Genomic DNA, 557,892 nt, shown 5'->3' with positions numbered 1-557,892 from the left:
TAAAACTCAAGGATTGATCATTATATCTATGGAATATTAGACCGATATTAATAAATATATGCATACATGATGGAATCCTATAGCTAGAAAGATTATTTAGGGTGTTGCTAATATATAATTAATTAATTAATCAGCAGAACATTTATTAAAATTAAAAAAAGAAAACCAAATCTACTAAGAAAATTATTGTTCACCAAAACTTAAAACACTGATGGAATTGCCCCTTGAACATTTTTTCTTCACACTGATGGAATTGCCCCTTGAACATTTTTTCTTCTTCTCTCTCAGAACATTTGTTTTTTTATGTCAAGAAAAAAATCTGGCCGGCCCGCCGCGGAGAGTACGCCAGAAATCTAGTGTGTGTAGATTTTCCGTGCAGTGCAAAAAAAAAGGGGGGGGGGGGGGGGGCGAAAAGAAGGTTGTCTGAAAGATTCAGGTGACACCCAAGTACGTACACCTGCAGATTATATTCTAAAGAAAATCTATGCTGTCCTCATTGATAAGATAAAGCGATGCAGGCAGGCTGATAAATACAGGAAAAGTGTGAGTTCTAGTAGCTTCTCCTATTTCGAGGGTCCCTTGGCCTTTACCTTCGCCTTCACACTTTGCTAATTCAAATATTGCATTTCATGTGAAGAAAAAGATTAGCAGTAGAGGTACGTAGGCCACAGTGCCATGGCGCCAGTATTTTCCTCCCCAGTTCTCAATTTCATTGAGACTCTGCAGGCATCGTTCACAAACTGACTCATCAGCATGCACAAATTAAGGTACGTAAGCAGGATTTCACCTTCAGCTTTTCATTTTTATTTCTTCTTTAGTTCTTTTGACCCTTGAATGTTGCTGCTTTCTGCGAGGGCGAGATAGCAAAAGCAAATAATTAAATTAAACAATCGTGACTAGGAAGACAGATCAAGCATCGTGACTACTGATCATCGATCCAGGCCTGCTAGCTATGTGTATTGCTTTCCCTTACACATTGTGGAGCATCAGCATGCATGCATGCATGTAAATTGTAATGCATTCATGTAAATTGTAACTTGTAAGTGCTGATTTTGGTGGCAAGTCGCTAGCTCGATCGCTGCCTGTTTAAATGGGATCGGAGTACTGCACTGTGCTGTGCTCTCTGTAACAAAGCAGACACGGCAAAGGAAATTGTGAAAAATTAACAAAACATGTTGTTTTTTGTTTATATATGGGCTAATGATATTTCGACTCTTTTTTATTTATTTAAATGTAACAAAGTGTTTTTTATTTTTATTTATTAACAAAACATTTAATTTTTTGCTTTCTAATTAAGCAAGCGTTTTTGTTAGATTCTATTACATACATACATATATATATATACATATATATATATATATATATATATGCTGACATATGGTCATTAAATTGACATGTAGCATAATGTTAACTTGTCAACCACAAATCCATGAACATTCTATTTTATTTTTTAATTAATTATATCTGTATATTTTCTTATTTGGGTGTGTGTACTTTTTTTTTTATTTGAGTGTTTGTACTTTTAAAAAAATATTTATCAATTGAGTTTTTTTTTTTAATTTTAAAAGCTAACAAATCTCCACTTCGCATTATTATATCTCTGATATATGATTGAGTTAAATAAATTATAAATTAATAATAACAACAATTTAAAAGGTTAAAAATAACGATGAATAAAAGATAAATTACTCAATTCCATACACTTTTTCACAAACCAAGTAAATCTCTATCAAACCATCTAGTAGGTGGCCTAGTAGTAAAAACTTGGAACTAAGTGATTTGATTTCCCTGTGATTTCAGGTTTGAGCTATGTGGTTGCTAATATGATGGTCACTAGAAATTTACATAGTCGTTAACTTCAGGGCTCGTGGGATTAATCGAGGTGTACGCAAACTGGTCCAGACACTCACGTTAATATAAAAAAAAAGTAAATCTCTACCACATATTGTAAAAGGAAAAAAATTAATTATTTTCACAAAATTAACAATCTTAATTAAACACAAATTCATTATGCAACAGATTTGATTTTCTTTTATATGATTTACACATATTGTAATTTATTAATAAATTATTTGATCTCATTTATCAATATGTGTATCCATACTAAACATCATCAAAATCCTGAATCTTCTTTAGTTATTTTATTCTTTTTAATTTTCTTACCTAGTTAATTAATTATGTCTTTTATTGCTTTTTTAATTTAAATAAATTATTAAAATATTTTATTATTTTAATTGTAGTTATTTTGGTCAAATATAGTAGATCTTGAAATTAATACATTAATAAATTCTTAAAAGTACAAACACTCAAATAAAGAAATAAAAATATAAATACATATTGGATGGGAGCAAATTACACTTGATTAGAAGAAAAAAAATTCACACGTTCAAATAATAATTGATATGCTGAAATAAAAAATTCCAAACGTTTGCACAAACACACAAAAAAAAAAAGATTAAATGTTTTAATTAATTAAATTAGGATAAGTGGAAGAGCCATTTCTCGGATTCCAGCACAAACCCAGGCCTAAGGTTAGAGTTAATTTACCAGGCTTCCATTCGAGGTATCTCTGAGCTAGCCTAGCTATAATATTTTGCAAGCCCAAGCTTGACATGGGCAAAAGTAAGAACCAAGCAAGCATCCATGGTGTGGACAGACAGCGAGAAACGTTGCCAAGCCCATCCTCCTATTAGCAACGACTGCGGGTCTGCGCTGCAAGAAAGAAGAAGAGAAGTGATATTAAGCAAGAAAGTGAGCTCCTCCTGCGTTTGCCTTTGAATTTGCATTCCGACACTAAGCAAGAAAGTGAAGTGAAGAAGGAAAAAACGAAAAAAGACGCTTCGATTTCAGTTTCTGTTTCCAATTCTCAAACCCACTTCTGGCCAGGTTAGCTAGCTCGCTCTGCCTATGCCCACCCTATAAATTCTTTGTTTTTATAACTAATTATTTGTTCGTTTATTAAAGAATGGAAAGGAATAGTCTTGTTGTTAATTTTGTAGTACCAATTCTTTTGTCTGAAACTGGCCTGTAAGAAATGCCATGTTAGGTTTTCATTTCACTCTTTTTTTTTTTTGTTATTATTATTATTATTCTTTGCTGCCTACAACCACAACAACAGCCACATCCACCGTAATTTATCGATTTTTTCTTCTACTTGGTTAGAAGATGAGTGGTGGCAGACCCAGGTCCCTCGGGGGTGGGGGCCAGCATCATGTCTTGGATTATTTAAAAAGAATGCAATCTGAGAATCCTGCTTTCTTTTATGCAACTCAACCCGACACTGATCACTCACCTGGAGGAGCAACCATATTCTGGGCTGATGCCACTGCCAGGATGAATTACAATTACTTTGGAGATACTCTTGTTTTCGATACTTCATACAGGACACACCGTTACAGGGTCCCGTTTGCCTCTTTCACGGGAATCAATCACCATGGCCAGCCTGTCTTGTTCGGCTGTGCTCTCATTCTCAATGACTCTGAGTCGTCTTTCATTTGGCTTTTCCAAACTTGGCTTAGCGCAATGTCTGGTAAACAGCCTCTCTCTATCACAACTGATCCAGATCACTTCATTCAGACCGCTGTATCACAAATTCTTCCTGAGACTCGCCATCGGTATTCTAAGCAGGGCATACTAAGAGAAACCCAAGAAAAACTGGCTCATATCTATCGCTCTCATCCCATGTTTGAAACTGAATTTAAGAAGTGCATTAATGAGACTGAGACAATTGATGAGTTTGAATCTTCTTGGCAATCCCTTCTGCAAAGATACTACGTCATGGACAATGAATGGCTTCAGTCGATGTACAATGCTCGACAGCAATGGGTCACGGTTTATTTGAGAGACACTTTTTTTGGAGAGTTGTCAGTAACTGATGGAAGTGGAGGTTTAAACTCGTTCTTTGATGGATATGTGAGTGCATCAACCACCATACAAATGCTGATCAAACAATACGAAAAGGCTTTAGCAAGTTGGCATGAAAAGGAACTAAAAGCAGACTATGACACTACTAACACTACACCAGTTCTAAAGACACCTTCTCCTATGGAAAAACAAGCTGCTGGCCTCTACACTAGAAGAATATTCATGAAATTCCAAGATGAATTAGTTGAGACCCTTGCTAATCCTGCAACGAAAATTGACGATTCAGGAACCATCACCACCTATCGCGTGGCTAAGTTTGGGGAAGAGCACAAAGCACACACTGTTTGTTTCAATTCTTTTGAGATGAAAGCTACTTGCAGCTGCCAGATGTTTGAATATTCTGGGATCATTTGTCGACACATATTAGCAGTTTTTAGAGCAAAAAATGTCCTCACACTTCCATCTCAATATGTATTGAAACGATGGACAACTAATGCCAAAAGCAGAGCTGTATTAGATGAAGGCGCTTCTGAATTGCCGAACGATTCTCGCGAGTCTTTAACCGTTCGCTATAACAACTTGCGCCAGGAAGCCATCAAATATGTTGAAGAAGGGGCAAAATCTATTCACATTTATAATGTGGCAATGGATGCTCTACAAGAAGCTGCTAAGAAAGTTTCTGATGTGAAGAATCAAGGCTCTGGAGGCACACAAGGTGGAACTCTGACAAATGGAAGTAGTCAAGAGCTTCATGTTGCTAAAGATAATTCATCGGCAACATTGCAGTCTGTGGTTAGTTTCTTCCTGCTTGTAACTTGATATGGTTAAGCTTTCTTTCAGCCTATACCACCAGTTAATTACATCCCTTAGTAACATTTGTGCTACATTTAATTTTAGCTAAACCCTAAAATATTTCACCTGTTGACTTTAGGAAGATACAAAGTACAAAATAAATAGTTTAGAAGTCAAAGTACTGCCTTTATTGAAGGGTGACTAATGTTATATTGTCTTTCCTTCTTTAATAACTGAAAAGTTAGAAGCTTCTGCTTAGTTAAAAGACAGTTTATGCATATTGTTTCTGAATCCACTGACAATTTATTGCAATCAGTGCATGCCTGGAAATGAGGAAAATTGAAAAATAATGCATCCTTGATCTTTCTTTTCTTTTTCCTTATTTGCCTTACCACGATATGGTAATTTTGTTATTTTGTCGGTAAATGATCTGCTTGGTAACTGCAGTATTTCATACTCTACTTATTATCATTATGTATGTGTCAGACTCATTGAAAGGAATGTTGCTTTTAAGGCAGCATCAGCCGTGTATCGAACAACATTATGGTTGTGATCGATGCTCAAGATTGATCTGTTATTTTACTTTTTCTGTAATTGTGTATGCATTAAGCAGTATTTCCATTTAGTATTTGTTCTAATTTATTATTCTCCTTGCCCAGGATGAGAAGCAAAAGAAAATCCGTGAATTGACTGCTGAGTTGGAGGGTACCAACCAACGCTGTGAAGTGTACCGAGCAAACTTGCTAGCTGTTTTAAAAGATATGGAAGAACAGAAGTTAAAGCTTTCGGTGAAGGTGCAGAACGCAAGGCTGAGTTTGAAAGAATGAACATAGCGTGCAAGGTTAAATTTTATGGGTCTGTTTTTTTCTACCTCTGTATCAAACTACCAAATTCCGGGTCTTTAAATGTATACCGCGACGGCGGACCATCAGGGCATTGTGTTATAGGTGGTGGTAGTCAGTAGTAGGGTTTTCTCCGCCGTTACATTTTGTAGTTTAGAATGTACGAGCTCTTTAGGTTGTGCTATGATCTCGTTGACGAGGTGTATTATTTGAGTTCACTGTCAAAGACTTTCCTGCATGATCCTCAAAACACATGCAGCAAACCTAAGAACTTTTATGGATACAGAGCATTACTAATCCAACGGAAATATAATACAGAACTTTTGGTCATGCATCTGCCTAAAATTGAAGAAATCATTGCTTCCTCGTATAGATCTAAAGATAATAAGTGCACTGTACAAGAGAACATAAATTCAAAGTTATTCACAATCTCTAAATTCTCTATAGCACTAAAAAGGTAAAAAAAAAAACACAACCTCATCCACATCACAGTTTAAATACTAGGACTTTCATATGATTGGGAAGGGAAAGGAAAAGGAAAAGGGGAAGAAAATACAAAAGAAACCACATGGTAAAACTCTACTGCACCTTCAGATACTACCCTTCATACTAATCTTTATGCTCTGTACTTTAATTGACAATTGTAGCTTATGATCCTCAATGTCTTTTAAAACTGAAAGCAGGTTAGCTCGGTAGACTTCGCACTTTCGATTTGCATACTCCAGTTCATCTCTAAGTTCTTGGATTTTCTTGTCCATATCCTCCTGCAAAGTGGTAAATGAAAAGGAAAGTTAAAAACAGGCCTTAGAGCATCATAATACAGATACCTCTGTTGCACCGCCATATCAGAAATGAGGGCACTAACCGCCATGCAAAGGATATCGTGAGAGAACCTTCAATATATTGAAAAACAGTTTGCGTTGGTCTTGTGCTGGTCAAGAAGCCTTCTCAGTGAAAAGCCAGATATACAAGGTTGTTTTTCACTCTTATCTTAAGTATTTACAAGCTCAATGTACAGTATTTCTTTTTTCAATTTTCCTCCATACTTCACGACTTCAAGTCAAACTTTTTTGTAGAGTTACAAATTCTTTAACTGCGTTTTTTTCCCTTGTATTTTCCCAAACATCTACGAACAATTCCATAAAATGAAGTGATTTTATTTAGGATATCATGCGATTTAGATTTCCCTGATGCATGGATTTTATTTCATTCAGCACATCTATTCAGAATAATAACTCAATACAGGCCTTCAGGAGTACAGGAGAACTAGAAATTCCTAAAATTAGGATGCAATCAATTAATGGTTGTACTGAAATTCTCATATTGAATTAAATGACCATGATCATATGTATGTTTTATTATTATTAACATAAAAAGCTAAAAAAGAATACCAAGGGCTCTTCAACAAACACCCCTGCCAAAAACCTCAAATAGGTGAAGAATACTAGTCATGTTAACAGAGGTTTCCAAGTTTTGAGCTTGTGTGTACATGGATGGACAAAGGTCTGAGATAGACAATTTTCTAGTGATCACCATGATGAGGGTATCCTTCAATCACTAAATAGATGCTGCTCATGGGAATTTTAAAATCAAAATTTTGGATTCATTGAGAAGGTGTGAAAGTTCAACATTTAGCAGAAAACCAACTTATTAAGAGAGCTAAAAGAACAGAAAATGAACGTAGAAAAATGGTGTATACAAGTAGGTCTATGGAGAAATGAAGCAGTAGACAGTAATAAATGAAATCAATTGACACCATGTGATTGCAAGAAAATAGATGAAGCACGAAGCATGGTAAATGAAAAATGATTCTAACCTCAGACAAAGGTTGGCCAGAGATCCCCAGATGATTCCCGCTGGTATAATTAGCCCTAATTCCACTGCTTGCGGAGTCCCCTTTATTACGGCCATTGACATCACCAGCTCTCCCCTCATTCTTTGTTGCTTGTGCAACTCTAGTTGTGGCCTCTTGCAGAACACCCATTGCCACATTGTAAGTGTCTAGGGACTTGGATCCTTCCTCTACAAATTTGAAGGCCTCATGGCGTAGGGTATTATACCGAACAGTATGAGATTCAAGATAGCCGGTATATACATCAGTAGGGCGTTCTTCCAATATGACATTGCTCTTGGCATTTCTTGTCCATCGTTTCAAAATGTAACGAGATGGGAGAGTAAGGACATTGGTCACTCTAAAGACTGTCAACACATGTCGGCACAGAAGACCAGAGAACTCAAACATCTGGCAGCTACAAGTCGCCTTCATCTCCAAAACATTGAATTTAACATGGTAAGCTTTATGATCTTCCCCATACTTAGCAACTTGGTATGTAATGCTCTCCCCATCATCTTCTGATTTAGATGCCATGAAAGTTAACGTCCCAACTAGCTCCTCTTGAAATCTCACGAACAATTTTCTAGTGTAAAGCCCGGATGCTTGTTTCTCCATTGGAGATGGGGTCTTCAAAACTGGGTTTGTGTTCATTGTATCATAATCTGCTTTAACTTCTTTCTCATTCCGACTCTCTATAGCTCTCTCATACAGCTTAAAGAAATGGTTCAGATTGGTTGAAGCATTCACGTAACCGTCAAAGTATGAGTTCATGCTATCACTTCGCTGGGTTATAGACATCTCAGCAAAAAAAGCATCCCGCAGATACACAGGGACCCACTGCCTGCGATCAGAATATATTGTTTGAAGCCACTCATGATCCCGAAGTTCATATCTATCAACAAGTGACAACCAACAGGATTCAAATTCTTCGATCAACTCGGTCAAGTTAACACATTTATGAAACTCTGACTCAAAAGTTGGATGTTTGAGTAACACATGGGACAACTTCTCCTGGCATTTCTTGAATATATGCCATTTGCAAAACCGATGGCGGGTCTCAGGGAAGACCTGCATGATGGCCAATCTTATCACTGCATCATGATCAGTGGTGATCGACAGGGGATGACGGCCAGACATTGCTGTAAGCCACGTCTGAAACAGCCAAACAAATGATGCTTCAGTCTCATTCAATATGAAAGCACAACCGAACAAAACAGGTTGTCCATGATGGTTCACTCCAGTGAAGGGCGCAAAGGGCAAGCGGTACCTGTTGGACCTGTAGGTGGTGTCAAAAGTAACAGTGTCACCAAAATAACTGTAGTTTGCCCTGGCTCTTGGATCAGCCCACAGCACGTTGCCCGTAAACTGACCGTCATCCCCCTGGAGTGCATAAAAGAAATCGGGGTTCTCACTTTGCATTTGCCTCAAATAATCCAAAAGGAGCTGGATGTCTCCTTCCATGCTTCTCTGACGATTGTTCCTCATGTAATTCCGGCAATCGACCTCTGTAAATCCAACTTTGCTAATCCCACCATACTCCTTAATTAAGGCAGACATAATCCTACGAGGGCCCATTCCAGCAGCCTGCAACGTATCGATCAAGGTCTTAGCAGGGCCAGATATTTGCCTGTGTGAACGGAGGCAATGCACCTGATCGGGAGGGACCAACTCATGATTATGTCCCCTAACAAAACTGGAGACAACCCATTTGCCAGAATCCTGCATTTTGACAGACAAGGAAGCTTTGCAACCAACTCTAGTGATAACACGGGGGCGCTTGATCTCTCTATCCTTGGTACGCTTCTCATTCAAATTCCTAAAGCCCTCTTTGGCACACACAAATTGTCTCTGAATAATAGCTCCATCACGCCTGGAACGGCGGGAAGAGCTGACACGGGTGCTAAAGCCAACACGCCTAGCGTAGGAATTGTAGAAGGCCTTGGCAGCCTCTTCGGACTCGAATTCCATGCCCTCATAAGGTTCAAGATCCGAAAGGTCACCCTCAGGAAGGTAAATTCGAGTAGCAGAAGTGGAAGCAGAATTGTGAGAAGTGGTAAGATGATGGGGAGGAGTGGAAGGCAAATCGTCGTCAATATCGATGTCAACAGCATCATCATCATCATCATCATCAGCTCCACTTCCTAAACCTATATCGAATTCAAGTACCTCGTTTTCCATCTCAAATTCAACTTATGTGATGAAATTAAACTAACATACACATAAACCTAAAATAGTGTCTGTCTGCTCCACTTAAAATGAAAAGATGTGGTAAGATTAGTACATGTAAGGAAATGAGGAATAAGTGGTATAAAGGATACAACTCAACTGACCCACACTTAGAAACTGCTACAGCTACTGATAATGAGCTCCCACTTTCTTTCTTGGCGTCTTTTCTGTTCTGCTTTCGATAGGAGATTTAAGCAGTGAGGGGGGGCTGGGGGCGGGGGGCGTCCTAGGGTTTCAAGAAGAAGAAGCCCTTGGGGCTAGAACAACGGGAAAAAAGGTGGGAAGCTGTTGTATTAGCAAATTGATATGTGTTAGGCAGGAAATTCTTATGGATGTGCGTTTGGGTCAGCGGGATGATAAACTAAAATAGGAACCAAAAAGAAAAAAAGAGCGAGGCCAAGGCAATAATTCTGGTGTTCATCGAGGAATTAGGAAGGAGGGAGGGAGATCAGATGAAAATAACACGCTAGGGGGGGAGAGAGAGAGAGAGTGCTCTCCATTTCTACAGCTTGAAGGATCTTTGAGTTGATCAGATTCAGGTGATGATGGGCCTTTTAATTAATTACAAAGAGCGGATCGAATAGGCCTTAGGCCCAATAAAACTGGGTAGTGGTACTATCATCCATGAGGGAAGGGGAGGAGAGGGACTGCCTGAGCTGAGCCAACCCAGCCGATGAATTAAAACCAGTTCACGCGTGCCGTGATATGATCATGAATTCAACACATCATTGCGTCGCTGCCCTGCCCCGCGCCGCGCTGCCCCCTATACTCTCTACCTTTAGCTTTACTTGAACAAACAAACTCACTAAGTGCTACGAGTCAGTTGAGCAATCACTCTTCTCTTCTACCCACCACAGCTAGAGCTCTCTCTCTCTCTCTAAATCTGGAAAGTGGAAGCAAAAGAAGAACGAAGGAGAGCTAGAAGAAGAAGAAGAAGTCTAGGACTGACCGAGTGGAGGTGAGTGAATTGATGAATAATGCCACCTCCCGTCCCATATGGATAGTCGTCGTGTTGTTTCCTTATTTTCTTCCTCTCTCTTTATTTATTCCCCCCCTTTTGTTACTGTCTGTCCTAACCTCTTTTAAGTTTTAATGCTCCTTCCTGCTCAAGAATAAATCTTAAAAGGAAAGAGAAAAAAAAGGGTGTTCTTCCTGGTTAGGGTTGGAGTGTTTGCGAGTTTAATAATAATAATAATAATTCAATGTAGCATTAAATAATAATAAATAAATATAAATACACTACGTGTTGTGTGGACCTCTGTTTCTGCCTTGGTCATTTTAAATAACCCATATCAAGCTAGGGTTTCACAGCCCTTTCTCTCTCAAGCATCTCTCCCTCTTCCTCTGTTTCTCTCTTTTATTTATTTTGTTAATCATAACGAAAAGTCTGCAACTTTTGGTCTAGGGGGTTTTCACATTCACCATCCAAACAATAATAATAAATGGCAAGTGATGGTAATAATAACACTGAAGAAAAAATGGTGGATACCAAAGAAGAAGAGGAAGAAGCCGCCAATGAGAAGGAGCCCGCTCCCGACAATCTCAAACCGGAAGGTGAACCGGAAGCGGAACAGGAAGGGGGAGCCGAAACCAAAGCCTCCAGCGAAGACCCCAAAGGTAACGATGTTGATGCTACTGCTGCTCCGATTCTCACTCCTCCTTCACTCGCCCTTAATGATTCAGCTCTAGAGGACAAGGATAATATCCAATCTTCAGTTGACCTAACCGATACGAATCCTGCCACTCCTCATCCCCATGATCATGATACTTGTAATGCCGCCGCCGCTCAAGATTTCATCAAGTCTGAGGGAAAGGGGGACGAAACAGTTGATAACAACAACAACAACAACAAGGATCCTCATGATGAGCCCAACACTGATGTAGCCACCACCGCTACCAATGTTGCTGGTGCCAAACAGCTTTCTTCTCCGCCTCTCAAAAATGATGACGAGGGCACTCACGCACCTCCTCCTCCCTCGAGTCACTCGGACCCCAAAGCTGAAGATGAAGAAGATGATGATGAGAAAGGTGCTGTAGTTCCTACAGAAATTGACAAGAAGGAAGCTCCTACAGAAATTTCTGCTCTCAACACTCCACCACCACCAACCAAGTCTTTCCTTTTGGATTCTTCTGCTGATGGTTACGAGTCCGGAACTGAGGAAGAGCAAGCTGCTTTTATGAAGGATGTTGAATCTTTTCATAAACAGAACCACTTGGAATTCAAACCCCCCAAATTTTATAAAGAAGAGCTCAATTTGCTCAAGTAAGTCCCTTTCTTTCTCTTCTTCTTTCTTTCGCTTGCTTTTCCTTATAGCACGTCATAATTGTTTTCTTTTTTTTTTGTCTTTTATACTCATTCCATGTAGGTTATGGAGATTGGTGATCAAGTTGGGAGGCTATGAACAGGTTTTTCTTAATTTCTCGTCCCCTGCAACGCAGGCCGCCTTTCATTTACCTAACTATCGGTTCTATTTGCAATTTCCTTTACTTCTGGATGCCTTGTTGACGTAATTAATCATGTGTTACAAGTGATTTCAAATGGTCGTCATAAATCAGTTCTCATGTTGTCTTACATTGATCCAGCCTAACCTGTGAACTTCTTGCATGATGTGCCGGGTTTTAGCATTCTTCTCCTTACTTTTCTTTTGCGTTGTTTCCAAGTACTTGGTGACATGATTTCAGACACTGTGAACTCCAATGTGTGCTTGACAATATTTCAGACACTGCTTGATCTTAAATAGTTTTGAATTCTTATTATGGGTCCATTTTGCTCAATCTCATGATTGTGTTCCATGTGGCATTAAGAAAGGAACAAAAAAAGGTTTAGAAAATTATGTATCTGAATATTGCTGCTAGAGAATGTATCATAGATTTACCTTTCGGTCATGATCATGTGTAGGTGACATCATGCAAATTATGGCGGCAAGTGGGAGAATCTTTCAAACCACCAAAGTAATTTATTCTTTTCTACAGATGCTTTTTTCTTTAGTTGATATCTAATATCTGTGTCAATTGTTAGTTCTATGGTAAGGTTGTAGGAAATGATTCATATTACTCTAGCAAATTTGTGTGAAGTATAAATTACTTTGCATGTTTACTTATTTAATACTTGCAAGAGATCCCAAAGCTTTTTGTTTTATGTAGCGCTTCTATTGGTAGTGATTTTCTTGAGTTTGTAAATATATATATATAGGGAAAGAAACAGAGTTGTCCCTATGATTGGACACCACAAGTTAGGTTAATTAACATGAAACTTGACTCCTGTGCTCTTGTTTGACAATCATGAACACTTTTCTATTGCACATCTGGAGAACTTACATTTCTTATTGGATACTAATTTTGAGTTTTTCATCATGCTTTGAATTTCACAGAACCTGCACTACTGTCTCTTGGACATTTCGAATCTTTTATGAGAAGGTTATGCTTTAATTGCACACTTTTTCTTTTTTTGAAAATGTTGTATCTCGCATTTCCAGTTTGTCCTTTACCTGGTTCTTGGAGTTCACAAGTATCGTTTTTTTTCAGGCACTCCTTGAATATGAAAAGAATAAATTAAAGAATGGTGAGCTACCTTTTTCAGATGGCCCCTTGACAGAATCTATGAGGGCTGAAAATCAGGTAACTTTTAATAGCTAACTGTGATTGATGTTTGCATGTCTCACCTCTGTCTTCAAGATTCTTAATGCAATTGGGTAAGTGGTCCTCAAGACATTTTATAGGCAGAGAGTACCATTTGAAGGTTTAAGAATGAAAGTGTTGCATTAGAATTAGGTGTTCATACTGTACATTGGTTTGCGGATAGTGGAGTGAAAGCTGTAACAGTTGCATTTTTTTATTTGGGAATAATTATAATCAGGTATGGTTAATAAAATCATGGATTTTAAGCTTTCCCAGATATTCTGTAAACTTGGACTGTCTTCTAGTGATTCAATGAGGGATGCAATGGAGATTTGATTCTGGAGATAAAATTGCTATGCATAGAAAGTTGACAATTTACAGGATTGCGATTATGATGTGTTGGAAAACAGGAAGGTAGTCTTTTCTAAGAAATTTAGATAAGTTTTGGTGTGGGGTTTTACTGTACTGGCTATAGTTGTATTCACTATGGATCAGTTGCTTTAAGTCAGGATTTGGATGTTATATCAATGGGTGCTATGTGTTAGAAAACTGAGTTGATTCTTGTGTACTCATGAACTGATTTCAAAGGACTTAAGGCCTTTGATGATATGGAGATGTGCAGTGGCTTAAAATTCTAGTTGACAGGCAAAAGTTAATTCTGAAACTTCATTGAAGTTATTCATTGTGTTGCGCTCTTTATTTTTATTTTTACCCACTTCTTTTTAAATTTGATGGAGTATATGCTTTTCAAATTATTTCTGTTGTGGATTTCAATTGGCTTGTTTTATTCTGTCTTTATGATTGAGCTGAAACTTTCATGCTTTTAGTTCTATTTGGCAACGTTTGTTTGTTTGAATACAATCTTGCATCCGCCTGGAGTGCTATTTTATTTAATTTTCAATTTAATTACAGGCTGGTGGAAGTCAAGCTCTTGCATCAGGTAGGGCAAGAAGGGATGCTGCAGCTCGTGCTATGCAGGGTTGGCATTCCCAGCGTCTTCTTGGCAATGGTGAGGTTTGTCATCCAATCATTAAGGTTTGTCACCTTCCAATCTCTGCAAATGTGAAATTTTGGCTTTCTGTTGATTGTTTTACCTTTTTCCCTTCCCATCATGTGGATTGGTTTCATCATAGGAGGAATTTGCATTTTTTTGTGTAACTTCATCTTTTAGTTTTTTTTTTTTTTTTAATTTAGGATAAGAACTTGAGTTCTACACCAAAGGGTGACAAGCAGCTTAAAACAAACGGTATGACTAATTAACTGATTCAGCATCTTCAGCACTTTAATTGCAAACATGGCCTTTCTTTCTAAACTTGACCTATTGACTTAGGTTTACTGAAGCGTAAACGGCTATCACCTGTTGAGGGTGCTGTCCACTTTGGTCACAAGAAGGCAATAAAATCACAGTTAAGATCAGTGGTTCTTTCATCACATTATACGCCTCGATATTTGATTTGATGATTGTACCCATACATTTGAAGTGATGAATTGGGTTTTGTTTTGGCAGGGGGGATGCAATGGTCATTGATGTTGGACCCCCAGCTGACTGGGTAAAAATCAATGTGCAAAAAACTGTAAGTTTTCTCATCTTTCTTATGGTACTTATATAAATTTCTCCCCAAGCTTCTCCTAGTTAAGAACTAATATGATTTAATTTTTCACTGCATGCAGAATGACTGCTTTGAGATATATGCTTTAGTTCCAGGGCTTCTGCGTGAGGAGGTAAGCTCTCTTTCTCTCTCACATACACTCACACTCACAAGTCCATCAATTTCTCAATTTCGATAACTATCACACAAAGACTAATTGAGCTTTTTAAGTGAAGTTCAAGTTTTTAGAGGTAAAGTTTGATTATGGAGGCTGCAGTGCAGCAAAATGAATGTCAGATGCAAATGATGACTGGTTCCAAATGCTTTGGCTTTTGCTTAGAAGTACACCAGCAAAGCAAGGAAACTTAATTTTTAAGTTCTGGTGCTCTCTTTCTTGCCATTTGGGGTTGCATCCAGTTAGGCTACTCTCTAATTTGAGCATGGCAATTGAGCCTGACAATGTCTCTTCATTTGAGCATGAAAATTACAGAACCTTCAATTAGGAAGCAATATTAGAAGTGTACCTAGAATGACATATTAGCCTGATCCAACTTGGAGGTCCAGCCCAAGGGGTGGTTAGCCTGTTCTGTAACTTTATGGCACTTGCCCGGTTGTCTGTGATATTGCCTTCAATTGAGTTTGCTTTTGTTTCTTCTCCTTATATATATATATATATATATATATGTGGATGATTGCCTTTCTAACTGAATCTATACATTCTATAAATCTTCATGTGCTAAGTCTATTCTGTCCTTTGCTGCCAGGTGCATGTTCAGTCTGATCCAGCAGGGCGTTTGATCATATCTGGCCAACCAGAGCATCTGGATAATCCTTGGGGCGTGACACCTTTTAAAAAGGTTTGTTAAGCATGAACAGGGCTTTGTTATTTGCATTTGTTTGCATGGGTTGCTTGACTTTTTCTGCATGTTCAGAGCACTCAGAGGATGTTGTAGACAGTTTTTTGGCTGTGTATTATTTATGCAAATATTTTCCAACATCAGAATTTCAATCTTTTACAGTTGAAGAATAAAATAGTAACTTTATGTTTTGTTGCATCCATGTCCTGGATTCTTCAATATGAAACTGCTATTCCTAGACTGATTCTAAAGCCTTGATGACCTAACATCTGCCTTAAGTTGTGGATGGGTGTTTCGCAGCGTCAGGTTTTAAAATCAGCAAGGACCACTTCCAAGTAAATAGTAATAAGACTAACAGAAGGTTTTACTTTCAGGTCGTGAGTTTACCTACCAGAATTGATCCGCATCAGACATCTGCTGTGGTCACCCTGCATGGCCAGTTGTTCGTGCGAGTACCATTTGAGATGTCAGATCTTTAGGATTCGCATTTTGGCAGTCACTTGAGTTGAGCACACAGGGAGGAGATTTCACGGTCATCTTGCTCCGAAGAGTTGAAATATGTAGGATCAAGTCAAAACTCTGATTTTGTAGTGTAATTTGCTAGTCACACTCACAGTTGATTATCTAATTGGATATATTTATTTACACACTTGTTTTATTTTGTTTAATTCTGTAATTAAGTAGCATAAATCATCAGAATTGAATCATTAAGGAACTATTTACATATTTCAGTTTTTTCTTTCCCTTCATATAATGCCTTTTTGGTTTACTAAAAGGGAAAGAAGGGGGAATGTGGTGGATCATAGAATCCATGTATGATGGGTGTTGATTCTTTTATTTCTGTCGGCGGTCACTTGTAAGGCCAAGGAATTAATTTATGCGCCTTTTTACTGCTTGATTATTTTTCTGAATTGAATGTTTGATCATATGCTATATGATTAGGTGCATGCTTATATAACAATCTGGGCAGGGGGAGGCAAAAAAACGACGTGCTGGCTATGTTCTAGGTGCCTGTGATGCATTTGCGTGAATGCATTTGAATGGGGACAGGATTACTGGGAGGGATAAAAAAAAACAGGCCACTGAATTATCACGAAAATTTATGGGAGTGACATCAATATTTGACCTTCAGCTTACAGATTTTTCAGCATGTAACCATTCCTTCAAGGCTACCTTTTGCTGACCGTAAGTCTATTAGAAAGTTACAGAAAGAAAATACTGAAGTGCAAAATCTTGTTCCATCTCAAGCCTTGTTCTCTTGAACTGTCTTGGATCCTGAAAATCTTACAAGTCAGTAATCTAAGATTCATTCATGCATCTGTTCACTCAGCCGGCAGCAGTCAAGGGAACTGAAACCCTCCCCCAGCTCCATCAGCTGTTCCGGTTGTCTTTGGTGGGCTAATGGCAATCCATAGCAAAGAGATAGTAATGGCGATGAGACCGGACCAAACAAACACGATGGTTGGGGTCTTTCTCCTCCTTCCCATCAAGCCCTTGGCAAAAGGATATAAATGAGCCAGCACCCAGAAGCTAAAGAAAGCTCCGCCAACAAACTTACTCCACTGCGGAACTGTGCTATAAATCGTCCTTATGAAAGCAAAGGCCATGGCAATCATGTTTGTCATGGCAATCACAATGGGTGGAATCATCAAGGATGTCCACTTTACGAGATACAGGTCTGCATATATATCGTCAACGTCATCTCCTGCAGACTTGGAAGTCAATGTGAAAGATATCTCAATTCCTGCAATCACCTTGAGAAGGCCTTGCATGACAGCAGCAAAGTGGGCACTGGTTCCAGAGATAAGCCAGAACTGTTCGTTCCTCCACCACTCTTCCAACTCTATACCAGACCACTTCACCTCTAGAATGGCAAGAAGGACGAGGCAAATAGTTATAAGTAGGAGGTAGATTAAAAATGCGATGTCCAGGGTTTGGACAATGAAGAATCCGGAAAAAAGAGAGAGTGCAGGGAGAAAGCAATAGACGATCAAGAAAATCGAGGTGAATGGGTATATGCCAACATTAAGGTAAGCAAGGCGTTGGAGGATTTTGAGACGCCTAGTGGCCAAAAAGGCATTGTTTCTGGAAAAGAAAATCTCAACAGAGCCAGTGGCCCAACGAAGCACCTGGTGGAGACGGTCAGTAAGGTTAATAGGAGCTGAGCCACGAAAAGCATCACGCTTGGTTATGCAATAGACAGAGCGCCAGCCACGGTTGTGCATCCGATAGCCAGTCACAACATCTTCCGTGACTGAACCATAAATCCAACCCACTCGGTCCCCCCATTCAGTCTTGTCCTCGTACCTATACATAAAGCAGCATGTAATAACATGGATGGTGAATGTCTTGTGCTCTCTCTCTTTTTTATAAAAAAAAAAAGTCACAGATGATGTGATTTCTGGCTATAGTTGATCAATAATGAAATGGAAAGGTTGGCGTTACCAGCAAGAAATGACAGAAACGGCTTCAGCAACTGTAGCGGCATCAAGTGGTTCACGAGAGACCCTCAAAGCACCAGGAGGACGTCCATACTTGACAGCGGGATGATCAGCTAAAGGGCGGCCTTGGAACTCGGCAATAGGAATAGATTCAGACAGCATTGTAGAATTCCCAAACCGCTTGGGTAGCAGATTGAAATCAAGATCAGGATCGAAGTCGGTAGCTCTTAAGGGAAGTGTCTCTGCTTCTTTCTTTTCCTCGGTCTTACTTGTATTCGGTGGATCAAATCCATATAATGCAAATCTTCTAAACATGCAACCCGTTCCAACATAAACCGGGCCCTGTAACGCATGTGTGTAAGATTAATCCATCACTGTTAATGTGTGTGTTCTTGTAATTGACGTTGGCAATAATTATATCTACAAGTATTTATTTTTATTTTTATTTTTATTTTTTTAATTTTAAGTACCTGAACACCATCAAGGGCACGCATGTTTCCATCAAAAAACACAGTATTGCGATTAGCGTATCTATCAGAAGGATCAATGCCTTCAAATCTCTGGGGAAACTGTATATAGCAGATATTCTCGCCACCCCTGTCCATCATGAAGCACATTCCTTCCCTGATAGCTTTGCAGTTGTAGAAGTAGTGATCGCAATCCAAGTTGAGAATGAATGGACCATTGGATAGAATGGCAGATGCTCTTACAAGAGCATTCATGGCACCAGCTTTCTTGTTATGGTCATAGCCTGGCCTCTTTTCTCGTGAGACATACACAAACATTGGTAGTCGTATGTCCACATCTGTAAAGTCTATCATCTTATCATCCGCACCTCCCATCAGTGGGTCAGGGCTAGGAGGCTTCAACATCACCTGCACCCACATGATCATGAATTAATATAATCCTGATCAAATTATTTACAAGACAGCTTATGATCAAGAAAATAAAAAACGAATGAAGTTTTCCGGTACCTGAAGAATTCCAGCGTGGTCACCTTTGGAATGTTCGGCAGCTGGGAAGGCCCAAGTTCCAGGCCAATGGGTGCCATCAGCCATCCATGTAGCTTTCGGGACCTTTATTGGCTCCAAAGGATCACCTCCGGCGCTCTCCCTCATGTGCTTCAACATCTTCATTTCCTCTCTTGCATTGAAAGCATCTGATCTCCTCCTAATGGAGTCTGGAAGCCCATTGATCCTCACCTTGAATTCATCATACTCCCTTTTCATCTTCCTTCTATCCTTGACAAAATCAATCCTGCTCTTGTTCTTAGTTGGATCAATTTTTAGGCTGAAGTAGGTTTCAGGGTTCCTTGGCTCAATATTATGTTTTCGACAGAATGGAACCCACAAATCAGCAAAGCTTGCTGCCTCAGCCATTGCCTCAAAAGTGAGGAGCGCACCTCCATCATCAGAGATATAGCATGCCACCTTCTCTACAGGATAATCCACCGAGAGTATGGAAAGGATAGTGTTGGCAGTGACAAGTGGTGGCTCTTTATCAGGATCAGCAGTGGACACAAAGAGGTCAATACCAGGGAGATCAGATCTGCCTGTGGGATTGGAAGGCGACGGCATGTCAAACTTGTCACGGAGGACCTCAAGATCAGTGAACCGGTTGATAGGAGAAAGTTTGGGAATTATATCCAGGATCCATGAGAAAGCAAACCATACTTCACAAACCACTGACATGCCCCACAACCATCTTGCGTCCTCATTTGGATGCATTATTCTCCAATGCAAGAAGAAACCCAGCACAACCAGTCGAACCACAATCAGCAACCTGCAAATATGCGTGCATAAGAAATGTTATGCAGGCTTACCAATTTATCATTAATTTTTGTCTGGAGTCATGTATATGTAAGTCAGCACCGATATGTGCGAATATATATACATGAGAAAGGTTGCGGAAAATTCGAAAATTTGTGAGTTTTTTTTCTTGTTTCTAAGTCGACCAAGAACTCCATGTTCTGCTGGTGCCACCGTGACTGCGAGATTTATTTGGGCTTCAGAAAGCTGGATGGTACCCGCTTGCAGAAATTTAGTATGAGATCATAACTATGGAGTTGCAGTTCCGTTAGAAACCTGTAGTCATTCACAGCACAGCACTAATCTCTTTTCAATTACCCTCTCTTTTATTTTTATACCAGTTCATATCAATTTCCTCTAAATTAACTACACATTTTTAATTCTGGCAATATTAGTCTGTAATAAATGTTGCACTCTTAATTATAAAAGCAGATTCTAATAATAAATTATCCAAAACTAAGACAAATTAAGATATATATATATATATATATATATATATATATATATATATATATATATATATATATATATATATATATATGTGTGTGTGTGTATGTATGTATGTATGTATGTGTATGTATGTATGTATCACCTGTAAGGGCTGATGATGGCATTGGAGATTGGCTGCTCACGACTGAGGGGCTTCCATGGCTTATCCATATTTTCTAACATGCCACCCGGAAACCCTTCATCGCCATCATCGCCATACATGTCATCTTGGGGCCAAAAGGCATTCCCATAGCCGTAAGTACCTTGTGTCTCAAACAACCACCTGTTGTGATCGAAATCTCCATTTTGGTTTCTCTTCGTCATTGTCATGTTATTGTGATCACCTCCTTTACTTGGAGGTGGCAATGGCAGTGCTCCACTGGAAAAATTTGGTATTTCATCCTCGTAATCACCCACCTTGTATGGCTCCTTGCACCCTGGACATAAACCAGTATCTTTTTGGGCGTCCATATAGCAATCCCTGCAAATCTTGAACCTGCACGCGAGCAGAAAATTAAAATAAATTAAATTATGTTCCTGTACGTAATTAAGAGAAGTCAGAGCTTGATATTATACCTGCATTCACAAGGTATGACATCATGTCCTCTCTCATCCTTCATGACCTTGCCATCGCAAGCATGCATTGCACACGAAGAGCCCTTGGCACCAGCCATCTGAGGATGAGACACCTCCGAATCTATCACCTTGTCCATGAGATGCGCACGCGTAACGCTATTGAACCCGCCTGTAAAAAGAGAATTGGAAACATATTGCTCTTCGGCCTTGACCGCCACGGACGTGTCCATTGGCTGATTGTCAGGTGTGGAGGGAATCTGCACCGTATAGTTCGTGTAATCTCCCGATAGTTCTCCAGAAATATCAAGGTCTTCTCTTGATAGACTAACATAGCGACCGCTTGAAGTTCGTCTAGCGAATTTGACAGTTTGGCCGGTGGAACCACGATTTCCCTGCTGGGAGCTGTTGTTGTTGGCCGTGTTCCCAGCTGGGCTACGTATGCCCTTCTTGGATGGTTGGGAAGACAGAGATGCCATTATCAATTAATTAATTAATTTTGTAGTTAGGCTGCTGCTCGATCGTTTAACAATGTCTCTTGACCAATGGCCTTTTGATTGACGATACAACGAACACACCATAACATTTGCACCTCATCATGATCACGAGCATATATGATGTGTATATATAGTTACCAATCGTACGAATTATGATTAATGGCGTTCGATTTCTTGCCTGTGTATGAGTAATCTGATCCAAGAAAAACTCACCAGAAAAGAAGGAAAAAGGGAAGAAAACCTTGGGCTGGATGGGATTGGAGTGAATAAAGAGCGATGGGGCTGCCTTGTTGAATTCGAAAAGACGACATACATATACCTGCAATCAGTGCTAATTAACGACAATGGACGTACCTGCGTAGCATAGGATAAAGGCAGAAAAAGAGAAGGAAAAACAGAGCTGGGATCAAGATTGAAGGAAGGTGGAAGGTCGAGGAAGAAGGCGGGAGGATTAATGGATGGTGAAGGAGCTAGGGAGGCACTTCGGATTGATGCATGAGAAAATGATTGGGAGAAGAGGAGGAGATGGGATCTATCATCTATGGTGAGAGACCAAGTCTAATATTATTTACAGGCCTGCCTCTTTTCTTGCATGTTAACGTACGGGTTTTAAGGAGATTGTTTGTGGAGGGAGGGAGGGGTCTCCATTTCGCTTCAACATTCTGATTTTTGCTTCCATTCCGTACTAGTAGTCTATTTTAATTAATTACTTAGCGCTTGGCTTTCCTTGTAGTTTATTTAATGCAAAATAAATTTTTTATTATCTTTAATATCCGGATCAGATTGAATGTATATTTATTCATTTCATATATCTTGAAATTAATAATTATATAAATTTTTAATGGCTATTATATTAGCAATCATAAGATTCGAATTTGAGATCACAGGTGAGCAAACCCACGTATAATTGATATAATTTTAGTTGAATAATTTTTTTTAATATAAAAAATTATTTAAATATTATTAATATTTTTTTATAAAAAAAATTAAATTACATGGAGATTGAAACTTGTAAAATTAGTAAAAATATAATTTAATTTAAAATAAATATTTAATATAATATTTTTTTAATAAAAAATTAAGATAAAAACATATTATTTCGTTTAAAAAAAGTCAGAATTATGATTTAATTTGTATGTGTTGACTCACTGATTTTGGACACACTTAACAGGATCTTCGATTAATCCGCTGTTCATTTAGCTTTTCAAAGGACTTCATCCTCTCCTGATCTGATACAATTCCCCTCTACAAAATCACCATTTGCAAGGTTGATCGCAACAACGACAACATTGTTTAAATTTCTTGCTAACAAAATGAAAAGGACACAAAATTTCCTGCACTCTTCTTCTTCTTCTTCTTCTTCTTGAAGAAATACTGATTTAGCACCAATATCCTTGTCTAATTCTTGAAATTAATACGGGAAGACAACAATTAATCAGATCTTTAAATTGGGATATTCATTATTGACACTAGTAGCTAGCTAGCGGTATATACTCATTTAAAATGTAGACCTGCTGCACTACTAAACATATGATCTCCTTCGCCATGACCGGCAAAAGGGTAGCTTCCCATACCGTTCTCTCCCAGATTATAAAAGGGTACACCTCCTCCACCTGCCACCACCAACTTGTCCTCCACCTGATCCAGCCACTCCCGACGATTGTGAGGTTCTGGCCGCTGCTGCTGCTGCACCTCTAGTGCTGGTACTGACTCCCGATCCAGCTCCTCCAGTGGTAACCGATCATACACTGCATTAATTGCAAAGGACGCAGCCAATCAAAACCGCAAGACTTTAAGCCATCAAGGGCCCCGCGACACGTCCACCCACAACCTGCCCCTGTCCTCCAGCAAGAGATCGAAAGGCCGCCTGGACGAAGAGAAAGAAATAGGAGGATAAAAGTGTTGTGCGTCTGTTCCTACTAAACCCACATCAGCACACCCATATATTTATAGTATTTATGCAATTACAAATATACTCCGACAGTGAAAAGGAATACCCAAATGTACAACGCTAACAGGTCCAAGCAGTAAGAGCATATAGTGGTCGTTCACGCCAACAAATCATCAAACCTGTTCTCTCAATAACAGTCTTGTACCCATTCTTTCCGAAGGCATCCATAATTTGCTTAGCATCCTCGCCTGAACTATGCCAGAACCGAACTGGCTTAAACCCTGCTTGTGCAAGCCTAACTACCCACCTTGCATACCTCTCATGTCTCTCAATCCTTTCCAACCCCTCACAGGCTACAATATTCTCGATCTCTCTTCCAAACATTTCCTCTAAAACAAGCCTTTCATCACTAGCCAGATTACTCGCCAAAGTGGCGTCTATCGAGTCAAACACTGCGCTGTAATAATTCAATCCCTCTACAAATCGGTCCACCAATCGATTCAAATTGTGGTCCGCTTCTTGCTCTACTACAAATAATAACGTAGGTGACATTGACCGAATCATCGCTAGAAAATCACCAATTTGCTTGCAATCTTTAATGCCGTCGTTCTTGTTAACCCCAAAATGTGCAACCACTTGGTCATCTTCAGATAATAAAACGTGAAGATTTAATATTGATACGAAAGCTAGCGCTTCTCCTGATCCAGCCTTAAACATGTCTTTTGTTAACTCTCTCAAGCTCGCGTTTATAGAATTAAATTGAAAGGGTACGCCCACGCTTTCTGCTTCTTTGACAAGCCTTTGACCTAACTTCTCAAGAATAGCTTTGCTGCCATTAACACAGGTGATCTTCAAATGTGGAGGCCCATGTGGTGAGTTGGCGAAACCACGGAGAAGTGCGACCCACAAGTTCGAGTCACCGGAGCCCAAATCTACGATGTGAATCACACGCTCGTTTGCCATGGCATGGAGTAAGGTTTTGGCTATGATGGCATAAGCGAAACTAAGGTAAGGGAAGGTTCTGGTAAAGAGGAGCTTGGCCCTATCAAGGTCGACTTTGGGTTGTTGGGCTTGGTTCAGCGCCTTGTGTATGCCGGGCCAACGCTTGACAAGGCGAATGGCAAGGGCGGAGGCAAAACGAGCAGCCAGCCTTTGCATGCAATCACCCAAAATCGATGAAAGCACCGATATCTCCAAAAGACACGCATCGGCTCGATGAAGATTGCCCGAGGATGCATGTTTTGCACATTTTAGAAGGAGTTGGATAAGACGTATACCTCTTTCTTCAGGCTTTAGAGTTTGGTCATGAGGAGAAGGGGAGCTGGGTGACAACGTAAGAGATAAGGTCACATCTGGTTTTAACAATGGTGTCATGGAACTCATCTCGGCTTGAGCTAATTTTGGAGAGACTTTCTTGCTTTTCCTTTCAAGTTAGGAAGGTTAGCTTTGATGCTTGACACTTATAGGAGAATCAATCTTGAAGGGGGGGGGGAGGAGCAGGTACAAGTAAGAAGTACGTAGGAAGCTTGCTCTTGGAAGTATGTTGGCGTTCCAAATGTAAGAGGACAAAAGCTGGAAGTGTTTACCAAGAAGAAGCTAGCATGCTGCCTTAATTAACTTTTTGTGGACTGGACGTTTACCAAGAGGATTATTCCCAAAAACAAACACAAGGGTACAGTCCATATAGATGTGTGGAGATGGAAAATGACAATTGTGAGAAGGTTATTCTTATAGATCTCGAAGGAAGTGGACACAACAGCTATCCAAATAATTACCAAAGGCTAATAGGAGAGAGGAAAACACTGTACAGTGTACATTACACGAGGATTTATTGTTCATTTGAACATTGTACTGAATATTTTACTCTTAGAAAACCAATAAACTAGTTATTCTAGCTATTGAGATAATATTATCTTTTCACGAGTTTTATTAGTTATTATCAAATTTATTATGAAATAAATTTTTTATATTTTAAAAACACTATAAAATATCTAAATTACCTTTGAAAATGTATTTTTGTTTAACTGGCATCCAATAATTTTTTTGTATTTTTTGTAAGGTCCATTGGTTTTTTAGTTATAATTAATCAAGTTGACTATGGGTCAATTTGATATTTTAATAAATATAAGATATAAAAAAAATTGATAGGCACATGCAACGAATTACAATGGCAAAAAAAGATGTCCTTTGATGTTTTTGGAATCATCTCAGTAAGTCTTCCCTCCTAGATAGTGCATGTAGTTTACCGCTCTTTGATTTGACGCCAACGAGCTTTTCTTTTCTTTTTTCTCTCATCACCTTGATTTTTAAATTTGATGGACTAACTTGGATCGGGTTTTTTTTAATTTTATCCTTCAACATTTGATTTGTTAAAAATTAAGTTTCAAATCTTATTTTTCATTTTGCTTACTATGAAATTATCACTCTCATTTAGTTTTTGCTTTGATAAGATCATAAAGAACTTTTAAGAATACTGATATGATATCTTCTTGTTTATTTTTTATAATTAATTATTGCTGTATTTTTTTTTTGTTTAATTTATCTAATTTCATTGTTTTTTTTAATGATGGTATTAAATTAACCCTGAAATCACTAACTCAAGCCTCAATTTTTTATTATTTCATTAAAAATACTAAAATCACCCAAGTTGTCACTTGAAACAATTTGAAGGAGCAGAAGTAGAGAGGATCTTTACCGAAGTCGGTATCTCCAATAAATACAAAAAGGAAAAAGACTAGAGATCAATTGAATTGCATGTCAAGGTCTGGATATAAAGGACATTTCCATCGATGACCTTAATGCATTTTGTGCTGTCTTTATTAGACCAAGGGGCGGGTGGTGTTTTAATCAAATGACGCTAATGCGGCCGACCACATGCTCCGCATATACGGCGTGAAACGCACCGCATATACAGCGTGACACCTGGCATAAACCCACGTCATAAACTGTCATAGAAGAAAATAATAAATTTATTGAATTATAATAGTGGTTGTTTTTTAAAATATTTATATTTTAATATATTAAAATAAAAAAATTTTAATATTATTATATTAAAATTATAGAAAAACATTAAAAATATATTATTTTAAAATAAAAAAAATTAATTATTTTTAAAATATAAAAACAAGATTCACGAAAAGTACACCCCACCCACCGCATAGGTGGGGTGCCGGTAATGACAGCATGTCATTAAATTTAGCCACCAATATATTATTAATTGAGTGTAATGTAAGAATCAAGAAACTAACATTGTACGCTTGGGTCAACCTTTGTATTGCAATGCAACTAAAAACTAAAGACAAGTAATTTTGGCATCTTGTGCAAACCGATGTAGTTTAACGAGCTAGAATAACTATATACTAGGTACATGCCCCACGCGATGTCGCGAGTCAATTATTTTTTGCATTTCAAAAAATATTAAGATTTAAAAGTGTTAGGTTTTTTTGCAAAGTTATACTCAAGAGTCTTAGGTTTGGTTGCAACGCCTGACCCAAGAATAATATTTATAATATTAATAATCACATTAAACTTGGGTTAACCCTTAGCATAAAAGTGTCTGGACTGCAATACCAGACCCAATAGCATTGGACATGGGTCTGGCTGCAAAATCGTGTCATAAAAGTGTAATAATTAAATAGATTAGTTAAAAAGAAAAAAACAAAGAAAAAAAACCAACAGGAAAAAAAAATATGAATTAACTGGGTTAACCCTTCAAACCAGGTTAACTCGTCATACATTGAATTCGCATCGTGAAAGTTTGATAATTAAAAAGGAAAAAACAAATTAACTGGGCTAACTCGTCAAACCAGGTTACCTGTCAAATCCGGAATCCGTGTCATTAAAATTTGATAACTAAATAGAAAAAAATTTAATATTAACAATTTAAATTCAACGAAAAAAATTAAATAAAAAGAAAAAAAACAAAAGGCATCAGCCTTTTCACTGTGGACTGCACTATATGCAGTCCACAGTGAAAGACATAAAAACAACAAAAAAAAAAAAGAAAAACTAAATACATCAGCTGAGAACTACTCAGAAAAAAAATTAATATTAATAAACTAAATTAATTAAATAAAATTAATTAAAAATAAAAAATAAAAGAAAAAAAAACCTCTAAGAAGAAAAAAATTTAACATTAACAAACTAAACTAAACGAAAAAAAATAATTAAAAACAAAAAAAAAATTTCAGGTTAACTCATCAAATCAGGTTAACCCGTTAAACCCGGAATTCGTGTCATGAATGTTTGGTAACTAAATAAAAAAAAGTGAAAATTAACAAACTGAACTAAACGAAAAAAATTAATTTAAAAAAAAATAAAAAAATCCGGGTTAACTCGTCAAACCATGTTAACCCGTTAAACCCAGGATCTGTGTCATGAAAGTTTGATAACTAAATAAAAAAAAATTAACATTAACAAACTAAATTAAACAAAAAAAATTTATGAAAATTAAAAAATTAAAAAAATTGATGGGTCAACCCATAATTAACTGGGTTCACCCGTGAAACCAGGTTAACTCGTGAAATTCGGGATATGTGTCATAAAAGTCTGATAACTAAATAGAAAAAAAATGAATATTAACAAACTAAACTAAACAAAAAATATTAATTAAAAAGCAAAAAAAAAATTATGGGTTAACTTGTCAAACCAGGTTAACTCGTTAAATCTGGAAAATGTATCATGAAAGTCTGATAACTAAATAAAAAAAATTAAACATTAATAAACTAAATTAAACAAAAAAACAATTGTTAAAAAAAAACAAAGAAAGAAGCAAAAAAAAATTCCCCAGAGCATAAAAAAAAAGTTAAAAAAATAAGACAACTTATAAAAAAAAAAAAAAAACCTAAAGCATCAGTGTTTTACTGTGGACTGCAGTGTGCAGTCCACAGTAAAACACTGATCCCTTTTAGTATATGCTAGAAACGTGGCCCGCGCTACGCCGCGGGTCAATTTTTTTGTATAAAAAAAATTAAAATTTAAGAGTGTTAGGTTTTTCTACAAAGTTATACCTAAGAGCATTGGGTCTCTCTGTTACTCCTAATCCAAAAGTTATATTTATAATATTAATAATAATATTAAACTTGCATGACCCAAGTTTAAGTGAGTTTGGTTGCAACATCAAATCCGGAGCCTTTAATATGAGTCTGGTTGTAAGGTCATCTTATAAAAGTGTGATAATTAAAAAAGAAAAAATTTAATATTACAGAATGAAATAAAAAAAAAGATTAATTGAAAAGAAAAAAACAACAAAGCAAAGCATTATTCCGATGAATAGTGCTTTGCAAGGAAGGCTACAGTAAAATCCCCTCATGAGATCATAATAATTTAATGACCAGTAAACAAAACAAATCATAAAGTTTAATTCTTAATCAAATCGATATTAAAAGATGAAATTGAAAGAAAAAAACTACTTAAGAAAAAGAAAAAAAATCTGAATCAACTGGTTTCACCCGTCAAACCTGAGATTTGTGTCATGAAATTGGAAGAAAAAAGATTGATGTCTTTTAGTTATAGTTAATTACAATATTTAAAGATGAAATTGGAAGAAAAAAACTAATAAAGAAAGAGAAAAAAAATCTGAATCAACTGGGTTAGCTTACCAAATCAGGTTAACCCGTCAAACCTGAGATTCGTGTCATAAGAGTGTGATAACTAAATAGAAAAAAATTAACATTAATAAACTAAAATGAACAAAAAAAATATTAATTAAAAATAAAAAAACAAAGGAAAAAAAAAACTAATGAAGAAAAAGAAAAAAAATCTGAATTAACTGGGTTAACCCGTCAAACCTGGGATTCATGTCATGAAAGTTTGATAACTAAATGGGAAAAAACTTAATATTAACAAACTAAATTTTTTAAAAAAATTAAAAAGGAAAAGGGAAAAAAACAAAAATACTAAACAAAAAAAATATTAATTAAAAAAAACAAAGAAAGAAAAGCCTACATGAAGAAAAAAACTAATGAAGAAAAAGGAAAAAAATCTGAATTAACCGGGTTAACCCTTCAAACCAAGTTAACCCGTTAAATCTGAGATTCGTGTCATGAAAGTTTGATAACTGAATAAGAAAAAAAAATTATGGGTTAACCCAGAATTAGCTGGGTTAACCCATCAAACCCGGAATCCGTGTCATGAAAGTTTGATAACTAAATAGAAAAAATTAACATTAACAAACTAAATTAAACGAAAAAATTAATTAAAAAGAAAAACTAGAAAAAAAATCCGGGCCAACCCGTCAAGCCCGGAACCCATGTAATGAAAGTTTGATAACTTAATAGAAAACAAATTAACATTAAAAAAAATTAAACAAAAAAAATATTCGTTAAAAAAAAACAAAGAAAACAAAACAGCTTAAAAAAAACAAAGAAAAAAGCAAAAAGAAAAAGAAAACAGTTTAAAAAAACAAAGCAAAAAGAAAAAGAAAACTAAACGTTTCACTGTGGACTGCACTCAAAAAAATTAATTAAAAAGAAAAACCAGAAAAAAAAAAATTCGGGTTAACCCGTCAAACCCGGAACCTGTATCATGAAAATTTGATAACTAAATAGAAAAAAATTTAACATTAACAAAAAAAATTAAACAAAAAAACATTCATTAAAAAAAAACAAAGAAAAGAAACAGATTAAAAAAAACAAAGAAAGAAAAAAAAACAAAGTAAAAGGCAAAAAAAAAAAGAGAGAGAGAGAAGATAGCTCAGCGTTTCACTGTGGACTTGTACAGTGAAACACTGAGCAGTTTTAGTATATTTTACAATTAATTAAAAAGAAAAAAAAATTCAGGTTAACCCGTCAAACCCGGGATCCGTGTTATGAAAATCTGATAACTAAATAAAAAAATTAACATTAATAAACTAAATTAAACAAAAAAATTCATTAAAAGAAAAATACATAAAGAAAAAAGCAAAAAAAAACCCATAAAGATATAAAAAACAAAAAAAAAACAAGAAAAAATAAGAAAAAAAACAGCATTTCACTGAACTTGAACATAAAACACTTAGCAGTTTTAGTTTATTATTAATTGCCCGTGACTATTAATAACTTGATGCTTAAAGAAACGTGAGTACTAATTCAATTGGTGCACAATTAGGTGATTTACTTGCGCTAAACTGTGGCCAGATTATTTTTTAAAATTTTTTTAAATTTAAAAAATTATTTATGTATTGTCAGTGTGTTTTCAAAAATAAAATTAAATAATGTAGAGATTGATTTGATATTACTCATCAACTTGACAAGTCTACAAATATCTTGAACAATAAAAAAAAACATAATTTGACTAGAAAAAAATATATCAAGATGATTTAAGAAAAATATTGAGACGACAATATATTGGATTGATCCGGATCAACTCAGGTTAACATGTAAAATGCATTACCAAGATATTGAGATCATGATAATTTTATAAAAAACAAATAAAAAAAACACATTGAAGCTCAATTCTCATTCAACTCAATGTTAAAAAAAGAGATTGAAAAACATTAATTAAAAAATAACCAAAAAACCTTAATCAATTTGAGTTAACCTGACAAGTTTCGATCATGAAACCGTGACAAATCAAAACAAATCATGAAGCTTAATTCCCAATCAATCCAACATTCAATGATAAAATTGAAAAAAAAATTAATTAAAAAAGACAAAAAATAAGACTCGGGTCAACTTGGTTTAACTTGTCAAACCCTTGACTCGATTCATGAAATTGGGATAGCCTCATAAAAAGCAATGCAAAACAAATTATGAAGTTTAACTCTCAATCAACTCAAATGGCGAACAATGAAATTGAAAAAAAAATTAAATAAAACTTAAGTTAATAAAGTTAACTCGCAAAACTCGTAACTCTGGTCATAAGACTATGATAATCTCATGAAAAATAATCCAAAATAAATTATAATGTTTAATCTCTAATAAATTTAATATTAAAAAAAATTAAAAAAAAAATATTGTTCTAATAAACTGTATTTTATAGGGAGAGTAACAATAATTTCCATTGTCAGTTGCTATTGTTAATAGCTTCAAGAAGGATGTTTTTTTTTTAAATATTGTTCAAAATAAATTTAACTCTCAATTATTGTCACAAATTAATATGAAAATACTCGCTTATTATTAAATGAAAAAAAATTAAAAATGCATGTGAGACCAGTAGCTTTTTAGCGAGTGGCCCATAGCCTCTTGATTCGTGTTAGTGAGTTCGATCCCTACTTTTATCACAAGGATCCAAATTATTTAACCCCACATATTTGAGAGGGGACATAATAACACCCGGATTTTTCTTGTGGTGGCAATTAGAAAGAAAGCCCAAGAGGAGACGAAATATACAAGAAAAAAGCCCAACCAAGGAGGTAAGAAACAGAGCCCAAAACCGAGTCCATATGGGAGAATAAAAGGGTACCAAAACTGGGCCCAAGAGGAGACGAAATAGGTTCAAACCCAAGCCCATCAATTTTCAATTTTCAATTCTCTTGTCGCCTGTTTTCTACAATTATCTATTTGAAGTTGACATGACTCTTAATCATTAGCAGCTACATAAAACGATTTTAAAATACTTTCACGATGTTGTGCGATCGCTTTCCTGAACGTTCCATGATTTATGAGTATATAAGAAGCTACAAGTCACTACATAAAAAACACAAGAGGCTCCAAGCTTATTTAATTCTTGAATTAATACTGAAAGACACAGAAACGACACAGAATTTCCTGCACTCTTCTTCTTCTTGATCTTGAAGAAATACTGATTTAGCACCAATATCCTTGTCTAATTCTTGAAATTAATACGGGAAGACAACAATTAATCAGATCTTTAAATTGGGATATTCATTATTGACACCAGTAGCTAGCTAGCGGCATATGCTCATTTAAAATGTAGACCTGCTGCACTACTAAACATATGATCTCCTTCGCCATGACCGGCAAAAGGGTAGCTTCCCATACCGTTCACTCCCAGATTATAAAAGGGTACACCTCCACCACCACTACTGCCGTTGTTTCCGCCACCACCAACTTGTCCTCCACCTGATCCAGCCACTCCCGAAGATTGTGAGGCTGCTGGCCGCTGCTGCTGCTGCACCTCTACTGCTGGTACTGACTCCCGATCCTCCTCCACTGGTAACCGATCATACATTGCATTTGCAAAGGAGGCAGCCATCAAAACCACAAGACTTGAAGCCATCAAAGGCCCCACCACACGTCCACCCACAACCTGTCCCTGTCCTCCAGCAAGAGATATCGAAAGGCCGCCTGCTTCAGGTGGTGCTGGTGATGGAAGCGATGTCCCAGTTAGGGACAAGATCTCAAACCTTCCGTGCAGCGTCATCACAGCAGAACTACCCCCACCACCTGGCTGCCTCAAAGTAACATTTGTGACTGCTCCGCTACCGCTGAGAATGCAAACTCCATGGGCTCGGCGCCTTGCATAATTTGATATTGATTCAACTATATCTGAGCCCGGGGATATTTCAAGTAGGTGAGATCTTAAAGCATTTGGGGTGTCCCGAGCAATGATTATTGGGGGCTTGGGTTTGTTCTTTGAACCAGCAGGACGGCCGCGAGGCCTGCGTCCAGAGGAGGAATTACCGGCACCTGAACTACTAGTGGTGGCAGATTCAGGATCATTGATGTCGTCTTTAAAATTACCTGGTTGTGGAGTTTTGGCATCTCTTTGAAGTTGCAGTTCCGGTCCCAGGAGTTGATGAGCAGCATAACGAGACCCTGCACCAGCACCTGGGCTTGCTTCCAGGCCGGACATTGATATATAATTAATTGCCAGGTGCTGCTGCTGATGACAATTAAATTAATTATCTCCGGCACCTCCGGCAGGAACCTTTTGCGCCCGCGCTGACTTATCGTTGGTAATCAATTGCTGTATATATGTATCACACAATATATGCTGCACTGTGCTTCCTTAGCAAACCTTATCGATCACTCTGACGTAGTATTCAAAATCAAGAAGAGATAGATCATGCATAAAAATCTTATTTAAAAAAAAAAAGAGGAAACGGTAGAAAAATATATATATTATCGGATGATGGAAATTTCAAAGATATATATATATGTGTATACATGGAGTTTACCAGCTAGAATCAAACAGTATGATCATCGACCGATCTCTAGATAGTTATTCACCAGTACTTACTACTTTCTCTAACTATTCTATATGAAGATATCCAGATCTTTGGAAGGAAGAAGCCATCGGAGAAGAGGAGGAGAAGCTTATATAAGAAACTGCACAAACTAACAGGCAAACTTATTTTACATATCTATAAGATATATAGCACTGCATGCTATATATAATTAGTAGGTGGAGTACTATATATTATATTATATTATATTGTACAACTTTATATTATTTTAATATGTAGGCAATTCCTTTTTTCATCAAGCTACGAGGGATGTATCGTATATATAGGCTAAGTATGGAGGTCCAGGAAAACCCAGCTTTGAACGGGCACAAATTGAGGAATTTACGGGACAAAAAGGTGAAAAGCTGTGTGTAAGAGAGAGGTATTCAAATGGCAAAGCAAATTAAAAAGAACAAAAAAGAGAGAAACTTGCTGTCGTGACAATGAAGATAAGGAGATTGCCTGGTGGAACTCTAAGCAGTTGATGCTTAAAACTATATATTATTACTTCTTTCTTCTTCTTTTTTCCTATCACCAGCATGAGTTTGGCCTGGTTTATAATTAAGGGATTTTTTTGAAAAATAACATTAACAAAAAAAAAAATCTAAGAGAAAAGGGATTTTTATTAGACTCTGCCTCACAAAATACTATTTATTATAATAATATTTTATTTAGTTTTTTTTGTTTTTTCTCTATCGATGCTTCTTTTTTTTTAATTTTATCTTTTCATATTAGATTTGATTTTTTATTGAATTATCTCATTTTCATGACGTGGATTGCGGGTTTGACGGGTTAACACAGTTGGGTCAAGTTTATTTTTTTTAATTAATTTTTTTTCATAATTCCATTATTTAATGTTGAGTTGATAGGAAATTAGATTTCATGATTTATTTTGTTTTATTTAAATTAGGTTATTCTGGCCTTATGATCCGAGAATAATTCTTAACAGGTTCTCGAGTTGTTTTTTGTGTACTTTTTCTAATTAATTTTTTTTTTAATTTCATCATTCAACATTGAGTTAATTGGGAATTAAGCTTCAAATATGTTTTGATATGCTTTATATTTGAATAACTTGGTCTCGTGATCAAGGTCACATGGTTTAGTATTTTAACCTTGGCTAAATCATACCCTTTTTTTCTTTCTTTCTAAGAAGTTATCTAGGTCTCATAACCTGAATCATGAATCCTTCAACATTGGATTTAATTTTTATTGGGTTGTCCACTTCTCATAACCCGAGTAGCAGGTTTGACGGGTTAACCTAATTGACATAGCTTTTTTTAATTGACTTTCCCCCTTTAATTTTATCATTTAATTTTGTGTTTGATTAATAATTAGGGTTCATGATTTATTCTAGGATGATTATAATTTTAAAATTTCATCATTCAACATTGGATCCAACAATGTGAATTGAGAATTGAGTTTCATGAATTGTTTTGATTTGTTCTTTATAGGGTTATTTAAGTCTTATAAACAAAGTCATGAATTTATTGGTAGGTTAACCAAGTTAAATCAGGTCATTTTTTTTATTTTCTTTCTATTAGGTTATCCCGATTTTATGACTCATATAATGGGTTTGGCATATTGACTCGAGTTATTTTTATATTTTTTTTAATCGATTTATTTAATCTCATCCTTTAATATTGAGCTAATTGAGAATTGGACTTCATAATTTGTTTTGATTTGGTTTCTATAGGGTTATCTTAGTATTATGACTCATGTAGCGAATTTGACAAGTTAACTTGAGTTTTTTTATGTCATTTTCTTAATTGATTTTTTTTTTCAATTTCATCATTTAACATTAAGTTGATTGAGAATTAAACTTCATAATTTATTTTGATTTTTTTTCTACGGAGGTTATCATAGTCTCATAACCCGGGTCATGGATTTGACATATTAACACGGGTTTGACCAAATTAATCCACTATGTTGTTATCTTAATATTAAGAAATATCATCTTTAAATTTTTTTCAGTCGAATTATGTTTTTACGGGTCATCCAAGTTGCTTAGACCCGCAAAGTCAACTGAGTTATATTGAGTCAACGCCACACAATTTGATTTTTTTCAACTAAAAAAACACGTTAGCACCATTTATATATCTTTTTATGTTCAAGAAAAATTTGACTCAACCCTGTCAAAACACGGGTCAATAATCTAGTATTTTGCTAAAAGCTTTGGGATAATAAAACAGGTTGAAATTGTATTTAAAAAATAGCACAATTTGAATATAACTACATTCCAAAATGTTGTTTTTACAGACAATTGCTATTTGGAACAGCGATCATATTTCAGAATATGTTTTTCAAATAACAATTGTTTAGCCATCTTTCAAAACATCTTTCATTTACAAATTAATTAACCTAAACGAAAGTCAATTTAAAAAATTTATGAAGATCCAATGGCCAAAAAATAAGATTCAAGATCCATTGTCCAAGAAAAAAAGAAAAGATAAGGTGATGTGGTACGAGAGAGAATGGAAAAAGGAAAAAAAAATAGGTCACCATGAACACGTTGAGGCTCCGTTTTCAACATACTTGGTACCGTTAAAAAAATTGGACAAGACAATTCTAACAACACCTTAGAAGACATCAAATGAGGTCGTAATTAACTCTAAATTAACCCCAGACAAAACCGCTAGCATATTACGACTATGTTTGGTGGTCTTTTCAATATGTGGTTAGAATTATCTCGTCAAAATCTTTTTAAGGATACTAAATGTGTCGAAAATAGAGCTCTGGTATGTCTATGATTACTCATTTTTTCGTGGTCATTAAATCTTGAATTTCATTTCTTGGTCATTGAATATTTATAAAATTTCAGGTTGATTTTTTTATATGTTAATTAAATTGAAAGAGATAATTTTTGAAACAATAATTATTTCAAATAAGATGGTGTTCAACCACTATTTTGAATCCCGGTTGTGTTCGACAATTATTTTCAACGACAATAATATTCAAACTTTGTTGTTTTCCTAATAATTTTTTAACATGTGTTAAGTCCCTAAATTAAAATTCTAAAATATCCAATTATAAAATAAGATCTCGCCATTACTCAAATAATGATGGTGTTCAACCACTATTTTGAATTACGGTTGTATTCAACAATTATTTTCAACGACAATAATATTCAAACTTTGTTGTTTTCTAATAATTTTTTAACATGTGTCAAGTCTCTGAATTAAAATTCTAAAATATCCAATTATAAAATAAGATCTCGCCATTACTCACAGTCCCCTTCCACTAATTTTATTTATTTATTCATGGACTCCAAGCTAGCTAAGAGATATATCAAAGACTAGGAGCCGGGGACGGAAGAGAAGGGTAGGTACTGAAAAACCGCCCCTTTATTTTATTCAACAAGTAGGTAAATATTCTAGTGTTTTTACTTTTTAGTCATGATCACATGTGGAAATTTTGAATGAAATGTCTGTGTAATCATGACTGCACGGAGCACTTTTACATGCGTTGACCATAATATCTACTGAAATGCCTTGGATTGAAGTTACAAATTAATGCAATCCTCTATAAACAAGATAAAAATATAAGTTTATTTTTTAAAAAATATATTTATTAAAAAAATAGCCACGAGTCTCGAACAGGACTAGTCTTATCTTTAAAAATAATACAAGAATACCCGGAAAAAAAAATTAATGTAATACTCCTATAGTCTACACTCTACATGCCTTCTATTTTGCACAATATTTTTATTTTGGAGATTCTTACAGATGTTTTGTGTTTTCAATAATTTTTTTCAATGGTATATTATTTGAATCATAATGCTGTAATTTTCTCGATTATAATTAAAAAAATCTATTTATTTTCATGGGATTCTGCGCTTTTTTTGAGAAGTTATTTTAGAAAATATTTTTTTGATGAAAAGGCTTGATTAAGAAGTAAGCGGTAGAAGGCAAGAGTAGAATGCGTGTATTCGTGCAGAAAACGAGAGGGGGGAGGCTCCCAAATGCAAATTAAATGCAAATGGCGGTTTGCCAGTCCTCGATGAGGATTGGATGGAGCCAGTCAAGGAGAAGATAGACAGGACTTGTGGCCAAACGTGACAGACACGTGAGAGGTGTCGGGAGGGACATGATGACCGGGTCATTTCCCTAATCTTATCTCACTTTATCCCACCATTCATGTATCACACCATTGACCATACACGCACGCAACTGCTTCACCATGCATCTTCGTGGTGTTAGGTAAGAAATTATGTTTTTTAAAATATTTTTTATTTATAAATATATTAAGATAATATTTTTGTGTTTAAATTTTTTTTTATATCAACATAATAGAATAATTTAAAATCATAAAAAAATTTAAAAATAATTTTTAAACGCAAAAACAAATACACTCCAAGAGTTTATTTATTTAAAATTATATTAATTTATTTTTTTATTAGTACATCAAAACTATTAAAAAACACTAAAAAATATTAATTTGATATTTTTTAAAGTGAAACTCATTTTTGGAACGTACTCAAAAGTAGAAGCTCCTGCATTCTCATAAATTATCAAATTATATTTTTTTTATTTGTTTATTTTTAAATCAATACTTCAAACCTATTAAAAAAATATTTAAAAAGTATCAATTTGATATTAAAAAAAAATACTTTGAAAAGAAAATTAAATCATAAAAACAAACACATAATAAGTTCTAACTTCACCATGTATATATATTTATAAAGATGCATGCAGAGAAATGGAGTTTTATATTTTTTTTTTCAAGGATAAAATTTCTAATTAATTAAAAACAGAAAACCTTTAATATCTTTACACGAAATCAACGAAAAAAAATTAAATATAAAGAATGAAATGGATTTGTGTTGTTCACACACACAACACTATGGAGTTATAGTTTTTCTTCCTAATAATTCATTTTAATCTATAAAGTTTTATTTTGTACAATTTGCTCCTAGTTAAAGGTTAATTGTTTCTGATTTCTCAGTGAATGGTAAAATTAAAAAAAAACCAAAATAATAAAAAAAAAACATCAAACATGGTTGGTGTGCCAGAGATTATATAGAAAATACACCTAGGTCCTTCATCTTTCAAAACTACACAATTCATATAATTCAAGTCTCTTTACATTTTTAAAAAATAATTTTGATACACAAGTTTATTTGTGTTATTTTTCAGTCTCTAATAAGGAAGGGAGAGATTGTCGGATTCCCGCAATAACAAAGAAAGTCATCATTCCCTCCACTTTCGACCACCAAAATGAGTTTTTTTAATGCCCATGGGTCCCATAAGAGGGGTTTTATGGTGGTTGTTTGGAGTCTCAATGTTGCATGAAAAACCAGATCTAACCTGACAAAGCCAAAACTAACTTGTTTTGACTTTGTGTTTTAGGCCATTTTTTTTAAGTATTTGGAGTTGATGAAATTATTTTTGGATGCTATAAGGGTGTTGATGAGGTGTTTTAGGGTTAAAATAACCTAAAAAATGGATTTTTTTTTTACCATTGTTGCCTCGATTTTTTAGCCACCCCTTGGTGTCTAGAATCTGGGATTGCAGAAAAAACATCATATTTCTTCACGAGAAAGGTGTCACCTTCTTATTTTTTTTAAAAAAAAGTAGGGTGAACGCCTGGGCTTGAAGGCACACTAACACTCATGAGCTCTTCATTGTTGCGGCCTAGGCGTGCCCGCGATTCTAGGTTCTTTCCGTATATTTTTTTGGGTTTGATATAAATTTAAGGAGAAAAAATTATTGAATCCAGTTGAGTTCATGGTCCGAATCATGAGTTTGATGAGTTAAACCACAACACCCGACCTGCTTTTTTTCTTCATAATACTACTTTTTAAGATTTAAATATCTTGATTTATATATGCATGTTGATTTTTTTACTTTGTATTTAATTATTGTTAATAAATTTTGTTTCTATGAATTATTATCTATATATTTAATTAGATGATTTTCAATTTACTTTTAAAATTCTTCATTAACATTTTAAATCGTAGTTGCCTCCAGCCTGCCGGTGGTAATGATTTTTTAACTTTATAGAACCGACCACTTTATTTGTACGTAGAGTGCCTGAAGATCAGTGGAGTACTGTGTCTTGTCCGATTTGAACAAATGGAGCGTGTAATTAAAAAGCAAATTCCTTTTAGCTGATTGGTTAATCCTTTCCAGAGGAGAGATCAGCCACATGATGCTGTGCGTTTGATAGCTTCCTCTGCCCAGGATTAAAAAATTGCCAATCAATTATATTATTTATATATTTATCTAAATACAATACCTTTCTTGAGCCACGGAAAAGGTTAGCACCAAATAATAATCAACAAACAACACCTTTTGAGTTAATTAGTGCAAGTGGAGAACAAAATAATACAAATAGCGCTGGGCTGGCTCATGGGATGTAAACATTGGCCGATACGAGGAGTGCTCCTTCAAGCCTTCTTCTGCCTTTTGGCTTAAGATTAAGGGTGTGTTATCTTGTTTTTAAAATTTTTTAATTTTTTTTAAATAATTTTTTTATATTTTTAAATCGTTTTAATGTATTGATATAAAAAAAAATTTAAAAATAAAAAATTTTATTTTAATATATTTTTAAATAAAAAACATTTTAAACTACTATTTACAATTCCAAACAAGCTTCAAATCACGTGTTGCTAGTTAATTGCGATCACGGTTGTTCATGTAAGAAATCTTGGAAATTGTAAGAGGATTTCGAATTAATGAAGGATGAAATGTGCACGGTTCTAACATCATGTGTGTGTGTGTCTATATATATATATATATATATATATATATATATATATATAAAGGCAGTAAATTGGCAAGATTTGTGAAATAACGACAGTTTGTGAGATTTACTCTGTTCTGAAAATAAAATAAAGATGAAAAAAGTTAAATCAGGATTAATTTTGAACTGTATAAATTATAAATATACTAAAAAAATAGTGTTTTTCTTAATAAAAATTGCATGGTTGTAAATTTTGCTCTTTTTTTTTAGATGTTGAAATTGTAATTCCTATTTTTTTTTTAAAAAAAAAATTGCTTAATTTTTCTCTCTCTTCATACTTGGAACTTAGCTGATTTATCGTTGTTTTTTTTCTTATCTTTATTTTTTTATAATATTTTTTTTAGTTTTTTTTTTCCTTACACTTTCTTTTGGAAAAAAATATCATTTTTTATTTTTTACATTTTGAATATTCATTACTCTTGCTTATTTATATCATTTTCTTTGTTCTTATCTTTATTTTTTTGTATTTTTTTTATACAACGACTAAGCAAATAGTGTTTTATTGAAGCAATTGTAATATTATTTTATTTTTCTGTTATGTTAAAAATTAGCTTGAAATCTTATATATTTGTATTAACACTTATGATATTTACTATATTTTATTATATGCAAGTATCGACTTTTTAATTCATGGTTATATCTTTTATTTGATATGAAAAAACACGTTAATAATATCTACACATTAAATCTTTTGCGTTAGAAATAAAATTATTCAACCTGCAGCGAGGTGAGTTGAATAACACATAAATACATTGTTTTTTTTATATTTATTGGCACACGTGGTTTTCAATGTATTTAATTAAATGACATAAATAGATCTTGATTTATAATTTGAATTAAAAAAACACATTTAAAATTTAAAAAGCTTATATATTTATTTTTTTACCAAAAAAATATCCTACCCTACAACAAAACACGTGTCAAATAAGGATGGCCCAATCCCTGTGGTGCTAGACGGCTACTCTGCTGGGTAAGTATGAAGAAGCAGAAGAATGGGCCAGGCCGAGGGCTTCTCTGGACTGCCAAATCGATGACCCAAAACATCTCTTATTGCAATCTCATCAGTAATCAGCGCCCTGTGCTTAAGCAATTTTAATATCATCTTTAAGGGCCCACAACCACGATGCCTGGTGGGGTATCTCTCATATCACCATTTTAATTAATTTAATATATTTTTATTGAATATTAACTTGAGTGTGTTTAATATTGTCGTAGTTTTTATGGTTATGATTTTAAAAAAATTATTTTATAAAAAATACTTTTAGTTGAGGTTAATTTGATATTTATATATGTTTGGTTAAAACTGTGGTTAAAATTGAGGTTGAACAAAAATTAATTTAATGTGTTTAGTTAAGAATGCTTTTTAAATTGAGGGTATAAAATAACTATAAAATATATAAATTAATATTAATGATTTTAAATTTAAATATTGTAGATTTAACTACTACTATTACATCATGAAATAAATAATACTTTATATAAAATATTTTTTTATTGTTCTATTAAACTATCTACAATTCCATTACGTATAAAATTCATCCGACAAGAACTACAGTTTTCATGATTTTTTGAGCGTGCAATAAAATTAGGTAAAATATTATCATGAATAAAATTAAGATTACAGTGCGAGTAAATTTAATTCACTCTAAACTAGTTTTTTTTATAAAAAAAATTACTGTTCACGTGAACGCAAACAGTGCGAGTGAACTGCATTGGTTTTCGGGAAAAAAACACTGTTCACTTATGAACAGTGCAGAGTAGAAGAAGAAAAGCAGCCGATAGCTACTTTGAATTTAACTGCGTTTTAAACGTAAAACTCAGTGGACCCTATCAAGAATAAATTGCTTTTTGAATGTTACCAAACAATTATTTGGCTGTAGTTGCTTTAAATGCAGAAGCAACCACACAAACAAACAGACTCTGGACAATAATCAAAGATGAAAGCATACCTTTTCAACCACTAATGCAATCCTTTAAATTAACTAATTAACCACTCCCCTTAAATTAATTCTTCTTGAAACTAATTAGCAAGGGAAAACGATTAAAAATATATTTTTTTAAAATTTAATTTTTTTTAATAAATAAAATTATTTTTTTATGTTTTTATATCGTTTTGATGTATTAATATTAAAAATAATTTTTAAAAAATAAAAAAAATATCAATTTGATATATTTTAAAACAAAAATAATTTAAATTATAATAGATAATATATTGCTAAATAATAGACAAAATATGGATGCATCCCCTCGAAATTTCGAAATTAGGTAACTAACAGGGACAAAATATTATACAATATAATTTTGGTAGATATAATGATAAAAAAAAAGCGGTCAACTTTGGCTGTTGCTACTATGCCAACTGAATCCAAGGTGCTTACTTAACCATAGAAAAAAGTACAAGAAAACGCACAGAATGTTAAGTGGTCCAAGTCAACTTCATTTGTTTTGACTAGTCAACTTACTAGCTCAGCCTAAACATAGCCTGCTGCCACCATTGACGAAGCTATGGTTAGATTGTCTCTGCACCAATTTTTTCCTTGGAATTCCCTTTTTGTTCTTCTACACTCTGAACCTGACCTGTTAGTGCAGGACTGCAGGGCGGCAGTTTTTTTTGAAAAAATTGTTTTTTTAATAAAAAAATATATTTTTAATTAAAAAACTCTTAGAAGATATTTATTTCACTGTACCAAGCACACAATAATTGGATTTGGATGGCAGCTATGATACATATATATTTGAAAATGATGAGATATATTTTTAATTAAAAAACTCTTAGAAGATATGTTTTTCTAATTTGAATGGTTCTGATTGATGCGCTCTATTCTTATTTTTTTTAATTTTAAATATGCATAATATTTTATCCGTGTTAGTATTGTCTAGTCCAAAGTCTCAGCAAGAAGTCTAAATTCCAACCCTCCCTCTCGGTTCAACAAGGCGGGTCCAGCCACCCGACAAAGGAATAAAGTCCCCTCAGCTGCATAAATGACCCCTTAGCTAATATATTCATTAGCTAGGGGTGAATAAGAAAACCAATAAACCAAGAAAATCAGAAAAAAATAACCGAAAAAACTGAACTGTAAAAAAAAACTGATTAAACCGATTAAATTTTGAAAAAACCTGCCGGTTCGGTTCGGTTTTGGTTTTATAAGCCTAAAACTGAAAAAACCGAACCGAACTCAAACCGAAAAAAACCGAGCCAAACCGGTTTGAACCGGTTTTGGTCCTAAAAAAACTGAATCGAACCGAACCGATACCGGTCGGTTTGACCCGGTTTCAGTTTTTTTTTTAATTTCGGTTTTGTTACTTTTTTTGATAAAAACCGAACCGAACCGAAAATGATCACCCCTATCATAAGCTACAATCATAATGTCCGTGACCTAATCCCACAAAACAGGGGGGTACTTCTGTACTTGCCGAACTTCAGTTTACATCATAGTTTTTAAACCCGGTTCGATCCAAGACCCGAGTTCCAGGTTTTGATCGGGTCACCAGGTTGCCCGGGTCAATTTCATTTTTTTTTAAATCAAAACGAAGTCATTTTGATATTCAAAAAACAAAAGTTAACGAGTTGCAATCGAGTTTTTGACCGGGTCTTGTCGGGTCGACCCAAGTTTTTTTTCCTTTTAAACCCGGCCCGGTTCCAGCCCCGGGTAGGCCGGATCCCGGGTCGACCCGCCGGGCTGGGTTTCAAAACTATAGTTTACAGGAAACCAACCCGTCAACATGGGAATTATTTATTTTTATGTTTTAAAAATATTTTTATGTTTTTTTTTTTATTTTTTTAAAATTAATATTTTTTTAGTGTTTTTAAATTATCTTGATGTGTTGATGGCAAAAATAATTTTAAAAAAATAAAAAAACTTTATTTTAATATGTTTCCGAGTAAAAAAACACTTTGAAAAAGTAACCACTATTACACTTCTAAACATATCCATGAACCTAGAAGCTAAGATTCCTAGCATGCTAATTTTTTTAAAAATATTTTTTAATTAAAAAAATATATAAAATAATATCTTTTTTAAATTAACACAATAAGATTATTACTCTTCGAGAAAAAATTTCATACACGGAACAATCATTTCCTAAGCATAGTTTTTAGACCCGGCCCGGTCCTTGGCCCGGGTTCCGGATTTTGACCGGGTCAATTTTTTTTTAAAATCAAAACGATGTCGTTTTAATAAAAAAAATCAACAGGTTGTAACCGGGTTTTTGACTGGGTCAACTGAGTCACACCGGGTTTTTCATTCCTCTATTTTTTCTTCAACTCGGCCCAGTTTCAGCCTCGAGTTGGCTGGGTCCCGGGCGACCCACCAGGCCGGGTTTCAAAACTATATTCCTAAGTAAATGTATGTCCATAGGATTTGGGTGCTTGCTTTTGCTCTCCAAAACTTTGAGCATGAGAAAAATTATTCAGGTACAATTAAAGGTCTTTATCTATATATAATTGGGTTGAGTTTGAGTTCATAATTATATTTAATTTAATTTTTAATATTTTATAAATTATAAGTTTGATTTATTTAATTTCTTTTTTTACCCGAGATGGATAGATATATTGGGCTGAGTTAATTTTTTTTATATTACAAATATTTATGAGTTGAACTAATTGGACTTAATTTAGAATTAAAATTTAAGCATACTAAATTAATTTAAATTTTTTCATAAGCTGTAATATATAATTGAACAATCATAAAAGAAGAAGGATAAGAAAATGATAAGCTGAGCACAAGAGATAGAGAAATGGAAAAAAGAGAGTATTAATACTAGAGATTTTTTAGAATATAAAGTTATATTATGATTGGATTTTAGAATTAATTCAATCCAAAAATTTAATTTAATTTTTTTATTAAATAAATAGGGATGATAAGATTTGAATTCTTGATTGCTTGATGATCAATGCTCTGATACCATATCAAAAAATTATTTCAACTTAATAGTTTAAATCATTATGTAAAATTTTAAAATATAATTTATATTATTTTTTAAGTAGGAAATATTTTAAAAATTTTAATTCGATTGCTTGCTGGATAATACAAAAATTATAATTTTTTTTTGGAAATTCTGACAAAATCTGCCAAAGCATTAAAATCCCCGTAGGAATCTCTGTAACGTATACAGGTGAAAGAAGAGACAGAAATATGAATGAATAATAAAGATGAATTGCACACATACAGAAACACACCAGAGATGGAATTGGATGAGTAAAAGAAAGAGCAGTACTATAGAAACATAAAACAAAGGAAAGGCACGCTGATCTATTCTATGGCTACATCTGCCTGGGGATGAGATCTGAGGGTGTCATGGACCAATTACAGCAACGTTTCTTTCCCGGTCGAGGGCGGCCCTTCTCGGAAGAAAGCTACGATCCCCGCTGCACTAATTAACTATCAAACAGAAACACAAAAGAAACTGTAGATGGATCGGCAGAGAGAGAGTTTTTGACATGGTGGTCTGCCACAGATGGATGCAAAGTACGCAACATCATGTGATCTTGACTTCGAATAAAAATAATACGTGTAAAGAATCATGGCTCCTTGTACGAACTATGTACAAAAGAAACAGGAGATTCGAGTATTAAACAAGGTGTGGAATCTTTGAAGAAAAAACAAATGTTTTGATAATTTTACACAATTTGCTGAATATTTCTTACATGGCTGTCATGGAGAATACACATTAACATTGCCTAGCTATTCTAATCTCCATTTATTTTCTTCCTTTGAATCTCCTATTCCCCTCTCTTTCTCTCCGTGTCTTCTGAAGTGCCTCATTGATATGACTCGTCTTATGGATCTCTACACGTCCGAGGCTTCCTTGCCTTCAGCCCTCGATATATACATCCACGTATTTTATGAAGAAACCTTGGCAACATCCTTGTTTGCCCGGTTATATTGCATGTGGCTTTGGACAAGTTGTCCAGCTGCAATAGCGGACATGAGGGAAAGCTCTCCAGCAAGAACAGAACCAGCTACAATGCTGGCTAGCAGCCTTGCGTTGGCTCCAGGTGTCTCTTTGCAAGCACCCTTCACTCCGAGCAGGTTCAAGCATGCTGATTGAGATGCAAGCTGGGTACCTCCTCCAACAGTACCAACCTGAAATGATACATCATATAAAGCGAATTAGATTACTAATCAACCAAAACACCCAGAGAACATAAGCCTAGGATTAAAATTGCTATCTAATTTAGAGAGCATAAACGACTAAGATAGGATCAATGTGAAGTACCTCAATGGAAGGCATAGTGACTGAGACATGAAGATCCTCTCCGCCGTTAAGAGGTTCCATCATAGTAATGCAGTGAGAACTCTCCACGTTCTGTGCAGGATCTTGGCCAGTGGCAATATAGATAGCAGAAACAATGTTACTGGCATGAGCGTTGAAGCCTCCGAGAGCTCCAGCCATGGCAGAACCAGTAAGGTTCTTGAGCATATTAAGTTCCACCAAGGTATTCACGTTAGTCTTCAAGACTTTCCTCACCACATCACCCTTGATGATTGCCTCACACACCACTGACTTGCCTCTTCCTTCAATCCAGTTGACAGCGGCAGGCTTCTTATCAGAACAGTAGTTTCCTGATAGAGAGCATTATGTATGTATATAAATTCATCAGTTTCAATACAAATAACATTTGAACAAAACATGGTCATAGTTTCAATCAAAGAAGCTAGCTTACCAGAGATGCCAAGAACATCCATATCAGGGAAATCATTCTGGACAAAGTCCAAGACATTCTGAACACCTTTAGAAACCATGTTCATGCCCATAGCATCACCAGTGCTGCAGGAGAATCTCATGTAAAGATTCTTTCCAGCGAGAGCACACTTAATATTCTGAAGCCTGCCAAATCTGCTAGACTTGTTAAAAGCCGTGGACACAGCCTCAAAATTAGCAGGATCCTCCAAGTATAGCTTCAATTGAGCAGCTCTTTTAGCAGTTCCAAACCTCACAACAGGTGCTCTTGTCATGGCATCCCTCAACAAAACACTTGTAGCACCACCACACACATGAATTGCCTTACAACCCCTATTCGTACTAGCCACCAAGCACCCTTCAGTTGTAGCCATTGGAACAGAGTACTCCTTCCCATCAAGCAACAAAGGCCCAGCAATCCCTACAGGAATCTGCACGTACCCAACTGGCATCTCACAGCACTGCCCCAAAATCGACTCGTAATCAAAACCCTCCAGGGGTAACCCTGACAAAGACTTGGAAGTAATCCTCTGCAAAGCCTCACGCCTTATTGCCGCAGCACGCTTGCAATCCCCCAATTTAGACTCGAGTGAATAAGATGGAGTTTTTCCAGCCACCACGGAGTTGATAATTTCTTCATCTTCTTCAGTTAAAGTGGTTGGAAATGGGACTTCATCGACCGCCTTGGGCTTGAGCGGAGGAGAAGGCACAACAACAATCGGGTCCACAGTGAGTTTTTGCGGTGGTGGTGCAGTGCAATCAAGAGCCTGTCCGCAGGGAACTATACAGGCATCTTCTTTGAGAAGATCTTCTTCATCTTCCTCGTCATCGTGGGCAGCCCAGACATCAGGAGAAGGACGGAGAATAAGGGACTGAACGAAGTCGATGCCGAAGAAACCAAGCATATAAATGAAAGATGTAATAAAGGCAAAAATAGAAGCGATTTCAGAGAGAGTGAGAAGATGAAGAGGAGTGGAATTGCGAATCTTCTCACGCCAGCGAGTAAGCAAGAAATAAACAACGGAAAAGAATACGGTGAAGAAGAGAGCATTGGTTATATATAAAGGAAGGGGTAATGCATCGGATGCTTTTGGGCCAATCACTGCACTGCTTTCGTCGTGATCAACTAATTTGTGATCATGAATGGATTTGGTCGATCGCCGGCGAGTCCCCTCCATTGTGGCGGCGGCGAGTTACTGTAGGTGAATGGAGGAGGGAAGCAGCGAACGGCGGATGGGGAAATGAGAAGCACAGAAGCAGAGGAAGGAAGCTAGAGTTGTGTTTGGATGAATGGTGAGATGATGGAGTTGCAGTAGAGGTTGGGTGCTATATTTATAATGATTTCAGGATACTGCTTCTAGCTAGTGCCATCAAGACGAAAAACGTGTTTGGAAGCAGTCCCTTTAGAAAAAAATGATTTTTTTATTGTTTAAAATTATTTATTTTTTATATATATAATTTTAGATTAAATGCTAAGCATGCTAGAGTATTAAAAATTTATTTAATTTTTTTAAAAGTATTTTTTATTTAAAAATAAATCAAAATAATAATTTTTTTTTTAAAATCAGCACATCAAAATAATTTAAAAATATATAAAAAAATTAATTCAAAATTAAAAGGGTAGTTGCGTATAAAATATTTCATAATCTTCTTTGAAATAAATAGATATATATATAAAAAAAAAAGAGAGTAGTGGTGTGTTAGCCAGGTAGGGCAAGTTCCAATTCATGAGTCAAACGAGACTTACCACTAAGAGCTTGTTTGACAGTGTGATTGTGGGTGTTTTTTAAATAATTTTTCGTGTCAAAATACATGCCAATGATGTTTTTTTATTTTTTAAAAATTATTTTTGACATCAGCACATCAAAACAATCTAAAATATATAAACCATATTAAATTTTAGCAAAAAAAAAAATTTCAAATTTTTTAAAAACACAGGTTGAAACGCGTTCCCATACATGGTTTAAAGCAGACAGGCGTTCGTTGCTTGTGTTTTTCGCAGCTACTTCTTCTGGTGGACACCGTAGGTTGCCTTCCGTTGTCTTGTCAATTTTGTACTTTATTTCAATCTATTTTTTAAATTGCTCTTTAAATCCTTTTTATCAAAAAAATTATCTATTTACACGTTTTTTAAAATATTTAAATATACTAATTGTAAAAAAATAAAATAAAAATATTATTCAATTAAAGAATATTTTTATAAAAGTAGCATGCACGCGCGGGTTACCGAAACCAGTTAAACTAAACTACTGTGTTTTTTGGTCTTTATCAAGCATCCTCCTGTTTCCATCCATAATTAAATCTGGGGCTTAGTATTTGCCTGATTAAGAATACCACACAATAATTGTGGAAAATAAGATTTGGCATCTCAGAAACGCAGTCCATAGGTTTAGGGTTAATGGTAATCTTCACATGCGCGGGATAGGATTATATTAATATTAATATAAGAAACTGATAAGGCTGAGGTCCAACTACTACTTCAATGCCATATATACCCCTGGTTTGATTTGATTTCGTGAATAATGGATTATTATTGGGTGGCTGTCCCCACAGTGCCATGTAAAACACATGGATGAGTCATCCTTAAAACGTGATTCACGGAAAATAATTAATGCAAGGGATCCATCCATATTTTCAAGCTCACAATAAGCTAGCTACTCGATGCGAATACATGCATGCATGCATGCATACATGCGCGCGCGTGTGTGTATATATATATATATATATATATAAAATCAAGATTAAATAATTTGGATATGGGATTTTCAGATATATTTATTTTATCCAATGAAGCACACCAAAAGAGAAGATTGCAGATTCAATAAAGAATGAAAGTCGAACATTTAGCTTTAATTTGCACTAATCAATTATATTAAGTTTAATCATTCAACAAATCCCACAGCCTCGCGTCAAACATTCGGTAAAATATAGAGGACGACGGTGTGTTCAAGTTTGTTTATGCATGTGAACGATGAATTCGTCTTCCTAATCCTGCCATGACTATATATATATATATATATATATATATATATATATATATATATATATATATAGACTATTTCCTGTTGGTTGATTACTAGAGCTAGCTACATAATTAATTACCTGATTAAATATTATTGATTAAATATTATGATTAATTAACTAGCTATTAAACCGCAAAATAATGATCCATGTTATGACAAGATAATTAACAATTCATTAAAACATGCGAGGAAATTACTGCAGCAGTGAACAATATTAGATTTGGTAAGTTGCTAGGGCACCGACATTCAGCTTTTTTTTATCTTTGGTTTTTTTCAATAAATGTTTTTATATTATTTAATATTAGATTTGTTTTTTATTGAGTTATCTCACTCTCATGACATGAATTCAAATATGACGGGGTAACCCAAACGGACAAGGGTCTGGCAAGTTACTAGGCACACCGACAATGGGCTTGACACTATGCCGAGACGGTTGTTAGACCTAGTGCACTTGGGCTTGGTTGTGCGCCAAGCCTAATGAGGCATAGTTCCAGCGAGCTGTCAAACCCACCGAGTTGTGCACCAAGCCTTTTTGGGCATGTATTTGGCAACCAGCTCGACCATCGACCTTGAGTTTGGCTGCGTGTCAAGCCCAATTATGCATAAATGTGGCTTGCCGCCATATCCATTGACTGTGGGCTTGGCAGTGCACCAAACACGAACGGTTAGAGGTCTGGAGATGATTATAGACCTCATGTTGGGCCATAAAGCTCTGTTTGTTTATTTTTATAATTTTTAACATAAAATGTTAATGTCAATGATATTTATCCCACTACTTATCTAGGTGTATAAAAACACTTTCAATGACCTATCATATTTCCATCTCGTTAATTATGTGTAAGGGATATTTGTCACTCGTTAATATTATGTAAGAGATATTTATCCCTCATTATGCTACTAGGAGGGAATGATTCTGTAGCCTCTTTACTCTATTAAAACAACAAGGTTCAGGGCTATAAATACCTCCTTGAATCACATGTAAATGATACATAATTTGTATTCTCTAAACATTAATACTTTTAAATCTCATAACATCTATCATATAAAAACAAAACAAGAACAAATACTCTTATTCTTATAATTTAAAATTCATTCTCTTATTCATTGTAATTATTATTTTAAAAATTTACTGACTTTATCATTTGAGGATCTTTAAACACCGCTAAAATGGTCTGTTTTGCAAGTATTAGATTTTCTACCACCAATCACCCATTTTTTCCAAGTTCCAGAGAATGAAATATTGACATGAATATGTGATTATCAATTATCCAAACACAAAAAAACCTTATTATATATATATATATATATATATATATATATATATATATATATATATATATATATATATATATATATATCAAGCAAAATTATTATTATTTTTTTTTTCCTTTCCATTAGACTAGGGCCTTGTTATATTTGATGTAAGCCGAGCACGCAGCCCTATCAAATGGATTGATTCCTGTGCTCGGTATTTATTTATGTAGTTTGATACTTTCAATGAGTTAAGAAATTGAATACAGGAAATCTGCAATATTTATTTTTGGAGTAAATAAATTAAAAAGGAAACATGGAGTGATTGTTCCGCGACTAATTCATTTTTGACTAAGAAAACAAAATTGGACGAACGCATACATTGGAGTGGAAGATCAAGACCGCCATTTCATCGTGCCGAATCTTGGTAAATCATGGGAAGGCCCTTAATTTGCTTGCATGAATTGGCTTTTGTTTGATAGTGTATGGAAACTAATGCACTCGTATTAATTAACATGACGATGAAGAGCGGCGGATTTGAAAACGAGGATGCCTTTGTTTGTAGGATTTAGTTATTTTTTAAAGAATTAAAAATTTAAAAATATATTAAAATAATTTTTTATAATTTATTTTTGATATCAACACATAAAAAATTTAAAGATATAAAAAAAATTAATTTCTGATAAAATATTTTTTCAAAATTTAACAAAATAGCGATGACATCTCTATAAACACTTGGATTGAAAACTAAATGAAATTGATGTTATAATTGATATGGTCAATTTTGACATTGATGATTAAAAACATGACAAGCAGGGAGTATTTGTTTTTTCAGCGAAAAGTATCTTTTTTCTGAAGAAAAAGCATATGTAATTGCAACGGCATGAAAGCTGAAAATGTCAGTAAGCAAGCTTTTCTCACGAGTAAATGATTTTTTTTTTTATTTGGTCGATTGTCAACCATGATCACTGATATGATGATGAATGCAGATGTTAAAACTCTCCGTTTGAATCCCACCCTAGCTACACGAATATGTATATATATATATATATATATATATATATATATATATAGTTAAATACATGTATAAATATTGAATACCAATTATATTTATTTATACTTTTCCAAGTCAATTTGTTTGAACACGAAATGGCCTTCCAACGGACTCAATCGGAGCAAAGTAGCATTAAATATATATATATAAAACAGATTTGACCCACTCTGTTTCGACAAGTTCAATGAACATTACATTTATGAATCCATGATCCAATTTACGTAGAGTTTAATCACTAAAAACAGTCAAAACAATTATTAATTATAGCATTATCCAACCCCTTGGTGTTCAAATACTAGAGTTGAATAATTCCTGCAGCATCAACAAATGCCGGAAAAAAAAAAATAGCGACCAGTTCTTTGTAGTTATCAGGCATCTTTCCCTTTGTTTATCGCCCCTTCCGAGCCAGCAGCAGCCAGACATCCATTTTGTAGTTATCAAAGGCATGGACTTTAAACAGCAGAGCGCTAAGAAATTCTAATTCAATCCTTAAACTATTACATCTGGCAACGGCGTGCTTTTACAGGGGGTGGAAAAGAAAGAAATGATCAAACAAAAAAAGAAGAGCATCATCATGGCTTTGTATTCTATCGAGCAAGAGAGATCAAAACTGTGATAACATACATGTGTTGACTCTGTAAAAAATACTATGATATGTCATCCCATTATAATGGGGCCTATACATGATCGGAAAATGTCGCTCAGAATACGCTGAACTTCACCTGAGCTGTGCTCACACCGCACAAGGTCAACCAACAAAGGAAAGAATTGTCTGGCATAGCCCCTAAATGAATCGCTTTCTAAACCACTCAATACCCGCAAAGCTGACAAGAGCAAAGAAGTCCTTGCTGCTAATTCTTCCTTTTTGGCCGAACCTGAAGGAAGAATCCAGTGTATCACTGGCTTGTTAGCGGGATCTTGCTGCACGGTCTGCAATCCAGTACAGTTCAGATAAATCAGCAATATCTTTTCGCACACTGCTGCAAGTTGTGCCTCGACGTTCAATGCCTCAGACATGGATGGGTTATCATCTAGCAAATCTCGGAGGAAGTCAAGGTATTTCTCGTAGGACTCATTTTCAAAATGTACCATTGGAGGATCAGATATCTCTGCTATATAGCACGCTTTCAGCAGTTTCTTCAGCAGGTCCGTCTCAGAATTCAGCTGGTGGGCATGGGATGCTATTGAGGAAAATATATCAATAAGAATTCTGACATTGGCCGCTGACAAGAGATGCTGGTTTGCTTTGTATAAATCACTTACAACCTGATGTGATAAAAGAAAATCAGTATCACCAAAATACTATTGAAATCTTCGTGCATGAAAAACAGTCCATGCATCAAGCTACCAGTTTAACACACTGTTGGTAAAATCTAAAATGGAAGTGACTGCATAGTCCTGTTAGCAAAATAAAGCTAAAAAGTGAAGTGCCATGAAAAGCCAAAGAAAATGTCAGACACTACTGAGTTTTGGAAAGCTCCTTGGTTGATCATAAGACAGAATAACATCAAACAATCTTGTTAGAAACTTTCATATTTCCTGTCCTGCAGTACTTCTACAAAATATTCTTTCATTGATAGATTGCCAGTCACAGCCCTGGACAATTTGCACACATGCACGTGTCTTTTCTGAGTGAATGTGAGAGTGAGAGGGAAAACCTGCACAATAAGTAGCTGCACAGCAATATGACTCTTCACTCTTGAAACCACATATGCTGCAGTTTGGAGATTGTCATCCTCAAGATCATCATTTGTGAAGCCATGATCAGAAGACACATCCGCATCCGCAAAAGGGTGAGAGCTTTCAGGCATCTCAATCCCATCCATGATTCTTAAGACCTTCATAAAACCTGGTAACAATGATGCAGCGGCCTCCTTCAAAGATAGAAAAATCTCTCTATATTCATCTTCTGAAATCCTGCTGCCCAGTTCACCTATTAAACGCAACAATGCAGCAACCCCAGCGCTAGCAGGACCCTTAACAGGACTCCTAATAAATCCCATCAATATAGATACTACACTCTGTAGTTGAGACCTAACAACGTTGAAAAAGTTGACAAATAGGTATACTAGACACTGGACTGCGATTGTAGAAGTTTCAGAATCCCATGCACTTCCTACTGAATGAGGTGGTGCTGAAGTTGGTGAATCCTGATCTTTAACATCTTTCATGTCACTGAAGCTATTGAAGATGGGGAAAATGGCAGAGTTGAAAACAGTGGTCCAAAATGAGTGTGAGAATAGATGACCATGGTCATTGAGAATGTTAAATAGCACTTCTAAAGCACTCTTTCGAATAGCTGATCTGGGATCAGATGTAAGTTTCGATAACCCTGCAACCATAACAATGAGACATTAAAAAAATACGACACGAGTTGCATGCAATTCTTCATAAAACATGTGCTATGTGTCCAAATGGCAGGCTCATGTATTTATTCATGCTAAAACAAGTTATCTATCCATTCATCTTTTGCTTGATGTTTATAAATAAGATCAGATTATTACATTTCCTTACATGTATTGAGCAAAAAACAAACAGGAGCTATAAGTCAAATAATTCATCCTATTGCGATCTTCGATAAACAGGGTGCTATAAAGCTTTATCAGTACAAGCATAAGTTGCATAACTGTCACAAGGGATTGGAAGAATGCAACATGATAGCAGAAAAAAGTGAATCATCAATTCCTGGATACTTTCTGTTAGCCTTTTCTCTCTTTTTATGGGGGTGGGGGTGGTGGGGTTTAACTTGCAAGCAAATGTCTTTTGAAATGTGGCAAAGTACAAGGTGCACGTGTTCTGTGTACAGCCATCCACATTTTCTGGGCTATTTTGCTGTGCAGAAGTGTCAGGCAGCATCTAAAAAATATTTCCTTGAAAGCAGGTTACCTGTTAGCAAAGGAATCCAAAAGGACACATGAACATCTTTGTCACTGGGGTTTACATCCGAAGCAACTTCATCTACTATTGGGATGGATGGATCATCAACACTGCTCTTTACGTTGCAAATAAGTCCTCCATCTGCCAGTTTCAGAGCACAGAATCGGAGAAATGCAATTGCATTGAGGCTCACATCACTATTAAATCTGCTATTTGTGAAGGTGGTGAGGCATCTAACACAGTCAGTGAAAGTTGTTGTCTCCGTCTCTGTTATATAAGGAAAGTACTCTCGGACAATTTTTTCCATGGTCTCAAATGCCAACAAGACAACATTCTTCCGCTCATCAGCTGCAGCAACAGTAAAAACCTGAGAGAAGATCATGGCATCACTGGAACAATTAGAAAGAAGAATTGCCCATGGATCAGCATTTTAAAAGTTGACAGAATTAAACAGTTTAAGAAAATAAAAAAGAATGCTACCATACCATAAAAACACTTTTCCAACCAGATTTCACATTACTGACACGACTAAGGACCATCTGTGAAATACACCTAACTATTAATTCCCTGATCTCTGTAGAGCTGCTTTTCTGCATCACAATCACAAATGGCCTCAAAAATTCATTCTGGAAGTTGTAATTTGCCAACTCCTCGCGCTCTAAGAATTTCATAGCAAGTTGTCTCAGAGAATCCATCACAAAAATAGCAACAGAAAGATTTTCTGACAAGCCAACTGATACAAAAAATTCAGAGAGAACATTCCATATGCGGGACCAAACTAATCTGATGCGGTTCATATTATAATGCCTGCAAATAGGGAAAAGAATATAATGTACTCTTTCATATAAATTCTCATGGAACTTCAAGCGGCAATAAAAAGTTCTCAAAGGAAAGGGAAAAAGATGTTACGCAATTTCTACGATTTTCGTAAGGCTAAATACACGAGGATCTGTTGGAGACTGCAACTCAGATATTGAAACTTTACAAAGAGCTTTCACAAAAGCTACTATTGCTTCACTGTTCAACCTTTGGCTATTAGCAAACACATGGTTCAATTCAAAATTCCCAATCTGGTCAAGCAAATTCAAATTTGAAATGAAGTTATTGATCTGCTCTGGAGTTACTAGTCCTGGAGAATTGACTCCAACAGTGGTGCTATCATATGAACCCCCTCTAACAATAGCCATTACAGCTGGATTCTGGAGTGTTCCCTTTTTCTTTAGAGAAGGATAACCCATTGACTTCAGTGCCTTTTCTTCTGTTTCCCCATTAGATGGTGTCAAATAAGAGGCATCAGGCGGTGCACCTTCTCCAAGCAGTTGCAGATGCTCAATACGGGAGAGGCAAGTTAAGATATGCTCCCAAGCATCCTGAAGATTATTTCCATCTTCAATGGCAATTGATATTATTGCCTGCATGAATTAAAATATATAGAATTATAAATTAAAAAAATGTAAATGACTGTACAGGAATTGACACCAAATCCATGAAGCCTGCTGATATACAGTATGGCTGTTTGACATGAACTAAAGTAACTAGACCAATCCAATCTATTTAAAGCATCACTGTTTCTGTATGAACAGTTAAATGGCTAGTAACCAAAACATAAAAATTCTTCCTTTGGGGTCATGATTTTTTTATTCCTTTCCTTTCCTTTTTTTTTTTTTTTAATAAAATCTAATGATACGATTTACCTTCACAGCATCTACATTTCTTTGCTTCATATCTGCAGCACAGTGCAGATATGTAAACTTGGCCACGGATGTAACAAAAGCATCTCTCTGGGTCTGCATACCCATGACTGCAGTAACATGCACAGCATATCGAAACCCCTGTAAGCACTGAGAGGCAGCAAGCCTATCATCACTCTGATCAAGAGTCACACTAAAAGCAGCCAGCATAGGACCCCAGCAGACCTCAACCATAAACCTCAGAATCGCTGCATCTGTTACAACATGATAAATAGACCTGCAACAAAAGAATCAAACTACTATTTTCAACACAAGGACAGCAATGCTGTTAACATGTCTTTTATCATTTGCAACAGCCTAGGTAAGATTGACACGGCCCAGATTGGAAAAAGAAAGCAGCTAGAAGAAGAAAACCATCCCTTCAGAGAAAGGTACCATATCATAAGCATTAGTTTATTTATGAAATTTATGGTGCGCTCAGTTGGCTAAGTCCATCTCAGTTCTTAACTAATTTCCCCGAGATTTGGCACATGCACGAACACGAGAGAGGGGGGGATCAAAATTATTTAACTCAAGCAAACATTAAACCAACTTCAACTCCCCCAAACCCCTCGCTTTAATTCAAGCATGGTCAATTGATCATCTGCATTACTGCTAATCTCCGTTGCCCTTCAACCCATTTGTCTCCTATAAGGAGTAAACATACCTTGGTTTTTCTCGAAACCCCAACCATGTAAGTTTTTCTCTAATATGGCCCATTAGGGATTAAAAGAAAAACAGATGTGTTTGAGACAAGGGTCAATGAGAGTCAAGGGACTAAGCTATAGGTACTCAAACATGAATGATTAAGTTATGATCATGTTCAACCCCATGAACTAAATAATAATTTACTCTAGAAAGAATCAACTGTGCAACATACTATAACATAGCTTACTCTGATTTTCCTGACTTCGCCTTGAACTGCTCTTGGATATGCCTGATAAGAAGCCCATTTGCACCCAAAGCCTTTTCCTCAGTCTGCTTCCCAGTAACTAGATTGAGTATACCATCCAAACCTAATAGCTTATTTAAGCTGTTACCCTGCTTGCTTTGAGGAACAGAAGAATTTGCACTCATCTTAATTTCATTTTTCACAATGTGATCATAAAGAGCACCCAGATACTCTTCAGGCAAATCCTTGCCATCATCTATTCCTCGGTTGTTCCGAATAAAATCAGCCTTGCTCATCTAAATGGAACCAATTTCAAGAGGGAAGTCAGAAGATATACAAAATTGAATCTACAGTCATTTAAGCACAATTGACAATATGATGCCCCACTGTAGCCATATTTATTAATACATGGAGAAGTTCTACTAGTATTTGCTATCCCGTTCTTTATATTTCTCCAATTGCATTTTTCATATTGATAGGTTCCATCTGGAGATTTGCTGCTAACTATCAATCTAACTTAACAACTACCCTGACAAGGAAAATCAACTGTGAAGATTATTTACAATTACAAAAAGGCAATTTTATAAAGAACATCCATAATTCTTTAGGATCAAGTACGCCTAATCTTCTGATTCAATAAAAAAACCAAGAAAGATGAAAATTGTCCTGAAGCATGGAATAACTATCAGGACCAAAACCAAAGCACACCTTTTATCAACTTATAATAGAAAAGAAGGAGGTAAAAAGAGAAGCTCGCTAGTCATGATAGTGGCCAAAGATAAAGGGAAGAGGTTTTGCAAGAAAACCTTATCTTTCACCATGCTGTTATGAGCATCTGTATTGAGCATTATCACAGAGTATGCAAGAACGTAAGCAGTATCTGCACTGGTAAATGAATTTGGATTGCATTTACAATAGCGCTCAGCAAACTTTTCCATGATACGATCAATCTTCTGTGCTTCTCCGGGTAACCTGAAGCCCCGTAAGAAAAACCTTATCGCTTCACCAAAACCCATCACCTTGAAGTTAAATGAGTCTACATAAGCATGCATAACTCTCAAACAAAACTCATCCCTTTCACCTAAATAGTCACCAATCACTGTTTCATTTAGGCCAGTAGTGTTTTTCAGGAAGGCAGCAACTTCTTCTGGAGAACCACCAACTTTTTTGGCATTTATCAGAAACTCAATGCCCTTGGAAGGTTTCCTATTGAATATGGAGATACCTTTCTGCATTTAATAGAGTAAAGCTGTCACTAAAGGAAAAGCAAGGCCCATTTCTGATAAAGTGTAACAAGGCAAGAAATTCCAAAAGAAAAAAATGGTGGCACAAGAAGCTTGCTAGTGATACTAGTAAAAAAGCAACCAATTATAATATCAGTACCATGTACCACAAATGACCATCCCTTGTAATAAAAAGGAAACTAACCTGGAGTTCAATTTTATATGCCCGACGTTGTTCAAGGGTAGCAGCATCAGATGTTTCAGAGTTCACTTCTGGATGCAAATCATACTCAGGAGCACTTGCATCTTCTCCATTCAGAGTTGAATGATTCTCAGTTGAAGTGGAACTTTGAGAGATCTTAGGCAAGTAGGAATCTCCAATTCTCAGCTGTTGATCCATCCATGCACCCATTGACCTGATGATGCTAACCAAGCACTTCACAGATTCATGCCTAAAAGTAATATCCTGAACCGAAGACAAAGTTGTTGTTGAACCAGGAGGGGGTCCTAGAGCAGTTTTCAGAAGGCCATTGACAATCCTGCAAATATCTGATGGAATTATAAGTGTTTTAATACATTAAAAAAATACATCGAACAAAGAAATAATAAGCACAATAAAAGACATCAAATGTTTACAAACAAGAGAGAGAATCCACCAACTTTCCCCTATTGATTAAAGAGATCTCATATAACTCTAAGCCCATCACAGTATAAGATCAATGATTCATATACAAACTATAAGATCCTTGTCTTCTGAAAATTTACAAGCAATTAGCTGATCAAATCTCACAACTTCTTGAACAGATGCATATATTGCAACCAAGACATGAGTAACAACAGATGCTCATGTAATACCTTTCATATATGTTTGGAGCATCCACATCGCAGTCATAGTTTACAAAAATATCAATAATGATCTGGGAATCTTGGCTGATCTTGTCCAAAAGATTCAGGACAGTCATTTTCTGCAAGAAGCTAGGCTGGTTAACATTCTCAAGCACTCGAAGGACAAGCATGGGAAAGAATATTCCAATTTCCTCCTTCAATCCAGATCTGAATTTCACTAACAGCATCATAAAAATGGAACACTGAAGCTGGAAAATAGCCATAACTGACAACGTACTGTTCTTTATCAATGACAAGCATAGGAATTGCTTGATAATGTTGAGAAACCTGTGCAGGATAGAAGAAAATGTTACATTCTACATTAAAAAAAAGCATGAAAATAGTGCAAAAGAAAAAAAAAATGTAGTTAATTAACAACTCATGATGGTAAAATCAGAGCAATTTATGCAAAATATTCACAAGAAAACCATATACAATTTGTAAGCAGGCAATAAAATGTTTAAATAAAATCAACTAAAAAGGAAAACAGCGAGGGCTTTCTAAATTGAAATAAAATTTGATGGCCAACTGTGGACAATACAGGTATAAGCATGATGGCTGAAGTTCAAAACACTGTAAATGGATGTATTAATGACTTGCCTTTCATCGGTGCGCCAGATTGGACCGCCATTGTCAATGATCACCTTAAGCAACTCAAGAGACAAAATCTTCCCTCTCAAAAGAATTTGATCATCTGGGGTCTCCTGCGATGAGAACTTCATTGACAATTTGCACAAATTCCTAAAAAGAAGAAACCCATCCTCCCTAATCTTACTCCCCTCAGCTTCAACACCACCACTACCACCCACACCACCATCGGTTTCAGCTTCACCATTTGCTTCCTTATCCCTTAATTCACTTTTATGATCCCCTTCACCTACTTTATCATTATCATCACCGGCACCTCCACTACCATTTTGGAGTTTATCAGAAGGCGGACTATGCAACAGCAACAACTTATCATCTGGAACCCCTTCACTTGCCGTCATAACCTCATTAACAAAATTCTGACAAAAATGAATAGAACTCCCTTCATTCAAATTCTTATCAGTAAACAGTAACATTTCACTAACAGAAACCGGTTTAACATTGACATCCATAGAATCCTCCTCAACTCTAGTAAAAACAATGAGCATTACCTGTGCAAGTACAGATTTCGCACAGATCTGATTGGTCCCAGTCAATCCACCAAGATAAACATTATAACAAGTCCTAACAACGTGCACTAAACATTCACCGCGAATCAAAACACAAGGAGATCGAACAGCAGAGAGCAAAACTCTAAGCACAGAAAGCTCAACAGCTTCGTCACCAATTCCACAAACCTTACAAACACTCTCGATTATCTTAAAAATGATCACATTTTTTGAACCATTATCGATCTCACCTCGAATCAGGCCTGAGGAAAACAATTTGAACAAGCATTCGAGTGCGGGGTCCACGACCTTGACGTAAGCGGAATCTAAGGCGAGAAGAATTGGATGGAGAACGAATTCGGCATCCGAAGGGGAGAGCCCGAAGAGAGGAGAGTGAGAATTAGAATCCGTGAGTGATTCGAGCTTGTCGAGGACCGATTTGCAGGAGGAAACGAGGTGAGAGTGCTTCCTCCAGGCGGCGTTTTTAACGATCTTGTCGAGAGAAGGACCTAAGGAACGGCCGCAGCGAGAAGGACCGCCAAGGGTTTGCGAAGCAGACATTCTGGTGATAAAAAGGGATGATGATATGCTTTGTTGATTCAGTCATTCATTAGAGAGATGTGGATCTGCTGCTGCTGCAACAATGTTAGTGTAGAGAGAAAGAAGATGGAGCATGGAGCATGGTGGAAGAGAATGGAGGAGGAGATTGAATTTGGAAGAAGAAGATGATGGATGGAAAGGGAGCCGATTATGGATTTGATGAAGAGAAGAGAAGAGCCGAGCCGATAGATGCGTTCCTGACTGCGAGGTGGAAATTGGAAAAAATTAGCATATTTTGGATTTGGAGCGCTGTTTTGTTTTTTTTTTTTAAAAAATATATATATATATATATATATATATATATATATATATTATTTCCCCTCTGTCTTTGCAATTTTTTTATGGTTTTTTATATTAAAAATAATTTTTAAAAAATAAAAAAATATATATTTTTAATGAAAACATATTTTAAATTACAACCCACTACTATAATTGCAAACACTCCGTCTAATTAGTCCCACTCCGGTGAAAATGGGCCATACATACTCCCGAGCATTTAATTAAACTTGGCCTGACATTCAAGTCAGTTTAAGGTTTGATGAATGAGTTGACTTGTATTTATTAAAATTATATTATTTTATTTTAAAAAAATTAAAAAAGTCGTTTTACAAAATAAAATAAAATAAACAAGATCAAGTTTGATTGGTTCCAGATCGACCCTTTGACACCCTACAGGAAATCGAATTAGTCAGATTTAATAATTGTGCTTTCAAATCCCCACCACACATGAGTGGTGTATAAGATAGAAAAAATAAATATAAAAAAAGATAAAATTTACTTGATTAAGAAGATGAAAATAATATATATATATATATATATATATTTAAGATAATTTAAAAATATTTTTTTTTAATTTTAAAATATATAATATATTTTAAATATATGTGGTATGTGTTTGTTTTTTTTTTTTTTTTTTATAATGGTGAATATTTAGGTTAGTTTACGTGACTTAACTAATTCTTTGAGATTCTAAACTTAACAATCAAGTAAATTTTTAATGGTTCTAAAATTTGTAGTAATTAAATTTATAATTTTTAAAAAATAAATTTAAAATATGATCAGTTAACCTATACCTTTAAAGTTGTATGTGTATATAATTATTTTTTAATATAGATATTCAAGTTAGTTTACGTATATATCTTAAAATAATCAATTAATTTTATATATTTTAAAGTTAATAATTATATAATTCTTCAACATTATTGTAAGACTCTCGAATTAATATTCTCTAAAAGAAAAAAAATTTAAAATCTGATTGGTTTAGCGTTATATTCTTACTTCTAGGCTCTAGCCAATGTAGCGTCAAACAAATGGGTGCGGTGCATCTTTCATTTTCCCTATCGCGCTAAACACCAAAGGAGGCTGATCCTCTCGTTCAATGCTTCCCAGTCTATTTCCCTCAGCACTGCAAACCTCTCATCCAATGTCACAAACGCAGCTTGAGAAGAAACATTGTCCCGAGTTCCAGCTTGATGGAGCAGTATATATTATGCTAGAGCCCATGTCAGGGCCGGGGAGCTTTCCGGCTAGCAACAATCGGAGAGGCATGGAAAGGGATTTCCCCTGACGTTAATTAGGATGGAAACACGGGAGAGAAGCTTAGGGTTGAGTGACATAAAAAACAGGTACAGTAAAAGCAGACCTTTCAAATGTTAGAGCACGCTTACAGCTTCATTGATTTTCCAAAGTTCTTGCACACTTCTGCCAACCAGAATGGCCTTCTTCTAGGGCATTAAGGAGTTCACCGTTGTCATATGCAGCTAATAGCGCAAACGAGAGCTCAGAAAGCTTATTTTCTATCACAGCTTAATTTACCTTCTGGACTGCAGACATCGCAGATGGCATTAGTTAACCATTACTATAACTGATATCATATGAGAAATCAACGCAGAAAACTTGTCAACCAGCTCCTGTCCCCCGCCTGGACACAGCTCATAATCTACCATGATGGATTGCAGAACATCCATCCTTACCTTGGGAAAGTCCAGACATGTATGCAACATAGAATTCATCGAAGCTTTTTTTTTTTTTTTTGAAAAAAATAGTAATAACACTGGTCCTGTCCTGATTTAATGAAATGAAATACAGTCAATTTACAGATCACACAGGTGTTCATGAGATTGCTTTGATGAATTTAATTACTTTTTTCAAAAATATTTATGCGTTTGATAAAAGTGTACTGTGTATTGCTTTAAGCTAAAAAAAACGCAATAATTAATGTTTTCTCATCTTTTTTTTGTAATTCGTTTATGCAATGCTCTTAGAGAATCCAATCCAGTTCGATGAGGAGAGTATGAGCTTGTGATCATCAAATGATGACTTGATGATGATTAAAAACTGGCTTTTATGTATAAATTAATGTTTCTTTGCATTTATTAAACTCTAGATTGTGCAGTATATATCGACAAGGAAAAATCGTAAACCAAGCGATGAGAGATATTAATTTGAGAAAATATTGTTTTTCTAATGAGATAATTACAAAAGCCTGCTGTTTTTTTTATTTTATTTCTGTCTCTGTTTTTTTTTTTAAATTACATTGTATATTTATAACTGTTTATATATATGCTCAAGCTGGCGTGAAAAAAGAAATAGCAAAAGAATACAAGATTATTTACGCGATTTTCATTGTATTATATTAAATGACTAAGAAGCCTCTCCAATATTAATATTATATACAAATTTGTTATCGTCTAAATTATAAAATTGCTATAAATACTAGTTGATCTGAAGCCTTAGCTTGCTCTCTGCTGATGCGTCGCTACATAAATGCATCACAAATATGCTACCATTTTTGGGCAAGAAAGTGCTTGAAATACAAAACCAGATCTGCTCGTTTATTGTCTTGAGTCACTGCGAAGCCATCCTGTACTGTCAAAAGAACAAAGTTGTGAAGGAATGCTTAAAGCATTGCATTTGGAAAGTACGAGATAAATTAGGGTTTTTTTTTTTTGGGTTTTACAGTGAGAAAGAGAGAGAGAGCGCGCGCGCAAAAGGGAGGTGGTCTTGAAGATTTGCGACAAGTCAATATTTTTAACTTAAAATCTATAGATAGAGGTGTTAGTTCAATCAAACGTAGATTTGGTAAAATGCCAAGGAGTTCGAATTCGGATACATGAATCTAGTAAAATATATTTAGATTCAACTCACCTCATTATAGATATGGTAGAGAATATATATATATATATATATATATATATATCAAATTTAATTGAACTTCAAGATCTATATTAGAATCATAAAGTTTTATCTTCAAATTATTAATATGAATTATTTATGTAAAAGATAATCATTTTTTTATAACTATAAATGAATAAAAGGTTTATTATATTTTTTATTTCATTAATAACGTGTAAGAGATATTTATCTCTCGTTAATGATATATAAAAAATATTTATCTCTTATTAATATCATTAAAAGCAAAATAACTTTCTAGTCTTTTCTTTTCCTATGAATAACAGGGTTCAAGAGTTATAAATAACTCATGAACCATTCAGGTAAAAAAAAATTTCTACTCTAAAAATTTGTATATCTCAAAACATTAATCACAAAATATCAAGAACAAACACGTTTATTCTTTGAATAAAAAGCTCTTTCTTCTTTTATTTATTATCACTTTATTTAAAAGTTACTGACTTTATCATCGGATGATTTTTAAGTCCTACTGACAAGAACTGTTTCTGCAAATACCATGATTAGTATTGTTAATTTTTGCATTTCCTAGGCTAAAAAAAATACATAAATATTTGATTAATCATTATTTATATACCAAATAACATGTTCTTTGAATATACTAGATTCGTAAAACATTATTAATTTGCATTAATCTTCAATTGGCATTGCATTGCTTCAAATTAGACCAATGTTGTTTAGTTGGTGAGAAAATGTGAAAGAAAACGAGAGAAAGTAGATTTCAAAAACCTTGTTTTCCTTGTGTTTGCGAGTGAGATACATTGCCAACAATGTAAAGAAATGTAGAAAAAGGGTTTTATTAGGGTTTTAATTAAAAACAACAAAATTTATGTTTGATTTAGGTTTAGAGAGAGAGAGATAGAGATAGGTGTTTGAAAGAGAAAAAGAAATCATCAATGGAATAAAGTGAAAAACAAATTATTTTTTTGGTTGATTTCTAATACAATATATATATATATAATATAATATAATGATAATTTAATTATTTTATCTTATTTAAAAATTTAAATTAATTCGGGATATAAAATATAATTTTTGAAATAAAAATACAAAATAAATAAATAAACTATAATTTGTTTTTGTAATTAACCATTTTCGGATTTATCTGCATCTACTAGAGGAATGTAACATTGAAAGGCGATGAAAAAGTTGTTCATCATGGTTCATTTATATATAAACAAATTATAATTTATTTATTTATTTTGTATTTTTATTTCAAAAATTATATTTTATATCCCGAATTAATTTAAATTTTTAAATAAGATAAAATAATTAAATTATCATTATATATATATATATATATATATATTCTATTTGATTTGTAATTTGAAAAAATAAATTCACAAATACCTAGATAAAGTATATAAGTTGTTTCTTAAATAGTCTTTTTCTTTCTCTCAATAATCTTTAAAAAATTTGTATTTATGTTTACTTGAAAACACATATTATAATTAAATTAAATTAAAAAAAAGGTTAAATGTGTGTACGTTAATTTGAAAATATTTTTTTTATTATCCAATAAAAAACTAGATTAATTAGATAATTTTTTTAAAAAAATTCATATAATTAAATAACTAATATGTTATTTTATTTTGAAACAAAATTTATTTTTGATTTATTTTAATCTTTCAATATTTTCTTATTCGCTCTCAAAATTAAATTTAAAATTTTTTAATCACGTCATCACCCACTCATCTCATTTTTTAGTATTTATTTGAAAATGTAATAAAAATTATTTTTATTTAATAATATATTAAAATAATATTTTTTATTTTTTAAAAAATTATTTTTATTTTTAATATATTAAAATAATTTAAAAATATAAAAAAATTAATTTAAAACTAAAAAATATTTAATAACACCTGCACTGCAATCCATTCTCATACGAGTAAAAAAAAAATAAGTGAAATTGAAAATACTCAACAATCCACAGTTCCAATGCTGCAGAGTACTATCTCATGTCACTACTCACCATCATCATCCTCTCACTGGCCACTACTGCTGCCGGTGCGGTGCGGGGCAGTGCAGACAGAAGAAAGAAATTAAATTCAAAGAGGCTGATGATAGACAAAAACAACCAGCAATACTAGTAGTAGTTTCCATTTCCTTAATCCAAAGCCAATCGTTTCGGAAAAGCAGAAACCCCAGCATCGACGCCATTCAAACAATACAAGCCTTCAAAAATAAAACGAGCTTACTTACAAAAACGACAAGTCGCTGCTTGATCAAGCCTTCCGTTCTAAATCCAACCGATTGTTGAAGTTCCTTTTGACTGCCGTTCGTCGCCAACTCCTCCGCCAGAACCACTGCCTTTTGGCTCTCAAGGTCAAATATCATTCATTATTTATTTTTGAAACCCAATCACAGAGGAGTACTGGTACAAACCACAAGTGGTGTTTTATGATGAGATGATTAAAGTAATGTCTAGCAATGGATTTATTGACGAGGTCCGGCTTCTTTTTTTTAGGTATTTGGAGACTGAAATTAGCGGTGATGACTCTGATTAGTTTTAAGCTGAGTGGACTTGCTATGAAGTGCCTATTTGTATTCGAAGTGTGATATAAATTGATTTTCAAAATGTTTTTTATTTTGAAATGTAAAAAAATAGTTTTTTTTTTTTAATTTTTGTTTTAATATTAACATCAATTCAAAAATTAAAAAAAAAATTTAAAACTAGAAAAAAAATCCAATATACAAAGTCTGTTGTAATAGGATGTGAACCTAACAGGTCTACATTTAAATTACTCGTGAGTGGTTTAGAATACATTGGCGAATCTGTTACTGTCAGGCAGGATGCTTACAAGTATTACGGTGATTCCCTCAATTACGACGGGGGAAGAGATAGCAAGTTGAGTTACTTAAAGTAAGATATAGATCAAAATCCCAGCTTTTGAATTGGTTAGTTCACCATCACTTGGCAGTAAGGGTACCTTGTGAAGAACAACCTGGAATGTGTGTTCAACTTCATGTTGCTGACAGAGAAATCATACATGGCCTTTTGGTTCTGCAATGCCAACATGGTATATGTTTCTTCATTTAACTCAATCTCTATGATCTCTTCTTTCTTTACCCATAGCCTGTGTTTTTCTTTTGGTACTTTGTTTAATTTTGGTGATTTTTGTAGTTGTATCAGATATGTAGTTAGAAACTCGCTTCTTTTACTCTCCTTTCATTGGAACATGAAAGTTGAAGAGGGTGATTTTCTTTCCTCTGTTAATCTATCCTAGTTGTTATGATTACTTTTATTAAAATAAAAAACCCATTTTACACACTGGAAATGTAAAGAGCAACGACTCTGTGGAGACAACTGTATTTCAATTGCTCCCAAATGAATTAAAGTAAGAAATGTTTTATCCTGGTAGCTCATGTGACTGGAAAGGTTCAGCAATTTGTTCTAGACCTGGTAGCTGTGTCATCTCTACAACAGCATAAATTCACTTCTTTGGTTATGCTTTACTTACCTCAGTTTTCAATATTGCGCCTCTGTAATTTGGACATCAAATGAGTCTCTCTTTGTTTTCCCCTGCATTACATACTAGCAGTTGCATTTGATGAGAAAGCTTCCATCAATGATGATTTCCACAGCTGTGCTTAATTTATAATCATTCTTGTAGAATCAAAGTAAATCATCTCAAAGTACAGCCTAGTTCATGAAGCAAGGATTGCCTGGTTAAAAACTCACGGTAAGAGATACATATCTTAAACTTTTCTCTTGTCTTTTGAAGTGAATATAAACCTTAAACATTTTAGTAGTTACACATTTCAAGAGCAGTTAACTTTCTACTCTCAAAAGCACGTAAAGAGACAAAACTGGGACCTTGCATTTCTTTTTTTTCCCAACTTTCTTTTACAACTTTCTTACCTTCTTTTGACCAAGAACCAACTTCATCACATAGCAAGAGAATTTTAGTCATTCTAAGCAAAAGGGAAGTGTGAACCTATGCCTCGAGCCTAAAAGCCTCTCACACTAGAATTGTTTGCCTTCAAATGTCTGACCGAATTGCCAGTTTGCTGGTGCAACATTGTAAGATGTGAGTGTTTTTCTGCTGCTGGTTGTAACCTCGAAAGATAGAGGCTGTCCAATAAGGTTGACATTAGATTGCCAGTTTTGTCCCCAGTTTCTTGCCATAGGTATCCATGCTGTTTTCGAACCCTTCACTTTCACAGCAATCACCTCACCATCCAACCCCACATTGGAGATCAGGACTTGATAGAAGTGAAAATTTCCACTCACTGTGAATCTCAGCCCACCCCTTCTTTCACACTTCACCCTACACAAAATTAGCATAATCAATGTTTGCTCATCTAACGTACTATAAAATAGAGAAGCCTATACTCATTTAGCAAGAAATTGCGAATTGATTAGTGATACCTTCTGTGTTGAACTGGCACAATATCGGCTTTTTTCTCTGCGATTTCAGTAAATGCTGCCTCTGACATGTCGAAGTGTTCTTTCGGGAAATTACACCAGCCACCATAATCCGCCGAAAGCCCGTAATTTGGAGGACAGAAATCTGTTGCAGTGAGAATGACCGAGGGGCTACCCTGCAGGCACCATAAGATGTGGTCGACACATCTGACCTCGAAGCAAGCCCCACAGGTACTCCCTCTGTTGAACAGCATGCTACTTAGTCCAGCACTGTACTTTCCATAGGTGGCCTTGTGAAGGTCCGCATACCCACAAGCACCTTCTGCAACATTAAACAATGGCAGTTTAATCTTTACAATCCAAACTGAAACTTTTTTTTGTGGAATATGAAACACCATTACGAGTTGAAGAAACAGAATGTTTCACCCTTACTGGGACCAGTTGGTAGAGAATTACCTACAACGATCGATCCATTTGTTTCCTTAACGTATGTTGCAGTGGCAGACTTCCATTCCTCATCATCAGCGGTGATCTTCCATGTCTGGTGTATAATCAAGTAGAGAAGCATGGCTTTAAGAGCACCCATTTGATAAGCAACGACTATGAGAATTCTGATTTGTACTTGATGAGATTCTTTTCTTCTTGTTTTTTCCCTTTCTTCTCTTCTCTGTGAAATTATGGTCTTGAGTGAAGAGAAAGACCACCCTTTTCTTCGGGAAATGACCCGAATCTCCTTGCTGAAATGAAGATAGCTTTGTTGGTTAGATGGCCACCCCTTAGACGAAACTGTGAAATTTTGACAAATAGGCTCTTTGGGAGACCGTAGTCCAAAATGTAGGGACGTGCAGCAAGCCCGAGAGGAAGGGTAGCTTTGGTCTATCATGGACAAGCAATGCCTTCTTTTCTTTGATTTTTTCAAGCAGGGAATGTAAACTCAAAAAAGGGTTTAGGGATTGTGTATGGAGGTTGCATGGTTTGTCGTTGTGGCAGACACGGAGAGCGGAAAGTCTTTGGCCCTGTTTCTACTTGCGTGCACACATTTGTTGTTATTTACATAATTTGGCTCGTCTTTTGAGAAGAAACGAATGGGGAACCCCATGGCCATATGGAAGAGAAAGTGTGATTGACTAATTGGAAGCTTGATGAGTATATTTATGCAGTATACTAGCGGTTGTTTTTTAAATAGTTTTTTTGTGCTGAAATATGGATGTTTTTTTATTTTTTAAAAATTATTTTTAACATCAGTACATTAAAACGATTCAAAAAGTATAAACTCCATTCAATTTTAGAAAAAAAAAAAATTCAAAATTTAATGAAACAAAATTATAAACGCAATGCCAAACGGTTGGAGTTGATTGGCTTCTATGAGATGAAGCAAGATGTATGGTGAAATTATGACCACGCAGTTGCCTCTGCTGTGCCTGCAGCCTGCTCATAAAGAAACTGTGCTCGAACGGTTGGCTTGGGCATTCGCGCTAGGGTGCTTTGCTGTAGGAATTCTTGTAAATAATGAAAATAATAAATATTATTTTAAAAGGTTTTTTTTTTTAATTTGTATTCATATAATAAATTTTAATATGAGATAGTAGTTAATATAAAAAATAGTGGGTTCGTGTGTATAGGTTGAGCTAAAAGAAAAACCTTTGATTGCACCCTGCCCGAAACAATGCCTATAATTTTTGAACGTTTTTGTCTTTTAAAATCATAATTTTTTAAACACTTAAAATTAATTTTTTAATAATTATAAAATCATAACAACTTTTTTATTTTAAAATCTTTTTATTAGTTACAACTCTTTAATTCCTTAACTGTTTTTTAATTTTCTAATTTATTTTCTGTTTAATTGTTATATGTTATCAACTTTTATATATATATAAATATATATATATAATGCACTTTTACAATCAAAGTGTGCTAAAAAAAACCATAATATTATTTTTTTGTGCTTGCAAGGTTTGTTAGTATTTTCTTTTAATGTTAGTCTGGCTTGATTTAGAGGACTAACTTGTTGGATCTTGAAAGATAACCTTATTAAAAAAATATCATTAAAGATAATATCTATACAAGCCTCAAGTATATTTTGTTTTTGTTTATTATATTTTTTTTATTAACGTGAGTGTCTGAGTCAGCTTGTACGCACCTCGACTAATCTCACGGGTCCTAAAGTTAACGACAATGTAAGCTTCCAGTGATCCTGATGTCTGTAAGACTCGAACTGGTGATCTCTAGGAAGCAAACCTAGAATCTAATCAGTGGAGTTATATCCCTTAAAGTTTTATTTATTGTATTTTATTACTACAGGACCAGTCACTAAGGAGGGATTAATGGACCAAAATTTAGATTTCAGAACATTACAGACCCACCTCACAGAAGGATCCAACATAGAAGGGTTCCTTTGAAAAAGCTTACGCTTGCAGGCTAGACTAGTGGCTTAGGTGGGAGTGTGATCGATATTGAATACCAAACTGGGCACAATATAAATTTGCAAAGGCTCATGTCACCTCGCCTCTATTTTAAACCGTTCTAAATCTCTGTGTCTCACTGCATATATTATAATTTAGAAATGTTTCGATCACTTGTACTAGGCGGACAGACATTTGAAAGATTAATTGCGGAAATTCCTAGGTATTATGGCACCGCTAGAATGTTTTCAGCACTGAAATTCGACATGAAATGCCTAGTAATTTCACCAACTTAACTGTTAGAAAAGATAGCAAAAGATAACATATAGTAGCTGTCATTAAGAGTTTGGGATTACTTCTCGTGTAATTTCAGGTTCGAACTCTGTGATTGTTAATATAATAATTATTGAAAACTTATATATTTGTTAATTTCAGGATATTAGTTAAAATATATCTAAATTGATCCGAACATTCATGTTAATAAAAAAAAAATATATAATGGATGGAAGTTATAGAAAATTTTGTTACAAGCAGGAAGAGGGAACGTAATAAGCAAATTACTGTATAGATTAGTCTTGAACCAAATAAATAAAAAAGAAAAAGAAATATCAATTGCCTAATGCATGGTGATCGTTTAAGAATTGAAAAGAGGAGCTGAATCATACAACTATAATGTCTTTCAAAGGGACGATGCATGTAATGGGAGCATTTTTGCCCTTGTCACGAATGAGCACAGAATCATCGCCATTGCCACTGCTTGGCTTGTTCAAATGATAGAGATGGTAAGTCGTTTGATCTAGAGTCCCTTCTCTATAAACAAACACAGTCTCCTCTTCTTCCATTCGACGCCACTTCCAATCTCTATCCACATTTCGAGAAAGCGGCATTCCCCTATCATCATCATCATAAATGAGCAAAAACATGAGCACTGTTGTGCTAACACTGATATTATTATTATTATTAAGTAGTGTTGACTGTTGAGCATGAAAAGTTAAAAATGTGGTATCCATAAGGAAATAAAAACAAAAAAGAGGAAAAAGAAACACGGAAAATTAATGAAAAGAGGAAACAAAGTAAATTAATGCATTGATGTACTTACCTGACGTGGAAGAGATCGGAGATGTTAGACATCTCGAGGTAGAGGTTAACGGAGTCGATGAAAGCTTGGTAAGTATATAGGTGGAGGCCATCTATCTTAGGGTAAGGCAGCTTGGGTCGCGGTGGCACTGGCGACTGCTCCTCCGAGTGATCGTAGCAGTATTTGTAATATTTAGGCGGCTTAGCCATGTAAGCGTACTCCTTCCACGACGAAGAGGAAGATGGAGGGAGCCCCACGAAGCCCATGGTAGTCATGAGGGGCTCGAGCTCTTCGTGAGTCATAATGGGATTGAATGTTCGAGTGTGCCATAAAGCTAGCTTTCTCATGCACTCCTCCATTAGAATGAGTACTGTGCGTGCTGCCTCTTATTGTTTCCTGAGGTTTTCTTTTTTTCAATTTATATATATAACTTTTGGTTAGTAATTCTGGGGAGGGAGTAGATTAGACTCTAGAGAGAGTCTGCTGTGGCGGTGGTTAAGCAGTGAAAGGCTGGAAAGTAGGGTTTTGTTTCTGGAGGTCGTCTTCTACGGTGGGATTTGAAAAAGGGAGCTTCTTCTGTTTTGCTATTTGTCTACGTTTAGTAACTCCATTAATTTAATTCATTGCTTGGACTAACCTAAACCTAAACCTAAACCTAAACCTATTGGGAGATAGAGATCTAGCTAGTCAAAGAGGAAACATGGTGGTGACCACTGGGAGAGACGGTTTCGTCATGCAATCTGGGCTCTTTTCCCTTCTTTTCCAGGACTTGTTATTTACAATTTTGGAGGGGTGGCATGGCCGCATCTCACGTGCATGACTCTCTCCAGTCTTTATCTCCTCGTTAAATTAGAATTCTTATATCTGCAACATATCTGTATTGGAAATTCTTAATTTATCTTACTTTCAACTTTATCTTTGTTTCAGTTCATGAAAAAAAAAAATTAACACACCGCTTAACCTTTTCAACGTTTGTTTCTCAGCGACGACTCTCTATTTGCACTTGGGGTCCAGTACAAGCTAACCTAGTGAATCGTCACATGCCTAGGTTTCAAAATAAATCTACTCGTAATTAACTCCATTAAATTTGATTAATCTAGATGAATTTATGATGTTTTCAATATTATTATAACAAAAACTAAAAAATATAAGTGTTTTACTGTGAATTATGAATATTTTACTGTGAATTATAAGTGTTTTTATTGTTAATTAGAGCAGTATTTATCAGGGAGGAGGAGTTGATTGTTTTTATTATAAATTATGGGTAGTTTGTTTTTTATTATTTTTTCATGGTGTGCGTGGCGTACTGTGGGTTGCTAGGATGTTTATTGTCGGTGGGTATTTGATGGCATGTCATTCTCCTTATTTATTTAATGGGGAGGGGGTGCTAGTTAGATACATATCTTACTGTGCGATGCATGTTATTCTTCTGATTTGTTCAGTAGAGAGGGGTTGTTAGTTAGATACAAGCTTTATTGCAATGTACCCAGTTGCATGGTAGCTTCTAAATTTGGTAGTTGCATGGTAGCTTCTAAATTTGGTTGATTTTGCACTGGGTGGCAATGGTTTCATTGTTGTTTCTTTTTGTTCTGGACATGTATAACTGCTCTATCACTATACGCTGAGTTGATATAAGTGGTGCAAAGTTGTTGTTTTTTTATTATTTCTTTCGGGTTCTGCTAGATTCAAGGGATAGAGAAAGGATTTTGCATTTGAGATTGGTTAGGTCTGACACTCAAGACCTAGCGCAGGTGTCTATTAATAATATTATTATTTTTATTATAATTAATATAATAATTAATAAATTTGAAAAAAAAATATTATTAATATTAAAAAACAATCATAGATTTAATTTGAAGGGTAAAATCATCATCATTAATAAATTTGAAAAAAAATATTAGTACTATTGAAGAAAAACCATAAATTTGATTTGAAGGGATTAAAAACTATAAAAACTTGATTCAAACAAGTTTATTATTATTATTATTATCATTAATAAAAAAATTTAAAAAATATTATTACTATTGAAGAAAAATCATAAATTTAATTTGAAGAGATTAAAGACTATAAAAACTGGGGACATGCATGCAAGTACCTATACATTTGTAAGAATAAATAAACACATAAATAAAGTTGACTCATCGGAAGGGTAGAATTAAAAATTATTATTATTATTATTATCATTAATAAATTTGAAAAAAAATATTATTACTATTGAAAAAAACCATAAATTTGATTTGAAGGGATTAAAAATTATAAGAACTTGGGTCAGACGAGTTTATTATTATTATTATTATTAAATTTTAAAAAAAATATTACTATCAAAGAAAAACTGTAAATTTTATTTGAAGAGATTAAAAACTATAAAAACTTGGGTTAGAAAAGTTTAATAATATTATTAATAGTATTATATTCATTAATGGTATTAAATTTGAAAAAAAAAATTATTACTATCGAAAAAATATATAGATTTGATTTGAAGAGTAAAATCAATTACTATTGTTATTATTATTATTATTATTATTGTTATTGTTATTAACTTGGGTCTGACATTTCTTTCTAGACCAAAGTAAGTTGGGGTTGCAGGTCTTGTAACCCTGTCAGGCCTAGGGCAAGGCTCTGGGGTCCGACGATGCAGCCAGTCCAGGGCTGTTGGTAGGACAAACCCAAGACATTTGGATCTGGTGTTGCAGTCAGATCCAAGGCTCTTGAGTTTAGCTTATCAGATAGACCCAACGTTCTTGAATCTTAATTTTTTTAATATTTTTATGTTAAAAAGCGTTGACTTGCGGCGTAACACATGTCATCTAACTAGTTAAAATCTAGATGAGAATAGTTAAAAAATTTTATTTTATTTTTTTAAAATAATTTTAATTTGTTTTTAAATTGACGAGGTTACTCGGATTTACCTTCGAGGTTTTGTATACTTTTCATATACCATATTTTGTGTTTTTTTTTTCACACGTTGCTTTTATTTTTTAGATGATTATTGCTAGACGTTCATGAACTGGTTTTTCCTTCTTTTATTTTTTATTTTTTAAAAAATGATTGATAAGAGTGGGGAAAAAAGAGAGAGGGAGATCTAGGTTTATTATATTTATTATTTCCAATAATCAAATCAATCTTCATAGCTGACATGAAAACAAAGGGAGGTTGAAGGCCGTAATTTATGCTGTGTTAAAAGAAAAGAAAAGGTTGCCTGTGATTCGACTCATCCATTCGGCTGATCGTGAAAAAGGATAAGGTATGATCATGGGCTTGAAAATCTTAACTTTGTTAAGAATCGTAGCTTTGTGAATGTCCCAGGTACTAGGAAAGCCCAGCAGCGACAGTACAGATTTTTGAGCGGCAATGTCATCACTTTTAACTTGTAGTCTCGATATGTCTGTCGTCTACTATGCACTACAAGTTTCCACTTCCCAACAGTGATCATCTCTAAGACTGAAGCACACTGCCGGCGAGTGAGAGCGGATGAAAATATTCTTTCTCTTGGCGGCCTTGCTTAATTAGCCAGCCAGCAGTAAGTCGTGACTTACTTTAAGTGACTGGCAGAAATGGAGACAGCCTTCTTCAGCTTCAAAAACAATCTTCTCCTTCTCCTCATCTTCTCAGTGCTTCTACTAATCCTTACAATCCATCCATTAGAAGCAGAATCAGAAGATGCAGCAATCATATCAAGGTTCCAACAATACCTTCAGATCAACACTGCACAGCCCTCTCCTCTATACCAACAATCAGCTGACTTCCTTATCTCCCAAGCCAAATCCATCGGCCTCGAGTTCCAATCCATCGAATTTGCCCAGAACAAGCCTCTCGTCCTCCTCAAATGGCCTGGTTCTGACCCAACTCTCCCTTCAATCCTTCTCAACTCACACACAGATGTCGTCCCAGTAGAACAGCACAAGTGGGCCCACCATCCTTTTGGAGCCCATGTTGATTCTGATGGTAATATCTTTGCTAGAGGGTCTCAGGACATGAAGTGCGTTGGCATGCAGTATTTGGAAGCTATTAGACGCTTGAAGTCTTCTGGATTTCACCCTCTTCGTTCTGTTTACTTGTCTTTTGTCCCCGATGAAGAAATCGGTAGCTGTGATGGTGCTAAAAAGTTTGCTGATTCTGATATCTTTAACAGCATGAACGTTGGGATAGCCCTTGATGAAGGTAAAAAGTTTTGTATATAATTTTCTTTTCCGATTATTAGTTAGCTGTAAATTTTGTGTTTTGGAAATTACAGGGCTGGCATCACCGAGTGAGAATTACAGGACGTTTTATGCGGAGAGGAATCCGTGGTGGTTGGTGATTAAGGCTACTGGACCACCAGGACATGGAGCTAAGTTATATGATAATAGTGCTATGGAGAATCTTTTGAAAAGTGTTGAGAGTATAAGGAGGTTTAGAGCTTCTCAGTTTGATTTGGTGAAGGCTGGTTTGAAAGCTGAAGGAGAGGTCTTTTCTGTCAACACGGTCTTCCTCAAGGCTGGCACTCCTTCTCCTACTGTACGTTGGGATGGAATTTTAATTTTTCTAGTTGTTTTGCTGATACATTTAGGTCTCTAATGAATATTATGCTAGCTAGAACAATTATGGTAGAACTGGGAGTCATTATTCTGAAGAAAGAGCAAGGATTTAGGGACAGTTTGAGACAGTCTTTGTCCAATCATGTTATGCTGTAGATGTTGCAAGAATGCTCCAACACGTAAACATAGGGCCCAAGGTAGGGGTTTTTCTGCACTTTGCATGAATGCCTCAGGACAAAAGTCACAAGCTTTGTCAAATAAACATCTTATTTTTTTCATAAATGCACTAAATCTCTGTTATAAATTATCTGTTGATTGGCTGATTTATTTGGAAAAGTACTAATCTTTATGGCACTCCATGATGAGAGCATTGTGAGTTTACAATCCTACATGTTATTGATTAGATGGACTGATATTCTCCCTTCTATTCCAGGGATTTGTCATGAATTTGCAGCCATCTGAAGCAGAAGCAGGTTTTGATATTCGAGTCCCACCAACTGCGGATCCTGAATCTTTGGAGAGACAATTTGCTGAAGAGTGGGCACCTGTTTCACGCAATATGACATTCCAGGTATTAATGCACTTGCTGGGAGGCTTGAGGCTTATATTTTTCCCCCGGCTGTATCTGAAAAACATGAAACTCAGAATTGCCTTGCTTTATATGGTAACCAGTGATATTCTTGAATTAAGAAGTGGGAAAAAGGTGATGATTATGCTGGTGTCTTTTGGTAGTAGTTTTTCATGCTACAATTGGCACTTGTCATCTAAAATAAAAGTTCCCATTTATCATGAAGCTTAAAGAGCACCTCTTTACTTCTTTGCACCTCTTTTATAAATACATGGTGATTTGCATTTATAAAAGCTCTAAAGCTGGGGCATTAATTAACTCGGAAGGAATGGGAAGGGAAGAGACTATTGCATTTTGATCAGTAGCTTAGGAAATATGATCTGACTATATAACCCTTTCATATACCCCATTCAGGGCCCTGTCCTGGCAAAACTAGCTCAAGCCAATGGCCTTTTCTTGCTAGGATGGCAAGTAATAAGAGCCTTAAAAGTAGGTGACACGATTCCTGCTGCAAATATTTTGACTTACACTGTGAACAAGGAAGGAGAAATATAATCTATCAAGAGAGACTTTTGGCAATATAGGCTAAAGGAAACCTTGTTAACTGATACAAGTTTAACTCATATCTGTGTACTTACATGCAATATGGGTACAGCATGTAGAAGAAACATTATCCGGAGGAATATGTGATATCTGATCACTTTTTGGAACCCTTGCTCTTTGATCATGGCATACTTTTAACACACAATAACTATTTGAAGAGTTCCCTTTTCATTTCCAAATCCAGTTTTAATTGTGTTTATAGCTTGGGCAGTTTAAGGAGAAAGCTTCTATACACGATAAGTTTGGGAGGCCAATGCTCACGAAGACTGACAGTTCTAACCCGTGGTGGAGCCTGCTTGAGGAAGCAGTCAGAAAAGCTAATGGAAAACTCAGTAAGCCAGAGATCTTTCCTGCATCAACTGATGCTCGCTACTTTCGGGAACAAGGCCTGCCTGCAATTGGCTTCTCTCCTATGGCAAACACACCTATACTTCTGCATGATCATAACGAGGCGAGTGTTTAATTCACTGTGTCCATTTATATTTCTCCATTTGTAGGCTAATACTGGTGGCCGTTTTTCTCGTACAGTATTGTCAGTCATTGCGCGCTAATCTCCATGTGTGAATGAGAGTGCATGCGGCTATGTTCTTTGCAGACTCGTTGCACTTAATTGGAATCGATATAATGCATATTAAACCATCATTGTGTCTGCTCTGTTGCAGTTCCTGAACCAAGACGAGTACCTGAAAGGCATCAATATCTATGAGTCAATAATTAAAGCTTATGCATCTTATGTCGGGGACAAAAGCACTAGAAGCTCCAGGGATGAGTTGTGAGGGAGCTAATGCATTATCTCATGTTGAGATACAAGAAACGAAGGCTGCATATATGAGTTGTGAGGGAGCAGCATCACCACTCATACCCCATCCTTGAGACCATATATGTTTTATGAGTTTCTGGCGGTGAAACACAACGATATTTGAGATTTGCAAAAGTGGTGCATGTGTCAATAAATAGGTGGATTGATTATGACTATAAGGCAAGAATTGCGCTATGCATTCTCAGTTCCTCTTCACTTTGAACCTGCTTAAATGTTCATTATCTTGAAAAATGTATATAATTTCTTAGTAATCAATCATGTATCTTGATCAAAGTAGTTGAATGGCAGGTGGTTGAAAAGCCATTCCCAGGATTTATATCCAAGTTATATACCAGTACGTTAGATGTCTAGGATCATCAAAGTGATCGCACTCTTATTTCAATTTTTTGAATGATTTTGAGCTTGGTAAAGTGAGGAAAACATAGAAATGTATGGACAGAACCATTTTTTACAACTCGATTTATTAATTGTCCAGCTGAATGTCTAATTAGCTTTACGTGTGTGTGTGTAGGCTATAAAACAATTATTCTATACATTTGACGGGGAAAAAAAAATACAAGTTATTGCATGCGTGCGTTGAAGAGGCTAGAGAAAATATTGAAGTAAGTGTCACTCTTTGTTTTGTTTTTCGCTTATAGTCTTTAATTACAAGAACAGTGCAAGGAAGGCCGGAAAAGCACGAGCCTACTACATAGCAGTTGATAATATGAATTCCGTGAAGAACAATTTTTTTCAGCAGCGGTCATAATCCCGAGGATGGCATGCAGTTGGAGGATATTCATCAAAGTCATCCATCCCGCTTGATTTCGGTTTGCTTACTAATAGATCGATTGATGTATAGAGGTAAGTGACAATTTATTTGGTCAATCAGTTCATCCGTGGACCATTCATCATTTCTTTGAGGGCTTTGAGCTTTGATGTGCCATCGTAGCATTCGTAGCTATAGATACACCGAGTCTGGGAAACAATGTAATGCTACGATGAAGTCATTGGAATGGAACAACTTTCCTGATATTTTTGACTTGGTTTTTCAAATCAGTTCGAGTGATCACACATTCTGTAATGGAATCTTTTTCATTGAAACGGTTTTTCAGTGCCGGTGTACCACCCATTGTTTCCGGCAAGTTGGAGGCAGCATTTATTGAATGATCAGATTAATCCAATCAGGCAGTTGAATTGTTTTACTGCGTCTTCTCTCCTTTCCCCACTCTCTAGATGCTAAGCAGATACAAACCACAAGGGCGAACTTGATCTCCTGTCACCAAAAATCTCCACAAGAACAAAGCCCGTCTTGGAAATGATGGTATCGAACGGGATCTCTGATAACAATAATCCGCTGCTCCATCTTTGCTAGAAGTTTTGTAAAGAGATGACAGTCTCCACAAATCCTCAGATTTTTTCTGATTCTTATAGTTTGACCCCTGGGCAAACTCATCAAACCAAATACAATTGCCAGTTTCTCACTGTGGTATCTTAGGGAGTCTTGCATTTGCTCCCCCTCCAGATCTTGCAAGACAAAATTGGTGTCAGGAACATAGCCGACTCCCATGAGTTTATAAATTAACTGGTTCAGCTGAATGTTGATTTCACGGATTTGTGGATGTGATCTATCTCCTAAAATGAAAGCATGAATCTGCTTACTCACTTCAATCCAGCTACATCCTGGTTCTTTCTTGATTCCTCTGTTAGTCATGGTTCTCCTAACTTCTGCAACATCATTCCACCTTTGAGTATTTGCATAAATGTTGGATAACAATACATAGGTTCCAGCATCCTGGGGATCCAATCTTAGAATTTGTTTGGCAGCATGAATAGCTACATCCACATTCCGGTGGACCCTGCATGCATTAAGCAAAGCCCTCCATGTAACAGCGTCTGGTTCACATTCCATTTCATTTATCAAGTCAACAGCTTCACTGAGCCGTCCAGCTCTTCCAAGAAGGTCAATCATGCATCCGTAGTGTTCTCTTCCCGGATCAATCCCAAACAGCTCTTTCATTGAATGGAAATAGTACAGGCCTTCTTCCACAAGACCAGCATGGCTGCAAGCAAAAAGAACACCAACAATAGTTACGTAGTTTGGTTTTATCCCCAAAACTTTCATCGACTCGAACAACTTCAGGGCCTCTTTGCTGTATCCATTTTGTGCCAAACCAGCAATCATGGTACTCCAGGAGATCACATCCTTCTCTACCATCCGAACAAAAACAGCATTAGCATCTTCCAAACTTCCACACTTGCAATACATATCCAAAAGAGCATTATTCAAAATCAAATCTTGATCGTACTTCAACACATGAACATGGACTTGCCTCCCCAATTCTAACAATGCTAACCCAGTACAAGCTCTCAAAACACTAGTTAGCGTAGTTTGTTGGGCTAAGAACCCAGCTCTCTTCATTCTCTTAAAAAGCCTCAACGCTTCATCACCATCGCTATTTTGAGCAAACCCTGCAATTATCGAACTCCAAACAACCAAATCCCCAGTCACCATCTCATCAAAAACACGCAGTGCATTCTCCAATTCACCCCATCTGGAATAAACATCAATCAAAGCACTCCTAACAAACACATCAGAGTCTAAACCAATCTTAATTATACAACAATGCAACTGCCTAAGATTAAACAGCCCATCACAGGCTCTCAAAACCGAAGAGTACGTGAACATATTCGGTCGCACACCTTCTCTTAACATCAAAACCAAGAACTCCAACGCCTTATCATTTAATTTAGCAGCAGAATAAGCTGATATCATTGTTGTCCAAGAAACTACATTTCTATCAGGCATTTTGTCAAACACGTCCTGTGCATCGTGTAGAAGACCAAACTTGACATACATGTTGATCAAAATGTTGATTAAAAACGTTTTGGGCACGTGCCCGTTGGAGATGAGGTGGACGTGAATACGTTTGCCATGTTGAATAGCTCGACGGGCCAGGCAGCACTTGATTAGCTCTGAGTAAGTAATACAATCAGCCCGTATACAATGTGTGTGCATGAGTTCCAAGGCTTGCATGGCTCTGGGCAAGTCTCTTTGATAACAAAACTTGGTGAAATCATCGAGTAGGGAAGATGGGAATGCCTTGTTGGAGACATTGAAGGACGCTATGGAGGTGAGAGAAGCAGTTGATGATAGCAAAGACGGTGGCTTTGTTATAAATTTCTTCACCACCTTGCTTGAAATTGTTTTCATAGCGTAGTAGTGTTCAGGTTTAATTCGAAGAAGCAGAAGCGGGCAGGTTTTAAAATTAGTGGGCTTTGAAATGAGAGAATTACAAATTAAGTTCATACACTTTTAATCTTTTTCTTTTTTAATGTCTATCATATTTGTAGTAGTGTTTATTTTTTTAATGTTTTTTATTTAAAAATATATTAAAATAATATATTTTTTTTAATTTTTTAAAATTTATTTTTAACATCAAAATTTTAAAATAAAATAAAAATATTTTAAAAAAAAACCCAACGCAAAGAAAAACAGTTTTAATGTGATGGTAGCATGTACAAATACAGAGAGTCCACTTTTAATTGAATTAATGGCATTTATCTCGTCCCTCTATTCTTGATATTATATTAATATGGCCCCTCTACTTTTTTGAATCAATTAATTAGATCCCTGTACTCCATATATATTTAATTATTTTCTCTTGAATTCTTTTTGTTTTTCAATTTTATTATTTGTTGCTTAAAAAATAAAAAAATAAATATTGCAGCCACTATCCAGTCCACACACACACAAGAGGTTACGGGATTGTAACTGATAAGAAAAATTAGAAGCAGAGGAGGAGAACTGAGACAAATTGGGCAATTAGTATATAAAATTCAAAAAAATTGATGAATTGACATAGTAGTAAAAAGTTTTGGTGAAATAGTATAGTTTTATCATATATTGTATTTGAAATGCGACATGGTCCAATTATGTTATTTCTGACTCAATCAGTTCTGAAAATAACAAGGAAAATCTCAAATTACCAAAACTAGGGGGTCTCAACGAGATTTTTAATATCAAAATATCTGATGGTTCGAGTAGTGAAGTAGTAACTTGTATAAGAAAAACAACTTCTAAAAACTCATGTAAAAATTTGAGCACGATCCAACGATCGGATCAAAAGTTATGACATTTTAAGTTGTTATTCTGATTTAACGCGACCAAACCTTCTTTTAGGTCTAAACCTATCCTACTAGTCCATAAATGCATATGTTTGGCCATGCACATAATATGTATAGAACAAATCCCCATTTAGTCATGGTAAACTCGTAACTAACTGCTCAGAATCATCAATTACCATGTGAATAATAACTTTTTAAGATTTTAATTAGAGTCTATTTTTTAATTTACAAGTTGGACAAAGATAATTTTTACTCATAAAACATATTTTGAAGAAAAACTTCATAAAAATATAATTTTTATGTGAACGGTCGACTGATTAATATAACTGGATCTAACCGGTCAATTGATTAAGATAGAAGATTTGAGTCTAACCATGTCATATTTCAAAAACACAATATTTACTAAATATTACTATTTTAAAGAGCAACAACTATTTTGTTGTTGTGATTTATTATGTGGATCATGACCTTGCTTTTAAATTATTGATGCAGTTGAGTTCATAATAAAGAATCATTTCAACTAAAAAAAAATCTAAATGGTTAAAGTGAAATTTTGAGTTTTTTTTGAGTTTGGAAGCTGCAGAAACCCTCAACTTTAATATGTGACAGTGGATAGGGAGTCCCATGGTTGAAAAGGCAACAATATCTCACCTCATTGCAGAGTGGTGTTTGCTTTTGCAGAAATAAGAACACTCATGTTTTACTTCTGTGCAACATTTCAGGTCTATAAAAGACTCCAGACTTCATCTAATCTTCCTAAAACCATTGGTCAAGGTGTTGTCAGTAGCAGTTTTAGGTGGACAGCCCTGGGAGGAAAAACAATCTTCGCCTCATTATGGAAATATATAGACATCAATTCAATATTTAGAGATATCATGTGATTTATTGTAAGCAAGGCGTTTCTGCTTATTAAGTTAAATCCACTTTTCGCAGATTGATGATTTTATTGCTCTAGATTTTTCCTGAGCTTTCTTAATAAACAATCACAATATCATTGATCTGGTAGTAGATGGAAAGGTAAACTGGATCATAAAGACAAGGATTTGTGTAGCAGATTGGTTCGCTTCCTATGCATTTTAACTAGAGTTTGGGTGCGCCAAGCTCTGGATGATCTGCCTGCAGGATAGCTGTGGGGATGCTCATCCCAGGCTGCATTCTAAATGTTACAGCTTTACTGCGCAAGAGAATGCCAGGAAAAATACTACGCTCGAAGATCAGACCTTGGCTAGAGACAGCGCAGTAGAATGCAGCGTGTAAATTTGCTACCCGAATTGATAGCAATTATTGATGATCCAGAGTGTAGAATCGACAAGTTGTAACAATTATAAGGTGATAAAATTTAGCTGATACAATGAAAAGCATATCAATTCTTAGTTATTATAAACGAGAGAAAAGAAAAAAAGGTCTAATGTACCGGGCCATCAATCTGAGCAGCACCTCCTTGTTTCTTTTTCCCAATTTAGAGGGAGGATAGGATAATAATACGTCCCTTGGAATTCAAACCAATAATAAAATGATGTTTGATGATGATAGCAATCAATTTCCTTCCTAATCAAAACCCTAAACTCTAAAACAAGTACTCAGCCATAGATTGACCAGAAGGAGCAGACCATGGCACTTGAGTGACAACCATGCACTCCTCGTAATCAAATGGGACCTCTCTTCCATCAATTTTGCAAGCAATTGGTTTCTCAGATGCAAAGACCCTCATTTCTCCGGTTCCTGTGACGCCAATTTGGACAGAGCTATTAGCATCGTTGTAGGCCAATGACTGGATAGCACCGCCTGTGTTTAGCATGTTCACCAAGCCTATAGGAGCAAACTGGACTAATTTCCCCGCCAAGGCAGTAACTGGGGAGACAGTAATGAGCTCAAAATTGAATGGTTCCAGTGCCATCTCAATGTTATCGTATGGTTTGCAGAGAACCAGCATCTTGGACTGGGAAAAGTACATGGCAAACACCTGTACTCCTTCAATGGAAATTGGGTTCTTGCCACTATTCCATTCAATGTCGTTGGGGTTGGTCTTAGCAGTCACCAGGTGAGAAAATTGGGATGCGCATTTGTTGCGTCTAGTCTCGCGGCACCATCCTCCTCCTTGGCAGTTAAATGCTCCGATGACTCCAGTGAACTGTCGTAATTCCCAGTCATAAAATTGGCAAAGTCAGCAAAACAGTTCGACATGAAATGAAATCCAAAGTCTAGCTGCTGCATATATAGGCACAAGATAATCTCTTTTTTAACATGGGGCACAGTAAGAATATTTCAGTACCAAAAATTGCTGCTTACCTTGTTGAGGTTCCAGATTTTAAGCATGGTATTGCCATCATGCAGAGGGTCCTCAAACAGGCAATCCTTGGTTGGGAGTGCGTAGTACTCACACCGGAGAATTGTACCATCTGGCAACACTAGCCTCCTGAGCAAGGGGAAGTTGTGCTTCCCAACGGTGTCACTGACATAAATTGGGCCACCAGAAATTGCCCTGGAAGCAGCGTGGAACTCAGCACAAGGATGAGTAGACTGGAACATGTCCCAGTCAGGGCGAATGAAGTTGCCCATCCACAAGCTATTGTAAGCACAGTGCACCATATGACATCCTTGGAGCCAAAATGTGCCATTAGGATCACCAGATGGATCGGTGCACCAGAAATCATCACCTGTTGCAACAATATAATAGGGTATATATATAAATGAACTAGATATCATAAAAAAAAAAAAAAGATTAACCAGCAGTCATAAGATGTTTATTAGCTAGCAGCATATCAAGCTGCTGTCTAACCAGATTACTAAAACTTCTACCAACGAAACAGGTAGTAGTTAAATCTCATTGTAACTTCACAGATTTTTTAGCAACAAATCGATCCATAGGAAGTTGAAGCGACATACCAACACGACCAAGAGAGATGGCCTCTGTACCAAGGAACATGAAGTCGTTGCAGTGTTCCATGCTGGCGATCACACCATTTCCATTGAAATGCTTCCTCACCGAGGCTGTCAAGGCCTTATAATATGCCTTCGCTAGCTCAACTCTGCCTCCGTAGTTTTCACTCAACATTTCCAGCAACTGCACATTATTCAGAGAAATATATTTATATGATCAACTGGACATCAATTAATAGGGCTTGTACTTCGTATATTAAGAAATCATAAATCTAAAAATAGATTAAATATTTGCGTACAAACTCACATGGATGACGTCCACCTTAACACCATCAATCCCAACATTCTCCAAGTGGGAATGAAGCCCCTCGTACATCTGGTTAACTATCTCCGGCGGCACCAGCCCTATGTCATTGTTGACGATCTTATCAACGGCAAGGTCCTCCATCGTCATCTCCAATCCTGGAGACAGTTTTGGCTTCACAATCTCAGTTTCAGGCAAGCCAGGCACGTTAGGCCTCAGACCACCCCAGTACCCACATAGTGCATGCCACACATAAACATAGTCCACAGACTTAAATTCCTCCTTGAGGTCCTTTATAAAGGCTCCCATGCCTTTATTATCGTTGGCACCAATAGCCAAACTCTTGGGACTCACATAGTCCCTGAACTTGTAATTCTCCTGGAACTTCAATAGTCTGCATGGCATCTGCTCACCAGCAACAGCAGCGTTCATGCCTTCTTTTGTGATCGGGTCCTCATCATGACTAATAGATTGCCAACCATCATCAATCAACACAAGACCAGGTGGGCAACCACCTTCAACCAGACCCTTTACACCTTCCCAGACACCTTGAGGGTGCACAGTAAGATAAAAGGCATCCCAGGTACACCAACCAAATTTGTCGACAATACCTGGAGGAGTTTTCTCCTCCAAAAGCCTAAAAGTATCCAAATGCTTCCTCGCCACCTTTATGGCCTCCTTCACCAAATTGTAAGGATCATCACCAACATGCACATAAAGAACACTTCCGAATTCGGCACCAGAAACTTTTGTGGAACCACTTTCCACACAAATATCAATGTTGTCGTTGTTGCCGGGCTGGAGAGAGGCCCGGAAAGGCCCCTCAATAAGAGGAAGGAGGAGGACGTAGGGTCGTCCCGAGTCAGACTTATCAAGCATGACCATCTGAGTCTCATGTTCAAGGTCTCTGCCATTGGAGCCAACCCAGTGAGTTGTCCACCAGACCTTAAACCTGAATATGCTCATAAACCTTATGCTTTTCAGTTTCCCAATAGGGACAACATGCCTGTCTGCGGGTTCTTTCGATTCGAACCCAACAAAGAATCCGGCAATGGGGGAATAGGGAGAGGAAGTGATGGTGATGTTATCAGGGACATCAGAGAGAAAGATTTGGCCATTGGCAGTGAAGTTTGATCCCTCAAGAGAGATCAAAGACGGGTTAATGCCACCAACCATCCCTGAATCACCAGTGTTATCCCTGCTATTTCCTGGAGGCGACATGGTTGAGCACAAAAGAAAAAAAACGAGAAGATGGGTTCTGCCTAGCTTTAAAAGAGAACAAAGAGAAAATTGGAGAAAAAAACTAGGGTTGTTGGAGTGTTTATGATGAGAGGAAAAAGGCTGAAGTGTGCTTGTATATATACAGAAGAATGGGAGACTGAAAAGGTAAGTGCAATATTGAAGGAGATTCTGTGTGATTCTGACAGCAAGTAATTTACGTAGTTAATTTTTGCGTTTTAATGGAAACCTTGAACTTGCCTTTATTATTGTTTAAGCTCCACAGAAATGGTAAGTTCTTTATTATTAATTTGTGCAGGATTTGGGGGGATACATTAAATGCAGATATACAAGACAGGATTATGACTATGAAGGAGACAAAGGGGAGACGCAGAGATATTTCAAAAGCAAACATGTCAAAGGAGAAGGGAAGAATGCAAACTTGCTATAATTAGCAATGAACGAAAAACGATACATGCATGGTGATGGCCAAGCTGAGCCACGCTCTCTCTAACACCCTCTTCAAGATCATAGGCATTACTCATCAGTTATCATCTCGATCCCCAACCTGAATTCACGCAGAAAATTCACATGTCTACCACCAGAGATGGCCCTCAATTTGCTCTGTGGTTGCCTTTTCTCTCCATGTAGCCGCCACATTGCCTGTAATCTTCTCATTTAACCTTATCCTAAAACATCCGGCATTGTGCATGATGCTCACTCCCATTGTAGAAAACAACAATGAAAGACAATGTACAATAAGTCAACTTAAAACCTTATCTGAGCAACAACAATGAAATGATTACAGTTATACTATCAACTGGCTAAAGCATTGATCTCCTGCCCCCCTGCCGGTGGGGTGGCAATGAATGAGACAGTTGTCCGAGACATAACTTCCCTGAATAGCAAGTTCTTTCACATAGCTCTTAATTTGTCGAATGCTAGAATTTCAAAGGTACTAAAATATGATTTCTGCACCAGCAAACAGTCCCAAAACTAAGCTCCAATGTCTTCATCTCTCAATCTCTTATAGGTACCGGTGATGAATGCATATCTATTGGACAAGGAAATTCTCAGGTCACCATCACAAGAATCAGATGTGGACCTGGTCTATGAATCAGGTACTACTGAGTTTTCATCTAGTTGGAGTACTGGTATAAATGTATACCACCTGTGTAATTTCTTAGAGGTAACTAATATATTGGGTAAATGTTCCTTGGTCTAATAGTGTTGGAAGCTTGGAAAGATACGCGACCAATCCAATAATCATTGATCAGTCATATTGTCCATTCACTTCTTGCATCCTTACCGTCAGTATTTACCCTTCTCCGAGGACAGCCCAATAATAGTTGGCAGCCTGATTCTTGAACGCAGCAAAGAAAACGAACGGAAAAATTGGACACTGATGGAAGTTGCATTGACTACGGGCTTGTGCAGGGACTATCTAAGGTGAAGCTGAAGTGATATATATTTCAAGAAGCTAGATAAGAGGGACATCATCATCTGCTGTAGCAGTACCAGTAGCAGCAGAATACCTTGAAGACATTCACTTGGAGTTGTCATCAAGTGAGAAACAAGATACTTCATCAGGTAAAAATGTTAGAGCTAGATACATTTTGGCACACAAATCCCACCATCATGTGCCTAGTGGTTAAAGAGAAAAGAAACAGAAACCATGTCTTAGGTGGTGGTTGTTGTTTTTGAGGAGTTGTTACGCTCCCTGCCTATTCAACTCAATGAATGATTTGTTTGATTGTGATTGATCATGGCATTAACAATATGAAAATGTTGGAGATGTTTGCTCTCTGGCTCTCAAGTGTGAGAGAGAGATAGGCAGACGGTGCAGCAGTGCAGAACTGCCAGAGCAGACATTTTTTGGGCTTTCAAGTCAAGGCATCAAAGGAAGGGCAAAAATGAAAGTGAAGATAACCCAGAGTCACAAAGAAAATAAAATAAAAATTATGGGTAAATAATGAAAATACTAGGTAGTAGTGGTATTACTATTAAGTATTTAATATATTGCATTTCCAACCCCATTTTTTTTTTTATTATTATTTGTGAAATAAAGGGCATGGAGTAAAGTATCCGGAGAAGCAATATATAAAAAAGTATGTCGGCAATTAGCATATGTATATAAAATGAATTAACATAGTAGTAGAAAGCTATGGTGAAATAGATTTTTTTTTAATTCGTGATTCTAAACTATAATATTTAATTAAATATTATTTTTTTTAAATCATAATATCAATTAAATATCATGGTTAGAAATTATGATAAAATTTTAATTAATATAGCGGTTTACAACCGCAACATCAATTAAATTCAGGACTAATTGGTCAATGAGTTTGTAATGACCAATTAAATTGGTCGATCGAGTTAAGATTTTTTTAAATCTAAAGATTCGACAGTTGGAATAACGATTTCATAACTACTCTAAAGAAAATGACCTCTAGAAATTTCATGTAAAAATCTAAGTGCTGTCCAATAGTCAGATAAAAAGCTATGGTTATTTTGAGTCATGTTTCTAATCTTGCGTGACCAAACCCTCTTTTGAATCTAGAGTTGTTCTCATTAGTCTATAAATGCATTTGCTAGATTATTTACATAATCTATTTGAGATATATCCTCATCTAATTATGACAAATCCATACTTAACGGCTTAGAATCACTTGTTATCATATACTCGACAATATCATCAACACTAAAAAATAGAGAACAATTATTGTGTGAACAGTAACTTTTTAAGATTTTAATAGTAATCTGGTTTTGAATCTACAAGTTGGATAAAGATATATATTTTAAAATATTTGACTTATAAAATATATTTGAAAAAACAAATTCATAAAATTATAGTTTTTACGTGAAATATTTGACCAGTTCATGTAACTAGATTAACCAGCTGACTGATTATATTAGAAAATTAATAATAAAACTAGAAGTTAAGTTGTTGAGCTTTATAAACACGACTAATATTTTACCTTGTTTAATAATATATAAGTAAATATTATGATTTATAAATATAACAATATAAAAATATTTTATTTCACTGTTTTTTTTTTATTAAATTAGCTTGCCATGTTTAATAATAGTAATATTTAGTAAATTTCATGATTTATAAATAGAACAAATGTACTATTTCACTACTTAAAAAAAAAAAACTATGTTATTCATCCGAAACTTTTAACATGTGATAATATTTTTTATAAATCCGAAAAAAAGGAAGAGGAGAAGAGGAGAAAAAAGGATTACAGAGAGAGGAGAGCTCTGAAAGCGATGGAGAGCGAAACGGAGATGGTAGCTTTTCCGTTGCTATTGACGCCGATCGAAACAAATTACAGAGCATGCACCATTCCTTACCGCTTCCCATCAGACAATCCTAAGAAAGCAACCCCAACAGAGCTCCAGTGGATTAACGTCTTTCTCAACTCCATTGCCTCCTTCAAGTAATTCTTTTCTTTCCATTCCCTTTCTCTTAATTAGTATAATATTTATATTCCGGCTCAAATCTCTTTCTTCTTTATAATGGAGTGCAGGAAACGTGCTGAAACTGATTCCACTGTTCCTGATGCTCCTCTTAGAGCTGAGAAATTTGCTCAGAGGTAGCCTTCTCCCTCTTTTTTGTACTCTTTCTTCTTCTTCTTCTTCTCATTTATTTTTGTTTGCTAATGTGAGCTTTAAAATAAATAAATAATAAGGTATGGTGATATACTGGAGGACTTCAAGAAAGATCCAGAAAGCCATGGCGGCCCTCCTGATGGCATTGTGATTCCCCTAAACTTCCTCTTCTTCTATACATTTCCCTTTTCTTTTCTTTTTTTAATTTTAGAATTATCATAGTAATTGTTTTCTCTTTCTGCCTGGTAGCTTCTCTGCAGACTGCGGGAGCTAATCCTTCGAGAGTTGGGATTCATAGACATATTCAAGAAAGTCAAGGTCAGTCACTCCCCTTCATTTCTTTTTTGCTACTCCAAAATCCTGTCGTTTTACTTCCAAAACACCTGAATTCTAACGTATCTCCTTCCCTCGATAACAGCTGACTTAAGGGTTTTTTTTTTCCTTTCATGTTTCTGAGTGTGTTGGGGCGGCTGATTGTTTTTTCTTGCAAATTGCAACCTTTTGCTTGTACACTTGAAAAAGACACTGCTTTTGTTGATGTGACAGGATGAAGAGAATGCAAAGGCTATATCTTTATTTAAGAATGTAGTTCAGCTTAATGATGCTATTGTAGATGAGCCCAAGCGCCTAGAAAATCTTGTCAGAGGAATATTTGCTGGGAATATCTTTGACCTTGGTTCCGCAGAGGTTGGTTAAATATTTTCACTTTTATGATTTTTGTAAACCTATTTTTGTTTTTCAACAAGTTGTGCACTCATTATAATGGCAGTTATAAATGAATCTAAATTGCATGGATTCTAGGACTTATTTAATCTCCCACTTTTCTTCCATTTTTGGGATCCTGCATCTTCTCACTTCAATCCCCAAACTTACCGTTAGCATTTGTCATCTACTTGATCCCTTTTGATATAGATCACCCTCTGACTTACTGGTGCATTAATGTTCTCTGCTCATTACTCAACCATCTTTCATTATTTTATTTTATCTGTGCTTGGTTGATGCCATTGCTTTATGAGTATTTCTCCTAGCTATCATTCTCTCTAGCTTCTAGGCAAAGCAGTAGCTTTGTTTCTGTGACAGTTTAGGTACTGCTTAACTTTTATCTCTTCTCTCAGGGATATAGGTGCTGTTTTGGTTGTGCAGTTTGAATAATTCTTGATGGTGTTTATCCTTTTTTTCTTCTGTTTCATGTAGCTCGCTGAGGTTTTCTCAAGGGATGGAATGTCCTTTTTGGCTAGTAGTCAAAATCTTGTCCCTCGACCCTGGGTCATTGATGACTTGGACACCTTTAAAGTGAAATGGAGCAAGAAAACATGGAAAAAGGTAGGTTACAAGACTGATTTCTTAGACTAGTTGCATCCTCTAATTACATCTATACAAAATATTGATGATTGCATTTGTACTGGAATAAAAATCTTACTGACTTCCTCTTTGCTCATGACAGGTTGTCATTTTTGTTGATAATTCTGGTGCAGATATAGTTTTGGGTATTTTGCCCTTTGCAAGAGAGCTACTGCGATGTGGATCTCAGGTTTGCTTTTACATTTAAGTTTCCATCTGCAACACATTTATTTTTTATATCAAAAGCCCGAAGTTTGTTTCAAATTTGTGAAGTCAGGTTATTCAGTTCCAAATTTTAAAGAATCGATTGATGGCGTCAATTTAACACAATAACTAGTTTATCAATACTTTGCTGGTATTCAATAGAATCACTGACTAATAGTATTTTGATTTTGAAACTGATCGTGTGGTTTTGAACCCTCGTTTTCTTTTCATATTTTATACTGAAGTCTTCAAATTTGAGGCTTTCTTCGTTAAATTAATTTGTGCTAAAATATTATGATGGGTGCTGGAAATAATTTATTAATTTTAAAGTATGATACAGGATGGCTATAATGGATACTATTTAAATGCTTTCTTTCTGAGCATATCTGTGTTCTCTCTATCTGCAGGTTGTGTTGGCTGCCAATGACATGCCTTCTATCAATGACGTCACTTACACTGAACTGATAGAGATTATAGCAAAGGTGATAGAAAGAACTTGTAGAGGTATGATATGTTGAATTCTTGGTTTTGTCTGACTTAAGATCCAATTTTCCAGTTGAAAGATGAAAATGGACAGCTCATGGGTGTTGATATGTCAAATCTTCTGGTAGCCAATTCTGGAAATGATTTGCCGGTAAAAAATTAAAGTGATATATTGTTTACTTGTATTTCACGTTGAACACGTCTTTTTTTGTTCTTCCTGAAGGGCATCTTTGGCTGCATAGTTATAGCCCTTTAATTTTTCCATTACTTGCAGGTTATTGATCTAACAAGAGTATCCCAAGTGCTAGCCTATCTAGCAAGTGATGCAGACCTAGTAATATTGGAAGGAATGGTAAGTTCTTTCTAAAATAATAGTGTGTAAAGAAACAATGTCAAGTGGCCAACTGGATGTAGATGAATGATTAGGTATAGTGACCTTGTACTTTTGCATAACTAGCTTTCATCAATTGTTCAGGGGGGCGGGGGGGTTGACACAGTGTATAGCAAAGATAAAACCTAGAGTTCTCAAGCTCTAAGGTTACAGACTAAACGATAGAGAAATCTAAAGAAAATTCTCCAGTATTTTTATTAAATCTGAATATTAATCTTGATCTCCATAAAATAAACTAGACATCCTTATTCATATCAGTACTAAAATCCTTTATAGGAAAGGAGTCCTAATTAAAACTTATCTAATTAATAGAATTCATCTGGCATTAAGATTCTTAAATAGTAAAACACTAATTAAATTAAAAGTCTTAAGCTAAGTAGGAAACAAATAATTAAAATCCAAAATTAACTAGGAAAATAATTAAAACAAGAAAATAATAACTTCAGGTTTTATATCAAATGTTTTGGGTTTCTTTGTGGATTTTTTTTAGGCTTGGCCTTGTCAATCTGATCCATAAACTCCTGGGATAATTGTTTTACATCAAAGAGAGAGAGGGACTTGAGCGACATGTGTCCTAAAAATGGATAAAGATGGAGTTTGATAATTATTTCTAGTCCAGGAATGATAAAAGTGGGGTGTGTTTCTAGTGTTGTTGAATATGTTGACTGACAAAGAACAACGAAAAGCAAAGAAAGCCCCCATTAAGACAGCTGCACTAGCATATTCTAATCCATTGGTACAAGTGAATCCAATACTTCAAAGAAATGCATGAATCTCCGATATATGGTGTGTAACGTTTGCTGCTTTTTGCAGGGTCGTGGGATTGAGACAAATCTTTATGCTCAGTTTAAATGCGACTCTCTCAAGATTGGGATGGTAATTATCTGAAATTTATTTATTTATTTTTTGAGGATGTTAACGTGCATTGGTCATCTGTCCAATTTTTTGTTTCTTTTTAAACAGGTGAAACATCCAGAGGTTGCTCAGTTCCTTGGAGGACGGCTTTATGATTGTGTTTTCAAGTATAGTGAAGCTGTGAGTTAAAAGTTTTGATTCTTGTCTGTACTACCAACCCACTTTCATCTGAGCCAACCATTCAATATGCATGTATTTTAGGCCTCATCGCCTAGCTAGAACATATTCAGGAACTATAAAATTCAGTTCTTTCAATTAATAAAGAAGCATAAAACTGATTACATGCATTTTTTTTTTCCATTTTGCTGTGAGACGTGGTATCTTTTGCATTTGAATTTCAGTTGCACAGACATGGCAGCCCTGGTTTCTTCTGTGTTATAAACTGCATGACGAGCAAGAAACACTGGCAACGTTATCCATTAGCATTATTGTAGGGATTTATTCTTAGTTTTCTTCCACACTAAGTATTGTAAGGAATTGTTTCTTGTGAACTTTCATCTCGTTTTATTGATGGACATGAGTAAAACAGATCAATATCATCAAATGTCAGGATATGAAAAATTCGGAATCATATTGATGTCACTTCTGTTTGGTGGGATATGAAGCCATTTTGTTGATCCCACAGAGCCCTTCAGGTTTGCCTGTATTTCTCTTCATCCGTAGGTAGCCCCTTTCACCCCACTTGGGTCCCCAGGAATTCTTCACGATGATATAATCTATCCCCGATGATGAACCATATCCTACTGCCGCCACTCCATGATCCAGATCTGTTCCACAAGGTCCGCTGAATACCCCCTGCAAAAACCAAAAGCAGAAGCCCCAATGTGAGCACACCTCGAATGTTTTTCGAAGTTGGGAAGTGAAGATTGAGCAGATAATATAGATGTGAGAGCATGTTCAACTTTCTTACCCCGCTATAGAATTGGAAATCTCTTCCAGAAGCGTCAATAGCAACACTGAGAGGCTGGTGAGCTAGTGCCTTCAAGAGGCTTTGTTCGTCATTTCGTGGAACGTCATGGTAACCACTAATAGTTACTACCTCCATTTCTTCCTGAAGACAGCAAACAAATAGGTATTAAACAAATTCTATTCATTGTATTCAACAATTGGATGCATTGTTTGCGACTCGTCAGCATTTACCCTCTTTTCATCACAAGTGCCTTCCTCCATGAGATATGGGTAGTCTTCCTCTTTGTGGAGTCCACCGTTGTTGACTATGAACTCGAAAGCATAATCCATGAGGCCCCCATTACAGCCATTGTTGAAACTTGTGTCGCAGTCGATCAGCTGTTGTTCTGACAATGAAGTTAGATTTCCCGCGACAATCTGGTTTATGCCTTCAACAGCTGCAACCGTTGAGAATGCCCAACAACTGCCACAAGAACCTTGGTTCTTGACTGGAGTAACAGCTCCTTTCTTTCTCCAGTCAATAGATTTGGGCAAGTCCACCACATCTCTGTAACTGAAGTCATCGGAGCTCTTCTTCCTAGGAAACTCGGGATACAATCCTAAGAACTTGCTCTTGAACTCCTCATGGCTCAGGTCTGCAAACTCATTCAACCCAAGCCAGTAGCTAGTAACCTCCTTGTTTCTCTGGTCAATGTGCTTCAAGTTTTCTTTGAACACCTCAAACCTATGCAACTTCTCTTCAAGACTATTGTAAGCTTTTCCATGTCCAGAAATCCATGATTCGAATAGCTCAACAAGTTTGTCAACAGAAGTCAAGTGCTCTGGTGAGTAACCCACGATTGAAAAGTCGTGGGCTAGAACCGAACACACGAAAAGTGACGCAAAGAAGGTAAGAAAAGAAGTCTTCAAAACAGAGAGTGCCATGGAGATTGAGAGATTAGACAGTAAAATGAGAGGTAAGAACAGAGCAGTAGAAGAGATGGATGAGAGATGAGGAAGGGGGCGGGGTAGTTATATATAGCTTTGGTCTCATATGTTAGCTTTCAAGTGAAGGTACTTGAATAAATTTTCAAATCAAACTCAGCCTTTACGATTTGTTCATTATTTGGATTGCTTTTGCTCCAAGCATTTTCATTTTTCTTACAATGGAGACTAGAAGCTCAGTTATTTCGATTTCTAAATGAGAGACAAGAGAACCATAATTGTATAAACCAACATGAGAGACATGCGTTGATCTTTTCTTCTTGAAGAAAAGAGCATTGCATTAATGATAATCGCTCAAAAACACTTGCCGCAATACAAAAACTATCATAATACCAAACACATTCAAAATGCTTTTCGAATTGTTTTTTAATTAAAAATATATTAAATTGATACTTTTTAAGATTTTTTTATGGTTTTAATGTATTGATATCAAAAATAAAAAAATATATTATGAAAAGAACATAGTTTTAATGTATTTTTAATAAAAAAAACTTCTGAAACACTCTTTGCACCGTATTACTAAAAACGCTCTAAGGCTATGTTTGTTTTTGTAGTATGATGTGATGCGATCTATATTTTGTTTCTATTACATTGAAATACACTATAATTTTAGATAAATATCATAAAAAAACTATTTTTTAAAATCTTGATTAAAAAAAACTATGATTTATAATTTTATTTTTTTCAAACCGCAAAGGTCACCGTAATACATAAAAATAGACTCCAACATAGCATTAATCATTTAGCTTCATGGTGAAAATATGTTGTTGAGATCATTGATTTCATTCAACAAACAAATGATATTGTGCTCAATAACTAAAATATAAATTCATCAGTTGATAGCCGTTGGATTTAGGCTATGTTTGGGAACGCGGCTGCGGCTGCGTTCCCAAAAATTTTGAAATTTTTTTTTTTTTACTAAAATTTAATATGGTTTGTATGTTTTGGATCGTTTTGATGTGCTGATGTTAAAAATAATTTTTAAAAAATGAAAAAACATCATTGACATGCATTTTGACACGAAAAATTATTTAAAAAGCACTCGCAAACACACTATCAAACACGCTCTTACAGAAGAGGAGAGCATAATTGGAATCTTGAAAGACGAAAACGGGCCACTGAAAATTGATGGGGCCCGATTAATTATCAATGAACTCTCCTTTGCTTCGTCACGTCCTATAGGGTTATGGTCTAGCCTGGGTTTTGGGCTGATTTTAAAGGCTCTGTTCCCCGATAATTCTTTGCTGGGCGTTTTGGCCACTACACCAAGAATTTTATATACATACCGCTGTGACTTCCTGAGAAATTTTATAATGTTAAAAATAGCAGCTAGCGGTCTTATATTAATTATTATTTGAGTTTATTTTATAGAAAAATAATATATAAAGATGTTTTTTTATCACTCTTGATAGTCAAATAGAATATCACTAATTACTCTTTAAAACTTATAAAATTTTCTCCTAATATTTTTTTTTTTTTTTTAGTTTAACGTGGGTGTCCGGACCAGCTTGCGCGCACCTCGACTAATCCTACGGGCCCTGAAGTTAACGACCATGTAAGCCTCCAGTGGCCATCATATGAACAACCACAAGGCTCGAATCTGAGACCACAGAGAGAGCAAATCTCTTTTTTTTCCTTTTTAATTGTCTTTATTGTTGTTATTATTATTATTATTATTATTATTTTCACTTTTATAGATATCTTTAGATTTTTTAATTGCATTACTCTAAATTCATGATTTTAGAAACTTGTTTTAATATTGATTGATTTTGAATATTTAAGAGAATAATGATTCCAAAAGTAGAACCTAAAAATAAATTAATTACTTAAAAAACATCTATATATATATATATGCCTTCGATCTCTCATTCAATCAAACCGCACATCAATCAAGTAACTAATTGGATTGAAATTTGCTTTAATTATGACTTTCTTGGAGAAAGGAGGTAGAGGCGGTGTGAAGATACAATGCAATCTATTACTATTTTTCTGGGAGTTTTTTCCCACACTAGCAAAGTGAGCAAACTTATTCCCAAACTATCACAATTAAAAAAGTAATTCATATTCTAGCACAAAAACAATAGTCGCACATGTAGTACATGCACGACCTATAGAGACATGAATTTGTTATATACACATCCATATATTGCACATGTACTATATTCACGACCTAGTGGTTGCGCATGTACTATATACACAATCACTAGTCGTGCATATAGTAAATGCACAACCTATAAGTCACACATTTAGTACATATACAACCACCAGGTTAATTATTTGAAGACAATTTCTTCTTTTATCTTCCTCTCCCCTTACTTCTTTCTTCCCCTGTTTCTCCCTCCTCCCAACACTGCTCTCAACTCAGACCAACTAATCTCTTTCTCCATCATAAAAATACAATCACTCTCCCTTCACCAAAACAGACCTCGCTTTTCTCTCATTTTTAGTCGTTGTTTCTCTCTCTAGACATCCACCCTCAATAAACCACTAGTCTTTTGTCACCGCCACCGCCACCGCCCATAAGAGCCCGTTTAACCAATTTAAAGTATATTCACCCTCCTTTCTATTAATTTGCTATTTTACTTGGCTAATTTGTGAATTTTCTAGCATAAGTGTTTTAGGGTTCGAGTTAGGGTTTTTGTTGATTTTGCCTAATTTAACAATAATTTAAGATTAATTAGATATAAAATTAGTGAAGTAAGTGTATACATCGTCTTGTTTAGTAAGAAAAATTGATGAATTATGTTAGTGTAAGGGTTTTAAGATTTATTTTATGATTTTTGTTAATTATTTTGGTGTTGAGATTAAGTGTTTGTAATTATGAAATCACCTGCTATGAAAATTAGGTGAATTTTTAAAATGATCATTGTTGAATTTGTTCTGATCATAACTGGTTGGCTTGAGTTATAACTGTTGTTTACTTGAAAATATTGCTCTACTTTCAAGTAAATGCAATATTTTACTTTAAAAAAGAAAAGAAAAAGAAAACAGAGGAGAGAGAGGAGAGATTAAAGAAGAGAGAGATCCAGACAGATTTGCAACCGACAGCTGAAATGGTCCCACACTTTGGCCGTCTCTCCACGTTTTCTACTCGCACATTACACCAATATGAGAACGATATGATAAATTGATACCATCTCTTTCCAACTCCCTTCAATTTATCGTGGACTTCACTATTCACCTTGTTTTCTAGAAGAAAAATAAACAAAATAATGAGACAAATGTTTTTCCCTGTGTAACGAGGTTGTGGATATTTTTTAAAGTAATTTTTATTTTAAAATATATTAAAATAATATTTTTTTTATTTTTTTAAATTTATTTTTAAAATTAGTGTATCAAAAAAATCTAAAAATATCAAAAAAATATTAATTTGAAACAAAATAAAAAATAATTTATTTTTAAATTTTTTTATAAATATTTTTGAAACACAAAAACAAATAAAATGTATATTTCATATATATAAGTTATTGATATACAACATTTAGTTAGTTAGTAGTTTTTTTTTGTCATTCGATCCGATGTGCTAACATTGAGTGGATCACGAATTTGAATATTATATTATTTTATCAAATTGAATTTCTATACATAAATCTAGTAAATATCAGGAAAGAAATTAGTTTATTATAATCTTGCTTTTTAAAATATTTTTAAATTTTTCTATTTAAAAATATTAAATTAATATTTTTAAAATAATTTTGATCTATTAATATAAAAAAATATTACTTTCATTTATTTTCAATTAAAATATACTCTGCATTATAATATCAAGTACAAATTAATTTTCTTTCTTAAACTACATCTCAAAGGTTTATATTATTTATACATATATCAATGAAGTGTTGGTCTAACGATTAAGACACTGCTATATTCTTATATGGGTGAGAACACAAGTTCGATCTCCAGAAAGCGTATTTATTGGGAGGGCAGCCACGAACCTCGAACGGAATTAGTCTTATCCCTTAAAACGGTGTGAGGATACCCGGGTAAGAACAAAAAAAAATATTATTTATACATATAATGAGGATATAATTAATACACCAATTAATCTGTTAATTTTGATTTCCATTTTTCATTAAAATCCCATTACTTTTTTATTCATTTCAAGGAACTACACCCTTGCTATTAAAGATGATTATGTAACAAGGAAAACTATGGACTTGCTACAATGAACCTTGATATCATTATTAACTATCACGATTGATCAATATAATATAATTAGTTTCATACACGATCTTTATATTTGTTATAATTAGTTTCTTAAAAAAATAATTCATAAAGAATAAAAGAATCCATATTAAGCGACTCTAAACTGTTTATTTTTGTGATTGAAAAGTGGTTCGGGAAAAACTTATATTTTTTTGTTTTTAAAATATATTTTAAAATTATTTTAATATAATAATATCAAAAATAAATTTTAAAAAATAAAAAATATTTATTTTTATATATTTTTAAATAAAAAATATTTTAAAAAATAATCGCACAACACTATCCAGCAATCACTTCACACATTCAGCCCCCCTTTAACAATCTATCAATCATAATGCAAGAAGTCAATCACCCACCCAACCCAAAGAAGGATATTTTATATTTCTATATATTTCAAACGTGAACAATAATCAAACGATCATCGATCAACACCTAAATTGAGAACTCAAGTAACCCTCTGGCTTTATATGTTCACCAGCAAGAGCTATAGGACGCATTTCTCATGATCCAATAACCAGCAAGAACACAATTTTCCTCCTAATTTAAGATTTGGATGATAAATCAGACAAGTTATCTTACATTAAATTAGACTTTAATTAACAAGAATTAGAGGAATGATGTTTCGGGTTTTTATTTATTTTTTAAATTGTCAACACAGAGTTGTTTTACCATTGACCCACCAGGACATACGGGATCTAGCTAGCTAGAGCAGATGGACCTCACCATGCGCGTCCATTGCCGTATCAGCATGCATCCAACCTATCCTCCCACATAAACGAATAAACCAGCCTGTGTGTAGCTGTTAACACTTGTAATATTTCACCTCTCCCTCCCTTAAATTTTCTTCTCTCCTCTCTTCCACTCTTCCTAGCTAGCTGATTCCTCTCCTTCCTTCACATAAGCACAGCAATAGCATTAGCTACGTACTATCCCATCTCTTTTGATATTCTTCTCTTGTTCATATCTATAAAAATGAGCTCCATCGTCCAGAGCTTTCAAAAGAGAAACCATGGCGCTGCTGCACTCCCGGTCTCACAAACTCATGACTCGAAAGATCGAGGTGCAGCTGCTCTACGTAGAAGAATCTCCTCTCTTTCCCTCAAAATCCAGCCCATCTCTTCACCTGCAACTCAATGGGCATTTCAAAGATCCAAATCTGTTTCAGCCATGGGAGAATATGCTGGCAGTTCCATCAGGAAATGGTGGGGCTGGGGCTGGTCTTGGATCCTTTCAAAGAAGCCACCTTTTGCCCAGGATCTTGAAATGAATGAAGAAGAAACGAGAGTTCTTGGCTGCCACAACAAAGGAAGCTGGAGACATGTGTTCTACAAGGTCAGGTACGAGGTAAGAAAGCTTGTGAGATCTGATGATAAAGTTGGCCTTCCTCAAACTTACAGGTATGATTCTTTCAATTACTCCAAGAATTTCGATTCTGGCCACTGAGAGAAAGTAGTGGCACTGCTACGTACGTACTGTCATCAAATCAAGCTCATGATCACAAGTAAAAGACTACTACTTGGTTATTTGCGATTCTTCAACGTTTGGAGGTGTTAAAAGGAAGCTGATCAAGCTTTGATTAATTTGTTCAATAAGATTAAAATCCAAGAACTCGAGATTCAGATCAAGAATAGGATTCTTTGTGTATGTTCTTTTTTTGGGTTTTGTCTTCTTCTTCTTCTTTTTTTGTCAATGCTTGTCCATGAAGGTTAATTACTGGTGGCTGTAAGTAAGCAATTACATATTTAGTAGATCATTACGAGTATAATCCTGTTCTTAATATATGTGATTCTCCATAAGTTGAGAGCAATAAACTCATTGGATACCCACCTAGCTTGTCATGGCCTGAAGAGGAATCAACGTCCGTTAATTTCAAGCCTGAAGAGCCACCAGTAATGATTGCTCATTGCCAACCAAAAATGATTCTTGTTACTTTATTTTACAAGTCATATTGCAATTAGTGTTGTAAATGAATGCTAATTATTTATTTAATTATTGTTTGCTTATGTTCTTGAAGCTCCATTTGCACCCTTGTGTTACTATATTCATAAATCAAGTCGCGTGTATTGTTGTTCATTGAAAATTAAGAGAAGAAATTAACCAAGAATTATTATTATTTTTTTCCTCTCTCTTTTTGTACAAGCAAGCAGGATTTCGTGCTCTCACGGCACACTTTGGGGCCCAAAACCCAACAAAAAATGATTTGAGTCCACATATGAATCGTTGAGTGACCATGATGTATGAACTCCATATATTATTAATTAATTTATATTTAAGAGTCCAAATGTTCTCTGTAATTTCGAGGATCTCCATTCCCTTTCCTTTCTCAAGGATTACCGATCACAACTATGCCTATAAGTATATGACTACAAGGGTAGGTAGGTAGCTAATGTCCTCGTTCTTTAATTTAACTGGAGAAGAAAGTGATAGGTAATCGAGTAGATCTGGCTATAAACACAAAGCAAGATGAAGAAAGTGTAAAGCGAGGGGGAATATGGACTAAAAAGTGATATGCCAATCATTCGCCAGAGAGGATGATAATCCATTGATGAGATCCATGTGATGCCAGGCTAATGCTAGCGAAGGATATCCATCTCTTCCCTACTTGCTGCTGCACAATCAGCGGCTTGAATTTCTTCTTTGGCATTACTCCACATGACATCCATGAGACAGGAATGGAGATCGAGGGGCCTCCCTACTCTATAGTCTGTGATGGATCTAAATTTGACGTGCCTAAGAAAGTCTTGAAGTTCTAAAAATTCACGATCTCTCATAAGATCTTTAGATCCAGCCTTTTTTTTTGTGTTGTCAGCCAAGAAAAGAGACTTTTTGGACTTAGCTAGTAAAAATGCTGAAGGGAAGAGCGTGAGCTCTAAAAATTCACGATCTCAAATAACATATTTAGAACTAGCTTATTTCTTTTGGGTTAAGCCAAGAAAAAAGCCTAATTTTTTGGGATTTTTTCAGTGAAAATGCTGAAAAGAAGAGCCCAACTTTTCTGAGCTCATGTATATTTTGCATTATATTTTTTTTATTTATATAAAAAAATTTCAAGGACCTATCATATTTATCCTTTATTAAATGCTATAAAAGTAAAATGACATTTTAGTCTCTTCTCTTCATAAAATGACAAAATTTATAAGTTATAAATACCTTATGAATCATTTCAAGCTTCAGATTTAAAATCTTTATTCTCTATTGAATATATATTTTCAGAGTCTATCTCTCTAGGATATTATTAAATTTTTTTCTCTAAAAAAATAATTAAGCATCTAAGAGTCTCAAAATCTACAAAAAAAACAACTTTTTATAGGTACCAACCACAAGTCATCTTGGCTTACCAGACACCAGGTACAAACTACTAGCCACCTTAGCTAGAAAGAAATGATCAGATTGCTAGAACTAAGAGATTAACCAATTATCCAACATATACGCCTTGCTCTTAAGCTACTTGGATTTTTTAGGACACCATCATTGGCGTTGTATATGAGAAACTGAATAAAAAAACCACTTTATTCTTGTTTCTCAAAAGTTATTTTCATGGTTGATGAATCCCTAACGCAATGGTAGTTATACCAGTGACTATATCTACGGTTATGCCAACAACATGCCAGCAGCTAAGCCAGCGGTTACGCTCACGGCTACACTAACGACTACATCCACAATAACACTCGCAGCGACACCACGACTACGTCTATGGCTATGCCTACAACTACACCCACGACAATAAATCAAGGCTATACCCATAATTTTTATAACGACTTGTACATGTCAAAATGTGTCACCAGGACTTGAGGGGATCTGATGATACACAAAAGGATGAGTTTCACCTACTGGACGACCACAACTCTTATTGAAGTATTTTTCCAAGTATGGATTCCTCTATGGTTTCACTTTATCATCCTGAAAATTTTTCCAAGTATGAGTTCCTCCATGGTTTCTCTTTACATACTTATAAATTATTATTTTAAACATGGTGTGTGCCTCTACACATGGGCTCTTCGGTATATTACCTGAGATTTTCACCTATCTTCTTATATGAAGAAAACCCGACGAACTTGTCATGGTAACCGAGTATTTTCCCAAGTCTTTTCATATTAATATCACGAAGACTTGGGTGACTATTAATGAACTTAAATTTAACGGGCCTAAAAAACCCTCCAAAGATAAAAAAAAACTCACGGTCTCAAGCAACGTGCCTGAGTCTAGCACAGCCTCCTTGGACTTAGCTAGGGGAAGAGCCTAGCCCTTAGGCTCAGCCAAGAGAAGAGCGTAGCTACTTTGAGTTTAGTCAAGGTACTAGTCATCTTGATCTACCAGGCACTAGGTACAAACTATCAGCTATACCTTGGTTAAATAAAATAAATTAAATTGCTAAAACCAAAAGTTAACTGATTGTCTAATACATAAATATTATTTCAAAGTTAATTAGAATTTCTAGAACATCATCACCCTGAATAGATCTTGCGCACATACATGTAGCTTCCTCCATCAACTATATATATGAAAGTGTCGGTGCAGCTTTTCTTTTCTTTTCTTTGTTGAAAGCATAGACATATTGGTACAAGATGTATTTTGACCAACGACACAAAAAGGCACCTCACATGAATCCCCATCATTGGGTCATGAAATGGTCACCGACGAATATTGTATTATTATTATTATTATTATTATTATAGTTGAGACATGCAAGTAGTGGTGGTTGAGGTTTTCCTTTCCTTTAACCATGGTACTAGTCGGTGAGGTGAAATTAATAAATATTAGATATTATATACTCTTGATGCTCTCATATTCCCGTCGGTCCATTTCCAAGAGTCTGTTTGGCATTGTGTTTGTAACTGTGTTTCATCAAATTTTAAATATATTTTTTTTTGCCAAAATTGAGTGCGGTTTGTACTTTTTGGATCGTTTTGATGTGCTGATGTCAAAAATAATTTTTAAAAAATGAAAAAACATCATTAGCATGTATTTCAGCACAAAAAGCTATTTGAAAAGCACCCGCAACCACACTGCCAAACACGCTCCAAGTCGGCTCTTCCAGGCATGATTTGGAAATTTTGTACACAAGTACAAAGGGAGATGAAGACAAATCTTGGTTAGCCTTAGCAATCACAATTTATATACTCTTGCTGTTCTCACAATTTATATTGTATGTGTTTATATACAATATAAATAATAAGGATTAATTGTGGAACCAATTTACATGTCTTTTTTTCTTTTATTTGTATAGTAAGAGTTATATTCAAATCAAGATTGTATATTAATATTATATTCCTTGCTCCAACTATCTTAAAAACGCACCTTCCACATTAGCATAATATATTCGTAAGCTGGCTCGGACACCCCGGATTATCAAAAAAAAAAAAAAAAAATTTGTAAATATGAGTCTTAAAGTTTAAATTTAAAAATCAAAGAATTTACATATAATTTATGTAGAGAGGCTAAATTTTATTCCTAAATGATATTAAAAAAAGTTACTTAAAAGACTGAATCCTTTTCTTTTTTAAAAAAATTGGACAGTGTATTAACAATACATTAAAAGAGGTTGTGTTTTTACTGTATCTCACTTGGCATTACACTATTTATTCCAATTGTGTTTTTTCTAAGAGATGGTGTTTTTAATACTATTCATTTTATTAGTGATTTTTTTTTATCTATGTTTTTTTTTTTAAAAAAACATTGTCTTAAATTGTTTTGAGTTAAATTATGTTTTTATTACGTGTTTGGGTTGTCTTTAAACTCGCTAAGTCAATCATGTCATATTGGATCAATTTCTAAATTATTTAATTTTTTAGTAAGAAAAAATATTAGTAATACTTGAACATTTTTTTTATATTTAGTTTTTTTTATCCAACCCATAATATAGCGTATACCAATAATATAGTAAAAACCAATAAATATATATTGTAATATTTACCTGCCGGAGAGCACGAGTACAGCCATTCTCAGCAAACTTGAATGTTAAAGTTAAGAAATTTATCCAGTAAACTCAAATTAATTCTAAAAATATTGTTCTGATTTTTTAAAATGAGCATTGGGTCTTTCACAACCAGTAATAGGCCCATTAAGGCTACATGGTGCCAGCATCATTAATATTCGGGCCTTAAAACAACTCCCTACTAATTTCTTGGCAAATAAATTCTTTATTTTTTTTGACATAGTAAAAGAAAATTGATAAAAAACAAACACATTACAAAAAAAAAGAAAAAAAAAAAGAGTCATTCTTAGTCGCGAGCATAGTTATCAAGCCTGATTTGAGAGTTGATTTAATTAAAAGATCAGGTTCTGAGTTTTACGGATCAACCCGGAAAAATTAAAAAATATATTTAAAATTTTAATATTTTATATGAAAAAATTAAGAAAAAATCTATATGAATATAAGTTATATATATTGTAAATAATAAATTTAAAAAAAAAATTAAAATATTTTTTATTTTATATTAAAAAGATAATATATTATCTTTTAAATTGAAATATTTAAATAATTTTTTTTATTTCATATTAAAAAAATATAATTTTTATTTTAATATGCTAAAATAAAAAAACTCTTAACCCTCTCTACTCCACACAAAAGTAAAACATAGGATTAAATAATATTCTCTCACTTGTTTTGTTTTGATTTGTTTTGTCTTGTCTGTACTTTAACTTTTGTACCAGAAGCAACGGAAGGAACCAATCCAAACTGTATGTGTGCTCAGAGTTGAGTTACAACACTTTATTTATTTATGTTAGAAAGATAAGATAGAGAGACTCAGAAGAAGAAGCAGCGGCAGCGGCAGATGATGGCATTAGCAGCAGCGGCAGGAGGAGGTGGAGGAAATAGGATTGCCAGTAGCAGCAGCAGCATAATCTCCCGAAACAACAGAGCTGCTTCTTCTATTCCTACGATCACTTTGCCATTAATCTCAAAACTTCGAAACAACAACAAACATACTAATAACTCACTCCACCATCCCTTCCAATACAAACTTCCAACTACATCTAATTGTGTCGCAAAGACCAGTAGTACTGTCTCAGCTGCTCCAGTCCAGCAAACCATCAATCCCACCACCTCCACAACTCGTAAGTTCTTGTCTCAGACTTCAAAGAATTCTCTCATGATTTTATCTTTACTGCTTAATTAATTACCTCACCCCTAGACCAAGAAGAATAACGCAAAAAAGGAACATGGGTCATTTTGCTTCCCCAGGAATACGAAGGTTTATGTATCTTGTTTATAAATTTTCATCTTTCTTACAATTGTTAGGATTGCAGTACCCAAAGGAGATGGGTGGAAGGCTATTCCTTTCTTACTTGCCGTAGATGTTACAGAATTGAATGGACTGAAATCATAGGGCTCCACTTTTTTTTTCTTCTAATGTCCCAGTATGGATGATGGTAGAGTATAGGAGTTTATTTTTGCAAAAAATATTGATAAACTTAAAATGGTGGTGTAAATATTAAATTGAAAGGAAATTGAGGATTCTTTTCTCTTTAACTTGTGTTGTTATAGCATGGTCGGAATTTGCCAGCAAAATATCTGGTGAATGGGATGGCTTTGGAGCAGACTTCACAACTGAAGGAAAGCCAATTGAACTGCCTGAATCCGTGGTGCCTGAAGCTTACAGGGAATGGGAGGTTAAGGTTTTCGATTGGCAGACTCAATGTCCCACCCTTGCTCAGCCACAGGACTTTCTTATGACTTATAAAACCATCAAACTACTTCCCACTGTAGGATGTGAAGCTGATGCTGCAACTCGGTATAGCATTGATGAAAGGGTTGTTGGAGGAGTAGAGAATAATGTTTCTGCCTTTGCATATCAATCAGGTGGGTCGTATGTGGCTGTCTGGCCAATTGTGGATAATGGCCAATGTAAGCAATTGGAATTGGAGCATTGCTTGATCAATCCTCAAGATAAGGAGTCTCGTATGAGAATAGTTCAGGTTGTTCATGTAGCGAATACAGCGATTGAATTACAAAGTATCAGAGTTTTTTGCGAGCAGTGGTATGGGCCATTTAGAAATGGTGACCAACTAGGTGGATGTGCTATCCGGGATTCGGCATTCGCGTCTACCGCTTCCTTGAGGGCTTCTGAAGTTGTTGGTGTTTGGCAAGGTCCCAGCGCTGTTGCCACTTTTGATTCATCTCAAAATGTGAGTTCACAACGTTCCCTCCTTTATCTTAATTTCATCCAGGATCAATGAAATTCATCTTGACTTATCCTGTCTAGTGGTTACTTGGAATCTGTTCTGTAACTCCTTGTTCATAATTTCTGTGAATTCAAAGTTTTATTAGATATGTGAAAGAAGAAATATGTTATATATCATCCCCCAAGACGAGATTTCTCTATATCTGATATATAAACTGTTCCATCTACAAGGATTGGATTCATTCTTTCAGAACCTTTTTTTTCCCTTCATTTTTGCTTTCCAGTAATGATGTAGAATTCTTCCCTTCACAAGTCCTTGTGCTCATGCACTGAAAGAGAGAGATAGATAATGTTCTGCTGAATCCGAAGTTTTAGATGTGTTGGCTGGTAGAATTATGCTAGTTTTATCACTCAAAACTTGTTCGAACTTGTTAACAAATCCCGCTCCATGCCCTGAATACTAAACACAGTCAACTAATTTTTTTAATTAATCCAGGTCTTGCTTCAAGAACTATCAGATGACATTGTGCAGAAGTCAGTGAGAGATGAACGTGATATTATTTTGCTTCCCAGGCAATTGTGGTGTTCACTAAAGGGAAACAAAGATGGTGAAACTTGCTGTGAGGTAGGATGGCTGTTTGATCGTGGATCCGCTGTTACATCAAGATGCATCTTCTCAAGCGATGTGAAGTTGAAGGCAAGTTGCTATAGACTGATTGTTACTATTATTTGACTCCTCTTTAGTCAGAGATTCACACGTTTTTTCTTCAGTTTAACATCTAGCAATCATTGATTTGAAATCACTCGAGTTAGGTGGTCAGTGCATCCGATGATGATGGGACCTTTTCCTTTCTGGGCCTGTCTGAAGGTTCATGAAATCTCATGACTCAGTGACCTATTTGAGGGCAAAAGAACTCTTGCATCCTTTTATGTCAAGCTGAGAGATCGATTTAACTAATAGTCTTTCTGGCAACAAGAATTCTGCTCATGCGCATTCATCACTGTTTTCTTCTTTTTTTGTCAAATAAATATATCTGAAACCGCGGGATGGATTTATGATCATTAGTTAATATGCTTATAGAGGTTTGTGTTTTTCTTAACATCAGCCTTTGTTACATTTGCAGGAAATTTTGATCGCACAGGAAACTGCAATCTCAGAGGATGTCTAGCCTGACACTACCATTCAAACCAGCTCAATTTACTAGTAATACATAGAAAAGAATGTTGATATTTAGTGTGTACGCTGTTTTCAAGCCAAAAATAATCACAGAGATGGGGTTTTTGTAGTGGAGGTATGTTATATTGTTTTTTGCCAACAAGGAGATGAAATATAGCATGAGGCAGCAGTACATGCTGCTGTGTTCATTCTCTCCAAATTCCTTGTAGCACAAATACAGATTACAACATGTAATATTGGAAATTTTTCTTTTTTGATCAACTTTGGCAATTACTCACAATTACAAGGACCAGGTTTCTGGTTTTCAATTCATCATGCAAGACTCCTATGATTGACACGGATAGGGTTAGCCCCCATCATTAGCATACGGTGAAGTTTTTCAACCCGGGGTTCCATGAACTGCCTGGAGTACGAAAAAGAACCTTAAAGATCCTTGTTCTTCAAAAATCAACCAACAGAAAGCCTAAATAAGAGCACAACAAATTAACTCATCAACTTGAACAGCTATAATAACACTTCACGCTGAAGTTTACAAAGCTTACAATCATTTTCCTCAGTCATACAGCAATATAAATGCACGTGGATAAATGCTCAAGCACATGAACTTCCAAAATCTAAATCTTCTGTTACTTGGAAGGAAATTATAATCATTTCCCAAACTTCTGTCACCAGTCATCCGCATCTTCCAGCTCTGCTGAGCAGCCTGCCAATGTGGATCTGATTCAAAATACATGACTACAGTAGATAATCATACATCACTACACAATCGTATCCAAACGTATCCCCCATAAAATGTCTCAAAAGTATTTTAGTTTTAGTGCAGTATTCTTCTAAGACTGCACAATAATTAATCTAAAAATAAATTTACAATCATTAGATTTTCCATTTGGAAGCATGTTCTAAATCTTCACTAGTCATAACAGAATATTATGATTAGAAAGTCTTAAAACCATTTTGTCAAGAACATGAGTACCAGAAACATTGATTTGATAATTGCTGATTAAATGTTTCTTTCCTTCAAACATCTATTATCAATAATTATGAAATGCGCATTAGAAATTCCCAGTAAAGAGACAGTTCCAGCAACAAGTAAAATATAAGGAAATGGAAAATGGGAATCATCCAAAACAAAAGGCTGAAACGTACTGTACATCATATATTCCCAAGCTATAGGGCCCCTGGTGCATCTCTCATGCTCATATTCAGACTGTTTCTCATAGTTCGTCTACCGATTCCTGCATTGCCTTTTTGCATCATGGCAACAAATTCACCATAGTCAATTCTTCCATCCTGAAACAACACATACATGACCAAATCAGACAAGTTTGGAAACAAGCAAATAGTTGGGGGAATTGAAAACTCAAATGATTCTATCTGTTTGCATATAGCAGCAGCTGACTTACATTATCTTGATCAACTTCTTTAATTATGTCTTCAAGTAAAACATCAGTCATGTTGTGTTCAGCGCAAGCTTGCTGAAGCTCATCGACCGTGATATAACCGCTTCCATCCTTGTCAAAATATTGGAATGCTGCAACAAGATGTTCCTCGCGCTCTAATTTGTTAAGATGAACTGTAGCAGCTACAAATTCTCCATAGTCGATTGTTCCACTGTTGTCCACATCAGCCTGAAATTGAAAAAAAAAAAAAAACTAATCAGCTGATTAGAAGATAACAGTAAGATTTAATATCATAAAGAAGAAAAGCATGCACATATCACGAGGAAAAAACAACCGTGTGAAAATGGAGAAAAGGAGATGTGACGGGGAAAAAGCAATGCAATGGAGAAGTACAAAAACAACCAGACATGCAGATATCATGCTTTGACACAAAAATCATACCGCATCCATGAGATCACGTATCTCTACATCCTTCAAGGTAGAGCCATATCTTCGCAAACCAGCTTTGAGTTCATCAAATGTGATTGCACCACTGTTATCAGTATCCATAGCCTTGAACATTTCTTTCAAACCAGCAATTTCCTCCTCAGAAAGGCTTTCAGCTATTACCTGATAACATGAAACATGCAAATAGAAGTCATCAGAATGTGTACAGTATAAAGAGTCAAATCTAAAACACGACAAGTGGTTAAGATCAAGCATCTGGCCTCAGAAGTAGCAAATAAAGTTTCAAAGTCAAGTAAGTATGCTTTCCGGCTAAAATGATAGACTGCACATAAGTCCAAGAGAGCAAGCGGGAAACAAACAAAAACTACATGAGGACAAGTGACACAGATGCATAATTAATGCCACCATCCATATTTTCCAAGTGATTGAGTATCTTCATGAAGTGAGTCAACTGGAATCTAGAATGCTCAAAGAATCAAATGCATATGAACATGCACATGCACTTACCCGTAAAGCCATCTTCTTTAATTTATTCATTGCAGAGAACTGCTTAAGACGAGAAAGTACAGCTGGATCCAGTGCTCTATCAGGAGCAACTCCATTATCATTTATCCAAGGATGACCTGGTAAAGCAAACAGATGTCAGTTTGATCTAGAGTCTGGCTGAAAATCAAATAATTAACAAAGACAGCAAACTATGCAGATAAGGAATTCCCACACAATAGCACAGCCATTTTGGATCCAAGTCCAAAAGTTGCAGACTCTGCAAAATTATGTTTGGTAGTAAACCTTCTTGAGAGCGGTGAGTTCTAGAACAACAGTGAATTGAAGATCACAATGCACAAACTAATGTGGTAGTTCAAGGGCAACATGATGTTTGACATTCAGGCACTAATTGCAACCTAAAGTGATTGACCTAAGAGGAGCCCAAAAGGAAAGTCGCAATTTTTATTAGCACTGCAAACACAGCAAGGGCTACGTAGACTACACATCCTTCAAGTCATTCTGCTATCTGGCATTTGGGTTGCAGCAACAGTAAACACAGATAACAAATCCAAATTGGATAGAGCAGCCTGCCTACTTATCGATCAACTCAAGAAATTATTGAAAGGTCAGACATACATAGAACTTCATGAGCAGTCAAGCGTTCTGAAGGTTGAGAGCAAAGCATCTTCCGGATGAGATCTTTGGCACTGTCTGATATTACAGGCCATGGGTCTGAGTCAAAGTCGATATATCCCTTCAACACAGCATCAAATATTCCTTGTTGTGTTTCTGAAATCCAAACAGATAAATTTTCAGTAAATTGCACAGAGAACAAGAAACTTAGCTTTTATAGAAGTATCCCGAACAATACCTACCTGCCCAAAATGGTGGCACTCCACTTAGCAATATATACAATATGACCCCAGCTGTCCACACATCTGCTTCTGGCCCATATTGCTTGAGGAGTACCTCTGGAGCAACATAATATGGGCTTCCAACAACATCAGTGAAAACTTGACCTGTAGAACAAACCACATATAAGCATCAATACTCAAGATTACATTGTTTTACCACGTACCAAAAGTTTTCAAGAATGCTACACATTACTATATCTCAATAATTCGATTTGATGTAATTAGAGAAGCAAAGTGCGAATAAATTCGCTATACTTGTCAAGTAATTATAGGAATGCGTAGCAAAAAATTTAATTACTCAAATTCATAAAACAAAAGCATAAGAAAAGGTACAGAATTTAACATGTGGAGAGTTATTAATCAGTAAAACATGCAATCGAAACGGTAAAATCGTTTCATATAAATATTTAAATGAAGTAACACATCTTGATATCTTTTTATATAAACATCTTTAGTATCTCGATATGCTTATAGTTCAACAAAATGCAAATGATGCGTTGTATACCTGGTTTGAAGAACACAGAGAGTCCAAAATCGATAGCTTTGAGTGAGAAATCATCATCCTTATTCACCAACAAGAAGTTCTCTGGCTTTAAATCCCTATGCATAACCCCTAGCGAGTGGCAAGCCTCCACAACCCCTACAATAATCTTAGTCAACTCAGCTGCCTTCCTCTCAGTGTAATGCCCCCTTTGGATGATCCTATCAAACAGCTCTCCTCCAGAGCAAAGCTCCATTACAATATGAACATACAATTGATCCTCGTATGCACCCTTAATGGTCACAATATTCTTGTGACCTGCCAAATGGTGCATTATCTGAATCTCTCTCCGAACATCCTCGACATCCTCCTTGGAAATCAACTTCCTTTTGGATATTGACTTGCAAGCATACTCAATCCCTGTGGAAATATCAGTGCATAAATAAGTAGTGCCAAATTGTCCCTGTCCTAATTTACGGCCTAAAGTGTAAAGATCACGAATGTTTGCAGTTTTATGGCCTAAAACATAATAAGCCTGGTTATCAACACCGCGCCTCATTATCGTATCTTTCTTGGTGGGGCTAATGAGAGGTAAGTTGCTGTCCTTCTTCGGGTTGAGTTCTTGGGGGGTTAGACTAGAAATGGAATACTCAGAATTGGAGTGATCAGAGGAGGCGTTGCGCTTGGAATTGGAGGCAGTGGTGGTGGATTGCTCGTCGGGCTGATTGTAGCCCTGATAAAGTTTTCCTTTGAAAGATCCACGGCATGTATTGCCCATGGAACAACCACAATTCCTTTGAATCACTTCACCCTGTCCTCATCTAATGAAGTCTCATCAATTACACTGCAAGGACGAATTTTACATCACAATTAATAAATAAAATCCAAATTTAGAAACTTGACACATCCAAACACTGCATATTAATACTATTGTGCATAGAATCCACACATGTATTTCCATGTGCGTATACAGGCAGACGAACCTTTTCCAAGATTAGAAAGTATCTAACATCAGATCAAGCCTGCTGTTCAGTTTGTTTCATCAGAAAAGGAATACCGTCTTCCTTTTTCGAAGAAGGGAGCAAAAAAACTAAACAAAATGAAAGATTTTTCTTCAAAATACATCAAAAAGATGATGATGAAAGTACCAGTCAAACCCCCCACAAGAACAAATCTTTACAACACAAGACCATCGCAAATTACGAAAGCAGAAAAACCCACCAAGGAAACAAGAAACTATTTAAAGAAAGTGACAGGATTCAAACATAAGAAAGACATGATCACTTAAGTACTTACCTATATTATGTCTTCAATTATAAAGGGGAAGAAAAGATGGATCTGGGTGGTATGTAGAAAAGAAAGGAAGAAATGAGGAGAACCCAATGTATAAAACTTAAAAGAACAGGAGAGCTGTTTGTTTATTAACGTGATGTTATAAATGTTAAATGGGGTTTCTTGTTGCTGCTGGGAAACATCGGATTGGAGAGTGCTGACCAGCTAACTTCTTTTCTTCTTTTTTTTTTTTCTTTTCTTCTCTCTTTTTTTTTTAATATTTTTTTGGTGGAAGAAAGGGTACGCGGCTTTACATTTTTGGTTTTCTTTTGTTTTTACCATTCAATCAAGTCATTGCTACAGAACAGTTTTCTTTAATTTCCTCCATTTTTCTTGTTTTTTTTTTTTCAAGGATAATAATTCTACCCTCATCCCCCCTCTATCTCTGCCTATTATTACACAATTTCCTTCCAGGAAAAGCTAACCAACCAAAAAGTTTATTGACCTCAGCACAACAATCCCATGGTGGGTTGTGCTTGGAGAGTAAAAGTCTCGCTGGCTCCCCGAATATACTTGATTGGTGCGTCATTCTCACGTGCTGTTGAGATAGTGGATCTTCTCTGACAACATGGAATTTTGTGTTTTCTTTTTTAAGATTGGTCTGGTCAAAATGTTGCAGCTACATTGAGGAAAGATAAACTTAGCCTTGCAAGTTCTAAATTTAGACACTCATTTCTCTCTTAGCGTTAACTTTCAGGGTTTTTTTATTGACTGTATCATTTTTATTTATGAGCAATTTACCTGCCTATTATCCACAAAAGATAGGATAAGACTAGCTAATTGTATATCATTTCTTTCGACTTTGGATTCTGGGGGAGCGTGGAGCGGTCAGAACTTGGAACTTTAAATAAAAATAAAAGATTTACACAAAGCTATCAACGTGATGATTGTATCTACTAGTAGTTAGTACTCGTATTTAGGATTTGGCTCTCTTTTGTTGAGGCCAAGTTGACACCCATCGCTTGAAGCCATCATTTTGTCAAAGTAAATGGGATTGTTATTCCAAAATTTCTCATCTTTTCTCCTCTAGCTTGGCATGGTCAGTGTGAACGAGTGACTGGCCAGCCATTTGAAAATTATTAAGCAGAAAAGTTGAATTCCAACTGGTTTGAGAGATGGTCAACTGGGGAGGAGGTGATGGTAAGTGGGAAATTGGCACATTGCATCCTAGTTGGCCAAGTTGACTTCGTCAATCAAACAATCCTGGCTAACTAGGTAAGGCCCATCTGGTGCAAGCATCATTTTTCTGACATCATCATCCATCTACCAACGTCTTCCAGACAATAGGACAGTCACCTCTCAGCTGGATTTAGATCGAGGCATGCACGACCTTATCTTTCTTCTTTTTCTCTCAAGTTCTTAAGCTTTCGTGGGTTTCTGCTCTAAGCCTGCCATTAATATTACAAGACTGCATTAGAAATATTGTTGTCTAATTATATTTTTGCAAAAATTTTGATTTTTTTTCTGTTTTAAATAAAAAATATTATTTTTATGTATTTAAAAAAAAAAATACTTAGAAAAATATCTAATAAGTTCCCAAATAAATACTAAAAATAGAAAAAGCTGTGGTGGTTAATGGCTGCAAGCATATCCGATAAATAAAAGGATATTTCAGGGAGATTCCATAAGGCCATAACTTTGTTTAATCAATGAAAGCTATATAATGAAGGACAAACTACTGTCCTGCTCCATTTATGCATTGAGATCAACCAGGTCAAAATCAGAGCATTGTTATTTCTGAAACGAAATTGGCCCTTTAGCATTTATGCTATATAATGAAGGAAAGCATATATCTGTGCACATCTCCAGTGATTAATGGTAACATTTTTAAGTACCTAAACAGATGATTTATGTAAATAAACTGAAAAGATTCCCACCCCCACTGATTGTAATTCTGGGAGGGTTGAGAATTACAGCGCAGTTTTACCAGCTATCCGCCACAAGGAAAAGAATCAATCAAAGAATGGACAAAACTGTGACATTATGACATCTAAGCTGGGTCCAGGAGGAAATCTATGCCTAATTCAGAAAGATATCTAAATGCCACAAGTTTCCACAGGGGATGATGTATCTTTCATATTTGGAGACTTCCCCGACTTTTAAGCTAACAGATCGGTGGCTTCCTGATGTCTGCCAAGCCCTCCAGTGGTAGGCCTGAAGTATTTTCAAGCATGTCAAGTATAATGAACAACAGGAAAAATGTATGTTTGACAAGGGAAAAAATTCATTCAAGAATACAAATCAACAAGCAGCCCATATCTCAAAATTCAGAGCATGTGCTATTGCATATTGTAGCAGGATAATTGCAGAAAGCAAAATTCTTTATTACGTTGTTAGCTGCATTCGGAAAAATCATATAAGTTTATCTTCATGGAGCCTATGTGAAAACCTTTTTACAGTGAACTTAACATACAAAGGGTATCTTCCATTATGAGTTTTCAAGAACTGTTTGGATGATGCCTTCTTTCCCATTGTCAGGATCTGACTGATGGAAAAATATATATGAAACCCGCAATACATATCATAAGAACTTCTTGAGGGTGCTAAAGAAGAAGGATCCTAATACACAACGGAACTTATTAGCTGAGAAACAAAACGCCATCCTGGGGCTGTAAATGCCTTTGCTAAGAACAAAAAAGAAAACTCCCTTTTGAACTCTAAAACTCCATGGCAAATGTTTCAAATATTTTGAGAAACAAAATGCCATCCTGGGGCTGTAAATACCTTTGCTAAGAACAAAAAAGAAAACTCCCTTTTGAACTCTAAAACTCCATGGCAAAAAGTTTCAAATATTTTTCTCCAACAAATATATGATTTACACATGAATCTTGGCAGTGCCAATTCAGGTCTTGCAAACTAATAGCCTAAGCATATTCTGTGATTCTGCAGTTCCTTACCATTCATCAGGGATCCAATATTGACAGAAAAAGCAAAATTACATTTCTGATATTATGAATTTGTGATTTAGCATGAAAAATGAGATGCACTTACAGTCCACTTGATACTTTGATGGTGTCATAGAAGAACCACTGCAAAGTAACAACAGGCCCCACGATTGCGATCCGAATAGGAAGACTTCGAGTGAAAAGGTTAGCTAGTCCAATATTTTTCACAGCCTGAGAGATGTATCAAATGCAATCAATCTCCTACATTGCATAGCTGACAGAAATCACAAGTGTTGATAGAAGCCATACCTGAAGCACATTCTCAGCCTTTTTATTGTAAAGAGAGGTAACAACATTGTCAGCTGGATTAGAAATCACAGTACCAACAGCTCCAGCTACATAGCCAGCCAAACATGTCACACCAAGCTGTTGACTTCTGGAGCAGTCTTCTTTTCTCCGTTGAATAACGTTGCGATATATTAGGTCAACTGACTGCTCAAATGTTGTAAACATTACCATTGAGACTGCCAATCACAATAATAACCAGACAAAAGTTAAAAAGCTTTTTGACATAGATAAGGAAACACAAGAATACAAGCTCGAGTAACTTCATCAAGGCAATAATTCCTGTCAACAAATAGTAAGTTGCTCCAAAAACACATCCCACTGATTGGCAGTACCTGCATTGTCTCCTGAAATCTCTGAAGTACCAAAACAATAAGGTTTCTATCATGCAATGGAAAGCACTAACGCTTCTAGATAAGTTAATGAGTATCATTTTCTTATTTGATTGTTTAACTGGCTCTAGTACTGGTCTTTGTTTGGGTTTTCTTAATCTTAAGTACAGGACTTCATCTTTTCCTGTTTATTTACCCATGTCTAGTAAGCAGCAGGATTGATAAAGATTTTCATATGTTGCTCCTTTATCCATCACTTTAATTAAAAGTAAATACTGTATTGCTGTCACTTCAATTCAAAAGTGACCCTAAACCTCCGATCTATCTTATCTTCATGATCCCTAATCACAGTGTGTCACTCGTTTCCTGCCACTTGTAATGGAAAGTAGACAGCATATAGATGTGAAACAAGGTTAATACAAGACGAACAAATAATTATTACAAGTAGCAGATGCTATAATGTCATTTGCTGAAATCATATTTTAGCTAAATTCAAACATTCTCTTAAGCTGGCTAGTGCTGTAGTAGTCACTCAATCAAATCAATCAATAAGCATGGCTTCACAACTATAGAAGTCATAAAATTATAATAGCTCGACATTTAGTTACAAGTATGCAGAGAAACTGTGATATTACATACATGGAAGGTTGCGGCCCCAAAGTGGGACAAGTCCTCGGTAAAAACTGCAAAAATAATATGAAAGTAAACATAATGGGAGAAGAATAAAAGGAAAGACCATCAAGTTCTCTGGTAATTTACCCAGTGAGACCTTCAGCTTTATAGAGTTTTGGAAACCCATCAGCCAAGCCATTGGCAAATGTAGGCTGTGTTTGGACACGAACTTTTACAGCTTCAAATGGACAAAGAGCCACGTCGGCAAATACTTGAGCAGATGCACTGCTGAGAAAGAATACGAAATTCCTGTTTTGATCCATCAAGACATCTGAGTAAAGCCTCTTAAAGTATTCGTAAAGGCCAAATTTGCAGCCACCTTGAACACCATATCCAAAGAGCTTGCCAGACCAGCCTCTCCAAAGGGAAGAAGGGCCTTGTTCTTTCAAGAGGGTAGAGAACCCTGACAAAATACTGTTATACTTGATTGGATTCGCCTATAGTAGAGAAAGTATATATTATAAGAGTGGTCTCAAAACTTTTAAGTAGCAGAGAAAGTGGAAACATGGAAAAAGAAGAGAAAAGTGCTGGAGAAGAGATAACTGGATTGCTTCCAGTTGCCAAAGAAGTGAATGACAGACTATTGTAATTTGGAAATATTTGCTTAAAAGGTCATTTTGATGGTTGAAAATTTGAAATGCAATGTCTACAAGCAGGTTAAGCAGGATTTAGTTTCATTAAGCAATGTATTGCTTCTGTAATCTGTCATCTAATCTACTTCAAGTAAATTATATGAGAGATAAATAAGAAAAACTATGAAGCTCAAAACCAAAAAGCTTATGGCCTTGACATTGAACGAACCTACCCTGCCCATGATAAAATCTATAGAAGTAAAACTCTTCCCCTTCTCTTAATAGCTCTGTCCTTATCATCCAAATTGCTCTCCTCTCTCTCATTTGGAAATTTAATTCAACACACATGGGATATGGCAATTCAAGTCTCAAAGGTTAAGGGATAACGACAGAAAAAACCACGCTTGGAAGTTGAAACGCGCTGCGTCAATGGAGAAAGAAGAGTGATTACGACTTACGAGACCACCGGTGCATGCCATGGAAGAAAAAGTTCCACTCTCGGAGTGAAAGTCAGACCAATTACCAATTAATAATTATTGCTTCTTTAACTAATTAAATAAATAAACAAATGTTTCAAAATTGAATGAAGGCATATGACCAGAACTGAAGAGATTTTGAGAATCCTATGTTAAACAAGGGCAAAATAACAACACATAACGTTCAGCAGTCATAGAAAGGACGAAATAAAAAAATTAAATAGTGGCAATAATTAAGAAATAAACACAAGTGATTAGGCATAAATGACTAGCATACCCAAGGCCCATCATAAAATCCTTGAGAACATGATGAGAAAGAGTTTCTCAGGTGCTAGTTGAAAGATCCTAATAATAATTAGCAATAATTAGCTGATTGATTTCAGTTAAGATAAACCCACCAAAACCCTCTTATAGTCATACTGTTAAAACTTCAACACCCCATCATGCAGTTCAATCACTAAAACACCAAAAACTACCTAAAAAAAGAAAGAACAGAAAAGGCTAAAAATGTGTTGATGATCAAGGCAAGTCACCAAAAAGAGAAAAAGGAAGAAATACACAAAAAAGTACCTGCATATTGACTTTTAAAACATCAAGAGGAGTGATAGCGAGGTGAGTGGTACCGGCGCTGAGCATGCCTCCAACGGCACAAAGCCCATAGTAGGCAGGTGAGAACTCCTTCACAAGACTGCTCCCGCCTTGTCGAGCCCCTCTCATCTCCTCCATTCCTCTCTTTGATCAACTTCCCTTTTTATTCTCTTTATTTATTTATTGATGAGAAGGCACATTTGTCTTCAAGTTCAAAACTTCTAACCAAAAAGCAAAGACCCATTTATAGGCCTCGTGAGTTGAAACCAGATGTCCCGTGAACTATATAAAATCATGCACGAAACTTTTGAGTTGAAGGGTTTGATTCGAAGAAAAAGAAGGCAACAAGAAAAGAGCTGACTTGTTCTCTCCCGTTCCTTGCTGCCAATTCGTGCACGTATGCAGTTCCAAACATAAGGCTCACAACAAAACACTTTTCTGCTGCCACCAAGACCAAACTAAAGTAGAGAAATCCAAGAATCTTGGAGCTTTTAAGAAAGGGCAGACTAGATAGAAATCAGCTCCAAATGGGCCCAGAAGAAGCCTGTCCAGATATAAAACCCGGGAGAGGTCACAGAAGCTCTAACCAAAAAAGGCTTTTGGTGTATTACCATGCAAACCTGCTTCACCAAGCTTAGAATCTGAAATTAGGCCATCAAAATAAAAGAGCTTATGAATTTCTAATTTCGATATGGATGGGCTTTCCTTCGAGGACGAATCCAGCATCACCGATACGGAGGATCAATTTATTTATTTTTCCTTTAAGAAAGTAGATGGAAATACTTGAAAATGTCAGAGATGCATCCTTTTCAGTGCCCGTCTAATAACATGGCTATGGGTGAGGTTAACCCACAACCACACTAAATACTGTTTGGTTAAGAAGAAAAAATTAGTTTCTACTAATATGACCCACCAAAAACTCAGCCGTGCCACAGGTTTAGGAGAGAAACCACAACAGTGGAGCCATGCTGCACTGTCACACTGTTCATGTGAATAGTTTTTTTTTTTTTTGAAAAACCAAGTTTAGTTTTTTTTCCCAAAAAACCAGTGCAGTTAATTGATTTCACTCGCACTGTTCACGTGAACGTGAAAAGTAATTTTTTTAAAAAAAATTAGTTTAAGGTGAATTAAATTTACTCGTATTGTAATCTCAATTTTATTTCTGATAATATTTTATCTAATTTTATTGCACGCGCAAAAAATCATGAAAATTGTAGTTCTTGTCGAATGAATTTTATACGTAATGAAATTGTGATTTTTTTTTAAATTGTGTTTTACTTGAAAAACTAGTATTTAATATTATTTAATAAAACTACATAAGTTAGAAGGATATCGCATGATGATATAACATTTATGGAATTTGATTGCAATTCCAATTATATTCTTGCCGGGTCCGACCCAGTTAACAAAAAATTCAGTTTTTGTTGTTGCACGCTTAAGAAACCATGAAAAATATATCAATATTATTTATTTCATGATGTAATAACAATAGTTAAATCTACAATATTTAAATTAAAAATTATTAATATATATATATTAATTATTTTATAACATCAATTTGAAAAGCATTTTTTTAACCAAACACATTAAATTACTTTTTGTTCAACCTCAATTTCAACCACAGTTTTAACCAAACATATATTTTTTCAAACCAACCTCAACTAAAAGTACTTTTTATAAAACAACTTTTTTAAAATCACAACTACAACAGCAACCTCGATACTTAGTGATATATTTGAACAATCAGACTAAAATTGTTTTGAAAAAAATCAGACTAGATCGGTCATCTCTTACGATGGAGAGCTAATTTTTATATTAGGGGGTTAAAATTGTCAAGAAAAAATATTCTTTCATGGAAAAACAATTATTATTTTTCATTTTTAAGGATTAAATAAAGAGTTTTGAAACAAAAAGGACCAAATATATTATACTAGGAAGGGGGAGGGATTAGCCAGGGCTACCCCTTCAATCGTCCCTGCTTGCCTGTACTTGGATTGATGAGGAGAATTTAAGAATTAGAGTTTATAATTTTAGCGTTTAATTGGGTTTATGAAAATATAATACGATTGATCATATATAATCCAAACTTCTGATTATTCTCACAAACTTCTGATATAAATGTTGTAAAAAGAGTGCAGGAGTGTTTGTACGTAAAGGTTGAAGAAGAACAATTTATAAGCTTAGAGACCGAAATCCTCTGCTCGAGAACTCGTAAACGCTTACATAACTTTATGAGCCATGTCGACAGTTTACACGAGGACGACGATAGAATGGATCACCCATTACAACACCTATCACCAGCTGGGGCTTCATTGTTGGGCCGTGCATGAGAGTGACATCACGAGAGCTAGCCGTCTATTGAGTATGGATGTGTTCTAACACTGTTCCATGAGCTCCGTTTTGTCGGCAGGACTCGATATTATACAATTAACGATGAGCATGAACCCTAAAGAGGGTAGGTAAAAGTGGTGTGAAATGATGCCCTGGTTCCCCCGCTCGACTACATCCGGCTAGTTAGATACTGGCGAGAAATGAGAATACAGGGCTCTAAAGGTTAAATCTTTTCCTGTGATCGGGCTAGGATATATCCCTTTTCCAACACACATGCATATACCTTGGACACATCTGGTTCGGCTGCCGTGATGAAGAACCTGTTTGTTTTTTGTTTTAAAAGTATACTAATTAACGGATTGCATGAGGCATGAGCATGTTAATTTGAACACTTATCATTCAAGATCTAATAATTCTAATAATTGAAAGCTTGGGACCAAGAGATTTGCTCTCTCTGTGGTCTCAAGTTCGAGCCCTGTAGTTGCTTATATGATGGTTACTGAAGGCTTACATGGTCGTTAATTTCAGGGCCCGTGGGATTAGTCGTGGTGCACGCAAGCTGGCTCGGACATCCACGTTAAACTAAAAAAAAAATTAAAAAAAAACGTATTTTAATTCCTCCTCCTCCTCCATTGTCATATGCTTAGGTATATATATGTAGCTCTTCATGATTCTATCAAGGTGCTGTCTCCCTCCAGTTTTCGTCTACTAATTCTGACTTGAATCTTGATGTATCTGAATCATCATGATGATCAGTGTTCATGAGGACAACTAAGTATGATTATCAAAAAAAGAAAAGAATTGACAGCCAAGTGGACAGCTAGATTCTTTTCACTAGCCTGAAATGAGTGATATCCTGCCTTCACCGCATTATACCATACTTTCCCTTTTCTTTTTTTCTTTTTTCGGAACCATGATTTTCTTTCCCTTTTATATTCCCTATCATATTAATTTTTTAAAAACAATTGTAGCTTTAATTAATTATTAGTGTTTTGATAATTGTTACTTTTAAAAATACTTTTTATTTAAAAATAAATTAAAAAAATATTTTTAAAAAAATATAGCTAAACGACAAAAACAAGCAAACAATATTTGTAAATGGGATGACTCACCTACCTTTGAGCATTAGATTCTCCTAATTTCTATTTTTTTTTATTTTTTTTCATTGCTAATTAACTAGCTAATGGCGCATCCTTTACTACTCTCTTTATATTAATTGTTTTTTCCCTTTTAACCAGTTCCTATCTTATTTTTCAAAAACTTTTTTTATTATGTTTTATTTTCTAACAATTTTTTTGAAAAAGTAATATTTTAAAATAAAATCAATTTTAAAAAAAAACATGACTTTTTTATTAAAAAAACAAAAACTCATTTCCACCGGGTCAAAACTCCAACGCTAATTTCTCGTGCACGTTGCGCTGTTAATTTTGTTTGAAAATAAAGTGTCAGTAATTGAGTATCTTTCTCTACACGTACCTTTTAAAACACATAGGCAATCTACGGCTACTCCGGGATTGCAGCTGTCATTTAGGTGACACCTGTAGGAGTCTAGCTCTAGGGTTTCGGAAAACCAAGTATTCAACCCACGTGGACAGCAATACGAGGACAATGGACAGTACTGCATATACCCGTTGTCTTTAGGGTATTTTAGAATTCTAAAATAGTCCAGTAAAAGTTTTGGAAAATTAATCCATGTCTAAAACAATATTAAAAAATAACTCAATTTAATTACAATTATTGTTTTTAAAAACAATCGAACATAATTACTAATGGGAATAACAGTTAAACATAATTACTATTGACAATAATGGTCAATCCAAAAACCATGTCCCTTTTAATTTAAATAGCATGTATAAATGAGTTAAAATATTTTATAGTCAGTAGTATAAATGAGATTCAAGATTCGATGATTAAAAAAAATGGTGGTCACCGAAGACACATCGAAACTCTATTTTTAATACATCCAATATTATTAGAAAAGATCTTGATGAGACTATTTTAATCATGTATTTAAAAACAATCAAACAATGTCATAATTTGCCATGATTTTTTTTGGGTTAATTATGATATTTTTTTGTGTTTTTTCAAGATGTAGTTAGAATCATTTTGTTGAGATCTTTCTTACTATACCAGGTGTGTCGAAAATAGAGTCTCGATGTGTCCCGTTGATTTTTTATTCTTCTTTATTTATTTCTCTCTCCATCCACTTCACCTTATCTCATTTTTTTTTCTTGAACATTGGATCTTCAATCTTATATTTTGACCATTAGATCCTTATAAAATATTTAGTTGACTTTTATTGAAGTTAATTAATTTATAAAAGGAAGATATTTTGAAACTTTAACTGAAAAGCTACTATTTCAAATAATGATTATATAGAAAAATATATATCCAGAGACACGATAGATATTCCAAATATCAGTTATATATAAAAATTATACTCTAAAATATATTTATTTTCAAACTATATTATTTTTTAACTTTTAATATTTTTCCAGAACTTTTAATAAACTAAGATATTTTTTTATGTAAAAAAATCCTTGTCTGTAAGGAGTGTCATTGTCCCTACACAAGGCCCCACATGCACTGATCAATTATAGGTTTCACTGTGATATAAAACGGCAAAGGAGAACCAATGACTTGTACTGTGCAAGGACGGAAGAGGTCGCTATCACTTTGCCATGGAGATTGATTGATTGCCGAACAGTGAATTGCATCTCAGCCCACAAGCTTTGCTATCGCTCGGGGATATTTGTGATAATGTAAGTGCTTTTTTTTATATATATTAAAATAATATTTTTTATTTTTTAAAATTTATTTTTAATATTAATATATTAAAAAGATTAATATATATAGTTAATAAATTTTAATTTCTTTGAAAATTCTAATCAAAACAGGAGCCAAACACCCCCTAGAATTCAAGCATAAATTTTTTATATTTATGTCACCAGCATGCCTGTTTCCGGACCAACAGAATTAAAAAAGGTGGGTTTAGTTTTTTTATTCATCATCAAAGAATATGTCTAGACAAATTTTAATATTAATTAAAATTAAGATTTTTTTATTCACGATCCGAGTCGATTTTATTAAATAATAAGCTTAAGATTTGACATTAAAAAAATAAAAAAAGATAGAAAAAACTTATCTACCTACTTGACTTCTCTCAAGATTAGATTTTTTATATATATTAATAATTAATATTAATCCAAGATTTTTATCTACCAGAACACAGATGCCACGTGTCATAATACTTGCTGCTTGAAAGTGTGATAAAAGTTATTTTTCAAAGTGTTTTTTTCTTGAAAATACATTAAAATATTTTTTTATTTTTTATAATTTATTTTTAATATCAGCATATCAAAACAATCTAAAAATATATAAAAATTTAAAAAAATATCAAAATTTAAAAAACATAAATGGACAGCGGTGCCGAACTTGCCTGCAATAGAATTCATTGAACCTCACGATCAAGAGTGATGAGGCTGATTAAAGCCCCGTACCAAACTAAAATCAAAGCTCAATTTGATTACATGGGAGAAGTGAAACCATAGTCCACTATACTTTAATCACACCATGATTAAGACATGAACTGGGGCCCAACAGAGGGCGGTGGGTCCCATGTGCAAATAATTGAGAAGGTTGTAGCGCAGAAACTGTCAGTGAAGCGAGGTGGTTCCCTCCCCGTTATCTCCAGCAGGAGGGGACCAATAATTAGTAAAAAGAAGTAAAATTCCTAGTCCGAATCTTGTGCTCTTCCGGCTGCTTTCCCTTCCTTTTATGGAACGTGACAGTGATGCCCATCCTTCTCTCCTCGACGGCGCAACCACAAAGAGTGACGAACAGAGGATACATACCCTGCATCTACTGTTGGTTTTCGCCTCTAATTATTTTGTAGAAGCATCAAGTTTCTTTTTAAAAAAAAAACTAGAATCTGGATGGTATATGATGGGTTCGGTATTGTCTATACTCCTAACCAAACGACCCCGTATCTCTGTATAAGGCACCTAAACGACACAAGCTCAAAGTCATAACTATAGGTCTCGAAGTCCACCTCGACATCCAAGATCTAAATAGAACTTGCATCCATTTAGATTAGGGCGTGTCACTTGACATGATGCTCCTCTCACTTGACATGATGCTCCTCTAAGATGGGGACATTAATTTTGATTATTGAAGTTGTTTATTTTTATATTTTAAAAGTGTTTTTTTTTTGAAAAATATTAATTTTTTTTATTTCAAATTAAACTTTTAGTGTTTTCAGATTGTTTCATATATTTTTAAATAAAAAAACACTTTAAAAAATAATCGCTATTACATCTCAAACACTCCCATATAAATGATCATTATTATATTTTTAAATACCTTGTAAACAATGGTGAATTTAGATTTTTATCCTTTGTAGTTCAAAATTACAGGGACAAAATCGTTGATCATCCTACTTTTACATGCGCGCATCATCCATGTCGATTCAATATTATATAAATAGTATTGACTCCTAAGTGAGTAATCGGCTCTTTATAAGGAAACATCTTCTTTCGCTTTAAATTGTTTTTTTAAAATTAAAATTTTCAGCATCAACTCTGATTCATTACCTTTTTGTCTGTTTGGTAATACGAATCCTTAATATTTGCTAATATCACATGGTTAACAAAGGGAAGGAAACTTGACACAATCTGTGTCTTTGTTTGTTTAGATTACTGGTTAGACACTAAATTGTTCGTCAGTGGACACACCACTAGATTCCAACGTCCAGAGTCCAGACTTACATGGATCCCTTTTAGCCCCTTGTACTCTTCCACATCATTGCTTTCTCAAATGTGATATAAAGTTTCGAACTTTTCTATTTTTCTTTTCTTTTTGAAATTTTGTAATATATAGAATTGAGGCCCCTTCTTTTCTTGTGGTGATGCTAAGATGGGGTTGATAGCGAGAGTGATGTGTAGAAAAAGCCATCCGAGGAAGGTGGTTACGTGCAGGGTAAATATAGAGGCATAAGGGGCAGGTGTCGTACTTTAGAAGGCCTTCGCTTTGCTTCTCTTTTGCCAAAATTTCTCTCCTTTTTCACTTCTTCCTTCTGCCACCTAAGAAAGATCTCTCCTTCCTCTATTTGCATTCCATTCCCCTGAATTATAATACAAAATACAAAAAAAAGAGAGAGAAGAAATCATCACCAAGGACAACTTTTTTGTCGCAAGTCATTGCAATTTGCAGAGAATTTGATGACCCTTTCTTCATCTGATAATACATGAAAGGACGCATCTAACGGTTCTGCTTCTTTTGCTTCATCACGTCGGTAATTTTAAAAAATAACCACTTGTTTTGTTTTCATGTTAGATTGGGACGACTGGGTTTTCGTTGTTTTTTGTTTTCTAATATAGTCTTTAGTTTGTTTTGTTCCGTTGTGTTCATCGGTTTGGTGGTCTGGTAGTGTTGATCCATTGGTTTGTTTCTCTGCCCAATAGAGATCCTCGTACCTTACAAGAGAATTCCACTATTGTAATTATATCTAGTTTTGTTGAATTAGGAGAGTAATAAAGCTTTCCACCATGTGATCTCTGATTTGGAATCTTCTCTTTCAGGGTGCTTGGTTTGTTGTTTTTTTTTTCAAGAAGAAATCTTGGCTTAAGGGAAGATGAGTGGAGCTGTGCTTGTAGCTGTTGCTGCTGCTATCGGCAACTTATTGCAAGGATGGGATAATGCAACCATCGCAGGTAATTTCCCCTTTTGATCATCTATTTCCTAGTTTATCTGTCATGGCCTAAAATGCTTTAAGGTTTCTTCAGGTTTTAAAGGTAGTTCTTTGCACAAGAAATGATCACTTTCAAGCTTTGAGTTGTTTTTGTGATCGACTTATAGTAACCGATATTTGCTCATCTTTAATGGTTTATAATTGGATCTTGCTTGAATTGACCTTCTGAATTAGAGCCATGAATGTTTGGGCAGAGTGATTTAAGTCATTTTCTGTTTTCCTTTGCCGCTGCAGGGGCTGTTTTATACATAAAAAAGGAATTTCATTTGGAAAGTGAACCAGCTATAGAAGGACTAATCGTGGCTATGTCACTTGTTGGAGCCACTTTAATTACTATGTGCTCTGGACCCATATCTGATTTGCTAGGCCGCCGTCCGTTGCTGATAATCTCATCTGTACTTTATTTCGTTAGTGGTCTTATAATGCTATGGTCTCCCAATGTTTATGTTCTTCTTCTGGCAAGGCTCTTGGATGGATTTGGCATTGGTTTGTCAGTTACTCTAATTCCAGTTTATATATCTGAGACGGCACCATCTGAAATAAGGGGGTTGTTGAATACCCTTCCTCAGTTCACTGGATCTGGTGGAATGTTTCTCTCATATTGCATGGTGTTTGGAATGTCCTTGATGGAGGCTCCAAGTTGGAGATTGATGCTTGGAGTTCTTTTTATTCCCTCTATTATCTATTTCCTATTGACTGTATTTTTCTTGCCGGAGTCTCCAAGGTGGCTTGTGAGCAAAGGGCGGATGCTTGAGGCCAAGAAGGTTCTGCAGAGGCTCCGTGGCAGGGAAGATGTCGCTGGTTAGCCCTCTCTGCTTTGCCTCTTTAGAAGTTACTTTTTTCTGGTGACGCGAAATATGATCTGCATGGGTTTTGAGTTTAATAGCAATATTGTTTTGATATGCCTAGTGACGGGCGATATGACACATAAGGTAAAAGCTTTCTGCAGGAAAAAAATTATAGTTTTGGGAATTTAGTGGATGCAGAAATTTGTCCCAGCAAAATAAAAAATTTGTTGGAATTTTGTTTATGAAAAGTTGCACGCATAGATTCTTTATCAGTTATAAAATGAAAGTTCGCTGTTCAATGTGGGGTGATTTTAGGTCTGAAATTTAAGAGCTTCCCTTCTTTCATGTGCTATGCTTCCTGTTGAAGCAACCATTCTTTGTATATCCTTTGGCTTAGCTTTATATAAAGCTGGAAAACAATCCATTTCTGTATTTGGATCATCATTCTCTTTGACAGTTTGGCCTTCATTTGTTTTGCTTCCACTGACGCTGAGTTGTTAGACTAAATTTACCAAGCACAACGCGTTTACAAATTATTTTCCTGTTTATTTTTGCTTCGGCTCACTTCCTATTCTACTCCTTGCAATATAATGAAACTTATTCTAGTCCCCATTAACTAGATAATGGATAATATTAATAAAATACAAATCATATCATATCATAAATTGCAAGAAGGATCATGAGGTTCTTGTTTGATTTCGTTAATTGTACAAAAACTTGGAAAATGGCAGCAAGATTTCAGTAGACAGAGTAAATTTGTTACCTTTAGAGGGTGATTTATGCTTTTGTTGTTCTATTGACCTATTGCAATAGTGTGCCTATTAAACATATCATAGAGCAATGCCTATGATAGTCATTTTTAGGAAGTTTGTAGAAATCTGCTTGGCTGTAATCTGTTCTGTTCTGTTCTTTCTCTTCTGTGTTTGCTTTACAAAACCAGTGCCATCAAATATAATGTATTCAGTTTTAAGACAACAGCATTTTGATTTCATGGACAACATACCTGTACTTATGCCATATTGTAGCTGCTGCTTTATATAGAATTCTGTAGCTCCACATTCTTTCATAGCTAATCCGTATGCTAGTTATAGCTCCTACGGTTCATAATTGCACCATGCTTCCTCTAATGTTGTTTGCCTTACAAAATACTCTAAACTTAACTGTCTCTACCACATGTGGTGCGGGAATCCTCTTTCAATCTCTTCTTCATTGACTCTTCCTCTCTCTTGCATTTTCACGTCCTCTGAAACCTTGCTAAGCGACTCCACATGTCATGTATTTTCTTCTATCAGAATTTAAGTCAAAGCATTACGTTTCTCTTTCTTTTAGCATTTCTAAAGGAGAGAACCATGTGTTTGAATTTACAGCAACTCAATAGATGATTGGTGACTAGAGTCTATTTATTTCTTATTTATTTTTCTCTTTGTTGCTTATATGGTGCTAATGTTGCAGTGTTTCCTCTTACTTCTCTACTGTTTCTGCATTGAAGTTTGAGTATTCTGTCATGTTTGGCGGAAATGGTGTAAAATCACTCACTACTTCATTTTAGGATGTTTATTCTCACAAATTGGTAGTGATGGAAATATCCTATTCATGGTGTACTAATCTTGTTTGAACGAACAGGTGAGCTGGCTTTACTGGTTGAGGGACTTGGAGTTGGGGCTGACACATCAATAGAGGAGTACATAATTGGCCCAGCCAATGATTTCACTGATGAACATGATATATCCGCTGACAAGGATCAGATCAAGTTATATGGATCTGAACAAGGTCTCAGTTGGGTTGCGAGACCTGTCAGTGGGCAGAGTGCTATTGGTCTTGTATCTAGGCGTGGAAGCATGGCAAACCAGAATGTACCTCTCATGGATCCTCTTGTGACCCTCTTTGGTAGCGTCCACGAGAAGCTCCCTGAACAAGGAAGCATGAGAAGCATGCTTTTTCCGCACTTTGGCAGCATGTTCAATGTAGGAGAGAATCAACCTAGAAATGAAGATTGGGATGTGGAGAGCCACGCCAGAGAAGGCGAGGATTATGCATCTGATGGTGATGCCGGTGATTCTGATGACAATTTGCAGAGTCCATTGATCTCTCGCCAGACAACAAGCATGGATAAGGACATGGCCCCACCAGGCAATGGAAGCATGGCAAACACGAGACATGGGAGTCTGATTCCTGGAAATGATGGAGAGCCAGGTGGTAGCACAGGGATTGGTGGTGGTTGGCAGCTTGCATGGAAATGGTCCGAGAGAGAAGACCAAGATGGAAAGGAAGGAGGCTTTAAAAGAATTTATTTGCATCAAGGGGGTGCCCCTGGTTCTCGGCGTGGATCTCTGGTTTCTCTGAATGGTACCGATGGCCATCAAGACGCTGATTACGTCCAGGCTGCTGCTTTGGTGAGCCAATCAGCTCTTTATCCCAAGGAGCTTTTGAATCAGCATCCAGTTGGACCAGCTATGGTCCACCCATCGGAAACTGTGGCTAGAGGACCAAGCTGGAGAGATCTTTTTGAACCAGGTGTCAAGCATGCCTTAGCTGTTGGGGTGGGACTTCAAATACTTCAGCAGGTAACAATTACTGATCTTGTTGGTTTTTTGTTATGAAGTTAATTCACTGCTACTCTGTTGGTATAATGGTAGCAAACTGATCTTGGAATTTGTTCTGTTTTCTTCAAGAGGGAGATTTTCTAAACTTTAATAGCAGGGATGGTTTTAAACCAATGGATATCTCACTCTCAAACCATCATTTTCTTCCTTTCCCTTTGACAACTATGCCTTCAAGTTTGAAGCATAGTGAATTTGTTAATGGAGACATTATACTACTTTAAGGTTTTTTTTTCACTTTTGCACAAGTTGGCTTCTGAATTTGTGTGCCTATGCAGTTTGCTGGCATAAATGGGGTTCTCTACTATACTCCTCAAATTCTTGAGCAGGCAGGAGTTGGAGTTCTTCTCTCAAACCTGGGCCTTAGTTCAGCTTCCACATCTCTGCTTATCAGCGCCCTTACAACCTTGTTGATGCTCCCCTGTATAGCTGTTGCCATGAGGCTCATGGATATCTCCGGGAGAAGGTACTTCCATTTCTTCTTTTCCTTGACTATTTCCTATGCAATTGTAGCATATATTCTTTAAATCCACAAAATTTTTGTTGTGATGAGGATTACTGATGCGCAATGATGCGTCCAAGGCTAAGCCCAAAAAGCAATCATTTCTTGATCCAACAATTTGTAATCTTCTCATCGGTTAATGTTTAGGGCCTAATGAAATAGGGGGGAAATACAAGGTCTAATCGTCTGGACTCAATTTCATGTATCTTCTAGATGAAAAAGATTGTAAAATACTAATGGAATTTAAAGAAAAAGAAAAGAAAAGCAATACCCCTGTGTTGTTACCCTTTTTTCCTGTCTTCACTGCTGTTGTGTTGTGCAGGACTTTGCTGCTCACGACTATCCCTGTGTTGATCGTATCACTCATTTTGTTAGTCCTTGGAAGCATGGTGGATTTGGGCAGTGTTGTAAATGCATCAATCTCAACTGTTAGCGTTGTGCTCTACTTCTGTTTCTTCGTCATGGGTTTTGGGCCAATTCCTAACATACTATGTGCGGAGATCTTCCCTACTCGTGTTCGTGGCCTTTGCATAGCCATATGCGCCCTTACATTCTGGATTTGCGACATCATTGTGACGTATACACTCCCAGTGATGCTCAAATCTGTTGGCCTCGCTGGTGTTTTTGGCTTGTATGCAGTCGTCTGCGTCATATCATTTGTGTTCGTCTACTTGAAGGTTCCAGAGACCAAGGGCATGCCTCTGGAAGTGATATCAGAGTTTTTCGCTGTTGGTGCAAAGCAGGCTGCAGCTGCCAAAGAAAGCTGAATCCAAGCACCTATGGATAGAAAAAGTTTTGACTGTCGCTTGATTTGTTAAGTTTATATTTTTGTAGAAAAAGGACACCATCCTTTCCCCCCTCCCTTTTGTTATGATTTTATTTTACAAGACTCTCAAGGTTCTTCCCTCCTCGCGTGCTGACATTTTTTTTCGTACTCCTCGTCATGTAAGATAAAGAGTGGGATGATCAATGAGGTATGAGAAATAGAAGGGATTTATTTATTTACGAGTTGGAAGAGTCGAGTAGGGTCTTCTTATGCGTGGGGCTTAAATAGACAGAACCATGGCATCTATACCATCTGCTCTTTAATGGAGATCCATTAAAGAGCAATATCTTATGAACTAGTTTAGAAGCGAAAATATACGACCCCACACGCACACAAATGAAGGAATGTTGGCATGAACAAATTCTAACAAGATTATCAATGACAGACGAGAACCCACAATTGCATTTGACACAAAAGAGAGCAAAAACATGTGAGGTTTATTCATCAAAGCAGCTGCATTCATTAACAGTTTAACACTGAAGCAAAACAAAACCAAAAAAGCTGTCCCCTCTACTTGTTTGCCTGGTGACTGGATGTTTACTGCTGTTTAAACTTATTATCTCACACCAGATCAAAACCAGCATCATCTAGGAACACTACCAACTAGTCTAGCACCAACTCTATCCAGCCTCTTAACCATAGCAACAGCCTTCAAATTCCCTTCTTTCCAAAACGCCTCCACCATTCTCTCCCCAACTTCCATCCCTCTATCCTCACTACCCACCACTGCCACCGCTGTCGGTCCTGCCCCACTAATGGTACATCCAAAAGCCCCTGCCTCCAGAGCCGCCTTCTTAACCCCTACCATACCAGGAATCAGAGGAGCCCTTTTAGGCTCCACAATTTTGTCACTTGACAGTGCCTTCCCTAACCCCACCAAATCCCCTTGCAGCACTGAAGCCACTAAAGCCCCAGCTTGACTACAATTCCACACATGGTGTGACATCCCTATTTCAGCAGGCAATGCAGCCCTCATTTTCTTAGTTGGGGCTTCAAAATCAGGACTAACAAGCACAAAGATCAAGTCTTTTTCAACGGGGAATTGTAAACTCATTAGCTCTAATGGATCATAACTTCTAATCAAAACAAAACCACCCATTATTGCTGGTGCTATATTATCAGCATGGTAACCTGAAACTTTAGCTTCAGATTCCAATCCAGCCAATACCAGATCTTTCACCTCCAATTTCCTTCCAAACATCTCATTCACCGCCACAGCAGCCGCAGCAGCACTGGCAGCGCTGGATCCGAGTCCCGATCCTAAAGGAAGGCCCTTTTCGAGGGAAAGAGAGAGACCCACAGAGCGAATGTTGAGCATCTTCATGGTCGCAATGGCGGCGATGCCAGCACAGTTGTTGAGAGGGTTTTTGGAGAGATTTTTTGTGCCTGAAATATCGGAGATGGAGAGCTCGCCGGGGTGGACCGAGGGGTCGACACGGAGAGAGACGAAGTCGCCGAGGCCATCAACGGCGCATCCGAGGAAGTCGAAGCCAGGGCCAAGATTGGCGACGGTGGCGGGTGCGAAGGATCTAACGGAGGTGAAAACGGGTTCAGGTTCGGTGGTTGTGATGATGGGCAGAGAAAAGTTACAGCGAAGGATGTTTGGTTTTTTAGGATTAAGGTTTGTTGTCAAGGAAGTTGTTGGGGTTATGGGTTTCAAAGGAGAAAGAAAACAGATTGCCATTTTCTGTTGTAGAGAAAAAGGTGGTTGCTTTTCAGGGGGTCAAAACACAGAGAGGGTTTTAGATTCCCGTTCTTATTTATTTTCCAAAGAGACAACAGCGCTGAGGGGGTAGGTCTCTTGTCTCTCAGTTCATGAGGTAAACTCTTTTATGCAGTCCTCCAAAAACGTTTGATAGTCATATTAGCACCTCAACAATAATTTCAAGCACATCGGCCCTTATTACAAGGAAAGGGCACTTTTTACCATGAATTGAAGTTTTGTATTGAGGTATCAATTCCTTGTTATAATATTTTTTAATTGGAAATATATTAAAAAATATTTTTATATTTATTTTTAATATCATTGTATTAAAATAATCTAAATATATAAAAAAATTAATTTTAAATAAAAAAAATTAAAATTTTTACTAAACACGATGTTCCCAGAACTATAGTTATCAAACCTGGTTTGGGGGTTGACCCAGCCAAGAGGCCGGGCCCCGGGTTTCATGGGTCAACCCGGAAAAATTTTAAAAAAAATATTTAAAGTTTTAATATTTCATATGAAAAAATTAAGAAAAAATCTATGTGAATATAGGCTATGCATATTATAAATAATAAAGTTTAAAAGAATATTTTAAAAAAAATTTATTCCATATTGAAAAAACACAACTTTTTTCTTATTAACATATAGTATATATACGAAAAGGTTTCAAATCTCACATTGAAAAAATAAAATATTTTTCTAATTTTTATATAGTAAACTTTAAAAGTGTTAATAACTAATTAAAAAAATATGAAAAAAAGGGTACAGGAGAAAAATACATTTGAAAAAAAAAACACCGAGTCTCGTCCGGGTTCGTCCGGGTTTTGCCAGGTAGTTGCACTGGCCGGTCTTTTAACAAATTCAGATTAGTCCAGCCACCGAATCGACCAACCGGTCCGGGTTTAATATCAGTGCCCAACACAGCTCCGAAGTTATTCATGTTCATGGAAAGTTGGAAACAGGGGACATTATCTTCGAATATATGAAAAGAAACGAAAAAATGTTTTGGAAGAAAAAGTAGAGGCAAAAATACTAGAATACAGTCCTCGCTAGAGAAGCTTCGTGGGTCAGTTGAGAAACTGGAGTCACTTATGATTTAGATTTCAATCTTACAAGAGAGCATTACACTTTGAGATTCTTGCTGCAAGGGCCATGGACCATTGATGTCGAATGTTCTTCAACAGTCCTGATTGGCCATGCCTGTGTCATCACAGTTTGGACTCCCTTGTCTAGGGAGATCAGATCTATTTTGTCCTCGCGTCAGTAAGTGTAGCATTCCATATTTTTCAATCTGATTTCTCGTAGAAAAAGTGGATATTAGAGGTAGACAACAATCAAGAATTCAAGAGAGGAGGTAAAGAAGAACTGCCCAGGGCTGTCTGCAAACCCTTACCGAAGGCCAAAGGCCGATGTTTCTAATGTGATGACAGGCTTATACCTGGACACAAATGTAAGAATAAGAAACTATACTCACTGTGAAAGGTGGAAGATGAGAAAGATAATGAACATTCGACTGTTGAAGAACATTCGACTGTTGAAGAACATTCGACATCAATAGTCAATGGCCATGAACATTCGAATTAATTTCCAAATAATTTAATATTAAAGATTAAAATTAAATAAATAAATAAAAATGAAGTTGTTGAAAGATGAAATTAAAAAAAAATAACAAAAAAAATTGAGTTGTTGAAGGGTAAAATTAAAAAACAAATTATTCAATTAAAAAAACAAGTCAACCAAAATCAACCTGTCAAACTCACTACTCGGATCATGAGATTGAGATATAACCTTATAGAAAGAAAAAAATAATAATTATAACATTTAATATTCAACCATTCTAATTTAAAGGATGAAATTAAAAAAAAAATCAATTTGAAAACACGACCCAAAAATAACTTAAGTCAACCCGGATTAACTTGTTAAACTCATGACCTGAGTTATGAAATCGAAATAAATACAGAGAAAACAATAAAAAAAATACAAAATTCAAAGTTAAAATTTAAAAAAAAAATCAATAAGATTGATGTATAACCCTAAAAAAAAATATTTTTTTACAATTAACAATTTCCAAAACAACCTAATATTATTTTAAAAAAAACTAAACACAAAACACAACACTATTCCAATCCAATAAATAATATTAATTTAATCACACCCTTTAAAATTTTGAACTAAAAATAAAGTGTTGAAGACGTACATTTTCATCGATCACCCTTCTCTTAGATTTCCAACCGCATGATCGTCGTTTCTGGAACTCGAAACAAATCCTTATTTTTTTGAACCATACATGAGAGTGGGGTCGGTATGTTGTCTTTTAAAACATCATTAATCAAGAGACAGTCGCAAGTCAATGACCATCTGGCATGTATTGGATAAGCAAAGCGTTAGTAACAACAAAGTCTTTGATGGAGACTACAAAATTCATGGGCATTTCCACCAATCGAGGAGCACGAGAATTAAGCATCTCACACAATGATCAGATGTAAATATGACACAAAGATGGTACACAAGGGTCCATAAAAGCACGTTCAATAGAAGCAGATTCCTTTATGTCGTTTAGGATCAACTACGCTCGTGTCTGGCTGGCTCCGGTGTGTAGCCTGAGTGTGTGTATCTCTGACGACCCAAATTTACACACATTTCCTTCTTTGAGCTCCGTTAATTTAAAGATAAAAAACAAACTAAATGGAACTAACAGTGCATGATCTCTCTTTTCATATGGTCTCAAGCATCTTCGATCCCAAGTTGCCTCAGAGATTCTGGACCAACAAGGAATATACGTCTTGTTGTATGGTATCTGAAAACAACTACTCCTTTAAATGATGTCCTTGGTATTCCATCCTAGAAATGGAAAGGAAAAAAATCAATTGAGGGCACAATTGTTTTCAAAAATGATAAAAAGATATCTGATTCTGAATGCAGAAAAGTAGAGCGAACAAGAGTGAGCATACATGAGCACGGTGCAGTGCAACACAGATAGGATTATCAACTGTTGCACTAAACATGTCACCGAATAGTGAAATGTGATAACATGATAGGAGGAGCTACTTAATCCATGCGATTTACCCAAGAGCATAAAATAAAGAGAAGAATCTTCTGGTTTCATTCCATTTTGCATAACTTTATCGGAGTTAGAGCAGAAATACCTTCCACTCTTCAAAAATACCAAACTGGTGTGCAATCCATTCAAAGTCTGGTTGGTCCCTGTACTGGATACGCACATCACCCTCTATATTATAGGCCTTAAGAACAGCATCAGTTCCATGGACAGGTTTAGCTTTTCTCACAATGTCGGCAAAATGCTTTGTATAATTGTCCTGAGAAGAGCAGCGGTACATAATTTATTGACTAGAATCGGCTTTTAGGGCTCCTTCACTTCACATGAATTAAAATTGTCCATTACCTTTGTCAGGTAGCTTAAATCCTTTGCCTTCCAATCAACCTTTTGAAGAAGAGGCAAAAGTGAAATTCATTATAATGATAATGATATACATTATAAGTGCAGAGACTTCAACTAGGGGAAAAAATGTGGAATACATAATACCTTTACATTGTTCAGTTTAATAGGCTGGAGATATTGCTGGAAAAACTGCCCTAAACTTGAGCCCTGTGATCATAAATCCACACTCAATTAGAGGGTAAAGACATCTGGGTTCTGATATTTGGTGACATTTTATTGCATTAACCTTCTGTTTTGTGATATTATGAAAATAAATGGTATTTCATCCCCTGCATGTTATCCAATGATCAATCAACTGATTTGTAAGCTTCTGCCTAAGTGGTTCTCAATACATTAATATTAATCAACACTTTCTAAATATGTCAGCCTGACACAGATGCATCCAAACAAATACGAAGAAATATAAGTGCAGTAGTACATAGATAGATAGACATACATACATGCTCACCGAAGTTATATGTTCGGCATACTTCTGGACGAATGAACTGTCGACCTTTATGATTCTCCTTTAATCTCAACCAATCATCCCAGTAAGTGAGTTTTTGTCAAGGGAAATGCCTTCAATCACACTATAAAAGCCAGACTTCAAAATGATATGACAAATTAAAAAAAGGATATGCTTTTGGCCATTTAGGGGATAGTTCGTCCCAAATAGATTTAGTCAGCATCCAGCCAAGTCCAGGAAAGAAATCTGACCGATAAAGTTCATCTGCAGAATACATCAAATAGCAGATCAGAAACAAAAAGCAGTTCAAGTTTGTTGCTCAAATCATTACCAAAACCTTTTCCAAACACATTCTGCCTGAGCTCATTGAAAGTTAAATATCCCATCACACGAGTACAGTTTAGAGAGGAGAGGTGGTAGTATAAAGAGTAAATGAGAAAATAACTTACAAGGATCATGCACAAACTGCTTTTGTCCATTGTCATTCCATGAAGAAACAGCCATGATGGACCTACCATGTTAGTTACCAAATGAGAAAGAAACTAGCTTACTGAAAACCTAAGATCCCTAGCTTTTTATATTAAAATTTAATGTGTAGGAGATAGAAGGCATGGAAAATAACGTACTTATCCTTTTCAAGAAGAGCTGCAGCAGCCTCAAAGTAATCAAAAAAATCAGGGGCGATTTCCATATCGTCTGTTTTAGAAGCAATACTTTAGCACATAATTTCTCTCAGTGAATATAGAGATAAAAAGAAAGACATGAATAGAGATTCCACAGCAGGAGAAGAAGTCCACCTTCAAGTATGATTACTCGGCTGAAATTATGCTTGTAGAATAATTGATCCATTGCCCATTTGTAATGCCCTGTAGAAGATTTACATTTCAGTTAGTAAATTTGAGAAGAAAGCTATTACACAAGAAGTAATCATTCCTTACTTGCAATCTTGTAGTATGCAATCAATTCCCCAGGTCTTTCTGTTTGTACTGGTTCAGAATCTAAGTGCTGCAAATGAATGAAAAAGAAACTAAAATAATCAAGTATTGCAACTGGAATGAGAAGTGTTCCAAATACACAGCTTGACATACCACATCATATACAGATACTATTCAAGCAACCATAAATATACACCAGATAATAGATAAGGACCTTGCATGCACACACAAAAATACATAGAATACAGTTTACCTGAATGTACATTAGCTGATCATAACTCATAGCCTTGCTTCTTACATTTGGGTCTGATCCATCCTGAAAATTTGAAAAAAAAAATTACTGAAAGAAAAACAGAACCAGCTATATAGTTTTCTTATACGATATATCTATGGATAGTAGGTGTGCATGCCATGCTCAGAAGCAAACCTAATTTGCACTTTGACAAAAAAGGAAAAACAAAAGCTAATATGAGTACCTGAGACACAAAAAGTGGATACTTCGAAGCAACAGAGCTTTGATACCTGTCAACTTAGAAAATCAGTCAGCTGGTGATTAGAATTGAGTTAAATGCACTAGAAACAAACTACATGAACACGAAACATACTTCAAAATAGACTCAATTGTCCGTTGTAAATAATCAGCACGATTGCAGGCCATGATCACAACGGCTGCCACTGGTGCCTGAAAAATGAAGCAGAAAATAGCTTGTATAATTTAAAGCGATGACTGCAATGGCATATATATATATATATATATATATATATATATATATATATATATATATAAAACTTCAGAAATTGTCCACTGTTCTGTACCTGTGCCTTGTCAACCACTTTTCGAACGCCTTTTCCTGCAATATCAGCATTGAGAAAACGCTAAATTTCTTATAAATTTGGATCAACACTAAAGAAAAATAACTGTTAACACCAAACACCAACAACCTAAAAAAAGACCAAGATAAATAGGAATCAACAGAAACCAATGCCACTCAGTAAAACAACTGGATTCATAAAGCTTAGTCTAGAAGATGAAGTGAGTGACAAAATTTGGTGAGCTACATACTTTCAAGATCATCGAGAAGCGCCTTGAGCTGTCTACACTCTTCGGCTTGACGTCTATTTTGTTCTGAAAATTATTTCAATATAAAAAAAATCAAATTCAGTTCAAATAATGGTTAAAAAACAGAGAGAGAGAAGGAAAGAAACCTTGAAGAGAAACAATATTGGATTGGTGAATGCTAATTTGATCAATAAGTAATCGCGATTGAGAAGTGCAATGATTCTCTGATTCAAGCGCAACAGCAAGCCGATCTGCGTACTCTGATTGCGTCGCAAATAGCCGCATCTGAAATTCCACAACCATTATGAAACTTGACGATGGATGGATGCATCCATCTGTAACAAAAGAAGAAAAGAATTGAAGAATCGACCTGACCTACCTACCTGGATGTAGAAGAATGCGACTACGGCTGCTATCAGAAGAAGGCATCGGTAATCGCATCTTATTTTTCTCATTTTTTTATTTAGTTTTTATTTTCAAGTCTTCTTCATTTTGTCTCTGCTCTCTCTCGCTGAAGCCTGAATGTACCGCACTGTCAATTGTGTAGCGAGGGTCCTCGCGTGTTGGGAAGTGTGGATGATGTTTTTTTAAAGTGTTTTCTATTTAGAAAATTTTTAAAATAATATTATTTTATTTTTAAAAAATTATTTTTGATATTAATATATAAAATAATTTGAAAATATTAAAAAAAATATTAATTTTAAATATATATATATATATATATATATTTAAAATATAAAAACGGGTATACTCGCCTTCTTAAGTTATTATTGTTTATAGTCTCTTCCCATTTCAACATATTCTATTTTGAAACGCCAAATCAACCACCTACCCAATAATTCCTTGCCACGTTTAGCCATATTAGCTATTTTATCCTCACCACCCCGCCACTCTATATTATACGTAGACTTTTCTAAAGCTTATTTGTGTATAAAAAAATATAAATATAAATTAAAAAATCTATATTTATACAATTAAATAAATTAAGAATGTTAAAAAAAAATAAAAAATATTAACAATAAATGAAGATAAAATTAAAAAATCAATGAATATATATAGATTCAGATATTTTATTTATAACATTGGTCTTTGACTCGGCTGATTTGAATAACTTTGAATATAAAAATTAAAATTTTATTTTATTAAATAATAATAAAAATAGATATACATGAAATTTATTGAATAAAATATAAGAAAAAATATTATGAAAAGTTATATATATTAAATATATTATCCAAAAATATATTTTTTTATTTATATTAAACATAAAAAAAATATAGATAAATTAAAATAATATCTTCAAAAATTAAATGCAGACAAAATAAATAAAAACTAATTATTATTTCAAAGAGGCTATATAAAAAAAATAAAAGAGAGAACGCGTATAATTTAAATATAAATAAAAAATAATTTTGAAAAGATACATAAAAAAAGCATAAATTAAAATACAAATTAGAAAAAAAGGGTCAAGTGCATGACCACCAAAGTTAGTCTTCTTGACCCATTTAGTAAGGGCATGCGCTTGGACCTTATTTATTTTCTTATTGTAAATAGAGCACATGACATGCTATTTGTCTTAATTTGTTTTTTAAAATTAACTCAAACGACTAAACTTTTTTAGATTATGATCATTGTGATGGCTAGAAAATTAAGACATAAGTTTTTTTTACTTAAAAATCTATTTTTGACCGAAAACACCGTAGAAATACCCTTGAAAACTTGTTAAACCTATTTATAGCCTTAAAAAAATATCCCAAAACCCAGAAGCAACCAAGAACCAAAAATCTTTTCGAGCTTATATATGTTTTTAGAAACTTTAGAGGTAGAAAAAAAATACATAAGTTGAACTCTCCTCGTCAAATGGAACTATTTGACATAAAAATCGATCATTTTAGTAGCTGAAAACGGTGTTAATGACATTTTTATCTCTCCGTTGCATGAATCCAACAACTTTCACTCTCATCTCTCAAACCAGAGACAGTTTTTAATCAAAATTGATTTCTTGTTGAAACTTCAAAAATTAAAGGGGCCTAATTCTTATTATTAGCAAAGAATGGGGACTAAGTTGAATATTTCACAAAAAATTTGAAAACACCATGTATCTTCTGTGCATGTTTAATTTTAGTCATATGTCTTTCAATTTCACCATTCCTTAACAATTTTAACCAAATTAGCCTCCAATTAGACCCTTAAAGGAGAAAAAAAAAAAAAAGGGATGGAAAAAAAAACTCATGGGCATAGTGAATCCACAATGCCTATGAGTCTTAGTCTACGATGCGTGGGGAAACAATATTTCCCTTACACCTTTTAGAGTTCTCCACTAGTTACTTAACTCGCTCTACACTGTCGGTTATATATTTTTTTCAATAAAAACAGGATATATGAAACAATATATCCATTTTTAACACCGGTTATGTTTATCAAAATAAATTTTTAACAATAATAGAAACAAACAAATACATGAAAATTGATTGAATAAAAATAAAAGGAAAGAAATAGTATGCAAAGCTGCACATATTAAAAATATTATCTAAAAATAAATATTTTTTATTTTTAAAAATAAATTTAATCTAAATAAAACTTATAAAAATATTTATAGATGAATCAAAATCTTTAAAAATTAAAAACATACAAAATAACTAAGAAAAGCCTTTATTGAAAAAAGTTTAAATAAACAAAAAAAACAAAGACAAGATCATAAAGAATGAAAAGTAATTGAAACATAAATTAACAAAAATATTCAAAAAGAAAAGACATGTAAAAAAGGCATTAATTAAAAAAAACCAAAAGCAAAAAAAAAATAAAAGAAAGATAGACAACTCGAGTTATAGCCCCAATTTTTTCTTAAGAAAATAATGTTGAATAATGAAATAAAAAAATAATAAGTAAAAAAAGAAAGATGTTAACCTGTGTTAACTTTTCAAACAAGTGATCCGAGTTTTTAGACCAGAAGCACCATAAATAAAATAATTGCAAAGCCCAATTCTTAGCAAATCAAACACTGAAGGATTAAACCGAGAAAAAAAATCAATTACACTAAAATTTCTAAAACAAAATTGGAACTAAGGGAATAAGGACGAAAATCAAAATAAAAAATAAAGTAGATGGCAATCAAAAATCTTCGATTGGAGGGTTAAATTTAACAAAAGTATAACTGTAATAAAAGAGGAAAATTAAAAGAATAAGGAACCAATTAAAAAAAACACCATAAACTTTGATTGAATGATGAAATTGAAAGTCAATAAAACTTAAATAAAAAGGCAAAGGAAAAAATTTACAAATAAAAAGAATAAGGCTAGATTTGAAGAAATAATATATGAGAAATTGTAATTAAAGTAATAAATTAAAATCTAACAAAAATTCCATAAAATGATCGAGAACAAAAATAAAAATTAAAAGAATAAGAATTAAAATTTAAATACAAAAAACAAAGATGACTGAGGTGTACTTTTTAGGGGTGAAAGAGAAAAGAAAAGAAAAGAAAAAAGAAAAAGACACGGCCACTTATGACAGTACGACCATCCTCTGCCTACACGTATCATACACACTAGAAGTGGACGCAGTGATGCTCCTAAGCCGCCATGAAAGACGGTTTTCTAGCGAAGGATGCCGTCGCATGCGCCGCCCAAAGGGCGCGTGCGGTGTCCACATGCTTGCGCATGCACGATATACGCCAACAATGTTTTTTAAATTATTAAAATATAAAAATGCCCTTTATTGCTCATAATAATAATAATAATAATAATAATAATAATAATAATAATAAAAACCATGATGGAAAGACTAAATTACTATTGCAAGACAATTTCCTTTTTTTTAATGCATTTCAAGGTTATTTTTTGTTATTTTATTGTGCAATAAAAAATAAAATTACAATAAAACCCTTGAGCATAAAGTTATTTTTATTTACCTATAAAGTTACTTTGGCAACTATACTATTATAAGAGAAGACAAAAAAACCTTTGTGCCCCTATTGAATATGGAACAGACATGTGTGTCTTTATGAAAAAACCACAGCACCCCATCCCTTGCCTTTTGTTTTGTGTAAATTAGAGAAAAATTGAATTTTCACTTTGATTTCTACAATGAAAACCTGTATGTTTTAGTGTTTTCTATAATAAACCAAGTCAATGTTTGATTATTATAGCTTGAGATATGTTTGTTTTGTCTCTTCAATTAAACATATAATATTTTTTTTATCTTTAGATATAAACCAAATAATACTTAAAAGCAATCATGTATTCCAAGACCTAGTTTGTTTTGTATGGTATGATGTGATACAATTTGTATTTTACCTCGATCATAAATTTAAAAATATTTGGTAAATCAATATATACCACGATTTTTCATGAATCTCATTGAAAATTCGCTTAAAACATTAGGTAATAAAAGTTATAATTTATATTTTTTAAAATATATCTTTTTAAACAATAACTGCAAAAATTATTACCGTATTAAACACATATTTAAGGCCACATTAGATATTTGTTTTTTTTAAGGATATTAAAACTTTATTTTTTATATTGGAATAATTTGTTTTTTTTATATAGAAAATCATGTTGAAACCATTTATATAATTACATAATGAATTGATGTATTTTAAAAATACTTTTATGTTTTTACACTTGATTGTTGTTGATGATGTGGTCATGTGTGAGTAATGTTTGTCTACAAATGTTTACTTAGATTTATTGAAATCATTTATTCTAGAAAAAAAAATTAATATTATTTATTCAATTAAGTCCTGTTGAAAAAAAAGTATATGGTTAACGGTTACTGAAATTCTAAAGTGTTGAATATGACTGTAAAATCTTTACCTATAGATAATAGTTAGGTTATGATTATTGATCTTTCATCTGCATATCATTACGGTCATATTAGGACGGAAACCATAGATAATGACTGTCATCCCTCACAGGGTGACAGGGAGGATCATGTTGTAAAATCAAACTAGTCCAGGGATGAAATCTTGGGCTGTTTTTAGTTTATTGGGGTGATTTGACCTGGGACTAAAGTTCTAGGGATATGATTACAATTTGGCCTTGCCATTAACAGATCATTCCTCGAATCTCTGTCTGTCCCTGTTTTTGGGTTGGCGAAGGTTGTAATAGCTCATCATTTTCGTTACCTGTTCAAAACATCATCAGCAACCAATCTCTCTTCCAATTATTGCTGTCTATCAAAACAAACAAAGTATCAATCAATCAAAAAATGGAGTCTGGAAAAAATGCAGCATTCTCATCTGCAAAAGCTCTACCAAGAGAAGACACACCTCTCATACCCAATTCCCCGACTCTATCCTCTCAATCCAAGACTTTTGCAAATGTATTCATTGCTATTGTTGGTGCTGGTGTTCTTGGTCTCCCTTATGCTTTTAAACGCACAGGTTGGATAATGAGTCTTATGATGCTTTTTTCTGTTGCTGGTTTAACTCATTATTGTATGATGTTGTTAATCCATACACGTAGAAAGCTTCAATCTTTATCTGGTGATTTCGCAAAGATTAACTCCTTTGGTGATCTGGGTTTCACCGTTTGTGGTTCTCTTGGGAGGTTTGTTGTTGATGTAATGGTTGTTTTGTCTCAAGCTGGATTTTGTATTGGTTATTTGATATTTATTGGTAATACCATGGCTAATCTGTTCAATGCATCATCACCTGATAGCTTGACTTCTCAAGTTATTGCCTTCTCAATGTCCGCTAAGAGCTGGTATATATGGGGCTGTTTTCCTTTTCAATTGGGATTAAGTTCTGTTGCAACGTTGACCCATTTGGCTCCGTTGAGCATTTTTGCTGATGTTGTTGATCTTGCTGCCATGGGAGTGGTGATTGCTAAGGATGTTTTTTTAATGATGGAGAATAGGCCTGAAGTTAGAGCCTTTGGAGGTTTGTCTGTGTTTTTCTACGGGATGGGCGTGGCTGTATATGCATTTGAAGGGGTTGGTATGGTTTTGCCAATAGAATCTGAAATGAAAGAGAGGGAAACGTTTGGGAAAATCTTAGGTTTGAGCATGGGGCTTATTTCAGTGATATATGGAGCTTTCGGTGTGCTGGGTTACTTTGCATTTGGAAATGATACTCAGGATATTATCACTGCTAATTTAGGGCCTGGGCTCATTAGCCTTTTGGTTCAATTGGGTCTTTGTATCAATCTGTTTTTCACATTTCCCCTGATGATGAACCCTGTTTATGAGATAGTGGAGAGAAGGTTCTGGGGTGGCAGGTATTGCCTGTGGCTTAGATGGCTGTCGGTTATGGTGGTTACTCTGGTGGCTTTAACGGTGCCAAATTTCGCCGATTTCTTGTCCTTGGTGGGGAGCAGTGTATGTTGTGGATTGGGATTTGTTTTGCCAGCTTTGTTTCACTTGCTTGTGTTCAAGGAAGAGATGAACTGGAAAGGATGGACAATTGATGTGGGGATTGTGTCCTTGGGCCTTGTTCTTGCGGTTTCAGGGACTTGGTATGCTCTCATGGAGATCTTCGCTATCAAGGCATAGGCATGTTGTCCTCAGAACATGGAAGATGTGAATCATAGCAGTCAGCTTGTGTTCTTATCCCTACACAGTGGTTTATTTTCACTTCATTGTGAAGCTACCTCATCAATCTTAAGATGGAAAGACGATGTCTGATTGAGAGAAAGTTCAGCACCATGAAACTCCATCATGGATTACAACCATGTGCGCTGCATTATTGCTGTATATGATATTCCAAAATGGATTATAACCATGTGTGCCTCATCATTGTTTCATTTTTGGTGCTATTTGAAAATGAGCTTGTTTTACATTTGTCTTGAGAAATTTAATATATGCCAAGACAGACTCTGCCGAGCTAAATCGTTGCTGCTGAACAAGTTAGCATTGCTTCATAGCACTCGGCTCATACAAAATGAATGGTCAGCGAATCTAGAGTTTGACTAGCATATTAGGTTTGGAAATCTTATAGACAGCCCTCATTTGGAGTTCCTCTTGTTCAGCAAATGTGTTCGACACTAGTTCGAATATGTGTTTGTAAAATAGAGATCCTCAAGCAAGTGCAAAGCTGCACTCTTCTGATCCACTCTTCTGATCCCCGAAACACGTAAAAAAGCTCTGCAAAGATTTTGATCCATGCAATAAGCCAGTAACTTCCTTTTCGTCGGTCATTTTCCATGTCAATGTGGACGGAAAATATCCGTCAACAAGTTCCAACGAAAAATTTTCTGTCGCTAATTAACAATAAAATTTCCGACATAGTAAAAATATTTAAAAAACCAAGAAATATTAGTCATTGATGCAGTCAGTAAAATAACACATCTATTTCATCAGTAAACAATAGCCTCATTTCCTCTTTGCTTCTTCCTTTTCTTCCTCTTTTTCTTTCATTGTAAAAAATAACCCCTCTATTTTTCCACAAACCTAGGAACCATCCTTATAAATTTGGCCACCCTAGCACTCCATAGTATCGATATCACTATCTTGATTGATATTTTTGTGTAGTATTTGTAATTTACTTGTATATTTATATGTGTTTTAACATTTTCATAGACAATTTTGTTATATTCAAGTATGATTTGTATGTTAGGGTTTATTTCAGATTTGCTAAAAAATATTTTTTTTTGTAATTTAATGAAATTGAGTTTAATTTTGTAACTTAGGTGTGTTTTACTAGAAAAAAAGATGAGTTATTTAATGGGTACAAATGATAATTGGTTATTAAATTGTAGATTCATTTTTAATTACCAAAGTTGAATTTTGAATTGATGGTTACATTATTAAAATATAGGTTTCCTAAGTACTGAATGATCGTTCTTGGATGTATTGAAATTCACCCCAAGGGTTGTATAGAAAAGATTATTGTAAAGGGGTTAAGAGTTTTATTAATTTTACACTTTTAAATTTGAAAAATATAAGTGGAGCCATAATTAGATGTCCATATGTGAAGTGTAAAAATAAAAAGTTTCACTAATTAGATGTCATGATGCATCATCTAAAAAAGGATTTGCAGAGAAATACTTATGTTTGTTTGCACATAGAAAACCTTATGTTCTTTACAAGACTATGTTAGAAAGGATTGTTGGCACAACATCTCCTTCTAGAAACATTTATGAAATTGTAGATGATAATAATAATTGTTATAAGAGTATGATGATGAATTTAATGAGAATGAATTATAGTTATTCAAGTGAAAGTTTGTGTAGATGAAGAACCAAATATAGATGTAGCTAGGTTTTTTATTTTTTAAAGGATTTTGATGAACTATTATGGGATGAGTGCATTAACCATAGTAAATTATCACCATTATAAGAGTGTTTACCATCAAGTCAAAATGTAGATTAAGTGAGGCTGATTATGATAATATCATCGAATGAGAAAGCATTTTATTTGAAGGGAATAAGATGAAAGAGAACTTCTGTACTAAAAAATCCATGATGAAACCCCTTGGCCTAGAATATAAAAAAATTAATATAAGCCCAAACTTTTGTATGTTGTACAATGGTGAAAACACAAATTTATCCAATTGCAAAACTTGTGGATATGCTCGGTATAAACCCAATATTGATAGAGAAAGAACACTTGTCGCATATAAAAAACTAAAATACTTACCACTCATAGGCTGTAAATGTTATTTATGTCTCCAAAGATGGCCGGACACATGACATGACATGACATCATTTATATGATACGGTGGATGAAGTCATGGACCCTTTCGATGTTGAAGCTTGAAAGCAGTTTAATATGGTGCATCTTTAGTTTTCAATGGAACCACGTAATGTATGTTTTGATTTATGTACTGATGAGTTCAATTCATTTGGGTCATTTGCTGCACCATATTCTTGTTGGCTTATTATACCAACAATTTACATCTTGCCCTCAGGGATGTGTATGAGGTTGAAATTCATTTTCTTATCTACAATCATAATCGATCCTTATAGTCTAGGTAATAATATAGATGTTTGTCTTCAATCATTGATTGATAAGTTGAACCAATTATTGTCATTTGAGGTTTTGACGTATGATGTCTTAAGAAAACAAAATTTTCAAATGAAGACAACTTTGATATGGACTATAAATGATTTTCCTGGCATGAAATGGTTTCAGGATGGAGCACACATAAAAAATTAGTGTGTTCTTACAGTATAAATAACAATAAGGTCTTCATCTTAACGAATGATAGTAAAGTTTTTTATTTATTTATTGCCATTGGAGGTTCTTGCCAAGTCATCATCAATACAAAAATAACATAAAGAACTTCTTGAAAGGTAAAACTAAAAGGGATGATAAGCCACCAATAATGTCTAGTGAAGAATTATATGATGTAATGCCACAATATAAAGACATTGTATTTGATTTTCAATCCAGTAAGCAAAAGTTTTCTGGTTTTGGTATGACTATAATTGGATAAAACAAAGTATTTTTTGAGAGCTTCTTTATTAAAAGACTAATGTTATTTGTTATAATTTAGATGTCATTCATATCAAGAAGAATATGTTTGAAAACATATTTGACACGATCATGGACGTCAAAGGAAAAACAAATGATAACATAAAAGCTAGAATGAATTTATAATATGAAGTTGTTTAATGACGAGGTACATGTTCTAAAGCCCAAAGCCACCTTTGTATTAGATAAAAAACACAGTTTCTTGTCTTCGAAAGGTTTAAAAGTTTGTGATTTTACGATGGATATATTTTGAATATAGCTAGATTGATGAATTTAAAGGAATATAAAAAGTCATGATTGCCATGTATCTATGTAGACACCCATCCTAATTGCATATAGGGATTTATTATAAAAAAGGATTGAGATGCTCTCATATAGATTAATCACTTTTTTAAAGATGTTTGCTTGAACAAGTTGCATTCTCAACACATGGAGACGGTTGAAAGGAATATCATTAAGAAGATTTGCAAACTTGAGATGTTATTCACTCCCTTCTTCTTTTACTCAACAAAGCATTTGCCCATACACTTAGCTTATGAAGCAAAAGTTGGAGGGTCTGTGCAATATAAATGGATGTATCCATTTGAGAGGTTAGAGATTACTAGCATTTATCTTTTTGTAAACATTCCTTTCAGTTATTCATCTATAATTACTTGCATGTAAGTACTTGTTCACCCTTAAGAAAAAATTTAAAAATAAGACACATGTTAAGGCTTCAATATATAAGGTTTATATTATTAAAGATATTTCAATATCTCATATTATTTTGAGCCTAGTATGAGAACAAGAATTAATTGTATTTTAAGACATAATAATGGTGGTGAAGTGCCTTTGAGTGAGAATTTATCAATATTTTTCCATCCTAGACAACCATTTTTGAAGAATACAGTATTGAGAAGATGTTTGACAAACATCAAATTTAGATAAGCATATAATTATGTGTTATTTAACTATGATGAATTGAGATCTTTTGTTTAATAAGTCAGTTTTACAATTTAATAGACTAAAATAATTTTTTGTTGTATTATCAAATAGGCTAAAATCTTTGTTAATTACTTATGAGCAACATTGTCAATTTATGTTATCCCAAAGTCCATATTTTATTGACGCTTAAATTTTTTAATTACAAGATAAATAGTTTGCTATGTGGTTTAAAACACAAGTATGTAATAATTTATAAATCTAAAAAGAATACATTTACTTAATTTTTTTCATCGACCGTTAATGATTGCTATTTTTAACTAGGGAACAACATGATGGTTTGAAATTGCTATCATCGGGTTTTGAAAGAAAGATCCAATGTTTTAATGAGTATTTCATCAATTAATATGTTTTTTTTTTATATCAAAGAGTATGGAGAGGGTGGAAATACCTATAATAGTGGGGTTTGTGTTAAGGGATCAACTTTTAATGAGTTTGAAGTTGATTATTATAGCAAGTTAGAAGAGGTGATTGAATTGCAATATCATATGACATAAAATAATTTTTTTTATTGAAATGCTATTAGTATTGTCGCACCCTCGCGAGCGGAGCGCGGCGTCGCGGCGATCCTCGATTGATTTCGGGGTCTTTGTTTGTTTATTGTGAATAAGGGAGTCGCCACCTAGTATTATGGTCACTAGGAACCCTGACTGGTCTTTCAGAGATTCTAAGGCAAGGGACTGGTTGCGTAAAGGGAAGGTATTAGCACCCCTAGTACGCCCTACCTAAGGTAAGCTGCTTGGTGTTTGGTTTGCTTTATAATTGCTATGGTGTTGGTGTTCTCTTAATTAGTTTTTCTAGGATAGGTTTGCTATGATGAATGGATTTGGGTTCAAAGTCTAAAAGCAAGAAACCTTGGCCAATATTGATCATACCTTTAGATATGTCTATAAAGTGCCAAGGAGAACCAATGCAGATCCTTGAAATCTGTGTTTGATTCAAATTAAATTTATTAAGATAGAAATCCAAGGAGATTCCATGTACTTTAAAAGCTTATTTTTCCCTTAGTATTTCATACTCTCACGGCTTGTAAACCGTGGAGTCAAAAATTGAAATGTCCTCAATTATAATCAAGGCTTCTTTCAAGGATGTGTGATGACTTGTTATTCTTAGAAAATTATTTTGAATATTTACCACTTGGTTTCTTTATCCAAATATTAACACTGAATAATAACAAGTTATTCCCAATAATATTTTGGATATTCATCCCTTTGGGATTTTTTTATCCAAACATTAACGGTGAATAATAACAAGTTATTCCTAATAATATTTTGGATATTCATCCCTTTGGGATTTCTTTATCCAAACATTAATGGTGAATAATAACAAGTTATTCCCAATAATATTTTGGATATTCATCCCTTTGGGATTTCTTTATCCAAACATTAACGGTGAATAATAGATGAATTCCCCCAAAATAAGATTTTTGTATTTTTTTGGAATATTGGCCAATACCCTTTGGAGTTTTACAAACATGTTGTAAAATCCAGAAATGCAAGAAAATAAATTTTTTGTTGTGTTTAAGAAATCCATGCGAAAACACAATTTCGAAACTTCAAATATTTGTTTTTTTTTAAAAAAGAGGAAATTCAAAATATGTTAGGGTATTGGCCGTATGCAACACACAAAAACATTTTTATATTTTTTTGTCAAAAAAAACACAAACATCACAGTTAATCGCAATTAAAGACAACAAACCATGCGCATATATTCTCAAAATTTGCAATAACACTGAACAGTCCAAAAAATTCAAGGATGGCCCCTCGAAGCCAGACATAAACTTTTTTTGTCCTTTTTTAAAACTGAATCTAGCCCAGCCATATGGGTTGGACTTTATTTCCAGGCTCAACCCGGTTACTGGCTCAAACCAGTTACCGGTTCTGCCAGCAGGAGACCCGACAGTTACTAGTGAATTAAAATTCACATGCACAGTAACATGCACAGTAACAGAGTGAATTAAATTCATGCATGCATAGGGACGAGAAGAGCTTACCTGGTGCAGGGACGAAGCTGGTGCTCGGGGATTTATTTCCAAACTCAACCCGGTTACTAGCTCAAACCAGTAACCGATTCTGGTGCAGGGACGAAGCTGGTGCTCGGGGATGAAGCTGGTGGGTGGCGTCGACGGGGATGAAACTAGTCTCATTGTTGGGCTGCTGCTTCGGCTAATACCTGCTCCTATGGAAGAAAAACAAAAGTTGCACCGCTTGAGGAGAAGAAACTGGAGACGGAACGAAGGGACACAGGCGATGGCGAAGGCGTGCTGGTTGGTCTCTCTGTGTTTTCGTCTGTTTATCTTCTTTCCTTCTGCTCGTCCTTCCTCTCATTCGCGTCCGTCTTGTCTCTACTGAGAAGAAATGGTTGCTGCTACTGTGGGACTCGGTGGAGGCCGGTCTGGGGCTACGTTGACAGAGAGGGCTACTTCAGGTGCAGGGGAAGAAATGGCTGGGGGGCTGTGGTTGGCCAGGAGAGGGAAGATGAGGGGGAAGACGGCAGCAGTTGAGTCTGTTGAGAGAGATGATGGAAGAGACGGGACGGCTGGTGGGAGAGACTGAGAGTTTGTGTTGATGGCCGGCTATGGGACCAGAAACTGGAAATGGCCGGTTTTGGGTTTGTTTTGGGGCTGAGGGGAAAGGAAAGCTTTGGCTGGCGAGAGGGGAAAATGAAAACAAAGGGAAAAAGGCTGGAATCGGGGAGAAGGGAGTGTTGGTGCTGTGGTCGGGTGTCTGTGGGGGTAAGTGGCTGAGATGGAGAAATGGAGGGGCTTGCTGGTGGCTGACTTGGGAGAAGAAGATGTTTTTTTTTTTAAGAGAGGAGGGGCTGCGGCTCTTTGGTCAGTTGAGGGGAAATCTGGTGAGGGAGAAGAAAGGGAGAGTGTCGGCTGGAGGGGGGGCCTTGTGTCCGGCGGCTTGGTGTGGCAGAGGGCTTCCTTGTGCAGCGGCTCTTTTTTTTTCAAATGAGGGTGTGCAGCCGGGTGGATGGGTTTAGGGTTTTGTGGATGCCCTAATTTTTTTGTAATTGTTCTTTTTTTTTATCCATTTTTCTCCCCCCAAAAATATGGCTGGATGTTCATTTATATAGAAAATCTCTACACGTTCTATTTAAAGAAATATTGCAATAATTATTGCAGAGATTGTCTTCTATAACCAGCACCAACAAATCCTATATATATGGTATTTTTTATTGCAGTGATTATTTTCCATAACCAGCACGAATCAAATCATATATCTATGATATTGCAGTAATTATATATGATTCAGTAATTATCTCCTTGACATATTGCTTCCTTAACCTTGATGCTCTATGTTCTCGCCACATGTAAATCTTTATTTATTTTTATTTTTTTTATTTTTTATTTTTTTAAAAAAAATTATCAAAACATGGGTCAAATTTTGGGTAGCAACAGATGCCCCCTCTTTACAATGCTTACGAAGCAAAACTCCTCAATGTTTTGCATAGTAAGCTTGTAAAGAAAAAGTCTTCCTTGCTTGCTGAGTGATCCACTCATTCAAGGACTTCATTTTTTAAAAGAAAATTTGTCTCGTTATCATGGGTGACCTGCCCCCTTTTTTTTTTATAAAGAAAATTGTTCTATTTTCACGGGCGACCTGCCCACACACATCCAAACCTGGTCTATTTTCAGGGGCGACCTGCCCACATACTCACGCTGGTCTATTTTCACGGGCGACCTACCCTTTTGATTGGGTTAACCTGAGATCCCATCTGGCGATCTCCTTTAATCCGAAGCAAAGTTGGTGTGTAGCTCGATTAACCTGAAATCCTATCTGGCGATTCCCTTTAACCAAAGCTAAACTCTGTGTGTGGTTGGGTTAACCTAAGATCCCATCTAGCGATCTCCTTTAATTCGAAGTAAAGTCGGTATGTAGCTCAGTCAACCTGAAATCCCATCTGGCGATTTCCTTTTAACCAAAGCTAAACTCTGTGTGTGGTTGGGTTAACCTGAGATCCCATCTGGCGATCTCCTTTAACCACAACCAATACAAAAATGTGTGTGTGGTCTCATTATAACGGGTGACCTACTCAAATTAAAATTCTTAGAAAACTCCACGCTTTCCTAAAAAATGGTCTCAATATCGGGTGACAGGCCCCTCCTAAAATTCTTAGAAAACTCCACGCTTTTTCTAAGGGATGGTTTCAATATCGAGTGACCTGCCCACCTCAAAATTTTTTTTAGAAAACTCCATGCTTTTCTAAAAAATGGTCTCAATATCGGGTGACCGGCCCCTCTTAAAATTCCTAGAAAACTCCACGCTTTTCTAAGAAATGGTCTCAATATTGGGTGACCTTCCCATCTTAAGATTCTTAGAAAACTCGATGCTTTTCTAAGAAACGGTCTCAATATCAGGTGACCGGCCCATCTTAAAATTCTTAGAAAACTCCACGCTTTTCTAAGAAACGGTTTCAATAACAGGTAACCAGCCCCTCTTAAAATTCCTAGAAAACTCCACGTTTTTCTAAGGAATGGTCTCAATATTGGGTGACCTTCCCATCTTAAGTTTCTTAGAAAACTCCATGCTTTTCTAAGAAACAGTCTCAATATCAGGTGACCGGCCCATCTTAAAATTCTTAGAAAACTCCACGTTTTTCTAAGCAACGGTTTCAATATCAGATAACCGGCCCCTCTTAAAATTCCTAGAAAACTCCACGCTTTTCTAAGGAATGGTCTCAATATTGGGTGACCTGCCCATCTTAAGATTCTTAGAAAACTCCATGCTTTTCTAAGAAACAGTCTCACTATCAGGTGACCGGCCCATCTTAAAATTCTTAGAAGACTCCATGCTTTTCTAAGCAACGGTTTCAATATCAGGTAACCGACCCCTCTTAAAATTCCTAGAAAACTCCACGCTTTTCTAAGGAATGGTCTCAATATCGGGTGACCTTCCCATCTTAAGATTCTTAGAAAACTCCACGCTTTTCTAAGAAACAGTCTCAATATTAGGTGACCGACCCATCTTAAAATTCTTAGAAAACTCCACGCTTTTCTAAGAAACGGTTTCAATATCAGGTAACCGGCCCCTCTTAAAATTCTTTAAAAACTCCACGCTTTTCTAAGGAATGGTCTCAATATCGGGTGACCTGCCCATCTTAAGATTCTTAGAAAACTCACGCTTTTCTAAGAAACGGTCTCAATATCAGGTGACTGGCCCATCTTAAAATTCTTAGAAAACTCCATGCTTTTCTAAGAAACGGTTTCAATATCAGGTAACCGGCCCCTCTTAAAATTCTTTAGAAAACTCCACGCTTTTCTAAGGAATGGTCTCAATATCGGGTGACCTGCCCATCTTAAAATTCTTAGAAAACTCCACGCTTTTCTAAGAAATGGTCTCAGTATCGGGTGACCTGCCCATCTCAAACTTCAAAAGAAAACATCTTACCAGAACACCAGAGGCTAGCCCTCTTAACATAGTCACTCATCTAAAACTCAAAGCCACGGCAGGAACAAAACAAAGCGAGCGTTCATTGTATAGTAAAAATAAACCGAATGTACAAAGCAAGGAAAAAACGGGTGCAACAGATTTAAAGGCAGCAAAGGAGAAGATAGTTAAGACTTACCTGCAGGTCTCACTGTTTTCTTTTCTGCAGAAGATGAAATAAAACCAAGCGAACATTTGTTTTCTCTATTCTCCTCTCTTTTCTGCCAAATAACACCAGAATGCAAGACAGAAAAACTCCCTCTATTTACTGCGTTTTTTACTCTGCCTCTCTTGTGTTTTTTTTGTTGTCTCTCTTTGCTGTGTTTTTTTTTTTCTGTCCCTTACTCTCTGTTTTTCTCCTCTGTTTCTGCTCTCTCTTTGCTATTTTTCTGCTCTCTTTTTTCCGCCTCTGTTAGGTCATTAGAAGGGCTTATATATAGCCTAAATATGTCTCTATTTAGGAAGGATTCAATGCATTAATACTAGGACGCAAATCCCTACTGATTTGCAGTAAAAAAACGCAAAAAGGAAACTGCAATATTCTGATTTTGTATTGGTGCTTTACGTCTGATTTCTTTCCAGTTTTAGAGGATGGTGTGGCTCTTTTCTTTCCTTCCATAGGGCCAGCTGCTCCCTTTGAAATGAGGCAACAAAAACGTGGTCTTCAGCTCCAAAAATCAGGCGTGATGAGAAAGGAAAACAGCAAAGAAAAAAAAGAAAGAAATCAGCTGGAGGGTGCAGCTGCAAGGTCCTATTTTCCTTATTCGGTGTGGTAAAAATCTTGTCATTTATGATGATCCAACCCCCCTCTCCAGCTTTCAATATCATTCTTCAATTCAATCCCTCATTTTAACACTTTTCGATTCAGTCCTTGGTCCAAAAAAAATCCTTCGAATCAGTCCCGCGAACTTGGGCTATATCCTTCCCGCGGCAGAATTTTCTGCCCTCACGTTAGATATTCAAATGGGAATATCTTAAGCTTCTGATATCGAAATCAAGTGATTCAAAAGCTCAAATTCATCTACGCGTCTAGGACTAAAACTTTGATGAAGATGTCGAAGTGAGATAAAATCTTTTTATAGAACAGAATCTAGCAGTAATTTGGTTGGTCGAAAGGGATCTCCGGGTCTAACTCAAAAACTGACGAATGCCGAGAATTCTGATATGACTGAGAGTATGAACTAAGAACAAAAATCACAAAAACTAGGCTAAAAATAGAGTTTTTTTAGTGCAGACTCGGGTCAATATCCTTCTCGCAGCAGAATTCTCTGCCTTCACGTTAGATATTCAAACGGGAACATCTTGAGCCTCTGATATCGAAATCAAGTGATTCAAAAGCTCAAATTCATCTACGTGTCTAGGACTATAACTTTGATGAAGGAGTTGAAGTGAGATAAAATCTTTTTACATAACAGAAACTGGTTGTAATCTAGTTGGTCAAAAAGGTTCTTGATCTGACAATACTGAGCATCCAAATCTGACTGAGAATCTGCTCTAAGAACAATGATCCCTAGGACCTAATAAAGGTGTACGTCAATTTTTCAACATGTAATGAGTGACAGAATATACCTAGGATGGTTAGATATCGTACGAAACTGAGTCAGAATCAGAGCCTAAGTTGAAACAAAAAATTGCGACAGCAGTAGAACTATTTTTTTAGTGCAAATTCTGAGGGATTTATTCAACCTTAAAGACCAGATAAAAAAGAACGAATTTAGCATTATGAAGACTCCTGATCAACCTAAGAAAACCTGATGATTTTGGTAGTAAAGGGGAAGGATAAAAAAGAACAGAAAACAACTCAAACAAGGTTAAAAAACAAAATATTTCTTTCTGTGCTTTTGTCAATCTTCTGGCGAATATGAGCTAAACTCCTACACTCTGTTCAAAAGAGGTATACACCGTCTCCAGCACGTGGGGTCCAAAATTGAGTAACAACAGTTGTCCCCTCTTTACAATGCTTACGAAGCAAAACTTGTCAAGCGCTTCGCGTAGTAAGTGTTGTAAAGATAAACTGTCTGATCCTGCTAAATCTCACTGCTTTTCCTAAACAATGGTCTCCCTATCAGATGACCTGCCTATTTAAGATTTCTAGAAAAACTTCAAAATTTTTTTTGAAATGGTCCGATTATCGGGTGACCTACTCATCCTAAAATTCTTGGAAAACTCCATGCTTTCCTAAGAAATGGTCTCAATATTAGGTGACCGGCACATCTTAAGATTCTTAGAAAACTCCACGCTTTTCTAAGAAACGATCTCAATATCAGGTGACCGGCCCATCTTAAAATTCTTAGAAAACTCCATGCTTTTCTAAGAAACGGTTTCAATATCAGGTAACCGGCCCCTCTTAAAATTCTTTAGAAAACTCCACGCTTTTCTAAGGAATGGTCTCAATATCGGGTGACCTGCCCATCTTAAGATTCTTAGAAAACTCCACGCTTTTCTAAGAAACAGTCTCAATATCAGGTGACCGGCCCATCTTAAAATTCTTAGAAAACTCCACGCTTTTCTAAGAAACGGTTTCAATGTCAGGTAACCGGCCCCTCTTAAAATTCTTTAGAAAACTCCACGCTTTTCTAAGGAATGGTCTCAATATCGGGTGACCTGCCCATCTTAAGATTCTTAGAAAACTCCACGCTTTTCTAAGAAACGGTCTCAATATCAGGTGACCGGCCCATCTTAAAATTCTTAGAAAACTCCACGCTTTTCTAAGAAACGGTTTCAATGTCAGGTAACCAGCCCCTCTTAAAATTCTTTAGAAAACTCCACGCTTTTCTAAGGAATGGTCTCAATATCGGGTGACCTGCCCATCTTAAGATTCTTAGAAAACTCCACGCTTTTCTAAGAAACGGTCTCAATATCAGGTGACCGGCCCATCTTAAAATTCTTAGAAAACTCCACGCTTTTCTAAGAAACGGTTTCAATGTCAGGTAACCGGCCCCTCTTAAAATTCTTTAAAAAACTCCACGCTTTTCTAAGGAATGGTCTCAATATCGGGTGACCTGCCCATCTTAAGATTCTTAGAAAACTCCATGCTTTTCTAAGAAACGGTCTCAATATCAGGTGACCGGCCCATCTTAAAATTCTTAGAAAACTCCACGCTTTTCTAAGAAACGGTTTCAATGTCAGGTCATCGGCCCCTCTTAAAATTCTTTAGAAAACTCCACGCTTTTCTAAGGAATGGTCTCAATATCGGGTGACCGGCCCATCTTAAAATTCTTAGAAAACTCCATGCTTTTCTAAGAAACGGTCTCAATGTCAGGTGACCGGCCCATCTTAAAATTCTTAGAAAACTCCACGCTTTTCTAAGAAACGGTTTCAATATCAGGTAACCGGCCCCTCTTAAAATTCTTTAGAAAACTCCACGCTTTTCTAAGGAATGGTCTCAATATCGGGTCCCATCTTAAAATTCTTTAGAAAACTCCATGCTTTTCTAAGGAATGGTCTCAATATCGGGTCCCATCTTAAGATTCTTAGAAAACTCCCATCTTTCTAAGAAATTTTGAAATCAAAATCCTACTGCATGTGACCATGACTCATGATCTATTTTCTTTTTAACAATCCGGGAGAAACTGCCATGCTAGTTTCATACAAAAAGGAAGAGCTTGGGACGGCATGCTTTTATAACACATATATATCACGGACTAGAAAATAAAGCAGACCTGGCCGGCTATTTCAATTTAAAAGCATGGAAGGATACGAATAGAAAAGGGAGCTGATGATGAAGAAACAACAGCCCCCTTCCCCGGTTCCTCAGTACAAAAAATATTGGAAGTTTTAAAAATGTGTTTTCGCATGGATTTCTTAAACACCAAAAAATTGTTTTCTTGCATTTCTGGATTTTACAACATGTTTGTAAAACTCCAAAGGGTATTGGCCAATATTCCAAAAAATATAAAAATCTTATTTTGGGGGGAATTCATCTATTATTCACCGCTAATGTTTGGATAAAGAAATCCTTAAAGGACGAATATCCAAAATATTATTGGGAGTAATAAATCCGCACACATCCTTGAAAGAAGCCTTGATTATAATCGAGGACATTTCAATTTTTTACTCCATGGTTTACGAGCCGTGAGAGTATAAAACACTAAGACAAAAAAATAGGTTTTTTAAAGCACCCTAGATTTCTAAATTTTTGTCCCTCCTCCTTGCAATTTACGAGTCGCAAACTCTTGAAATACCAAGGGAAAAATGAGCTTGTAAAGCACATGGAATCTCCTTGGATTTCTATCTTAATAAATTTAGTTAGAATCAAACTTAGAAAAACTGATGGAATTAGGAAATACCAACACCATAGCAATTATAAGACAAACCAAACACCAAGCAGCTTACCTTAGGTAGGGCATACTAGGGGTGCTAATACCTTCCCTTTACGCAACCAGTCCCTTGCCTTAGAATCTCTGAAAGACCAGTTAGGGTTCCTAGTGACCATAATACTAGGTGGCGACTCCCTTATTCACAAAGAAAACAAAGACCCTGAAACCAATCGAGGATCGCCGCGACGCCGCGCTCCGCCGCGAGGGTGCGACAGTTTCCAATTGAGTAATAAAAAGAGTTTATGCTATACTTATTTCTAATACCATTAGTGGACCCTCTAATCTTGACATCTGTTTTTATTATTGTTTAATCCTCACATTAATCTCACATATTAAAGATCTCTTTAACTCTTTGTTAATATATTTATAATTGACCTCTCTGTGGATCGACCCAGGTCTTGTCGGGTTATTTATTACTTTGACACTCCTGCACTTGGGATAAAACATTAGCTCTTTGATCGTGTCATCTGCTAAACATGCCAAAACCACGTTACTTTGACTTGGCTAATTGCCAAGTCCATGCACTTTGGACTTAGCTATCTGCTAAGTTCAATTGCCTTGGGTTTGACAAATATGCTAGACCCATATTATATGGACTTGGCTGACTGCCAAGTCTACGCACTTTGGACTTGGCTGTCCTCCAAGTCCAAGTGCTTTGGGTTTGGAAAACATCCTAGACGCATGTTATGTGGACTTGGCTGACTACCAAGTCCACGCATAGTAGACTTGGCTATCTACCAAGTCCAGACGTCTTGGGTTTGGAAAACATGTCAGACTTATGTTATTTAGAACTTGATTGACCGCCAAGTCCTCGTTCTTTGAACTTGGCCATTTGCCAAGTCCAGGTGTCTTGGGTTTGACAAAAATGCCAGACCCACGTTACATGGACTTGGCTGACTACCAAGTCCACGCACTTTGGACGTGGCTGTCCACCAAGTCTAAATACCTTGGGTTTGACAAACACGTCATACCCACGTTCTTTGGACTTGGCTGACTGCCAAGTCCGCAATAAAAATCTTAAATAAAAAGTTGACTCATCAATGTTTCAATAATAGTATATAAGTTTTGTGATTTTTATAATAATAGAAATGTAAAAGATTGGACAAACTTGTATTAAAATTGATGTTCTAAAGATATTGTCATAACCCATTTTTGAGTTATTCCCCAAATTCACCTCTTCTTAAAAAAACAAAAAAATCAAAAAATATATTCAGAAGAAAACCTAAAAATAATAGCAGGGAGAAGAGGATACCAGAACACCTAGAAAATGACCAAAATTGGTGGAGAAGGTTCAAAAATATAAATATTGAATTTTGGCAGTATATTTTGACTGATGAGAGCCCTGTTGACAAAGAAAATTCAACTTGAGGAAGAAAAGACCAAAATTAAATGTTTATGGACTCAATTAAATTTTATTGAAGGTTTAATTGAATTTATAAAGGATTTGATTGCAAGAAAAATTGATTTTTAAGTTAATTTGGGCTTTAATTGGAAGAAATTAATGTTCAGGGGTCAAATAACAATTTTTAAGAGCTGATTTGGTTAAACCAGGGGCTTAATTGCATAACTATTGAAGTTTGATGGCCAATTAGAGACTTGATTGAAGAAATATGAATCTAAGGACCAAACTAGAAAAGACAGATAAATAAAGGAACTGAAATTGATTGAATCAGGGGTTAAATTAAAAAAAATTGAAAGTTTATTGATCAATTGAGGGTCAAAATACACAAATTCAAAACTAAGGGCTAAAGTGAAAAGAAGGGCCAACATCAGGGTCAATGTTGGAATTTGGCAGGGATGCAATTGTATTGATTTTTAAAATCAAAATTGCAATTGAGATCTTGTCAATGCAATCACAATCTCTCAAACATTAATTTAATAGAAATGAAGTATTAAAGGACACTAAATAAGTAAACACATATACATGTAGATTATAAATACATGAAAATAAAATTTAAGTTCATACATTGAATTTAAAAGATATTATTACAATTCAAGTCATGACAGTTTCTTAAGATACAAAATACATAAGTATTCACCTAACTAGATAACAAAATGATAGAAAGATCTGAAAATCACTCATGTCGTGAGTGTGACGGACCCGGAAGAAATATAACATTGGAATATAAATATCATGGTAAAACACTATTAGTATTAATAATCAAACAATTTATTCAAGACTAACATTCATTTATATTTCCCTACAATTCTGGCTTGGTCCCTTTTAGGATTTCTTTCTCATAAATTCACTAACATTTTTCATTTCATTCTCAATTTTCAACAAATATCACATATTTATACTGAAGGACAATTTCTTCAAGAAAGTGCCAATACCAATTTATTGTTATCATTAATCATCCTTTACCAGATAACTAATCATATCTTTTTTTTCTTCTCAAAATCTTAGGATGGTAATGCCGATACTAATGAATCCCATTAGTATCATTAGTCTCCTTCATCAGGACCGACTGATTAAATTTATCATGAATGTCAATATCAATACAACTCCTTAATATCATTAACTATTCCTAACTTGAAATAGTTAATCAAGTCCCAATAGTACTTTGAAATGTACTAAAAAATACTGATGTCAAGGATCCTTGACATCATTAGCGTCCATACCAGAATAGCTAATCAAATTGCATGGAAATGCCAAACTCGATGTAGCCCATCAATATCATTAACTATTCCTAACTCGAAATAGTTAATCAAGTTCAATATCCCCCATGTTTCGGGATGATCATGCCGATGTTAGTAAACCATACTGACATCGTTATCCTCCCGTTCTCAGAATTGATTAATCAAATATAGGGAAATACTGATATCAAAGGAACCCATTGATATCATTAACTATTCCCAACCAGAATAGTTAATCAAGTCTGTATCAATTTCTCATTCATTTCATTAGATGCTTTCTTTTGGCAACATTTATATATAAAATCCAAAAAATAAACAAGCTTTCATAATTATGTACATTTAAGAAAGATATAAGTGTAGAACACCTACCTGCTGCAGAAACTTGGCTCGTGCTCCCCTGTTGTTGTACAACTCCTGTGACCCCTATTGTATTCACATGTATACCATATTATTTCCTATTCAAGTTATATTTTTTTAATAACAATAAAATCAGCAAATATTGACTTCCATTCAACAATTTCTTCCTTCACATTTATGTATCACATTATATACCTTAAGATCATTGTTTTTTTAATCATAACTAACATTACAAATATCAATTCTGAACACGACTTATTTCCTTTGAACCTTAAAACACAAAACTACACATTTACTGAGGGAAAGAAACCCAATTTCTACCCGTAACGCATCTAAATTACCCATTTTACCAACTTGTTGAAATTGCAAGTAGAGATGGCAGCCCGACCTCTCCTCAGAGTATTACTTATATCTGGAGTTCTAGAACTCCAAATTAGGCGAAGGCAGTCTCATCAGAAAGCTAACATCTTTGGCTATAGTTTCTATGAAAGACATTTCCTAAATTCTATTATTTTTAGGCTCGAATCTTTTATGGAATTAGAGAGATGAATTTGTTCAGTTTCATCAATGTCTTAAATAAACCCTCAAACATCTCCATTTTCCACTCTTCCTAAAAAACAACCATTTGTTCACATTATAAACAACATATGACAAGCAATTTACAAAGAAAATAATAAATTCTTCTTTTTCCAATTCACCCCTAAATGGTTAGCCACCTTTGCTTCTTTAACCATTGAATTTTTTTCTTTGGTATCTCTACATAATTTTACATTCAAGACAATTTTCAATACTCTAATTAATTCAATTCCACATGATTATGTATTTCTCTCAAATTCTACTCAACAACCTGAACTTAAATTCAAGATTAATACACCAATTCATAATCAAATTCAAATTGGCTTACATAATCAAGTTTAGGGCTCCCTACTTGGTGATCAATTGGACTTCGATCCTTAACCAATCAAAACATTTTGACTCCTCCCTTTTTATGCACTAGCCGAGCCTCACTCTCTCCTCTCTTTTCAAAATTTTCTTCACTTGTTTCTTGCTAATTTCCTTGCCTAATGATGCTTTCCCTACCAATTGATCTAAAACTTGTGTAAACTTAGTAAATTTGGTGTTTCTATTTTAATTTTTGATGGAAAAATTCAAATTTCTCTCCTCCTTTTGTTCTTGCTGCCACAAGGAGAAGAAAGAAGGGTATTTATAATCTTATTTTTTTATTTGACATTTAACACCACTTACATAAGTGTTTTGTTTTTTGATCCTCTTCTTTCTTAATTTCTTTTTTTATCTTTTATAATTCCAACCCTCATCATTTGAACTTAATTTGTTTTCCTTACATTTAACTTTATCTTCTTTATCTTCGAGTTAATTAAAATATATATTTTTTTAAAAAATATATTTCAAAATATTTTACCTAGGAAATTCATACCAGAAAAATTTCTGATCCTCCAATTTATTTAATCTGTACATTAATTATCTCATTTCCCTATTTCCATCTATATTATCTTCAATTCATGTAAAAGTTTATTCCTTGCTAATTTGATGCTCACTTGGCCAATTGCATTTCTAATATTCTAACCTCTATTATCATTATGTATTATTTAATTCTGATCACATTAACGCACATCGATAAATGGCAACCATCCATGCATGGACTGGACATAACAAAGGCAAATTTTATTCCCAAAGCTTTGTGATAGGGACAGTGCCAGAATCATATTGATACAATAAATTTTATAATCTACCAATCATTTTTTGGTAAATTTGAAGCGAGAAAAACACGTCAAGAAACACAATATATTAATAACTAGACTTGTGGAAGATTCATAGAAAGAAGAGGAATGACCCAAACTCTTGCTGGGACGTTTTTAGTCTTCATTGCTTTCCTTTACATGATATGTAAAGGAAAGCAATGAAGACTAAAAACATGCACGTCCAATAAGCTTCTTGTAGCGAAGAAGAAATGCACCACTTTCTTATGAGTTGTGAACAAGAATTGCACGTCCAATAAGCTTTGTGATAGGGACAGTGCCAGAATTATATTGATACAATAAATTTTATAATCTACCAATAATTTTTTAGTAAATTTGAAGTGAGAAAAACACGTCAAAAAACACAACATATTAATCACTAGACTTGTGGAACGTGTGCGCCAAACTTGTGGAAGATTCATGGGAAGAAGACGAATGACCCAAACTCTTGATGGGATGTTTTTAGTCTTCATTGCTTTCCTTTACATGATATGCATCTTCACACTTAGAAAGAGAGAGATGAGGTTGACGAATTCAAATTTCTACAAAAATGACCAAGCCCCTTTGAAATGATCTTAATGAGTCTCATGCACGTTTCTAAGAGTAGCGTAGAAGAAATGCACCACTTTTTTTATGAGTTGTGAACAAGAACTGAACGTCTAATAAGCTTTTTGTATGATTGAGGAGTACAAAAATTCAAGATACTAAGATTAATGTATTAAATAATTAGTTGATTTTTTAGTTTAAATAATCTGATCTATTCTTTTTAGTTAAGGTGTCTGATAGCTGTGATAGTTGCAGGTAGTGTTTGATGAGCTAGGTGATTGATAGCTATAATAGAAGTTAGTGGTGCCTAGTGAGCCAAGCCAGGTGACCGGTAGCTGTTATTTGCAAAAGATCTTTTTTAATCGACGTGAGAACTCTCTGATAGTAAAGTCAGTAACTTTGAATAGAAAGAAGGTGCAATTATATTTTAGAGAGATAGATTTTAAAAATTTATATGTTGAAAATGCTAAAAATAAAAAGATTGTGAACCTTTGACTTGAAGGATTCATGATGTATTTATAGCTCATGAATCTTGTTATTTTGTGAAGAGGAGGGGCTGAAGTATAATTTCATTCTTGTGATATTTTGAGTTGTATTTTACTCAAAATAATATATATTGGACTAATATAAAATATTAAGAGACTTGTGTGGGGTCCTAAAAAAATCTTTGGCAAGTGTTGGGGTTATACCCATTAGATGTAAAAAATAGATCCAGACACACTGCATAGACCCAAACATGTTGGGCTCGGGTGTGGTCCCGAGCCCGAGCCTACTGGGGTGCTGCTGCCCAACCAGGCACGTTACAGAGACCAGAACAAGGCTCTTGCCTTTGTTGCCACTACTGGTGATGTTATCGGCAGTGAGCCCACTATTGGCTGCAACAATAGGAAGGAGATGGGTGGGAGAATCACAATTTAATAACTGATTTATTAAAATCTTAGAATTTGATTAATATTTTAAATTTTCAAATCACATCAAACCGTGAAGTAGTTTACCTTAGGTAGGGTGTGCTAGGGGTGCTAATAGTTTTCCTAGCCACAACCAGTCCCCTATCCTTGAATCTCTGACCAGGACCAGTAAATCCGGGTTTACTAGTAACCCTCAATCAAATACTAGATGGCGACTCCCAAGATCTTAAATCAAGCAAAGAAATGAAAAATCATCGAATCGCCGCGCGGGGGGACGTGCGACAGAATGACGACTCCACTGTGGAGAGGTATTGTTGTTAACATTATCGGACTAAGCTTTGTGTTTTAATGTGTTCAAGTTTTTTTGTGGTTTGTTTTAAAATCAAAGAAGATCATATCTTTAGGTAATAAATTTCTAAATAATTCTAGATCCGTCTAACATAATACTAGAAAATCTTGAATAATTTTATTTTATTGTTTTCCCTGCATACATAGCATGCATGCATGCATGATATTCAGAAATCTCAACATCATTAACCTCATAAACACGCAATGGCAGATTGTAACATGTTGTCACATGCATGATATTGAGAGGAACATTCAAAATGAAAAATCAAGTCACAAAATGATGTATCACCAAAAATATGTGAGGTGGAGAGCCAAGTCCTCGAATGCAGAAGACAACAAAGACCTAGACCTATACGATGTCTTGGTCTTCCTTAATTTTGTTTATATACATTATATGTACTGGAAGAGAAAAGTCAAGAGAGATTGAGGGGAACATTAAATTATAAAAATCAAGTCACAACCAAAAATATGTAACGGAGAAGACGACAAAGACCTAGACCTATGCGATGTCTTGGTCTTCCTTGATTTTGTTTACATACATTATATATATGTACACATAATTAAACTAGGGTTGTCTATGTGGATAACTATATTATTCTTGAAAGCATGAAGGTGAAGCTTGAAGAAAAGGAGAAGAAGATCAAGCAGATGGAAGAAAAGAAGAAGAAGATCAAGCAGATGGAAGAAAAGGAGAAGAAGATCAAGCAGATGGAAGAAAAGAAGAAGAAGATCAAGCAGATGGAAGAAAAGGAGAAGAAGATCAGGAAGATGGAAGAAAAGGAGAAGAAGATCAAGCAGAAGGTCAAGCAGATGGAAGAAAAGGAGAAGAAGATCAAGCAGAAGGTCAAGCAGATGGAAGAAAAGGAGAAGAAGATGGAAGAAAAGGAGAAGAAGATCAAGCAGAAGATCAAGCAGATGGAAGAAAAGGAGAAGATGGTATCCTAACTAAGCTATATTTTTTTTTTTCTGTTATTTCACTTGTCATGTCACAACTATATATATTGTACATAAACAAATAAATCAAACCCAACTCAATTTTGATTTTATATTTCAGGTCCCAAATGCTTGCAACGCAATTGTCTTGCATAATCAAAGGCGACGTCCAAAGTTGATTGCTTCTTATATATCATTTAGTAATTATTGTCCAGTCAAATCTGCTATTATCCAATAAGAATATATCATCAAACGAAACCCTCTACATAAAATATATTGGTATATACGATCGGGTAGCTAATTAATTATATGTACATATATAGCACTATTTATTATTATTATTATTATTATTATTATATATATAATAGCAATCATCTCAAGATTCTCTTCATCAAGGTCATATTTTTTTACGTCCATGTCTCTCTAATTAAGTTGAGCTATCACGAAGCTTGAAACCCCATTATGATTATTTCTTCTTCTTTTTTAATTTTTCTACGGGGGTAAGACCCATGACTTGTTGATACTAATAACTTGTTGGTCTTGCTTCTCTCTTTCTTTTACTAGGTCCGCGCGAATGTGTTACAGGCAGTTGTTGCAGCGGCAATAGCGTTATCTAACTGTACCATCATGTGAAAGATTTGGTGCATGGTCCTGACTTTCGAAACCCATGCAAGCAAATTATTTTAGCCCAATAATCTGGGAATATATATATATATATATATATATAAACCAGAGAGTATGCATGTATCCGGTTACGAAGTTTCTATCCTTTATGAATCTGTCATGTATTTGGATTTTGAATAACGAGGCTACGTATTTAGCCATGTTTGGATTTTGAATTGTTATTAATGTTAAAGTAATTCAGATCAAACATAAGAGGCTAGAATTCTCAATAATCTGTTTATTATGAGTGCTTAAATTAACTTAAATACAAATGAATTATATATAGGTTAAACTGAAAATACTATTATACCCTTAATAAATAAGACTAGATAAATATTATTTAAAATCTCCTCTCAAACTCACGATGCGGCAGCTACAAGCATCGAGAGTTTGCCAACTAGAAAACGAAAACGAGAGATGGAATGCGCCTTGGTAAAGAAATTTGCAATCTGCAAGGAAGAAGGAACAAAAGGCAAAGTAATGGTGTCATGCTTGAGATGATGACGAGTAAGATGACAATCGATCTCAATGTGCTTAGTTTGCTCATGAAAAACCGAGTTGTGAGCAATCTGAATAGAACTCTGGTTGTCACAATACATAGGAGTAGGATGAGAAAAGAAAACTCTCATATCAGCAAGTAACCAACGTAACCAAACAATCTCTTTGGTAGTAGATGCCATAGCAGAAGCTGAAGGAAAGTTGAAATACCAGATTTTACAGAAGCGGAAGACAAAATATCACTCCAAAACAATTTGCAGAAACTGAATGCAAATACCAAATTGCAAAAACTGAAGAGAAGACGAAATACCAAAACAATTGCAAGAGAGAACATAAATACCAAATTGCAGAAGCTGAAGGAAAGTCGAAATACCAGAATTTACAGAAGCGAAAGACAAAATATCACTCCAAAAAAATTTGCAGAAACTGAACGCAAATACCAAATTGCAAAAACTGAAGAGAAGACGAAATACCAAAACAATTGCAAGAGAGAACATAAATACCAAATTGCAGAAGCTGAAGGAAAGTTGAAATACCAGAATTTACAGAAGCGGAAGACAAAATATCACTCCAAAAAAATTTGCAGAAACTGAACGCAAATACCAAATTGCAGAAACTGAAGAGAAGACGAAATACCAAAACAATTGCAGAGACAAAACATAAATACCAAATTACAGAAGCTGAAGGAAGGTCGAAATACCAGATTTTGCAAAAGCGGAAGACAAAATATCACTTCAAATTTTTTTTTGAGAAACTGAACGCAAATACCAAAATGCAGAAACTGAAGAGAAGAAGAAATACCAAAAACATTGCAGAGATAGAATAGAAATACCAAATTGCAGAAGTTGAAGGAAAATCAAAATACCATATTTTGTAGAAGCAGAAGACAAAATATCACTCCAAACAAAATTTATAGAAACTGAACGCAAATACCAAATTGCAGAAACTAAAGAGAAGACGAAATACCAAAACAATTGCAGAGACAGAACATAAATACCAAATTGCAAAAGCTGAAGGAAAATCAAAATACCATATTTTGTAGAAGCCGAAGACAAAATATCACTCCAAACAAAATTTATAGAAACTGAACGCAAATATCAAATTGCAGAAACTGAAGAGAAGACGAAATACTAAAACAAATGCATAGACAGAACATAAATACCAAATTGCAAAAGCTGAAGGAAAATCAAAATACCATATTTTGTAGAAGCCGAAGACAAAATATCACTCCAAACAAAATTTATAGAAACTGAACGCAAATATCAAATTGCAGAAACTGAAGAGAAGACGAAATACTAAAACAAATGCATAGACAGAACATAAATACCAAATTGCAGAAGCTGAAGGAAGGTCGAAATACCAAATTTTGCAGAAGCTGAAGACAAAATATCACTCAAAATATATATGTTGAAAATGCTAAAAATAAAAATATTGTGAACCTTTGACTTGAAGGATTCATGATGTATTTATAGCTCATGAATCTTGTTATTTTGTGAAGAGGAAGGGCTGAAGTATAATTTCATTCTTGTGATATTTTGAGTTATATTTTACTCAAAATAATATATATTGGACTAATATATTGTGAACCTTTGACAGAACAGAAATACCAAATTGCAAAAGCTAAAGAATCCAAAATAAAGGTTCAGATATTAATTCTTCAGCCGCAAGCACAAAACTTGATCTTCAATCTCCATCTTTTAATAGGTCAAACAACCCATGTTTGATGTTTTGAAAAATGGATCTGAAGTTAAGCTTCAAAGGAATGCATTGAGCATGCTGGAACATCCTACAAGGAATGAAATGCATGATGATAACGATTTTGATACCAGCAGTGGCTCTGACATTGGTGAACATGATTTCTACAGGGGCAGCGAGTTCCATAAAATTAGCAAGCCAAGAGTTCGATCAACCAGGCTCTGATACCATGTTAAAGTAATTCAGATCAAACATAAAAGGAGGCTAGAATTCTCAATAATCTGTTTATTATGAGTGCTTAAGTTAACCTAAATACAAAGGAATTATATATAGGTTAAACTGAAAATACTATTCTACCCTTAATAAAAAAAACTAGATAAATATTATTTAACAATTAATACCATGGTTATTGTATTTTTATGTTTGTGGGTTTTTTTTCCTTGCCTTTATTCCTCAGTTATCACACATGGCATGATCATCAAACCTGGATATTGATATAGAGATTTTATATATTTCCCTTCCTTGTGTTTAGCCAACACTACAAGAAAAAAAAATCAACAAGAAATATATATTGATGGAAAAATTCTCATACGTAGATTACAGTGAGTTTTACCGACGGAATAATTCCTCTCAATGTCTGTCCATAAACACAGACAAAAAATCTTTATTAGTGTACACTGGAGGAATTAAAGTGGAAAATGAATGATTAAAAAAAAAGAGATACAATGAAGTGTCATTTTTACAGACAAAAATACCGATAGAATAAACTTGGTAATATTCATCCATGAATTTATCAATAATATTTAAGTTATGATATGTTGAGCGACCCCCCCTCTCCTCCTCCCCCATTCGTTCTTCTTCCTCCATTTTCTCTACAAAAAATAGCAACCCCCCTTTTTTTAATCACAAATCAAGCTTCCATCACCATAAATTCAGCTACCCCAATACTCAATCTGTCAACATCACTATTCTGATTCAATTGGTTTTAGGATTTCTTATATCAAGTAAGCAAAACTATCCATTTTTGTTTGAACTAAATTTTAAAATGTTAATTTGTATTTCATATTTTTGTAATATATGTAGTTTATTTGTGTGTTTACTTGTTTTATACATTTTTTTCCATAGAAATATGTTGTTTGAATGTATGATTTGTTTGAAATTTTTAAAAAAAATATTTGTTTGTAATTTGATGAAATTGAGTTCGATTTTATGACTTAGGTTTTTTGTAATGAAATAAATAATGGCTTATTTAATGTGTACATTTTAAGAGTAAATTTTATTGTTGAGTTGAAACTTTCAGTAAATGTGTAGGAATTTGAATTTATATAGATAATTGATAATGATTTAAGAGTATTATTAAAATAGATTAAAAAAGTTTGAGTTAAACCAATGTTAGCTAATTTATTTAGTTCACATAATTAATTAATACATGTTGTCATCGATATTCTATATATGATTGATATAAGTAATAGATAAGCATTCATGAAATTATCAAGATTCACCCGAAGGGTTGAGTAGGATGAAGTATTGTAATGAGATTGAGGGTTTTATTTATTACGCACTATCTAATCCGAGAAATATTAGTAGAGGCAGTATTAGATGTCCATGTAAAAGGTGTAAAAATAAAAAATTTCTCGATCCAAATATTTTAATGATGCATCCTCTATAAAAAGTGTTCATGGAAAAATATTTATATTGGTTTGCATACAGAGAACTATATGTTCCTTACGAGACCATGATTGAAAGGATGGTTTGGTCAAATTTTGATTCTAGAAACATGCATAGAGTTGAAGATCACAATAGTAATCCTTATAGGAATATGGTTATGTATGTGATGAGAATGAATTAGGGTTATGCAGGTGAATGTCCAGTCATCGATGAATAACCAAATACAGATGTGATCGGGTTTTTTGATAACTTGAAAGATTCTTGTCACACATGTGTGAAATACGTGTAGGGGCCGAAGGAGTCGCCACTTAGTTGTTTGGTAAGGAATTGGTGTGGCTAGGAAAGGTATTAGCACCCCCAACGCACCCTACCTGAGGTAAGTTGTTTTATGTGATTTGATATGGTTTAGAGGTTTAGGATTGAGATTTACTTATATGAATAAATATGATGTTTAAGAATTTATTTGGACTCGTATACCCAAATAAATTCTTAGGAAAATGTTCTTCGTAATTTATGTATTACAGTGAAAAATACTCACAATTAAAATCAGTGAATATTTAGGATAACTCTGAGAATTTTATGGTCAACTCCTAACATTTCAAATATGAGCCTTACTTATAGGTTTAGCGTTCTATATCAGGATTTTTAACACTCTCATGAAATTAAAAAAAAAAAAGGTGATTTATTGGAATATTTTTCAAATTTGCATGGATTTAATAAATTGATTAGTGAATCCTAAAATGCATGCCAAAACACATATATTTTTTGTTTTTGTATGAAAATATTAAACGATATGATTTTTTTTGTTATATTTTTTAGAGATTTGACCATATGCAACAAAAAAAAAAAACTTATTTGTAGTTTTCTTGAAAAACAAAATGACCCTGAGGGTTTAAAAGGAATTTTTCTAAAAAACACATCCTAAAATAAAAAATTAAAAAGCAAAACAAAACAAAAGCAAAAGTTGATTTTATATTTTTTCTTTATATTATTATATTATTTTTTCCTTTTTAGTTATTTTATTATTTCGGCCAAGTCAACTCGAACGGGTAAACCCGGACTGGTAGACTCGTTGGGTTGACTTGGTGGGGGTTGACTCAATTGAGTTGACCGGACCAAGTCAACTTAGAAACAAACTAAAGGAAAGAAAACAATAACAAAACAGATCAAAAGTGGCAAAAACACGAAAACTCAAAAAAAAATTTAAAAAAAAACAGATCAAACAGAAAAGACAAGACAAAACAAATGAATGTTCTTCGTCTCCTCACAAAACATGGTTCTCAATCCATAGTAGATTTTGAACAAAGAAGGGGATGTTTTTGTTCGTAATCCTCCATAAATCAAGAATCAAGGGTTCATTTCTTTTAATGATCAACAAAATCACATAATTTTTCTAAAAAGAAGTTTCGGTTCGAAACCAAAACCCTAAGATTTAAATCCATTAAAACCTATTATTGATGTGAAAAATTCCTAGATTACTTATCAAAGATGATCGGCGGACCTATCTGAACTAGAAACTAAACCAATCAAGCCCTGAAACTAGTACCTAAGGCAAGATTCAACGGGTATTCCTGCCTTAAGCCCATGAACAAGCTACCCAAAAACCATATATATGAAATGCACCTAAAAATGCCTATTTTGACCTCTAAAGTGTGTTCTCCTTATCCCCACAAACCATATTATTGATGAGGAATATGATTATGACCAAAGAAACAACAAAACAACACAAAAACTCAAAAAGTGCATTGTTTTTCAATCCTAAAAGCTACCAACTCAAAACAACAATCAATCTTTAATAGAATGAGCTTTAAAAACTGATCATCTTCACTTCAAATGGTCAGACTAGGTACCTAGAAGCAGGGGCTATCCTTTTATTAATAGAAAGTGCCCTTGTCCTTTTGTTGCAACCTTTGTAATCCTTTAAACCAGGGTTTCATGCAATAAAGTGGCAGAAAAACAATCAAGAATATATCAAGGCATTCAAGACTTCGTATTGAACATGAAAGAATGACCCAACAAGCCTTATGGACTCCACTTTCAAGGTTTGAATGTGTATATCTTCTTAGCTTTGAAAATCCAAATTTGGATTGGTTCTTAGTGTTGCTTGCCCTTCTTCTTACTTTCAGACCTCCCTAGACCAGAACTAAACCTTCAAAAGCTTTATGGAAAGGACCCTTGCCCTTAGCTCAAGTTTCTTTCTTCTTCTTTCTTCTTTCCCCCCCTCTCTTTCTCTTTGTTTTCTCCTTTGTTTTTCCTCTCTTTCTTCTTTTCTTTAACCTCTTCTTTTATAGGTAGATTTAGGTCTTCTAGATGGGTTATCTAGGGTTCCACCAGACTAAAACCTAGTTGGTTTTGCCATGGAGCTACTGGTTTAAGGTGTGGGTGGTTTTATAGGGTGCTTAGGGATCGAGGTGGGTGTTTTTTGCCCTTGGATCCAGAGATAAATGTTTTAAACCCTTGATATAATCTTTCTGGAGGCTTTTAAGTGGAAGCAAATGAAAAAGTTGAACATTATTTTGCAAATGAGTGTTCTTGCCAAGGTTGACTGGGTCAACCACTTTCAAGACCTCATCAGAGCATCATTGATGTCAACGTCACCTGAGACCACCTGGATTTGGTAGATAGGGTGCATGTCTTTCGATCAGACCCACTCTTGCTTGATTTAAAGGTCTATAGCTCCACATTCGAACATTTGAAAATGCCTACCTAAACAGCGTAATGTTTAAAACTATGGTCTTGACTGACTAGGGACAAGATGTTATGGAGATCCATTGAGAAAATATGACGTAAATGTTTGATGTTAAAGGCATAAGGTTGTAGAGGAGGTGTTTCTCGGTTGAATGGTAGTGGTTTCATCCTTTAGGGTGGTCAGAAACGTCACATTCAGTCGTCCGAAAGTGCTCCATTGATCAACCAAAAAACTAAAGAAGAATAAGAAGCACAGTACCTTAAATGATGTTGTTTTGACTAATTCCTATATATTATGGTTTGCTTTTGATTTAGGATCTGCTAAATTTCAATTTGATCCCTTATCTTTTGTTTTCATTTTATTTTATCCTTAATTTCCCTATTTCTTTTTAATTTAATGAAATTGCATCCCTATCAACTTCATTTTTCACCCTTAATTTTGGACGCCTTTTACAAGTTGGTTTTTTGGTTTCTAATTTGTTCAATTACGCCTCTAAATGACCACTAAGCTTTTAAGTCTTTCGATTTGACCCTGATTTCTCCTGATTCCAATCCTTAAAGTCATGCGTGTTTTGCAAATTGATCATTGGTTCACAAAAAGTTCAATAAGGCCCCTATTTGCTCACCAGACTTTGAATTTTTTGCAATTAAGCCCCTGATTTGACTAATTTAAACTTTCCAAGATTCCAATTGAGTCCTTGAACATCAATTGTTTCAGTTGACTTCCAAAAGTTGATTTTACTTACGATTAAACCCTCAATTAAATAATTAAACTCCAAAAAACAAACATATTTACTAATGGGTTTTGTTAATTAAAACCTTGGATTGCTACTTTGGCCTATCAACCTCGCTTGCCATTCTGGTCTTTTATCATTGGTCTCGGGCATTTCTTTTTAGGCTTGCTTCAGGTGTATTTCCTTGCACGAAAATGTTCGAGTGTAAGCCATTTCTAATTGGAGGATGTTTGGTGCAAAGATTCAGGCTGCGAAGAAGTTCTCATATTAGTGTGGGAATAAAGAAAGAATTAAGGTGCTGCTCAGGGTAAAGCTAAAGAAGATCAGAGCTTGTAGGGTTGGATTGTTTTGATGGAGTAGATAGACTCTTGGCAATCTTGCTCGACAGTAGAAAGAGAACCCGATTGAAGCAAAGTACCTTGGATCCTTTCTCTAAGCAGGAAATCAACAACATGAATAAGGAGATTGATCAGTTGCTGGCATCAGAAGAGGTGATGTGGAAGCAGAGGTATATATAATTTTTTATTTTTTTATTATAAAATAGGTAGCAACAATTTTGACAAACCATTATGGGATGAGTGCAAAAATCATAGTAAATTATCTATCATTGCACATGTGTTCACCATCAAGTCAGATCGTAGGCAAAGAGAAGTCGATTATGATAAAATTATCGAATGAGCGAAAAGCAATTTACATGAAGGAAATAGATTAAAAGAAAAATTTTATGCTGTTAAATCCATTATGAATCTCATCGGCCTAGGATACTAGAAAATTGACTAGAAGGGGAATGACTATTGTCGCATATAAAAGACTTAGATACTTTCTAATCACTCTTAGACTACAAATGTTAATCATGTCTCTAAAGACTATTAAGCACATGATGTGGTGGATGAAGTTATGGTGCACTTATACGATGGTGAAGCCTGAAAATATTTTAATAGGGTGTATTCTTAGTTTTAAATAGAATCACGGAACACATGTTTTGAGTTATGTACAAACAAATTCAATCCATTTAGGTACTGCTCTTTATTTTTGTTAACCAGTGATACTCACGATTTATAAATTGTCACCTGAGATATGTATGAGGCTAAAGTTTATGTTTTTATCTATGATCATACTTGTTCCTAATAGTACAAGTTGGAATATAGATGTTTGTCTTCAACCACTAATTAATGAGTTGAAGTAGTTATGGTCATCCGAGACTTTAACTTATGATGTCTCGAGAAAACAAAATTTTTAGATGAAGGTAGCATTGATGTGGACTATCAATGATTTTTCTGTGAATGAAATGGTTTCTGGTTGGAACATGCATGAACAATTAATATTTCCATACTATATGGAAAATAACAAGGCCTTCGCGTTAACAAATAGTGGTAAAATGTCTCTTTTTTTTTATTGCCACCAACGATTCTTGCCAAGATCACAAGTACAGAAAGAACATAAAGGCATTCTTTGTTGGTAGAGTTGAAAGGGATGCTGCCGCTTGTACTTGAAGTAGTGAAAATTGTATAACGTAGTGTCGCAGTATAATAGCATTGTGTTTGGTTTTCATATTATTAAGCAGAAGTTTCTTGTATTAGTGTGACCTATAATTGGCAAAACAAAGTATTTTCTCCTCTGCCATAACGTCGATGTCATGCACATTGAAAGAACATGTTTGAAAATATTTTTAGCACGATTATAGATGTAAAAGAAAAGACAAAGAACAATATGGAGGGATATACCTTTGTTTTGTCACCGTAAAAATGTAGAGTTGGTTTATGATAGGTCATGGGTCACAAAGCCCACAACCAACTTTGCCTTAAACAAGAATGCACAGTTACTTATCTGCCAATAGCTTTAGAGTCTGTGTTTTCTTGATGGATATGCTTTGAACATATCTAGATTGATTAATTTAGAGGATTACAAATTGTATGAAATGAAAAGTCATGATTGCCACGTGTTTATGAAAAAAATCATTCCATTTGTTTATTAGGATTTATCGCCAAAAATAGATATAAAATGCACTCACGGAGTTAAAACCAAACCTAGAGCGTGTTCAAGTTGTTCAGGATGGTGACAATGAAGATGATGTTGATTTTAAGGAAAATTCAAATTTTCACGTCATTGAGAATACTTTTGTTGATTTTGATATTGATGAGTTAAATAATGTTTTGAAAACCAACAAATATACATAAGTGGATAAAGATGATAATAATGATGAAATCAAAGTAGAAGATTGTGATGGAGATAAAGATGATGAAATTGAAGAAGAAGAAAAAGAAGAAGAAGAAGAAAATTTTGATTAATTTATAAAACATTAATGTATAATGAAATTAACTTCAATATAATATTTTTGGATGTTCCTTCACAATGACAAGGAAATTTTTATATTTTGTGATTTTATTAGTATACACTGAATTAGTATTAATGTGTTGTGATTTTAATGTATTTGCAGGATGGATAGATAAAAAATACATATATAATTTGGACATAAAAAAATGTTTTATACCGATGGAATTACTTACCAACAAAATGTAAAATACCAACAGATACATTGACGGACTAAGTACATCAGTATATTCCAGAGAGTTGGGAGAAAATTACAATCCAATACCACTAAGTAGTACATATGGAATCGCCGACGGAACAAGTCCATTAAAAATTCCAGAGAATTGAAAAAAAAATTACACTCTCACACCACTGAGCAATACATATAGAATTACCAATAGAATAACTATGTCGGAAAATTCTAGCGTTGGAAAAAAATTACACTCCCATGCCACAAAGAATCACAAATGGAATGATCGACGGATTGAAATTATATCGGTGATATTTGAGGGAGTTCTGAAAATTTTTGATTTAATTAAAGTTTTAATTTTTATCATATGAAATTACTAACTGAATTAAAAAATTAATAATTTTTTTATTGGACATATATGATTTCATTGGTAAAAAAAACCTTAATTAAAAGACGAGATCCCTAACTTTCTTCACACTCGTTTCATCTTTTTCTCTTTCCTAACTTCTCTGCAACTTCTACTCTTTCTTTCTCTACATTTTCTTTTTCTTCACACCTATTTTTTTCTTCTCCTCTCTTCCTCCACCTGACCTGGTCTCTCCTTCACCTTCAACTGATGATGATGACTTCAAAGGCTAGGCTTTTCTTGAATCCCGTCCATAAAATAAGAAGAAAGGTTCTTCTATTCTGTTTACCTTTTGTTTTCCTTAATTTTTGTTGTTGCTACCCAATTTTTGACCCATATTTTGATAAATTTTCAAATAAAAAATAATAATAATAATAAGGGTTTACATGTGGCGATAACATAGAGTATCAGGGCTAAGGAAACAATATGTCAAGGAGATAATTATTGCATCATATATAATTATTGCAATATAAAATATCATAGATATATGATTTGATTCGTGCTGATTATGGAAAATAATCATTGCAATATAAAAATATCATATATATAGGATTTGTTGGTGCTGGTTATAGAAGACAATATCTGCAATAATTATTGTAATATTTTTTAAAATAGTATATATAGAGATTTTTTATATAAGTGAACCTTCATCCATAATAAAAAAGGGGAATATTCAGAGAAGGCAATTTTAAAATAAAATAAGGGAAAAGCAAGAAAACCCTAAACCTAGAATTATCTTCCCCACAGCAGCAGCCGGCCTCGCCTTGTCTTGTGAAAAAGAGAGAACCAAAGCCACCCGGCGATTTCCTTCTCCTCTTACCTATAGCCAAACCCAAACCGGCCATTTCCAATTTCTGGTCCCATAGCCGGCCATCAACACAAACTCTCAGTCTCTCCCACCAGTCGTCCCGTCTCTTCCCTCATCTCTCTCAACAGACTCAGCTGCTGCCGTCTCCCCTCAGCATTTCCCTCTCAACAGCTTCACACCCTCTGTCTTCTCCAGACGCAGACTTCCCTATTTCCCCCACAGACCAGCCAAGACAGACCCACGGCCTCCCTCCCTGAACCGGCTCACTTCCCTCCAACCGAAAGGGAGCAGCCCGCAGGCCCTCATCTTCGCCAAGACACGAACCGGCCACCGACAGCTGCACAGACCGGACGGAAACCCAAAGCCTAGAAGCCGGCGGCCCCCTTGGTCTTGCCGCCACCTGAAACAGGGAAGAATGGGAAAGAAAAAGAAAAGAACAGATCTGTAGAGAGAAGCAGATCCAAAACGGAGAAGAAAAGAAAGAAAAACAGACCCGTGAAGGAGAAACTAAAAAACTAAAACAAACTGTTTGTTGCGATTCGTTGTTTTTGCAGGTCACTGCCGGCAGAGAAGGGCATAAGAGAAAAAGCGCTTTCAGATCCCAACGTTTTCTGGGATGTTTGCGGCGGCGCGTGGAGAAGACGCGCTGCCAGTGTTTCTGTGACCCAGAAGCCTTCAGGCCATAGTTTTAAAACCCGACCCGGTCATTGACCCGGTCAAGTGATCGGGTCACGGGTCAGATGGGTTGACTCGGGTTAACCCAAAAAAAAATATATAACTCACTAGCCCATTCAGTTCATCATGAACATCTTCACCAGCACATGAACTGTACTCGTAATCAAACCCCTTATGAGGAACCAAGGAATTTCCAAAATCAGCATACTTACCATCCATGTTCAGTTTACTTTTACCTTGGCGACTACCACCAGCTTTTCCATTGGCTTCGAGATGTAAAAAAATTACAATCCATGTTCATAAACATATCATCAGAATTGTTTTGAAAGAATACCAGAATTATTATACAGTCTAGACACAGACAACAAAATAAAGAATACAAAAGCAAAGATAACAAAAATTCCAAAATCACTAATCTTTCTTTCTTTCTTTTTTGCTGTTCTTTTTTACAGTTATAGCTCAAATCTTACAACAGCTAATCCATTGTACTTTCCTCAACAACCACAAAAAACAAACACGATTAGTGCTTTTAAGCTAGGATTACCTGGATTGGGAGGGTTTCGTTTGGATCGGCGATTAGATCGGCGCCTATTCTTCTTCTTTTCCTTATCAACACTATCCTCACCCCCCTCAACCACCATCACTGCCGATTGCTCACTCTCTAACTTCTCATAATTCCTCACTTTATAATTAAAAGACTAAACAATTAATCAAAGAATAATGGGGTGACAGATAAGGAAAACCCTGAAACCAAGGCACCTTTCGATTGTTAAAAAATATCACAGAAGAACCGATGATAATGGGACATAAAATTAAAAAGAAAATCAAGAAAGAGAGAAAGGGGAAAGAGATGATAGGGTCTTATAAAGAGGTAGTGTGGGAAGTTAAAAAGGAAAAGGGGGACATGATTCTTGGTCGGCTGAGACAAACTCTTATAACGACGTCATTTAATGGCGGCTAATACTTAAAAAAAATAGATCGGGTCTCACCCGGGTGGATCGGGTCCCGGGTTGACCCACCGGGTCGACCGGGTTTCACCGGGCCAACTCCCAAGCGGGTTTTTACCTCCACCCGGACCGGATCCAGGCCCGAGTCGGCCGGGTCGCGGGTCGACCTGCCGGGCCGGTCCGGGTTTCAAAACACTGCTTCAGGCACTGTCCCCGATTTATTTTTATTCTTTTTTTTGTAATTTTCAGATATCAATGTGTTTTTTTTTATTATTCTTTTAGTTTATTTTGTAAACATGGTAATTATGGGTGAGAAAAACATGATACATAGGATGGGTGTGTTTTTTTTTTTATGTATGTTATTGAATTATAAAATCAAAAAGAAAAAAAAATGAATTTAATGTTTTAATTTGTATATGATCAAGTATTGAAGGACAAATAAAATCAGTTGTATTTCCCGTGAAAATAGAACATGTTTCTACATGTTTTTTCGGATTTAATAACTGATTTATTAAAGCTTTAAGAATTTGACTAATATGTGGTTTGTTAACTTTAATTGTGAGTAACTGTGATTGTGTTTTTTGACAGAAAAATATAAAAAATGTTTTTGTGTGTTGCATACGGTTACTGTAACATGTTTTGAATGTTTTTTTTTATATAAAAAAAACAAATATTTGAAGTTTTGAAAAATGTGTTTTTGCCTGGATTTTTTAAACACAACAAAAAATTATTTTCTTGCATTTCTGGATTTTACAATATGTTTGTAAAACTCCAAAGGGTATTGGCCAATATTCCAAAAAATACAAAAATCTTATTTTGGATGGAATTCATCTATCATTCACCATTAACGTTTGGATAAAAAAAATCCTAAATAGATGAATATCCAAAATATTATTGGGAATAACTTGTTATCATTCGCTGTTAATGTTTGGATAAAGAAACTCCAAGTGGTTAATATCCAAAATAATTTTCTAGGAATAATAAGTCATCTTTCAATTTCTGACTACACGGTTTACGAGCCGCGAGAGTATGGAACACTAAGGCAAAAATAGGCTTTTAAAGCGCTCTGAATTTCTTTAGATTCCTAAATCTTTGTCCCTCCGCCTTGCGATTTACGAGTCGCAAAACTCTTGAAATACTAAGGGAAAAATGAGCTTTTAAAACACATGGAATCTTCTTGGATTTCTATCTTAATATATTTAGTCTGAATCAAACACAGATTTCAAAAGATCTGCATTGGTTCTCCTTGGTACTTTATAGACATATCTAAGGGTGTGATCCACCTTGACCAAGGTTTATTTCTTTTTAAAACTTTCAGCCCAAATCCATTCATCATAGCAAAACGTATCCTAGGAAAACACCAACACCATAGCAATTATAAGGCAAACCAAACACCAAGCAGCTTACCTTAAGTAGGGCGTACTAGGGGTGCTAATACCTTCCCTTTACGCAACCAGTCCCTTGCCTTAGAATCTTTGAAAGACCAGTCAGGGTTCCTAGTCACCATAATACTAGGTGGCGACTCCCTTATTTACAATAAAACACAAAGACCCCGAAATCAATCGAGGATTGCCGCGCTCCGCTCGCGAGGGTGCGACATTTGTAACGCGCGATGATTTCATAAACATTTATAATTAATTCCTACGATTTGATACTTAAAAATTTGGGCAATTTTTTTTTGTGTCGATATAACGACCAACCGATCCATCCCAGAAACTGTCAAATGGTTAGATCTTGATGTATTTCTAATTCTAGTAATATATCAAATTATCACCATTTGACTGAAGTTTTAAGAGGGTTTCTTCTTCTTCTTTTTATTTTGACATCCCAAGTGTCGACATTAATCATCGAATATACATTAACCCTTCATAATTATCTTTTCATACAACACTCGCCATAGCAATTCCCGATCAACTGATCCTAGATCATAAATCATCGCACTAATTATTCTTTCTATTGTATGTCATCAACCATCACACACAATTAATTACTCACATTTGCATGATTAATATTTATGGATGTCGCACGTCCCCTGCGCAGCGTCCTGTTAGCGATTTTTCGTTATGTTTTGCTTAATTGGTTCTTTAGGAATCGCCACCTAGTATTTGATTGAGGGTTACTAGAAAACCCGGATGTACTGGTCGCTATCAGAAATTCAAGGGTAAGGGACTGGTTGTGGCTAGGAAATGTATTAGCATCCCTAGCGCACCCTACCTAAAGTAAGCTGCTTTGTGGTTTGATGTGATTTGAAAATTTAAAATATTAATCAAATTCTTCAGCTTTAATAAATCAGTTATTAAATCCCAAAATAGATGTAGAAACATGTTCTTATATTTTCACATGGAATTAAAACATGATTTTATTTGTCCTTCATATACTTGACCACATACAAATTAAAAAACTTAATTTTTTTTCTTCTTTTTTTTATTGTCTTTTTTTTATCTTTACATTAAAAGAAAACATACATAAAAGAAAATACAAACACACACTAACACCACTTTTTACTATGCTTAACTCACACCTCACTTTTACATATTACAAAATAACAAAAAATTAAAATTTACCCGAACAAGGCCTTAACAATTTCAAAATTACAGAACAAACCCCCTAAAAATACAGAACTGCAGGGAAGCCTTCTGGGATCTGCCGGACTAGTGGCAGCGCATGGACCTCACGCACCACCACCACTGGCGGCACGTGGATCCACGTGCCGTCGCCGGCGAAGACCAGCAAACTGGTGGATCGGGATTGTCTCCTTCTTCTCTTCCCGCTCGTACCGGCGGTGCATCTCCTAGTCACCTGCAAAGCAACCCAACAACACAAGCAATAGATTTCACTTTTGTTTTCCCTTTTTCTTTTAGATCTGCCATTATCTCCCTCTGTTAATGCTTTCTTCTTCTTGGTTCAACGCCGTCGTTGCTTGTTGTCGTCTAGATGGTTGATGATCGGAGAAAAAGCCATCGTGGCTGGTGGCGCGTCGGCACACACGAAGATGAGACTCGGGGGGATCAACTCAAGGGACTGATCGCCGCTGCTGGCTGAGAGAGCGGTTCAGTGGTTCATCCGCAGGCCGTCCATGGCCACTATCGTGCGTGGGGGAGCAGCTGCTACGGGGCTGGCTTTGCTGCGGGAGGCAGAAGACGAGCAGCTCTGTGGTGTGCAGAGGGGCAGTCTTAGCCGGGCGTCTGTGGTGTCGGCCGGGTGAGGGAGGCCAATGGGTCGACTATTGCCCGGTGGCCGAGGGAGAGGAACACTTGCCCGGCTGAAGGGAGAAGAAGCTGAAAATCAAAAACCCCCAAAGCAGGGGTTTCTCTAGATTTTCTTTCTCAAGGGAGGGAGGCGGCCGTTCGGGTGCAAGGGAAAAAAAGGAAGTCAGTTGCTTTGGCTGTTGTAGAGGGGAGAGGAGATGGAGACGGTGCTGGAAATGGCTATGGGGAAGAGAGTCAGGGGGTGTCTTGTGCTCTCTGGTTCGTTTTGCAAAAGTCAGTGGAAAATAGGGGGAAGGTCGGCGCTGGTTTAGGTGGTGGCGGCTTTGGTTCTTCTTCTTCGGCAAAGGGAGGGGGCAGCCCGGGTCAGCAGGGAGAGATAACCGTGAGGTTCTATGGTTTTGGTTCCCCGCGAGGGGAAGGGCGGCGGCTTGCCAAGAAGACAACAATTTTTTAGGGTTCTTTGGGTTTTTTTTTGGGTTTTTCTCTTGCTCCCTGTTCCCCCCAGAATTATTTTTTCTGCCTCTCCCTCAAAATATCCCCCCCCCCCCTTTTTTCACTGTAGCCTAGTATTTATAGGGGAAGTGTGGCTTGGCCACAATCTGATCCCTAAACATTTCCTTTTCTTTTCCTTCTTTTCTTTTTTTTTTTTAATTTTTGATTTTTTTTATTTTTGAAAGCGAGCAATATCAACGTCAACTCAACAAGAAAAATCAGTGATTGTAAAATTAACGTGTTAAAAGTTGAACGCGTTCAAAATACTTTTGAAAATTTAAATTCTTCTGAGATGACGTTGAAAATGCTAAAAACAATGCAAATATATCAAAAATATATTTTTTAGGGTTTTCACTGTTTTTTTTTTTTGTTATTTTTTTTTATAAAAATTTATCAAAAACATGGGTAAGAATTTGGGTAGCAACAATGGATAACAAGCACGTTAAAGATTAACTACGGAAAGGTTTTTCTCAATGAATACATATACAAATTAAATTAAGTACATTGTCTTTATAAAACAGGTATAATATACATGACATGCTTTGTAAATTCCATTTATTTTTACAAGTTTCTACATGTAATGAATTTTTGCTATAACTACCATCAATTAGCTTATATTACATAATTTTAGTAAAAGTAATGTCCTGGAAGATTATTAGGCATCTTGGGTGCAAGAAGGTCCTATTACAACATTAATTTATATGAGCATACAAAACACAAGAAATAAGATCTAAATTTTTAATGCAATACATATAATGGACATATATTCTATTCCTCATATTGTGTGGGAACCCCTTAATTTTCCAATACCAAATTTCGGTGATCATCGTGAATCATTTTAGACATTCTTAATTATCATAATTGGATACTAATATATATATCAATTAATTTCTTTGTGTAGTTTTGACTACTTAAAATAGTCCCGGTCATCCCAACATGAATGTCATTTGCCGAAGCTAATATCATCAAACATTCCTGGCCATCCCAACAGGGATGCCATTAGCCGTAGCTAATCTCGTCAATCATTCTCGGTCATTCCAACATGGATGCCATTAGCTGAAGCTAATCTTATCAATCATTCCCGGTCATCCCAACACGGATGCCATTAGCCGAATGCCATTAGTCATCAACAGGTCAGCTAGTCAACTTTTGATTTACATTTAGATGCCCATCGTTGCGGTTGATCACAATTTGTATATGTATTTATACTAATTTCTAGCCAAGTGGACATATTCATATAATAATATTATTTCTCCTACTTGTAGGCAACATTCACATAGAATTAGTATTTATTTCCCTGTCCATAGGAAACATTCATATTCTAATAGTATTTTTCCTACCCATACGCAACATTTTAACGATAATACTTTTCATGTCCGTAGACAACATTCACGCAGTAATAAATACATAATAATAATATTTCTTATTCATTGGCAACATTTACACAATAATAATATTTCTCCTACTTGTTGGCAATATTCACACAACAATAACATTTCTTACTAATTGGCAACGTTCACACAATAATAATATTTCTTCTACTTGTTGGTAACTTTCACGCAACAATATTTATACTGCCCGTAGGCAATGTTCACATAGCAATATTTCTCATGATATATAGTAATACAAAATACGCATAATGTCTATCACAAACTAGCATTGCAAGAATTTAAACAATTTAAAGAAGCAAGGGGACGACCCTTACCTTGAATTCCTGGTATACATGTTCTTGAGAATTAATAGCTACTCTGAATGCTTCTCCTACATTCCAATCGAACATCCCAAATCAATACTCAAGTCTTTCTAATCCATTCATCATATCTATTAATTCACATACCCATTTAGTTTCGTAAGCAAGTTCATTGATAAACTCTTTTTATTTATCACTTCATTTTATTAAATTAGCATTTATTTACACTAACATTTAATGTTCAAACAACTCTATTTTTCATTAATAATTTTTAGCGTCCAAACAACTTAGTTTTTTCTTTTTTTACATCAATGAAATTTAGTCTTATAACTCAGTTTTGTGTCAATGTAATTCGGTGTCCTATGACTCATAACCGGAGTCTCATAACACCAAATAAAGCAAACTTTGTATCAATAGAAACGTAACACATTTATCTACAATCTTATAAAGGATCATGCATCATAATACCTCAATATCAAATCCCAAACCAAACTAGAAGTTAGACATCAACTTTGTACAGTAGGTTTCAGAATGACCTCCTCTCAGTATTTTGCTCATATACAGAGTTCTATAACTCCAAATAAAGCAAAATTTATTTAAATTGAAAGGTAACACATTTATCTATAACTTTCATAAAGGAACATAAATCATAATCTGTCAATATCAAATCCCAAACCGATCTAGAAGTTAGATAGCAAATCTGTCCAATAAATTCCAGCATGATCTCCTCTCAGTATTTTGCCCATATATGGAGTTTTATAACTCCAATGGGGGTGAGACCAGTGTCAAAAGTTAGCCAATTCATTTCTCTACAACCTATATATGAAAATGTATGGCAAATTCCTTCATCTTTGATGTCAAATATTAGTGGGAGTTCTAACCAACAAAACTGCCCTGTTACAAGCAGTTTGACCTTTCCATAGTGTTTTATCTATTTCTGGACTTTTATAAATCCAATTGAGACAAGACCAGTTCCAAACGTTAGCTAATTCATTTATCTATAACTTTTATATGAAAATGTGCAGCAATTGCCTTCATCTTCAATGTCTAATATTAGTAGGAGTCCTGACCAACAAAACTGTCTTATTCTGAATTCGTATATTTAACCACCAATTTATCACCTCTCAATAAACTTTTGACATCTTAGGACTCTATCACATACCAAATTTAATAGGACCAGCTACTCAATTATAATTTTTATCAAGACATCAATTCCTTCTTAGATTTTCATGGTGATAATATTTCATACAACTTCAAAAATCAACACAATTATTTATATGCAATAAGAAATCGAAAAGAGATGCTCAAAATAATTCTACTTACTACATCATCCATCAATTCACATCAATCTCTTAAGCTAACACCAACATAATTTCTATACTTGCATATTCATAATTGAAAGAAATATGCGAATATGCTTAAGTTTTAGTTTCAACCCTTGTATTAGTCTCAAGATACTCATCTAAAATCATAATTTACTAAGGATTAGCATCAAATTTCTATTCTCTCTTTCTTACTAAATTGTTCATGTTTCCACCGATTTGCACTATGATATTCTTACACCTCAAGTTTCCCTTTTTCATTCTTTTTTTTTTAAATTTGTTTTATAAACATTGACTTCAAGATACATTCACAACATACATAAGAATTTACATGGAAACACTTTCTAACAATCAATGCAAGCTATAATCATTTCTCCACATCATCATTGTATAATTTAGCATTTCACATATATGGTCATTAGAATTTCTAAATGTACTTGTCTTATACAATAAATTTCAGTATACATTTAAAATGTAAAATGATCAAACACCTATTCTTTTCAACGTGTAAGCAATAAAGATCAAATTGAAGAAGTCCCCTCTTCATCCTCTCTTTTTTGCTGAAACTTACATGGCCTTGGAATGGTTCTCTCTCTCCTTTTATTTCTTCTGTCCAGTGCGAACCATAGAGAGGATTAGTGAAATTCAGCCAATTTACAAAAATACCCTTAAAGAGTCCATGTGTAAAATTCCATATTTTGTTTTCTTATCATCGTCAGTGTTGCAATATCTTTCTGCACTCCGATTACTCTATCATTTTAACCCAAGCTAAAACAGTAAGTCTAGAAAGTCGATGTCTTTTACATCAAAACCCGAATTTCATGCTTTAATTTATTCACTTAGAACATCATGAAATTTTTCCTAAATTTTTACTCATTAAATTCAATATTACCCCATCCATCACTGATGTATCAAAAATAATCCTTTTATCCGTTGAGACTCTTCTCCGGTTTCGCTAACATTACAAATTTTAATCCAAAATTTGTAACCTCATTTCAACTTCCATCATACCTTTAAATTTATTTATGGAGATCATTCTCTCCCTTACACATTGCATTTATTATTAATTCTACTATTTATTCATTTCTTTTCAGATTGAGTCTCCATCATTACTCATCGAGGTGTTTTTTTTTTTACGATCCTATGTTTATGCGGGGGTTTACAATTTTACTTTACATAATCTGGTAATTAAAAGTTTAATTCAATATGGATACAAGCGTTGTGACGTGCACGTCGTCGAACAACGAAGTTGCCTCCTGGAATTGAGGGTTTTGGGTTTAATCATAAAATTATGATTTTTGAAGGAGTCGTCACCTAATATTATAATCACTAAGAAAGCTAATGGTCAACGAGAGTCTCGATAAAGGGACTAATTGTGCACGAGGAAGACGCATCACCTACGGTAAGCTACATTGTTGATTGATTATTTTATCTAAGATCAAGTTTTTATTCGTTGGTCTGTTTAACATTCAAGAAAATTTGTTCTCAATAAAGATGTTCTTATCTTATCAAGCTAAAACCTAACCATTCTAAAGCCCAAAAGTTATGGAAAATACATACTACAACAATTAAATAAATATATTGATTTTTATGGCATTTTTTAAATTTTGATCAAATCCTAATGGATAATCATAAACTTGTTGTGATACCCATTAATAATGATTTTTTATATATTTTTCAAAGTATGATAAAAATATAATTTTTATTTCTTATATGCATGAAAAGTTTTAGAAATTGATCATATGCATACAAATAAAAAGACATAGTTTTGTGTGTTTTTTTAATAACAAATTTTTTATTTAACTTTTTGTATTTTTTTTAAATCATAATTAGCATGCTTTTGATGGTTAAACACAAATCAAGCCACCACACTTTCCATTTATTTCATTCTTGCTAACTTAATTTAAACAAAAGTTTCAGTAAGGTTAAAGTTTTCCCCAACTCAATTAGAACTAACGCAATCAAAACGGTGAAGTTAACTATCATTATGTCATCAAACAGTGAAGTTAGGCCTTTATTGCTCCTAACAAAGATTGGCTGATTGTTTTTACTGATGATGAGGGTGATTTGATGCTCGGAGGAGATTATCCCTGGAAGTAAGAACTCAAACCCGAGTCTTGTTTTTTTGTTTAAACACGAATTGATCAACAAATTTCATTCACTCTCTAATGATATAAGACTTTGCTACCAATTGCTTTGCTCTGTCTTTGAATGATTGAGTGAAGCCGATTATGATAACATCATTGAATGGACGAAAAATATTTTACTAGAAGAGTATAGACTGAAAGAGAAATTTTATGCTGAAAAATTAATAATAAACCTCTTGCCATAGAATACGATTACGATTGTGAAATGATCATGAATGGAAGTGTTGTTGGTGTTGGCCATTTGGGTTATACGGAAGCTTTATAATGGATCATTTGAAAAGCTTGAGCACATATTAGCTCGGATACCATGTAACAACTTAAACAACAGAAATAACAGGGAGATGAAGACAGGAGATATCTTTGAATTGTCTTCCACACTTAGCCGTGTAGTTTTCTGTTGTATCATTAACTGTACAATTAAACCGTAAAAGAGTATAATAAGGAAAAAAATTGAGGAAAACAAGGAAACTATCAAGTAACTAGCTGGATTATTTTGAACTAGTAACATAATGGATGGACTGAATAAATGGTGCACATTCTATTGGGTTTTCTGTTGAAGTTGTTGACCTAGTTCTTGGAGTTGCTACTGAAGATTTTGATGAAGTTTCTAACACCATGTACTTGAAGTTTATCTGGAGTCTTATTCTCTCAAGGCTTCTCTTCTATGGTTACCAAGGGATTTGAATTCCTGGCCTTGAGATAGCAGTAGAGGACACCGAGTTCCTAGTTCCAAATTGAAGAACGTATTTGACAAAACTTGATGAGAAGTGGCAGACTTTAGCAAGTTTGTTTTGTCTTCTCCGTAGTTTTAAAACCATGTCATCTGTTTGGCTCGAACTAAGACCTAAGTGACCTGTACAGGTCAAGGTTGTTAAAATCATGATTTTGACACGGCACGGAAAATGCAATACAAACTCGGATCGTAAAAACAGATTGTAAAATCGTAAAATCATAAGGAATTTTAAAATACATTAACAAAAAATTCATTTTATGATTGTAATTAACTTTTTGTTATACATAACAATTCAAAAAACTATAATACTGAAATGGAATCCTAAAATCATTAATTCAATTCAATTCAGTCCAATTAATTCAGTCCTATAATACTGAAATGGCATTCAATTCAGTCCAATTCAACAGTTTTCAGTCCAATTTTCACCCGATTAATTCAATTCAATTCAGTCAAGATATAAACTGAAATGACATTCAATTCAGTCCAATTCAACAATTTTCTGTCCAATTTTCACCCGATCAATTCCATTCAATTCAATTCAACATTATAAATATACAAATTACAGGACCGGGCAAAATCAAAACTGTAATTAATAATTACAGGGTAACAGGGCAAAATCAAAATCTATTACAGGGAAATATACAATTACAATTTACGGGGCAAAATCAACTACTGCAGTGATGATGATGGCGGCAAAATCAACTTACGATGAAGAGTCGTTGATGATGAAGGCTGAACGGCTGCCGGTGAAGAGGCCCGATGTCACCTGCTGTTGTTGATGAAGAGGAAGCCGTCAGCTGTTGATGATGGGAAAGAAAGGAGATTGTTGCCGGCGTGCCGCTGTTGATGAAGATTAAAGAGGAAGCCTGAAGCCGTGAGCTGTTAAGGAGATCGTCGTCGCTGTTGATGAAAAGGAAGTCGCGACCGTGAGCACTGATGATTGGACTCTGGAGTGAGGAAAGAGAAGGAGTGAAGACTGGACCGTGATCGTGACCGCTTTTGTGGAGATCCTCGTCGCCGCTTTTGTGGTTGTCGGTGCCCGGTTGGTTAATTAGAGAAGGGGATTAGGGATTTGTTCGGTGAAAAAGAAGGAGTGAAGACTGAAGAGAGAAGACTCTTTTGTGACTGAAGATTGAAGAGTGAAAACCGCGTGGCGTGAGTCGTGACTGTGCATTTCCACAGCCAATAGGCGCCTGACAGCTGGACTATGGGGGGACATTTTGTTTCAGCGCATGCATTTTGTTACAATCATAAAATCGGTCCTGAAATCGCGATTTTGCGCGATTTCATCCGATTTTAACGATTTCACCCATTTTTTATTTTTTCAAACGATTCAGCACGTAAAGCATGTTTTGACTCGTAAAAGCGTATGATTTTACGAGTCAAAACGCGATTTTAACAACCTTGGTACAGGTCACGAGAGTTAATTTATTATTTTTTTAAATCAAAGTGATATTATTTTGACTAATTTTTTATTTAAAAAAAATTAATAAGTTTTTTATCGAGTTTTATTATGATTGTGTGCGTGAATCCAAGTTTTTTATTTTATTTTATTAACATGAGTGTTCAGGCCAGTTTGCACGCATCTCGACTAATTCCACGGGCCCTGAAGTTAACGACCATATAAGCCTCCAGTGGCCATCATATTAGTAACCACAGGGCTCGAATCTAAGATCACAGAGGAGCAAACCTCTTAGTCTCAAGCTCTTATTATTGGATCATCTACTAGATAGTTCGTGAATCTAAGTTTTTGATTGGGTTATACTGGGTTAATTTTTACCTATTTTTCTTCGATTTGCATCAATTTAGGTCCTGAGTGGCGGGTCTTACATTGACCTACCCAACTGTTACAAGTTTTATTATAGCTGGGGTTTTTTTTATATATAAATATGCACGTGTATAGAACAATTTTAAATGAACATTCTCCTTCAATTGGCCATTTATATAGAGGGGTAAAGGGGTATTTTACCATCCTAACACAGTTTGGTCAACTTTTTAAAAATATAGCATAGGATATTTTTAAAGAATTAAAGAAGGGATCCTTCCATTTCTTTTTCAGTTATAAATGTGCTTGACACTAGTTCGAATATGTGTTTGTAAAATAGAGATCCTCAAGCAAGTGCAAAGCTGCACTCTTCTGATCCCCGAAACACATAAAAAAAAGCTCTGCAAAGATTTTGATCCATGCAATAAGCCGGTACCCTTTTCGCGTTTTATTCTTCATCGGGCAGGTCGCCTGGAACAATTAGACCACTCGCGAAACCCTTTTCGCGTTTTATTCTTCCTATCGGGCAGGTCGCCTGGAACAATTACACCACTCGCGAAACCATTTTCTCGTTTTATTCTTCATCAGGCAGGTCGCCTGGAACAATTAGACCACTCGCGAAACCCTTTTCGCGTTTTATTCTTCCTATCGGGCAGGTCGCCTAGAACAATTAGACCACTCACGAAACCCTTTTCGCGTTTTATTCGTCATCAGGCAGGTCGCCTGGAACAATTAGACCACTCGCGAAACCCTTTTCGCGTTTTATTCTTCCTATCGGGCAGGTCGCCTGGAACAATTACACCACTCGCGAAACCCTTTTCGCGTTTTATTCTTCAACGGGCAGGTCGCCTGAAACAATTAGACCACTCGCGAAATTCTTTGCGTTCTTTTATCATCGGGCAGGTTGCCCAAAACAATTTGATCCATTTCAAAAAACAACAAAAACAAAAACAAAAACAAAAAAACAAAAAAAAATGGGTCATCGTCCAAATGACTTGTTTCTTGATTTCTACATCTCTCTGTAAAAGTCATATGTCAATCTCCTGTTTTTGAAGTTTTCAAGACTCTAAAAAAAAAAAACAAAGGAAAAAATTTTCTAAAAAAAAAAAGAAGCAAAAGTTCTTTCTGTATCTATATTTTTTTTATAAATTTACTACACAAAGCTAAAAGAAAATGAAATTTTTTAATATCTTTGCATAATAAATATTATAAAGAGGGGGCAACTGTCATAACCCAATTTTTGACCATTTTATTTTAATTATTATTATTATTTTATTTACTGAAAATGATAAAAAAATGATGATGAAAAAATAATAATGATGAAAAACAAGTAAAATGAAATAAATAAAGAATGAATTAAAATTTGGGTTAAAGACAACATGATTGGAAGTTTTGAGGTTTAATTAAACTTTGGAATTAATATAATTAATCAAATCAAGGGTTTAATTGGTGAGTTGATAAGTTTTGAGACTTAATTAAGCTTGGAATTAATTTAATTAATCCAATAAAGGTTTTAATTGGAGAATTGATAAGTTTTGAGACTTAATTAAACTTGGAATTAATTTAATTAATCCAATAATCAAGGGTTTAATTGGAGAATTGATAAGTTGTGAGACTTAATTAAACTTGGAATTAATTTAATTAATGAAATCAGGGATTTAATTGAAGAAATATCAAAGTTTGGGGTTTAATTGAGGTCCAAAATGCAAAAATTAAAATCCAAGGACCAGCTTGAAAATGGCCCGGAAATGCAAGGATCCAATTACATTTTAACCAGGGGCTTGATTGCAAAATTATAAGAATTACAAGGACCAAATTGAAAGCAGCCTTTAGAACTAGAAAACGGAGTCGTTTTGCAGCGACTGTTCACCGTCTTCTTCCTCTGCAACGGCTCTGCCATAAGGCAGAGACGTTTCGTCCGTTGGCAGCCAACGCGTACGTTTCTTCATTGAAGACGTCGGTTACAGAGCATTTAGGAGGCCGGCCGTTACCACCACCGAGGCCGCCGCTGGCTTTATAAAAGCTGGGCAAAGGCGACCTCGCGAAAGGGAGAAAAAAAAAGGGCAGAACCTTGGGGAGAAACAGGGCGTAAGGAGCAAATAAAAGAGAGCAAATAACAGAGAAAAAAGCAGAGCATAAATCCAGAGCAACAAAAAAATAATACACAGAGAGAAGGAGAGAACAAGAGAGCAGCACACACAGAGACGAGAATTATCCTTGAAATTGTCTTCGTCCCTGCAGACAAAGGAAAGACCCAGAAATCAGTCAAAATAAATCCAGCCAGCGTCTTCATCATCTTCTTAGTTCCTTCATCATTTCAAAAGCTGCTGGAAAACGAAAGCAATCGGAGGACACGAAAAAACCAGGGGAATTGGACTGAAAAGGAATCACAGACCCAAGGTGGAAAAACTAAAAAACGGGGAAAACAGAGAGAGAGGAAGAACTGAAAAAATCGAGGAACAGGCCAAGAACCACAGAAAAATGGAGGACGAACAGTGACCAGAAAAAGAAGAACCACCCGAGAGAACCGGCATCGTCATCTTCTTAATTCCTTCATCCCAAGAACTGAGAAAACAGAGGAACACAAAGAAAAAGTAGAAAAGACGGTGCGGACAGAAGCAAAAGAATAGAGAAGGAACAGAAAAGAGGAATAGCACCGACCGCCCTCAACTTCGTCTTCATCTTCAGGAGCAGCAGACCACTGGCAAGTCTTCCTTCTCTCCTTTGCATTTTAATTCACTGCTACAGTAGCAGTGAATTATAATTCACTTGCTACTGTAGCAAGTGAATTGTAATTCATTGGGCTTACGCACGCCTGCCATCCAGCCGGGTCACTGGTTTGGACCAGTGACCCGATCTCTTTTTAAGTTTTGAGACCGGGCCGGCTGGGTCCAGCCCAGCCCAGCCCCAAAAAAAATAAAAAAATAAAAAATAATAGAAAAATAAAAAATAGAAAAGTAGAAAAAATAGAAAAATAAAAGATGTGTATGCATGAATAAAAATAACATAAATTTATTGGTTTATTCACTGACACCATAGTCAGGAATAAAAATACCGGTTTAAATTTATATTATTTTTATTCATTATATTTTATTTTATTTAGCTAGAAAAATAAAAAATATGTGCATGTGTAAAAATAAATTTATTTTATTTGTTTATTCACTGACGCCAGAGTCAGGAATAAAAATATTAATCCAAATTTATTTTATAGCTACGTAATATTTACCAACGCCAGAGTTGAAATTATTCGTAGTTGAATATTCACTGGCGCCAGAGTCAGGAATATTGCAAGTAAACTATAAGAGCATAAACCAATAAATATTTAGCAATTTAAGACAAAATCAGCAATGCAGTTTGCCTCAGACAAAACGTTTAAGGGGTGATAATATCTTCCCTTTTACGTAACCAATCCCGTACCATAGAATCTCTGTTGACCAGTTTGGGTTCCTAGTGACCATAATACTAGGTGGCGACTCCTTAAACAAGATATTTTTTCTAAAAGAACAAGATGCCAGAAATCTGTTCTTTTTTCATATTCGAGATTATTTTGTGGGCCGCCGCGATGTCGGGTGCGACACATCTTTTAAAAAAAAGTTCATAGAGAAATACTTGTGTTGATTTGCGTACAGAGAATCTTATGTTCCTTATAAAACCATGTTAGAAAGGATTGTTGGCTCAACACTTACTTCTAGCAACATACATGAAGTTATAGATGATAATAGTAATTGTTATAGGGGTATGATGGTGAATGCAATGATAATAAATCATGGTTATTCAAGTGAAGGTTTGTGTGTAGATAAAGAACTAAATGTAGATGCAACTAGGTTTTTTAAACTTTTAAAAGATTCTGATGAACTATTATGGAATGAGTGTACAAATTACAGTAAATTGTCGGTCATTATAAGAGTGTTTATTATCTAATCAGAATATAGATTGAGTGAGGTTGGTTATGACAACATTATCAAATGAGCAAAAAATATTTTATCTGAAGAGAATAAGTTGAAAGAGAAATTTAATGCCTGGAAAATCCATGATGAACCCCCTGGCCTAGAATATTATCATGATAGAATCATGGATGGACGTGTTGTTGGTGTTGGCCATTTGGATCACGCGAAAGCTTTATAAATGGATCATTTGAAAAGCTTTAGCATATATTAGCTCTGATACCATGTAACAACTTAAACAACAGGGAGATGAAGACAGGAGATCTCTTTGAACTGTCTTCCACACTTAGCCGTGTAGTTTTCTATTGTATCTATAACTGTACAATTAAACTGTAAAGAAGGGAAAAAAAACTTGAGGAAAACAAGGAAACTATCAAGTAACTAGCTGGATGATTTTGAACTAGTAACATAATGGATGGACTGAATAAATGGTGCCCATTCTACTGGGTTTTCTGTTGAAGTTGCTGACCAAGTTCTTGGAGTTGCTACTGAAGATTCTGATGAAGTTTCTGATATTCTAACACCTTGTACTTGAAGTTTATCTGGAGTCTTATTCTCTCAAGGCTTCTCTTCTGTGGTTACCAAGGGATTTCAATTCCTGGCCTCGAGATAGCAGCAGAGGACACCGAGTTTCTAGTTCCAGATTGAAGAAGTGGCAGACTATAGCAAGTTTGTTTTGTCTTCTCCCTAGTTTTAAAACCATGTCTTGTGTTTGGCTCGCAACAAGGCTTAAGTGACCTGTACAGGTCACGAGAGTTAATTTATTATTTTTTTAAAAAATCAAATGATATTATTTTGACTAATTTTTTTCTTTAATAAGTTTTTAATGGAGTTTTATTATGATTGTGTGCGTGAATCCAAGTTTTTGATTAGGGTAAACTAGGTTAATTTTTTACTCATTTTTCTCCTGATTGCCGGGTCCTAGAACGACATACCCAACTGTTACAAGTTTTATAGCCGGGTTTTTTTTTCTTTTTCAAATGTGTCTAAAATAGTTTTGAATTTTTCAAATATGCACGTGTATAGAACAATATTTTTTCTATATGAATATGGATGTTCGGACCAACTTGTGCGTATCTCGGTTAATCTCACGGATTCTGAAGTTAATGACCATATAAGCCTCCAGTGTCCCTGAGGTTTATGAGACTCAAACTAGTGATCTTCTGGAAGCAAACTCAGGGTCTGACCAGTTAAGCTACACCCTTATGGTTTCTTCAATTGGTTTTTTATGGAGAGGGGTAAAGGGGTATTTTTAAATACTAACACGGTTTGATCAAATTTTTAAAAATATAGCATAGGATATAAATTTTTTTACAAAATAATATACTTTCATGTGACTATTAATAGAAATCACGATTTTATTAATGAATCTCTACAGGAAATAGCAGTTGTATTAAATAATCGCTGTTAATAGGATTCAACGTATTTATCGGTTGATAGGAAACACGGAGAATTAAAGAAGGGATCCTTCCATTTCTTCTTCAGTTATAATTTATAATTCTCCCATTTTAGAAAGCTTGGCTGCTACACTTCCATTTTACGTGGTGATTATTTTTAAAAATATTTTTATTTAAAAATATATTAAAATATTTTTTAAATATTAATACATCAAAAAAATCAAAAAAATATTAAAAAAAATTATACAAAAAAATTCAATTTTTTTATAAAATCACGATCAATCGCGTTGCCAAACATTACTGATGTGTTTGGTCTCTAGGTTAGATTGTGCTTTTCAAGATTTTTAATTTTTTTTATTTCAAGTTAATTTTTTTTTGTGTTATTGGATCGTTTTGATATGCTGATATAAAAAATCATTTTAATATATTTTTAAAACAATCTTTACCACAGTCTCAAGAGTTGTCTGTTTTTGCGGTTAGAATCGCGTTCAATGATTTTTATTAAAAAAATTTTACTGTTTTTAAATCATATAATATAATAATATTAAAAATAATTTTTTAAAAATAAAAAAAATATTTTTATATATTTTTAAATAAAAAATATTCTTAAAAATAATCACTACTATACACGTGTACATACATTACCCGACACACATTCTTAAAGAGGGAGACACTCTTTTTGTATGTTTGGCTTCTTGTTAACCTTTTCATTTTGAAAAAGTTTGTTTGGTATTGTAAAAAAAAAAAATATTTATACTGTGATGCAGTATTTTTTTTAAAATAATTTTTTATAAGTATTTTTTTATTTTAATATCAATATATTAAAGTTATCTAAAAATATTAATTTAATATTTTTTTCAAGTAAAAAATAATTAAACATGTTATAACATAAAGATAAATACTCACAAAAAAAATTTAAAAATAAATAAATTTACATCATTCAAACAAAACTATAATATAGATTAATTAATTATATTTTTTCAAACCTATAATTAAAGTAAAATACAAATCACACTTCACCCAACCGCAAACCAACAGAGCCTTCAACTTTCAACTAGTCTCAAAAGTAAAGTGTGCCCACACATTGCAGCTGTCTCCAGCCCATTTCCCTCCTATTCTCTGTTTTTCCCCACCTCACCACTCTTTATTTACCCCCCCACCTCCCCTCCTCTCCTCACCACCACCAAACCCCTCCTCTTCCTCTTCCTCTTCCTCCACCACACCACTCAAAATGTCACAACGTCCTTATTCCCCCCTTTCATTTTGTTGTGCCCTTTTCATACCATTACTATTTATTCACCATGTCTATGCTTCAACTTCTTCAACTAGTTCCCCACAAGTTCAAACCCTGAACACAAAACCAGATATTATAAACCCAAAACTACCACCAAGAACCCTCTCATCCTCTAAGAAATTTGAGGGCTCATCAGATTTAGTCCAACTTCGTTACCATATGGGTCCAGTCCTCTCTTCAGCCCCAATAAACATCTACCTTATCTGGTATGGCCGTTGGGCTAATTCTCAAAAACTTCTCATCAAAGACTTCATTAACTCCATCTCCCCCTCAACTGTTGCCGCCAAGCCCTCCGTCTCTGACTGGTGGCGCACTGTGTCTTTGTACACAGATCAAACTGGGGCTAACGTCTCACGTTCAATACTCATAGCCGGCGAATATGCTGATAGTGCTTATTCACATGGGACTGGCTTAACAAGACTTACAATCCAACAAGTGATAGCTTCAGCTGTAAGGTCTGCACCTTTCCCAGTAGATCACAAGAATGGGATCTACCTCATATTGACCTCACAAGATGTGACCATGCAAGACTTCTGTAGAGCAGTGTGTGGGTTCCATTACTTTACATTTCCATCAATGGTTGGCTACACATTGCCTTATGCTTGGGTTGGTAATTCAGGCAAACAATGCCCTGAAGTATGTGCTTACCCTTTTGCAGTCCCTGGTTATATGGGTGGAGGTGGACCAGGAGCCTTGAAGCCACCAAATGGGGATGTGGGTGTTGATGGAATGATTAGTGTTATAGGCCATGAACTTGCAGAGTTGTCTTCAAATCCCTTGGTGAATGCTTGGTATGCTGGGGAGGATCCAACAGCACCAACTGAGATAGGGGATTTGTGTGAAGGGTTGTATGGGACAGGTGGCGGTGGTGGGTATATAGGGCAGGTGATGAGGGATAGGAAAGGCAGGACCTTTAATTTGAATGGTAGAAGAGGGAGGAAGTTCTTGGTGCAATGGATCTGGAGCCCCGAGTTGAAGGCATGTGCCGGTCCTAATGCTTTGGACTGAGGTGGTGGCCTTTTCTAGGACCTTGAAAAGTGGGAAACAAAAAGAAAAAAAAAAAGAAGAAGAGAAAAATAGACTATCGATTGTTAAAAAAGTCAGGTTCTATGCTCTTGAATTTGATTTTTCTTTCAATTTCTTCTAGTTCTTGGGGTTATCTTGGTGGTGGAAATTGCCTGTATACACGAGTGAAGAAGGTGGAGGTTGGGGAAGGAGGAGGGGAGATTTGTTTTCTTGTATTTCTTCAGTTTTTACTTATTTTTTTTCTTTTTATGATTAAAAATCATTGTAGCTGATCAGATGTACAAAAAAAGAAGAAGATGGTGATGCTAGATTTTGATGCTATATTAAAAGTATATTTATTTATTTAAACTTGCATTTGATTGTTATTTATTAGCTTAGATTTTCCCCGCAAGCGATGAATGTTGCCTGACCACAGGCAAAAGGCCAACTGAATACTTTTCTTGAATGCTGAGATGGTTATGAAAAAAATATTATTTTTGTGAATACTTTTCTCGATCTCGCTTGCCAAGAGGCTAATTTTCAACTTGCAACATATTTTACTAGTAGACCTCATAAATATCTGTTGGATTTGGATGCTATTTCTCTTCATCTTTCTGCTTTTGAACTTCAGGACCTGGTGTTTCAAGATTCATACATACGAGTGGACTTTGTTAATTCTGTGTTTGTTTAATGTATAGAAATGAAAAAACTCCATGTTTTAAGATTCAGACCTGGTGTTTAAAGCAATTTGACTACAGGATGATTACTTTGAACTTAAGAGGGAAGCTGCGGATAATTCCATAACAGAATACGATTTTTCATGCTTTACAGTGTTGCTAGAGGTTAGAGATGACCCAGATGGGGTCAACGTGTTCCATTTGAAACTGGAAAAGCAAATGCCTATACGAAATAGTGCAGAAAAATGATGATAATATGTTGGTGTACATGAATCCAAAAGAGATGGTATGAATCTTCACTTGTTAATTGTTATTTCTAAGTTAAGATACTTGAAGTGAAGTGTGATCTTGTTCTTGGGATTATGCTACTAAACATATATTATAATAATTTTAAGCAATCCAAAGCCAGATAAAGGAAAAAGGTTTGCCTCCAATAGCAAACCCCTCTCATACACATGATACTCATGGAAGTGATGGTGTTTGTTCTCTCTTTTCTCTTGCCTGCTTTTCTGGCAAGGGTATGGGCAAGAATTTGAAAGTGAAATCATGGCTTGAATTTATGATCACATAAAGGTCAAACATTTTCTTGTCCTCTAACTGGTATGTTAGAAGGAAGTGAAGATGATAGTTTAACTTAAGATTATATAATTATATATATTTTATCGTATAAATGTGTGCTTGTTTTTTAAATTGCACAGCAGATTTGGGAGTGAAAAGCATTATTATATCAAACAAACTTTAACGCAACGTGAGTGAGTGAGTGATGCACAGCTAATATTTGGGACCCATAAAAGTACACATCTACCGTGGTTGATTATTCTGATCACTTATGAGCCTTGCCCTGATTTTCCAGGTCCATGCCATGTTACTAGTGGTGGCCCGGTTCGGTAGAGGTTTTGATGCTTTGGTTGCTGTGTAGTCGGGCTTCTGCAAGAAGATTATGACATAAGATGCAAGTCAGCAGGTCTCCAAGGTTCAAGGTCTAACCCAGCAAGGCTCGAGAAACTGTCAAAAGAAACTGATGCCCTCATTTTCCAATCAGTAAAAAAACAAAACTTCGGAGGATGTGACAGTAGGTGGATTAAAGAGATTCCTCATCTATCAAGTTGTTATTATCTTAAGAGGAGGGGTTTTGAATGGAAGTAAAAAACAAAGTGTGGTGGTCAATGTACACTTGTAGTATGGATATTGCCCCGTAAATCTTGGTTGATGGTGATATTTGCTGCTTCAGGATGAGATAAAACAAGAACAGGCAGGATTATGTGAAAGGTTACATGGGAAAATGTCAAAAACATGTAGCGTCATCATATAGCTGATTCCATCTCATGGCTAGTGAGTGACCCACATAGAGAGAGAGGTCCCTCTCTCACTCATAAAGTCCGTCCAAATCAATGAGTTGGAGAGCCACATGCTGTGTAATGAAGAGGCTGCCTTTGCATGAGAAAGAGACAATATGCCAGACGAGATTTTGGGCACAGAATTTCACCAACTCGAAATAGAACTCCAAATAAAATTGTTACGTGACATTTGCTTGTTAACTAATATATATGTTGTGGGTTGCTGATCCAGAAAGAGACAATTATCTGGTTAATTAGCAGCCACATAAAGGAAATTGAATTTGGTTCTGTTTGATGGTATGGCAGTTCGATGGTTATGTGGCCACAAGTAGTAGGCTGGCTTGCAATGCAGGAGAATGTCTTTTTCCATGCTTAAAAGACGAAACTGATTGGAACTTAAGAAATTGTTATTTAGAATGGTGATCTCTTCTTTGTTAACAGGATATGCACTGCAGCACAATGTGGCCCAAACTCATGAGATGATCAAAGGCATATGCTGTACCGACATTTCAAACTCTTTTATTGCATGGAACATGTTTTCAGCTTCTGATGATATTTATAGCGATCGCATCATAGATTCCTTAACACGGCTGCTGTGCATGAGCAAGGTCATGATCACCTGCTGTGACTTGTCAGATTTCTCTGCCTGCACTCTTGTCAAGTCCAGTGCTAATGTCGGTAATTTACTACCATTTTAACATCTAAAGGATTATGACAAATCATGATCACGTGAATGTCAATAATCTCTGGCCCTTCATTTGTTCTCAGCCTTGTTCTCTTCCAGTTGGCCCAAAATATTATGTTGTTCTTATGATCATCTCCCTCCCTGCTTCATTTGACCTTATATGAATTCTGAGATTAATATAAAGGTCAGGTGCACTGTTGTTTTATAAGCTGAAATAAATATACCCTGTTGGACCAGAAATTGTTATTATCTGAAATAATTAGTATCCATCAATACACAGAAATCATTAAGTTCTTAATTCTGATTTCATGGCAAGCATCGCAGTGAGGATTTAAACGTCATCTGCTTGTTCGAATTCTGTTTCCATATCTGGAGGAGGATTAGACTCCATGTTGTTGTGATGCGGCAAGGGATGCGTGAATTGGGCAAACCACACAGCTTCAACAGCCACTCACATTCCCAGGTGTTAGTCATCTACATCCCTGCAGTCCACTTGTGCTATTCACCAGCCTTTGAGGGCAGTTACATGTCAAACCTTGTCATGTATGGCCATGTGTTAGTCTGACAGAACTTCATGTGCCACTTATTGCCAACATAAGATTTTGATTGCAGCTATATTTATTAACTGTCTGCGTCTTGTAATTCAAGAATACAAATTACAGCATACCCTTTGAGAGAGAGGCAAAAGAAAGCAAGGAGGATAATGGCAGATACCAGAGGAGGTACCGTGGGTTGCAATGATGGGTGTGGATGTCCTGTTCCTTGCGCTGGTGGCACATCCTGCGGGTCTTGATAGTTGCCATGATTTAATAATTTTCTTTTCTCTGTTTTTTTTTGTTTTTGTTTTTAACATAACATTCTGCCTGATAATGCATACAAGTGTAGTTCAATGAAGGCCACAAGCGGAGAGGGAGCTGGACACAACAAATGCTCGTGTGGCGAGCACTGTGGCTGCAATCCATGCACATGCCCTAGGAGCGTGGTGACTACTGGGGTGGGCAAGGCCTACTGTAAGTGTGGTGCTGATTGTGCTTGTCCGACCTGCAGTTCTTGAGGGGAAGCTTTAGCCAGCTCAAGTAGAACGAAGGCAAGCTCCATCATCTCATCGATGATGAGTGGCATGAGCATCTAGTTAAATAAGGAACTACCTGGAACAGTGCTTAAATTTTAAGCAGTACTATGTTGTAGCTCCCATGTTATTATGCGCGTGTGCTTGACGATGTTTGTGCAAAATGCTTCTCTTTTGGTTTTGAGATTTCCTCGAATGAAAATCTTCATTTAGCAAGTGCTTAGAGGAGAGGCCATGATAGCTGAGATCTGCAAAAACATCCTGAGCGGAATCAGAAGGATCAACAAGAAGGGCACCCCAGATTTAAAGAAAAGCGAAAGGACTCTTAAAATAGATTCTTAGCAGCAACCAAAAGGAAATGAGAATTAATTGTAGAAATCAAAAACCAAAGAACATAGGCAGCTAAAATGCAGGAAAGTAGACGAGCACATGGAGGCTACACTAGACAGTAGAGATGGGATTTTCTATCTATATAGGGGATTAATCATCCTTAACAATACAAAAATGGAAATGGATTCTATCACTGCAGCATCCTTAATGAGTTTCTTCATGAAATCCAGTAGAGAAATCCATATATATGTTAACATATTACGAGCACTAGCTAGGTTCTATCACTGCATCATCCTCGATGATTTTCTTTCTTCTATAGCCTCAAAACCGGGGCGGGGCCAAGTACTTATCTACAAACCAATCTGGTATGCTCCTGGAGATGAAGCTCAGCATTTTTACACCCCAGCAGCATCGAATTTACTGGATTAAATTGTTCGTTCTTAATTGTGAAATAAAATCTTTTTTCTCTACAAATTTATAACACTTGATTCCAACAGAATGGTGTCCTTCATTCAAGAATTTTCATCGAAATGACGGTACTGATATATGTCATGATCAGGACTTTCTTAACGTGCCAAGAGCATTAGTGAAATTCAAAGGCCAGTTGAGGAATACAACAGCAGTCCTGATAATGAACTTCGAAGTTGTTACCCCCAATTCCACCTTCAATTACCGAGCTATATTCCATCTTAGTAATCTCCATGCTTTTCTAGAAAGTCTAGTTATTATTTGAATGACTCTAGCTGTGCAATGGCTGGTCAGTAAATGCAGCAAATGTGATATTTGTCTTTGCGAGACTGACTCGGAAGACAGTAAGCTAAGATAAAGCTGAATCTGAGCGACTGGTTCTGAATATTTAGCTCAACAATAAGCAGCAGCTTCAAGTTCATGCGTAGGAGTGGCTTTTTACCATATAAGTGAAATCGAATCCAAAAGGTTACACCGCTCTGTAAAATTCAAATCCAGTTTTGTGCATGAAAGCATCAGTCGGAGATGAGATAAAAATAAGTGCGTGGCTTTCAAAGTTCATGTTTTTGAACTGAGTGATTTGGTAAGTTAGCAAAGTTTAATTTTTATTATTATTATTATTATTATTATTTTGTAAAATTACACATACGGGGAAAATATTCCGTGTAGATACTATCAAGGACTCGCATACCGTGAATGGTATTTGCGATTTCTTTAACAAGCTCATCCTGGGGTAATTTTTTCTGCCATCAACAACTTGCTAAAAAAAAACAGAAGCAATTCACACAGTTCAAATAACTATCTTTTTAATATCAAAATACAATTTACATAAACAACACATAACATATTCAATCGCAAATAATAAATTTAGACCGATGATTAACATGATATAATATTTTATTAAAATTAAATAAATTATACATTTATTTATAATTTTTATAACATATAATAACATGTAACTATATCTAATATTCATCACGACTCATATAAAGGTCTGGAGTACTCGTGAACAAGTGTTGAGCATCACCCCAACTCGTCCAACTCAAGGATGAGTCTATAATATCCATGTAGGTGTGAAAATGACTAATATCATCCCAGCTTGTGGATGGACCTAGGTCGCTTGTGGACAAGCATGAGATGTTCATGGACGGACCAACATCCCCAACATTTCCATGATAAGCAATCTCATCTTCCGTTAATGCCACTTCAAGATGCTCAGCCTCCCCAACCTCTTGAAGTCCACCATGACATAAATTGAGTGTAGTGTTGGCCACAATACGTCTTGTCTCATCGATGTTGTTGCCTTTTGAGCTTCTCGTACCAAGTAATTAATCTAGATACATACATTAAAAACTAATTAATAGTCATCATCAACAATAAAATTAATCTAGTATTTAATAAATATTTAATGTAAAACAACTCGGCTCGTCCCCCGATCACATATTGACGAAGCAAATCCAAAAACCAACTCCAATTATTGTTCATCTCTTCTTCCACAATAGCAAAACAAACAGATAAACTCTATTATTCACATCATAAGCAACTGTCACCAACAACTCAAACATGTATGTGGCCCTTTCAATGTTGAATTTTTCCATGAATTAGACCTTTGGTGGTACCCCCACACAAAATCCATCTACAAACCAGTTCTTGAACATAGAATTTTGTTAAATGATGGACCTTATATTGCAAAGAATTCTTTAACCTAAAACAACATAAAATAATTGATTATTTAATTAAATAACCTAATTATATCTAATTAACAACTTAAATTACATCTAATTAATCTAATTTTTAATTCAAAACTCTAACATTCAATAAAATCAAATTAACATTGTTTAAATATAAATTACATCAAATTCAATATTCCTTTAAACATGGAATGTAGATGGTAAGGGTGATCAATGGTGCCTGTTTTAACCGAAAATATGAGGGCCCATCTTGGGTAGAGCTAGAGAGAAATAGGTGATGAAGTGCTGTTATGGGTGTTTTTTGCCGCGAGCAGAGAGAGATCCAGGCGATGGTGAGAGGAATGGGAGGTGGCTGTGGAGAGAAAAAGAGAGAGGAGGAAAGAAGAAGATAAAGGAGAAGAAATTGTGCTAATTACCTAATTATTATTTTTAAATGTGTTACTTTACTATTTTTTTTCCTGTGTTAAAAAACAAAAAAACTACCTTTTGAACTCCTGTTAAGAGGTTTGTCCAAATGAATATTAGAGTTGTTTCCATTAATCAATATGCACGCTTGCAGGCTCTACTGTTGTCTTTCTCAAAGCTGACACTTGAAGGACGCGCTTGAAACAGGAAAGCTTTAATTGAACTACCGTCGGAGACAAAAGAAGGTGCGAAGAACTTATTTATACATGTGAAGCCCTTCAATTAAAAACCCATTAAGTTACATAATCTTGTAACTCAGCCTATCTGATTTTGAAAGGACACTTATTTTCATTGAAAGGACGACTGGACTGAGTTAAATCACCCATGTACTTCCATCTTTTTGATCTGGTAACTCATTGTGTGCTCTTTCCACTGGTCCTTGTCAAGATACCTTTCGTAAAAGTTAACCTCTCCACTTGATTTTACGGACAATGCACAAGTACTTCTAGTTCCATATCGTCCCTGCATATCAAGGAGATTATTGAGATGGGTTTGCCAGCAGAATTGCATGTGGAGCAGAGAGAGTATTTGAAATGGAAAATGATTTACCAGGGGAGTGTCTGCCTCGATGAATATAGAACTTAACTGGTGTTCCCGCTCAGAAGGATAAATTCCAGGAAGCATGCTTTCATCATCTTTAATTGTGTTGGTCATTAGTATTTCAGCCATCTCTTTTGTGGGAAGTTCCGCTTCATCATATTTTTCCAGTAGGTCTTTAAAACCATGGCCAAGACGTTGTGCCTAGAGAAAAAAAAACCCCACTTCAATTGAGCGTTGCACCCATCACAATTAAAACTCAGCTTCCAAACATATATATAAAAAAAACTAAGCTGCTTCAGTAATAAAGATATGCATATCTCGTAGATAAGCCATCCTTAGCAAACCTTGGGCAATGATTACGAGTGTGTTCACGGCTGCCAAAGCATATCTCCAGGGAATATAATTATGGAAGCAAACGCATGACAGACAGTATTACCTTAGGCCATGGAGAGTCTAGGCTTGCATTTGACAGTACATGCATCCCTGGTGTCACCTCCATGACTATGAAATTTTCTGGTTTTGGCCTATTTGTTAAGTAAACCATGGATTTAGAAGATATATCAGCTAATATCAGGTTAAACCCATTATACTGATCTGCCTCCTTGGAAAGCTCCTCTGCATATTCCTTTGGGTTCTTGTTGCTCTGCAATCATAAATTCTATTACAACCAAAGCTTTCAAAATGGATAATAAAAAGGCCACAGCAGTTAACATCTGAAGATAAATGTTGTGAATTCACTCCTAGTCCTACGCAAGGGCATGATCATATTCATCAATCCTGAATGTTTAAGGTGTTGGAGAGAGCCACAGTGAAGAAGACAAAGTTGAAATGCTTTATTGAGCAAAAATAAGAGAATCAAGGTTTGACACTAGATTAAAGAGTGAAAGAGCTACCAATGAATCATCGAGTGAAGGATTTGTTCAGGCCCCACAACATCAGTATATAATTTTTAAGCTATCAATGACCTTAACCCCAAAGTCTCTCCTGCCCTAACCTATCACATCCCAAAATTAATTTACCCTTTTCAAGCTTCCCCGTTTAGAGAAGAATGGCCAAGAGTCCTTGCAATTAAAGGAATGGTCTTTTATCAATTACCACTGGCATAACATCCAAAACAAGCAGAAAGGAAATGAGTCATCAATTAGAAATTAGAATTCAAACATGATTAAAACCAAAAAGAAAGAAAATTTACCTCTAAAAAACGAAGGGTAAGGTCACCTCGAGTCTTAGCTTGCGGGATTGATTTAACTTCTCTAACATTAGTGATAAAAGCAATCTTACCATCTCTGGTGCAACCCAGCCATGTCCCACCTGCAAGCTCATCTTTCCCACCTAGAATCTCTCCACCTTCCCACCATCCCAGAGGCTTTGTTGGCCTAATTCCAAACAGAAACAAATTTCTGAACAAACCCCACAATTTTGAACAGACGTACAAAAACAGAAACTTCAGATGAGAAAGAAAGGAAGAAGAGTGGGAGAGAGGAATTTCAATTGACTAACCGGCTGTGATATTCATCTCTGTTGAGTAACAAGAGAAATGGATAAAGAGGGTGAGCTTGCCATAAAAACACCGCTATACACATGTTGTTTTCTCGCTGAAAAAGCTCAGATTTTTTTCCTTACGCCGCTCGTATTTCCTTCATCTCTGTTTCCCTTTGACTTCCCAAGAAGACAAGATCCAAATTTTAGTATTTTCAGCTACAGTGCAAAGTGCAGAAAAGGAATCCTGCCACGCTGCTTTAATGATATAATCTGACAGACAAAATAGTCCTTAAATTTCATAATATCTACCTATGAACTGAGAATTTTAAAATTTCACCTCGACACTTCTTTTCTATTGCAATGTGGTCCATCCATAATTTCAAGATTCTAACACACACAAGGAATTTTATAAATAAAGCTTTTTTGACATGTTTTTGTTGTTAAAAAAATTTTAAGTGAAAATAAAAAAATTAATATATATATATATATATATATAATCAAATAAATCTAAAATTATGTGTGTTAATAAATAAAAAATAACAAAAAATGATAACTCAAAAATAAATTTGAAAAAATTAAGAGATAAATGTAGATTAAAATATTTAATCTCACAAGACGAGACATTTACTCTGTTGTGTTTACTAAATTTATTTATTAAAATATTTTTTTCATTCAATCAAATAATAATAAAAATAGACACAGATGTTAAATTGATTGAATAAAAAAAAATTATGTAATGTTACACATATTAGAAATATTATTTGAAAATAAAAAAAATAAAAAAAAATAAAATTCATCTATACAAAAGATTAAAAAATTATAGATGAATCAAAAAAAAAAAATTTTAAAAATAAATGTATAATAAAAAAATAAACATCAATTAAAAAAGGTTTTCTAAACAAAATAAAAGAGAGAAGAGGTATTAATCTAAATATAAATAAAATAATTTTTTGAAAAAAGAAGCATTATTTTTTTAAAAAAAAAAGAAAGAAAAAAAAGAGAGAAGAGGTATTAATCTAAATATAAATAAAATAATTTTTTGAAAAAAGAAGCATTATTTTTTTAAAATAGAAAAAATAGGGAAAAAAAAGAATGAAAAGGCAAGGCAATGCCTGACCCATTTGTTAGGGCTCGCGCGACTGTGCCCTTATTTTTTTCACTTGGGACGGACAGCATGTCATCCACCCCAATTTGTTTTGAAAGAAAAAGCATATGACACGTTGCATGTTGGGGTTGACAATGTGTCATCTGGTTTTTGCCTAGATTCTGACGACTGTGGTGGTCGAGAAATTGAGGCTTAATGTTTTTTTTTATCAAAAAACTCGTTTTCAACCTATTTTGACCAAAAATACCTATAAAACACCTTAAGAATATAAACTTATCTAGGACTTCAAAAAACAAAACCAAAAAATCACCGCAAAAAACGAAATCTACTCGAAAAAAAATAATCAACATGAGTTTGTATTTGATTTTTTACGAACTCTAAGGGTAAGAAACACCTAATAAGAACTTTCTTTGTCAAATGGAACCATTTGACATAAATATCGATCATTTTGGTGGCCCAAATTGGTGTCAACGACTTCTTTCTCTCTCTACCGCTAAAATCTGATGACCTTTCTCTCTCATCCCTCAACCAGGGACTAAAAAAATAAAAAGATGAATATTTATACCAAAATTGAATTGGAAAAATATTAAGTTACTGAAATTATATAATTTGTGTTATTTTTAAAGCACGATGACCAAAGTGTATCTCTCTCGAAATTTTTGGCACGCGCATGTTTTGGTGTTTTTTTTTTGTGATCCATGTTCTTTCAATTCCACACTTGATCAAAAAATCAAAAATAATTGGTTTTTAACTGGGATTAAATCATTTAAAACTAAACTTTGATGATGAAAATAAATTATTAAAACTTCGCAAAAGTCCACAATATTTATGTGTGCAAACATCGCCGCTCTACAGTAAAAATTCCATGCCTTTTAAATTTTTACTTAGTAGGTGCTTATTCATCAACGTCATGCAGTGCTCATCAATATGTTTCCACAATATTACTTGAAAGGGCAATACATCCTTCGAAGGTTTCAAACGACCTCCTCGGCCCGGAGAAAAACAAGGAACATCCATTTCCGTAAATATCGAATTTGTATCAAAATCTTTAAAAATATAATTTAATTGATTAAATTTTAAATTTATTTTTTAAAAATCATTGATTCGAGTGTTATAAATTTTAGAATCACTAAAAAATTACATACTTGTTAATTTCAAAATGTTAAAAAATTAGTAGAGATACGTTGAAACTGGTCCGGATAACCACAATTAAAAAAAAAATTGTAACAAATAATTGCATACATGTTACTTAAAATTACTTTGTTTTCAAGCCTCTATAACTGCTCATTACACTATCGTGTAAATTAATTTTTTAAAATAATATTATGTTAATTTAAATTAAATTTAAATTATTTTAATTAATCTAGCTTAACTCGTGACGTGTATTTTAAACTTTATCGTGGCTATAGCATTGCATGTAATTCAAAACATAAAGGATTGCTCGTTGCAGTTAGCAAATTCCTTGAACATGCCATTAAGGCACAGCACACACATTTAATCTTCCAAATCACTCCTAATCATGATGAAATCAATAATCCCATTCAAATCATGTTGAAATCAAGAATTCTTCTAATTTTATTCTCCTGCCACGTCACCCACTTATTATAAAAGACAAAAAAATAAAAATAAAATAAAATGCAGGCCGCAGGAATGCTCTGAATCTCTAACCAGCCGCCACAAAATGATAAAACGTGCGAACATCTCATGACCAAGTCACGTGCCACGCATGCTCTTCTCTCAGTGCTAAGTGCCAAGTGCTGAAGCTTAAAGTCAGATACCATTTGTACCAAACATCACATGATTGCACAAACCAAAACAAAAGGCGAAACTTCAGTTTCCTCCCCTACATTCTTCAATGTTCTAATTATGCCCCTGTATTTTTATATTTCTCAAATATTATTCTCTCCCCTACTAGCAATCAAATGCCCTACTCTTTTACATTATTGTGTTTTTTTAAAATATATTATAGCATAAATGGAGATTTAAAAGTAAGGAGTGATAAAGAGTATGAAAAAAATAAAAATAAAAATTAAAAAATACCAAATTTTTATTAGTTAATTATAAAAATACTAGGAACATTATTTGTCTTGTTTCGAAACAAAACTTAATTAAAAATAAAATTATATATATTAAAAAAATTATTTTGATTTTCTTTATGTTCAGTTATTATTTTAAAATCTTAAAAGCTTGAAGATTTTTAATTTCTTATAAAATAAAAAAAAGAAATTGATTTTTTTAGTTTGTCTGGTTTTGAAAATGAAACAAAACTATAGAATTAAATCAACCTAAAATATAATCAAATGAGCTAAATTTCTTTTGTTCAGTTCAAACTAAAGAACGAGGGCACACGCTAAGATATCTTATTCGGTAGTAAAAGACAAAATCGAAACTTCTTAAAGACTTGTGGGGGTGAAATTAGAAAACCTTGAACTACAGGAGCAGAAATGAAATGTTGATGGATTTATAATAAGTTTGCCCCAAAATAAAAACTATGATTTAAAAATAAAATAGAAAGTAAAAGTAAGTAAGGCTCTGTTTGTTAGTCAGAGAGAGAGAGAGAGAGAGAGAGAGAGACTGAGAGCGAGAGAGAGAAGGGAAGCCCAAAGAAATGGGTAAGAGTAAGATAGTAGAGAAGATGAAGAAGAAGAAAGGAAGACCTTCTTTATTAGATCTCCAAAAACGCTCCTTAAAAGAACAGCAGAACCACCAGCAGCAGCAGCAGCAGCAAAAGAAACGCATACATCATCATCGTCATCGAAACGTTTCGCCCTCTCATTCTAGTTCAAGCATTTCAACAACAACCACCCCTAATTCTTCTCAAAATCACAAATCTGCCACCACCACTACAGCTCCTCCACGTCGATCCGCTCGCCGCAACCCTACCAACGACGACAGCTGCCGCGACTCCTCTGATGATGAGGACATCGCAGAATCAAACGGAAAGCGCCGCCGCGAGAAGAAGCTGAAGCTGGTTCTCAAATTGCCCAAATCAGACACTAATTCGACGTCGTTTAACTCGTCTGGAGAGGAATCGAACGGTGAAGAAGAGAAAAATACGGCGTCAAATAAAAAGAAGAGGAAGATCAATGGATCTGAGAGTGAAAAGGTAAGTGAAAAATCCGAACTTTTTGATAAAACAAAGAAAGTAACGTTGGGAAATTAACGTAAGAAAGCTCCTTGAAAAGCGGGCTTGTGTAAGTATTTGACTTGGTTCTGAATATTTCTATTTTCGAAAAATAATAATAATAATGTTGTCTAGTATAAATCTTTTTAAACAACTCGAAAAAAAAAGTCTTTTTTTTTTCTTTTCCGAATGGAATTTAATTTGTCTTTTATGAGAAAAATAAATAACAGAAATAACAGTAAGAGTCATAATTGTTTTTATGGTAACTGTAGTTTCCTTTTTTGGCGGCTTGCAAGTCCCTTTTAACACTTACTCATCGATTACAGCATAAAGTTTTGATAGTAGTTTGTTATTTCTGTTAATTTATTGTTGGGTTTTTTATTTTTTATTTTTAATTTCAGGGAGATCAGAAGTCTACAACTGGAACAAACCCTACAAGCAATGTCAAAGGTTGGTGTAGTTAATGATTTTGAAGACCCATTTGTCTAAAAGGGCTGAATTTGGGAACTTTTGTTTGATTCATGTCTTACTTGTTTTGCAGATTCTGGACCCTCAACACCTTTACCTGATAAAAAGCTATTGCTGTTCATCCTGGACAGGCTTCAAAAGTGTGTTTTTTTTTCCAGCAGCTTTCGAAGTTTTTGCATTTTTGTTCTTTTGATGTTTGCTTTTAAGGTTTTTAGTGAAGTGGGTGAGATTTATTTCTTTTCAATTTAAAATTGCAGGAAGGACACGTATGGCGTGTTCTCCGAGCCAGTGGACCTAAATGAGGTTAGTGTTTTGATGATGCATTTAGCCTTTTGGACTTGTTTATATGCTTTTGTTAACTGATTTCTGGTCGATGACATCCGACTTGTTATGCAGCTTCCAGATTACCTTGAAGTCATTGAGCATCCCATGGATTTTGGAACTGTCAGAAAGAAACTCTTGAATGGAGCTTATGCCAGTTTGGAACAATTTGAGGTTCGTTTATCATTTTTGTAATGTGATTACGTCTTTCCAACTTTCCCTTTTTTCTTTTATTTAGGTTGATTTGTGTTTTTAGGTACCTACACATGTCCATACAAAAACAGAAGAGTCCATAGAATTAAATGTAGACTAGGTTCTGTTGATTGTGCCTGCATTTGTTTTATGGAAAGAACACATAGGTATAAATAGATAAGGAATGAACATCCTTTGATTTCATTTGGTTTCTATGAGACATGGGCATGACACCAGAAATTAATACATTCACATGAGCAGATTTTGTTTTCAACTGCTTGGTTTTTGTTCTTTTAGTATGCAGATAGATCTATAGAGTGTTCTACTAGTTGAGACATTGTGTTTCCATATTAGAGTTTAAAATACTTAAAGAATCCCTGTTCCTTCCATTAAGACTGTTAAATTGGTCTTCAATTCTAATCTATCATTTCCATTTCATGCATCGACAGATCATTGTGGTAGCTACCTTTAATTAGATTTCACATTAACAAAAAAGAACTGGTTACTTTAAGTGAGTCAGTGCCCCATAGAAATCGGTGAGCAATTTGTAATCCCTGCTTGTGCCAAACTATTAGAATTAAATATCCCTTGACAGAGGTGCCAATGTAATGCAAATAGCTCCATGCTTGGTCTGATTAAATGGATAAGTGCAACTGTGCAAGAATTATTTCAGTAGGTGGTGTGTTTTTAATGGTTGCAAGCTAGGAATGATTTCTTGCATTTGTGGATCTCCTACTAGTAACTGGGAGACTAAAAAGGCAGGAGTACTAGTTCTGTGTTCATGTCCATTGGGGGTGTTCACGATCCAGTTCGGTTTGGGCCAAAAAATCTAACCAAACCAAAATTTTTAATTTCTAGTAATTTTAACCCGGACACAACTGAAAACCGGTTCAAACCAAACCGTTTCAGGTAGGTTCGGTTTGGGTCAATTGTTTTGCTTTGAAAACCAGGAAACCCAATGTCTTTCACAACCTTCCAGCGAAAGATCTTTCGCAGCCTTCCATAAACTGAGAGTTCCTCAATCCTCATGTGTCATTCCTATGTCCACTTCATCAAGCTGTTTCATGCAGAATGGGCATTGTAATTAATTTATCTCTTGGATAGAAGTATACATAATAGAGGCAGAAGCATCAGTTTGAGACATGCACAATCATGTGATTAAGATCTATAAGATCAATCGCTGTTATATATAAAGTGACAAGTGAATATGGTTAATGAAAGCTTGTATTTATACTGTTTTTTTCTTTCTCTATTTAAATTAGGTTGAACTGGTTTGGTCCAGTTCCAATTGGTTTCAACTTTCTGAAACTGAAATCGAACCAGACCAAATAATTTTTCTAGCTTTTCATTTGGTTTCTTTGGTTTTTTTTTTCTCTCGGTTCGGTTTTTTTGGTTATTGTTTTTCAGTTTAATCGGTTGGTTGTTTTTTTTGAACACCCCTAATGTCCATCATATATTGGTTGATATACTGCTACTTATTGCAATTCTTCATGTTTGTTGGCCAATTGATTGTGGATCCACTCGCAAGAGGTTTGTCCTAGACAAACCTCACAGTACTCCAATTCCTGCCTCATGCATGTGCATGTTGACACGTGAAATTTGCCTTCCTTGCTGCCTCTTATAAGGAAAAAGAAGATTTAATTGGATTCTGAGTTGGGACAATATCCCAATCTAATGATATTCTAAAATCCTTCATTTTCTTTTATTTGATTTTGAAAGAAATTCTTTGGATTTTGATCTTATTGCATGCAGAAAGATGTTTTCTTAATATGTACGAACGCAATGCAATATAATGCCCCAGATACCATATATTTTCGACAGGTAAAGCCATCCTTTTACCTTTGAATTTGAAATTTTAAGGCTTACATTTTTATTTTTTTGAGATTTCCTACTGTTGTCAGGCACGATCCATACAAGAGTTGGCAAGAAAGAACTTTGAAAATTTAAGGCAAGATACTGATGATAACGAAGCAGAACATAAAGTAGTAAAAAGAGGGAGGCCACCTTCGGAGAATTTAAAAAAATCACCGGGCAGGCCTTCACTAGACCCTGCTGGTTCTGAGTTTCCCTCAGGTGCGACTCTTGCTACAGGTGGAGAGAATAGACCTTCAGAGAAGCCTGGTTTTGCAGATTCTTCAGAACAATTTCATGGTTCTCGCAATGAAGCTTATTCGCTGACTGACAACAGATTTGAGAGGCATGACGAAACTGCAGGTACAGAACTTCAATAGTAGTTTGTTTTTTTCTCGTTTTCAACTTCATTTGTCGGCACTCTTCCAATTCTGTACTTAACATAATGACAAGACATTTTCACTTTTATTACAGGTTCTGTACTTAAAGGTAAGCATAGTAAGAAGCCTTTGGCAATTGATGAGAACAGGCGTAACACTTATAAGCAATTCCATCCTTCTGCTGGTGGACGAGTGCCATCTGTGCTGACTACTTTTGACGCAGAAAGGAAGCAGCTAGTCGCTGTATGTATCCCATTGATGTCCATTTTCTATTTAATTCCTTGAAGTGAAAAATAAAGCCTCATTCATGCAAGGGGCTCGTACAGATAGAGGGTGGGTCAAGGGTAATTAGAATAGAAATGAAAAAAAAAAAAATCCTATATCTCTTGGCTATTTAATTTGGTATAGGTAGTCACTTAGTTTTGCTTTGCAAAATACTAATCATAAAAGATCCTAACAATGATAAGAAGTGGTAGTAATGCTGCAGTTAAATTGTATCAGGTGTTTGGAATGGAGTTTTTACTGGCCCTTATCATGGTTGGTTGATTGTCTTTTTTTTTACATGAATTAGGTGGGACTTCTGACAGAGCATGGTTATGCAAGGAGCATAGCACGATTTGCTGCGAACATTGGACCTTTTTCCTGGACAATCGCAGTTAAGAAAATAGAGAGGTCTTTAGCACCTGGAATTAAGTTTGGTCCTGGATGGGTTGGAGAAAACGACATCACACCACAAAGGCCGTTATTTTCTTCACCCCCTCCAAGTCAGCCGGCACTGCCACCACTACCACAAAGGCCCTTCTCTGTTCTTGAAAGTTCAGCTGCTAATGCCACCCGTTGCAATGTTAAATCAAAAGAAGAGAAATTGTCAGTGAAACTTGAGAAAGATGTTTTATCAGAGAAGCAGGCGCCTTCTACTCACTTGTCAGATACACGTTTAACTCCTGTTCCTCCATCCACCTCGATGACTACCTCCTCTGCTGCCAATAAATCTGAACCTTGCACAGAAAGAGCAGAAGCACTTGCGAAATTGAATTCCCATTCTGCATTTAATGTGCTGAACAGTAGCACGGGTGTGGCAAGGCATAGACCTCCATTTCAGCTTCATCAGAACCCAGCCATTCACCCTGGCATGATTGGATTCAATGCCACATATGGGTTTAACCTAGCAGCCCAAATGGGAAAACTAGTTGGAGTTTCTAGGCCTGCTGGGTTAAACATTCATTCATCTCAGATGGCCGACATGGTCTCTAGAACTAGTTCGAACCTGGTCCATTCAGCAAATGCCAACAGCCTAAACTCAGAGAAAACGAAGTTCCCTGAGAATTCAAGTTCAATAAATTTCAATGGTGCATTGCCAAATTCTGTGAGCGAGGCAGTGGAGGCCCCAAGACCTGTAGACCAACCTCAACCAACTTGGCAAGGGTTATATCCAAAATCAAAACCAGATTCAGGCTCATCACCACATCAGAAATCGGATGCTGTCCCACCTGACTTGAATGTCAGATACCAGTCTCCAGGTTCTCCTAGTTCTGGTCGCATTGATTCAGCACAGCCAGATTTAGCTTTGCAGCTCTAAGAAATAGTAGAGCTATTTTTTTTGCTTCTCGGATGATTAAGTTAACCATAGAGTGGTGCCAATGCTCCTTGACTGTGGTTTGGTATTGAATCCCAAACCGCTCAATCAGGATTCAAGCGTTGGCACCAACACAGAACACTAGAGTGGTGAGCTTGGCATTTGTGCTCCTAGGGATTAGACCAAGTCAAGGTCTCCTCAATAAGGATCCATCTGAGCCACACCTAACTGTACTGTAAAATTGCAGGTTGTTTCTGTACAGATTAATGTATCCTGATTCATAGATTCCTAAGCTTAAAAAAGGATTTCACTTGTAACCTTGGAAACCAAAGAAACCATGATGTTCCTAGAATTTGGTTTCAAGATGTTAGATGTTTATCTCGTATTAACTGTTTTCAACTTTGGAAAGCAATATCCGTTTGGAATTCAACGCTTTCTGGAACGCAATATGCAAGGTAGAGACTTCTTTTCTCTATCTAGTTATTACACCAAATGGATTCTGCTTATTGGCGAATTGTGAAACATGGACTTGGCCATCAAATGTCATTGTTGCTGTCATCCAGAAGTCTTCTCATCTTTAAAAAACTTGTACTAAGTCAGCCTTAATCCTAACCAAATTCAGACAACATAAGAAGAAGAAGAAGAAGACAGGTCACAAGGCACAGAGAAGAAAATGTTAGAAACTTTTACTGTATTACTTCTCTATTCACAGAAAATTTGAGATCCATCATGGTATCTGTATTCTTAGATTCTATTTGTAAGTGAATTAAAAAACACCAGCTCCTGAGTAGCTAATAATACATAGAACAGAGTACTTGAATGGGAACAGGGGACTTTGTCATTGTTTATTGTCCACCATAAGCCGCAGTCGCAGCCGCAACAGTAGTTACCCGACATTGTTTAACAACATGCAATTTCTATGAAAATCCATTATTATAGGAAAGTATTATAAGGGATAAAAATATCATGAAATGGGCACAAGGAAATTGTCTCCTTTGACAATTTTTTTTTTTTTAGTTTAACGTGGGTGTCCGGGCCAGCTTGCGCGCACCTCGACTAATCCCATGGTCCCTGAAGTTAACGACCATGTAAGCCTCCAGTGGCCATCATATGAGTAACCACAGGGCTCGAACCTGAGACCACAGAGGGAGCAAACCTCTTGGTTCCAAGCTCTTACCACTGGACCACCACCTAGATAGTTTCGTTTGACAATATTATATTGTTTGAAGATGGTGGAGTTTGGCAGACTGATCGATTGGTGGCCCATGTAAGCTCGGAGGTCAAAATGAGACTCGGTCAAACTTGCTTGCTTTTATTTGAGAAATGGAAAACAGGCTGTCTCTAATAAACATAGCTAGGGTTTTACTTCAACGCAGTTTGGTTTAGCGATACCCCTTTTCCCAAGGGTCCAACTCCAAGACAAGGTTTCCGAGAAGACAGTGAAAGCAGAAGACTTTTATGATAGGATCCATTGCTAGGAGAAGATAAATCAGCCCTTGCATTGTTTTTCGTTGAAAAAATATTTTTAAAATTTTTAATTTTTAATTAATTTTATATATAACCTAACATTTAAAATAATTTTTAAAAATAAAAATATTATTTTAACATATTTCTAAATAAAAAAAACATTACTAAAAGTAATTGCTACTATAATAAATGAAACCAATATCAAAACTACTGTATTTGTTTTTATTTTTTTAGTGTATAAAAAATATTTTTGAGATATTTTTCTATAATCTAATATGATATAAAAAATAAAAATAAATTATTTTCACCGCAACACCGTACATAAACTAACACGTAATTTTTTTTATTAACGTAGGTGTCAGGACCAGGTTGCGTGCATCTCGACTAATTCCACGGGTTCTGAAGTTAACGACTATATAAGCCTCTAGTGATCATTATATTAGCAATCACATAGCTCGAACTTAAAATAATAATAAAAAAAAATTTAATTCTAAATTTTAACCATTAAACCTCCTGCTAGATGCTTACTAACACGTAACTCTTCTGTCGCTGAATGGAGGTGCATCTGGACATATATTTGCCTTTTCAATTATAACCCAAAGCAAGATAGTATGAAAAACAAATACAGTTGCAGCCTTCCCTATTTTTTTTTTTTATCAATCAACGTCAATGAAAGAAAAAATATGAATAAATAATTTAATAAAAACTAATTAAAAATAAATTAATTAAAACATATAATTTAATTAATTAGGTTTTAAGTTTAATTTTTTAAAATTATAGTTCAAGTGTTATAAATATCAAAACTATTAAAAATCTGTATAATAGTTAATTTTAGGATTTTCACGGATTAATTGATAGAAATTAATTGATAGAAAATCAATTCTTTTGACTGATAAAATTTCCCTGACACGGCAGTTGACTTGGACTAACGTTCTTCTGTCTTAATTACCCGCGAAACCACTTGCCTTCTTACAAAACCACAGAAAGACTCAGTCTATCTCTTCTCCCCTCTCTCTCTCTCTCTCTCAATATTAAATAAACTGTCTTGTTCACTGAAAAAAAAAAAATTCCCATTCTTTTATATCTGATGATTAGGCTCGCACACAAAAAGAGAGTCTCAGACTTTAGTGGATAGAGAGAGGGGGAATTCTAGTCAAGAAAAGAGATTTTAGCCCATTAATTTGGTTGTTGAAGAACAAGAAAGATTTTGATTAAGGGAAAAGGAAAAAAGGGTAACCCTTTTGAAGAATCTAGATAATCAAGATCAAAGTTGTTTCCTTTTTCCTGTATCCATCTTTGAGTTCTTGAAATTAAGCTGGATACTCCTGCAAGGTTATATCTTTTGCATCTTGATAGAATCCAGCTGGTTTTTTTTAGATGGGGAATTGCTGGGGTTTTTCTGCTCATAGTCCTACTACACCATCAACCACTGGTCAACTAAGCTCAGGTAAAACAAAACCCTCTTACCTTTATGTATTTTTTTTTTCTTTTCATTAAATGTTTAATCTAGTTAATCCAATTTGTAATCTGGGTTTTGCTGTTTTTGTTCTAACTTTTAAGGAATAGAATTTGATGTGATTCAGTGTCAAGTTTGTTTAGTACCAAGACAACTGGTTTTCTCTTTCCCCTTTTGCTTTTGAGCTAGTTTGATATGTCAATCCTTTCGCTAGGAGATTGCCCTGATGCTCTACAGTTTCGGTGTGGAGTCCTTTTGTATTGTATTTGGAATTTGTTTCTTTCATTCCGAAACAAGGCTGGACTTTATCTCGACTTCTGTCTGATCAATAGTGCAAATTCTTTTTTCCTTAAAGTTGCTAACTTTTTTCTTTTGGATTTCCACAAATTTGTTCATTTTAATTGAAATAGAAAATCATTTGATGTGTTTCTAACTTTCCTAAAACTTGTTGTTTTTTACTTCCTTAAATATGTTACCTAACTTCAATTTTGTAACTGCAGCTGGGATATCTCATACAACTAGCAATACCACTTCTTTTGGGGTCAGCAATGCAACATCATCTAGGGGCAGCAACATCTCTGCTCACAGCCGGTTTTCAGCTGGGAGTGGTGACGAGGAGTTTCCAAATGGGCAGATTTTGCCTACCCCCAACTTGCGGGTATTCTCCTTTGCAGAACTAAAGGTTGCCACCAGGAATTTTAAATCTGATACATTGCTTGGCGAGGGAGGTTTTGGTCAAGTCTACAAAGGATGGCTTGATGAGAAGGCGCCAGGGAGAAATGGAAGTGGAACTGTAATTGCTGTTAAAAGATTGAATTCTGAGAGCTTGCAAGGATTTGAAGAATGGCAGGTATTCAACCCAACTTGAGAAAGAACTAGTCATTGGTAGACTGTTTTATAGAAAATCATCATTTAATTTTCACACGATTGTGCAATAACTTGAAATGTCAGGATTTCTGATCATTTGGAGAGTAGGAGACTTTTGATGGTTAATAATGGTATTTCAGGAAGTGAAATTGGATCAGCTCAAATGTTCTTTATGATTTTTCTCTTATAGTTGCTGGGAAGAGGCTAGGCTCTAGAGGATTTTCTCTGTTTGTTAGGCATATATATTATGCTTGACCTATAGCTTTGAAACAATGCTTCTGTGGATCCAAATGTTTTTGTGGTTCTACTCTAGATGCACATTTATGGATATAGCACTTGAAAATTGAGTGGCCATTTTTGAGAAGTCAACCTCAGGTTGGTGTGCAAATTTCAATTGGATAGGTTTCTTCCATTGAGCTTCAATTTTACAGGTGGTGGTTGAGGTTCCTCTTATTTTACAATCAGAGTACCTTCTCTTTTCTTGGAGGAGAAAGCATGAAAACTAATGAAAAAATCAATTAGTAACTGTGTACAATCAAACTGCAGAGTACATTGAGATAGTTCTCATGTAATCATTGTCTTTTCATCTGATTTTTGACAATTTCATTAAATCAAAGATCACACCTTCAACCTCATGCTCTTTAGGTTATAGAGAATGGGGTGATGGTAATAACTGGTAAAAAAGCAAACACTATGTTGTCTCCTATTTTCTGATCAACTTAGTTTATCGCTAGTGCATTATTCTAAAAATGTACTTCCTAATTTCTTCATTTGTTGGTGCAGGCAGAGGTAAATTTCTTAGGAAGGCTTTCTCATCCTCACCTTGTCAGGTTGATAGGATACTGTTGGGAGGATAAGGAACTTCTTCTTGTTTATGAATTCATGCAGAAGGGAAGCTTGGAGAACCATTTATTTGGAAGTAAGAGCTAATAGTTAATGTTGATTTAACTAATACATTTGCCCACCTTTCAAGCTCTTAGTTAGGCGCAAAAAGGATTTTTTACTGATTTTTTGCTAGACAGTGAAACAAGATCATTTGATTAATCAAACAATATATATTTTTTTAATGGCGCAGGAGGTTCAGCTGTTCAGCCACTTCCATGGGATACACGGCTCAAGATTGCCATAGGAGCAGCTAGAGGCCTCTCTTTCTTGCACGCATCAGATAAGCAAGTGATCTACCGAGATTTTAAAGCCTCAAATATACTTATTGATGGGGTACTGTTCTCATTGAATTTAATGATTCTGATCTGAAAGATATCACTTTAGACTTTTTCTTATTTGTGGTTTTAATGCAGTCTTACACAGCAAAGTTATCAGACTTTGGCTTGGCAAAGTTAGGCCCTTCAGCTAGTCAATCACACGTGACAACAAGGGTGATGGGAACATATGGTTATGCAGCTCCTGAATATGTTGCAACAGGTAATCAAGCCCCCTGGATCTTTTGTTGGTTTTGGTTGAGTGATTGATGGTCTGGCTAGGCTAAAAATTTGCACTTAGATTTTATATGTTTCGAAACCGCTGCTTTAAAACCTTACATGACACTTAACATTTTGCTAAAAACAGGGCATTTGTATGTTAAAAGCGATGTGTATGGTTTTGGTGTTGTTCTGGTCGAGATTTTGACGGGCTTAAGGGCACTTGACGCAAACCGTCCAAGTGGGAGACATACTCTGGTGGATTGGATCAAGCCATTTTTATCTGATAAAAGAAAGTTGAAAAGCATCATGGATATTCGGTTGGAGGGGAGATATCCTGCCAAAGCAGCTCTGCGAATAGCACAGCTTGCTCTAAATTGTCTTGAACAAGAACACAGGCACCGTCCGCATATGAGAGAAGTTGTGGCAACTTTAGAACGAATAGAAGCAGCCAAGGATAAACCAGTAGAGCCTAGAGCTCGTCCAAAACGTTCTGTGCCTCACCAGAACGTCCAGCAACCCTTGCAATATCGCTCTCCGCATCATCCAGTTCTGACAGATGGAAGTCGAGGCCACCAATACTCTCCACGCGTAAGGTAAAAATAGCCATTGCTAATGAACATGTCCTACAAATTACGATCATTGTTTCTTCATTAAAAATTTTCATTTGTTTGTTTATGTAATTCATAAAATCTATAGCTAGTTTTGCTGTTGTAACGGGCTACTGAGCATGAGCATGAGCATGTCAGCCATGAAAATGTAATTATTTTAGCAGAGATGTGGAGTGGTGGTAAGAAGAAGCATGTAAACAATGTAATCCTACTATCTAGGAGGGGAGTTCAATGCTGTCTGACCATAAAATCCCTTCTGTAGTCAGTTTTAAATAGTCAGACAAATCTCGGATTCCAATGTTGTCTTGCGGTGCAAAAGTCATTTGTTTCACTTTTTTCCCGGTCTCCTCCTATTTAATTCATCTGAAGACAGAAGATTATGAACCTTCTGCAGAACAAGATAACTCTCATGCTGTCTTAAATTGTTCCAACTAGCTCGACTTCCCCTCGTTACTAAGAACTCAACCTGTTCAGGAAGGCCGATCAACGATGTATAGTGGGAGGAATGGTCTTGTGAGTACTGAGTTGGTAATGCATTCAACTGAGTTAGCCCCACCTCCTTCCTTTACTGGACTTGTATTTATACTTAAGACAGAATAACGAAACCCATGCACGTTTCTACTGATCTTTTCACTGTAGTTTTGAAACATGATTCCGAGACAAGTACCAAGTCATTGGTCATTGGTAGTATCGATCGCTAATGTTATAAGTTAACTTGAGTCCATTAAAATTTTTATTTAAAAAATGAATTCCAATGTTTTGTCTAATTATCCATTGGTTTAAGTTGGATTTTTGACAGGGTTAATTAGTTTTTTTTTTTTTACTTTTTTAATTACGATTGATCCGGGTTTTGAGTTGGTCAGGTCTCGGGTGGACCTCCTTTCGGGTTGTAAAACAAAGCTTTGCACAGTATAAATAACTGTGTTATAACTGTGCTATAAACAGTAAGCGTTCCTCTATCAATGAAACAATTGGACAATCATAGAAAAACTAGGCCCAGGCCAGCCCACTAGACAAAAGCAAGACCAAATCTAAATTAGCAGGCTTCATTGAATTTCTAAAGCCCATCAAGACAGCCCAAACCTGGCTGTCATTCATTCCGGCACGAAAACAAAATCACCACGTGGCAAACAACCATCTCTCCTTGTCTACCGACCCGTTGTTTAGATGATTTCCACACTAATCGTCGGTTTAATGCATTTATTTTACTCCTAAACTATTACGGATATGACAAAATAAGGTCTTAACTATCAATTTATTCTATTATAGCCTTAAACCATTGTTTTATAGGCAAATTAAGTCCTTCTAGATAGGAAAATCTAAAGTATAATTTAAAAATAATATCATGGAAGGACGCATTGTTTAGTATAGTTTTATGCGTCATAAAATAAATAAAAACTACTTAGCTCTTGCAAAACCATGTATTTTAAGTCTGATGGTCAAAGTTTTACCATTAATGTTAACAATTCAATCTAAAAGTAAATTTAATAAAAATTATAAAATATAGTTTATTTTATAAATAAAATTTTAAGAGAGTTTTCAGCATAGTTTTTAGACCCAGCCCGGTCCAAGGCCCGGGTTCCGAGTTTTGACCGGTCACCGAGTCAAATTTTTTTTAAAAAAATCAAAATGATGTCGTTTTAGTAAAAAAAACAAAAGTCAACGGGTTGCAACCGAGTTTTTAACCAGGTCTTGTCGGGTCAACCCGCGCGGGGTCAGCTGGGTCACACTGAGTTTTTTCTTTCTCTGTTTTTTCTTCAGTCCCGGGTTGGCCGGGTCCTAAATCGACCTGCCGTGCCGGGTTTCAAAACTATGGTTTTCAGTATGATTCATGTAAAACTGTGATGTTTGTTAATTAACCAATCATTTTCAAATCTGTAATTAAAACAAAATATAATTTCAACCATTTCTAATTACACTATCGACTAGATTCTAAAAGCTGCAAAACCATATTGTATAAAGTATTTTAAGAATTTGTTTGATATTATGATAGTTGTTGTTTGTTAAAGTATTTTTTTATTCAGAAATACAACTAAATAATTTATATTTTTTATTTTTAAAAATTAATTATTGATATTAGCATATTAAGACTATAAAAAAATATATAATTTTGTTTTACAAGCGGTAAGTTGATGGTCAAAGTTTGACCATTAATTTTAACGGCTCAATCTAACAAAAGACTTGATTTGTTTAAATAATAACAGTTTGGGGATATAATTGAGCAAAATTGATAGCTCAAGCCTTAATTTCCCATAACCCTAGTACCATAGGAGTAAAAGATGCCATCAAACCGTCTTGCTATCGTGCCGGTAATGCAAGCCGAGTGAAGAGGGGAGGGAGAGAGACAGTGCGTGGAAGAGAAGGAAACTAACTAACTGCACAAAAAAAGAGAAATTCTGATTTCAATGGAAGAACAGAGAAGGAGGAGAAGAAGAAGATTCTGGACTTCAAGCTCTCTAGCTCTTCTTCTGATCTTCTTCATGGTATTTTTCATTTTTAATTATCTTATAATAATCATACTCTCTAATATCTTTTTTTTTTTTCAATCTTAATTAGCTAATTAATTAAATCCTTCCTTCCTTGGTGCAGGTTGTTCGTGCAGATTTATCAGATTATAATCCAACTCTGTAAGATCTCTCGCTTCCTCATTCTGACTTAATCATTCCTTAATCCGTCATCTCCCTTTGCTTAATCCATTTATTGATTTATTCTTTTTTTTTTGGTTTTAGTCAAAGAGAGCCCAAAGCGCATCATCGGCGATTACATCAGGTTATTTCTCTTCTCATTGGTTCAAAATTCCCATCTTTGTGTGTGAAATTGACTAATTTAGCTTGCATCTATCTTTGGTGATTTTTCCTTTTTTAAAAAATATTTATTTATGGGCATTAAATGAGAAATTTATAATCTTTCCATGAGCTGTGAAGATAGTGAAGACAATGACTTGGGTTTTTGAGGCATTGATGGTAATAATAGTGATCGATTGATGTGTTTCTTAATCAGGGGGTTCACTGCTTCGACTATATTATGTGTAACTGTCATTTAGAGGGTGCTCAGCTTTCTTGAAAAAGGTTAGATTGGAAAATAACTTTGCCCCCCTATCATAGTTTTTCCTTTTCCTTTGTTTTGAGCGGGAAACTTAAACTTTTTGGTGAGGTAAATGTGGTTTTTTCTTAAAAAGTTTCCATATCTTTCAGTTCCAGATGAGCTCGATTTTTGTTGTTTATGGAGGTGATATAGTCTTACTTCTATGTTTGAAGATTGCGTGGTTTTCAGTGGGGGTAGAGTAATTAGGTGTTTTGATGAACTTGCGGAAAAAGATTTTGTGTGTTTGTTTCCTTGAGTTTTTAATTGCAACAAGGATGCGTTTTTTCTTCTTCCTTGAGATACCCTCTTTATGCATAGCTTTGAGTGACATTATTTGTTTGAGCGAATATTCATACACCCAAAGATTACACACACATATTTAACTGACATCTGGCCTATTTTTGGTTGAGCAGGAACATGATGCTTCTTCTGTGGCTGGGCACGGGGTTCAATCAGATGAAATGGTAACTTGCGGCATCTTTCACTTGATATCAATTAAGAGCGATGCTTATATTTATTTTATGCTTCCCAGGATATCAACATAATTGCAACATACAGTGACACTTCTGGTGCTGTTCGAACGAGTAGGGTGAAAATGAGTGACCTGTCTCCTTCTTGGGTCTTGGAAAACCCTGCAGATAAAAATCATGATCAGCCAAAGACTTCCCAGGTAACTTCAAGTGACTTTGTTGAGTTTCTTCACTATGAAAGGAGGATTATTTGCGTCATGACTTTCAACATGAGAAACGGTGTCAACAATCTTTAAGAGCAATATCAGTTTTAAGATTTCAAGATATGTTTCAACCTCAATTTTCCTATTTGATTTAATTCAGTAGATGAAGTTGCAGACCTGAAAGGCATTTTTCTCTACCTCTCCATTAGTTTCAGAGATTAGAAGATTCATCAAAAGCTGGAGCAACACATGAAGATGATGTGCTGCATTCTGCGAGGGATCATCAATATGGTGAAGGTGGAATCCCATCTTCTTGGAAGTTACCAATGAGCCCAGTGAAGCTCCAGCGCCAGGTGAACTGTCAACAACTTCTGCTTGTATGCACTGTATTTGCTTTTCTCAGTTGATTTAGATTATGATGGTTCCTAGCTCTTCAGACAGCACGGAAGGACAGGAGGGTACTCCGAACTTCAGTGCTAATTCAACAAGATAAAGGAGCTGCTGACAGCCAGACAGAAGCAACTGCATTTATATGGTCCAAAAGCCTGGACACTTCTATCAAGGGAAAGTACAGTATATGGAGGAGAGATTTTGATAGTCCAAATTCTGATTCTACTCTGAAACTCATGCGGGACCAGATTATAATGGCCAAAGCTTATGCAAATATTGCCAAATCAAACAATGTAACTACACTTTACAACTCTCTTATGAAACAGTCGAGAGAAAGCCAGCTTGCTATTGGAGAAGCAATGTCTGATGCAGAGCTTCACCCAAGGTACGTCCATTATGTAGTCTATTGCTTTGTTTACAAGGCATATGTTTTGTTTCTCGGTTTTCATGGATGGATATTTCTGTTATGTTTCTCCAGCGCACTTGTTCAAGCAAAAGCAATGGGGCATGTTTTGTCTATAGCAAAGGATCAACTATACGAATGTCCTACAATGTCTCGGAAGTTAAGGGCCATGCTCCAGTTAAATGAAGAGAATGTAAATGCTTTGAAGAAAAAAAGTGCGTTCTTGATTCAACTAGCAGCAAAAACAATCCCAAAACCATTACACTGTCTTCCTCTGCAGCTTGCAGCTGACTATTTCCTATATGGTTATCAAAACAAGAAGTATTTGGACAAAGAAAAGGTTCAAGATCCGTCTTTGTTCCACTATGCTATCTTCTCTGATAATGTGCTCGCAACATCTGTGGTTATCAATTCCACTGTGCAGCATGCAAAAGATCCACAGAAACATGTTTTCCATATAGTCACAGATAAACTGAACTTTGCTGCGATGAAAATGTGGTTTATTGTCAATCCTCCAGCCAAAGCAACAGTTCAAGTTGAAAATATTGATGATTTTAAGTGGTTGAATGCCTCTTACTGTTCTGTTTTACGTCAACTTGAATCTGCCCGGATTAAAGAATACTATTTCAAGGCTAATCACCCTTCCTCTCTTGCTTCTGGTGCTGACAATCTCAAATATAGGAATCCAAAATATTTATCTATGCTGAATCATCTTCGATTCTATCTTCCTGAAGTATATCCAAAACTAGATAAGATCCTTTTCTTGGATGATGACATTGTAGTTCAGAAGGATTTGACACCACTTTGGTCCATTGATCTACAAGGGATGGTAAATGGTGCAGTGGAGACATGTAAGGAGAGCTTTCATAGGTTTGACAAGTATCTAAACTTCTCGAATCCAAAGATCTACAACAATTTTGATCCAAATGCTTGCGGTTGGGCATTTGGCATGAACATGTTTGACTTGAAGCAGTGGAAAAGGTCGAATATCACTGGGATATATCATCACTGGCAAGATCTGGTAAATGCTTCAATCTCATCCTTCTAATAAGTTCCCACCTTTTAACTATTTCTTATGCAAGTTCTATGTCAATGTCTTCTTGGATTGCATTTTGAAATATTACTTGCAGTCATGAACTGGCCATATACGACTACAGTTATGACACGGGGAGAAGAAACTAACATCTTGTCATATACATTTGTATTAGTTTTTATTAAAATAACCATATATCTGTCATTGAAAGTAAAGAAATCAGTTTTAAGGTAGCTGGTTTAAACATGCTTGATATCATGGGAGAACTTGGTATGGTTTCATGAATGGGAGATGGTGTATGCTATGGTTTTGCATCCCTCCGGGAAGGAATAACTGAATGTTGAAGCGGCAAGTTCATCAACTGTAGCTTCTATTTACAACATTTTATTCTTTTAATCTGAGTTTTATATCATTGTATGATTACTCCTTTTGTAACTGGTTGGTAAATTTGTATTGCAGAATGAGGATAGAACTCTTTGGAAATTGGGCTCGTTGCCACCGGGACTGATAACCTTCTATAACCTAACCTATCCACTGGACCGAAGTTGGCATGTCTTGGGACTTGGTTATGACCCGGCTCTTAACCAAACTGAGATAGAGAATGCAGCTGTAGTTCACTACAATGGGAATTACAAGCCATGGTTGGATTTGGCTGTTGCCAAGTACAAGCCTTACTGGTCTAGATATGTACAGTATGATAACCCTTATCTTCAACAATGCAACATTGTTGAAGAATGATTTTTGTCCCCATTTTCTTTTTCTCATGTAATAGTTCTAAAGAAAGAAATTGACAGTGCCTTATAGCTCAACAAAAATTTGTTTTTCTCCCAAAGAAACTTGTTCACGTAGCTTTTCCATATTTTCATGTTTTATTGAGTTATAGCCAGTCAATGCAAGCCTTGAGCAACTCATTATCAGACTCGGATCATCGTCCCTGACCATTTCCTTGGCTGCTTTCGGTCTTGAAGTTCTCATGGGTGTATTAAAAATGGCATCAATAGCATCACAATCGTATTGATGGTTCGGCCATAAATGGCTAGTTTTATGTTCCTAAATGGGCCTTGTCCAGGATTTGCTTCCAAGCAATGCGTTTTTCAGCAATAGTCTCAGGTTCGAAACTCCCTAATTGGATTCTGAGAATCAAAGAATCATCAGCTAATGGAAAATGGCAAGAAGTCGTTTCCCACTACCATGAAATAAAAAAAGCAGGAATTCAAACTGTAGATGTTTCAGTGTTTCCTCCCATTCTCAAAGCATGGTCATTCCTGTCTCACAGGCATGGAAAGTCCCTTCATGCTTGTTTGATCAAGCAAGGATTTGACTCGTTCACTTCCATTGGGAATTCCATCATGGGTTTTTACATTAGATGTGGGGACTTTGACATTGCTGTGGATGTTTTTAATTCCATGAGAAGAAGCAGAGATTCAGTTTCTTGGAATATTTTGATTCACGGGCACCTTGATAACGGTGCCTTAGTGGCAGGATTGTGGTGGTTTACTAATGCTAGGGTTGCTGGGTTTGAACCCAATATTTCCACGATGGTGCTTGTAATCCAGGCGTGTCGCATTCTTGGAACTAAGCATGATGGGCTCATACTACATGGTTATTTAATCAAAAGTGGCTTTTGGGCTATTTCTTCAGTTCAAAATTCTTTATTGAGCATGTACGTGGATGCTGACATGGAGTGTGCAAGAGAGCTGTTTGATGAAATGCATGAGAAAGATGTTATCGCTTGGAGTGTGATGATTGGTGGCTATTTGCAGTGGGAGGAACCTCAGGTTGGGTTGCAGATGTTTAGGAAGATGGTGTTGGTACCTGGGATTGAACCAGATGGAGTAGTTATGGTCAGTGTTCTTAAAGCTTGTGCTAGTTCAAGAGACGTTTGTACTGGGAGATTGGTGCATGGGCTGGTGATTCATAGAGGTTTTGATTGTGATTTGTTTGTTGAGAACTCTCTGATTGATATGTATTCAAAATGTAAGGATGCTGGTTCTGCATTTAAGGTTTTCAATGAGATATCTCAAAGGAACAACGTCTCGTGGAATTCTATGCTATCCGGATTTGTCCTCAATGAAAACTATTCAGAAGCTCAGTCGTTGATTTCTTCAATGAGGAAGGAAAGAGTTGAGACAGATGAAGTAACTCTAGTGAATATTCTTCAAATCTGCAAGTATTTTGTGCACCCATTTCACTGCAAGTCGATCCATTGTGTGATGATCCGTAGGGGCAGTGAAGCAAATGAATTGGTGCTAAGTGCACTGATTGATGCTTATGCGAAGTGCTATCTTATTGAAATAGCATGGGAAGTCTTTGCGAGGATGAGGAGAAGAGACGTTGTTTCATGGAGCACAATGATTTCTGGGTTTGCTCATTGTGGCAAGCCTGATGAAGCTATAGCTGTCTACCAAGAGATGGACAGAGACCTTGTAAAGCCTAATGTCATTACCATCATAAATCTTCTTGAGGCATGTTCTGTTACAGCTGAACTAAAGAGATCAAAGTGGGCACATGGAGTTGCAATTAGACAAGGCTTTGCATCAGAGGTGACAGTTGGAACTGCAGTTGTTGACATGTACTCAAAATGTGGAGAAATTTTGGCCTCAAGAAGGGCCTTCGATCAACTCGCTTTGAAAAATATAGTAACTTGGAGTGCCATGATTGCTGCATATGGTATGAATGGTCTTGCTCATGAAGCTTTGGCTTTGTTTGCTGAAATGAAAAGGCATGGTTTAAAGCCAAACCCTGTGACCACTCTCTCAGTGCTGGCTGCCTGTAGTCATGGTGGATTGGTCGAGGAAGGGCTCTCCCTTTTCAAATCAATGGTTCAAGAACTCGGGTTGGAGCCTGGGTTTGAACACTACTCATGCATGGTTGACATGCTAGGTCGAGCAGGAAAGCTTGACACTGCAATAGAAGTGATCAAGGCGATGCCTCATAATCTAAAGAATGGTGCAAGCATTTGGGGATCACTTTTAAGTGCCTGTAGAAGCTACGGCCTGACCGAGCTCGGCAAAGAAGCCATCTCCCGTGTTCTTGAGTTGGAGCCTTCGAACTCAGCAGGCTATTTAGTAGCATCAAGCATGTATGCAGCTGATGGTCTGTGGGATGATGCAGCAAGGATAAGAGTATTAGCAAAGGAGAAGGGAGTGAAGGTTGTTGCTGGATACAGCTTAGTACACATTGATAACAAGGCATGTAGGTTTGTTGCTGGAGACGGGTCTCATCCACGATCAGATGAGATATTCTCCATGGCTCAACAGCTACATGATTGTATCAAGATTGACGAAAAAAAAGAAGGAAATACATGGCTAGCAGTCATTGAATGCTTAACCTAGTAGTATTAGTAGCACATGACTCCATTAGGAAGGGGTAGTTTGAATTAAGTGAATCGAAGATGTACTAAGTTGACAAGACAAAGATTAACAAGTTGGCTAAGTTTCGTGTGGATTACATATTGCAAATAATTAACTTCATATTTAAATGGAATTTGATCAGATTCTTTGCTTCATTTACGGTGGAAGTGCTTTGCATACAAGTCTTCGTATGTTTTTAATGGCAGATTACTTGGTCATCTAGGTTGTGCATGATTACTCCAAACTGTTTGAAAAATATTTATTTTTATATTTTCATCTGTTTCTCTGATCAACAAATTTCTATTGTTTTTTATATTTATTTTTTCCGTTATAGGGAAATTAATGAAAACACTAAGCTAAGCAAAGGAATGTTTGATCTTCTCATATTTAATTATTCAGAGCTTAGTTTTAAACCCGACCAGGGGTCAGGCCTAGGTCACTCTCTCTCTCTTTTTTTTCCCTCTTCTTCTTCTTCTTCTTCTTCTTCTTCTTCTATGAATGTTACCCACTATATCCCATTGCTGGCCTTGACAGTGAGCTTCCAAAGTTCACCAAAATACTATGAAGAAATCCAAGTAGGAACAATTCCAATTAAGCTTGTTCTAAGTGGGTATTAGAGCCTCGGATCTTCGAACTTAAGGTATGGCACCTGGTACAAGATCCTAAGATCTTAGAAGGTTGGAAGACTCCCTGGATGCTGTTGACAAGGAACAAACACAAAAATATGAGCAAGTAACGAAGCTACTGGAGGTACATGGATAAAAATTGGAAAATACGCAAGCTAGTCATGAAGGTAGATTTAGGGAAATGAAAGACCTCATTAGTGGACTCTCATTTTAACAAGGCTTGATTCTGTATAGGTCACAACTAGCTACTGATGAACACAGTGCAATGAAGACCTCTCATGGCTCTCATAATAGGGACTCTACTTCAAGAACATGCTGGACTTGTGAAGAAGATCACCACTCCCATAAGGGAAGCGAGTGTGAGTATCGCCAAAAGTGAAGATGTTAGGGTTAATCCTAGGGAATATACTTGAAAGGTGACTTGTGCTTTCTTATAGACCAAATCATACCAGTAGTAGAATTTCTCATAAAATGGCACTTATGACTTACCCCTAGTATTGTGGCCTCAGCCCTAAAAAGGCTTTTTGCGCCTTCAAAAGTGTACTCAAGAGCGAAAGCTTCCACAAGTGAATTTATCAAAGGTTGTTGAAGCACACCTTGTAGCTAAACCTAGGTCAAAAGCTGAAATCGCCCCAGCAAGAAATAGTGCTGGTGTTGTAAGGAATGTAGCGCCACCTAAAGGCACGAATGATGAAATTCCTAGACATAAAACAACAAAACTTCCTCCCGAGGTTAATGGAAATTCAAGTTGTTCAAATCATTTGCATCTATCACAGGTAGCAGACGATCATGTTAGCCAAAATAGGAAGGATTCTAACGAGTATTTAAGGGGGTTCTCTCCTGGTTCTGATGTTCGTGTGGACGACGAGTAGAGAGACCCTGATTATTACCATGGTGAAGATCAATTTGAAAGAAACAATCCATAATGATCCCAGGAATCCGGCTGTCATTGCTAGCAATGTTGGCGATAATGTTGGAGATATTGCTGGTATGGGATCTCATATTCTTGGCTTCTATGCCGAATCATCCATCATTCGATGCCTTTGTTGTTTTTTCATCTCTTCTTTTCGAATCCGCCATGAATTTACTGCCATGTCCAATCAATGAAAATGCTGGAGGAATTGCTGAGATGGCTGGCATGAGTCACCACATTCATGAGAGAACGGATGCCCTGAATGTATCTGACAACACTGCTACTACCGTTGGAAAGGGATTTGCTATTGGATCTGATGCCACTGATGATGTCTTTGGCTATATATTTTCTATCATTTTTATTTTTATTTATTTTTACTAAAACCTCTATCTTTAAAATTTAGAAATTTATATTTTCTCAAATCCCAACTAATATATATATTTTTTGGCTGGTCAATCCTGTCCCTTCTCAAATCCCAACTGATTCTCTCTCCCGCCTTTTTTTTTCCCTCTTGGACACAAATTCAAAAGTTGGTTAAAACAAAAGGAACCTAAAAAAACAACCTTGTAAAATGGACCTTAAAACAATCAAACTCACAAGAGTTCTCCTCAAAAACACCAACGATCCTAAGATTTCATGGTATCTTTTCAAGCGTATTCTCTCCTTACCAGTCACCCAACAATGTCCTCAATCCATTCCCATCATTACCCGCATCCTCATTCGCGCCAAAATGCTTAACGAACTCGATGATTTACCCCAACTTCTCATTGCCTCACAGCCTCAAGAAACCTTGCATACTTCTCTTGTATCATTCATAACAGTTTTAGCGAAATCGGGTCTTTTTGGTAAGGCCATTTCGCAATTTAAATCGTTGCGTTTTCGATTCCCTGAAAACCCACCTTCTATCTATTTGTATAATGTTCTCCTTAGATCATGTACTAAAGAGGGCCGTGTAGATTGTGTTTCTTGGTTGTGTAAAGATATGGTGGCTTCTGGGGTGTCTCCAGAGACTTATACTTTCAATGTTTTGATTGGTTTGCTTTGTGATTCGGGTTGTTTGGATGATGCTCGAGAGTTGTTTGATAAAATGCCTGAGAAAGGTTGTGAACCGAACGAGTACAGTTTTGGAATTTTGGTTCGTGGGTATTGTAGAGCTGGATTTACTAGTAAAGGCTTGGAGCTTTTGGGTGAAATGAGGAGATTAGGGTTTTCCCCCAATAAGGTTGTTTATAATACTCTGATTTCGAGTTTTTGTAAGGAAGGTAAAACTGATGATGCTGAAAAATTGGTGGATGAGATGAGGAAGGATGGGTTGTCTCCAGATGTGGTGACTTTCAATGCTAGGATATCGGCTTTGTGTAGTTCTGGGAAGGTTCTTGAAGCTTCAAGAATTTTTAGGGATATGCAAATTGATGAAGTGCTAGGGCTTCCTCAGCCTAATATTATTACGTATAATTTAATGCTTGGGGGGTTTTGCAAGGAAGGAATGTTGGAAGAAGCTAGGGCCCTGTTTGAGAAAATGAAAGTAAGTGAAAATTTAATGAATAGAGAGAGTTACAATATTTGGTTGCTGGGTTTGGTCAGGATTGGAAAGCTCTTGGAGGCTCAGTTAGTTCTTAAAGAAATGGTGGATATGGGCATGGAGCCTAATGTATACTCATATAATATTGTGATGGATGGGCTCTGCAAGAATGGGGTGCTCTTTGATGCAAGAATGCTGATGCGTTTAATGACAAGCAGCGGTGTTTTGCCTGATACGGTAACTTACACCACTTTACTTCATGGGTACTGTCATACAGGGAAGGTATCTGAAGCTAACAATGTTTTGCGTGAGATGATGAGGGATGGCTGCTCCCCGAATAATTATACTTGCAACATTTTGTTGTACAGTCTGTGGAAGGAGGGGAGAATATCAGAAGCGGAAGAGTTGCTGCAAAAGATGAATGAGAAAGGTTACGTCATCGATACAGTGACATGCAATATTGTGATTGATGGTCTATGTAACAATGGAAAGTTAGACAAAGCAATTGAAATAGTAAATGGGATGTGGACTCATGGAAGTGCTGCTCTTGGTAACTTGGGGAACTCATATATCGGCCTTGTTGATGATAGTGATAGCAGGAAAAAATGCATGCCTGATTTAATCTCATATTCAACCATAATTAGTGGTTTATGCAAGGCTGGGAGGGTTGGTGAAGCTAAAAAGAAGTTCATTGAGATGATGGGGAAAAACCTGCAGCCTGATTCAGCTATTTACGATGTGTTCATACATAGCTTCTGCAAAGAGGGTAAGATATCATCTGCATTTCGAGTACTCAAAGACATGGAGAAAAAAGGATGCAACAAGACCCTGCAAACTTATAATTCATTGATCATGGGCTTAGGGAGTAAAAACCAAATATTTGAAATTTATGGATTGATAGATGAGATGAGAGAAAGAGGGGTTTCTCCTGATGTCTCAATATACAATAATGTGCTTAGCTCTCTATGTGAAGGGGGAAGGGTTAAAGATGCCCCTTCTGTTTTGGATGAGATGCTGCAAAAGGGCATTTCTCCGAATATTTCATCCTTCAGTATACTAATTAAAGCTTTTTGCAAGGCTTGTGATTTTAGTGCAGTGGATGAGATATTCGAGATTGCTCTGAATGTTTGTGGCCACAAGGAGGCCCTTTACAGTTTAACATTCAATGAGTTACTTGTTGGAGGTGAAGTTGTCAAAGCTAAAGAGCTGTTTGAAACTGCCTTAGATAGATCTTTTGATGTGGGGAATTTTCTCTACAAGGATCTCATTGACCATCTCTGTAAAGATGAGAAGTTGGATGATGCTAGTGGCATTCTACACAAGTTGATTGATAAAGGATACTGGTTCGATCCTGCATCATTCATGCCTGTGATTGATGGTCTTGGTAAAAGAGGAAACAAGCATGAGGCTGATGAACTTGCAGAGAAAATGATGGAAATGGCTTCAGAAGGTAAGGTAAAAAATAAGGTCCATCAAAATGCGAGTTGTTCCATCCAAGGGAAGAAGAATAAGGATGGTGAAAGTGAATGGCAGACCATATTGCACAGGTATGCTGATAAAGAATTATTTACTTTTCTTGTTTGACCTTATTTATTTATTTAACCAAAATTTGGATTGGGCTGGTTTTATCAACCATATTTACCATGGTGGGAAAATCATTGAACTGCTTTTTGATGAAATGCCCTGTAAGTTTCTGATTGAGGAACTAAGATGTATTTAAAATCAAGAGTTACAGGTATAAAAGTCAGATTCTGATCATATCATGTACACGTATTAGTTATTGACTAATACATCTTGACTGGATGAAATAGAAACTGATCTTGTCTCTTGAAGTCAGGTTCTGATTACCTGCAAGCATTTCCAATTTTTGGTTATCTGTTCACTTACTTTTCTATTCTCACCATGATATATCATCTTACCGATTCGTTTCACAGAGATGATGGCAGTGGAATTGCACTGAAAGCTCTTAAGCGTGTACAGAGAGGCTTGGATCAGGGAAGCATATCAAGTTTGGAGCCCCAGAAAGATGACTTCCTTGATTACTGGGAAGGTAGTCGTTAAATGATTTGGATAATTGGAACTGAAGCTGAAGTTTCCTGGGCAAAAACTGAACATCTGATGTGTGGCTAGATGGTATGTTTGATGCCAAACCTGAGGCTGCAGAAATGATGCTGACCTGTTCATTAGTGCTTTTGCAGTGGACACAGTATTGTTTAACTAAAATTTATCTTTAATGCAAGAACCAATCAGCCTAATGATAAGTTAAGAGCCCGTACAAGAATTCTGCAGAGGTCTACGCATCATCAGATTGGAATTGCAGAAACTACTTGGTAGACAGTGAGAGCCCGCTTTGGATTTCTTCATAGCCCTTTCCTTCATCAGTCTTAATGTTAGTTATATCCATAGTTTTGGCTGCTTCTTGTTCTTCTCTTGTAGATGTTGGAGGTAACTGTTAATATGGTAGTAGTTTCACTTGCTAAGTTACTATGGGAATGAGGATGTCTCCTCCCTCATGCGGGCATACTGTAGGCACCAAAACAGCTATTATAGTTACTGGATAGAATATAAGATGGAGTGCTGAGCCTCCATGTGGAATGAGATGCATTTTTGTTACTTTCAGATGAATAAATGGTCTCTATTAAGGTCCTTTTTTGGCACAAAAAGGGCAAGTGAAATGTAATTATACATTCAGTGTCTTGCAGTTCAATAAGAATATTGAAGGTAAGAGCAGGCTTAAAATTTTTTTATGCCAGGTCCAAAGAGCGGTGACTACTAGTGGATTATGGTGACCAAAAAAGCCCCACAAAAACCAACTCCATGCCCAAAGAAAGAAGAAGAAGAGAGAGACTGTACGCAGGAAATATAATGCTTGCAAGGCCTCTTTCCTTGCTGGATCCACAAACTACGTTGGAAACATCTTTGCTAATATGAGAATCATCTAAACTTTCAAGCAATGAGTCTGCTCCCTGGAATAGATTTCAATTAGGAGGCATGCATAGATCTAATGGCAAGCAAAACCAAGCCAAGTACACAACCTTTTGACACAAGATATTCATTTCCATTGTAGAAATTCAATCCTACTGATATTTTTTACATGATGTATGGGCAATCGAAAGGCTTATTTGAACCAATGATTTAAATATATCCTTATTTCCTCTAAATAGCCAATGAACTGTAAAATAAGATTCAATGGCTGCAATGCTAAATGCAAACATGAAACTGGAAAGAATTGCTTACAGAATCCCAAGCCATTTCACAAGCTACTAGATGCAGGGCAAGCAAACCAAGAGTCACCAAAGAAGAAAATTTACACTGTTAATCTTAAATGCCATGATCTATTAGAATTTAGAAACTTGCTGTGGCTTTAGAATGGCACTCCAGTTCCCAATGAACTTCCCAGATGTGGCCCTCTAGATTCCAATGAACTTCCCAGATGTGGTTGAGCAGGTTGATGTAGGGATATTTTGATTGTATGGATCTCAGACAATTTATAGACATCTCTACACTCCTCAAGGTCAGCATCACATGTCAAAAGAACCCACTCTAGATCGTCGTCCAAATACTTGAGATCAATTCCAGAAATATCGTCTAAATTGAAACGCCTTGCAGTCTCTTGTTGCAAGTCCCTGAAACCCCAGTTTGGTTGCAAGGTGAACCGGATTTTGTCTGCTCCAAAAGTGGCCTTCACTCTAAAGCCACCCCCATCACGTATAACGCGACTACTGCTTTTTGGGAGGGGCGGCAGAGTCTTTGGACTTGGAAGGTCACCAAATGTTTTGTGGCTTTGAGATCTTACGAGAAGCTTTGTTTCGTCACGATTCAAGGCATGCAGTTCCGCATCACTGTGTGTTCTCTTGAGCACATCACCATGGTCCTCTACCATTAATGGATCCCCGCTAACTGAGCCATTATTGGTGGTTGTGTCCTGCTTTACCCCAATGGAACAGCAGATACTCGATCCAGAACTGTGACTACATGATGAGGATGGGGATTTTAAAGCACTAGGCGCAGCACTAAATATGCCACTCTCAGGTTGAGGGTTTAACTGCTTGAAATTTTCATCTGTCTTGGTTGATGGAAGACCACCATTACCAGAAAGATTTGGAGAGGTCAATTCTGGGAAAGTTGCGTAGAAGGAACCCATTTGAATGGCACCCTCAGCACCTTGTACTGAGTCAATCACTAGTTGAAGTTTCTTCAATGAATGGCCAACCTTCTTAATCTTTCGAGAGGGCCAACGGGTGATGCCATGTTGCCTGCATATTCTTTTCAGAGTGGTGGGGCACACTGCATTAGTAATAAACTAGATCAGCAACAGGCACCACTCTGGCTGTAGCCTATCCACTGGATAGATAGAAAGAATCAACATGGTATTTTTCTGAAATAAAAAAAAGTCAGATCGTGCAAATAAGGGCATAGCAGACTCATCCAATGAAAGACACGAGCTGCAGATATCAAGAAGCAAAAGATGGTATGCCAAGCTAGTAAATGTTCAACATTATGTAGAGAGAATATAAGAGAATCAAGTAGGTAAAGTAAAGTTTGGTGACAAATTCAAGAGACTAAAAGAACTGCACATTGTCAAGAAGGCTCATTCTGGGATTACTTTCTAGATGCAATTCATTTCTCCAAGTATCAGTCAGGTCTGGCATGTGTGCATAAACTCATTTTCATCATCCTGTGGCCTCAAGTAACAACAGCATGAACATATGAGCACCAAACGCAGAGACAAGAGGCTAAAGAAATTCTCTTAATGAGGCTGCTGCCTCTCTTAATAAGCAATAACCAATTCCAGAAAATAATGTCAAACTCTTAAAATAGATGAGTACAGTAGGCTACTCGTAATCAGAAAGTCTGAACGATTGAACTCTATGCAAACATACTGTGTAGTCAAGCTTCCAGGTGGATATGCTAAGAAGGTCTCCATTAAATCTAAGACTGCGTTGATGAAGAAAGGCTTTAAGTTCTTTATTAGATATTTTTTGCTTGCTCAGTGCGTAATATTTACTTGAATCAAACAGTGGAAGAAAAATATGGTATTTCCTATTGTAGTAAATAGTCTCCTACCGCCTATACTCTTCGCAGCATCTTTAAGGCTTCCTGCAAAGTGCTGTCGAAGAACTTCCAAGCTGATTGTCTTCTCTGTCTTGGTCCGTCTCTTGTCACCAAATTTTATGCTGCCTAATGAGTGGCGCCCAGCAGAAGATGAATCTGTGCCAGCTTCGATACTGCTTTTGGGTCCAGAATTTTGCTGAAATTGCCCGAACGCTGGAAACGCCTGTTTGTGGTACGTATCGTCCTGAGTCCTACCCCATTGAGATTTTACCTTGAACTCTTCTCTAGGTTCCTCTTTTGTATGGTCCCATGAGACAGAGACACCTTTACCTTTCTGCTGAGCCTCCACCGTACGGGCAATCCAGGATGACTCTGCTTTAGAGGAATCTTTGAACAATGAAGATGCAAATTTCTGAGATTCATCTTTATGAAATCTCTCATCTGAAGCAACTACCATTTTCTTGTTGACTGTTTCCTCAAGCTCCTTGTCCATGATAACATGCCAACTCTGACAGGCCTGTTGTACGGTGATAGGCAATATGTCCCACATTTGTTTTTGTTCTTCAGTGTTACGGCAATCCTTTGGCAAGAATAACTCCAAGACAAAATCAGCCGATCCAGCGTAGGAGCTTTGTAGTGGAATGGCTATGGCAGCATGCAACCCAAACATTTTAGCATGGTGAGAGAGTGGATAATCTGTCTTGCTAAAGGCTGCTACGTCAGTTGAAAGACACTGTTTGTTTGTTGCGAATGCTCTTCCAACAATCCCATGACCAAAGGAGAGGTATTGCTCGGAACAAGCCATATAGAATCCCCAGTCGTCTCTCTCAGCTACAAAGTAAGCAGAATTCACCAAAGAAATGAAATAAGAATAGCTCTCATCAAAATGCCGGCATCCACCTTTACCTTCCCGGAAACATGGGGCCCACGCTAAGGCTAAAGGTAATCTATGTGCCTTGCACACAGACTCCAAAATCTTTGATATCTCAGGAGCTGCCGCTTGGCAAACCTCTTTGCAAACCTGTGCAAAACAAAAAAAAAACATGCATGTGATCTCAGTCATTAAACATAAATTTTAAACTTTTAAGTCTCTAGTGCTTGGAAGACATCATCCACTCGCCTTCAGACTTGGAGGGCAGAAGTCTTGCGGACTCCTAAGATCAACAGCCTGCATGTCAATATGCTTATTAGACAGGAAAAGAGGCAGGATAAGTTGTGGTTCAAAGGTAGGATAAGTTATATTATGAATAAACCAATGGCTATTGGGGCTTTTGAAAGGTTTCTCAATATAAAAATATTTTACAACAGAAAGTCAATGAAAAAGTTTTTTTTTTTATATATATATATATAAAAAATGAACAAAATGCTCATTACGCATGATAGATAAGTGCATGTTCAAGCTTCAAACATTCCCACTGGTGTCTCTAAATGAAGAAAGGTTCTCAGATGGGCACATTAATTGGTTAGATATAACAGATCATAACAAGTGTTCGCTAATCTCCATTGTTCTTTGAAAAAAACCAACAATTATAGATGTGATATATATAAGAACAAGAAGATGAAGAAGAAAAAGAAACAGACCTCAAGAGCTTTGCAGACATTTTCTAGGTCTGGACGATAACTGATGTCTCGAGTGGTCGTTACGACCTCAATAACCCCCAAACAAGTCCTGCTGCCCTGTTCAAAAACAGGAACTGCCAAGGATCCTCTAATATTGAATTGCTTCGCATGGTTTTTACGTAGATACTCAACCCCGCTGAAGAAACGAACATCTGGAGTCCACTCAGGCAACTCCCTCAAGAAAACTCGGCCAGGCAAACCAACCAACTCTTTTGAGTCCTCGTCTGCTGGGAACTGAAAGTCTTTTGATACATTTCTGTAACTTGCAAGACTCTGGCATTTACGATCGAGCAAGTATGGCTGGCCAATAGTGGTAAGGACATTCTTGCCTTCTTTCTTCACCGGAACCCATATCTGAATAAGGACATCCCTATCCTTGGTGCATTCTTTCACCTGTCCTATGGCATGCATCAATCTGTCTCTTACCGGAGAAGATGGTCCTGTTGCAGTTGGTGCAATCCACAATCTTCTACCCAATTCATTGCTCTCAACTGGAAAACTTCCGGATTGGTCTAAAGAACGAATATTCTGGTTTTGGGATCCAATCCCACCAAGTTCATCCACACCTTGATAGTTCTCTTGATGAGAATTTACATTCGAATTACTGCTGTTGGGCTCAAAAAGAGGAAAATATTGCCGAGGGTCATTTAGATCACTAGAGGATATGGTACCAGCCTGCAAAAAGTTGAACTCATCGGCAGTCTCCAACCAACATCCTTCATACAGGAGGTCATCCATGAAATCCAAGTCCATGGAAGAGCCAGAGAAGTTCTCGAAAGCAGAATCAGGAATAAAATTAGGACCATTTCCATCATCCATATCGAGAACTTGCCTTCAAGATTTGTATCCAACAAAGCCTAGTAAATCTGAATTTGCAAACTTTTATCACGATCCGAAACACATAAGAACAGTATAGATGAAAAACAAAAAGAGGAACTTCCAGGAAGGATTGCTATTGCTTGTATCCGTAAACCCAATATGCCCGTCTTGCAGAAACATTGCCAACAAAAATTTGATTTTGTGAACTGCTGCAATCAGAAATGCATTTCAGAGGAAGAAATACCTACCACACTATCATTATACAAGTTAATTACACCATGAGCAAGTAAAAATACGACTGACCTCCTCGATTGTAGTCTAAAAGAAAAACAACCTAACAAATTTATGACCAGCTACAATTTTAAGAAACAAGAAGACAAAACCCCAGAAACACCAAAGCAACCAGTTAAGCCATGATGTCAGTTATCACATATTGATCCATGGAAAGCAACCAAAAGAGAGAAGAAAAAACTAACAAGAAACACCAAAGAAAAAAGAAAGAAAGACAACCCATTTCTCTAGGCCAACAGTAAACACTGTGTTCAAAGCATAAAGTAGCAGAAGATAAGAAAAAAACATGAAAGCAGCAGTAGTGAATAAAAGTGAGAGAAAGAGAAGGGAGTACTATATGTAACTTACTTATATTATACGCGTCTGGAAGTACTATAAGCAAATCTAAACCAGACAGAACAACAGGAAGAAGTAGTTGTAGTGAGAACATATGCAGCAACAAAGATTCTGTTCAGTGAAGGTTATGAGTTGGGTTGGTATTTCTGTTATTCGACAAGAAGACATAAAAAAAGGAAAGTGGTAAAAAGAGAATCTGGGCTGGGTAAGTAGTAGCACCATGAGTGGAAGAAAGAAAGAGGAAATTATCCTCTCAGCCGTGGCACAGGCAGCTCTCTAGTGAGTCTACAGAAGGAAGCTGATGTATGCCAGGTACTTGTCAATGCCAAAATATATATACTCATTCTCAGGCAATTGCGCGTGAAGAATCTTCTACCAACAATGACAAATCACGGCGCAAACATGAATGCATGGGACCCCACCAGAGTATCCTGTTTGTACACGCAGGACTTGCAAGGAAAAAAAAAGTTTATTTTTTTAATTGGCTTGAAGTTTTAGTTTTCTTGTAGTAAAGAAAAAGAATGGGAGTGCATACTCAATCGACAATTAGGACAACTTCACAATAGTTCTGATGAACATCAAGCAAGACTTATCACATAAGACCTAACTAAATATTGGAATCATAACTGCTAAAAACTATACAGCATAGAACATATATATAACTAAACTCTTTAATTATATTCACGATTAAATTGGAGACAGTGCCATAGTTTTGGCCTATTGTAGTCCTTTAGCACACAGTGGTAAAGAGAAGGGTTAGTCATGGTGAATTCTATTTTTTATTTGAGATCTCGAAGTTCGAAAATTAATAATGAAGGTATGTTGGATGTTATGGAGGTGTTTAACCTTGTTTGTTCAGGTTCCTCTGCCCTTGCGTGACATTATTCTAACACAGAATTTAACATCCACTAGTAAAGCAAAGTAGCAGTTCCATTTTTTATTTTTTTTTCTACTTGTTCTGCAACACCAAGAACCAGCCTTTGAGAAAGATTCTTAATCTAACCTGTTTTATTATTTTAGTTTATTGACTGACTCCAAGATTCTTCACAGCCATTTTGAACTTAACCCTGACCTTGACTAGGTTAACATATACCCCCCCATTATTATCTATATATGTGCTTTCAAAGAAGGTGCTGTGAGCAAAGCTGGACCCTGCTGCGTATAATATTTCCATGTTCAAATTGAAGTTTGATCAGAATACCATACCACGTTAAAATGAGTGCTGGTTTTGTGTATCTGATGCCCTAAACTGCCTCATGTTTTGAGACAGGTGATGCTAACCTGAAAAGGGTTTGTCAGAATGGATTCCATTTTAGTGAAGCCATCACTAAGCCGATACGTTCATTAAAAGTTTCCAAGAGTTTAGAAGCATTCAAGCTTCTAACTCATTCAAAATTAGTAGGGAGAGATGCATGGAGGAAAACAATTCTTTTTATTCATCAAGAGTTTTGTTCACTTCTGTGTGATCTCATTATACATATGCCTTTTATAGGGAGAAAAGGTTATGAAGTATTAAAAATTAATTCATGCATGGACTAATTAATCAAGAGAAAATTAAAGTTGATGCAACGTAAGCAGAACAAGGATAGCAGCAATTATATAACGACGTCATAGAATTAGCTTAAATAACTGTAAATATTTTTATTTCTAAAATAATAATTTGGTAAGTAATTATGCCTTTATATGAGGTTTACATGTGTCTTTAAATATTTAATTATTTCTAGAATAATAATTTGATAAGTTCTGCCTCTATATGAGTTTACAGATCTTAATATAAGCTTGAATTTGATATTAACAAGGTAGAAAAAATCAAAAGCCTAAGACAAAAGTAAAGGTAGCTAGAAATTAAAAAATAACAGAAAATAAAAAAATAAAAAAAATAAAATTGAATCAAACATCATCTTCAAGGCTTATATAACCGATTAAAAATTAGAATCCAATCTAAAATTCAGATAAAAAATTATGTTCAATAAAAACATCTTCAAAATATGTTTGTAGTATATCTCCATCTATTATGATAGATATCTTCAAGTTAAAACTCAATTTTTGATATCCTGGTTACTAAAAAAAAAAAATCTTTTAACTATTCATGAACTTATTCAAGAAACTCTTCATCTTTCAAGACAAATTCATGCATCTTCCAAAAATGGGTTCAATGCTCAACCAAATTCGTTGATCCTCCAGAAAAAATTTCAATGTTCAACAAAATTTGACAGTTACTTGTATACCAGAAACTTCACAGGTGCTAATGATTAACATCAAACAAGGATTTTCCACAAGAATCCATTAGAATCCTGAAGAAATCATATATATTCGCCACATGGGGTCACGATATTAATGTTAGCCAATGTCAATAAGTGCCCCTCAAGCTTCCAGGGGGCCATGACCTCTTTCCAGTCCTTCTGATCAGTTCGCCGCGTCTAGCCAAAGAAGGACAGTCCAGGATAATCAATCATGCTGATCTAATTGCTATTTTATGATAATGGTCCAGAGGTGGAATCCTCAAGAGCCATCAATCGTGATTCCAGATAAATGGAAAACCTGAGGTGATTTCTTAAAAGGTGCCTCTTTAATCCCCATTGCTAGAGCATATATAGCCAGCTGCATGCAGGCCCTACTTCCATGTGTTGCTTTTGAGGAAACATTAACAATTAATTTCACTGTTTATCAGAGTTTTAGGCATAAAGTATTTGATTATAAGATGAGAATTATCAAATCAAGTTGTAAGCCCTAGCTAGTACCATACTCTTTCACCAAATCAAATAATTAATAACCTATCTTGGCCCCATCATTGAAAAAGGAAGATGAAGATCCAGTCCGAACCATCAGATTATTGACTTTGGTTAGCGTCTCGGTATAGAAATGATAAATACAAAAAAACAATAGATATGTATTTAGTCGAAAAGATAAAAACAAAAAATAAATATGTTTTTAAAATAATTTTTAATTTTATTTATTTATTTTCAAAACAAGATATGTCACTGTGATTTTCATCCCTACTCGTGTTTCGAGAAGGTAACCGGACGCTAATAAGGTAGGGTAATGGGGTTTCGTGTCAGCAATCCAAGATTGTGAACTCTAATCTCATCAATTATTGATCTTGAATAGAAAATAACAGGAGATCAGCAGATTTATGGAATTAATTGCAACTTGTAATAATATTTTATTAACTTTGCTTAGTCATTGACATTAAAATATAATGTTATTCTATAGCCAACCTGTGTGATTAAATACTCATAACAATGGTGATTGTAGCTTACCAAGGTTTTTTAATGTGTTCAACCTTTTCCAGAACTGATGTCAGTTGATGTGGTGTAAAGCACACAATGTGATTAAAAATACAGAAAGAAATTTTAAGAAAATGTGACTAGTGCTTACGTGCTTTCCACACAAAGCTCCTTTGTAAAGCCTGATTATTTATTATCATTGAATGATGTAATGGTGGATTCAAGGAAGCAGTATCCTCCATTTTTTCACCAGCCAATAGTTTCTCTTCTCTGACTACATCAGTATCATGTCTTGTAGAAGCTCTTGGTACTGAATAAGAGTGGAAGCCCTCATGCTGGTGGGATTTTTTTTTCCCTGTCCTGAACTCAGTTTTTCTGCACTTTTCATTCCCATGAGTTGAGTTACTGACTCTTTACCCTTTTTAATGGTGCCTCTCAGTGACTTGTTGAAAATTTCAGGCCTGAGTTTGATAAGTTTAATTACTTGTTAACTAGAAAATGTTCAGAAAGTAATGTGTTTTTCAGGTGATGATAATCATTTCCACCTTCAAATGACCTCTGACAATTCCATTTTAATTTACCTCTTAGATCATCACAGCATTTCGATGTTGGTACTTGAAAATGGAATCAATCTTCGTGCAGAAAATTAATTTTGATATAAACTGCCAAACTATGTAGTTCATCAGTAACAAGTGCACCGTATCAGTAACAGTTTTTTAATGGATAGGGTTTGGATTTGAATGCTAAGAAACAATGTGGATAGACCTGTCCTTGTAAATTGGTGTGTGAACTTGGCATAATAGGCAAGATTTGGATATATTTTCAGAAGCTTTTTGTATTGTTTTGGAATCTTGCAGTATGTGTTCAGGTCTCTCATCTATTTCATTTGAAAGAACAAGTTCAATGAAGATATATACTGATAAATATTTGGTCTTAGTATTGCTATATGAAACCAAAAAAACCTGTAATCATCGTCTCGTCGAAAGATCAATCTTGTTCTCTTCACAAGTTTTCAAAGTCTAAAACAAGATTAATGTTGAATGTGACATTACTTGTGATCCCAGGAAACCCTTACAATTGTTGCCTTCAAGAAACTGTTTAGTTGATTCTTAAAAATATTAAGGACTTCTAGTTCAGCAGCAGCTGAGAAAGTCAGCTCTTTAATTTTTCTTTTAATCTTTGATTCAGATGATAATGATATGATCATAGAGTGATACACATACACATATTGTCATATATATTCAATTAGAAAAAAAGAGGCTGTGGATTGCAAGAGCCAATAAATTCAATGCCAGATCCCAGTGGGATTCATTATGGATATCCGTCAACTCTATTTTTTTAATCATAATGGGGATTCTTTCATTTTTTTAATGACATATATAAGCAAAGGAGTGGAATGGTCAATGCTGCTTATTATATGTTAATCTTGTTGGGAAATGAGTAGGTTAGGTACAAGAGAAGATACTCAACTAGGAGAATCTATCTAGCTTACCCCATTAATATTCTCAGAATCAACAGATGAGCTGAATTTGTGACAATTGTTTGATGCTGAGATTGAAGCAGCTGGCAAGGAATAGTTCAAAACCTTTATTCTGCAGATATATTTCATGAAAACAAGACTGGAGGAGATGATCATTGCTATTCAATATTTTGTTCTGTTTCTGCTTTTAAATTTTTTGTAGAAAAGTTATTATATTCTTTCATATATACATTGAACATACTGTTCAATATTTCCACTTCGTGTTTCTGATCACCAGGAAAATAGATAGTATGATGGTTATTAGAGCATCTCTACAAGATCCAAATTCATAATGAGCTTTTTGAACAGCGTAAGTATAATCTTTTTATTTATGTGCATTTTAATGATGAAAAGCCATTTAAAAAACTCAATTATATATTAATATATTTGATACATAACTATTTTAATAACATAAGATGACCAGTTGAAGAATCTAAAATATGCAACAACGCAAGATAACACAGCAAGTATTATAATTGATTGGCAGATCCATTGATTTATCTATCTGGCAAGCAATTAGGCTTCCAAGGCAGAAAGGGATGCAGATTATATATCTTTCAGTTCTAGCAATCTTTTCAACTAAGAGCACTACTGATGATAGAACCGATGCAGACATCAAACAGATAGATAGGTGAAAACCCTAGGCCAAAGCATGATCACTAGACCAAGTACATTAGACGTAGTATAGGATAAAAAACTGATTAACAAAGATATTATATTAATCTTGTGATCATCTCATGCAGCCAGGTGGTGAGCTACAGAAACAGTAGACCATTCATTTACGGTAATGAGACATAAATATTCTATCCCTGTATATATCAAGTAATTTCAACTTCTCAAGACACCCATTTGATCAAAATTCTGGTGTTTTCTGAGGCTTGAAATGCAGCATTTGACTTCTCCACCAGAGTCAAATTGGAGATGGACGATAGAGCAGCGCTATAGTTCATGATCCACGTCATGTCATGGTCCACCATTCTTTTGCACAGAGGTAACTTGAAGTGCTTGTGTGGCAGACAATGAGCATTTGCACGGTTAGATATCCAATGAATTAGAAGTCTTTTTTGGTTTAACAATATACTAATCGATCAGTCGTCAATGCGTTCGCCAGCATGAACGGCAGCTTAGCTAATCAACTACACTATATATCCTAATTTTAATAAAGAATTAATCATGTACGTTAATAGTAATTAATTAAGTGATTTTGAAAGTTCAAAAGACCCACATAATTATCAAAGTAACCTCTATCCTCCTGGAAAGGCAACAGAATGGATTTCTGATATATATAATGTTATATTCTGTCCATTATCTGTTCTTCTTTTTTCACTAGAGTTCTCTGAAATGAACATTTGAGGGGTGAAAACTGAAAGAATCTAATATTTAATCTGAAAACTCATGTTTTATACAGATTCTGAAAGGAGCCGTAAATCTTTTCTTTCAGAAATACAAGTTTCTTCTTCTGGCACACTTGAATCCAATTGGTCTTCCAGGTGCTGCCAGCTTGTAGTTCAACTTTCTGGCGCAAAAGAAGCATTTATTGCAAGATAATATGCGCAGCACTACTTTTATTGGTTTCAGAATTATTTCATTTAATCATCTCCAATAGCCTTGACTATATTATGAATGCGATCTTCCTGGGGATACTCCAGCTTTAGTAATTATTTACAATACTGACAAATTCTTTTATTGCTTCATGATGAGTGTGGTCGTCATTCCAGTGAAGTTGCTGCCATGTACATGTGGTTTACTGTAACTTTGTTCTTTTTAGCCAAGTCTTTAGGCATTTATCTAATTACCTCTCATTGATTTGTGAACTTGTGTAGAGTTGGAAACTAACCCTAAAACTTGGAGTTTTCAAGGTAAAAACCATTATTCCCAAACCTGTACAGCTTCAAAGGAGAAATTTCCAGAATCTGAAAGTTTAGGGTATCGATTTTATGTTTTAATAAGATTTCCACTTCCTCATTGTTACAGTATCAAATTTCTCTAGTCCCCACATAGTTGATATGCGGCTAGAGGGAGCCTCATCATATAGTCCCCAGTATGCCTTTAGAAAGGCCAGTGGTCCTGCAGCTAGCTAGCTAGCTAGATTGGCTAGGCAGCAACATATATTAAACTCTAAAAGGCAAATAGGATGGAGACATCGCTAAATATCAATGTGTTCCTGAATTTAATATTCGACGAATGACGCAAGACCTTACGTAGAATCATCTCCCTTATCATCCTCCGAAGCCGAAACGTTACAAGCCATCATTTCTCTTCGTATTTTCATATGAAAAAACACTTCATCAAGCGCATGCCCTCTTCATCCTCCTTTCTGCTCTTTCTTTTTCATTACTGAAGAAGCTGATTTTACATTCAGGAGCCGCTGTCGGCCACTAGTTTTTATAGGAGTGCTGCATCACACCGGGAGTATGCCTTTAGAATAAGATCAGAGTGGAAGTACGGTACTTAAGCTACAGTTCTTCTGAAATAATTAAGTTCCATTATTGTAGTTAACAAAGCTTTAAGAAAAATAAGAAATGATCATAAGTGACAGAGATGTAATGCCAAGTTAGTTGGAGAGCATGCGTCTGCGCGTGTGGGAGTCACACATCCACTAAGCAAATGAAAGATGAAAGATGAAATCTGAAGATTAAAGGTGCTAACAAGCTATCAGATTTCAGACCTATTAGTTTGGTTGGCAGCCTATACAAGATCATCTCAAAGATTTTAGCAACCAGGTTGAAACATGTTATGCCAGAGGTCATCTCTCATCATCAAAATGCTTTCATCAAAGGGAGGCAAATTTTAGACAGCGTCTTGATTGCAAATGAGGTCCTTTCTTTCATTAAGAAGAAAAAGGGTAAAGCTTATCTCTTCAAATTAGATTTTCATAAAGCCTTTGATTCGGTTTTATGGGAATATATTAATGAAATCATGGCTAGTATGGGCTTTGGCAATAGATGGCGAGGGTGGATTATGCAATGCATATCAACGGCAAAAATGTCTGTGCTTGTTAATGGGTCTCCCACGGAGGAATTCTGCTTAGCTAAAGGCCTACGCCAAGGAGACCCTCTCTCTCCGTTTCTCTTCAACATTGCAGTCCAGGGGTTGAGTTGTATGTTGCAGCGTGGCTGTGATTTGGGTTTGACTTCAGGTATCAACATCGGCAATGCAGGGCTTGTCATATCTCACTTACAGTTTGCGGACGACACCCTTATATTCAGTTCAGATTCTTTACATAGCATGCAGAACATTAAACGTATCCTATTATGCTTTGAACTTGTCTCGGGGTTGAAGGTCAATTTTTATAAAAGTAGCATTGTCGGTGTGGGTGTAGCAGCTCATACATGTAACTTCACGGCTCAGCTTCTCAGATGCAAGCAGGATCAACTGCCTCTCATGTATCTTGGACTCCCCATCGGTGGAAACCTGGGCAGATCTACAATGTGGAATCCTATTTTACGCAATATCAGTTTCCGGTTGGCTTCGTGGAAATGCAGGTTCTTATCTATTGGGGGCCGTTTGTGCTTGATTAAATCTGTGCTCAGCAACCTCCCCATCTACTACCTATCTATGTTCCCTATGCCTGCTTCGGTTGCCTCCACCATTGATCACAAACTTCGATCCTTCCTCTGGTCTGGAAATGAGGAAAGACGCAAAATATGCAATGTCAGCTGGGCCGCTGTTACTCTTCCAAAACAAGCGGGTGGTCTTGGGATTGGTCCCTTAAGGGACAAAAACACAGCTCTGCTCTTCAAATGGTTATGGAGGTTTGGGTCGGAGGAATCAAGTTTGTGGAAGGATGTGATCAAAAGCATCCACATCTCCAATTGCTCTAATATGCTGCTGCAAGCTCCTATTCCAGGAGCTGCAACTACATGGTCCCGGATTGTCAATCATTGTGTGAGAAATAATAAGCTGCAGGATATTGTGAAAGAGCAATCTCTGGTTCTTATCGGAAATGGCAAGAAGACTAAATTTTGGCTTGACTGCTGGCTTAATAACCACTGTTTAGCAGAGCACTTCCCTACTCTTTTCCAATTATCCAATGACAAAGCTGCCAGCATTGCTAAAATGGGAATGTGGGAAGGGTATGAGTGGATTTGGGTTTTTTCCTGGATACGTCCGCTACGGGGGCGCAGCATTGGCTTGCTCGATCAGCTTTATGCAATCCTATCGACTGTACTCATGGACAAAGATGAAGAGGATAGACTAATATGGAAGGACAATAATTCAGGAAGATTTTCAGTTAAATCTCTCTGTGGATTGTTAAGCCCAAAGCCTTCCACAAACAATGCCTTCTCGTTTGCTGGAATTTGGAAAGGTATTGTCCCTCCTAAGGTAGAGATCTTTTGCTGGATGGCTATCATTAACAGAATCAACACCCGATGCATGTTGGTTCGAAGAGGTATATTGAGTAGCTCAGAATCAAATTGCCCTATCTGCCTAGTGGAGGCAGAATCGGTGGACCATATCCTGCTTCAATGCCATAAGCATTGGCTCATTTGGTCCAAAATCATTAAGTGGTGGGGTTTAGTTTGGTGTTGCCCAAAGAGCTTCTCAGATTTGTGGTCTCAATGGACTTCCATGGTGCATGGTCATTTTCAGAGGAAGGCGTGGCTGATGTTGTTCTTCTCAGTGGCATGGTCTCTTTGGCTACTTCGAAATGATCTGATCTTCCAACAGAAGACACCTGACTATGATTCAATATTCTTTCTTATTATCACCCGTCTATGTCTATGGCTAAAAGCTATCCATTCTGATTTCCCATACTCCCCTTCAGATCTGATCAGATCGGTAGATGGCTTACTTCGGTGGTCCAATGCCCACTCCTTCAGGATTCATAATATGTGGTCTCCTCCTATGATTAATAGCCTCAAATGGAACGTGGATGGCTCGTCTCTTGGTAAGCCAGGCCCTTCTGGAATAGGTGGTGTACTGCGAAATCATCATGGACATCTTCTCGGTATATTCTCTGTTCCAGTTGGTATTTTAGACTCTAATATTGCTGAGTTAAGGGCTATTGTCAAAGCCATTGAACTTTCAGCATCTAATTGTCTCTTCCACCATCAACACCTTATCATAGAATCTGACTCAGTCAATGCTATTAGCTGGATGAATAAGCCTCACAACCGTCCCTGGAAGCATCATAATTTGTTCTCCTCTGTTAATAGGCTGAAAGCATATTTTGGTTCAATCACCTTCTCCCATATCTTCCGTGAAAGTAATTGCATGGCAGATTGCATGGCTAAACAAGGAGTGCAGAGATCAAGTGATTTTGTTGCCTGGCTTTGACTACACTTTTTTTTTTCTATGGCCTTGCTCTTGTGTCTTCTCCCACTATGTCTTTGAGTTATTTTCGTTTTTTGTTTTGTAGAGGATTGTTTAGCTTCGAGCTCATTCGGATGGCTATTCTAAGGTTTTCTTTGCTTTTGTTTTTCTTATTCTGCGCTTTATCCTATTTATGGCTTTTTGCCATAGTAAGATATTGTGTAGTTTCTGTACTACTCCCGCCAGGCTTTGGCGTTTAAATAATATACACATCTTTCAAAAAAAAAGATGAAATCTGAAGAGATTATGAACTACAAACTAGAGAAGAAGCCATTTGTTTGATTAAATCTTAAACATGAAATGAATTCCATGAATATCAGTAACATCATGTTTTCTTTAGAACTAAAAATTAGATATATCTCTAGAACAATTTTAGAGTAAATCTCGGTACTTTTAGAACAAGAAATACAGGAAACTTGTTTTCTTTTATCTTTATCTTTATCTTTTCTATCTAAAAAGAGCAACCAAACTTCTATCCTAAAAATTAAAATTTAAAAGGCATTGAAGAGATGAGTTTATAATTCTTTTGTGAAATTATTAATTTAAGTTTTTGATTAGTCTCCAATCTCCATTTTCCAAAACTTCATCCAAAAATACCTTAACGGTTAAGTATTGGGACTTCCTAAGAAAGAAAAACAAGAAAAAAAGCAGTGGGTTCCTTCGTTTAACAAGGTTCCAAAGTGCAAAATGCTGAAGGCATCAGATAATAAATGGACAAGCTAGCGCAAAAGAGAAAAGTCGTGGACTCAGGCCAACGAGGAACATCAGCCAACAGAAGCAAAAGCCCTTGTTATTCTCTGGGCTATAAGACCAGATACTTCAACAAAAAGGACTGCACTTTCCTTTCGTCTACGACTACTCGTAACAAATCAAATTTCTTAATTTTATATGGTTAGGGTTTGTCCAAGGATCTGATTGTGTTGGGATTTCGATTGATGACTGGGTTTTTTTTGAAGCAATATTCATCAATCTGGCCAGGGTCAAGTTTTTCTCTTTACCAATATTTAGTAGCATCATCAGTTCTCAACAATGGATCAAATATATATATACATATACACATGCATTCACGGACGTAGTTCTCCTCCTAGTAATAAAAGGACAGTAAAACCTGCGCAGGTGTCTGATTCAAGTCCTAACAAGAATTAAACTTAGTATGTATACCAAGAAAAACAGTTTTCGGTCACCAGGATAAAAAATTGTTTGTTATGCAACAGGACATTAAGGCTCTAGAAGGATTGGGTCAGCAGCATGGCCTCATAGAATCTGAAAAGCAACGGCTTAGTAGTCTTATTTCAGAGCATTGGGATGTGCGCAAGAAGGTTGAAGGCATTTGGAGGCACAATTCTAGGCTTAATTGGTGTAAGTTAGGTGATACGAACACCAAATTCTTCCATAATTCTGCTAATTTGAGGAAGTCTAGAAACTCCATAAGAGACATTGAATATAATGGCAAGATTTATTCCTCTCCTGTAGATGTAAAAGAGGCGGCTGTTCATTTTTTCTCTCATTTGTTCACTATGTTGAATACTGATAAAGTTGTCATTGGTGCTTCAGGTTTCAAAAAAACTTTCAGTTATTGATTGGCTTGGCTAAAACGTCTTCCTACCATAGAAAAGGTTAAACAAGTTGTCCGGGATTGTGATGGGTCTAATGCTCTAGCTAGGACCAGATGAGTTTATATACTTTCTCCTTTTACAAAAAAAACATGGTCTCTTCTCAGTTCAGACATCTTTGCTATAGTTAATAGTGTTTTTCATGGTAGAAAACTCCCTAGAGGGATTAGTTCCTCATTTATGGTGCTAATTCCTAAAAAATTTAAGTCAATCAGTCTCATCATCAACGGATTGTACAAAATTATGGCAAAATTATTGTCTTCCAGACTTAAATATATGCTTACTAGTGTTATTAGTATCTTTTAAACTGGTTTTATTACTGAAAGATAGATTTTAGATGGGTTCATGATTGCCAATAAGGTGGTCCATAAAATTAAGAACAGAGGGGATCATGGTTTTTTGTTCAAAGTAGACTTCCACAAACCCTTTAACTCGGTCTTATGGGACTACTTAGATGATGTTATGGTCTATATAGGGTTTGGCATTCTGTGAAGGAGTCTAATTAAGGAATGCGTATCTTCATCTAAAATGGCCATCCTTATTAACGAGTTACCAGGTAGAGAATTCAGTCTTCAGAGGGGTCTTCGACAGGGGGATCTTTATCCCCATTTCTCTTTGATATAATAGTTGAAGGTCCTTCTGTCCTCTTTAGTTTAGCTACAAATGCTGGGTATTTTAAAGGTCTGAAGGCAGATGATGCATGGTATGCCTTTATCTCTCCTTCAATATGCAGATGACACTTATTTTTTTCACCGAATGATTATAGTTCTCTTATGCATGTTAAGAGGATCCTTCACTGGTTTGCTCTCATATCTGGCCTTTGGGTTAATTATTTTAAAAGTTCTTTGATTGAGATTAATTTAGATGATGATTATACCTCATGAATGGCTAGTAGTTTTTCTTGTCGCGGTGATACTTTTCCAGTGAAGTATCTTAGGCTGCCTATGGGTGCTAATCCTTTCCGTTTATCTACATGGAAACCAATCATTTCCAATATCAGGTCTAGATTAGCTTCATGGAAAGGTAAAATGCTGAGTATAGCTGGTCGTATCAGCCTAATCAAGTCAATATTGAATTCTTTGCCTTTGTTCTACATGTCAATGTTTCTTGTGCTTAAGGGTATCATTGGATCCATATCAACTATTATTCGGAAGTTTTTTTGAAGTGGTAGCTTAGATACTTTCAAGATGTGTAAGGTAGCCTGGTTCAAGGTCATTCAGCCAAAAAATGGAGGTGGGTTGGGGCTTGGATCGTTGTATAATAAGAGCATGACGTTACTTTTAAAATGGATATGACATTTAGAGGTTGGTAATTCAGGAGGCTGGCAAGATTATATTGCGCATACATATCAACCCACTTTTAAAAATAGGTTTCCTATGTTTGCTCATCATCTTTCTCCAACCTGGAGAGGGATTGTTAAGGTGTTAGCTTCTAATGAGAGAATTATTGAAGTTGTCTGCTTCTTGTTGCTATAAGGTTAGTAATGGCATGACAATTCAGTTTTGGTTGAACAGGTGGTTTAGTTCTGCTCCATTAAGGATGTTGTTTCCAGGATCTAAAAATTTTGGTACTTTGCTATGGTAATGTATATTTCCTCCTAAAATTGAGATATTTATGTTATTGTTGTTAATGGTATTATGAGTACCGGGGAATTTCTTGCCTATAAAAGAATTATTAATTATTATGATGCTTGTTGTTTTTTTTATGGTATGGAAACTGATACCATTGATCACCTTTTTATTCATTGCTATGTGACTTGGAGGTTCTAGAATTGTTTTATGCAATGGATTGGGTATGATAGGTGTATACTTAAGACTGTTCAGCTTCTTTTACATGAATGAAATCATTTGTTACATGGGAAATTTCAATGCAAAGCCATCTATACACTTTGTTGTGGTATCTTGTAGTCTATTTGGATTACCCATAACAAATTAGTATTTGATACTATTGATCCTGATTGGGATAAAATTTATGATTTAAACTTTTCATCATTTAGCTCAATGATTTCGAGTTAGATTTTGAAATTTTACTTATATAGGTATTGATCTAGCTAGATGTTTAGATTATATAATAAGGTGATTTAATACTCAGGATTAATTTTTTTTATTGTTTTTTTGCTTTTTCACTGTAAGTTTTTCTTTTAGTCAGTTTGCTATTTTTTTAATGGCACTTACTAAATCTTATTAATGATCTTTAACGAGGTGATCTAATATTCTCTCTCAATTAATAATCACTATAAGCGTATATCAAGATTGTAGAAGTCCAAAATTTTGGATCCATCTTTCTATGAATTGTTTATGATTAACACTTCGGTTGGGGATCCAATTAACCACGATTAGTTTGAAATTGTTAGGAGAAAGGGAATTGTGCTAATCAAATCAAACCAGTCATGTCCTAGAGACTAGCTACAAGATCAATGGAAGCCATAGAATGAGTCTCGGCAACCAAATGCAGAAGAATATTTGTGATGGTATATATATCTTGATTGTGTTGCTCTGAGAGAGTCTCTGTATCTCTTTGCACTCCTCAAGATCACCATCACAGGTCAGACGAATCCATTCACCATCATCATCCATATACTTGAGAACAATGCCTGTGAAATCATCTATCTTGAAACGTTTACCAATCACTTTTTGCAAGTCCCTTATACCCCAGTTCGGTTGTAAGCCTAATTCTCTTCTCAAGGCACCTCCTTCTTGTGAGCTCTGGCAAAAATGCGGTGGAATTTCTAGCTGACTTTGATGAATATGCTCATTGGTTGACCTTGTTTTGTGAATTTGTGAGCTTACAAGAAAGGTTGGTTCACCTTGGTTATTCAAGGAATGCATTTCTGCTAATTCACAGCTGCAAGTCCTCTTTAAAGCTCCATTCGAGGTTTCTCCTACTGAAGCACATACTTCATTGCTTGAACCGGTGATATTGGTGTTTTACTCGAGCAGAACAGCGGGTACTTGAGCAGTACCTACGCTGCTTGGTTCATGACTAACCGTAAAAGAGGAACTCCTTGCTCCCATGGGAAGAATACTGGTATAATATAGCTTATCATGGTTCTACATATGACACCCTTTCAGGCGTTGTATGGTCGCTCACCTCCTCCTATTCCTCATTATCACATTGGCCAATCTCCAGTTCATAAGATTGATCAATAGTTGCTAGCGCGAGATGTGCTGCTACAGCAGTTAAAGCAGAACTTGCATGCCTCATGTAATCGAATGAAGCAAGTTGCTGACTCCAAATGATGTGATATCGAGTTTCAGGAAGGGGATTTGATTTATTTAAAATTACATCCTCATCGGCAACAAACAGTGTTCAAACGTGCATTTCAGAAGCCCTTATTTGATTGAGAGGCGACTTGGCAAAGTAGCTTATCCTCTCAAGCTGCCAGAAGGGTCACGTATTCATCCTATTTTTCACGTTTCTTTGCCTAAAAAGAAAAGTGGTGAATCTTGTACACCGAGTTCCACATTTCGATCTGTTACGGATGAAGGACAGCTTGCATTATTTCCAGAATATTCCATATTTTGGAGACACGATGGGTTAAGCATGGCTCAAAGTTAACGGAGGAAAGTTTAGTTAAATGGCGTGGTTTTCCAGCTGAAGATGCTACCTGGGAAATTACTTATAGGATGCAAGAGAAATTCAAGGACCTTGAGGACAAGGATCCAGTGAAAGAGAGGGGTATTGATAACAAGCCACGTTCACATTCATGCAGAGAAGGCAAGCAATTAAGCTCCATACAAGGTAACCTGCTTCAGGATGAAGCTACGTGGGCATTAAGGCTAAAGCTACGTGGGCATGTGTTGCTGTTAAACATGGATCAGCTCCAACAATTACTTGCCTTAGAATAGGACAAAGTTGTTTCATTCTATTAGTTACTATCAGTCATTTATTCTTGTTTAAAGTTAGGAAGGCTGTTAGCATCTGTGTGTGTATACAACAGCTAGATGCATTAACAAAAGGCAATTAAGCAAAGATTTCCATCTTCATCTATGGTTTAATTCTCACCCACAGAGAATACTCTGTTATTATAATCAACAACTTTAATTGGGACCTATGATCATAGAGAAAGGGAGAGGGAGATGAAGCCTTTAAATTAATATTTAAAGTACAAAAAATGAAGCGATGCTAATTAAAGTAAACAGAGAATTAGGGTCTCATGCTATTATTTAAATCAACTGATCAAAAACCGAGTTCTTTCAATGTAAGATTAACTGTTAATCATTTTAACCTTAACCTACCTAGCTAGCTAGGTTATTAACTCAAGGTTTTCTTTTCTGCCTTTCTTATCAGCAGGAACCAGCATGCATTTGATCTCAAAAAGTTCGGACACTTCATGCTTATAAAAATAATTTCTTCTGCTTTAACTACGTACATATCTTCTTCTATATTATGCGTGCTTGTTTTTTTTTCGTCTAATGGTATAAGTACCCCATGTTTTCTGGAGAAACGTCATTGATATTGTTTCAAAATCCAAAAAAGTTAAAAAAAAATACAATATGTTCTTGTAATCAATGACCCTTATTAGTTGAAACACATGAATATTTATTTTTTTAATGTCTTTTCTCTACTATAATTTGGGGTGTTATCACGAGCATGATCCTTATGAGTTGGTTTTTTTTGTCATGACGTCAACTATTTAAGTTGGCATACACGCATCTAAAAAAAAAATTATATATCTATCTGCTTGGTTAGCACTCTAAGCCTTAATTTACTTCATCTAGTATGAGAGAAATAACTAAGTCTTTTATCAGGTTTACCAATTTCATCAGGATGTTTGTGATGATATTTTTTATTTGATCTGGTCCTGTTTAGTAGAGCTCTTTAACCAAGGTTTCACATCCCATCTACTTTCATGATTCATTTGGCACATTTGATAGTCATGAGATATCAATATTACTCTTGCTAATATTGAGATTTTATTTAGCATATTTTCATATATAATCAATCAGTTAACCAATTAAGAAATTTCTAGAAATCAGTTAAGTGGTTCATTTGCTATTTGTCTTTATTCAGTTTCTTTTTTTAGCTTTTACATATTCTTCATTTAATATAATTACTATATATATATATTGCAACCTTGTTTTAGTACTCTATTTATTGTCTTTGTTCTTCTGCTTACTTTCCATCCTTCTACTTCGATCTAGTCCTGGATTGCATATTTCTTACCTTCTCCTTTATTCATCACTTTCTGCTAAATGTTCAGGTCTAAAAATCATTTCTTAAAACATACAATCAACAGATACCATGTTGTCCACATCCACTTGCCGCGTACCGATGTGTTTAAGCTACATTGTACTGATCAACGAATCAAATGGAAGACCACTTGTATATATGTAGGTTATTATCATCAGAAACAATGAGTTTAATCCCTTGCTTTCTCGGACATGACCTTTACTGACTCCAAAGCCGAACCATTTTCATATATGTTATCTGGAAATTCATTAACCATATATAATAAATCTGATTATGCTCAAACATTCAAATCATGGACTGCATTCATATCTTATCACTTACTTATCAGTGTGACAAAGGACCTTAACTCCCGACTGATCAAAACTAATCTGACCTTGTTCATATTTCTCTAACTTTGAAGCTAACATAACCTATAAACTGAGATAACCACAATGAAAGAGTACTAGAGCAACTAAGAATATGAGGGCAGGAGCCAATTTTTGTAGGCTGTAATATTACGTCAAGCATAAACCAGTCCTGATTATTGATAGGCAGTGATAAAGAGTTTTTGCATACTTGTCAGTGCATACATTTACCGCCTCTTTAACAAATTTGGGACGCGGGAGCATCAATGATACAGAATACTAGTATATGTACTAATTGAAGCTAACGTTACAGATCAGTCACATACCAAGTTTTAGTAAAAGAACCCTTACAAGAAAAAGAACGCAGTCTTCCTTCAGAGGCCCAATCTCAAGTCCAAAGTGAGACCTGAGGAATAAAAAGAGGATGATTCATCTTCCACTGGGGCTGGCAAATTGAGGTCCAACACACTACCTTCCTTTTCTGTAAGAACATGAAGTCCTCCTTGATTTATGGATGATGAGATTTCTTCCCCTTTCTCCCAATGGCACCTCTTGTGTCCGCCCAGTGCCTGTCCACTAGGAAACACCCTCGAGCAAATACTACACCTGTGCCCTAACACCATCAATGCCTTGCTATTATCTTCCACATTCTCCTTCACATCACCACTCCCACTATGATCCTCAACTACCTCACAACCATCATTCCTCTTTATAGCAAAACAACCCTTCACATTCTTGTGACTGGCCCTACGACCCCCTAGTGCCAGGTGTGACCCAAAAACCTTCTCACAACTCGAACACTCGACACGAGTACAATTCACTTGATCATGATCTTGAGCTTGATGAGAACTACCAGCAACAACCCCACCACCAAACTCGTTACGCTCCAACATTATTGCACCATCACTATTAGCCAACATTAACAAACATGAAGCCACCTCATGATCCTCTGCGGTCAACATGTCTTCCCAATTAGTAGAACTAACAATACTTAACAGTTGAATAGGCGAAACAGGCCTGCGATAATTGGGAGGTGGATTAATGCCACGCCACTGTCTTTCAGGGTGACATCTCATGTGACCAAAGAGTGCTTTCCAGGACCAAAACTTCTTGCCACACTCAGTACAAGGTCTTGTGATCTTTGGTGCAGAAGGGTCAGGCTTTTTGTAATATTTTGGCTTGGATATTGTACTAGAAGGGAGCAAACTTGGTTCAATCTTGATCAACTTAGTTCGTTTTTTACGTGGATTTTGATGGTAGTATGTGGTAGGGATTGAAGAAGATGATGGAAGGCCGAAATCAGGGTCGGGATCGGTATTGTGGTTTGTCATCCCTGTTTGAGAAGTTAAGGTTAAGGAGATTGAATTTCGAAAGGACAATAAAAAAGAAGCGTAACCAAAGGAGAAGAGGTTGCTTATGTAGATGTAATGGCAGTTGTATAGGCAGTTGAGAAAGTGGCGGTTTCTATGCTTTTGTTTTGTAGTTATCCACAAGGTGCTTGAAACAAGGTGACTCTTAATCTGTTAGCACTAATCTAACTGCCTAATCCACAATAATCTCAGATTGTGGTTGTGGCCATAAAAAGGATTTTGTGCTAATTAATTAAGCAACAGAAATACCAATAAATTTCTCTGAAAAATCTTAGCTTGTCTCCAACTAAGATTAGTGGAGGCTAATTAGGAGGTAGTAGGCGAGTTCTGTTTCGTGTTTGGAGGGTGAGTGTGGGAACATGAGGGCAATGCTTGAAGCCCACTACTTGGCAAGCTGAACCCACTTTGATCACGAAGTATAGTATTGGAAACCACATGGCTTTCCAAAGCAGGTGGGGCAATTCGCCATTAACACACAAATTTCTATTGATACTACAAGATTTAGTGATGACTTCTACAAAAGGGCATCGATTCTTTCAATTGTTCAACGCTAATTTGTATCAATCCCTTGCAAAGGGATACTTGTTTTTTTCAATAGAGCCACAAATATAACATACAAAACTAGCTAGAAGCATGGGATAGAAGGGAGAACAAAAACAAAAGGATAAAAATGAACATTACTGACAGAATATTACAACACGGTTCGGATTCAGTTACGTCAATATATTTTGGGACTAGAGATTAAAGAATGGATGGTGCTGCAAGTGCAATATTACGGCGAATATTGGCAGTCTAGCAGGGGGACGGCCACTGCAGTCGAGTCAAAATAAGCGCAGGCAGGTTTTCTTTTTTCTTCTTTTTTTACCCTTCTTTAGTCAAGAGTATATAACAGAGCAAGGTATTCAAACGTCCTCTTATTTCTCTGACTGGCTTTGATGAGCTGAGGGTGCTTTAAAATTCTTCAAGGATTTCCCCAGGAAATTTAAAATCGCAACTCGTTGCACCTCCTTTGCTGTAAAAATTGGGAATGAATTAGAGAGTTATTTTAGCCTCCTGAAATCTCAGAATATTGGACTAGAATTTATCAAGCATGCACAAACATAATTAGCAACAAATATGTCTATTTGAATGGTACCAAGAAAATGTAGAATTGCAACAGTTACGGACCTCAAAGTAGGCAATGGCACCACCTGTTACAACTTACGTAGTCACTGTGAAAAAGACATGGCTGGCAAATATAAAATACAGATGTGCGGAAAAACTTACTCAAAACTAAAAAAAGCACACCATCCTACAACAGCCAGTCCAACCTAACTGTAAAAGTTGCTGATGTCTGCTCAGCAATCAAATGAAGTGTAAAAATTTAAGATGGCAAAGTCACAAATGCATAATGAAACCCTAGTGAAGATATGACAATCGCATTTGGGTTACATGAATTTAATTGATAAACTATTTAATGATCCCCAAGATTAGAAAGACTTCATTGTCCCATTTGGAATAGTGTTGTGCAACTCATGCAGTATAATGCCCATGCAGGCCACTTTAAATACATGCGGCCCACCTCAAACATGCAGCCTCTCCCCAGCCATATCCATCTTACAGTTTATGAAGGTTGTGTTTGACCACCTTATCACACACACACATTCAAAGGAAAACAAAGGTACAGAAAAAACAGAGATTCACGTTACCTTCCTCCAGTGAAAGTTGAATTGATCTCTTTTCTACCTCAATAGCATGCTTGCTAAGCTCAACTGAGGAAGCTGACTGGAGCACTGCAGCCAAAAAAAAGAGAGAGAAGGCAAATCAGTGATTAGCAGTGGCTAAATAGATTATCTTAGTTTGAAGCTCCAGGACTTACTCTGGACGTATTCGTCTAGATCAGATTCATCCGATTTCTTCAATGAAATCTGCAATTGATGATACCGCTCTTCCCAATGCATATTTTTCTCTCCCTTTGGATTAGATGAAGGGACAATAGAACCAACAGGAAGATAACTGGATTCTGCTGGTGAAAACGTGCTAGACTGTCCAAGAGGAAGAGGAACTGAAGGTTTTCCAGATGAAATTATTGGTGGAGCCACGGGCATAGGTACCAAAGCTGGAAAAGTAGAGACCGTTGACTCTATCTGGGGACGCTTTGGTTGAGCAGTCTCCTCTGGATGACTACGCTTGCCGACTTCTGCTTCAGATTTCCCACGTGCATAAACAAGACGAAAATTTGGAGCGCCACTAGTAGAAGATTCATAGCATGGAACCGGACGGTACATCAGGTCCTCAGATGATGGTCTCTTGGCTCCAGAAACCTTAATGCCATTCATAGTCTTTCCTCCATCCTTTGATGAAGGAGAATTTCCAACAGATTTGGGAATTCTGTTTTCATTCTGCACATCTCTTAATGCTGTCTTCTTTACAACAAGTGGAAAGTGCTTATCGTGTATGGACAAGTTATTGTCAGCATTGCCAAGCCCATGCTCACCAGATTTTGAATCAATCGTTTGTTGAACCATCTGGAGTAAAGACATATATGAGAAATCCAGAGGAACTTGGAAATCTACGAAAACAATACAAGCCAAGGTAATAAAAGAAGTCATTGTGTTTAGTATAATCACCCATGTAAGTGAAATAAAAGATGGAAGTTTCAGATTTCTTAACACTAAGTCAACGAATATTGAACCCAAGAGAAGCAGATCCAACAAATACAATTTCTTTTTCTTTCTTAGTTATTACAGCTAGAAGGGCAATCAACTGCCTGAAAGGCATAGACTGGCTGCAGAGCTTAATCTCATGGGATGACCATTCCCGAACACTCATCCACCATACTCACAATCAACAAAGCCATAAGGCAGCATTTTTCCTTTTTCATTAGATTCACAAGTAAATCCCAACAAATCCCATCTTAAAATTTCAACTAAACCAAAAAACACAATTAAGGCATTTATTAAGCATAACCAGCAAAAGCTGAACTCAAATAAATTAACATTACAGCAACAACAATGCGAACAAACAAACCAAAAGAAGTGATAGCAACATAAACTTGATAATTCCTTTTCTTCTTACACAAAACCTTAATCTTTGAGTAGCATTAAAGATAAAATAAGCAGAAGTGGCCTAAAAACCAGAAAGCCAGAGTAGAAAATACGTCACTCACAACGATAAATCAGCAATTTTGAAGCATGGGTTATGTTTATTACCTAAAAAACAAGTCGCATCAAATCAAAATTCAAATAAAAAAAAATAGCCTACAAGCAGTTAAAAATTGATCCATTTTGGACAATTTTTCATCGTTAATCTCCAAGAAAAAACTTAAAAGGAAGAATTAAATGAGAGAATAAGAGTATTAGACTAGAGAGAATAAAGGGTCTCTAATTAAAATCAGAAACAGAAAGGAATTATTACATTAGCTCATTGAAGCGCAGTGTGAGAAAGCGAGAGTGAGATAGAGAGAGGGGAGGGTTTTCAAAAGCAAAAGAAGCGTTGGCTCCAAAAAAAAGTTAAAAGAGATTTATTAGTCCTCTATTTTGTAATTATTTTGTTTAGGCCTCGGTAGGTCTAGCTATTTATGATGGGTCCCAACTTCTGAGCTTCTTTTTCAAAAAAGTGCCACAGAAATTACTTCTTATTTTTTAATACTCTTAAGCGCATTTTATTGATTGAAAGGAAGATAAAAATTGTATTTTAAAATTATTTTTGTTTAAAAATATATTAAAATAGTGTTTTTATATTTTTTAAAATTTATTTTTGATATTAACACATTAAAACGATCTAAAAACACTAAAATAATAATTTAAAACAAAAAAAAAATTAATTTCTCAAAAACACGGTTTGACCGGACTTTCAAATACACTCTTGATATAAAAAAAACAACTAAAAAGTTTATTTCTTTATTTTATTGATTAATTTGTTGATTTATGGGGAATTGTCAAGCACTTGCGCTAACAATAGAGGAATTTAGAATAATGCCTAATGAGATGGAGTGTTGGTTTTTTACTAGACTCAAATCTTAGGAACTGGTTTTTTATGTCACAACTCTTGATGTGTTTGGGGTAACTGAAGTTAATCTTAAATTAGGCATACGACAGCAAAACCAACACCAAATAAGTGGCATGCATAATGATTGTTCACCAATTCCATTGTAGCCTTACTATGCTTACTGTGATGGAGACTCCACAGTAGGATACCCCAAATTGCTCCACTTCCATGGTAATTATACTTGATAATACTCACTATTGGATGAATAAAGATATTTAGACTTCCACATGGCTGGCCAGTAATGTTTTGCTTGTGAGCTTTGTAGTCGACTCTTAGAAGGAATGCCAAAATCACAACTGTTTGCAACTCCAAGCTAGTCCATACCATTGCAGGGAAATATAGAAGGATGCCCGGAAAGGGATGATCCTCCTAATCCAGTAGATACTGCATATCACAGCTCATTGCCAACACAAAACCTAATGAGGTATTTAGCTTTACCTACGATCTTGTAATAAACGATCCAGCTGAACCTGACTGACAAGAGAAACAGTCAACATCAATAAAAGCTTAAACTTTAGAGGAAAGGGATTATCTCACTGTTTAATCCAACAATGGTACGCTTAAAGACCAGCTAAATAATATCGCAGAGCAACAAAGTAAATTGAGCTGTAAAATAAATCCACTGTTGATCATTAATAATAATTTCTACATAGAAAAAGAAATAGGTTTCCAAGAAACTGAAGAGGAGGGATGAGAAGAAAAGGAGAATCAAATGCAGTGGCCATGCGAAAAATACTAATTTGTACATTTTCTTTTTTTAATTTCTACTCTTGTGTCCTCACGATGGCAATTCTGCTGTAGGTTTTCGGAGACTTTAACATGAAAATAGCGAACCCCTTGCTCAGAAAGATCCTCCCTTCCCCCTTTCCAAGGTTTTGCTTTCCAGAACAGCTCATTGGCCAAGATTCCCCAGAAGACGCTCTACTGCAGCATGTACATTTCCAGCTGTAGCACGCAGTGCCCTGATATTCTCTTGGGTGTCAAAGAAACCCATTTCTTGTAGCTGTGATAGTTGAGTTGCATAAAGTTCTTCCGGGGGCACTAGAAAAGAAACAAAATTTTCAGTAATGATGAGAAACTGACATGGTGTAATATTACATAAAATAGAGAGAGAAAGGAAAAATGAAAATGACCATCAGGTTGGTTAGGTGCAGATAAGCTGCCTGCTCCAAGACCACCAAACATGTTCATCAACATCTCCAGCCCAGTATTATTAGGTGTTCCTGTTAATTTAAGAAACTTTAGTATAATCTTAGAAGGGAAAGAGACGAGTCTAAAAGAGATCATAAAACCACTCATGAAATGCTCAAGAAAATTATAAAATGCAGACTAGATTTCTTATTTATTTGGGTACCTGTAGGGGCGCCAGGCTGTGCCGCTTCCCTGGAAGTGAGCAAATAAAGGATAAGTATTGACCGAACAAAAATATGATTTTGTCAAGCAATGGGAGCATGAACTATAAGTCCTTTAATGATCTCGAGACTAGTGTACAGTTGTTAGGCAACTAAGATTTCAGCCATGGTAAAAAACCCAAAACGAATGTCCTCACTTACTGGGTTGATTGCTGTCGGAGCTGTGGAAGAAGTGACTGTTGTAAAGCGAGCATTTGCTGTTGAAAAAAGAGTAACAAAGGGTCAAGCATATCCTAATGCACAAACCATCCCATAGCACTTGTAGGGAAAAAATGAAAAAGATTTGTGTGTGTGAGTGTATGCAGATGTGAGGGGGTGGTTGGAAGTCCATTCATGTGGATTGCTCAAAGGGACATACCTGCATTGTTTCGGGAGAAGTTAATTGGCGAAGAAGCTCTGGGTTTTGCATCATTTCTCTCAACTGAGGATTTGAATCAACCATGCTTCGTAGTTGAGGATTGAAGTTGAGCATCTAAAATTCAAGAGAAAAATGTCTAAACTGAACCCAGCCAATTATCATTGTGTAAGCTAAAATCACTTTCAACAGCAATAGTACCTGGTTCATGTATTCAGGATTGGAGAGTACAGTTTGCATCATCTGTGATACAGCTGGATTTTGCAACAACTGATTCATTTGATTAGAATCAGGCATGCCATTAAACATGCTTTCCATTCCTGGGAGACCAAGCCCTCCCAGACCCAAATCACCAAGACCTGAGGCCCTCACATTCCCAGCAGGATTTGGCCTCGTAGTACTGTTTGTCTGGGTACCTCCTATTTCACCATTTTAAACATCAAGAACATTTTAGTTATCATTTAAAAACAGCAACTGTACTAAAAAGCTTCTTCCAGTAAAGTGTAGAGAAAGATGTTCAAGAAAAGCTAAATAAATGTGCACGAACAAGAATTGCTCGGGACCATGAACTATGTTCCCAAAGCAAAGTTCAAGTTTCATAGGCGTCTTAAAGGTTACCGTCTTTTTCTGTTAGAACTTCCTAAATCAGACCTCAGAGTATGGGTTTGAACAAGAATAGATACATAAATGATTTGCCAGAAGCAAAGAGGTGTGAAGCTCACCAGCAGCATTGTTCCAAGGGTTGGGCAGTGGGTTTGTATTAGGAGCAGTGAGCCCTCCAGTTGCTTCAGAACCAGTGGTTGAAGGGTTGTTTGATGCATCCCTGACCTGAGTCCCACCTTGGTTCCCCAGGAGGGCTGCAAATGGATTTGAACCCAAATCACTGCCAGCATTTCCACCCATTGTTGTAGCATTTAAAAATGGTTCTTGAACATTTTCATACATTCTCCGGAGCATGTTAAATCCTTCAGGAGTCGATTCAATATTACTCATAGCCCTGTCAGTGTGTCTCATCATCTCACGCATGAGCTCAGGGTTTCTAGCAGCTTCTAATGTCTGTCGAAGAATGCTAGGATCATTAAGCACATGTGCAAGCTCAGGATTCCGGTCCATAATCTCGCGCATCTGAGGATTACTCATCATCAAGGACCGTATCAACTCGGGGTTATTCATCAGACTCTGCATAGCAGGGGTATTCATAATTTCCCTCATCATGTTGGGATTCTGAGTTAGCCGTTGCTGCACTTGTTCCAATTCAGAAAAACCAGCTCCAAATGAACCAGTTGCGCCCCCGCCACCGCCACCTAGTGACCCAAGTCCAGGGAACAAAGATGCCCCCAAACCGGCACCTCCAAGTCCAAAAGCCCCACCTTCATTAGAACCAACACCCGGTGTAACCCCTGTTGTAGTATCAGGATTTCCACCAGCAGCGGCGGTGGCGGTGGCAGCAGCAGCAGGAGCAGGAGTCGACGAAGCAGGGGCAAAACCACGAACCATATGAACGGTGTGATCAGCTTGCAGACCTTCAGAAAAAAGTTAAGAACGAACAAAACATGTAAACAAAAGGGCTAAAGAAGTTCCAAACTTTATCCTACATGAAATAACTGCATCCTTTTTCGATTCATAATGAAAAAAAAAATCAATCAGAAGATTAAAAAATAAAAAAACCCAGATCTTTCCTTTTCTAATCAAGGCTCTTACCATCATCTAACCATTAAACAGACCAAAAAGCTGCAGCATTTTTCTTTCCTCTTTCCCTCTATAAGTCAACGAAAAATCCTACTTTTTTTCCAAAGTTCTTGTCTTTCATCATCAGACCCAAAGATTGCTAAAAATCATTTCCCCTTTAAAACAAAAAAAAAACCCGGAAGAAAACGACAATTACAAGAAAGAAAAGAACTCACCATAACTAAGAAGGGTCTGGTCATCCTTCAAAATCCGACCTTTATAAATCAACCTCTGTTGATCAGCTGGAACATCACAATTTCGAGCCAGAACAGATTTGAAAACCCCAACCGTTGATTCCAGGCTCGTCCTCACAGTAAATTTTGTACCATTAGAGCACCGAACGTTAATCACCACACCTCCCTCCTCTCCCTGCCCTTGCCCCTGTTCATTACTCACTTTTGACTCGCTCGAATCGCCAGCACCTCCCATATTATTTTACAGCAGAATCGATCAAAAACCCTAACCCTAGAATTAATTAATCAATTTTTTAAGAAGAATAAAAATCGAGTGTGATTTTGTTTCTATGTGAAATCGAGATCGAAGTAAGAGAGATCGAAGAGGAATTTCAGGGGGGGGACAAAAAGAAAAGAGAAATGGAAAATCAGAGGGAAATTTGGGAATCGAAAGAGAGGATCGAGAGATTTTGAGTTCTTTTTTTTTTCGTTTTTATAATATATCTAGAATATTCTTTTCCTTTGTACGAATTTTGGTCATTCAATACTTGTATCCGTATGTATGAATGTATGAATATACGTATTTTCTTGAATGTTGGTACTACGAAATCATGCCAGCGATGATGGGCTTTTCGGACTTATTTGGGCCTTTTTTTTCTTTTACGGCCTATTGCTATTTATATTTTTAATTTCGCGACTAATTTACTGGAGTCTAAAATATTCATGAGAATACTTTTTACAGCTTCCAAAGATTTTTTTTTTTTTTGTAAATATGTCATTTTTTGTTTTTTAATAAATGAAGTTTAATGAAAAAAATTTAATCAAATTAAGAATATAAACCAAAAAGTTATTTGAAAAAACTGTAGATAAATCATACCTACCTAAACATAAATCAAAAATTTATTTAAAAAAAATATACAAAAATAATGCATTATTTTTTTCAAAACTGAAAAATAAAAAAATATATTAAAAAAAAGATCTAGGCCAGGGGCCTGTGGGTCTGGTAAGCCAGGCACTTGATTCTGGCAAACAGGTCGGACCCACGTTAACTTGGGTCTCGCAAACATGTCAGACACATGTTACTCTTTAGACTTGGTGGGCAGGCGCCTTACATTTATTTGGGTCTGTCAAACATGTTAAATTCACGTTACTTTGGACTTGGCTAACCACTAGGTCCATGCATTTTGGACTTGGCTGACGCCACGTTCAGGCGTCTTGGGTCTGGCAAACATGACAGACTCATTTCTTATTTTATTCTTATTCCTTTTATAGAAGTTTTGTTTTGTTTTCAATTTTATCATTCAATTACAATTTCTTATATGTTTTGTTTTTCATTCCAGTCTTCATTCTTTTAATTTTTTATTTTGTTTTTATTCCTTTCTAGTTTTAGTCCTCCTAAATCCGTCCCTATTTTTTGTTGGTATTTCAGAATCCATCGTCTTTGTTTTGATTTTTTATTTCTGTTCTTTTTCTCTTTTGTGTGAGTTTTATATGTTTACAATTTAACCATTGAATTCTAATTTATGTATATTATGTTTTTCAATTCAATCCTTCTACTTTTGATTTTTTATTTTTTTCTCTTGGTATTTTTTTCAAAGTTCTTATAGTTTTTAATTTTACCCTTATGGTTTTTTTTCAATAGTAATAATATTTTTTTTTCAAATTTAATAATAATAATAATAATAGTATAGTAATAGTTAATAATAATTGTGATTATGATAGCAATAATAATAATAATAATAATAATATAGTAATAGTTAATAGTAATTGTGTTTGTGATAGCAATAATAATAATAATTTTACCCCTCAAATTAAATTTATAGGTTTTTTTTAATAGTAATAATTTTTTTTTCAAGTTTATTAATAATTATATTAATTATATTAATAATAATATTTACAACAACAACAACAATAATAATAGTAGTAGTTAGTGGTAATTGTGATAGCAATAGCAATAGCAATAGCAGTAGCAATAGTAATAGTAATAAGTAAACATGATAGACCCACGTTTACTTGGGTCTGGCAAATATGTCACACCCTCATTACTTTGGACTTAGTTGACTGCCACGTCCATGCTTTTTGAACTTTGTTGGCGCTAAGTCCAAATGTCTTGGGTCTGGCAATCATACATGACACACGTTTACTTGGTTTTGGCAAGCATGTCAGACCCATGTTATTTTGGACTTGGCTGACCGCCAGGTCCACGCACTTTGGACTTGGTTGGCGCTTTGGGTATGATAAGCATGTCAGACCCACATTTACTTAGGTCTAGCAAGCATGTATGACCCACATTTACTTGGACCTGGCTGGCCGCCAAGTTCAAGCGCCTTGAGTCTGGCAACATGTCAAATCCACGTTACTTGGGTTTGGCAATCATGTCTGATCCACGTTTTTTTTTTTTTGCAATGGGCAGCATGATTTTCTAGAAAGAGAGAGGGGAGGGAGGGAAAAAACCTCGGTCAGAGCTCCTCTGTGGGCCGCCTCGGCACACGCGCCTCACCACTGTGTCTGCGGTGGTGAGGCGCATCGAATGCCGCCCCGTAAGGCGACACTCAGTTCTATTTTGAAGGAGCACGCACCATCGAAATGACGCAGGCAGCGCCTGCCAGCTAGTACGTGCTCAACACGCATCTGTCATTTCTGAATATAAATAATAATTTATATACATACAACTACCCAATTACCCCTGACCTCACATGATATGTACAATAAAACCATATAGAAACGATGGAAACACCCCTACATGCAGCCTTATTTTTGTTGAAACCCAAGGGTAATTTTGTATTTGAATTGTTTCAATAAAAGAAAAGGATGAAGAAGCCCCTCAACACATGCATATTTCCCCACAAGGGCATGATTGTATCTTCACTATTTTTTTTTTGAAAAGACAAAAAAAGCCTTCAACCCATAGGTTAAAATTTTATGCCCTAAAAAACCTGAACGGACCATTTTATCCTCAATCATTCTTTCAATGCCAAATGTATCTCATGGAAAAGACAATCCTACCCCCAACTACATGCTTTTGTTTGGCAATGACAATCTCGTCATTACACTGCTTCAATCCACAGTAATCTGTGTCTAGGTGAACAGTGAAAGGGTGAACAGTCATACACTGTGCTCTTTTAGTATTTGTTGTAATTGGCATGCTTAGCCCATAACTTAGCCCTCGTTTGGTATTGCGTTTTAAATTGAGGTTGGCTAAATTTTGACAATTTTTTTTAAATAATTTTTTTTATGTTTGTAGATCGTTTTGATGTATTGATATCAAAAATAATTTTTAAAAAATAAAAAAATATTTTTTGATGCATTTCCAAATAAAAAACACTTTGAAAAACAACCGCTACCACATTTTCAAATACTCTTTTAAGTTTTATGCATGATCACGGGGCAGGCCGAGTTTTTTAGTTAACTAGATGTTGAAAGATTCACAAGGAATTACCCATTCATAGTTAGGAAAACATCGAACTAACAAAACTAGAAAAGCAATGGATATTAAAGAAATAGATCAAAAAGGTAATGTATTTTCTATGGAATTCAGGTTTGGATCTTAATGATTAAGGAAGATGAAGTGCTATTAAACCAACCTCGTCAGGTTAGTGTTGTTAGGATTCGTGTATAACATCAGTTATTCGAACCTAAAACGTTGCTTTCCATTGAAGAACTCATAGGCAATGTTGTAGTAAACCCTATGTACTTTGGTCGAGAAGGTGTTGATGTTTTCCGATTGCAGGAAATTAACAAGCCAAATGAAGAAGGGTTCGGCATGTCAATACTTAATAATATGTTGTTTTGTTCTTGATTAATAACGATACAAACACCTGCCCATTTTATACTAAGAGAAGAAAAGTTGGTGTTATGGGGATGATGGAGGGGTGGTTGATTATGGTTTTGAGAAGGTCATTTCAACTGCAAAACTCAAGGAGAAAAGCCGAGTCAAAAGTGACATGCTATGGGATCAATGGTTTTTCAAGATCTAGGCCAAGCAGTGTGCCTGAGGGAGTTATTACAAGCTAATTACTATGCCTCCAAAACTGGAATGTAACCGAGTTGATTGGATATCATAATGGTTCGGGGCTGCAAAGGTTTGATTACTTTAATGTGATACAAGTGGGGAGGCCGTCAGGAAAATGGTTGTAGGGTTATCAACAGGGGCTCGTCCCATTTTCTTTGATGGTGAAAGGCTTAATATGTTGCCTACTGCTGTTTACATTCCTACCCTACCTCCTGTAGCCTCCGTCCCAATCCCATCAAGAGCTTCACTTCTTCAGCCCTTGTCGCTTTACATTTTGCAAACAAGTAGCAACTGAGCTGTCTCTCACTTGTCTGATAAAAAGCTTTGATAAAATTACTAAATGGCATACCATTCATTTGCGTTCGGCACCCTTTTACATACATTTCTATCATCCCCAGCACTGTAAAAGTTTCTTTCACTGCTGTATTCACAATACATACAGAGTCAATCCGATGTAAAGGGGCCAAAAAACTGACTACCTTCTGCAGTTGCACATGTCCTGTAGAGGCGAGCCACATTGGGTGCTAGACACCCAAGAACTTTGTACTGTATGCCCTCATACACACATGTAGGCACCCTCTCTGTAGGAAGCTAGATATCAATCTGTTAATTTGGTGGGAGATTTTCATGGAAGGTGTTCGTACTTACTCATGTGCTGCAATAGAGAGTTTGCTTTCCTTTGAGCCCTGTTGGTTCCATTTTTTGTAAGCTCTGCCAAATGTTCATACACACCATACTGAAGTGCTGCTAAGATGATCGATGAATTATTCAACCCCAACTCGAGAAGAACGGATGCGGCACATTCCTTGTTCTTGGGAGTCCCGTTTCTTATGATTCCAACAAGGGTTTCGATGAAAGATAGTCTACCAATTTCATTTCTCCCTTCAGGATGTGATGCTAGGAGAAGCAGTATGGAGAGGGCTTCGTCAATCATTCCTAGGTTATTCTCCTCCAGCAAACAGAGCAACGCTGGTATGATACCTGCTTTAATGGCCCTGGACTTGTTGGTTTGGTTCAGAGATAGGTTGAAGAGTGCAGTTGCAGCATCTTTTTTACCTCGGACAGTCCCATTCTGCAAAAGGTACACCAAGGGACGGATTCCTTTCAAAGCTCCTATTAGCACTTTATTTTCATCGAGCATCGACAAGCTAAACAAAGCTGCAGCAGAGTTTTCTCTTGCCTCATCCGTTCCATTCTGCAAAATCTCAATGATAGCTGGAATGGCTCCCTCTCTGGCTACAAGTCTTTTGTTTGTTTCATCGATTGACAAGTTCAAAAGAGCTGTTACAGTGTGTTCTTGAATCTTGGAATCTTGGTAGGACAAGAGCTGAACCAATGGAGGAATCCCTCCATAGTTGGCAATCAAAATTCTGTTGCCTGGATTCTCCTTTGCAAGCATACGGATATTCATAACTGCCTCTCTTCGCACTTCAAACTCATGGGAGGACAGGTTTTGGACGAAGAAAGAGATTTCCTCTATAGACTCAGCAGAAAAGCCATCAGAGCGCAAACAAGAATCCTTCTTGGGTAGTTCATACTTATTTTTCTCACACCATTGCAGTATAAGATTCCTGAGTGCAAAATTCGGCGCTAAAGATAAATGATCCAAAATTTGGCCAGTCTTCGGGCAGGTTCTATGATTAGAATTTAGCCACTTCTGTATGCTCTCTCTTTCATAAGTCTTTTAAAACAAAAACAAAAAAAAAATCTGGTTCAGCTTCCATAGCATAGTAACTGGAATATTTAAAGTTTCTACTTCAGTTTCTGTAACATTAAAATTTTGTTTGAAAATTTGTTTGTTCAACTGTGACATGTGTGACAGAAAGGATTTTAGTCATTTAATATGAGATTACCTGTCCACTTGCCACAATGACAGGATCCACCATGATCTCCAGAGTAATTGGACATAGGAATTCATGAGGGATAAGCAAAGACTGACACTTCTGGAGGCTTTTTGAAGATATAGGACCATCAAGATCGATGGTTTCATCAACCCCAGCAATATGTCTGAATTTTCCCAGAAAATCTTTAATTTGCTGGATGCTTTCAGCATTCTGCACCCCTCTCTGTTTAACTAGTTTTCTGACAGCTACTTCTTCTGCTTTCAAATCTGAAATAGTATGTAGCTCTAACTTGCTGGCCAGTCTCTCTAGTATTGCACTATCTGCGTTCCTGTCATCCTTTTTGGAAAATACAACCATCATATCCATTGCCAGCTCTATATCCTGAGTGTCGGTTCGCCTCTTCGCTCTTTTAAGTTGCATCCGTGTTAGCTCAACCTGAATCATATCAATTGCACAACCACAAATGTAAAACTGGATATATGATAAAATTGGAATCGCAACTAACAGTTCAAAATTTATTTTCTCAATAATCAATGATGCAGACCATTTTACGCGAAAAGTTTCTACTCATGAACCACATCATCTTTATTAGTATGTGCAAACCGAACGCTCTTATAATGTTTGGCAACATAATCTTCAGTCAGACAAGTCACCAGAAAACTTTCGATACATCGAAACAGTACCATTAATTGGCACGGACCATTTATCCGACTACAGAATATTTCAGGCAATCAACATGTATGGTATGTGCCAATCGTAAGAACATTGCAACAATCAAGCAGGTAATAAATCATCAAGATAATTGCGTTTGATAGGAGATCTGAACAAAATCAGTTGTTAACCCAAGTCCCCTTCATCTGTCAATGCATGATTCAATGCCAATGCTCGATTTGCAATCATTCTTACATAATAATATAGGTGGGAAAAGACCGAAAGAAACCGTCACCGTGTTTTGCCAAATCTTTCCCCAACTGTAGTCACAAAAAATGGGCACTAACTGACTAATTAAGCCAGAATTCTCAAGAAACACCAAGTCAAAAGGAACCAAAAGTGAAATTAAAGGCAAAGAAAAGAAATAGAAGAGGAGGAGGAGGAGGAGGACTGACTTGCTCTTTAACTTCAACTGAGATCCCTAGCTCATCATACTGCAAATCATCCAAAGCCTGATTTAAGTGGTCATATACAGCATGAAAGCTACTCATCACTGCCTCACTCTCCATTGCCTAATTGAGTTGAACACAATTAATGAAAACTTCAAAAGCTTGAAAAACAGCAATAAGAAACACAAACCCACTTGCAGAAACCACGAGAGAGACAAGAATACAAAAGACAAAAACAAATACTAACCAGATAAATCTTGCTTCCACAGCTGCATTTCTTCAACAACTTCTTAGCACCCAAAAGGGCTTTCTTCAAATTAACCAGACTGGTTTTCAAACCCTCACTGGAGCTCAATTTATGATGATCAATCTCCTTTATCTCCTCTAAAAGAGGAACTAACAGCTTCAATCTCCTCACCAAGTTCAAGCACTCCTTTCTCTGTGTCCTCCTGTACCCCACATATAATCCAACGGTCTCAATCACATCCATCATTTCCTTTACAACATCAGCTCCATCTCCACCATTGGATGAACTTGGCACACCTGCCCTCTCTCCTCTTTCCATCACTTTCTGCCACTCCATTTCTCACTAGCCACACAAGCCAAGCTCAATGCCCCAAAGGGGATCTTTAAGTTATTAAATATATCTTAAATCAATCAAACAATTGCTGACAAACTTATAATATTAAGATAACACATAGATGGATCCCAAAAAGAAATAACATACAAACATGCCAATCAACTCATGACTGGAATAAAAAACAAATACATTGATTCCTCTCGAAAAGAATGTAAGGAACAGCAGTGGCTTGCTAGGTAGCTTGAAACAAGGATAAATGGTTTGGAAATTTGCAAAGATACTGCTAAATCTTGACAGATGTATCATATGCGCGCGTGCATATGCTATGTCTATATCCAATGTATGGTCTGTCAATGTTACTGTGAAATACATGCACGAGAACCGATATTGGGTGGTGTTTGCAACAGTGAAAGTTCTTTTTAGGTAAAATAAACGGCGCCCATGAAATGTAAGCTTTTTTATTTAAAATTTATTGGTATATTACATCCATTTTAAATGGTCTAAAATCACATTTAAAAAAAAAAAAAATAACATCAGTGAAATATCATGAATAAATTGCAGTGATAACTAAAGGATTAATTTCTTTACCACATGTTATTAGACTGTGATTGATATTGCTATTAATTAAAATCTTAGGATCAATAATATTTAGTGGAATTTATTATTTTTAATATATCATATTGATATAAGAGATGCATCTTTAAAATGGTTTGATATAAACAAATAATTAATGTGAATGGGATAGATATAAAAACGTGTTTAATTTATGATAATTAATGTGAATGGGATAGATATAAAATGGTTTGATATAAACAAATAATTAATGTGAATGGGATAGATATAAAAACGTGTTTAATTGAAAAATAAAAAGCAAAAATATAAGTAAAATAAAATTATTTTTAGATAATTTTAGAATAAATTTTTAAGTTTTGAAAAAAAAAAGATACAGAAAATCAGATTTTTATTTTTTTTGGTCTGGTACTTTTATAGAAGAAAAAAATTGATGTTGTTATTTTTTTTTTATTATTAACGTGGATGTCCGGGCCACCTTGTGGGCACCTCGACTAATTTCACAGACCCTGAAGTTAACGGCCATATAAGCCTCCAGTGACCATCATATTAGCAACCACAGGGCTCGAACCTGAAATCACATAGAAAGCAAATCTCTTGATCTCAAATTCTTACTACTGAACCATCTTGTTATCTTAATATCACATTAGGCTGATTTCTTAATGATTTGTTTTATCATAAAATAATATTCCATAATTATTGAAGGGCAATTAAAAAAAAACATGGAACCCGATGAGTCTCTCTCTTTGGAGTGAGATTAACGGTATGCAAATAGGTTTCGCGGGTTTTCAGGGGTTACAGAGTGGGGAAAAACCTAGTAAAAAGGGATTTGAAAAACAGTTAAAAGTCTTGACGCGGTTTTTAGACAATGTGACGCGTTTTCACGTGTAAATTTTCGGTCCTATCTACGTCCATAGATCATACAGCACCACAGCTGCAAGCCTACCCCACTTTGCTTCTTTATATATATATATATATATGGGTCCCTAAATTATTACTTTTTTACTCACTTTTTTCATAAATCCTAACTTTCATGCAAATAACACCCCCATATTATTATTATTATTATTATTATTATTATCCATTTAAATTAAATGATGCAATTAAAGCTGTCACATTAAATATATATTTGTCACATTAAAGCGTCAAAGTTGTCTTGATTTTATGTCTGTTTTTGAAAAAATTTTAATTTTTTATAATCATTCTAATATATTAATATAAAAATATATATATTATTTCAGAATATTTTCAAGCAAAAATAATTTTAAAAATTAATTTTTACTATACCTATCTTATTTTTGTTTATTGTGGATAATTAAAATTATATTTAATTAAGATTGGAATAACTCAATTATCCCACGTGAATTATAATTGAAAAACTTGATGAGTGTACATTATTGCTTTTCTTTATTTTTGGTCGAGAATATACATATTTGTTATGCACTTTATGATCATGTGATGACGTGTTTCATCAGAGGGCATTAGTTCAAGCCTCCCAACAAAAATAAAAGTGTGTTATGTAATTTAGAATTATTGCAAGGAACACTAATTCGACCGGAAATAAAAATTGGAAACACTAGTCTACGAGTTTTTCATTTAGTTTTGTTTTCTTTTATTTTTCCATTCTATATTATTATGATTTTCTAGTTATTTGGTTTTAATTTTTTCATATAAAGAGTTATGATTAGTGAATACATGGTTGAATAAAAATTAAATATTTTGATTGTTTTTTTATAATTATAGTATTTTTAGTGAATATTAATATTTTGATGGGTAAAAAACCTCATTATACCACGCTATTGTATAGATCATCATATCTCATTAAGAAATATTTTTAAATATCTCTTGAATTAAACTAAACAATGCATGAATAGGTTCCATTATCTAGCATGTACAACTACACGCCCCACGCCCCATGTCCTCTCTGTAAATTTAAAGGGTGTTTGAAAGTGTGATAAATATTATTTTTTAAAATATATTTTTACTTGAAAGTATATTAAAATAAATTTTTTATTTTATTTTTTAAAAATTACTTCTAACATTAACACATTAAAACCATTAAAAAAATTAAAATAACAAAAGTAGATTCAACATCACTACCGAACATGACTTAATTAGCTGCAATGTTGAACCCTTTTTTGTGTTTCTCTTCCCATTTTTTTTTTAGTTTAACGTGGGTGTCCGGGTCAGCTTGCGTGCACCTCGACTAATTCCACGAGCCATAAAGTTAACGACCATATAAGTCTCCAGTAACCATCGTATGAACGACCACAAAATTAAATCACAAGACTCAAACTTAAAATCACATAAAAAACTAACCTCCTGATACCATTTTTGGTGAGTACAGAGGGGTGGTCTGACTGGTTCCCGCTTGGTTTGTCGACAAAAGCATGCAGTGACCTTTTGACTTTTCATCTCCATAACGCCAATTAATTCCAAAGTCCTGCTTGATTGGCATCATGGGGTCAATGAAAAGTTGGAGTACGTAGACTTTAATGGGAGCCAGCTCAGGCTGCCTGCTGCTGTCGTGGACCAATTGACTGATTTCTCATCAACCTACTACTAGTTGAGGTAATCGATCAATTAATGATCGATTTGACTGGGACATAAAGTTAATGACGAGTTATTTACCTGTTCTCTTTTCTTTGCAGTTGCCAGCCCACGTGGACCTAGGAAAAGAACTATTAATCCAATCAAAACATCATTATTAATTTATTATTTTTTATTAGAAAAATATTATTTTAATTTATTTTTAAAAAAATATCTTTTAAAGTTGAACTGTAACCCGACTTTAAGACTGTTTGGAAATATAGCTGCGGGTGAATGGTAATGTAGCTGCGGGTGAGGTTCACCCGCAACCACACATATCAATGTTTGGTAAAGCAAAAAAAAATGATTTTGCTTGGTAGGACCCACCAACTTTTGTTGTCGTGCCGCAAGATTGGGAGAAACAGCATTTGATGCTGCTCGTGGGTATTTTTAATGAATAGTGGAGCATGGCTTCACTGACAGTGCGAGTAAATTAATTCACTCGCACTGTTCACGTGAACAGTTTTTTTTTTTTGAAAAACTAGTGCGAAAAGTTTAGTTTATTTTTTTTTCCTAAAAAATCAGTGCAGTTAATTGATTTCACTCGCATTGTTCACGTGAACGTGAACAATATTTTTTTTGTTTTTTTTTAAATTAGTTTACGGTGAATTAAATTTACTCGTACTTATTTAATAACACTACATAAATTAGAAAGATATCGCATGATGACGTAGCATTTGTGGAATTTGATCGTAATTCCAATTATGTTCTTGCCTAGTCCGACCCAGTTAAAAAAAAATTCAGTTTTTGTTGTTGCGCGCTTAAGAAACCATGGAAAATATAGTCCTTGTTGGATAGATTTCGTATGTGATGACATTGTACATAGTTTAATGGAATAATAAAAAATATTTGATATCAATATTATTTATTTCATGATGTAATAACAGTAGTTAAATCTACAATATTTAAATTAAAAATCATTAATATATATATATATATATTAATTATTTTATAACATCAATTTGAAAAACATTTTTTTAACCAAACACATTAAACTACTTTTTGTTCAACCACAGTTTTAACCAAACATATATTTTTCCAAACCAACCTCAACTAAAAGTACTTTTTATAAAACAATTTTTTTAAAACAACAACCACAACAACAACCTTAATACCAAACACACCTAAATATCAAGCTTTAAAACTATGGTTTATTATTTTTGAAATGTGTCTTGTATGTGTAAATTTATTTAGTTTAACTTTGGTGTAATATATTATTTATTATTTAAATTGTATAATCTGAACTCATTTCATTAGGTGAGTAATTCATGATTTGTTTTTTTTTTTTAAATAATTCCTTGGATTTTCGTCTTCTTATCCTAGAATCTGTGTATATTGTTTCAAAAGTTAGGATTGTTACATAATCTGCTTGTATCATTGTTCAACAGTGGGGTGAAAAAATCCATTGGCTGTTGTTGAGTATATAGAGGATATTTATGATCACTACAAGAAAATTGAGGTATTTTAATATGTATTAAAAAATTATTTCCTTAAACTTGTTTATAGCTTTTGCAAAATAGCATGTTTTATTTAATGAAGTAAACTAAAATATTACTACCGTGTTAGTCTACTAAGTTTTTGATCTCTTTTGCACCAGTGAAATCTATTAAAAATGCCATCAATCTAAAATATTACCCTCTCGATAGTAGGGGTGATTATTTTCGGTTCAGTTTTTATCAAAAAAAGTAACCAAACTGAAATTATTTTTTAAAAAAACCAAAATCGGTTCAAACCGACCGATTTCGGTTCGGTTTTTTAGGACAAAAACCGGTTCAAACCGGTTTGACTCTATTTTTTCGGTTTGGGTTCGGTTCGGTTTTTTCGGTTTCGGGTTTATAAAACTGAAATCGAACCGGTCGGTTTTTTCAAAATTTTAATCGGTTTAATCGATTTTTTTTACGGTTCGGTTTTTTCAGTTATTTTTTTTCCGGTTTTCTCGATTTAATCGGTTTTTTGGTTTTTTTGCTCACCCCTCCTGATTGTGATGGATTATGTATAAAGATAGGCAATATATGGATTTTATCGTGACTTATTTCAACCTATAAAATTTATTTTTACCGAACTCATAAAATTAATGGTGAATACTTCACAATTTGATATGTCTGTGCCCTGCCCCTTGTATGTTCACGAAGAGATTTCTTAAGGCAGCATTATCTGACAAGAAGGTAAGGTGCCGTGAGTAGTGAGTAATGGTTTTTACAGAAATAAAAATTCTTGGGAAGATTTGAATTTTTTTTCCATAATATAAAGTTGTGAATCGAACAGCTTGAGCTTCTCTCCTTCTTCATCATTGAGCTGTGCCTTGTCGAGTACAAGATGCTTAAGTTTCCCCCATCTTTACTTGCTGCTGCAGCAATTTACACTGCTCAGTGTAGTCTCTACTGGTTTAAGCAATGGTCTAAGACCAGCGAGTGGCATACCAGCTACACAGAAGATCAGCTTTTGTGAGTATTTTACATCCTTCATTATTTCAACTTTGGGTCTAAACTAGCACACTGATGAAGTTATTGCTCTTACATGCCAATAGGGAATGCTCAAGAATGATGGTTAGTTTCCATCAGAATGCTGGAGCTGGGAAACTCACTGGAGTTCTCAGGAAGTACACAGTACATTCAAGTTTGGTTATGCGCAGCAAAAGCTGAAACTGCCCTATTTCTCTTAGGTCTTTGACAGTGCTCACAACATAGTTTGCCAATGGAAGGAGTTATCTCTGCATGCAACTGGGAACACAACTACTCTTTGTTGAATACATTTTGAGCAAAAAAACTTCAATGTCTTGTATATTCCCGGTCTTATCCTATACATTTACTTTGCATATTGCGATTTTGAATGAAAGAAAAACCTGGCTATTTCTTTGAAAGAAGTAACAAAATATATTTTAGCCTGTTATCTGCATATTTGTCCTCGTCATTTGTTGCAGCTGTGGGGTGAAAGCCAGACAAACAGCATATTCTTAACTTTGATTGAAACTGCTCAACTTTTGCTCACAAGAGGAGCCTGGACTAGATCAAGACTCAATTACAACCAATAAAAAATATGAAAAAATTACCTCAACTTTAGATGAGGTTGCAAGAATAGTTTTATATTATTCTCTAGCATACCCTTTTAAATGAAAGCTTTTTATGCTTGAAACTTACATAAATTTACATTATTATATTATGCTGAATTTTTATTTATTAAAATAAAAGTGGTGAGATTTGAACTAGTAACTTCTTGATTAACAAGACTCTAATACTTTATCAGAAAATCAACTCAACTCAATAACTTAAATTTTTAGATAAAATTTTAAAAATGATTTTATATTACTTTTTAACTTAAATCCCATAAGCCATTAGCGAGGATGCACCTGCTTCAGCAATCATGACCTTTTGGAAGGTAAGCATAAGCTCAAGCTGCCTAAGGAAATTGTAATTATATGGTGCCTCTTGTTTTGGATCTTCCGAAGGTTGGTTGATAATTATTGACGGACAACCACTACTTGAAATACACGTACTCTTCAATCCAGTCTCAGGAGTTATCTTCCACCTTCCTTTGCCGGCATCTATCGATCTTATACTTGTTCCTGTAAAACCATGCTCGTCGAGCATGTAATATTGACTCATCTTTCTTTAGCAAGATCGAACGTCTCAAACTGTACCATTGCTGCACTAGGTGCTTGTAAGTCTGTAGACTAGGAGACAAACAATGGAGCAGTATCATATTGAAAGAAAAAAGACAAGACAGTACTCAGACAACTTTGACAAAGGAAAGTAGGAAACCTGTATGCCTGGATATGTCGTGGGATTGAGCAGATAAAAAGTTTCACCTATAAGCTGGCAGAGCAAGAAATGAGTTTAAATTTGAATTTGACATCAAATGCTTGGGAAGTATGAATCTTTGTGCAATGAATACGAATTCGGGATCCTTGAAGGAGTCAGTGTATTAATTTCCATATCCAGGGGAATCAAGCCATGGTGAATGGTTGTTAGTTGTTAACTATTAGAATTGGGGATGTTACGTTAAGTGATAAGTCTTCCCAATGGGAGTACACTAAAACAAGTGGCTTTGAGGTATTCAAGATGGATGCTAATACTGGTCACTTGAGGAGATTACATAGTTTAGATGATCAAGTGGTGTTTTTATCATGTAGTGATGCGATAACAGTTTCAGCTAGAGACTTGGTTCTTCGGTGGAAGCCAAACATGCGCCAAGGATAACAAAGGCCTTAACACACACAAGGGCAATTGCACCATTTAATTTAGAGTTTGGGCTCTGGGGAGCCTCTTCCCAAACCTGCTTACAGTTGTTGGATTATGATTTTGCATGATTCTTGGTCAAAGCTGTGCCAAAGAAATGACTGAGTTATGAACACATTATTTTCAGATTTTATCATGCTGACAAAAAGAAACTAATTTGCATTCATGATTTGTGGCATAAGACTTGTAGATGAAAGCACAAACAAATAATTTTTTTGCGCTTAATTTTGCACATTTCTTTCATCATTGTCAAGAAAATGATTCATGAAGTCCTTAGTTTTTAAATGGAGGATGTTGGTGAATATCATGCCAATCTGAAGGAACTATGTTGTGATTCATCTTATTTAAAAACCTTCCAAGCAATTACATTAGCAACAAATGTAAATTCAATAATACATAAGAATATAATTGACAATGGCCTCGTCCGAAAAATAAACACTATGGAGGAGAATTTGGTACCTAAGACCACAATTTTTTACATTGTTGAAGACCACGACCATGCAATCCTGCTTAAAAAATCATTATTAACTTGTTCGTACGAAAATCATTATTAACTTGTTCGTACGAACCCACTAGGAGCTCTAGAGCACTGCTGGTGATTTCATATTCTACAATTCGCAGCTGCAAGACAGAGAAACTAACTTTAACAAATTGCACCATGGTATCAAGTAGTTAAGTTCAAATTGAATTAGTTTTTACTTACTACAATACACAAACTGATTGAAATCAAGAGTAACTCTGCCTTGTTTTGTTGTATCAAAAGAATTGAAAAGATTCCTGCAATAAAAGAAATGAGAAGTTATCCTGTAAGAGCTTAATGTAGACTATTCAATCTAAATCATGCAACATAAACAATTGAGGGGACACACACCGAGCAGACTGTACAAAGATGCAGAGAGATATGAAGTCATCAAGATGAATTCTGCCGTTCTTCTTCTGGTCAAAGCTCTGAGCAACAAAGGGCAGAGTTCACATTTTGGTATTAGTAACTATATCATAAAAGCTTGACTGTTGCCTAGCTAGGATTATCTTAGCCATTGACAGGGTTTCAAACATTTGTAAGTGCGTGCGTGTGTTTGTGTTATATCACGGAGGACCAGGCAAATGGTTTGTTGAATTTAATAATAAAATCTGTATACAAGCATGCAAACATCAAGCCAGATCTTTAAAGAATGAAAGGTTGCATGCGGTATATCTTTGTGACAGAAATTTATGATCTTACCCCAAATATAAGTGAAAATAGCCTTACCTCACAGACTGTGTAAAAAGAAGGAGAGTCCAGTGAGAAACCAATTTTCACCAATCCCTGCAAACAAATTTCTGTCTTGAGAAACCAGATAGTTAAGAAACAAAGACGAGGATAGAGTCTGAGGAAACACATGCTCTTTATTTCAAATATCTCTTGAAACAAGAACAATCTAAACAGAAGCATGAAAACCACGCTGAGGTAAACTGTTAACAAACATAGAAATTTATTTTCAACAGGACAGCAGCATTTAAAACTACAGTTGCCCAGTCACAGCTAAAAATATTCTTTCACAAACTACCTCATATACATCATCAGGCACAAGATATCCACGGCCCCTGTAACAACAAGACAGAAGTAAAGACTAGTTAGATATTTTTACACAAGCAAATCCAACCATTTCCAACTTTGGAAGACAGAAACAGGAAATAGGAGAAGTGTTCAAGCATTTGCTCATCATTGCAGATATATAAAGCATTGACTCAAGCATCAAATTTCAGAAGCTCAGATTTTGTAGAACCGGAGAAGCTCAAAGTTGCTAAAAGTACATGAATCTGAAAAATCTTGTTACTATACAATGACCAGATAGCAACCAAATATAACACAATCTGGTGGCCAGAACTGCCGACCAACCATACTAAAACAACTACAGAACCAAACAATAATGCGCATTCAGTTTCAGCCTCTACCAAAGGAATTCAGCATTAATGTAGAAACAAAGATAAAAATCCTATCTATTCTTATTTGTAAGCTTTTATATGGCTAGAAACATACATGTAATAGAGCCACTTAAAGTGAAGAAACACTACTAGAATTCCACTATGTCAATGCACCAAATCATGAAAACTGGAACAGAACAATCAATTTTTAATTCATATCACAAAAGCACTAAATTTACCTCTGGAGATCCGAGAATGCCTGTTGAACCTGCAAAGAGACTAAAACAAATAAGTACAAAATTCAAATACAGGCACCACAGAAGTTTTTCATAAACTAGATATGAGCATAACACACAAAAGCATAGCTTTTTACTTCTTGAAATGAACAATTCATGATCCAAGCACAAACCTTTAAAAGAAATTTATTTAGCCCAACAAATTCTGCATATAGAAAAAGAAAGAAAATTTGATCAAATCAGGAAAAAATAAACAAAACCCATTTCAAAAGTCTAAGACTTGAACACAAAAAATTGAAATTCACCATCAAAACTCATAGTTCCATTCCCATCAGAATCATACATCCTGCACCACAAAAATAAATGAATTTTGTTAAACCAATTGATTTGTGTTAAACGAGAGATTAAAGAAGAGTGTTGAGAAGTGGATTACCTGATCATTTGTTGGACAACAGAGAGAGGGAATTCAAGGTTACCAACAGCAAGAGCACTCTGATCATCATTATAATTAATAATTATAAGATGATTAATTAAGTTGATCACTTATACTAAGCCTTTAAAAGAAAAAGAAAAAAAAGGGGAAGACGAAAAGAGAGAGAGACCTTGAGCTGAGTTGCAGTGATGTTTCCGGTTTTCTCTGAGTCAACTCGCTCGAACCATTCTCTTAGTATCGTCTTATTCTCCATTTTCGTAGCTAGAAGAACTGAAGAAGAGCAGCTGAAATTTTTTCAACTTAAGGTTTTTGGATATACCTCAATATGGTCCCTCACTTATTAACAAACTCTCTACTCCATCTAAGATCATAACATTCTATCATTTAAGTCCCCAGTAAATCACGTATTTCTCAATTGAAGATTAATTCCTCAATATTTTATGATCCTCAATCTTTCCCCTCTAATTTGCACATTTTATGCAATAAAACAGGAAAATTCGATGGAAAGCCCGCACATGGATGAAAATAAACGATCGTGAAATTTGTGAGAAGTTAGGATCATGAACACAAAATACTACATCTTAGATATTTTACCCGTATTTCACCACATGGTAGATATTTTTTTCTCAATAAAAGAATTTATACATGAACTTTATTATCCATGTGCGGTGATTTAAAGAATGGGATTAGAAAAAAATTAATTAAAAAAAATCAAATCAACTAGTTTAATTCATCAAACTTGTAATTCGTGTTATAAAAATGAGATAATCTAATAAAAATAAATTTAATATCAAAGGATAAAAAAAACAATAATTAAAAAAAACAAAAAAAAAAAACAAGTCACTTGTGTGTATAAGGTTAAAGTGGCGGTTTTCACTATGGATTACAACATTAAAAACCTCACATGTTTTAGTGTATAGTATAATTGATATAGTACATAGGATGTACTAAGCAAATTCAGGTGTAAGAGCCTGTTTATTTTTGCGTTTTAAAAGTATTTTTGAAAAAAATTAAATTTTTATTTATTTTTTTCTACTTCAAATTAATATTTCATGTGTTTTCAGATCGTTTTAATGTGATGATGATAAAAATAAATTTTAAAAAATAAAAAAATATATTATTTTGATATTTTTTAAACAAAAAATATTTTAAAAAGCAATCATCAATATAATACAAAATGTGCTCCAAGAGAGCATATAAGACATCACTACACTTGTTGCATGTGCTCTGGCATGAGTAGTGTAAAATACCAAATTTCCAAAGGAACCTTTACTTCAACTTAATAACATGGTTTGATTTTGTTCCAGCTATGTATGTTTATTCGATCTTGTCATCTACCCTGTCCAAATATTAAACAAGTATGATTGGTTTTAATTTTTTGTTTAAAATAAATTTTAATTTAATTATTTTTTAGATAAAAACCATACCGAATAAAAAATATTGACCTCTAATATTGATCAAAGTCCCTCCTCTCTGCTCCATGATGTAGTGAATAAAAAAAACATATGACCATTTAAATATTCAATTGATGTCATGATCATATCATAGCCTTGTGTGGGAACCAGGTGGGACCAAAAGTGGCTGATGTGCTGTGATTTTTATTTTTTATGGAAGTCTTTGCTTTCTATACGATAATGTAGTAAATAAAAATCCTTTCTTTGTTGCAGAGCAGGATTATTTAGCCTCTCCCCACTCACCCCTCCAATTTCCTGGCCTTCTTCAATTCAATTTGGTCTAAAAAACAAAAATACAAACAAGCTCACCTGTAGGCAGGTGAATTATTTTCATGTTTTTATTTGAATTCTTTGTTATTGTTATCTAATGATTTATCAATGAATGAAAACTTCGAAATTTGACTCAAAATCATTCTCTCTTTGTTTTTTAGATTGATTCTGGAAATGGGAAATCCAAATTATGCTTCATGATTGTGAGCATTTGAGAGAAGAAAGTCAGGCCATGGAGTATTTACAGGATCTTATAGTTTATCTTCTTATAAGATTCTCAACTCCCTTATGGAGTACTTTGATTTCTGGTGCTTTTGTACTTATAAGCTTGTCTTTGTCTTTCTACCTCTTGTTCGAGCATCTCTCCGCGTACAAGAATCCTGAGGTGACTGCTCGGCTCCTTGTCTCCTTGTCTTGTCTTTAATTTTGAATGAGTTAGTTGAGATTTGTTAGTTGACTGTTTTTTTTTTTTTTTACCTCTCAGGAGCAGAAGTTTTTAATTGGGGTTATCCTTATGGTTCCTTTTTATGCTGTAGAATCGGTGAGTGAGTGATTTTTTCAGCTTGTTTGAGGATTATTTTGTGAAAAGTTTGAATTTTGAACAATGGGTTGTTTCTGTTTTCGAATTTGGAGAGGTGGGGGTTTTTGAATTTTTTCTAACATGGGTTATTTTGAATAGTTTGTGTCGTTGCTGGATCCGTCGATTAGTGTTGATATTGAGATATTGCGGGATTGCTATGAATCGTTTGCTATGTATTGCTTTGGAAGATACCTTGTTGCTTGCTTAGGTATGTTTCTTACAAAGAGTATTTTGTGTGCAATGAAGGGTTCTTACCTGAAATTCGGTTAATTCGTCCTGTATAATTTTGTAATTTTCTAGATTCTGTGGTTGTAGTTTTTTGAAGTTGTTTACTGATCGTCAGATATTTTCCTCTCCATGAAATGGACATTTCTATACTTCCGTCTATATATCCTGTTATGCAAACCAGAATCTTGAGAATTTTTTAGCACTTATATGCAGTTTTCTTCTGCAGTTTGTTGTTAAACTTGTTGTTCCTAAAACCCCAGATGGTCATGATGGAGTTTTCTTGAATACTAGTTACCCTCTGAAACAAAAAGAACTTGCTGAACATGGCCCATGTCATCGTTTTGGTTTTGACAAATGCAAGGGTGTTCTAGCTTCCTTCGAAATGTGCAAAAATTAAAGCATGTACATAGATACTCAGATAATATATGGTAAAGTAACATAATATTGGCCTTTTGGCTGGAAGAAATTCAATGGCTTTTGTGAAGTGTTCAATTCATATGTTCATGTTTCCTGCATAAATATTCAGAGAAAGAAGTAACCATAGTCAAATTCAGTCTACAATGCACGTGTACTAATGCACATGTCCAGTTGTTTGCCAACTAGTTTTGAATGTACATCAAATTGCAAACTGTTTTTGTGTTTATGAGTGAAAGTTGTGTTTTATATAGAAGACTTTGATTGTGTTGCCGCATAATAATTTCAATTATTGTTTATCAACATGGCGTGCGGATCTTCTTTGTTTATTTTTTTATTTGTAATCATAAATAGGGATGGGATATTTTTCTATTGTTTTCTCTAATTACTTTCCAGATTTAATTTTGTTTATCTTCTGGTGTTGACATTGTTATTGATGGTTTCTCTCTTTTATGTACTTTTTAAAGGTGGGGAAGAAAGAACAATTGAGTTTTTGAAAAGAGAAGGTCGCTCGAGTTCTAAGGCACCCCTTTTAGAGCATAGTCATGAAAGGGGAACCATAAAGCACCCTTTTCCAATGAACTATATCCTTAAACCATGGAGGCTTGGTCAGTGGTTTTACCAAGTCGTAAAGTTCGGTATTGTTCAATATGTATGTTCATTTTTTGGAAGTTTTGTCTTTTTGCAGCTCTTTTACGTTTTCCAATTCCAGCATTCTTAGATTGGAAAGATTAATAACTCGTATCTTTATTGACAGATGTTAATAAAGTCCTTGACAGCAGTTTTAGCTGTAATTCTTGAAGCCTTTGGTGTATATTGTGAAGGAGATTTTAAATTGAAATGCGGGTAAAGCTGATCTTGATTCTTACATTTTTGAGGTCCATTGTTTCTTTTTCTTCTTTGAAACTTGAACTGTTTGTTTCGTGTAAAGGCTTTCTTGGTAATGATAGAGGTTAAGAATTAATTTCCTCATGCCAATTTACTCATTGGTTCATAGTTTAATTGTATATTCTTTAAATTGGTCATTCTATGTGGACTCTTTGTTGTATATTCAAGTATGTGTGTAATGATTTTTACTTCTAAACTGGCCCAATTGATATGCACATTCTTTTAAAGGATATCTCTTGTTAAAAATACTGATTACCTTAGCATTCCATATACAAATTCCTAAGTGCCTTAGTATTCCCTGGTTTATTCCATATACAAATTCCTAAGTGCCTTAGTATTCCCTGGTTTTGTAGGTATCCTTACATAGCGGTTATTCTAAATTTCAGTCAATCTTGGGCTTTGTACTGTTTGGTGCAATTTTACACTGCCACAAAGGATGAACTTGCTCACATAAAACCTTTATACAAGTTCCTGACGTTTAAATCAATTGTATTTTTGACCTGGTGGCAAGGAGTGGCAATTGCTCTGCTCTGTTCTCTTGGTTTATTCAAAAGTTCTATAGCTCAAGGTCTGCAGTTTAAGTCAAGTCTTCAAGACTTCATCATTTGTATAGAGGTAGATATCTTCCATTACCAATGCATCTCTTCTACTATTCTTCATATATAATTTTCATTCTTGATGGTGTCAGATAAATTATTGCTGTTCTAGTAGCTGTCTTTTTTATCGTGAAATGAATAGGTTAATGTCTTGGGCAATTTAAATTTCTGAACCACCCAAATGCCACTAGGTTCTTTCAATGAGTCAAGATTTTATGTCAAGGTAATTGCGAAAGTTGTGTAATTTCTACAAGATTGTTGGAATTCGTATGATAGAGGAGAAGCAAGATTTTGTTTTTTCAATAAAATGCCCCTGCAGCTTTGTGTGCCTTCTATTATATGTGAATGGGTATAGAAGAAACTTAAGCATTCTGGGAAGTGGAAATGTCAACTATTTGATTCTCTAGAGAGGAAACTATAGCATGTTGCTGATATAATGAACTTTAGGACAAGGGTCAAGTAAAAAAGTAAAGTGGCAGCATTCTGCAACTTAGGGCCGGTGCAGCCTGGCTCAATTTTTTGACTTAAGGTGATGCAGTGAGGAGAGAGGAGATAATAGTGGTATATCTCACAGTTTGGAAGGTGTGTGGTAAAGTGTTGGATGCAGTGTCCTTGGGCTTTAGCTTTAGTGGTAAAGGGGAGAGGGAGGTTTTGAATAAAATAGACTCGTTTCAAATCTTTTCAGTAAAGAGAAAAAACAAAATAAAAGATTGCTCAAGTGGATGTACTGTTTGGTTGCTCATGTAGCATATCTAGGATGTCATTTCTCAAGGACTTAAACTATCTAAAATGCTGGGCACATCACTTTGCATTATTTGGTGGGGTCGGACTGATAGTTTCTGTTATGTCTGTTTAAACACCCTTATAGAATGTTTTATGGGGCGATTTGTTTTGTTTTGCTGTTCTGTTCTGGGGGTTTCTGAACAAAGTTACAAACTATTGTTGGCCCTGTGTCTTTTACTGCAATGTGCTACATACATGTCAATGTTTAAATTTGATTGGTGAAGTTTTCTTGTAACTACTGTTATAATATTCCCGAGGAATACAACAGTCATTGCTGTCTGATCTCTTCAATAGAGTTTATAACTGCTCTTTTCTTATTCAAAATATTGAAGTTTAACAGGTCTATGTATTCATCCAGCACAGATGGGCATTGCTTCTATTGTTCATCTGTATGTGTTCCCTGCCAAGCCTTATGAGCTAATGGGAGACCGGTTTCCTGGAAGTGTTTCAGTTCTTGGAGATTATGCATCTGTTGATTGCCCTATAGATCCTGATGAGGTTAGAGACAGTGAGCGGCCAACAAAGTTACGCCTTCCTCAACCTGACATTGATGTTAGGAGTGGAATGACTATAAAAGAAAGTGTCCAAGATGTTGTTGTTGGTGGTGGTGGATTTGTAAGTTTCTTCCATTTAGCTTATACTAAAAATTGACCATTGCAATTAAATTATTGCTGTGCAGTCACTATGGGAAAATATGATAATTACTAAGTGTAAAACTCAAATGTGGCAATGCATACTGTGTTAATTAAGTTTGGTGAAGCACACGAGTCATTACATCACATTTATCCACTGCTGAATCAGCTGTTGGCTTCCCATGCAGATTGTGAATGATGTGAAGTTCACTGTAAACCAAGCAGTGGAGCCTGTTGAAAAGGGGATTATAAAGTTCAACGAGAAATTGCATAAAATTTCTCAAGATATGAAGAAACACAAGGAAAAGAGAAGAACAAAGGATGATAGTTGCATAGCAACAGCTTCACCCGCACGGAGGGTCATTCGTGGAATTGATGACCCTCTTTTAAATGGGAGCATCAGTGACACTGGGGTAGCAAGGGGGAAGAAACACCACCGTGGGACATCAGGACATACCAGTGGAGAAAGTGGGGGAGAAAGTAGCAGCGATCAAAGCTATCTCATCAGAGGTCGTAGATGGGTCACTAAAGATTAGAGTCCTTTCTTTTTTCATCTCTTTCTATGGAAACAAATTCAGGGGTATCAGATCAAGGATCGAAGAACAACTGGACCAAACAAACTTAGAAAGATGTCTTGTACTGGCATCCCAATCACACGAGCTATTATTTTTCTTCGATGAGATGGCTGTTGGCTGACATGCATGAGAGCATTTTACTGTTCTACAAAGAGACTGAAGGTTTGGGCTCCAATTTTCATCTGAGGAAAATCTTTTCATCAGCTGCAAGATCCTTCACATGGGGTTGCTAGACATGTATCTCATATTTGGTTTTTGAAATTGAAATGTCGTATAAACGCTTAAAGAAAGCCATTGTTGTACGTGAAAACCTATACAGCAATCGAGCTACTTGGATGTTTGAGGCATTGCCTTGTATGGATGCTTGTTAAATTAATGTGTGTTAATGCATATCAATATTTCCACTTGACAATCTGTTCCACTTATTTGGCCATAGAAAGATGAGAAATATCTTTTAGCACAGGACAAGATTGCTAGAAAAAATGCAAACGCACATTCCTAAGGTAGAAAATGCAGGTTGATATTGGCTCTCCTCCAATATTGAAAATGGAAACTGATTTTCTTAACAGGTTAGGACTTTTTTTTTTTATTGACCTAAAGTTGAGGATAGTTTTTAACCCATTAGCCATATTGTTTATTGCGCATGCATGCAACTCCGCCACCAATGAAGCTCCCAAGTACGCCGGTCAGCGAAACCTCAACCACCAGGTTATTACACAAAACCTTAAACAATCGTGTATTGACTTGGATAAAACCCACACCACCCTTACACAAGGGCAGTCCACCAACAATGTTAAATTAAATCTGACATAGCCGCCACCACCACCACGTCGTTGCACGTCGCTTCTGATGCCATGCATAAGAATCGTCAGCATTGAAGATAACGTCACATTGAATGATGAGGAAACATTTTTTTTTTTTAAAGAAGAGCCATGATGAGGACTTTCAAGAAATTAAACCCAGCGGTAAGAACTTGGAACCAAGGGATTTGCTTCTTCTGTGGTCTCAGGTTCGAGCCATGTAGTTTCTCATATGATGGCCACTGGAGGCTTACATGGTCGTTAACTTCAGGGCCCATGGGATTAGTCGAGGTGCGCACAAGCTGGCCCGGACACCCACGTTAATCTAAAAAAAAAAATTAAGACTTTTAAAGTTTTAATAACTTGAGAACAAATAATTTGCTCCTCTTATTATTTTAAGTTTAAGCCCTCTTCCTGTAGTTAATAATATGATGATTACTAAAGATATACATTATTGTTAACTTTAGGGCCCATAAAATTAATTAATATATATATAAATTAACTTGAAAATCCATGTTAATAAAAATAATTTAAGACTTTCAAGAAATTGAGGCTCGGAATTCAGGGATACAATACCGAGATATGATTTATATGTTTGTATGATATATAATGATGAAGGATAGATTAATTCTTATGATATTAAATTTCATTTAAATTTATTTATTGAGTTTAATTTAGTTATTGTTGGATATTATATTTATTGGGCTATAAACTCAATTATTTATTTTAGTTAAATTTTTAGTATTTATATTTTAATTTTTCAAATATTAAAATATCGCTAAAAAAAACAATCCATGAGAAGAGAAGATTAATATGAATACATGATCATCCATCCATCATAAAAAAAAACTTGAGTTTTCTAGCATATTAGAATCTGGAGCCTCATCAAGTCAACATCATTAACACTTTCTCCACCTTCCGGTTGCATGAATGGATCTTTATCATCCAATGCCCATATCTCTGGATACTGTCAATTGAAAAGGAAAAAAATAAAATAAAAGTAGGCTTCAATTGCTAATGGCAAGGGCTGTCCTGCTCGGGGAGAGATGGTGGGTGTTATAGACTGAAGCCTCGTTGCAATGAAATTTTCTATAACAACTCGATTCCTCACCTTTGGCATATACATATGCATAAGACCCTTCATCGATCATTATTATGGCAAGAAAATTCTAAAATAAACTCAACGAATGTGTTACCTTATCATGCGAAAAGAGTTCAAACAAGGGACCGAAATAGCGTTCTCGAAGATCTTCCATCATTTGCCCAGTAGTGCTTTATAATGAGCACGAGGAAGAAAGGGGAGAAAAAACTCATTGACCTTAACTCATACTTGCAACCACAGTTTTTAGATAACTCACTTTACATTAAGGAGAAGGCAACTTTTCAAGCACTACAGGTGCAGCAGATGCCCTAAAAAAATGAATGTTGTATGATTTAGATAACTCACTTTACATTGAGAGCCTTAAAATGGGAGATTCAAAACAGATGCACCAATTTTGGCAGTGTGACTTGTTCTTGCAAATGGCGAGTAGCAGATGCGAACACTTTAAAGTGGTATGTTGCTCTCTTTCAATTCCTGCACAGACTATACAGTTAGCCAGATTCTTAAATTTGCCAAGGGAGGGGAAAATCAACAACAGTAGATTAAGAACGCCAATTACTATGGGATAAGAATTCTTTCAAGCCCTTACAAATTGTAGCTGTCTCCTTATTTGTACTGCCAACCTTAATATCACTGGCAAAATGAATTCAGAAAAGCATAAAATAAGAAGTTTGATGCCAAACATAAAATGATATGCCCTTGTATGCTGCCAAGTGCCAGCTCCCTTCACAGAGGCTCCACTCTCATTGCCAAATGGTTGAGTCTTTTACTCTGCTTTTTCCTTTTTTATTCAAAACCTTTTGTCAAACCATCCTCTGTAACTATATCCAGCAACTTTTATTTTGGCTTCTCCGATTCTCTCCTCAAACTCTCTCATGCGTCAATTATCTCTGCAGCAGCATCCTAGAAATCTTTGGCTTTTGTTCTCTATATCATCCACAAATGCTTCCAACAAAGCGAGGCCACATATCAAATTCAGAATCCCATCCATATTCTCATGCATTCCATTCTTGCATAATTCTTGAGTGATATTTCTGCCTAACATGCATAATGCTAATGCCTGCACTATTCTTCCTTGCAAATAATATTCCCAACAAAACTCCTATAGGAAACAACAATGTTCTCATCACTTCACATGCTCTCTAGTCAATTCTAAGACACACCAAACTTCTAATTTTTTTGTCCTTGTGTGCTTTCACTCCAACTGGTTGCCAAGAAGCACAACTTATTATTTGTAAGTGGGGCTGTAGAAAAGGATGGATTTTGCAGAGGATAGACTACTCAGACTCTTCTGGCTCATTTTTTGGTGTTTTCTCTAACGAAATCATGAAGGATGGCCATAGATTTGAGCACACTCTTTGCTTAAATTAGTTAGCTATCCATGTCCAAAAGAACGACCAGTCTTATCTTATGGTATATAGACATAATAATGCTTGCAAAAGTTTTGGATGGTGCTCAAACATGGACAGAAAGAAAGTTGAAGTGCATAATTTTGCCGCTAATGTGAATACTCTGCAAGGCTCTAACCTTACTATTGCACTTTAACAGGAACCATCAACTGGCATTAACTCTTGTTAAAAAAAAAAAAAAAAAAAAAAAAAACTAACATAATTAACTCAACCCTTCCTTCTCCCCCCAAGGTTGTCATCTTCAACAGTTTCGAATATTCAAATTATCAGAAACCTAGATTTCAATAATAAAAAAAAAATTATGAACCTTCCAAGTTCTGCGGCTTATGAAATGAAAAACCTTAGTCACAGATAATAACATCCTAAACCCCTCTAAGTCCAGGAATTCAAAGACTAGTCTGAAAAAAGTGTCACATTTTTTTTCAAACTATAATCAGAATTGCCCTTTATTTTGTGAATTATGATAATCAGCGACACCCGAAAAGTAGTCTAAACCCTAATAAACATCTAGCCTGTGAAAATACGATGCGAGGGAAAATTGAAGGCAGATTAAAAGGATGAAGCATGGAAAATTTAAGCTTTTTGAAAAATGCAATCTTTACACTGAAACACATACCTTAAGGAACAATTCTCCAGCCAATTGTGCCTGAATAACACCTTCATCAGCCAATTGATATTCTTCCTTGATCCCATTTTCCTGATAAAAAATCTCTAACTGGCTAATGAACAAGCACAAAATTCTTAAAAAGATATGTAGTAATACAATAAAGGAAACAATGAGACCCTTTTCATTAGGAATGCTTTTACCATGCCTTAATACCCAATATTTGTCTCTCAAACACAAACTTTATTCCATAAGCCAAATTCTCCTCTACTCCCATCTCAAAACCCCACTTCGTTTGCCTGTTTCTAAAAACCAGCAAGATAACCACACATTTATGGCTCCATCTGACTGACGTGGCAGTCACTCATTGGTCAAGACAAGTAAGAGTCAACAACGTCAATAAAATGAGTTCTCAAACATATGACGTGGTACAACTCTATTGGATAATCAAAACATCACTATAATGAACCCGAACTCGCGGAACCAACTACATATAATCAAACCCCTGTTCTCTCCATGCTTGACAGAGAGAAGCTAGCAATGAAGAGATAAATTGAAGAGAGAGTACAGAGTAACAAATCTACTCTCCGAAATTTCACAAAGTTCAGAACTTTTCTCCCCTACTGTTATGGCTCTCAATCTGCGTCAAAAACAAACAGGTCAGTGCCTTTTCTCTCTTTTTCTTTCTCTGTCTAGATCTCTTTTAGAATTAAGCAATAACCCATTTGTTATTACTTAGATTTAAGCCCAAATAACCGTTAAAACTCTTTCCTTTTGTTAAATTTGATGTGTTTATTGAGAAAAGTTTTGAGATTTGTTTATTTTTTTGGGTACAGAATGTATAATCCGGATGCTAAATCTGAACCAACCTTTGAATGCAACTGGTACTACTAATGAAGAGGTTTACAAGATCTTGATCTATGATAAGTTTTGTCAAAATATACTATCTCCATTGATTCATGTCAAGGATCTGAGAAAACATGGGGTTACTCTTTATTTCCTTATTGATAAGGATCGAAAGCCTGTCCATGATGTCCCTGCTGTGTACTTTGTTCAACCAAGTAAAGTTAATGTTCAGAGGATTGTTGCTGATGCGTCACAATCGCTTTATGATAGCTTCCACCTGAATTTTTCGTCGTCCATTCCTCGTCCACTTCTTGAGGATCTTGCATCTGGGACATTGAATTCAGAGTCTATAGATAAGATTTCAAAGGTGCATGATCAGTATTTGGAGTTTGTGACTTTGGAGAATAATTTGTTTTCGTTGGCACAGAAGTCTTGCTATGTTCAGTTGAATGATCCGTCTGCTGGTGATAGAGAGATTGAGGAGATTGTTGAGAAGGTTGCTAGTGGGTTATTTTCTGTGTTGGCAACACTTGCGGTTGTGCCAGTTATTAGGTGTCCGCGTGGTGGCCCAGCAGAGATGGTGGCATCAGTGCTGGATCAGAAGTTGAGGGATCATTTATTGTCGAAGAACAATTTGTTTACAGAAGGTGGGGGTTTTGCGAGCTCTTTTCAGAGGCCAGTTTTGTGTCTATTTGATCGGAATTTTGAATTGTCAGTGGGAATACAGCATGATTTTAGGTATCGTCCTCTTGTTCATGATGTTCTTGGCTTGAGGCTTAATAGGTTGAGTGTGCAAGGGGAAAAGGGTGGGATGAGGTCATATGAGTTGGACAGTTCTGATCCATTTTGGGTGGCAAATGGGTCTCTAGAGTTTCCTGAAGTTGCAGTGGAAATTGAGACTCAGTTGAACAAGTACAAGAAGGATGTTGATGAGGTGAATAGGAGGACTGGAGAAACTGATGGGGCTGAATTTGACGGGACGGATTTGATCGGGAACACAAAGCATTTGATGAATGCTGTGAACTCCCTGCCTGAACTGACAGAACGGAAGCAGGTGATTGATAAACACACGAACATTGCAACTGTTTTGTTGGGTGAGATCAAGGAGAGGTCTCTTGATTCCTATGCGAAAAAAGAGAATGACATGATGGTCAGAGGAGGGATTGATCGGAATGAACTTTTGGGTGTGCTTAGAGGGAAAGGAACCAAGATTGATAAACTTAGATTTGCAATCATTTACCTTATATGTTCTGAAAGTATTAATCAATCAGAAGTGGAAGCAATTGAAACTGCTCTTAGGGAGTCTGAGGTTGATAATTGTGCATTCCAGTACGTGAAGAAAATGAAGTCCTTGAATGTTTCATTGGCATCAGCAAATTCTGCCAGTCGAAGTAACATTGTTGATTGGGCTGAAAAACTTTATGGGCAGTCAATTAGTGCTGTGACAGCTGGCGTGAAGAATTTATTATCTAGTGATAGACAGCTGGCATTAACGAGGACTGTGGAAGCTTTGATGGAGGGGAAGCCAAATCCTGAAGTTGATTCTTACCTTGTGTTTGATCCACGTGCTCCCAAGTCAGGTTCTGGTACCAGTAGCAGCCATCTGAAAGGGCCATTTAAAGAAGCTATAGTGTTTATGATTGGTGGTGGTAATTATATGGAGTATGGCAGCTTGCAAGAATTTGCACAGCGTCAGCAGCCTGTCAAGCATGTTATATATGGAACAACAGAGATTCTCACAGGAATGGAGTTTGTTGAGCAGCTTACAGTGTTGGGACAGAAGATGGGATTGGGTAGTAGTGTTGCTCCCCCTGCTCCAACCCACTAGTGCTGGTATTTTTGTACATGCATTTTAAGGCCAGTTGTTTCATGGTTTAGGCATGAAAAAGAGGAGTTACAAATGCTGATTAAACATAAATGGATTGGTAGCAGAATATATTTTGAAGCTGGTTAATACTTGAGAATTAGGTTTTCTTCTTATTTCTTTGGTTCACGCTTTATGGAGGGTGTTTCAAATAGAACTTCACCTTTCTTTGACAGTCTGAAAGGGTCCCTTTTATGTTCATTCTATTGAGATGGTATTTGCCACTACAAAAAAAAGGTTTTTTGATGTTCATGCAGTTAATCTTTCTCTGGTTAGAAATATATCTGCTGTTTCTTCTTTGTGAAATTTGATCGATAGAGAATTATTTGTTAGTTTTAATCCCTATACCAATATGTATGAATTTATATTTTTCCAAATTTGTTAGATAATGAAGTGAGTGCTTGATAATTGCATTTGTGAGCATCCTGTCATTTTATTTGTGACTTCTAGCATGTCTTTCAGCTTGCGATATAAACCAGCCAGAAATCAATCCTCATCATCAAATATCTCTGTCATAATTCATGACCAATAGTTTTGCCATGCTTATCTTTGAATTCAACCTTCCGTTTATCTGATCTTGTGTTAGATGAATTAGGCATTGGGCAACAGATGTTGCCATTTTCCTGCAAAACGTTGAACGAAATAGCTACTGATGACCAGTAGTGGGGGTTTCTTAACTGTACATTTCATTGCCATCCATTTTCCTGCAAAAGTTGGAGGGCTACTGAATTGACACCCTCCATGCGATTAATGTGTAGTACTGATACAGGTCAATGAGCTCTCCTAACCATTGCCTGTAGTTTTAAAATGCTCAAATATCCGATCACCTTCCAAGACGAACTGTTGAGGGGGGAGTTTGCCAAACTAAGAAACCTGATGTAATGTAAGGTAATTTACAGGCAATTATGAAATTCATTGATGCAGATTGATTGACCAACCTGCTATGGACAGACAAGGCAACAGGTAATGGTATGAGAGGTGTAACTTACACAGGATATATTCAAAATTGAAATCCTAATCTACCATAATGTATCGCACAACATGATGAATTGCTCCTCCACCTTGTACTGTCACAATTTTTAGGTCTCAACTGTCCTTGATGAGTCCATTTTGGTATTGAGATGTTTGGGAATTGGGATGGTGATCATCCTCTTTTCCCATTTTAGTTTAAAAACTGGAATGTCAGGAGGAATTGAATCAAAGACCAATTCAAATAAGTACCTTGATGTACAACTTAGCAAGAAAATCTTTGTTTTTGCATTTTATTTTAACAGTCATATAAATATCCATCAATTAGGTTCCAAATGTTTCATACAATTCTCAATTCAGTCCTTTAATCAATATTTAATTTTTTTTTTGTCAATTATTTTCCAATATATCTCATAAAATATTCACATCAGACATAAAACGTTAACGAATACTGATAGAGGCACTTAACTGCAAACTATCTCAAACGTTTTAGACCCACTTGATAAGATCTTTTGTTTTAGTATTAAATTGAGAATAAATATATAATCAGGGACTGAAATTGGAATTTTCCCTGATCTTTTCACTACTCTCCTCCAGAATTTCCCTCCTTTCTATCCTAGTCTGCTTTTTTACCAATTTCCCTACTCTTTTTCTCTCCCCTTGAATGGCCTCAAAACCCTAATTTCAAATATCAAACCCAACAAAAACCCTAATTTCCCAATTCCCAGACCCTCCATGGCTCGCCGATCTTTTTCCCTCCTCAAAACCCTAACCAAGCCCACCACCTCCTTCTCTCTAACCCCCACCCCAACCTCCCGATCCGTCACCTACATGCCGCGACCCGGCGACGGAGCACCACGCGCAGTCACCCTCATCCCCGGAGACGGGATCGGGCCTTTAGTCACCGACGCAGTAGAACAAGTAATGAACGCGATGCACGCACCGGTTTACTTCGAGAAGTACGAAGTCCACGGCGACATGAATCGCTTTCCGGCAGAAGTAATCGAGTCGATTAAGAAAAACAAAGTTTGTCTGAAAGGTGGATTGAAGACTCCGGTCGGCGGTGGCGTCAGCTCGCTGAATGTGTCGCTAAGGAAGGAATTGGATTTGTATGCTTCGCTGGTGAATTGCTTTAATCTGCCAGGGTTACCCACCCGGCACGAAAATGTTGACATTGTTGTTATTAGAGAGAATACTGAAGGGGAATACTCTGGGCTTGAGCATGAGGTGGTTCCTGGTGTTGTTGAAAGCCTTAAAGTAATTGACTTTTTTTTTTATGTAGTGAATTGCTTTGTGTGTTTATTGTGTTAATTGTTAATTAATGTTAATGATTTGTTGATTCTATCGTTAATGATGAATATATGGGACCTACAGAAGGGATACTTTAATTGATAGTCTCTACAGTTTGCTTATTCAAGTTTGAGTTTTTAGGAAGAGAGAAATGTAATAAAAATTAATTTGATGATTAGTTTTTGTTTCATGTTTGATCAATAACATTGTGCTGTGTGAGTGATGCAATTGTTTTTTTTTTTTTAATTATGGTGTGTTGATGATGACATTGTGTTTTCAGGTGATAACGAAGTTTTGTTCGGAGAGAATTGCGAAATATGCATTTGAATATGCTTATTTGAATAATAGGAAGCAGGTGACAGCGGTGCATAAGGCAAATATTATGAAACTTGCTGATGGGTTGTTTTTGGAGTCTTGTAGAGAGGTTGCGACAAAATATCCGAGTATTAAGTATAGTGAGATTATTGTGGATAATTGCTGTATGCAGCTGGTATCGAAACCTGAGCAATTTGATGTGATGGTATGTGTTTTTTATTGAAACTTTGTTGATTATTGTTTGAATTAGAGTCTGTGATGGATGTTATGCATTGTTAGTTGATTCCGTGTGTATTTATTTTGTTGGTGTGCAACTTTGGTTTTGTTAGCGTTGGAATGAGTCTGTTGTTCAGTGGCAGGTCTTTCAGTAGCATTTACTGTTGTAAGCAAATTGTGTTAGTTACATCAATAAGTTCATAAGGTTAGGTATTCATATAGTTAGGGGAAAATTCCTCTCACTATTGAACGTGGCACCATGTTTATCAATGAATGTACATGCATCGAGTTTTAGATTGTGATGGATGGTTGATGCTCTGTAGTCTGTTGATGGAATACAAGGATACTAAAACTATAATGTAAAATAATCGAGAACTGTACTTGTAGTTTTTCCTTTACATATCACCTCATTGAGCTTCTTGCAGTAGCTACAGTCTCCCGATACATGGTGTTGTGTATGCTTGATTGTTACTGACTCGATTAGCACTCTTGACCTTTTCTCTATTAAAAATCTGTATTATTTTCTGCACAGGTTACTCCTAATCTTTATGGCAATCTTGTGGCAAATACAGCAGCTGGTATAGCTGGAGGCACTGGTGTCATGCCAGGAGGTATGGATTTGGTTACAAGTTCTAATTCTGCAAAAGATTTTTCCCTACCTTCTTTAACAAGTTATAGGTTAAGGAATCCTAATCATGAAGCTGTTAGGAGCTTGATAGTTTCAAGTCCTTTGGACCTTTTCTGTTATTATCAGCTCTATAAGCTTGCCTTGTCATGTTGTTTTTGGCAACTACAGGTAATGTGGGAGCTGATTATGCTGTTTTTGAGCAAGGTGCTTCTGCTGGAAATGTGGGAAAAGAAAAAATGGTGGAACAAAAGAAGGCAAACCCAGTGGCTTTGCTCCTCTCATCTGCCATGATGTTGAGACACCTCCAGTTTCCTTCATTTGCTGATAGGCTTGAGACTGCAGTGAAGCGTGTAATATCTGAGGGGAAGTGTCGAACCAAAGACCTTGGTGGAGACAGCACCACACAAGAGGTGGTTGATGCTGTCATTGCTAATCTGGACTGATACTGGGAATTCTGCCTCCATTTTCAGCCATTATTTCATACAACAATGTCTTCCTGTGCAAGTATCATGCTACCGTTCTTTCCCCCCCCTTTTTGCTGCTATACAAGTTAATACCAGTCTTCCGCGTGAGATGATCATAGGGTAATACTATTCTTCTTGTTTCTTTCTTTTTTCCTTTTTCTCCTTCCAAATAAGTTGAGTTCTTTTCTTTTTTGGTTGTGAGGGGATCAAGGAACGTAGTACTTAAGAACTTGCCCCTTATTGTACAGTTGAATGAAAAGTTCTACATTTGTATCATCCATTTCAGGTATTTTTCAGAATACACTAGTTCATAGAGCTGTTCCTGTGGGTCAGATAAAAAAAAATGTAAAAAATGTCATGACTGTAAGAACTATTTAGTATTTTTATTAAATATGACCTGCCGGGTCAATTTTGAAATCGACTTGCTCATTTATTTTTTTAGTTTAGATTTAAAATTAAATTATGTTGGAGCTATTAAACATGATCTAGTTCTAGTTCGATATAATAGATCAAGTTCGAATACAACTTGAAATATAACTCGGATAATTGAAAACAAAAAAAAAAACATGGTGTAGTTCCTCCTACAAAGAAATTGGATAATGAAAATTGTTGTATCATATGAAAACAGCGAGATGACAAAATTTCCTTGTTGGATTTAGATTCGGTACCTATATTGTCCATCCATTATTGGAATCCTGAGCTCTGGAACAAGCAATCGGTCGTAGTTTTCAAGAGGCAGGCACGCTATTAAACTGCCTCAACATAGGGTTATAATCCTAGTGATATTTTTATGAAAGTGTTTTTCAAAGTATAAAAATTGTATCTTTTTTTAATTATTTTATTTCTGATATTAGTATATCTGAAACATATAAAAAAAAATTACTTAAAAAATATCAATTTTTTAGATGAAAAGCAAGTGAGTTGAACGGAAAAAACACCTGCCCTAGTCTGAACAATATGGCTATCATTAGGTTGAGCTTATATAACGTGGTGTTTTAAGCATAAATTATCAACAGAAATAGATTATTAGATGGGAAGATTAATTTTTGCCAAATCCAAAATTTTAAAACCACATGGAACTCCAATATGCCATTCAAGACACTAGAGAATATTTGGAAACGTGATCTAAATCGTGTTCTTTAAAAATTAAAAAAAAAATTGTGTATTTTAAATCGTTTTAATACGTTGATATCAAAAATAACTTTAAAAAATAAAAAAACATCATTTTAATGCATTTCGGCACGAAAAACATTTTAAAAAATAACTACAACCACGTTCCCAAACAGATTAATAGGGTTTTTGAACTTTACGTCTTGCATTTAAAATGAGACACATGAAAATTATATATATATAAGTCAATATATCAGGCGTGTTTTTTTAAAAAAAATAAGCAGGGGATAAGGAGAAATTATGTCTTCATAAGAAAGAGCAAGTGACTTCATCAAATATTACTAAACTTATTTAATAAGAAAAATAGAGAACTGATTATTGAATGGTTCTTCAATGGCGGAAGTATGCTTTGATTTGAGAAATCAATCAAAACAATCGACTGATTATTGACTTGTTAACAAGTGAAACAATTTTGTGACGTTTCTTGGTGAATTTGTAATTATAGTTTGGAAGGCACGTTCATCAAACTCTATGATTCCGTTATTATCTAGGCAGTTCTACAAGGATGAACTCTACTATTCAATGGCCATCCTGGGGGCAAGCAGAAGTGTCTCTTCTGAAGCCTTTTAACTCTATCCATAGATTCCTTCCTACCACAGCCATGCCAAAACATCTGATATCTTACGAGCCTTTCCAACATTCTTGAATTAGTGCCCCCCGGGTTCATATTCACAAATATTTCCGTGGCATTGTTTTGGATCACGTTGGCTCCTTGCCCCCTTAAGAAAACGTTTCTTCCTCAAGTAGAAGATGACAGAACTCTACGCGCATGGCCGTGCCAGGCATTAGTACTGGAAGTGAAAAATTCTACTTCACAAGTAAATCTCAAGTTCATACCTTACTAGTGTTCTTGTCTTGTTCTGTATAAATATATGACAAAGCACATTACTACTTGTCTTGTTCTTGTTCTTTCCCCTTGAACATTCCCAGTGCAAAATTCAACAAATGTTTACAGGTAATGGAATTTCATAAAAACAAAGGTAGATAGATTCAGGGTCAAGATTAATGCAAGTATATTATAATTTGTGAATCTCCTTTTCTATTGTTTCCAAGCTGCAAATTCTTTGATTATAAAATAAAAGACATGGTGAAGCAGGAGATAGACAGGAGACACACCTCACCTCAGAAGTATCATCGACGAGATCTACTCAGTCAAGTCCTTGAAGATATGGATGAAGAGAACTTCATGAACAAGGACATGACAATCCACCTCGTGCTCTTGGTTTTGATAGTCAAGGGAGAATCTATTTCAACGTCACTTAGAAAATCACAGGTCGTCAATGAAATTCTCAGGATAGAAAATCCTGCATCTGGGTTGTTGAGAAGGGTAGTGAAAGGTATTCATTTGAAGGCATATTTGCTATTACAATTTAGCTTAATCTCTTCATTTCTGACTGAAAAAACCACTCAGTCCCTTTCCTTTTCTCGTTGCTTCTTTTGTTCCTCACGCAACTTGATTGCCCTATCAGCATCTAAATCTCCAGTTTCTTTCACTGATTGATAATAATAATATCGGCTTGGTTTGCAACATATGCAGAAGTAGGAATTGCTATTGGTTGTGCTCTATAGGTTTGACAGGAAAAGAAATAAACTTCTTATCTGGATTCGTGAAACTAGCCTAAAATAATACTAACCCTGCGTGAAAAAACTGCGTACATGTTACCTTTGGGATCCGTTTTTTGGAGAACGAGTGAACATCCAGAGAGTACCTGGGACAGAATAAGTACTGAAGGGTCTCTCCAATGGAACCTGGGGGGAGAACTGCATTGCATTTTGGGTGTCTCCATTTCAATATCCAGTGAGTCCAGCATATGAGTAGCAGTCCCACAACAAATGACACTGATATCACCCAAACCCACATTTGTAATGTAATTAACGTTAGCTTTAAGTATTTGGGGTGGTGGAGGCTAATCCGGAACAAGGACACAGAGAAAAGGAAGATTTTTGCTCAATGGATAACTGTGCATACTTCTACCTATATATAGGAATGCAGGCTCTAGTCAATTAATAGTAACAGAAAATAAATTAATAAGTAGAGTTAAACTTGCCTGGTTTATTTTATTTATATCTGTGTTGGGACTATAGGAATCTAGAGATAAAATTCTGGAAAACAATTGCGAGATCCAATAATACATTGGGGTGGAGGGGGAACTAAACTCTTTAGAACTCAAACTGTGTTAACAAATTATCAACTATCAAATTCAATAATATGAAAATAGAGCTTAACTTTAGAGATGATATATCTTACGTAGAATTTTCTGGTAAGCTAAGCCGTACCCTTTCTAAAAAGAAATTGCAGACTCCTTTTTTTCTGCTTGCAAGTTGTTCCAGCTCATACAACAGGTTCAGCATTCAGAAGAAATTGAAATCGTAAGAAGGAGACTAACAGCAGCTCCGCCACTCATTTTAGACGGCAAGAAGATTCTAAATGCTGAAACTGCCAACACTTAATCAAGATTCTTAATTGTACTTTTAGTTCCAGGACGAAAAAGGTTAACATCAATCACAAAGTAAACATTCTATCCAAGAAGTCTAACCATGAAACTCAATGTCCTGCTTTTTTAAAAATTATCTGCGAGTCTGTCTGATGCACTTGTTTTTAGTTTGATCGATTCGGCACTTTGCCTCTTTAAGAGCTGCAGATTGATCAGTATATTTGCTATGAAAATAACTTGTCAGTTCTTTCACCTTGGCTTCAATATCAAAGTAAAAAATGTGGACAATTGGGTTGTGTGTTGTAGCATTGCTAGTCATATACTGTACTCATTTGGTTAGAAAATGGAAGAATCCTAGCTGCAATGGTGTTCTCCCACCTGGTTCCATGGGCTTGCCTCTCATTGGAGAGACCCTTCATTTGATCATTCCAAGTTATTCTCTAGACCTTCATCCGTTCATCAAGAAGAGGATTCAAAGGTAATATGTTGCTGTGATTCCTTTGTACTTGTCTTTGATATTTATGGCATTCTGAAGATTAGCTTGTGGGATTTGCTTATTCAATCTCTTCCTACCTGGTATTTCCAATTTCAGATTTGGACCCATTTTTCGAACTAACATCTTGGGCCGACCTGTTGTGGTATCGACCGATCCTGAACTCAACCATCTCATCCTCCAACAAGAAGGAAAATTGGTAGAGATGTGGTATTTAGACACATTTTCCAAGCTTTTCAATCAAGAGGGTGAATCTAGGACAAGTGCAGTTGGAGTCATTCATAAGTATATCAGAAGTTTATCCTTAACTCACTTTGGCGTCGAAACACTTAAGAAAGGCTTGCTTCCTGAAATAGAAGACATGATTAAGAAAACCCTGCAAATGTGGTCAACTCAAGAATCTATTGAAGTGAAATATGGCTCTGCAGTTGTAAGTCCTAAGACCACTTAATGCGTGCTTTTTGTATTATCCATTAGTGTTGTTCTGTTCTTGATATATACCCTTCTTGCAGATGGTTTTCAATTATATTGCGAAGCACATGTTTGGTTATGATGATTCTGAAAACACATCTGAAGATAAGATAAGCGAAAAATTCACCAAAATATCAGAGTTTCTTATGTCCATCCCCTTGAATATTCCTGGCACTACATACCATAAATGTTTAAAGGTACTCTGAAAGAATGGAGAGATAGAAAAACTAGTTCTTTTCATGGTAAAACACATGGTAACCAATCTAAGCCTTGGTGTTTATTCAGGACCGAGAGAAGGCAACCAAGTTTTTGAAAGATAAACTAGAGGAGAGACGCAATTCGCCAGATATGTATCGAGGAGATTTGCTTGATCAGGTCATTGCTGACTTGAACAAGGAGGATAAAGAGAAGTTCTTATCAGATGATTTCATTATTACAGTGATCTTTGGATTGTTATTTGCCGGCTTCGAGTCAGTCTCGAAAATACTGACGTTAACTCTTAAGTTGCTAGCAGACCACCCTTCAGTGTTACAGGAACTGATAGTGAGTATTACATTTGTAAATTAGCAGTCTTCAGATTAGACCTTAATATTTACATGGTTATAACATCAGCAATATGTTTTGCAGGCTGAGCATGAGGGAATCCTGAAAAATAGACGAAATTCAGATCCCGTGCTCACATGGGATGAGTACAAATCAATGACTTTTACGCTTCAAGTAAATACTCTGATACAGTGTTATTAAACCATCCTCGGCCCGGCGAGTCAATCCACTGACCGGCTGATAGGGGGACCTGGCTCAGGTTGGGTTTCATATTGAATCGGGTGGGAGTTGATCCAGTCAACATAGAGAGCCAATTCTCGACCCGATTGACCCATCAAAACCCAATTATATCTGGTTTGATGTTTAAAAAAAATCAAAACAAAATTATTTTGGATTGACCCGTGTTGACCCACCCAACCCATGACCCAACCTTGGGCCGGGCCTGGTTCTATACAATGGTATGATCTCCTTACAACTATTCTATGTTCATTCATCTTACATCTGCTAGTTCGTGAAAATTGCAGGTTATCAACGAATCGCTAAGGTTGGGGAATGGTGCGCCTGGATTATTAAGAAGAGCATTGAAAGACATTGAATTTAAAGGTATGATTTTTTTTTTATGACTGTTGTTTAGATATTTGCAGAGCGTTACTCCAAATGAGAGTTTTTCAGGATTTACAATTCCTGCCGGTTGGATCATAATGGCTGTCACTTCTGCTTCTCATTTGAACCCTGACGTCTACAAGGATCCACTCGCATTCAATCCAGCACGTTGGAAGGTAATGGATAATCTTTGATCATCACAAAGAGAAAGGGAATCGATGAATTCTTAACAAGTGACCCTTTCTTTTAATCTGCAAATGGGACATAGGACATGGACCCGTATCTTGTATCCAAGAATTTCATGCCTTTTAGTGGGGGAACTAGGCAGTGTGCAGGGGCAGAATTCAGTAAATTGCTCATGGCCACCTTTCTCCATGTCCTGCTCACCAAATATGAGTATGTTCCTGTTTCTTTCCTTCCCTTTCAATGGCATTTGCTTTTGTTTGTTATAAGACAGGACCACGTTGCATGCTTCTGCACAGGTTTTTGTAGCAGGATTGTTAATGGCTTTTCTGGATTTGAATTTCTTAATCATAGGTGGACCAGAATCAAGGGAGGACGAGTTGTTCAAGGTCCTATGTTAGGTTTTCGAGACGGATTTCACGTTAAATTCTCACCAAATCATAATTAAAGACATTAGTATTTCAGGCAATGAGACACAAGAACTTGTAAATTGGAATTAGCATATCAGGAAATGTGATTCTGATGATGTTCTTGTTTCCTCAGCTTGTGCTTGCTTAAGATGTTCCTGATTGCTTGAGCCATTTGCTTGAAATCAAAGGGCTTCTGGTGAGGGTACAGTTCGTGTTTCATGATTTTTTTAAAAAAATTGAATTGTTTACAAAAATAATTTTTAAAAAATAAAAAATATATTATTTTAATACATTTTCAAATAAAAAAATCTTTCAAAAACAAATATTATTACATTTTCAAAACACCGTAAAGTCTCATGGAACTAGCTTTGATCTACTCCCATGATATAGCATTAATATATTTTACTATCAATTTTTTTAAATGAAAAAGAATTCTCAGGAATGATTAATTAATGATCATGTTCACAAAAATCAAGTGATTATAAAAATGTTACAGGAAATTAACGACGTGATCACCCTGTTTATGGTCGGGTTCAAGCCCAAATAAGAAAATACACCCGGCTCCAATTATGAGCCGAAATGAAATTCAGGCCTAACATTATGGCCTGATGGCAGCTGCAGAAAATCCCACCCACGTCTAGACCTAACTCAATCCTCTTTTTTATTTTTCTGGGTGCTGAACTTCAATTGAGAGTGTGAAAGCTTATATTTCTTCGATCCACCAATTCAACTGCTATACTCGGGAAAATCAAGGAGAACTTTATTCTTTTAATAAATAAAAAATATTAATAAATAAAAAAATAGTTAGGCGCATGCCACTAATATACCGGTCAGGCTGGCTGGTGCTTTTAGAACAAATCTAATTTAACCAAATAAAAAATAAAAAATAAAAAATATCATTTAAAAATTTAAAAATTAAGTTGATTCTTGTATAAGTTTGGACCATAACTATCGAGGTCATTGATGAATCATCATGTTGACTAAATGTAATTGAATTAATTTCTAATTTATGTAAATATTTATTTTATTACATTGTGGAAAATTGGCTTTGTTTTATTACACTGTGGGAAACCTAATTGAATTCCTATAGGCTATCAATTCTCAATTAAGCCCGGGACATGTTTGCAAGCATTTCTCAACTGGATCCTCCTGTCAAATATCTTTTAGCAGAAATTAAAAGAAGGACCCAATTGAGAAATGCTTGATACATTAGGGACTAAATTGATAGAATATCATGTTGTGGGACTTAACTGGTGATGAAGTAATATTATAGGAAGTTAAGTCAAGGTCTCCCCAGAGAGCTTAGCTTTCTGTCAGTGATGGAACCAGACTGAAAAGGGAGAATGATGGCGAGAGAGAGAGAGAGATGACATTTGTTGAAAATAGGCTAAACTCAAGTGTGGTCACAATAAATGGTTTTGACCTCGTATATTACTGCAACGTGTTCATGGTGCCATAAAAAAATAAAAAATATTAAAAATCACAGAAGTAAAATTGGAGTTTTGAGAGATAAGGAGGAGGAAAAAAGCAAAGAAAACCAAGGTTATTAAACCCCAACTGCGGATTTAGGTGAATTAATTAATTCAAATTAAAAAAAAAACATTATAAAAAAACAAAATCAACAAGTTTAATATAGTTTTGATAGAATTGATATAGATTTTTAACTATATAACATGGGGTTAATTTTTTTTTAATTCAAAGCATATGTTAAGCATTCTTGTCAAATCATATCAAATTTAATATTAAAAAAAAACATAAACATGTTATTAAAGAACTAATTCAACCTAAAAATTTAAATTGTTATGTGAGGTCTTAAGATACGATTTATATTATTCTCTAATACATCTTTCTAGTAAAATTTTATGGGCTTGAAACTTGAATAGACCTACGTTTTTATACTTAATTTTTATTCAAGTGAGATTTGAATTTCTGACCGTTTAGTCATGAAGTTTCTGATATTATATTAAAAAATTAATTTAATTTAAAAACTTAAATTATTTAATAAAATTTTAAAATATAATTTATATTATTTTTTAACTTGCGGTAGAAAATGTCATGTAGAATTGTGGAACTTTCATGTAGTACCAAAGTGTAGTCACATCTTGTATTTGACTATTCTTCGAGGCTTATCCAAATGGTAAATGAGAGCACATTCATATTTGCGTTGTCATTTAAGATTCCAATCATAAGGAAGATAGAAACAAATGTTTATAGTTTATACATAAACATACACGCACCCACATCAAGTTTAGATAATTATTTTATTTGAACAATTATTTTTTTTAATTTTTTTATTTAAAAATATATTAAAAATATATTTTTTATTTTTTAAAAATTATTTTTGATATAATATATCAAAACAATAAAAAAATTAAATTTAAATTAAAAAATTTCATGCAACGCACGCGTTCCCAAACGGTGTTTTAAAATGGATCGAGAAAAGTTTAATTAGAGAAGAAGGGACACGTGTCAGGTTCATGTTGGTTCTAATGGTTTTTTTCTGGGATTAAAATCAATAATTAAAAACATGATCCGTGTCCTTCCTTCCAAGTTGTTAAAAGCAAGAACTAAGAGAAAATGGGGTTGCAGGTTTTAAACGAGAAGTTCTATGCTGCTTGCGTACTAAAGCTCATGGGCTCTCTTACTTGAATTGAAGGGAGCAAAAGGGTGTCGTCTTTGCCAAAAATCAATATAACATGGATCCCTGGATTCATTAAGATTTAAGCCAGAGGCACACTTCAGCTCAGCACGGAAAACAGAGCCTGAGCTATGAACACAGACCAGTTTCAACGAGAATATTCCTTCCCTGTTCTGGTAAAGCATCAGGGTGATATTTATAGTTTTTTTTTTTTTTTGTTATTTGTAATGTATGTGTATGATCAGTGTAAATGTATGGAATCAAGGAGTGATGATGGTGTTTTATCGTTTATATATGCAAGCTCTCTCGATTGGAATAAAGTGACGTAATTCATAATTCAGATGAAGCGATGCATGATTTAATTTACTCCTAGAAAGAGATATAGGGGGTCTTCTCTTCCTTCCTTGTTTCTTCTCTTTAATAATAACATGATGTTGACCGAGTGTGAAAGAAATCTTTAATGTATCTCCTTCGCCAATCACCAGCAGAATATCTGCCGGTGTCCTTCTCGAGAGGGATTTACGTGTTTTATTTCCATCCACTGCTCCCAAGAAAATAAATAAAAGGAGCAGTACTGGGTTGTTGATGTTGTTGACAGCTGAGAGGGGCTAAAGCCTTTTTCTAGGGTTGGATGGATGGATGGATGGTGAGGAACTACCCCGTTCAGGACTTGAATTTGCCATTAGATCCTCGGCTTTACTTCTCTCGCGTACAAACGGTCTCAGGCGGTTTCCTCCTCCTTTGCCTTGACTGCTGCTGCCATCCTGGCTCTTGCTCTCCTTGGCCCAGCTTGCGGTTTTGTTCCGTGGCTCTTGGAGCTCCTCTGATTCGGGAGTTCCATTTGCCTTTGTTCCCTTTCTTCTCTCTTTTGCCTCACCACGCCAGCTTTTGTACCGCTTTTGGAGCATGCTCTTGTTTCTCTTTCAGCCATCTTGGTTCCCAGCAGTATATTCTATCTTATTGTAAAAAAAGACAGTATACAATGGCTCCACACACGGTGGTCGTAGTGGATACGAACATTTACGTACACACCGTATAAATTGGTTCTTTGAAACTTGTCGAGATTTGTACCCAAAACGTGACATCCCTGTCCTTCTATTTTGTATCCCGTTCATAATTCACCCATATATAAAATAACTATTGATGATAATATATTCCTGAAACCCTCTTAAGATTTTCAGTATTCCACTGTCAATCCTTGATTACTTGTTTATCTATGCACATAGCATGATAATCACAACAAGGATAAATATATATATATATATATATATATATATATATATATATATATATATATATATAGAGAGAGAGAGAGAGAGAGAGAGAGAGAGAGAGTAACGCAGCTGTCAAGTACCCCGGAGTGCCCCCACCACCGGTCATATTTTGAACTTGACAAATGGCCAGATGTACGGAGACTTGGCCACCAGCTGCAGTATCAGTCGCCTTTTTGAAAGAGGGGATTCTTCTAAAATCAATCGATTCCCTTCAGCTAAATTTGTTTCTTCACGGGGATGTGCTTGAGTGCTCTCTCAGTCTGCTGTTTCCTTTTTCTGGCCGAGTCTCTATTTGTAACTCTGATATTTTTAGCCATTCTGATTTGATACAATTAATTTAAAAAAAAACAAAAAATTATAACATCTTTTATATATATATATATATATATTAAGTATTTTTAAAAATATGATTGGGGGAAATGCGTATAACCGGGCTTGAAATTAAAAAAAAAATCAAGATAATATTATTTTTATTTCTATTTAAAATAAATAACTGAATAAGTCTATCCTTCACAGGATGAAACTCCACGTGGGTTGACAACCATTATTTCACTTGGGATTTTTGTTGCCATTTAGCTTCTTAATACTGTAGAACGTGTATGGTTGAAAATAGTTGGAAAAGTTATCAAATTGATATCTTTTTTAAATTAAACTAGATAAATAAAAAATCAGGAATAGTTATGTCGTAGTCATTTTCTTATATTAAATAATATTTTATTTATATCAAAATACTAAATTATCCCTGGTTAAACTCAATAATTATATATAAAAAAAACCAAGCTAGAAAAAAAAGAAGAAAATACCCCTTACCCAAGGCAAAAACAATTCTCATTGGACGGTTGTTTTGGGTAATTTTACTAAGCAAATACAATGAAAAGGGCAAAACTACCCTTGCCAGGCAAAAATTATCATTTTACTTTTCAATTCACTATGATAGTGAGTCTACGTGTACAGTAATAAATGTACAATAAAAGTGGTAGTTGGTTTAGTTTCTTTTAATAATTAATGTATATTTGTAAACGCACGTGCCTAGCGATATTTTTTTTTAATATAGGTATCCTGGTCAGCTTGTGTGTACTTCGACTAATTCTATGGATCTTAAAGTTAACAACCATGTAAACCTCTAGTGGTTATCATATTAGCAACCACATGGCTCGAATTTGAAATCACAGGAGAAGCAAACCCTTTAATCCTAAATTCTTGCTACTGAACCACCTACTCACCTACTAAATGGTCGTGGCTAGCATTCTTCTTATAGCTCCAAGAGGAAGAAAAATAAGAGCATGGAATTTGATAAACATAATCCAATCTTTGTTTTTTCATTTAATTTACCTTGGTTAATTTGACAATGGCATGCTTACAACTTTCGTCGAACTTCAGGAGGATCGACTTGGAGGAAGGTAAAATTTAACAAAACTTCAAGTACAGGGTTTATATTAATTAATTATTTTTAAAGTGTTTTTTATTTAAAAATATTAAAAATATTTATTTTTAACATCATCACATAAAAAAAATACTAAGTTATAAAAAAAAAACTTAAAATAAAAAATAAAAAAATTATATTTTTAAACATAAAAACAAACCTACTCCAAACAAGAACAAGTTTCTTCCTGCATATGTACATCCATCCACATGTATACATGTGAAACTTTTTTGTCTATGCAAGAATCTAGTTATGGTGCACCAGGAATAACTATTGGCAATACATTAGGAAAACCTCTTAGTCCCGGATTATTATTTAATTCTCAATTTCGCCCCAAAACAATTGATTATTAATCCCTACCCAATTTACAAGATGTTTGTAAATTGAGTCCTTCTCTCTACGATCATCACGACCTCTTGATATAAGATTCCAAATTCTCTTCAAAATGGGACTGTTTTATTTCATAAATTAACTGAATCGATAGGAAAATCCTGCGATGCTCTAGGGACCCAGATGAAAAGATATTAAGTTTGAGCACCGAAGTAAGAATTAATAGAGTGGTGGGGATCCGTTTGAGAGGCTTCCCTAAAGAATCCCTTACAAGTCTGTTCATGAAATGGTGGTTAAGGGCCCACACCTCTGGCATAGAGAGAGGAGGGAGCTGAAGGGGGAGCATGTACCCGTCTTAAATATGCTCGAATTGATGGGTCGTGTATCGTGTCAATATTTATAATTAAACACCTGACTTTATTCCTTGTTAGATAATAGTATAATACTATTACTTATAACTTATATATATAAAAAAATACCATCATTGAACCGATTCTAACCCGATAAGTTGATAAAATTATTTCATGATCCGAAACTTAAATCGAGTGAAATCGAGAAAAAATTAACTTGATTAATTGTGTGTTTGAGTCGGTATTAATGATTGATTTTTACAGTTTTTTTTTTTAAAAAAGCATTAAGATAATATATATTTTTTATTTTTAAAAAATTAATTTTTACATTCGTACATCAAAACATTTCGAAAATATAAAAAATAATTTTAATAGTTTGGAAACGCAATTCCATTCCGGACAGTGTTTAAATTTGGCTAACCATACTAATATTTTATTTGAAAATAAGGTTGAAATTGTTTTTTTTTTAAATATATTTTTAGTTTATTTTAATAATTTTTAAAAATTAAAAAAAATATTTTAATATATTTTAAAGTATAAAAATCAATAACTCTCGTAGTACCACTAGACACGTCCAAGTTCTCAAAACATTGTCTTGATAAAAATAATTAATTCAAGTCTATCCAATATACAGCTACAGAAACTTCTGGGGGTCATCTCAAATCAAGTCTGACAGCCATGAGAAAAAGAAAGAAAAGAACTTTCAACCTTGCACTTAAAGAGCTGGACAGGCCTTTTTGGTTTCAGATTTCCATGGATCGAGATGATCACTCGGTACAAGAATTGATAATGGGTTGAACTCGAAACGTCTTTCTGTCTACACACACACATAAAGTTTATGAGATATTTTGGTTTCTATAAATTAGGTATCCATTGTCCTACAAAGATGCTGTTCTTGTTCATGATTATATCAAGAAATCAGTCAAATTGATGATGATATAACATTTAAATTAAAACCTTTTCTCTCTCTCGAAATTCATGTTCATCGAGGTGATTTTAGCTTCTTTTTTTTAATTAAATCTGATCTTTATGATTCAACTCCAGTTTTTTCTTCATTAAATTGTTGATTCTTGGTTTTTCCTCCCCTCGGTTTATTGATAATATTCTGGATTTGCAAAATATTCTTTAACTACGAAGAATTCGAAACCATAATTTTGCATAATTTCACTGCATGCAGCAAAACCGACCATATAAACCTTCGATTCCTTGTTAAATGTTGGTTTATAAATAGACATCTCGGAACCCTTTTTATCAGTAAACCTTGGCACTAGGAGGAATAATTATGCAGTCTACAAAACCTGAGAGTCACAACTCCACAAATGTCCTCGGAGAGGACTTCCACGAACCTTACTGGAGGTTCCACAAAATAGATTATCAGTAATATATGTACAGTCGATACCTCCACTGTTTGATAACAGTTGTGTGAGGTCATATATCATCTCTTCGCAATTGATAGCTGAAATTGAGCTTAATTACTTCCTTGTTTTGGAAGAAATCTCGAATTTGGATGGTGCAGAAAAGTCAAGGAATTCATAAACTATATATAAAATCGATAAAATTACTTGAATACAAGATCCATGATCAAAGGTACCTTACTCCAATTGTAGTAATCTAGCTACAAATCTCTGTGGGTTAGCTAGAGCATGATGATTTGTTTGTTCTCATCTGTTAAATGTTTTTTTCTTTTCCTTGTTTATACCAAATAGTGGAGTAGCATAACAATGTATATGATTGACTACAAAGCATCCACTTCGACCTCATAAAAACCCATGATTCTAAAAGCATGAATAGGCTTTTGAACAATGTGAAACCCAGTGTGGAATATCAAGGAAAAAGATGAATGCTTGAGCCTCCATTTGTGGCAATCCAGCTTCAATGTTACCATGTTTAGAAAAACAATGGGACCCCAACTATGAATCTCTTTACATGAAATGACCGCAAAGCACTAGCAGTCTTTGTTTACCGGCTCATGGTGGAGTTCCTTTATGCCCTAAATTCTGCAGAACATGTCCAAATAGGGTAACTTCACAAGTGATGATGGCAGATTCTGGAAAGGTTCTAGCAACACCCATCTCAAGAATTTACCTTTAATATAAAAGGCCATGATCGAGCAGTTCCTAGCTCGAGAATGTCTCGGCAGGATCTGCTTAAAACTCTTTATAAAAAACCAAAAAAGACAACTTCTTCAACTCTACCATGCACAAAGAAATATAATAATCACATGTTGAAAGTTGTTAATTTGGAAGAATATTATAAATTTCTTATTGGTTTTTGGCTCATCAAAGAGATGGGACGAGTGCATGGTTGATCAAGGTTGTGTTTAGATAGTATTTTAGAATAGAAAAGATAAAAAATATACATGACTGAAGAGATATAGAAGCATGGATATAAAATAAATTGTTTCTCTAATATTTTTAAAGTGAATTTTTATATTTTTAAAAAATAAAATATAAGAAGACATGTCCTCCATATTTTTTTAAAAAATGAGTTAAAATGCATTTTAAAAAATATAAATAGAAATCCGAGAGCATACCCCAAGAAATACAAAAAGTCTGTTAATCCGGATTTAAAAATACATATCTTCAATATCTTATGTTTTTATCTTTTATATTCCAGGATATAAAAAAAAATTATCCTATAAATTCAAATTAAGAAAAAAAAATATCATTACTCCAATTAATTGACTTCCCTCAATTTAAGTTCTCTATTTATGCAAATATAATTAGAAGAATTCATTTCAGCTCAGGTTTGAGATTGAATTATGGGTAGGAATTTAAAAGGATATTGATTATTATAATTAAAAAAAAAAGAATCTTGACGGCCAAAAATTGCTATTATTGGTTGACAAAAACAAATTATATATTTAGTAAAGTTTATATATAGAGAGCTCAAATGCTGAATAGCAAATTTACTGTGTGTGTCTATATATATATATATCAAATCAGCTACCTAACATGCTCTCATGAGTCCCTCTTCATAGCACTGTTTTTTCCTTTTACTTTTACTTTATAGTCCACACTAAATTTATAAAACATTTGCATCGATCCATAGTTATCCATTATTCTCCTTCTACATTGAAATTCTCAATTTTACTCTCGATTCAGTATATATATATATATATATATATATATATATATATATATATATATATATATATATATATATACCATTTCATTTCTTTCTTTATTCGATGAGTCCAACTTAACCACCAGCTTTTTCTCTCTCTCTTAACTAACTGGTATTTTTCATAATATGTAATATATTTTTCAGAATTTTTTTATTTTTTTTATTGGGTTATATATCATTCTCGTGAATTTAATTTTTTTTATTTTAACTTTCAATATTAGATCGGTTAGAAATAAAGCTTCATAGTTTTTTTTTATTTACTTTACATGAAGTTATCATAATTTCATAACTTGGATCGTAAATTTTACATGTTAATAAGAGTTGACTTAGAATTTTTTTTTGTTGTTTTTTCTAATTGATTTTTTTTCTAATTTTATCTTTTAATATTGGAATGGTTGGAAATTGAGTTTCATAATTTTTTTTCAATTTGCTTTCTATAAGATTATTTGAATCTCGTAACCTAGTTTATGGGTTTGACGGGTTGACCTAGGTTGAATTTTTTTATTATTTAGGTCCTTTTATAATTGATTTTTTTAATTGGACTTAATAATTTTTTTTTCCTTTCAATCTAGTTATCCTGATCTCACGATTCAAGTCGCATACTTGGCAAGTTGACTAGGTTCATTGTTTTTGTTCATTTTGAATTTGTTTTTTTTTTCAGTTTCAATTTCCAACAACTCAATTTTTTTTATTTTTTTTTCAATATCATCTTTCAATATTAAGTTGTTAGGAATTGTGCCTCGTAATTTTTTAAAATTTTTTTGTAGAGTTATTTCGGTCTCATTGATTTTTTTTCTTGATTTCAACCTTCAACATTGAGTTTGTTGGAAATTGATGGAGTTTTACAAATTTTTTTTTTTTGAAGTTATCTCGATCTCATAATCTAAGTCACGAATTTAACAGGTTAGTCTAGGTTAACTTGATTTATTTTTTAATTGATTTTTTTATCTCATCCTTCAACATTGAATTTGTTGAAAATTGATATAGTAATTTTTTTATTTGTTTTCTATGAGATTATTCTGATTTCATGACTCGGCTTGCGGGCTTGACATGTTAACTCGAGCTGACTTAAGTAATTTTTTTTAATTTCATCTTTTAATAGTGGGTTGAATAGGAATTGTCATTCATACTCTATCTTGATTTGTTTTTTTATAGAGTTATCACAATCTCATAACTAGGATTATAAATTTGATAAGTTAACCCGAATTCATTTAAAATGTCGCAATCCCTCCCAGTAATTTTTTTTTTAAATATTATCAAATATTTCATAAAAAAATATATATTTTAATATGCATCATATACATTAGTAATACTGAGACAATTTTGTTTCCATTAAAAAAAAATTAATTTGAGCTGCAGCGCAGATCAATAATATAGAATATTATATTTCATATTGACATTTGCCGTAAGATCCTTGTTCTAACCATCTGGAATGTACAATAATAAGCTACAAATAATGGGTGTGAGAGAGGATCCATAACCCAGCCCTGCATGATGTGATCTCGATCCCCCCTCTCCAATGTATGAGAATTATTACTTCCATATTACAGACCCACACACAGTACTGCTGTAAATTAATGGAAGTATGCCCACAGTTACCTATCACGGTATGAGGTATCAAATTTGTTGCCAGCAAGGGTACTCTACCACACATTATATGCTAGCTTAGTACTTGTTTATCAACTCGAAGTGACTGGATGAAATATCCTTTTCTATGATTTATTGAATTTAATTTTGAGATTAACGCTTCAAGAAATTATTAAAATTGTTTGAATACACAGACTAGCATAAAAAATACGTTTCCAGACGATGAAAACTGCGTTCTGCATCAAAAAGCATCATTTTTCTGTGTTTTTTCATACGAAATGTAGTTTGAACAGTGGTTCAAACGAATTCTTAATATACAATGAGCTTAATCTGACTTAATAATCTCTTGATGGTTTATTTTTTGTGACCCCACCTCCCCCGAGGCTCATGAGCTTCCATGGATCTAAAGTGGCTTGAAGGATACATCTCAGCACTATAAATATTAGGCTTCCATCCCCAATCCCCAGCATGAGTTCTTCCAAAAGAGAGGAGAACATAGCAATATCGTTAGCTTATCCACTCCCTTCATCACTTCCTTTTTGTGTACTCTAGCTCTCTTTGTCTCTTTGTAACATCCAGTCTTCTATAGTATACAAATATTTATAGATATCATGGCAAAGATGTCAGAGCCTCTTGTGGTTGGGAGAGTGATTGGAGATGTTATCGATCATTTCACTGCAAATGTGAAAATGACAGTGACTTATCAGTCCAACAGGAAGCAGGTTTTTAATGGCCATGAGCTATTCCCATCTGCGGTAACTCATAAACCTAAAGTTGAGGTTCATGGAGGTGATATGAGATCCTTTTTCACCCTGGTATGATATTTGTTCTTCCATGCCCAAGAGCTCTTTTTTCCTTCTTTGATGTTGTTCTCACTGTATAACCTTGATGGCTGCAGGTCATGACAGACCCTGATGTTCCTGGTCCTAGTGATCCATACCTCAGGGAGCACCTACACTGGTATATCAATTTCTCTAAATAATCTCTTCACCTATATGTATAGAACTCAAGCTACCAAAGAATTATTTCCATTAATGATAACTGTAAAACAAGTATTAATTGAATTCCAAGTAACAACCCAAAAATAGTTAAAAAAGCTGCCTCTATCATTTCCAGATTTCTCACACAACTCAAGTAGAAAAGGTGTAATCATGTAGAATAATAAAAATAGTAAGAAAAAGTACAGTTAAAATCACATCCTCACTGCTTTACCTTGATTTGACCAATATCATTACAGGATAGTAACTGACATCCCAGGCACCACAGATGCCACATTTGGTATGATTCTTCACCCTGATCTAGGCTAGAGAGAGAAGTAATTATCAGATGTGAAGAAGTAATGATTTTTGAGGGTTTTCTTTTCCTTTTAATTATGACTACCTGCAGGAAGGGAAGTGATGAACTATGAGATGCCAAGGCCTAACATAGGGATCCACAGGTTTGTTTTCCTACTTTTCAAGCAGAAGGGAAGGCAAACAGTGACCACTCCAGCTTCAAGGGACAAATTTAACACCAGGAAATTCGCTGAAGAAAATGAGCTTGGCCTGCCTGTAGCCGCTGTCTTCTTCAATGCCCAAAGGGAAACAGCGGCGAGGAAACGTTGAGGAGAAGATAATACAGGAATCAGGATGAATAATGACCAATGCCAGCCAGCATCATGCCCTACTATTGTACTATCAAACTGTATTTGAACTTGATGCAGGAGAAAGAAAATAACCCCGAAAAAAATTAAATAAGATTATTAGTGTTTATGGATGAATAATAGACATTACATCCAGAACCAGAATATCGCAATCCCTTTGGCTGGATCAGATAATATCCTAACAAAGGACCTAGCTATCAGTTGTCAAATGCTGCTGTCTGTTTGGTTAGTGTAACTTTGTAAGAGTGAGACCCCTCACTCTCTTTGTATTCTTAGCTGCCTGCTACTTGTAATAATAGTACAGAGGAAAACCTCAGTTTAGTCCTGCACGTATGACTATATTATCAACTGTGTCTCAAACCTCGTAATCTTGTCAATTTTGTTCCAGACATAATCGATTCTAAACAATGCGCTCTATCCTCCCATCCTTTCACTATTAGCAACAAGAAGAAGATTGGCCATGTTCAGTCGGGCTCAGGCTGGTTTCACAAGGATTCAGGCAATCGTTCGTAGAGATTATGATATCTACGGGCAGACGCACGAACATGTGGATAATTAATAACAATAAAAGATAGAATTAATTAACAAGAAGAATTACAAACAAGACCGTACTCAATTTGTAGTTTTTATTCTCAAATAAAAGTGTAATCAAACATGTTTCCTTAAAAAATGTTTATAACTTCTTAAATATATCAGAAACCATCATTCATATATAAGCTAATAAATCAGAATATTAAGATAAAAAAAATAACATAAAATTTGAAATTAAATATAAAATCTAAAAAATTAATAAAACTAGCTTGAATAGGACATTTACGGCCTAATCTCGGGGCCTTCTAGAGCTTGTTTGATTGTAACAAGCCAGGTGATGAGATCCAAGTAGCACTAAAATATTTATTTAGAGGTTTTTTAGTAACAAAATTTAGAGCATGTTTGGCAGTGTGGTTGTGAGTGCTTTTTAAATAACTTTTCATGCCAAAATGCATGCCAATGATGTTTTTTCATTTTTTAAAAATCATTTTTGACATCAGCACATCAAAACGATCCAAACCATATTAAATTTTAGTAAAAAAAAAAATTCAAATTTTTTGGGAACGCAGCCGCAGCCGCAGCCGCGTTCCCAAACGTGCCCTTAGAATTCAAAGGTTAAAGGGATTTTTAATAAATTTCTCCGAAACACATGAATTAAGATGAACTTCAAGAAGTCATTAAATAATGAAGTACAAACCTTGATTAATTTAAATCATATTCAAGAAAGGCCTGGAGGTGAACATTCAAATATTTAGAAAACAATTGAAATAAGAAGATTCAAATCTATTAGCTTTGACAATTTTTCTATTGTTTTGGCGGTAACAAGATATACAAAATAAATTTTAATGTGATTCTAGATTTATTAGAAAGTAGACATTCATATACAAAATATTTTCTAATTCATTAAGATGAGAGAGAACCATGAGTTTGAAATTGGACCTCGATTCTATCAACAAATTACAAAAACAACTTTATTTTTATTTAAATTAGTTAGGTTATTGTTTTATTTATCTTTTAGTTATTATTACACCTTTTAGAGATATTAGAGCTTTTATTTAAATTTGGATTCATTGAATTGTTATTATTTATTAGGTTTATCCATATTCACTATGAATATCCTATTTGACTTAGAATTCTTTATAGTATAAACACTCTATTGTAGAGATATTTTTGAGGAAAATATGTTTTTAATAAAGAAATTAGCACCCTTACTATTTTTCGTGTGGTTGAGTGATTCTCATACTAAGTTCTTGATTGAAATTGCAAACTCTTTGAAGGATTAATCAAGTTTGTTGTAATTTTATATCGTATCTTTTTATAAACCCAGAGTGAGAATAATCATTGTATATAATTTTAATTCTCCAAGATAGGTTCTTATTGGGTCAAGTTACAAACAATTTAAATATAATTTAAGTGTATTTTGAAAGGTATCCGCATTACCAATTCTTCTATTAAGGGACGAGTGCATACATTTGGGACTGAAACATTCATGACTGAATAGGTGACGAGTGCATACATTTGGTACTGAATTTAGGTTTTCTCCAAGGATAGATGCTGTCAAAGAAAAGGGCCACTTCTTTTTCTCAGCAGGCGTGTACGTGTGGGAGTCTTTAATGGTGGAGGTGGGTTGTTCTCTCTAAAAACTCTTGGTTAAACGACGGCAACCACCAGCAGGCTCTTTTAAGGTTCTTCTCTTCTTTTGATACGCTCGCTCCTCTCTTGTGGCTCAAAATTAAGGGCCAGGTAGTACGGTTCTAAGCTGTCCTTGACGGTTTCCTAGTCTAGCACAGAAAGCATGCCTACAGACATTGAATTTCAAGTAGAAAATCAACTTTGTTAAGAATCTGGTTCTGGACATACCCCTTGGATTAAGGTACGTACCGCCCTGTAGAGTATAGCTTACGGGCTAAACGAGGTGGAACCTCTCAGCTGTGGACCTCTGCTTTTACGAGCGGGGCCCAGCTTGTAAGAATTAATTACCGCAGGAAAACTAGACAGGACATGTAGTTTAATGAGCGATGCAAGAGAAGTTATGTTGTTGTGCACGTTGGTGGCCTGCGCTCCTCAGTCCTCACAGCAGCGTAATCAAGACAGTTGTTACGAGTAATGTAATTTAATTAACCAATATTTATTTATTTCATCCTTCAACTGATATAGCTTTGGTTTTTCATGGTGTTCTTTCCTAGATGTTGCTTTTTTAAAAAGAATTTTGTTTGTAATTAAATTGATTTATCTCATTTTTTTTAGTATTGAATTTGTTTATATTCAACTTCTTAATTGAGATTAGATTTAAAATTTAATGGTTTGCGAATTTGAGCAATTAACCTAGATTTAAAAGGTTCAGCCACATTTAATTGGTATTTTCCCTTTTTTTTAGGTTTTTTTTCCGATCTCATCCATGTACATCTTCTTGCTTTCTTTTCCACTTCCTAGGATATTTTCCATTCATTTTAAAATAAAAACATCTTATTAGAGCTTTCTTTTCCCGGCTTTGTTCATTTTAGGTTTTTTTATGAAAATTTTTGTTTCTGAATTAAATATAAGTATCAAATATTTTTTGTGTTTTGTTCCAATTACTTTTGAAACTCGGGCCGGTCTAAGTCATGAATTTCTTGGGTCATGAGTTAACTCGTCAAGTTGAACATTTTGAAAATCAAATGGTGTATTTTGATTTTGAGTTTTTCAATCTTTTTTCTCTTTTCAAATTTGATTATCGTTAGCTTGATTTTTATTTTTGTTTTAGATTCTTTTGTGAATTTCTTTACATGAATTTTCAATTTTGCACCTCGATTCAATATATAATGATATTTGAGATTTTGACCCTCAATATTTTGATTTTTAATTTTTATTCTTAACCATTTTTATCAAGTTTTAATTTGTTTTTAATTTTATCATTGAATCATAATCTTGATTTATTTTTCAATTTATTTACCCAGCTTTGCTAATTTACTTTTTTTTTTTTTCATTGATTTTTTTGACAATCATTTTTTTTCAGTTCTCTTTCAATAATTTAGAGTCATTAATATATATTTTTTTTTAAATACACTTCAGCACTTTAAAATTATTTTTTACACTTCAAAAAAAGTAACCCGGCCCAGCCAGCAGCAAAGCACAGACAAGCTATCTAGTAAATGCTATAAAATTATAGCCAGTCCTCCAAGTTAATGACATCGTACTTGTTGCACCTGTAAAGAGATCACGTGTTCAAATTCCTACTTCATTGCAAGAACATGTCAGAACACCCCTCCAACTTTAAGCATTATGGTAATATGACTCTTATCAAATATTAATAGTAAATATTCAAACCTTAAAATTATTATTTTAAATGCATCAACTCGATATAAAAATACATTCTTCAAATCATTTAATTGGTGCATTAAATAGTTCAAGAATACTCGTTATTATTGGCTGCAGAAGAGACAGAGGTTAAGAAAAAGGCATTATTTGAAATGAATTTTTCAAAATATATCCCCTTTATAATCCATCTTTCTAGAGGCTCTTAGCCAGTAAGCATTGGCTGCATTATAGTCAGGTCTGCTCCTAATTTATCTAGGATTTTTACACATGGTGTAGCAATCCTCAGGGCCAGAGTATGTAAACAGTCGATCTTGTGCTTTTCAGCACCCAAATATCAAGGATTCTTTGAAGAGCTTGAAGACAGTAAAACCAAGCATGAGGATATATCCATCACCCAGAAAGAAATATAACAAAAATTCATGTCCGAGTCGCACCATTAGTGTATTACAAGTATGGAGGAGCTTATTTTTCTACCTCAATTTCAGACTCTTTGGGTCACTCAAGAAACCTAGTTTTCTTACAAAGGAGAATTATTGCCAATCCACGTCCTCCCAAAGATAAGAATGAGAGAAGCCGGATAGAAGCTAATTGACAACATCAAGGACCAGCTTGCGAGACTTGAGAACCGACCACTTCAAACGCCGGTAATAAGCAGCTTGAAGCAACGCCAAGGAGAGTACGAATATCCACTTAAAACCCATCTGTATCAGAGAGTGCATGTCAGCTACAGTAAATTCTTGAGGATATAAGGTGCTGAAAACATGTTTTTATGCTACGTTACCAGTTTCCTCTCTTCCATTTCTGGTTCTGCAGCCCATGACAGAAACGACACAACGTCTTTTCCCATCTGAAACACAATCAATAACATGAGATTACCTGATAGAAAGTACATTCCAGTCTTGCAGTTAATGCCTCTCCTGAAAACCTAGCGACAAAAATAATGAAGAAACCAACCTGAGCTTCAGTTGCAGGGATACCATCTTCATACTCAACAGCACCGTCAATGAGCATTTTAGGCATGGCAATAGCTCCCCCGGGAAAGTAAGGATTGTAGTGCAGACCCTCTCGGATCTACAGTACCATTTTGAAAGTATATATTTGAGGTTAGATGAGGAATGAAAACAAGATACTAGAAAATTCAAACATGGAAATATAAACTTCTTGATTAAGCATATGAAGACAGATATGTGTGTGTAAAGGAACATGGTCCATGATGTCAAGAATAAGAGGAACCAAAAAAAACCTCTTCCTTTTGAAGAGAAAGATGGATTTACAAGCGTTTCACACGATCTTAACCGAGAAATTTTAAAAAGAAGAATAATACATGTAGCGAACTTTGCAGACACCTATGAATATCCCCTTTCCGGCAAAGAAAAGGGACTTCTGCACCAATCAAAACTGACTTGCACAAGTGAAGAGAAGTACAAAATGCATCATGCATTGTAACAAAGTTTTTTCTTGAACAAAGTTGGCAAATTTTTTTTTTTTCTATACCAAAGTTGTCAGTCAGCAAAGCATCTGTGCACTAATTTATCAGCCAAACAACTTCTATGTATCTTATATAAAATTGTGGTTCATACTTTCCTCCAAGCTATATAAAGAACAACAATATGTTCTATGTAAAAAATTGTGCCGTAAGAGAAACTTGAGCAGAAATTACCGAAACACCAGCAGGAGGATCACGATAACCAGTTAAGAGAGAAAACACATAGTTTTGACCATTGTGACGAGCCTGAAAGAACAAAGTGTAAGATATTTCTGCAATAGACCATGACAACTTCCAAAAAATTTTAAACAAGAAGGTAGGCAGTACTTTTGTAATAAGACTTAAATCTGGAGGATATGCTCCTCCATTAGCAAATCTAGCTGCTTGTTCATTTGAATATGGCTGAGGAAAACGGTCACTAAGTTTACCCGGACGTGTAAACATCTCACCCTCATCATTAGGTCCATCAACCACCTCAATTTCTGCCGCCATAGCCTTGGTCTCCTCTTCTGTATATGCAACACCCACCAAATCACGGTATGAAATCAAGGACATGGAGTGGCAAGATGCACATACTTGCTGGTAAACCTGGTGACCACGACGAATCCTGCTCAGGAAAGATTCATCTCATTAACAGCACCGGAGACTGCATTTTATTTGTAAACAATAACTTAACCAAGCATATGACAATGTCCTAAAGTTATCCAGGTAATTTTTTTATGCAAACACAGCCACCACCAGAGGAAGAAAACATAAATTGCATAAGAAAAACAAAGTTTTCACATTTTTTCCTTCTACAAATAAAACAGTAATGTTTTTTGAAAGCAGGATATTTTACTGCTGCAAATTTATGAAAACACACTTACATATGCTACCCAGAAAAAAAAAATCCACCAAACCAATAGGAACCAGCAATATGGTTCATGTGCAAAATAAATATACTAAACAATATAGCTTGAGGTCACGGGAAAGCCTTAAGTACATAACGTAACTGATATAGCAACCATTAAGCTTGTTCCAAGTCAAGTTAAATTGTGCGCTTAAGCACATTTTATATGCGAAAAATAATACTCAGGAAGCATGGCATATGAACTCAGAATCCCTTTGTTAGACCGAGGATAGCTTGGACACAAGTTTACATAACTTCACTGATGTAATAATCATTAAGCTTTTTCAAGGTTGAGTAAAATTGAGGGCTTAAGCACGTCTTCTACAGAAAGGATGGAGAAATATACTCACGAAGCATGGTCATATGAGCTTAGAATCCCATTGTGAGGCCAAGGATAGCTTGGACACTCTAACCCATGTTCAGCCTCATCAGCAGATGCTACTGATGCAAAACTCAGAAACCCTGAAAGTCCGGCTCCGAGTAATGCAAATGCTCTTAGGGATTTCATACCCAAAGATCCAGCATCATCATGAAATTTCTTTGAAGTAAAGGAAGATAAGACTGGAGGGACCTGCAAAATTGTGCCAGCTACTTAGCAACTGATATTGTAATACCTAGATGCATAAAAAGAACATGCATTCCAAAGTCCAAACCAATGCCTCTTCCTATTTTAGATAGAACAAGTAGAAGACAGATGAATTTGTCCCAGGAAAATTTCCATCTAAATATGCACATTCGAATGGAAATCCAGAGCATGAACATGCATTCAAAAGAGACCACAAGTTGACTAAACAACACATAAACCAATAGCGGACCATCAAATTCAACAAGGAAAGGAAATTCTTACCCCAGAGTGTGACTGGAGTTTTCTCCTCAGAAGCTGGTGGATCACCCCTCCTCCAGCCATTTTTGTTAATTAAATTCACTAAAGAAAAAAAAAAGTAGAATTACAAACACATACAAAAAGATATAGATGCAAGAGTCAAATGTTCACTTTAGAAGCACAAAATTCTGATTACATGTCTCTAAGTTTCCACACCAGAATTTATTACCTTTAAATGGTAAGCTGCTAAACTAAACCCTAGGTATCCTCAGCACATTAGATTTAAAAATAAAAACTCCGATACCACCATAAACACACAAAACAACTAGCATGTGCTGAATGATTTTTTTTATGACAGCTCTATTTGGTTTTTCAGTAGAATCACAGAAAAAAAAGAGCTCACTTGCTACAGATATAAGGATTAATTCAGAACTGAATTATATTAGAAAGAAAGATGAGAGTTGAGAACCCTGACAAGGCCTTAAAACAAAAGTTCAAGTTCTAATCTTGTAAATCACAGGCCAATAAATCCTTGTCTTTTAACTAAGATGATTTCTTAAAAATGGCTAATCATAGCTTTCTCCACATATCATTCAGAACAAATTTTCCAACACTAAAGAACTTACATGTCTCGAAACTGGACACTTTTGCAACAAAAAACCCAATTAAATATGAGACATGTTTGCACAAGCACAAAACATGAAGAACCTAGAATCCAATTTAGAGAGGCACCGATAAACAAGGAGGCCTAAACTAATCCACACGGCTGCAAGAGCAAGCTTCCCAGAATCTACCTTAAAAACTAAAAATTGTATCTTTTTTCTCTAAATCAGAAAAAAATTGAATCTTTTAAAACCTTCCAATTACAAGCATTCATAAAAATCAAATCCTTTCTTTTTCCTCCAAATCAGACAAAACACTAGAACTCAAGACCTAACCCTCCAACAACAACATTAACGACATTCAAACAAAACCAACCAATAACAACCTCAAAATTCACAAAACCCATTTTTTATTTTCACAGAAAAAATACAAACAACTGTATTTCATCACCTAATACAACCTTGACCCCATACAAGAACACAAAGCATTTCCTCAAAAAAAAAAAAACCTGGTGTCACTGGCAGATCTAAGAAGCTTTGAAATGAAAAGATAAACTTACATGAAGAGTAGAGATGGTCTGAAAAGTATAAGCAGATCCACAATGGAGGAGCAGAAATAGCTTAAACCACAACTGACTCTTTTTTTGTGGTGATGATGAAAAAGAGGAGAGACGCCAACACCAAAAAAATAATCTACACACACTATTTCGCACCCTTTCCTTCGGCCTTTTGGGCTTTCAAAAATTTAATCTTTGAAGACAAATCTTTTCGATCCCCTTCAATTGGCTTGTAAAATTTGGGCTTTGTGTAATGTAATTTTATGGACCGAGTCTTCTTACCACCTCTGTTTCTATGGGCTCTAGGCTAGAAGCTCGTGTATTGGGCTCTATTGTGCCCCTATCCAGTAGGCCCGAGGTCATGTTTGTAAATTCGTAATTATTAAGATATAAAATTATAGAAATAATTATAGATTAAGATACATGGCTGATTAGAAATTCTTTTAACATATTGTACATCCAAAATTCACCTATACCCTAGTATGATATGATGAAATATGAAAGATTCAGAATATCAAATTATGTGAATTTTTTTATTTAAAAATCAATGTATTTAATATAAATTTCTAATATTAAGTCTCAAGATTATTTAAATATTGATTTCAATATAAATATTATAAAATCATTTCAAATATTTATAAATATAAAAGATTTATTGTTTTATAAAAAAAGTGTGTTTGATAATGCAACCGAGAATGTGTTTTAATTAAAATTATATTAAAATAATAATTTTTATAATTTTTTAAAATTAAAATCTCTATATTAAAACTATAAAAAAATATTTAAAAATCTCAATTTAATAAATATTTGTTAAGGAGGTGTGTCGCTTGGTGACAAACATAGTTTTGAATGTTTTTGCAAATAAAAAATAATTTAATGAGTATTTTGAAAAATAAAAGTTAGTGGAATACAGACGGGTAATAAAGTAAAAAATAAAAGACATGATCTTAGTGAAAGTACAATAATTTTGAAGAAAAAAATGTGGTTTTTTTCCCTTTTTGTTTGTTTGGTATGGCTAGTACACTACTGTTCGAAAATAAGCACGTTTTTTTACGTGACAGTATTTTTTGTTTCTTGCTATAGAATATCAGTAGATGTCACCGATCACCACCACCTACGTGGCTGCGTGGACAAGATTCTAAAGTCAAGGGGGTCCTTTTCAGTTTACTTGTACGATTGTCTGAACGTCTGTGACTAGAAGACTAGCTGTTTTAAAGCAGAATGGTAGGCGTTGAATCTGGCTAGAAGATATCAGCTGCATCAGCAAGAGCTCACACTCGAAGAAGCAAAGCTAAATCCTCTTCCTGTTCACTCTCTCCAGGTAAAGATTTAATCTTTTTATACTCTGATAAGGTAAAGATTTAATTTTAGCTCTTATTAATGGGTTTTTGTTATTGTTTTAGTTCTGATATTATATTGGAATTTTGTTTGAATTGCATGGAGTATATTAATTTTTTCCTTTTTTAGCAAATTAAGGTGTTAAAAAAGGAAAATCTTGGAAATTCTGTCTTAACTTCGTGGTGGCGGCAATTACATTTTATATGAATTTAAAGGAACGATGATTAATCTTGATCTAAAGCAAAGAAGTTTAGGTTTAGATTCATCTCTTGTAGAATTCAATTACTTTGTCCACATATCTGCACATTTTGTTGATATTTATAGAAGTTTAGCAGAAATTAGAATATGCAATAGAGAAAAAGATGAGCAAGGGCTGTGTTGAAAGCATGATGTACTATGTCTCCTGTTCACATACTAATGCAGACGGAAGCATCAATAAGAAGACAATATGCAAGAAAGACAGAGTTAATGGCTGAATAGTGTTGCACACGAAGAACCCTAAATTCATAGTTTTATTTTCAAAAAGTAATTTGATATCTTGTCTGCCTCTCTAAGAGAATTACAACTCCCTAGATAGGTCAGAAACTGTGACTTTTACAAGGTAATAAAATCAGAATCCTAAAACAAACTTGCCTGCACATCATCTTCGGTACCTAATTTGAGGATCTTATGAAGGGGCTCGTTCAAGCGAGCAGACCCCACCATAAAATTGGGCTTTTAGAATCATTCAACAGTCAGATCGAAAGTTATGGTTTTTTATTACCAAGTTGTTGGTCTGGCGTGATCGGGCCTCCACTTGAGCTTAGTTCTGTCCCATTAGTATATAAACGTGTATGCTAGGCTATCTGCATGAATCTGATTGTTCATAACTTTCAAATTCTTTTGGTAAGACCACGTAACTTACTCTTATAGCTATTAGATACTGTTGACTCTAAAAAATTATCAAACTGCCGAAGGGGCTGTCTATGTCTGCCAATTGGGAAAGAGGTGGTTGAGTGGAAAACTGTCAGTCACATGACCTAGTGATTGAGTGAAAGGTTCTGACTGAAGAAAGAAATCTTTCCTGTGGGAGAACTGAAAGATTGCTGATGTTTATGCGGCGAAGAACGGTCGTGCATTTTTTGGCTTCGGTGTAGTCAAACATTTTTGTCCTTGATGAAGAATTTCTGGAGATTTCTGACTGTTGACGAGCACAAATACTTGCTTCATAGGATTGAGGTTGGTCAGTCATAGAGGTTCATTGATCGCATAACCATCATGACTGCACTGTAACTCAAAGGATATGAAGATCTTGGACCAGAGGCAGTGATTGATTGATTTAGAGTAATCAGGATAGTGTTCCTATTCTGATCTAGATTAGGAAATGTAGAGGTTGTATCTATTTAGGATATATTACTAGTTTAAATTAGGAGATGAGCTTCTGGATATTGCATTTAGATTTTATTTCTAATTTAATCAGGGGAACTGGGATTGTATCTTGCAAGGATTGTTTGCATCAACACACTGGAACCTGAAACAAAGGATTGGAAACTCTTATATCTTTTATTTCTCAACCCCAAATCCCAAAGTTGTCACCTTAAGATGGTTGTACTGGATGAAAAGTTTGGCTGGGGGCTCTGTCATGGTGGCATAGGCATTTGGTCAACAGAGCTAGGCTTTCTCTTTTGTCTTGAACCTGACACAGGAAAAGATCATTATCAGTATCTTCTTAATCAAATACAAGACATCTTCACAAATGTCTCAACTCATAAAGCCCCTCTAATTACAAGGAGAACCTATTCTGCATTTTCTACGTCTTGAATGTATTAATTCTCTACAGAGATTCCAATATGGATTTTCCATAGTTGTTAAACTCCTATTTTTTATCTAATTTTCAAATAAATGTTTTGCTAACATGATAACCCATGCACCCTTCCCAATTTTCAGCAATGTTTGCAGCAATAGCAGTGGCATTGGCAGCAGGTCTTCTAAGTTGGGCTTACCAGACAATAAAGCCTCCCCCTCCTAAGATATGTGGGTCTCCAGGCGGTCCTCGTATCACTTCACCCAGGGTAAAACTCAGTGATGGGAGGCACTTGGCCTACAGGGAAATGGGAGTTCCTAAAGAAGAAGCTAAGCACAAAATCATTGTCATCCATGGCTTTGATGACTCTAAAGATCTGAGTTTACCCGTGTCACAGGTAAAAGCTGAATTCACTCATTTCCCTGCATTCATTATTTCAACTTGTCATGAGAATATAATTGAATCCTCTTTCTTTGCACTTTTACTTTACTGCATTCATTAAGTATTGACACCTCTTTCTTAGGTGAATACTGGAAACAAATGTCTATTGATGGTAACATAACTTTTCAGATTAACAACAGGAACTCGTTGGTAAAAGTTTCCTTCAACAAGGCAAATCGAAACACCATTAACAATTTAACCTTTAGTACGAGTTCAATTATCAGAGAGATTCAGAAACTACCATTTTTTAGAATTATTTTCTTGTGATCTTACCTCAGCAATTAACGCTTAATGATTCAAGTATATTTATTTTGTATTATATGAAGCAATTCCAAGGCAAGTATTACTCATGTGGCATCTCTATTGCTCATTTGATTAGATTGGAGGTTGGCTGGGTGGGAGAGGAGAGATCAAGCTGGGATTCAGATTGTCTTCACCCTTGATCCATACATTTCCAAACATACATGTTCTATGCAAATAAGTCACGTATTGGTTAAACCATTTCAAGATACCAAAGAAATGAAAAACTCAGGGTTTTGTTGACAAAACGTATTTTTAAAATAATCTCTCGGTCAATAGGTTTGTTTATTGAATGTCTATTTGACCTTCACTTGCTTTAACACTGCTTTGAGATGTATCAGTTGTCCGATGCTTTTCTCTTGTCTGCACCATGTCTTTCAGGGTGTGTGTGTCCTTCTCATACATATGTAATGGTATTAAAAAATTTATGTTTTATCTGTTTATGGTAAATCATATTAATTCATCAACGTGCTTTGATTTCAGGAAACTATAGAGGAGCTGAGCATATATTTCCTTTTCTTCGATAGAGCTGGTTACGGAGAGAGTGATCCGTATCCATCACGCTCAGTAAAGAGTGAAGCATATGATATTCAAGAACTAGCAGACCAATTACAGATTGGGTCTAAATTTTATGTAATTGGAATGTCAATGGGGGCCTATCCTGTATATGGTTGTCTTAAATATATACCACACAGGCACGATATTTGAACTGCTAAACTTGTTTTCCGTGCTGAAATTTGGAAGTTACTTTGGAGTTCTCTAATATTTTCCTTACTCAGGTTGTCTGGAGCTTCCTTGGTAGTTCCATTTGTGCACTACTGGTGGCCTTCTCTCCCTGCTAATATTTCAAGAGAGGGTTTCCAAACGCTTTGCACAGCTGATCAAAGGACATTTCAAGTTGCCCATCACACCCCCCGGCTATTCTACTGGTGGATGACTCAGAAATGGTTCCCATCATTATCAATTATGGCTGGAAACATGAACCTTTTTAGCCCCCCAGATATGGAAATCATTAAGAAGCTGTCAGAAACTCCAAAAGTTGGTCAGGTAGTTGTTTTTGTTATGCAGCATATGTTCATTGCCAAACAAACTAACAAAACTTTTTAGCAATGGTCTAAGACTGCTGTGTTTCTGCATACAGGAAAAGGTTCGTCAACAAGGTGTCCATGAATCACTGCATCGAGACATACTAGCTGGTTATGCCAAATGGGAATTCGATATCATGGATATAAGTAATCCTTTCCCTGATAATGAGGGTTCAGTTCATCTCTGGCAAGGCTATGAAGATAGAATCATTCCATTGCAAATAAATCGATACATTGCTGAGAAGCTTCCATGGATTCATTATCATGAGGTTCCTGATGCTGGACATTTGATGTTGTTCAAAACTGAGCTATGTGAAGCAATCTTAAGGGCACTTTTACTTGGTTAAGCCCTTTCTTATCATAAAGGCCACGTCTATTGTGTACTGGTTTGAAAAACTCTCTGTTATCAATCTATATTTTATATAATAAAACTATGCATTAAAATTAGATATTTCATCCTTTATATATATTGAGAAAACAAGATTGACTGCTTGAATGGCTAGTTACTTGGTTAATTGATGGATTTTTACTTAGCTAGTTGGACCGCATGGTCAATGCGTATAAATAATTTCAAAAATATTCAAGTATTTTAAGGAGTTAAAACAATATTATTAGAAATAAATAAATGCAATGCCAATGGTAATAATGCTCTATAAATATTTTCAAGTTTAGTTCAATTGTGATTAGAACCAGTAACTTAAATATAAAGATTCTTTTTAAGATCACTACAAATATAAAACTGTTTAAATAACATGAAATTAATTATGAAGAGATTTTGTTTTTTTAAGTATTTTTAAAAGAAATTAATTTTTTTATTTTTTGTTTTAAATTAATATTTTTTGTTTTTTAAATCATTTTAATATACTAATATAAAAATTATTTTTTAAAAAAATATATTATTTTAATAAATTTCTAAATAAAAAATATTTTTAAAAACAACCCATCACTGCCAGCAACCCCTGCATCTATGTACCCAAAAGAAAAGCCAGAGAGCCATGCATGATGCAAGGATGGTAACCGAGAAAAGTGTACGTGCAAAAAAGGGTTCGTTTTATTTGGCAGGAAAAATGAGGCTAGTGGCACAAACGCGTCAAAGAAAGAATGGTGGAGGCCACTTCTGCCATGTATCAAGGATGGCCTAGCTTGTCTCGAGGTATTGGCCATGGCAGATTGCACTTACGTACTGCATGCAAAACTAACCCCTTGCACCCTCCCCTCTCGATCTCTCTACCTTCAGCCGCACGATCGCGTGCTAGGAAGCAGGTTTGCATCCTATCTATCATAATCAATGCTAGATTCTCTACCTATGCATGCGTTGGATTGATCTGGGTATATGCTTCAAATGATGTTATTTATCTCATGCTTTTTTTATTATTATTATTAATATGGATGTCTGGACTAATTTATATGTATCTCGATTAATTTTACAGGCCCTAAAATTATAACAATCATGTAAGTCTGATCAATGACTCTGAAAAAACTCAAACTCATGATTATCGGGAATAAGCCTAAGTAATTGAAATATCCCTCATGGTTCTCATGATCCTTGTTAATTTGCATTCAAATGATGCGATGTGCATCAGGATGTGCATCAGAATCATTTTTTCTTCATAATATTTACTGCTGCAATTAATATTCTAACCAAAATCTCGTGTGTGTGTGTGTATCAAATACTGCAGGCGTATATATACGGTGGAGATGGAACTTGAGCTGGATCAACTTAAAGAAATAAGCTTTTAACGTAAATCTTTAATTAACTGCAAGCAGAGGGATGATCTGAGCTTTTAACTTAATGTAAAGTCTTGTAGGTTTGGTCTACCAAGCAAACTTCTTCATAAATAACCTTTCTTTGATTTCTGATGACCATCAGGCCTATCTAAGTTAATTTAAGTTTTTTTAAAAAAAAAACTAAAATAATATTATTTAAAAAAATATAGATTTTTTTAAGTAATCTGACCGCGGACCTTAAGAGGGTGTTTGGCAGTGTGGTAGCGGTTGCTTTTCAAATAACTTTTTGTATTGAAATGCATGCCAATGATTTTTTTTATTTTTTAAAAATTATTTTGACATCAGAACATTAAAACAATCCAAAAGATACAAACTATATTAAATTTTAGTAAAAACAAAAAAAAATTAAATTTTTTAAGAACACGACAAACATAATCTAAGTCAGGAGATTAATCAGTTCGTATAACAATGCTCCAAACCATGGGCATTTCTATGTTATTACCTATCATATCATCATCAGTGTTTTTTAAAATTATTTTTTAATTAAAAATATATTTAAATAATTTGTTTATTTTTAATATTAGTGTGTTAAAACCATAAAAAACATTTAAAAAATTAATTTAATGTATTTATTTTAAAAAGCAAGTTATATATATATATATATATATATATATATATATATATATAAACATCTACTTACATCTTCTTCCTCGGGATTGTCAAACTTTAACTTGAAGATTGGTCCATAAGAATTGTGTCATCGCATTATATTTTACTTTAAAAGAAATCGAAAAAATATTGTATATTTATTGTGGATATAAATTTATTGTACTCGGAATCACACCATAGATATATAATATATGTATTGACACTATAGGATCATAGAAGTATTATCTTTGTTGTTTTTTAGTTAAAAAGTATTGGTGGAAGGTTGTTTTTTCTATTTTTTGTGTTAAAAATTGTTGGATATAGCTTGAGAGTCAGACCCAATGCTATTAGTTCTGACTAGGCAGCCACACCCAAATCACTTCCAATAGGTATTGGGTTTGGCTCGCAGCCAGACCCAAAGCTATTGGGTTCAGCTTTTAGCTAGACTTAGATATGTTTCATTTTATTCTTTTTGCCTCTTTAGATTTTTTCTCTTTTTTCTTTTTTTTTCATACGGTAAAGAGAAAATAAATTAATAAGACTTTTTTTATATTGTACAAAAATTAAATGATAATAATTTTTTTTATTTGAGGTTGAGTTAGTTGAATTTCTTTTTTCTTAGAGTTGGGTCATGTTGCCACCAGGACCTAATAGAATTGGGTCTTGCTACCACCAGGAATCAATGGCCCAATAACATTGGGTCGTACCTTTACCAGAACTCGCTATCATGGTCTCTCAAATATTAAGAAAATCATAAGTAGTTTGACTTAACATTTCAGTAACTAGTTTCTCAGTGTAGTTATTATTCATTCTCCAAGAATGTTCTATTTAGACATTATAGTATGAAGTATGTATGTTTTGTTAAATGATGTTAGTTCTTAACATTATAGTCATTGATTATTTGAATAAGATTTTGAAATACTTTGCAAAACTAATTCCACTTTGGTCACGGATTTCACAATCAATATTGTTTGAGAATAAATAAATATTTTATCTATGGTGGTGAATCATCTCTTAATTATTAAAATACCTCCATATATTTTATATTATACTCAATGTTTTCCCGTTTATTACCATTGATTAGGATAAAATTATGATCAATATCAAAACATAACACTCTCTATATAAGATAACTCAGTGATCTTAAATTTAAGTAACACTTACACAACTATCACAATAGCCTTTCTATAGACATAAATAATTTCTCCATATAGAACTCTCATGCAGGTCAGTTTAATATATAAATAATTTAACAAACACCTGCATATTAGTTTCATATATCCCTCATACCTTAATTTATGAGAGAAACTATTTCCTTTCATGAAGAAAAGAAGATAATATACATCGGTCTAAACAGTTCTAATTATTGTCTAATCTTAATAGAATATTGACTATGAATATTTAGGAACAATGCTTTGATACAATGAAAATCTCATAATTATAGTAACTTTATAATTTTCTTTGTAAAGTTTTTTTGTCATATGAACTTTATCTTTACTTTAAATTCATTAATTAAACATTAGATTCATTAATCAAATATAATTAATATTAAAATTAAATAAAGCTTTTATTCACATAAATAATCATACATAATATACTTATTAATATATCAAACATCTCCCTTTATTACAAATAAAAACATGGTTTATTTATAAACCACATTAAGTAATTATCTAGGAAAATAAATGCTAAGTTTTTTTTTTAATGTGATTTATTCGCTCCACGCCTATTTTCTATGTGAAATAAAAGTACCACATTAACAGGTGCTATTTTCTCTTGTAATTAAGATTGTATATGGTCGATGTTCTAGAATAAAAAAAGATAAATATATAAAAATAATAATATTTTTTGTTGAAATAACATAAACGAAGACATAAAAAAATATTTTAGAATAAATATTTATTTTTAAAAATATAAAAAATAAAAAATATCTTATTTATCTCGATATTTCCAGGAAAGCAGTTTTACCTGAAGGCCACTTTTTTTTTAAACCGGTATACACATAAATACGCGAAGGGGGTCCAATCATTAGTAATTTAAAAAGCATAGGACCCAATTTGACTGAAACTAAAGTAATTATATCAATTAGACCAGATACTAAAACTATAGGGACTAAAGACAATCTTTATTATGATCTCCCGGCTCTTTACTTTTCTCCCTGTTGCTTTCGACATTGCCATCAAGTTTTCTCACGTCTCTCTAAAATTTATACCCAAATGTCCTCTCTCTAGAAAAAATAGTAGTAATCCTTTAATTGAAGCTTAACTCCATCGATTCTAAGGTAATCTTCGATTTCCTCTTGTAATTTCTCCTAATTTTGACTGTAACTAGTAGCTAGGGTTTTTCTTCATCTCTTTTGAAATTTATATTTTTTCTAATTTTTTCATGTCATTAAGTCAAGGATTTTTGTTCTACTTGCAATTAGTAGCTGATTTCTAAGGATTAACGTGGAAATTTCGATTTTCTTGCAGTTTTTTCTTCTTAAAACTTTTTTTTTTCTACTGTGAATTTTCTGTTTGGTTCCTCAGAAAATGGCGGGGAAAGAAAATAAAATGAGCGTTTATCTTTGTGTTATTAAGTTAGTTTCTTGTTTCTAGCAGGTTAAGACGGAATGTTAAATTCCGGGAATAATTTAAATCAAGGAAGTTCCGCAATGTCACCGGATATGCCACCAGTTACACAATGTGTGCCTTTGGAGCCTATTACGTTAGGCAATCAGAGATATACGCGGTCTGGAGAGGTGAGGAGGGTTTTGGGAGTTCCTCTTGGTAGTGTGTCAGAGGATCATTCGTTTGGAGTTGCGCATCCCAAGCCGATGCCTCCAGTGGCAACGGAGGAGCTAAAGCAATTTAAAGAAAGCGTGCAAGATACTTCTAGAAAGGCCAAGTATTTTGTTCATCTCTTTGCTACTTTTTAGCTTATGTTATGGTTGGGGATTTTACTGGTATAACTCATGATAAGATTGTTGTAAGTGTAATGGTTAGGTGTCATGATTGACATGGAGATTCCATGGGATAATGCAGTCACGGAAAAATTCATTGCATGTATTTCATGATATAAACAAGATGATGAAAAAAACTCTGTAGTGCTTAACAGGTCCTCTGTCCCCTGATATTTTTTTTTTGCTTTTATATTTTGGAAAACCTGAATTGACCACCACGTATTATTGCAATTCAAAATTCTTTCTTTGATGCTATTTCTGTCTTTATGAATATAGAATATCCATGTTTTGCTTTAGATCATGATGTTGAGGATGTAGTTCAATTTATTTATATGTTGCTGGACTGCACAAACCTTTTGAGTAGTTATTAAAGATGCCATGTATTTCAAACAGGGACAGAGCAAAACTGTTGCGTGAATCCTTATCTAAATTGGAAAGGTACAGGGTAGCCTTAAGCTCAAAGAAGCGGCAAAGGAGTGAGCCTTCATTGAATGAGAGGTCAAATTTAGCGAACGTAGCAAAGGTGGCAGGTCAGATTCATAGAAATCCTCATGATATTATGACTCAAAGATTGGAGGACAGGACCAAGAGTACTGGGCTTAACAAGCGTGCTCGGACTTCAGTGGCTGATGTGCGGGTTTGTACTTGAATATGGATTTTGATATCTTTTCTTCTTTTGTGCATCTTCATAATGTTTACAGCATGGGTTTCTGTTCCAGATATTTGATTAGAGAGTAGGCAGTTAGTTTCTTAGATGCTTTGTTGAATCAGCCTCCCCCTTTGATCATCAAGAGTATTTATGTTCTCCCTGTAGTATACTCTAGCTTTAACTCTGTTTATATTTTCTGCAAAGTTTTGATAGAATTTTTCTTGTGCTACCAGGCAGATGGTAGGTCCTCGGTGCACTCAAGGCAACATATGGTAATGGATAAGAGTGGAGATATGGTCCAGGATCTTGGTGGTGGTGCTGTTCGGTATGAAGAAAAGATCCGCAGATTGCCTGCTGGAGGTGAAGGGTGGGATACAAAAAATAAAAAGAAACGTTCTGTTGGAGTGATGGGTAATAGAGTTATAAACGGTGATCGAGAACAAAAACGAACTATGCCTTCCAAGATGAGTGCCGACTCTAAGTTGCGATCATGTGATGCTCAGGGTTTCAGGTAATTCTGTTAGTACATGATTACTGATTTTTTTGGAATGTTATCATTGTGGTTTAATAGCAGGGATCTGCTACAGTTTTATTTTGAGTGTAAGAATGGAGACATCATGTTTAGAAAGCTTGTATCCTATTGGTATCTTTATTGTTTGTTTGGGTTCTCCTTTCCAAAGCGGTGATCTATAATTGACATGCTAGTACATTGCTGCTGCTCTTTAATGGAGTGCTTGATGATTTTTGAAGAATAATATCATCTTACACTTTTGCTGATTAAACTAGTAGTTGAAGTTGTTCCCCAAGGAATTAAACTCTCTAAATTTTGTTAATTGTTCACAAAACTTGGCAGGAATTGAAAATTTGATTATTAATACGGCTAAGATTGATGTAACATCTATAATATAATACATTGGCCAGCTATTTAAATGCCCAGGCTTTAGTGTTTTGACAACTTTCATATTTTCTTCAAAATTGCGGGTGCAAAAACATTTCTTCAGAAACTGTAATTATATTTGTAACATGTTTTATGAATGACGCTGACATGAACAGTCAAAGAACCTGACTGCTCTTGCAGTTTGATCTGCAAATGTTCCTCAAAGTTTGGGTTTATCTTTAGCTTGGCTGGTGAGTTGTGTGCAAGAGTGTTTATGGGGTATTAGAGTGAAAGAAGGGAGGGGAGATATGTTCTGGTATGGAGTTTTCCAGGGAAAGGGAAGGGAAGATATGGGGTATTAGAGTGAAAGAAGGGAGGGGAGATATGTTCTGATATGGAGTTTTCCAGGGAAAGGGAAGGGAAGAGAACAAACCCTTCTAGCTCCTTATGATAACTTCCTAGGAACAGGAAATACCACAATCTCTAGTTCCCTTCAAGTGGTGAAAAATAAATTTCTTAAATCCTAAATCAGGGTTGTCAATGAGGGGGGAAATAGTTGTATAATGTCTTGATTTTAGGTTTACATTGCTTCGTTCTCGAAGGAATTTTATGTTGGTTCATTAATGTCGACTCTACATCTTTTAACCAATTAAGCCAGGCTTATTCCTCTATAACAGAACCAAATATGTGAACATTAGGACTCCATCCTCACATTCTTCTTCATTTCCTTATTTTAGATACCCTCTTTGCCTTCCCTTCCCTTCCTCTGATCCTCCCACCAGACATTCTGTAAATGATGGAAGAGGGAAAACTTAGTTCAGGCCTGTCATATGTGTTTGTGATTGTAGTTCCAATCATGTTTGATATCCTTTTTCTAATTTACCAAATTGGTTTTATCAAATTAATTAATTATGCTCTAACTGTTTGGCTGCTCAGGAAGGAAAGTTTGGTTTTTTCTGCTATGAAGCATATAGTGGTTGCTTTATTTCATGCTTGTCTGAATTGTTTCCTAATTATTTAAGGCTTCTGCGTGTCTATGGCTGTATGTCACATGTTTAATCACTGCTTTATTCTTTCTTTTCAGTTATGCTTTCTATTTTTGAAAGTAGCCATCCAGTTGTTTTTATGCTACTGATTAAACTGTGCTCATGCTTTTTTCCACATTCATGATAAAAGAAGAAAAAGAAAGAGATTTTGTTATATAAATGGGTTTCTAATATATTACAGATCAAAGTCATCTGCTGGAGTCAGTGGATTCAACAAGTTGGAAGGTTCTTTTGAACCTACCAGTTCAGATACCAGTACAGTCGTTAAGAATGAAATGGAAAGTGTTCTTCCAAGAAATCGTATTGCTCTTTTAGAGCATAAGGTTGTGACGAAAGGAACAAATAAGTATGTATTTTCATCTTTAATAACTAACTCTTTTGTAGAAATGTATCAATAGGTTACATAAGATGGTTTGCTATTGACTTGTGAGGCTATTAATTGGTATGTGGTGCTGTTTATCAGGCCAAATATTCACGAGGATAATTCAGCAAGCACTCCTAATACAGTGATAAAGGCAAAGGTTTCCCGGGCACCGCGTACTGGGTCCATCATGCTGCTAGATTCGTCACTTAAAGTTCAACCCTCACCCACATCCCTTCAAGGTTCGGAACAGCCTACAAGTTCAAATAAAATCCAACTGCCAGGAGTGGTAAATAACCATAAGGGTCAAATGCCAGCAGGCTCATCCTCACATGCTATGGCTCAGTGGGTTGGTCAGAGACCACACAAAAACTTACGCACACGGAGGGCAAATATAATGGCTCCTAGTTCAAACCATATTGAATCTCAGATGTCATCTCAAGGTTTTCCCACTTCTGAATTTAGTGCTAGAACTTCTTCCATTGGAACCAAAGGATCTCTGATTGCCAGCAATCTAGATACCAACACTCCAAAATTCAAGAGGGAACTTGAGAGTGTTCCATCTCCATTTGGGTTGTCTGAAAGTGAAGAATCGGGAGCTGGAGAGAATAAACCAAAGGACAAAGGAACAGATGGTAGCGAGGTTTCTCTGTCTGCAAGTCAGAAAGTTGGAACTTTTGTATTGCCTGCTAGGAAGAATAAATCATCAACGAATGAAATTGGGGATGGCGTGCGGAGACAAGGAAGGAGTGGACGAGGGTCATCTTTAACAAGGCCAGGTACTTATCCAGTAAGGGAGAAGTTAGAGAATCTTCCAGCTGTAAAGCCACTTCAGAGTTCAAAGGCCGCTTCTGATAAGAATAAAAGGTGTCTTTCCTAACTGCCCCTACTCCAAAGCAACCTATTGGTTTATCAAATAATAGCGTGAACTTGTTTTAGACCCTGTTCTGAATTTTGAAGCTTATATATATTTCTCTGAATCAGCAAAACTGGTCGTCCACCTTCCAAAAAGTTGAAAGATCGGAAGGCTGCAGTGCGTGTTGGACCAATGCCCAACAGCAGTTCCTTAGATTTTACAGGTACTATTAATTAATAACTGTACAATAAATTTGGAATTTGCAGTTATAGATTTGTGATAGGTGTAGAAACACTGTTGTGCATGATGAACATTGTAAATCTTAAAGCTGTGCTGCAAGGACATGGTAGAAATTTAGCAGATAACTTTGTACAAATTCCATTTGATTTAAATATTGGCTGCAATTTCTTCTAACATGCATTGGCATATTATTCACAGGTGAATCTGATGATGATCATGAAGAACTATTTTCAGCTGCCAATTCTGCTCGGAAAGCTAGTGGTATGCATCTTTACCTTTTCATTAAGCTTATCAATAAAAGCCAGCTCTGTTTTTGGAATAAACTTCGTCTTAAAAAATGGTTGTTTTTGTAGAGCTTGCCTGTTCTGGTCCTTTTTGGAAGAAGATGGACTCTTATTTTGCTCCTGTAAGCTTAGAGGATATGTCCTACTTGAAGCAGGAGGTAATAAGTGGGATGCTTTGATAGATTTGGGATGTTGTGAACGCTTATGAATCAGAGACTTACAATTTTTCTTGCTTTGTTGCTCTTTGTGGTTTGTTCAGCTAACTTCTGCACAAGGGATTGATGAGAGTTTTTCTCAAATGCTTGGCGCAACATATAATGTTTTGGTACTATTCCTTAATTATCCCGTCTCTTTTTCTCTCGTGCATTCCTATAAATTGCATCATGGTTTACCTCCAATTTGTTCAAGAATTGATACGGATTTTCAACTGTCAGAAATCAGTTTTATTTTAATCCTAAGTAAACTCAAATGAAACTGGAAAAAAAAAAAAAACAAAGAGAGAAATGTGAGAATGAAATTTGATAAAAAAGATCTTTTTCTATCAGGGTGTTCTTGTGCACAAAGAAGTATGTCCTGGCAGAAGACAAGGGGAGGACTTCAATCAAGAATCAGCCAAAACAACTTCTTTATGTGGAAGAGTTGAAATGGGAAGTTTGGACAAGGTCGCTCCATTATACCAAAGAGTTCTTTCTGCTTTAATTGAAGAAGATGAAAGTGAAGAATTTTACACACAAAGTGAAGGGAAGAACATGTCTCTTCACTATGCCAGTGATGATTCTCATTGTGGTTCATGTAATCTGATTGATATTGAACCTAAAGATAGAGACAGAATGGAATCTGAAGTTGAGTCAAAAGTGAATTTTCAGACACAGAAGAGTTGTTTCTTGGATAGACTTTCATGTGATAAGAGTGTCGCATCAAATGCAATTGGGAATCCAAGCATGTCCAGTTCGTTGCATAGCAATGAACAGTGGCCAGTAGATGATGACTTTTCACATTCAGATGCCGGGCATGCCAGTGAAATATGTTCAAATGATCCAGGTTCCCTGCAGATTAGAGAAATAAATATGCCTGGCTTTTCTTCCTCTGATGGTCAATATCAGCTGATGTGTTTGGATGATCGGCTTTTACTTGAGCTACAAAGTATTGGTTTATGCCCAGAAACATTGGTAAACATTCTTTTCTGTACATTTATTTGTCTTTTCTCAAGTCATATCATGGTGTGTTCCTCAATTTTGTTTCATATTTTATATGCTTCTTATGCCTTCCTGCAGCCTGATCTAGCAGAGGGGGAAGTGATTAATCAAGATATAATGGAGCTTAAAGAAGGGCTGCACCAGCAGGTTGTGTGCCTCGGTTTCTTTTTCTCTATTTATTTGTTCTTAATGAAGAAAGTGTTTGCACTGTTTCTTTCCTCTTTTCTTCTTCTTTTTTGACTAACGTGAAGTATTTTCTTTTGAATTCATTTTTTTTGTCTTTTTACTTGGTTCGTTATCTTTTGTAACAACTTCCATTTCTTACAGACTGGAATAATGAAAAACAAGCTAGGGAAACTTGGTAAAGTTGTTCCGAAAGTAAGAGATATGGAAAGAAGGTAGGATTTGTGGTGGTTGTGAGGTGCTGCTGTCATGAAATCCATAGAGTTTTTGCTTGGATCAAAGTAACACTGTTTGTTTGCAGGAATGTTGAACAGGTTGCAATGGACCAACTTATTCAGATGGCTTACAGAAAACTACTGGTATTTGTTTTAGTCTTCTGTTGAGCCATTGTTTCTTTTTGTCAACTTCTAAGCAATTAAGGATGGCTATATTATGCAAACCTAGACCACACAGAGTTACAATTTTGCTTCCCCGTCTTTTTAGATGGCCTTTGATTGAGATAGAAATATTTTTGGACAAAAAACCTGCACTTAAGGACAGGCATATATGGACCTCAACAATATCTTTTCCACCTTTGAATTTGTCAAATAGATTGAGGACACAGCCTTGCGTCTTAGGGGTGTGTGAGTTTGATCAAGAAAATTAAGATTTTTGGGCATTCCTACTCATACAACATGTTTACTTGTTTGCTGCACTCCTAAATGAACTTTTCTTGAAAGAACTGTTGAAATATAGCCACATGCGTGAAGTGTTATTTTAGGGTCCTCAAATGAAACCTGTGCCTTTTTGTGCATACTTTGTGATAGTGAAATGTTTTTAATTTTATAAAAGGTCTTATGCCTGTGTAGGTTTTTTTTTTTTGAAAGCACTCATTTTCTTTTGCGGAATAAGGAAAAATATGTTCCTAGCTGTGTTTGTGTCTGTAAGAAGTTGCATGCTAGTCACTGAAAGACATTGCTTGGTTGTTCCACGTGGACATATGGTTTAGTCGTCTAATCCCATAGAATTTTCGGGCTATTCTGAGATAGCATAGCAATTGTATTTACCTATCCTACTAGTGGAGAAAATCAAATTGCACCTTCATAAAACTGGACAATTTGGACGACTATGCTGTACTGTAGTTTTCCAATAAATCCAATGTGCAAGATTAGAATCTGGAATGGACAAGCATGGAAAATGAATGCAATACTTCTATGCTCTTTTTTGTTGCGGAGATCGAAGGTTAGAACACATAATAACCTTTGGGAGTTTAAAACTGGTGTAACTTGGTCCCTTCCAGATTGGTCATACAAAACATTCCATGTAATTATGAGAATCAAGACCCTTTTTTATCTGTTTTATACTATTGAAACTCTGTTATCAATTTATACAGGCCTGTCGTGGGAACAATACCTCAAAAAGTACCATCCGCAAGGTTTCAAGGCAAGTTGCATTGGCCTTTAGCAAACGCGCACTTGCTAGATGTCGCAAATTCGAAGATTCTGGCAGCAGTTGTTTTAGTGAGCCTGTGCTACAGGAGATCATATTCTCTGCACCTGCACCTTCATGCAACAATGACGCCAAATCTGTGGACTGTGTTGGCTCAGGAACTGCGAGTAACACTTGTAATGAAGTCTCTAACATTCATGCTGAAGCCAGAGGATCAGGTATATCAGGTCAAATCTTTTCGGTGCTCTTTGATTGTACTTATTAATTATCTCTTAGGATGGATTTACAATGTGCTATGCATTTCTCAAAATTCTCACTCTCTCTGGTGATGTCAGAATATTGATAGTATACTATGATAATCTTGACTATTTTTAGCATTGTTTTAAGTTGCTTTTGTGTTTCACCAGCAGCATATAATTCTTTCTGTCTCCTTTTTTTGGCACCAGGTGCTGTTTCTAGCACTATCGAGAGATACGATTCTCATAGTGACAACTTTGATAGAATTAAGAAGAGGGAAGTGCTTATAGATGATGTTATTGGCAGCGCTTCATCAAGGGTAACATCCACTCTTGACAGTGCTGCTCTTGGTGGAGTAAAGGGTAAGAGAAGTGATAGAGATAGAGAACAGAGCAAGGATAATTCAAGAAGCAATTCTGTTTCTGGGGCCAGTCGCTCATCATTGGATTGCATCAAAGGCGAGTGCAAAACAAAACCAAAGCCCAAGCAAAAGAGTACTCATTTATTGAATTCAGGAAATGGACCTCATGGATCTGCTCATTCAGTAGCTAATGCTAGTAATAAAATAGAGCGCGTGGGGTCAATGTCTCTTGGCAACATTCCTCAGGATGCCCCCAAAGAAGCAAATGAACCGATTGATTTTGCAAACTTGCAGCTGAATGAAATTGATACAATTGAACTAGGAGTATCTACTGACCTCGATGGGCCTCATGATCTCGGCTCTTGGTTGAATATTGATGAGGATGGATTGCAAGACCATGATTCTATAGGTCTTGAAATACCAATGGATGACCTTACAGAGTTGAGCATGCTTTTGTAAAGAACTTTGCACTTCATGCTGGTGGAGCGGGAATGCAAAAACCATTTTTGAGATCCAATCTAACCTTCCTGGTCGAGGTAAGCAAATCAACAATTGTAATTATCGTTGATTCTTCATTATACAAGTAATTGAAGTACATTGATTGTATGAACCGAGATACTGCTCTGAGTCCAAAAAGATCCATGTCATGTCCCCTTCAGAATTGCAATATATCTATCTATCTATCTATCTGTTTCTGCATGACAGGCTTATTTTTCCTTGTTTCTTCGTCAATCCCTTTCCAAATGCATCCGCATCTGATTCATGTTCTCATCATAGTTTTCGTTCCGATCACAAGAGAGAATGAACTGTTGGCATACTTTGCATAAAGTAACAGAATATTTTAATTTCACATAATACATGCGCAGTATACGTACTATCAAGTAACGAGTCAACTGCGAGAACTCTTTACTATCTGTTTCACCTCGCTAAACATGAACGAAGCATCAATGCACGGATTCCTTAATAGACATTGGATGTTAGTTGGTACCTCTCAAGTAAAACACAATTGGATTAATCCCCATTTTTTTTTACCACCTGTTACATTCAAGTCTCTTGAAAATTAGTTTAACTTCAGCAATGCGCGTATAATTTTTGCCCTGTGGGAGGCAGACTAGATGTTTTGGCTGCTAGAGTGCGCACTGTCAGAGAAGGAAAATAATTCCAAGATAATGATGGTCTTGCATAGTACTCCACTTTACAGAGGATTTTTCTCATCCTCTGCAGTAGTATCTCGAGTCCTTGCATTGGAAGAGATCTATAAATACTAGGGTTTATTGATAAGTACTAAATCGCAGACCTGTTATCCAGTGTCCCTCTGCAGCCAGCTACAGACATCGAGTGTCATCTGGGCTCTTAATGTTGACGTTTTGTAGCTGTGTGGTGGGTTTTGTTTTTTTATTTTTCTCACCAACCTTGCCCCTCTCCATTGTCTCCCATTCTCCATGAGAAACTAAATCCAGATTTTTGTTTTCCTACCAGTAATATTACCGGACCTTCGTGGACGGTCGGTAAAAGGTTAATCATTCAACACCCCTTTCCTCCGAAGAGCCAACAATTCTGAGCCCTCGCTGATTTGCTAATGAAAGGACAATGACGAACGGTACTTTTTTCTGACAAACAAGTGGTTGACCATAAATTACAATATTAGCAAAAAGCAACTACCCAATATATATGACGAAGAGAGATAATGTAAACCAATGGCAAGAATTGGATTTGGTTAACCATCATTGATCCGCACCCATCTCTTTATGAATGATTTGGTGAGTTGAAGCAGCCATGCTAGTCAATGCCAGACAAGCTTTTATTAAATAAATGTTGTGAATATATTTGTCTGATGATGCATAACTTCATGAACTCCTAATTTCTGATCGACCCTTTTCTTTTGATACAGAGGAGGGATGGAAGCAGCATCACTCTTAGAGAATTAAAACCTAATCTTAAAAAAGGGTGCATAGGGCACGTAAAAGTAAAGGAGGATAGGTAGGTCATCACTCATCACTGTGCTCGTATCCTATCTCCTTGTGGGGTTATAAAGGCACGCTGATAATGACCCTTAATGGGTCCAAAAGCTGAGAGGCAAAAAGCAACATCAACGAATCCACAATGAGTTCATAATTGAGGTTAATTAATGTAATTAATAAATTAACTACGTGCAGGAGCATGATATGGCATTTGATCTATACGTACGTAGATCGATTGTTGCCATCAAAGATATGCTACAAAATCTTGAGAGACGATTATAAAAAGAAACATGTCGGTATCTGCTTAATTAAACAAGTAGTTATTAAAAATCAACAGCCATTTTGTAATTAGTGACCTAATTTTGATCCAATGTGCCCCATTGAGGGAATGAATTACAGCCATATACCTTCCTTGGCATGCAGGTGGAGGTTGGCTGTGGAAATATATATATATATATATATATATATATATATATATATATATATATAGAGAGAGAGAGAGAGAGAGAGAGAGAGAGAGAGAGAGAGAGAGTTCATGTTTGGCAACCTATACTAATTAATTCCATTAATCTAGCTATTTGTAAGTTCTTTTGAGTTTTGATGTGTATTTTATATATCTATTGTATCTTTTTTTTGTATATATAGAAACTGAAATCCACAGTTTTAAAGAAAAAGATATTAATATCAATTAAATTATAGATTATATCTAAAGTGATAAAATTAAGATTTAATAAAATCTGTTTTTAAATCAAACCGATAAATTTCTCCCAAAGAGACATGCTACTTCTCCGACTTATTTTCAAGTTTTAGCTATATTTTTTTGGGGGCAAATATATATATTAATTAATTAAAAACATGAACTGGATCAGATTTGATTTTATATCAAACTAAGTGAGTATTAACCTCATCAAACTCGGTTGACTCACTTAAGATTTAAGAAAAAATTAATTTGATTTAAAAAAAACAAAAATAATATTGTTTTAACATTTTAAAACAATATTGTTTAATAACTGGCAAACCTATAATCTAAATTTTAAATTAGTTTGAGCTGGGATTCATAGGCATGCAAGTGTCTGCTGCCACACCATTAATTTTCCAGTTCTATAAATATCATGTCCAAATTACATATCTTCCTTTTGATTGACCCAAGCTTGAGATTTTTATTAAAAAAACTTGCAAACACTAAATATGTTGATGCATGGGAACTGTGGACTCAGTGCAAAGAACCTGGATATATATATATATATATATATATATATATATATATATATATATATATATATATATATATAGAAAGAAAACTATACAGAATACATTCTTTCGAAGCCCACAGAAATAATTTTCTCTGAAATCTTTCGCAGATGCCTGCAAGGAAATAAAAGTAAAGAATTAACACTGTCAAGGCCTTCTTCTCTCTTTATCCATCGCACACGTAAAACAGGCAGCATGCATGCTCCCGCCACATGTATGACGAATGCCCTTCAGCCAAGACACGCACGCATATCTATGCTAGTCCTCTGGTAGCTAGGCAGCACAAATATTTAGATATTGTATCTTGTTATTGCAGGCTCTCTCTGGTCCTTACCACTTGCCGTTTATACATTCTCAGGATTCACCATTATATGTTTTTTAGCTGCAGAACTCTTAGCATTATTACATGAAGATAAGGGCATATGAAGTAGGTCTGAACGCAGAATGTATTTTTAAAATTATTTGAAAATAATATATATAAACCAGTTTGCCATAAATAAAACAATGGACAAATGAAGAAGAAGAAGAAGAAGTGTCTTAATTGAAATTTTAAACAGTTGGGAAATGATTACCAAACAATATTAAATTTCCCAGCAACATAAGAGCTATAATCATACCTTAAACTATATATATTATATATGGTTAATTTAATATAGGTTTGAAATCGAAGGTCCCATGAATTAATTAAATTATACTGATCACTAGCTAGCTAGCTAGCTAGACCATGCATATTTCATAAAAAAAATAAAAAGTTGAAGTGATCTTGTCCACCATTGATGCAAGTTGCTCCTTCGTCGACCTTCTTTAGAATATATTATTGCTTCTGGCTCGGTTCTTTCTTCATGCTTTGTTAGGTCAAAGTAATAAAACCTTTGTCTCTCTCTAACCATTCTTGCTCGTCCTTTCTCCAAGATTTATCGTGATAAACATATTAATTAATTATCTCTTAAAATAAATGAAGCGTTGCAAACAACCCACTTCTCTCTCTCTTGCGCTATAAATTTTGTAATAAAACCTCGCAGGTAAAGACAATAGACGGGGTTTCTTTCCTCCCTCCCCTTTGTCCTCTGTAGATTAGAATAATCCATGGCCTCTCCTTCACAACCACTTTCATATAAATGAATTGCAACCGTCCTCTCTTTTTCAACCATTTTTTTAATACAATTTTGATTTTTTTTTCCTGGGGGTTTTTCCTTCGATTAAAAGTGTTTCTAATCCATTAAAAGCAATGCAATTCTAGCTCTTTTTAGACACACACATATATGGAGTATTAACCATTTCTAGCGTTTCTCATGATTCAAGCATAGTTAGAAAACTCGCCGGACTCATGATTGACTCGATGATTGATTCTAGACTCAATCAATTTAAGATCTAAACCAGTTGTTGGATTAAGAAAATAATTAAATAAACTTAGTTAACTCAGTTAAAAACTCAAGTTAACTCAATAACTTGGTCAACTTGGATCTAATCTAATCTAATCTAATCAAAACTCTACCCTCAACTCATTGATTATTTTCACTTACTAAACGTCGTTTTAGTATTTTTTTTAAAAAGACTAGATTGAATCTAAGTCAAGTCTCTCGATCCGTGGTCTAGCTATGAATTCAAGAGGACGTCGAAGATAACACGTTGATATCTTTCTTAAAGCAAGCGGGAAAGCTCCTCATGCATATAAAATTGATTTACATTTACAAGATAACACAGTAACAGATGATATAAAGATAATGAAGAAGGCAAAGGAGAAAGGAAACAAAAGAAAACGATCCTATCTTCACTAAAGTGCTTATCCGAATTCTAACAGCCCATAACATTTGTCGCAACACAGGTTTTCAGTCACCGAGGAAGGCAAGCTGTCTGTATCGCTATCCCATGTTTTTTTTTTATATATTAAAAGTTGGCGAAATGATTCTGTGAAGGGTGCACCATTTGAAGATCAGTGGTGGTTTGGCATGAGTTATCTTCACTCATCATTGTCCTGCAAAAAATAAAAATAAAACCAAATTGTTGAGTAATGTTAGAGACCATGCATGGATTTTATGTTAATGAGAGAGTAAAACAAGAGAAATAAATGTGCTGTTCATACCCCCATGTTTTATTATTATTATTATTATTATTATTATTATATATATTAAAATCTAATCAAATTTACAGGACAGAGAAGTTAACCGGTATCAATTCAAAACATTATAATTTCTAAGATTTTTTTAAAAAATTAAAAATTAAACTAGATTTTGATGAACAATGAATTAATCAGGTTAAAACCCACCTAATTTAATTTAAATTTTAATTTTAAACCGGGTCTCATATTAAGCCGATTGTAATAACAATTCATTGCTTAATTTTGGTTGGTACAGATCATTAATTCTCTAATAATGAAAAGTAATCATAGTTAAGAGAAGAATATACGACCGACCTGTCAACCAAAAGTAAGATGATGGAAAAGATGTCATAGGATATAATTTTGTCTTTAGAGACTTCCATTTAAGTCAAGTTTGGACACCTTGGAAGTTCAAGGACTAATAATTTATCATAGAGAATACTTACTCTCTAGGACGAGATGCCCATAGGGAACTAAGTGCCCGTAGCCTCCCATAATACTCTCCGATCACCAAAAAACACCGCGCCACCTGTCTTACCGTCAAAATCCGGCGGAGTTGGTGAAGGGTTTGTTGCCTCAGATTATCAGCCTGTATTTTTTTAATAAAAAAGACATATATCCTTAAATAATAATAATAAAAAAGATAGAGAAAAGGGAAGGAGGAGGAGGAAGAGGAGGAGAAGGGGGGGCAAATTAAATATATTCAATTGTGAAGAATAAATCAAATAGAAGCTATAATGGGTCCCAAGTGCAGAGGGCATAAGGGCACAAACACCATGTGTGAACATTTCAAAGAGGTTGAAAAGCTCATGAAGTTGTCTTGTCTAATAGATTAGGACAATTCAAAACCTTAATAAGATAAGTACACAAGGTTCTTAATTAATTCTCAATTGATCAAGAATTAGAGAGTTTCTAGATTAGTTTAATGTTGTTGATAGGTTTAGCTAGGGTTTGTGTATTTCAACAACCCTTTTGATAGCAACGTTTTATTAGATGAAACACTCCCATCAAAACCCTAGCAGTCACCATTATGAAAATGGACTTCTTAGCAGAAAAGTAAGCATATATTCTTTCCAAAATGATTGGCCATATAAAATTAAAATAAGCTATAGTGCAAGTCAAGGGACCATCCATCCACCCTAAACGTGGCAAACAAGTATGGGAAGGATCAATTTTATGTTAAATCATTTACAAGTTGACCATAAGCTTGATGGTGACAATACAATCAATATCTATTCTTCCAAGGCAGATATTTATATGATGGACAAATTAATCCATGTTAATTGCATTGGGGACATGACTGTAGCATGTCCTGTTGACTAATTAGTTAAATTAAACACTTAATATTTTGGATAAAAACTCGATAAAAAATGTTGAATCAAGCTTATCTTCAATGAAGTGTAAGCCCTGGGACTCTGCTCCTCGATCGGGTGTAAGGTGTAGAAATGGCGGCTCAAAACAAGCTAGTCATGTTGGATATATAATGGAATGGAACATTTGAGCTACTACAACCTTCTTCTTTGTTGATAGTTGAACTAGAACTACTTCGAAAGGTTTTTGTTCACTTGCATATGATTAATGTCATCAAACACATCTCTAATCATGGTGTTAAGACAAATCAACATCTAATCTTCTATCACTTGATCAAATGAGAGGGATATTATTGTTGTTTAATTAAAGTATATCTGTTGCCTCCCCCGATGAAATGTTCTCTCATCCCTGTACCAAATAGCTTCCACTAGAATTTGAGCTCTTGTTATTACCTTGACATGGACATTAAAGTTGATGCATCACCTTGTTGCTAATCAGAAGCATGATATGTAGGAGCTAGCTTTCATGAAAATCAAGTGAAAAAGACCCTACTGTGTCACCTAAGTTTCTTATTTCAACCTCTAGACTTGAGAGCTAGCAGCTTTCAATATCATTTTCAAAAAGCACTAAACTTAACTTTGAAATGAAGTACACCACTCTCCAATTCTGACATAAACTGAAAGTGCTGTTTTTGGACTCTCCTCACAAGCCCTTGTCTGTTTACTATTGGTTAATGGTCCGTGACAAGGTACTCATAAGACTTATGATCACTATCTTATTGTCTGCTACTCAATCAATGTAATAAAGGCTAATGATATGCGTACCTGGCGAACGAACCCTTCAAGATTGGCAAGCTTGCCCAAGGCCACTGCCATCTGCTGCATTCCACCAATGACCGGTCCACCGGCAATGGTGTCAACCAGAGACTGCTGGAGCTGCTCAAGGCCTTGGGAGAGAGCCTCTTCTGCCTGCTGTGAAGATTGTTGAAGGTTGTAGATCCCCATGATTTGCTGTTCTGTTAAAGGGTCTAGTTGGGATATTAACATCTGCTTAATAGAAACAAGAGGAAAAAAAATAATGTTTTTTGGTAGGAACAAAATGAATAATCTGATAGGGATATTTTAGTCATTTAACTTTAGTTGCATGTGTGTGCTCCTCTTTTAGGACACTTTAATTAATTGTCTTAATCACTCATTTTTTTAATAGATAATGCGCCCTTCATAAGGGGAATATTTCATCTGATTAAATTAAATTTAACACAAGTTTTTATTCTTTTTTTAAGCTCTTAATTAAATCGGGTTTTTTCACTGACCCGGCATGATTATTGTCACTGTGCCTGTTTCTTTCTTGTTAAATGACTAAAATAGCCTTGCCTGTTTCTTTCAAAGGATTTTTCATAATTACTGTTCTACCTTCGTGTACTACACAATCCTGCGCACACTAATTTCCTACGGCAACCACCAAAATGGCAGACTATCTCAAGCAGAATGTAATGAGCTAATTAAAATGGAGTAGAAAAATCAGACCTTTATGAGTTCTGAGGGCCTAAAACCACCCATCCAGAGGAAGCAACGCTCCGCCGGAGTGGACCACATTCCGGTAATGAGATGAAACACATCAGATTTAGCCGCCTCTACCTTGAGCCGGAAAATTTCATCATAATGTGAAATGTATCCATCTACTATAACTCGTAGTTCACCATCAGATAAATGAGAATGCAATCCTGTCCGGAGCTCCGACATGTGCCGGTGGTCATCTTCTAGCCATCTTGCATACTCCATATCAAATATTGCAGGTCCTGTAATCACAGCAATAATAACAAAAATAGTTAAAAATTATTGGTTGGGGTTAATTTAATAATAATAAAAAAAAAATGTGAAATTTATCCATCCCCTTGAAAAATCACCAACTGCGACGAGGACTTCAATTAAAAAAAAGTTGATAAAAGTTGGAGTCTTCTTAGTTTTATTTTTTTTCTTCTGTAAATTCACTACTTCACTGTGAAAAATTCAAGAGAAATCACCAGAGCTGATATTGCCACCAGCACCACCACAGCCACCCAAGAATAAACCCTGAAAAGCAACCCAGAATTCAAATAAAAATTAATAGTGATTTTTTTTTTAAATGCATTAATTACTGTAATTTTGTACATAATTAAAGACCTGCTGTCTAGCTCTTTGAAGATCTTGCTCTAACTGAGAAAGCTTTATTCTGCTAGTCTCTAGCTGTTGGACATATGCCTGTTTTGGGACAAAACATAAAGGCAGCATTAATGATTTTTTAGCATTAATTAAAGTGTCCAAGTTGCTGGTAAAGGAAAATGACCCTTGCCTTCTTCCTCAGTCGACTCTTCCTTGCAGCTTCTCTGTTTTGAGCTAATCGTCTCAATGTCTGGAACCAAAAGCAAAGCAAAAAAAGAGATTTCTATAGTCACAAAAGGCAACAAATTTTGAACGAACATTGTTAAGGTGGTAAAGAAAAGGAAAGGAAGAAAAAACCTTAGCATCAAGTGGTTTCTCTGATGTTGAAACTTTTCTCTGCAACATGACATAAAACACATGTAAACCACTGTCCCAGTACCCAAAAACAAGAAGTTTGAAATGAACCCAAGTAAAAAAAAAATTACGCTTGGTCTAAAGATGTAGCATACTTATGGAGAGATAGATGGTTGAGTTAAGAATTGAAATAGAAAGATAGAAGGGATATCTCACAGAATTCCCAGGAAGAAATTGTGGTAGCTGATTCTCAATATGAGAGTCTTGTTGTAGAAATTGGAAATCAAGAACAAGGTCTGGATAGCAAAAATCATCATTTTCTGCCATTTTGTGGAGGTGTTTTGGCTAAATTCCTGGTTCCAAAACTGATTTTAAGGCTAAAAACATATGGTTAAGTGGTAGTTATAGGGATTGAGTAAAGTGGGTCATTGTTGCTGTACAAGAAAGAAATAAGTGTAAAGATTCTCACTTTGGCCTTACATATTTATTTACAGCTCTCTCTCACTCAGCCTCTCTCACTCTGATTTCATGTCAGACATTTGAACAGAAAATCCTTCAGGGATCAGGGAAGGGTTTGGCCTCTTTGATTTTATGTGGGTGGTTGGGATCTGTGCGTTTGAAGATTGAAGATATGGAGAGAGGGAGCAATAAAGATACCAAATTTTTCCCGAGTTTTGGGATTTTGGGGGAGAGAGAGAGAAGGAGAGAACTGGGAGATTAATTATTAAGCAAAACAGTTGGGTTAAGAACCTTTTCATGGGGAGTTTTGGCAGGTGATTGATTCTGTTGAGAGGGTCGTCCTCCTGTTCTTGATGTATCATTAGCCATATCTACTTGTTGCTGATCTTGAAACTGTAGATGCTTCTGATCAAAAGCCTGATTGTAATGATCCGAGGAAGATGCCTTTTTACTGATGGGAGATTCCGGTTCCAGATGGGCATCAGCTTTGCTTGAAAGAGTGTTTGTTGCTGAGCCTGAGTCAGTACTCTCCCCTCCTGACTTTGAACTTCCCTGAGTTTTTTAAATTAAAAAAAAAAAAGGGCAAACCCCACAAGAAATATTCAAAAGGGCAGTCAAGAATCAAGATTCATTATAAAAAAATGTGCTAAATTCTGGAAATGTGAAAGCACTCAAGAGCCATGTAGAAAGTTTTAAAACTTTTCAATCAGAATGACTTTCAGGAAAATTTTGATGTGAAGAAAATAAGTGGGGGAGAGATTGGCTTAGACTTTCATAGCCTATTGTTTCTATCCAGTCCAGGTATCAAAAGACAAAAGACACGGTCAAAGATAAAGAAAGGAGGCTAAGAAACTACTACTCTTGGGGTTTGCTGGAATCTAATTGGCCATGAAGGGAACATTTCCAGTGTTGCTGCACGTCTGCCTGCTACTGTAAATAAAGCTGCAAGAATCAACAAAAGCAGGATCTCAGAAGATCAGATCACCTCAAAATAAAGACAATAAGATTTCAGTACTATTTTCTTTGCCACCTAATCCCCCTCTTTTGTGCAGTTAAAGTCAAGTGAATCATTCCAAGGCGGTCAGGTTACTATGTTTGTAGCCTCTTACACCATTGATTTCTCTTTCCTCCTCAGAATGATTACTGTATCGGAAATGGTAACTAGACAAATTCAAACCTCTCTCTATGCTTGTTTTAGAGCTGGTTATGCTTATCAAGCGTCCCAAAAGGAGAAAAGATAGCAAAGAAAGATATAGGAAAAGGGTGGTAGCATACGTGCTTTAGCTTCATCATTCCTAATCTGAACTCCTTGCAGCACAATCGCTTCTTCCAGCTCTCCAAAATCAAAAGCAGATCCTTCTTGATTACTAGAGACAAAAACATAATAATACCATGTCAGTCATAACCAGAAAACTATTCAAATATGAGAATTTTGAAGTTGACTAGTTCTTGGCATACATGAAATTGGCTGATGGGGTGTTGATTCCATGAACAGGTGCATAAGGGAGATGGTGATTCGAGGGAACTGATGATAAACCAGTCTCTCCAACTCTGTGGCTAGCCATGCAAGACTCTCTCTTTTTTAGACCATTCTACTCATCATATCTTTCTCCAACAAGAAGTAACCGATCAAAAACAAAAACATGCTGTGTATTAGACAACAAAAAGAAATGGTAAGAAACAGAGAAGTTGGACAGTAAGTAAACTACTGTCAAAACAAATTCAAATTCACAAGCACTATAGCTTCTAATTCTATGTTTACCTCAGTTTAGTATTGAATCCTAGCGGTAGGAAAGGAAGGAAGTTGTACTCAGAGAAGAACACAACTGAGAGGAAAGGAGGGAAATCAAAGCTAGCTTTCTTGTCAGAGTATATCTAGTTTCTACTCTACAAGAAGGGACGGGTCTTTATCTTCAGATATCTCTCTCCACTGTTTCCAACTTTTGGCCCTTTCATGGATGTCTCTATCTCTTGCTTTCCTTAGCCTTCTTTCTCTCCTTCAATGCGAAGAAAACTAACCTGATTTGATTACTCTGTTTTGCTTTTATCTCTTTCTTCCCTTTTTTGTTTTCTTTTTGGAGTCTGCTTTAGTTCTATCAAACAGGGCTTTGAAAGTTGAAACTCATCCCCGTGTAGTAAACCAAAAACCTTGTCCTTACAAGCAAGAGCTGTCTCAAGCCCTCTGGGCTATGTGAGGGGGGGTTCTTGCCAAAAATAAACACAAAAAAAAAAATAAATTAAACAAATACAGAAGGAGAGGAGGTGGGGTCTTTAGCAGGAACCCACTAGAATCACTGAATGACTCCTCCTCCACTCTTATCTCTCTTCTAACCGCCTGTGCTTTCTCATTGGTCCTTTGTATGCATCTCTTCAAGGATTCAAGTACTTTTGCAGCAGGAAAAATCCAAATTTATTTATTAAGCAATAAATTCAACACTTAATATCATGGGAGATGAGACAAGTTTTTCTTTCACAGAAAATGGTAATAAAAAGAAGTCTTTTTGATGGCCTAAGAGGGGATTGAGTTTGCTTTTGACAACTCTAGGCGGCAGGATCGCAAGAGGGAGGAGGGGGGGTTTAATTTTAATTTTTAGTTATTTTTTAAGAATTAATGTGAATTGCTTCAACCAGAATAATAATCCCAAAACAAAACCCATCTTGTAATATATTAATCGAAGTTCTTGAAATGGATTTGTTTGGTATTATCTCCTTTGTTGATAGGTCAACATCCATTCCCTGTCATCACCTAAAACCATCCCACATTAAGATTCCTTTCCTTTAATAGAAATCTATATTTCTCTGAGGCCTTGGAGTTAAAGGGTCATCGCAAAATTCATCTCATGAGGTAAGATCATCTCCTTTTGTGTTGCCAATGCTCCAAACCCTTTTTCTTTAGAGCAGGGATGGCCAATCCTATGCAACCACCCTTTTATTAAGGTCTGACAAGGTCTGACCAAAAGAAGAAATACAGATGAAAAGTTAAGAGTCAGATAACAGATTATAAAGCTGTTTAAGCAAAGCAAAGCAAAGCAAGCATTATTGATGATATGTGCTAGTATCCTTTGATGTGTCTGTGTGTCCAGGCAGGGAGAGAGAAGGCTATTGGACCCATGATCTTTCATAAAAATAGGTAGAAACAAATACTTTATGTTGTGCTTATCTGCTACTCTTGTAGGTAATATGCCCTTATGCCAATTATTCCCTTGTGATCCCAATGATTGGCCTAAAAAAGGGTCTGGCTCATACATAGAGGTAGGGTTCGTGGATTAGGTAAAAATATGTATTTGAAGCCTAACATAACTTTGTTCCCAATAAACCTTACAGCTTGTTCTTCTTATGAAAGATTCTCGGAGCCTTTTAGATTGTAGATTCCATGAATCTTGCATTTACTCTAAATCTTTTACAAGTTCCTTAGCTTCCAGGCTTGTAGAAAGGTGATTGGTCTAGATCAAATCCAAGTATTAAGTAAGATTTTGGTTCACTAATTAAGGCATTGCTTGTCACTTAAGCATGAAACTAAAACATATATACACTGATTGATACTGCTTCTTCATATAAAGAATTGAGTTGCGTGAACTCGGTTTAGAAGACTATCTCTTACAGTTTCTCAATAAGTAATCGATTCAGGAAACTTGTTTAAAAATGTTAAGAAGGGATGGACCAAATCCAAATATAATAGAAAATCATTGTTAATTTTAGTTCTACTAAAAAACCTATTCTTAAAAATGAAGAGAATGCACTCGTAAAATCATTCAAATGATATAGTTTCATATATTTCTCACCGTAGAATGGAAGGGAGAGAGTTATTCAAGTCGTTGTTATATAACATGCTGAGAAATTTCCATGAATTATCAAGATAATTGCTATAGATTTCTCAGTTGCTTAGAGGCCTTCTCTCTCAAAAACAAGTAAGTTAAGGGATGCTCTGCTGTTATGAAAAGAAATAACTTCTCTCACTCGGTGTATTCTCTCAAAATTCTGGCAATCTTGGTTCCAAGATTCCTATTTATCTGTCAATAATTTATCAAATGATGTAGTAGCTCCCAAATCTCTAATCAGCCAGTGATCGAAAGTAGTTACATGATTGAAACTTAAACACTCATTTGGTTGTTAGAACATCTGCAGGGCCGCCACCTAATACAAGAAGTAGGTGCTGGGCTGCTGGCTATTTAAATTTTGTACAACAAGTCCATTTGTTAGTGTACCATAAAACAAATAAAAAAATACATAAATATATAAAATAATTTACCACATAATAATTTCTTGTCCTTTCAAAGCAAAATAGATAGAATCTTCGTCTTTTTTATCTTCCAATGTTACACTGGGATTTATTTCCTCCTGGCCAGTTGACGTTATTTCCATGAAAAGAGCTGGGGACACAGTTTCAGCCTCAACCCCACCAATAGAGCAAAACTAAACAAAGATAATTTCACTTGAGATTGAACATGTGTACGAGTTCTCCTTCAAGGATTTACAAAAAAGCAACAGCACCATGTAATAAAATCTGGTACTTGGGAATCTTCTTATAAGCTGAAATTATCATACGTCTTGTTTCAGTACTCTTTCAAAGATCGCGGCCATATCCTACAAAAGCTGTTCCCTTTTAATCCGATTGACATAAAAAATGAGCCTTGCATCTTGCTAGCCTGCAACAATTGAATATTTTCCAAGGAATTTAATAAATTGTAGGTGTGTGTGACAAGTGCTTTTCATCCAAAACCAGCATAGCTCTGTTATGGCCACAGATTCTCCGGCCATTCATGTGTTACAGGAACACTCGTGATGTTTGCAATTCATCAGATCAAGGGTTGAATGGTCTGGTCGTCGTTTCAATGGGCCACGGACACTCCATCCTCGGGTAATTTCTCTCCCATATAAAGGATGACGAGCTGCATGTTACTGCTGTAAGATCCTCAGCAGAATAGCCCTAGGCCATTCTTATTTCATCACTGAAAGAAATTCCAAGTATTTCACCAATAAGACCAAACGTTGTGGAATTACTTGATATCTACCTTGGAACATTTCCTATTTATATGGTATGTAGGTATGTCTGTAGGCACTCATGTGTATATGTACGTATATATTGGCATCTAGACCTCAGCCAGATCACACGGATCAACATCCTTAAAAACAGTTAAGCTGCCGTCACACGAGCAGCAGGGAGGTCCAGTTAAATTATGCAGATAAAAATTTGCCCATTGATCCCAAAAACTCTGATAGCCATAATTTAAAACCAGATCATTTTTTCCCTGGCAAGGGAGTCTCTTAGAATTATAGAGATCCATAAAAAGATAAATCGTTCAGTTTAAAATTTGTAGTTATGTCAGAGTCAGACATCACTCGCTTCTTGCAAATCTTATTGACAAAAAAAACTGCTATCCTTGTTACACCAATGATTTTAGTATCATTTCCATATTTTCCAGATATAGAAACGTCGGCACCAGTACTCCAAGGACAGGGAATACAGTTAAAAAAACAACTCATAAAGGGACGCGGAAAACCATCGGTCAAATAAAACCAAGCTGCACTGTTTATCTGTGTATGTGGGAGGGGGGGGCAAGAAAGGCAGAGCAAACTTTTCAATCAGACGAAAAGAAAAGGTTGTCTACAGCAATTGAGTAAAATGAAAACAAAGTGAAAAGAAAACATGTTTCTGTTGCAAAAGCAAGTTGCAATTATAAGGAAGAATTCAGATATCATTTACAGGACATGGAAAGGGATGCTCGTGCTCAGGTTATAAATGCTGTGAATCTTACCTGGCGTATGTTGTATTTAACTCGTTTAGATGTCAAACGTGAACAAGGACGAAAAGTAATCACGAGATTTCTATTCATAATCGAACTGCACATCTACATGCATGTATGTTCTCATGAGCTGAACCATGGATGAGGTAAAATTGGCCAACATTTGGCATTCTTCGTGACTTTTGGCCTCTGAAACAACACCACGAATCACCAACTTCTTGAGATTTGGACAAAGTTTTAGCAGTCCCTCCACCCAAAGAGAGAAGAGATCATTAATTACAGTCCACCCGAGCTCCAAGATAATGACATATTCCAAGTGGGAAGAACCTTGTAGGCCATAGTTGACCACTCCATCTCTCAAGTCATAACTTAATGCAAGGTGGCTGAGATGCGGGAAACAAACAGCAATATTTTCTAAATCCACAATCTCATCCTCATCGTCAAAGACCACGTCCCAAAGACGAAGTTTCCTTAACTTTGATGATTTTGAGATCATTTGGTAGAACTTTGGCCAAATAATAGTGAAGTTGCTGACATCTATGATCTCAAGATTATCAACAGTCTCGCCAATATAAAGTTGAATAACACTCACGTCATCAATTTTGAAATGCTTCAAAGTACCCTTTCCAATGAGTTCAAATAGCTCAAGAGCACAATCCTTCAAGTGCAAGCTTTCGATGCTATCTGCTTCCAATATAAACTTGTCCAAACTAATTGCTTCGACATAAACACTCTTTAATGTTGGGCTGCTCAGTTCAACAGTCACCTGTGCATCAGACATTGCAATCTCTGGATTAACAAGCCCAAAGGTCTCAATCTTTGGGCAAGCAGTGAGTAAAAGATTGAGATCCAATGCTGAGATACTGACATAACTCAAAGAAAGGGATTTTAAACAGGGGAATCTCTGAAAATTGGGTTCAACCCCTGTTATCGAGTTATGGGACAATTCCAAAGTTTCCAGCTTCTGCCTGCCACAAATCTCAAGAATATTAACATTTGGATTAGTCCGAACATTATAAATCAATCGATGCAAGGTTTCCCTGGTGTACATGAGCCAAGCAATAACTGTTGATGCAGAAAAATCATCAGCATCATCCATCAAAATTGACAAGCCTTGTAATCCAGTGGTTTGGAATATTGTTTGAGTTATCAGTATCTCTAGCCGACGAGTCGTGAGATCATGATAAACATGCCAATCATTGGAATTGAATGAAAGGGTGTGAAGGTGTTTACGACAAGCTTCTCGCCACTTCCGACATGTTGCAGAAGCTATCACCACATCCCGAGCGCCTCCTAGCCGTGACAAAATGTTCCCAATAACTTCAACCGGAAGATGTTCCATTACCCGAAAACAAATCCCTAGAGTTTCAAAACCTCAACCAGGGCTTCCCCCGTAACTTACCAGAAAAATCAACGCGGCTCAGTTTATAAGACACAAGCTAATTAACTCTTCCACTACATTTGGATCCTGTGCATCGTTCCTTCCTCGATAACCCCAAAGTTTGATCTAGTACACAAACATAAAAGCTACTCAACATGGTAAAACAACCAATTGGCAGAAGCCAACATATGAGAAATTAAAAAAAAAAATCAAACTCACTAACTCACAAAGCATGCAATGAAATTTGAAATCATAGAAACAGAAATCCAAAACACATCAACAAAACCAACCCCCCAAAAAAAACACTCAAAATTCAACATCAGGGCTAGCCAGTAACATTGATTTCAACAAAAAGATAAAATCTTTTAACATGTTAATAAAAAAATTCCAACAACCCAACAAAACATCGAGCCATCCGGCAATAAAGAAATATACAAACAAAACCCATCAGAAACATAAAATCTGGCATCTGGGTATTAACAAACCAGGTCAAAAGTTCACACTACAGCGTTAGTTAACACAAATAAGATGTTGAAAGAATTGAGATTCAATAAATCACACCCATAATTCACGAACGCAAAATAAATAAATAAATAAGCAAGAGGGCCATCAAAGATCTTACCAAACAAAAAACCAGCAAGAAACTAATGATGATAAGAGAGAGAATCAAGATGGGGGGCTGATTCCAGGCGTTACTTTGACGAAGATCCGCCACCCTGGAGAATAGAGAGGGAGATTATAAGTTGAAAGAATCCATGATGAGTGACATACTGAATAAAAAAGTAGGTTTTTTATTTGTAATTATTTGCTTTTTTAAAAAAAAATAAGGACAAACCTAAGAAAAGTACTCCATCTCTACGAAAAATCTTAATTAGATCCCCAATCTATTTTTAATCTCCATTAAATTTAATTAAGTCTATTCGTTAGTTTCAATTAAAAAATTGTCTCTTTTTTAATTAAAAAAAAACCATGAATTCTCTAATATTTCCCCATCCACAAACCATTTAAAAATACAGAAGGTTCTATATATATTGCCCTAGCTACATGTTGCTTTTCCATTTACAAGAAAGCCCTTGTGGTTTTGGGTTAATTTCAAGACCATCCCTAGCTACATGTTGCTTTTCCATTTACTTGTGAAAAATTGTCATGTCATTTAAAGTTTGTCTTGAGCTATATGAAAGCCTTGCACTGATATCAATAGATGAAATGTTATTGATATTTAGATTTATTACCTAAATAGAAGAAACTTTGGTGGCACGTGGATTTCACAATTTTGATTAAATTTTTTTAATATTAAAAAAGAAAAATTAGAAGATGATCATGTTTTTAAATAAGTTAAAAAAATTCAATAATTAAGTTAAATTTTGATTAATTTGATAATGCTATAAGAGAAAAAAATGAGGCAGCAACAATAAAAAATCAATGAAATTAAATATTGTTCTCGGCAAAGTTGAGTTAACACGTGAAATATATGACATGGACATGGAATATGAGAAGATTACGTATTTATCATGCGTCTTAGATCATGAGGTCGGAATAATTTGATAGAAAAAAGAAATGGATGATAAATAAAAACAAAATTACAAAATTTAAAAGATAAATATAAATCAAGATATTTAATAGCATAATATGAGTTATTTACCCGGTTGTTTTAATGAATTTGTTTATTAAAATCAATTTGTAATAGAAATTGACAGATACATAAAATTTATTGAATAAAAGGAAAGGAAAAAAAATATCATGTAAGGAAAAAAAATATCATAAAATATATATTTTTAATTTATAAAAATAAATAAAATTTATATGAAATATATAAAAAATAATACAGACGAGTCATATTAACCTCGTAAAAAATTAAAGACACCCAATATAATTTAAAAAATAATTGTTATCTAAAACAAAGGCTAAATAAGCCCAAAACATTATATAGGAGAGATATTAATTAAAAAAACAAAATTAAAAAATATTTTAAAAGGCATAGAAAGGTGTTAATCGAAAAACAAATACCAAAAAATAAAAAGCTGGAGCACGCAGGCCTTGAAGCCCATGCCCACGCGCTGGCCTCCTATTTTTTTTCTTTTTTAATAGGGCGGACAACTCGCCCCTATCTTTTGAAAAAAAAAAAGGAATATGTAGACGACACATTACCTGTTGTAGTAGACGACGTGTTGTCTGCCATCTCATATTTCAGTCGCCCCTACAGTGCTTAGAAAATTAGGCCTATTGGTTTTTTTTACCAAAAAAAACATTTTTTTAACTCATTTTAACTGCAAAAACACCCTTAAAACACCAAGAAACCAACCTATCAACTTATTAAACCTAAAAAAAAGTCAAAATGGCTAAATCAAACCAGGAAAAAATTACATCCATAACCTAGATCTGTTTTTTGTCAAGCTACATTGAGGCTTGAGACAATCACCATAAGACTCTCTTCATTTAATGGAATTCATTGACACAAATTTTAACTTGTTTGGTGGTCAAAATCGTTACCAACGAGAACTTTCTCTGTCTTGGTTGAAATTCGGTGATTCCTCTATCTACTCATGAAAATGAAACTGAAAAATGATAAAAATAAAGTTTGGTATCAAAATATATGTTTTTAAAAAATAAAGGGATTGGTCATCTTATATAGCAAGGAAAGTTAAGGACTAAAATATACTTAATAGAAAAATTCAAAAACGCTACTTATATTATCTAAATTTTTCATTTCAGTCTCTTGTTTTTCAATTTAACCATCCTTAAAAAAAAAAAACATACAATTATATACTAATTTTAACTAAAAAAATACTCAATTGTACAAAGAAAAATATTTAAAATCAGATTGAATTTTTTAAAAAATCACTTTTCCAATCCACAATTAAGGTTTAATTAGATTAATATTAAAACTGGTATAATTTTAAACTTAACTCGAGTTTGGTATCAAATCATTCCATCGGACCAGTGTAACAACTATGCTAACTAGCTTAACAAAGCAAACCGATCGTTTGATGTCATTTATGAAGCTCATTTTAAAGGTGTCGATTGGTGCAGCCAGGTTGAAGGGTAAGCAGGCAGCAGGCAGCAGGCAGCAGGCAGCAGTAGTGTCCACTGCTATAGGGAATTCATACGAACTCGGAGTCTCTTCCACTTGTCCAAGAATATTAGCACAGAAGTCGATAGGGAAATGGCATTGATATCTTCAAGCATAAAAGCTGGTCTCACATATCAAATACTTTGCCAATTCTTTCAAGCAATTTTTTTAGCACCTAAAAGGACTATGGATTAATTGAGTGAAACCTGCTCATCTAGCTCAGGAAACAAAGTTTTTATGGTTTTAATAGTGAGGTATCATTGGATCATATCAATTCTTACATAGTAATTTATTTTTTTTCTGATTTTATATTAAGCATGCAATCTACCCTTAATGTATCTTAAAACTCATGCATATGAATGCTTCAGTTATAAATATATAGTTAATGTTTCTAGTACATTAAAAATTAATTTTCTTTCTGAATTATAAAAAAATTATCTTTCAGAGCATCAAATGGGCCAAAACGACATGTCTTTCATTGAGAAGTCAGAGCATCTCTGTCTCACCAAACTCCGTCCCGCAATGCATTGATCTGCATCTCATGCCCTGACTCGAAACCCACTTGAAAAATGAGCTCCCTTTTAGTCCTCTTTATTATTCTAGCCTTCTCTTTTGGATTCTCTGCCTCTTCACCATCCAATCACCGCTACAATGCTGGAGATCATGTCCCTTTGTTTGTTAACAAAGTGGGTCCATTGCACAATCCCAGGTACTTCTCTATATCAGCTCAAATCTTTCATTCAAATGCTAAAGTCCTAATCTTTTCCTTGTTGCGTATGGTGTGGACAATAAAGTTTTTGTTTTTATGATATATTTCTGCAATTTTTGTTCTGTATTGCAGTGCGACTTACTGGTACTATGACTTGCCATTTTGCCATCCAGGTTCGAATTTCGATGATCCATTTTGTTTTTAATGCTTAAGAAAAAGGGTCGTATATGATTTTGTGAGAAAATGGAAATTTTATGCAGTGCAGTGAAAATTAAGGAAATTTTTTATAGGTTCTCTTTTTTGGTAAATTGTTACTGGGTTTTGTTTAGTTGATGTTTTGGTGAAGATATTAGAGTTTGAAGTGGTTAAAGTTTGTATCTTTTTTGTGGGTTTGCAGATAATATAATCCTAAAGCAGGAAACACTCGGGGAAGTGCTGAATGGTGATCGTTTGAGTAGTGGTTTGTATGAGCTGAAATTCAGGGAGGACAAAACTGGGGTGACCCTTTGTGACAAGAGGCTTAAAGGATATGAAGTTGCTAGGTTTAGAGATGCTGTCATTGATGATTTTTACTTCCAAATGTACTACGACGATCTTCCATTATGGGGTTTTGTTGGGAAAATTGAAGAGCAAAGTTGGGTCCTTGGAGAGAAGAAGTTCAACTATTATCTGTTCAAACACGTGCAGTTTGATGTTCTTTATAATGACAACCAAGTCATAGAAATAAGTGCTTTTAGTGACCCTGACCATGCTGTCGATATAACTGATGATGTTGATATGGATGTGAAGTTCACTTATTCGGTTTTTTGGAAAGCAACGTCATCCAAGTTTGAGACCAGGATGGACAAGTACGCAAGGGCTTCGTTGCTTCCTGTACGAAGGCAGATTCGCTGGTTCTCATTCTTTATCTCTATTGCCAACATTGTGCTTTTTACAGGATTACTTATGGTGTTTCTTAAGCGACTTCTTAAGAAGGATCTGGGAAAGTAATGTTCCCTTTAATACTTTATTCATATTTGGTTTTACGATGAAGATAATGTTATGAGCTGGTCATTTGGTATTCTTGGCCTCAGCTTTTTTCTTGTATGTTGCAGATTTGCCAGTGGAGATGAAGAAGAAGACAGGGAAGTCGGTTGGAAATACATACATGGTGATGTTTTCAGATACCCTCAAAACATGTCCTTGTTCTGTGCTGTCTTGGGGGTAGGAACTCAACTGCTGACAGTGTAAGTGATCTTGGAGCATCCTTTTCTGTCCTCCACATCGAGCTATATTCCATTAACTTTCTTTAGGTTGCATCATCATAAAGTTTTATAGGGAAGGGACATCATATCAAATTTTGCCTCGGTGTTCACTTGCCTGGTTGCTGCCATATTTCAAAAGCAGGCTTGAATTCCTCCTCACTGCCGAGCAACAACAAAACCTCCTTTTCTGTACATGTCATCAAATTTCTTTGCATTTGAGCTTAACAAATCTAGCATCATGAAATATATTTTGTTTCTGGTGTTGATATACGGTGCTCTTGTATCTATTACTTTCCAAGCATTGGTATCATGGACCTTTTAGAACAAAATAGAACTGAAAGGTGGAAAAGGTCTACCGACCTCAACTAGATTAGAATTTCAAGCTTATTGATTTGAATTGCGCCTTTGAAGCCATTTACATTGTTCATATGCTAACCTTACAAGTACCAGATTTCTAAGATTTATGTTCTTTCCAAACTGTAATTTTTTTCCAGGGTTTTCTTTTTATTTGTTTTGGCATTTGTTGGCATGCTCTACCCCTACAACCGTGGAGCACTGTTCACTTATTTTGTCCTGCTTTATGCACTTTCATCTGTGGTTGGGGGCTATACCACTGCATCTTTCCATAATCAGTTTTGCGAAACTGGATGGGTGAGAGAATTGTTTGGATTTGTTTTATTGTTTCTGTTTTTAATTTTTAGTGCGTGCTCCTTCTGATTGTTTTTTTCCTGATTTTTGTGGCATATTGTTAATTTCAGGAAAGGAGTGTACTTCTTAGTGGGATTCTCTACCCAGGTCCATCATTTGTGATATTGTCCGTTCTCAATACAATTTCTGTATCTTATGGGGCCACGGCATCACTTCCTTTTGGCACCATTCTAGTGATTCTTCTCATATACATTTTGTTAGCCATTCCTTTATCTGCCTTTGGAGGGCTGATTGGGCATCGTTTTAGGACTGAATTTCAAGCACCTTCTGCTACAAAAAGTCATCCAAGGGAAATTCCACCATCATCATGGTATAGAAGAACACCTTGTCAAATGTTTATTGGGGGACTCTTGCCTTTTAGTGCAGTTGCCATTGAGTTACATCACTTGTATGCAAGCTTGTGGGGCTACAAAATATGCACCCTTCCTAGCATTTTGTTTGTCACATTCATCATACTTATCATGCTGACTGCAATCTTGAGTATTGGGATGACATACATTCAGCTTTCTATGGAAGACCATGAATGGTGGTGGAGGTATGAGTTTTCATTTATACCTGTTATTTACTCTCTTTCCCTTGAATGTGTTTTCGATATTTTTATTTTGTTCGCGTTTTCTTTTTGGTTTCCGAGGAGCAGGCAGGTTTTTGGTTTATTTTCTTAATTTTAGCTACTTCACTTTATTAATGGAAAGAAGTCTCTTTCTTTTCTTTTCTTTTTTAAAATGTAGGTGTAGTATTTTTCATCACTTATTTTTTGGTTTGATGCAGATCTCTGTTGTGTGGGGGCTCAGTGGCCATTTTTATGTTTAGCTATGGCATCTACTTCTTTTCCAGGTCAAGCATGAGTGGTTTTATGCAGCTATCCTTCTTCTTTGGCTATAATGCTTGCATGTGCTATGCATTTTTCTTGATAATCGGTACAATCAGTTTCCGCGCTTCCTTCGCCTTTGTTTGCCACATTTACCACGCTGCTAAGAGTGAATGAATATGCGTTTGTTCAACGGCCCTTTTTTTTATTTTTTTATTCTGACTGCTTTCAACAAAAATCACTAGTTCATTTGCTGTTTTAATGGAGAGGTGGGGGTTGGGAGGAGTGACTGAGCAAAACATAGTCGATTCTCATGTAGCAGATGGTGAATTTTCCCTGTAACTGAGCAATTAAAAAGCACTGTACAGAAAGCAAGGAGGAAACCATGTTTTTGTATATTTGGAAGGTGGCTAACTTTTCAGTATTTTTGGGAACTCGAGATTTGTTATCATCGATGATCATGCAGCATGCCTGTATACAGTAAACACATTCAAAAACATGTTCTAGTTTCTTGTGAGCAAGAAGTTAACACCACCTTTTTATACCAAGATGTGTGCATGGATATGTTTGCGGGCATTTCATGTAAAATAGGTGTTTGAAATTTAGATACAGGCGCTATCACTATATTTCCATGTTCATGAAGTTATTTGTTACTCTTGGCATCTTGCTTCTCCACCTGCATAAAATAGAAGGAAAAGATCCATTGCCAATGAACAAATCTATCCCAAGGAGACACTGTTTTCCTGGTATATGGTGGATAAAAAAACCTCAGAAGATCAACAGGCCTGATGATGGCAAAAGGGAAAAAAAACCCCCGCCAGGTTTATCGATGTGAAATGAAGTTACTTCTCATAATGAACATATAATGGAACAGAAACACCTTTTCACTTGGCAATGGAATTAAGAAGGGAAACCTCAGGGCAAACCCAGCCGTGTTCACCTGACTGTAGGATTGGTCTCGTTCAAAATTTATTGATCTTTCGAATTATGTGTTCAATAATGGAGTTAAAAATATTTTTTTAAATATTTTGTTTGATTTTTAATGATTTTGACATCTTTATATCATAATTATTGAAAAAAGTTAAATAAAAAATTATTTTGAAAATTACTCTTGACAGCATTTCAACGGCAGTAATAAATAAATGACACCTTCATATAGGAGGTGGTCTTGTTTATCAAGCATGCGGCGAGCCACCAATGACTTGAGCCATAGAGGCTCTAGCAGACTAGCACCTTTCAGAAACTGACTGGCATGGCTAGCTCTACCTCCTATCCTTAGCTGCAACAGTGCCACCAAGATCTTAGCCCAGTTGACTGCTAAGATTTTTATGACAAATCTTTTCCGTTCAAAGACAACTGAATACAAAAACCTCAACAACACAACTAGAAGCCACTCTCTCCCCTTTCGGGTACAAAGTCGTCAACGATATATTTTTAACATGAAAAATACAATATAAATTTAAATTGTAAAATTATAATTTTTTTTATGCATACTTCAAGCATATTAAAATACAGATTTAAATAAAAATTTAAATGTAGTTAAAATAAAAAATTATATATAATTTAAGTAATTTAAAAATACAATACAATTATTAATGTTCATAGATTTTTATTAACTAACAATTAACAAACATAAAACAAAACAATCTACTGGTATGTCATGTAAACTAAAACTAGTTTCATTGTCTTCATCTTCCTTGTTATTCCTCAAATATTCATCAATATCATTACCTTTAAGTGAATTATTAGTGTCACTAGTAGTACTAACACCAATACTGTGAATATTAGTTCTATTACTAGCACTGACATCAATATTGATAATGTTATTTAACTCAAAACTCCTTAAATTCTCTAAATTGTCATCAATTTAAACCTTCAAGTCATAGTAGCATGATTCTTCAATATCTATATCATGTTGCCGTTCCACATCAAGCCTATTATCAGAAGAATTGTTTTCTAGATGCTATATGTTCAACAATTCAAGAATCAACTCAAATCAGCCCTATAATAAATCCAAATATTATATAATTTTAAATAAATTTTAGTTAAAAAAGAAGATCATAATACATATGACTAAATGAATGAATATATCAAAGAAAATACAAATATAATAAGATATTGACATGAATAAACTGGTACATAACTTGGTTTTTTCTATGAAAAAAAAAAAACTCAGAGAACTCCTTTATTTTTCCAATCACTTTCTTGTTCTTTAATCTTACAAAAGTTCCTCTCATTATTAATTTTCCTAAACAGCTGAAGCTTTCCTCTTTCTCATGCCATATATTTTGTTTTTAAAACCATGATAGAAGTAACAGTTCGATGATTCCGAGGAAAGGGTTGTAGAAAAAATATATCAATTATCATTCAAGTTTTTAAAGTGATTTTATATGTTAAATATTTATTAATTTATAAAATTATATAATTTTATGAGTTAATTAATGATTTTAATAATTTTATTCGGGTGTGTTTGAGTGAGGTTTTTCATTAAATTTTGAAATTTTTATTTTTATAAAATTAATTTGTTTTTGCTGTTTTTATATTATTTTGATATGTTAATATCTAAAATAAATTTTAAAAATTAAAAAATATTATTTTAATATATTTTTAAATAAAAAATATTTTTTAAAAAAATCACATTTAACTTATTTTTTATATATTTAAATTGTTTTAATATATTAGTATTAAAAGTAAAATTTAAAAAATAAAAAAAATATTATTTTAATAATTTTTTTTAAAAAAACTTTAAGATGCTCGTTATCATCTCAGTCACATTACAAGTCTCTCTCATAACCTAAATTTTCAGCATTCGCAGTCAAGTAACTAGCTTTACCTTGCTTCCTTCTTCTCCTTCTTCTTCTTCTAATTTTCCATGCTGGGGTTTGTGATTTTTTACCATTCTATTTGTGAGTTGTTTTATAGTTTTTTTTTTTCTTCTTAAAATGTTGTTTCACTTATGTCCAGATGTCATCTTCTCCATTTTTGTTCCTGTTTGATGCAGTGATGGGTGGTTTAGGCCCCCCCCCCTCCCCCCATTTATCGGCTTCTTTCTTGGTTATTCCAGGCATATGTTGTAGCTAAATTGTTGAATTATTAGTGCTCGTGGCCAATTTTATGTGCGTATAGTTTCAAATAAAGAAAGAGTCTTGAAAGTGTTTGTTTTTTTGTTTGTGAAATATGGGGTGGGGTTGGTAGTTGGATCTTGATTTTTTTTTCAATGTTGTTTTGTTTTCTTGACCCAAGATGGATTCTTAAAGTTTGAAATCTTTTCTCTGTAATGCTATTGTTTTCTGTGTTTATCTTGACTGGTTAACTTGTTATTACCTTTGACCAGGTTAAGGAAGAATGGAAGTAAGCAGAACAGTTCGATTTGGGCAGCTTTGGTTCTAAACTACTTCACTACTGAATCGTAATTTAAAGAATTTTGCTTTTTCCCTTCTAGTATGGCGTCTTGTGTATCTCCGCCTTTCACGCCATCTGGTACTCAAATTTCAGTAGGACGAAGGATTTCAACAGAAAACCGATTTGGTAGAATAGTTACGGCCCAAAGGTTCGACAAGAAGAAAGGTTCATGGGGCGCATGTGGAAGAAATGCCGTCAGTATCTCGCAAATTAGGTGTTCGGTTAACTCTCACAATATCAGTCCAAATCACAAAGACTCTTTCCTGGATTTACACCCCGAGGTTTCAATGCTCAGAAGTGATGCAAATGACACATATTCTAGTGTGAGAAAGGAGACGTCTGGAAGAAATGTCACCGAGAGCTCAGGGGATACCTCTTTTATGAGCAACTACAATGAAGCCAAGATCAAGGTTGTTGGTGTTGGAGGTGGTGGGTCTAATGCTGTTAATAGAATGATCGAGAGTTCTCTGACAGGGGTGGAGTTTTGGATAGTGAACACAGATATTCAGGCAATGAAGATGTCACCAGTGCTCCCAGAGAATCGATTGCAAGTTGGCAAAGAGCTGACTAGAGGTCTGGGTGCTGGTGGAAACCCGGATATAGGCATGAATGCTGCAAATGAAAGCAAAGCGGCGATAGAGGAGGCACTTTATGGTGCAGACATGGTCTTCATAACAGTATGCCCTAGTTCTTTTCCTATATGTTATTTGTTTTAAAAAATTAGTAAGATGAAAGTAGGTCCTGAGATATAGAACTCCTTTCTATCATCTTTTTGAAAAGAACAATTTATTAGTTTTGCACAATTCAGTAGAATATTGAGATCAGAGGCACACTTTTTTGTGTTTTGCAGAACTGCATATTAGGCTTCCCATTGATCCTTGCTGATATCTAGTTAAGTAGTAATTCCAATAGATATGGGAGTTCAACTGTAGTCAAATTTTGTCAATCGAATGCTTTAAATTTTTTTTCCTGAATTGGAAAATAATGGGGGAAGATTATAGTTGTTGAAGGAAGTGCAAAATTACAAGTTCATATCATCAGATCATAGCTTTGATTCATGTTATATCAGATATTGATGTAAAATCAGGCCAGAACAATTGCTAGATCTACCACATTCTGTTGAGGGTTCCCTTTATATATTTTTTTGTCTCCATGTAGTTCTTCACAAGTCCTAGAAATAGATCACAGTACTGTACTTCCTGATTGTTGCTGCTTTTCTCATTCTGTTATGATATCCTGTTGATGCGTTAAATTTGCAGGCTGGAATGGGTGGAGGAACTGGCACTGGTGGGGCTCCAGTTATTGCTGGCGTTGCAAAGTCTATGGGAATACTGACTGTTGGTATTGTTACGTCACCGTTTTCTTTTGAGGGCCGAAGACGCGCTGTTCAAGCTCAGGAAGGAATTGCGGCTCTGAGAAACAATGTCGACACATTAATTGTTATTCCTAATGACAAGTTGCTGACTGCAGTTTCTCAATCAACCCCAGTGACAGAGGCATTTAACTTGGCTGATGACATACTTCGGCAAGGTGTTCGTGGTATCTCTGACATCATCATGGTATGGAACGAGTAAAGACAAATGCTAATTTAATTTGTGTCTTTGGCTTCCTATGATTTCTTTTCCGGTAATCATGTGTGATGTTCATGTGCTAACCCTCATATTCCATGACCATGAGCTTATAATTATGCACAATTTCACTGTTTGTTTAATGTTTGACCATTCAATCAGCTCTGACAATGTCTATGCACTTGATTTTATAATTATAAAAAAACCCTTTTTTTGGAACTAACATTCGCACTTATTTCTCTCTACTTCAAATTTTCTGTTGAATTTGCAACCAGACACTTCTTACTTATCAAATCCTGCAAAAGAAGAGAAGGCCAATTTCCAGGCTGCTACAGTCATCTGACAGGGGTTTCTGGACTTATCCCATGTCTCTAGGCCTCTGTCTTCTGTCTTCTATTCCTTTCCTTTGTCAACCATATTCAGCAATGTTCTTACTTATTCAGTTATTCCCCTCTTAATGGTGGGAAATTTTCTTCTACAGGTGCCAGGTCTGGTTAATGTTGATTTTGCTGATGTTCGAGCTATCATGAAAGATGCAGGTTCTTCTCTTTTGGGAATAGGAACTGCAACTGGTATGTAAAAGAAGAAAGAAAAGAATAACATTGTTATGTCACTACATGCATTTCTATTATTAATTTCTCGGGTTGTTGTGGTACACCTCTTTTTTATTTTTTCTGAATGCCTGCCTCTTTCATGGTGTCATTCTCAATTTCTGTTTTCCCTTCAATTGTTTCTGCACAAAACTGTTTGATGCATCATGATCAAAGTTTTAATTGTCTAGCTGTAATAATTTTTTTGCTTTATTGATTAGCAGGGAAGACCAGGGCTAGAGACGCTGCATTGAATGCCATCCAATCACCTTTGTTAGATATTGGCATTGAAAGAGCTACTGGGATTGTGTGGAATATAACTGGTGGAACTGATTTAACATTGTTTGAGGTGGGCCTTCTTCTCTGAGTGTCGTGGTTGAACCTGATTTTATTGCTATTTTATCTCCTGCACTTTTTAGTAGTTTTTTTGGGAGTACTAGGGAATATTAACTATTAAACATATAGGCATGCACATTCACTGCTTGTGTTTCAAATCCCCAGGGGAAAATGTCAAGATTGCAAGCATAATTTTTTATGCCAAATGGGTGCAATCTTTTCTTTTCTGTAATGAGTCTTTATCACTGTTGTGTTTTTGCAATCCAAAAGGTTAGGATTTGGAGAGTTGGCGCACTAATTTGTATGTAATTGTTTTTCAAGCAAAACAAGAACACATAGATTTGCTAAGCTACCTGTAATGCATGCCATGTCCTTAACTCATGAAATAGTGGTCCTGCTCTCGCAGAATGAAGTCTTTGGAAAAAGTAAAATTCCTTGTGAAATAGTATCATGGTCATGCTGTTGGTTTATTAGCATGATAAATTGTCACTCTTTATTGGATGTTCTAATTTTTTGTTATTGGATAAAGAAATTGAGTCTGTACAAGCATCCTTTATATCCTGGCTTTGATCAGTTAGATAGGTGCTTGCATCTTTTTTTCTATTTGTTTTAAAAAGATTTAAGCAACATATGCCACCAGCTTGTCTGGGAATGATGAGAAAACTATGGCCTGTACATGTGCATTCTCATCTCTACTGGCCACATCCTAATAGTCAACCTACTTCTACAGTGGCCAACATGAAGTTGGAACAGCTTTTTGAGGAGACATACATATATTAATGTGCAAGTTCTGCATACCAATACAAACTTTATTGCACGTAGGGGAAAGGCAAATGAAATGAGTGGTTTACTTGTATGCCTTTGGGATTGTAGCAGTGAAAAAATCTGTCTTGTTTATCTAAAACACTACCCAATGTCGTGTGCATTTGTGCTATAATTTGTTATAACGAATTGGGTTAATATGTAGCTACATGGCTCTCTACACCCATTTTATACTAGCATCCTGCCATGGTTTTCTATTTAGTGAGAAGATATTTTGACTTCAATTCTTGTGTCATATTTCTTGAAGGTGAATGCTGCAGCGGAGGTTATATATGACCTTGTGGATCCAACTGCAAACCTAATATTTGGAGCAGTGATCGATCCAGCACTAAGTGGTCAAGTAAGTAGGCAATAGAGAAATAACTGTAACATTATGTTTTTTATTATTCTGGTAACAGGTAATCTGGAGGGTATTTTCTTAAAAAAAAAATTAAACAAAAGGAATACAAGGAAAAATTGAGGTTCTGAGGACGAAATAGAAAATACAGATAAATGATTACTGTTGCATATCACAAAATTTGACCTTAGCAAAGCTTTTCTCATTCAAGTGGCCATCAAGAGTCAATTTCTCTTTGTCAAAGATTTTTCTACGTCAAAACTTCCAGAACTGTATATGTCCTATATACCAAAGTTTCTCATAAAAAATGAATTGAATTGCTAAGCAATTCCACATGAATTTCTGGATAACCCGTTTAATGAATTTACTAATCAATTTATGAAGCCTAAAGCAGAAGACTTCAAACAATAAAGGACTGAGAAAACCCAGATATACAGCTAATTTTTCAAGAATGCGAATTTATGCAACCTTTTCTAATCTTATTATAATTTTTTTTCTTTTGAACTTCAAGCTTTAATGTCATTGCATGAGTCCTTCAAGTTAGTGGTATGAATGAGCTTTCAGGTTATTAGAGAACCATTATGTTTAGCAATCCCATTTCCCTTGCTTTGTACGTCAGATTACATAATGTTTTTCCTTTAAGATAGTATTGACGATGAGCAAACAATAAATCAAAATTGAGTTTTTATAACTGTAATTAACAAACATGACATCTGAAATTGCTAATTTAGCTTGTGATAATGAGGTATTCAACTCCAAGGGATGAATCCAAAAAGAAATCTTTATTGGTTCTACCTCTTTCTTCTGTTCGAAGAGCCTGGAAGCTGAAGTTCTATGTTGTTGAGTTCTGATGTATGAGGATATTATAAATAACATTTCTTGCTGCATGAGCTTTAAGTCTGATTAAGCGATAATCATCTCTCTTTATTTAGTTATTGTTGGTGTCCTTTTGTCATTTAGGTTAGCATAACCCTGATCGCCACTGGATTCAATCGCCGGGATGAAGGTGAAGGACAGGTATGTTTTTGAGGTCCATCTTCTTATGATAAATTTTATCTGTTTATATCCTTTTGACCGGCCAAAATGCAGGGGACGCAGCGTGCTCATGGTGATGTTTCTCTTGGAACAAATAGACGTCCACCATATGCCGATGGTGGCTCTGTGGAGATTCCTGAGTTCTTGAGGAAGAAGGGCCGTTCTCTCTTCCCACGAATGTGACCTGTTTTGCTCGTTATTTCATTGTATTGAAATGTATATTCTTCTTCTCTTTGTTTTTTCTTTTCCTCTCAGAGATCTTCTCCTGACACCCTTTAGAGTTGACTGGAATGCTAGAGATTCACTCAGAAAATAATTGTTCAAGTTTAGATTTTTAAAATTGCATTTGTGGTATGTGTAGAGCCTCCAATTCTTTTCTCCAAATAAAGAATTTGGTAGTACATCAATATGACATTGATCTATGCCTTTTGGGTGATATAATAGAATCCTAGTGAGATGCCACTTATTATTTCTTGTTTTGGCCCCTTGAAGCTTTCTTACCACTTGTGCCTGGTTACCTTTTTTCAGTGATTTCTCAACTCAGAGATTATTTTTGGGATCAAAATAGGTTCTTAGTCTTCATCTTAGCATTAAGTATGATACTCTAAAAAATATATCTCATTTTCTCTATATACATGTCATAAAATCTTTGCCTCAGGAAATCAATTTCTGTGATCCTGTTCTGTTTTTATACTCATCCACATGTTTGCTCCCTAGAAAATCAATTCCTGTGTGCTACCTTTCCACCTCAATTAATTCACATACAAATCAACCGACGGTATTGGACCAAACCTAGCTAGTGCACACCGCGCACACTTGTTGGCCACCTTCAGCCATCCAAAAAACAGAAACATATTTTTTATTAGAAGAGTCCTGCTGTGTACTATTCAAATCTACCTTTCTATACCAACTTAAGCCACACAAATCTGACCCCAACAAGAAGCATGGATGATGAGACGTAGGGTTGTCAGATACCATACAAAAAAAATTAACACTTGTGATCTGTATTATAACTTCCCTCCCATCTATTCTTTCTTGCACACACAATCAAGATTTTATAAGCCTCAAGCCTTGTCAAAATCTAGCCAGCACTCCCTAGTGTAGCAAGCCCCGGTATTTTGCTTCAAAATGGAGGGCATGCACTTGTCATCTATGAAACAAGAACCCTCCTCCAATCCAGGAAAACCCACGACTAGGAATATTGCATTTTCTTGGCAACCAAAGTCACCTTCTAGGGCAGAACCCTCGCAAATCATGAACAAAGCACAAACATGGTGTTCTTATCCTGGAGTGGAGAATGTTGGGAATGAAGTGAAAGAGCAGGCAGCCGAGGCATTGATTTTAATGCACAGAGAAAGTGTTACTCTTACTACTACTACTACTACAGGACGTGAGAGACTAAAGAGGCATAGAGAAGAGGTGAGTGGCAAGGTGATGATTCCGGATACATGGGGTCAAGAAAATTTGCTTACAGATTGGATTGATTATTCATCATTTGACAAGCTGTTAGCCCCAAAAGGAATCACATCAGCTCGTGAAGCACTTGTCGCTGAGGGACGTAGAGCCAGAACTTCTCATCAACGATTGGGAGTAGAAAGTAGCTGTTAATTAAATAAATGATGAATCTCTTTAATTATCTTTCTCCTTGCTTAATTTTCTAGATTTGATCCGGCAGGAGAGCCTCGTTATATACATGATGGCATGAAATCCTTGAGTGCTTTCTTTGATGGGCCATGATTGTTTTTGTAGATTGTAGAACTGGAAGCATGTGATTCTCTAATTAATTATACACCACTTTAATTGCTCTTAATTTTCTTTCTTTTAACATTAAGGGATTCGCTGGGATCATGGATTTTACATTTATTTCATCACAGAAAGAAACTGTTCTTTTTCTTCCCAGATGCATGCATGCAACTGTGGGATTAAGTCTATCTAGTTGTCCAAAAATATATGAAACAAGAAGCTAAAGACAAGGAGAGTAAATAAAGTAGACCAATGTTGAGTGTGGACACAAAATATGAGTCCTGATCGTGACACAAGCATATAAAAATAGAAGCAGAAACCTCCTGTTGTAGCCCAGGTTTTTGCGACTGGTTTGTGGTGCAGGGGACTGGGGACAGGACTTCTCGAGAAAAAAAAAAGGCTGGAGAGGAAAATGAGGATGGATTATTTCAAATACAGATTATGATGTGAATGTGTAATTGTTACAAATAGATTAGATTGAGTTGGGTTATTGATAGGAGATGTTTCCTTGAAAAATCAAGAGAGACATTCGAGTTTGGACTAGCATTGGAAGATAGACATATTTCTGGATTATCAGGTAGGTGTTCATCACTTTTTTTTTAAAAAAAAATATTTTATTTAATTATTTATTATTTAAATAAAGCATATCTCAAACATGTGAATGTGATGTATAATTAAGTTAACCAGAAGGACGAGGCTACAATTATAAATGGTGTATATTATGGAAGTGTGAAATATATATTGTAAGATGATGAATATTGTGGAATTGTGTATATTACAAACAATACTTGTAAATGAGATATGTGTTCATCACCATATCCTATGTTATTATGAAAAAAGTTTTGTGGATATTACATCAAGCTATTTTTAAATGTAAGGTGAAATGTAGTGTATGAACTTGATATAAATTCAGAATATAAAAAAAATGAGTTAGCCACAATGACAAGGACTATAATGTGTAAATGAGTCGATAACTTATCCAAAATTCAATGCAATGAATAATTAATTGAAATTTAATCTACTTTATGTTATTTTCATGCTCAACCACATCAAATCAATTCTAATTGATGACATTCATAACTAATTTATCATTAATTCAACAAACTCTAAACTCAACCTGAAACCTGAACAATAATTTCATTTCAACTAAACCAAACACAAATTAAATATAAAACCCATATAATTATTAACAACAATGTAGTATGTTTATCTTGCTTATAGGACTAGAAAGTGTTGGGGCGACGGTGGCAGTGGGCGACGGTTTTTGAAGAGAAAAACATCCTAAGAGGTTTAGAGAATAAGACGAGTTTGAGTTTTTGGTGTTTTCAAGGGAAAAAACAAGTAATTCATGGGTTTTTTTTTTTAGAGAGAGGTTGTTGGTGTCATTTTTAAAAGAAATGGTTGTTATGTTTGTGTTCTTTGATCTGGATAAGGGGTTAAATTTCACAACATGTCGTGCTTTAAATATGTGACATGTAAGTTGTTGCTATTCTGAAGCACAACATTGTAGTTGTCGCGTTTGAAAATAACGATATTTATTAAATGTGGTGCATCAGAAGCACAACAAGCTCAAATTATATTATTTTACTAAAAAAATTATTTTATTGTGTTAATTTAAAAAAAATCATTTTATTGTGTTAATTTAAAAAAAATCAAACATGTGACCATGATTGTCAGACTCGACCGAAGTTTGACTTGATAAAAGGCATAGTTACTAGGTCATCAAGTCAATTTAAATTTAGTGGATGAACTCTAATTATTTTTTTTATTAAAACAATATTGTTTCATTAAAAAAAATATTTTAATTTTAACCCGGTTAGATTTTGAACTAAATTTGATTTGGTTAATTATATCATAGTTAAATCTACTAGGTTCATAAACTATTATTTATATTTTATTTATTTATTTTTATTGCCCATCAATGTAATATATGAGATATCACAATTCTAATATATATATATATATATATATATGAGGAAATGAGGTTAAGGTAGTCCTTGATGCCCGCAATTTGTCTGCAACCTTAATTGTTCATAGTCCAGCAGCTTCACATGGCTGACAAGCTATGTTTCTGTTTTATCTCTGCATAGACAAAAGAAACTCTTCCACTTGCTATCTGAGTGTTGTTTAAACTTTTTTTTTCCTTCTCCATGTTCGTTTCACATAATACGAATTTCACAGTACAATCGAGTGAAAATAAGTGATAAAAAGCTTTAAAAATTAAATAAATATTTTGTTAATTAATGTGCTATTTTTTCTAATCTTTTGGTTGCCTTCTTTAATGGATTTAGCTTTAAAATCATTAGATAAAGGAAAAAAAGTGTTCTTGCTAGGGTTTTTCGTTAATATATTTAAAGACTCGTGAAAGTTTCTCAAATAGATACATTGGCTAGTAAATTTAAATGCGAAACAATTTAAATTATGTGAGAATTGACTTGATATAACTCAATTGACTTTACGTGTCTAAAAGTAACCCATATAACTCGTAAAAATCATAGTTTTGACTAAAAAATTTTCAAGATGATATTTTTTTTTAATATTAAGATAATATATTAGATTGACTGGGGTCAACTCGGGTTAATATGTCAAATCTGCGACCCAAGTTATGAGACTATGACAACCCCATAGAAAAAAAATCAAAATAAATTATGAAGTCTAGTTCTCAATAAACCCATCTTGAAGGATGAAATTGAAAAAAATAATCAATTTAAAAAGGACCTAAGAAAATAACTTGAGTTAATCTGCCAAACTCATGACTAAGGTCATAAGACCGAGATAACCTCATGAAAAGCAAATCGAAACAAATTATAAATAACAATCCTTAATCAGTCCAATGTTGAATGATAAGATTAGAAAAAAAAAATATAAAAAAAAATAATCTGAGTCAATTCATCAAACCATTACTCAGATCATCAAACTTAGATAATCTCATATAAAAAAAATTAAAAAAATAATGACCTTATTTAAACTAGGTTGACTCTCAAATTTGTGACTTTGGTCTTTAGACTAAGATAACCCCATAAATAGCAAATCAAACAAATAATAAAAGTTCAATTCTCAAACGACCATGTCGGATCCAATGTTGAACAATGAAATATATAAAAAAAAATAATTAAAAAATGACACAAAAACGAGCCAAGTCAACTTGGGTTAACTCGTTAAGCACTATTCTATGTCATGAAGCTGATATAACCTAATAAAAATCAAACCAAAACAAATCATGAAACCTAATTCTTAATCAAACATAATATTAAATAATGAAATTAAAGGGAAAAAAACTCAATTAAAAAACCTGAGTCAATTGGGTTAACCCGCCAAACTCATGATCTATATAATGAGAGTGATAACTTAATAAAAAAACAAATTTAATATAAAATGATGAAATTTTTTTTTAAAAAAATTGATTGGAAAAATAAATTAAAGAAAACAAACAAAATAATATTTAAATGAATAGTCATTTGTTAGGAGAGGTGCATAAAACTTATTCTCTTTTAATTTATAATTTATAGTTAATTAATGAGGTGCATAAAACTTATAGTAATTGTTTTTAAATAACCTTTAAAAAATCTTACTTTTTTTTTAAATAAAACAATATAATTTTAATTAACACGATCAACTTGTTTAACCCATAACCAAAATCAAGTTTAATAACTTTAATTAAAGATATCACCGGTCTTAAAATAAAATAAATCCAAATCTAAAATGAACTTTGCTGGTTCATGGAGTAACTCATTCAGCACATAAAAAATAACTAATATATTTTTTTTTTAGAAAAACCTTATTCTTATTTTCAGAAATTTACGATGGCTTGCTCTCATTAATTTGTCACTTACGTGACAAAAAATATCTAACATTTTGTTTCACACATTCCACATCCTTGTTTCCATAGAAGAACAACTCCCTTTCTCCTCACCTTGTCCACCTCAAGCTCGCCATCAACCCCACCAGAACTATAAAAAAAAAAAAAAAAAAAATCAAATACTTTTCAATATGTCTCTCTATGATAACTAAAACCACACAAATTTCTCTCCAGCATAAAGTCCGAGACGTAGAGATGCCATGCACCATACGAAGCAAGCAAGCCTCTGTGACGTGTAATCTTGCTCCCCCACTCATTCTTCTGTAGGGCTCTCTTCTTCTGTCTTTGCTTTTATTATTATTATTTTTTTCTCCCATGATTAAACCCCATTTTAGATAATAATCTTTGCCAATCTTCCTTTGTCACGCCCCCAATTTTGAAGCATGGCTAGCAAGATGGAAGGCTCCCATTTCTCAAAATCCAAGAAAGAAGAAGAACCCACCATTGATATAGTTAAAAATGATAGCCACACAACTATTATTTCTGGTGGATCCACTAGCCAAACCCTTGCATTTTCCGGCACTGATCAAGCAACCAGCTCGGTGCCTCCTCAAGGAGCAGTACATCGTGACGGAGGTGGCGGTGATGGTGATCGTGAGGTGTTGGATAAAGATTGTGGACGTGAAAGATTAAAGAGGCATAGAGAAGAGGTGGCTGGTAGGGTCATGATACCAGATACATGGGGACAAGAGAATTTGCTCAAGGACTGGATTGATTGTTCCACCTTCGATGAGCTGTTAGCCCCAAAGGAAATCTCTTCAGCTCGTGAAGCACTTGTTGCTGAGGAACGCAGAAAAAGGTCTCCAAGATTGAGCATAGCAAGTAGGTGTTGATGATCCATGATGATATCTTCAAATAACTAATTATCTTTCATTAATTATTTACTGGAATGATGAGCATGTTGGATTTATCAATTATTAGTTTTTAATCAGTGATGCATTAAGCAGTATCCATGTATTTCACTGAATTTGTGTAATTTGTGTAATTATTTACTGGAATGAAGAGGTTGCTGGTAGAGTTGAAGAATGCATGATTTTCTGTAAATATAATGTTAGTCTTAACTCTTAATTATGCGTTCACTAACAAGAAAAATAATCTTCGTTTACATCAATTATATATATGTACAGGATGACAAATATCAACTACAGTTTCCCTTCCACTTGACTCTCAAGCAATGAAGTTGGATATCGATAACGATCATAGCAATAGGAATAAACTAGATGTTCTATCCTTTATTTCTTCATTTATCTCTTTTTCCCAGTAATTGTCAAGCCCTTGAGAGCATTCAAAACTGCAGAATCAGCACATTTTTTCCTAGCTAATTGTTGTATTGATTCAAATATGTAGAATTAGCACGTTAATTTTCTTACTAGCTAATTGTTCTTGGGTTGGATCAATCGAGCATCCCTATAAATAGCACAGAATCATAATGCTTACAGTACTTGTAAATATCCTGAATTTGCCTCCACTTTTTGCCTTCCATTGCCATAAATACTGGTTGGAACAAAACCAAGGTTTGCCTCTAATATTTTCCAAGAACTCAAAATCAATTTCATCGATCATGATTGTTTTTGTACTCGTCACCGTTTGATGTATAAAATGAGACTACAACTCCAGCAGTACTGTAATCTCCAGGGAATTCCATGAAAGCACTAAAATACGAAGAGAGATGCATGTCTTCAGATACGAAACCAGAACCTGAACTTTCATCGAGGGAAACTTGGACTGATTTTCCTGCATCATCAAGAAGAATCACTTGATCATTCTGAAGAGAACCCTAAATTAAACAGAAGCAGTGATGGAGGCCAAGCAAATAAAAAAAAAACCCTAGATAAGAAATGTTACTGAACATTTGCAGCCTCCAAAGAATGTTACTGAACATTTGCAGCCTCCAAAGAATCATGTGTTGTTTTCCACCATTTATATTCAAAAATAGTTTTAAATTTTTATTCTCTGTCCAATTTTATCTTTATTTTACAAAAACTAAATCCATCTCTCTAATCGAATCTTTTAATAAATTCAACAAGTGTCTTTAACATGTTTTTTTCCACGAATTGATTAATCTATGCAGACATAGTCGTGGGCTGGAATTGGCCCACGGAGATGTTCAAATATAAAACCTAGCTCAAACAACATACATTACACCAAGCCCAGCCCACCAAACATACAATGTTTCGACTAGGGTTTAGCTTTAGCGCTCTCTCTCAGGCACTGACATATTTATACACCTTCCTTCAGCCAACTGCTCTCTGGCTAGGGTTTCTTCGTCTTTCGGTGAGCGCGGACATATTTTCTCTTTTACGTACTTTTCACTGTTTTCCTTGCTTTGACTTCAACTCTCTGATCTCTGATTCATCCCCTCGTTTCTCTTACAGGAAAGAAAGGAATAAAGAAAGAAATCCTGAGAGCCCTTGTTGAAATCTTGGAACATGAGGTATGGGTTGCAAAGATCACCGGTTTTTTTTTCTGTTCTTGTATTTGAGTTCGTTGATCTTTCAAACCCAGAACTGATTTTTTTGGAGGGTTTTGGATATTTTCTTTGGATGCAGTAAGCTTGCGGGGGATACCATCAGAGAAGCTGTGACAACCATAAAGAATGGTGTGAATGAGAAGCCACGCAAGTTCACCCAGACCATTGAGCTTCAGATTGGCTTGAAAAATTATGACCCACAAAAGGATAAGCGGTTTAGTGGCTCTGTTAAGTTGCCCCACATTCCTCGTCCCAAAATGAAGGTTTGCATGCTTGGAGATGCTCAGCATGTGGAGGAGGTAAATGTTTATTCCATTCTGTCAAAACAGATCGAGTAAAAGAAGTATTTGATTCATTTGTGGGGATTTTTTTTATATTACCCTTTTGAACTCAAAATCTTGGAATTGGTGATAGAACATGTTCGATAATGGTTCGATTGTAATGTTGCAAGTTTTAGAGAAAGTGAATTGCTTGCTTGTGTTATTTTGTGGTAGCATTGTTTGATGATGGCTGTGAGATTTATGGAGTTGTTTTTTGTGTGAGAATTTTTGATGTGGTTGTTGTGTCAATTGATTTCTGTCGGCAGGCAGTGTCAATAGGCTTGCAATGGATGGATGTTGAAGCACTGAAGAAGCTGAACAAAAACAAGAAATTGGTCAAGAAGCTTTCAAAGCAGTATCATGCCTTTTTGGCCTCAGAGTCTGTCATCAAGCAGATTCCCCGTCTCTTGGGCCCTGGCCTCAACAAGGCAGGCAAGCAAGTTTACTATGAGTATACTCCATGTTTGTTTATTGCATCTTGAACTGTGATAGTGTTGAAGTGTTGATTGGCTTGTGGATGCAGTAGTTTCTCTTTTTTATGCTGCTTTACGCTTGAATGCAGGAAAGTTCCCAACCCTTGTGACTCACCAAGAGTCGCTAGAGTCAAAGGTTAATGAAATCAAGGCAACTGTGAAGTTTCAGTTGAAGAAAGTGTTGTGCATGGGTGTTGCTGTTGGTAACTGCGATATGGAGGACAAGCAGATCTTCCAGAATGTGCAGATGAGCGTCAATTTCCTTGTCTCACTTTTGAAGAAGAATTGGCAAAATGTGAGTTATAAACCTAATCAATCTTTTTGCAAATTAGTTTTTCCTTTTGGTTTGTCATGCTTGTTTTATTTTTATTTTGAGCTACTCTTAGATTATTCTCTTTGGCACCTAATCATCTTTTGATTTAGTTATAGCTTGCTTCATGTAGCTTTGTTTACAAATAGTTCATTACCTATTATCCTCATGTCTTGTGGCTATAACCTGCAACTGATTAACTGGTTGGGTGGGAGTAGGATGTCTGTCAACTCAAATCTTGCCTTTAGTAATTACAGGGTTGTTTGTTGGGATTGATATTTATTTGATTTGTCCTTTATTGGTTTTGTACTCATGTAAAGTTTTTTGTTGGAAATCAGGTCAAGTCCCTGCACCTTAAGAGTACCATGGGAACTCCTGTCCGCCTTTACTAAGGAGTTCTAAGCAACCATAGTTTTGTAAGAGGAGAAGAGTCTACCATGAGCAGAACTGAGAAATGTTATCTTTGAACATTAGGATTTTATGTTTCTGGATTATTATTTTTTTTAATGCTTCTAATTTTTATGATTGCCAGAATTGTATGAAGTTTTTGCTGAATAGATGTGAACTTTGTTTTCTTTTGAATGATTCATGTTTTGCCTGACATATCTTGGAGTTGTCCCTGGCATACACATAATTAAACGTTTGGTTTGACTACACAGCCAGTTGGCCACTATTGTATGTTCTTACCTGAGTTTCTTTCACTCGAAATTTCTCTACGCATTGTTGACCCGCGTGCTATATTTCAACTGTGGATGTTTGCTGTTCTCCCTAGGAAAAGAAACCAGCATCTATTTCATAGTAGTTGGAAAAGGGGCAGGAACTAGTAGTGACCTAGTCGCTGAGTGATCGAACATGTTTTTGGCTGTGCTAGTCTAACACTTTTTTTTTTAGCCTGTGTGGAACTATTGTCTGGAAGTATGGTTATGGTTATGATTGTTTTTGTCTTGTAAATATATTAAAATAATGTTTTTTTATTTTTAAAAAATTATTTTTAATATCAGCATATTAAAATAATTTAAAAATATAAAAAAATATTAATTTAAAACTAAGAAAAAAATAAATTTTTTTAAATTTTTTTTAAAAATATTTTTAAAATGTAAAAATAAATAGGATTTATGACTGTCTCAATCATCATTATTATATTATAATATTTTTATTATTATCATTACTCTACATGATTATATTTTTATTTTTATTTTTATAGCACACCGTCATTATTGCATTGAAGTCTTTTTGAAATGCAAAGTTTGAAGTCTTTTTAAAATGCAAAGTGAAATGATTACTTTTAGAATAAAAAAATTAAACCTTGAGATAAGAGTATTTTTTATTTTTTATAATAATATTTTTATAATTATCAAATCAGTTCAGAGATAATTCTGTATTTGGCTAAAAAAACAAAAAAAAAAATATGTGTGGTGCTAATAGGCTTTTTTTTCCTTCTCTATCTCATTCCTTTAAAATTACAACTTGACCCTCTTGGTTGTTGGTATTTCAACTTTAATATCTATTATTTTGATTTTTGATTTTTGATTTTGGCCATTTTGTATAAATTTTATTTGTTTTAAATTTCACCCTTCAATCTCAATTTGTCAATATTATATTCTCCAATGTGGTCCTTGTTTTTTGAATTTTTAATTTGTTTTAATTTTTTATTGTTCTTTTATTAAATTGATTTTTTTGGTTCAATTTCACCCTTCAATGAAATATAAAATTTATTTTGTATTTTAATTTTGATCTTTATTTTTTTAATTGTTATTTTTTAAAAAAAATCCTTTTGTATGATTGAGATTATCTTTTCAATTTCATCATTTAATATATAGTTGATTGAGAATTGGACATAATGATTTTTACAAATTAAGTGCTTTGGGTCTAATGACTTGGATCACAAGTTTAAAAAATTAACATAATTTTAGTTTTTCTGAAAAGTTTAATAACTTTTTTTATTTTTTATGAGGTTATTCTAATCACATAATTTAGGGATAATTTAGGAGTGCAGGGTGATGTAATATCAAAGGTTGACATAACCCTAATTAGAACAACATGATAATCTGATAACACCCAATTATGTTCACAGATATAATATGGAAGAAATGTTTTAGAATGGTTAAAATGATAATTTGTGGGAAAATAGGAGTGCTATAATTAATCAGTACACTATTGATATTTTTCAATTGAAATTTAAATAAATGCAATGAATTCCAATACCAAAGCAAAGAAAACTCAAAAGTGTTCAAATTAAATACATTAATTTTTAATCTAAAAAAATTAATCAGAGATTATAAGTTGATCAAATCATAAAAAAAAAAAAAAACGAATTTATAATTAAATGCCCCAATAATTACGGGCTAAGTCTAGTTTCTTCTAAACGCCAGACCCAGCCCATTAAACGTAGCCAGGGTTTCTTCTCTAACCAGAAGTTCTCTTCCATAAACCTCACACTCCCTAGCAGCGTCCTTCTATTTGCCAGGTTCCTTCATTTTTGTTCTCTGGTAGGTTTTCCTTCGATTCAACACCTTTTCCTCGATTTGAGATCAACGTTCTAGATATTTTTTTTTTTTAAGGTTTAATGTTTTTGCTATTGTATTTGCAGGACAGGACTCTGAAGAGGGTTGCTTTTAGAGGTTTCAGTCATGAGTTATGTCTCAAGATCTCAAGTTGTTTTCTTTTTGTGTCGTTTTATTGCTTTTTCTTGAAGGGTTGGGTTTTTCATGTTTTGGCCTCTAGTGCTTCATGGTTTGGAAGGAAATATGATGTGGGGTTGTGTTGGTTCATGGTTTTTGAAGCATTTAGGTATATTTTGAAAGGTTGTCTTGTCCAATGACATGGTTAGAATGGAAAATTTGCTCGGTCTAATTTTTAATTTGTGTCAAAATTGCTTTATGATTATAATAAATTGAACTGTTGATCATACTTAGATTGAACTTGGTCTTAGATTGTATTTACTCGACTGGCTTCTTGAATATCAAGACTAAATTGGACAAAAAGTAAAAATTCACTGAAGGTCTTGTAGAAGTTGGTTGAGGGCCCTTTGGTTTCTTACAATGAATGCTGATAGTTAAGCAGGCTAGGAGCAATGTATTTCCAGTTCAAGAATCCATATGTAAAGAGAACTTATATTATGGATGGTGATTTTGAAATAGCTAATGGATGCGTGCTCTTTTGGTTTAGAGTTAGTGATGTCATTTTGAGTTTTTAAGGTTAAGAAGGAACCCTGGTTGTAGAAAGCACACTGAAACAACTTAGGTTGATCTAGTGGGTGACTTATGTTAAATTTCACGATTCAAATATTTTATGTTTTGTTGACTGCAGTAAGCTTGCGGGTGATACAATTCGTGAAGCTGTTACAACTATAAAAAATGGTGTGAACGATAAACCACGCAAATTCGTTCAGACTATTGAGCTACAGATTGGTTTGAAAAACTATGACCCCCAGAAGGACAAGAGGTTCAGTGGCTCTGTTAAGCTGCCACACATACCCCGCCCGAAAATGAAGGTCTGCATGCTTGGAGATGCTCAGCATGTGGAGGAGGTCATTATCCTCTCTGTTCTGTGTAAATACATGGATTAAAAGAATTGTTTGAATCAGTTTTGAGGTTTTGTTTTGATGACTATATAAATGTTCTCTATTTTGCTGCCTTTTATAGCGTGTTTTGCTTGCTCCATTTGTGTCATTTTTTGCAGTGGTTTTGGAAGTCCTGAATTCTATCGAAATACATAGATTAAATACACTCTATGAACTTTTTGTCTGCTTTTTTTTTTTCCGTCTTGTCATGTAACTTTAATAGGGTTAACTGTTCAATTATATTGGCAGGCAGAGTCAATAAGCTTGCAATGGATGGATGTTGAAGCACTGAAGAAGCTGAACAAAAACAAGAAATTGGTGAAGAAGCTTTCAAAACAGTACCATGCCTTTTTGGCATCAGAGTCCGTCATCAAGCAGATTCCCCGTCTTTTAGGCCCTGGCCTCAACAAGGCAGGCAAGTTTATTTGGATGATTTAAGGTTTGATTATTGGTTTTCAAACTGTTACCATGTCAAACCGTTGAAGTTGTTTCTGGGTATGGTTGTTTCTCATGGTTTCTGCTAAATTATGCCTGAATGCAGGAAAGTTCCCAACCCTTGTGACTCATCAAGAGTCGCTAGAGTCTAAGGTCAACGAGATCAAGGCAACCGTCAAGTTTCAATTGAAGAAAGTGCTGTGCATGGGTGTTGCTGTTGGTAACTGCGGTATGGAGGACAAGCAGATCTTCCAGAATGTGCAGATGAGTGTCAATTTCCTTGTCTCACTTTTGAAGAAGAATTGGCAAAATGTGAGTTATTATCAATGCCTGTACTTCTCAAACTTGTTGCGACTTTCTGCTGACTAATTTGATGTCTTTTGTTGCAAAAAACCAGGTGAAGTCCCTGCACCTAAAGAGTACCATGGGAACACCAGTCCGCCTCTACTAAGCGAGTTCTACTAAACAGCGTTATAGTTCTGAAATGCTTTCTGAACAGAGCTTATGATTGTTTTCGGAAATATGAAATTTATGTCGTTGGATTTTTCCTTGCATTTTTCTTGAATGCTTAGCATTTTTGTGAAGTCTGATTTGGCCATAGATCATCATAGCCTTAATGATCTCATTGCCTGGTTTGTGACTTGGCTTATCTTGGTGGCTACTGTTAGCCTAGTTTTGACGTAATTAGCATAATGTTATATTTCTCGGTTCGAATGTCTTCGATCATTCATCATCAACTGATATAGGTTTTTTTGAATTTTTTTTTTTTAATAATGAAAACTCTACATTCGAAGTTACCTTCTCACACGATAATATATTTATTTATTTTTGCTTATCTGAGCTCCAAGGTTTTTCTTTTCTTTTCTTTTTCAACACCGTATCTCATGATTATCAAACCCGACTCGGGTACTGGGTTTCATCAGCCTGAAAAAAATAAAAAAAATATTTTAAATTTTAATATTTCATATCAAAAAATTAAGAAAAAATCCATATGAATATAAGTTATATATATTGTAAATAATGAAGTTTAAAAGAATATTTTTTAAAAAAATTTATCCCACGTTGAAAAGATACTATGTTATCCTTTCAAGTTGAAGTATTTAAATCAAAAACGTTTTTTATCCTAAATTGAAATAATTAACTTTTTTCTTGTGAACATAGAGTATATATGTATTAAAGGGTTTCAAATCCTACATTAAAAAGATATTATGTTATCTTTTTATGTTGTAGCATTTTAGCTAAAATTTTTTTATCTCACATTAAAAAAACATAACTTTTTATCTCAATTAACTAAAAATACTTTATTAAACCAAAAATTTGTTTTAATAAACAAATTTATTAAACATAATAAAATATATAGCTAGCGTTACGAGATCATATATCTTAAATTTTAGTTAATTATTTATTTTATTGAATAAGATATACATGTAGACTTTTTTATTTATGATAAAAAAGATTTTATATCTAAAAACATATTTGAAAAATTAATATATTTATTTTTTTTAAAAAAAATTATTCATCTCCAAGTATAAGTCAGATAAAACGAAGGATTATTTATTTATTTATATCAAATAACTGTACAGGTAATCGATTTGAAAGGAAAGCCAGACCAATCGTAGACAAGGAATCAAAACCTTTTGATTTGTCAAGGAGGCACTGTCAAGAAAGTTTGCCTTCAGAGAAAGTGAGGTAATGCTGGAAGGCACTTTTCGTGACACGTGGTCCCTTTTGAAGAAAGCAATCATACTTTTGTTTTTTTTTTTTTACAAAGCAGGAAAGTGCTATCCAACAATTTTCCTTCACACGGGGTGGTTGGAATTCTTATAATTTAATTTCAATGATTAAATTAATTTTTTAATTTAAAATCATTTTAATAGTATTAATTTTAATTTTAAATGGAATTCAATTATTAAAAAATAAAAAAAATGTTACCTTCTATTTTGATACAGTAATTCTCTTAATATTCTAAAAATACCCTTAACAACATAAATCCTTAAATAAATTCATACCCTACAAAATATTATGCAATGCCAAATACATCTGTAATATTATTTAAAAAAAATATTTTTTTATTTTTTTTTAAATTTCATTCGTATAAAACCTAAAAAAATTCTAAATGAATTAGCATAATAAAAAATCAAACCCAAAAGATATAAATGGAAGTATTTTTTTTTTCAACTCTAGAAAAACATGAGGCTATTCTTTTTGAACTATTAATTCAAAAGTTATTAATGGTTACTTTCAGTATTTCTTTTTAAGTCCATGTTATTTATTTGAATTAATCTGCTTGCCTAGCCACTTCTAATGTTTCAGAACTAGTGATTATTTTTAGTTCGGTTTGGTTTTTATCAAAAAAATATAACCAAACTGAATTTTTTTTAAAAAAACCGGAATCGAACTGAAACCGGTTGAAACCGACCGGTTTCGGTTCGGTTTTTTAAGACAAAAACCGATTCAAACCGGTTTGGCTCGGTTTTTTCGGTTTGGCTTAGTTTTTTTCCGATTTTTTTTGTTTGGATTTAATTCAGTTCTTTATAAAACCGAAACTAAAACAATAAAGTCAGGTGATTTATTAAGGCAAAAGGTGGAAAAAAGACATGACTTTAAAACTTGATTTAGTTAATTTAAGGTCCGCAGTGTGCCAGTTCCTGAGCTTCGTTGGTTGTCAATCTCTAATCAAGTAAAGAAAATCTTTACACGTGTCAGGTCCACCATTAGTTTATCCACAATTTATGCGAGTCTACTAATGGCGAGTTTGATAAACTAATCAAGTAATTATCAATCTTCTGAAAAAAAAAATATTAAAAATAAATTAGTTTAAGATTTAGATCACAAGTTAAAAAGATAAATCTAAATTAATCGGTATTGGTATTGGTATTGGTATTAATCACAAGTTAAAAGATTAACTCATTGGTATTGGTATGGAATCCAAGCAGCGGTTCCAGGATCAATGAGAAGGATGTGTTGGAAGGCCTCCAGCCTCACCCTAACATACGAAGCTTAGAGATTGAGAACTATAAAGGTGATGAATTCCCACCATGGCTTTTAAAACTCAATAATTTGGTGGTGCTGAAATTGGAAGGCCATTTTCCTCATCTTGAAATTCTTGAGTTGGAAGAATTGGATAGTTTAAGTTATATCGTCAGTGGATTTAGAACAATGGCTGCAGCTTTGTGTCCAGCTTTAAAAAGAGTGTCTCTAAAGCACATGAATAATCTAATGGAATGGAAAGTACCTGAAGCAGCAGCTGGTGGAATGGAAGTAGCATTTCCTTGCCTTGAAGAGTTGGAATTTAATAGGTGTCCGAAGTTGAAAAGAATTCCAACTATGAGGCATTTTTCATCAAAACTCGTAAGATTGACAATCAGAGACTGTGATGCATTGAGTCATATATCTGGTGGAGTACAGGCACTATTTCCTCTTCTCGAAGAGTTGTACATTGAACGTTGCAGGGAGTTGAAAAGCATCCCATCAATGAGCCATCTCTCATCAAAACTTTTAAGATTGACAATCAGACACTGTGATGCATTGAGTGATATGTCTGGCGAATTTCAAGCCTCTATGACATCTTTTAAATATTTAACCATAGAGTATTGTTCCAATCTGGCATCCATTCCAAGCCTTCAAAACTGCACAGCTCTGAAGGTATTGTCTATTTCTAAGTGCTCTAAGGTGGTGCCTATTATTCTAGAATTGCATTCTCTTAGAAGTGTATCCATCCGTTCGTGTGAAGAAGCATGTGTTCGAATTAGGTGGCCACTATCCTGCGCAAATCTGGAGGATTTGAAAATAGAGCACTGCAGGGAGCTTATCTTTGATGATGATTTACATGGAGGAGAATTGTTGCCTTCTTCTTGTCTTCAATCACTAGTCATTATGCGTTGTGAATACTTGAAGTCTGTTCCTGATGGTTTAGAAAGAAGACTGCATTCTCTTGTTCGATTAGATATCAGTGGGTGTCCGAATTTAAGTCATATTCCGGAAGAATTCTTTCGCGGCCTCAACCAATTGGAGGTATTGCACATTGGTGGTTTCTCAGAGGAATTGGAGGCATTTCCTGGAATGAATTCAATCCACCACCTGAGTGGTTCCCTCAAAGAGCTAAAGATAATTGGATGGAAGAAACTGAAGTGTCTACCAAATCAACTTCAACACCTCATCTCCCTTACGAAATTAAAGATCTATGGTTTCAACGGAGAGGAATTTGCGGAAGCTTTGCCACATTGGTTAGCCAACCTTTCTTCTCTTCAAGAGCTTACAATTTCGGAATGTCAGAATCTCAAGTATCTTCCAAGTTCAACTGCCATGCAACGCCTCTCCAAATTAACACTTCTGAACATTAGGAGTTGTCCGCATCTTGATCGAAATTGCTTAAAGGGCAGCGGGTCTGAGCGGTCCACGATTTCTCATATCCCAAGTAGCAATATAGGTAAGTTTGAATTTCTATAAAATCTGTTTGCTTTGAATTATATTTATTTATATTAAATATAATTGCTTCAATGATTTCTTTCTTTCTTTCTTTTCCATTGCATTGTTTAATTTAATTGCTTCCACGACAAATCCTCTTTCTAGGAGTAGAGCGCAACTCCTCCAAAAATAAATAGCAAGTGAGGGAGCACAATCTTAATATCAGTTGTATCAGGTCGGCTCTTCACTTTCGAACTTTTTGGGTTTACATGGACTTAACCCATCAGGTTTTTTTTTTTTTTTTCTATTTTTTTCATTTTTTCTGTTTATCTGATTTTTTTTCTTATGTTTTTGTATAAGATCCTTATCCTGTGCAAAGCTGATGATAACTGATTCCCGTTTTTATAATTTAATTGTATACTTTTAACCAGGAGACGGCGATCCGGTACAAAAGAGACAAGGTCTCCGTGCTGCACAGCCAGCCCCCGCTTTGACTTCTGACAAGTATTTGGTTGTTTGCATCTTTTTATGTAATTATATTTTCAGGTGAAACATACTTTCTTGTTCAGTCAACCAAGAATGAGTGGTTTTATGCAAAGAATATTATGATTCAATGCAATCCCATAAGCATAGTAGATTTTTTTCTCAGGGTTGATGTTTCTCCCGATTTGGAGTCCTGGCAGGAGCAGCAGTGGATCAAGAAAGACTCAATTGTGCATCTCTCTGACATTTTAAGGAAACATCTCCTCCTCCACAAAGGTTTAATCATTTGTGAGTGTTTTGGCAATTGAGATGAACTATACAGTGGATTTGGTTGAGTAGATCATGGAAAACCAGAGTAGATGCACTGCTCTATTTTTTCTGTCGTATGTTTCTTTTTCTTAATTCTTTAACTAATTTCTCAAGGAAAAACTTCAATGATTTAAAAACAATCAATCTGCCTTTCACATGTTCTACTTTCCTTCACTCTTTTATCTCATTTTACTACCTGCAATTCTGAAACGAAAAGGTGTTTTCTCATTCAGATGGTTTCCTAGCCCAACCAAGTGAAAGGATTTCGAGACAGCAAGGACAAATGGTGAAATATAGAGGACCGGATAAAGAAGCAGGCTAGAACATGAAATGCTTTTGAATATGTGAGCTTGGGAAAAGGTTAAGGGGGAAAAGTCTTCTTGAGTTTGTTAGACAATTATTCAACATTACTGTTTATCAGTGCAAAGAGATGCATGAAATGCATTTGGTTACCGTTGTGAGACTTAAAGTTGGTGATTCACAGGTAATTCTCTTATTCAAAATGTTACTTAAGGTAGCTAGTGAATGCAATGGAATGTGTTTTCTAGTTGAGCTTTTGGTGAATTTCATCTTTGTGTTCTAAAGGTGTTTGGGAGGGGGTGGAGAGCTGTGAAATGGAATCATGGTATAGTTAACAATTCTTCTGCTCGTTCCTGTGCAGGAATTAATCTTATTTAGGGATTGGAGCGGAGATGGGGACTCCATTAACTCACTGAGGTATTTGGCATCGCAGATAGTGTCAGGTTTCTCTATGAGATTATTAACCATCCAATCCCTTGTGTTGAAGTTGATGCAACATGGTCTCCCAGCAAACAAACCAGCCCCTGGAGTTGACTGAAGGACTGCACCGCAACAGCACATGGTAAGTATGACACGATAATCACCTTGCAGGAAATTTGAAACAGAAATCAAACACCAGTTTTTATTTCGTTCACTCAGTAGAATCAAATCACAGATTTCTTTGAGGCTGAAGATTTTATGTTTTTTGAATATGGCGGTTCTTTTTATGTAAAATTGTGGCAATTACAACCATTTGTCTTCCAGTTCTAAAATGGGGTTTTTTTTTCCCTGGTGGGTGTTCAATTCTAGCCCTTGAAAAGATACTTTTTTTGTGTTTCATGTACGTTGAAGACTTTTATCCTCAAAAGACTTAAACATTTTTTTGTCAAGTAAAATAACTTGACCTGTGCATGCACAAGAAGCTTGCCCATTTGAGTTGACAATAGTTGAATTTGCAATCATACAGGTATTTGCTGAAGTGAAGGATCTTCATGTTGATAAAATTGCATTAGAAGCCAACGCTGATCATCACTGGGAAGGTTGCACATTTAGTGTTAAAATGTGTCTTGAATTTTTCAGAGACCACATTAAAAGTGAGCCAGTCGAGTTGGAACTTTGTTTGCTTCTACATGAACCCTAAACGCCTAGGTGCATGCTTGGAACAAAGAAATACTGCAACTATCAAATGCAAGATGAGAAGGTGAAGCTGAAATACAGTAACCAGAAGCTCTCACATATACAGCACACTCCTTAGCCACTCCCTTCTCTTTTTGTGTCTTTTTATTTATTTATTTATTATTATTATTATTAAGGGTTATTGGGTTTTTCATGTGTTGGCCTTTAGTTCATTATCTTTGTCTGGTTTTCATGGTTTGCAAGGAAATGTGATGTGGGGTTATGTTGGTTCTTGGTTTTTGAAGCATTTTGGTACAGTTTGAAATGTTGTTTTGTCCATTGACATGGTTAGAATGGAAAATTTGCTTGGTCGAATTGTTAATTTTTGTGTTAAATTGCTTTGTGGTTATAATAAATTGAAGTGTTGATTATGCTCATATTGAACTTGGTCTTGATTGTATTTACTTGACTGGTTTCTTGAATTGGACAAAAATAAAAATTCACTGAAACTGCTGTAGAAGTTGGTTGAGGGTCTTTGATTATTTACAATATATACTGACAATTGAGCAGGTTAAGAGTGATATAATTCTAGTTTAAGAAACCATATGTAAAGGGAAGTTATATTATGGAGGATGCTTTTTAACTGGCTAATGGATGTGTTCTCTTTTTGTTGGGAGTTTGTGACATAATATTTTGAGTTTTTAAGGTAAAGAAGTAACCCCATTTGTAGAAAGCTCACCGAAACAACTTAGGTTGAGCTAGTGGGTGACATATGTTACATTTCACGATTCAAATGTCTTATGATTTGTTTATTGCAGTAAGCTTGCAGGTGATACAATTCGTGAAGCTGTTACAACTATCAAAAATGGTGTGAAAGACAAACCACCCAAGTTTGTTTAGACCATTGAGCTACAGATTGGTTTGAAAAACTATGACCCCCAGAAGGACAAGAGGTTCAGTTGCTCTTTAACAAAGGTTATGGATCATTTTCATAAGCTGAGGGGTTTTTCTAATCACACATTTAGGCTTGCCTTTTGGCTTTCTATGCATAAGGATTTCCAAGATTTTTCTTTGGAAGATGCATATGCTAATTATGGCATTCAACCCTTAGGTTCCCTACTACTGATTTTAACATATTTCAGTCATCTGTCTCACCAGATTGTCGTACCTTCTGTTTCATTTCTAAAAATTGGCAGGCACTTGATCTTCAGCAGTGATGTTAGATGAAGATTCGGTGCAATCTCTTTAACAAAGATAAGGTCTCAGTTTTCTGTCACTTATTTTCAATAGAAAACTGTCTGTCCTGCTCACAGTAGAGGCGTGTATTTGTGATATTCTCTATCAAATTGTGAATACTTCTTTTGGTCGCAGTTTATTTTCTTATTAGATTTTCTTTTCCATTTCGGATCATTATAATCTTGACCTTCATTGAGCTGGTGTTTCAATTTCTGTTGGTATGTGGCTGGATTTATGAGTTCAGGAGTTATCCATTTGATACATGCATGTTTGTATTCAACAATGATTTAGAGTTTATGTTTATCAGTACAAGCTCTGCTCATTGATCTGGCATGGGGATTTTGCAGGGGAAGATACATGAATAGCTCAAATCTTTTTCTGAAGCAGAGTAGTGAGACTTGAAGGAGGTACTCTACTGGTGAGTTTTCTCGAAGCAGATACTTGTTAGCTAATAAATGCAATGTCATGCGCTTTCTAGTTGAGGTTTGCTGACATATATCATTTTGCTCTAAAGGATTCTCGCCAACAGCATGGAATTCAAGTTAAATCTATTCCAGGTATGATTCTTTATATCTCCTAAAACCTATTACCAAGTTTAGTCTTGTAACTAAAATCACAGCCAACTATCCCATGATGAAAGCAATCTGGAAAAGACAAGCCATCATGGGAATTATAGTGAAGTTGTATGTAATTATGATGGTCACAACCATATTTTAAGAAGAAACATACTTTCGTGTTCAGTTTCATGCAAAGATTGTGATGTTTCATTGCAATCCCGTAAGCACAGTAGATTTTTTTCTCAAAACAACAGTGTTTTTATATACAGTCCTTCACCTGATTTGAAGTCCTGGAAGGAGCAGCAATCGATCAAGACACCGTCAATATGTGCATCTCTCTGACATTCCAAGGAAATGTCTCTGCCTGCAGAAGGGTTTAATCATTTGGGGGTGTTTGGTAAGTATCAATCATTTGAAGATATGGATCAATGCTGCCAATTATTCAACATTGCTGCATAAACTGCATGATCCGCCAAATGGGCCTAAGAGCATTGTGATGTAGGATTGTCTTTTCTTCCAATAAGATTCTGAAGAACAGTTTGGAAGCTGCTGGTAGAGCAAATGGTGGAAGATGATCTTTTATGGTGATACTTTATGAGGTAAACATGCAACCAAAACATATTTCAATTAGCAGTTTTGAAGGGTATATGTATGTTTTTCGTTTGTCATTTTCAAAATATTAATAAGGTTTTGGAAAAAAAAGGTCAGGCAAAAAGTTTGTGCTTCTCAAGATTGGTGGAAACTTAAGGAGATTTTTGGTTGCAGGATTTTGAATTTGATGTGGTGATTGCAATTTTGAAGTCCCACATCAAAGATCGATTTGATTTTGTGAGGAAACACTTAGTGATTTATAAACGTGTTGGGTTTGAACTAATTATAAAGAAAATTAAATGGCATGGAGATTTTATTGTAGCTCTAGACACAGATTATTTGGATTGTGACAGTGAAATTTACATGGGTTTGTTGTGTAAATAAAAGGACTATAGGAGGTGTTTTAGTATTTTTCACGTTATATTTTTTTATTTAGAAAAGCTGCTAGTGTGTGTTCCACACGCCCCAACGAGTAGGTGGTGCTTGCAACATTAAGGAGGCGAGTGAAACGCCTCCTGGGGCCAAATCTGGCCATCCACTGTCTAGCTAGATACGCAGACATGTCATCTTCCATTTGGTGCAGCGCGTGTAGACATATCATGGTTGGATTGCCGCCGGTGATTGATTGTTTGTATTTTTTCTTTCTTCTCTCTCCCGACAACTAAAGTGCACAATTGTCGTCTGCTTGTTTGTTGCTTACTTGAGTTTGACAAATACGTCAGACCCAAGCTACTTGGGTCTGAGTACCACACCAGACCCAAGGTTCTTGGGTTTGACAACAATGTTTGGTACTAGACCAAGGCGCGGGCTGGCAATATGTTTGGTGCCAGACTCAGGCAAGGGTTTGGCATAGCCGTCAAAGTTGCGGGTTTGACAAGGCAGCAAGACCCAAGGCTTTTAGGTCTGTCATGACCACCAAGACCCAAGGCTCTTGGGTCCTGCGTGGCCGCCAGACCCAAGGGGTTTAAAACATTCTTTATACTTTTAATATTTTTTTTACATTTTATAAAAATGATATTGACCCGTTACGAAGCACGAGCTAATATACTAGTTGTCTTCTATATCTTAAGGATTTCTGTAAACTTTTGTTTCAATTCATTATTGAGGCTTGCTTTGCTAAGCATAAGCTCATATACAGATTATACATTGAATCAGCCTTTCACATGTTCTACTTTCCCGCACTTCTAGACTGCTACTTCATTTTACTAGCTGCAATTCTGAATCCAAGAGGTTTTTTATTATTCAGATGGATTACTAGCCCAACCAAGTGAAAGCATTTCGAGGCCAGCATCGACAAGGGGAAAAGTCTGATGAAGGGGACTCGGACTAGATAATGCGAGAGCAGCTTTTTTTAGGGTTAGCTGAAAGACAGGCTAGAACCGGATGTCAAAGAAGCCCCAAAATCAGGGCCACTTTAACAAATGTGAGTTAGAAAAGTTGTAAAAGGTCTTCTCGAGTTCGTTCGACAATGATATAATATTTCTTCTTATCAGCGCAAAGCTCTGCTCATTAATCCAGCATGGGGTTTTGCAGATGGACATACGTGCAATGCCTTCGAGTTTTGCTGAAGCAGGAGTTGCTATTGTGGGATTTTGTGGAAAATGACATAATGCTTCCAAGTAATTCTAGCAACTCAGAGATTCAGTTCAATCTATGCGATGGAGGATTTGCTGCTGTTATTTGGAACAACTTCTGATTCGGATGCTCACTATACTAATTTTTTTACATAAGAACCAGGAAAAATAGGCCCGGGTTCATGCACAGAGGCTCATTGCTTCATTTGAGCAGCTCAGTTTCAAGTGAGTTACAGAGACTCTTCTCCGTTCAATCTCCGAATATGCCTTTAGTTTGAGAGCTGAGACACTGTACTTTGCGAGCTTGAGGCCTTGTGGACAGAAACAAATAAAACATTATAAATGGTAAGCTGTGCTACGAACATCATTTTTTATTCTGTATAGATTCGGAGAAAAACATTGGTGGGGTTTTTTTTTTTTTATGTACTTTTAACTCATCTAAAATATATACTTTCTTGTCACTATCACATGTTTCAATCAACTTTTAAAACCGCAAATTCTACACACAAAAAAAAGAGAAAAATATAACTAAATAATTAATAGAATTAAATAATTGACTATCAAAAATAAGATTCAATATGAGTTTTGAAATAAAATAACCATGAATGAGAAAGACAAGTGAGGTATGACAACAAAACCAATACCTGTTAAAGATATATAAGTGTTATTATTAGTCATGACAAGAATACAAGATGAAGAAAACACATAAGCAAAAGATGATGAATCTGGAGATATATAATGTAATGTACTAGAATTCAAAACCCATTTAAAATATGACATACCTGAAAAACTAAGAGGTAACTGACCTATAAAAAAAGAAGCAAATATGGCTTGTGGCTGTAAGGAGAGAAACTTTTGAAATCACTTAGTCAAAATATGAGGATCGGTGAAAGGACCTGATGATACTACTACTGCAGTATTAGACTGTGGTGGTTAATAACTCTGATATGGTATATGAGCATTAGATTTTGACTGGTTGTCAGGTTTCCAAACTTAATATTGTTGTTGAGATTGATTTTGTTGTCTCAACCTAGAATATTGAGCCTTTAAACCTTTTACTTATAGAAACTACACTTGTTGAAGGCAACCATTGTATAATTCCTATTCTGATTATTAGAGAGTGACTTAGAAAGTACTGCTAGCACAAAATGATTAGAAGTAGAAATAATTTTTTTTTCAAAATAAGACTAAACTTATATATTTCTTTAACCAATAACTCACTGACAATTGAGTCAACATAAGAAAGTGAAGAACGCTGTAAAATTGAACTTCTAAGTCATTCAAAAGCACTGCGAAGTGTCATTAAAAAATGTATTAATCGTTGTTGCTCTTTACAAGCAATATAGGCATCATGTGCCTTTAATTCTACCGATTTTATAAGAGCCAATTAATTTCAAAGATTTATCATAACATAATAAAACTCCTAAATACTCATATTCCTCTGATGAAGAACTCATATATCATTCTCCAATTGATATTGTTTTGCAAAATTTAATTGAGTGAATAATATTTGTAAATAATCCCGAACCTTTTTTGTTGTTTTATATTTTGTCAACTGTGTATTTATGAAATGCTTAACAGAATTGTTAATTCAAGTAATAATTTTTGCATTGTTTGCTTCCTAGACATTTATTAAGGCAGCATAACCCTTATCAGTATTTTTAAATTTCACAGAAGTTCCACTAACATATTTCCACATCCTTTTACCCTTACAAGAATTTTTCATCACATAACTCCAATTCGAGATTGCAGAAACCGAATGAATACCCTTTTGAAATTGTTCAGTCACTCCAAAAAAAAAAAAAACATATGTTTGAGGCTAAGCCTTATCCCATAAAACCTGGCTCTGATAACATGTTAAATAATCCAAAGAAATAAAGAGAAAAACAAAAATAAAAAAGAAGGAAGCTAGGGTTTCATTGATAATGTATAATACAATTAAAATAATTAAAAGGAATAAGTTTAACCTAAATATAAAGAGACTATATATAGATTAAATAAAGGAAACTAAAAAGAAAATATAAAGACTATTTTACCCTTAATAAATAATAAAACAAAATAACTTTATATTTCTTAACAGTCACCCGATTAAAAGGAATAAGTTTATCTATTATTTTTATCTCTCCTCGTAATCAACAGATATAGATTTGTTGATGTGTGTAGATTTTTCACAATACTCAAACATTAAAAAAGAATATCAACATGAGACAAAGGAGTTGCTCGAGAGAGTTGCCCCGTGTTATTAAACTCGATTTAAATTGATGGGTTAACTTGGTAACTTATAAATCTGGTCTCTAACTTGATTATAAAAATAATAATTAAATAGGAGTTGATCTGGTTGGACCTAATCGATTTAACATGCCAACCTTTAATTTGAATAATCTGGACAAAACTTGATTTGATTATTTAATTTTTTTTAAAATAATATTGTTTTAAATTAATTTAAATTATCCATCTAACTCGTAATATATATTTTAATTTTAAATTGAGTCAATTCTAGTTTAATAATTTTGTCTCAATTTCAAATAAATACCATGAATCCAAGACAACCAGTCCCTATTTGGGCATTTATAATATTATACTCAACCAGCCCATTAGGTATTTTATAAATGAGTCCAATATTATTATCTTCTAGTGATAATTCAGCCCAAGATAAACAATCACCCATAAAATATTATTTTAAGTTGCCTTATAAATTATCAAATATCAATCCGAATCAAGTTCTCAAAGATTTAAGTGTTATGACTTTTGATTACTTATCATTTCATAATTTTGCAAACAAAAAAACAATTTATAAAAAGTAGTCATTTATTTTAAATTATTACTAAGAAATGATTAAACAAATTTGATGTTTTATTTAAATTCTATAATTTAAAAGGATATCAGAGTCAACTAATACTAAAAAAAAAAAAGAAATAATTTTTAATTATAGAATGTTGGATTTGATTCAATGACAGTGTTTATCATTGAAAAACATTAAAAAAAAATCATTAATGGAAAGGTAAAAGGATGCATTGCACATGGGATTTTGAGATTGCGGCAACAAGGAAGGTGACCAAAATTTTTTTATTTTTATTTAAAATTAATATTTTTTTATGTTTTTAGATTTTTTGATGCATTAATATTAAAAATAATTTTTTAAAAATATATATTTTTAATTTACTTTTTAAAAAATATATTTTAAAAAATAATTGTTACAACACTTACAAACATATTCTATAAAATTAATTAAAATACATTAATTAATTAGATTACTGATTATTGGCTAACTCACTCCAACCAAACTAAAAGTATGTTTATTTTTATGTTTTAAAAAATATTTTTGAAAAAATTAAAAAAATTAATTTAATTTATTTTAAATTAATATTATTTTTAGTATTTTTATATTATTTTAACGTATTTATAAATAAAAACATATTATTTTAAAAAAAATACTTAAAAAACAATCACGGCTCCAAAATACATAAGGATACAACTAGCCTAGGTTGCTAGTATTTGGCCCGTGGTGGAAGCGCTTGGGGCATCTGTCTCTTGTCTCTGGAGTCGTTCTTCCTTTCAGAGATCCCAAAAGCCACCATCAGCACGTCTTCTACTAATATAAATACCACCACAACCCCTTTTCCTCTGCCACCCACCCTGTGCCTGCTCTCTATCTCTAACATTGTAGCCTCCCTCTCGTGTCACCACCACCCCGCCAAAGTAAGCTCTCTTTTCTCTTATAGTTTTTGTTGTTTTGTTTGGTTCTTTTTCTTTGATGTGATGTAGTTCTTGATCCGTTCTTTTATCTTGAGGGGTAGATAAAACATGAAACATATGTATCTTCCAGGAAGTGGGGACTTGTCTCTCTCTCTCATCTTGTTTTGGTCAACAAGAACAAAACAAGTTTGTATCTTTGATCAACATGTGGTATATGTTTTTCGCTTTTGCTTTCTAAACCTTCTTTAAGAAGAAAAGTTATTGAAAACAATTTGACTGTTACCTGTTTCATTAAAAATTTCGGCAGGTTTCTTAACTAGCTAGGTCTAGGATGTTGGGTTAGTCTTGAAAATTCCTGTCATTTTGGTAAGAAAGGGAAAACTGAGAAACTGGGGATTCGAAATGTAGCATCAGTAGTTTGATGTTATAATTAATCAGGGACAATTAGAGTGTTTATCTCTTGCTGTGTAACCACTGTAAATTAGGGGGTTTTTTCAGCTTTGAAAGATCTAGTCTGCAGTTTTTTTATTTTTTATCTTAGAACAAAAGGAGACATCTTGCTGGCATTTTTTTGATGTGGGAACTAATTTACGTGTTAGTCCTGTGATTTCTAGAGGTTATTACTAATTACATCTGTACGCATATTGAGCTGATAACTATATTTTGATTTCTGGGTTGCTTACGATATTAAGACCTTCTCAGTTTATTTGTTATTGCTGCTAAAATTTTTTAGCAATGAGCTATGGATTACTGCTTTCGTGGTCTATAGGAACCCTGTATGGTATAGCGCTGGCCTTATTTTGGAATAGTGATTTTTGGCATGCTAACTAGCTTTGTGAACCTTGATTTTGAAAAAAATAATCTCTGTTAATTCTCATTCTTCATTCATTTTTCCAAAAATGAGAAATCTTGATTTTTACTTACTTTATGTTCTCTTTTTAAATGATGGAGCCTCGAGTGAAGAGCAGAGAGCCATTAGCTTGCTCTTCTCATAGTGCTCCAAACATCAATTGCCTTCTTGTTGTAGGAATGGATGATTTGGTTCCGTTTTGTTGCGGATACAAGTGAGGCATACAATGTTGGAACATGATCTAATCTTATACTTGAGTGTGTTTAAGAATCCATGGGCTAGGGGCAGGGAACCTTTTTTTTTTGCTCATTCTTAGGATTCCCTTGCTCACTACTTTTGAATTCTGATCTTTGTTGCTTTGTCCATGCAGAATGATGCAGCTTCTTTCGCATGTTAGACTCATTGCATGTTTTGTGCTTTATTTTTGTGGTGCTATACAAATATATAAAACCCTGTATGAAATGGCTGTTGTTAAACACTTCCAATGAAGATTCAACAGTGGTATTTTCATAAAACATGGACATTGCTCCCCTTCCTGCACTTTATTTCTTTTAAGTAGCTTGATGAAAAATAGTGCTTTTAAATTCCATGCAAAATGAATGAAACCATTCAATTATTACTAATATTGAAACACCTCATTAACCAGCTGTCAATTTCTGGTATTCTGCATATAGGAGTACAGATGACAACAGTTACCGTTTCTTCCCAAAGCCTGCTCAAAGCTGCACCCCAAAATCAGTTTACGAGCACCATTGTCAAGAGAACGTCCTCACTGGGATCAGTAAAGAGTGTCTCTAAGTCATTTGGCTTGAATTGCTCCGCCAACTACAAAGCATCAATGGCAGTATACAAGGTTAAAGTGATTACACCAGAAGGCGAAGAGCATGAATTTGAAGCTCCAGATGACACATACATCCTAGATGCAGCCGAGAATGCAGGAGTTGAGCTGCCTTATTCTTGCAGGGCTGGGGCTTGTTGTACCTGTGCTGGGAAGGTGGCATCAGGTTCTGTCGACCAGTCTGATGGTTCTTTCCTTGACGAGGATCAAATGAAGGACGGTTATCTTCTGACTTGCGTTTCCTACCCAACTTCAGATTGTGTGATTCACACTCACAAGGAAGGTGACCTTTGCTGAGGTCTTTTGCAGTCAGAATTGAATAGGGACGTAGGATTTCTGTGATTGTTATGAATCATTTTGAATCTAATGATGGTATAGACCGCCGGGGACCTTCCTCTCTGTAGTGACTTCATGTTTGTTGTTTCAACACCAAGAAGGATAGTTTTACACAGTATTGCAGTAAATAAATCGATGTGGAAATGTTCCCAGCTCCCATTATTTCTTTGTTAGACATCATGGTGAGGGTGGAGGGTAAAAAATCCATGTTTCTTAAGTTGTAGTTCAAAGAAATTTCTAAAGTCGCTGATACCAGTTTATACCTCGTTCTGATTTCACTCGCACTGTATTAGGCCACAAAAAATTACAGTCGATCATGCCAGGAAAGCCTTGTTGGTATCTTTTTACACAAGAACACAGCTATACAATAATCATTTATATAAGAACAAACTGTCGATTGTTAAGACCATCGCATATCTTTATTAAAGCTATTCAAGCTAAATTCCAATAAATTTAGTTCTTGACAGTGTATATATATATATATAACTATCAGACTATGAGAAATCAATTCAACTAGTATTGGTGGGGTGCGCCAGGCCAATGCTTTAGTGCAACGCGCAGGCGACGCTCGAGAACCCCAATAGCAAGCTATTGTTACGGACCCTCCCCCTAAAAATATTAATTTAATATCGTGTGAGCCATTGGCCCACGTATCAGATATTAAACTGATAAGAACAGATACTACACTTGATCTTAGCCAAAAGGCCGAGAAAGGTATGCTTGTTAACGTGTCGCGCTTCTCTTTTTATAACCTCAGTCCACACGCCTATTTTCACTTCTTCCGATGTGGGATATTAAAAGCCTGGAAACACAACAAGAGCACTAGACAGCAGCAGTCACCTGCCAGATGCGAGAGAGAGCTCGCACGATTTTCTCAGATCAAAAGCAAGAAGGTGTGCGCTTTGCCTTAGCTCAGATTCTGTGGCTCACATCTCCTGATAGAACTGGATGTTAGACAATAACATCAATCTCTGGGAATCGAATGCTGTCACTCCTAGGGTGAAACAGATTACAGAAACTTGTGATGGGGCAGCAGGAAGTTTAGTTCCAATCCAAATGGTGCTATGGGTCTGAACTTTTGTCTCTTGGGATGTTTTATAGCTCATTGATGTTAAGATTCTGCTACTGTTCGCCATCTTTTAAGCATAATGGTGTGCTTGCGTCTGCTGCTCGTCTCTTTCCCTAAGTTGTGGATTTTGTCCTTTGTATCCTTCTTCCGTTGACCAAAAGTGAGAAGGAATACCATTTCTACACAGAGAATTAGTGGATTACAATTACAAAAGCTACTGTAAAGGAGGAAAGCGCAGGTATCCATTGAACTTTTCATAAGAAAACAACACACGATGAAGAATAAAGCACCTTCTCATTGTTTCCTGGAATTAATTAAAGATTAATAAAGGTGATGTGATGAGAGTGAATTATTTACGAGAATATTAGGCTAGCCACCTCATGGCTTGATGCAAGAGAAGTAGACAATTAACCTGGACTGATCAGGTCTTTTGCCTTGTGGCTTTCTATTATAGCTATTATAGCTAGGAAGTTTGCTTTTACTTCTCAAGTATTTGGCGTGATACTCATCGTTGTCCAATAGTCATATATTTTTTTTTTATTATTATTAATATAAATATTTGAATCAACTTATGTATATTTTAATTAATTTTATAAACTCTAAAATTAATAATCATATAAATTTTCAGTACTTGATAGTGATACTTGCCAATCCCAATAATTTTCCCATCTTGTACATAGTTTTAATTAATTTCCTTAACTACTATTGTTTATTGAACATTTGAGTTATGTTTTTTAGAATGAAAATTTGTGTTCTTGAAAATAAATTAACCACGATCGAGATTTAAATAAAATTATCTATATATGTTTTACTTATTATTACAGTTTTTTTTCCAACAATCTTCGAGTATTTCTTTTTCAAATCCCATTTCCAAAGTAAATTCTTAACAATAAATTCATAATTCTAATGGTGAAGGAGGTTTTATCTTCTCTTAACCTCTTAAATTTTAATCTTAAATACATATCTAGGTTAATTATTTTTTTCATATGCACAAATCCATGCAGCAAATATGTTATTAAAATTATTTTTATCCCTTATGTAATGTTATTAAAAAAAAAATAATTCTTCAATCCCTTCGCTTCAATAAAAAAAAAAGTTTAAGAGTTATAAATATTTTTTATACATATTTTCAGAGCATTTTTTTAATTTTAAAATATTATTATAATTTTTTTATTTTTAATTTATTAAATAAATTTTTTTTTGAAGGTATCAACTATCAATTATTTTAATTTACCAGACATTAGGTATCAGCTATAAGTCATTTTAATTTAAAAAATATAAATTAAATTATTAAAACCAGAAAAAATAATTAATTATCTAATATACAACCATTGTACTAACCTGTTAAGATATTTAAAACATCGTGGAAGATGGCTGATGAGAGGCCATCGTGGAGCGAAAAAGACTGAGATAAACAAGAATCTTCCTCAAACTTTTGACAAGAAGACACGTCGAGAAGACGTTGAAAGAAGTCTAGACCAGCTCTTCCCTGCCTGGCATAAGACATCGGATTAGGCTGCATCTGCATCAAAGTTGGTGCATTTTTTATTTTTTCTGAAGGAAGGAAAGTTTACCTTTATGGGCTTGAAAAGGACCGAAAGCACGTCTTCGGGCTACCAATTTTGGACACCGACCCTTTGCATTCTGGTCACTAAAGGTTTTTACTTTTCCCCAACATTTTCAGAGATTGGGCCTGATATATGCAATAGGCGAAGGAGGAGGCACCATGACCTCTCTGTTTCTCATGATTTCTGGGTATTTCTGCTGTCATCTAATTCTAAATAAAGAAAATTGCAGATATGCGTCTTGACGTTTGATTTCCCTTCTAGTTATTTTTTTATACACCACTCAAAATAGAAAATGAGTCGACCGAGTCTACACCGAGCCAACTAATGCATCAAATTCTGCGTCTAGGAGACATTTGATTACTGTAAGTATCTCCAATTTGCAATCCTTTGTTGGTGGACTATGATTAGGTCTTGATGTAACGCTTGCTAGTGAAGCAAGAATAACTCATCACTTTTTCTTCAAGAAACTTGCATCACAAACAAGTTTTGGTCCATGAATCATCTGATTCATGCTTGACCTCGCATGCAATGCCCTCAATCCAGTATCAGTCGAGCGTCATAAAAAGGAGAAATCGACTCATCTTCTTTTATATTCCTCACTTTCCATCAACTTTTGAAGGAAGTGATCTCTATTTCGAATGGACAAAAAGGGTGTTTGTGGTGACTGGATGCCTCGCCATTTTTCCACATTATTCCTACTATATCATTGTAGGCTTCCCACAATCACTTGTTGTCAGTGAGCATTTCCGAGTTTGTGTCACCTAATTAATTTCATAATTGTCTGATAAATAATAAAAAGAAAACGAATTGTCTTACAAGGACCATGGAAAGATCTAATAGTTAAATTTTTAATTTTCCCTCCTATATATATATATATCCGGTCATTATTCATAGCTTTTTGTGAATAGTTTAAAAAAGCATGGATATAAAACTCTGACCTGACCTGCTTTTATATAAAATAGAGTAATAAATTGACATGGTGTAACTTGAATTGATCCACAATTCAGTTTGACTTAAATTTAGTTAAAACTTATTTATTTAATTTTTAAAAAAATATAATGATATTATTTTAATTTTTTTTTAAAACAAAACGGTTAACTCTCCCTACTAATGATTTAAATTTTATTCAAGATTGAGTTTAATAATTATATAAGAAAAGATGAGCATACAAAATGGAGAATTAAAAAAAAAACTTTTTTTCTTTTTTTACAACAGTATGTTGTTAATGGACACCATTACACGTCAGATGATCATGTCTTAAGGCTCTGGATTGTCGGTACTCTTACGAGTGTAGTTGTTATTGTTACTCCATTTTTAAGATAAAGAATTAATCATTATTAATTAAAGTGGTAATGATGCAAGCTTATGACTTAATCCATACATGAGCGTAATTTCATTAATTAATTTAGTGTTAAAACATGATCTGGGCCCACATCAAAACTTCTTTTTTCATTTCAAACTTTCGCCATACAATACTGAGAATATTTTATTTAATTTTCCATTAGAATGAAAAATTCATGGTTAAATTGTATGACTCGACATGTCATAATAGTGATGATTCGGGGATTCAAAACTTTGATGAGATATAATTTTATTTTAAAAAAAATTAAAAATTTAAAGTGAATTTTTTTAATTTATTTTAAAGAAACGATAAAATAAAACCATTTTAAATTAAATAATTCAATCTGACCCGACCCGAGTTTGGTTCATTAACTTTGTTTTATCCAAAGTCAAAACCCTCTCGATCGTCATTGTTCACGCCAATAAAACAGATATCTCGTCATTGTAGCAACATGGCAGCACACTGGCAGCACCGTGTGATGGGTGGCCGATGGGATCCAGTTATGAGACGTGTGATAGCTGCCAAAACATTATGGTTTCAAGACACCAGCCAGCCAGCTAATTTTCAGAGTGTTTGAAGGTATGGTTTTAATTGTTTTTTAAAATATTTTTTTATTAAAAATATATTTTTTTATTTTTTAAAAAAATATTTATGATATCATTATGTTAAAAAGATTTAGAAATACTAAAACAAAATTAATTTAAAATTAAAAAATTAAAAAAAATTTAAAACATGAAAACAAACAGAAACTTCAAATGTAAGTAGTTGAAGCTACCCCATCAGAATTGAAACACCTTGGTGGGGCAAATCGATCTGAGTTGACAAGGCACGTATAACAGCCTCCAAAGATGGAGGAGCATGGCTCCCAGCTTTACCGTTTGCACGTATAAATGCAGTTTTTAGGTCGACTTTGCCCTTTTTCTTACCAATTTTAAATTATGTTGCGGAAGAGAGTTTATTAAATTATTTTTTTTTAGAGCCAAGGAGTTATTTGTTCATATATATTCAATTTTCTTAGCAACTGAATTTTAAAAAAAATATTTAATCTTGATTTTATTAAATGAAAAAGTTAGGTTTTTTCTTAGATAAAAAGCTTTAATTTCTTTCCCATTAAAAAAAAACAACTCGTTTTTGCCTTTTGGTGTTAAATAGAAAAAAAAATCATTTTCAGAACATTCAATAACTTGTGATTTTATTAAATGAAAAAAATAACAACATGACACGTGCAAGTGCTGAGAGTGAGCCGACCTTCGAGAGCGAGGAAGCCGCATGATGGACGGTGGATAACACGTGCACTGTACTAAGATCCGCGTCAGCTCTTAAATTATTTAATAATTAATGATAAACTATATCTTCACCCTTATAGATTCAACAATGCTTCACTTATATCCTCGTAGCTTAAGAGTTTCTAATGTCATCCTTGGTATTTCAAGTAAATTCCGATTCTGCCCTTAATCACTAAATAACTAACAAGTATATGATTTATTTCATCTGTTATTTATATCTCCCTTTTCTTTTCTTTTCTTTTCAAATTCATTACATAGCATAATATTTTCTCGATTTTATATTAAATGTTTTTCTTATTTGATAAAAAGGGCTAGCATTGTAACTTTTAAGAAACTATAAGGACGAAAACGAAGTTTATCTGTGTAGTAATCTCATCAATTTCGTTATCAGGTTTCTTGTCTCCCCTTCTTGGTGGTGGGCCCTTTGAGGAAAAGCCACTTTATCTTCTGCTGGCAGATAATAGTTAAGGACAAAGGACCCGATTGAATCAGCTAAGCTTTTTGTGAGAATAATCCCATGCTTTTAAAATAACGAGATTCTCTGACCGACACTTGTGGTGGTGCTGTTTGTCAAAGGAGGTGTCCCTTCCGTGTTTTAAACGGAGTTTTGCATATATTAATTTTGAATGTTTTTAAATTAATTTTTTAATATTTTTATATTATTGTGTTGATGTTAAAAATAAAAATAAATTATTTTAATATATTTTTAAATAAAAAAAATTTAAAAAATAATATTTACTACTATTTCAAACACCCCTAATCATGTGTTTATCTTAAAAATAATTTTTTAAAAATAAAAAATATTATTTTAATGTATTTTGCATGCAAAGTATTTTAAAAAGCAACTGCAACTACATTTCCAAACAGGTTATGCTATTTTCTGAGAGAGAAAAAAAAGCTAGAACAAGAAATATTCTCATATAATTGATTAGGGACAAGGAAAGTGGTGAGTGAATTATATAACTATAAATTAACATTTCAATTACTTTTTCGAAAGAAAAGAGAATCGAAGCAACCATTACTTGAAGTTGTTGTAGAGATTACTGTTTGTTTATTGACCAAAATCATATGAAATATTTGAGAGCACATCCTTCATTTCGAAGTTGTCTCAATTTTAAAATATTAAAAAAAAAAACACAATGGAAACTTAATTATTGCCATAAATAAGAGAGAATTAAATAGAAATAGATTAATGAAATTCTTGGTAATTTAATGTATTAATTAGGAATAAAAACTAGAGGTGTGCTGTAAAGCATGTGTTTTGTTTATTTTCTTAGACACCCATTGACTTTTCGAGATCTCCAAGTATAATTAATGGCTTGTAAAAGAGATGAAAACGTATAATTTTTGCATAAATATTTGTCAAATTGGTAGTTGTTTTCCGAGCTTATTTCTAACCATGTATTCAACTCCATTGATTTCTTTCTCTCTCAAAGAATCTTCTCTCTGTATTTTTTCCATATCTTTTTGATAAAAAAAGAATTCTTTTTCTCTCTTTCACACCCTTAATTGTTAACGAAACGTTGTTTCTAAGTTTATAGTCATTTTTGTAAGTACTATAATAACAGTTGTTTTTAAAGTGTTTTATATTTAAAAATATATTAAAATAATATTTTATATTTATTTTTAATATCAACCTATCAAAATAGTTTAAAAATATAAAAAAATTAATATTTTTAGTCAATTTTGTTTAGGCAGCGATTGTGGTTAATTTCTTGCTAGTACAAGTCGATTATCTTGTGACCGTGTATGATAATCGAGAGGTTTTCGTCGTCTTCTTCTTCTTCCGGTGGTCAATAGCAGGCTCATTTACGCATCTTTTAATTAATAAAATGACTTACGGTTATTAAACTTGAGAAAGGTAGCTGCTGCCGATCGTGTTTCAATGGCCAACACCCGCCCCCATGTACATATCCTTGTAGCTCGTGAAGGTGCATTTGAAGTTTAAGGTCAAAGCTCGACTCTTTCTACAATGACATGTACACATGTAACACCGATGATAAACGTCCGATGGCAAGACAATCTCAAATCCCGACCTTAAACTTTCCGGCCATGGAAATCGAGACCAACATCACAGGCTGGCATGTACAACTCAGCCTCCAAGCTATCATATATTATGCTGGAAATGTTCGCAACGCCTTCAATTATCCATCGCCCATGTGTTATCGCATCATCCATCACTGTTACACCTAAATCTCGCGTCTATTCGTGCCAGTAGTATAGTTATAATTCTCTTGGTCCATCCAAGAAAATAAAAAAATCATATGGTAAATTTGCAATGACCATGACGGTTAAAATATGATTAAATGGAGACTAGTTTTTACACGTGTCAGGAAACAAGTGGACCTTGAGATAAATTTATTACAAAACATGAAATCTAGTGGAGCTCAGAAAAACTAAGTTCACATTCTCATACAAGGGTGAAAGAAAACAAGAAAGAGCCACACCGCTATCTCTATCTCTACCCCAATGCAAAACACTCTATAAATATAAGCAACTACATAGTTTGTGCCACTGCTTTGTTAAGGGTGTTGGTGTCTCTTGGGTGGCCTTGGTTTAACCAAGATAAGATCACTTATGGCCACCTGCTTTGTTCTTTCTCGTCTTCTTTTCTTGCTTCTCACTCTTTCAGGTTAGTTCTTTCTTGTTTAAACTACCCTCTGCATGCATTGTTCTGTTTGTTTCCCTGGAAACTTCAAGAAACGAAAAAACAAGCTTAAGCTGTTGTCTTGGCTTCTCAATTGGGTTGTTGCTTTACATATACTGCATGTTCAAGCATGAAAACAAAGTTCCTTGACTCTGTGCAATTGCTACCATTATTCAGAGAACTTGTTTCTTTCCTTTCTGGCAAGTCTATGATGAATTTAGAGGGATTTTGCTTGATTTTGTATTTCTTTTCTTGATTTCCTTTGATGAATTTGGACCTGAAATCTTAATCTAACTGAAGCTTAATGGGAATAATTATGAATTGGAAAAGCAAAGATTCTATTACTTGTTGAACATTCATAGTGGCATGTAAAGGTAGTAAAATTTATTCTTATTCGATTTTTAGACTGGAAAGGCTTTGCTTTTCATGTCACTTGGAATTATTTAATTTGTTCTCCTTTTTTTTGTGTTAATTTTTGAAGCAAAGTTTTTTTTTTTCCCATGTAGGCATATTTTCTTCAATATATTTTAATTTTTAATCCTAAATAGTTTTTAATCCTCATATTTTCCTGCATTCTGCAATTATGTGTTATGATATTTGATGATTCTTGCTCTTGTTTCTTAATTCCTTGCTTTATCCTTCATGATTTAGTTTCTTCAACTTAAAATTCTGTTTTTTACTCTTGTTTTTCACTCTGTTTCTCAGATTCAGCTGTCAGGGTCCTTGGTGCTGGGCTTGGAATTAACTATGGTCAGATTGCCAACAACCTTCCATCTCCCTCTCGCGTTGCTGTGATGCTTCAATCCCTCAATGTCAGCAGGTTAAAACTCTATGATGCTGATCCGAATGTCCTACTTGCGTTTTCCAATTCAAATGTTGAGTTCATTATTGGGCTCGGGAATGAGTACCTTCAAGACATGACTGATCCCATCAAAGCTCAAAATTGGGTTCAACAACATCTTCAACCCCATATAACTCAAACCAAAATCACCTGCATCACTGTCGGAAACGAGGTGTTCATGAGCAATGATACTCGGTTATGGTCAAATCTCCTCCCGGCGATGAAAATGGTGTATAGCACTCTCGTTAATCTTGGATTAGATAAACAAGTGATTGTCACCAGTGCACATTCTTTTAATATCATAGGAAATTCTTACCCTCCTTCATCCGGGACTTTTCGGCAAGATCTTGCCGAATACATCCAGGCAATCTTGAATTTTCATTCTCAAATCAAGTCACCATTCCTTATCAATGCATATCCTTTTTTTGCATACAAGGATAATCCAAACCAAATATCTCTAGAATATGTCCTTTTCCAGCCTAACCCAGGGATGACAGATCCGAACACAAACTTGCATTATGATAATATGTTGTATGCTCAAGTAGATGCTGTGTATTCAGCGATTAAAGCAATGGGGCATACAGATATTGAAGTTATGATTTCGGAGACAGGTTGGCCATCTAAGGGGGATCCTGATGAGGTCGGATCGACTCCAGAAAATGCAGCTCTATATCATAGTAATCTGTTAAATAGAATTCAGGCGAGGCAAGGTACACCAGCAAAACCATCTGTGCCGATAGACATATATGTTTTTGCGCTTTTTAACGAGAATTTAAAGCCCGGTCCAACATCTGAAAAGAACTATGGACTCTTCTATCCTGATGGTACTCCAGTTTACAACAGTGGATTGCAGGGCTATCTTCCTGGAATAGTTTATTATTCTTCAGCATCCACTATAAATGTAAGTCATATTCTCTCTTATCATTACTGATGCATGCCTTAAATATAATCAACAATGAATTTAATCTCATATAATGCATTTTAAATGATTCTGCAGGAATGGTCTATCTTCAGCTTGGTGATCTTTGTTATGTCCGTACTTAAGATCACCTGAATTTTGTGCAAGGAGGGAGAGATAAAAAACAAAAGCATCACCCAACAAATCGCACGGCCACGAAATTTTTCTAGGTGAGATACTGAGTTCATTTTGATTGAAGGAGTGACCGTTAAATTCTGAAATGTTCATCCAAATTTTCGAACTCGACTGTACTTGGCCTGCATATTACCTCCCTTAAAATCGGATGACTTTCGGTACTGTTTGATATTCATGGATATAGTGTTGGTTAGAATAATCTACAAATCATAAGGTTGAATTTTGGAATCATGTAATGAACATTTAGGGTCTACAAGGTAGAATCCACCTGCATCTGATGTTTCCTCCATCGAGCATGCATCAAGTGGATGCTTTGACATATTTTCCCTGCTTCATTGAAATCTATTTCTGCTATTGAAAAAAAAAAATGGCAATGGGCCATCATCGTCCTCCACTTGCAATCATGCATGTGAATCTTTCTCAGCAAAATTCTTGTTATCTTCAACTAGACAAAAGTCCAAACCTGCTTCTATCAGGAAAAGAACCTGCTAGAGTCCGGATTTCAGCATCTGTTTTTTCACAATCTTTTTATTGTTTATTTTTTCTGAATGCTCCAAAATGGACACCTCACCATTTTTGTTCTATCTCCGAAGACGGGTACCTTTCTGTCCACACCTTTATTATCTCCATCTCAAAAAAGAATTTATTGCATCAGCAATAGTTGGAGTAATCCCAGGCCTATTTCAAGTTCACATCAGGAGGCCAAACACGGCTGTCTAGTGAGAGCCTTTTCAGACTCCATGAATAGCAAAGGGTGGTCTGGTCTTTGATCAAATTAAAACTCTGTTCAAGTTATTCTAGCATCACAATAGCTTCCTTCCAACATGTCCTTATCACCTCTAGGTCTTCAAGAATTCGAGTCCAAGTTACTTTCTCTGCTTGATATTTTTATCTCAGAAAGCTAAGAGCAAACGACTCTTTAGGTTTTCAAAGGTTTTTTGAAGTAGTTTTGTTCCTAAGCCTGTCTTCTGGCTTCAAACAAAAGATTAACCCTAAGACTTGTCCTTTTGGTGAGTGCAAGTTTTGTTTCATATTCAACATGCGATAACATCAACCGATACTTGAGCATAAAGTGGGCTGGTGGCTTTCCACGTCATGGACAACCTGCCTTCACATTGGATACCTTCTTCCATCAGCAATGGCCCCAGCAAGGATAAGATTGGCAGATCATAGGCGATTCCACTTGACCATTCGATAGAGTAAACTAGCTAGCTACTACAACGTTTGATTCCCAGCAAATATTTAATGAGCTGCCATTGCAGAACCTATCAAAGCTCTCTCTCGATGGTCCCAAATGCCAGGAGACTAAGAAATCCAAGTGGTTATAGATGATACCGATTGGTTTGATCTTGTTTGGTACTCAGAGACCATGTCATGTTGAGGAAACACAGAGCAAGTGGTGCTAGCAATTGGCTTTTAATGGCAGTCACATCCATAACACGTCACCCCACCAGCATTTGGTGGGCTGGCAACAGTTAATTATGATGCTCACACAGCTTTTAATTACTAACTTCTGGTGTTATCTAATCTATTGCTCAAACACATGGCTAATATTCTGCTACAACATCTTTATGCAGGGAGAGAGAGAGAGAATGGCAGCAAGGGTGGTCTTGTTTCTATCACAGCCATATGACGAGAGATGTTGTTTCTCAATATCTTTACCTCAATGGTCTAGCAAAGCATCTATACAAGTTTCGTGTGTACTAATATTGAAGGAATGGCATTAATCACTTACATACCAGGATGTTGCATCCTGGATTGATAGTTCATCTATAGATATTAATTATAGAAAATTCTGAGGCAACAAGGCGAAATTAAGATAGGTCTTCTTCTTTCTCAGAAAAAATACAAAAAAAATAAAAAATCAAGTAGGGTTCTTAAATTCAAATGTCTAATGAAAAGAAAGAACTTGGTGGAGATGTTTAGGGTTCAACTAGTTTTGTTTTATAGAATTTTAGAATTAATTATTAGTAATATTCTTGTGTATACATCACATGCTTTATTGGTATCTCACCTTACTTTGTTGAAAATGAATTATCTTAACCTGTTTTAAAATGTACTTTTTTTTGTGTGTGTAAAAATTACAGAAGACATTAATTTACATATTTTACAACAGAAATTTGTCCTATTTTTATCGAATTTATCTCACATCTACCTTGAAATCTCCTGCATTTCAATCTTCAGATGGCAAGAAGAGTTTTTTTACCAAATTAATTGCTAATCTATCACACGACCCGAATCTCGGATCCATGACCAGCAACGTACATGTTTATTTATATTACATGCATATTAAAGATCATCTCACCCACCCAAAAAAAATAGAACTAAAAAAAATATCAGATGAAAGATCCAAAAATCTTATTGAGGATCGTTAGGAAAACGTACAACAAATATACAAAATATACTAAAAACACAACCCAAAACAACACAAATAAAATATTCCAATACATAAAAGAAAACCAGGTTTAGTCTTCTAAATTTAGGGGCTAAAACGACAATTTTCCAAAACAGGGACCAAAATATAATTTTACCAAAATTGGAGGACCAAACTGTAGATACATAACCATACTGAAATTGCACCCATAAACCATCCTCAATTCTGTCCAGAACGAACCAGGGACAGAACTGTAATTTTTTTTAAAAGTTCAGGGACTAAAATGTAAATTCCTAATATTGAGGGACCAAACTGAAAATATTCCAAATCAATTATCAAACTGAGATTCATCATCCTTAACCTCGTAATAACACTGCCCAGAATTCCAAAATACATTTAGAGGTCAAATTGTAATTTTTTCAAAGTTTAGGGACTAAACTGTAATTTTCATAAATCAATGACCAAAATAAAAATTTATCATCTTCAACCTCAAGACCATTCTGTCTAGATTTTCCAGAAAAGTTGAAATGAATTTCTTAACCCATAAAAATCAATTTAAACAAATTAACTCACAAATTCTTATTTCTAACAACAAACCCAAAATCAATCATTTAACCTTAAAGCTCTAATAATCATGAATCAATCTTAACAACATAAACTTCAAATCCTTACAAACCCGAATCTCTTTTTTAATCATTTTATAAACAATTCATAATTAAAAATATCATGAGAGAGAATTATTTACTTGCTATTTTCACCTTTCTTGAACTAAAAAAACTTAAGATCAAAAACTGAAATCCTTGATTTGATGAGAGAAGGGTCACGGTGACCACAAGAATTAGAAGAAAGAAAAACAATTCTCTTGCAACCTTTTCTTATATACCTAGATTAATTTAGGTTGTGTTTGAGTTGACTTGAGCTTGGATTTGAGTAAAAAATTTGGGTATTACATGATTATTGAAAGAAAAAAAATTACTAAACCAAATTAATTATTTTGTGGGGTTCTTTTGATTCTTTATGTAATCACTTACCATTCAAGTCTGTAGAATTGAATTTTGATGGCATTACCGCATGACCCAGTTGGAGTTTTAGACTATTTTGTAGTGAAAGTGTCAGGTCCCTACTTCATTTAAACATGCATTGCTTGCAAGCAAAACCCTAAGTGCTTACTAAAGCCTGAAACTATCAAGGATCCCAGTTTGTGTAAGAAAGATTGCACTTTTTCTGTAACAGCCAGATATTGCAATTACAATGAAAACTATTCCAAGCTACGCCTCTGAACTTCCTGTTCTTCATCGTAATGTGTGAATTCTGAAGAAGATTGTTGAACCTTAAAATAGGGGAGAGAACAGCATCTTCAATTCTTTCCAAGACATAAAACTTAAAAGTAGGCGGATGATAGAGAGTACTATTGCTGATGTAATGATTAACCAGTAGAGATGATTCTCCAAGTGTATCAATTGCTGACAGGGTGACTAGAAAAAAAAAACTACTATTGAAATCCCTCTATTTACTAATGGTTGTAAGATTTCAGAATTCAACTGTCTTCCAACCATTTTTTTAGTTTTTTACCAGGTTCCAGTTGTATTTCCTCGTTTCTATTCAATTTAAGATTGAATCGGATAAGGGCACCATATGGCTGAAAAGTGGATGTCTTTACAGGACAGATTTAGCTCATCTGCAGCCTGCCAGATTCGTGTGTCAATTTCAGTGACTTCAAGTTTTCCATTCTGAGAAAAACGCTTCAATCATTATTCTGAGGTTGCTCATCACTGTTCAGATTTGAATTAATGTCAATGCTGATAGTGACACAGCCTGATCAGATAGCAGGTATATTTACAACAGGCAATGCTCGGAATATAGAATGGGCAGAGAAAAAAAATCAGATTTTTGCTTTCATTTCTCAAACCTAGCTCAATTTACATAAAAATCGTTACACACTTGGCACTTCTCAATGTACAAGAATTTTTGCAAGTGAAATGCCACAAAAAAACAAATGAATGGATGAATGAATACAAGAACTATCACAATCTAATGGTATCCAATGAAAATCTTGATGATCAGTCATGTGATACAAGAAATGGAATGACCATGGACATGAATTCGTCGTAATCAAACGATGCTGTGCCGGTATAACCCTTATCCTTCTCCTTGAATTTTTCAGTCAATCCCTGAAATCACAGCAGATTCACAAGCTCATATCAGTAAAAACCAAAACAGAATAAAAGGAGGAATGTAACAAGTTTAAGTTTGTAGGATTATGGTCTCACCTTCAAAATCACCCCGCACCTGCAAGTCAAATACAACAAAGCAACAAGTTTAGTCAAATCAGAAGTCCCAGTAACAAAGAAAGAAAAATGCATACAAGAGCATCGACATGAGAAACTCACTCGACGAAACTGTCGAAATTGAGCTCAATCTTTCTGCCACTTCCATCATCGTACTTGGAAATTAGAACTTGAAGAACTGAAGATGGTGTAGCAAGCCCAATGCCATAAAGAGCATCCCTCAGTTCAAGCAAATCAATTTTACCACTCCTGTCTCTGTCATATCTCTCATATATGCCCTGCAAGAAAAAAAAAATTAAATTCTCCCTTTTAATGGCTGAAAGCATGTCATATGATAGCATAAGAAAATAGTGCCAACAACGTATGCAAGAACCTTCAATTAGGTTGCATTGATAAACTAATGTGATCCTCCAGCGATATAAAATATACTCCTCTCCTAGAAGTAGAGGACAGGCCTTAATAACTTTGAGCCAATGGTTCATCAGCTAAACGAAAAGGACTACATCATTCCAAATTTATTTATTTAGAATTCTAAAGCAAACTTTTATCTTTAGTTTTCCCTCTTTCTCCCATCATCCTGCATTAATGGTAGATTCTACGGAAAGCTAACATTTAGTAGATTTGCCATGTCAGTAGCAAAAAGCTTTAATAGTAGATGTTGCTAGGAGAGTTTCAAACTTTGTGATCTACTTCAGCAGCAATTGATAATAATAGTTAAGAAGTGCATATGCTTATGAGATAAGTGAGAATCAGAAGAATTGTGTGAACGTAGGCTACCATCAAACAATCCACCAAGCTAATTCAACTAAGTTTCACTGTCAATTTTCCTACAAAACCCAAATTAGCTTTCTTCCTCCATGTTTAACCTTTCCTCGTTGTTATAACTTATAAAGAATGAAGAGCATGAAATGTTTCAAAATGCCTTGCATTCTCAAAGGCAATGTAGATGAAGGAAATATGTTTCAAGAGAAACAAGAAGAGACTGCTCACCCTCCATTGACCTAGACAACTCCATAAAGCAGCAAACTCTTTGGGCCCTGTATCAGAGAAGTACAGCTAAATCAGTACATAGAATGATGCCAACAAAGTAAAAGTAAAAGACATCATTGCAAGGGAAAAGAATCAAAGCATTCTCTCGCTGCCAAATTTGAACTGGTAAAAAAAAATCAATCAAATAGAAAGCCAAAATCCAATCTTGTTCTGAAGTCAAAACTCAACCATTCACATGCAAAATTAGGCCTAAATAATTCTTCAAAATTGAAGCAAACAACAATTCAAGAACCAATTTTTCTAGTAAAATATCTCATCAAATGCAGTCATGGGTCATGAATTAAGCCATAAATGCAATGCAAGAAATGAAACTTGAAGCTATAATAAGAAATTAACATGATAACGTCCAATGGGCCCATGTAGCTATTAGCTCACAAATTGTTCTACAAAATCTAGAAAATTCAAGAACATCAATGAAAACAAAGCCCCAACAAAAGAAAAGGAAAAAAGACTAACCAAGTCGTAGAGAATCATGAGGATTCTTGAAGAGAAACATGAGCAACCTAACAGTCTTAATATGAAACCTTTGATAACCAGAAGAAAGAGCTTGTTGCAACTCATTTTCATCAATAAATCCACTCCTGTCTCTATCAACCATCTCAAAGCTCCTAATAACATCCGGAGAAGTTCCTGGAGGAAACCCTGAGTGCCCATATGAATAACCACCACCACCACCACCACCACCACCACCACCACTAGTGCCCTGCCCATAATAAGACTGCTGCTGTTGCTGATGGCTGTAGTTACTTGGATAAGAAGTAGTACTGTACGTTTGGCCTCGCTGATCATAGGACTCAGGTAAAGATGGGGCAGAAGGTGCATAAGATGATGAGTGAAATATTTTAGATAAAAAAGACATAGTTCTTGATTCAAGAAACGCTCGAAAAGGAAACCAGAAAGCAAGTATATTTGTATTCAAGAAATTATGGATTTGAGAGAGATAATTGCAAAGACGAATTTTTATAGGGTAAAGATGTTTGTTGGCTTTGCTTAGCTTTGCTTTTGCTTTCGATTTTGCTTTTGCTTTTGCTTATTGGCTTTGGTTACAGCTTGCTTGCTTGCTGAAGTTACAGTTGAGGTTTGAAAATGGTAATATATATATATTGTTCAAACTTCAACGTAAGCGCGTAGGAGAAGGTGATCAATCTAGTAAGTTCCTAAAGTCGGCAATTTTTTTGTCGTGTTGGGGTCTTCAAAGTCAGATAAACCTGCCCTCAGGGAGGGCGGGAATGGTTACCTTAATATTTTTTTTAAAATAAATTAAAATAATGTTATTTTAATATTTTTTAAAAAATTAATGATTTTTTATTAATTTTTAACTTGGTTAAATTGGATTTTACTCCCTTCCAATTAATTAAAAAACTTAATCCGAGTTAAATTCTACATCACTTCAGGAGACGGATTCGGTTTCGTGGATAAAACCATGTTCTTGATTTGAAAATTGAATATTCGGAGGTAGGCAAAAAGGGAAACCTTTATGAGGAGGCCACTTCAACGTGTTGACCTGTTCCACGTAACAATCGTATCATCACATACCTGCCCATGGGATGCGACGGTAATCATATGGTGAGCTCATGGCCAGGGCCTTTCCGGTAAGTAAAAACCCCCATACAAATCCAGTCCAAAATCGAAGGTGAGCCCAGCTGTCACCAAAGACAACTTTATTCATCTCCAATGGCGGGAAAACAAGAAGACCCAGAGAGAGGGGGAGAGGGAGATGGAGAAAGTAGTGGCAGAAGCAGAGGAGCTGCCGAAGGCTATTGTGTGCCGGATGGTGAAGGATGCTCTTTCCCGCTGCTCCCCTGACGAGTCTGAGAGCCTTCATTTTCATCCACTATCTTTCCGCCATGTAAGCCCTAAAATAACCCCCACAAATTTAATCCCTTTCATCTTCTCGATTTTGGGGTTGTTTTTTTGGAATTGCGCAAAAAATTCGGAATTGAGGGTTTTTTAGGGTCTAATGTTCTCATTTCTACGTGCTTAATTAGGTCTCAGTTTTTAATAATAAATTTGAGGTTTAGGGATTATGGAATTATGTGGGATTTTTTGAGCTAATTCTGCTATTTGTGTGTAAATTTTCTCATGCTGTTTTTGAAGGGATCTTGGTTTGTGAAAATGGGTTTTGTTAATTACTTTGTAATTAGGGCTAATGACATGCAAGGAATCAAAGAGGCAAACAATGAACGCAGATGATGTGCTTAAAGCGGTCGAAGAGATTGAGTTTCCTGAGTTTGTTGGCCCACTCAAAGCCTCCCTTAATGGCCAGTAGTGATCTTTCTTGCAGTGTCATGTCCCTTGGCACTTTGATTTTGAAGTATCCAAAGACCAGGCAGAATCTTTAAGTATGTTCGGTTTCTTGTTGTGTTTATGTAGAAATGAATTCGAAAGGCATGGGCTTGTGGTCTAAGGTTGCTTGACTACTTGTGTGTGGATTTGTTGGGAATGATAGGTGGGTGGGTGCTGCAAAACCATGCTTCACTTTGCAGCTTCATGGCATATACAGGTCTGGTGTGATCAATTAGATGATGCGAAGGAGTTCGTCTGAATTCAGAAATATGTGTAGTGCGAGATAACTGATGGAGTTTTATAGAATTGCATGAAGGATGTCAGAAAAACTTTCTGACAAAGAATTCATATGTTTTCTGTGCTGTTGTATACTTCAAGCGGTGGAAAGAAGATAGGATCACCGCAGACCAAAGAGGTGCAAGAGAAGAGGAACACCAGTAAAAACAAATGATGCTCCATGATAATGCTCGAGCAACATAATTCTTACCTGCTGCTCGAAATCCTAATCTATCTCACCTCTGGGATGAAATTGACAGCGTACCAGCATCTGCTTTTCATAGCCTGAAAACAACTCTTACTCTTATATCTTTCCTCGTGTTTGCTAGAGAACTCATCAGTAGGCTCCCTTTCCTTTTCTTTTTGTGAAAAAGAAAATGGAATATCATGTCACTGCTTGCTAGTTGTAGAAACTTGCCTTACCACAGTTGATTTTTACGGCAATGCGAAGGGATGGTCATGGCTCGCATACACGAGTACGATCTGTTATGGTTATAATCCCTTCAGCTCTGTGTTTGGCGTGTGGCTATTGGAGGAACGTTTTGTAAGGTGGAAGTTTCATTGGCCATTTTCTCCCATGAAAAGCACAGATCCATGCTTTTCTGAGAAGAAAAGGCGAAAGTGATTATAACAAGTTGCAAGCACAAGGATGTACGCAACATTAACAAGAAGCAAATGTAATGCAAACCTGACTGCGTGCTATCAACCTCGCAAAGAACAAATGTACACAAGTTTTCAATATAGATGTACGTGTAAAAACTCACAAAAATCAGCTCAATTACACTACAATAATAAGACGGAAAATAAAAAAATGCTAAGAGTTTGACACTGTTGAATAGCACTTTCTTCATCAGTGAAATCAACAAGTATGCAGCAAAAGCAATTAGTACGGACGAAATCTGCGACCATGGCTGGCATCACTGCGCTGTCTACCCCTACTTGAACTGCCAACCATTTTGTTGCCACGCCCACTTCCACTCCTACTATCATTTCTTTGATATGAAGTTGGGGAGTGTAGCTGTACTCCTGGCTGTTGCCTGCAAAGAAAAAGAAAGGCCAGGTCCTCAGGCGTTTACAATTTAAGTAGTAAGCTAATTTACTTTGTGAACCAATATTTACTATTGCAGGTATATCTAACATTTATGTGGCAAACTCAAGGATCAGTTGGGCTTGTAAGCATTAATTTGAGCCATGTAAAGTACTCAAGCCTACAGTGTCAGTAAAAAAAATGGATCTGGGGAGGGGTTCCACCAACATCATGATATAATGGAATAGAAAAGATTCATCTTGCTAGGAAACAATGGGGTAAGACATAAAAAGATCAGGAGTTATCCTTAATTTGGACTATACAAGGGGAATGCTGAAAGACTGAAGAAATCAATACACCAGCTATATCCTCATTGTTGATTACGCTAACTGCAGCTTTTTTCTCCCTTTCATTTTCTCCTTTAATACACGAATGCCTGAGGGAAGGGGGTACGAGGTAGTAAGTTGAACCTTTTTTTTTTTTCCCTGTTTTCCCTTCCTTGAATGCCACATAAAGGACAAGTTTGATAGGATCCCCAACCCTCCATTTGGAGCTAAAAAAATAAAAAAGGTTAAAGGATCTACAGTCAGCTTACAGGACATATCCGAACTGCCCATCAGGTAGAAGCATTGGCATCATTGCCATGCCAGCAGGGGCTGGTCCACTTCCATAGATCAATGGCTGCAAAATGGGGGGGGAAAAGAAAAGAATGAATTTAATATTGGCTGAAAGTTAGAAACTGCAGAGTTCAAGTTCTAACAAAGAAGAAACAAATAAATGAATTGTACTAAGAAAATCTGTCATCCCAGCATTCTTCTAATAAGGAGCAAACAGCATAAATTTCATTTCATCTTCTTGAGTTAGCTCATTGACCAAAAGTTTGAAACTCAAATATGAATAAAACAAACTAGAATGGAGGAGAAGGAGGTGACGGAAGGTGAAAAAATCAAGTGCCTGAATTACACTGCACCAATAAGAATTGGCATTAGTCTATGGCCTCTCCCTCCTAAAGTTGGATACTTGGAAGATTCTAATCTACAATTGAAAGTCATCCCATTAGAATAGCTTGGAAACTGAATTTCATGGCCAAGTCGTTGAAATTCAATCACATGCGTGTACATGGGAAAAAAAAAACCTTAAATTTAAAGCAAGAGTAGATAAAGCTTAAAAATATTACAATTCTTTCGAATCATAGCATGTTCAAAGAAACAAAAAAGAGAGATCAGTTAATCTTCATGCGTATATATCATAAAGCCAAAGCTCAAAATTACTAGAAAAGCTATTAGGTAATCCCCTTGCACATTAAAGCTACATCCGAAATGGTTAATATGCAAAATATACAATGATGATAACCATCCAGACCAAGCAGTTCAAAAAAAGATTACAAAGTGTACAATAGCAAAGAGAAACACACAGTCGTATCTTCTGACCTGTGTAAAGCCTGTTGCAACATATCCTGCACCAAGAGCACCATAGGCACTCCCCATCATACCATAACCAACACCAGGTGGGTAAGCTGGTAACAAACCAGCCCTCTGCAAGTTTGACCCTCCAGCAGGCTTCTGCTCTGACTGAGGTTTTGCAAGTGCACACTCGACACTTTGGCCTAAAAATCACAACAAAACAAACCAACATGAATAGCTTGTTCACTTACATTCAGATAACAAATGCATATAAGATGGATAAATCAGTGATCACCATTTAGTTCATATTTTTCAGTATCTTTCAGAGCTTTCATAGCACTAGACCTCTCAGCAAAATGCACAAAACCAATTCTATTTTTCTCTTGTCCAGATTTTGCTGGAGGCAAAACCACTTTTGTGATTTTTCCATGTCGTTCAAATAGCTTCTTCAACTGATCTTGGGTAACAGTCTTTGGTAAATTCTTCACATATATTGCCTTAACCTGTAAAATGGAAGCTGGATTGAATTTCAGAGCACAAGACATCTCATAGCATAACCAAAGACAACCAGATCTAAAGAAACCAGATCATGAAGATGGTTAATCAATTCAAATTTATTACAAGACCTGTGAAGAAGTGGAAGAGTCAGCATTTTTAGGGTCAGCCCAGCTCACACTTGGGGCATTATCACCCAGCTTAAATTTTGGATCTATCATCTTCTGCCTCGAATATTCAGCGCAAGCATTATTGTAGTACTCAACAAAAGCATAGCCCCTGTTATTGCTTGAGCTCTTCTCCTGTGACCAATTGTTATAACCAATGAGTAAATTGCATCTGCTAACCAGATTATAATAAATAAATAAATAAGAGAAGAAATAAAAACACCTTAAAATATCAACAATCAAGTAGAATATTAACTTCACTAACCTTCACCAATTGCACATTGGTTGTACCAGGCCCAACCTCAGCCACAAACTTGCTAAGATCTTCCTCTCCCCAACTTCTAGGAATGTTGCTAAGGAACAACCGGTGCTTTGCCTGAGATGTTGAGCATTTGATTCTTTTACCCTGAATGCGAGAGAAATATCAACACATGCAATTGAAGCAGCATACTTTAAACAAGCACGAACACAATTCCCACAAACAAAGAAAAGTGAGGACATTCACCTTGAATTCAGTATTATTCAGCTCACCAATTGCTTTAGTAGCCAAATCAACACTTCTAAAAGTCACAAATGCAAAGCCCTTATTGTCACTTGAATCTTTTCCTTTCATCATACGTACCTGCAGTCATAAAATTTGTTCAGGGTCTTCACCTTTACGACGATCATATAGACAGATACTTCATAAATTGAAGTAGAGCTTACCTCCGTAACTTCTCCAACAGACTCGCAAAAATCCTTCAAGTCCTCCTCAGAAGCATCATTAGGAACACCACCAATATATACTTCAGAACCATGAGGAGGACGGGCAAGAAGCTCAGCATGTTTTTTCTTCTCATCCTCATCTTCAACCTTTGCCTCATCACCTTGATGGCTACTTTGGATATCACCCCCATTAGCATTACTAGCATTTTCCTCCTCTTCTTCCTCCACCTCCACTTCCTCTTCTATTATTTCCTCTTCTTCCACTTCTTCCACTATTTCCTCTACTTCATACTCAACCTCCTCATCCATCATTTCCTCAGGATCATAGTCTTCATCAAAATCAACTTTCTCATCGGACTCAACCGGCTTTTCAGATTCTGCTTCCTCAGCAGCTGCAGATGCATTTCCTTTTGTACTTGGCATCTTATATATCTAAGTACACAAGCTTGCAAGGCAACTGTGAAGAGGGTACAGAGGCCACAAGAATTCATGGGATATATACACATATTGAAAGGAGGAAACAAAATGAAAGGCCAAAAGGAGTTCCAGGTCATGAATCTGAATAGAAATCGTGTCATAAGTTTGAAGGTGGTTGCAACGTGAAAGACTTCTAATAAAGGATTTAAGATAAAATTAGTTGCAGTAGTAACAGAGATGGGCAAAAGAGATTTCTGAATGAAAACAATGTAGCTTAGGAAGGTGATGCAACCTATGTCCTGGAATAGGAAGCATTAGTTTAAGCATGAAGGGGCTTCATTCCAGAGGTCGCATTTAAGAAATATAAGAATTAAGATTTTAGCTTGTAGATTCCTTTATCAAGTTATTCAGAGAAAAGTGGAAAGGGTCAGATTTAACAAAAAGGTGATCAAGCCACAACATGATCCAATCTCACAAAAAAATATGAGTTCCAAACTAACATACCAGTCTGTCCACCTTCCTGCAACAATTCAAGGCAACACATCAAACTAAACATACCAATTGAGATGGACATTATACATAAGTTTTTAATAACCAGTACACACTTTCCAAACTAAAAAGAACCCTTCATACCAAACTTTAAAAAGATGGAAGATCCTTATAAGATACAGACCATATATACATTTTATGCAGACAAGATCTACACGTTTTAGGGTGCCATTAACATTGCTTTAAAACTTACCTATAAAAAATTCAGCTTTCTCAACAACCAAGCTTCTTAAACAAGTATATTACCTCGTTTTACCATTCTAGTTTCTCCTCTCATTTTCCTCTAAGAACACCAAATCAGGCTACGCTCAATTAAAACACATATAACACAAATTGAGAACATCCGGGATAGGCATTTATCAAGTCGGAACCGAAAGAATTTCATAGACCACAAACTCGTAGTTCAACACCACCCCAAGCATCAGATTCTTCCATACATGACCTACCTAATTAGAAATCTAAAACTATCAAATACAGCTGTGACACGGAGAACCAGAAGGGTAATATCAAGTTAATCAAGCAACCCACGAGAACCAGACCCCAACGAAGCTTGATTGGGTGAGTTGCCAAATCCCAGCTTTTTTCCAGGTTAGCTAAACCTTAGTCAAAGCTTTGGCTCTGCTCTTAACCTTTTTGCATTTACGTTCTTCGGCTCCTTACTAACAAATCTATAATGATGCATTTAGCTAAAAAAGAATTATTGCATCATTAATTGATTTTTATGTGTTGTTTTTTTAAGGTTTCAGTTCAAAATTAACAGCTCATGACCAGATATTTAAACTTGTTAAGGAAACCTAACAGTAACTCAAAAAAAAAAAAAAACCCCAAAAGACACGAAGAAGAGAAACGTAATTAGCTTCAAGAACGTACCGGAGAGGAGAGAAGAGGCGAGGAGAGGATTTCTGTCTGCTATGATTGCTGCTGAACAACTTCAAGCTAAGAGCGAGAGGGAGAGTATTCGATTCTTTTTTTCAGGATTTAAAGGGAAAACAAACCCTAAGCAAATGAGAGCGAAGCTTGATAATGATTAATGGATTCTTTTGGCTTTGGTTCTTTATTTAAAAAAATAAATAAATAAAATGGTGCGGTGGATTAATGATTAATCGTAGGATTTTATTCTTATAAATACATTATACTGTTTAAAGGATGTGCTTTTAAAATATAAAAAATATAGAAGTTAGTTTTCGGGCCTGGGGGCTTTCGGCTTGGGATGCCTGTGTCTTCTCTGGGCTTCTCTTTGTTCTTCGACCTCTACTAGTGCTTAGGTCCAGCTGGGTCGTGGGGAACTCATTCGCTTGCTTTTCTCATGCTTTGTGGGAGAGGTGGGTCGTCTTTGTCCTTCGTTTCTTTGCGTCTGCTGGGGCTCCAGTGACGGCGGCTTGGGTTTCCAGGAGGCTATTGATTTCATCTGGCTGCACTCGACTATGATTCGTTGTGGGTGCTGATTTTCGGATTGGTTCGAGGATTTTAGTTCCTCTTGCCCTTCATTGAACCTCTAATCTTGTTCGGTTGTTAACGGGTTAGTTGCTATCCCTACCATTCTGGTTTGGTTTCCTTCATCTTAACTATTTTTATGGACCTCTGCTTGCTTTGTTGTCGCTTCATGCTCTGTTTTATTGAATTTCTTAGACTGGCATGATACCATTCCTCCAGTGCTCCACATGCTTTCACTTCTTTTCTTTTAGGTCTGGGGTGTGGGTTGTTTCAGGCTCACTTTATCTTGGCTTTTTTCCCCGTTCCTATTCCTTTTCTTTCTTTCTTTTCTGCTTCTGTTGTCTCCCACTGTTTCTCCTGGACCTGCTTCTTCCCTTGCTTCTGTTCTTCTTTTTTACTGTCTTGGCTTGGCTTTTCTTTGTTCCATTTACGGGTTTTTGCTCATGCTTTTTTGGTTTGCTCTCATTGAATCTGCAAGCTTGCTTTTTGTCCGTTGTGCTCTCAGGAATAGGTTCCCTGCGCCATTGTATTTTGTTCCTCGGCTAGCTCACCGTTTCATGTTGGCTGCTGTTTTGGCATTATCAAGGTCAGGATTAGGAAATCTGCATTCGAGTTTAATTTGATCACACCCTTAATTTGTATAATCATCCATAGAGTGTGATTGTAATTTTTGTTTTGTTTCATACGTGGCAATCTGATTGGTGGGGGGCACCTGGGGTTGAACACTTGCAGTGCTTTCAATCTGACTGCTTGGTGTTCCAGATTGCCATAGTCTTCGAGACAGATATGGTTTTTATAATTACAACTGAATATTTTAGAACATTGCTGTGATTAAAGTCCTCCAGGCAGATTTAGGATGGATGTACTGAGTCATGAAACAATCTTTCGCTCACTGAGTAGGGTTAGAAGTTTGGGCAAAAGCTTGTAATAGGAAGTGTTCAAGTGAGTTATGTAAATGAAATGATGTACTCAAGATGGGTTTTAATTACATGTTCCTGTGTATGAAAAAGAATGGACATTTTGAAATGTTAGAATGAGACATTTCGGGGAGTTTGATTGTAATTGCTTTTCGTGTTGAAATATATTAAAATAATATTTTTTATTTTTTAAAAATCATTTTTAAAATCAACACATTGATCTAAAACACATAAAAAATTAATTTTTACAAAAAAAATATTAATTTTTTTAAAAACACGAATACAATCAAATGTTAACTTATATGTAATTTCAGCCAGCCATGCAACCATCTATAATTATATTAAGATTTTCACAATAATGATATTAAATGTTGGCATTACATTTATATGTAGAAATTTAGCTAATAAAAAAAATATTGTTTTCTATTAGGATATTTAGATTTCAACTTTTTTAATCACTACCTATCACTAAATTCAATTCCTTCATTTTAAACATTTTTTTTTTGTGCTTATAAATATTATCTACCTATAAAATATTTATTTTAAAAAATATAGTATAGCAATTAAGATTCTGAAGGCTTTAGTTATATGCTTATTGTTTTTTATTTGAATTGATTTAGAAGCTCAATAATTAGAAAATAATAATTTTTCCAAAATTTGATGATGTCAAAATAAAATATTTTTTAATTGCTTTAAAGATGGGAGATAATAGTCTATGAATAAAACTTGTAATAAATATGAAGTGGGATTACCACCACCCGATATTTAAATATCAAAACAATTTCTTCTGTCATAGTTATTTAAATTACCATGCTGACTTCTATTTTATATTAGAATAATCTTCAAGAGTATTATGAAATTACAAATCCTGCATCAAAGATAAGAGATTTTGTAAGAACTCATTCATGTTTAAAAAAAAATAGAGAGATTTCAAATGCTCTAATTACTAAATCAACTAAAAACAAATAAAAATTGGTAGCATTAATTTATAAAACCAAGCATTAAATTCTGATAAACCATAGTTTCTCCATCAAGAAATGGCTTTAAATGATAATTAATCCTAATTTATTTGAAAGTATAAAGAAATACATGTTGACCTGGAATAACACAGGTGCACTTACCCATAAAACCACCTCTGAACAGAACAGTTATTTCCTCTCCCAGTGATCTTGAGCAACCGAGTCAACAAATTGAAATGATTACTCCCGGAAATCTATCTACCGTTTTCTCAATTTAACAGACTGATCCGATTACTACACGATGGGGAAAAAGAAAAGAAAAACCTTGAAGAAAGCAACTCACAGTACAATTTGATTAACCTGTATTCATAATCTAATCAAGAAGTAGGACAGATCTCCCATGACTGCAATTTTGAATTATAAAGATGATGAGTATATTCCAGAGTTTGACTTGATATAATTTGCGATTGAATGGAATTTCCAACGGGTTAAAGTAGGCAATTGATAATCAACAATCCACCACTTTGAATCCAGGATGATACAGCACTTTCAAATCTTGATAGGCGAATCAGAGTTCTGACCTGCAAGTGGATTGTGTAAATATGCACATTTCTTCCATGAATCGGTAGACATGCCTCTTCCTGCGCCTGGTAAATCATGAGCAGGTTCCAATCTCATCTTCTATTTCATGTATTCCAACACGCTCTGGATTACATCTTCAAGGAAAGACACAAAACCCATGACACTAGCAAAGCCACTACCATCAACATGCTGTTCCTCAATGAGGTAGTTCTCAAAAACAGAGGCATCATCCTGCCCTCCCCGGATAAAAATCAATTTTGGAGTGATACTCCTTTCTTGCTTCAGTTTGTTAATCGTGCTCCTCAATAAACCTGATAAGAGTACATTGTGTCTTAAAAACAGAATCAAGGATATTCTTTGAAGAATAATTTCTCCTGCATAAAAGCAGACCTAGATGATAAAAACAACTTACAATCTTGGGGTGGAGGGAAAGGAAGTGCTGGGTCTGCCGTAGAAGAATAGAACACAATTAAAGTTGTAAATGCGTCAAGGAAAAATATTGGACTATCACTGGTAATCAGTGCAGCACGACTCAAAGAGTGGCGAGGATAAGCTTGTTTATCTGGTGTAGAATATGATGTCAATACTGGATATATAGCACGTTGAAGGGAACTGGGTTCCAGTGCACTGCAGCAAGAAAAGTTTAAGAGAAGTGAGACTACTAATTTCTCATACAAAAGAAAAGTAGGGTTAATTCTCAAGTAACACATTTAAAGTTGCCAGAGCATGGCCTAATTGATGGCCAACCTCTCTAAAGAGAAGTTACCAAGGTCACCCACTCCCTAAAGCCATTGAATGATCAACAAAGAGAAAGGTAATGGACGGTGATCTCCACAAGAAAAGTTAATTGCAATAAAAATTATAGAAGTACAAAGTTTGACCTTATGCACGAAAATAAAAACAACAGTTATACACACCAAGGATGATAAAATACAAAATGCAAATTAGGTTTTAAGACAAAAATCTGCAACATTCTTCCCCACCCCAAAACAGGGGTGGGGAAGGTGTCCTGTTGAAGAAGACCACTGGACATTTTCTGTGACATTATGTTTATCTAATAAATACAGTCTCCATGTGCTTCTAAACTCATCAATAGTTCACAGTTTTCAATTCAGTTCTGACATTGCCATAATAATAATTCAACAGCTGAATAGAAACCCCCACCTCCTCCCTCCTTGTGGGTTTTCTAAAACACTAACCCAATCCCCAGGCATATTAAATATAGCAAGTCAAATGTAAACATGGTGTACCTAAAAAGGCATTGGAGGTATATCCGGTAGTCAGGATGAACACCTTCTTCATGGAAGCGAAGAAGAGGATTTCGAAGCAAAGCAAAAACTAGGCGAGGCAAGGGCTGCAGTTGTTGGCACTGTGAAAATGCAACATCTACCTGAGCAGTTAATGAACCACCATTCTTAAACTGGACAATTTTAGAGGCATCATTATACTGAGCAGTGAGGATTACGAGCCAATCGTGAAGCAACATCCTGCCCTCCCGGACTCCTTGCTCCAAAGAGGCTAATATAACCTAGAGTCAACAAGTTGCATAATTAACCGATGATGAATAAATGTACAATCAATTAGCCCAAGGAGAAAAGTCATTGTTATTGAGAGAGAACAGAGCAAATCATACTCGTGCCAGGAATGGGGGAGCATAGGGGAGGAGGATTGCCCATGTTGCGCAAATTACTGGCTAAGAGTTCTTTCAGGAAGTAAGCCATACACAGCAAAACTACAACCAGGCCTTAGGATGGGGTGAATTATATAAGAAATTAGCATTTCTCTCTTGCATACGCCCTGTTTATTGTTTGATTATTTTGGTTCATGTTGATCACTGTTTTCTTTATTTTATTGCCTGCTATGATTATGACCAAGGTACTAAATACCCCTAGGTTCACTAACAGAATCAAAAACTTTTTTTTTTCTTCCAACAGATTGTTATTATGCAAGAAATGGGGGGATACCTTGTGGACAAGTATTGATAGAACAACTTCAGAATCAACATTGTCATAAAGTTCATTCATATTCCTAGCAGTACCAAATTGCAAAGTTCTGATTCTTAATCGACGTTTAAGCAAATGCTTGCCTCTGCATAAACATACAACAAACCAAGATTAGCCCAAAAAGTGATGAAAATGCAATAAAATGCTTGCAAGAACCTTATGGTGCATCAACAATATATTATGCAAGACCGGTCATTCATACCAAAACAAAATATTCAATAGCTACATCAGCTTTGTCATACCTACTAGCAGAAACCAATCTTGGAGATGAGAGCTCCTCAGGAGGCACAACAACTGTGTATTGAAATGCTATCTGTAGTACTGGTTGTTCTGATGCATATCTGCAAAAATAATGAAGCCATTGCCTTTCAAAGTGCAATTTATAATTTAATTACTGAAAAGAAACTCAAACAAACTCAATAACATTTGATGAGTTACAAAAGCATACAAAAGGAAGTGAGCAAGAGTGAGGTGGAATAAATAAAAACAGGAGGCCTAAAAACCAAGTCGAGCCAACCATGGAATTGTCGGTCAGAATGATAGTTTGAGAAGGCAACACATGAATCTTATGAAAGTGTCCCATCTTAAGAGCAATAACAAGTGGAAACTTCCCATATCAAGTTACAGCAGATAAGGAACATATCGATCCTCCATCCTCGTCCACCAAATCCAAATATTTGTTTGCACATGAGTAAATGCAGTTTTGTGAGAGATAACATCAACTCAATTGAAAGATCTAAGACACTGAATAAACCAATGAACTATAGTGGGCAATCCTCTGCTCCTTAACTAGCTGAAAAGTGACTGAACTGTTCCTTGATAGACTTTATGGTTGACCACAGAAGGAGCAGGTGGCATTTAACAGTTAATATGTGACTTATCAGCTTAAGATTAAATAATATTGCAATGGATATGACAAGATGCACTCATAAGTTTTGAATATAAGTGGCCAAACAGAAATCTAATATCACCACATCACTGCCGATTAATAGTTGAACTCCAAGATGTCTTCTGACAGCGGTTATTTTCGCTTTTTCTTTTCTTTTTTGAACAGGACAGTTGCTTTAGCTTGTATCCATTTTTACATTGTAAGTTGGTCATGTCTCTTATCTAAATAAATAAATGAGGAGATGTTTACACCAAGCAGGTCCACCAGATTCAGTTAGGGCAATACCATTCAGATTACAATAGTATTTGCTTGAAGTTGAACATACTCAACCCAACAAACTGTGATGAAATCATTTCATGGGATCTAAGTGAACTTTCCTAGATATTTCTATACAGATTGATACATTAGTCAAGTTCCAATGACATTTAGCCAACAAAAGATCATAGTTTATTGGCTCTCAGAAATAGATGGATACCTGGAAAATCCAGTAGCACTTGTAAAGTCAAAGTCATAAGCATATGTGGCAAAAGAATCGCAGCAAATAATGTGTTGAACGTTCTCATACTGTGGATCTGGGAAGAAATGTCCATACTGCAGGAAATATTTAGAGCACATAAATAAAAGACATAGTACCCTCTGCTCAACAAACTCAAATTAAAATGAATGTCACTTACAGAATGACCAGGTTTGAATTCAGAAGATGTCCTCAATCGCAGTATGCAACCGAAAGCATATGGTCGACTAAGCATCCGATACCTTCAAAAAGATAGCACATAAAATCACATGCGGATAATAGAACCACTACAAATGGATTATAAACTTACATCTTCAAGTAAAACAACAGACCAGTATCTATTACATAAAAATTATTTATTCGTCTTACTAGTTAAACATGTAAAATTGTACATCTTAGAACAAACACCAGACGTTCATTGCACTCATTTTGCAATTAAAATTATGCTACCAGTTCATTGATGTTACATAACAAGAAAGGAGCTAGGAATTCATGTATCTTATACTAATTACTATTGTAACCTGTACTCACATATCCTGAGGAAGTGTTGAGTCATCAGTGTTTGAATAGAGAAACAATGTGCCTCCACTTTCAATACTAAGAAACTTGAGGGATGCCAGATCCGTATACTCATTTGTTACAGCAAATATGTCCACACAAACACCTGCTTGGACAGCCACAGCAGCCTGAAAAATATTTGTCAATGCTCACATTTCCTAAAACTTGCAATGTTGAATATAATTAAAGGCAACAAGATTACCAGATCTTTGTAAAATGGAGTCTGCTCTGGAAGCAAAGCCCTGTCTGCATCCTCTCCTTTACTAGCATATTGTTCACCATACCTTCTTGTATCTAATTGCCCAGCACCATAATCAGGAGGACCGGATATGAAAGCAAAAACTCTAGCTGCAATCAATAACAAAAAGGACAAGCATTTGAGCACATCTTCAATATACAAACTTCAATATACAAAAGACAAAGGATGCCTTTATAAGACGAACTCCATGCATCATGTACCTAAAGCAAATGTATTTCCGTATTCTGACCCAAGGTATTTCAACAGGGCTTCCATTGCCACACCAAAACCTCGCCCGCCCATTAGAACTCCATCTAGTCCTTGTCCTGCACCTGTGGTTCTCTCCCATGAGGTTGTTGGTCTGAGAGTGTCAAGTGCAGCAGTAATACGGTCTTTACAGGTTTCCACCTGCAGCACAACACTGAACTTAGGATGGTGCCAACATTAAGTAAGGCAAAACCTGGCAATTAAACTGCCAAACCCCATTAGAGAACATTACAACCACTCAATGACAATAAAAAGATGAAAAATATAACGCTAACTCAACTATGCATTCTATTAAACATCAGTTTGGTTACATGAGTGATTTCTTCTTTCCCATTTAGCTTTATCAAGAGCAACAAATGAATAAATGAAATAAAAAATGTCAAAACATAAAACAGTGTGCCTAGCATACAGGGGCCAAGAATTGTGACAAAGGCATGACATCTTCGAGCTCAGTTGGAAGGGTTCCTTCCATATCAGGAGGAATAAAAACATTCTTTACAACTGGAATGGGCCCTTGAACATCATACAACCCCATTTTGTGGCTAAAGGTAGCAAGCCCAAATAGAGAACCAGGAGCAAGAGCTGCAGCAAAATAAAAACAATAAGTCACCCTTAAAGGACATAACCCATGCAGTTAAGAACTAATATATTATTTTGAACTAAAAATATCGTATAACAAAAGAAAAAGGTCAACCTTCCAAAGCTGCTTGCAATGCACTTTTAGTAAGCTCCAAAAATTCTTCTGAAGCTGCAGACAAACTCAACAAATTCAAAAGCTGTCACCTCTTAGAAAAAATCAAAACATAGATTAGAAAGATCTTAGCCTACAGTATAGTATGAGATAATCAAAAGAACTTCAACAGCTATCACTTTTACCCTCTATGTGCGCTCTCATTCTCTACACGCTCAAATCACAACTAAGCAAAAAGAAAGGAAAAAAAAGAGTAAAGATGAATACTTGAGTAGAAACAAACACAATAGAATGCCAATCAATTCAGCAACAAAACGATATCAAATTCAAACGATTCACTATACTGCATTGCTGCGTTTTCAATTCCACTTTGCAAATTCACATGCATGACAGTCACCGGTTTCAATTCAAACACCTCCAATGTGATTAATTTTGCACAGAAAACAGCAATTTCGATTATCATTTCCATCTTCCACCCTTTTGGATATATAAAATAAATGCTCATACATTGCACAAGTACGACTAAAATTGAGAACATTTGCACAGTTTTATAAGTGAATTTTCTGATTCGGCCTCTAATTATTATTGTGAACTTCATAAGAGTTTGCTAAATTACTACTGCAACGGAAAATTCTTCAGATCAATTCAATTTCAATTATATAATCATATAACAAAATTAACTAAAAAAACTAAAAACTAATCCCACTAGAGAAAATCAATAATTCTTACACGACAAGTCAACCGCCGCAACATAAACCGGACAGGCTTGCATCATTTCTTCATCCGATCCCTCCACTACACAAACCAAACACTAATCACTAACCAAACCAGATTACAAACTTCAAAACCCTAAATTAAACAGAATATCATTCAAACTACTCACTAGGCAATTCGAGATCGACAAAAGAGGACATCATCTCAGCGCAAGACTGAGGATGCGAGTAACGCGCGATGGCTTGAGAGTCGAGTCCGTTGAGGGTTCCACATAGACTACAATTCCAGGCCCACTGATCAAGCTCACAGTACGTGTTAAAGTAAGCGTAACAGTTCTCGCAGCGAGGTAGCAAATCGCCGTTCGATCCGTACACAGGAGACAGTCCGTTCTCGTCTTTGGAAGCAAATGGCGTAACTGTTATTCCCCACGGTAGTCCTGATGATTCCTGCACATCTTCTTCCATTGGAAATCGCGACATTGTAGCTCGAACCGCCATTGTGGAGGTGGAGGTTTTTGATTTCTCTGGGTTTCTCGGGAAACCGGGGGATTTGGGGAAGTAAGAGGGGGTGGAAAGAGAAGAGGGGATTTACGTGAAATTTACCAGTGCTGTTATGCCACGTGGGATTAATGGCTGGTTGGCGTGGCACTAGTGGTCTTGCTGGCTTTTTTTTTTTTCTCTTAGGGAATATTCTTTTAGGAAATATCAAATTAATTACTCTTCCTTGCTAACATAATATTGAATTCTCGATTTTAGAATTATAAAATTAAAAAAAAAAAACTAATTAATTATGTTCAATTGAGTCTTTCTATTTATGTTTATATGGAATTGGAAGGATTAGTTTGATCATTTTGTTTTGGTTTTATGTTGAAATGGATGATTGAGTGATATGCTAATAATAAAATTAAGGTTTGTTTTTTATTTTTTACTTGTTTTTTTGAGTGTTTTTTTTCTAAATTAACATAATAGAAATAACAATTATAAACTACTATAATTGAAAAAATAATTCTCAAACTAACATAAAACTTGAGATTTGCAGGTCTCATAAGCACAATCTATCTAGATGTGCGAATGATAAACTCAAATTTAAGAACCCAAAAAAACCTCATAAAATCTAACCTCCATTGGGCTCCGTCAATGAAAGGACCCACCTCTCTTGGGCTCGGTCAATGAAAGGACTCAACCCTTCTTGGGCTCAACTAAGGGAAGTTCTTATTTTTTTCAGACACAACTATATTTTGAATTTTATTCTCCTTACACTCATTAGATGTATAAAAGTTCTCGAAAAACTCATCATGTTTTCATGATATTAATGTTATGTAAGAGATAATATGTAAAAGTTCATTAAGAGCCCACCATATTTCCATTCACATTAATACATATGTCAAGGATATTTTTTCTTATTAGTACATATGTCAGGAATATTTTCCATCAATATTAATACATGTGTCAGGGATATTTTCCCTCTTCAATACTATCAGGGAAGTATTACATTATCTTCTTCATAAAAAGACTTATGGGCTATAAATAGATCATGAATCATTTAAACAAAAGATTTGAAATCTTCATTCTCCACTGCATATTTATTTCTAGAGTATCTCTACAATATTATTGCATTTTCTCTTAAAAAATCATTGACTTAATCATCAGAGAGACCCTAAATTCACCAAAGAAAACCTTTTACAAGTATCAAGCAATCGCCTCCAGCCACCTTGTCTAGGGAGAGTGAATCAAATTGTCAAAACCGAGAGATTAATTGATTATCCAAGACATAAGTCTTTCCCCCAAGCTACTTGGATTTTTTGGGACATCATCATTGATGCCATCTATGGGAAATTGATCAAAAGCTGTCAGTTTATTTCTAATGACAATTCAAAATCATTACATAGCACATAATCATGACACACCCGAGCTAGAACGCTTGATGAATCTACCTATTACCACGAGCACTTTTGTTCATTCTGACTTTCAACAACTCATCAACCAAGTGGAACCCCTCATCTAGGTTGTGTTGGTCGCTTAGTTGCAAAATCAGATTTTACCACCTCAGCAAGTCTTGGCACCCGCGACAGCCCTACCTTTGAAAAGGATTGACCAAGGATCTCTCTAGTGCAATAACATCACTCTCTAAGTGATGGTTCAGAAGACTCCCTAGAGTTCAACAAATCACATTGAGATATATTATCCTTGATATGAAGTAAGTTTATTTTAAAATTAAAATAATTGTCTCTCTAACACACTTTTTATATATAGATCTTCAATGGGGGCTTCTAGACTCTTGCACTCTCTCTTTAAAAAAGGTTCTCTCTTATGCGATTACACATTCTCCATAGAAAGGGTTCTCTATAGTGCAATTGCACAATCTCTTTGGAAAGGTTTCTTCCTAGTGCCATTGCACACTCTCATTGGAAAAGGGTTTTCCCTAGTGCTATTGCACACTCTCCTTGAAAGGGGTTCTTCATATTGCAATTTCACAATCTTCTTGGAATGAGTTCTCTCTAGTATGATAATTCCACCCTCTATGATAGCTTAAGATGGTCAACCTCAATAAAGCAACATGACCCCTGTCTTATAGTCAAATATATACCACTAAGGCTAATTGGAACCAAGAGAACCATCTTATCTCTTCATATAGGCTCTCAGATTTTATGTTATCTCCAGGGATGATCTCAAATCTCTCACTCTCAAGTTTGGTCTCTCTTTCTAGTGTGGGGCTTTCACGCCCATGTCATCGCTAAGGAGGCCATGGGCCTCCAACTCTAAAAAAATACAATAACTCTCCAAGAAATTGATTGATTTGGTCTCCTTAATGCAATAACACCACCCTTCTTGGGTTCTTTTTCGTCCCTTAGAAAATTTTCTAAGTATAGGCGTCAACATAGGTATGTCCCCTCCGTCCCTTGAAAATTTTTTAAGTATAGGCGTCGATAGGGATTCACTCCCCTTAGGCTCTTAAAATATTTTCTAAGTATAGGCTCACTCTCTTTGATTTTATCTTCACCTCTTAAGAAATTTTTTAAGTATGAGCATCGACATGGGTACGTCCCCTCCGCTCCTTGTAGATTTCATAAGTATAGGAATCGATAGGGATTTGCTCCTTTTAGCCTCTTAAAATATTTTATAAGTATAGGCTCACTTTCTTTGGGTTCCCCTCCACCCTCTAGAAAAAAATTTAAGTGTGGGCGTCGACATGAGTCCGTTCTTTTCGCCCCTTATAAATTTTTCAAGCATGGATGTTGATAAGGATTCATTCCCCTCAACCTCTTAGAAATTTTTCTAAATATAGGCTCACCTTTCTTAGGTTCCCCTTAGTTATTTGGAAATTTTTTAAGCACGAGCTCCACCCTCTATGTTCCTTTTAACCTCTTAGAAAATTTTCTAAATATAGGCTTACCCTTATTAGGTTTCTTCACCTATTAGAAAACTTTTCTAAATATGAATTTCTCTATAGTTTCACCTCACTCTCCTGAAAATTTTTCTAAATATAGGTTCCTTCATAGTTCATCTCTAACTTAGAAATTCTTTTTTCAAATATAGGGCATACCCCTACACATGGGCTCTCTAGTATATTAACCAAGGTTTTCACCATGAATCTCATACAAAAGTTTTTGACAAACTCATCATACCAGATACTTTTACAAGTCTTTACGTATAAATATCACAAAGACTTGGAAGTATACTGATAAACCCAAATTTAAAAGGCCAAAACCCCCTATAAAACCCAACCTCCCCTGGGCTTAACCAAGGGCAGGGCCCACCTTCTTTGCACACAACTACATTTTATATCTTACTCTTTCTACACCCATTAGAAGTATAAAAATCCTCCAATAACCCACCATATTTCTATTAATATTAATATTGTGTAAGAAATAATATGTAAAAGTCTTTTAAGGACCCACCATATTCTCATCCATATTAATACATATGTCGAGGATATTTTCCCTTGTTAATACATATATCAGAGATGTTTCCCTTTAACATTAATACATATGTCAATGATATTTTGCCACTTCAATACTATCAGTGCAATATTATACTTTAACCCCTTATATCTATATAAAAAAAAAGAGTTATGGTCTATAAATAGACTATGAATCAGTTAAATAAAATGTTCAAAATCTTCATTCTCTATTGTATATTTATTTTCAAAGTGTCTTTCTATAATATTATTGCATTTTCTCTAAAAAAAAGTTACTGACTTAATTATCAAAAAGTCTCTAAATTCACCAAATGGATCTTTTGCAGGTATCATGCACCCACCTACAACCATTTTGGTTAGGAAAAATGGATCAAATTGTCAGAACTAAGAGATTAACCGATTGTTTAAGACATAAACCTTGCCCCCAAGTTACTTGGATTTTTTAGGACATTATCATCAAATATAACCTCAATGACTTGTTTATAAAAAGAATTTCTATTGTATATGCATGCATCCCCCTGCAAACAAAATCCATTTCAAGCATTTAACAACAATTTAATGTCCATGAAAGACACAAAAATAATCAAATGACTATAATAATAGATGAGATGATGTAAAATGACAAGAGAGGAGGGATATGTGACATAGGATTATGTTTGTGAGCTTACCTTTTGCTATCATGTTACAGTATTACTGTATTAATGACAAGTTTTTAGCAACAAGTTAAAAAGTGAGTAAATGAAAAAACATTACAGGTCGATGGAAGTTATCCATCAAATTTGAAAAATCATTATTAAAAAAAAATGTAGAATTTGTTTGAATCCACAAATAAATAAAGAAAGGAGATTCAATCGAAAATATAAGAAACTTCAGGGACCTATCAAAATAATATTTTTTTCTTGCATCTCTCGTTTTCTACTCTCATCTAGTCTAGACTCTAGATAGGAAAGAAGGATTAATACGGCCCAATAGCAAGTTTCACACACCCAGTCCCCCTCCTAAAATCATCATCATCATCTATCCGTAAAATCAAAATCAACGGCCAGGATCTACACTCCTTCAATAACTCCACCTGATTCCCCATCCCTTGCTGCATCTCCAAGCAAAGCCGCTGCAAAACACACCGCTATCATTTCTCTCTCTCACCGCCTCTGCATCTGTGCTGCATTTCTTAAATTAGTAAGCTAATTCCTCTCTTAATCCCTCATTTACTCACTATTAAATCCAAGATTTCGTCTCTCTATCATCTGTTAAAATTACTAATGAGCCCCTGATTACAGGTGTTACTCCCTGTCAACAATGGCGACACGGATTGGTTCTGCTGCCAGACGACTAGCATTTCGAAGATTCTCGAGCGGCGGCAAAGTTCTCAGCGAAGAGGAAAAAGCTGCAGAAAATGTTTACATCAAGGTAATAAACAATAAATCTCGAGATTTTCTTCTTTTTACTTGGATTTTTTTCCAGAATTTTTTCATGAATAAAGCCATTTTTTAGCTAAAACGAAGAAAATCTATCGTCATCCTATTATTATTATTATTATTATTATTTATTTTATTTTATTTTCTTTCTGAGTTGGAATTTCTTTTTAGAATATTTTCCTGAATAAAGTCATTTTTCAGCGAAAACGAGGAAAACTAATTAATTAATATTATCGCTGCTGCTGCTATTTAGTCCTAAAAAAGGTGTGCAATGTAGTAGCCAAATTGGACTTGTTGTAATTACTAAGGTGATTAGGGATTAATTATGTTATGATCTCTTGAAATAGAAATGGTTTGGTGGTACAGTTTTATAGTAATCGGACATTATTTCAACTCATTCTTGTAGGCAGCAATCTTGCAGTTGAAAGTTAAAAGGGTTATTTTTAGCTATTTTCTGTCAAAAGCTGTGCGGCCTTACTATTTAACCAAATGAGAGATGGGATTTGGGATGGCTTTGGCATGCTAGTAGCCTCATTCAAAGGGGAAAAATGAAGTCCCTTCATTTGTTGTGATCTGCCCACACATATTACTTGATTGTTGAAGTTTGGTATTAATATGTGTTGCACCCAAAGAGCTAAAGAACCCTGAAAAAATAATCGATATATGTCTGAGTGGTGGCTTGGCAAAATTTATTTAATATTTGCGTGCATCTACTTCATTATCTAGTTGCTGCACAGCATTTCAATGAAAGGAAGCTGATTGAATACGACTTCTTATGGTTTATGATACTGCAATGCATTGTTTGACTTTTGCAGAAAGTTGAGAAAGAAAAACTGGAGAAACTTGCACGCAAGGTATGGTTATAGCACATTTTCTATTGAATCTTTGTTATTGCTATCTTATGAGCTTTTTTTTTTTAAAAAAAAAAAACCTTGATCTGGCAATGTAGCTTTTTTTTTATGTCATGAGTTACTTTGTGATTTTAGTCATTAAGTCAATATAACTCTAGCTCCAAAAGTCCTTTGCAGTGAGAAGAGTTCATTGTGTGTCTTTTGTTCTTCTTTTTTCCTTCAAAGTAGAAGTAGAAATTTATTGAAGGTTTGTCAAGTTGAGCAATCAGATTTCAAACAAGCAAACTAACTGAGTACTCGATCAACTGTATATGTAATTCCTTCTTGATATATGCGCCGCTTAGGCTTGGGTAGTTTTACAGGGGCAAAAGCTACCCCTATCAGCTTTCTCAAGAAAGACACTGTATCTGCACTGTGTTCAGTTAGGTTTTCTTGGATGGAACTGTATTAATTCCATGAAGCTCAAACTTGTTTATTTTATTCAGGCGGAGACAACTGCTTCAGGCTCAGGCGGGGCATCAACTGATATCAAAGCAAGTACTGCTGCTTCCCCAACACCACCTGGAGTATCCACTGAAAAAGTATCAACTGATAAATACCGGAATTATGCAGTTGTAGCTGGTACAGTTACAGTTTTTGGTGCTCTGGGATGGTATCTCAAGTCTGGTGGGAAGAAGCAAGAGGAAGTCCGGGATTGATGCCATTGTGTTTTGTGAAGAATGAAGGAGGCATCACTTTTTAACTGCTACTACTGCTTTTGGAGTCATAGTAGTAACTAGCAATATGCATGATTTTGCATACGATGTGCCTGAACTTTTCTTTTAATCATAAGAGCAACCGTGTATGGTTTGCCAATTCTTTTCTGCATTTGACAATGGCTTTAAAGATCAGCTTTGTTTAACCTTTCCTGAGACCACTTGTCAATAAACTTTCCTAGAAATGACAAGAATTATTTGAGGAATTCTTACTTGCAATGTTGTAATTTTATGGATTGCAATTGCATGGCATCTTTAAGGTTAGCAAGCAGGAGATGGGAATTTGCTTGGCACTTTTTTTGAAATTACAAGAAATGCATGGATTTTTGTACTGATTGCAATTTTCTGAAGTCCTGTCTTGCTCACGAAAAAATAATGTATTATGAAGTACAATCAAGGTGCTTCATTTCGTAGATTTTTTTTGTTCCTGGAAATCAAAGCCGAGCAAGATCATTGATGATCTGCTGGATATATGAACTTGCTATTTCAACAGCATCTTCTGCCTTGCCTTGAGAAACGGATTCTAAGGCTATATGATTGGTCTGTTCGGAACTTCGATTTTAATGTGTAGTTATCATTTTAGCCTTTCTGTTTACAGTCTTTTATCGCAAACATCACTAGCCAGCCTTTCTGTTTATAATTTTATCCTTCTACTGCCCCTCGAAGGATTGGGAATTCTTACTAATTTAGGGATTTGAAATTGGATCCCGTAAAATGCTTCCCTTCCTTCTTTTAAAAAGAAGGAGAATAAAGCACGTGTAAAACCCTGTATAAACGTAAGACCGAAGATGAAAACTCAGGATGGAAAAAAAATGAATAAATGACAGAATAACAATAAATATTATGTAATGGAAAGGATGACGTTCATAGATAAATTTAAAGGTATTGATGATTAAAGGTATTGATAAAGTTAAAAGAAAAAATATGAATTTGAGTTCAAAATCCATAATGTTAGTGAAATCAGTAACAATGTTAGTGAAATAAGTAACGAGTTTTAATGGATAAAAAGATAAGAAAAATAAAAAAAAGATCCCAATAAATTAGTATGGTAATAAAGAATAAACTATATGGAAGGATAGTGCCAAAAAAAAGTTAAGAACGAAGGTGTAAACATCATTTAGAAATCGGTAACGTTACCGTGAAACGATAACAAGTATGTAATTGAAATAAATAGTAGAAAGGAAAAATAAATATATTTGGGATAAGAAAATTGTCTCAAGGATTTAGTAAAATAATTGATATGATTTATGCAATGATTGAATAAGAAAATTTAGATTTCTGAAGAAAAATCACAAATTGATCAGTTTTATGCTATCACGTATAATTCTCAGTCTAATCATTGGATTGGGTTGAAGTTTTATAAAAAGTCTCCTGACATATTTTTTTATATAAATTAAAATTTTAAGTCAATCAGAATTCAAGAAAGTCTCGTGATTTAGACATGTAGTTTATGGGTAAAAAAAATCCAAGGAAACATGTATAAGGGTATTTTTGTAATCAAACTGAAAAGCTATAGCCCTCTCCTTTTAAAAGAAGCTGCCAGTAGCAGCCATGGGAGAAAGCTAGAGAGTTCTAGCTTGTTCATTCAAAAATTGGTGAGAGATCCTCTAAAATTCTATGGGTTTTGCGTGATTTGTGTGGAAAAAGAAGTAAACATCCAAATCAAGCAAGAACCAAGAAGAAAAAAAAAAGAGAAATAAAAGAAAGAGAATTCAGATAGAGATAGAAGTGGATAATCTAGAGAAAATAGACCAAAAGGCTTCTTTAAACTTCCTTTAAACATGATGGGCAAGTGTTTTTTGTATGTGATTACTTTATTTTTATTGAGAAGTTATTGATGGGTATGGATTTATGTAAATAGAATTTAGGCTTATATAATAATCTTTAATGAGAAGGTGTTTTATGTTGAATTTATTGTTAAAACATATCATACATTTTATTTAAAGTTGAATCATGGAAGGAATTTTAGAAAATATCTATTGGTGGTGTTGGATGTAGTTTAGCCGTGTATATCTTTAATCATCCAACTTGTATGTGAATCTAAAGCTTGAAAACAATGGAATTTGGAGTTTCTTTAGAAAAGTTGTAGATATAGATGTTAGTTTTTAAATAAAACTGGTATTTATTAATTTTAAATTATATAATTTTAGATATAAGCTAAACACTAAGAAAAGGTCTAAACCGACATAACTTCTTAGCAGATTTCGGAAACTATTATGATTGTTGATTTTGAGCTCGAAAATGATATAAATGGGTGTTTCTTTCTCATCAGAGCTATAATTTTATGTCTTAGCTTTCCATCAAGACAAATCACAACTAAAATCGAGTTATAAAGCAACATTATGATTAAAACATCGAATAGTGTTCTGGTTTGATTTAACCAAACCAACCAGGATTTATCATTTCTAATCCTTTGTTTGAAATTGTGCTAAAAAGATAGAATAAAATGAGTAAATTAACAAACTTAGAAAGTAAGAGAAGAATTTGTTTAAGATATTCAATTTAATTGTGTATAATTGCTTATTCTTAGGGGCTAATTGTCATATGTATAAATATGATAAATAGTTTTTTTAAACGAAGAAATGAAATTAACCCATGAATGTATATCCATATAATTCGGCCAAAATAAATAAGTGTAAGATGCTTGCTAAGCTGATTGGTACTTAAGCTCTATTTTGATGACTTTATATATGTAAGGGTATTTTATTTTTCGAGTATTTTCATAGACATTTTAAATTCATAAATTTTTTTTTTTTGATAACCCGGGATGTTCAGGCCAGCTTACGCGTACCACAACTAATTCCTGGGTCCACTGAACATCCTGTAAGCCCAGTGGGCATGTAAAGCACCGCGGGAGTGACAGACATGCATAGAGAGGATCGAACCCAAGTGCAGAGGAAGGAAACAAGTCCCTTTCCCCGCTAGGCCATGACCTCAAGTGCAATAAATTATCTATTTTGATATTTATAAATCTAAATAAAGTAATAAAATTTCATATTTATGTAATAAAAACTCAACAGAAGTCATCTTCACCGAGGTTGATCAGGCTTTGATATTAAATAAACTCTCCTTCTTTTTTATTTATTTTTTTAAAACCTTCAATTCCACCTTTTCACCTCTTTTGCAAATTTTGGTTTCCGTAGCTTTAAAAAAAAGGCATGTAGTTGGATTTCCCAGCAAGAACTAGCAAGCACCAACCCCTACATATATATACAAACAGCCTACATGAACCACATAAAACAAAACATATATATATATATATATATATATATATAATTTTTGAAGAAGAAGATTTTGGCTTTCCCATTTGGAAATATCTCATTTTTTTTAATTTTTTTTGGTTTATATAGATTTGAGAGGAAGGAGTATCCTTGTAGTATCCCGTTTCTTTAAGTTTCCTCCGAAGCTTTTAGTTGTCAATTTTGAAATGGTTCCAATTTCTTTCAATAAATTTGGTATTTTACTATAAAAAAAAATTATAAACTAATAAAGGAGTTTTGGGAGGGTGGTAGCGGTTTTTTTAAAAGTATTTTTCACTTGAAAATATATTAAAATAATATTTTTTATCTAAAAAAAATTATTTTTTTATATCAGCACATCAAAACGACACAAAAACATAAAAAAAATAATTTTACATAAAAAAAATTAATCTTTTTATAAACACTATTTAAAACACAATTCCAAACAACTCCTACCTTGTCTATCTAATTTAGTGTTGACTGATATATATATATATATATAACCCATTGTTTTTTTTTTTCCTGTGCCATGTAATTTTTTTTTAGTTTAACGTGGGTGTCCGGACCAGCTTGCGCGCACCTCGACTAATTCTACGGGCCCTGAAGTTAACGACCATGTAAACCTCCAGTGGCCATCATATGAGTAACTACAGGGCTCGAACCTAAGACCACAGAGGGAGCAAATGTGCCATGTAATTTTGGAGTCTTGGGTGGTAGCAAGGGATCAACTTGGATTTAGATGGGTAAATATTAAATGATAGATTTTGGCATTAAAGCAAAGCAACAGAAAGAACAGTATGATTATCCACGAATTAAGATCTAATCATATATAATATTAGGAAGGATTTTTTGTTTGTCTCACGCGTTAAGAAAAAAATGATGTAGGTGCCGAGCACGCCATGATCTTCTCACAAGAATCCACTTGTATTTTCACCCTTATGCTTTTTATATATTTTCTCACTTTTCTCTATATTATATTCAACAATTTATGATGACATGATTCTTGGTTGATAAAAAAAATAAATGTTATTTTCAAGGATCATGCTATTTACAGATTTACTACAAGGCATCTATATAGTAACATAGAGGCATTATTTATTATTGAACAATTGGATATTCTAGAATCAATTTGAAGCTTAATTTTTTTTATAAAAAAATTATTGTAGCAATGTGACATGTTACTTTTGTTCCATTAGGGTATGGCAAAAATAAATTATATTCAAATGATTGAATATTGTTTAATAAATATTTAAACTTCAAATATTAATGAAAAGCAAACTCCCTGATAATATATTATAGTTATTGTATTTTTTAGCCCGATCCAAATATCGAATTGAGAGATATAATTGATACCGTAAACTTAGAAAATATTTTTAAAAAAGCAAAAAAAAAACATTATTTGGCTAAAAAAGAATGACCGGAATGGAACCGAAACGGTCTGACCAAAATTTAAACAGAATTTCTGGAACAAACAAGATTCCAAACGATGGGTGTGGTAAGTTATCATACCCAACCTCATTGGGTTCATCTATGCTCTAAGTCCAAGTAGACGTGGGTCTGACAAGTTATCATACATAACATCCTTGGGGTCAATTACGTGATGAGCCCAAACAGACATGAGTGTGATAAGTTATCAAACCCAACATCTTTATGTTCAACTACATGGTGAGCCCAAACGGACACGGGTGTGGCAAGCTGCTAGACCCCACATCTTTAGGGTCAACTATATGTTGAGCCCAAACAGAAACGGGTATGATAAGCTGCTAGACCCAACATTCGAGGGTCAATTACATGCTGAGCCCAAACGAACACAGGTCTGGTGAGTCCAGACTTATTGACCATGAGCTTGGCAGTGTGTATAACACAAAGGGCTAAAGGCCTGGATCGTTACAGGCCCTATGTTCGGCTATAAGACTATTTTTGTTTATTCTTATGACTTCTAACATAAATATTAATGTCAAGGATATCTGTCTCCTTGCACCCATAAGTGTATAAGAAATCTCTTAAAGACCTATTATATTTTCATCTCATTAATATTGTGCAAGGAAAATTTGTCTTTTATTAATATTGTGTAAGAGATATTTATCCTTAATTTAATGTTGTGTAAGGAATGTTTATCCTTAATTTAATACTATAAGGAAGAAATGATTGTCCAACCCCTCAACTCCAGTAAAATAATAAGATTCAGGAGTTATAAATACCCTCTAAACCACTTTAGATAAAAGGTTCACAATCTTCATTATTTACTACATATATATTTTCAAAATCTATCTCTCTAAAACATAGAGTCCTCACATCTACTAAAAAAGATATTTTATAAGTATTAACTACCGACGTTGACTTACTAGGCACCAGCTACCAGCCATATTGGCTAAGAAGAATGGATCAAATTATTAAAATCAAGAGATTAACTGAATATCCAACACATTAACCCTGTTTCTAAGCTACTTGAATTTTCTAGGATATCATCAATATAAAATCATATTCAGGAACCTTGCAAAATGTCATGCTCATGCCATTACATGCACTAGTTGGAAAATATATATATCGTTTTGTTGGCTTAACAAGCAAAAATAATCTATCTTAACCAGAGAAGTAATTCATATTCAGTGTGTGTTTAGTAATGTAGTACATAATATTTTTGTAAAAATATTTTTTAATTAATAATACATTAATTTTTTTTTAATTTTTAATATTAATACATCAAAATTATTAAAACACACACAAAAAATTATTAATTAAATATTTTTTATATAAAAAACACCAACCGTATAATCAAAAACTTTCTAAGCTCACCCGTAAACCCAAGGTTGATAGTACTATGTAGAGTTTTAACTCTTAAGACTCAAGAAAGTAAAAGCCGGACAGTAAATTTTCATATATTTTTTTTACCATGGAAACATACCATTGGTTGTGTCCCAACCACCCCCCCCCCCCCCCCCCCCCCCCCCCCCCCGCCCCCCGCGGGAAACCAATAAAGCCGCTCCAATTCCCATGGAGGAAGCTCACCTCTAACCTCTCAATGTTAAAGAATGTGAATTTGGTTGTCAAAGACAAGAAGAGGCCACTTGACCACAAGAACTTATTAACCCAACATAATCAAAGTATCAAATCCTTCTACTTCAAGTTCAAGATACTAATTAATCACCCTTTAATTACCTTTTTATTTTCTTAATACACTCAATTTATTTCCCACCAAATCCTCTCCCTCTCTACTTTGCTTCTTCAACTCTTAATATATATATATATATATATATATATATATAAAGAGACTTTCTTTGAGTGAGTTAATGATTCTCACGTCCCACAAAGAAAGAAAGAAAGTCCATTCCTTCAATCCAACTCCACAAATCTCTTTCTGTGAAAACTTCTTTCAACAACAAATCTTATTTTGTTTAGAGAAAGACTTGAAAAATCAAGAAAACCACTCTCTTTTATTGTTATTATTGTTATTATTATTATTATTTTAAGAAAAGAAAAAGAAAAAGAAAAAAGATTGGACCTTTTCATTGCCAGCCATGACTGAAGTCCTTCATTCTCCTTCACATTTCCCTTCTTCCCCTCCAACAACCTCGTCTTTGTCTTCTTCTTCCTCTTCTGTGACCTGTATACCCCCACAATCTCCTTCAACACAAGATGGCATTGATGATGATGAGGAGGAGTTGGTGAAACAAAAAGAAAAGAATCAAAGGGATCAGCTTTCTTTATTGGCTCTTCTTGTGGCTCTGCTTAGGAAGTCTTTAGTAGCTTGTAAGAGTGACAGAAGGGAATTTTGTTCTAGTATGGAGATTGGTTGTCCAACCAATGTGCGCCATGTGGCTCATGTTACCTTTGATAGGTTTAATGGGTTCTTGGGTTTGCCTGTGGAGTTTGAGCCTGAAGTCCCCAGGAGGCCTCCCAGTGCTAGGTAGGTACATTGTGTTTTTTGATCGAAAGGAAATCGTGGGTTTTCTCTATTTTTATCTTTCTGGTGTTTTATATGGTCATTTCAATTCTTGGCACTGTTAAGTTTCTTTGTTTTGTTAGTGAGTTATTGTTTCTTTGATCTTTTCTTTGGTTTCTGCAATGCAAGTCTCATAAATGAGATTTTTCAGTGGTTAATTGGTGAAAGTTTCTGTTTTTCATTGGTCGATTTGATTTTCTTTTTCTGAGGTTGGGTTTTGGCTATTCAGTTTAACTTCTTAATTTTTGTGCATGATTGTTTGTGTTAAAGTTGAGTTTTTTTCTCTCTTTGCACGCTGTAATGTTTTCCCTGTTCTTGAAATTTAGTGTTGCTGTATCCGAGTGATGGATTTATTTTTGAGGTTCTTTTGCCCCATCCAGTCTTGAAATTGTGGATTTTATTATAATTGATTTCTGGTTCTTCATTCCTTTTTTGTCCATTGGAGTTTGATGTTTTTCTGAAGTTCCATTTTATGGGGAAAAAAGGGGGAAAAATCAACTGTAAAGTTCTGCTGCAGAAATAATTTCTGGAACCAATAATTCAATTAAAGAGATTCAACTGAAAAGTTTAGCAATAAGAGAAATTGACCTATGCAATTTTGTTCTTATCCCATCTTTTATGTTGTTTGTTATCCGGAATCATGGATCTGAGCACATAAGCAAGCATCAGCTTTATCACAAATTGAGAGCATTATCCCAGAGTTATATTGTAAAATATTCGAGCTTTTTATTTCATTTTTGTCAACTCCCCATATTTGGAGAGACGTGGCAGACCACTCCTCTTTTCTGTCTTATTGATGCATTGTATTCTTGGAATGAGGTGTGGTTGCTGGCCTGCCATTTGAATCCACAAAACATGGACTTTTCCATATAAAGTCCGCTACTTTTGAGTTTCAACCTTTTTATGCATGGATTGATGCATAGAAATAGCTTGTGGACCATTGTACAAATGCTTGATTTCTGGAGCCAAGTTTCATTTGTTTATGGGAGTATATGGTTAAACTTTGATACCAGTACAACATTCTCTATTTCTTATGGGAAGTCTTGTCTCCCCCTTGATTATAGACTTAAATTCCTTTTTGTTTCATGTTAGTAATATAACTAAAAAGACCAAGATTATTCACAACTCAACTAAATACAGATGAGCTGATGCCCTCTCCCCTTGGATCACTTGCACTGGTTCCTTGATTATGGTTTAAGTTGTGTGTGTGTATTCACAAGCACCCCACTTGATCAGTTGTGAGCTACATGCTTTCTAGGATTTAACATGTTGGTTGTTCTGTTTCAACTTTCACTGCTAGTCTAAAGAAACACCAATGGCACCTTCAAGTAACTTTTCCTACAACAAGTCACTTGATAATCCTTTTATCCCTGGAATCTGTGTTTGTTAAGTTGTTCCTGTTTTTTCTAGCTTTACATCATGCCAATTAAAAGCAGTGAACTATTTCATATGATTGCTGCCTTGCTCTTTGCCTATTGATTTGAATTTTATCATTATGCAGCGCAACTGTTTTCGGAGTTTCCACTGAATCTATGCAGTTGTCATATGACTCAAGAGGGAACAGTGTGCCAACAATTCTCTTGCTAATGCAAAGACGCTTGTATGCTCAAGGAGGCTTGCAGGTACGTCACCTTGTCATTTTTCTATATTAGCATTGTTATGCTGACTCCAAAGATAGGGATAGGGCCATTGGGGATAAAATGGAAAACTTCTTGGTAAAATTGTCTGATTTAGGTAAATTGGGGCTTGTTTTACATGTAATTTATTGGATTTCATTTTATTTTGAATATGGTGGTCATAATCAAATCATTAATTATTGTATTCAGGCTGAAGGGGTTTTCAGAATTGCTGCAGAAAACAGTCAGGAGGAGTATGTGAGGGAGCAACTGAATGGCGGGGTGGTGCCAGAAGGGGTTGATGTACATTGTCTGGCAGGACTTATCAAGGCATAGCAACACAAATTACTCTTGGATAATTTACAAATTATGCATCTGCTTATGAGTTATAACACATTTAATAGTGAAGGTCTTGCATATTCATTGAAGACTAATTGAACTGGTTAATGCTACATTGAAGATAGTGTAACAAAAAAAAAGGAAGAAATACTGATATGTAGATCACACATATAAAATCCTTGTGAGCTATTTCTTTGTTACAATTAAGTGGATAAAATAAAATTGTAAGCAACAATCAATTTTTTTTATTGGTGGAGTGCAAAAGTAGAAGACATTGTTTAAGACACTACAAAATCAAATTAACCTTTATCCTAGAAGTTCATGAACCCGTAAATTTGTGAAAACCTGTTTATCATAATGATCACGTGTCCATTGCTGGATACTACTCTTACAAGTATGATATTGTAAAAAAGCAACTGTACTTTGGGGCTGTAATCTATATAGAAAGCTGTTATTATTATACAAATTCAGTTTTATTTCGTGAAAGCCATCTCAGTAAAGCTGGATCTATGACACTTTATTATTAAGCTTTTCTGTGAAGATTGTTTACAACCATAGATCCTGCAATTTTTTCTTGCCACCATTACCATCCCATTCTCTAGCTTCAATTCCACATCATTGCTGTCACCAAATGCTGCACTGTGACCACCCCTTTTCACTACCATCATTCCATCTGCAATCCGGTTGTATTAATTATATCATCTTTATTCATGGTTTTAGTATATTCTGTCTTCTAAGTTTAGGGTGTGGTGCTGTCAGTAGAAAGCGTTGCTGTTTTTTGTCTCAGGATTTACTTCTTTTGTTTATTTTGCATTCAATACATAGCTCTATTTTGACTTGAAGTACAACTGTTTGTCTAGGCTTGGTTTAGAGAGCTTCCAACAGGGGTTCTGGATTCTTTATCACCTGAACAAGTAATAGAATGTCGAACAGAAGATGATTGTGCTTATCTTGCAAGGAATCTACCTCCAACAGAAGCTGCTCTATTAGATTGGGCGATCAATCTGATGGCTGATGTTGTCCAACAAGAACACCTGAACAAGATGAATGCACACAATGTAGCCACAGTTTTTGCGCCAAATATGACTCGAGTAAGTGTCTATTATTGTTTGGACATTCCTGAACTTCAATGATTTTTCTTGTTTACCTATGATCTGATTTGTACATGCTATTTGTTGTATTCAAAGGATCCACCTTGCTTTTCTTTAGGCTTTAGAGAAGCTAATCTAAAGTACTCCCACTTTCCTTTTCACCTTTTTTCTTTGATTATGTCTCTAGTACTCTCACCATGTCAGAGCAAATGGATCGGCCAGAGACATGGTTAATTAGTAATGGTTTTCCTATTTCAGTATAAAATAAGTGATTGAATAAGTGAAATTGCCACAAAAAGCTGCAGATCTGGGCAGTTGTTGGTGTGCTGAATGCTGATGGTTGTCTTTGTCTTAATTTTATTGCAGATGGCCGATCCTTTGACTGCATTGATGTATGCAGTCCAAGTAATGAACTTTCTCAAGACACTTATCCTAAGGACACTGCGAGAGAGAGAAGATTCTTTGGTGGAGCCTGCTCCTTCACGGATAGAGCCATTTGACAAGAACGGTCACGAGAGCCCTTCACTGTCCTGTGCCAAAGATAGCGAAGATGAAAATGAAACAACTGAGCAAGCCTTTGTGGCTGAAGAACCTGTTGTAGAAAGTTCGTATCACTCCAGTCAATACAATGCCATAGCTGATGAAGCAGGCCTCAGTTATGCAACTTCAGTTGATAAGCTAATTGCCAAAGGAGATCGTTCCTGCGAGACTGCTTCCGAGGTTAACTTAGTCAATGACGCATATAATCATAGAGTTAATGCTGGCAATCAAGCAGGTATCGGAAAGAACAGCATTGGCCAATCAAGTAATTCAAGTCTCAGAAAGAGTCCTGGAAAATTTAGCAGGCAGTCACCTGTACTTCATTTAACACCACCTTCTGACAAGACTCGAGGAATTGGTAGCTGTATAGACTCAAGGTCAGAGCGTATTGAAGCTTGGCGATGAAGGATGTCCAAAAGCGGTTTGGTCCCAACTGATTCTTCAAAAGGAAGCTATGTATGTTTGATTTCAAAACAGTGAGTATGTTTGTGAATTGTTCACCTATGGTTTCTGTGTGCTGGGTGGTTTTCCAATTTGATAAATGACAACAGTGTGAAACTAACATCTTCTTCTTAAAATTTCAGCCGCATTTCTTTAACGCTAGAGTAACATGGATGTTTAATGATGTAATATCTGATGTTAGCTTGTTAATCTTGTACAATTATCATCTCGGTTTTTCCCCTTCGCCTTTTTCTCTCTTCAGAGTGGAACATCTGCTTTCTTTTAAATGTGAAAGCTACACCATTATCCAACGTTGTCTTTAATACCATCATTTAGTCGTTGAAAACTTCAATTTTGTCCGCATTTATGTTGGATTTAGTCCTTGTGGCGGTAGATGTAGCATCTACTCGAATTAGAATCTGAATACACTGTTTAGAGGTGGCACTGCTTGCCACAGCCAGTGAACCAGTAAAATGTTGTGGCAGGAGAACACACACGCATATGGCACTCTATGGTTAGAACAGGACCCACTTGCCTATTGATTGGCCCTATCATGCCCTGCCATTAAATATCAAGATGGACTATCTCAAGATGAAGATAGGCTATTCGAAAGTGAAGGGTAGCAGCCAATCATTTCCGGGAACAGGATTGAACATGTTCAGAGAACCAGGGAGAATATTCCAAGAGCTGCTGATACTTTTTGTGCCCTTTATGATGAAAAATCACAATAGCAAGATAGATGTTAAGGTCGTGATGAGAAAAAGATACATTATGCTGAGATAATGGACTTGTTAAGATGGGCGGTGATTGAAGGTATAAACTGATCTTTCAAATCATCATCAGCATAGTCTCTCCAGCAATACAGCAAAATATCACTATCAAATACGAAATTTGCATTAACATGGCCTTTTAAAACCAACACTAAAATATTGTGGTCCCTGTTGGGGTTTAATTTCAAAGCTTGTGGTCTTTTTTTGACTCAGATACAGATCATAAATTAAACATGGCAATTCAGGCTGAATTAAAATCTAGAATGACGTAAGATATTGTTTTAAACCTTGTATTACTTGAGGTGTGATCAGTCAATTGAGATATAGATTGATCCATTAAATTGATGCAGTTTGATTAGGTTAATCTCCACTCACTTCGACTTGAAATCCAGCTTGTTGGGAATTTATAAAAGGATTTTTATAATATTTTTTATAAATAAATTCAAAAATAAAATTTAATGTATAAAACTTATCGGGAAGTGAATTATCTACGTTAAGAATATACAAGAAAAGTTATTGCACATGTACATTTATTTATGGCCACCAAATTTCGACCTAGCTTCAAAACCACCCGTCCTTGCTCCTCTTCAATGGAAGAGACGCCCTAGGCCCTAGCCAAAGCAACAAGAAGCATCATCTCTTGATTTTTTTCAACCTCCACGCCAATCTCGTGCTTCTTCATCTCCCTGTTTCTCTCTACCTCCCACCGAGAACCCTAAAAAAAGGTTTATATTCCTTTATACTAGAGTAGATAGAGTGAGCCAAAACCTAGCTATGGCTGCCTGTGGAAGTCTCCAACACATCTTTGAAAAACCATTACCAGAAAACCCTACACTGCTTGAATCCCTCTCATCACGGAACCAAATCAAGCCTGTAAAACCGATGGAGCAATCCTCCTTCACTGAAATATTCGGTGAGCTTCATTTCAAAGAGAATTCGCAGTCATCATCATCTTCTGCTTCTTCTTCCTTATTGTCAACTTCATCTTCCTTTACTCTATCACCCTTCTCCTCTCCTTCATCCTTCCTAGATTTGAACCCGGAAGCCGGAGCAAGTAGACTCAACAAGAATGACAGCTTGGAGGGCAAAAAGAGCAAATCAATATTGGACTGTGTCTCAAGAACCACCCCGAAGAATCATCAGTACACAGGTTGTCACCAGAATGGTCATAACTTTTCTAGAATGAATTATGAGAGCTTGCAACTATGCACCGAGGGGCTTGGTTTTGAAAGTTCTGATGATGTTGAATACTTGAAGAATGATATAAATGAAGACTGGCGATACCAGGAGGAGAAAGTAAGAATCACAAGGCATGCAGCATCAGATGATCTCAGCAGACCAAGATCAGGTAGACTGACATTTCCTCCGCCGATTTCCTGTATTGGATGGGGTGGAAAGCCTCGGGCTATCTTTAAGTCTTATAGGCATGACGGTAGGTTTGTCCTTAAAGAAGTGAGGATGCCCACCTTCAAGTTTTTGCATGCATGTAGAGAGGACGGGAGATTGACGCTGCAGTTTGTTCATCCGAATGATGAAACCATTGATGAAGCAGAAGATGAGGTGGAAGTTGAAGAGGACTATGAACATGATGCGCGAGAAGAATCTGATGACGAAAAAGGCAACGATGATGATGATGGATGAAAAAAAAAAAAAAGCTGAAAGAAGCAGACATGAAGCCAAGGACAGTTTCGGTAGGAACACTTTTGCTTGCCAGTAAAAATAAAAAATTCAGCTTCTGCTTTTGTGGTCCAGCTACAAACCAGTAGAGAAAAGAGGAGACAATAACTTGAGAATCTATACTAAAATTCCCTTTTCTGCTCCTTTTCAGAACATTTCAAGGATGGAAACCCCCCTCCTTTTCACTGTTCTGTGTATTTTGTTGTAGATCATCAACCATCATCGCAATATTGTTTAATATTATAATAAAAATTACTTTTTAAAATTTATTTTTATCATCAGCATATTAAAATAATAAAAAAATTAAAAAGAAAAAAACACGATCACATCACAATAACAAACAAGCTCTAATGCCTCCAAAAACTTTCAGAATTGCCATAAGCTCAGTTTCATTCAATCGATCTCTCCGAATACTAATAGTCTCTACTGCCTCCACCAAATAAGGAAGTGCTCTACAGAACATGTCATTTGGATTCCAGGACCATCACTATCACTTAAAATGAGTGGAAATAAAAAGAAAAGGCATATGAAATGCCTAAGAATCAACTAGAAAAGAAAGTTTTGAGTAAAAGGTCACACCTTTAGAAAGCAAGAAAACACTATGTGCTCGTAGCCTAATTAATGCCTTTGCTTTGGGTGCGTCTGAAAATGCATTTTTACTGGAAAAAACATCAAATTTTATCATGAACATGTCTAAAAATAGCGAAACACCAAATTGATGCCTTTTCAGCCCAAGGGCCCTTTTGTAGAGAACAAGAACAGCATTGTCAAACGCGAACTAAAAATAAACCAAACCCCACTTGCAGCATATTCTTGGGTAGGTCTTTGTCTGCTAACAGAAACCTGCTTACATATATAATGGCTCCAAAATCATTTAACACCTGGCTAATAAAAACTCATTGAGCCATCCTGGATTCCAGGGTCAGACTGTCAAGACAACAAAATCAAGTGCAAAGTTGAACAAGACACAAATGTTAAAAGCCGATGATTCATGGAGGAGGAAACAAAAAACAAAGTTAAAGCAGATAAAGAGTGAGTTGGGAACTCCAAAGTAGTTGTTATATGCTTGTATTACGGTTCACTTAAAGATAGCTTGCACTCTGGGGTGAATTATGAACTGGTTACACTGGTTCAGCATACTCAGACAGTCAAATAAGAGTATGGCAGGGCCAGTATGAAGAAGTAATCAATATTGACTTTCACCTCAAGAACTCTGGTCACCTTCTTCAGTAGTTGGAATGACAGATATATACAAGTCATCTCTTTTCATTGATGGAGGCAATGGGCTAGATAGAAATGAAGGTTCAAGAATGTGATGACTCGTGTAACCCAAACTACACCTTTAATTAGAAAACTGTGATAATAAACACCTCTTTAGTTTCCAATTTTTCCGCCTCATGTAACTACGTGAAAGGCAGTCACTGTAGTGCTGAGTGCACCTATTCTTAACTCATAAAACAGTAAACAATATATCCTTTAGCTTACACTCAGCTGGAGTGTAAAATGATCTGTGCCAATTGAAAATGATTGCTCAGTGCTCGGCTAGACAAAGAAAAGGAGAAAGCACATCATAAAAAACAAACTTAAAATCCAAAAAAATACAAGTTTTGGCCCCAGACCCGTTCATTGTGATCCAGAATAGATTCTTGGTGCAAGCTTTTTCCTAATGAATGATGTTGAAAGAGAAAGACTTCTAGAAACATGTTGAAATGGAAATATTCTAGGGATGGAAACAGATGATCCTTTCTAGTCTGGCAGGCACACGGCAAGACTTGTACCCCAAATCCAAAAGGGACAAGACATTTGTTTCTTTTCCATAAAGCTACGTGGAGCATATTTGAAACGTAGAGGTAGCTGCAAGTCCAAATCTGTGGCTATGATACTTTAGAAAAGTTCTACCGTTTATTTGAGCATGATTGCCAAGCAGCAGGCGTGGTTTAGCTCCTAAGAGGAATACATGACAAAAATCTAAATCACTAAAATCCTTTGCAAGATTTCTTCCTCATGGACATGATTTCAGGCTATTAGAAACAGCTGAACCGTCCCATCAGAAAAGCTTCAAGAATAGTAACATCACTCGTGTGAGTGAACATGAACCGTTGGATTATTTATCAATAAAAATAAATTAAGAAAGCACCCACAAAAAAATGAAGTTTCACAAAGCACACAAATACAAACACCCTGTCAATTCAAGTCTCGAAATTAAAAATACTTGGACACCTATTGAATAAATTCAACTTGGACTTGGGACCACTACGTATTATTCTGCATTTTTATATAAAAATTATGGCATGCATTGACTTAGCTTTTATCCAGTAATGGATAGTAGTGGATTACGACTGAACCATGTAAAAAAAAATCTACAACAAAGAAAATAAAAGCAAAAAGAACAGGAAACAACAGAGTGATGTTTTGTGAACCACATAGCAGGTAAGGGGTTCAAGTCAATGTGCCCAAGCACTTGCCTTTTGATATTTTATTCGAGTCGGGAGTTTTATCTATGATTACCCACACCTTACTCTTGCTCATTCTAGAGATATAATTCATGGAAGGGGAAATTTTTGGAAAGAGTTTACAAGAACCTAGAACAAGGGGCGTTAAATCACAATAAGGGATTACTGCCATCTAATGTCAAAAGAACCTTGTATAAATCTGGACGTCGATCACGGAATACCCCCCAACCATGCCTCTTGGACTTGATTTTCTCTAGATCAAACTTTGCAACAAGAACAGCTTCCTCTTTGTCATCAGCTGCAGCAACTATTTCCCCTGTTGGTCCTGTCAGTGAAATCATTTATAGTAAATTTACTTTCACCATGGTTAAATGTTCATACTGACTGGATGACTGTCCACAAATAATGTTTTTTTATACCTGCTATAAAAGAGTTTCCGTAAAATGTAATCTCACTGTTTCCATGCTCTGTCTGGATTATTTCCTTTCCAATGCGGTTTGAAGCTACTAGAGGTACCTGAATTTGTCAGAACATACGTCAAACATCTTTTCTATGGCAGCATTCTATAACAGAAACCACACTACAGAGATGTTACGGGACTCTCAAAGAGATGGTATCTAAATGAAGTGGACCACACAACATCGAAGGTAAAATCCTTGGAGAAGGCATGCACAAAACGAGGATCAGGACCAAGTTAAAATCAACATGACAAACCAAACATGAAATACAATTGCCAAACTACAAACACAGCAACTCACCAAATTTGCCCCAGCATGGCCCTGCATAACTCGTTTCCAGTGATCTAGAGAATCAAGTCCTTGATCTTGAGGTTCAGAACCAATGGCAGTGGGGTACAATAATATCTCAGCACCTTGCAGAACCATAGCCCGGGCTGCCTCTGGAAACCACTGATCCCAGCATATTGCTGGCATTATAAAAAATAAAAATAAAAAACACCACCAGCTGCTTCAATTTTTCCATTCTGTAATTCCTCTATAGGAAAAATGACAAATAGAAATGGCTCTGCAACACATTTTGGATAACCAGCTAAATGGACATTTTGACTGAATAACATCACCAGCATGGCCAAAATTTTGAATCAAAAGATACCACAATATCTAGTAAATATGACCAGAAGAAAGGGTGAAAAAAAGGGGAATGTCTCGTACCTATTCCAATCTTTGCAAATTTAGTTTGGAAAACCTGTTTAATAGTGAAATAAGTAACCTATTTAATACAAAATGAAGGCAGATTTAATAGGTTCCAGAAAAATACTAAACTTAGAAAGAGAACATCCAACAACCAACCCTGAAGCCAGTGTCGCCTGGATTAAAGTAGAATTTTTCCTGGTAACCTGAAGTCAAAAGCAAACAGAAAAGGTTGTATAAGAAACCATATATGAAGCATACAGATTCAAGCAATAAAAAATATTCAGCTTTTCATATACCTGGTCCGTCTGGAATATGAGATTTTCTATAGAGCCCAAGGTCAGCCCCATCAGCATCAATCATGGCTATGGAATTGTAATGGGCATTATTTGCCTCTTCAAAGAAGCTAACTGGTATGACTACACCCAGCTCTTTTGCCAGTTTTTGCATACTGTAGAATGCACACACAAAGTAAATTAATTCATACTGAAATGCATCTGGAAGTAAAAGCTTAACTTCTGTTCCTTTAGTAGGAGTTAGGACAACAGCCATGACAACAATAAATACAGCTTGCAAAGTAATTTAAGAAGCTAATTGGTTTTGATCCAGAAGGAGACACCCCACTTCATAGTCCTAGGTTCAAGATGGGAATGGAAGATGTTATGGGGTGGAGGAATGCTTGCAGGGTTGTGTAGCGCAAAGCTCAGTTGACCACCAAATAAAACAGGGGAAAAAATGTTTTCTGCTTCATCTACCTCAGAATTGTAGGATGGCCCTTGTAAGGCTTAGCCCGCTGGAAAAAGTCTTCTCTTTGAGCTTGACAGAAGTAATATCCCTCAAATAGTTCCTGGAAGTGAGAGTCATAAAGTTTAGAGCTTAAACAACATGGAAATGAATATTTTTTAACTCAGAGTTCGAAAAATCCTACAATTATGGAATCTCTTCAATTAATAATATACACAGGCCAGAGCATGTAAAGAAACCTATCTTTATTCACATCGCTTTTAATCATCACCCCACCTCAAAATAGACTACCAAATAAATCTGTAATTGCTGCTCATGCAATAGCATGATACGCATTTTTACCACCAGCAAAGACTAGTCCATATTGACTTATACTATCATGATCCTACATTAACAACATAGACAATGTTTATATGTTTAGCATGAGCCCTTCTCTCAAATTTTTTAGTACGTTGGACCAACCTATTCATAGTCACTTTCTTTTTCCAGAAAGACCAAGCTTTAGTAATTTCATCAGCAGTTCGTGAGTCTAGCTTTCCACTTAAAAGACATAGACATGCAGCCATTAAAAAACTCCATAACACCACCATTACAAGCACTAGGTATCTTAGACTGTCTTTGTCCTAGTGTGGCTAACCATCCCCTTCCACCCATTTTCGATCATAGCCACAGTAAGTCATCACCTGAGCAGGCGAGCACAACCAATTCCAAATGCTGGTTCCCCTTCAGCTTATAGTTTAACTGTAAACTATCTTCATAACCACAAAAACCTTAGACCTAAACTCCTTCCCTCATCAAAACAACTGATAACTTCCAAATTTCACAACTTGGCAACAACTTCATTGCATTTCTTATAGCATACCGCAACAAGAGACTAATCTCTCGGCAGTGACAAGAAAACTGCTAAAATACTTGATATTTCATTTAAGCAGTGATGGGAATATTTCATTTCATTTACTCTTCTAAGTTGTAGCTTCAAATTTAGCAAACAGATTGTCACCATAAGCTCCATACCTGAATGAGAATGATGTTCGATCCCTTCTTGTGAGCAGCTCTAACCAATCTGAACAGAAGAGGATTAATCAGATTCAGTAAAAACCAAGATGGGGTTATTAATTTTAGAAAAATAAAGCAGAAAAGTTTTTTGCAGATGGGAATTAACAAAACCCATTTGATGGGTGAAAAAATTCCTTGTAAGTTATAAAAAAAATCAGAACTTGAGCTACTTTGAAATCATACATAAAAGAAATGAAAAGGTAAGAAAGAAAGAAGCAGGAGTAGGAAGACCTTTCAGCGGTGGCGAGATTAGCTGCGACATCATCGGTACAAGCAAATTGGAGAGCGGAGACCACCACCTCTCTTCCTTTCCCCTTCTCCATTTCCTTTCTTTATTCTTCTATGGATTGCTTCTTTGTTTTTTCTTTTTTTTCCTTCCTTCCTTCCTTCCTTCCTTCCTTCCACTTCAGAGTCAAGAAGACGCCGAGGGTGGAAGAGTCTGTGGCCGCCAAAACTTCAGTAAAGATCAGTGGATAAAAATCATTGCGGTCCCTAAACTATTCTTATTTGGTCAAAGTGAACCTTGTAAATTATTTAGTAAGAGCCATTGTCCAATGAGGTAAAAACTTAACCATCTAGGTGGTGGTCAAGTGATAAGAGCTTGGGACCAAGAGGTTTGTTTCCTCTGTGGTCTCAGATTCGAGCCCTGTGGTTGCTCATATGATGGCCACTGGAGGCTTACATGGTCGTTAACTTCAGGACTCGTGGGATTAGTTGAGATGCGCGCAAGCTGACCCAGACACCCACGTTAAACTAAAAAAAAAAAAAACTTATCCTAATAATTACACATTTCTTTCATTGATAACATATTTCATTTTCTAGATAAATACGAGAAGATTTTTTAAGAGAATTATGAAAACATGTATTTAAAGTAAATAATTATTTCTTAATAATTTTCAAGAAATATATATTCATGAATAAATATTTTAAAAGTAGTAGCATTCATTTGTTAATGCTCCAAAATCCAGAATGTTAGGGAAATTATTTCTTACCATGTTTGGATGATAGATGGCCACGTGTTCATGTCCATCTTCTATTTTTCATAACTAAAAATTCTAGGGGTTGGTGATGGTGAGTGTATTTCCTATAAAACAATTTTCTTTTTGGGATTTTAAGGACTATTCAATGATTAAATCGGTGACTTTATTATAAAAAATTGCTGTAAATGAGCATTAAATTCTAAGAATAAGAAAATTTGTCCTTAGTCTATGTATAATAAATACTGAGAATGAGTTATAAGAGAGTGAAAATGGTAAACCTATTTTCTGGATCGTTCAAAGAATATTTATAACCTTGAATTTTTCTTTTTCCTACTCGAGGGACCATAGTTGTTGGTATTTTCCTTCTTCACATTCAAATGGGAGGAAGACCCTTACAATCAATATTAATATTGATTGTAGGTGTCTCATTACATGGTATTAATTGTTAATGGGAGTATCACGTGTCTATAGAAAAACGATCCTACATCAATCTACACATGATATGACCATGGATTCTCTGAACGACATTAATATTGATTGATGTATGGATGGTCTTTAGAAGACTTTTTGCACAATTAGGATGTATGGGAGATGATAACCCTAAATTCTCACCTTGGGTGTTTGTGTTCGGAGAAATCCTTGGATCAAAAGAACGTTGATCCTAGTACATGGCCGAGCCCAAGAGGGTTGGATCAAGCATCTCGCCAAACTTGTAAGCATTTGGGCCTGGCACGCAATCGAGCCCCAGGGACTTGAGTCTGGTATCTTACTAGACTCCATAGGTTTTTGGGCCTGACATCTAGGCAAGCTTGAGAGGACATCTCACCAGACTCACAAGAGCTTAGGCTTGGCACGTAACCGATCCCAAGGGGGTTGGGTCCGGCATCTCGTCAGACCCATAGGTGCTTGGCTTTGATATCTAACTGAGTCCAAGAAATATGAGTGTGGCATCTCACCACACTCACAGGTGCTTGGTCTTGGCACATAGCTAAACTCAAGGAGGTTAGGTCTAGTATCTCGTCAAACTTATTAAAACTTGAGCCCGACGTGTAGCCGAGTCTAAGGAGGATTGAGTCTGACATTTTATCAAACTCCCATGCAATGGATCTTGATTTCTGCTGAGTATCTTATTAAACCCATTAGAGCCGAGCCCAAAGAAAATTGAATTTAATATTTTGCCAAACTCCCATACAATGGATCTTGGTCTCTGCTGAGCTTTTATAATGGATCTTTTTTCTCTTAATCTCTTTATAGTTATGTCATTTATAAGAAAAAAAAAAGTTTTCAATATCAAATACATTAATCCATTAATTTGTCCTTTTGAAAACATCACTTTTAAGATGAAAAAAAATACAATAAAGCCATATTAGTCAAGATTTAGCTGGTTATTTACAAAATTATTTGACATTTTAAGCATTACATAATAGAAGAAATAAAGTGTTCGATTTCTTACATAATAAAATAATAAAAAGTTATTCAATACATGAAAATTTATACTTCCCTCCCTTTATCTCATAAAATTAATGATTTTATTAACAATTTTAGTTACATAATAATTTATCATTTAGTTAAAAAAACTCCTTTTTAATTATTAGATAAGACATTAGAAAAAAAGTTAACAGGCAATTAGGATCAAAGTACCATTATATAATTCTCAAAATAAAGAGGACTGAATTGAATAAATAAAAAAACTACAGTTACTAAATAAACAACTTAATTAAGTTTAATAATCTCCTTCCTCGGACAGAGATTAGGTCTCTCCGGTCCCACTCTTTGAAAAAATACGCACCAACGTAGGACTGTTACGCCTGTAAGGGTAAACTCGTACTTTTAAATGTAACTGTCAGATTCTCCTTCTTCAGCTAAGGGAACAAAATTCAACCAACCCAGAAAGAAAGATTCCATTTTTTCCCTCCAAAGTTACCAGATCACTGGATTTCCAATTCTCCGATACTGTTTTCCGGTGCCTTCGTCGGAGACTAAAAATCTCCGATCACAAAAATAGGCCCCAGACCTATCCCTAGGTAGGACAAAAATGAAGAAGTGTGAGTTGCAGCTAAGACAAACACAGCAGAAAAGGCCACCAAGACCTCCACTTCCCACGGCGCTTGGATTTGGAGGAGACGAAGACGATGACGTGGAGAAGGATATTACACTTCAGGCTGCTAAGAACAAATCTCTCAAAGATGTAATCACTAACCCTTTTCAATCACTGCTTTTTTTTTAATTTTTTTTTTTGGTTTTCAAGACTGAAGAGCAGCAGAAGAAAGCGTTGGAAGAGGACCCATCAGTGTTTTATTATGATGGAGTTCATGATGAATGAAGCAGAAAATTGCTCAGCCAAAAGCCCTAGATCGCGAAAAGAGAGAGGTATTTTGATGGTATTAACAAAGAGTTTGTTAGGCACTTCTGGCGTCTTGCTCCCTGTACGTAGGTGTGGTTATCATGGTAGGTATCACTTACAAGGGAGCAATGCATCTGGAATATCTACTTGATAGTTTAGAAGGGGAAAAATGAGTGATGAATATGTTGGTTTTGTGTTTCAGTCTAAAAATATTAAGACTTTAATGGAGAAGGCACAGGAACGACAACGACAGCATGATAATGTTTTTGAGAAAAATCTTAGAGAAGTAGAGATGATCACCTTTATGCCGACAAGGATAAGTTTGTTACAGCTGCTTATAAGAGGAAACTTGCAGAGCAGGAGAAATGGATGGCGCAAGAGCGTTTGCGTGAACTTAAAGAGGAGAAAGAGGATGTATGTGCAACCTTTTCTGCTCTTACTTTGATTCTGTTGCACATAGTCATTGCTTGGTTTGTGTTGGATTGCTTTTGTCTCTTAATTTAGTCGAGTCGTTACCATTTTGTTAAAAAATTTCATGCTCTTGGTGATTCTTGATCTGCTGGTTGATAACTGCTAGTTGTATTGTGTCTCTTTGCTGTCACCGTGATGTTTTCATATGTAGTGTTATTTCTAAACTGTTGACATGTTTTTGAGCTTGTTGGCATTAAGTCATGAATAATGCAACTTCTTGATAGCAATAGAGATCTTAAATTCCCATATATGCGTTGGAGATGGGTTAGTTAGGAGCTGGGGTTTTTGTGTTTGATATAATGACAGTCATGCAATTATTCTGGAGTACCAGTTGCTCAAACACTATAAGCACCAGTCAAGAAACACATCAAGGTCTGAATTAATTTGCCTAGAAGAACACGAAAAGGTTCTCTTATTAAGTTGCGCAGATTATGTTAAGTCAACTGCTGGATTACCACAACTGCTACTGTGTAGATATAGAAAACTTGTTATGGTTGTTAGAATATCACTAGGAGATCCATTGTAGGAATGCTGCGTCTCAATTAATTGGCTCAGGCTTCGATGCCTTGAAGGGAGAGATTTAGAACATGGCTGTATGTTTCCTCAACTTGTTAGGTGAATTGAGTTTGGGACTGCAGTCCTGTTTATGAAAGAACTTTAACAACTTGATATTTACTTCATTGTGTTTGATACACCGACAACAAGAATTTTATGAATCCAACGTTGACAACTAACCACACTTCACTTTGTAAGCAGATAGGAATTTGGTTAAAAAAAAGAAAACAGAAAGCATTGCATTTTGATCAGCATAGCAGAGGGCTGCTTTATTGCCCTCAAACACTACCTGCCTGGCTCTGGTGCAGGGAAGTTGAGTTTATTACCCCTCACTATCCAAGCATTATTATGATTTGGAAGTTTGGCTGCAAACTGGCTTGATGTTTGGTGATGTTAATATTCTTCTATCCTAGATGTCATTGCTAAATTGAGGAAGGTTGAGGAGGTTTTAAGTTTGTACTAGAGACAGGTTGCTTGTGGGTGGAAAACTGACCCTATTACGGTTCTGGTATCAACAGACACTTGTTGAAGCTAGGGAATATGATGGCATTTGCAATCAGGTACTTCTGCTGAGAATGAAATGTCTGTATGCGCAGCCTATTAAGGTTACGTTCAGTACAATTTAGATGCAATGGGCCAATTAGAAAACATGTACGTTCTGTTCAACAGCATTATTCAAACTCGCTTCCATTTGCTTTGCCAACCATCATTGAGAAATCAGACTGTCTGTATCTTTTCTATGAGAAATGAACTGAAAGAGAAGCTTTAAATTTCGTTTTACTTTTGCTTAATGTCTTTGAACAAAAAAAGTTTCTCCTTTTGATTTTACCTCCGCTTTGGAATAAACAAAAGTTTTCTATGAGATTTATGGGTTATGGACCTGTTAGATGATTGACTTATTTTTCTTCACCTGAGAGATAAATCGGGCAAGTGGCAGTGGAAGTGATGTTTCTGGAGCTGGGTTCTTGGGTTACTACGGGAATTGTGATTTTGATAATAGTAGTTTGTGACTGGCCAGGTTTGAGATTGGCTTTTAGGAATCAAAAAACTTGAAATGTAAACAGTTTTTGGTTTCCTCAAAACTGGTAATATGGTACCAATCACCCCCTTGGCTCTTCTGTTTCATCTTCATTGCTTCATGCCCAGCTTAATTATTTAAGCCTTAGCTTACTGTACTGGTGTGTTTCAAGACTTAGCATACTGTAAATTGTTAGGGACACATGTAAATATAGTTTTGCGCTGATCATATTACTTTATTAAGCTTATATGTTTCTGTTGATAGGAAACATGCTAAGCCATTTGGCGAGTTACCAGCTAATTAAGATTGTATTAATTTTTTCTTGTTTTAAAGGTTACCAAGAAGAGTGACTTGAGTGATTTTTATTCAACGTTGGAAAAAATGTTGCACTTGGTGCAAAAGACATATATAGTGGCCAAGGAAGCAAGGGAAACAAGAGAAGCAAGCTGAATTTAGGAAGCTGGAGAACCTGGATGGTCAAGTCGCTGGCGAAACATCTGACAGAAATCATGCATTGTCAGACCCAAAGTTCGTGTCGAAGTCTTCCAGTGTGAAAGAGGTGCATCTGAATGAAACTTCCCCTCCAAGAAGTTCTGAGCCCTTGGATCCTAAGCCAGTATCTGATAAACCAGTTTCAGGCACTTCAACTGAAGGAAAAACTCCAGCTGAACAATCATCGGCCAGTCAACCAAATCACGATCATCATAAAAGAAATCAAGATGCACTAGCTGCAGCTAAAGAACGGTTTTTGGCACGGAAGAAGGCGAAGGACCAGTGAAGCCTCTGTTGCTTTCTTGGGTATGTAATACGATTGAGATGTAAGCCAAAATCTCTTTAAAATCTGGAAAAAGCGTGTGCCAATCACAGAAATTTATTAAAAGTTTCTCAATAAGCTAGAGATGAAGAAGTCAACTCCGGTGGGAGCAGCCAACGAAGTGCAACTTGTCTGGTTTTCAGCTCAAAGCCAAAGACAGGCAGACAGAAAGGCAATGACGTTCATGTGCTAAGATGGAGCGTGTGCCCATTGCCTCAGATTTAGAGACAGACAAGAGGGCTTTATGGTTTCTAGGCTTCACTCAATCCACACGAAAAGTAAACTACACGTTCATGTGCAATCAGCACCCATCCAATTCCTTCTATATCTGTTGGGACCTAAAAATCCCACCGGAGTTGACTTCTTCGTTGGCTGCTCCCACCGGAGTTCTCTAACGATAAGAGATGAATTCACTTTTCAAACAATCTTGTTAGTAAATCTCAATGTACCTATTTGATGTATCTATTTTCTTAGAGTGCTAGCCTCAGGTTTCACGAATCGTCTTGATCAGCCGAACCACCTCCTGGGTGTTAAAGGTTTCTCTGAATCGCAAGCTTATCCTTGCCTTGCCATTTAGCACTAGATGGCTTTTTTCTCTCTCCCTCTTTTAAGGACATGCACATTGACAGCTGTGATGTGATGAACCATTGAAGCAAGCAGAGTCCCAAATTTTATCACCCCCAAACCTTCCTGTCACTGTCCGGTAACGTCTCCTTATCAACCACGTTAAACAGCCATGGTTTCTGTGTCTTCTTCTTTGCTCAATTGTCTATCTCTTCTCTCTTTAAAATTTCCCCCCACTTCTTCTTTTCTTCTTCTTCTTTCATAACAATCCCATTACGACATTCCCAAACAAACCAAAAGCTAAAGCACCTTGTCACAACCTCCCCAGCAAGAGCCCTCCACCTAGATAATCCCCAAACTACCCCTACAACAAACACCTCATAGCTATGGTGGTGGCTACTCGATTTCTCTTAGCTTTGGCCTACCACCTCAAACCCTCTCTTTCATCATGGTTACTGGCAGTGACATTGTCTGGTTCCCTTGCACCTTTTGGGAATTCCGACCGGGGGTGTACTGATAATTGCTCAAAGGAGAGGGTAAAGCACACTGGGACAATATTTTACGTGGTTCGGCAAATCCGCCTACATCCACGGGAGAGAGTCATTGTATTAGGGATAGAGAAAGGATTACAACAAATACATGGAGAGGAGGAGGATTACATCACTCTACTCAACTCATCAACTCTCAGCTCTCGCAGCTGCTGCAATGGCAGCAAGGCTGCTGCCATTGCAGCTCTCTCTTTCTCTCAACTCTTTTGCACAAACTCACTACACTCTCTTCATTTTGCTTCTCACATAATGCCTCTATTTATAGGCATTTCATGGCAGCTGCTCCACTTGTTCTGCTGTCAAACATGGCTGCAAGGTTAGGCATGGTAGGTTGCCTAACCATTGAAAATGGTGGCTGCCAATAGTCAATGGTTGGTGCCAACCATTTGCTGTACATGCAATGGCAATAACCCAACAATCACCCCCTTTGCCATTCATGTGGGGCAACTGTCCTCTTGCTTCTTCAGCACAGGCTTGCATCTTGCAGCTCTTCCAAGCTTACCATTCTGAGAGCATCTTCGGCCAAGTTTACATGGTACTTGCCAAACCTTACCATCACCAGAGTCACCAAAGCACACCTTTTCTCACACAAAAGGATCACTACAACCAGATGGTCTGCCACTTCACATCTGAAGAGTGTTAACGCTTGTCTCTGGGACACAACATTCCCCTTCGAGCGTATCAACCATGCTCGGTCCGGAATGATTCATCAAGCCTCACATCAAGGCTTACAACACCCCCTCAAACGGAAATTTATATTTCTAAGTGCGACAGTCATTATCTGAGTATCTCAATATGATCACGAGCTCACCACTCTTCCAAGAGTCTACTCATCCAGGAGTTGCGCCTGCCCTCTGTTCCACCCTAGGAACCACGCCTTACTTCTCCGTGAGTCTCCCGCTCTTAGTCGTAAGAGTCCAGGTAGCTCTCCACCTTTAACCATGGGGGCAGCCCATAAAGGTTGATCCATATCTATCTTCATACTCTGAGTATTACAATGCCATTACCGAGCTCACCACCTTGACAAGAGTCAACTCGTTCTCGGAACCTGCGCATGCCCTTCTGCTTCTTCATAGCAGCCGCGTCTTAATGCTCCACAAGTCATCCACTTATTGTCCAAGGCAAATGTCTTCTAGCTCATTGATCTTTAGCATGGGGGCAATATCCATGAAAGTCAATCCTGCATTTGTCTCCATACTCATCATAGCCACTTTATTGGTTATCCATCTGTCCACTCATATCCAACCATCACATTGGCTCTGGGGTTGTTCTGAACTTGGGCTCCTATCGTGGCCCATACACCTTCTCTAAGGTGTCTTCGCCCGTTGTCATGGGGCGGTCTGAACTGGGGCTCCTCTCATGGCCCTCACACCTTCTCCAAGGTGTCTTCGCCTTTCATAGGCGGTCGCATCCTCCTTCAGCTGAGATGCTTCAAAGTGGCTCCAAAAAAGTTCTCTACCACCATGTGCACTATGGGAGAGATAACTGCCACTGATTACATAGAAAGAGAAACTTGCGGTATACTCCTCTCAATCCTCCACCTCGATTTCTATGTTTGGAGCTTCTATGCCTTTCTGCTTGACAGCTCCACCTACACCAACTCTTTTTGGTGTCATCGCCTTTCATCATAGGCGGTCGCCTTTTATCACAGGCGTTTGCACCCCCCAATTAGGTGCCTCTACAACAGCTCTCTTTCCATGCTTGCATGCATTGGAAAGGTCTTCGCCTGTTGTCTTCATTAAGAGCATAAGAGACTTCCTGTTGTATAAACTTTAACAGTCTCTGCTCTGAGCTTCATCTGGGAACACTTCTTCTCCTTGCACCTGTTGTCTCATTACAGTACCTCGTTGGATCCTACAGGTACCTCTGCACAATCTCCGTGTGCCCTCGTGCAATTTTTGCTCTCCAGATTTCTCCTTATTCCTTGCTTATGTTTGACAGCAGCTCATCCTGTCACAACACCTGTCCAAGTCAAAAATAGGGTGCCAATCTTTATCCCCTTGCTGTATTTCTCTTCCATTATCAGGGTCTTCATCAATTCTCCCTTCGAGAAATCACAGTCACCGAATCTAACTTCTTTGGAGAAATCACCACTTTATCAGATCATTGATCATTCGGAACCCAACTGTTCCCTTGTGCCGTCATCCTGCTAGTCTTCAACCATTTCATTACAAACTGCTATATATACGAAAATAGTACCGTATGGATAATCCTTCCACTAAGCAAGTTCCCAGGAAAGATTGGAGGGGTCACACTGGTCCCGCTTAAAACCCAACCTCCTAGACAGAACTTCTTAGGCCATATCTATCTATCGTACTGTCTTTCCGTATATACAACCATTTGCTAGCTTTGTTGCGGCTTTCCTTTACAAGTGATCTGGAATATACTGGTTTAATACATCATTTCTCAACATCTGGCGAGACTACCAGTTCTTAGATTCGTCAAGATTGGTCTTCATCAATTTCCACTCTTCACCTCAAATCGTCCACATGATCGGGTGTCCAGAGTGTCCCAATTTTTCCTTCCTTCAAAGTAATTAAAATTCTCCCCACTTAGCATTTTAGCACATATAATTGGGTAAACATGTGCACCTTCTTCTTCTTCATCATCATCGACCACCACGATGACCTTTAGATGCCTCCTAATCGGGCAATCTCTTTTGTTAATTCACCACCACCACTTTCAGTCTCAAATCTCAACGATCGGACCATACCATTGCATCCAGAACGATCAAATTAGCTGGAAACAAGTCTGAAATCGTCCACATCGCATTTCAGACGGCTAAGATTTGATCAAAACAATTCTGGCCTGATGAACGGCCCAGATTCAATCTCAGATCCGGTTGCACGTAGACTCCGCTGCACAGAATCTTATCCCTTGGCTCGCGGCTCGGCTCGGCTCAACTCGGCTCGACTCAGGTCAGCTTGAGTCTGGTGACGTGGCATGTGGGTCCCGCTGTGATGACGTGGCTGCTAACTAGACGCTGACTGGTATATGACGTGGCTGCTGACATGACATGCCTACTGTGCATGATGACTTCACCATTACATCAGGCTGATGTCATCATGGGGCATGCTACTGTACATGATGATGTCACAATTACATCATGTTAATGTCATCCCTGACATGTCTACTGTTCATGATGACGTCATCCTTATCCGGGTCAGCCACATGGATCGGGTCAACTGATATTCGGGTCGGGTCAACTCATCCGGGTGAAGAAGACGCGTGGGGCGCGTCGGCGCGCGTGGGCAGACGCCTTGCCGGAGAGTGATGGAGAGTGCGGCCATGTCCGACGTCCGATTTTGACGTCGTTTTCACCGTGGGCTTCGTCTCTTCCTCCTCTACACAGTGGTATGGTCAAAACACAATTTGAACAACTTTCATTTTTGAGCAAAAATCAAACACCCCTTTAAACCATCAGCTCTGATACCAATTGTTGGGAATTCCGACCGGGGGTGTACTGATAATTGCTCAAAGGAGAGGGTAAAGCACACTGGGACAATATTTTACGTGGTTCGGCAAATCCGCCTACATCCACGGGAGAGAGTCATTGTATTAGGGATAGAGAAAGGATTACAACAAATACATGGAGAGGAGGAGGATTACATCACTCTACTCAACTCATCAACTCTCAGCTCTCGCAGCTGCTGCAATGGCAGCAAGGCTGCTGCCATTGCAGCTCTCTCTTTCTCTCAACTCTTTTGCACAAACTCACTACACTCTCTTCATTTTGCTTCTCACATAATGCCTCTATTTATAGGCATTTCATGGCAGCTGCTCCACTTGTTCTGCTGTCAAACATGGCTGCAAGGTTAGGCATGGTAGGTTGCCTAACCATTGAAAATGGTGGCTGCCAATAGTCAATGGTTGGTGCCAACCATTTGCTGTACATGCAATGGCAATAACCCAACACCTTTCACTACCTTTGCAAGAACTGCTCTTTCTCCTCCCCTTCCTCAAGAATCCAACCTTTTATCCCTAAACAATCCTCATCTTCCAAGCTTCCTGGGTGCAAAAACCCTAAATGCTCTTGGATCCACCACACAAATATACGCGCGCTGTGATCAAGACTGTAGTGTTAGAACTAACACGAACTCCTGCCTCAACCAAACCTGTCCACCTTATATAATCTTCTGGAGGCATTGCACTATCAGAAACTCTCCATCTCCACAATCTAACCAAACTCAACTTCCATGTCGGGTGCTCCGTTTTCTCTTCCCGGCCGCCAGCCCGCGGGATTTGGACGTGGACTATCATCTTTAGCAAAGCCAACTTGGTCTTCGCAAGTTCTCTTACTGTCTGCTCTCTCATAGACTCGATGATGACACCAAATTATTAAAAAAGCAGCTCTGTAGTTCTTGATTAAGAACAGTTAGATCCTGACGACGAAAAAACCAATGCCTTGGTGTCCACTCTATTTGTGAAAAACCCTAAATTAAGTTGAAGACAAAAGTGGTTTCTCAATTTACTACTATTTGGGTCTCCGGTTGGATCACCGTCGGAGGCCACCACGTTAAGGTACTGTACAAGTTCTTGTTGCCTGTGTCATATTACATGAGATCGTGTTTAATGTTTTTTAATTAGTATAATATAATGAAATTTAAACTCATTATCATTTAATCAATAAATAATCATTTAATCAATAAAATTATAATACTATATTAACTATATTATAATACAATATTAAATAATTATCTTAACTCAAAAATTTAAGTTTTTAAATTAAATTTTAAAAATAATTTTTATATTTCTGAGGCTTTTGAGCCATTAAGTGATGATTTTAATAAATAAAAAATAAGTAAGAAAAAAAAAAGATTTCATTGGAATTAATGGAAAAGGAATTTAATAAAGATAAAGATAAAAATAAAAAATCCCTCCGTATGGGCTGGGTCTTCTCTTGTTTATTTTGGACTATATATATAAAGAGCAAAACCAAACAGATCCTTCTTAACAGACTCGAAAGTTAAAACTCACTTTTCCCTGCTTCATTTCTCTGCCCACAAGGCCAAACACACTGTTGGAATTCAAGGTAAGCCAAGTCCTTGCCTTTTAAAGCTCTCATTTTTGGGTTTTTTTGCACTCTATTTGCTCATATCTTCCATGATAATAGATATTTCAATCGGTGGTGATGAATTGATTATTTGGTTTCTATCTGTTTTGTTTATATTTTAAAGGAAAGCTCAATTTGAATGGAATTGTGTTGTGTTTGTTTCCTTTCTTCCATATTTTAGGTGAGATTTATCATGGGTTTTGTTAGATGAAAACAAAAATTTAGTTAGTATCTTGACTTGGTGAAATTATGTCTGCACCAAATAGTCTTTGATAGTGTTGATGAGGAAACCTTTTGCCATTTTAAGAGTTCTCTGTGTCGCATTTTTTAGAATTTTTCTGAAGAATACAATAAGGAAAGTTGGTGCTTTGTGTCAGAATTATTGGTCAATGGACTTGCAAATTTTGTAATGGTGATGTGCAAAACTTTTGCAATTTTATGTCAAAATGCTAATCCTTGTACTAGCAGGATTTGATAGTTGTCTTAGCATTGCTGTATTGGTTGTTGATGTATTGAGAGATTATATGCCAAAAAAGCAAAAGAGGTTCAACACAATTATTGATCAACTCGGGCCCAACTTATTATTAGTTTCATTAGTCTTGTTTCCAAAGCTGTTACATTCTTTGACCATACGATGTTATGCGTCCATCAGATTTTAGAAACAAAACATATCTAGGCACCATTCATGTTTGGTTTTTTGACATAACTTTCCTGACAAACAACGTCACATGTGCATGATCGTTGACTAGATCTTGAATCTCTGCACACACAATTCTTTGGCATGCTACTTGCACCAAAGTTTGATAAAAAATCAACTAAGCATTGCTGCCTGCTGTTGTTTCCACACGTTCCGGGAAATGTGACTTGCTTAGGGCACCATCGTAGTTGACCTGCATTTTGAAAGAAAGAAAGGCACATATTCATTATTTTTGCAAATAAAAATTAATTATTCAATACTCAATGATATTTGATTTTATTTTGTTAGTCATATGTAAATGAGACTTTGTTGATAGATTTGAAAAAATATCTACCTTGAGCGCGAGTGAAGAGACTAAATAGTGTAACACAAGAAATCAAGAGAAACACAATTGGCTTCATCATCTTTGATTCTATTATTTAAACTCTCACTTATCTGATGTTACAATGCTAGAGCGTATTTCAAGTTCATGCATGCAACCTCAATTTATATTTGTCCACCTGTGTCAAATTTAGCAATATAGATTTTTTCAGTTTTTTTTGGTTGCCTGAATGGAGACAAAATATCTACTTACCTAATGCGGGAAATTTAAATTTGGCACAGGTGTGGACAATTATAAATTTGGGTTGCATGCATGAACTTGAAATAAATTTGAATCTTGTTGGATTGATGCCTTAAAAACTTATTAGTTGTCTTCATATATACAAGGAAATAGGTAAGAGCCTAATCTAGTGTTTGTTTTTGAATGATATTTGTATATACATAATGTTTTAGACTTAGTGGGAATAAATTTTGGCTTCTATATTTATAAAATCAACAAAATTGAACCTGTAAGGTATAAATAGAGGGAAAAAAAGAATAGAGTACAAAGGACCTAAATTTTCACCACATTATAAAACGTCAAAGACTATTGTGTTGGTTCAAGAAGACAATGGTCAATCTCTAATGTGTTTTGTTTGGTTCAAATCAACTCTCATCAATTTAAATTCCATTTTTACTGTGCTTCATCTTAAATATTTTCTCCATGCAACATTTGGGCTAATTTTTAGATTAGACTAGAATATGGTGTATAGATGAGATATTCTTTCTTATTAGCTTTTCCTATGTTTCCAAATTGAAAATTGATCCTGACTGGTAGAAAACTGTCATTTTTTACACGACTGGCCTTAACAATTTTCCTAGCCCTGAATATCTGCTGTGGAATTTTGTTGTGCCGCACCCAGTTCTCATTTTCACAAATTGTCATTTAATGAACTCTATCTGGGGCTTCAAATAAATCACAACCATTTAACTATAGTTTAAAATTCTTTTCCCTTCATTCTTGCATGTTTTAGGCAAAGGGAATTTGAGCCATGTACAGTTTGTGTATGGCTTGATACTTGATTTTGAAACTTTAGGTACTCAATTGCCTTTTTTCAATAGATGGTTTCCTACTTGTAAACAAGGACATGGCAGATATCATGTCTTGTTAAGAAATAAAAACTGTCCAAGAATCTAGACGGCGCAGGCTGAGAATGGAATCCATTCTTAAGCAGGCTGCATAGCCTTGTGACACTGTTGTGGGACACTATTGTGGCATGAACCATGTCAAATAAGATAAACTCTTTTTCATATTTCAAGCTTGTTGGTGAATCTGGTTTGCTATTCCTGGTATTGTCAGTAACATTTTTGTAGCTTTGAATACCACCAAAGATGCTTAGTTATGTTTTACTAGTGGGTATCACCAATCCCTTCCGGTTTACTTTCTCCTCCTGTCTGTGGACTATATTTCAAGTTTAATTCTTATCCTCAACTCTTTTATTCCATGGAATTTTGAATTGGTGATCATTGGTTACAAAAAATTTCCCAGTGCATAGCGATTGACATTAACATAAATTTGTGGCTTCCTCTCAGCCATCAAGATGTTGAGTGTCTCTGTATTTGGTTTAGGATTTCTTTTGATTTTAGCATGGCATGCAGCAGTGGCAGTGCTTTCAATGTTTATCTTTGATTGGGATGGATCTTTCTGCACAATATCTGTACTAACTCCAACTTTCTCAGGCACAAGTTGTCCAAGAACTTTCTCATAAAATTAATTTTAAGTAAATTGCTAAATCTTGATCAACCAAGACTTTCTGCATTGTTAAAATTATGTGAGACTTTGTGGATGCAACAAAATTACACATCCCAAACTCGAGATAAAATTTATGATATCTATTCCTTCAATTCTATGTCTTCATTTCTTCTATGATTTACTGCAGCTGCATACTATCTTGTCCCCTTTCTGAAGCTGGTCAAGCATGGGAAACAAACCTGTTAAGCAAGAAAGAGAAGCTGTGTCTCCATTGGCACCAAACAGGCCAGAGTTTCTCTTAAAAATCGTGCCACCAATGGACCATGCTTATGTTCGGTGGCTTGCTCGTGATCTTGAGAGGATTCATGGCTTTACTCCAAGAAATTGCCGTGCAGTGACGCCACCAGATCATTATGTTGAATACATGCGATCACATGGTTGGTTGGATGTGAACTTGGATGATCCTGATCTGGCTCATTTGTTTCCAAGTAAATAATCATGTAATCAAGGCAGGTGGTGATCCTCTTACTAGAAGTGTAATTAGGGAAATGGAATTTCTAATCTTTGCTGGAAAGTTGAACATGAGAGGTGGGCTGTTTATCAAATCATCATCATCATCATTTTGCTGCAGATGTGTTGCAAGAACTTAAGATAATTTGTAATATCAGAAATCCCTAGAGGGACAAGAAACTCTTTAGATAATCAGTTATGCTTCCTGGTATAAATATTGGTGCATTTCCAATGTCAGGAAGCAGAGTTGACAAAGGTAACAGGAAATGTGTGTCTTGTGATATCTTGCTTCTAAACAGACTTGAAAAAGGTTAGGCAGGAAACGTCTGTCTTGTGATGTTTTGCCTCTACCAGAGTTGACGAAGGTTAGCAGGAAATGTTTCCCTGGAATTACTACAGTAAATGGGAATGCTTTGTGCATTGGTAGGTCTAGCATACTTCTGATGTCTGATTAATTAATTTTGAAAAAAAAAAAAATCTTGATGGGTCTCGTGGTACTGCTACCACTGGATCGTTATCATTATCCAATGGCTCCTAATTTTCTTATAGTTTAAATTTAAAAAACAAGTCATGTTCTTGCTAGAGTTATTAAATCCCGCTCACCCACATTTTAAATTAAACCAGGTAAAAATTAATTTTATTAACCTAAATTAATTTAAGTTAATCCTTTTAACTTGTAATTGTGTTAAGAGCAATAACTTTATTACCTTGAATATTGGGAATAGTAAATTGTATTAATTCTATAATTAGTTGATCTTTTTAGTTTAAAAAACTTAATATAAAACCCCTAAATAACTCAGATGAAGGGATTATTAACATACGATTTTAAAACTACTAATTTGAAAAAACGTATAGAATACAGGGGCTAAGTTATAACTTACTCACTACTATGTGGTCCCGATTCACTTCAAACAAGTGTAACAGTTGTTCATCATCATCATCAGCTCCTAAAACCCTAGACCCAGGCAGGCACATACATATCTGAACTGGCTAAAACCCTACCATCATATGCCCACTTCATTTCGCGCAAAACCCACAATTCCCTCCCATAAATTTTCAATCTTGACATGAAAATACAGTCCCCCAGTTGATCAGAACATGATAAAAAGGAGACCTTTTTGTCATGCTCTCTACTTCAAACCCAAAAAAGGACCGATCACTTCAACCTGTGCTGTCTCTTTAGACCCCCAACCAATCCCAAATGACCACACGTCCCTTTGCCAATCCTTAGTTCATGACCTTCTTCGCCGCGGTCTTTTGTCCTCTGCACAGCAAGTTGTTCAGAGATTCATTGCCAGCTCTCCAACAGTCCATGATGCAATCTCCGCCGTTGAGTTTGCCTCCGCGAGTGGCATGGACCTTGGCCCTGGAATTTCTGGTGAACTTATTAGGAAATTGGTTGACTTGGGCCATCCTTTATCGGCGCGTGAGTTTTATCATGATCTTGTGGTTGCTAGAGGTATTGAGCCGGACTCGAATATTGTTAATTCTCTCGTTATTTGTTTGGCCAAGTTAGGGAAATTAGATGATGCCGTAAAGCTTTTTGATAGACATATTGGTAGTGGTGATTGTTTGGTTAGTAATGCTGCTTGTAGCACGATTCTTAAAGGGTTTTACGAGCAAGATAAGTTTGTGGAGGCATTTGATTATTTTGTTAGGATCAGTGATGCTAATGTGAAATTGGGTATGTGGGCTTACAATGTTTTGATTGATGGATTGTGTCAACAAGGGTACGTGGGTGAAGCGATAGAAGTGTTAGATATAATGTGCAGAATAACTGGGTTGCCGCCTACTCTTCATATGCTCAAGACATTGTTTTATGGGCTTTGCAAGAGAGGGTGGTCCATCGAGGCAGAGTGGATTTTTGAAGAGATGGAGGCACAAGGTTTCTTTGTGGATAAGGTGATGTATACTTCGCTGATGAATGCTTATGGTAGGGATAAGAAGATGAAGATGGCACTGAGGGTTTATTTTAGAATGCTGAAGAATGGTTATGACCCGGATATTTGTACTTGTAATACTTTGATTTATGGATTTTCAAAGATGGGTTTGTTTGATAAAGCGTGGGTGTTGTACAACCTGATGAATGACCTGGGGATTCAGCCTAATGAGGTCACTTATAGTATAATGATTCATAATTATTGCAAGAAAGGGAAGTTGGATTGCGCTATGTCGCTTTTGAATAGCATGGCTCCCTGCAATTTGACTCCTTGTGTGCATTGTTATACGCCTATAATGGTCACTCTTTATAAGCTGAATAGGTGTTTGGAAGTTGATGAATGGTGTGAAAGAATGCTGGAAAGTGGAATTGTTCCGGACCATGTTTTGTTTTTTGTACTCATGAAGAATAAACCTAAGGGGCTTGGGTTTGAGCTTCAACTCTGTTTGTTGATGTTGCAGGCAATCGCCAAGAACGGGTGTGGGTTGGACTGTTCTTCACTCACAAATTCTGATAAGATAAATTCCACTCTGGCTTTGGAGCAAGAAATTGAGCTACTTCTGAGAGAAATTGCAAGAAGTGATTTGAATCTGGGTAATGTGGCTGGTGGTATCTATGTTAGTGCCTTGTGTGAAGGTGGAAAGACAGAATCTGCATTGGATTGCTTGGAAAATATGGTAAATGCGGGATGTGTTCCTTTGCTTTTCACTTTCAACTCTCTGATCAAACGTCTATTCCAGGACGGGCTTTCTGAGGATGTCAAATCTCTGATTGAAATTATGCAAAACTGGGGCATATCTCCAAACTTGGAAACTTATCTGATAATGGTAAATGAATACTGTAAACAAGAGGATCTGGCATTGGCTTTTGGTATTTTGGAGCAGATGGATGAAATGGGTCTGAAACCTAGTGTAGCTATCTATGACTGCATTATTGCTTGTCTAAGCCAACAGAGGAGAATCTCTGAAGCCGAAACTCTTTTCTGCAGGATGCTTGAGAATGGTGTGGATCCTGATGAAGTTGCCTATATGACAATGATCAATGCTTATGCTAGGAATGGAAAAGGTGTTAAAGCCCTCCATTTGTTTGAGATGATGATAAAGAATGCCATTCAGCCAAGTTCTTATTCTTACACTGCACTGGTAGCGGGTTAGTGAAGAGAAAAATGACTATTGAGGGGTGCGTTTATCTTGAAAAAATGTTGGCAGAGGGTTTTGTGCCAAATATTGTCTTGTATACCTTTCTTATCAATCATTTTCTGAAGATGGGAGAGTTTAAATATGCCTTCAGACTAATTGATTTGATGTTTAGAAGTCAGATCGAAGCTGACCTTGTCTTGCACATTGCTTGGATTAGTGGTGTTTGCAGAAATATCTTTGGCACCAAGAAAAGATGGTACATGACAAACAGAATGTCTACAAGGGCTAGAAAACTGCTATTTAATTTGCTCCATCAAAAAGTTTCCTTGACTGGAGAAGATGTTTTTAGTGTTTCTGCTTGTTCTTTTAGGGAATAGAAGACTTAGCATTGAAGCTCATGCAGAAAATAAAAGAACAGGGTTTATGCCCAACCTTTACCTCTATAATGTTACTGTCTCCGGATTTTGCTGGGTAAATTTGATAGAGGATGCTTACCATCAACTTAGACTGATGCAAGAGGAGGGTCTACTTCCAAATGAAGTGACTTTCACAATTCTCATTGGTGCACATGGCAGGGCTGGTGAAATTGATCGGGCTATTGGATTGTTTAATAGGATGAATGCAGATGGTTGCAGCACCCCTGACAGATGTACATACAACACTTTACTGAAATCACTTTGCAGGTCTGGTAGAGAATTAGATGCTTTATCTCTTGTGCATACAATTAGCAAGAGGGGCTTCTTTCCAAACAGGCTGGCTTATGAAAAATCACACCATTATTTTTGTGCTGGTCACATGAGCATTCCTGCCTTCAGGATATTTGAAGAAATGGTTGCTTGCAATCTTGTGCCTGGCCTGTATAGACGGAACTTGCTGCTCTATATCTTATGTGAAGAAAAGAAACTCCACGAAGCTTATAGGGCGAGTGATGTGATGTTTGAGAGAGGATTTCTACCCGACGAGTCAGTAATGAGGTTTCTAGTTGAAACATCTGATAAACACCCCCTGCTTCTTGTGAACCATGTTCTGAACAAATATGAACAGCCCACTCTTTCTCAGTAGACTCGACTTTCACCAGTCTCTCACAAGTCAATACAAGTTTTCAAGTTTCTGTTCGCAGGAGATCCCACTGTCTTCTATGAAATCACAATCTCCTACAGCAGTGCCTGCTCTCTGGGAGTTCACCATCAGGTTTTCTTTTATCTTTCCTTCTTCCTGTAGACTCGACCTCCTTCTCTCTGGGTCATGCACTGACTGGTAGAATATTTATAAAGTTACCTTTTTGTTGAATATGATGATGGTTTCCTTGGATCTTTCTTTCCTTTTTGCCTGCCTAATTTATTCCATCTCGCACCTCATCCTTTTTTTGCTTTATGTCATCATATACAGTGTGGCACTTGGAATCTCTTGCAATTCAAAATTACAACAAATCTTTATGATGAAAAAAAAGGGGGTTTTGAAATTCTCTTCAAAATTATTTTTAAGACATTTTTATATCTTCATCTATGTAATCAACCATGTTCATGTATCTTAGAACACTAACTAGAGCAACGTAAGACTAAAGAATTGGGGTTCGTCGTCTTATTTGCCATAATTTCTTTGTCGGGGTCCCCTCTATCTTGGTAAAGCTAATAAAAGTCAAAAGCTTGGGCACCTTAGGACAACCAATTAGGCTGACAAAATCAGTCTAAAGTAGTCCTAAATCAATTTTCATAAGACTGGTAAGAATTGGGCCAAAATGACAATAACTGGTTAAAAGTGGGGTCCAAAAGAAAAATTGCAAGAAAAAGGCCCAAACCCAAATAACAAGAAAAGAGCCGTGTAAACAGTTGCCCTAAGAAAGTGGTGGGAAAGTGCATCGAAGTGGGGAGGGGGGTAGGCTTCGGGTTATCGCAACTTTCTCTTCAGAAAAGGTGAGCAATCGCCGATTCTAACCTAACCACCCCTTCTCTTTTTTTATTTTATTTTTTTTATATATTTTTTTTCATGATAATTGAGCAGATTTATTGTTTTTTTTTGGGGTTTCTTAAGAGTAAATGATAATTTAAATCCTTGCAATTTAATCTCTTTAGTTTTAAAAATGATTAATTTAACTTTTGATCATATTTGACTTTCGGGTAAATGGTAAAAAAATATGGAAAAAATTGATGATATTAAAAAATTAATATTACCAGAGTGATTACGTTATAAATGGCATTGTTGTAGAACCTGGTTCGTTTAACAGTTGACCCGAGACTCGGGTGACTCAACACCTCAATTAGACTTTACAAAGTTAAAAAATAAAGTTATAATTGATCTATTTAAACCCGGATGATTTGGAGAAACCCGGGTGAGACCGAAACTTCATAAACCTTTTATGATTTTGATTTGGGGGTACAAATCTCAACTTTCTAAAAGACAAGTAGCCACCCTGCTTCGGTACTTCTCAATATGCTTTCTCTTCATTTTCTTTTTTCCTCGTAATTTAGGGCCTTATCCTCATCAACACCCCCTGAAATAACTCCTCTTACTCCTCCAGTTAATTCATTGGCAATGAAAAGTCTTGCCTCGACTTTTCCCTCTATCATATCAGGGGAACAAATTACCAGATCAATCATGGCACTAATATCTATGAAAATACATCATCTAGTGATCCAAAGGTTTGAACCATAGTTATTAAACCCGGCTCGGAAGTTGACCCGGCCAAGAGGCCGGGTCCCGGGTTTTATGGGTCAACTCGGGTCAACCCGGAAAAATTAAAAAAAAATTAAAGTTTTAATATTTTATATGAAAAAATCCATGTAAATATAGATTACACATATTATGAAGTTTAAAAAAATATTTTAAAAAGTTTTTTATCATACATTAAAAAGATATTATATTAAGCTTTTAAGTTAAAGTATTTAAACTAAAAAAGTTTTTTATCCCACATTGAAAAAACATAACTTTTTTCTTGGAAACATATAGTATATATACTAATGAGTTTCAAATCTCACATTGAAAAGATAATATATTATCCTTTTAAGTTGAAGTATTTAAACCAAAAGGTTTTTTATCCCACATTGAAAAAACACGATTTTTTTCTTGGGAACATAGAGTATATATACTAATGGGTTTCAAATATCACATTGAAAAAACATGGTTTTTTTCATGGGAACATAGAGTATATATATATGAAAGGGCTTCAAATCTCACATTGAAAAGATACCATGTTATCCTTTTAAGTTGAAGTATTTAAACCAAAAGGTTTTTTATCCCACATTGAAAAAACATGATTTTTTTCATGGGAACATAGTGTATATATATAAAAGGGTTTCAAATCCCATATTGAAAAGATACTATGTTATTCTTTTAAGTTGAAGTATTTAAACCAAAAGGTTTTTTATCCCACATTGAAAAAACATGGTTTTTTTCATGGGAACATAGTGTATATATATGAAAGGGCTTCAAATCCCACATTGAAAAGATACTATGTTATCCTTTTAAGTTGAAATATTTAAACCAAAAAGTTTTTATCCCACATTGAAAAAACATGGTTTTTTTCATGGAAACATAGAGTATATATACTAATGGGTTTCAAATCCCACATTTGGAAGGAGAAAAAAAAAACCGGGTCTCGTCCGGGTTCGCCGGGTCACCCGGGTTCCGGGTCGACCCGGCGGGTCGCCCGGGTTTGGCCAGGCTGTTGCCACAGCCGGTCTTTTATTAAACCTGGACCGGTCCAGCCACCGGGTCGACCCGCCGAGCCGGGTCGGGTTTAATAACTGTGGTTTGAACATTAGTGTTGCAGTCGCAGTAGGCTTTGTGGCTGGGTTTTTTTATGTGATTTTTGGTGGGGTAATTTTGAAAAGAAAAGGTAAAGAAAGAAAAGGAAAATGATGTGATTGTTGACAATGAAGATGAAAGTGGTGGTGCATAAAGATTAAAAGATTAAATGGCAAGCCTGTTGGAGTGTAACTTTCATGTTAGATTTGTCTTGAAGTGATTACTAATAATGGGGATTGATCATGGGCTAAGCTTCAATGCGAACACAATTTCATTGGGCATATTACAAAGTTTGGATTTTTATTTTTTTTTTATGGAGTTTTTTGGTTTTGATTTGGAATTTTGAGATCTAGTAGTTGTAATGTTGTTTTAGTTATGGTTTTTTCGGTAATTTTTGGATGTTTGTGCATTTTGTGTTTGGATTTTAAATTATTAGCTGAGGATGTTGTGTAGCTTTTCATTATATATAGCATATAGGATTATATGTGATTTTTTTTAACATGTTATTCAATAATATATATTGTGGTTATGTTTTTAGTTTTCAAGGCATAATTTTTAGACCCAGCCCAATAATTATTAGGAGTGAGTAAAAAAATCGAAAAACCGATTAAACTAAGAAAACCAAAAAAAAAATAACCAAAAAAACCGAACCGTGAAAAAAAACCGATTAAAATTTTGAACAAACAGATCGTTCGGTTCGGTTCGATTTTGGTTTTATAAGACTGAAACCGAAAAAACTGAACCGAATCGAACCCAAACAGAAAAAACCAGAAAAAAACCGAGCCAAACCGGTTTGAACCGGTTTTTGTCCAAAAAAACCGAACCGAACTGAAACCGGTTGGTTTGAACCGGTTTCGGTTTGAACCGATTTCGGTTTTTTTTAAAATTTTTTGGTTTGGTTATTTTTTTTGATAAAAACCGAACCAAACCGAAAATGATCACCCCTAGTGGCTGGTCCGGTCCAAGGCTCAGGTTTTGGGTTTTGACCGGGTCATCGGGTCGCCCGGGTCAACTCTTTTTTAAAAAAAAAAATCAAAACGACATCGTTTTAGTAAAAAACAAAACTCAACGGGTTGCAACTGAGTTTTTGACCGGGTTAGCCAGGTCGCCGGGTCACACCGGGTTTTTCCTTCCCATATTTTTTCTTCAACCCGGCCCAGTTCCAGCTCCGGGTCGACCCGTCGGGCTAAACCAGGTTTTAAAACTATATTTCAAAGTTAATTCAGGTCAATTTTCCTGACCCGTGACCTGGATATTTTCCCAGGTCCTTAAGAACTATGATAAATGAATGAGAAAACATGGGGATTGACTGATTATGTTTTAAACCAAAAGGACTAAATTGTTTATCTATTAAACAAGGGGGACTGAGTTGTGGTTTACATTTACCAAACTGGGACACCTGGCCCCACTACACAAGTTATGCTCTCAATCCCATCTTGCACGTCAGCATCCCAGTCAAAATACTAAATCCAGTAGTAATAATAATAATAACAACTTATTAAAAATGTTAAGAAATAAGAATATTTTCAAAGCAAAAGGATATCTATTTCTTTTATTATTTAGGATATTTTTTATTTTGTTTTTTTAAATATATTTTAAAAAATTATTTTTTTTCTTTACTTCAAATTAATATTTTATTGAATGTTTTCATATAATTTTAATATATCGATATTAAAAATAATTTTTTTAAAATAAAAATATTATTTTAATGTATTAAAAAACATTTTAAAAAATAACCACTACCATATTCTTAGATATTCTAAAAAAATTAGTTTAAGTTCTAATGCTTGAAAGGGCAAAAATATAAATAAAAAATATATAAGATTTTATAATTATCTCTTTTTATTTTAATGTCAACTAAATAAAAAATCAAATTAAATATAAATTATTTTTATTCCTTTGGATGATGGGATCCAATCCCTGGCTTTTCTAGATTCTGTGAAGGGTACGCATGCTCAAAGCATTGGTGTTGTTACCATACAGAGAGATCAAAACACGACAATGACAAATGAACTTTCCTTTCCTCCTCCTCCCTCTTTTTTTTTTTTTATTTTTTTTTATTTTTTGACAAATTGCACTTTCCTTTTTCTATTATTAATTTATTTGAAACTTTGTACAGTCCCATTTCTTCGAAATAGGATTCCTTGTATAAAATAATTTAAAAGTCACCATATGTGTTTATATGATATATTCGGAGTAGTTTAATAAAAATAATATCATGCTACAATTATGCTCACTTATCTATTTTTATTTAAAATGCTAAAAACATTTATACTAAATCTAAACACTGTTCACTTTAATTTAATAAATAATTTACAAATAAAATATTAGTTTAGTAGTTAAAACACGGTTATGTTCTTGCAAAGATGATAACACAAATTCAATTATTAAAAAACATATTTATTAGAAAGAACACTCATAAAATGATTTTTATAAATAAAAAACATAAAAAAACCTTAAGCATTAACCTGTATCCATGAATAATAACCCGTGATATTCTATTATTTATTTTATTAAAATTATTTTTTAAAAAAATACTAATCACCTAATTGAAAGGGAAATAAAAGAAAGGAAATCTAATTTTAAAAATACAAATTACATTTAATTATGAATTAATGAATTAAAAAAAAAAAAAAAAAAACGAAGGCAGCACTTCCCTCCACATCTATATCCGAACCAAATTCCCTCCTCCTCTTCCCTTCCCTCGTTTTCCACCTCTCTCCCTCTCTCTCTCTCTCTCCCGCTTTTTTTATTTTCCTTTCCTTTCCATCCAAGCACCCCCAGATCTCTCCCTCAATTCCATTTCCCTCTCCTTTCAATTCCCTTTCTTACTTCAATTCCCTAAAAACCCTCCAAAAAAGATATAATTTTTAGTTTTTTCTTACTTTAAAATTCTTGCGATGTCGAATTCTCAAGCACAAAACAACCAATCAATGAAGCAGCCGCAGCAAAGCAGTATGCAGAGTCACGCACCGAATCAGCGCCAGCATCAGCAACCGCTTTCGTTTTCTTCAATGAAGCCACCGTTTTTGCCTCCGGGTGACTACCACCGGTTCGGTGACGACCGACGACGTGCCGTTTCTGATCATGAAGTTGAGGGCATTGTTGTGAAACCTCCTGTAAGTATTTACTCTTTTTTTTGGGTTTGGGGTTTTGGGTTTGGTTTTTTTTTTTCGTGGTGATCTGCTTTGTTTTTAAGTTTGACTGTTTTTAAGGGTTTTGTGATTCTGGGATTTTTTTAAAATTTTAATTGTAGTGGAAATTTGATTTTTTTGGCTAATTTTGTGTTCTCGAAGTGGGTTTTGGAGATGGGTTTGGTTAAATTGTTGTGTTAGTGGGTTTTCTAGAGCTGAATTGGTGTATTTCACGTGTTTTTTGGGGTAAAGGGCTAAACTTTCTGCTTAAAAATATTAATTTTTGTAGCTTATTTTGTTTGTGCTGATTGGGATTAGATGCCCTCAGTAATGGTTTCTGTTTTGGGGGTTTTGTAAGAGTTTAAGTGCTTCTTACATAATCTTGGTGAGTTGCTGTCTTAAAATTCACGTATTAGGATCCGTTGTTCAGGAGGTAGGAAGACGAGGGGGAGGGAGTAGTAAAGGATGGTAAAAAGCTGGTGCTGAATGATACAAGTGGTTTAATTCGGTGTGTGGTGTCTGGCTTGTGATAGCATACGGGGAAATATTAGGGACATGTGGTAAAGATTTGTGTCTAAGATGTAAATGGGACACGGTAATGATGCTTAAGTTTACTAGTGGAACATTTAAATTGTAGGATTCAATAACTTAAGTTTCCTTATCAATTTGTCTTGTTTCAAGTTATGGTCCTAAAGTCAAGACATTACACACCTAACTGTTTGATAAATGATGCCAAGGCTTTGATGAGGGAAGTAGACCTTCTGTCAAGTTAAGTTGATTTATGATTCCTTAACATCTACTGCAAAAAGAGATGAGTACTTTGCCTAAAAAAAAAAAAATGCTGCATTTTGGTTGTTTCTACTTCAAATGCTTTCTGAGAAACTATGACATCTTATTGTGATGTATATGCCTGGTAAAAATGGCTCGCAATGTAGCAGTGCCATTGATTACTATTTTTCCCACCAGGCTCTGAAAGTTGTCCTTGCCTATTTTCCCTCTAATCAAGGATCTTTTGATGCCTATGAAGTTTCTGGAAGGCAGCATGACTGCGAGTCCATTATGATGTAATTTTGGAAGGAACATGATGCTTATGCCATGAGCTTGTTTCAAGTTAAGTGATGAAGGTGGCTCAGATAAAGTTGCTTCTAGCTTGCCCTTTGTGGTCTTCAAGCATGTGATCCTCCTGTGCTTGCATTCACCATCCTGACATGTTTGCTTCTTGCAGAATACTTATAAACACAAGTCTTGATGTTTTATCTTTTTCTGTATGATGTTTTCCTATTCTCAGAATTCAATTATCCCTTAAATATGTATATTGGGAAGTGTCTAACTCTTGTGCTTTCCTTGACACTCATTTTTACTGAACACTTAGGATACACAATTTGGAATTCATGTATGTTTCTTATAGCTTTCATTTATTGATATAAGTTTGGCTGGTTGTGTCAGCTCAGAGGTTATACAAGATATATTCTGTGTACTACCTTTTAAAAAGCAAAATCTCATGAGCTCATTTGTTTTATAATTGTCAACAACTTACAGTGCGATAATATAAGTTAAATGTTGTATATCAGACATTAAAGCGGAAGAGTGATGCAGCAGATCATCAAGGTGAGTCCAGTGACTGGAATGCTGGTCATGGATATATGGAAGTAGTGACCAGCCCCCTGCAGACACCTGTATCAGGAAAAGGGGGAAAGACACCCAAAACATCAAGACTCTCAAAGAGCAGTAAATCTGGATCTCAGAGTGCTGCTGCTGCTCTTGGTGAGTATATTTGTTTTAAACTTCTACAGCAGTGTCTCATATTTGTTGTTCTGGAGTGTTTTTTTGTCACTGGTTAGGTCAGGGTAAATCAATGACTAAGTTGATTTGTTGTGAGTTTCTTTTATTGTGGAAAAACTCTTCTGACCGTATTTTAATTGACTTCATTGGTGAAAAGAAGGAAGTGAAAGTAAATACATGTAGTGAGAAACGTTCTCTGAATTGGCAGGTTCTCCTGGAAATAATCTTACTCCATCTGGTCCATGTCGCTATGACAGCTCTCTAGGTAATCTTTTCTGCTTGTGCATTTCTGTATTTGCTTTTGAAACAGAGTAGTTGGTGATTATCATGAACTCCATTTCAAATAACTCGTGGAACAAAGAAAAACTACACTGTAAAAGTGGTAATATATTATGTGATTCTGATTCAGGTCTCTTGACTAAAAAATTCATCAATTTGATCAAACATGCTGAAGATGGCATCCTTGATCTCAATAAAGCTGCTGAGACTTTAGAGGTTACCTTCAGTTCAGTTTCCATCTATTCTATCTTGTGTTGTAAAATTCTGTCATTTAAAGGTTTTCTTTCATTTCAGGTTCAAAAAAGGCGGATATATGACATAACAAATGTTCTAGAAGGAATTGGTCTTATAGAAAAGAAGCTCAAAAATAGAATTCAGTGGAAGTATGGACTTAAATTCCTTTTTGATGTCACTTGTTTTAAATTGTAAAATTGTTGCATGATTATCTACTATTATTAAAGTTATTTTTGCATGTGATGAGTAGCATTTGTTTGAATGTTATCAGGGGACTTGATGTATCGAGGCCAGGGGAGGCGGATGATAATAACGTTGCCACTTTGCAGGTATGCAGTTATTGACAACCAGCAACTCTTTTTATTTCTGATCGTGACAACTGACAACTTGTTTCTTGGCATGGCATTTTTCTCTTGGATTAGGCTTTGCAAAGCTGTTTGTAAAGCGTGTTGCTTTAGTTTTCCTTCCTGGAAAGTTTTAGAGCCAACTACGGCAGCGTGTTTAGAACAAACAGAGCAATAGATTGATAAGCATAAAAATCTAGAATCCACTTGGCCAAATCTGCAACTGCACAAGGGGCACTTCTTGGATCCACAAGAACAAAGAACCAGCTCAAGTTTCATTCACTAAAAGGTCTCTTTATTACATAGAATACTGTGCTTATAGTAGCACACGAAAACCTCAATTTGCCCTTATAGTATAAAACTTAATTAATATCAAATGTCAACCAATGCTGAATAACCTACTATAGGAAATTTTTTTAAACAAATTAAAACTTCTGAATTGATAAATAACAAATAAAATTATAGTAAATCCAATTCATATTTTCCCTGGACTGATGCATTGCTGGCTGCTGACCCTATTTGGATGAAAGTCCTCCATCCACTGGAAAGAAACGCTAATTCTTTAATGGAACAGCTATGCGAAAATGTAACAGTCTCTTGTATGCCAACCAGTTAGGTTGTCCTTGCAAATGTCCTATGAGCTTCATTTTGGGACACAGCTTCTATAACAGTCTGTAGCATCAATGCAAAGCTTAAATTTGAATTCCTAAGGCTGCACTAAATGCTATTCTCTATGAATTAGTTAGTTGAGTTGAGATTTCATTTTCAGTTACAAAACAGTGGATCATGCACCGTTTCAATGAGCAAAAACTCTCAGGAAGTACTGGATTTTACTTCATCAATGATTGCCTTTTTCTTGCAGGCAGAAGTTGAAAACCTGACCATGGAGGAACGCAGATTAGATGAACAAACAAGGTTATGCTGTTTTTCCTTCTGCTTATGCAATATCCCCACGTTGCTTTTCTGAAACTTTTAGATTGTGCTGAGGCTCTAAATTATTGCAGAGAAATGCAAGAAAGATTGAGGGACCTCAGTGAAGATGAAAATAATCAAAAGTAAATTATTCTCCTCATGTTTCCATGGATTATTGATAGTTTGTACAGCAGTTACCTATTTTAATTAAGAGACTCAGCCCATTTTGCTGATTTACCATATTAGGTGGCTTTTTGTCACTGAGGAAGACATCAAGAGCTTACCTGGCTTCCAGGTTAGTTTTCTTTGTTTCATTATCAAGTAATAGACTTGGTGCTTGGAGTGTCACTGCCTTTCCTAAAGAAAATTTTCTATATTGCTAGCAATTGAGTTTGTAATTTTTTTCTGTTACAGAATGAAACCTTGATAGCAATTAAAGCTCCACATGGTACCACTCTAGAAGTCCCAGATCCCGATGAGGTAATCCCAAAAGTAGTCAATTCAGGAAAAGGGTTACAGTGCGTGTACATTTTTGTTCGTTGTTATAGTTTTTCCTTTCCTCAGCAGGCAGTTGATTATCCTCAGAGGAGATACAGGATAGTCCTTAGGAGTACAATGGGCCCAATAGATGTTTATCTTGTCAGGTATCTTTTCATTTATTTTATGTTACTGGCAAGGCCTAATCTTCATTCTAGCAGAGCAAAGACTCATTGGTCACTCAAGAATTTATGTAACTGACTTTCCTGATGCCTCTCACTTACTCAGTCAATTTGAAGAGAAAATTGAGGATATTCAAGGTGTTGAGCCACCTCCAAGCTATCCATCAACCTCAGGCTTCAATGAAAATCCAGCTACTACAATGACCATGGAGGAGAGCAGAGGAAAGGAGGTTGAAATGCAGGAACAAGATGGTCATAGAATGTGCTCAGAACTTAACACCGCACATGACTTTGTGAGTGGGATCATGAAGATTGTTCCCTCAGATGTTGATGTAAGTTTTCCTTGTTTGCTGTCCTATTTTTCAGAAAAATGCAAGCTGTCAGCTGCTTATGTTTGCTTGGAATGTTAACAACAATTGCAAGCACAAGCAATGAAGCACAGCAGGTCGGGAAAAGCACCTTATGTTCAGATAATTGTCTGAACTTTGTGGGATTCAACCTGTCAATAATTGATTGGTTTAACATGCTGTCGTTTTTCCTAACACGGATTTGGGTTCCATGGCATGTGCTTTGCTATCTTTTTACTAAAGAAAGGAACAACCATTTGTAAAATAAATAAGTTTCCTTAATTCTAATTTTGTTGTTTAATTACAGAGTGATGCAGATTACTGGCTTTTATCAGATCCTGGTGTTAGCATTACAGACATGTGGCGTAACGAACGTATCCTTGTTAAGATATTGAATTGTGTTTACCTCATTTGTGTTCTCATCCTTCATAGAGTATAGACCAGCAAAACTTCTGAGTTCCTTGACTGCAAAAATAGCTGTGGTTGAATGGAATGACTTGGACACACTTCATAATGATTATGTCATGCCAAATGTCTGCACACCACAGCCCCAAACTCCACCATCTAATCCAACAGAAGTGCCTCCCGGTACTAACACGACTGCTGGATGAAAGGGAAATGTTGGCGAATCAAGTCAAAGATAAATGGTTTTTTTTGGGTCAAGAACCTATGGCAACCACCATCTGCCTTTACCGTTGTGATATTTTGGAGGTTGGATCGAGGGTTCCTGCAAGCTACCATAGCTCCAAAGAAACTAAAGATTGCGGAGGTAGCTAGTTCATTGTACAGCTTAAGTAGTATACATGATACGTATGATTCTAGTGGCAAATAAAGAAGGTAACTGACTTTTGATCGATCCTTGTATATTTCTCCGCTTCATGGCTTTGTTGTATTTACTGACTTGATATCCGTTTAGGTGTCAAACTATGTAATATATAATGCGATGACAGTATTCACTCCTGTTTAGAAACTGAAAAATAGATATATTTTCTGAGGTGTTTGCGTCTCTTTTGCTGTTCTATAATTGATTTGTGAATCCAAGGCACCAAATGGCAGGATTGAAGCATGTCCTGATAATTGACATCTCAATGTTATCGCCTGTGGATGCAAGGCATTGGCTACCTCCTCGAATCTTCCCCGTCTCCTGAATGGATTGGTTGTTCCCGTAATGCAGTGGTGATTGTGGAATTTCATTGCTCGGTGCTGTTTATGACCCAAGGAACTCTGGTGATTTCGCTAGTTGCAACCCAAAGGACCTAAAAACTATCAAATAAATTGCTTAGAGGGTTGGTAAAGATATGAATTCATGGATTTTGTTTTCATTTGTTCCATACCAGAGGCATGCATCTTGTATATTGTGTTCATGCAAAGCTTCAGTCTTGAAAAAGAAAAAACCACTGTAAAAGTTTGTTTCATTATAATGGCTTATTACAGAAATTATCACCGACATCAAAGGACACATGGAATCCGAGCCAAGAACAAGTAAGAGCCAATCCAGCCAGCAACAATGGGAGTAAGAGCCACAGTGGGGGGAAACCTTATTGGAGATGCAGCTATGTGCAGCATATGCCAGAACAAATGTCCCAACTTTCTCCGCAGTTGCATCAGTTGAAATTCCCACCTGCAAAATCCAACACAGTTCCGAGTTCAAAATCCATTACTCCTTGTGGAGGACAACAAAATTACCCAAAATCCAGTTGATGTTTTCACTGATAGATGCTATTTACCTTTTGCAGCAAGGCTTGAACATCAATGCCAGCACTAATGAGTGCATAACATAGTGAGAAAGAAATCAAGGACAGAGTAATTGAGGTGGCAAGGTATGCTCCTCCATATTTTGCTAGCAGCTCCTTGGCTTGATCTCCCTTGGATTTAGTTTTCTCACCATCTTCCTCCCCCTCCTCTTTTGAGCTAAATATCTTCATTTTTGGAAACAATAGGCTTGGCCAATTAGTCTCTTACCTACTAAAATACATAGTTCTCCAAGCAGTGTTTAGGCAAAGACACTAAATTCAAAGAAATTACAAAACAGTGGAGATTTTATAAAACAATAATTCTTATCCAACCTGCTTTATCCACAATTTATGCAAAAAAAAAAGGTAAGAAAACCAAGAAACCACATTATGGGCACTTAAAATTCACATCAGGAAAGGCAAGAACTGAAACAAAAGTAGGGAAAAGAAAAGAACTTAGAGAAGGGAGTAACTACCTTCCATAGACCAGCTTCAAGACCATACTTCTTGGTAACTTCCTCAACAGAGGAAGAAGATGGGGCTTTCCTTTCTCCAATTAGCTCTAGTTTCAAGTCGTTTAAAACTGGATTTGGGAGGTTGAATATAAGTGCTTGGAGCTTTTGTTGTTCAAGAAAGAAGCAAAAGAGAAAGGAGGGAGTTGCAGTTGCAGAGTTGCTGTTATTTGCCAATCAAAAGCAAATTAAAACTATCCTAAAAACAGTACATGCTCGATCTAAAGTTCCAAGTAGTGAAAAGTTAACAGGAAAAAAAAATCTAGGACTTGAGCCAACCAAGAAAGGTCATTAATGAAAATAAAAATAAAAAAAGGAAAGTGAAAATCTTACCACATTACTACCCTCACAGTTTTCAGTTATTAATTAGACTAGATTGAGATGGACTTGGAAAAAAAAGATTTTTGATCTTTTATTTTCTTCCTGTTTTTATGCTTTTCAAATATGAAAATCACTTGAAAATGAAAAATCAAGGAGATAATTAGAGATATGATAAAGTTATGGATTTAAATGGTAAAATAACTAACTTTAGAGATTTCGTTTCTTTCATTTTTCTGATATTAAATTTATTTATAAATCTTGAATTTCTCTTTTTGCATACGATTTGGACTCTGCATATGTAATTTTGTTTTCAATCTGGGTTTGATAGAGACACTTAATATTTAAAAGAGGAAATAATTATATAAAAAAGCAATTATTAATTGACATGATAAGGAAAAAAAAGAAGAAAAAACAGAAGATCGAGAGACCAGTTACATGAAAAAAGATGTTTAATTATTAACTACATTCATGCTTCTTCGACATTGTTAGTTGATTTTACACTTATATATCGAATAGGTAGAGCAAAAAGCTAAAGCATGGAAAAATCTTAAATATTTTGAAAATCTTAGGTTGTGAAAAATTTGAGTTTAAGGATAATTTATAATTATCAGCTCACAATGAATTATCTTAAATTCTTTTTGGTTGCAGATTTAGATAGATTTATGATATTCTATCCAAAAACTTAAATTAATTATCTTAATTTTCTTCTTAATTACTTAAGCCCCATTTCCTACTTTCTGTTTAACCTCACAAATCTTCAGATTACTCACAGGAACCAAAACAAACCATGGCAAGCAAAAACACCAAATGTTCTCCAACGCAATCCGAGAAACTTTCCTTCATAACCAAGACAAAGAGCAATAGCTTTCCAACAGCCCTTTGTGAAGAAACATCAAATCCAAATGCCAGTTTGAAGCATACTTTAAGCTCTCCTTATTCACTATCCTATACATATACTTCTGTGAAGGATTTGATTCCTTGTGTCGAAAGCAACAGTCCTTTATCACAAGGTGGTTTTTGTACTATTCGATCAGCTGAGGATATAGCAATAAGCAATGTTCTGGTCCAGAAGGCTGCATGGTTGTACTTACAACCTTTGCCTAAAACAAGAACGTCCTCCTCCTCCTTCGAGAACTTACTTTTGGGGTCACATTTGGAACAAGCTAATGAATACTTGTCCCAAATTCATCAACAGCAACATAGTTGGGAAGATTACACATGCCCTTGACATGGTACGAAGAGCAATTTATGTTGTCTAGCTAGTGACTGAGTTCATGAGCTGATTTTCTTGTCGTTGCTTTAGTGATAGTTGCTGGACAGTTTTTCAGCTGCTATGGTTGTGCATGGCAGTCGTTTTCTTGCAGGGAGGGTAGTTCAAGTTGCTGTTTTCTTTTGTGTTCTTTTTGAAGTCTTATATAGTTGTCTTTATGTGGTTTGTGCTTGGCATCATCTTGTTGGCTTCACTGATCTGCTATGGTGGATCTTGTACATATCTTTAATTCTAGTTTTCACACAAGTATATATTGTGTTTCTCAACTATCATATAGAGTTAATTAAAATTAATGAAATGATCTATTTATTCATTTTTTTTATATAAAAAATTGTTTTGAGGTACTCATGATGATATGAAAAAATTCATGATAATTTTGGATCATTAATTAGTCTTTATAAAATTCACATATATCATATTCTAGAATTGTTTAAGTTAGATTTTCTGTTTCTCAATTAAGTTATTGCAAAGAATATGATTATTATTATATATATATATATATATATATATATATATATATATATATAAAAGGAAAGAAAATATCATATTTGATTCAAATTAATTACTTGTGAATTTTCTTTGAAGGCATTTTAGAAAATGCCAAAATCGATCCCTTTGTTCTTTTAGTCAAGAAGAATGATCTAAGAAAACCATCCTCTCTCAACAACTCTAAAGAGAACAACTCCTATCCAAAAGCAAAAACAACTCCTCTCCCTCCCTCTCTCTTCTCCCTTCTCTCTTCTCTCTCTAGTCCCCAAATGCTTTAGAGTTTTAATCTTGAAAAGGAGTCTCACCATTAACACCTCCTAGCAAGATCCAGGCCAACTAGTACATTAAACCTTGCAAATTAAGCACAAAAACTCTTTCAATGTCTTCAAAGAAGAAAAATCTCCTTCAATCCATACTCACACCCAATGCAGGCAGTGGCTGTGGCTGTGGCAGGCCAAAACTCTCAGATGTATACGAGCCAGCACCAAAACCTAAACCCAAAACCTCAATTTCCAAAAAAGATCCGAACCCTAAACATTGTTCCTCTACAATAACCTCATGTGATAAGAGTGTAGGCTTCTCATTACCGGACAGTGAAGAAGAAGGCTCCACTTCCACTACTTTCACTTTGAAAAAAGACAACAACACGTCATCAACCCAAAACTCCGAATCCGAAACCTATCCAAAAGCATCCAAAATCACTGACAGCATTGCTGTGGTGAAGGATTCTGATGACCCTTTTCAAGATTTCAAGAATTCTATGTCGCAAATGATCTTGGAGAAAAACATCTACTCTAAAGATGATCTTGAAGAGCTTCTTAACTTCTTCTTGGAGCTGAATTCTCCTTGCCAACATGATGTTATCGTTCAAGCTTTCACTGAGATCTGGAAAGAGATCAGATGTTTGTCACATGAATCCTAGCTGTGCATGGAACTTGTATGTTGGATAGTTTTGATGTTAATTTGCTTACAATACTTCGGCAGTGAGATTTTATTTTGGAAAAATTATTTATTTTCTTGACGGTAACATTTTACTTAATTTTTCCTTACTTTTATTGTTGTGATTGTGTATAAATGTACTTACAGAATAGAAAAAATAGCAATGATAATACAGAACCAAACATTAGCAATTATAACTAACTGTGGAGTTTTAATGGCAGTGGTTGGCAATGTGTACGTGTTGCTGTGTTCTTTATACGTTGAAAAACTCTTAGCTTTTTAGCTCTGGGGTTAGCATTTCACTCACTTTCAAGCTAATTTCTTCTTCTCAGTGACTGTCAGATTGTCCACTTCAGTAGCTCTGTAACAATGGCTATTAAATACTTGAAGGTTAAGTATGACCAAACATAATAACTGTTACCACACTCAATATTAATGTACTTTAATTAGGTTATTATATTCCTCTTTCTTTGTTCTTGAAATTCATAAATTCGAATCACCAGTGTATAATCCCTTTAATTTTTCTTTAGAAAATAAATATTAAATCCTTTCTATATTCTATAGAAATGGAATTTCCCAGGGCTACGTCTTGTTTGAAAGAGAAATGAAAGGCATGACTTGCGCCTTATCAGCTAATTATCAATTTAATATTTTTATCAGTCCCATGTCAAAGCATCCGTTTCCCTCTTTAAATATGATCATATTCCCTCCTTCTCAAAATACACACACACACGATTTTCATTAATTAATTTTATATATAAAATTGGGAGGTCTTATTCATTTTTGGGTTAGAGTGGTAAATCCTTCATCATTCCTAAATCTCTATAAATCTCTTTATTATCCTTCATATTTAATTCTTTTACCAGCGCCATTTTTTTTCAAGTATGAGCTTATTATTAGGATGAGTTACTAGGGTTTTTTTTTCTTTCTATTAGTTGTATTTTTTTTTTAAAAAAATAAGTTTAAAGAATATCTAAAAATATATTATTAGTTATTTCCAGAACATCATAAAATTTCTTGTTAGTTTATCCTTAATTTTGCGAAAATAATAATGGTAACAAAATTTCTTAATTTGATAGTTGGGACTCGAGATCAGCTATATAAGGTTTTGATTGACATATTTTTTTTTAATTTTTTACTCATAAATTAAAGTCATAAATACATTTGGTTAGAAATATTTTTTAACTTATTGTTTTTATTTAATTGAAGTTAAATTATTTGAACTTTTATCTTATGATTTCTACTAAACTACACTTTGATTTTTTTATTATTAAGAATCTCATTTGAGTCATTTTTACTAAATATATTATAATTTAAATTTATTTTTACTTATTCTTGTCACAAATTATTTATGAAAAATAGTTTTTAGACTATGGCTCAAAATTGAAAATCATTTTTTATAAGGTATGTCAAACAGATTCTAAGGATTTTGACTTCCATAATTCTGCAAAGATAAAATGCCGAATTATATTTTAAAAAAATCTTCTTCTGTTTTTTAAAGGTATATGTTCCTTGTATTTGAACCATAAATTAAAAATAAATGAATATTACCTTCTCTAATTCTCAAATCCTTCATTATATATATACATTTCAATATTATAAATAACTTATTAGTATATAAATCATTGATTGAACTCAAAATTAATTAATGATGGCATTAATAAAATAATTGGTAACGTTAAGAAACATGAAGAATATTCCAATACATATTGTTTCTCTTGGCTTCAGATGATGTGAACTGCACTTGCACAACGCATGCATCTTCATCATTTATTTGACAGAATTCGCCATTACATGTTTATTAAATGTTTGAAGAAATTACAGAGCCATAAATAAATCAATGGAGTGACACTGAAGGCAGTCCTCCTTGAACAATAACCATTCACCAAAAAAACCCGTTTCTGATGCTGATTTATGAACTAATTCAAGACCATTCTTTTCAGTCATAGCTGATCACCCACCGGTTCTATTCAATTATTACTTTTCAGGGATGTGCTTGTGCCAAAACATGTTTTAAATCAGGGATGTGCTTGTAACAAATTAATAATAATAAGGTTGTAGCAAACTATTTGATATTTTTATTAAACCTGAATTAACATGTCATCTTTGAAATCTCCCGATCCGAGTCGTTGCCTAGTTCAATTTAAAATTAAATTAACCATGCGAGAGTTGGTATGAGGAAATCTAGTCAACTTGGCTAGTTAAAAAACAACCCGACTAATCAGTAAATAAATTATGATGATGAAATTGATACAAAAAAACCTTCAAACCCAAACTTTTACCAAACTCTAGTTTAAAATTCAATCATGTGGGAGTTTTCCTGACATGATCTAGTCGACTTGGTCAGTCAAAAGACTAGGAGACTGATAAAAGAAGCCCGAGGGGAAAAATGAAAAAAAGAAGATGAAATTAAGTGAAATAAAAAAATCTTTCAACCCGACTCTTAATTTGACTAGATCAGATTTAAAATTAAACCATGTGAGATTTTTCCCGACGTGATCCAATCAACTTAATCAGTTTAAATGTTGTTATTCAATGATTAAAGCAACTTAACACCTAAAAAAAGAGTGAATTAGGTGTATCACTAAATTTTATAATTAAGACAAATTACTCAAGTAAATGCAATGACTAACAATATAATTAAAGTGTAAATTAAATAGTTAAGGAAAAGACTTTGCAAATTCATTTTAAGTTAACGTGGTTTGACAAGTCTACATCCACACCTCAAGTACTAAATCGTATTTGAGTATTGTTTTCTTTCACTAGACGTCCAAGTTTAAAAGTATAATTATCACTTAATGAACCCACACTAAACTTTTTACATTACCCGAAGAAATTCAATCTTCAAGATTTTACCCACTTGAAGATATGCTTTCTTCGAGATTTTTTCCTTGATGAAATTGTCTCGCCAATACCAAGAGTTTTTTTCTAACTCTCAAATTAAGGTTTTACAATGATGTTTTGTTTTCACAACAAACTCTCTCAATAAAATGAATATTATAATTGAAGTTTTAATATCTTCATACTTAACTAGACATCACTTATAGGATATGGAAGTGTTTAAGTTTAGTGAGAATGAAATTGAATATTCTTTGTGCTAGAATATGAAGGTTTAATAGCACAAATTAGAGTATGATAATGAATTGATGATTCTATAGTAGTTTTACTTTTATAATAGCTTGTATATCATATATGTTCGGATTTTATTGATAATTTTGCCATTAGAAATATATATTTTTAAGAAAAACTAGTTGTTTATGGTCATTACTATTCTTCTAGCAACTAAAATGATCAATCGGTTCAGATTGGTCAAGCTAATCAGTCGATTATTTTTTGCAAAATTCTCAAGTGTTCATCACTGATGAATAAACGGTCAATCGATTTATTTGGTAACCTCAAACGGTCAACCGGCTCATGCAGAATTCCACATTTAACTTAGATTTTATCTTTTTATTATTAATTATTTAATACATGCAAAGTAAAGTGTGTGAGTTTATTTTAATTGTACTATCGAGTAAGATATAATCATTTATATTTAAGCACTAAAATGAACTTTTATTCTAAATCTTCACTTTTCTCTATTCTTGGACTTCTGAATTATTAAAGTCAGTATTAATTTAAAAGAATTTATTTTCAAAAATCTAATTAATTGTCAAATTATATCCTTATTCGTGATTAGATCAACTCTCATTAGGTTCGATATAAAATCCAAACTAAACTATGTTTCAAGTCGTGAGTTCACTAGGTTGATCAGTCAAACTGAACTAGATTAACTTTCATTAAATTTGATATAAAATCCTAACTAAATTAAATCTCAAGTTGGGAATTAATTACTCGAGTTGAATTAAGTTTAATTAATAACAATAATTAACCATCATTATATATATGTCATTTGGTAAGTCAACAAAAAAAAAATTGTATTAATTGAGGAGGATCAACCACTTGTTTTTAGGACAGTACTTTCATCATTATCTGCATTAATTTACAATGTTACTACTAGGATTCACTTGATTGAGTGTTTGACAGTGTGATAGTGGTTGTTTTTTAAATAATTTTTTGTGCTGAAATGCATGTTAATGATGCTTTTTTATTTTTTAAAAATTATTTTTAACATCAGTACATCAAAACGATCTAAAACGTATAAACCATATTAAAATTCCCAAACATGTTCTAATTTTAGGTGGATCTTATAATATGAAGACATGAGGAGAACCTATCCTGTTATATACATCCGAAATCATATTTAGAACACCAAGAGATTAAATAAAATATTTATCATTTCCAATTGAAAAGTAAATAAAAGCTTGTTTTCATGCAAGCTTTAATGCCTAAATATATATTGATGTCGGCATAAAAATAATAATATATTAAAATTAATTATATTTACAAATCAGACTTAACTGAACAATAATAAAGTAGCCAGTCTAAAAGATTAATTGTTTACAACATTCTTAAATTAATTGTTTTTTATATATCAAGTTATTAGTACATTTGATAAAAATGACTCAATTATTTTAAAATGATAAAAAATTTTAATTTTTAATAACATAAATATTTTGAATCAATTTTATAACAAAATTTTGATACGAGTTACAAGTCATTTCTGATTTAATATATTTATGATTTTTAGTAAAAACCCTTAAATCAATTGAAAAAATAATATCAAATAGAAATAGAAATATATAAACTATTGTTAGTGTAATAAAGGGGATAAAATCTAACTTAACACTTATCACATCACGTACGGTAGCAGTTTAATTTGATTAACACGGCATAAATAATATATAGACTAATTCAATTTCAAATAAATATGTATTACGATAAAGATTGTTTTTTAAAATATTTATTATTTTAAAATATATTAAAATAATATCTTAAAATTTATTTTTTAACATCAGCATATTAAAACTATGTCAAAACATAAAAAAATGATTAATTTAAAATAAAAAAATAAATAAAAATATTTTAATTTTTTCAAAAACACATTTAAAACAGAAAATAAAAAACACTGCTGGTAGATAGTAACAGGCAGTAAGACAACTAAAAAAATGTAGAGAAACTAATATGAGAAAATAAGGAAATTAAGGAAAAGAAGGAATTTTTTTTTTTTTTTTTTGGTTTAGTTCAAGAGAAGTGAGTGATGAAGTCTTCTTTGTGTGGAAATATTGATTAAAAAAAAGGAGGAAAATAATCCTTTAGAGGATAAAAATGAGTAAAATCATTTCAATTTTCTCTTTTCACCCTTCTCCTCCCAACTTGAATGGAAAAGAAAAGTCAACTACTTGTGATGAATCAAAATCCCACTGGTCATTGTTCTAACTCACTAGTCAAAAACACCCTAAATCCCACTAATTAACCATCAATATCATAACTAGCCAGCTAACTACATAATTTCAGTCAATCCATCCAAACCAAGACTTAAACTTTAGTCGGATCCTAATTAATTTGGGTATTAATCTTAACTATGAATTGCAAGAGAAAAGAAAGGGAAAACGTGCAAGCAACTAATTATGCTCGATGACTTTGACCAATCAGTGGTTGGATTATACATGGACAGCCAATCTGGGCTCTAGACAGGAAGCATGGGTGCCATGCATGCTCTAGCGGACACGACTGACCTCGTCAAGTCAACCATTTGAAAAAGTCAGTGTTGAAGGGAGATGCAAGAGATGGGAGGCAGTGTGGGCTTAAGAACTTTCCCCAGTCATAGATAGTACGGACACTGTATCCTAAGATTCAACGCCAGACTATGAAATAATATATTTTAAAAGATCAGTGATATTGTAATGTATTTGATAAAATATATCATCTCCTTTTTCATAAAAATGTCTTTTTTGGGAATAATTTGTCACAAAACTACAAGTTATTTAACAAATTTAAAAATGGGTATTCACTCGTTTAAAGATATATTAAAATGATATTTTTTTAATTTTTTAAAAATTATTTTTTAAATATTAAAACATCAAAACAACCTAGAAATAATAGTAAAGTAATTAATTTTAATAAAATAAATATTTTTTAAAAAAACACCATTTAAAATTTAATTTAATTTCATCAAATCTCATTTCATCCCACATCGCCTTAGTTAAAACACCACCATAACACATGCTAATATACCATAAAAGAATTTCTTTAATTATTTTTCAAATTTCATCAACTTAATTTACAATATCCAAATTTAATAAATCAAATAATCCGTGCATGTTTTTATCAACAAAACACCTCTAATCCATACAAAACACCAGCATGTTGCTCCGGTCCATCTTTCACAAAGAACACATCCCTCATCTTTTGAAAAGCATGCCACGTCAGCAAACTATCCGAACCGGCCTGGTGACATTTCCCAACCTCCCGGTTCACTTCCAGGGTCCGGGCCACCCGGTCCAACCCACCATACAAACTCTTACAAAACCGCATCATGTGCTTTACATCGTAAATATTATTTCCGAAAAACACCCTCAACAAACTCAAAAATCCCACCAACCCAGACGGCAATTCCCGGCGCGTGAGTATCTTCACCAAGTACCCAAAATCATACGCGCTGTGGAAAGTAACCCAACTCACTGACTCGTTGCAGACAAGCCCAGACGACATCATCAACTCAGCAAACCTCGCCGAGTCAACCCCCTCCTCTCTATTCCTCTCAAAGTCAATCCCTTGTCGCCTCAGCAGCTCAATCGAGTCAGGAGCATGCGAGTCACGCTCCACGTCAAAATCCCTGAAGTTGAACTCCCAGATGAACCGGTTTCCGGTTCCCAGATCAGGCAAGTTTCCCTCCGCATCGGACAGCGTGAGGCCCACCTGGATAAGATTCAAAGCATCAACGTTGGACTTAAGGATCTTGTAATGATCCGACGGCTTGAGTTGTCGGAAATAATTCCTGTTGTTCGTGGGGTCTACTGGTGGTCGGAAAACAACCCCAGGAAATTCCGTATCCATCGAGATGAACGGAAACTCATCGATTAGATCACGAATCAGCTCGAATTCCGACTCCAAATTACACGACCACACTTCACGAATTACAATCTCCTTGCTTTCTTCCATATCTATTTTTTTTTTAATTGCTTGAAAGAGAGAAAAAGAAAGAGAGAGGAGGACTCTTATATATATTATATGACTGATGCTGTTCTGCCGGGTATGAAGAGAGTGAGAGGGAGAGGGTGTGGTATATATATTATATGGGAAGAAGGTGGGGGGTGGAGGAGGAGGGAGTAACGGGAGTTGCTTGGAAAGCGAGGAGGGTTCAGTGCTGCGGTGTGTGTGCAGTGTAATAAAAGTTCAAAGATTCAACGCGTCAGGAGTTTGACTGACTTGGTCCAAATGAGGCCGCTTCCATTATTATTTTATTTATTAATGAATGTTCATTTTGATAAATGCCATGAGTTATAAACAAAGCCAGCCATCGTGAATGCACTGCCTTTATCCATTGCTTTAAGCAAGAGCCCGTTTGCTATTAGCTAGCTATTTTTCATTTATAAATATACTGAAATAATATATTTTTTATTTTTTATATAAAACATAAAGAATTTAAAAATCATGAAGTGATTTATATAAAAAATTAAAAAAAATTAAAACATAAAATCTATTTTTTAAATAATCTTTATTTTTAATCTTGAAGTGATGATGTAAAAATTATAGAAAAATCACATGCTTTTAATCAGGTTATTTATAATGGAGTTTGGGTCTTAAAATGTATATTTATACTTGCATTCATGCTCTTCAGATGATTTCTTTCTATGGTTTGATATCATTTACAATTTTCTCATTTTTTTATTTTCATATATTTCCAAAAAGAAACTTATAATTTGTTTTAGTTTGAATATTTTATGTAATATATATCGATCCATCATAGGCTTTCACATATTGGTCTAATCTTTGTAAGAAGAGTAAGAAATTCTGATAATTAAAATAAAAAAAATAACCTGTAATTACGATGATAAATCTTTTAAAACACGTACAATCGTTTGAATTCTTTTTTGACAATTAATTACTTTTTATTATTATTTTCCAAACAAAACAATACCAAACGAGATTTATGTAACCTAATACATACATATTTATTATCAAAATTAAACATGAAATGATATAATTAAATAATGACATCCTATTAGTTATTTTCTAGAATTTACCTTAATGAAATAAAAAGCTTGATGAAGATATTCTTATTATTTTTTGTGGGTCATAAATTTTATATTCTTTTATTTATTTTTAAATAAATTTTAAAAAATAACTAATAAAATATTATTAATTACTTAGGAGAAAACTTTCCTCAGGATACCATGCATTTATGGTGTTTAGAATGTGAATAAAGTGTTTTTTTATTCATCTTTAATAAATTCCAAGTGGGTACACTTGGAGAGTTTGGATTTTGGACCATTTTCAATGTACCAGGTGGGTATTTTAGATTAAGAAAAATACGTCGGCAGTATTGTCGTCTAATAGGATCAGGTGGGAGCAGAGAGAGAGACAGGAACAGAGAGGATACGAAGCCAAAATCTCTAGATATTACACGTAGATCGCAATGAAGCAGCCAGCTGCGTCCACTTTCATCTTCTTGGTGGTTTCTTCCATGGCTTTTGCTGCTTGCCTGGGTTTCTCGGACATTTTCTTGCAAGTGGCTAGTTACTGGTTTCAACATCACCTCTTTGTTTTATAATAACACTCGACTCGATCGGCTTTGACATGAAACTTGCACCAAGTTTACAAGGTTATTAATAATTAAAATAATGTCCGTTTCTTTGTAAATTTACTCTAATTAGACTATTCTCTTCTTCTTTTTTTTTTTATCTTAATTTTTAGAGTATTTATGGATGGGCTTTCACTTCAAAACTAAGTATAATTCTGATTAGATCGCAAAAAGTTCATCCCATTTAATTTAAATAATGCATTTACAAAAATAAAATGTTTTCATCTAATATTTTCATATATATATATATATATATTTGGAATTTTGGACAATCTTAACTTAAAGAGCAAACATCTTAGAAAATTAAAATTACTATAAGTTAATGGAGGCTCATCACGCACGTGGGATTTGTGATTAAGGTTATGGATATTTTATAATTAGAACAATCTTGATGAAAAAAACAAATTAATTTTGTGCTAAGCAAGTTGCCAATACAAGTGATTAATTAACTAATGACAATAATTAATTAGATGATATAAGATCAGTTGCTTGTCTTATCAAGGACCAAGATGGAGGTTTAATAATAATAATAAAAAAAAAAAAAAGGGGAACAAGAGGGGATGGGAAGCTCAACCTTTACTCTTCTTCTGTGGACGTGCTTTCTCTTGGACAATATATCGTTAATATAAAGGGATTATATAAATATTCTTATCCAATTAAAAAAATTCTAAACACCAGGTCAAGCTCGTTAACATCGATCTGTAATAGCTCTGAGTTTCTCGTGTTTTTTTTTAAAAAAAATATTTTAATATGTTGCTTGACTTTCAAATATGGTTGCTTTGTGGGTCAAAGTATCTTACCAAAAGAACGAAGGACGAATTGTCAATCAGTTGGTGATTAGCTGACTAGATTCCTTTTGGACTAAACTGTATCAAACCTCCCTAATTATGCTGGTTTTGTCCTTCAATTAGAAGATTCAATTATTTGCTACCTTTTTTAAAAAAAAAAAATTAAGTCCAATGCCTTCTTAGGTATTTTTGGAGCATCTGGTTACATATTTAAGTTGTTTTTTTAAATAACAATTTATAAATTGTGTGCTTGCTATGCGTAGCGATTTGATTCTGAATTCGCATAATTCATCAACAATCTAGGTTGGGTGTTAAGAAATAATTAACTCGGAGTTTGATTCAGTAGACTTGATCAAACTCAAACTGATTTTATTTTTAAAAAATACATTAACCTGAATCAACAATGATTTAATTTTATATCCAATTTATCTTTTTATATTAGATTTAATAACTATACTCTTAATGCATTACTTCTCCAACCCACATTAAACTATAACTAAAAGGGCTCATTCTTTTACTGTGGACTGCACATTGCAGTCCATAGTAAAAGATGAGCCCTTTTTTTTTATGTTTTTAGAGTTTTTTTTTTATAATTTTTTTTGTTAGTGTTAAATTTTTTTTATTCAGGTATCAGACTTTCATGACACGGATCCCAGATTTAATAGTTTAACATGGTTTGACGAGTTAACCCATAAATATTTTTTTTGCTTTTTTTTTAATTAATTTATTTTGTTTACTTTAGTTTGTTAATGTTAAATTTCTTTTCATTTAGTAAAAGATGAGCTGGTTTTTTTTTTTTTTACACTTTTAGAGTTTTGTTTTTTGCTTTTTTTGTTTTTTTTCTTTTAATAAATTTTTTTTGGTTAATGTTAAATTTTTTTTATTCAGTTATCAGACTTTCATGACAGGATCCCGTGTTTAACAGGTTAACATGGTTTGACGAGTTAACCCAAAAAATTTTTTTTGCTTTTTTTTTTCTTTTTAATTAAATTTTTTCGTTTACTTTAGTTTGTTAATGTTAAATTTCTTTTTATTTAGTTATTAGACTTTCATGACACCTATTTCAGGTTTCACGGGTTAACCTGCTTTCACGGGCTGTCAATTTTTTTTTGTTTTTTTATTTTAATAATTTTTTTTATTTAATTTAGTTTGTTAATGTTAATTTTTTTATTTAGTTATCAAACTTTCATGACACGGATCCCGGGTTTAACGGGTTAACCTGGTTTGACGAGTTAACCCGAATTTTTTTTTCTTTTTAATTAATTTTTTTCGTTTAATTTAATTTGTTAATTGACAATAAACTAAAACTGCTCGGTGTTTCACTGTGCAAGTCCAAAGTGAAACGCTGAGTTGTCTTCTTCTTTTTTTTTTCTTTTTTTTTTCTCTGTTTTTTTTTTGTTTTCTAGCCTTTATGGGTTTTTTTTTTGTTTTTTTCTTTGTGTTTTTTTCTTTTAATGAATTTTTTTTTGTTAATGTTAATTTTTTTATTTAGTTATCATATTTTCATGACACGGATCCCGGGTTTGACGAGTTAACCTGAATTTTTTTTTGCTTTTTTTCTTTTTAATTAATTGTAACATATACTAAAAGGAATTAGTGTTTTATTGTGGACTGCACAGTACAGTCCACAGTAAAACACTGATGCTTTAGGTTTTTTATTTTAAGTTGTCACATTTTTTTTAGCTTTTTTTTATGCCTTTCGGGATTATTTTTTTGCTTATTTCTTTGTTTTTTCTTTTAACAAATTTTTTTATTTAATTTAATTTAGTTTATTAATATTAAATTTTTTTATTTAGTTATCAGACTTTCATGACACGTTTTCCGGATTTAACGGGTTAACCTGGTTTGACAAGTTAACCAATAATTTTTTTTTTGCTTTTTAATTAATTTTTTTCATTTAGTTTAGTTTGTTAATACTAATTTTTTTTTTCTATTTAGTTATCAAACTTTCATGACACATATCTCGAGTTTCACGGGTTAACCTGGTTTCACGGGTGAACCCAGTTAATTATGGGTTGACCGTCAATTTTTTTTATTTTTTTATTTTCATAAATTGTTTTTGTTTAATTTAGTTTGTTAATGTTAATTTTTTTTTTATTTAGTTATCAGACTTTCATGACACAGATCCTGGGTTTAACGGGTTAACATGGTTTGACGAGTTAACCCGGATTTTTTTTCGTTTTAATTAATTTTTTTTGTTTGGTTCAGTTTCTTAATTTTCACTTTTTTTTATTTAGTTACCAGACATTCATAACACGAATCCCGGGTTTAACGGGTTAACCTAATTTGACGAGTTAACCTATAATTTTTTTTGCTTTTTTTTCTTTTTAATTTTTTTTCATTTAGTTTAGTTTGTTAATGTTAAATTTCTTTCTATTTAGTTTTTTTTCTTCTTAGAGGTTTTTTTATTTTATTTTTTCTTTTTAATTAATTTTATTTAATTAATTTAGTTTATTAATATTAAATTTTTTTCTAAGTAGTTCTCGACTAATGCCTTTAGTTTTTATTTTTTATTTTTTGTTGTTTTTATGCCTTTGACTGTGGACTGCACAGTGCATTCCATAGTGAAAAGGCTTATGCCTTTTTTTTCTTTTTAATTAATTTTTTTTTTAATTTAAATTGTTAATGTTAAATTTTTTTCTATTTAGTTATCAAACTTTCATGACACGGATTCCGGATTTGACAGGCTAACCTGGTTTGACAAGTTAGCCCAGTTAATTATGGGTTAACCCATTAATTTGTTTTTTCCTTTTTAATTATCAAACTTTCACGATGCGAATTCAAGGTATGACGGGTTAACCTGATTTGAAGGGTTAACACAGTTAATTCATATTTTTTTTTTCCTTTTCTTCATTAGTTTTTTTCTTCCTGTTGGTTTTTTTTTTTCTTTTTAACTAATATATTTAATTATTACACTTTTATAACACGACTTTACAGTCAGACACACGTCAAATGCAATTGGGTCTGGTATTGCAGTCCAGACACTTTTATGCTAAGGGTTAACCCAAGTTTAATGTTATTATTAATATTATAAATATTACTTTTGGGTCAAGCGTTGCAACCAAATCTAAGACTCTTGGGTATAACTTTACAAAAAAATCTAATACTGTTAGATCTTGATTTTTTTTAAAATACAAAAAATAATTGACCCACGGCATCACGCGGGGCATGTAACTAGTATAAAAGTAAAACAGGATGGATCCCATTTTTACGTGATTAAAAGGTTAGATTAACAACTGGGTCGGATGTAGTTGGAATTGTACTTTACTCCATTAATAGTTTATGCTGGCCCAGCTCATGTTCATGTCTAGAACCCAGAATCCACAAGAGTTTCAATTTCTTTTTTTCACGCAACCTGATCAATCCACTCCTTGTGTTGGGCTGTTATTACCAATCTAATTTAATTTTGTACGTAAAAAGTGTCAGTCCTGTCTGCTAATTCATTCAAAAGAGAGAGAATAAAACTCACCACGGATCTAATGCCCATCATAAATACAAGTTACCCACAACACGAGCCAGTCCTGTCTGCTAATTTAATTTGGAATGATAATGGTGATTGGTGATACCTGCGGTGGTGGATGCTTTGGGCCTCTGACAAGTCCTTCACTTCTGCGGTTTGTACAAGGCGTAGCTGGAGGATTACGAGTACTGTACGAAGAAAAGGGGGAAATCTTTTAAATGAAACAAAAAATGCCTGATTTTTTGTGTGGAATATATATACTGATACACATAATTCAACTAGCTAATTTTTTTATGAAAAAATATTTTTGAAAAACATTTTACATCATTATCACGCGTGTATGGTGTCGTGACGATCATCCTTTTATATTGAGATAGTCGGGAATGATATGAGTGGAAAGAACGAGGAATTCTTGTCCTTTATAAATAAATAAAAAAAAATGAGAATCGCCACCTAATATTTTGATCATTAAAAACCTTAATTGATCTAAGAGTTTGAGAAAGAGAACTAATTGCGTAAAGAGAATACATTAACACCCCCAATACTCCTTATTGATGTAAAAATCATTATAAACATGTTATTGATGTAAAGAACCACTAGGTTATTGGTTAATCATGCATACAAAAGGGTTTTTTTTGCAAAGAAATGGACTAACATTGGTCCAAATCAAGAGTCTACGACAATGTTCTTTTTAAGAACACAAAAAACAATGACCAGAAACCAGGAAAAAACCAGCCATGAGGCAACTACTGTCAAGCCTAGAAATGAGCATTTTTGATCTCTAAAGCATGCTTTCTTTATCCTAAAAAAATCATAATATCATACACAAACATTTTTTAATCTAAAAAAACTAAAAAAAAAACACATCAAAACACTAAAATCGAATATGAGATATCAAATCCAAAAACTAACAACCTAAAATAGCCTAAATATTCATGCAACATGGATTTAAAATTGATTTTCTGAACCCAATTTGTGCATGAACAAGCTCAACAAGTTAAGGATAAAAATCATTGCTTTAACATTAACTTAAACTAAACCAAAGCTAAAACAACATTCATATATCAAAAAAAAAAAAACCTAAACAACAACTTTAATACATTAAAAACATAAAATAAAACTTTAAAATAATTTCATTAAACAGAAATTAAAGTAATAAAGAGATGAAGACAACATTACTTGTTGCATTTAAACCTTTTTTGTAATGCTTATAAACATATAAAAATAACAAAAGCACGCAACAAAGGACTTGCTTTTGGGTTTGCAATATATACTTGGAACAACTATTCTCTCTTGGCTTTCATTTGAAAAATTTTGCCTCACAACTTACAAAGTTTAAGAGAACTTTTGTTTTTGCTCTCGGACCTCTACCATTATATTTCTTATTGATATTACTCTCATTTTTCTTTTTTTTTTCTTTCCCTCTTTTTTGTTCAACCTCCTTTTGATCTTGAATGGAGATATTTATAGGGTTTTTGGGAGGTCTTGAATCCATATTTGACCTCTTGATCTTGAGAAGAGTATTGCGAACCCTTGATAAGGACCCATTGAGGAACTTTTGTATGTGAACACACGAAAACCAAATCATCTTTTGCATGATAGTTGTATTGTTGGGGTTTCGAGTTGTCCGCTTTTGAGGCTTCCTCAAAGCAATTCTGACATCATCGTTGTTTAAGATCACCTGAATTTAGTAAAAGTAATGCACACCTTTCATTTTGATCTATTTTTGCTCAAATTTGAAGGTTTGTAGCTTTATATTTATTTGTTCAAAACTGCCAACATGATCAGCCCAAAATCTAAAAATTAAGTTATGGTTAATCAAGAATAAGATGTTGTGGACTTCCATGAAAAAATTAGGATATTGTAAACATCTAATTTCATCGAAATATGGTCTTAGAGGGGATGTTCCTCTTCCACCTGTAAAACATCTCATGCCATTTGGAGGTCTAGAACTCCACAACGAGCTCTTGAAAGGTGCAAACCTGATCATTGTGAACTACCAAGAAAAAAGATAAATAGAGGTTGAATAACGCGTCATCTGGATTAAAACCTATAAATTAGGGGTTATAATTTGGGATTTGAAAAGGTTTCAATTTAATCTTTGTTCTTTCAATTGTGGCACATGTACTCTTAATTGACATAAAAAACTTTTTAATTGCATGCAATTTAACCCCCGCTAGATTTAAATATCAACATCAAAGTTTAGCACCATTTTCATTTTGATCCTTAATTTATGATTTGTTCAATTGAACCCTCAATTGACCATTAAACTTTTAATTTTCATCAATTTGGCACCTGATTTCACCAATTTCAATCTCTGAAGTCTTGCGCGTCTTACAAGTTGATCCTTGGTTTTGGATTTCTCCAATCAAGTCCCTAATTGCTCATAAAACTTCAATATTAATGCAATTAAACTCCTGATTTATCCAAATTAAGTCTTAAAAATTGTGACTCGACCTTCAGACTTTAATTTCTTTCAATTAAAGCCTAAATTGACTTTAAAAATTAATATTTCTTGCAATTAAGCCCTCAATAAATTCAATTAAACTTTGAAAAATTTCAATTGATTTCTTAAATTGAATTTTCTTGGCTAATAGGACCTTTATTAGTTGAAATCATTAGATTCAGCCTGACAAAATCTTTTGATGTATCATCTATATATCTTTCATGATTTTTAAAATCTTTCAGGTGAGAAATTGAGCTTTCAAATCTTTCATCTATATATGAGATGGCTCACCCATGTGAGCTTCACTAAAAAGTAGATGTAACTTGGGAAAACGTTGCAATCTCAACCAACCCATATATTTCTAGTTTATATCATGAGTTTGAAAATTCTTACCTGATAGTGCACATGTGGGTGTTTGATGTTCTTACAGGAAGTTAGTTCAACTACTCGATGAAACACAGTTGAATGCATTGATACTGAGACACACGAGCTTAATGGATCTACCATGGACAGGGGCGGAGCTGAAATTATATAATAGGGAGGGCCAATATAATTTATTATTAGGAAACTTATCTATTTAAAATAAAATATATTATATTATCCTATATTTAAACACTAAAAATACAAAAATTTAAAATATTTTGCAGGGCCCGGCCCTGCCCGCCTCCCCCCTGGATATGGACCCAAAAGCCACATGTTGCCATTGATCTATTGCCAGCTTCTGCATGCAGCAGAATTAATTCCATGCTATTGCATGAAGTAATTGCTGTACGAATTTCTAACAAATTCGTGTAAGAAGTGAGAAGCTAAGAATTAATGAACACCCAAATAACATCACAGTAGCTAGCTAAAAGAAAACCCACTCTAACTTTTCACTGCTCTACCCTCCCTTCTAGTGGACACTGCGTCATTGCTCTGGGAATAGTAGTTCTTTTTCTTTATTATTAATATTTTCATCATCGACTTTTATTTTTATTTTTTTACTATTTGATGCTCACAAGTTATGTTTGTATGGCTTTTTATGTTAGGATTTGTTTTTCTTTGCATGTTCTCCCATGAGTGAAGTGTTTGAAAATATTCTGATATTAAATTAAAAATCAATATAATAAAATAAAATTTGAAGTTAATTTAAAAAATTAAAAGAATAAAGATAGTTTCTAGATGTTGAAAAATAAGAGGGAAAGTTGTTGAAAACTACTCTTGATATTAATAAATTCTTCTTAGAAATGAAATTCAATAAAAGTGATCTTAACCTTTAAATATATAAGGAAACGTAGATTGGTGTCTATGAATTTCTTAAATTCAGTTTGTTTTTTTTCATGTGACTAGATAGTGTTTTAGAGTTAAATTTTGATTTATTGAGATTTTTAAAATATTTTTGAGGTATTTTTTAGATAAAATTAAATTTTTAGGAGCATAAAACTCATATAACCTAATTTGTATTGCTATTCTTCATTTTTTTAGATAACTTTGAGTTCCAACATACCCTTTATAATAATAATAATAATAATAATAATAATAATAATAATAATAAAAGTTATGAACTGTGATCTCTTTACTCGTCGTTTTGTTTTCTTGTAAAAACAGTTATGATTGTGTTCAACCTAGCTATTACCGAATATATATGTATATACAATAGTATAAACAAAATCATGTAAAAATCATCAGTCTTATGGGTAAAAATTTAATTATTTGAAGCAGTAGACTTGTACTTGTAAACCATAATATAAAGAGAGAAAAATTAAAGGCATGAATAAGAACACACTCATTTTTATTTGATAAAAGGCAAAAACTCAGCCTTTTTGGTTTTAGAGAAGACAGAAGAACAGAATGTTGCTAGAAACATTCATAAGAAACTGTAGCAATGGAACCCTAAATTGCATGCGATCGATTTGCTTATTGGCAACCAAACTGCTCTCAAACAAGAACATCATTGACCAAAGCTAACAAGCTAAAAACTGGGTCAACATGGAACAGAGAGAGAGAGAGCTAGGAAAGAAAAAAGAGGCAAGGCTAGATAGACATAAATCATAGATAATAAAAAAGACCTTCACTTAGGTAGGAAAGTAACATGTTGTTTGTCCATGAATAACAACAAGAAGAACCCTAGCTAGGATCTTCCTTTCAGCTCGTTGTCTTCTTGGTGTTTTCCACGCTGAGAAAATCAAGCAAGACTGTGCTCTTGCATTTCGGACATTTCGGATCCACCTCGGATAACAGAACATACATGAGGCATCGAGGACAGCCAGCTACTAACATAGGAGTTGTGACGACGCTTCTGGGGAAGTTAACAGTCATGTCTTCAGGCTCTGATGAAACACAAGAGCTCTCTGCTGACAATATTTCAGAAGATGAATTCGAAATCGATGCCTTCGGTGATTCGACTAGCGGGTTAGGCCTAGATGGTGAAAGGTTCAGCTCCAAATCCAACATGGGGCTATCTCCTACTCGACTCATTTCCTTAGAGAATGAATGAAACATTACAATCAGAAAATTGAAGTTTTTTTTTTTTTTAAAAAAAAAAGATTAACATGATCAGGAGGTGTATCAAATGTATATAAGAATTGAAGAAAGTGGCGTACCTTGTGTCAATTAGTGTAAAGTCTAGCCAATTAATTAGTAGAAGGAGATTGGAAATCTTAGAAGTGCTAAAGGTAGAATTGGCAATATGAGGACTGCGTACTGGCAGCTCCTAAACTAGCTAGTATGCACCGTCCTCCACCGTTAACAAGAGCTTGGCTTCCTTGTTGAAATCTCCCACTATACCATTAATTATATAGTGAGTTTGAGGAGGAGAGGTGGTGGGAGAGAGAAGATGGGGTGTTCTTTAATGGTCAATCAATTATGGGTAGGAGTAGAGGGTAAGGATAGAAATTAAAGAGAGAAGGCAAAAGGTGATGAAAAGTGCATTTGATGCAAGAAAAAAAATGGCGCAGGAGGGTATATTAATGCCTCAAATTGTATTAATTGAGGCGGGCAAGATACCCCGAGATGCTTCGGCACAGGAGGAGTAAATATTGCCTCGCATGGCTAGTAGCCGCCGGACGATCATGTATCATTTTCTCCCATAATCTATAACCAACTATCTCAAAACTTGGAGTATGTTCTTGACAACGTTGAAAGCATATGTTCTTAACATAATGCACCGCGTCGCTAAACAAATTTTTAATCATGTTTGGTTATCACAACTTAAATCTAAATTAATCTTGATGTGCATGATTTTCTTAATTTTATATATGACAAAATTAAACAGAAATTAATATTTAGTCTTTAAACGGCAGTAAAATCAATTGTTAACCTCCTCGAAGCGTGGGATAGAATTGGTGTCTTTTGTGCATGCGGGAGAAGTACGGAACAGCATTCATGCCATAGTTGATTTATGTCAGCCTTACAATAACAACCTTAATTTATCTCCTTTTTTTATTTCTTACCAAGGTTGGGCGAGTACTTGCAAATGTCTCTTGCGGTTTCTTAATTTGTTCAAAGACTAATAAGGGATGTTTACTTTTTGACCAAATTATTAATTTGGGGCTCCCTCATTTTCAAAGAGGTATTAAAGAACGGGCTAGGGTAGGCTAAATTCATAACCACCATTAATTACAAGGATTGAATATATTGACTTTTATTTAGCCGAGGACTTAAGAACATGGCGTAGGAAACTCAACCATATTGTCTTAATTGTGGATATTTGTGGCTGATATATAAACCTAGGAACGTTTCGACCATCCTCGAGCAAAAAACTTGGACCAATACGTTCTTCTTCTTCTTTCTTTTTCATCAAATTAATTAATTGTAGAATTAGAGTGGGCAAATGGGATAAGGTACATATTTCAGCCCCACTTTCTTAGAAAACGTTTCCGGCCACAACATTTCAGTTGAGAATTATTATTTTTTGTATTTCAGGTAATGATCTTCTTCTCACATAAAGAAATAAAGATGTAAAATGATTTTTTTTTCTCGAGAAAAAGCCTGCCGCGCGTCGTAATTTACTCTGTTATAAGAACATGGAGAAGCAATATATACTTGATTAGGGATTTTCCTAACCATGCTAATTTGAATTATCAATCAAAATATTATGATATATATTTTTTTTTATAAAAAGTAACTTGAATAATCATCCAATAATGCATGTAAATATATTAGGTTTTCCATTAATGAAATCAAATTTGTACTATTTGATGAAGAAAGTTGGTCCAATCCGTTTAAAGCCTAAAATTTGAGTTAAAAAATAATTCATTGCAAAAGTAGATCAAAGTAACTCCTTAATTAACTTTCCAATAGTAACAAAATCATTTTGTTTCGTAATAATATAATTCATCTACCTATTTAACTGCTATTATAAATATTGCTAATATCCAGAATTCTATTATCTTAATTTATTCTTTGTTTAAATTAAAAAAAAAACTAAGTATAAGATAGAGGTAAGTTTATCAAGTTTTAAGCCTAAATAATTTTTATTTGAAGGTTATAAAGTAACATTAAATCTCTCACGAAACCATATTTAATATTTTTTTAATGTGAACAAAATCAGCCATCCCTCGTCCTGACTAGAAGACTGACATTATAATTAATATCATTTAAGTTTCTAACAATGCACGCGACCCACCATGATAGTAGGCTTCTTTTTACCCTTTTGTAATGAGTTTTTTTTTTTTTTTTATCATAACAGTTGGAATCCTTTGGGAAAATACTAGCCTCGATGCCCGGGTTTTGTCATGAGATGATACTTTTTTTTTTTTTTTTTGTAAAAAATGATGTTAATATTATAAAATAAGGTAAAAATAAAAAATAAAAAATTGGTTATGACAAACTTGTAATCCGAAATATCATATCAAACCCGCAGTCCAGATAATGTGATTAAAATAACCCGATTAAAAAAATAAAATAATTAGAAAGCTCTTTCATGTCAAACCCTCTGCTCATATTATGTGATTGGAATAACCCGATTAAAAAAATAAAGAGAATTATAAAGCTTTTTTTTTTATAAAAAAAACCCATGTTAACTTTTCAAACCTGAGATTCGAGTCATTAGACATGAAGCATCCAATCTAAAAAAGCTATGAAGTCCAATTCTCAATCAATCATATATTGAATGATGAAATTCAAAAAAAAAAATTATAAAAATGATTTTTAAAAAATTAGCAATTAAAAAAAATGAAGATCAAAATTAAAATACAAAATAAATTTTATATTTAATTGAAGGGTGAAATTGAAAAATAAAATTAATTTAATAAAAGGATCAAATTTTTTTTTAAAAAAATGAGGTTCAAAATTAACATATTACAAATAAAACTCTTACAAAAAGAACAAAATCAAAATCAAAATCAAAACAATGAGGACCAAATTGGATCAAAATATAATATTTGGTAAATCAGAATTCAATGATGAAATTGAAAATAAATAAAACTCCTACAAAAAGGTCAAGACCAAAAATAAAAAATCAAAAGAATAAGGAGTAAAGTTGAAATACTAACAACCAAGAGGACTACGTTGTAATTTTCAGGGGATGATAAAGAGAAGGAGAAAAAGAAGAAGAAAGGTTCATAGCAACAAATCGAACCACCATCGGAGACACGTCATATCAACATGAAGAGAACATAGTAGCTCTTCTAACGACATGACGGAAGGGAATTTTCGATGGCGAGATCAGGCGTCGCCCGCGGGTGTATCACACATGCATGTCCTTTTTTTATTTATCTAAATACAGAAGTGCCCCTAAGCCATTTTTCTAATTAAAAAAAAACCATTGTAAAAAATCAAAAATACCCTTTGACCTCAGGCTTATTTTTTTTAATTTTAAAGTTATTTTTGTCATTTTAATATGCATTTAAATGTTTATTATTTTTTATTTTGATCAAATACTAAATCACCCCTCAGCTTATATTATAATAATTAAAAACCATCGTAAATATATGAAAATACCCTTTGACTCCAAGTTTAATTTTTTTCTTCCAATGATATTCTGGTCATTTTATTATGCAATCAAGATAGTAAAATACTTACTTGTAAGTTATCTGAAAAGACTTTAATGTCATTGGAAGTCAATACAAAGTTTTTAATTTGGGTAAGAAGACTTTAATGTCATTGGAAGCCAGTGAAAAGTTTTTAATTTGGATAGAGATGCAAAAACACCCTTACAATTAAAGTTTTTAATTTGGGTAAAGAGGCAAAAACTCTCTTACACTTTTATAATGAACGGTACCAATAAGTCTAGAGCTATAATAATTTTTCAAGTGTAATTAAATTTTGTTAATATATAACTAAAAGAAAAATTTTATATGTAAATTACCTAACTAATGAATGAGCACACTAATTAAGTAGAAACTAAGCAATAAAGAACAATGGGCGATGGGAGGAATAGTTAATGATTGGTAAATGGTGGTTGAGGTTGAATTGTCATTCAACTAAGTTAATTGAAAGCCCAATTACTAATTAAAGGAGATGACATGCCATTGCTTTGAAGATGTTTAAATTAAGGTCTGATTTACCAAGATAACTAATTAATCCATCTATCTACTTTCGTTGTTACAATTTGGTTTGGAAAATGATTGAATGTAAATATATATGTGCATTAATTCCTTGTAGCTAGCTAGCTAGGAGGCAAAAGATATAGCAATAATAATAAAAAAAAAAAGTAAGTAAATATATATATATATATATATATATATATATATATATATATATATATATGTGCATTAATTTACATGGATGCAGAATTAATATAGTTTAAATAATTGTAAGAGAAAATGTTAAGATACAAAAGTATAAAATGAAGAGAAATACATTATTTCTCATTAACTTCACATAAAGCAAACACTTCATGGTGTTGTAATTACTAGATGCTTGCATCGTAAAAGAGATAGAATCATAGCAAAACTTCTCAAAAAGTGATAAAATCTCTCTCATTTTTCTTCTCTTTTTTGTGTCTATATATCTCTCTCCATGAAACTTCTCAGACCTTCCACTCCATAATTATTAAACTTCGGTGATCTTTCCTTAATTTGCAAAGGCTAGTCAAAGAAGTCGCACTATATCTTTTTGGTTACAAGCAGCAGTGGAATTTGAAATGGATTGCATGACAAATACACTTCTTCATCAATCTTTTAAAATAACATAATTTATATAATTTAGATCTTTTTAAATTTTAAAAAATAAATTTTAATACACAAGTTCATTTGTGTTATTTTTCAGGCTGTAGTTAGAGAGAGAATAGAAGAGAGGCTGTAGTTCACTTCATTCCCAGTCACCAAAATGAGTTTTCTTGGTTTCAATTTCTTAAGCTATTTTTTAGGTATTTGGAGTTGATTAAATAATTTGTGGGTGTTATAAGGATATTGTTGAGGTGTTTTTAGGTTGACATGACTTAAAAATTACGTTTTTTTAGCAAAAAGAGTCGCTGCCCCGATTTTCCAGCCACCACTGTGGTGGCTAGAATCTAGGCTTACAGATGACACGTTGTCTACTTATTTTTTCAAAAAATAGGGATGGACAACCTGTCATCTGCCTCTTTAAAAAATAGAAAACAAGCCCAAGCCTAGGCTTAAAGGCACGTCAACGCTCCTAAGCTCTTCATTGTTATGGCCTAAGCGCACTGGGTCATAGGCCCATGAGTCTAGGCTCTTATTGTCCTTATTTTTAGGTTGGATATAAATTCAAGGGAAAAAATTTATTGAACTTGGTTGAGTTCATGATGTGGATTACAAGTTTGACGAATTAAGCCACAACACACCGGCTATTTTTTTTTGTATTACTTTTTTAACTAATATCTTTTTAAGTTATATTTCAATTAATATCCATCATTTATGATTTTTTATTGTTTAACCTTTTTTTTAGAAAAATAGATTGTTTTTTATGGTGTTGTGTGTATTTAATTTTTGAAAATATTATTTCGATTCATCTATAATTGTTTTTTTTATATTTTGTATACAAGAATTTTATTTTTTTTTAATAATAAATGTTTATTTTTAGATAATATTTATAATATATGCAGCCTTACATAATATTTTTCACTTTTATTTTATTTAATCAATTTCATATGTGTGTCTATTTTTAATATTATTTGATTAAATAAAAAATTAATTTTAATAAACAAATTCAGTAAACATCATATTTTGCAAGGTTAAATATTTTGATCTATACACGTCTCTTGACTTTTACAGTTTTATATTTAGTTATTGTTAATAATTTTTTCTCTTTTATTAACCCATATAGATTTTAAATTATTTGATTATATGTATGTATAAATATTTTAATTTATATAAAACATTTGAATATATATTTTTTTATAAAAAAAATATTTAACTAGCAATAAAGCGCGGACAAAAAAAACTTAAATAGTCTATGAATATATTCAGAACACGTCACATGCATGCTTAGAATGGCTTTTCTGACTCTCCATGCTGTGCTCCGTCTATTTCTCCTCCTACCCTCTCGGAATGAGTGCTTGATACGCGGCCTAGTAGCATGGTTCTTCCGTACTCCTTCAATCCTTAACAAAAATTTGTACTCGTGCGATCCTTGTTCATCTCCAACGGTACCGTACCGTTTATTTCCGTGGTTCCTTGTGCGTTTGAAGCCAACCACAGGAAATAAATATTTGGTAACAGCTTTTTTTTGTTACAGAAATATTTGGTAACAGCTGAAAACTCAATTTACTATGCATGAGCCTCATTAATTTCTGTGTTGAAAATGCAGCATCATTGAAAGCAGTACAATACTGCTTTCAGGCCGTGAAGGGCTCTCACTATGTATTGTTTATTTAAGTAAACAGTGAAAAGTGATTCTAGTATTCACATGAATAGTAAAGTATGTCTTTATTGTTCCGACCGGATCGGGTCCGATTTAAAGATAAATACATTGAACTGAGTCCGATCCAGTAAAAATAAATTAAATTTTATTTTTTATTTTTAATTGTGTTTTATTGATGATGTAGCATTTTCAGAATTTAATTGCAATTCCAATTTTGTTCCTGCTTATATTTTTCCTGATGTTGTTGTGCGCTTAAGAAACCAATGAAACTGTAGTCCTTGTCGGATGTATTTCGTACGTGATGGAATTGTAGATAGTTTAAATGAATAATAAAAAATATTTTATATAAAGTATTATTTATTTCATGATGTAATAGCAATAGTTAAATCTACAATATTTAAATTAAAAACCATCAATATTAATAAATATTTTGTTAAATTATTTTATAACCTCAATTTCAAAAGCATTCTTAACCAAACATATTAAAGTACTTTTTGTTCAACCTCAATTTCAACCACAGTTTTAACCAAACATACTTAAATACCAAATCAACCTCAACTAAAAGTACTTTTTAGTTTTTATAAAACAATTTTTTTCAAACCACAACTACAAAAGCTACCACAATACCAAACACACATTAATTTTTTTGTCCAACACAATGACTAATAGCTACTGATGATGGATAGATATATTTTACTAGTATAGTATAATGATATTTTGTTTTTTTATCTAAGAAACTTAAATATAGCTTTTGAAAGCATTAAAAAAAATTATATGATCCATTTATCATTTCTAAATTTAACATGGATAAATATATATTTCTCATCTTAATTGCACAATGAAACAAAAAAATATTATTAGAATAAAAAATCTTAAAACCTTGAGACAAGGGGTTTTTTTAACTTTTTACAATGGTTTTTTTATAATTATAAAGTCAGCTCGTGGACAATTCTATATTTAACTAAATGAAAATACAAAGAAGGGCATGTGCAAGGTGTGTGGGAGGTGCTCACGCTCTACGGGCAGTGTATGTGGCACCTCTCAGCGTCCAAAAATAATCTTCTGTCGTGTCGTTATAAGTGTTGTTATGTCCTCTTCCTGTTGGCGCGTGTCACCGATGATGGTCCAGTTTGGCATTGTTGAGTCTTCTTTTATTCTTTTTTCTCTCTTCCCCCGAAAATTACAACTTGACCATCTTAGTTGTTAGTAATTTAATTATAGTCCCTATTCTTTTTATTTCTATTTTTTATCTTGATCTTTTTGTAGAAGTTTTATTTATTTTCGATTTCATCCTTTAATTCCAATTTACCAAATATTATATTCTCCAATATGGTCCTCATTCTTTAGATTTCTATTTTTTTTTCTTTGGTCCTTTTGTAAAAGTTTTGGAGGTTTTCAATTTAATCCTTCAATTCAAATTAATGGTATTATATTTTTCAATTTGGTCCTCAATGTTTTGATTTCTAATTTTTTTCTTGGCCCTTTTGTAGAAGTTATTATTCTTTTCAATTTCACCCTTTAATTACAATATCATTTTTATTTTAATATCAATTTTGATCCCCATTCTTTTTATTTTTTTCCTTTTACTAAATTGATTTTTTTTCAATTTCACCCTTCAATTAAATATAAAATTTATTTTGTATCTAAGTTTTTATTGTTCATTCTTTTAATTGCTATTTTTTAAAAATTCTTTTGTATAATTGAAATTCTTTTTTAATTTCATCCTTCAATATATGATTAATTGAGAATTGAACTTTATGGGTTTTTTTTTTCAAATTGGGTGTTTCAGGTCTAATGACTAGGGTCATGAGTTTAACAAGTTAAAACGTTTGTTTTTTTTTAAAGAGCTTTATAATTCTCTTTATTTTTTTATCGAGTTATTTCAATTACATGATCGAGGCCGCATGTTTGATAGGGTATCACAGGTTGATTACCTCAGCCCTAATTAATATAGCTATAAGTTTATCATGATTAGTTTTTTATTTTATTTTTTTACCCTATTTCAACACTTGAACATTATTTTTCACATACATAAAAAGAAAAATCTAACCCCACAACAAAGCATAGACACCGGGGCTAGTTTAATTTCAATAAAGAGCTATATAATATTTTAATTTATTTAATTCTTAATTTGATATTGTTATCTAATCATTAAATCCTTCTGTGCTACAAATTTACAAATAATCATATAAAGCGGCATTGAGAAACAATTAAACTTCTACATCGATGGATCATCTCATAATTGCAAAAGGTTATAGAGAACTTCTTTTGAACATATATTAAAGAAGAGATCATACTTTTTCTTTAGTTTTTTATACATATTATATTAATTGTATAAAAAAATTGATTTGTTGTTTTCCTTTTAAGCCAAATGAATGGATCTAAACTGGGATTTTCCTATATATCTCTTAAAAGTAATATATATATATATATATATATATATATATATTAGAGTTTCGACTATAGAACCCTTAGTGTATATATAGTGCAGGTTGCTTGAGTAAACGGGTTAATTTGTTACTAAATAGGCCAGATGATAGCACTAACACTTCTTTTTCTACATTACTTCCCTAATTATTTTCACCAATTTATGGTACCAAGCTACCCGAGTATTAATAAGGAGTAACATGTAATTAGGGATGAAGATGGATGGTCATGTTTGGTATTATTTATACTTTAATTTGAATTCAAAATAACTATCCGAATCCAACTCAAAGATGTATGGATTTTTAATACCTGAACCAATCCGATCAGTTTTCGACAGGTTATAGAGCCTGAAAACCAAACTTAAATGTTATAATTTACAACTATTTAGTATATAATTAACTTTCTATACATTTGATTTTTTTTTAAAAAAAATTAATTATTTAATTATTTATTTATTTCAGTCAGATATTTGAGTTTCAAGTAGGGCTCGAGGTTGGGGAGGGTTCAAGTTTTAAGAATATTAATTCACTCCGAGGGGCTTTATGAGTAAATAATCAAATCCATATTTCTACTTTGAGTTTTGATTCGTGGACATGTATGAAAACTCATGGCCAAGAATTTGGAATTATAACAATTAATACGTACGTTATACTTTAAAAATTACAAAGATTTTGTTACTAACTAATTTCTACTTTATTATTTATTCTCCTCCTATAACGAGGGGCATTTTCATATTAATTTATATGTTAATCAAAACTAAATATTTTTTAAAATTTTATTTTTTTAAGACCACACCTTTTATGTTGTAATAAAATACGATAAAAAACAGAAGCGAAATAAAATTTGAGGCATATACAAACACTATTTTCTTATTATAAGGTCATTGGCAAGCTTTGCAAACACAAGAAAAACTATGTTTTTTCACCACACCTTGATTATAAAAGTGCAAGATATATATAGACTGCTAGCTTATAACAGCCAGGGAGTAAATAAATTAAAGAATTAAAGAGTTCAAAAAATAAAAAAATTGTTAGAGAATTAAAAAAGTTATAGTTGTTAAAAAAGTTTTAAAATAAAAGAGTGTATTGTATATATAGATTACAAGCATGTAATAGCTTGGTAGGAAATAAATTAAAGAATTAAAGAGTTATTATAAAAAATAAAAGATCTGTTAGGGAATTAAAGAGTTGTTAGAATTTTATAACAGTTAAAAAATTAATTCCAAGTGTTTAAAAAAATTATGGTTTCAATTTAAAAATCAAAAACAAATTATTATTGGAGACAAAAGGTTCAAAAAATACAAGCACATTACCTCGCGTGTGTTGGGTGCAATCAAATATTTTTCTCTTGCTCAACTCAATCTTATAGGCATGATTCCACTTTTCTTTTCTTGGTGGTTGGTATCACATATCAGGTTCCTACATTATATAAACATTAGAAGGTCTTATTTTCTTTAATATAAAATAAATGGCCTCATATATACTCAATGTTTATAAAAAATAAATTGTATTTTTTTGAATATATAATAAAAATCTTTTAAAATAATTTTTATTATTTACAACATTTTTATTTATCTAAATTCTGTTCCAAGGTTTGATCTCAACAAGAGATCACAAGAGAGACGACACACACAGTCGAACCTTTTCCTCAGAGTTATTAATTTCTCATTTAATTCGATATTAATACTGACAGTACTTCTGGTGCAGTCATGATTGAGCGTGTGGAAATGCTATTATACTTGCGTTTTTTAATTTTTTTTTAAATTAATTTTTTTATATTTTAGATGATATACTTAATTTTAAAAATAATTTTAAAAATATAAAAAAATATTATTTTAATTCATTTCAATATAAAAAATATTTTTAAAAAAAATTTTAACTACGTAACCAACAGTGAATTACAAGAGACGGAGAAAACAAGAATGGATGAAAAGACATGAGCAATCCCTTTCGCCTTGCCTTTCTTACGTTTTCGAGCATCTTGCAATTATTTATTTTTTAAAATATTTTTAGTTTAAAATATATTAAAATAATATTTTTTATTTTTTAAAATTTATTTATAACATTAACCACTCATAAGGTACTTAATGTCATTGGGCTCCATTATTTGCCTGGTTTCTGCGAGCATTTTGCAGGTTTCTGTTTTTTTTTTTTTTGTTTTTTTTTTTTTGAGATCTGGATCTCAATTCAATTTCAATGTGTGGGGTAAAGTTATTAATTAATTACTAGCCACATGGTCCACAATCAGTAGTAAGTTTTAATTACTTATATTTATTGTGAATGTGATTTCGATTGAGGTTAGGATATTATCTTTATCTTTATATTTCTTGCTTTCTTATCATAATTGTTTATTTATCAACTTCATAATTTATTCTTTATACCTCATTTATACTAACATTCCTAGCTAATTTAAATCTATCTGATTAGTTATAGATCTTAATAAAAGATAAATAAAGATAATGATGTATAATAAGATGTAGACTTTTGCATGGGCGGAACTTCAAAGAGTGAACAGAAAAGGAAAAGCTTTCGTTTCCAGAATACACCCTGAGCAAAATTCTTGCAAGGTCGCATCCTAGTCTTCCAGGATCTGCTGCCTTTCAAGCTCAATAATACGTTCAGTCAAAGTGCCTGAAGGGCCAGTTCTTGGTTCGTTAGTACACTTGCATTGCAAGAGTTGCTGCTTAAGACTCCGGACAAGCTCATTAAGCCTGTGAATGTTCTTCTCTTGTGATAAGATAATCTGCTAAGTCAAAGACATCAATTCAGTATTTTGAGACAAAACTGGAATTCTTATAGTTTTTCTATTTATTCTAGAGTTTGCTCTGCAACAAGTAAAGATAAAGCTTGACAAGATAAACTAAAATAAGGATAAAGTCTCCCTGTTAAGGGACAGCTCAAGAATCACTAGAATCTGAGTGCTACAATGATATGCCAAAGTTCCATTTTAAGAATCACAAGCTAAGAAAATGGAAACAGCCCCAGTTACATCAAAGTACTACATTATTTAACCCGAAAAAGACATGGTAATTACAGGAATTTAATAATGAAAATATTCAAAAACAATATCCTCGAATGAACAACATAAGTTTACAATTCCAGGATCCAAGAAACTATAATGTCCAGGTTATCGTGACAGAACTACATGCAGAAATCTCCACATATGAACAACTAATCAACTAAGACAAAGAAGCATTAGAAGTTGATTACAATTATTGGCCTCCAATTGTGATCAGGGCATCTTTCTATATGTGGATTATTTATAACAAACTAAAGGATTAGCATTTATGTTCTATGACAAGACTTACTAATACAAAGTCAGTACGATCATTTCACATTTGTTTCTTAATTGAGAGCTCTCAAAGTAATGGCTTAAAAGATCATATATCCTTGCTGAATAATAGATCTTTCAAGAGAGTTATCGTGGCAGAACCACTCAATACAAAAATGCCAAACTATTGTCTTCAATTTGATACTTAAGATGAAGAGCTAGAATTTTTATTGGAGATGATTATCAGAATGTCAGTATAATAAGATAACCTCCATGGATGTTTGACAAAAGCAGAGTAGATTTAGAAATGATGGGTGTTCCAGGTTTGAACCTGGCATGGTGATGCAGTGAATTTTAAAGAAATGTCAAGTTTTCTCTGATTTTTTTTGTAATAAGATAACAGTATTCTATGATCCTATTACAGAATTTTGGTTTTCTACAACCCTAATTTTTCACTCTCTTGTTTAAATTCAATTTCATTCTAGCTTTAGCCATAATTCTGCGGTAACTGCTGTTTTTTCCATTTCCCTACAATACATCGCATTGGATCTAGTAGCAGCATCCCTATGAAGGCAGAGATTGTTACATACATAGTCTAATACTCTAATTACAACAAATAAATTGCATTATCTAGCGCCATTGTATTAGCAAATCGTAATTAGTAGGATCACCCCTGCACTAGTTATCGAACTGATTTGGTCTACATAGACTGTCTATCAAACACTTATCCTATCAAGGAAGCCAAGGGAAAACAGAAGACATAGACTTCAAAACATCAATGAGCTGATAACTCCAAAAAAAAAAGCTTAGGTAACCAATACATATTACTTATAGCATGGAAGATGTTCTAAGTACTAAATGCAGCTAAACTTACAATTTTACAATCAAAATATTCTTTAACAGTTGCAACCACAAATGATTTCATTCACAAACCAACCCAATAAATGGATGAAGAAAACATAGTGAAATACGACACTCCTTACCTTCTCTTTTACACCTTCTTCCCACTTTGAAATCTGTAGCTGCTTTGGGTTGACAGCAGGCTTTGTGTCAATGTCATTTACAAGAGGTTGTCTCCACTCAAATTGGGATGTGATTATCAGTATCAGTAACAGAAACACAAGTAACATAGGCCTAGACATCATTATAAGCTGCTCTCGCAATACCTGCTCAAAATCTAAGAATAAATACTAAAAAAAAAAAAAAAAAACTTTACGGTCATTCTTGTTTCAAAATTATAAATTTAAAGAAACCCATTTGAGATTGAGCTAAATAGTCATAATCTAAACACAAGCCAGCCCCAAATCGAACATTGCTAAACCCAATTAAGCCTAATTTTGCCCTAATATGCTGTTTGGGTACTTAGAAACCAGAGTAAATGAGATGCTTCTACTTCAACTTGCAATCTTATATATACTAAATGCTCAAAAAACCCAAAATTCTTTTATCTATAAAATGCAAATACGAAACAAAAACAAAACAATATTAAACGAAAAAAAGAAACTTACAGATCATCGAAGAAGATGAGAAAAGCCCAAGTCCAAATTCACGATCGGTTTTTGCTAACTTATCTTTTTTGACTTTCAGGTTTTCGGGTTTTGCTTTGTGATGATGACTATCCTTTTGAAATTAAGGTTTTTTTTTTCAGGAATAGTTCAATTTGGGGGGCTTTAAATGCTTGTTAAGTAGAATTTTTGAAGCAAAAATGAGATTACTTGATATTCAAGAAGCTTTTGCTACAGTAGTTTGAAAATTAATTAGTTTCTATCTTAAAGAAAGAAAAAAAAAAGGTGTTGATTTTAAAGATAGTGATAGATTAGTCCCTTTAGTTTATTAAAATTAATTAATTAGTCCATGAAATACCAGAATAATAACATAGTCCCTCGGTCAAAATGTTGACCAAAGAGTTCTTTTGGTCCAAAAATACCTACTTTTGTAGTCAAAAGTTTCCTTCTTACCTACTTCAATATGTTTTCAATTCAATTTATATATAATTAACAAAAAAAAAACTTGACAGATTTAAGAGTATAATGACTGAATATGTAGTTTTGAAGATTTTATGGATTAATTAATTGTTTATGTTATAACATAAAGACTAAGTTATAATTTACTCACTTATTATAAGGGATTGCTACGGATAATGTTGGAGTTGGATTATGCTCCACCGACTAAGTTATAATTAATTGTTTATGTTATAACATAAAGACTAAGTTGCAAAATTCCTTTGAAATATACCAGGGATTTTTAATATATGTTAACAAGATTATTATTTACGCTACGCTACATATTAGATTAAATTTTTTTAGGTATAAAAAGAATTCAAGTGTTTTTAATATGTTTTTTAGAAGAAAAAAAAAACTATATAGGGATTAATCTGATGTGATTTGGTTTACTTGATAGATCCAAAAATAACCCGAACGATTGATAAAATTATAATTTTATTAAAACAAATCAAAACAACATATTTTTTTTAAAATATTGAAACAACAATATATTAAATTAACTCGAATCAACTCGGGTTAATCAACCAAATTCGATACTCAGGTCATGAGACCCTAATATTAGAAAACAAATCATTTTTTTTTATTAAACTCAATTCTCAACAATTGAAAGTTAAATGATGAAATTAAAAACAATTCAACTAAAAAAATAAGTCAAGTTAATCTGGGTAAACTTGCGAAAATTGGATCACGAGACAGGGATAAACCTATAAAAAACAAATAAAAAAAATATTATGAAGCTTAATTCACAATCAACTCAATATTGAAAGATAAAATTAAAAAAAAATCAATTAAAAAAGAACACAAAAACCACCCGAGTCAACTGATCAAACCCGAGATCGGGTCATAAGATCAGAATAACCTCATAAAATACAAAATAAAATAAAATTATGAAGCTTAATTCCAAATAAATCAAATATTAAATGATGAAATTAAAAAAAAATCAACTAAAAAAAGATAAAAAAAAAACCCGACTCAATCAACCTAACCTGCGATTCAAGTCATAAGAACATGATAACTTTATAGAAAACAAAAAAAACAATTATGAAGCCCAATTTCTAATTAATCTAATATTAAAAAATAAAATTTTTTTGTAAAAAAAATAGCCTGAATCAACTCAGATTAATATATCAAATTTAATTTATTTTCTATCAAAGAACACAAGTTGATTGTTCTCTCTTGTTGTCTTCTCACGTAACATCGATGTCTCGAAGAGAAGGAGGCAATATCAATATGATGATGCACCGTGCTTAAGGCTAAAGTGTTGGGTTCCACCTTGTCTGACTTCTTGACGTTCCCCTCCCCTCCTATAAAATCAAAAACTAGAATTGAGTAAAAAATCTAAAAAATTAATTAAAGTAAAAAAATAAAAAAAAAATAACTGAAATAATCGAACTGAAAAAAAAAACCGATTAAACCGATTAAAATTTTAAAAAAACCAACCGGTTCGGTTCGGTTTCGGTTTTATAAGCAGAAAACCGAAAAAACCAAACCGAACCGAACCGAACCAAAACAAAAAAAAACCGAGCCAAAACCGGAAAAACCGAGCCAAACCGGTTTGAACTGGTTTTTTCCCTAAAAAACCGAACCGAAACCGGTCAGTTTGACCCGGTTTCGGTTCGGTTTCGGTTTTTTTTAAAAAAAATTTTGGTTTGGTTACTTTTTTTGATAAAAACCGAACCGAACCGAAAATGATCACCTCTACCAAAAACACCACAAAAACAATACCCACATTTTCAATTATGCATTTTTTAATGAAGGAAAAAAATAATTACATGACGTGTGGGATATTCTGATTTTTGAAATTATTTTTGTTTATATCAACTTAGATATCAAGATATTTATTTTAAATTATGATAAATTTATAAATATCAAATCAAAATAAATTATATAGCCCAATTCAATTCAAAATAAATAAAATATTAAATAATGAAATTGATATAAAAGAATTAACAAGAAAAATAAATAGAAAAGGAAAAAATCAAATGAAAAAATAAAAGAATAAAAATTAAAATCCCTGGGAAGCCGACTTGCTTGACCCAACGTGCTTGTGCCTCAATAAAATTCACGCACCTGGACCTTTTTTTTCTTCTAATTTTTGTTATATTTGCAAGGACAAGCTCAACAAAACTATAAAAGCTAGCATAAGGACTAGTGCGTGGAAAAATCATAGGAGGTTCATCTATAGGTCATGGAACAACTTCATAGAAATAAAGCTCTATACCAATAAATCTAATATAAAAAATGAAAAATGAAGAAAAAAAATTAAAAATTAAAAAAAAACCTAATAATGAAAAGCCAAATCTTTATAAAGTGACCCTACGAAGTCTTTCCAAAATATCCAAGCATCTCTTGGGTCATTATGAATTTTTTTTTTTAATTTTTCATTTAGCCTTTCCTAGAAGGCTAAGACCAGAAGTTTGGCCCCTTCTTAGAAGGCCCTTGAGAAATAACACGTCCGAAAATCGATTAAATGAAGTTAAAATACTACCTAATCCCAATTTCGATCCCTAATTTTCACGCATGCCAAACTTTAATGATGTTATGTGTTTGGCAATGTAGTATATGTATTTTTATAAAAGTGTTTTTTAATTAAAAATATATTAAAATAATATATTTTTTTATTTTTAATATCAACACATAAAAAAAATATAAAAACATTAATTTAATATTTTTTTCAAAAACAAAAACAAATATTTGTCTGTAATGCTCTACTAATCTATCCTAAAAAGCCTCTTATAATAACTAGTACAAGGATCCTTGTGGCATCAAGAGATCAGAGACCATACACACTTGGGTTATCATACATACAAGAACCATTATTTACGATGGTGTGGCCGCCATCTACCACGAGATTGTGGCCGCTCACATATCTGGAGTCCTCACTTGCCAAGTAGAGAGCTGCTTCAGCCACATCTTCAGGCGTCAGAATTGCCCCCTTAAGGTTAGAATAACCACTGCGAATTTCATCATCAGTCATCTTCAAGAAATTTCTTGACATTTCAGTTGCAACAGTGTACGGGGAGACGCAATTTACACGAATGCCAAATTGTCCAAGCTCAACAGCTGCATTTCTCATTAGCCCTAACACGCCATGCTTTGAACTTGTGTAGGCATGGGATGCAAAACCTCCCAGAATACCACAAACACTAGAGGTTGTTATGATGCTGCCTTGTCGAGCAGGCTTCATCACACGAGCTGCATGTTTAGTGCCCAGGAAAGCACCTACTAGGTTAACCCTAATGACTTCCTCGAATTCAGACATGGAAACATCAACCATGTTGGTTTTCACCACTCCTACAATGCCAGCATTATTGAACATAACGTCTAGCTTGCCATGCCTTGAAATGGCTGTGTTCACTGCATTTTCTACATCTGTTTCTTTTGTAACGTCACAATGGATAAAAGAAGCAGATTCAGAGTTCAAATCTTTGCAAACAGAATGAGCCAACTCATCTTGAGTATCTGCAATCACTACTTTTGCTCCATGTTTGAAGAAGTGTCTTGCAGTTGACTCTCCAATGCCACGAGCCCCACCGGTGATCAACGCCACTTTACCTTCTAGCCTATAAATTCCACACGACGGCCACATAATGCAGCCATGTCAAAAACGTGCTTCATGCTAATAATTTGAATAACCACTTAAAGTTTCTTTAATATATAGAACTCAGATTTAAAAATCTAATTCAATAAGATAGCTCAGCCTCAAAGAGGCCCCCCAGTGACCCAATGAAAATCTTGAAGTCTAAGCCACTTTATAGATTTCAAGAATCTTTTATATAAAAGATGAGTTTGAAACAATACAAAAAATTGAGAACTATTATATCCATGTCTGAGGTGCCTAATTAATGCCTACATTTCTTTCTATATGATAAGCAGAAGAGACAGATGGTACTGATCTGGCTAGTTCCAGTCTATATATCTCTTAATCAAGAAGTAAAAGAACAAATCAGAGAAGCTAAACGTTTCATTTATTTTACAGCAATCTGGTTCGATTGATTCTCAGCTAGCTAGTTCAAAGTGTTGAAGGTAACAAAACTAAGATTACCTTCTTGCAACTGTAGAAAGTAGCGAGACACTTCCCATGTTAATTTGATCACTTTGACGAGCTAGGTATGCTCTTGCAAGTAAGAGTAGATTCTTATTTTTTTCAGATCAAGACTAGAAATCTTGAGAATGAAATAAGTCTATAAAGAAGATTATCTTAGTTCTTAAAGTTATGGCCTCTTCTTTTAATGGAAGTCACAGTCGAGTGTCGACACCGAAAGCGTTTCTTCTCCACTACTTTGTAAGTTGCCATCATTTTCAGACAATGGATCTATCACATTGGCATCTTCCTTGAAATCGCATAGGCTAACAAGATAGAATGGCCCTACAAATAATGAAAGCTGAAATAATTGCATTGGCTTTCTCATCTACATTAATTATTCATAGCATAGTCGAAATATTTTACTTGGATCTAACCCGGTTAAAGACCTTGTTCGTACATTCATCAAATCAATTTATAAATTATCGAGTCAATTTAATTTTTTAATTAAAACAATGCTGTTATGAGATTTTTTTATAAAAAATATATAAGTACTACTATACTGTTTTAGTTTTTAAAAATATCATTTTTTTGGTAAAAATAAAATTCAAAATGAAATATATCATGAATCAAGCTCTAGATGTTCGGTCACTGGGTTGATTCACAGGCTAAATTTTATAACTATAGGATTCTTCATTATAATGACAAATAAATTAGAGGAAAAATTGTTCTAAAATCTTTATTTAGAAGGAAATTGCAAGCATTAAGAGGGTAATTTATAGACGAGTAGAAAACCTATTCAAATAACTCCTAGGCCTTCTATTCAGGAAACTCATGGATCCTAGTCTTACTCCTCTCCTATTACCATAGTTTTGAAACTCGACCTGGTCATCGACCCGGTCAAGTGATCGGGTCACGAGTTAGATGGGTTGACCCGGGTTGACCCGGGTCAACCCAAAAAAAATACATATAAAAAAAAACACATAACTGTAACTAGTTACAATACTTACATAATCCAATTTTAAATTATAAACCAAATAAATAGAATCTTGGGCATCAGAATAAGCATGAAAGGCAGAATAAAAAAAGATCCTTTGAGTTCTCTCCACACACAGTAAAAATCTAAAAGAGCCGTCCAAGGCCGGCAAAATCCCTCTCTCCGCCTTCCCCAATCTTTATTTACTCTCTTTGTCAAACTCCATTCATATTTATGACTGTCTTTTGTCTTTGACACTGTCTTTTCTTGGCTATGTTATTCATCACAGAACCATTAGTCTCTCTCAAGAAAAAAAGGACTGGTATTAGACCAAGAAAGGCCATGGGCTGTGTACAGGGAAAGTATTCAGTAAATTCATCACCAACACCAGGAGGGTTAGAGAAGCTCAAAATGGAAAGTGGCTATGTGGGAAAAGGAGATATCGCTGGCCATAGAAGATCCACTGGGCAGAGATACTCTGGCAGGCTCTCTAAGCCTGAACAACTGACACGACCAAAAGATTGATGTCTTCTCCCAAGTGCAGGAGTGTCGAAGTAATAAATAACCCGGCAAGACCGGGGTCGAACCACAGGGAGGTTAATTGTATAAATTATAGATAACAACAACAACAACAATAACAACAATAATAAGTTAAAAAGAGCTTTGAGATGTGATATTGATGTAAGGATTAAACAAGGATAAAACAATTGTCAAGGTTAGAGGATCCACTAATGGTATTTCAAACAAGTATAGTATAAACTCTTTTTATTACTCAACTGGAAACCACACACAAAGGAGGTTCCAATCGGATTACAAATTGTTAACATGATTACATTAGTTATCTTATTCGAATAAAGCTAATACTTGTAAATGTTGTCATGCATTCATGATTATAACTTATGTTAACAACAAATCAAGTTCCTTTCATAGCTCAGGTGTCGGTTATACCATACAGTATGGGCTATGAAAGTGCCAAGTATTTGTTGTACCAAGTGTTATACAACATAAATCTAGATTAACCATTTAACAAGCAAAGTATTAAAAGTGAACAAGATAACAAATATAAAGCATGTTAGTATCCAACATTAAGGTCCATGTTAAGTTTATATTATACTTATTCTTACACCATTAGTGTACCCTTTTCACCTTGACATAATTAACTTAGCAACACATAATGAAAGAAAGAAACATAAATAAACAAGGAAAGGAAATGAAAAGCATAAGCAAGAAATTAATATAAGCAAAACTTAAGCATTACAAAATATAAAGAGAGAGCAAGAGCATGATCTTGATCTAAAAACCAAGATGCCTAAATACATGGCAAATGCCTCCTTTTATAGGCCAAAATTCGGAACTATTGATTTGTTGACTAATTGATGAGTGGGTGGCCACATCTTGACTTGGTGACAATCCTTATCTTCTTGTCTGCCAAAAACATCATTGATGACGTCATAATCTGAACAAACTTCAATCATGAAAGTTCTATATAATTGTCTCATCTTTCCAGGGTAAAAATTTGAGATCATTTGGACTTCTAGAACTCGAGATATGGGCTGAACACTAAACAGTGTCTGGGCTGCAGGACAGATTCGGACTTCTTTGTTGTTGCTGCAATTTGGACTTGAAAACGGCCTTTTTAAATCTTGGTCTCCACATGAAAGTTGTAGGCCTATGTCTTATCTTTCCATCCATATAAAATGGACCTAAATCCAAGATCTACAACTCCAGATATGACCCGATTACCGAACAGTGTTCAAGTTTGGACTGCACCAATCATCTCTTTTCTAAATTTGCCCATCTCTTTGTCCTTTCAATTTCAGTACTTCAACTCATCAATCAATTCTTTCATTTATGTGATAGGCCTGCATTTAAGATGAACATTTACCATAAATTAAAGGTATCTTATATTATTAGATATGTTATTATAAAACATGCTTTAGTTAAGGAGTTATTGATACTTCAAGTGCAAAATGATGATATAAAACCTTGATAAAAATGCACTTTTAAGTACTAATCAACAACCAACGAGGAAATATAATGGTGGTCGTGCTGGTAATGGTGAAGAGGGGAAATTGAGTGATACAAGCCAAAACGACATTGTTTAATGACTGCCAATATATAAAAAAAAATTGACCGGGTCTCACCCGGGTTTGACCGGGTGGACCAGGTCCCGGGTCGACCGGGTTTCACCGGGCCAATTCCCAAGCGGGTTTTTGCCTCCACCCTGACCGGTCCCAGGCCCGGGTCGACCCGCCGGGCCGGTCCGGGTTTTAAAACTCTGCATATTACTCTTGGTTTCCTTGTTACTTTGTACTTCTATTTTTACTTTTTACATGCCGAGTCTGACTAACAACATACTCAGCACGTTTTCATTGAAGTATGTTAGTGTTTCCAAAAATTTATACTTATTAATCTTTTTTAATCCGGTGTTTTTTTTTATAAAGATATATTGTTACAAACTTGGTTCATCAATAGCCGCCAGTTTTTGCGATATAATAATATGTAAAGACTTTAATTAATCTTTCAATTCAGGTAGAGTAATGAGTTTTGTTCCTATAAAAATAAGGTAAGCCAGGAAAAATATAGAGAAATATGCATCTGGGCTAAAATAAATCTTTCATATACAAAAGAATAATAATTTGTACTTGAAAAATTTCTAAGAGATTGAGGGTACCATGTCTATCATCTATATAAATTCTTAAGTGGCTATGCGGAACCCAATGAGAGTGAACATATACTTAGAAACTTCTAAGTGATTATAAGTTCTTGATAAGTGGGAGCCTGTAGTTTTTCCAGCATTGTCACGGGGCTCAAAAGCCATCCACTAAAGAGTGATCACCATGATTTCTTTTTTTACGGGGCATGAGAGTCCCCAACTAAGAGTGGTGATTATATGATGTTGCTATTTGTACTCGGAAGATCAATCACATTCATCTCTTGGAGATTGTTGTATATAACACTAGGGAGATTGCATTTATCCCTTGGACATTGGTGTATATAGCACTAAAAAGATTACATCTATTCCTTGAAGAGTGGTGCATATAACACTAGAGAGACCAATTAAGTACATCCCTTCCAAGGTGTATTATTGAATGACTCTAAAGGATCACCTAGAGAAAATGAAAATATTCATTTTAAATAAGTCATTTATATATAAGAAACTTACATTCTTATTCTTATTGGTTATGGTAATTTTTTATTTGAGCAGAGTGTCCGACGTAAAGAAGACTCTTCCTTTTCCTTTGGATAGTTATAAAAAATACTTCACATGTTTTATGATTTGAACTAACATTCCACTCGTACTTGTTGAAAGCTTTTCAAAATTTCAAGGCCCCAACTTCATTTGTGAAGCTGGCAAAGCATAACCCAAATTTGCTTGTCTCACCTTTAGTAGCTAGCACTGCCTTAATGAGGAGTCGGACCTGATTGAAGAGTTATTGAAACTTTGTTTGGGCAGGAGTGTTTGCAGCAATGAGAAGACTTGCCCTGCGTTTTGGCCCATGTGGGTATTGGTTGTGTGCCATGGAATGATCTGAAAATATCAAAAGCAAGACTTGCCCTACGACACCACTGATGATATCCCAAGAATTCAAATAGCTTAGGAATAGAGCTTCCGGATTAGATAATGAGTTAATCAATTGGTTTTAGCAATCTCATTCATTCTCCCTAGTCAAGGTAGTTGATAGCTTATATTTGATGCTTGGTAGACCAAGGTGGTTTGTGGCTAATACCTGCAAAAAGTCCATTTTGATAGAGGTGGGGACTCTCCAATGCTTAAATAAGTATCTTTTTAAATAGATAATTTTGTACACCTAAAAGATGAAGGGAGATTAGGGTCTAAAACATCAAATGTAGCTAAGCTCATGAAGATTAGGTTCTTCCCCTAGGTTAGACCCAAGGGAGGATGAATATTCTCTTGGATGTGCCCGGGGCTTGGTCATTTCATTGGGCGTGCCAAGGGAGGATAGTCATTTCTTTGGGCGTGCCTGGGGCTTTGCACACTGCTAAGCCCAATCGTAATAGGGTCTGGCTAGCGCTAGACCTAGCGTACTCGAAACTCGACACACTGCCAAGCCAATTCACATCTGGGTCTTGATAGCACCAGACCCAATGTTCTTGGGGCTTAGCACATCGCCAAGCCCAGTAGTGTCCCGGGGCTTGGCAAACCGCCAAGCCTAGCATGCCGAGTCTGGCTAGCGCTAAACACAACACGTCTTCCCAAGGACATATTTATTTTTCTGAAAATTTATACTCGTAACTCTTTCTTGATTTAGTGTTTTTTTAATAAAAATATGCTACTAAAAACTTAGTTGATAGCTTGTTTAAACAAGTTCTGCACTGCTTCAGGTCAGAAGGTCAGTGTTAGCAAAACTAAAGTATTGTTCTCCAGAAATGTATCAGACTCGTTAGCTCGAAACATTAGTAGAGACTGTGGTTTTGGGAGAAATGAGGACTTAAGCAAGTACTTGGGAATTCCTCTTCTGCATCAGCGTATCACGAAGAAAACCTATGGTTACCTCCTTGAGAATATGCAGAGGAAGCTGGCTAGTTGGAAGTCTAATAACATCTCACTAGCTGGACGTATCACACTCTGCAAATCAGCTCTATCCACCATTCCTCTTTATCCAATGCAGTCTACAATTCTTCCTAAAGGTATCTGCATGGAGATAGACTAAAGGTATCTGCATGGAGATAGAAAAGATTTGCAGAAGATTCATCTGGGGCATGAAGGAGGGAAGGGGCAAAACCCATCTCCTTAATTGGAGGACACTTTGCCGGCCTAAGGTAGAGGGTGGTTTGGGATCAAGAAGGATGCAAGATATGAACAAGGCATTCACTATGAAACTGTCTTGGGGTATTCTTAATAATAACAGCAGCTTGTGGGTGGAATTTCTGAAGGCAAAGCATGCAAAAACTCAGACCCAGATTGCAGAGGTGCAAGCGACGAGCCGGGATTCTTCTTTGTGAAGGCCATTTGCAAAATCTGGCCACAGGTTCGCTTTTGGACAGACGACTGGTTGGATGGGTTTGGCCCCTTAATAAACCATTCCATCCAAGAGGTTCCAGTGAACATGATTAATTTAACAGTTGCAGACATGGCAAATGACGGAAAGCATCTGTGCTGGGACAAATTTGCCCACACGCTGCCTCTGCAATTGGTGATGATTTTGGCTGGTTGTCCTCCACCAGCATAGGACATGGAGAGGGACTCTATGAATTGGCATTTATCTTCGGGTGGGGAGTTTTCAATCAAATCAGCTTATGGGCTGCAACAGAGCAGTTTGGATTCACATCGCGACAAAGATCCTTTATGGAGACTCATATGGCATTGGAAAGGTATAGAGAGGGTGAAAGTCTTTCTCTGGACTGTTGCACATGAAGCCATCATCAAGTTGCTATATATGGCTGACTAGTAACCTAAAGGACACGAAACAGCCTATATTATGAATATGATTACAAGTTAAAGTCCTAAGCAAATAAAAAATCGAACCAAACAAGAAATTTATTCTAACTAGAAAGTAATTTTGCCGACTCAACTGTTCATCTTGATTTTAAAGAACAAAAAATCTAGTTTATTTTCAACAACAGCTGTGTTAACAGTATTTTCAACATCTTTTTCTCGAGTAACGTCACAGTGGACGAATGAGGCTGATTCAATCTTCAATTCTTCGCAAACAGAGTGGCCTAGTACATCTTGAACGTCTGCAATCACCACTTTAGCTCCATGTTTGGCGAACAGTCTGGCAGTGGACTCTCCTATGCAACTAGACCCTCCAGTGATTAATGCCACCTTACCCTCTAGCCTACAACACCGGCAAAAAGCTTTCATTAGATCACCTGCAAGAGATTAGCATGTAGGCTCTAGCTAACCAAATCAGACATCAATTTTTTTTCTTTCAACTTCTCACCGTGTTGGTTTTTCCCTAATCCATTTGAATTCATGAATAAAATCAAACATAGCGAGAATATAATTTAGAGAAAAAAGAAGATATGTTTTTAATAGGACAGAAGAACAGGCCATTCGACAAGGAAATTCTGAAATTGCAGTCTTGGTTTGGACCAAGCCGAGGAGTGTTGAAAACATGCTGCTAAGTTAACAATAATCGAAGAAGCCATGCCATGATAGTGCTCAAATCCCATAAACTAAAGAATAATTTACTCGATGCCTTAGTCAAATTTAGGCATGATGCTTTATTATAATCATGCAGCTAAAAAAATGAACACTTGAAATACTTTCTTTAATCATCATTTCTACATCTTATCTTCTTTCTCGTGCCATTTTTACTCTGTCCTCTTCCTTTGTTGAGAATTTGGCCTTTAGGGTTTTGTCCTCTCTTATCCCTTTGTTGAAAATTTTGCCTTTTGGTGTTCCACACTCCATAGATTTTAGAAATTGAACAAGTCCCAATACTACAGGATTTTGTCCGCTCTCCCAAGTCCCAAGACACTTCTCTTTCTCTGCTTTGTGCTTAAAAACAGAACACTGATGTGAAAATATATCAAACTCAGCACGGCGTATATCAATATCTATATCTTTAAAATTCAAAGGGTGTATTTTAACTTTTCAAGTTATTTTTTAAAAATTATTAATTTGAATCTTATAAATTTTAAGGTTATTAAAGAATTAGATTATTAATTTAGTTTATAAAATTAATAAGGTGGGTGCAAACTGCTGGAATATACTCAAATGTACGTTAATTAAAAAAAATCTAAATCTTTGAATCATAGGAGCAGAGTAAATAGCAGATTCATGTACTCCAGCACGAATCAAAACTAAAACTTCCACACTCAGTCAATATCTTCCAGCACTTTGTGTTTGTCCTGAGTGGCTGCTGTAGTAGTAGTACAATTAGAGAATTGCTTGTCAGCACTCTTTTTCAAGCAAGAGTTTTTCTATTATTAAATGATAGTACCCCAGAAATAATTTTTTTCAAGAAAATATCCACGGAGAAAATTACTTCTGGCTACAATTTTTTCAAAAAAATTGCTTGTGATTTTGGGTGTATTACGACTTAATTTCTAACAATGCCATCTTGTTCTGACCGCAAGTTTTGCCTGAAAAGGGAAGGTGGAAAGAGTTCGTCGAAAAATAACATATCTTGAAACTGAAATGATTATCAAATTAAAGAAGACTTATCTTATTGCTTAAATTTATGGCTTTATCATTAATTTCATCATATATCCAGATTCAAATAGATTGTGGAAACATACAAAAACCTGGATTAACAATGGTGAAGCCCCCGTCTACAATCAAATTATGTCCACTAACATACTTGGACTCATCACTCCCCAGAAAAAGAGCAGCCTCAGCAATGTCTTCTGCTTTCAGAACTGCTTCTTTCAGATTAGAGTAAAGACGATTTACTTCATCATCATCCAGCTTAAAGAAATCCTTCACCAATGGGGTCAAAACAACGTAGGGCGACACGCAATTTACACGGATGCCATGCTGCCCTAACTCCACAGCTGTGTTTCTCATTAACCCTATCACGCCATGCTTTGAACTTGTGTAGGCATGTGATGCAACACCTCCAATTGTTCCGCAAACGCTAGCGGTTGAGATTATGCTACCTCGCCGAACAGGGATCATTACGCGGGCTGCGTGCTTAGTGCCTAAGAATGCGCCCACGACATTAACACTAATGACCTTCTCAAATTCAGCCTTGTCATTGTCAAGTATGTTTGGTTTTGGCGTGCCTACTATTCCTGCATTATTGAACATGATGTCCAGCTTTCCATGCTTAGAAACAGCTGTGTTAACAGCATTTTCAACATCTTTTTCTTGAGTAACATCACAGTGGACGAATGAGGCTGATTCAGTCTTCAATTCTTCGCAAACAGAGTGGCCTAGTTCATCTTGAACGTCTGCAATCACCACTTTAGCTCCATGTTTGGCGAACAGTCTAGCAGCGGACTCTCCTATGCCACTAGACCCTCCAGTGATCAATGCCACCTTGCCTTCTAGCCTACAACACCAGCAAAAAGCTTTCGTTACCTGCAAGAGATTAGCGTGTAGGCTCTAGCTAAGCAAATCAGACATCATTTTTTTGTTCTTCTAACTTCTCACCATGTTGGTTTTTCCCGAAACCGTTTCAATTCATAAATAAAATCGAACATAGTGAGAATTTAGGGGAAAACGAACATATATTTTTAACATGACTAGAGTTAACAAAAACCAAGGAAGGGAAGCCATGATAGTGCTCAAATCCCACATGAACTAAAGAATAATTTACTCAAAGAAAGCAAATTGAAAATCAATTACCTTCTTAGGGCTGCTGAGACAAGTGAAACACTCCCCATGAATCAGTACCAGCTCCCCTGGTAGCCACTCTCTGTGTTTTCCTAGCACATGATACTTCCCTAATATAGCCATCTTTAAGGCACCTATTGCTCAAGCACCTGTCCACATGCATGGAATGCACCTGTCCACATGGAAGGCATCTCATGTACAAAAATTAAATGCATAATTGTTTATTTTAAATAGACTTTTTAAATAAAATTAAAAAATATTAATCTAAATATAGGTAAAAATAAAATTAATTTTAAAAAAATAGAAAAAAAAAATATTTTTTCTTAAACAAAAAAAGTGAACAGTGTCGTTCACAATAAAACTTGTAGGGTGAACCCAGACCATGAACTTAACCGGGTTTAATATTTTTTCCCTTTAAATTTATAGCAAACCTTAAAAAAAAAAAAAATATCATGCACAGTAAAACATAGGGATGAACAGTGCGACTACACAATGTTCACCTCACACGCTTTAGTTTATTTAGGATGAAACCGAACCATAAACTCAATCAGGTTTAATATTTTTTTCTCCTTAAATTTATAGCAAACTTAAAAAAAGTGAACAATACCATCTACAATAAAACATGAGAAGGTAAACAATGCAGTTATACATTGTTCACCTCAAATATTTTCCTCTTAAACATGAGATGGTAAACAATGCAGCCGGTTCTTGGTTATATTTTTTTTTAATTAATATCAAAAAACATATTAATAACACGGACACATTAATTTTTTTATATTAAAAATAAATTTATTCGACCTGCAACGAGACAAGTTGGATAGATATATTAATACTTTGTTTTTTATATTTATTAGCATAAATAACTCTCAATATATTTAATTGTATATATAGACTTTTTAATTTATAATTAAATTTTAAAAAAATATTTGAAAAGTTTCCAAAAAAATATTATACAACCCAGGACTAGTTTATATCTATTAGCATATTCATGTACTCTAGTACAAATCAAAACTACAACTTTCACACCGTGGTTGTTACTTGTTATCACTCTGATTTGAACATATAGACTCAGAATTCCAGTCCTTATACAGTGCCATATCCATAGTTGTAAAATTTGATCCGGAATTGACTTCCAACAAGACTCAAATCACGGAATCAAAACAACGTAGTAAAAAAATATTTAGTAAAAAAAATAAAATCAATAGATTGAGGGATGAGTTTTTAACGGGTTAAGTTTTGATTAACCGAGTTGTAAATTGACTTTGGTTTTTGACAAAGTTAGTCAAGAATTTTTTTTAATCAATTTTTTCTTCAACTTGGATCAATTTAGACTCAAAAACTCTAATTAACCTACCAAGTTAATCGAGGTTTTATAATAAAAGTTTGGAAGCAGTTGAGAGAACCCTGGTTTCACCATGACGAATCAAGATTTTTACCCATAATGACCATGGACTCAAAAAATTTTGGTCCATTTCCAAATACTTTTTAATGGCTCAGTTAGAAACAAGGTCCAATAATTATAAATATCTCTTGAATTACCGGTAAAGAACAAATATTTTTTTAACTTTAAAAGGATACAAATTTAACGCAATAACAACTTAAATCTTAGAATTTAAAACTCTTTAAATGTAATTATCACTCATTTTATTTACAAGATTAGTGATTTTATCATTAAAATAGCTTCAAATACACTAAAAAAGGATTTTTAACAAGTATAGAGCATTCATCAAGTAAATTTATCTTAATATTAAAAAAAAAATATTTAAAAAGGCACTTCACCGATCAATCATTCAACCACCAAAAGACATTATTCTATGAATAGTTGTGATTTTAACACTTCATGACACCATTTTTAATTATGCATTTTTTAATGAAGGAAAAAAATAATTACATGACGTGTGGGATATTCCGATTTTGATAACCCATAAAAGAAACCCTTTCCAATTCTACCAAATCAATATTTCTTATCATATTAATTAATATGTTGTATGATGAAATAGTTCATACTAGATAGGTACATGTGCCATGTAAAAAAAATAGAACAAAAAAAGAGTCTACCCCCAGCAGAAAACAAATTAACAAAAATATATATATAAGATGACATAATTCTATTTTTAAAATATCAAGCTGGTTATTTATTGAATTCATCTAGGACTCACAATTTAATTATTTAAATTCATGATTTGAATCATGACAATGTGTTAAATAATTTTTAAATTGTTTTTGTTTTATTATATAATTATAAGCTGGGTGATGGACTTAATTTGTTTTGCTATTTTATTCTTTTTGAAATTGTTTTTGTTTGTATCAACTAGATATCAAGGTATTTATTTTAAATTATGATAAATTTATAAATATCAAATCAAAATAAATTATATAGTCCAATTCAATTCAAAATAAATAAAGTATTAAATAATGAAATTGATATAAAAGAATTAAGAAGAAAAATAAATAGAAAAAGGAAAAATCAAATGAAAAAATAAAAGAATAAAAATTAAAATCCCTGGGAAGCCGACTTGCTTGACCCAACGTGCTTGTGCCTCAATAAAATTCACGCACATGGACGTTTTTTTCTAATTTTTGTTATATTTGCAAGGACAAGCTCAACAATGACAAAAACAAAACTATAAAAGCTAGCATAAGGGCTAGCGCTTGGAAAAATCATAGGAGGTTCATCTATAGGTCATGGAACAACTTCACGTGCATACAAAAAATGATGGTGGTGGTGGTAGGCGCAGTGACAGTGGTAGTAGAAATAACAGTAGTGGTAATAATAGTAACGGTAGCAGCAGTACTACTACTATTTTTTAATTTTACCATTAAAATAAAATTTATAAATTTTTTTTTAATAGTAATGATATTTTTTATTTTGTTTTCATTATTTTGTTTTTTTAAAACAAATTATATATTCCAATTCTACTCAAAATAAATAAAGTATTAAATGAAGAAATTGATATAAAAGAATTAACAAGAAAAATAAACATAAAAAATTCAAATGAAAAAACAAAAAAACAAAAAATAAAATCCCTAGGAAGCCGACTTGCTCGAGATTCACGCACCTGAACGTTTTTTTATAATTTTTGTTATATTTGCAAGGATAAGGTCAACAATGACAAAAACAAAACTATAAAAGCAAGCATAAGGGATAGTGCTTGGAAAATCTTAGGAGGTTCATCTAGTGGTCATGGAACAACTTCATGTGCATACAAAATATTGTGAGCACATGAATGTGAGAGATTATAGAAGAAACTAGTATATTGGTTGGCGCTTTGCAGTGGGTCAATAATAATTTTGTTTTTTTAAAAAAAATATTTTACATTTTAAAAAATATTTTTAAAAAAGACTTGTATCTAGCGGTCATGCCAGACCCAAATCTCTTGAGTCTGGCGGTCATTTTCAGACTCAAATCTTTTAGGTCTGGCGGTCAAGTCAAGCCCAAGAGCCTTGGATCTGGTGGCCGGCCAGACTCAATACCCTTGGGTCTGGCGGCCATGCCAGACTCAAGTTTCTGGGATCTGACTTACCTAATAATTATATTTATAATATTAATAATAATATTAAACTTGTCTGATCAAAGTTCTTATAGTTTTTAATAAATTTGAAAAAAAAAACTATTACTATTGAACAAAAACCATAGATTTGATTTGAATAGTAAAATTTAAAATAATAATAATAATAATAATAATAATAATATTATTATTATTATTATTATTATTATTATTGAGGTCTGTAGATTTTGTAGTCTCATCAAGGTTGATGATTGTTTTTTGGATCTGTTTTTCAATCTTAGTTGATTGTTTGCTTATGGTATTGAGGTTGGTATCGGTTAAGTTTTTTTGCTCGATAATATGTTTGGTGTTCATAGTAACATCTTCACCGGGAATTTTGTAGGGAGCAGCTTCAACTATTTGGTCTTTATGAGGGACTTTGAGGTTCCTTAGAGGCGGATGGTCTGACTCGATTGAAGGACCACTAGCAAGTTCCCAAACAGAAGTTTTATTTCTAGATGTTATGGGACATGCATGTTTTGTTGATGCGAATGGATATGTAATATGATGTGCAGATGCATAATATAACTCAAACCAATCGAAAAATAGGATCTGAACTTTATGTAATGTAATGAAATCATAAAAACACTTTTGCATCTCGTGTCTTTGTTGTAAAAAGGTTTTGAAAAACCAAGCTCTTTTTTCAGAGTTATGGTTGCTATAAAAATCATTTTTGAAATAGGTTTTGTTAATTATAAATTCCTTTTCTGAAGTCAAAACTTCAACTCATTTTGGATGTTTTCTGTGATTAAGGAAAAAGTCGGAGAGGTTGGAGGGGATTGCTGTTCAGGGTTTTTATATAAAGATTTAGGTATATTTGTAGTGTAATCTGCATTTTGAAAGCTAGTACTTGGTATATCAGAGGTTGATTTTCTAGGTGGATTCATTTGTTATGGTATGTTTATGACATAAGGAATTTTAGAGACTCTTCCTAGATCTATAGTGCTGGATGAGGAAGATACATCCGAAAACCGAGAACTAGTTAAATGTCGATGGAAAGATAATTTGACTTTTCCATCTGTGTACTGGGTCATCTCTTTTATTTGAACATTTAGTTTTGGTAGTTGTTGTGGTTCTGGTTGTGTTGCACCTTCAAGGATCCAATCTTTTGGAAGGGTTACATCCTTCCACTGGATGGCTCTAGGAACTACTGTGTTTGATTTGGAAAGGTCAGTTTGGAGTAGTAAGGTTTCATCTCTTTGGGATTGGAATTTGTGTTTGCTAGCAAAAGCTGAGAACATGGCTTTATAATAAATTTTTAAGATTAAGGCCACTGGGATTGATCCTTCAAGCATGTTGTAATTATGGGTTTTTATCTGTAGGATCATGCTTTATAAAATATTTCAGTCTTTAAGGGATATAGTATGGTTTGGGTAACAATCAAAGGAAATTGGCCCATTGCATAGGTTAGATTCGATGGAACTTAATAAGAAGTCTTGAAAGTTTTGGAATCTAGCATCTCTTAGAACTGCTAGGATGGAAGTATTAAGGCCTTCTTTGGTAAAGGGTTTGATCCCAATTTGTACCAGACCAATATGGATGTATTTGTAGTTGCAGTCTTGGTGTTTTTGTACGGATTTTTTAGAAAGAAGTTGAATGGTCTCAAAAGGTTTTGTAAGATGAATATCTCTTTCTTCAATTTTGATTGTGAAATTTGTTTTGAAAAGATCAAATTTGAAATTTTGATAAATTTGAGTTATGAAAATTTTAGGGATTTTCCAATCATCAATGCTTTTTGTAAAATCTTCTATTGTAATTTCTTCAATATTGATAATTCTTTTGCTTTCAGAAGATTCAGAGGTAGAAGAAGATGAAATAGAGGTTGTTCTGAAAAAAACAGAATCCATAATTTAGAAAACAAAACTCAACATACAGGTCGTAGGTTATATGGGTTTACTGCCCTTTCATCACTCAACGGGACTTCTTACCATTCAGTAGCGTTCACCTATACTTCTAATTTCTTCTCTCTACTATAAACATGGACTTTTAAGATACTCTCTCTACCTAGATCCCAGTAGGCTCTGATGTCAAACAAAGAACAACATTTTCCTCTTATTAAGGCTCTGAAATTATTCAATATCTTATCTAGATAGGATTTTTGTAGTTGGAGATCATCTACTCTTTTGATGGCTTCAATGATGAATTCTTGGTCTCTGGTTAAAAAATTGAGCTGTTTTGAGTGGGATGAAGTCTTGGAATCAAAACTAGCAGTTGCCAATTCATTAACTTGAAAAGTTTCTTCAGAAGTATCTGAAGGGTTTGACTCGGTATCAGAAGACTCAATGAAGAGATTTTGGATTTGGTTGATTGTTTCTTCATTTATTTGGAGCTCATGTAATTTTGTGTTTACTTTGCAGAATCGGGAAGTATGACCTTTCTGGCCACATTTGCAACAGGTAATGTGTTTTAAGTCAAGCTTGAGTTTGGACTTGGACTGTGAAGGTTTGTCGGTTTTTGAAGATTTTCTTTGGGTTTTTTTGTAGTAAGGTTGTTCTGGTTTGGGATAGAAACGTTTTATGTGGGTTGATTTCTTGTAATACGGTTTACTGAGCTTTGGATGTGGTTTAGACTTAGAGCAGTTTCCACTACAAAAGGGTTTTTGTATAGACAGGTCAAACTGTTGGCAGAAGCTTCCTAGTTCCTGTCAGATTCGCTTCATTTCCCATTTTAAGTGTTTTTGGAGCTTGAGGTCTTGGCCGATCCTAAGACCTTCCTTTTGGGTAAAGCTGACTAACTCACCATATGTTAGTTGGTCATAAGGGATGGTTTTGGATGCAAATGTATCTTTGATCTTGTTCCGGACTTTTAAAACTCCTTTCATCGACATAATTACTCCTTACAAAACCAAACATGATTGCATAATAATAATAATAATAATTTTACCCTTCAAATCAAATCTATGGTTTTTGTTTAATAGTAATAATATTTTTTTTCAAATTTATTAATAATAATGAAAATAATAATATTTATAATATTTATAATAATATTAAACATGTCTAACCCAAGTTCTTACAGGTTTTTAATTTTACCCTTCAAATCAAATATATGGTTCTCTTCAATAGTAATAATATTGTTTTAAATTTAATAATAATAATAACAACAATCATGTGTGATGCCAGACCCAGGCGCGCTGATGTGGCCCGAGCGCCTAGGGTCTGACAGACATACCTAATATCAGTGCCTGGTATCTAGTAGTCATGTCATACCCCAGCGCCAGACCCTAAAAAAACTTGAATGGACCTTTCTGTCTTCAACCATTCTTTCAATGCTAAATGTATCCAATGAAAAAGACAACCTCACCCCCAACTGCATACCTAACAAGTTTCTTTGGTAAGGACAACCATATTATTACACAGCTCCAATCTACAATGACTTGTGTCTTGATGAACAATAAAATGATAAACAGTGAAAACTCCATACTATTTAGCTTTTGTTATAATATAAGTTAAAACTATCCAATTCCAATAAATATTCTAAACATTAATTCAATAAAAAATTATTATCTAGTTAAACAAGAATTATAAGCAAAAATTCTTTTTATATAAAAAACTTTTTTCTATCTCAACAAATAGAACTTTCACTTACAAAAAAAAAAAAAAAAACAATGTCGATAAATATTTAACTGTTGTTCACTTTCAGAATACTACCACAAATCATCACCTCCTAGTTTAAATGAAGAGGATCGCAAACATTTCGTTACGGTTCCAGTTTTTAACACAAAATCTCTGTTTTTTTATAAAAAAAAAATTATTACATACGAATGCTTGCTGCCCATATATATGGAATCCTTTCCTTTTTTGCATTTTTCATTAGTTTCTTCTTATGAATCCTGACATAATTAAACCTAGTCAATCACAGAACAAGAATTATGGGTCAATTGCGAACTCTTTGTATAGCCTTGTGATTAATTTATTTCATTATATGTATAGATTAATTAGACACGGTTTTTGTCCTCGAAAAATGAAAAATAGAAATGGGTTTTGGGAATTGAAAAATCTAATTAATACGCTATCATTTTTAGATT

At 35.0% G+C, this 557,892-nt stretch overlaps 68 protein-coding genes, 6 long non-coding RNA genes, 1 other non-coding gene and 3 pseudogenes across 155 annotated transcripts; 41 read left to right on the top strand and 37 right to left on the bottom strand.

The window, feature by feature from the left end:
• Nucleotides 1-2,628: 2,628 nt before the first annotated feature.
• LOC18098179 (protein FAR1-RELATED SEQUENCE 9) lies at nt 2,629-5,828 on the top strand. 3 transcript variants are annotated; one of them, XM_024598981.2, is made up of 3 exons: nt 2,629-2,886; nt 3,166-4,656; nt 5,316-5,828. In XM_024598981.2, the coding sequence occupies exons 2-3, from the start codon at nt 3,166-3,168 to the stop codon at nt 5,481-5,483; spliced, it is 1,659 nt and encodes a 552-aa protein (XP_024454749.1). In that variant the 5' UTR covers nt 2,629-2,886; the 3' UTR covers nt 5,484-5,828. The 3 variants fall into 3 exon arrangements, with proteins under 3 accessions (XP_024454749.1, XP_024454748.1, XP_024454747.1); XM_024598980.2 differs by having other exon boundaries at nt 3,119-4,656; XM_024598979.2 differs by having other exon boundaries at nt 2,630-2,886; nt 3,163-4,656.
• Nucleotides 5,829-5,843: 15 nt separating this feature from the next.
• On the bottom strand, nt 5,844-9,510 carry LOC18098178 (protein FAR1-RELATED SEQUENCE 5). Its single transcript, XM_006384815.3, has 2 exons — nt 7,315-9,510; nt 5,844-6,262 (listed from the first exon to the last, which is right to left on the bottom strand). Exons 1-2 carry the CDS (start codon nt 9,508-9,510, stop codon nt 6,089-6,091), a joined length of 2,370 nt encoding a protein of 789 aa, XP_006384877.2. The 3' UTR covers nt 5,844-6,088.
• Nucleotides 9,511-10,363: 853 nt separating this feature from the next.
• Nucleotides 10,364-16,348, top strand: LOC18098177 (AT-rich interactive domain-containing protein 6). The gene is made up of 13 exons (XM_006384814.3): nt 10,364-10,516; nt 10,964-11,821; nt 11,925-11,964; nt 12,458-12,510; nt 12,930-12,975; nt 13,084-13,176; nt 14,089-14,211; nt 14,371-14,422; nt 14,507-14,582; nt 14,684-14,750; nt 14,848-14,898; nt 15,530-15,622; nt 15,997-16,348. Exons 2-13 carry the CDS (start codon nt 11,001-11,003, stop codon nt 16,099-16,101), a joined length of 1,620 nt encoding a protein of 539 aa, XP_006384876.1. The 5' UTR covers nt 10,364-10,516; nt 10,964-11,000; the 3' UTR covers nt 16,102-16,348.
• Nucleotides 16,349-16,687: 339 nt separating this feature from the next.
• LOC18098176 (cellulose synthase-like protein D4) lies at nt 16,688-22,011 on the bottom strand. Its single transcript, XM_006384812.3, has 6 exons — nt 20,937-22,011; nt 20,464-20,856; nt 19,038-19,845; nt 18,534-18,938; nt 18,068-18,405; nt 16,688-17,929 (listed from the first exon to the last, which is right to left on the bottom strand). The coding sequence occupies exons 1-6, from the start codon at nt 21,410-21,412 to the stop codon at nt 16,963-16,965; spliced, it is 3,387 nt and encodes a 1,128-aa protein (XP_006384874.1). The 5' UTR covers nt 21,413-22,011; the 3' UTR covers nt 16,688-16,962.
• Nucleotides 22,012-22,605: 594 nt separating this feature from the next.
• Nucleotides 22,606-33,655, bottom strand: LOC18098174 (AT-hook motif nuclear-localized protein 25). 4 transcript variants are annotated; one of them, XM_052451892.1, is made up of 3 exons: nt 33,382-33,655; nt 32,353-33,234; nt 22,606-23,097 (listed from the first exon to the last, which is right to left on the bottom strand). In XM_052451892.1, the coding sequence occupies exons 2-3, from the start codon at nt 33,054-33,056 to the stop codon at nt 23,019-23,021; spliced, it is 783 nt and encodes a 260-aa protein (XP_052307852.1). In that variant the 5' UTR covers nt 33,057-33,234; nt 33,382-33,655; the 3' UTR covers nt 22,606-23,018. The 4 variants fall into 4 exon arrangements, with proteins under 4 accessions (XP_052307852.1, XP_052307851.1, XP_024454782.2 ...); XM_052451891.1 differs by having other exon boundaries at nt 22,606-22,941; nt 32,180-33,234; nt 33,382-33,648; XM_024599014.2 differs by having other exon boundaries at nt 22,606-22,941; nt 32,180-33,234; nt 33,444-33,648.
• Nucleotides 33,656-45,760: 12,105 nt separating this feature from the next.
• LOC18098173 (3-hydroxy-3-methylglutaryl-coenzyme A reductase 1) lies at nt 45,761-48,172 on the bottom strand. The gene is made up of 3 exons (XM_006384809.3): nt 46,838-48,172; nt 46,390-46,736; nt 45,761-46,256 (listed from the first exon to the last, which is right to left on the bottom strand). The coding sequence occupies exons 1-3, from the start codon at nt 48,030-48,032 to the stop codon at nt 46,014-46,016; spliced, it is 1,785 nt and encodes a 594-aa protein (XP_006384871.2). The 5' UTR covers nt 48,033-48,172; the 3' UTR covers nt 45,761-46,013.
• Nucleotides 48,173-52,628: 4,456 nt separating this feature from the next.
• Nucleotides 52,629-61,763, bottom strand: LOC18098172 (brefeldin A-inhibited guanine nucleotide-exchange protein 1). Of its 2 annotated transcripts, XM_024598428.2 has the most exons (11): nt 60,390-61,763; nt 59,760-60,077; nt 59,110-59,443; nt 58,488-58,910; nt 57,685-57,977; nt 56,754-57,027; nt 55,969-56,471; nt 55,545-55,866; nt 55,069-55,426; nt 53,841-54,514; nt 52,629-53,448 (listed from the first exon to the last, which is right to left on the bottom strand). In XM_024598428.2, the coding sequence occupies exons 1-11, from the start codon at nt 61,484-61,486 to the stop codon at nt 52,840-52,842; spliced, it is 5,205 nt and encodes a 1,734-aa protein (XP_024454196.2). In that variant the 5' UTR covers nt 61,487-61,763; the 3' UTR covers nt 52,629-52,839. The 2 variants fall into 2 exon arrangements, with proteins under 2 accessions (XP_024454196.2, XP_024454197.2); XM_024598429.2 differs by lacking the exon at nt 60,390-61,763 and having other exon boundaries at nt 59,110-59,453; nt 59,760-59,948.
• A 4,849-nt stretch (nt 61,764-66,612) lies between these two features.
• LOC112327207 (uncharacterized) lies at nt 66,613-69,847 on the top strand. Its single transcript, XR_002981313.2, has 3 exons — nt 66,613-67,734; nt 68,329-68,397; nt 69,136-69,847. It is a non-coding gene; the product is annotated as an uncharacterized LOC112327207 (long non-coding RNA).
• On the bottom strand, nt 68,410-69,966 carry LOC18098171 (expansin-A20). Its single transcript, XM_006384807.3, has 3 exons — nt 69,540-69,966; nt 69,087-69,405; nt 68,410-68,985 (listed from the first exon to the last, which is right to left on the bottom strand). Exons 1-3 carry the CDS (start codon nt 69,964-69,966, stop codon nt 68,682-68,684), a joined length of 1,050 nt encoding a protein of 349 aa, XP_006384869.2. The 3' UTR covers nt 68,410-68,681.
• Nucleotides 69,967-72,031: 2,065 nt separating this feature from the next.
• On the bottom strand, nt 72,032-73,289 carry LOC18098170 (uncharacterized). Its single transcript, XM_024598701.2, has 2 exons — nt 72,585-73,289; nt 72,032-72,376 (listed from the first exon to the last, which is right to left on the bottom strand). The coding sequence occupies exons 1-2, from the start codon at nt 72,920-72,922 to the stop codon at nt 72,145-72,147; spliced, it is 570 nt and encodes a 189-aa protein (XP_024454469.1). The 5' UTR covers nt 72,923-73,289; the 3' UTR covers nt 72,032-72,144.
• Nucleotides 73,290-75,709: 2,420 nt separating this feature from the next.
• On the top strand, nt 75,710-79,453 carry LOC18098169 (uncharacterized). Of its 2 annotated transcripts, none has more exons than XM_006384805.3 (5): nt 75,710-76,724; nt 76,798-77,060; nt 77,514-77,651; nt 78,454-78,702; nt 78,914-79,453. In XM_006384805.3, the coding sequence occupies exons 1-5, from the start codon at nt 76,118-76,120 to the stop codon at nt 79,025-79,027; spliced, it is 1,371 nt and encodes a 456-aa protein (XP_006384867.1). In that variant the 5' UTR covers nt 75,710-76,117; the 3' UTR covers nt 79,028-79,453. The 2 variants fall into 2 exon arrangements, with proteins under 2 accessions (XP_006384867.1, XP_024456000.1); XM_024600232.2 differs by having other exon boundaries at nt 75,715-76,724; nt 78,463-78,702.
• Nucleotides 79,454-79,668: 215 nt separating this feature from the next.
• Nucleotides 79,669-82,339, bottom strand: LOC18098168 (pentatricopeptide repeat-containing protein At2g03880, mitochondrial). The gene has a single exon (XM_024600231.2). It carries the CDS (start codon nt 82,262-82,264, stop codon nt 80,330-80,332), a length of 1,935 nt encoding a protein of 644 aa, XP_024455999.1. The 5' UTR covers nt 82,265-82,339; the 3' UTR covers nt 79,669-80,329.
• A 2,169-nt stretch (nt 82,340-84,508) lies between these two features.
• Nucleotides 84,509-87,583, bottom strand: LOC18098167 (probable galactinol--sucrose galactosyltransferase 5). The gene is made up of 4 exons (XM_006384803.3): nt 86,366-87,583; nt 86,065-86,242; nt 85,468-85,835; nt 84,509-85,309 (listed from the first exon to the last, which is right to left on the bottom strand). The coding sequence occupies exons 1-4, from the start codon at nt 87,581-87,583 to the stop codon at nt 84,746-84,748; spliced, it is 2,328 nt and encodes a 775-aa protein (XP_006384865.2). The 3' UTR covers nt 84,509-84,745.
• A 3,199-nt stretch (nt 87,584-90,782) lies between these two features.
• LOC18098165 (damage-control phosphatase At2g17340) lies at nt 90,783-94,816 on the top strand. The gene is made up of 12 exons (XM_006384801.3): nt 90,783-91,023; nt 91,114-91,179; nt 91,276-91,342; nt 91,445-91,513; nt 91,742-91,882; nt 92,390-92,518; nt 92,640-92,726; nt 93,148-93,222; nt 93,297-93,374; nt 93,498-93,575; nt 94,428-94,490; nt 94,578-94,816. The coding sequence occupies exons 1-12, from the start codon at nt 90,854-90,856 to the stop codon at nt 94,656-94,658; spliced, it is 1,104 nt and encodes a 367-aa protein (XP_006384863.1). The 5' UTR covers nt 90,783-90,853; the 3' UTR covers nt 94,659-94,816.
• Nucleotides 94,817-94,996: 180 nt separating this feature from the next.
• LOC18098164 (cysteine protease XCP1) lies at nt 94,997-96,522 on the bottom strand. Its single transcript, XM_006384800.3, has 3 exons — nt 95,670-96,522; nt 95,440-95,580; nt 94,997-95,324 (listed from the first exon to the last, which is right to left on the bottom strand). The coding sequence occupies exons 1-3, from the start codon at nt 96,360-96,362 to the stop codon at nt 95,109-95,111; spliced, it is 1,050 nt and encodes a 349-aa protein (XP_006384862.2). The 5' UTR covers nt 96,363-96,522; the 3' UTR covers nt 94,997-95,108.
• A 4,523-nt stretch (nt 96,523-101,045) lies between these two features.
• LOC18098163 (uncharacterized) lies at nt 101,046-102,631 on the top strand. The gene has a single exon (XM_006384799.3). It carries the CDS (start codon nt 101,601-101,603, stop codon nt 102,069-102,071), a length of 471 nt encoding a protein of 156 aa, XP_006384861.1. The 5' UTR covers nt 101,046-101,600; the 3' UTR covers nt 102,072-102,631.
• Nucleotides 102,632-107,296: 4,665 nt separating this feature from the next.
• Nucleotides 107,297-110,192, top strand: LOC18098162 (uncharacterized). Its single transcript, XM_006384798.3, has 4 exons — nt 107,297-107,687; nt 108,118-108,758; nt 109,251-109,451; nt 109,879-110,192. The coding sequence occupies exons 1-4, from the start codon at nt 107,405-107,407 to the stop codon at nt 109,921-109,923; spliced, it is 1,170 nt and encodes a 389-aa protein (XP_006384860.2). The 5' UTR covers nt 107,297-107,404; the 3' UTR covers nt 109,924-110,192.
• LOC18098161 (calcium-dependent protein kinase 26) lies at nt 110,166-115,117 on the bottom strand. 8 transcript variants are annotated; one of them, XR_002981494.2, is made up of 10 exons: nt 114,956-115,117; nt 113,684-114,503; nt 113,140-113,283; nt 112,901-113,053; nt 112,286-112,401; nt 111,773-111,940; nt 111,335-111,559; nt 111,078-111,221; nt 110,474-110,634; nt 110,166-110,394 (listed from the first exon to the last, which is right to left on the bottom strand). XR_002981494.2 is itself a non-coding variant. In XM_024599895.2 (9 exons), the coding sequence occupies exons 2-8, from the start codon at nt 114,435-114,437 to the stop codon at nt 111,099-111,101; spliced, it is 1,683 nt and encodes a 560-aa protein (XP_024455663.1). In that variant the 5' UTR covers nt 114,438-114,503; nt 114,956-115,117; the 3' UTR covers nt 110,415-110,666; nt 111,078-111,098. The 8 variants fall into 8 exon arrangements, 7 of the variants coding, with proteins under 7 accessions (XP_024455663.1, XP_024455662.1, XP_024455660.1 ...); XM_024599895.2 differs by lacking the exon at nt 110,166-110,394 and having other exon boundaries at nt 110,415-110,666; XM_024599894.2 differs by lacking the exon at nt 110,166-110,394 and having other exon boundaries at nt 110,415-110,648.
• Nucleotides 115,118-115,193: 76 nt separating this feature from the next.
• LOC18098160 (mitochondrial phosphate carrier protein 1, mitochondrial) lies at nt 115,194-121,329 on the bottom strand. 2 transcript variants are annotated; one of them, XM_024599898.2, is made up of 6 exons: nt 120,844-121,329; nt 119,313-119,662; nt 119,193-119,236; nt 118,186-118,400; nt 117,983-118,107; nt 115,194-116,379 (listed from the first exon to the last, which is right to left on the bottom strand). In XM_024599898.2, exons 1-6 carry the CDS (start codon nt 120,997-120,999, stop codon nt 116,343-116,345), a joined length of 927 nt encoding a protein of 308 aa, XP_024455666.1. In that variant the 5' UTR covers nt 121,000-121,329; the 3' UTR covers nt 115,194-116,342. The 2 variants fall into 2 exon arrangements, with proteins under 2 accessions (XP_024455666.1, XP_006384857.1); XM_006384795.3 differs by lacking the exon at nt 115,194-116,379 and adding an exon at nt 116,704-117,145 and having other exon boundaries at nt 120,844-121,328.
• Nucleotides 121,330-128,074: 6,745 nt separating this feature from the next.
• LOC18098159 (monosaccharide-sensing protein 2) lies at nt 128,075-133,836 on the top strand. 2 transcript variants are annotated; one of them, XM_024598563.2, is made up of 6 exons: nt 128,075-128,485; nt 128,772-128,903; nt 129,176-129,742; nt 131,353-132,293; nt 132,608-132,795; nt 133,154-133,836. In XM_024598563.2, the coding sequence occupies exons 2-6, from the start codon at nt 128,825-128,827 to the stop codon at nt 133,596-133,598; spliced, it is 2,220 nt and encodes a 739-aa protein (XP_024454331.1). In that variant the 5' UTR covers nt 128,075-128,485; nt 128,772-128,824; the 3' UTR covers nt 133,599-133,836. The 2 variants fall into 2 exon arrangements, with proteins under 2 accessions (XP_024454331.1, XP_024454332.1); XM_024598564.2 differs by lacking the exon at nt 128,075-128,485 and adding an exon at nt 128,553-128,688.
• A 239-nt stretch (nt 133,837-134,075) lies between these two features.
• Nucleotides 134,076-135,543, bottom strand: LOC18098158 (homoserine kinase). The gene has a single exon (XM_006384793.3). The coding sequence runs from the start codon at nt 135,339-135,341 to the stop codon at nt 134,241-134,243; it is 1,101 nt and encodes a 366-aa protein (XP_006384855.1). The 5' UTR covers nt 135,342-135,543; the 3' UTR covers nt 134,076-134,240.
• A 2,147-nt stretch (nt 135,544-137,690) lies between these two features.
• On the bottom strand, nt 137,691-141,821 carry LOC18098157 (alpha-1,3-mannosyl-glycoprotein 2-beta-N-acetylglucosaminyltransferase). Of its 3 annotated transcripts, none has more exons than XM_052452565.1 (17): nt 141,649-141,821; nt 141,412-141,550; nt 141,269-141,331; nt 141,022-141,056; nt 140,811-140,887; nt 140,682-140,727; nt 140,459-140,521; nt 140,209-140,275; nt 140,068-140,136; nt 139,897-139,966; nt 139,720-139,781; nt 139,445-139,534; nt 139,266-139,360; nt 138,910-138,972; nt 138,769-138,807; nt 138,512-138,682; nt 137,691-138,206 (listed from the first exon to the last, which is right to left on the bottom strand). In XM_052452565.1, the coding sequence occupies exons 1-17, from the start codon at nt 141,718-141,720 to the stop codon at nt 138,090-138,092; spliced, it is 1,338 nt and encodes a 445-aa protein (XP_052308525.1). In that variant the 5' UTR covers nt 141,721-141,821; the 3' UTR covers nt 137,691-138,089. The 3 variants fall into 3 exon arrangements, with proteins under 3 accessions (XP_052308525.1, XP_052308526.1, XP_052308527.1); XM_052452566.1 differs by having other exon boundaries at nt 141,645-141,793; XM_052452567.1 differs by having other exon boundaries at nt 141,641-141,786.
• A 4,524-nt stretch (nt 141,822-146,345) lies between these two features.
• On the top strand, nt 146,346-148,044 carry LOC18098156 (amino acid transporter AVT3B). The gene has a single exon (XM_006384791.3). The coding sequence runs from the start codon at nt 146,477-146,479 to the stop codon at nt 147,758-147,760; it is 1,284 nt and encodes a 427-aa protein (XP_006384853.3). The 5' UTR covers nt 146,346-146,476; the 3' UTR covers nt 147,761-148,044.
• A 20,481-nt stretch (nt 148,045-168,525) lies between these two features.
• On the top strand, nt 168,526-169,779 carry LOC112327231 (uncharacterized). Of its 6 annotated transcripts, none has more exons than XM_052452008.1 (4): nt 168,526-168,845; nt 168,879-168,906; nt 169,025-169,103; nt 169,468-169,779. In XM_052452008.1, the coding sequence occupies exons 1-4, from the start codon at nt 168,577-168,579 to the stop codon at nt 169,518-169,520; spliced, it is 429 nt and encodes a 142-aa protein (XP_052307968.1). In that variant the 5' UTR covers nt 168,526-168,576; the 3' UTR covers nt 169,521-169,779. The 6 variants fall into 6 exon arrangements, with proteins under 6 accessions (XP_052307968.1, XP_052307969.1, XP_024455118.1 ...); XM_052452009.1 differs by having other exon boundaries at nt 168,529-168,845; nt 169,025-169,077; XM_024599350.2 differs by having other exon boundaries at nt 168,530-168,906; nt 169,025-169,077.
• A 25,400-nt stretch (nt 169,780-195,179) lies between these two features.
• LOC127905180 (uncharacterized) lies at nt 195,180-196,361 on the bottom strand. Its single transcript, XR_008058958.1, has 2 exons — nt 196,205-196,361; nt 195,180-196,108 (listed from the first exon to the last, which is right to left on the bottom strand). It is a non-coding gene; the product is annotated as an uncharacterized LOC127905180 (long non-coding RNA).
• A 3,676-nt stretch (nt 196,362-200,037) lies between these two features.
• On the top strand, nt 200,038-201,552 carry LOC18098155 (protein EXORDIUM-like 5). The gene has a single exon (XM_006384790.3). The coding sequence runs from the start codon at nt 200,116-200,118 to the stop codon at nt 201,184-201,186; it is 1,071 nt and encodes a 356-aa protein (XP_006384852.1). The 5' UTR covers nt 200,038-200,115; the 3' UTR covers nt 201,187-201,552.
• Nucleotides 201,553-208,038: 6,486 nt separating this feature from the next.
• On the bottom strand, nt 208,039-210,185 carry LOC18098153 (uncharacterized). The gene is made up of 5 exons (XM_006384788.3): nt 209,946-210,185; nt 209,638-209,821; nt 208,882-209,088; nt 208,455-208,646; nt 208,039-208,367 (listed from the first exon to the last, which is right to left on the bottom strand). Exons 1-5 carry the CDS (start codon nt 210,026-210,028, stop codon nt 208,224-208,226), a joined length of 810 nt encoding a protein of 269 aa, XP_006384850.2. The 5' UTR covers nt 210,029-210,185; the 3' UTR covers nt 208,039-208,223.
• Nucleotides 210,186-213,554: 3,369 nt separating this feature from the next.
• Nucleotides 213,555-219,374, top strand: LOC18098152 (uncharacterized). 2 transcript variants are annotated; one of them, XM_006384787.3, is made up of 9 exons: nt 213,555-214,138; nt 214,558-214,606; nt 214,698-214,764; nt 214,882-214,927; nt 215,021-215,119; nt 216,890-216,958; nt 217,039-217,351; nt 217,463-217,611; nt 217,940-219,374. In XM_006384787.3, the coding sequence occupies exons 1-9, from the start codon at nt 213,641-213,643 to the stop codon at nt 218,945-218,947; spliced, it is 2,298 nt and encodes a 765-aa protein (XP_006384849.3). In that variant the 5' UTR covers nt 213,555-213,640; the 3' UTR covers nt 218,948-219,374. The 2 variants fall into 2 exon arrangements, with proteins under 2 accessions (XP_006384849.3, XP_052308174.1); XM_052452214.1 differs by lacking the exon at nt 216,890-216,958.
• A 2,023-nt stretch (nt 219,375-221,397) lies between these two features.
• Nucleotides 221,398-225,064, top strand: LOC18098151 (probable serine/threonine-protein kinase PIX13). The gene is made up of 6 exons (XM_006384786.3): nt 221,398-221,858; nt 222,368-222,717; nt 223,518-223,653; nt 223,810-223,952; nt 224,033-224,156; nt 224,301-225,064. The coding sequence occupies exons 1-6, from the start codon at nt 221,789-221,791 to the stop codon at nt 224,750-224,752; spliced, it is 1,275 nt and encodes a 424-aa protein (XP_006384848.1). The 5' UTR covers nt 221,398-221,788; the 3' UTR covers nt 224,753-225,064.
• A 1,917-nt stretch (nt 225,065-226,981) lies between these two features.
• LOC18098150 (probable galacturonosyltransferase 3) lies at nt 226,982-231,182 on the top strand. Of its 2 annotated transcripts, XM_024599771.2 has the most exons (10): nt 227,175-227,246; nt 227,353-227,390; nt 227,493-227,532; nt 227,764-227,831; nt 228,261-228,311; nt 228,380-228,517; nt 228,730-228,873; nt 228,958-229,295; nt 229,389-230,334; nt 230,806-231,182. In XM_024599771.2, the coding sequence occupies exons 5-10, from the start codon at nt 228,309-228,311 to the stop codon at nt 231,082-231,084; spliced, it is 1,848 nt and encodes a 615-aa protein (XP_024455539.2). In that variant the 5' UTR covers nt 227,175-227,246; nt 227,353-227,390; nt 227,493-227,532; nt 227,764-227,831; nt 228,261-228,308; the 3' UTR covers nt 231,085-231,182. The 2 variants fall into 2 exon arrangements, with proteins under 2 accessions (XP_024455538.2, XP_024455539.2); XM_024599770.2 differs by lacking the exon at nt 227,764-227,831 and having other exon boundaries at nt 226,982-227,246.
• A 233-nt stretch (nt 231,183-231,415) lies between these two features.
• Nucleotides 231,416-233,854, top strand: LOC18098149 (pentatricopeptide repeat-containing protein At2g17210). The gene has a single exon (XM_006384784.3). The coding sequence runs from the start codon at nt 231,432-231,434 to the stop codon at nt 233,679-233,681; it is 2,250 nt and encodes a 749-aa protein (XP_006384846.3). The 5' UTR covers nt 231,416-231,431; the 3' UTR covers nt 233,682-233,854.
• Nucleotides 233,855-235,470: 1,616 nt separating this feature from the next.
• Nucleotides 235,471-239,407, top strand: LOC18098146 (pentatricopeptide repeat-containing protein At2g17140). Its single transcript, XM_006384781.3, has 2 exons — nt 235,471-238,307; nt 238,695-239,407. Exons 1-2 carry the CDS (start codon nt 235,810-235,812, stop codon nt 238,819-238,821), a joined length of 2,625 nt encoding a protein of 874 aa, XP_006384843.1. The 5' UTR covers nt 235,471-235,809; the 3' UTR covers nt 238,822-239,407.
• A 389-nt stretch (nt 239,408-239,796) lies between these two features.
• LOC18098145 (protein NLP2) lies at nt 239,797-245,192 on the bottom strand. Of its 4 annotated transcripts, none has more exons than XM_024599248.2 (5): nt 244,894-245,192; nt 243,397-244,463; nt 242,936-242,983; nt 241,828-242,836; nt 239,797-241,047 (listed from the first exon to the last, which is right to left on the bottom strand). In XM_024599248.2, the coding sequence occupies exons 2-5, from the start codon at nt 244,252-244,254 to the stop codon at nt 240,125-240,127; spliced, it is 2,838 nt and encodes a 945-aa protein (XP_024455016.1). In that variant the 5' UTR covers nt 244,255-244,463; nt 244,894-245,192; the 3' UTR covers nt 239,797-240,124. The 4 variants fall into 4 exon arrangements, with proteins under 4 accessions (XP_024455016.1, XP_024455017.1, XP_024455018.1 ...); XM_024599249.2 differs by having other exon boundaries at nt 243,397-244,460; XM_024599250.2 differs by having other exon boundaries at nt 243,397-244,301.
• A 17,168-nt stretch (nt 245,193-262,360) lies between these two features.
• On the bottom strand, nt 262,361-264,083 carry LOC18098143 (zinc finger protein ZAT3). Its single transcript, XM_006384778.3, has one exon. The coding sequence runs from the start codon at nt 263,422-263,424 to the stop codon at nt 262,468-262,470; it is 957 nt and encodes a 318-aa protein (XP_006384840.2). The 5' UTR covers nt 263,425-264,083; the 3' UTR covers nt 262,361-262,467.
• A 32-nt stretch (nt 264,084-264,115) lies between these two features.
• On the bottom strand, nt 264,116-267,950 carry LOC18098142 (uncharacterized). 5 transcript variants are annotated; one of them, XM_024599235.2, is made up of 5 exons: nt 266,860-267,082; nt 266,612-266,654; nt 265,322-265,970; nt 265,152-265,235; nt 264,116-264,475 (listed from the first exon to the last, which is right to left on the bottom strand). In XM_024599235.2, the coding sequence occupies exons 3-5, from the start codon at nt 265,968-265,970 to the stop codon at nt 264,378-264,380; spliced, it is 831 nt and encodes a 276-aa protein (XP_024455003.2). In that variant the 5' UTR covers nt 266,612-266,654; nt 266,860-267,082; the 3' UTR covers nt 264,116-264,377. The 5 variants fall into 5 exon arrangements, with proteins under 5 accessions (XP_024455003.2, XP_024455005.2, XP_024455002.2 ...); XM_024599237.2 differs by lacking the exons at nt 266,612-266,654; nt 266,860-267,082 and adding an exon at nt 267,688-267,950; XM_024599234.2 differs by lacking the exon at nt 266,612-266,654 and having other exon boundaries at nt 265,322-266,014; nt 266,860-267,083.
• Nucleotides 267,951-268,093: 143 nt separating this feature from the next.
• Nucleotides 268,094-271,654, bottom strand: LOC18098141 (ubiquitin domain-containing protein DSK2b). Its single transcript, XM_006384776.3, has 8 exons — nt 271,164-271,654; nt 269,982-270,782; nt 269,461-269,678; nt 269,263-269,376; nt 269,046-269,101; nt 268,847-268,875; nt 268,626-268,715; nt 268,094-268,533 (listed from the first exon to the last, which is right to left on the bottom strand). Exons 1-8 carry the CDS (start codon nt 271,414-271,416, stop codon nt 268,385-268,387), a joined length of 1,710 nt encoding a protein of 569 aa, XP_006384838.2. The 5' UTR covers nt 271,417-271,654; the 3' UTR covers nt 268,094-268,384.
• Nucleotides 271,655-275,080: 3,426 nt separating this feature from the next.
• LOC18098140 (U-box domain-containing protein 15) lies at nt 275,081-279,096 on the bottom strand. The gene is made up of 4 exons (XM_006384775.3): nt 278,364-279,096; nt 278,123-278,239; nt 277,026-277,451; nt 275,081-276,853 (listed from the first exon to the last, which is right to left on the bottom strand). The coding sequence occupies exons 1-4, from the start codon at nt 278,697-278,699 to the stop codon at nt 275,798-275,800; spliced, it is 1,935 nt and encodes a 644-aa protein (XP_006384837.2). The 5' UTR covers nt 278,700-279,096; the 3' UTR covers nt 275,081-275,797.
• A 3,166-nt stretch (nt 279,097-282,262) lies between these two features.
• Nucleotides 282,263-284,873, top strand: LOC18098139 (G2/mitotic-specific cyclin-2-like; annotated as a pseudogene).
• A 1,532-nt stretch (nt 284,874-286,405) lies between these two features.
• On the bottom strand, nt 286,406-288,993 carry LOC18098138 (uncharacterized). Of its 4 annotated transcripts, none has more exons than XM_052452349.1 (10): nt 288,834-288,993; nt 288,665-288,723; nt 288,537-288,577; nt 288,369-288,436; nt 288,235-288,263; nt 287,635-287,674; nt 287,340-287,396; nt 286,962-287,038; nt 286,794-286,867; nt 286,406-286,711 (listed from the first exon to the last, which is right to left on the bottom strand). In XM_052452349.1, the coding sequence occupies exons 1-10, from the start codon at nt 288,915-288,917 to the stop codon at nt 286,692-286,694; spliced, it is 549 nt and encodes a 182-aa protein (XP_052308309.1). In that variant the 5' UTR covers nt 288,918-288,993; the 3' UTR covers nt 286,406-286,691. The 4 variants fall into 4 exon arrangements, with proteins under 4 accessions (XP_052308309.1, XP_052308310.1, XP_024455651.2 ...); XM_052452350.1 differs by having other exon boundaries at nt 287,638-287,674; nt 288,834-288,992; XM_024599883.2 differs by having other exon boundaries at nt 288,405-288,436; nt 288,834-288,992.
• Nucleotides 288,994-290,271: 1,278 nt separating this feature from the next.
• On the top strand, nt 290,272-295,496 carry LOC18098137 (protein LAZ1). 6 transcript variants are annotated; one of them, XM_024600046.2, is made up of 9 exons: nt 290,272-290,433; nt 290,550-290,773; nt 290,873-290,929; nt 291,068-291,176; nt 292,078-292,262; nt 292,368-292,456; nt 292,885-293,113; nt 294,241-294,492; nt 294,698-295,496. In XM_024600046.2, exons 2-9 carry the CDS (start codon nt 290,579-290,581, stop codon nt 295,043-295,045), a joined length of 1,464 nt encoding a protein of 487 aa, XP_024455814.2. In that variant the 5' UTR covers nt 290,272-290,433; nt 290,550-290,578; the 3' UTR covers nt 295,046-295,496. The 6 variants fall into 6 exon arrangements, with proteins under 6 accessions (XP_024455814.2, XP_006384833.3, XP_024455817.1 ...); XM_006384771.3 differs by having other exon boundaries at nt 292,852-293,113; XM_024600045.2 differs by having other exon boundaries at nt 290,285-290,437; nt 292,852-293,113.
• Nucleotides 295,497-296,664: 1,168 nt separating this feature from the next.
• LOC112327361 (uncharacterized) lies at nt 296,665-299,427 on the bottom strand. 14 transcript variants are annotated; one of them, XM_024600176.2, is made up of 4 exons: nt 299,203-299,427; nt 299,012-299,092; nt 297,081-297,156; nt 296,665-296,851 (listed from the first exon to the last, which is right to left on the bottom strand). In XM_024600176.2, exons 1-4 carry the CDS (start codon nt 299,274-299,276, stop codon nt 296,744-296,746), a joined length of 339 nt encoding a protein of 112 aa, XP_024455944.1. In that variant the 5' UTR covers nt 299,277-299,427; the 3' UTR covers nt 296,665-296,743. The 14 variants fall into 14 exon arrangements, 5 of the variants coding, with proteins under 5 accessions (XP_024455944.1, XP_024455947.1, XP_024455945.1 ...); XM_024600179.2 differs by having other exon boundaries at nt 297,081-297,143; nt 299,203-299,320; XM_024600177.2 differs by having other exon boundaries at nt 297,081-297,143; nt 299,208-299,320.
• An 82-nt stretch (nt 299,428-299,509) lies between these two features.
• Nucleotides 299,510-302,122, top strand: LOC18098136 (SEC1 family transport protein SLY1). Its single transcript, XM_006384770.3, has 2 exons — nt 299,510-299,658; nt 299,836-302,122. The coding sequence occupies exons 1-2, from the start codon at nt 299,628-299,630 to the stop codon at nt 301,671-301,673; spliced, it is 1,869 nt and encodes a 622-aa protein (XP_006384832.1). The 5' UTR covers nt 299,510-299,627; the 3' UTR covers nt 301,674-302,122.
• Nucleotides 302,123-303,252: 1,130 nt separating this feature from the next.
• On the top strand, nt 303,253-305,867 carry LOC18098135 (isocitrate dehydrogenase [NAD] regulatory subunit 1, mitochondrial). Of its 2 annotated transcripts, none has more exons than XM_024600172.2 (4): nt 303,253-303,905; nt 304,249-304,488; nt 305,032-305,110; nt 305,296-305,867. In XM_024600172.2, exons 1-4 carry the CDS (start codon nt 303,414-303,416, stop codon nt 305,568-305,570), a joined length of 1,086 nt encoding a protein of 361 aa, XP_024455940.1. In that variant the 5' UTR covers nt 303,253-303,413; the 3' UTR covers nt 305,571-305,867. The 2 variants fall into 2 exon arrangements, with proteins under 2 accessions (XP_024455940.1, XP_006384831.1); XM_006384769.3 differs by having other exon boundaries at nt 303,261-303,935.
• A 1,978-nt stretch (nt 305,868-307,845) lies between these two features.
• On the top strand, nt 307,846-312,079 carry LOC18098133 (beta-amyrin 16-alpha-hydroxylase CYP87D16). Its single transcript, XM_052452594.1, has 10 exons — nt 307,846-308,098; nt 309,503-309,674; nt 309,732-310,119; nt 310,202-310,357; nt 310,446-310,703; nt 310,788-310,877; nt 311,228-311,306; nt 311,376-311,482; nt 311,575-311,702; nt 311,844-312,079. Exons 1-10 carry the CDS (start codon nt 307,846-307,848, stop codon nt 311,935-311,937), a joined length of 1,725 nt encoding a protein of 574 aa, XP_052308554.1. The 3' UTR covers nt 311,938-312,079.
• Nucleotides 312,080-323,072: 10,993 nt separating this feature from the next.
• On the top strand, nt 323,073-324,596 carry LOC18098131 (CEN-like protein 2). Its single transcript, XM_006384765.3, has 4 exons — nt 323,073-323,442; nt 323,526-323,587; nt 323,865-323,905; nt 324,014-324,596. Exons 1-4 carry the CDS (start codon nt 323,239-323,241, stop codon nt 324,229-324,231), a joined length of 525 nt encoding a protein of 174 aa, XP_006384827.1. The 5' UTR covers nt 323,073-323,238; the 3' UTR covers nt 324,232-324,596.
• A 3,860-nt stretch (nt 324,597-328,456) lies between these two features.
• Nucleotides 328,457-332,623, bottom strand: LOC18098129 (cytochrome c1-2, heme protein, mitochondrial). 2 transcript variants are annotated; one of them, XM_006384764.3, is made up of 8 exons: nt 332,458-332,623; nt 331,320-331,397; nt 330,823-331,043; nt 329,911-330,190; nt 329,758-329,829; nt 329,052-329,168; nt 328,879-328,944; nt 328,457-328,798 (listed from the first exon to the last, which is right to left on the bottom strand). In XM_006384764.3, exons 2-8 carry the CDS (start codon nt 331,377-331,379, stop codon nt 328,682-328,684), a joined length of 933 nt encoding a protein of 310 aa, XP_006384826.1. In that variant the 5' UTR covers nt 331,380-331,397; nt 332,458-332,623; the 3' UTR covers nt 328,457-328,681. The 2 variants fall into 2 exon arrangements, with proteins under 2 accessions (XP_006384826.1, XP_024454198.1); XM_024598430.2 differs by lacking the exon at nt 332,458-332,623 and adding an exon at nt 332,407-332,425.
• Nucleotides 332,624-333,599: 976 nt separating this feature from the next.
• On the top strand, nt 333,600-337,848 carry LOC18098128 (uncharacterized). The gene is made up of 5 exons (XM_006384761.3): nt 333,600-333,775; nt 335,719-335,972; nt 336,800-337,011; nt 337,096-337,363; nt 337,458-337,848. Exons 2-5 carry the CDS (start codon nt 335,721-335,723, stop codon nt 337,746-337,748), a joined length of 1,023 nt encoding a protein of 340 aa, XP_006384823.2. The 5' UTR covers nt 333,600-333,775; nt 335,719-335,720; the 3' UTR covers nt 337,749-337,848.
• A 4,077-nt stretch (nt 337,849-341,925) lies between these two features.
• Nucleotides 341,926-351,135, top strand: LOC18098127 (uncharacterized). 4 transcript variants are annotated; one of them, XM_024599421.2, is made up of 16 exons: nt 341,926-342,058; nt 342,378-342,663; nt 343,112-343,349; nt 343,601-343,878; nt 345,472-345,636; nt 345,754-346,518; nt 346,636-346,730; nt 346,946-347,008; nt 347,101-347,189; nt 347,291-347,356; nt 347,577-348,200; nt 348,306-348,374; nt 348,555-348,625; nt 348,712-348,769; nt 349,783-350,065; nt 350,285-351,135. In XM_024599421.2, the coding sequence occupies exons 2-16, from the start codon at nt 342,389-342,391 to the stop codon at nt 350,893-350,895; spliced, it is 3,750 nt and encodes a 1,249-aa protein (XP_024455189.1). In that variant the 5' UTR covers nt 341,926-342,058; nt 342,378-342,388; the 3' UTR covers nt 350,896-351,135. The 4 variants fall into 4 exon arrangements, with proteins under 4 accessions (XP_024455189.1, XP_024455190.1, XP_024455187.1 ...); XM_024599422.2 differs by having other exon boundaries at nt 343,112-343,355; nt 349,783-350,056; XM_024599419.2 differs by having other exon boundaries at nt 343,112-343,355.
• Nucleotides 351,136-355,285: 4,150 nt separating this feature from the next.
• Nucleotides 355,286-362,607, bottom strand: LOC18098126 (transcription factor TGA9). 4 transcript variants are annotated; one of them, XM_024599980.2, is made up of 13 exons: nt 361,774-362,607; nt 361,470-361,657; nt 361,287-361,378; nt 360,868-360,953; nt 360,303-360,563; nt 359,556-359,594; nt 359,389-359,448; nt 359,220-359,297; nt 359,081-359,129; nt 358,584-358,855; nt 357,882-358,103; nt 356,193-356,335; nt 355,286-355,623 (listed from the first exon to the last, which is right to left on the bottom strand). In XM_024599980.2, the coding sequence occupies exons 2-13, from the start codon at nt 361,574-361,576 to the stop codon at nt 355,536-355,538; spliced, it is 1,497 nt and encodes a 498-aa protein (XP_024455748.1). In that variant the 5' UTR covers nt 361,577-361,657; nt 361,774-362,607; the 3' UTR covers nt 355,286-355,535. The 4 variants fall into 4 exon arrangements, with proteins under 4 accessions (XP_024455748.1, XP_024455749.1, XP_024455751.1 ...); XM_024599981.2 differs by having other exon boundaries at nt 361,470-361,616; nt 361,774-362,606; XM_024599983.2 differs by having other exon boundaries at nt 360,871-360,953; nt 361,774-362,603.
• Nucleotides 362,608-365,646: 3,039 nt separating this feature from the next.
• Nucleotides 365,647-368,118, bottom strand: LOC18098125 (F-box/LRR-repeat protein At1g67190). Of its 2 annotated transcripts, XM_024600236.2 has the most exons (3): nt 367,972-368,118; nt 367,759-367,852; nt 365,647-367,262 (listed from the first exon to the last, which is right to left on the bottom strand). In XM_024600236.2, the coding sequence occupies exon 3, from the start codon at nt 367,095-367,097 to the stop codon at nt 365,838-365,840; it is 1,260 nt and encodes a 419-aa protein (XP_024456004.1). In that variant the 5' UTR covers nt 367,098-367,262; nt 367,759-367,852; nt 367,972-368,118; the 3' UTR covers nt 365,647-365,837. The 2 variants fall into 2 exon arrangements, with proteins under 2 accessions (XP_024456004.1, XP_006384819.1); XM_006384757.3 differs by lacking the exon at nt 367,972-368,118 and having other exon boundaries at nt 367,759-367,923.
• A 2,527-nt stretch (nt 368,119-370,645) lies between these two features.
• Nucleotides 370,646-374,223, top strand: LOC18098124 (transmembrane 9 superfamily member 5). The gene is made up of 7 exons (XM_006384756.3): nt 370,646-370,915; nt 371,048-371,088; nt 371,313-371,901; nt 372,010-372,141; nt 372,654-372,810; nt 372,918-373,402; nt 373,636-374,223. Exons 1-7 carry the CDS (start codon nt 370,776-370,778, stop codon nt 373,850-373,852), a joined length of 1,761 nt encoding a protein of 586 aa, XP_006384818.1. The 5' UTR covers nt 370,646-370,775; the 3' UTR covers nt 373,853-374,223.
• A 2,203-nt stretch (nt 374,224-376,426) lies between these two features.
• Nucleotides 376,427-382,239, top strand: LOC18098123 (cell division protein FtsZ homolog 2-1, chloroplastic). Of its 7 annotated transcripts, none has more exons than XM_006384754.3 (8): nt 376,427-376,494; nt 377,010-377,754; nt 378,337-378,636; nt 379,127-379,217; nt 379,460-379,584; nt 380,641-380,733; nt 381,691-381,747; nt 381,820-382,239. In XM_006384754.3, exons 2-8 carry the CDS (start codon nt 377,119-377,121, stop codon nt 381,946-381,948), a joined length of 1,431 nt encoding a protein of 476 aa, XP_006384816.1. In that variant the 5' UTR covers nt 376,427-376,494; nt 377,010-377,118; the 3' UTR covers nt 381,949-382,239. The 7 variants fall into 7 exon arrangements, with proteins under 7 accessions (XP_006384816.1, XP_024455670.1, XP_006384817.1 ...); XM_024599902.2 differs by having other exon boundaries at nt 379,457-379,584; nt 381,829-382,239; XM_006384755.3 differs by having other exon boundaries at nt 379,457-379,584.
• Nucleotides 382,240-387,476: 5,237 nt separating this feature from the next.
• On the top strand, nt 387,477-388,739 carry LOC18098121 (uncharacterized). Of its 3 annotated transcripts, XM_006384751.3 has the most exons (3): nt 387,477-387,630; nt 387,750-388,189; nt 388,495-388,739. In XM_006384751.3, the coding sequence occupies exons 1-3, from the start codon at nt 387,509-387,511 to the stop codon at nt 388,497-388,499; spliced, it is 567 nt and encodes a 188-aa protein (XP_006384813.3). In that variant the 5' UTR covers nt 387,477-387,508; the 3' UTR covers nt 388,500-388,739. The 3 variants fall into 3 exon arrangements, with proteins under 3 accessions (XP_006384813.3, XP_006384814.2, XP_024454952.2); XM_006384752.3 differs by lacking the exon at nt 388,495-388,739 and having other exon boundaries at nt 387,478-387,630; nt 387,750-388,393; XM_024599184.2 differs by lacking the exons at nt 387,477-387,630; nt 388,495-388,739 and having other exon boundaries at nt 387,652-388,393.
• Nucleotides 388,740-389,518: 779 nt separating this feature from the next.
• Nucleotides 389,519-391,543, top strand: LOC18098120 (60S ribosomal protein L10a-2). The gene is made up of 6 exons (XM_006384750.3): nt 389,519-389,641; nt 389,743-389,801; nt 389,917-390,136; nt 390,424-390,589; nt 390,720-390,925; nt 391,279-391,543. Exons 2-6 carry the CDS (start codon nt 389,797-389,799, stop codon nt 391,330-391,332), a joined length of 651 nt encoding a protein of 216 aa, XP_006384812.1. The 5' UTR covers nt 389,519-389,641; nt 389,743-389,796; the 3' UTR covers nt 391,333-391,543.
• A 1,784-nt stretch (nt 391,544-393,327) lies between these two features.
• LOC18098119 (60S ribosomal protein L10a-2) lies at nt 393,328-395,655 on the top strand. 2 transcript variants are annotated; one of them, XM_052452197.1, is made up of 6 exons: nt 393,328-393,429; nt 393,531-393,576; nt 394,251-394,469; nt 394,752-394,917; nt 395,044-395,249; nt 395,335-395,655. In XM_052452197.1, the coding sequence occupies exons 2-6, from the start codon at nt 393,571-393,573 to the stop codon at nt 395,386-395,388; spliced, it is 651 nt and encodes a 216-aa protein (XP_052308157.1). In that variant the 5' UTR covers nt 393,328-393,429; nt 393,531-393,570; the 3' UTR covers nt 395,389-395,655. The 2 variants fall into 2 exon arrangements, with proteins under 2 accessions (XP_052308157.1, XP_052308156.1); XM_052452196.1 differs by having other exon boundaries at nt 393,332-393,429; nt 393,531-393,579; nt 394,254-394,469.
• Nucleotides 395,656-397,838: 2,183 nt separating this feature from the next.
• LOC18098118 (putative disease resistance protein At4g19050) lies at nt 397,839-405,953 on the top strand. The gene is made up of 13 exons (XM_024599658.2): nt 397,839-399,366; nt 399,510-399,631; nt 399,776-399,890; nt 399,994-400,210; nt 400,370-400,620; nt 400,798-400,998; nt 401,383-402,790; nt 403,115-403,185; nt 403,282-403,324; nt 403,594-403,721; nt 403,827-403,923; nt 405,162-405,338; nt 405,449-405,953. The coding sequence occupies exons 1-2, from the start codon at nt 398,097-398,099 to the stop codon at nt 399,539-399,541; spliced, it is 1,302 nt and encodes a 433-aa protein (XP_024455426.2). The 5' UTR covers nt 397,839-398,096; the 3' UTR covers nt 399,542-399,631; nt 399,776-399,890; nt 399,994-400,210; nt 400,370-400,620; nt 400,798-400,998; nt 401,383-402,790; nt 403,115-403,185; nt 403,282-403,324; nt 403,594-403,721; nt 403,827-403,923; nt 405,162-405,338; nt 405,449-405,953.
• A 3,027-nt stretch (nt 405,954-408,980) lies between these two features.
• LOC18098115 (ferredoxin, root R-B2) lies at nt 408,981-411,475 on the top strand. 2 transcript variants are annotated; one of them, XM_024600216.2, is made up of 2 exons: nt 408,981-409,188; nt 410,682-411,475. In XM_024600216.2, exon 2 carries the CDS (start codon nt 410,718-410,720, stop codon nt 411,168-411,170), a length of 453 nt encoding a protein of 150 aa, XP_024455984.1. In that variant the 5' UTR covers nt 408,981-409,188; nt 410,682-410,717; the 3' UTR covers nt 411,171-411,475. The 2 variants fall into 2 exon arrangements, with proteins under 2 accessions (XP_024455984.1, XP_006384806.1); XM_006384744.3 differs by having other exon boundaries at nt 408,984-409,188; nt 410,710-411,475.
• Nucleotides 411,476-411,731: 256 nt separating this feature from the next.
• On the bottom strand, nt 411,732-411,927 carry LOC112327380 (U2 spliceosomal RNA). The gene has a single exon (XR_002981598.2). It is a non-coding gene; the product is annotated as a U2 spliceosomal RNA (small nuclear RNA).
• A 6,959-nt stretch (nt 411,928-418,886) lies between these two features.
• Nucleotides 418,887-423,085, top strand: LOC18098114 (glucan endo-1,3-beta-glucosidase 14). 3 transcript variants are annotated; one of them, XR_002981459.2, is made up of 5 exons: nt 418,887-419,106; nt 419,827-420,863; nt 420,960-421,090; nt 422,077-422,529; nt 422,633-423,085. XR_002981459.2 is itself a non-coding variant. In XM_024599780.1 (3 exons), exons 1-3 carry the CDS (start codon nt 419,052-419,054, stop codon nt 421,014-421,016), a joined length of 1,149 nt encoding a protein of 382 aa, XP_024455548.1. In that variant the 5' UTR covers nt 418,887-419,051; the 3' UTR covers nt 421,017-421,396. The 3 variants fall into 3 exon arrangements, 1 of the variants encoding a protein (XP_024455548.1); XR_002981458.2 differs by lacking the exon at nt 422,077-422,529 and having other exon boundaries at nt 418,888-419,106; XM_024599780.1 differs by lacking the exons at nt 422,077-422,529; nt 422,633-423,085 and having other exon boundaries at nt 420,960-421,396.
• Nucleotides 423,086-425,294: 2,209 nt separating this feature from the next.
• LOC18098113 (probable calcium-binding protein CML48) lies at nt 425,295-427,855 on the bottom strand. Its single transcript, XM_052452474.1, has 5 exons — nt 427,224-427,855; nt 426,708-426,754; nt 425,820-425,995; nt 425,700-425,718; nt 425,295-425,600 (listed from the first exon to the last, which is right to left on the bottom strand). The coding sequence occupies exons 1-5, from the start codon at nt 427,624-427,626 to the stop codon at nt 425,490-425,492; spliced, it is 756 nt and encodes a 251-aa protein (XP_052308434.1). The 5' UTR covers nt 427,627-427,855; the 3' UTR covers nt 425,295-425,489.
• A 65-nt stretch (nt 427,856-427,920) lies between these two features.
• On the top strand, nt 427,921-430,165 carry LOC18098112 (uncharacterized). The gene is made up of 2 exons (XR_002981588.2): nt 427,921-428,616; nt 428,912-430,165. It is a non-coding gene; the product is annotated as an uncharacterized LOC18098112 (long non-coding RNA).
• LOC18098111 (heterogeneous nuclear ribonucleoprotein Q) lies at nt 430,008-435,170 on the bottom strand. 3 transcript variants are annotated; one of them, XM_006384737.3, is made up of 10 exons: nt 434,963-435,170; nt 434,048-434,063; nt 433,127-433,583; nt 432,927-433,043; nt 432,687-432,827; nt 432,386-432,556; nt 432,055-432,262; nt 431,787-431,962; nt 430,952-431,037; nt 430,008-430,366 (listed from the first exon to the last, which is right to left on the bottom strand). In XM_006384737.3, exons 3-10 carry the CDS (start codon nt 433,547-433,549, stop codon nt 430,213-430,215), a joined length of 1,476 nt encoding a protein of 491 aa, XP_006384799.1. In that variant the 5' UTR covers nt 433,550-433,583; nt 434,048-434,063; nt 434,963-435,170; the 3' UTR covers nt 430,008-430,212. The 3 variants fall into 3 exon arrangements, with proteins under 3 accessions (XP_006384799.1, XP_006384800.1, XP_024456008.1); XM_006384738.3 differs by having other exon boundaries at nt 433,127-434,063; nt 434,963-435,115; XM_024600240.2 differs by lacking the exon at nt 434,048-434,063 and having other exon boundaries at nt 434,963-435,114.
• Nucleotides 435,171-435,267: 97 nt separating this feature from the next.
• Nucleotides 435,268-436,576, top strand: LOC112327367 (uncharacterized). Its single transcript, XR_002981589.2, has 2 exons — nt 435,268-435,611; nt 436,032-436,576. It is a non-coding gene; the product is annotated as an uncharacterized LOC112327367 (long non-coding RNA).
• A 909-nt stretch (nt 436,577-437,485) lies between these two features.
• LOC18098110 (protein transport protein SEC24) lies at nt 437,486-444,468 on the bottom strand. Its single transcript, XM_006384735.3, has 14 exons — nt 444,028-444,468; nt 443,874-443,939; nt 443,148-443,201; nt 442,863-443,035; nt 442,408-442,594; nt 442,151-442,296; nt 441,922-442,076; nt 441,551-441,632; nt 441,352-441,467; nt 440,230-440,328; nt 439,949-440,072; nt 439,235-439,512; nt 438,397-438,611; nt 437,486-438,295 (listed from the first exon to the last, which is right to left on the bottom strand). The coding sequence occupies exons 1-14, from the start codon at nt 444,353-444,355 to the stop codon at nt 438,084-438,086; spliced, it is 2,235 nt and encodes a 744-aa protein (XP_006384797.1). The 5' UTR covers nt 444,356-444,468; the 3' UTR covers nt 437,486-438,083.
• A 4,257-nt stretch (nt 444,469-448,725) lies between these two features.
• LOC18098109 (uncharacterized protein At2g27730, mitochondrial) lies at nt 448,726-451,006 on the top strand. Its single transcript, XM_006384734.3, has 4 exons — nt 448,726-448,955; nt 449,057-449,186; nt 450,010-450,048; nt 450,531-451,006. Exons 2-4 carry the CDS (start codon nt 449,076-449,078, stop codon nt 450,741-450,743), a joined length of 363 nt encoding a protein of 120 aa, XP_006384796.1. The 5' UTR covers nt 448,726-448,955; nt 449,057-449,075; the 3' UTR covers nt 450,744-451,006.
• Nucleotides 451,007-457,311: 6,305 nt separating this feature from the next.
• Nucleotides 457,312-462,166, top strand: LOC18098108 (rho GTPase-activating protein 5). Its single transcript, XM_006384733.3, has 5 exons — nt 457,312-457,946; nt 459,484-459,604; nt 459,809-459,928; nt 460,798-461,028; nt 461,395-462,166. The coding sequence occupies exons 1-5, from the start codon at nt 457,558-457,560 to the stop codon at nt 461,971-461,973; spliced, it is 1,440 nt and encodes a 479-aa protein (XP_006384795.1). The 5' UTR covers nt 457,312-457,557; the 3' UTR covers nt 461,974-462,166.
• A 4,700-nt stretch (nt 462,167-466,866) lies between these two features.
• LOC18098106 (N-carbamoylputrescine amidase) lies at nt 466,867-470,289 on the bottom strand. The gene is made up of 9 exons (XM_006384731.3): nt 470,089-470,289; nt 469,816-469,864; nt 468,813-468,904; nt 468,357-468,508; nt 468,217-468,263; nt 468,079-468,112; nt 467,668-467,834; nt 467,329-467,425; nt 466,867-467,234 (listed from the first exon to the last, which is right to left on the bottom strand). Exons 1-9 carry the CDS (start codon nt 470,178-470,180, stop codon nt 467,059-467,061), a joined length of 906 nt encoding a protein of 301 aa, XP_006384793.1. The 5' UTR covers nt 470,181-470,289; the 3' UTR covers nt 466,867-467,058.
• A 2,583-nt stretch (nt 470,290-472,872) lies between these two features.
• LOC18098105 (uncharacterized) lies at nt 472,873-476,537 on the top strand (annotated as a pseudogene).
• A 5,484-nt stretch (nt 476,538-482,021) lies between these two features.
• On the top strand, nt 482,022-485,701 carry LOC18098102 (uncharacterized). The gene is made up of 2 exons (XR_002981474.2): nt 482,022-482,183; nt 485,142-485,701. It is a non-coding gene; the product is annotated as an uncharacterized LOC18098102 (long non-coding RNA).
• An 861-nt stretch (nt 485,702-486,562) lies between these two features.
• Nucleotides 486,563-489,604, top strand: LOC18098101 (pentatricopeptide repeat-containing protein At5g62370). Its single transcript, XM_024600157.2, has 2 exons — nt 486,563-488,552; nt 488,913-489,604. Exons 1-2 carry the CDS (start codon nt 486,563-486,565, stop codon nt 489,602-489,604), a joined length of 2,682 nt encoding a protein of 893 aa, XP_024455925.2.
• Nucleotides 489,605-494,953: 5,349 nt separating this feature from the next.
• On the top strand, nt 494,954-500,971 carry LOC18098100 (transcription factor E2FB). 4 transcript variants are annotated; one of them, XM_052452602.1, is made up of 15 exons: nt 495,270-495,405; nt 496,387-496,530; nt 496,992-497,184; nt 497,411-497,467; nt 497,612-497,697; nt 497,776-497,864; nt 497,987-498,044; nt 498,922-498,974; nt 499,064-499,114; nt 499,218-499,266; nt 499,386-499,451; nt 499,536-499,615; nt 499,737-499,962; nt 500,285-500,351; nt 500,455-500,971. In XM_052452602.1, the coding sequence occupies exons 2-15, from the start codon at nt 496,516-496,518 to the stop codon at nt 500,586-500,588; spliced, it is 1,224 nt and encodes a 407-aa protein (XP_052308562.1). In that variant the 5' UTR covers nt 495,270-495,405; nt 496,387-496,515; the 3' UTR covers nt 500,589-500,971. The 4 variants fall into 4 exon arrangements, with proteins under 4 accessions (XP_052308560.1, XP_006384787.1, XP_052308562.1 ...); XM_052452601.1 differs by having other exon boundaries at nt 495,273-495,405; nt 496,448-496,530; XM_052452600.1 differs by lacking the exon at nt 496,387-496,530 and having other exon boundaries at nt 494,954-495,405.
• Nucleotides 500,972-501,356: 385 nt separating this feature from the next.
• Nucleotides 501,357-502,399, bottom strand: LOC18098099 (uncharacterized; annotated as a pseudogene).
• Nucleotides 502,400-504,681: 2,282 nt separating this feature from the next.
• On the top strand, nt 504,682-505,224 carry LOC18098098 (transcription repressor OFP6). Its single transcript, XM_006384723.3, has one exon. It carries the CDS (start codon nt 504,682-504,684, stop codon nt 505,222-505,224), a length of 543 nt encoding a protein of 180 aa, XP_006384785.1.
• Nucleotides 505,225-511,355: 6,131 nt separating this feature from the next.
• On the bottom strand, nt 511,356-512,602 carry LOC18098097 (probable CCR4-associated factor 1 homolog 11). The gene has a single exon (XM_006384722.3). It carries the CDS (start codon nt 512,283-512,285, stop codon nt 511,452-511,454), a length of 834 nt encoding a protein of 277 aa, XP_006384784.1. The 5' UTR covers nt 512,286-512,602; the 3' UTR covers nt 511,356-511,451.
• Nucleotides 512,603-534,235: 21,633 nt separating this feature from the next.
• Nucleotides 534,236-536,823, bottom strand: LOC18098095 (uncharacterized). 2 transcript variants are annotated; one of them, XM_006384720.3, is made up of 3 exons: nt 536,575-536,823; nt 536,050-536,256; nt 534,236-534,538 (listed from the first exon to the last, which is right to left on the bottom strand). In XM_006384720.3, exons 2-3 carry the CDS (start codon nt 536,209-536,211, stop codon nt 534,371-534,373), a joined length of 330 nt encoding a protein of 109 aa, XP_006384782.1. In that variant the 5' UTR covers nt 536,212-536,256; nt 536,575-536,823; the 3' UTR covers nt 534,236-534,370. The 2 variants fall into 2 exon arrangements, with proteins under 2 accessions (XP_006384782.1, XP_006384781.1); XM_006384719.3 differs by having other exon boundaries at nt 536,050-536,232.
• A 2,893-nt stretch (nt 536,824-539,716) lies between these two features.
• Nucleotides 539,717-541,286, bottom strand: LOC18098094 (borneol dehydrogenase, mitochondrial). The gene is made up of 2 exons (XM_006384718.3): nt 541,115-541,286; nt 539,717-540,632 (listed from the first exon to the last, which is right to left on the bottom strand). Exons 1-2 carry the CDS (start codon nt 541,150-541,152, stop codon nt 539,843-539,845), a joined length of 828 nt encoding a protein of 275 aa, XP_006384780.1. The 5' UTR covers nt 541,153-541,286; the 3' UTR covers nt 539,717-539,842.
• Nucleotides 541,287-547,480: 6,194 nt separating this feature from the next.
• LOC18098093 (uncharacterized) lies at nt 547,481-548,462 on the bottom strand. The gene is made up of 2 exons (XR_002981177.2): nt 547,979-548,462; nt 547,481-547,873 (listed from the first exon to the last, which is right to left on the bottom strand). It is a non-coding gene; the product is annotated as an uncharacterized LOC18098093 (long non-coding RNA).
• A 719-nt stretch (nt 548,463-549,181) lies between these two features.
• LOC18098092 (borneol dehydrogenase, mitochondrial) lies at nt 549,182-550,491 on the bottom strand. The gene is made up of 2 exons (XM_024599180.2): nt 550,333-550,491; nt 549,182-550,036 (listed from the first exon to the last, which is right to left on the bottom strand). The coding sequence occupies exons 1-2, from the start codon at nt 550,368-550,370 to the stop codon at nt 549,259-549,261; spliced, it is 816 nt and encodes a 271-aa protein (XP_024454948.1). The 5' UTR covers nt 550,371-550,491; the 3' UTR covers nt 549,182-549,258.
• Between the last annotated feature and the right edge of the window lie 7,401 nt (nt 550,492-557,892).

Source organism: Populus trichocarpa, chromosome 4 (genome assembly GCF_000002775.5).
Source record: "Populus trichocarpa isolate Nisqually-1 chromosome 4, P.trichocarpa_v4.1, whole genome shotgun sequence".
Lineage (NCBI taxonomy): Eukaryota > Viridiplantae > Streptophyta > Magnoliopsida > Malpighiales > Salicaceae > Populus > Populus trichocarpa.
The sequence above is the reverse complement of the archived record's forward strand: the minus strand, read 5'-3'. Positions and strand labels throughout refer to the sequence as shown.

Coding starts and splice junctions, on each gene's coding strand:
- LOC18098119 (XM_052452197.1), top strand. Junction 394,470..394,751: donor ATGCTCAGCATGTGGAGGAG/GTCATTATCCTC, acceptor TTATATTGGCAG/GCAGAGTCAATAAGCTTGCA. Junction 395,250..395,334: donor TGAAGAAGAATTGGCAAAAT/GTGAGTTATTAT, acceptor GCAAAAAACCAG/GTGAAGTCCCTGCACCTAAA.
- LOC18098135 (XM_006384769.3), top strand. CDS start 303,414: ATGGCTCGCCGATCTTTTTCCCTCCTCAAAACCCTAACCAAGCCCACC. Junction 303,936..304,248: donor GTGTTGTTGAAAGCCTTAAA/GTAATTGACTTT, acceptor TTGTGTTTTCAG/GTGATAACGAAGTTTTGTTC. Junction 304,489..305,031: donor CTGAGCAATTTGATGTGATG/GTATGTGTTTTT, acceptor TTTTCTGCACAG/GTTACTCCTAATCTTTATGG.
- LOC18098125 (XM_024600236.2), bottom strand. CDS start 367,097: ATGGAACATCTTCCGGTTGAAGTTATTGGGAACATTTTGTCACGGCTA.
- LOC18098149 (XM_006384784.3), top strand. CDS start 231,432: ATGCGTTTTTCAGCAATAGTCTCAGGTTCGAAACTCCCTAATTGGATT.
- LOC18098137 (XM_006384771.3), top strand. CDS start 290,579: ATGCTTCATGATTGTGAGCATTTGAGAGAAGAAAGTCAGGCCATGGAG. Junction 293,114..294,240: donor ACTTCATCATTTGTATAGAG/GTAGATATCTTC, acceptor CATCCAGCACAG/ATGGGCATTGCTTCTATTGT. Junction 294,493..294,697: donor TTGTTGGTGGTGGTGGATTT/GTAAGTTTCTTC, acceptor CTTCCCATGCAG/ATTGTGAATGATGTGAAGTT.
- LOC18098094 (XM_006384718.3), bottom strand. CDS start 541,152: ATGGGAAGTGTCTCGCTACTTTCTACAGTTGCAAGAAG. Junction 540,633..541,114: donor CTTTCTACAGTTGCAAGAAG/GTAATCTTAGTT, acceptor TGGAATTTATAG/GCTAGAAGGTAAAGTGGCGT.
- LOC18098170 (XM_024598701.2), bottom strand. CDS start 72,922: ATGGAGGAGTGCATGAGAAAGCTAGCTTTATGGCACACTCGAACATTC. Junction 72,377..72,584: donor TCCGATCTCTTCCACGTCAG/GTAAGTACATCA, acceptor TGATGATGATAG/GGGAATGCCGCTTTCTCGAA.
- LOC18098131 (XM_006384765.3), top strand. CDS start 323,239: ATGGCAAAGATGTCAGAGCCTCTTGTGGTTGGGAGAGTGATTGGAGAT. Junction 323,443..323,525: donor TGAGATCCTTTTTCACCCTG/GTATGATATTTG, acceptor TGATGGCTGCAG/GTCATGACAGACCCTGATGT. Junction 323,588..323,864: donor CTCAGGGAGCACCTACACTG/GTATATCAATTT, acceptor ATATCATTACAG/GATAGTAACTGACATCCCAG.
- LOC18098153 (XM_006384788.3), bottom strand. CDS start 210,028: ATGTGTATAGCGGTGTTTTTATGGCAAGCTCACCCTCTTTATCCATTT. Junction 209,822..209,945: donor AGAGATGAATATCACAGCCG/GTTAGTCAATTG, acceptor GTTTGGAATTAG/GCCAACAAAGCCTCTGGGAT. Junction 209,089..209,637: donor TTACCCTTCGTTTTTTAGAG/GTAAATTTTCTT, acceptor TTATGATTGCAG/AGCAACAAGAACCCAAAGGA.
- LOC18098115 (XM_024600216.2), top strand. CDS start 410,718: ATGACAACAGTTACCGTTTCTTCCCAAAGCCTGCTCAAAGCTGCACCC.
- LOC18098171 (XM_006384807.3), bottom strand. CDS start 69,966: ATGATAGACCAAAGCTACCCTTCCTCTCGGGCTTGCTGCACGTCCCTA. Junction 69,406..69,539: donor AAATGGATCGATCGTTGTAG/GTAATTCTCTAC, acceptor TTAATGTTGCAG/AAGGTGCTTGTGGGTATGCG. Junction 68,986..69,086: donor GTGCCAGTTCAACACAGAAG/GTATCACTAATC, acceptor AATTTTGTGTAG/GGTGAAGTGTGAAAGAAGGG.
- LOC18098101 (XM_024600157.2), top strand. CDS start 486,563: ATGATAAAAAGGAGACCTTTTTGTCATGCTCTCTACTTCAAACCCAAA. Junction 488,553..488,912: donor TTACACTGCACTGGTAGCGG/GTTAGTGAAGAG, acceptor TTGTTCTTTTAG/GGAATAGAAGACTTAGCATT.
- LOC112327231 (XM_024599349.2), top strand. CDS start 168,577: ATGAAGGTGAAGCTTGAAGAAAAGGAGAAGAAGATCAAGCAGATGGAA. Junction 168,907..169,024: donor TGGAAGAAAAGGAGAAGATG/GTATCCTAACTA, acceptor TTTATATTTCAG/GTCCCAAATGCTTGCAACGC. Junction 169,104..169,467: donor TGCTTCTTATATATCATTTA/GTAATTATTGTC, acceptor TTCTTTTACTAG/GTCCGCGCGAATGTGTTACA.
- LOC18098098 (XM_006384723.3), top strand. CDS start 504,682: ATGTCTTCAAAGAAGAAAAATCTCCTTCAATCCATACTCACACCCAAT.
- LOC18098162 (XM_006384798.3), top strand. CDS start 107,405: ATGATGGCATTAGCAGCAGCGGCAGGAGGAGGTGGAGGAAATAGGATT. Junction 107,688..108,117: donor TCCCACCACCTCCACAACTC/GTAAGTTCTTGT, acceptor GTGTTGTTATAG/CATGGTCGGAATTTGCCAGC. Junction 108,759..109,250: donor CTTTTGATTCATCTCAAAAT/GTGAGTTCACAA, acceptor TAATTAATCCAG/GTCTTGCTTCAAGAACTATC.
- LOC18098114 (XM_024599780.1), top strand. CDS start 419,052: ATGGCCACCTGCTTTGTTCTTTCTCGTCTTCTTTTCTTGCTTCTCACT. Junction 419,107..419,826: donor CTTGCTTCTCACTCTTTCAG/GTTAGTTCTTTC, acceptor TCTGTTTCTCAG/ATTCAGCTGTCAGGGTCCTT. Junction 420,864..420,959: donor CTTCAGCATCCACTATAAAT/GTAAGTCATATT, acceptor ATGATTCTGCAG/GAATGGTCTATCTTCAGCTT.
- LOC18098100 (XM_052452600.1), top strand. CDS start 495,187: ATGTCGAATTCTCAAGCACAAAACAACCAATCAATGAAGCAGCCGCAG. Junction 498,975..499,063: donor AGATTAGATGAACAAACAAG/GTTATGCTGTTT, acceptor AAATTATTGCAG/AGAAATGCAAGAAAGATTGA. Junction 499,963..500,284: donor TTGTTCCCTCAGATGTTGAT/GTAAGTTTTCCT, acceptor GTTTAATTACAG/AGTGATGCAGATTACTGGCT.
- LOC18098126 (XM_024599980.2), bottom strand. CDS start 361,576: ATGGCTAGCCACAGAGTTGGAGAGACTGGTTTATCATCAGTTCCCTCG. Junction 361,379..361,469: donor ACCCCATCAGCCAATTTCAT/GTATGCCAAGAA, acceptor TTTTGTCTCTAG/TAATCAAGAAGGATCTGCTT. Junction 360,954..361,286: donor GAATGATGAAGCTAAAGCAC/GTATGCTACCAC, acceptor TGATTCTTGCAG/CTTTATTTACAGTAGCAGGC.
- LOC18098111 (XM_006384737.3), bottom strand. CDS start 433,549: ATGCCAAGTACAAAAGGAAATGCATCTGCAGCTGCTGAGGAAGCAGAA. Junction 432,263..432,385: donor ACTCTTCCACTTCTTCACAG/GTCTTGTAATAA, acceptor TCCATTTTACAG/GTTAAGGCAATATATGTGAA. Junction 431,038..431,786: donor TTGCAACAGGCTTTACACAG/GTCAGAAGATAC, acceptor CCCATTTTGCAG/CCATTGATCTATGGAAGTGG.
- LOC18098160 (XM_006384795.3), bottom strand. CDS start 120,999: ATGGAGGAGATGAGAGGGGCTCGACAAGGCGGGAGCAGTCTTGTGAAG. Junction 119,237..119,312: donor AAAGCTGAAGGTCTCACTGG/GTAAATTACCAG, acceptor TTATTTTTGCAG/TTTTTACCGAGGACTTGTCC. Junction 118,401..119,192: donor TTGGGGCCGCAACCTTCCAT/GTATGTAATATC, acceptor TGTGATTGGCAG/TCTCAATGGTAATGTTTACA.
- LOC18098120 (XM_006384750.3), top strand. Junction 390,137..390,423: donor ATGCTCAGCATGTGGAGGAG/GTAAATGTTTAT, acceptor TTCTGTCGGCAG/GCAGTGTCAATAGGCTTGCA. Junction 390,926..391,278: donor TGAAGAAGAATTGGCAAAAT/GTGAGTTATAAA, acceptor GTTGGAAATCAG/GTCAAGTCCCTGCACCTTAA.
- LOC18098108 (XM_006384733.3), top strand. CDS start 457,558: ATGACTGAAGTCCTTCATTCTCCTTCACATTTCCCTTCTTCCCCTCCA. Junction 457,947..459,483: donor AGGAGGCCTCCCAGTGCTAG/GTAGGTACATTG, acceptor ATCATTATGCAG/CGCAACTGTTTTCGGAGTTT. Junction 459,929..460,797: donor GTCTGGCAGGACTTATCAAG/GCATAGCAACAC, acceptor CTGTTTGTCTAG/GCTTGGTTTAGAGAGCTTCC.
- LOC18098138 (XM_052452349.1), bottom strand. CDS start 288,917: ATGGAGAATAAGACGATACTAAGAGAATGGTTCGAGCGAGTTGACTCA. Junction 287,675..288,234: donor GCATTCTCGGATCTCCAGAG/GTAAATTTAGTG, acceptor TTGTTGTTACAG/GGGCCGTGGATATCTTGTGC. Junction 286,712..286,793: donor CAATCAGTTTGTGTATTGTA/GTAAGTAAAAAC, acceptor TCTGTCTTGCAG/CTGCGAATTGTAGAATATGA.
- LOC18098095 (XM_006384720.3), bottom strand. CDS start 536,211: ATGATGTCTAGGCCTATGTTACTTGTGTTTCTGTTACTGATACTGATA. Junction 534,539..536,049: donor AAGAAGGTGTAAAAGAGAAG/GTAAGGAGTGTC, acceptor TTGACTTAGCAG/ATTATCTTATCACAAGAGAA.
- LOC112327361 (XM_024600174.2), bottom strand. CDS start 299,276: ATGGGAGTAGAGGAGAATTTGGCTTATGGAATAAAGTTTGTGTTTGAG. Junction 299,093..299,207: donor GACAAATATTGGGTATTAAG/GCATGGTAAAAG, acceptor ATTTTTTATCAG/GAAAATGGGATCAAGGAAGA. Junction 298,089..299,011: donor CTGGAGAATTGTTCCTTAAG/GTATGTGTTTCA, acceptor TGTTTCCTATAG/GAGTTTTGTTGGGAATATTA.
- LOC18098167 (XM_006384803.3), bottom strand. CDS start 87,583: ATGTCGCCTCCAGGAAATAGCAGGGATAACACTGGTGATTCAGGGATG. Junction 86,243..86,365: donor TTAAGGTGGACGTCATCCAT/GTGAGTTTGTAC, acceptor AATAATGTGCAG/TTGCTGGAAATGTTGAGTGA. Junction 85,836..86,064: donor CATCTCTCTTGGTCGTGTTG/GTATGTCGCTTC, acceptor TTGTTGCAACAG/GTGATGATTTCTGGTGCACC.
- LOC18098172 (XM_024598428.2), bottom strand. CDS start 61,486: ATGTCTGCTTCGCAAACCCTTGGCGGTCCTTCTCGCTGCGGCCGTTCC. Junction 59,444..59,759: donor GCTCCAAACATATATGAAAG/GTATTACATGAG, acceptor AGATATTTGCAG/GATTGTCAATGGCCTTCTGA. Junction 55,427..55,544: donor GTTGGAAAAGTGTTTTTATG/GTATGGTAGCAT, acceptor ATCTTCTCTCAG/GTTTTTACTGTTGCTGCAGC.
- LOC18098136 (XM_006384770.3), top strand. CDS start 299,628: ATGGCTCTCAATCTGCGTCAAAAACAAACAG. Junction 299,659..299,835: donor TCTGCGTCAAAAACAAACAG/GTCAGTGCCTTT, acceptor TTTTGGGTACAG/AATGTATAATCCGGATGCTA.
- LOC18098151 (XM_006384786.3), top strand. CDS start 221,789: ATGGGGAATTGCTGGGGTTTTTCTGCTCATAGTCCTACTACACCATCA. Junction 223,654..223,809: donor GGAGAACCATTTATTTGGAA/GTAAGAGCTAAT, acceptor TTAATGGCGCAG/GAGGTTCAGCTGTTCAGCCA. Junction 223,953..224,032: donor CAAATATACTTATTGATGGG/GTACTGTTCTCA, acceptor GTTTTAATGCAG/TCTTACACAGCAAAGTTATC.
- LOC18098145 (XM_024599248.2), bottom strand. CDS start 244,254: ATGGATGATGGAAATGGTCCTAATTTTATTCCTGATTCTGCTTTCGAG. Junction 242,984..243,396: donor ATGTCTGCAAAGCTCTTGAG/GTCTGTTTCTTT, acceptor ATTGACATGCAG/GCTGTTGATCTTAGGAGTCC. Junction 241,048..241,827: donor TGCTGCGAAGAGTATAGGCG/GTAGGAGACTAT, acceptor TTACTAATGCAG/TGTGCCCCACCACTCTGAAA.
- LOC18098159 (XM_024598563.2), top strand. CDS start 128,825: ATGAGTGGAGCTGTGCTTGTAGCTGTTGCTGCTGCTATCGGCAACTTA. Junction 128,904..129,175: donor GGATAATGCAACCATCGCAG/GTAATTTCCCCT, acceptor TTGCCGCTGCAG/GGGCTGTTTTATACATAAAA. Junction 132,796..133,153: donor ATGGATATCTCCGGGAGAAG/GTACTTCCATTT, acceptor TGTGTTGTGCAG/GACTTTGCTGCTCACGACTA.
- LOC18098128 (XM_006384761.3), top strand. CDS start 335,721: ATGTTTGCAGCAATAGCAGTGGCATTGGCAGCAGGTCTTCTAAGTTGG. Junction 335,973..336,799: donor TGAGTTTACCCGTGTCACAG/GTAAAAGCTGAA, acceptor CTTTGATTTCAG/GAAACTATAGAGGAGCTGAG. Junction 337,364..337,457: donor AAACTCCAAAAGTTGGTCAG/GTAGTTGTTTTT, acceptor TTCTGCATACAG/GAAAAGGTTCGTCAACAAGG.
- LOC18098169 (XM_006384805.3), top strand. CDS start 76,118: ATGGAGACAGCCTTCTTCAGCTTCAAAAACAATCTTCTCCTTCTCCTC. Junction 76,725..76,797: donor TGGGATAGCCCTTGATGAAG/GTAAAAAGTTTT, acceptor TGGAAATTACAG/GGCTGGCATCACCGAGTGAG. Junction 77,061..77,513: donor CTGGCACTCCTTCTCCTACT/GTACGTTGGGAT, acceptor CTTCTATTCCAG/GGATTTGTCATGAATTTGCA.
- LOC18098127 (XM_024599419.2), top strand. CDS start 342,389: ATGTTAAATTCCGGGAATAATTTAAATCAAGGAAGTTCCGCAATGTCA. Junction 348,375..348,554: donor AAGAAGGGCTGCACCAGCAG/GTTGTGTGCCTC, acceptor CATTTCTTACAG/ACTGGAATAATGAAAAACAA. Junction 350,066..350,284: donor CAGAGGATCAGGTATATCAG/GTCAAATCTTTT, acceptor TTTTGGCACCAG/GTGCTGTTTCTAGCACTATC.
- LOC18098168 (XM_024600231.2), bottom strand. CDS start 82,264: ATGAAAACAATTTCAAGCAAGGTGGTGAAGAAATTTATAACAAAGCCA.
- LOC18098097 (XM_006384722.3), bottom strand. CDS start 512,285: ATGGAAGAAAGCAAGGAGATTGTAATTCGTGAAGTGTGGTCGTGTAAT.
- LOC18098178 (XM_006384815.3), bottom strand. CDS start 9,510: ATGGAAAACGAGGTACTTGAATTCGATATAGGTTTAGGAAGTGGAGCT. Junction 6,263..7,314: donor CTGGCCAACCTTTGTCTGAG/GTTAGAATCATT, acceptor ACCACTTTGCAG/GAGGATATGGACAAGAAAAT.
- LOC18098121 (XM_006384752.3), top strand. CDS start 387,509: ATGATAACTAAAACCACACAAATTTCTCTCCAGCATAAAGTCCGAGAC. Junction 387,631..387,749: donor GCTCCCCCACTCATTCTTCT/GTAGGGCTCTCT, acceptor CCAATTTTGAAG/CATGGCTAGCAAGATGGAAG.
- LOC18098129 (XM_006384764.3), bottom strand. CDS start 331,379: ATGGCTGGAGGAGGGGTGATCCACCAGCTTCTGAGGAGAAAACTCCAG. Junction 331,044..331,319: donor AACTCCAGTCACACTCTGGG/GTAAGAATTTCC, acceptor ACAATTTTGCAG/GTCCCTCCAGTCTTATCTTC. Junction 328,945..329,051: donor TCCCTGCAACTGAAGCTCAG/GTTGGTTTCTTC, acceptor ATTGTGTTTCAG/ATGGGAAAAGACGTTGTGTC.
- LOC18098161 (XM_024599895.2), bottom strand. CDS start 114,437: ATGGGCAATACATGCCGTGGATCTTTCAAAGGAAAACTTTATCAGGGC. Junction 113,054..113,139: donor AGTGCCACCATTTTGGGCAG/GTAGGTATTGTT, acceptor TTTGGATTTCAG/AAACACAACAAGGAATATTT. Junction 111,941..112,285: donor TAAAGAAGATGGCTTTACGG/GTAAGTGCATGT, acceptor TCATGTTATCAG/GTAATAGCTGAAAGCCTTTC.
- LOC18098143 (XM_006384778.3), bottom strand. CDS start 263,424: ATGACAAACCACAATACCGATCCCGACCCTGATTTCGGCCTTCCATCA.
- LOC18098156 (XM_006384791.3), top strand. CDS start 146,477: ATGGAGTCTGGAAAAAATGCAGCATTCTCATCTGCAAAAGCTCTACCA.
- LOC18098142 (XM_024599237.2), bottom strand. CDS start 267,819: ATGGTATGGACTAGCTTGGAGTTGCAAACAGTTGTGATTTTGGCATTC. Junction 265,971..267,687: donor ATATCTTTATTCATCCAATA/GTGAGTATTATC, acceptor TCTTTACTCCAG/ATGGTTCAACAAACGATTGA. Junction 264,476..265,151: donor TCAACTTTCACTGGAGGAAG/GTAACGTGAATC, acceptor CAATTTTTACAG/CAAAGGAGGTGCAACGAGTT.
- LOC18098133 (XM_052452594.1), top strand. CDS start 307,846: ATGGTGAAGCAGGAGATAGACAGGAGACACACCTCACCTCAGAAGTAT. Junction 308,099..309,502: donor GTTGAGAAGGGTAGTGAAAG/GTATTCATTTGA, acceptor TGTGTGTTGTAG/CATTGCTAGTCATATACTGT. Junction 310,358..310,445: donor CATACCATAAATGTTTAAAG/GTACTCTGAAAG, acceptor GTGTTTATTCAG/GACCGAGAGAAGGCAACCAA.
- LOC18098165 (XM_006384801.3), top strand. CDS start 90,854: ATGGAGAGCGAAACGGAGATGGTAGCTTTTCCGTTGCTATTGACGCCG. Junction 93,223..93,296: donor TGATAGAGATTATAGCAAAG/GTGATAGAAAGA, acceptor CCAATTTTCCAG/TTGAAAGATGAAAATGGACA. Junction 94,491..94,577: donor ACTCTCTCAAGATTGGGATG/GTAATTATCTGA, acceptor CTTTTTAAACAG/GTGAAACATCCAGAGGTTGC.
- LOC18098109 (XM_006384734.3), top strand. CDS start 449,076: ATGGCGACACGGATTGGTTCTGCTGCCAGACGACTAGCATTTCGAAGA. Junction 449,187..450,009: donor CAGAAAATGTTTACATCAAG/GTAATAAACAAT, acceptor TGACTTTTGCAG/AAAGTTGAGAAAGAAAAACT. Junction 450,049..450,530: donor TGGAGAAACTTGCACGCAAG/GTATGGTTATAG, acceptor TATTTTATTCAG/GCGGAGACAACTGCTTCAGG.
- LOC18098140 (XM_006384775.3), bottom strand. CDS start 278,699: ATGGAGTGGCAGAAAGTGATGGAAAGAGGAGAGAGGGCAGGTGTGCCA. Junction 278,240..278,363: donor GTGGAAGCAAGATTTATCTG/GTTAGTATTTGT, acceptor CAACTCAATTAG/GCAATGGAGAGTGAGGCAGT. Junction 276,854..277,025: donor TCATTGTGGCAAGTGGACAG/GTAATCTCATAT, acceptor TTGTTTTAAAAG/ACTTATGAAAGAGAGAGCAT.
- LOC18098113 (XM_052452474.1), bottom strand. CDS start 427,626: ATGTCTTTTTTATCTAAAATATTTCACTCATCATCTTATGCACCTTCT. Junction 426,755..427,223: donor TCATGATTCTCTACGACTTG/GTTAGTCTTTTT, acceptor TCTCTGATACAG/GGCCCAAAGAGTTTGCTGCT. Junction 425,996..426,707: donor GTTGTCTAGGTCAATGGAGG/GTGAGCAGTCTC, acceptor TTTTTCTTGCAG/GGCATATATGAGAGATATGA.
- LOC18098157 (XM_052452565.1), bottom strand. CDS start 141,720: ATGAGAAAAATAAGATGCGATTACCGATGCCTTCTTCTGATAGCAGCC. Junction 140,522..140,681: donor ATCCACTTTTTGTGTCTCAG/GTACTCATATTA, acceptor TCAAATTTTCAG/GATGGATCAGACCCAAATGT. Junction 140,137..140,208: donor TGCATACTACAAGATTGCAA/GTAAGGAATGAT, acceptor AATCTTCTACAG/GGCATTACAAATGGGCAATG.
- LOC18098164 (XM_006384800.3), bottom strand. CDS start 96,362: ATGGCACTCTCTGTTTTGAAGACTTCTTTTCTTACCTTCTTTGCGTCA. Junction 95,581..95,669: donor GCACTTGTGATGAAAAGAGG/GTAAATGCTGAC, acceptor TGCTGTCTTCAG/GAAGAAATGGAGGTAGTAAC. Junction 95,325..95,439: donor ATTTCCAATTCTATAGCGGG/GTAAGAAAGTTG, acceptor TGGTTTTTGCAG/GGGGTATTCAGCGGACCTTG.
- LOC18098163 (XM_006384799.3), top strand. CDS start 101,601: ATGAGCTCCATCGTCCAGAGCTTTCAAAAGAGAAACCATGGCGCTGCT.
- LOC18098110 (XM_006384735.3), bottom strand. CDS start 444,355: ATGGCGGTTCGAGCTACAATGTCGCGATTTCCAATGGAAGAAGATGTG. Junction 443,940..444,027: donor TGTCGATCTCGAATTGCCTA/GTGAGTAGTTTG, acceptor TGGTTTGTGTAG/TGGAGGGATCGGATGAAGAA. Junction 441,468..441,550: donor AATTCAAACCTGGTCATTCT/GTAAGTGACATT, acceptor TATTTCCTGCAG/TATGGACATTTCTTCCCAGA.
- LOC18098177 (XM_006384814.3), top strand. CDS start 11,001: ATGGCAAGTGATGGTAATAATAACACTGAAGAAAAAATGGTGGATACC. Junction 14,212..14,370: donor TTTGTCATCCAATCATTAAG/GTTTGTCACCTT, acceptor TTTTTAATTTAG/GATAAGAACTTGAGTTCTAC. Junction 14,423..14,506: donor CAAGCAGCTTAAAACAAACG/GTATGACTAATT, acceptor CTATTGACTTAG/GTTTACTGAAGCGTAAACGG.
- LOC18098118 (XM_024599658.2), top strand. CDS start 398,097: ATGGCTGCAGCTTTGTGTCCAGCTTTAAAAAGAGTGTCTCTAAAGCAC. Junction 399,367..399,509: donor TATCCCAAGTAGCAATATAG/GTAAGTTTGAAT, acceptor TCCTCTTTCTAG/GAGTAGAGCGCAACTCCTCC.
- LOC18098173 (XM_006384809.3), bottom strand. CDS start 48,032: ATGGAGGGGACTCGCCGGCGATCGACCAAATCCATTCATGATCACAAA. Junction 46,737..46,837: donor GGATGTTCTTGGCATCTCTG/GTAAGCTAGCTT, acceptor GCTCTCTATCAG/GAAACTACTGTTCTGATAAG. Junction 46,257..46,389: donor TCACTATGCCTTCCATTGAG/GTACTTCACATT, acceptor GTATCATTTCAG/GTTGGTACTGTTGGAGGAGG.
- LOC18098106 (XM_006384731.3), bottom strand. CDS start 470,180: ATGGAGAAGGGGAAAGGAAGAGAGGTGGTGGTCTCCGCTCTCCAATTT. Junction 468,509..468,812: donor GGCCATCCTACAATTCTGAG/GTAGATGAAGCA, acceptor TGCATTCTACAG/TATGCAAAAACTGGCAAAAG. Junction 468,264..468,356: donor TCATATTCCAGACGGACCAG/GTATATGAAAAG, acceptor TTTTGACTTCAG/GTTACCAGGAAAAATTCTAC.
- LOC18098092 (XM_024599180.2), bottom strand. CDS start 550,370: ATGGGGAGTGTTTCACTTGTCTCAGCAGCCCTAAGAAG. Junction 550,037..550,332: donor GTCTCAGCAGCCCTAAGAAG/GTAATTGATTTT, acceptor CTGGTGTTGTAG/GCTAGAAGGCAAGGTGGCAT.
- LOC18098179 (XM_024598981.2), top strand. CDS start 3,166: ATGAGTGGTGGCAGACCCAGGTCCCTCGGGGGTGGGGGCCAGCATCAT. Junction 4,657..5,315: donor CGGCAACATTGCAGTCTGTG/GTTAGTTTCTTC, acceptor CTCCTTGCCCAG/GATGAGAAGCAAAAGAAAAT.
- LOC18098146 (XM_006384781.3), top strand. CDS start 235,810: ATGGACCTTAAAACAATCAAACTCACAAGAGTTCTCCTCAAAAACACC. Junction 238,308..238,694: donor TGGCAGACCATATTGCACAG/GTATGCTGATAA, acceptor TTCGTTTCACAG/AGATGATGGCAGTGGAATTG.
- LOC18098158 (XM_006384793.3), bottom strand. CDS start 135,341: ATGGCAATCTGTTTTCTTTCTCCTTTGAAACCCATAACCCCAACAACT.
- LOC18098152 (XM_006384787.3), top strand. CDS start 213,641: ATGGGTAAGAGTAAGATAGTAGAGAAGATGAAGAAGAAGAAAGGAAGA. Junction 214,607..214,697: donor CCCTACAAGCAATGTCAAAG/GTTGGTGTAGTT, acceptor CTTGTTTTGCAG/ATTCTGGACCCTCAACACCT. Junction 216,959..217,038: donor ATACCATATATTTTCGACAG/GTAAAGCCATCC, acceptor TACTGTTGTCAG/GCACGATCCATACAAGAGTT.
- LOC18098141 (XM_006384776.3), bottom strand. CDS start 271,416: ATGGGAGGTGCTGGCGATTCGAGCGAGTCAAAAGTGAGTAATGAACAG. Junction 270,783..271,163: donor CCAGACCCTTCTTAGTTATG/GTGAGTTCTTTT, acceptor TTTTTTCTGAAG/GTCTGCAAGCTGATCACACC. Junction 269,377..269,460: donor ATCCTGAATACATGAACCAG/GTACTATTGCTG, acceptor CTTGAATTTTAG/ATGCTCAACTTCAATCCTCA.
- LOC18098155 (XM_006384790.3), top strand. CDS start 200,116: ATGTCACAACGTCCTTATTCCCCCCTTTCATTTTGTTGTGCCCTTTTC.
- LOC18098123 (XM_006384755.3), top strand. CDS start 377,119: ATGGCGTCTTGTGTATCTCCGCCTTTCACGCCATCTGGTACTCAAATT. Junction 379,218..379,456: donor GGGAATAGGAACTGCAACTG/GTATGTAAAAGA, acceptor TTTATTGATTAG/CAGGGAAGACCAGGGCTAGA. Junction 381,748..381,819: donor GGGATGAAGGTGAAGGACAG/GTATGTTTTTGA, acceptor GCCAAAATGCAG/GGGACGCAGCGTGCTCATGG.
- LOC18098124 (XM_006384756.3), top strand. CDS start 370,776: ATGAGCTCCCTTTTAGTCCTCTTTATTATTCTAGCCTTCTCTTTTGGA. Junction 370,916..371,047: donor GGTCCATTGCACAATCCCAG/GTACTTCTCTAT, acceptor TCTGTATTGCAG/TGCGACTTACTGGTACTATG. Junction 373,403..373,635: donor GACCATGAATGGTGGTGGAG/GTATGAGTTTTC, acceptor GGTTTGATGCAG/ATCTCTGTTGTGTGGGGGCT.
- LOC18098176 (XM_006384812.3), bottom strand. CDS start 21,412: ATGGCATCTCTGTCTTCCCAACCATCCAAGAAGGGCATACGTAGCCCA. Junction 19,846..20,463: donor GCCATCATCAGCCCTTACAG/GTGATACATACA, acceptor GCATATTTGCAG/GTTGCTGATTGTGGTTCGAC. Junction 18,406..18,533: donor GTGCCCTTGATGGTGTTCAG/GTACTTAAAATT, acceptor CATGCGTTACAG/GGCCCGGTTTATGTTGGAAC.
- LOC18098174 (XM_006384810.3), bottom strand. CDS start 33,056: ATGTCCGGCCTGGAAGCAAGCCCAGGTGCTGGTGCAGGGTCTCGTTAT.
- LOC18098150 (XM_024599770.2), top strand. CDS start 227,169: ATGGAAGAACAGAGAAGGAGGAGAAGAAGAAGATTCTGGACTTCAAGC. Junction 227,391..227,492: donor TCAGATTATAATCCAACTCT/GTAAGATCTCTC, acceptor TTTTGGTTTTAG/TCAAAGAGAGCCCAAAGCGC. Junction 230,335..230,805: donor ATCATCACTGGCAAGATCTG/GTAAATGCTTCA, acceptor TTTGTATTGCAG/AATGAGGATAGAACTCTTTG.